This window comes from Lepisosteus oculatus, chromosome 1 (genome assembly GCF_040954835.1).
Source record: "Lepisosteus oculatus isolate fLepOcu1 chromosome 1, fLepOcu1.hap2, whole genome shotgun sequence".
In the NCBI taxonomy this organism is placed as follows: domain Eukaryota; kingdom Metazoa; phylum Chordata; class Actinopteri; order Semionotiformes; family Lepisosteidae; genus Lepisosteus; species Lepisosteus oculatus.
In genome coordinates, this window is record NC_090696.1 from 30,781,672 (window position 1) to 31,358,387 (window position 576,716).

Genomic DNA, 576,716 nt, shown 5'->3' on the forward strand with positions numbered 1-576,716 from the left:
ATAAATGTTGTGTTGTGGAAGTGCCCGAGCTAGGGTTAGGGTTAGGGTTTGAGGAACACCTAGACATTTTGTGATGCATTTGCTGTGCTCTAGGACACATGTGAAATGCAAGAAAAGTGTTGTTTCGTTGTTTCTTTGACAAATTAATTTGGCCCAATTTTGCACTTTTTGCTAAGCCGCGCGCCTGTCAATCAAAAGTGGTCAAAAATCAAAGGTTTGAAAACAATCTTTTTCAGAGCTAAATTATCTTGTATTTGGCATCTCAAACCGAGTAAACACATACGATTATCAATCTTGAGTGTTATTTGTATTCCTGACCTGTTGACAACACCACACTTGTTCATCTGTGTATGCCATTCCAGCAGCAGGCAACGCAAGAAACAAAGACTGGAAAATGAAAGCAGACTCACAGCAGTTACTGTCAGAATGTCATGAAAGTGACACTTTAAGCATTTTGGACTCCTTTGGAGTATTTGGGGAAACTTTTTGAACATAGCTTTTCAATGCAAGCTTTTTTATAAATGTTGTGTTGTGGAAGTGCCCGAGCTAGGGTTAGGGTTAGGGTTTGAGGAACACCTAGACATTTTGTGATGCATTTGCTGTGCTCTAGGACACATGTGAAATGCAAGAAAAGTGTTGTTTCGTTGTTTCTTTGACAAATTAATTTGGCCCAATTTTGCACTTTTTGCTAAGCCGCGCGCCTGTCAATCAAAAGTGGTCAAAAATCAAAGGTTTGAAAACAATCTCTTTCAGAGCTAAATTATCTTGTATTTGGCATCTCAAACCGAGTAAACACATACGATTATCAATCTTGAGTGTTATTTGTATTCCTGACCTGTTGACGACACCACACTTGTTCATCTGTGTATGCCATTCCAGCAGCAGGCAACGCAAGAAACAAAGACTGGAAAATGAAAGCAGACTCACAGCAGTTACTGTCAGAATGTCATGAAAGTGACACTTTAAGCATTTTGGACTCCTTTGGAGTATTTGGGGAAACTTTTTGAACATAGCTTTTCAATGCAAGCTTTTTTATAAATGTTGTGTTGTGGAAGTGCCCGAGCTAGGGTTAGGGTTAGGGTTTGAGGAACACCTAGACATTTTGTGATGCATTTGCTGTGCTCTAGGACACATGTGAAATGCAAGAAAAGTGTTGTTTCGTTGTTTCTTTGACAAATTAATTTGGCCCAATTTTGCACTTTTTGCTAAGCCGCGCGCCTGTCAATCAAAAGTGGTCAAAAATCAAAGGTTTGAAAACAATCTTTTTCAGAGCTAAATTATCTTGTATTTGGCATCTCAAACCGAGTAAACACATACGATTATCAATCTTGAGTGTTATTTGTATTCCTGACCTGTTGACGACACCACACTTGTTCATCTGTGTATGCCATTCCAGCAGCAGGCAACGCAAGAAACAAAGACTGGAAAATGAAAGCAGACTCACAGGAGTTACTGTCAGAATGTCATGAAAGTGACACTTTAAGCACTTTGGACTCCTTTGGAGTATTTGGGGAAACTTTTTGAACATAGCTTTTCAATGCAAGCTTTTTTATAAATGTTGTGTTGTGGAAGTGCCCGAGCTAGGGTTAGGGTTAGGGTTTGAGGAACACCTAGACATTTTGTGATGCATTTGCTGTGCTCTAGGACACATGTGAAATGCAAGAAAAGTGTTGTTTCGTTGTTTCTTTGTCAAATTAATTTGGCCCAATTTTGCACTTTTTGCTAAGCCGCGCGCCTGTCAATCAAAAGTGGTCAAAAATCAAAGGTTTGAAAACAATCTTTTTCAGAGCTAAATTATCTTGTATTTGGCATCTCAAACCGAGTAAACACATACGATTATCAATCTTGAGTGTTATTTGTATTCCTGACCTGTTGACAACACCACACTTGTTCATCTGTGTATGCCATTCCAGCAGCAGGCAACGCAAGAAACAAAGACTGGAAAATGAAAGCAGACTCACAGCAGTTACTGTCAGAATGTCATGAAAGTGACACTTTAAGCATTTTGGACTCCTTTGGAGTATTTGGGGAAACTTTTTGAACATAGCTTTTCAATGCAAGCTTTTTTATAAATGTTGTGTTGTGGAAGTGCCCGAGCTAGGGTTAGGGTTAGGGTTTGAGGAACACCTAGACATTTTGTGATGCATTTGCTGTGCTCTAGGACACATGTGAAATGCAAGAAAAGTGTTGTTTCGTTGTTTCTTTGACAAATTAATTTGGCCCAATTTTGCACTTTTTGCTAAGCCGCGCGCCTGTCAATCAAAAGTGGTCAAAAATCAAAGGTTTGAAAACAATCTCTTTCAGAGCTAAATTATCTTGTATTTGGCATCTCAAACCGAGTAAACACATACGATTATCAATCTTGAGTGTTATTTGTATTCCTGACCTGTTGACGACACCACACTTGTTCATCTGTGTATGCCATTCCAGCAGCAGGCAACGCAAGAAACAAAGACTGGAAAATGAAAGCAGACTCACAGCAGTTACTGTCAGAATGTCATGAAAGTGACACTTTAAGCATTTTGGACTCCTTTGGAGTATTTGGGGAAACTTTTTGAACATAGCTTTTCAATGCAAGCTTTTTTATAAATGTTGTGTTGTGGAAGTGCCCGAGCTAGGGTTAGGGTTAGGGTTTGAGGAACACCTAGACATTTTGTGATGCATTTGCTGTGCTCTAGGACACATGTGAAATGCAAGAAAAGTGTTGTTTCGTTGTTTCTTTGACAAATTAATTTGGCCCAATTTTGCACTTTTTGCTAAGCCGCGCGCCTGTCAATCAAAAGTGGTCAAAAATCAAAGGTTTGAAAACAATCTCTTTCAGAGCTAAATTATCTTGTATTTGGCATCTCAAACCGAGTAAACACATACGATTATCAATCTTGAGTGTTATTTGTATTCCTGACCTGTTGACAACACCACACTTGTTCATCTGTGTATGCCATTCCAGCAGCAGGCAACGCAAGAAACAAAGACTGGAAAATGAAAGCAGACTCACAGCAGTTACTGTCAGAATGTCATGAAAGTGACACTTTAAGCATTTTGGACTCCATTGGAGTATTTGGGGAAACTTTTTGAACATAGCTTTTCAATGCAAGCTTTTTTATAAATGTTGTGTTGTGGAAGTGCCCGAGCTAGGGTTAGGGTTAAGGTTTGAGGAACACCTAGACATTTTGTGATGCATTTGCTGTGCTCTAGGACACATGTGAAATGCAAGAAAAGTGTTGTTTCGTTGTTTCTTTGACAAATTAATTTGGCCCAATTTTGCACTTTTTGCTAAGCCGCGCGCCTGTCAATCAAAAGTGGTCAAAAATCAAAGGTTTGAAAACAATCTTTTTCAGAGCTAAATTATCTTGTATTTGGCATCTCAAACCGAGTAAACACATACGATTATCGATCTTGAGTGTTATTTGTATTCCTGACCTGTTGACGACACCACACTTGTTCATCTGTGTATGCCATTCCAGCAGCAGGCAACGCAAGAAACAAAGACTGGAAAATGAAAGCAGACTCACAGCAGTTACTGTCAGAATGTCATGAAAGTGACACTTTAAGCATTTTGGACTCCTTTGGAGTATTTGGGGAAACTTTTTGAACATAGCTTTTCAATGCAAGCTTTTTTATAAATGTTGTGTTGTGGAAGTGCCCGAGCTAGGGTTAGGGTTAGGGTTTGAGGAACACCTAGACATTTTGTGATGCATTTGCTGTGCTCTAGGACACATGTGAAATGCAAGAAAAGTGTTGTTTCGTTGTTTCTTTGACAAATTAATTTGGCCCAATTTTGCACTTTTTGCTAAGCCGCGCGCCTGTCAATCAAAAGTGGTCAAAAATCAAAGGTTTGAAAACAATCTTTTTCAGAGCTAAATTATCTTGTATTTGGCATCTCAAACCGAGTAAACACATACGATTATCGATCTTGAGTGTTATTTGTATTCCTGACCTGTTGACGACACCACACTTGTTCATCTGTGTATGCCATTCCAGCAGCAGGCAACGCAAGAAACAAAGACTGGAAAATGAAAGCAGACTCACAGCAGTTACTGTCAGAATGTCATGAAAGTGACACTTTAAGCATTTTGGACTCCTTTGGAGTATTTGGGGAAACTTTTTGAACATAGCTTTTCAATGCAAGCTTTTTTATAAATGTTGTGTTGTGGAAGTGCCCGAGCTAGGGTTAGGGTTAGGGTTTGAGGAACACCTAGACATTTTGTGATGCATTTGCTGTGCTCTAGGACACATGTGAAATGCAAGAAAAGTGTTGTTTCGTTGTTTCTTTGACAAATTAATTTGGCCCAATTTTGCACTTTTTGCTAAGCCGCGCGCCTGTCAATCAAAAGTGGTCAAAAATCAAAGGTTTGAAAACAATCTTTTTCAGAGCTAAATTATCTTGTATTTGGCATCTCAAACCGAGTAAACACATACGATTATCAATCTTGAGTGTTATTTGTATTCCTGACCTGTTGACGACACCACACTTGTTCATCTGTGTATGCCATTCCAGCAGCAGGCAACGCAAGAAACAAAGACTGGAAAATGAAAGCAGACTCACAGCAGTTACTGTCAGAATGTCATGAAAGTGACACTTTAAGCATTTTGGACTCCTTTGGAGTATTTGGGGAAACTTTTTGTACATAGCTTTTCAATGCAAGCTTTTTTATAAATGTTGTGTTGTGGAAGTGCCCGAGCTAGGGTTAGGGTTAGGGTTTGAGGAACACCTAGACATTTTGTGATGCATTTGCTGTGCTCTAGGACACATGTGAAATGCAAGAAAAGTGTTGTTTCGTTGTTTCTTTGACAAATTAATTTGGCCCAATTTTGCACTTTTTGCTAAGCCGCGCGCCTGTCAATCAAAAGTGGTCAAAAATCAAAGGTTTGAAAACAATCTTTTTCAGAGCTAAATTATCTTGTATTTGGCATCTCAAACTGAGTAAACACATACGATTATCAATCTTGAGTGTTATTTGTATTCCTGACCTGTTGACGACACCACACTTGTTCATCTGTGTATGCCATTCCAGCAGCAGGCAACGCAAGAAACAAAGACTGGAAAATGAAAGCAGACTCACAGCAGTTACTGTCAGAATGTCATGAAAGTGACACTTTAAGCATTTTGGACTCCTTTGGAGTATTTGGGGAAACTTTTTGAACATAGCTTTTCAATGCAAGCTTTTTTATAAATGTTGTGTTGTGGAAGTGCCCGAGCTAGGGTTAGGGTTAGGGTTTGAGGAACACCTAGACATTTTGTGATGCATTTGCTGTGCTCTAGGACACATGTGAAATGCAAGAAAAGTGTTGTATCGTTGTTTCTTTGACAAATTAATTTGGCCCAATTTTGCACTTTTTGCTAAGCCGCGCGCGCCTGTCAATCAAAAGTGGTCAAAAATCAAAGGTTTGAAAACAATCTTTTTCAGAGCTAAATTATCTTGTATTTGGCATCTCAAACCGAGTAAACACATACGATTATCAATCTTGAGTGTTATTTGTATTCCTGACCTGTTGACGACACCACACTTGTTCATCTGTGTATGCCATTCCAGCAGCAGGCAACGCAAGAAACAAAGACTGGAAAATGAAAGCAGACTCACAGCAGTTACTGTCAGAATGTCATGAAAGTGACACTTTAAGCATTTTGGACTCCTTTGGAGTATTTGGGGAAACTTTTTGAACATAGCTTTTCAATGCAAGCTTTTTTATAAATGTTGTGTTGTGGAAGTGCCTGAGCTAGGGTTAGGGTTAGGGTTTGAGGAACACCTAGACATTTTGTGATGCATTTGCTGTGCTCTAGGACACATGTGAAATGCAAGAAAAGTGTTGTTTCGTTGTTTCTTTGACAAATTAATTTGGCCCAATCTTGCACTTTTTGCTAAGCCGCGCCTGTCAATCAAAAGTGGTCAAAAATCAAAGGTTTGAAAACAATCTTTTTCAGAGCTAAATTATCTTGTATTTGGCATCTCAAACCGAGTAAACACATACGATTATCAATCTTGAGTGTTATTTGTATTCCTGACCTGTTGACGACACCACACTTGTTCATCTGTGTATGCCATTCCAGCAGCAGGTAACGCAAGAAACAAAGACTGGAAAATGAAAGCAGACTCACAGCAGTTACTGTCAGAATGTCATGAAAGTGACACTTTAAGCATTTTGGACTCCTTTGGAGTATTTGGGGAAACTTTTTGAACATAGCTTTTCAATGCAAGCTTTTTTATAAATGTTGTGTTGTGGAAGTGCCCGAGCTAGGGTTAGGGTTAGGGTTTGAGGAACACCTAGACATTTTGTGATGCATTTGCTGTGCTCTAGGACACATGTGAAATGCAAGAAAAGTGTTGTTTCGTTGTTTCTTTGTCAAATTAATTTGGCCCAATTTTGCACTTTTTGCTAAGCCGCGCACCTGTCAATCAAAAGTGGTCAAAAATCAAAGGTTTGAAAACAATCTTTTTCAGAGCTAAATTATCTTGTATTTGGCATCTCAAACCGAGTAAACACATACGATTATCAATCTTGAGTGTTATTTGTATTCCTGACCTGTTGACGACACCACACTTGTTCATCTGTGTATGCCATTCCAGCAGCAGGCAACGCAAGAAACAAAGACTGGAAAATGAAAGCAGACTCACAGCAGTTACTGTCAGAATGTCATGAAAGTGACACTTTAAGCATTTTGGACTCCTTTGGAGTATTTGGGGAAACTTTTTGTACATAGCTTTTCAATGCAAGTTTTTTTATAAATGTTGTGTTGTGGAAGTGCCCGAGCTAGGGTTAGGGTTAGGGTTTGAGGAACACCTAGACATTTTGTGATGCATTTGCTGTGCTCTAGGACACATGTGAAATGCAAGAAAAGTGTTGTATCGTTGTTTCTTTGACAAATTAATTTGGCCCAATTTTGCACTTTTTGCTAAGCCGCGCGCCTGTCAATCAAAAGTGGTCAAAAATCAAAGGTTTGAAAACAATCTTTTTCAGAGCTAAATTATCTTGTATTTGGCATCTCAAACCGAGTAAACACATACGATTATCAATCTTGAGTGTTATTTGTATTCCTGACCTGTTGACGACACCACACTTGTTCATCTGTGTATGCCATTCCAGCAGCAGGCAACGCAAGAAACAAAGACTGGAAAATGAAAGCAGACTCACAGGAGTTACTGTCAGAATGTCATGAAAGTGACACTTTAAGCACTTTGGACTCCTTTGGAGTATTTGGGGAAACTTTTTGAACATAGCTTTTCAATGCAAGCTTTTTTATAAATGTTGTGTTGTGGAAGTGCCCGAGCTAGGGTTAGGGTTAGGGTTTGAGGAACACCTAGACATTTTGTGATGCATTTGCTGTGCTCTAGGACACATGTGAAATGCAAGAAAAGTGTTGTTTCGTTGTTTCTTTGTCAAATTAATTTGGCCCAATTTTGCACTTTTTGCTAAGCCGCGCGCCTGTCAATCAAAAGTGGTCAAAAATCAAAGGTTTGAAAACAATCTTTTTCAGAGCTAAATTATCTTGTATTTGGCATCTCAAACCGAGTAAACACATACGATTATCAATCTTGAGTGTTATTTGTATTCCTGACCTGTTGACAACACCACACTTGTTCATCTGTGTATGCCATTCCAGCAGCAGGCAACGCAAGAAACAAAGACTGGAAAATGAAAGCAGACTCACAGCAGTTACTGTCAGAATGTCATGAAAGTGACACTTTAAGCATTTTGGACTCCTTTGGAGTATTTGGGGAAACTTTTTGAACATAGCTTTTTAATGCAAGCTTTTTTATAAATGTTGTGTTGTGGAAGTGCCCGAGCTAGGGTTAGGGTTAGGGTTTGAGGAACACCTAGACATTTTGTGATGCATTTGCTGTGCTCTAGGACACATGTGAAATGCAAGAAAAGTGTTGTTTCGTTGTTTCTTTGACAAATTAATTTGGCCCAATTTTGCACTTTTTGCTAAGCCGCGCGCCTGTCAATCAAAAGTGGTAAAAAATCAAAGGTTTGAAAACAATCTTTTTCAGAGCTAAATTATCTTGTATTTGGCATCTCAAACCGAGTAAACACATACGATTATCAATCTTGAGTGTTATTTGTATTCCTGACCTGTTGACGACACCACACTTGTTCATCTGTGTATGCCATTCGAGCAGCAGGCAACGCAAGAAACAAAGACTGGAAAATGAAAGCAGACTCACAGGAGTTACTGTCAGAATGTCATGAAAGTGACACTTTAAGCACTTTGGACTCCTTTGGAGTATTTGGGGAAACTTTTTGAACATAGCTTTTCAATGCAAGCTTTTTTATAAATGTTGTGTTGTGGAAGTGCCCGAGCTAGGGTTAGGGTTAGGGTTTGAGGAACACCTAGACATTTTGTGATGCATTTGCTGTGCTCTAGGACACATGTGAAATGCAAGAAAAGTGTTGTTTCGTTGTTTCTTTGTCAAATTAATTTGGCCCAATTTTGCACTTTTTGCTAAGCCGCTTTGTTTCTTTTTGCTAAGCCGCCTGTCAATCAAAAGTGGTCAACAATCAAAGGTTTGAAAACAATCTTTTTCAGAGCAAAATTATCTTGTATTTGGCATCTCAAACCGAGTAAACACATACGATTATCAATCTTGAGTGTTATTTGTATTCCTGACCTGTTGACGACACCACACTTGTTCATCTGTGTATGCCATTCCAGCAGCAGGCAACGCAAGAAACAAAGACTGGAAAATGAAAGCAGACTCACAGCAGTTACTGTCAGAATGTCATGAAAGTGACACTTTAAGCACTTTGGACTCCTTTGGAGTATTTGGGGAAACTTTTTGAACATAGCTTTTCAATGCAAGCTTTTTTATAAATGTTGTGTTGTGGAAGTGCCCGAGCTAGGGTTAGGGTTAGGGTTTGAGGAACACCTAGACATTTTGTGATGCATTTGCTGTGCTCTAGGACACATGTGAAATGCAAGAAAAGTGTTGTTTCGTTGTTTCTTTGACAAATTAATTTGGCCCAATTTTGCACTTTTTGCTAAGCCGCGCGCCTGTCAATCAAAAGTGGTCAAAAATCAAAGGTTTGAAAACAATCTTTTTCAGAGCTAAATTATCTTGTATTTGGCATCTCAAACCGAGTAAACACATACGATTATCAATCTTGAGTGTTATTTGTATTCCTGACCTGTTGACGACACCACACTTGTTCATCTGTGTATGCCATTCCAGCAGCAGGCAACGCAAGAAACAAAGACTGGAAAATGAAAGCAGACTCACAGCAGTTACTGTCAGAATGTCATGAAAGTGACACTTTAAGCACTTTGGACTCCTTTGGAGTATTTGGGGAAACTTTTTGAACATAGCTTTTCAATGCAAGCTTTTTTATAAATGTTGTGTTGTGGAAGTGCCCGAGCTAGGGTTAGGGTTAGGGTTTGAGGAACACCTAGACATTTTGTGATGCATTTGCTGTGCTCTAGGACACATGTGAAATGCAAGAAAAGTGTTGTTTCGTTGTTTCTTTGACAAATTAATTTGGCCCAATTTTGCACTTTTTGCTAAGCCGCGCGCCTGTCAATCAAAAGTGGTCAAAAATCAAAGGTTTGAAAACAATCTTTTTCAGAGCTAAATTATCTTGTATTTGGCATCTCAAACCGAGTAAACACATACGATTATCAATCTTGAGTGTTATTTGTATTCCTGACCTGTTGACGACACCACACTTGTTCATCTGTGTATGCCATTCCAGCAGCAGGCAACGCAAGAAACAAAGACTGGAAAATGAAAGCAGACTCACAGCAGTTACTGTCAGAATGTCATGAAAGTGACACTTTAAGCACTTTGGACTCCTTTGGAGTATTTGGGGAAACTTTTTGAACATAGCTTTTCAATGCAAGCTTTTTTATAAATGTTGTGTTGTGGAAGTGCCCGAGCTAGGGTTAGGGTTAGGGTTTGAGGAACACCTAGACATTTTGTGATGCATTTGCTGTGCTCTAGGACACATGTGAAATGCAAGAAAAGTGTTGTTTCGTTGTTTCTTTGTCAAATTAATTTGGCCCAATTTTGCACTTTTTGCTAAGCCGCTTTGTTTCTTTTTGCTAAGCCGCCTGTCAATCAAAAGTGGTCAAAAATCAAAGGTTTGAAAACAATCTTTTTCAGAGCTAAATTATCTTGTATTTGGCATCTCAAACCGAGTAAACACATACGATTATCAATCTTGAGTGTTATTTGTATTCCTGACCTGTTGACGACACCACACTTGTTCATCTGTGTATGCCATTCCAGCAGCAGGCAACGCAAGAAACAAAGACTGGAAAATGAAAGCAGACTCACAGCAGTTACTGTCAGAATGTCATGAAAGTGACACTTTAAGCATTTTGGACTCCTTTGGAGTATTTGGGGAAACTTTTTGAACATAGCTTTTCAATGCAAGCTTTTTTATAAATGTTGTGTTGTGGAAGTGCCCGAGCTAGGGTTAGGGTTAGGGTTTGAGGAACACCTAGACATTTTGTGATGCATTTGCTGTGCTCTAGGACACATGTGAAATGCAAGAAAAGTGTTGTTTCGTTGTTTCTTTGACAAATTAATTTGGCCCAATTTTGCACTTTTTGCTAAGCCGCGCGCCTGTCAATCAAAAGTGGTCAAAAATCAAAGGTTTGAAAACAATCTTTTTCAGAGCTAAATTATCTTGTATTTGGCATCTCAAACCGAGTAAACACATACGATTATCAATCTTGAGTGTTATTTGTATTCCTGACCTGTTGACGACACCACACTTGTTCATCTGTGTATGCCATTCCAGCAGCAGGCAACGCAAGAAAGAAAGACTGGAAAATGAAAGCAGACTCACAACAGTTACTGTCAGAATGTCATGAAAGTGACACTTTAAGCATTTTGGACTCCTTTGGAGTATTTGGGGAAACTTTTTGAACATAGCTTTTCAATGCAAGCTTTTTTATAAATGTTGTGTTGTGGAAGTGCCCGAGCTAGGGTTAGGGTTAGGGTTTGAGGAACACCTAGACATTTTGTGATGCATTTGCTGTGCTCTAGGACACATGTGAAATGCAAGAAAAGTGTTGTTTCGTTGTTTCTTTGACAAATTAATTTGGCCCAATTTTGCACTTTTTGCTAAGCCGCGCGCCTGTCAATCAAAAGTGGTCAAAAATCAAAGGTTTGAAAACAATCTTTTTCAGAGCTAAATTATCTTGTATTTGGCATCTCAAACCGAGTAAACACATACGATTATCAATCTTGAGTGTTATTTGTATTCCTGACCTGTTGACGACACCACACTTGTTCATCTGTGTATGCCATTCCAGCAGCAGGCAACGCAAGAAACAAAGACTGGAAAATGAAAGCAGACTCACAGCAGTTACTGTCAGAATGTCATGAAAGTGACACTTTAAGCATTTTGGACTCCTTTGGAGTATTTGGGGAAACTTTTTGAACATAGCTTTTCAATGCAAGCTTTTTTATAAATGTTGTGTTGTGGAAGTGCCCGAGCTAGGGTTAGGGTTAAGGTTTGAGGAACACCTAGACATTTTGTGATGCATTTGCTATGCTCAAGGACACGTGATATGCAAGAAAAGTGTTGTTTCGGTGTTTCTTTGTCAAATTAATTTTGCCCAATTTTGCACTTTTTGCTAAGCCGCGCGCCTGTCAATCAAAAGTGGTCAAAAATCAAAGGTTTGAAAACAATCTTTTTCAGAGCTAAATTATCTTGTATTTGGCATCTCAAACTGAGTAAACACATTCGATTATCAATCTTGAGTGTTATTTGTATTCCTGACCTGTTGACAACACCACACTTGTTCATCTGTGTATGCCATTCCAGCAGCAGGCAACGCAAGAAACAAAGACTGGAAAATGAAAGCAGACTCACAGCAGTTACTGTCAGAATGTCATGAAAGTGACACTTTAAGCATTTTGGACTCCTTTGGAGTATTTGGGGAAACTTTTTGAACATAGCTTTTCAATGCAAGCTTTTTTATAAATGTTGTGTTGTGGAAGTGCCCGAGCTAGGGTTAGGGTTAGGGTTTGAGGAACACCTAGACATTTTGTGATGCATTTGCTGTGCTCTAGGACACATGTGAAATGCAAGAAAAGTGTTGTTTCGTTGTTTCTTTGACAAATTAATTTGGCCCAATTTTGCACTTTTTGCTAAGCCCCGCGCCTGTCAATCAAAAGTGGTCAAAAATCAAAGGTTTGAAAACAATCTTTTTCAGAGATAAATTATCTTGTATTTGGCATCTCAAACCGAGTAAACACATACGATTATCAATCTTGAGTGTTATTTGTATTCCTGACCTGTTGACGACACCACACTTGTTCATCTGTGTATGCCATTCCAGCAGCAGGCAACGCAAGAAAGAAAGACTGGAAAATGAAAGCAGACTCACAACAGTTACTGTCAGAATGTCATGAAAGTGACACTTTAAGCATTTTGGACTCCTTTGGAGTATTTGGGGAAACTTTTTGAACATAGCTTTTCAATGCAAGCTTTTTTATAAATGTTGTGTTGTGGAAGTGCCCGAGCTAGGGTTAGGGTTAGGGTTTGAGGAACACCTAGACATTTTGTGATGCATTTGCTGTGCTCTAGGACACATGTGAAATGCAAGAAAAGTGTTGTTTCGTTGTTTCTTTGACAAATTAATTTGGCCCAATTTTGCACTTTTTGCTAAGCCGCGCGCCTGTCAATCAAAAGTGGTCAAAAATCAAAGGTTTGAAAACAATCTCTTTCAGAGCTAAATTATCTTGTATTTGGCATCTCAAACCGAGTAAACACATACGATTATCAATCTTGAGTGTTATTTGTATTCCTGACCTGTTGACGACACCACACTTGTTCATCTGTGTATGCCATTCCAGCAGCAGGCAACGCAAGAAACAAAGACTGGAAAATGAAAGCAGACTCACAGCAGTTACTGTCAGAATGTCATGAAAGTGACACTTTAAGCATTTTGGACTCCTTTGGAGTATTTGGGGAAACTTTTTGAACATAGCTTTTCAATGCAAGCTTTTTTATAAATGTTGTGTTGTGGAAGTGCCCGAGCTAGGGTTAGGGTTAAGGTTTGAGGAACACCTAGACATTTTGTGATGCATTTGCTGTGCTCTAGGACACATGTGAAATGCAAGAAAAGTGTTGTTTCGTTGTTTCTTTGACAAATTAATTTGGCCCAATTTTGCACTTTTTGCTAAGCCGCGCGCCTGTCAATCAAAAGTGGTCAAAAATCAAAGGTTTGAAAACAATCTTTTTCAGAGCTAAATTATCTTGTATTTGGCATCTCAAACCGAGTAAACACATACGATTATCAATCTTGAGTGTTATTTGTATTCCTGACCTGTTGACGACACCACACTTGTTCATCTGTGTATGCCATTCCAGCAGCAGGCAACGCAAGAAACAAAGACTGGAAAATGAAAGCAGACTCAAAGCAGTTACTGTCAGAATGTCATGAAAGTGACACTTTAAGCATTTTGGACTCCTTTGGAGTATTTGGGGAAACTTTTTGAACATAGCTTTTCAATGCAAGCTTTTTTATAAATGTTGTGTTGTGGAAGTGCCCGAGCTAGGGTTAGGGTTAGGGTTTGAGGAACACCTAGACATTTTGTGATGCATTTGCTGTGCTCTAGGACACATGTGAAATGCAAGAAAAGTGTTGTTTCGTTGTTTCTTTGACAAATTAATTTGGCCCAATTTTGCACTTTTTGCTAAGCCGCGCGCCTGTCAATCAAAAGTGGTCAAAAATCAAAGGTTTGAAAACAATCTTTTTCAGAGCTAAATTATCTTGTATTTGGCATCTCAAACCGAGTAAACACATACGATTATCAATCTTGAGTGTTATTTGTATTCCTGACCTGTTGACGACACCACACTTGTTCATCTGTGTATGCCATTCCAGCAGCAGGCAACGCAAGAAACAAAGACTGGAAAATGAAAGCAGACTCAAAGCAGTTACTGTCAGAATGTCATGAAAGTGACACTTTAAGCATTTTGGACTCCTTTGGAGTATTTGGGGAAACTTTTTGAACATAGCTTTTCAATGCAAGCTTTTTTATAAATGTTGTGTTGTGGAAGTGCCCGAGCTAGGGTTAGGGTTAGGGTTTGAGGAACACCTAGACATTTTGTGATGCATTTGCTGTGCTCTAGGACACATGTGAAATGCAAGAAAAGTGTTGTTTCGTTGTTTCTTTGACAAATTAATTTGGCCCAATTTTGCACTTTTTGCTAAGCCGCTTTGTTTCTTTTTGCTAAGCCGCCTGTCAATCAAAAGTGGTCAAAAATCAAAGGTTTGAAAACAATCTTTTTCAGAGCTAAATTATCTTGTATTTGGCATCTCAAACCGAGTAAACACATACGATTATCAATCTTGAGTGTTATTTGTATTCCTGACCTGTTGACGACACCACACTTGTTCATCTGTGTATGCCATTCCAGCAGCAGGCAACGCAAGAAACAAAGACTGGAAAATGAAAGCAGACTCACAGCAGTTACTGTCAGAATGTCATGAAAGTGACACTTTAAGCACTTTGGACTCCTTTAAAGTATTTGGGGAAACTTTTTGAACATAGCTTTTCAATGCAAGCTTTTTTATAAATGTTGTGTTGTGGAAGTGCCCGAGCTAGGGTTAGGGTTAGGGTTTGAGGAACACCTAGACATTTTGTGATGCATTTGCTGTGCTCTAGGACACATGTGAAATGCAAGAAAAGTGTTGTTTCGTTGTTTCTTTGTCAAATTAATTTGGCCCAATTTTGCACTTTTTGCTAAGCCGCTTTGTTTCTTTTTGCTAAGCCGCCTGTCAATCAAAAGTGGTCAAAAATCAAAGGTTTGAAAACAATCTTTTTCAGAGCTAAATTATCTTGTATTTGGCATCTCAAACCGAGTAAACACATACGATTATCAATCTTGAGTGTTATTTGTATTCCTGACCTGTTGACGACACCACACTTGTTCATCTGTGTATGCCATTCCAGCAGCAGGCAACGCAAGAAACAAAGACTGGAAAATGAAAGCAGACTCACAGCAGTTACTGTCAGAATGTCATGAAAGTGACACTTTAAGCATTTTGGACTCCTTTGGAGTATTTGGGGAAACTTTTTGAACATAGCTTTTCAATGCAAGCTTTTTTATAAATGTTGTGTTGTGGAAGTGCCCGAGCTAGGGTTAGGGTTAGGGTTTGAGGAACACCTAGACATTTTGTGATGCATTTGCTGTGCTCTAGGACACATGTGAAATGCAAGAAAAGTGTTGTTTCGTTGTTTCTTTGACAAATTAATTTGGCCCAATTTTGCACTTTTTGCTAAGCCGCGCGCCTGTCAATCAAAAGTGGTCAAAAATCAAAGGTTTGAAAACAATCTTTTTCAGAGCTAAATTATCTTGTATTTGGCATCTCAAACCGAGTAAACACATACGATTATCAATCTTGAGTGTTATTTGTATTCCTGACCTGTTGACGACACCACACTTGTTCATCTGTGTATGCCATTCCAGCAGCAGGCAACGCAAGAAACAAAGACTGGAAAATGAAAGCAGACTCACAGCAGTTACTGTCAGAATGTCATGAAAGTGACACTTTAAGCATTTTGGACTCCTTTGGAGTATTTGGGGAAACTTTTTGAACATAGCTTTTCATTGCAAGCTTTTTTATAAATGTTGTGTTGTGGAAGTGCCCGAGCTAGGGTTAGGGTTAGGGTTTGAGGAACACCTAGACATTTTGTGATGCATTTGCTGTGCTCTAGGACACATGTGAAATGCAAGAAAAGTGTTGTTTCGTTGTTTCTTTGACAAATTAATTTGGCCCAATTTTGCACTTTTTGCTAAGCCGCGCGCCTGTCAATCAAAAGTGGTCAAAAATCAAAGGTTTGAAAACAATCTTTTTCAGAGCTAAATTATCTTGTATTTGGCATCTCAAACCGAGTAAACACATACGATTATCAATCTTGAGTGTTATTTGTATTCCTGACCTGTTGACGACACCACACTTGTTCATCTGTGTATGCCATTCCAGCAGCAGGCAACGCAAGAAACAAAGACTGGAAAATGAAAGCAGACTCACAGCAGTTACTGTCAGAATGTCATGAAAGTGACACTTTAAGCATTTTGGACTCCTTTGGAGTATTTGGGGAAACTTTTTGAACATAGCTTTTCAATGCAAGCTTTTTTATAAATGTTGTGTTGTGGAAGTGCCCGAGCTAGGGTTAGGGTTAAGGTTTGAGGAACACCTAGACATTTTGTGATGCATTTGCTGTGCTCAAGGACACGTGATATGCAAGAAAAGTGTTGTTTCGGTGTTTCTTTGTCAAATTAATTTTGCCCAATTTTGCACTTTTTGCTAAGCCGCGCGCCTGTCAATCAAAAGTGGTCAAAAATCAAAGGTTTGAAAACAATCTTTTTCAGAGCTAAATTATCTTGTATTTGGCATCTCAAACTGAGTAAACACATTCGATTATCAATCTTGAGTGTTATTTGTATTCCTGACCTGTTGACGACACCACACTTGTTCATCTGTGTATGCCATTCCAGCAGCAGGCAACGCAAGAAACAAAGACTGGAAAATGAAAGCAGACTCACAGCAGTTACTGTCAGAATGTCATGAAAGTGACACTTTAAGCATTTTGGACTCCTTTGGAGTATTTGGGGAAACTTTTTGAACATAGCTTTTCAATGCAAGCTTTTTTATAAATGTTGTGTTGTGGAAGTGCCCGAGCTAGGGTTAGGGTTAGGGTTTGAGGAACACCTAGACATTTTGTGATGCATTTGCTGTGCTCTAGGACACATGTGAAATGCAAGAAAAGTGTTGTTTCGTTGTTTCTTTGACAAATTAATTTGGCCCAATTTTGCACTTTTTGCTAAGCCGCGCGCCTGTCAATCAAAAGTGGTCAAAAATCAAAGGTTTGAAAACAATCTTTTTCAGAGCTAAATTATCTTGTATTTGGCATCTCAAACCGAGTAAACACATACGATTATCAATCTTGAGTGTTATTTGTATTCCTGACCTGTTGACGACACCACACTTGTTCATCTGTGTATGCCATTCCAGCAGCAGGCAACGCAAGAAACAAAGACTGGAAAATGAAAGCAGACTCACAGCAGTTACTGTCAGAATGTCATGAAAGTGACACTTTAAGCATTTTGGACTCCTTTGGAGTATTTGGGGAAACTTTTTGAACATAGCTTTTCAATGCAAGCTTTTTTATAAATGTTGTGTTGTGGAAGTGCCCGAGCTAGGGTTAGGGTTAGGGTTTGAGGAACACCTAGACATTTTGTGATGCATTTGCTGTGCTCTAGGACACATGTGAAATGCAAGAAAAGTGTTGTTTCGTTGTTTCTTTGACAAATTAATTTGGCCCAATTTTGCACTTTTTGCTAAGCCGCGCGCCTGTCAATCAAAAGTGGTCAAAAATCAAAGGTTTGAAAACAATCTTTTTCAGAGATAAATTATCTTGTATTTGGCATCTCAAACCGAGTAAACACATACGATTATCAATCTTGAGTGTTATTTGTATTCCTGACCTGTTGACGACACCACACTTCTTCATCTGTGTATGCCATTCCAGCAGCAGGCAACGCAAGAAAGAAAGACTGGAAAATGAAAGCAGACTCACAACAGTTACTGTCAGAATGTCATGAAAGTGACACTTTAAGCATTTTGGACTCCTTTGGAGTATTTGGGGAAACTTTTTGAACATAGCTTTTCAATGCAAGCTTTTTTATAAATGTTGTGTTGTGGAAGTGCCCGAGCTAGGGTTAGGGTTAGGGTTTGAGGAACACCTAGACATTTTGTGATGCATTTGCTGTGCTCTAGGACACATGTGAAATGCAAGAAAAGTGTTGTTTCGTTGTTTCTTTGACAAATTAATTTGGCCCAATTTTGCACTTTTTGCTAAGCCGCGCGCCTGTCAATCAAAAGTGGTCAAAAATCAAAGGTTTGAAAACAATCTCTTTCAGAGCTAAATTATCTTGTATTTGGCATCTCAAACCGAGTAAACACATACGATTATCAATCTTGAGTGTTATTTGTATTCCTGACCTGTTGACGACACCACACTTGTTCATCTGTGTATGCCATTCCAGCAGCAGGCAACGCAAGAAACAAAGACTGGAAAATGAAAGCAGACTCACAGCAGTTACTGTCAGAATGTCATGAAAGTGACACTTTAAGCATTTTGGACTCCTTTGGAGTATTTGGGGAAACTTTTTGAACATAGCTTTTCAATGCAAGCTTTTTTATAAATGTTGTGTTGTGGAAGTGCCCGAGCTAGGGTTAGGGTTAAGGTTTGAGGAACACCTAGACATTTTGTGATGCATTTGCTGTGCTCTAGGACACATGTGAAATGCAAGAAAAGTGTTGTTTCGTTGTTTCTTTGACAAATTAATTTGGCCCAATTTTGCACTTTTTGCTAAGCCGCGCGCCTGTCAATCAAAAGTGGTCAAAAATCAAAGGTTTGAAAACAATCTTTTTCAGAGCTAAATTATCTTGTATTTGGCATCTCAAACCGAGTAAACACATACGATTATCAATCTTGAGTGTTATGTGTATTCCTGACCTGTTGACGACACCACACTTGTTCATCTGTGTATGCCATTCCAGCAGCAGGCAACGCAAGAAACAAAGACTGGAAAATGAAAGCAGACTCAAAGCAGTTACTGTCAGAATGTCATGAAAGTGACACTTTAAGCATTTTGGACTCCTTTGGAGTATTTGGGGAAACTTTTTGAACATAGCTTTTCAATGCAAGCTTTTTTATAAATGTTGTGTTGTGGAAGTGCCCGAGCTAGGGTTAGGGTTAGGGTTTGAGGAACACCTAGACATTTTGTGATGCATTTGCTGTGCTCTAGGACACATGTGAAATGCAAGAAAAGTGTTGTTTCGTTGTTTCTTTGACAAATTAATTTGGCCCAATTTTGCACTTTTTGCTAAGCCGCGCGCCTGTCAATCAAAAGTGGTCAAAAATCAAAGGTTTGAAAACAATCTTTTTCAGAGCTAAATTATCTTGTATTTGGCATCTCAAACTGAGTAAACACATACGATTATCGATCTTGAGTGTTATTTGTATTCCTGACCTGTTGACGACACCACACTTGTTCATCTGTGTATGCCATTCCAGCAGCAGGCAACGCAAGAAACAAAGACTGGAAAATGAAAGCAGACTCACAGCAGTTACTGTCAGAATGTCATGAAAGTGACACTTTAAGCATTTTGGACTCCTTTGGAGTATTTGGGGAAACTTTTTGAACATAGCTTTTCAATGCAAGCTTTTTTATAAATGTTGTGTTGTGGAAGTGCCCGAGCTAGGGTTAGGGTTAGGGTTTGAGGAACACCTAGACATTTTGTGATGCATTTGCTGTGCTCTAGGACACATGTGAAATGCAAGAAAAGTGTTGTTTCGTTGTTTCTTTGACAAATTAATTTGGCCCAATTTTGCACTTTTTGCTAAGCCGCGCGCCTGTCAATCAAAAGTGGTCAAAAATCAAAGGTTTGAAAACAATCTTTTTCAGAGCTAAATTATCTTGTATTTGGCATCTCAAACCGAGTAAACACATACGATTATCGATCTTGAGTGTTATTTGTATTCCTGACCTGTTGACGACACCACACTTGTTCATCTGTGTATGCCATTCCAGCAGCAGGCAACGCAAGAAACAAAGACTGGAAAATGAAAGCAGACTCACAGCAGTTACTGTCAGAATGTCATGAAAGTGACACTTTAAGCATTTTGGACTCCTTTGGAGTATTTGGGGAAACTTTTTGAACATAGCTTTTCAATGCAAGCTTTTTTATAAATGTTGTGTTGTGGAAGTGCCCGAGCTAGGGTTAGGGTTAGGGTTTGAGGAACACCTAGACATTTTGTGATGCATTTGCTGTGCTCTAGGACACATGTGAAATGCAAGAAAAGTGTTGTTTCGTTGTTTCTTTGTCAAATTAATTTGGCCCAATTTTGCACTTTTTGCTAAGCCGCGCGCCTGTCAATCAAAAGTGGTCAAAAATCAAAGGTTTGAAAAGAATCTTTTTCAGAGCTAAATTATCTTGTATTTGGCATCTCAAACCGAGTAAACACATACGATTATCAATCTTGAGTGTTATTTGTATTCCTGACCTGTTGACGACACCACACTTGTTCATCTGTGTATGCCATTCCAGCAGCAGGCAACGCAAGAAACAAAGACTGGAAAATGAAAGCAGACTCACAGCAGTTACTGTCAGAATGTCATGAAAGTGACACTTTAAGCATTTTGGACTCCTTTGGAGTATTTGGGGAATCTTTTTGAACATAGCTTTTCAATGCAAGCTTTTTTATAAATGTTGTGTTGTGGAAGTGCCCGAGCTAGGGTTAGGGTTAGGGTTTGAGGAACACCTAGACATTTTGTGATGCATTTGCTGTGCTCTAGGACACATGTGAAATGCAAGAAAAGTGTTGTTTCGTTGTTTCTTTGTCAAATTAATTTTGCCCAATTTTGCACTTTTTGCTAAGCCGCGCGCCTGTCAATCAAAAGTGGTCAAAAATCAAAGGTTTGAAAACAATCTTTTTCAGAGCTAAATTATCTTGTATTTGGCATCTCAAACCGAGTAAACACATACGATTATCAATCTTGAGTGTTATTTGTATTCCTGACCTGTTGACGACACCACACTTGTTCATCTGTGTATGCCATTCCAGCAGCAGGCAACGCAAGAAACAAAGACTGGAAAATGAAAGCAGACTCACAGCAGTTACTGTCAGAATGTCATGAAAGTGACACTTTAAGCATTTTGGACTCCTTTGGAGTATTTGGGGAAACTTTTTGAACATAGCTTTTCAATGCAAGCTTTTTTATAAATGTTGTGTTGTGGAAGTGCCCGAGCTAGGGTTAGGGTTAGGGTTTGAGGAACACCTAGACATTTTGTGATGCATTTGCTGTGCTCTAGGACACATGTGAAATGCAAGAAAAGTGTTGTTTCGTTGTTTCTTTGACAAATTAATTTGGCCCAATTTTGCACTTTTTGCTAAGCCGCGCGCCTGTCAATCAAAAGTGGTCAAAAATCAAAGGTTTGAAAACAATCTTTTTCAGAGCTAAATTATCTTGTATTTGGCATCTCAAACCGAGTAAACACATACGATTATCAATCTTGAGTGTTATTTGTATTCCTGACCTGTTGACGACACCACACTTGTTCATCTGTGTATGCCATTCCAGCAGCAGGCAACGCAAGAAACAAAGACTGGAAAATGAAAGCAGACTCACAGCAGTTACTGTCAGAATGTCATGAAAGTGACACTTTAAGCATTTTAGACTCCTTTGGAGTATTTGGGGAAACTTTTTGAACATAGCTTTTCAATGCAAGCTTTTTTATAAATGTTGTGTTGTGGAAGTGCCCAAGCTAGGGTTAGGGTTAGGGTTTGAGGAACACCTAGACATTTTGTGATGCATTTGCTTGCTCTAGGACACATGTGAAATGCAAGAAAAGTGTTGTTTCGTTGTTTCTTTGACAAATTAATTTGGCCCAATTTTGCACTTTTTGCTAAGCCGCACGCCTGTCAATCAAAAGTGGTCAAAAATCAAAGGTTTGAAAACAATCTTTTTCAGAGCTAAATTATCTTGTATTTGGCATCTCAAACCGAGTAAACACATACGATTATCAATCTTGAGTGTTATTTGTATTCCTGACCTGTTGACGACACCACACTTGTTCATCTGTGTATGCCATTCCAGCAGCAGGCAACGCAAGAAACAAAGACTGGAAAATGAAAGCAGACTCACAGCAGTTACTGTCAGAATGTCATGAAAGTGACACTTTAAGCATTTTGGACTCCTTTGGAGTATTTGGGGAAACTTTTTGAACATAGCTTTTCAATGCAAGCTTTTTTATAAATGTTGTGTTGTGGAAGTGCCCGAGCTAGGGTTAGGGTTAGGGTTTGAGGAACACCTAGACATTTTGTGATGCATTTGCTGTGCTCTAGGACACATGTGAAATGCAAGAAAAGTGTTGTTTCGTTGTTTCTTTGACAAATTAATTTGGCCCAATTTTGCACTTTTTGCTAAGCCGCGCGCCTGTCAATCAAAAGTGTTCAAAAATCAAAGGTTTGAAAACAATCTTTTTCAGAGCTAAATTATCTTGTATTTGGCATCTCAAACCGAGTAAACACATACGATTATCAATCTTGAGTGTTATTTGTATTCCTGACCTGTTGACGACACCACACTTGTTCATCTGTGTATGCCATTCCAGCAGCAGGCAACGCAAGAAACAAAGACTGGAAAATGAAAGCAGACTCACAGCAGTTACTGTCAGAATGTCATGAAAGTGACACTTTAAGCATTTTGGACTCCTTTGGAGTATTTGGGGAAACTTTTTGAACATAGCTTTTCAATGCAAGCTTTTTTATAAATGTTGTGTTGTGGAAGTGCCCGAGCTAGGGTTAGGGTTAAGGTTTGAGGAACACCTAGACATTTTGTGATGCATTTGCTATGCTCAAGGACACGTGATATGCAAGAAAAGTGTTGTTTCGGTGTTTCTTTGTCAAATTAATTTTGCCCAATTTTGCACTTTTTGCTAAGCCGCGCGCCTGTCAATCAAAAGTGGTCAAAAATCAAAGGTTTGAAAACAATCTTTTTCAGAGCTAAATTATCTTGTATTTGGCATCTCAAACTGAGTAAACACATTCGATTATCAATCTTGAGTGTTATTTGTATTCCTGACCTGTTGACAACACCACACTTGTTCATCTGTGTATGCCATTCCAGCAGCAGGCAACGCAAGAAACAAAGACTGGAAAATGAAAGCAGACTCACAGCAGTTACTGTCAGAATGTCATGAAAGTGACACTTTAAGCATTTTGGACTCCTTTGGAGTATTTGGGGAAACTTTTTGAACATAGCTTTTCAATGCAAGCTTTTTTATAAATGTTGTGTTGTGGAAGTGCCCGAGCTAGGGTTAGGGTTAGGGTTTGAGGAACACCTAGACATTTTGTGATGCATTTGCTGTGCTCTAGGACACATGTGAAATGCAAGAAAAGTGTTGTTTCGTTGTTTCTTTGACAAATTAATTTGGCCCAATTTTGCACTTTTTGCTAAGCCGCGCGCCTGTCAATCAAAAGTGGTCAAAAATCAAAGGTTTGAAAACAATCTTTTTCAGAGCTAAATTATCTTGTATTTGGCATCTCAAACCGAGTAAACACATACGATTATCAATCTTGAGTGTTATTTGTATTCCTGACCTGTTGACGACACCACACTTGTTCATCTGTGTATGCCATTCCAGCAGCAGACAACGCAAGAAACAAATACTGGAAAATGAAAGCAGACTCACAGCAGTTACTGTCAGAATGTCATGAAAGTGACACTTTAAGCATTTTGGACTCCTTTGGAGTATTTGGGGAAACTTTTTGAACATAGCTTTTCAATGCAAGCTTTTTTATAAATGTTGTGTTGTGGAAGTGCCCGAGCTAGGGTTAGGGTTAGGGTTTGAGGAACACCTAGACATTTTGTGATGCATTTGCTGTGCTCTAGGACACATGTGAAATGCAAGAAAAGTGTTGTTTCGTTGTTTCTTTGACAAATTAATTTGGCCCAATTTTGCACTTTTTGCTAAGCCGCGCGCCTGTCAATCAAAAGTGGTCAAAAATCAAAGGTTTGAAAACAATCTTTTTCAGAGCTAAATTATCTTGTATTTGGCATCTCAAACCGAGTAAACACATACGATTATCAATCTTGAGTGTTATTTGTATTCCTGACCTGTTGACGACACCACACTTGTTCATCTGTGTATGCCATTCCAGCAGCAGGCAACGCAAGAAAGAAAGACTGGAAAATGAAAGCAGACTCACAACAGTTACTGTCAGAATGTCATGAAAGTGACACTTTAAGCATTTTGGACTCCTTTGGAGTATTTGGGGAAACTTTTTGAACATAGCTTTTCAATGCAAGCTTTTTTATAAATGTTGTGTTGTGGAAGTGCCCGAGCTAGGGTTAGGGTTAGGGTTTGAGGAACACCTAGACATTTTGTGATGCATTTGCTGTGCTCTAGGACACATGTGAAATGCAAGAAAAGTGTTGTTTCGTTGTTTCTTTGACAAATTAATTTGGCCCAATTTTGCACTTTTTGCTAAGCCGCGCGCCTGTCAATCAAAAGTGGTCAAAAATCAAAGGTTTGAAAACAATCTCTTTCAGAGCTAAATTATCTTGTATTTTGCATCTCAAACCGAGTAAACACATACGATTATCAATCTTGAGTGTTATTTGTATTCCTGACCTGTTGACGACACCACACTTGTTCATCTGTGTATGCCATTCCAGCAGCAGGCAACGCAAGAAACAAAGACTGGAAAATGAAAGCAGACTCACAGCAGTTACTGTCAGAATGTCATGAAAGTGACACTTTAAGCATTTTGGACTCCTTTGGAGTATTTGGGGAAACTTTTTGAACATAGCTTTTCAATGCAAGCTTTTTTATAAATGTTGTGTTTTGGAAGTGCCCGAGCTAGGGTTAGGGTTAAGGTTTGAGGAACACCTAGACATTTTGTGATGCATTTGCTGTGCTCTAGGACACATGTGAAATGCAAGAAAAGTGTTGTTTCGTTGTTTCTTTGACAAATTAATTTGGCCCAATTTTGCACTTTTTGCTAAGCCGCGCGCCTGTCAATCAAAAGTGGTCAAAAATCAAAGGTTTGAAAACAATCTTTTTCAGAGCTAAATTATCTTGTATTTGGCATCTCAAACCGAGTAAACACATACGATTATCGATCTTGAGTGTTATTTGTATTCCTGACCTGTTGACGACACCACACTTGTTCATCTGTGTATGCCATTCCAGCAGCAGGCAACGCAAGAAACAAAGACTGGAAAATGAAAGCAGACTCACAGCAGTTACTGTCAGAATGTCATGAAAGTGACACTTTAAGCATTTTGGACTCCTTTGGAGTATTTGGGGAAACTTTTTGAACATAGCTTTTCAATGCAAGCTTTTTTATAAATGTTGTGTTGTGGAAGTGCCCGAGCTAGGGTTAGGGTTAGGGTTTGAGGAACACCTAGACATTTTGTGATGCATTTGCTGTGCTCTAGGACACATGTGAAATGCAAGAAAAGTGTTGTTTCGTTGTTTCTTTGTCAAATTAATTTGCCCCAATTTTGCACTTTTTGCTAAGCCGCGCGCCTGTCAATCAAAAGTGGTCAAAAATCAAAGGTTTGAAAACAATCTTTTTCAGAGCTAAATTATCTTGTATTTGGCATCTCAAACCGAGTAAACACATACGATTATCGATCTTGAGTGTTATTTGTATTCCTGACCTGTTGACGACACCACAACTGTTCATCTGTGTATGCCATTCCAGCAGCAGGCAACGCAAGAAACAAAGACTGGAAAATGAAAGCAGACTCACAGCAGTTACTGTCAGAATGTCATGAAAGTGACACTTTAAGCATTTTGGACTCCTTTGGAGTATTTGGGGAAACTTTTTGAACATAGCTTTTCAATGCAAGCTTTTTTATAAATGTTGTGTTGTGGAAGTGCCCGAGCTAGGGTTAGGGTTAGGGTTTGAGGAACACCTAGACATTTTGTGATGCATTTGCTGTGCTCTAGGACACATGTGAAATGCAAGAAAAGTGTTGTTTCGTTGTTTCTTTGACAAATTAATTTGGCCCAATTTTGCACTTTTTGCTAAGCCGCGCGCCTGTCAATCAAAAGTGGTCAAAAATCAAAGGTTTGAAAACAATCTTTTTCAGAGCTAAATTATCTTGTATTTGGCATCTCAAACTGAGTAAACACATACGATTATCAATCTTGAGTGTTATTTGTATTCCTGACCTGTTGACGACACCACACTTGTTCATCTGTGTATGCCATTCCAGCAGCAGGCAACGCAAGAAACAAAGACTGGAAAATGAAAGCAGACTCACAGCAGTTACTGTCAGAATGTCATGAAAGTGACACTTTAAGCATTTTGGACTCCTTTGGAGTATTTGGGGAAACTTTTTGAACATAGCTTTTCAATGCAAGCTTTTTTATAAATGTTGTGTTGTGGAAGTGCCCGAGCTAGGGTTAGGGTTAAGGTTTGAGGAACACCTAGACATTTTGTGATGCATTTGCTGTGCTCTAGGACACATGTGAAATGCAAGAAAAGTGTTGTTTCGTTGTTTCTTTGACAAATTAATTTGGCCCAATTTTGCACTTTTTGCTAAGCCGCGCGCCTGTCAATCAAAAGTGGTCAAAAATCAAAGGTTTGAAAACAATCTTTTTCAGAGCTAAATTATCTTGTATTTGGCATCTCAAACCGAGTAAACACATACGATTATCAATCTTGAGTGTTATTTGTATTCCTGACCTGTTGACGACACCACACTTGTTCATCTGTGTATGCCATTCCAGCAGCAGGCAACGCAAGAAACAAAGACTGGAAAATGAAAGCAGACTCAAAGCAGTTACTGTCAGAATGTCATGAAAGTGACACTTTAAGCATTTTGGACTCCTTTGGAGTATTTGGGGAAACTTTTTGAACATAGCTTTTCAATGCAAGCTTTTTTATAAATGTTGTGTTGTGGAAGTGCCCGAGCTAGGGTTAGGGTTAGGGTTTGAGGAACACCTAGACATTTTGTGATGCATTTGCTGTGCTCTAGGACACATGTGAAATGCAAGAAAAGTGTTGTTTCGTTGTTTCTTTGACAAATTAATTTGGCCCAATTTTGCACTTTTTGCTAAGCCGCGCGCCTGTCAATCAAAAGTGGTCAAAAATCAAAGGTTTGAAAACAATCTTTTTCAGAGCTAAATTATCTTGTATTTGGCATCTCAAACTGAGTAAACACATACGATTATCGATCTTGAGTGTTATTTGTATTCCTGACCTGTTGACGACACCACACTTGTTCATCTGTGTATGCCATTCCAGCAGCAGGCAACGCAAGAAACAAAGACTGGAAAATGAAAGCAGACTCACAGCAGTTACTGTCAGAATGTCATGAAAGTGACACTTTAAGCATTTTGGACTCCTTTGGAGTATTTGGGGAAACTTTTTGAACATAGCTTTTCAATGCAAGCTTTTTTATAAATGTTGTGTTGTGGAAGTGCCCGAGCTAGGGTTAGGGTTAGGGTTTGAGGAACACCTAGACATTTTGTGATGCATTTGCTGTGCTCTAGGACACATGTGAAATGCAAGAAAAGTGTTGTTTCGTTGTTTCTTTGACAAATTAATTTGGCCCAATTTTGCACTTTTTGCTAAGCCGCGCGCCTGTCAATCAAAAGTGGTCAAAAATCAAAGGTTTGAAAACAATCTTTTTCAGAGCTAAATTATCTTGTATTTGGCATCTCAAACCGAGTAAACACATACGATTATCGATCTTGAGTGTTATTTGTATTCCTGACCTGTTGACGACACCACACTTGTTCATCTGTGTATGCCATTCCAGCAGCAGGCAACGCAAGAAACAAAGACTGGAAAATGAAAGCAGACTCACAGCAGTTACTGTCAGAATGTCATGAAAGTGACACTTTAAGCATTTTGGACTCCTTTGGAGTATTTGGGGAAACTTTTTGAACATAGCTTTTCAATGCAAGCTTTTTTATAAATGTTGTGTTGTGGAAGTGCCCGAGCTAGGGTTAGGGTTAGGGTTTGAGGAACACCTAGACATTTTGTGATGCATTTGCTGTGCTCTAGGACACATGTGAAATGCAAGAAAAGTGTTGTTTCGTTGTTTCTTTGTCAAATTAATTTGGCCCAATTTTGCACTTTTTGCTAAGCCGCGCGCCTGTCAATCAAAAGTGGTCAAAAATCAAAGGTTTGAAAACAATCTTTTTCAGAGCTAAATTATCTTGTATTTGGCATCTCAAACCGAGTAAACACATACGATTATCAATCTTGAGTGTTATTTGTATTCCTGACCTGTTGACGACACCACACTTGTTCATCTGTGTATGCCATTCCAGCAGCAGGCAACGCAAGAAACAAAGACTGGAAAATGAAAGCAGACTCACAGCAGTTACTGTCAGAATGTCATGAAAGTGACACTTTAAGCATTTTGGACTCCTTTGGAGTATTTGGGGAAACTTTTTGAACATAGCTTTTCAATGCAAGCTTTTTTATAAATGTTGTGTTGTGGAAGTGCCCGAGCTAGGGTTAGGGTTAGGGTTTGAGGAACACCTAGACATTTTGTGATGCATTTGCTGTGCTCTAGGACACATGTGAAATGCAAGAAAAGTGTTGTTTCGTTGTTTCTTTGTCAAATTTATTTTGCCCAATTTTGCACTTTTTGCTAAGCCGCGCGCCTGTCAATCAAAAGTGGTCAAAAATCAAAGGTTTGAAAACAATCTTTTTCAGAGCTAAATTATCTTGTATTTGGCATCTCAAACCGAGTAAACACATACGATTATCAATCTTGAGTGTTATTTGTATTCCTGACCTGTTGACGACACCACACTTGTTCATCTGTGTATGCCATTCCAGCAGCAGGCAACGCAAGAAACAAAGACAGGAAAATGAAAGCAGACTCACAGCAGTTACTGTCAGAATGTCATGAAAGTGACACTTTAAGCATTTTGGACTCCTTTGGAGTATTTGGGGAAACTTTTTGAACATAGCTTTTCAATGCAAGCTTTTTTATAAATGTTGTGTTGTGGAAGTGCCCGAGCTAGGGTTAGGGTTAGGGTTTGAGGAACACCTAGACATTTTGTGATGCATTTGCTTGCTCTAGGACACATGTGAAATGCAAGAAAAGTGTTGTTTCGTTGTTTCTTTGACAAATTAATTTGGCCCAATTTTGCACTTTTTGCTAAGCCGCACGCCTGTCAATCAAAAGTGGTCAAAAATCAAAGGTTTGAAAACAATCTTTTTCAGAGCTAAATTATCTTGTATTTGGCATCTCAAACCGAGTAAACACATACGATTATCAATCTTGAGTGTTATTTGTATTCCTGACCTGTTGACGACACCACACTTGTTCATCTGTGTATGCCATTCCAGCAGCAGGCAACGCAAGAAACAAAGACTGGAAAATGAAAGCAGACTCACAGCAGTTACTGTCAGAATGTCATGAAAGTGACACTTTAAGCATTTTGGACTCCTTTGGAGTATTTGGGGAAACTTTTTGTACATAGCTTTTCAATGCAAGCTTTTTTATAAATGTTGTGTTGTGGAAGTGCCCGAGCTAGGGTTAGGGTTAGGGTTTGAGGAACACCTAGACATTTTGTGATGCATTTGCTGTGCTCTAGGACACATGTGAAATGCAAGAAAAGTGTTGTTTCGTTGTTTCTTTGACAAATTAATTTGGCCCAATTTTGCACTTTTTGCTAAGCCGCGCGCGCCTGTCAATCAAAAGTGGTCAAAAATCAAAGGTTTGAAAACAATCTTTTTCAGAGCTAAATTATCTTGTATTTGGCATCTCAAACCGAGTAAACACATACGATTATCAATCTTGAGTGTTATTTGTATTCCTGACCTGTTGACGACACCACACTTGTTCATCTGTGTATGCCATTCCAGCAGCAGGCAACGCAAGAAACAAAGACTGGAAAATGAAAGCAGACTCACAGCAGTTACTGTCAGAATGTCATGAAAGTGACACTTTAAGCATTTTGGACTCCTTTGGAGTATTTGGGGAAACTTTTTGAACATAGCTTTTCAATGCAAGCTTTTTTATAAATGTTGTGTTGTGGAAGTGCCCGAGCTAGGGTTAGGGTTAGGGTTTGAGGAACACCTAGACATTTTGTGATGCATTTGCTGTGCTCTAGGACACATGTGAAATGCAAGAAAAGTGTTGTTTCGTTGTTTCTTTGACAAATTAATTTGGCCCAATCTTGCACTTTTTGCTAAGCCGCGCCTGTCAATCAAAAGTGGTCAAAAATCAAAGGTTTGAAAACAATCTTTTTCAGAGCTAAATTATCTTGTATTTGGCATCTCAAACCGAGTAAACACATACGATTATCAATCTTGAGTGTTATTTGTATTCCTGACCTGTTGACGACACCACACTTGTTCATCTGTGTATGCCATTCCAGCAGCAGGTAACGCAAGAAACAAAGACTGGAAAATGAAAGCAGACTCACAGCAGTTACTGTCAGAATGTCATGAAAGTGACACTTTAAGCATTTTGGACTCCTTTGGAGTATTTGGGGAAACTTTTTGAACATAGCTTTTCAATGCAAGCTTTTTTATAAATGTTGTGTTGTGGAAGTGCCCGAGCTAGGGTTAGGGTTAGGGTTTGAGGAACACCTAGACATTTTGTGATGCATTTGCTGTGCTCTAGGACACATGTGAAATGCAAGAAAAGTGTTGTTTCGTTGTTTCTTTGACAAATTAATTTGGCCCAATTTTGCACTTTTTGCTAAGCCGCGCGCCTGTCAATCAAAAGTGGTCAAAAATCAAAGGTTTGAAAACAATCTTTTTCAGAGCTAAATTATCTTGTATTTGGCATCTCAAACCGAGTAAACACATACGATTATCAATCTTGAGTGTTATTTGTATTCCTGACCTGTTGACGACACCACACTTGTTCATCTGTGTATGCCATTCCAGCAGCAGGCAACGCAAGAAACAAAGACTGGAAAATGAAAGCAGACTCACAGCAGTTACTGTCAGAATGTCATGAAAGTGACACTTTAAGCATTTTAGACTCCTTTGGAGTATTTGGGGAAACTTTTTGAACATAGCTTTTCAATGCAAGCTTTTTTATAAATGTTGTGTTGTGGAAGTGCCCAAGCTAGGGTTAGGGTTAGGGTTTGAGGAACACCTAGACATTTTGTGATGCATTTGCTTGCTCTAGGACACATGTGAAATGCAAGAAAAGTGTTGTTTCGTTGTTTCTTTGACAAATTAATTTGGCCCAATTTTGCACTTTTTGCTAAGCCGCGCGCGCCTGTCAATCAAAAGTGGTCAAAAATCAAAGGTTTGAAAACAATCTTTTTCAGAGCTAAATTATCTTGTATTTGGCATCTCAAACCGAGTAAACACATACGATTATCAATCTTGAGTGTTATTTGTATTCCTGACCTGTTGACGACACCACACTTGTTCATCTGTGTATGCCATTCCAGCAGCAGGCAACGCAAGAAACAAAGACTGGAAAATGAAAGCAGACTCACAGCAGTTACTGTCAGAATGTCATGAAAGTGACACTTTAAGCATTTTGGACTCCTTTGGAGTATTTGGGGAAACTTTTTGAACATAGCTTTTCAATGCAAGCTTTTTTATAAATGTTGTGTTGTGGAAGTGCCCGAGCTAGGGTTAGGGTTAGGGTTTGAGGAACACCTAGACATTTTGTGATGCATTTGCTGTGCTCTAGGACACATGTGAAATGCAAGAAAAGTGTTGTTTCGTTGTTTCTTTGACAAATTAATTTGGCCCAATCTTGCACTTTTTGCTAAGCCGCGCCTGTCAATCAAAAGTGGTCAAAAATCAAAGGTTTGAAAACAATCTTTTTCAGAGCTAAATTATCTTGTATTTGGCATCTCAAACCGAGTAAACACATACGATTATCAATCTTGAGTGTTATTTGTATTCCTGACCTGTTGACGACACCACACTTGTTCATCTGTGTATGCCATTCCAGCAGCAGGTAACGCAAGAAACAAAGACTGGAAAATGAAAGCAGACTCACAGCAGTTACTGTCAGAATGTCATGAAAGTGACACTTTAAGCATTTTGGACTCCTTTGGAGTATTTGGGGAAACTTTTTGAACATAGCTTTTCAATGCAAGCTTTTTTATAAATGTTGTGTTGTGGAAGTGCCCGAGCTAGGGTTAGGGTTAGGGTTTGAGGAACACCTAGACATTTTGTGATGCATTTGCTGTGCTCTAGGACACATGTGAAATGCAAGAAAAGTGTTGTTTCGTTGTTTCTTTGTCAAATTAATTTGGCCCAATTTTGCACTTTTTGCTAAGCCGCGCGCCTGTCAATCAAAAGTGGTCAAAAATCAAAGGTTTGAAAACAATCTTTTTCAGAGCTAAATTATCTTGTATTTGGCATCTCAAACCGAGTAAACACATACGATTATCAATCTTGAGTGTTATTTGTATTCCTGACCTGTTGACGACACCACACTTGTTCATCTGTGTATGCCATTCCAGCAGCAGGCAACGCAAGAAACAAAGACTGGAAAATGAAAGCAGACTCACAGCAGTTACTGTCAGAATGTCATGAAAGTGACACTTTAAGCATTTTGGACTCCTTTGGAGTATTTGGGGAAACTTTTTGTACATAGCTTTTCAATGCAAGTTTTTTTATAAATGTTGTGTTGTGGAAGTGCCCGAGCTAGGGTTAGGGTTAGGGTTTGAGGAACACCTAGACATTTTGTGATGCATTTGCTGTGCTCTAGGACACATGTGAAATGCAAGAAAAGTGTTGTATCGTTGTTTCTTTGACAAATTAATTTGGCCCAATTTTGCACTTTTTGCTAAGCCGCGTGCCTGTCAATCAAAAGTGGTCAAAAATCAAAGGTTTGAAAACAATCTTTTTCAGAGCTAAATTATCTTGTATTTGGCATCTCAAACCGAGTAAACACATACGATTATCAATCTTGAGTGTTATTTGTATTCCTGACCTGTTGACGACACCACACTTGTTCATCTGTGTATGCCATTCCAGCAGCAGGCAACGCAAGAAACAAAGACTGGAAAATGAAAGCAGACTCACAGGAGTTACTGTCAGAATGTCATGAAAGTGACACTTTAAGCACTTTGGACTCCTTTGGAGTATTTGGGGAAACTTTTTGAACATAGCTTTTCAATGCAAGCTTTTTTATAAATGTTGTGTTGTGGAAGTGCCCGAGCTAGGGTTAGGGTTAGGGTTTGAGGAACACCTAGACATTTTGTGATGCATTTGCTGTGCTCTAGGACACATGTGAAATGCAAGAAAAGTGTTGTTTCGTTGTTTCTTTGTCAAATTAATTTGGCCCAATTTTGCACTTTTTGCTAAGCCGCGCGCCTGTCAATCAAAAGTGGTCAAAAATCAAAGGTTTGAAAACAATCTTTTTCAGAGCTAAATTATCTTGTATTTGGCATCTCAAACCGAGTAAACACATACGATTATCAATCTTGAGTGTTATTTGTATTCCTGACCTGTTGACAACACCACACTTGTTCATCTGTGTATGCCATTCCAGCAGCAGGCAACGCAAGAAACAAAGACTGGAAAATGAAAGCAGACTCACAGCAGTTACTGTCAGAATGTCATGAAAGTGACACTTTAAGCATTTTGGACTCCTTTGGAGTATTTGGGGAAACTTTTTGAACATAGCTTTTCAATGCAAGCTTTTTTATAAATGTTGTGTTGTGGAAGTGCCCGAGCTAGGGTTAGGGTTAGGGTTTGAGGAACACCTAGACATTTTGTGATGCATTTGCTGTGCTCTAGGACACATGTGAAATGCAAGAAAAGTGTTGTTTCGTTGTTTCTTTGACAAATTAATTTGGCCCAATTTTGCACTTTTTGCTAAGCCGCGCGCCTGTCAATCAAAAGTGGTCAAAAATCAAAGGTTTGAAAACAATCTTTTTCAGAGCTAAATTATCTTGTATTTGGCATCTCAAACCGAGTAAACACATACGATTATCAATCTTGAGTGTTATTTGTATTCCTGACCTGTTGACGACACCACACTTGTTCATCTGTGTATGCCATTCCAGCAGCAGGCAACGCAAGAAACAAAGACTGGAAAATGAAAGCAGACTCACAGCAGTTACTGTCAGAATGTCATGAAAGTGACACTTTAAGCATTTTGGACTCCTTTGGAGTATTTGGGGAAACTTTTTGAACATAGCTTTTCAATGCAAGCTTTTTTATAAATGTTGTGTTGTGGAAGTGCCCGAGCTAGGGTTAGGGTTAGGGTTTGAGGAACACCTAGACATTTTGTGATGCATTTGCTTGCTCTAGGACACATGTGAAATGCAAGAAAAGTGTTGTATCGTTGTTTCTTTGACAAATTAATTTGGCCCAATTTTGCACTTTTTGCTAAGCCGCGCGCCTGTCAATCAAAAGTGGTCAAAAATCAAAGGTTTGAAAACAATCTTTTTCAGAGCTAAATTATCTTGTATTTGGCATCTCAAACCGAGTAAACACATACGATTATCAATCTTGAGTGTTATTTGTATTCCTGACCTGTTGACGACACCACACTTGTTCATCTGTGTATGCCATTCCAGCAGCAGGCAACGCAAGAAACAAAGACTGGAAAATGAAAGCAGACTCACAGCAGTTACTGTCAGAATGTCATGAAAGTGACACTTTAAGCATTTTGGACTCCTTTGGAGTATTTGGGGAAACTTTTTGAACATAGCTTTTCAATGCAAGCTTTTTTATAAATGTTGTGTTGTGGAAGTGCCCGAGCTAGGGTTAGGGTTAGGGTTTGAGGAACACCTAGACATTTTGTGATGCATTTGCTGTGCTCTAGGACACATGTGAAATGCAAGAAAAGTGTTGTTTCGTTGTTTCTTTGACAAATTAATTTGGCCCAATTTTGCACTTTTTGCTAAGCCGCGCGCCTGTCAATCAAAAGTGGTCAAAAATCAAAGGTTTGAAAACAATCTTTTTCAGAGATAAATTATCTTGTATTTGGCATCTCAAACCGAGTAAACACATACGATTATCAATCTTGAGTGTTATTTGTATTCCTGACCTGTTGACGACACCACACTTGTTCATCTGTGTATGCCATTCCAGCAGCAGGCAACGCAAGAAACAAAGACTGGAAAATGAAAGCAGACTCACAGCAGTTACTGTCAGAATGTCATGAAAGTGACACTTTAAGCATTTTGGACTCCTTTGGAGTATTTGGGGAAACGTTTTGAACATAGCTTTTCAATGCAAGCTTTTTTATAAATGTTGTGTTGTGGAAGTGCCCGAGCTAGGGTTAGGGTTAGGGTTTGAGGAACACCTAGACATTTTGTGATGCATTTGCTGTGCTCTAGGACACATGTGAAATGCAAGAAAAGTGTTGTTTCGTTGTTTCTTTGACAAATTAATTTGGCCCAATTTTGCACTTTTTGCTAAGCCGCGCGCCTGTCAATCAAAAGTGGTCAAAAATCAAAGGTTTGAAAACAATCTTTTTCAGAGCTAAATTATCTTGTATTTGGCATCTCAAACCGAGTAAACACATACGATTATCAATCTTGAGTGTTATTTGTATTCCTGACCTGTTGACGACACCACACTTGTTCATCTGTGTATGCCATTCCAGCAGCAGGCAACGCAAGAAACAAAGACTGGAAAATGAAAGCAGACTCACAGCAGTTACTGTCAGAATGTCATGAAAGTGACACTTTAAGCATTTTGGACTCCTTTGGAGTATTTGGGGAACCTTTTTGTACATAGCTTTTCAATGCAAGCTTTTTTATAAATGTTGTGTTGTGGAAGTGCCCGAGCTAGGGTTAGGGTTAGGGTTTGAGCAACACCTAGACATTTTGTGATGCATTTGCTGTGCTCTAGGACACATGTGAAATGCAAGAAAAGTGTTGTTTCGTTGTTTCTTTGACAAATTAATTTGGCCCAATTTTGCACTTTTTGCTAAGCCGCGCGCCTGTCAATCAAAAGTGGTCAAAAATCAAAGGTTTGAAAACAATCTTTTTCAGAGCTAAATTATCTTGTATTTGGCATCTCAAACTGAGTAAACACATACGATTATCAATCTTGAGTGTTATTTGTATTCCTGACCTGTTGACGACACCACACTTGTTCATCTGTGTATGCCATTCCAGCAGCAGGCAACGCAAGAAACAAAGACTGGAAAATGAAAGCAGACTCACAGGAGTTACTGTCAGAATGTCATGAAAGTGACACTTTAAGCACTTTGGACTCCTTTGGAGTATTTGGGGAAACTTTTTGAACATAGCTTTTCAATGCAAGCTTTTTTATAAATGTTGTGTTGTGGAAGTGCCCGAGCTAGGGTTAGGGTTAGGGTTTGAGGAACACCTAGACATTTTGTGATGCATTTGCTGTGCTCTAGGACACATGTGAAATGCAAGAAAAGTGTTGTTTCGTTGTTTCTTTGTCAAATTAATTTGGCCCAATTTTGCACTTTTTGCTAAGCCGCGCGCCTGTCAATCAAAAGTGGTCAAAAATCAAAGGTTTGAAAACAATCTTTTTCAGAGCTAAATTATCTTGTATTTGGCATCTCAAACCGAGTAAACACATACGATTATCAATCTTGAGTGTTATTTGTATTCCTGACCTGTTGACGACACCACACTTGTTCATCTGTGTATGCCATTCCAGCAGCAGGCAACGCAAGAAACAAAGACTGGAAAATGAAAGCAGACTCACAGCAGTTACTGTCAGAATGTCATGAAAGTGACACTTTAAGCATTTTGGACTCCTTTGGAATATTTGGGGAAACTTTTTGAACATAGCTTTTCAATGCAAGCTTTTTTATAAATGTTGTGTTGTGGAAGTGCCCGAGCTAGGGTTAGGGTTAGGGTTTGAGGAACACCTAGACATTTTGTGATGCATTTGCTGTGCTCTAGGACACATGTGAAATGCAAGAAAAGTGTTGTTTCGTTGTTTCTTTGACAAATTAATTTGGCCCAATTTTGCACTTTTTGCTAAGCCGCGCGCCTGTCAATCAAAAGTGGTCAAAAATCAAAGGTTTGAAAACAATCTTTTTCAGAGCTAAATTATCTTGTATTTGGCATCTCAAACCGAGTAAACACATACGATTATCAATCTTGAGTGTTATTTGTATTCCTGACCTGTTGACGACACCACACTTGTTCATCTGTGTATGCCATTCCAGCAGCAGGTAACGCAAGAAACAAAGACTGGAAAATGAAAGCAGACTCACAGCAGTTACTGTCAGAATGTCATGAAAGTGACACTTTAAGCATTTTGGACTCCTTTGGAGTATTTGGGGAAACTTTTTGAACATAGCTTTTCAATGCAAGCTTTTTTATAAATGTTGTGTTGTGGAAGTGCCCGAGCTAGGGTTAGGGTTAGGGTTTGAGGAACACCTAGACATTTTGTGATGCATTTGCTGTGCTCTAGGACACATGTGAAATGCAAGAAAAGTGTTGTTTCGTTGTTTCTTTGTCAAATTAATTTGGCCCAATTTTGCACTTTTTGCTAAGCCGCGCGCCTGTCAATCAAAAGTGGTCAAAAATCAAAGGTTTGAAAACAATCTTTTTCAGAGCTAAATTATCTTGTATTTGGCATCTCAAACCGAGTAAACACATACGATTATCAATCTTGAGTGTTATTTGTATTCCTGACCTGTTGACGACACCACACTTGTTCATCTGTGTATGCCATTCCAGCAGCAGGCAACGCAAGAAACAAAGACTGGAAAATGAAAGCAGACTCACAGCAGTTACTGTCAGAATGTCATGAAAGTGACACTTTAAGCACTTTGGACTCCTTTGGAGTATTTGGGGAAACTTTTTGAACATAGCTTTTCAATGCAAGCTTTTTTATAAATGTTGTGTTGTGGAAGTGCCCGAGCTAGGGTTAGGGTTAGGGTTTGAGGAACACCTAGACATTTTGTGATGCATTTGCTGTGCTCTAGGACACATGTGAAATGCAAGAAAAGTGTTGTTTCGTTGTTTCTTTGTCAAATTAATTTGGCCCAATTTTGCACTTTTTGCTAAGCCGCGCGCCTGTCAATCAAAAGTGGTCAAATATCAAAGGTTTGAAAACAATCTTTTTCAGAGCTAAATTATCTTGTATTTGGCATCTCAAACCGAGTAAACACATACGATTATCAATCTTGAGTGTTATTTGTATTCCTGACCTGTTGACAACACCACACTTGTTCATCTGTGTATGCCATTCCAGCAGCAGGCAACGCAAGAAACAAAGACTGGAAAATGAAAGCAGACTCACAGCAGTTACTGTCAGAATGTCATGAAAGTGACACTTTAAGCATTTTGGACTCCTTTGGAGTATTTGGGGAAACTTTTTGAACATAGCTTTTCAATGCAAGCTTTTTTATAAATGTTGTGTTGTGGAAGTGCCCGAGCTAGGGTTAGGGTTAGGGTTTGAGGAACACCTAGACATTTTGTGATGCATTTGCTGTGCTCTAGGACACATGTGAAATGCAAGAAAAGTGTTGTTTCGTTGTTTCTTTGACAAATTAATTTGGCCCAATTTTGCACTTTTTGCTAAGCCGCGCGCCTGTCAATCAAAAGTGGTCAAAAATCAAAGGTTTGAAAACAATCTTTTTCAGAGCTAAATTATCTTGTATTTGGCATCTCAAACCGAGTAAACACATACGATTATCAATCTTGAGTGTTATTTGTATTCCTGACCTGTTGACGACACCACACTTGTTCATCTGTGTATGCCATTCCAGCAGCAGGCAACGCAAGAAACAAAGACTGGAAAATGAAAGCAGACTCACAGCAGTTACTGTCAGAATGTCATGAAAGTGACACTTTAAGCATTTTGGACTCCTTTGGAGTATTTGGGGAAACTTTTTGAACATAGCTTTTCAATGCAAGCTTTTTTATAAATGTTGTGTTGTGGAAGTGCCCGAGCTAGGGTTAGGGTTTGAGGTACACCTAGACATTTTGTGATGCATTTGCTGTGCTCTAGGACACATGTGAAATGCAAGAAAAGTGTTGTTTCGTTGTTTCTTTGACAAATTAATTTGGCCCAATTTTGCACTTTTTGCTAAGCCGCGCGCCTGTCAATCAAAAGTGGTCAAAAATCAAAGGTTTGAAAACAATCTTTTTCAGAGCTAAATTATCTTGTATTTGGCATCTCAAACCGAGTAAACACATACGATTATCAATCTTGAGTGTTATTTGTATTCCTGACCTGTTGACGACACCACACTTGTTCATCTGTGAATGCCATTCCAGCAGCAGGCAACGCAAGAAACAAAGACTGGAAAATGAAAGCAGACTCACAACAGTTACTGTCAGAATGTCATGAAAGTGACACTTTAAGCATTTTGGACTCCTTTGGAGTATTTGGGGAAACTTTTTGAACATAGCTTTTCAATGCAAGCTTTTTTATAAATGTTGTGTTGTGGAAGTGCCCGAGCTAGGGTTAGGGTTAGGGTTTGAGGAACACCTAGACATTTTGTGATGCATTTGCTGTGCTCTAGGACACATGTGAAATGCAAGAAAAGTGTTGTTTCGTTGTTTCTTTGACAAATTAATTTGGCCCAATTTTGCACTTTTTGCTAAGCCGCGCGCTTGTCAATCAAAAGTGGTCAAAAATCAAAGGTTTGAAAACAATCTTTTTCAGAGCTAAATTATCTTGTATTTGGCATCTCAAACCGAGTAAACACATACGATTATCAATCTTGAGTGTTATTTGTATTCCTGACCTGTTGACGACACCACACTTGTTCATCTGTGTATGCCATTCCAGCAGCAGGCAACGCAAGAAACAAAGACTGGAAAATGAAAGCAGACTCACAGCAGTTACTGTCAGAATGTCATGAAAGTGACACTTTAAGCATTTTGGACTCCTTTGGAGTATTTGGGGAAACTTTTTGAACATAGCTTTTCAATGCAAGCTTTTTTATAAATGTTGTGTTGTGGAAGTGCCCGAGCTAGGGTTAGGGTTAGGGTTTGAGGAACACCTAGACATTTTGTGATGCATTTGCTTGCTCTAGGACACATGTGAAATGCAAGAAAAGTGTTGTATCGTTGTTTCTTTGACAAATTAATTTGGCCCAATTTTGCACTTTTTGCTAAGCCGCGCGCCTGTCAATCAAAAGTGGTCAAAAATCAAAGGTTTGAAAACAATCTTTTTCAGAGCTAAATTATCTTGTATTTGGCATCTCAAACCGAGTAAACACATACGATTATCAATCTTGAGTGTTATTTGTATTCCTGACCTGTTGACGACACCACACTTGTTCATCTGTGTATGCCATTCCAGCAGCAGGCAACGCAAGAAACAAAGACTGGAAAATGAAAGCAGACTCACAGCAGTTACTGTCAGAATGTCATGAAAGTGACACTTTAAGCATTTTGGACTCCTTTGGAGTATTTGGGGAAACGTTTTGAACATAGCTTTTCAATGCAAGCTTTTTTATAAATGTTGTGTTGTGGAAGTGCCCGAGCTAGGGTTAGGGTTAGGGTTTGAGGAACACCTAGACATTTTGTGATGCATTTGCTGTGCTCTAGGACACATGTGAAATGCAAGAAAAGTGTTGTTTCGTTGTTTCTTTGACAAATTAATTTGGCCCAATTTTGCACTTTTTGCTAAGCCGCGCGCCTGTCAATCAAAAGTGGTCAAAAATCAAAGGTTTGAAAACAATCTTTTTCAGAGCTAAATTATCTTGTATTTGGCATCTCAAACCGAGTAAACACATACGATTATCAATCTTGAGTGTTATTTGTATTCCTGACCTGTTGACGACACCACACTTGTTCATCTGTGTATGCCATTCCAGCAGCAGGCAACGCAAGAAACAAAGACTGGAAAATGAAAGCAGACTCACAGCAGTTACTGTCAGAATGTCATGAAAGTGACACTTTAAGCATTTTGGACTCCTTTGGAGTATTTGGGGAACCTTTTTGTACATAGCTTTTCAATGCAAGCTTTTTTATAAATGTTGTGTTGTGGAAGTGCCCGAGCTAGGGTTAGGGTTAGGGTTTGAGCAACACCTAGACATTTTGTGATGCATTTGCTGTGCTCTAGGACACATGTGAAATGCAAGAAAAGTGTTGTTTCGTTGTTTCTTTGACAAATTAATTTGGCCCAATTTTGCACTTTTTGCTAAGCCGCGCGCCTGTCAATCAAAAGTGGTCAAAAATCAAAGGTTTGAAAACAATCTTTTTCAGAGCTAAATTATCTTGTATTTGGCATCTCAAACCGAGTAAACACATACGATTATCAATCTTGAGTGTTATTTGTATTCCTGACCTGTTGACGACACCACACTTGTTCATCTGTGTATGCCATTCCAGCAGCAGGCAACGCAAGAAACAAAGACTGGAAAATGAAAGCAGACTCACAGGAGTTACTGTCAGAATGTCATGAAAGTGACACTTTAAGCACTTTGGACTCCTTTGGAGTATTTGGGGAAACTTTTTGAACATAGCTTTTCAATGCAAGCTTTTTTATAAATGTTGTGTTGTGGAAGTGCCCGAGCTAGGGTTAGGGTTAGGGTTTGAGGAACACCTAGACATTTTGTGATGCATTTGCTGTGCTCTAGGACACATGTGAAATGCAAGAAAAGTGTTGTTTCGTTGTTTCTTTGTCAAATTAATTTGGCCCAATTTTGCACTTTTTGCTAAGCCGCGCGCCTGTCAATCAAAAGTGGTCAAAAATCAAAGGTTTGAAAACAATCTTTTTCAGAGCTAAATTATCTTGTATTTGGCATCTCAAACCGAGTAAACACATACGATTATCAATCTTGAGTGTTATTTGTATTCCTGACCTGTTGACGACACCACACTTGTTCATCTGTGTATGCCATTCCAGCAGCAGGCAACGCAAGAAACAAAGACTGGAAAATGAAAGCAGACTCACAGGAGTTACTGTCAGAATGTCATGAAAGTGACACTTTAAGCACTTTGGACTCCTTTGGAGTATTTGGGGAAACTTTTTGAACATAGCTTTTCAATGCAAGCTTTTTTATAAATGTTGTGTTGTGGAAGTGCCCGAGCTAGGGTTAGGGTTAGGGTTTGAGGAACACCTAGACATTTTGTGATGCATTTGCTGTGCTCTAGGACACATGTGAAATGCAAGAAAAGTGTTGTTTCGTTGTTTCTTTGACAAATTAATTTGGCCCAATTTTGCACTTTTTGCTAAGCCGCGCGCCTGTCAATCAAAAGTGGTAAAAAATCAAAGGTTTGAAAACAATCTTTTTCAGAGCTAAATTATCTTGTATTTGGCATCTCAAACCGAGTAAACACATACGATTATCAATCTTGAGTGTTATTTGTATTCCTGACCTGTTGACGACACCACACTTGTTCATCTGTGAATGCCATTCCAGCAGCAGGCAACGCAAGAAACAAAGACTGGAAAATGAAAGCAGACTCACAACAGTTACTGTCAGAATGTCATGAAAGTGACACTTTAAGCATTTTGGACTCCTTTGGAGTATTTGGGGAAACTTTTTGAACATAGCTTTTCAATGCAAGCTTTTTTATAAATGTTGTGTTGTGGAAGTGCCCGAGCTAGGGTTAGGGTTAGGGTTTGAGGAACACCTAGACATTTTGTGATGCATTTGCTTGCTCTAGGACACATGTGAAATGCAAGAAAAGTGTTGTTTCGTTGTTTCTTTGACAAATTAATTTGGCCCAATTTTGCACTTTTTGCTAAGCCGCGCGCCTGTCAATCAAAAGTGGTCAAAAATCAAAGGTTTGAAAACAATCTTTTTCAGAGCTAAATTATCTTGTATTTGGCATCTCAAACCGAGTAAACACATACGATTATCAATCTTGAGTGTTATTTGTATTCCTGACCTGTTGACGACACCACACTTGTTCATCTGTGTATGCCATTCCAGCAGCAGGTAACGCAAGAAACAAAGACTGGAAAATGAAAGCAGACTCACAGCAGTTACTGTCAGAATGTCATGAAAGTGACACTTTAAGCATTTTGGACTCCTTTGGAGTATTTGGGGAAACTTTTTGAACATAGCTTTTCAATGCAAGCTTTTTTATAAATGTTGTGTTGTGGAAGTGCCCGAGCTAGGGTTAGGGTTAGGGTTTGAGGAACACCTAGACATTTTGTGATGCATTTGCTGTGCTCTAGGACACATGTGAAATGCAAGAAAAGTGTTGTTTCGTTGTTTCTTTGTCAAATTAATTTGGCCCAATTTTGCACTTTTTGCTAAGCCACGCGCCTGTCAATCAAAAGTGGTCAAAAATCAAAGGTTTGAAAACAATCTTTTTCAGAGCTAAATTATCTTGTATTTGGCATCTCAAACCGAGTAAACACATACGATTATCAATCTTGAGTGTTATTTGTATTCCTGACCTGTTGACGACACCACACTTGTTCATCTGTGTATGCCATTCCAGCAGCAGGCAACGCAAGAAACAAAGACTGGAAAATGAAAGCAGACTCACAGCAGTTACTGTCAGAATGTCATGAAAGTGACACTTTAAGCATTTTGGACTCCTTTGGAGTATTTGGGGAAACTTTTTGTACATAGCTTTTCAATGCAAGTTTTTTTATAAATGTTGTGTTGTGGAAGTGCCCGAGCTAGGGTTAGGGTTAGAGTTTGAGGAACACCTAGACATTTTGTGATGCATTTGCTGTGCTCTAGGACACATGTGAAATGCAAGAAAAGTGTTGTATCGTTGTTTCTTTGACAAATTAATTTGGCCCAATTTTGCACTTTTTGCTAAGCCGCGCGCCTGTCAATCAAAAGTGGTCAAAAATCAAAGGTTTGAAAACAATCTTTTTCAGAGCTAAATTATCTTGTATTTGGCATCTCAAACCGAGTAAACACATACGATTATCAATCTTGAGTGTTATTTGTATTCCTGACCTGTTGACGACACCACACTTCTTCATCTGTGTATGCCATTCCAGCAGCAGGCAACGCAAGAAACAAAGACTGGAAAATGAAAGCAGACTCACAGGAGTTACTGTCAGAATGTCATGAAAGTGACACTTTAAGCACTTTGGACTCCTTTGGAGTATTTGGGGAAACTTTTTGAACATAGCTTTTCAATGCAAGCTTTTTTATAAATGTTGTGTTGTGGAAGTGCCCGAGCTAGGGTTAGGGTTAGGGTTTGAGGAACACCTAGACATTTTGTGATGCATTTGCTGTGCTCTAGGACACATGTGAAATGCAAGAAAAGTGTTGTTTCGTTGTTTCTTTGTCAAATTAATTTGGCCCAATTTTGCACTTTTTGCTAAGCCGCGCGCCTGTCAATCAAAAGTGGTCAAAAATCAAAGGTTTGAAAACAATCTTTTTCAGAGCTAAATTATCTTGTATTTGGCATCTCAAACCGAGTAAACACATACGATTATCAATCTTGAGTGTTATTTGTATTCCTGACCTGTTGACAACACCACACTTGTTCATCTGTGTATGCCATTCCAGCAGCAGGCAACGCAAGAAACAAAGACTGGAAAATGAAAGCAGACTCACAGCAGTTACTGTCAGAATGTCATGAAAGTGACACTTTAAGCATTTTGGACTCCTTTGGAGTATTTGGGGAAACGTTTTGAACATAGCTTTTCAATGCAAGCTTTTTTATAAATGTTGTGTTGTGGAAGTGCCCGAGCTAGGGTTAGGGTTAGGGTTTGAGGAACACCTAGACATTTTGTGATGCATTTGCTGTGCTCTAGGACACATGTGAAATGCAAGAAAAGTGTTGTTTCGTTGTTTCTTTGACAAATTAATTTGGCCCAATTTTGCACTTTTTGCTAAGCCGCGCGCCTGTCAATCAAAAGTGGTCAAAAATCAAAGGTTTGAAAACAATCTTTTTCAGAGCTAAATTATCTTGTATTTGGCATCTCAAACCGAGTAAACACATACGATTATCAATCTTGAGTGTTATTTGTATTCCTGACCTGTTGACGACACCACACTTGTTCATCTGTGTATGCCATTCCAGCAGCAGGCAACGCAAGAAACAAAGACTGGAAAATGAAAGCAGACTCACAGCAGTTACTGTCAGAATGTCATGAAAGTGACACTTTAAGCATTTTGGACTCCTTTGGAGTATTTGGGGAACCTTTTTGTACATAGCTTTTCAATGCAAGCTTTTTTATAAATGTTGTGTTGTGGAAGTGCCCGAGCTAGGGTTAGGGTTAGGGTTTGAGCAACACCTAGACATTTTGTGATGCATTTGCTGTGCTCTAGGACACATGTGAAATGCAAGAAAAGTGTTGTTTCGTTGTTTCTTTGACAAATTAATTTGGCCCAATTTTGCACTTTTTGCTAAGCCGCGCGCCTGTCAATCAAAAGTGGTCAAAAATCAAAGGTTTGAAAACAATCTTTTTCAGAGCTAAATTATCTTGTATTTGGCATCTCAAACCGAGTAAACACATACGATTATCAATCTTGAGTGTTATTTGTATTCCTGACCTGTTGACGACACCACACTTGTTCATCTGTGTATGCCATTCCAGCAGCAGGCAACGCAAGAAACAAAGACTGGAAAATGAAAGCAGACTCACAGGAGTTACTGTCAGAATGTCATGAAAGTGACACTTTAAGCACTTTGGACTCCTTTGGAGTATTTGGGGAAACTTTTTGAACATAGCTTTTCAATGCAAGCTTTTTTATAAATGTTGTGTTGTGGAAGTGCCCGAGCTAGGGTTAGGGTTAGGGTTTGAGGAACACCTAGACATTTTGTGATGCATTTGCTGAGCTCTAGGACACATGTGAAATGCAAGAAAAGTGTTGTTTCGTTGTTTCTTTGTCAAATTAATTTGGCCCAATTTTGCACTTTTTGCTAAGCCGCGCGCCTGTCAATCAAAAGTGGTCAAAAATCAAAGGTTTGAAAACAATCTTTTTCAGAGCTAAATTATCTTGTATTTGGCATCTCAAACCGAGTAAACACATACGATTATCAATCTTGAGTGTTATTTGTATTCCTGACCTGTTGACGACACCACACTTGTTCATCTGTGTATGCCATTCCAGCAGCAGGCAACGCAAGAAACAAAGACTGGAAAATGAAAGCAGACTCACAGGAGTTACTGTCAGAATGTCATGAAAGTGACACTTTAAGCACTTTGGACTCCTTTGGAGTATTTGGGGAAACTTTTTGAACATAGCTTTTCAATGCAAGCTTTTTTATAAATGTTGTGTTGTGGAAGTGCCCGAGCTAGGGTTAGGGTTAGGGTTTGAGGAACACCTAGACATTTTGTGATGCATTTGCTGTGCTCTAGGACACATGTGAAATGCAAGAAAAGTGTTGTTTCGTTGTTTCTTTGACAAATTAATTTGGCCCAATTTTGCACTTTTTGCTAAGCCGCGCGCCTGTCAATCAAAAGTGGTAAAAAATCAAAGGTTTGAAAACAATCTTTTTCAGAGCTAAATTATCTTGTATTTGGCATCTCAAACCGAGTAAACACATACGATTATCAATCTTGAGTGTTATTTGTATTCCTGACCTGTTGACGACACCACACTTGTTCATCTGTGAATGCCATTCCAGCAGCAGGCAACGCAAGAAACAAAGACTGGAAAATGAAAGCAGACTCACAACAGTTACTGTCAGAATGTCATGAAAGTGACACTTTAAGCATTTTGGACTCCTTTGGAGTATTTGGGGAAACTTTTTGAACATAGCTTTTCAATGCAAGCTTTTTTATAAATGTTGTGTTGTGGAAGTGCCCGAGCTAGGGTTAGGGTTAGGGTTTGAGGAACACCTAGACATTTTGTGATGCATTTGCTTGCTCTAGGACACATGTGAAATGCAAGAAAAGTGTTGTTTCGTTGTTTCTTTGACAAATTAATTTGGCCCAATTTTGCACTTTTTGCTAAGCCGCGCGCCTGTCAATCAAAAGTGGTCAAAAATCAAAGGTTTGAAAACAATCTTTTTCAGAGCTAAATTATCTTGTATTTGGCATCTCAAACCGAGTAAACACATACGATTATCAATCTTGAGTGTTATTTGTATTCCTGACCTGTTGACGACACCACACTTGTTCATCTGTGTATGCCATTCCAGCAGCAGGCAACGCAAGAAACAAAGACTGGAAAATGAAAGCAGACTCACAGCAGTTACTGTCAGAATGTCATGAAAGTGACACTTTAAGCATTTTGGACTCCTTTGGAGTATTTGGGGAAACTTTTTGAACATAGCTTTTCAATGCAAGCTTTTTTATAAATGTTGTGTTGTGGAAGTGCCCGAGCTAGGGTTAGGGTTAGGGTTTGAGGAACACCTAGACATTTTGTGATGCATTTGCTGTGCTCTAGGACACATGTGAAATGCAAGAAAAGTGTTGTTTCGTTGTTTCTTTGTCAAATTAATTTGGCCCAATTTTGCACTTTTTGCTAAGCCACGCGCCTGTCAATCAAAAGTGGTCAAAAATCAAAGGTTTGAAAACAATCTTTTTCAGAGCTAAATTATCTTGTATTTGGCATCTCAAACCGAGTAAACACATACGATTATCAATCTTGAGTGTTATTTGTATTCCTGACCTGTTGACGACACCACACTTGTTCATCTGTGTATGCCATTCCAGCAGCAGGCAACGCAAGAAACAAAGACTGGAAAATGAAAGCAGACTCACAGCAGTTACTGTCAGAATGTCATGAAAGTGACACTTTAAGCATTTTGGACTCCTTTGGAGTATTTGGGGAAACTTTTTGTACATAGCTTTTCAATGCAAGTTTTTTTATAAATGTTGTGTTGTGGAAGTGCCCGAGCTAGGGTTAGGGTTAGAGTTTGAGGAACACCTAGACATTTTGTGATGCATTTGCTGTGCTCTAGGACACATGTGAAATGCAAGAAAAGTGTTGTATCGTTGTTTCTTTGACAAATTAATTTGGCCCAATTTTGCACTTTTTGCTAAGCCGCGCGCCTGTCAATCAAAAGTGGTCAAAAATCAAAGGTTTGAAAACAATCTTTTTCAGAGCTAAATTATCTTGTATTTGGCATCTCAAACCGAGTAAACACATACGATTATCAATCTTGAGTGTTATTTGTATTCCTGACCTGTTGACGACACCACACTTCTTCATCTGTGTATGCCATTCCAGCAGCAGGCAACGCAAGAAACAAAGACTGGAAAATGAAAGCAGACTCACAGGAGTTACTGTCAGAATGTCATGAAAGTGACACTTTAAGCACTTTGGACTCCTTTGGAGTATTTGGGGAAACTTTTTGAACATAGCTTTTCAATGCAAGCTTTTTTATAAATGTTGTGTTGTGGAAGTGCCCGAGCTAGGGTTAGGGTTAGGGTTTGAGGAACACCTAGACATTTTGTGATGCATTTGCTGTGCTCTAGGACACATGTGAAATGCAAGAAAAGTGTTGTTTCGTTGTTTCTTTGTCAAATTAATTTGGCCCAATTTTGCACTTTTTGCTAAGCCGCGCGCCTGTCAATCAAAAGTGGTCAAAAATCAAAGGTTTGAAAACAATCTTTTTCAGAGCTAAATTATCTTGTATTTGGCATCTCAAACCGAGTAAACACATACGATTATCAATCTTGAGTGTTATTTGTATTCCTGACCTGTTGACAACACCACACTTGTTCATCTGTGTATGCCATTCCAGCAGCAGGCAACGCAAGAAACAAAGACTGGAAAATGAAAGCAGACTCACAGCAGTTACTGTCAGAATGTCATGAAAGTGACACTTTAAGCATTTTGGACTCCTTTGGAGTATTTGGGGAAACTTTTTGAACATAGCTTTTCAATGCAAGCTTTTTTATAAATGTTGTGTTGTGGAAGTGCCCGAGCTAGGGTTAGGGTTAGGGTTTGAGGAACACCTAGACATTTTGTGATGCATTTGCTGTGCTCTAGGACACATGTGAAATGCAAGAAAAGTGTTGTTTCGTTGTTTCTTTGACAAATTAATTTGGCCCAATTTTGCACTTTTTGCTAAGCCGCGCGCCTGTCAATCAAAAGTGGTCAAAAATCAAAGGTTTGAAAACAATCTTTTTCAGAGCTAAATTATCTTGTATTTGGCATCTCAAACCGAGTAAACACATACGATTATCAATCTTGAGTGTTATTTGTATTCCTGACCTGTTGACGACACCACACTTGTTCATCTGTGAATGCCATTCCAGCAGCAGGCAACGCAAGAAACAAAGACTGGAAAATGAAAGCAGACTCACAACAGTTACTGTCAGAATGTCATGAAAGTGACACTTTAAGCATTTTGGACTCCTTTGGAGTATTTGGGGAAACTTTTTGAACATAGCTTTTCAATGCAAGCTTTTTTATAAATGTTGTGTTGTGGAAGTGCCCGAGCTAGGGTTAGGGTTAGGGTTTGAGGAACACCTAGACATTTTGTGATGCATTTGCTTGCTCTAGGACACATGTGAAATGCAAGAAAAGTGTTGTTTCGTTGTTTCTTTGACAAATTAATTTGGCCCAATTTTGCACTTTTTGCTAAGCCGCGCGCCTGTCAATCAAAAGTGGTAAAAAATCAAAGGTTTGAAAACAATCTTTTTCAGAGCTAAATTATCTTGTATTTGGCATCTCAAACCGAGTAAACACATACGATTATCAATCTTGAGTGTTATTTGTATTCCTGACCTGTTGACGACACCACACTTGTTCATCTGTGTATGCCATTCCAGCAGCAGGTAACGCAAGAAACAAAGACTGGAAAATGAAAGCAGACTCACAGCAGTTACTGTCAGAATGTCATGAAAGTGACACTTTAAGCATTTTGGACTCCTTTGGAGTATTTGGGGAAACTTTTTGAACATAGCTTTTCAATGCAAGCTTTTTTATAAATGTTGTGTTGTGGAAGTGCCCGAGCTAGGGTTAGGGTTAGGGTTTGAGGAACACCTAGACATTTTGTGATGCATTTGCTGTGCTCTAGGACACATGTGAAATGCAAGAAAAGTGTTGTTTCGTTGTTTCTTTGTCAAATTAATTTGGCCCAATTTTGCACTTTTTGCTAAGCCGCGTGCCTGTCAATCAAAAGTGGTCAAAAATCAAAGGTTTGAAAACAATCTTTTTCAGAGCTAAATTATCTTGTATTTGGCATCTCAAACCGAGTAAACACATACGATTATCAATCTTGAGTGTTATTTGTATTCCTGACCTGTTGACGACACCACACTTGTTCATCTGTGTATGCCATTCCAGCAGCAGGCAACGCAAGAAACAAAGACTGGAAAATGAAAGCAGACTCACAGCAGTTACTGTCAGAATGTCATGAAAGTGACACTTTAAGCATTTTGGACTCCTTTGGAGTATTTGGGGAAACTTTTTGAACATAGCTTTTCAATGCAAGCTTTTTTATAAATGTTGTGTTGTGGAAGTGCCCGAGCTAGGGTTAGGGTTAGGGTTTGAGGAACACCTAGACATTTTGTGATGCATTTGCTGTGCTCTAGGACACATGTGAAATGCAAGAAAAGTGTTGTTTCGTTGTTTCTTTGTCAAATTAATTTGGCCCAATTTTGCACTTTTTGCTAAGCCGCGCGCCTGTCAATCAAAAGTGGTCAAAAATCAAAGGTTTGAAAACAATCTTTTTCAGAGCTAAATTATCTTGTATTTGGCATCTCAAACCGAGTAAACACATACGATTATCAATCTTGAGTGTTATTTGTATTCCTGACCTGTTGACAACACCACACTTGTTCATCTGTGTATGCCATTCCAGCAGCAGGCAACGCAAGAAACAAAGACTGGAAAATGAAAGCAGACTCACAGCAGTTACTGTCAGAATGTCATGAAAGTGACACTTTAAGCATTTTGGACTCCTTTGGAGTATTTGGGGAAACTTTTTGAACATAGCTTTTCAATGCAAGCTTTTTTATAAATGTTGTGTTGTGGAAGTGCCCGAGCTAGGGTTAGGGTTAGGGTTTGAGGAACACCTAGACATTTTGTGATGCATTTGCTGTGCTCTAGGACACATGTGAAATGCAAGAAAAGTGTTGTTTCGTTGTTTCTTTGACAAATTAATTTGGCCCAATTTTGCACTTTTTGCTAAGCCGCGCGCCTGTCAATCAAAAGTGGTCAAAAATCAAAGGTTTGAAAACAATCTTTTTCAGAGCTAAATTATCTTGTATTTGGCATCTCAAACCGAGTAAACACATACGATTATCAATCTTGAGTGTTATTTGTATTCCTGACCTGTTGACGACACCACACTTGTTCATCTGTGTATGCCATTCCAGCAGCAGGCAACGCAAGAAACAAAGACTGGAAAACGAAAGCAGACTCACAGCAGTTACTGTCAGAATGTCATGAAAGTGACACTTTAAGCATTTTGGACTCCTTTGGAGTATTTGGGGAAACTTTTTGAACATAGCTTTTCAATGCAAGCTTTTTTATAAATGTTGTGTTGTGGAAGTGCCCGAGCTAGGGTTACGGTTAGGGTTTGAGGAACACCTAGACATTTTGTGATGCATTTGCTTGCTCTAGGACACATGTGAAATGCAAGAAAAGTGTTGTTTCGTTGTTTCTTTGACAAATTAATTTGGCCCAATTTTGCACTTTTTGCTAAGCCGCGCGCCTGTCAATCAAAAGTGGTCAAAAATCAAAGGTTTGAAAACAATCTTTTTCAGAGCTAAATTATCTTGTATTTGGCATCTCAAACCGAGTAAACACATACGATTATCAATCTTGAGTGTTATTTGTATTCCTGACCTGTTGACGACACCACACTTGTTCATCTGTGTATGCCATTCCAGCAGCAGGCAACGCAAGAAACAAAGACTGGAAAATGAAAGCAGACTCACAGCAGTTACTGTCAGAATGTCATGAAAGTGACACTTTAAGCATTTTGGACTCCTTTGGAGTATTTGGGGAAACTTTTTGAACATAGCTTTTCAATGCAAGCTTTTTTATAAATGTTGTGTTGTGGAAGTGCCCGAGCTAGGGTTAGGGTTTGAGGAACACCTAGACATTTTGTGATGCATTTGCTGTGCTCTAGGACACATGTGAAATGCAAGAAAAGTGTTGTTTCTTTGTTTCCTTGACAAATTAATTTGGCCCAATTTTGCACTTTTTGCTAAGCCGCAAGCCTGTCAATCAAAAGTGGTCAAAAATCAAAGGTTTGAAAACAATCTTTTTCAGAGCTAAATTATCTTGTATTTGGCATCTCAAACCGAGTAAACACATACGATTATCAATCTTGAGTGTTATTTGTATTCCTGACCTGTTGACGACACCACACTTGTTCATCTGTGTATGCCATTCCAGCAGCAGGCAACGCAAGAAACAAAGACTGGAAAATGAAAGCAGACTCACAGCAGTTACTGTCAGAATGTCATGAAAGTGACACTTTAAGCATTTTGGACTCCTTTGGAGTATTTGGGGAAACTTTTTGAACATAGCTTTTCAATGCAAGCTTTTTTATAAATGTTGTGTTGTGGAAGTGCCCGAGCTAGGGTTAGGGTTAGGGTTTGAGGAACACCTAGACATTTTGTGATGCATTTGCTGTGCTCTAGGACACATGTGAAATGCAAGAAAAGTGTTGTTTCGTTGTTTCTTTGTCAAATTAATTTGGCCCAATTTTGCACTTTTTGCTAAGCCGCGCGCCTGTCAATCAAAAGTGGTCAAAAATCAAAGGTTTGAAAACAATCTTTTTCAGAGCTAAATTATCTTGTATTTGGCATGTCAAACCGAGTAAACACATACGATTATCAAACTTGAGCGTTATTTGTATTCCTGACCTGTTGACGACACCACACTTGTTCATCTGTGTATGCCATTCCAGCAGCAGGCAACGCAAGAAAGAAAGACTGGAAAATGAAAGCAGACTCACAACAGTTACTGTCAGAATATCATGAAAGTGACACTTTAAGCATTTTGGACACCTTTGGAGTATTTTGGGAAACTTTTTGAACATAGCTTTTCAATGCAAGCTTTTTTATAAATGTTGTGTTGTGGAAGTGCCCGAGCTAGGGTTAGGGTTAGGGTTTGAGGAACACCTAGACATTTTGTGATGCATTTGCTGTGCTCTAGGACACATGTGAAATGCAAGAAAAGTGTTGTTTCGTTGTTTCTTTGACAAATTAATTTGGCCCAATTTTGCACTTTTTGCTAAGCCGCGCGCCTGTCAATCAAAAGTGGTCAAAAATCAAAGGATTGAAAACAATCTTTTTCAGAGCTAAATTATCTTGTATTTGGCATCTCAAACCGAGTAAACACATACGATTATCAAACTTGAGCGTTATTTGTATTCCTGACCTGTTGACGACACCACACTTGTTCATCTGTGTATGCCATTCCAGCAGCAGGCAACGCAAGAAAGAAAGACTGGAAAATGAAAGCAGACTCACAACAGTTACTGTCAGAATGTCATGAAAGTGACACTTTAAGCATTTTGGACTCCTTTGGAGTATTTGGGGAAACTTTTTGAACATAGCTTTTCAATGCAAGCTTATTTATAAATGTTGTGTTGTGGAAGTGCCCGAGCTAGGGTTAGGGTTAGGGTTTGAGGAACACCTAGACATTTTGTGATGCATTTGCTTGCTCTAGGACACATGTGAAATGCAAGAAAAGTGTTGTTTCATTGTTTCTTTGACAAATTAATTTGGCCCAATTTTGCACTTTTTGCTAAGCCGCGCGCCTGTCAATCAAAAGTGGTCAAAAATCAAAGGTTTGAAAACAATCTTTTTCAGAGCTAAATTATCTTGTATTTGGCATCTCAAACCGAGTAAACACATACGATTATCAATCTTGAGTGTTATTTGTATTCCTGACCTTTTGACGACACCACACTTGTTCATCTGTGTATGTCATTCCAGCAGCAGGCAACGCAAGAAACAAAGACTGAAAAATGAAAGCAGACTCACAGCAGTTACTGTCAGAATGTCATGAAAGTGACACTTTAAGCATTTTGGACTCCTTTGGAGTATTTGGGGAAACTTTTTGAACATAGCTTTTCAATGCAAGCTTTTTTATAAATGTTGTGTTGTGGAAGTGCCCGAGCTAGGGTTAGGGTTAGGGTTTGAGGAACACCTAGACATTTTGTGATGCATTTGCTGTGCTCTAGGACACATGTGAAATGCAAGAAAAGTGTTGTTTCGTTGTTTCTTTGACAAATTAATTTGGCCCAATTTTGCACTTTTTGCTAAGCCGCGCGCCTGTCAATCAAAAGTGGTCAAAAATCAAAGGTTTGAAAACAATCTTTTTCAGAGCTAAATTATCTTGTATTTGGCATGTCAAACCGAGTAAACACATACGATTATCAATCTTGAGTGTTATTTGTATTCCTGACCTGTTGACGACACCACACTTGTTCATCTGTGTATGCCATTCCAGCAGCAGGCAACGCAAGAAACAAAGACTGGAAAATGAAAGCAGACTCACAGCAGTTACTGTCAGAATGTCATGAAAGTGACACTTTAAGCATTTTGGACTCCTTTGGAGTATTTGGGGAAACTTTTTGAACATAGCTTTTCAATGCAAGCTTTTTTATAAATGTTGTGTTGTGGAAGTGCCCGAGCTAGGGTTAGGGTTAGGGTTTGAGGAACACCTAGACATTTTGTGATGCATTTGCTGTGCTCTAGGACACATGTGAAATGCAAGAAAAGTGTTGTTTCGTTGTTTCTTTGACAAATTAATTTGGCCCAATTTTGCACTTTTTGCTAAGCCGCGCGCCTGTCAATCAAAAGTGGTCAAAAATCAAAGGTTTGAAAACAATCTTTTTCAGAGCTAAATTATCTTGTATTTGGCATCTCAAACCGAGTAAACACATACGATTATCAATCTTGAGCGTTATTTGTATTCCTGACCTGTTGACGACACCACACTTGTTCATCTGTGTATGCCATTCCAGCAGCAGGCAACGCAAGAAACAAAGACTGGAAAATGAAAGCAGACTCACAGCAGTTACTGTCAGAATGTCATGAAAGTGACACTTTAAGCATTTTGGACTCCTTTGGAGTATTTGGGGAAACTTTTTGAACATAGCTTTTCAATGCAAGCTTTTTTATAAATGTTGTGTTGTGGAAGTGCCCGAGCTAGGGTTAGGGTTAGGGTTTGAGGAACACCTAGACATTTTGTGATGCATTTGCTGTGCTCTAGGACACATGTGAAATGCAAGAAAAGTGTTGTTTCGTTGTTTCTTTGACAAATTAATTTGGCCCAATTTTGCACTTTTTGCTAAGCCGCGCGCCTGTCAATCAAAAGTGGTAAAAAATCAAAGGTTTGAAAACAATCTTTTTCAGAGCTAAATTATCTTGTATTTGGCATCTCAAACCGAGTAAACACATACGATTATCAATCTTGAGTGTTATTTGTATTCCTGACCTGTTGACGACACCACACTTGTTCATCTGTGTATGCCATTCCAGCAGCAGGCAACGCAAGAAAGAAAGACTGGAAAATGAAAGCAGACTCACAGCAGTTACTGTCAGAATGTCATGAAAGTGACACTTTAAGCATTTTGGACACCTTTGGAGTATTTTGGGAAACTTTTTGAACATAGCTTATCAATGCAAGCTTTTTTATAAATGTTGTGTTGTGGAAGTGCCCGAGCTAGGGTTAGGGTTAGGGTTTGAGGAACACCTAGACATTTTGTGATGCATTTGCTGTGCTCTAGGACACATGTGAAATGCAAGAAAAGTGTTGTTTCGTTGTTTCTTTGACAAATTAATTTGGCCCAATTTTGCACTTTTTGCTAAGCCGCACGCCTGTCAATCAAAAGTGGTCAAAAATCAAAGGTTTGAAAACAATCTTTTTCAGAGCTAAATTATCTTGTATTTGGCATCTCAAACCGAGTAAACACATACGATTATCAAACTTGAGCGTTATTTGTATTCCTGACCTGTTGACGACACCACACTTGTTCATCTGTGTATGCCATTCCAGCAGCAGGCAACGCAAGAAAGAAAGACTGGAAAATGAAAGCAGACTCACAGCAGTTACTGTCAGAATGTCATGAAAGTGACACTTTAAGCATTTTGGACTCCTTTGGAGTATTTGGGGAAACTTTTTGAACATAGCTTTTCAATGCAAGCTTTTTTATAAATGTTGTGTTGTGGAAGTGCCCGAGCTAGGGTTAGGGTTAGGGTTTGAGGAACACCTAGACATTTTGTGATGCATTTGCTGTGCTCTAGGACACATGTGAAATGCAAGAAAAGTGTTGTTTCGTTGTTTCTTTGACAAATTAATTTGGCCCAATTTTGCACTTTTTGCTAAGCCGCGCGCCTGTCAATCAAAAGTGGTCAAAAATCAAAGGTTTGAAAACAATCTTTTTCAGAGATAAATTATCTTGTATTTGGCATCTCAAACCGAGTAAACACATACGATTATCAATCTTGAGTGTTATTTGTATTCCTGACCTGTTGACGACACCACACTTGTTCATCTGTGTATGCCATTCCAGCAGCAGGCAACGCAAGAAACAAAGACTGGAACATGAAAGCAGACTCACAGCAGTTACTGTCAGAATGTCATGAAAGTGACACTTTAAGCATTTTGGACTCCTTTGGAATATTTGGGGAAACTTTTTGAACATAGCTTTTCAATGCAAGCTTTTTTATAAATGTTGTGTTGTGGAAGTGCCCGAGCTAGGGTTAGGGTTAGGGTTTGAGGAACACCTAGACATTTTGTGATGCATTTGCTGTGCTCTAGGACACATGTGAAATGCAAGAAAAGTGTTGTTTCGTTGTTTCTTTGACAAATTAATTTGGCCCAATTTTGCACTTTTTGCTAAGCCGCGCGCCTGTCAATCAAAAGTGGTCAAAAATCAAAGGTTTGAAAACAATCTTTTTCAGAGCTAAATTATCTTGTATTTGGCATCTCAAACCGAGTGAACACATACGATTATCAATCTTGAGCGTTATTTGTATTCCTGACCTGTTGACGACACCACACTTGTTCATCTGTGTATGCCATTCCAGCAGCAGGCAACGCAAGAAACAAAGACTGGAAAATGAAAGCAGACTCACAGCAGTTACTGTCAGAATGTCATGAAAGTGACACTTTAAGCATTTTGGACTCCTTTGGAGTATTTGGGGAAACTTTTTGAACATAGCTTTTCAATGCAAGCTTTTTTATAAATGTTGTGTTGTGGAAGTTCCCGAGCAAGGGTTAGGGTTAGGGTTTGAGGAACACCTAGACATTTTGTGATGCATTTGCTGTGCTCTAGGACACATGTGAAATGCAAGAAAAGTGTTGTTTCGTTGTTTCTTTGACAAATTAATTTGGCCCAATTTTGCACTTTTTGCTAAGCCGCGCGCCTGTCAATCAAAAGTGGTCAAAAATCAAAGGTTTGAAAACAATCTTTTTCAGAGCTAAATTATCTTGTATTTGGCATCTCAAACCGAGTAAACACATACGATTATCAATCTTGAGTGTTATTTGTATTCCTGACCTGTTGACGACACCACACTTGTTCATCTGTGTATGCCATTCCAGCAGCAGGCAACGCAAGAAACAAAGACTGGAAAATGAAAGCAGACTCACAGCAGTTACTGTCAGAATGTCATGAAAGTGACACTTTAAGCATTTTGGACTCCTTTGGAGTATTTGGGGAAACTTTTTGAACATAGCTTTTCAATGCAAGCTTTTTTATAAATGTTGTGTTGTGGAAGTGCCCGAGCTAGGGTTAGGGTTAGGGTTTGAGGAACACCTAGACATTTTGTGATGCATTTGCTGTGCTCTAGGACACATGTGAAATGCAAGAAAAGTGTTGTTTCGTTGTTTCTTTGACAAATTAATTTGGCCCAATTTTGCACTTTTTGCTAAGCCTCGCGCCTGTCAATCAAAAGTGGTCAAAAATCAAAGGTTTGAAAACAATCTTTTTCAGAGCTAAATTATCTTGTATTTGGCATCTCAAACCGAGTGAACACATACGATTATCAATCTTGAGTGTTATTTGTATTCCTGACCTGTTGACGACACCACACTTGTTCATCTGTGTATGCCATTCCAGCAGCAGGCAACGCAAGAAATAAAGACTGGAAAATGAAAGCAGACTCACAGCAGTTACTGTCAGAATGTCATGAAAGTGACACTTTAAGCATTTTGGACTCCTTTGGAGTATTTGGGGAAACTTTTTGAACATAGCTTTTCAATGCAAGCTTTTTTATAAATGTTGTGTTGTGGAAGTGCCCGAGCTAGGGTTAGGGTTAGGGTTTGAGGAACACCTAGACATTTTGTGATGCATTTGCTGTGCTCTAGGACACATGTGAAATGCAAGAAAAGTGTTGTTTCGTTGTTTCTTTGACAAATTAATTTGGCCCAATTTTGCACTTTTTGCTAAGCCGCGCGCCTGTCAATCAAAAGTGGTAAAAAATCAAAGGTTTGAAAACAATCTTTTTCAGAGCTAAATTATCTTGTATTTGGCATCTCAAACCGAGTAAACACATACGATTATCAATCTTGAGTGTTATTTGTATTCCTGACCTGTTGACGACACCACACTTGTTCATCTGTGTATGCCATTCCAGCAGCAGGCAACGCAAGAAACAAAGACTGGAAAATGAAAGCAGACTCACAGCAGTTACTGTCAGAATGTCATGAAAGTGACACTTTAAGCATTTTGGACTCCTTTGGAGTATTTGGGGAAACTTTTTGAACATAGCTTTTCAATGCAAGCTTATTTATAAATGTTGTGTTGTGGAAATGCCCGAGCTAGGGTTAGGGTTAGGGTTTGAGGAACACCTAGACATTTTGTGATGCATTTGCTTGCTCTAGGACACATGTGAAATGCAAGAAAAGTGTTGTTTCGTTGTTTCTTTGACAAATTAATTTGGCCCAATTTTGCACTTTTTGCTAAGCCGCGCGCCTGTCAATCAAAAGTGGTCAAAAATCAAAGGTTTGAAAACAATCTTTTTCAGAGCTAAATTATCTTGTATTTGGCATCTCAAACCGAGTAAACACATACGATTATCAAACTTGAGCGTTATTTGTATTCCTGACCTGTTGACGACACCACACTTGTTCATCTGTGTATGCCATTCCAGCAGCAGGCAACGCAAGAAAGAAAGACTGGAAAATGAAAGCAGACTCACAACAGTTACTGTCAGAATGTCATGAAAGTGACACTTTAAGCATTTTGGACACCTTTGGAGTATTTTGGGAAACTTTTTGAACATAGCTTTTCAATGCAAGCTTTTTTATAAATGTTGTGTTGTGGAAGTGCCCGAGCTAGGGTTAGGGTTAGGGTTTGAGGAACACCTAGACATTTTGTGATGCATTTGCTGTGCTCTAGGACACATGTGAAATGCAAGAAAAGTGTTGTTTCGTTGTTTCTTTGACAAATTAATTTGGCCCAATTTTGCACTTTTTGCTAAGCCGCGCGCCTGTCAATCAAAAGTGGTCAAAAATCAAAGGTTTGAAAACAATCTTTTTCAGAGCTAAATTATCTTGTATTTGGCATCTCAAACCGAGTAAACACATACGATTATCAATCTTGAGTGTTATTTGTATTCCTGACCTGTTGACGACACCACACTTGTTCATTTGTGTATGCCATTCCAGCAGCAGGCAACGCAAGAAACAAAGACTGGAACATGAAAGCAGACTCACAGCAGTTACTGTCAGAATGTCATGAAAGTGACACTTTAAGCATTTTGGACACCTTTGGAGTTTTTGGGGAATCTTTTTGAACATAGCTTTTCAATGCAAGCTTTTTTATAAATGTTGTGTTGTGGAAGTGCCCGAGCTAGGGTTAGGGTTAGGGTTTGAGGAACACCTAGACATTTTGTGATGCATTTGCTGTGCTCTAGGACACATGTGAAATGCAAGAAAAGTGTTGTTTCGTTGTTTCTTTGACAAATTAATTTGGCCCAATTTTGCACTTTTTGCTAAGCCGCGCGCCTGTCAATCAAAAGTGGTCAAAAATCAAAGGTTTGAAAACAATCTTTTTCAGAGCTAAATTATCTTGTATTTGGCATCTCAAACCGAGTAAACACATACGATTATCAAACTTGAGCGTTATTTGTATTCCTGACCTGTTGACGACACCACACTTGTTCATCTGTGTATGCCATTCCAGCAGCAGGCAACGCAAGAAAGAAAGACTGGAAAATGAAAGCAGACTCACAGCAGTTACTGTCAGAATGTCATGAAAGTGACACTTTAAGCATTTTGGACTCCTTTGGAGTATTTGGGGAAACTTTTTGAACATAGCTTTTCAATGCAAGCTTATTTATAAATGTTGTGTTGTGGAAGTGCCTGAGCTAGGGTTAGGGTTAGGGTTTGAGGAACACCTAGACATTTTGTGATGCATTTGCTTGCTCTAGGACACATGTGAAATGCAAGAAAAGTGTTGTTTCGTTGTTTCTTTGACAAATTAATTTGGCCCAATTTTGCACTTTTTGCTAAGCCGCGCGCCTGTCAATCAAAAGTGGTCAAAAATCAAAGGTTTGAAAACAATCTTTTTCAGAGCTAAATTATCTTGTATTTGGCATCTCAAACCGAGTAAACACATACGATTATCAAACTTGAGCGTTATTTGTATTCCTGACCTGTTGACGACACCACACTTGTTCATCTGTGTATGCCATTCCAGCAGCAGGCAACGCAAGAAAGAAAGACTGGAAAATGAAAGCAGACTCACAGCAGTTACTGTCAGAATGTCATGAAAGTGACACTTTAAGCATTTTGGACTCCTTTGGAGTATTTGGGGAAACTTTTTGAACATAGCTTTTCAATGCAAGCTTATTTATAAATGTTGTGTTGTGGAAGTGCCTGAGCTAGGGTTAGGGTTAGGGTTTGAGGAACACCTAGACATTTTGTGATGCATTTGCTTGCTCTAGGACACATGTGAAATGCAAGAAAAGTGTTGTTTCGTTGTTTCTTTGACAAATTAATTTGGCCCAATTTTGCACTTTTTGCTAAGCCGCGCGCCTGTCAATCAAAAGTGGTCAAAAATCAAAGGTTTGAAAACAATCTTTTTCAGAGCTAAATTATCTTGTATTTGGCATCTCAAACCGAGTAAACACATACGATTATCAAACTTGAGCGTTATTTGTATTCCTGACCTGTTGACGACACCACACTTGTTCATCTGTGTATGCCATTCCAGCAGCAGGCAACGCAAGAAAGAAAGACTGGAAAATGAAAGCAGACTCACAGCAGTTACTGTCAGAATGTCATGAAAGTGACACTTTAAGCATTTTGGACTCCTTTGGAGTATTTGGGGAAACTTTTTGAACATAGCTTTTCAATGCAAGCTTTTTTATAAATGTTGTGTTGTGGAAGTGCCCGAGCTAGGGTTAGGGTTAGGGTTTGAGGAACACCTAGACTTTTGTGATGCATTTGCTGTGCTCTAGGACACATGTGAAATGCAAGAAAAGTGTTGTTTGCGTTGTTTCTTTGACAAATTAATTTGGCCCAATTTTGCACTTTTTGCTAAGCCGCGCGCCTGTCAATCAAAAGTGGTCAAAAATCAAAGGTTTGAAAACAATCTTTTTCAGAGCTAAATTATCTTGTATTTGGCATCTCAAACCGAGTAAACACATACGATTATCAATCTTGAGTGTTATTTGTATTCCTGACCTGTTGACGACACCACACTTGTTCATCTGTGTATGCCATTCCAGCAGCAGGCAACGCAAGAAAGAAAGACTGGAAAATGAAAGCAGACTCACAACAGTTACTGTCAGAATGTCATGAAAGTGACACTTTAAGCATTTTGGACACCTTTGGAGTATTTTGGGAAACTTTTTGAACATAGCTTTTCAATGCAAGCTTTTTTATAAATGTTGTGTTGTGGAAGTGCCCGAGCTAGGGTTAGGGTTAGGGTTTGAGGAACACCTAGACATTTTGTGATGCATTTGCTGTGCTCTAGGACACATGTGAAATGCAAGAAAAGTGTTGTTTCGTTGTTTCTTTGACAAATTAATTTGGCCCAATTTTGCACTTTTTGCTAAGCCGCGCGCCTGTCAATCAAAAGTGGTCAAAAATCAAAGGTTTGAAAACAATCTTTTTCAGAGCTAAATTATCTTGTATTTGGCATCTCAAACCGAGTAAACACATACGATTATCAATCTTGAGTGTTATTTGTATTCCTGACCTGTTGACGACACCACACTTGTTCATCTGTGTATGCCATTCCAGCAGCAGGCAACGCAAGAAACAAAGACTGGAAAATGAAAGCAGACTCACAGCAGTTACTGTCAGAATGTCATGAAAGTGACACTTTAAGCATTTTGGACTCCTTTGGAGTATTTGGGGAAACTTTTTGAACATAGCTTTTCAATGCAAGCTTATTTATAAATGTTGTGTTGTGGAAATGCCCGAGCTAGGGTTAGGGTTAGGGTTTGAGGAACACCTAGACATTTTGTGATGCATTTGCTTGCTCTAGGACACATGTGAAATGCAAGAAAAGTGTTGTTTCGTTGTTTCTTTGACAAATTAATTTGGCCCAATTTTGCACTTTTTGCTAAGCCGCGCGCCTGTCAATCAAAAGTGGTCAAAAATCAAAGGTTTGAAAACAATCTTTTTCAGAGCTAAATTATCTTGTATTTGGCATCTCAAACCGAGTAAACACATACGATTATCAAACTTGAGCGTTATTTGTATTCCTGACCTGTTGACGACACCACACTTGTTCATCTGTGTATGCCATTCCAGCAGCAGGCAACGCAAGAAAGAAAGACTGGAAAATGAAAGCAGACTCACAACAGTTACTGTCAGAATGTCATGAAAGTGACACTTTAAGCATTTTGGACACCTTTGGAGTATTTTGGGAAACTTTTTGAACATAGCTTTTCAATGCAAGCTTTTTTATAAATGTTGTGTTGTGGAAGTGCCCGAGCTAGGGTTAGGGTTAGGGTTTGAGGAACACCTAGACATTTTGTGATGCATTTGCTGTGCTCTAGGACACATGTGAAATGCAAGAAAAGTGTTGTTTCGTTGTTTCTTTGACAAATTAATTTGGCCCAATTTTGCACTTTTTGCTAAGCCGCGCGCCTGTCAATCAAAAGTGGTCAAAAATCAAAGGTTTGAAAACAATCTTTTTCAGAGCTAAATTATCTTGTATTTGGCATCTCAAACCGAGTAAACACATACGATTATCAATCTTGAGTGTTATTTGTATTCCTGACCTGTTGACGACACCACACTTGTTCATTTGTGTATGCCATTCCAGCAGCAGGCAACGCAAGAAACAAAGACTGGAACATGAAAGCAGACTCACAGCAGTTACTGTCAGAATGTCATGAAAGTGACACTTTAAGCATTTTGGACACCTTTGGAGTTTTTGGGGAATCTTTTTGAACATAGCTTTTCAATGCAAGCTTTTTTATAAATGTTGTGTTGTGGAAGTGCCCGAGCTAGGGTTAGGGTTAGGGTTTGAGGAACACCTAGACATTTTGTGATGCATTTGCTGTGCTCTAGGACACATGTGAAATGCAAGAAAAGTGTTGTTTCGTTGTTTCTTTGACAAATTAATTTGGCCCAATTTTGCACTTTTTGCTAAGCCGCGCGCCTGTCAATCAAAAGTGGTCAAAAATCAAAGGTTTGAAAACAATCTTTTTCAGAGCTAAATTATCTTGTATTTGGCATCTCAAACCGAGTAAACACATACGATTATCAAACTTGAGCGTTATTTGTATTCCTGACCTGTTGACGACACCACACTTGTTCATCTGTGTATGCCATTCCAGCAGCAGGCAACGCAAGAAAGAAAGACTGGAAAATGAAAGCAGACTCACAGCAGTTACTGTCAGAATGTCATGAAAGTGACACTTTAAGCATTTTGGACTCCTTTGGAGTATTTGGGGAAACTTTTTGAACATAGCTTTTCAATGCAAGCTTATTTATAAATGTTGTGTTGTGGAAGTGCCTGAGCTAGGGTTAGGGTTAGGGTTTGAGGAACACCTAGACATTTTGTGATGCATTTGCTTGCTCTAGGACACATGTGAAATGCAAGAAAAGTGTTGTTTCGTTGTTTCTTTGACAAATTAATTTGGCCCAATTTTGCACTTTTTGCTAAGCCGCGCGCCTGTCAATCAAAAGTGGTCAAAAATCAAAGGTTTGAAAACAATCTTTTTCAGAGCTAAATTATCTTGTATTTGGCATCTCAAACCGAGTAAACACATACGATTATCAAACTTGAGCGTTATTTGTATTCCTGACCTGTTGACGACACCACACTTGTTCATCTGTGTATGCCATTCCAGCAGCAGGCAACGCAAGAAAGAAAGACTGGAAAATGAAAGCAGACTCACAGCAGTTACTGTCAGAATGTCATGAAAGTGACACTTTAAGCATTTTGGACTCCTTTGGAGTATTTGGGGAAACTTTTTGAACATAGCTTTTCAATGCAAGCTTATTTATAAATGTTGTGTTGTGGAAGTGCCTGAGCTAGGGTTAGGGTTAGGGTTTGAGGAACACCTAGACATTTTGTGATGCATTTGCTTGCTCTAGGACACATGTGAAATGCAAGAAAAGTGTTGTTTCGTTGTTTCTTTGACAAATTAATTTGGCCCAATTTTGCACTTTTTGCTAAGCCGCGCGCCTGTCAATCAAAAGTGGTCAAAAATCAAAGGTTTGAAAACAATCTTTTTCAGAGCTAAATTATCTTGTATTTGGCATCTCAAACCGAGTAAACACATACGATTATCAAACTTGAGCGTTATTTGTATTCCTGACCTGTTGACGACACCACACTTGTTCATCTGTGTATGCCATTCCAGCAGCAGGCAACGCAAGAAAGAAAGACTGGAAAATGAAAGCAGACTCACAGCAGTTACTGTCAGAATGTCATGAAAGTGACACTTTAAGCATTTTGGACTCCTTTGGAGTATTTGGGGAAACTTTTTGAACATAGCTTTTCAATGCAAGCTTTTTTATAAATGTTGTGTTGTGGAAGTGCCCGAGCTAGGGTTAGGGTTAGGGTTTGAGGAACACCTAGACTTTTGTGATGCATTTGCTGTGCTCTAGGACACATGTGAAATGCAAGAAAAGTGTTGTTTGCGTTGTTTCTTTGACAAATTAATTTGGCCCAATTTTGCACTTTTTGCTAAGCCGCGCGCCTGTCAATCAAAAGTGGTCAAAAATCAAAGGTTTGAAAACAATCTTTTTCAGAGCTAAATTATCTTGTATTTGGCATCTCAAACCGAGTAAACACATACGATTATCAATCTTGAGTGTTATTTGTATTCCTGACCTGTTGACGACACCACACTTGTTCATCTGTGTATGCCATTCCAGCAGCAGGCAACGCAAGAAAGAAAGACTGGAAAATGAAAGCAGACTCACAACAGTTACTGTCAGAATGTCATGAAAGTGACACTTTAAGCATTTTGGACACCTTTGGAGTATTTTGGGAAACTTTTTGAACATAGCTTTTCAATGCAAGCTTTTTTATAAATGTTGTGTTGTGGAAGTGCCCGAGCTAGGGTTAGGGTTAGGGTTTGAGGAACACCTAGACATTTTGTGATGCATTTGCTGTGCTCTAGGACACATGTGAAATGCAAGAAAAGTGTTGTTTCGTTGTTTCTTTGACAAATTAATTTGGCCCAATTTTGCACTTTTTGCTAAGCCGCGCGCCTGTCAATCAAAAGTGGTCAAAAATCAAAGGTTTGAAAACAATCTTTTTCAGAGCTAAATTATCTTGTATTTGGCATCTCAAACCGAGTAAACACATACGATTATCAATCTTGAGTGTTATTTGTATTCCTGACCTGTTGACGACACCACACTTGTTCATCTGTGTATGCCATTCCAGCAGCAGGCAACGCAAGAAACAAAGACTGGAACATGAAAGCAGACTCACAGCAGTTACTGTCAGAATGTCATGAAAGTGACACTTTAAGCATTTTGGACTCCTTTGGAGTATTTGGGGAAACTTTTTGAACATAGCTTTTCAATGCAAGCTTTTTTATAAATGTTGTGTTGTGGAAGTGCCCGAGCTAGGGTTAGGGTTAGGGTTTGAGGAACACCTAGACATTTTGTGATGCATTTGCTGTGCTCTAGGACACATGTGAAATGCAAGAAAAGTGTTGTTTCGTTGTTTCTTTGACAAATTAATTTGGCCCAATTTTGCACTTTTTGCTAAGCCGCGCGCCTGTCAATCAAAAGTGGTCAAAAATCAAAGGTTTGAAAACAATCTTTTTCAGAGCTAAATTATCTTGTATTTGGCATCTCAAACCGAGTAAACACATACGATTATCAAACTTGAGCGTTATTTGTATTCCTGACCTGTTGACGACACCACACTTGTTCATCTGTGTATGCCATTCCAGCAGCAGGCAACGCAAGAAAGAAAGACTGGAAAATGAAAGCAGACTCAACAGTTACTGTCAGAATGTCATGAAAGTGACACTTTAAGCATTTTGGACTCCTTTGGAGTATTTGGGGAAACTTTTTGAACATAGCTTTTCAATGCAAGCTTATTTATAAATGTTGTGTTGTGGAAGTGCCTGAGCTAGGGTTAGGGTTAGGGTTTGAGGAACACCTAGACATTTTGTGATGCATTTGCTTGCTCTAGGACACATGTGAAATGCAAGAAAAGTGTTGTTTCGTTGTTTCTTTGACAAATTAATTTGGCCCAATTTTGCACTTTTTGCTAAGCCGCGCGCCTGTCAATCAAAAGTGGTCAAAAATCAAAGGTTTGAAAACAATCTTTTTCAGAGCTAAATTATCTTGTATTTGGCATCTCAAACCGAGTAAACACATACGATTATCAATCTTGAGTGTTATTTGTATTCCTGACCTGTTGACGACACCACACTTGTTCATCTGTGTATGCCATTCCAGCAGCAGGCAACGCAAGAAAGAAAGACTGGAAAATGAAAGCAGACTCACAACAGTTACTGTCAGAATGTCATGAAAGTGACACTTTAAGCATTTTGGACACCTTTGGAGTATTTTGGGAAACTTTTTGAACATAGCTTTTCAATGCAAGCTTTTTTATAAATGTTGTGTTGTGGAAGTGCCCGAGCTAGGGTTAGGGTTAGGGTTTGAGGAACACCTAGACATTTTGTGATGCATTTGCTGTGCTCTAGGACACATGTGAAATGCAAGAAAAGTGTTGTTTCGTTGTTTCTTTGACAAATTAATTTGGCCCAATTTTGCACTTTTTGCTAAGCCGCGCGCCTGTCAATCAAAAGTGGTCAATAATCAAAGGTTTGAAAACAATCTTTTTCAGAGCTAAATTATCTTGTATTTGGCATCTCAAACCGAGTAAACACATACGATTATCAATCTTGAGTGTTATTTGTATTCCTGACCTGTTGACGACACCACACTTGTTCATCTGTGAATGCCATTCCAGCAGCAGGCAACGCAAGAAACAAAGACTGGAAAATGAAAGCAGACTCACAACAGTTACTGTCATTGTCATGAAAGTGACACTTTAAGCATTTTGGACTCCTTTGGAGTATTTGGGGAAACTTTTTGAACATAGCTTTTCAATGCAAGCTTTTTTATAAATGTTGTGTTGTGGAAGTGCCCGAGCTAGGGTTAGGGTTAGGGTTTGAGGAACACCTAGACATTTTGTGATGCATTTGCTGTGCTCTAGGACACATGTGAAATGCAAGAAAAGTGTTGTTTCGTTGTTTCTTTGACAAATTAATTTGGCCCAATTTTGCACTTTTTGCTAAGCCGCGCGCCTGTCAATCAAAAGTGGTCAAAAATCAAAGGTTTGAAAACAATCTTTTTCAGAGCTAAATTATCTTGTATTTGGCATCTCAAACCGAGTAAACACATACGATTATCAAACTTGAGCGTTATTTGTATTCCTGACCTGTTGACGACACCACACTTGTTCATCTGTGTATGCCATTCCAGCAGCAGGCAACGCAAGAAAGAAAGACTGGAAAATGAAAGCAGAATCACAGCAGTTACTGTCAGAATGTCATGAAAGTGACACTTTAAGCATTTTGGACTCCTTTGGAGTATTTGGGGAAACTTTTTGAACATAGCTTTTCAATGCAAGCTTTTTTATAAATGTTGTGTTGTGGAAGTGCCCGAGCTAGGGTTAGGGTTAGGGTTTGAGGAACACCTAGACATTTTGTGATGCATTTGCTGTGCTCTAGGACACATGTGAAATGCAAGAAAAGTGTTGTTTCGTTGTTTCTTTGACAAATTAATTTGGCCCAATTTTGCACTTTTTGCTAAGCCGCGCGCCTGTCAATCAAAAGTGGTCAAAAATCAAAGGTTTGAAAACAATCTTTTTCAGAGCTAAATTATCTTGTATTTGGCATCTCAAACCGAGTAAACACATACGATTATCAATCTTGAGTGTTATTTGTATTCCTGACCTGTTGACGACACCACACTTGTTCATCTGTGAATGCCATTCCAGCAGCAGGCAACGCAAGAAACAAAGACTGGAAAATGAAAGCAGACTCACAACAGTTACTGTCATTGTCATGAAAGTGACACTTTAAGCATTTTGGACTCCTTTGGAGTATTTGGGGAAACTTTTTGAACATAGCTTTTCAATGCAAGCTTTTTTATAAATGTTGTGTTGTGGAAGTGCCCGAGCTAGGGTTAGGGTTAGGGTTTGAGGAACACCTAGACATTTTGTGATGCATTTGCTGTGCTCTAGGACACATGTGAAATGCAAGAAAAGTGTTGTTTCGTTGTTTCTTTGACAAATTAATTTGGCCCAATTTTGCACTTTTTGCTAAGCCGCGCGCCTGTCAATCAAAAGTGGTCAAAAATCAAAGGTTTGAAAACAATCTTTTTCAGAGCTAAATTATCTTGTATTTGGCATCTCAAACCGAGTGAACACATACGATTATCAATCTTGAGTGTTATTTGTATTCCTGACCTGTTGACGACACCACACTTGTTCATCTGTGTATGCCATTCCAGCAGCAGGCAACGCAAGAAACAAAGACTGGAAAATGAAAGCAGACTCACAGCAGTTACTGTCAGAATGTCATGAAAGTGACACTTTAAGCATTTTGGACTCCTTTGGAGTATTTGGGGAAACTTTTTGAACATAGCTTTTCAATGCAAGCTTTTTTATAAATGTTGTGTTGTGGAAGTGCCTGAGCTAGGGTTAGGGTTAGGGTTTGAGGAACACCTAGACATTTTGTGATGCATTTGCTTGCTCTAGGACACATGTGAAATGCAAGAAAAGTGTTGTTTCGTTGTTTCTTTGACAAATTAATTTGGCCCAATTTTGCACTTTTTGCTAAGCCGCGCGCCTGTCAATCAAAAGTGGTCAAAAATCAAAGGTTTGAAAACAATCTTTTTCAGAGCTAAATTATCTTGTATTTGGCATCTCAAACCGAGTAAACACATACGATTATCAAACTTGAGCGTTATTTGTATTCCTGACCTGTTGACGACACCACACTTGTTCATCTGTGTATGCCATTCCAGCAGCAGGCAACGCAAGAAAGAAAGACTGGAAAATGAAAGCAGACTCACAGCAGTTACTGTCAGAATGTCATGAAAGTGACACTTTAAGCATTTTGGACTCCTTTGGAGTATTTGGGGAAACTTTTTGAACATAGCTTTTCAATGCAAGCTTTTTTATAAATGTTGTGTTGTGGAAGTGCCCGAGCTAGGGTTAGGGTTAGGGTTTGAGGAACACCTAGACTTTTGTGATGCATTTGCTGTGCTCTAGGACACATGTGAAATGCAAGAAAAGTGTTGTTTGCGTTGTTTCTTTGACAAATTAATTTGGCCCAATTTTGCACTTTTTGCTAAGCCGCGCGCCTGTCAATCAAAAGTGGTCAAAAATCAAAGGTTTGAAAACAATCTTTTTCAGAGCTAAATTATCTTGTATTTGGCATCTCAAACCGAGTAAACACATACGATTATCAATCTTGAGTGTTATTTGTATTCCTGACCTGTTGACGACACCACACTTGTTCATCTGTGTATGCCATTCCAGCAGCAGGCAACGCAAGAAAGAAAGACTGGAAAATGAAAGCAGACTCACAACAGTTACTGTCAGAATGTCATGAAAGTGACACTTTAAGCATTTTGGACACCTTTGGAGTATTTTGGGAAACTTTTTGAACATAGCTTTTCAATGCAAGCTTTTTTATAAATGTTGTGTTGTGGAAGTGCCCGAGCTAGGGTTAGGGTTAGGGTTTGAGGAACACCTAGACATTTTGTGATGCATTTGCTGTGCTCTAGGACACATGTGAAATGCAAGAAAAGTGTTGTTTCGTTGTTTCTTTGACAAATTAATTTGGCCCAATTTTGCACTTTTTGCTAAGCCGCGCGCCTGTCAATCAAAAGTGGTCAAAAATCAAAGGTTTGAAAACAATCTTTTTCAGAGATAAATTATCTTGTATTTGGCATCTCAAACCGAGTAAACACATACGATTATCAATCTTGAGTGTTATTTGTATTCCTGACCTGTTGACGACACCACACTTGTTCATCTGTGTATGCCATTCCAGCAGCAGGCAACGCAAGAAAGAAAGACTGGAAAATGAAAGCAGACTCACAACAGTTTCTGTCAGAATGTCATGAAAGTGACACTTTAAGCATTTTGGACTCCTTTGGAGTATTTGGGGAAACTTTTTGAACATAGCTTTTCAATGCAAGCTTATTTATAAATGTTGTGTTGTGGAAGTGCCCGAGCTAGGGTTAGGGTTAGGGTTTGAGGAACACCTAGACATTTTGTGATGCATTTGCTTGCTCTAGGACACATGTGAAATGCAAGAAAAGTGTTGTTTCGTTGTTTCTTTGACAAATTAATTTGGCCCAATTTTGCACTTTTTGCTAAGCCGCGCGCCTGTCAATCAAAAGTGGTCAAAAATCAAAGGTTTGAAAACAATCTTTTTCAGAGCTAAATTATCTTGTATTTGGCATCTCAAACCGAGTAAACACATACGATTATCAAACTTGAGCGTTATTTGTATTCCTGACCTGTTGACGACACCACACTTGTTCATCTGTGTATGCCATTCCAGCAGCAGGCAACGCAAGAAAGAAAGACTGGAAAATGAAAGCAGACTCACAGCAGTTACTGTCAGAATGTCATGAAAGTGACACTTTAAGCATTTTGGACTCCTTTGGAGTATTTGGGGAAACTTTTTGAACATAGCTTTTCAATGCAAGCTTTTTTATAAATGTTGTGTTGTGGAAGTGCCCGAGCTAGGGTTAGGGTTAGGGTTTGAGGAACACCTAGACATTTTGTGATGCATTTGCTGTGCTCTAGGACACATGTGAAATGCAAGAAAAGTGTTGTTTCGTTGTTTCTTTGACAAATTAATTTGGCCCAATTTTGCACTTTTTGCTAAGCCGCGCGCCTGTCAATCAAAAGTGGTCAAAAATCAAAGGTTTGAAAACAATCTTTTTCAGAGCTAAATTATCTTGTATTTGGCATCTCAAACCGAGTAAACACATACGATTATCAATCTTGAGTGTTATTTGTATTCCTGACCTGTTGACGACACCACACTTGTTCATCTGTGAATGCCATTCCAGCAGCAGGCAACGCAAGAAACAAAGACTGGAAAATGAAAGCAGACTCACAACAGTTACTGTCATTGTCATGAAAGTGACACTTTAAGCATTTTGGACTCCTTTGGAGTATTTGGGGAAACTTTTTGAACATAGCTTTTCAATGCAAGCTTTTTTATAAATGTTGTGTTGTGGAAGTGCCCGAGCTAGGGTTAGGGTTAGGGTTTGAGGAACACCTAGACATTTTGTGATGCTTTTGCTGTGCTCTAGGACACATGTGAAATGCAAGAAAAGTGTTGTTTCGTTGTTTCTTTGACAAATTAATTTGGCCCAATTTTGCACTTTTTGCTAAGCCGCGCGCCTGTCAATCAAAAGTGGTCAAAAATCAAAGGTTTGAAAACAATCTTTTTCAGAGCTAAATTATCTTGTATTTGGCATCTCAAACCGAGTAAACACATACGATTATCAAACTTGAGCGTTATTTGTATTCCTGACCTGTTGACGACACCACACTTGTTCATCTGTGTATGCCATTCCAGCAGCAGGCAACGCAAGAAAGAAAGACTGGAAAATGAAAGCAGAATCACAGCAGTTACTGTCAGAATGTCATGAAAGTGACACTTTAAGCATTTTGGACTCCTTTGGAGTATTTGGGGAAACTTTTTGAACATAGCTTTTCAATGCAAGCTTTTTTATAAATGTTGTGTTGTGGAAGTGCCCGAGCTAGGGTTAGGGTTAGGGTTTGAGGAACACCTAGACATTTTGTGATGCATTTGCTGTGCTCTAGGACACATGTGAAATGCAAGAAAAGTGTTGTTTCGTTGTTTCTTTGACAAATTAATTTGGCCCAATTTTGCACTTTTTGCTAAGCCGCGCGCCTGTCAATCAAAAGTGGTCAAAAATCAAAGGTTTGAAAACAATCTTTTTCAGAGCTAAATTATCTTGTATTTGGCATCTCAAACCGAGTAAACACATACGATTATCAATCTTGAGTGTTATTTGTATTCCTGACCTGTTGACGACACCACACTTGTTCATCTGTGAATGCCATTCCAGCAGCAGGCAACGCAAGAAACAAAGACTGGAAAATGAAAGCAGACTCACAACAGTTACTGTCATTGTCATGAAAGTGACACTTTAAGCATTTTGGACTCCTTTGGAGTATTTGGGGAAACTTTTTGAACATAGCTTTTCAATGCAAGCTTTTTTATAAATGTTGTGTTGTGGAAGTGCCCGAGCTAGGGTTAGGGTTAGGGTTTGAGGAACACCTAGACATTTTGTGATGCATTTGCTGTGCTCTAGGACACATGTGAAATGCAAGAAAAGTGTTGTTTCGTTGTTTCTTTGACAAATTAATTTGGCCCAATTTTGCACTTTTTGCTAAGCCGCGCGCCTGTCAATCAAAAGTGGTCAAAAATCAAAGGTTTGAAAACAATCTTTTTCAGAGCTAAATTATCTTGTATTTGGCATCTCAAACCGAGTGAACACATACGATTATCAATCTTGAGTGTTATTTGTATTCCTGACCTGTTGACGACACCACACTTGTTCATCTGTGTATGCCATTCCAGCAGCAGGCAACGCAAGAAACAAAGACTGGAAAATGAAAGCAGACTCACAGCAGTTACTGTCAGAATGTCATGAAAGTGACACTTTAAGCATTTTGGACTCCTTTGGAGTATTTGGGGAAACTTTTTGAACATAGCTTTTCAATGCAAGCTTTTTTATAAATGTTGTGTTGTGGAAGTGCCCGAGCTAGGGTTAGGGTTAGGGTTTGAGGAACACCTAGACATTTTGTGATGCATTTGCTGTGCTCTAGGACACATTTGAAATGCAAGAAAAGTGTTGTTTCGTTGTTTCTTTGACAAATTAATTTGGCCCAATTTTGCACTTTTTGCTAAGCCGCGCGCCTGTCAATCAAAAGTGGTCAAAAATCAAAGGTTTGAAAACAATCTTTTTCAGAGCTAAATTATCTTGTATTTGGCATCTCAAACCGAGTAAACACATACGATTATCAATCTTGAGTGTTATTTGTATTCCTGACCTGTTGACGACACCACACTTGTTCATCTGTGAATGCCATTCCAGCAGCAGGCAACGCAAGAAACAAAGACTGGAAAATGAAAGCAGACTCACAACAGTTACTGTCAGAATGTCATGAAAGTGACACTTTAAGCATTTTGGACTCCTTTGGAGTATTTGGGGAACCTTTTTGAACATAGCTTTTCAATGCAAGCTTTTTTATAAATGTTGTGTTGTGGAAGTGCCCGAGCTAGGGTTAGGGTTAGGGTTTGAGGAACACCTAGACATTTTGTGATGCATTTGCTGTGCTCTAGGACACATTTGAAATGCAAGAAAAGTGTTGTTTCGTTGTTTCTTTGACAAATTAATTTGGCCCAATTTTGCACTTTTTGCTAAGCCGCGCGCCTGTCAATCAAAAGTGGTCAAAAATCAAAGGTTTGAAAACAATCTTTTTCAGAGCTAAATTATCTTGTATTTGGCATCTCAAACCGAGTAAACACATACGATTATCAATCTTGAGTGTTATTTGTATTCCTGACCTGTTGACGACACCACACTTGTTCATCTGTGAATGCCATTCCAGCAGCAGGCAACGCAAGAAACAAAGACTGGAAAATGAAAGCAGACTCACAACAGTTACTGTCAGAATGTCATGAAAGTGACACTTTAAGCATTTTGGACTCCTTTGGAGTATTTGGGGAACCTTTTTGAACATAGCTTTTCAATGCAAGCTTTTTTATAAATGTTGTGTTGTGGAAGTGCCCGAGCTAGGGTTAGGGTTAGGGTTTGACGAACACCTAGACATTTTGTGATGCATTTGCTGTGCTCTAGGACACATGTGAAATGCAAGAAAAGTGTTGTTTCGTTGTTTCTTTGACAAATTAATTTGGCCCAATTTTGCACTTTTTGCTAAGCCGCGCGCCTGTCAATCAAAAGTGGTCAAAAATCAAAGGTTTGAAAACAATCTTTTTCAGAGCTAAATTATCTTGTATTTGGCATCTCAAACCGAGTGAACACATACGATTATCAATCTTGAGTGTTATTTGTATTCCTGACCTGTTGACGACACCACACTTGTTCATCTGTGTATGCCATTCCAGCAGCAGGCAACGCAAGAAATAAAGACATGGAAAATGAAAGCAGACTCACAGCAGTTACTGTCAGAATGTCATGAAAGTGACACTTTAAGCATTTTGGACTCCTTTGGAGTATTTGGGGAAACTTTTTGAACATAGCTTTTCAATGCAAGCTTTTTTATAAATGTTGTGTTGTGGAAGTGCCCGAGCTAGGGTTAGGGTTAGGGTTTGAGGAACACCTAGACATTTTGTGATGCTTTTGCTGTGCTCTAGGACACATGTGAAATGCAAGAAAAGTGTTGTTTCGTTGTTTCTTTGACAAATTAATTTGGCCCAATTTTGCACTTTTTGCTAAGCCGCGCGCCTGTCAATCAAAAGTGGTCAAAAATCAAAGGTTTGAAAACAATCTTTTTCAGAGCTAAATTATCTTGTATTTGGCATCTCAAACCGAGTAAACACATACGATTATCAAACTTGAGCGTTATTTGTATTCCTGACCTGTTGACGACACCACACTTGTTCATCTGTGTATGCCATTCCAGCAGCAGGCAACGCAAGAAAGAAAGACTGGAAAATGAAAGCAGAATCACAGCAGTTACTGTCAGAATGTCATGAAAGTGACACTTTAAGCATTTTGGACTCCTTTGGAGTATTTGGGGAAACTTTTTGAACATAGCTTTTCAATGCAAGCTTTTTTATAAATGTTGTGTTGTGGAAGTGCCCGAGCTAGGGTTAGGGTTAGGGTTTGAGGAACACCTAGACATTTTGTGATGCATTTGCTGTGCTCTAGGACACATGTGAAATGCAAGAAAAGTGTTGTTTCGTTGTTTCTTTGACAAATTAATTTGGCCCAATTTTGCACTTTTTGCTAAGCCGCGCGCCTGTCAATCAAAAGTGGTCAAAAATCAAAGGTTTGAAAACAATCTTTTTCAGAGCTAAATTATCTTGTATTTGGCATCTCAAACCGAGTAAACACATACGATTATCAATCTTGAGTGTTATTTGTATTCCTGACCTGTTGACGACACCACACTTGTTCATCTGTGAATGCCATTCCAGCAGCAGGCAACGCAAGAAACAAAGACTGGAAAATGAAAGCAGACTCACAACAGTTACTGTCATTGTCATGAAAGTGACACTTTAAGCATTTTGGACTCCTTTGGAGTATTTGGGGAAACTTTTTGAACATAGCTTTTCAATGCAAGCTTTTTTATAAATGTTGTGTTGTGGAAGTGCCCGAGCTAGGGTTAGGGTTAGGGTTTGAGGAACACCTAGACATTTTGTGATGCTTTTGCTGTGCTCTAGGACACATGTGAAATGCAAGAAAAGTGTTGTTTCGTTGTTTCTTTGACAAATTAATTTGGCCCAATTTTGCACTTTTTGCTAAGCCGCGCGCCTGTCAATCAAAAGTGGTCAAAAATCAAAGGTTTGAAAACAATCTTTTTCAGAGCTAAATTATCTTGTATTTGGCATCTCAAACCGAGTAAACACATACGATTATCAAACTTGAGCGTTATTTGTATTCCTGACCTGTTGACGACACCACACTTGTTCATCTGTGTATGCCATTCCAGCAGCAGGCAACGCAAGAAAGAAAGACTGGAAAATGAAAGCAGAATCACAGCAGTTACTGTCAGAATGTCATGAAAGTGACACTTTAAGCATTTTGGACTCCTTTGGAGTATTTGGGGAAACTTTTTGAACATAGCTTTTCAATGCAAGCTTTTTTATAAATGTTGTGTTGTGGAAGTGCCCGAGCTAGGGTTAGGGTTAGGGTTTGAGGAACACCTAGACATTTTGTGATGCATTTGCTGTGCTCTAGGACACATGTGAAATGCAAGAAAAGTGTTGTTTCGTTGTTTCTTTGACAAATTAATTTGGCCCAATTTTGCACTTTTTGCTAAGCCGCGCGCCTGTCAATCAAAAGTGGTCAAAAATCAAAGGTTTGAAAACAATCTTTTTCAGAGCTAAATTATCTTGTATTTGGCATCTCAAACCGAGTAAACACATACGATTATCAATCTTGAGTGTTATTTGTATTCCTGACCTGTTGACGACACCACACTTGTTCATCTGTGAATGCCATTCCAGCAGCAGGCAACGCAAGAAACAAAGACTGGAAAATGAAAGCAGACTCACAACAGTTACTGTCATTGTCATGAAAGTGACACTTTAAGCATTTTGGACTCCTTTGGAGTATTTGGGGAAACTTTTTGAACATAGCTTTTCAATGCAAGCTTTTTTATAAATGTTGTGTTGTGGAAGTGCCCGAGCTAGGGTTAGGGTTAGGGTTTGAGGAACACCTAGACATTTTGTGATGCATTTGCTGTGCTCTAGGACACATGTGAAATGCAAGAAAAGTGTTGTTTCGTTGTTTCTTTGACAAATTAATTTGGCCCAATTTTGCACTTTTTGCTAAGCCGCGCGCCTGTCAATCAAAAGTGGTCAAAAATCAAAGGTTTGAAAACAATCTTTTTCAGAGCTAAATTATCTTGTATTTGGCATCTCAAACCGAGTGAACACATACGATTATCAATCTTGAGTGTTATTTGTATTCCTGACCTGTTGACGACACCACACTTGTTCATCTGTGTATGCCATTCCAGCAGCAGGCAACGCAAGAAACAAAGACTGGAAAATGAAAGCAGACTCACAGCAGTTACTGTCAGAATGTCATGAAAGTGACACTTTAAGCATTTTGGACTCCTTTGGAGTATTTGGGGAAACTTTTTGAACATAGCTTTTCAATGCAAGCTTTTTTATAAATGTTGTGTTGTGGAAGTGCCCGAGCTAGGGTTAGGGTTAGGGTTTGAGGAACACCTAGACATTTTGTGATGCATTTGCTGTGCTCTAGGACACATTTGAAATGCAAGAAAAGTGTTGTTTCGTTGTTTCTTTGACAAATTAATTTGGCCCAATTTTGCACTTTTTGCTAAGCCGCGCGCCTGTCAATCAAAAGTGGTCAAAAATCAAAGGTTTGAAAACAATCTTTTTCAGAGCTAAATTATCTTGTATTTGGCATCTCAAACCGAGTAAACACATACGATTATCAATCTTGAGTGTTATTTGTATTCCTGACCTGTTGACGACACCACACTTGTTCATCTGTGAATGCCATTCCAGCAGCAGGCAACGCAAGAAACAAAGACTGGAAAATGAAAGCAGACTCACAACAGTTACTGTCAGAATGTCATGAAAGTGACACTTTAAGCATTTTGGACTCCTTTGGAGTATTTGGGGAACCTTTTTGAACATAGCTTTTCAATGCAAGCTTTTTTATAAATGTTGTGTTGTGGAAGTGCCCGAGCTAGGGTTAGGGTTAGGGTTTGAGGAACACCTAGACATTTTGTGATGCATTTGCTGTGCTCTAGGACACATTTGAAATGCAAGAAAAGTGTTGTTTCGTTGTTTCTTTGACAAATTAATTTGGCCCAATTTTGCACTTTTTGCTAAGCCGCGCGCCTGTCAATCAAAAGTGGTCAAAAATCAAAGGTTTGAAAACAATCTTTTTCAGAGCTAAATTATCTTGTATTTGGCATCTCAAACCGAGTAAACACATACGATTATCAATCTTGAGTGTTATTTGTATTCCTGACCTGTTGACGACACCACACTTGTTCATCTGTGAATGCCATTCCAGCAGCAGGCAACGCAAGAAACAAAGACTGGAAAATGAAAGCAGACTCACAACAGTTACTGTCAGAATGTCATGAAAGTGACACTTTAAGCATTTTGGACTCCTTTGGAGTATTTGGGGAACCTTTTTGAACATAGCTTTTCAATGCAAGCTTTTTTATAAATGTTGTGTTGTGGAAGTGCCCGAGCTAGGGTTAGGGTTAGGGTTTGACGAACACCTAGACATTTTGTGATGCATTTGCTGTGCTCTAGGACACATGTGAAATGCAAGAAAAGTGTTGTTTCGTTGTTTCTTTGACAAATTAATTTGGCCCAATTTTGCACTTTTTGCTAAGCCGCGCGCCTGTCAATCAAAAGTGGTCAAAAATCAAAGGTTTGAAAACAATCTTTTTCAGAGCTAAATTATCTTGTATTTGGCATCTCAAACCGAGTGAACACATACGATTATCAATCTTGAGTGTTATTTGTATTCCTGACCTGTTGACGACACCACACTTGTTCATCTGTGTATGCCATTCCAGCAGCAGGCAACGCAAGAAATAAAGACATGGAAAATGAAAGCAGACTCACAGCAGTTACTGTCAGAATGTCATGAAAGTGACACTTTAAGCATTTTGGACTCCTTTGGAGTATTTGGGGAAACTTTTTGAACATAGCTTTTCAATGCAAGCTTTTTTATAAATGTTGTGTTGTGGAAGTGCCCGAGCTAGGGTTAGGGTTAGGGTTTGAGGAACACCTAGACATTTTGTGATGCTTTTGCTGTGCTCTAGGACACATGTGAAATGCAAGAAAAGTGTTGTTTCGTTGTTTCTTTGACAAATTAATTTGGCCCAATTTTGCACTTTTTGCTAAGCCGCGCGCCTGTCAATCAAAAGTGGTCAAAAATCAAAGGTTTGAAAACAATCTTTTTCAGAGCTAAATTATCTTGTATTTGGCATCTCAAACCGAGTAAACACATACGATTATCAAACTTGAGCGTTATTTGTATTCCTGACCTGTTGACGACACCACACTTGTTCATCTGTGTATGCCATTCCAGCAGCAGGCAACGCAAGAAAGAAAGACTGGAAAATGAAAGCAGAATCACAGCAGTTACTGTCAGAATGTCATGAAAGTGACACTTTAAGCATTTTGGACTCCTTTGGAGTATTTGGGGAAACTTTTTGAACATAGCTTTTCAATGCAAGCTTTTTTATAAATGTTGTGTTGTGGAAGTGCCCGAGCTAGGGTTAGGGTTAGGGTTTGAGGAACACCTAGACATTTTGTGATGCATTTGCTGTGCTCTAGGACACATGTGAAATGCAAGAAAAGTGTTGTTTCGTTGTTTCTTTGACAAATTAATTTGGCCCAATTTTGCACTTTTTGCTAAGCCGCGCGCCTGTCAATCAAAAGTGGTCAAAAATCAAAGGTTTGAAAACAATCTTTTTCAGAGCTAAATTATCTTGTATTTGGCATCTCAAACCGAGTAAACACATACGATTATCAATCTTGAGTGTTATTTGTATTCCTGACCTGTTGACGACACCACACTTGTTCATCTGTGAATGCCATTCCAGCAGCAGGCAACGCAAGAAACAAAGACTGGAAAATGAAAGCAGACTCACAACAGTTACTGTCATTGTCATGAAAGTGACACTTTAAGCATTTTGGACTCCTTTGGAGTATTTGGGGAAACTTTTTGAACATAGCTTTTCAATGCAAGCTTTTTTATAAATGTTGTGTTGTGGAAGTGCCCGAGCTAGGGTTAGGGTTAGGGTTTGAGGAACACCTAGACATTTTGTGATGCATTTGCTGTGCTCTAGGACACATGTGAAATGCAAGAAAAGTGTTGTTTCGTTGTTTCTTTGACAAATTAATTTGGCCCAATTTTGCACTTTTTGCTAAGCCGCGCGCCTGTCAATCAAAAGTGGTCAAAAATCAAAGGTTTGAAAACAATCTTTTTCAGAGCTAAATTATCTTGTATTTGGCATCTCAAACCGAGTGAACACATACGATTATCAATCTTGAGTGTTATTTGTATTCCTGACCTGTTGACGACACCACACTTGTTCATCTGTGTATGCCATTCCAGCAGCAGGCAACGCAAGAAACAAAGACTGGAAAATGAAAGCAGACTCACAGCAGTTACTGTCAGAATGTCATGAAAGTGACACTTTAAGCATTTTGGACTCCTTTGGAGTATTTGGGGAAACTTTTTGAACATAGCTTTTCAATGCAAGCTTTTTTATAAATGTTGTGTTGTGGAAGTGCCCGAGCTAGGGTTAGGGTTAGGGTTTGAGGAACACCTAGACATTTTGTGATGCATTTGCTGTGCTCTAGGACACATTTGAAATGCAAGAAAAGTGTTGTTTCGTTGTTTCTTTGACAAATTAATTTGGCCCAATTTTGCACTTTTTGCTAAGCCGCGCGCCTGTCAATCAAAAGTGGTCAAAAATCAAAGGTTTGAAAACAATCTTTTTCAGAGCTAAATTATCTTGTATTTGGCATCTCAAACCGAGTAAACACATACGATTATCAATCTTGAGTGTTATTTGTATTCCTGACCTGTTGACGACACCACACTTGTTCATCTGTGAATGCCATTCCAGCAGCAGGCAACGCAAGAAACAAAGACTGGAAAATGAAAGCAGACTCACAACAGTTACTGTCAGAATGTCATGAAAGTGACACTTTAAGCATTTTGGACTCCTTTGGAGTATTTGGGGAACCTTTTTGAACATAGCTTTTCAATGCAAGCTTTTTTATAAATGTTGTGTTGTGGAAGTGCCCGAGCTAGGGTTAGGGTTAGGGTTTGAGGAACACCTAGACATTTTGTGATGCATTTGCTGTGCTCTAGGACACATTTGAAATGCAAGAAAAGTGTTGTTTCGTTGTTTCTTTGACAAATTAATTTGGCCCAATTTTGCACTTTTTGCTAAGCCGCGCGCCTGTCAATCAAAAGTGGTCAAAAATCAAAGGTTTGAAAACAATCTTTTTCAGAGCTAAATTATCTTGTATTTGGCATCTCAAACCGAGTAAACACATACGATTATCAATCTTGAGTGTTATTTGTATTCCTGACCTGTTGACGACACCACACTTGTTCATCTGTGAATGCCATTCCAGCAGCAGGCAACGCAAGAAACAAAGACTGGAAAATGAAAGCAGACTCACAACAGTTACTGTCAGAATGTCATGAAAGTGACACTTTAAGCATTTTGGACTCCTTTGGAGTATTTGGGGAACCTTTTTGAACATAGCTTTTCAATGCAAGCTTTTTTATAAATGTTGTGTTGTGGAAGTGCCCGAGCTAGGGTTAGGGTTAGGGTTTGACGAACACCTAGACATTTTGTGATGCATTTGCTGTGCTCTAGGACACATGTGAAATGCAAGAAAAGTGTTGTTTCGTTGTTTCTTTGACAAATTAATTTGGCCCAATTTTGCACTTTTTGCTAAGCCGCGCGCCTGTCAATCAAAAGTGGTCAAAAATCAAAGGTTTGAAAACAATCTTTTTCAGAGCTAAATTATCTTGTATTTGGCATCTCAAACCGAGTGAACACATACGATTATCAATCTTGAGTGTTATTTGTATTCCTGACCTGTTGACGACACCACACTTGTTCATCTGTGTATGCCATTCCAGCAGCAGGCAACGCAAGAAATAAAGACATGGAAAATGAAAGCAGACTCACAGCAGTTACTGTCAGAATGTCATGAAAGTGACACTTTAAGCATTTTGGACTCCTTTGGAGTATTTGGGGAAACTTTTTGAACATAGCTTTTCAATGCAAGCTTTTTTATAAATGTTGTGTTGTGGAAGTGCCCGAGCTAGGGTTAGGGTTAGGGTTTGAGGAACACCTAGACATTTTGTGATGCATTTGCTGTGCTCTAGGACACATGTGAAATGCAAGAAAAGTGTTGTTTCGTTGTTTCTTTGACAAATTAATTTGGCCCAATTTTGCACTTTTTGCTAAGCCGCGCGCCTGTCAATCAAAAGTGGACAAAAATCAAAGGTTTGAAAACAATCTTTTTCAGAGCTAAATTATCTTGTATTTGGCATCTCAAACCGAGTAAACACATACGATTATCAATCTTGAGTGTTATTTGTATTCCTGACCTGTTGACGACACCACACTTGTTCATCTGTGTATGCCGTTCCAGCAGCAGGCAACGCAAGAAAGAAAGACTGGAAAATGAAAGCAGACTCACAGCAGTTACTGTCAGAATGTCATGAAAGTGACACTTTAAGCATTTTGGACTCCTTTGGAGTATTTGGGGAAACTTTTTGAACATAGCTTTTCAATGCAAGCTTTTTTATAAATGTTGTGTTGTGGAAGTGCCCGAGCTAGGGTTAGGGTTAGGGTTTGAGGAACACCTAGACATTTTGTGATGCATTTGCTGTGCTCTAGGACACATGTGAAATGCAAGAAAAGTGTTGTTTCGTTGTTTCTTTGACAAATTAATTTGGCCCAATTTTGCACTTTTTGCTAAGCCGCGCGCCTGTCAATCAAAAGTGGTCAAAAATCAAAGGTTTGAAAACAATCTTTTTCAGAGCTAAATTATCTTGTATTTGGCATCTCAAACCGAGTAAACACATACGATTATCAATCTTGAGTGTTATTTGTATTCCTGACCTGTTGACGACACCACACTTGTTCATCTGTGTATGCCATTCCAGCAGCAGGCAACGCAAGAAAGAAAGACTGGAAAATGAAAGCAGACTCACAACAGTTACTGTCAGAATGTCATGAAAGTGACACTTTAAGCATTTTGGACACCTTTGGAGTATTTTGGGAAACTTTTTGAACATAGCTTTTCAATGCAAGCTTTTTTATAAATGTTGTGTTGTGGAAGTGCCCGAGCTAGGGTTAGGGTTAGGGTTTGAGGAACACCTAGACATTTTGTGATGCATTTGCTGTGCTCTAGGACACATGTGAAATGCAAGAAAAGTGTTGTTTCGTTGTTTCTTTGACAAATTAATTTGGCCCAATTTTGCACTTTTTGCTAAGCCGCGCGCCTGTCAATCAAAAGTGGTCAAAAATCAAAGGTTTGAAAACAATCTTTTTCAGAGATAAATTATCTTGTATTTGGCATCTCAAACCGAGTAAACACATACGATTATCAATCTTGAGTGTTATTTGTATTCCTGACCTGTTGACGACACCACACTTGTTCATCTGTGTATGCCATTCCAGCAGCAGGCAACGCAAGAAACAAAGACTGGAACATGAAAGCAGACTCACAGCAGTTACTGTCAGAATGTCATGAAAGTGACACTTTAAGCATTTTGGACTCCTTTGGAGTATTTGGGGAAACTTTTTGAACATAGCTTTTCAATGCAAGCTTTTTTATAAATGTTGTGTTGTGGAAGTGCCCGAGCTAGGGTTAGGGTTAGGGTTTGAGGAACACCTAGACATTTTGTGATGCATTTGCTGTGCTCTAGGACACATGTGAAATGCAAGAAAAGTGTTGTTTCGTTGTTTCTTTGACAAATTAATTTGGCCCAATTTTGCACTTTTTGCTAAGCCGCGCGCCTGTCAATCAAAAGTGGTAAAAAATCAAAGGTTTGAAAACAATCTTTTTCAGAGCTAAATTATCTTGTATTTGGCATCTCAAACCGAGTAAACACATACGATTATCAAACTTGAGCGTTATTTGTATTCCTGACCTGTTGACGACACCACACTTGTTCATCTGTGTATGCCATTCCAGCAGCAGGCAACGCAAGAAAGAAAGACTGGAAAATGAAAGCAGACTCACAACAGTTACTGTCAGAATGTCATGAAAGTGACACTTTAAGCATTTTGGACTCCTTTGGAGTATTTGGGGAAACTTTTTGAACATAGCTTTTCAATGCAAGCTTTTTTATAAATGTTGTGTTGTGGAAGTGCCCGAGCTAGGGTTAGGGTTAGGGTTTGAGGAACACCTAGACATTTTGTGATGCATTTGCTGTGCTCTAGGACACATGTGAAATGCAAGAAAAGTGTTGTTTCGTTGTTTCTTTGACAAATTAATTTGGCCCAATTTTGCACTTTTTGCTAAGCCGCGCGCCTGTCAATCAAAAGTGGTCAAAAATCAAAGGTTTGAAAACAATCTTTTTCAGAGCTAAATTATCTTGTATTTGGCATCTCAAACCGAGTAAACACATACGATTATCAATCTTGAGTGTTATTTGTATTCCTGACCTGTTGACGACACCACACTTGTTCATCTGTGAATGCCATTCCAGCAGCAGGCAACGCAAGAAACAAAGACTGGAAAATGAAAGCAGACTCACAACAGTTACTGTCATTGTCATGAAAGTGACACTTTAAGCATTTTGGACTCCTTTGGAGTATTTGGGGAAACTTTTTGAACATAGCTTTTCAATGCAAGCTTTTTTATAAATGTTGTGTTGTGGAAGTGCCCGAGCTAGGGTTAGGGTTAGGGTTTGAGGAACACCTAGACATTTTGTGATGCATTTGCTGTGCTCTAGGACACATGTGAAATGCAAGAAAAGTGTTGTTTCGTTGTTTCTTTGACAAATTAATTTGGCCCAATTTTGCACTTTTTGCTAAGCCGCGCGCCTGTCAATCAAAAGTGGTCAAAAATCAAAGGTTTGAAAACAATCTTTTTCAGAGCTAAATTATCTTGTATTTGGCATCTCAAACCGAGTGAACACATACGATTATCAATCTTGAGTGTTATTTGTATTCCTGACCTGTTGACGACACCACACTTGTTCATCTGTGTATGCCATTCCAGCAGCAGGCAACGCAAGAAACAAAGACTGGAAAATGAAAGCAGACTCACAGCAGTTACTGTCAGAATGTCATGAAAGTGACACTTTAAGCATTTTGGACTCCTTTGGAGTATTTGGGGAAACTTTTTGAACATAGCTTTTCAATGCAAGCTTTTTTATAAATGTTGTGTTGTGGAAGTGCCCGAGCTAGGGTTAGGGTTAGGGTTTGAGGAACACCTAGACATTTTGTGATGCATTTGCTGTGCTCTAGGACACATTTGAAATGCAAGAAAAGTGTTGTTTCGTTGTTTCTTTGACAAATTAATTTGGCCCAATTTTGCACTTTTTGCTAAGCCGCGCGCCTGTCAATCAAAAGTGGTCAAAAATCAAAGGTTTGAAAACAATCTTTTTCAGAGCTAAATTATCTTGTATTTGGCATCTCAAACCGAGTAAACACATACGATTATCAATCTTGAGTGTTATTTGTATTCCTGACCTGTTGACGACACCACACTTGTTCATCTGTGAATGCCATTCCAGCAGCAGGCAACGCAAGAAACAAAGACTGGAAAATGAAAGCAGACTCACAACAGTTACTGTCAGAATGTCATGAAAGTGACACTTTAAGCATTTTGGACTCCTTTGGAGTATTTGGGGAACCTTTTTGAACATAGCTTTTCAATGCAAGCTTTTTTATAAATGTTGTGTTGTGGAAGTGCCCGAGCTAGGGTTAGGGTTAGGGTTTGAGGAACACCTAGACATTTTGTGATGCATTTGCTGTGCTCTAGGACACATTTGAAATGCAAGAAAAGTGTTGTTTCGTTGTTTCTTTGACAAATTAATTTGGCCCAATTTTGCACTTTTTGCTAAGCCGCGCGCCTGTCAATCAAAAGTGGTCAAAAATCAAAGGTTTGAAAACAATCTTTTTCAGAGCTAAATTATCTTGTATTTGGCATCTCAAACCGAGTAAACACATACGATTATCAATCTTGAGTGTTATTTGTATTCCTGACCTGTTGACGACACCACACTTGTTCATCTGTGAATGCCATTCCAGCAGCAGGCAACGCAAGAAACAAAGACTGGAAAATGAAAGCAGACTCACAACAGTTACTGTCAGAATGTCATGAAAGTGACACTTTAAGCATTTTGGACTCCTTTGGAGTATTTGGGGAACCTTTTTGAACATAGCTTTTCAATGCAAGCTTTTTTATAAATGTTGTGTTGTGGAAGTGCCCGAGCTAGGGTTAGGGTTAGGGTTTGACGAACACCTAGACATTTTGTGATGCATTTGCTGTGCTCTAGGACACATGTGAAATGCAAGAAAAGTGTTGTTTCGTTGTTTCTTTGACAAATTAATTTGGCCCAATTTTGCACTTTTTGCTAAGCCGCGCGCCTGTCAATCAAAAGTGGTCAAAAATCAAAGGTTTGAAAACAATCTTTTTCAGAGCTAAATTATCTTGTATTTGGCATCTCAAACCGAGTGAACACATACGATTATCAATCTTGAGTGTTATTTGTATTCCTGACCTGTTGACGACACCACACTTGTTCATCTGTGTATGCCATTCCAGCAGCAGGCAACGCAAGAAATAAAGACATGGAAAATGAAAGCAGACTCACAGCAGTTACTGTCAGAATGTCATGAAAGTGACACTTTAAGCATTTTGGACTCCTTTGGAGTATTTGGGGAAACTTTTTGAACATAGCTTTTCAATGCAAGCTTTTTTATAAATGTTGTGTTGTGGAAGTGCCCGAGCTAGGGTTAGGGTTAGGGTTTGAGGAACACCTAGACATTTTGTGATGCATTTGCTGTGCTCTAGGACACATGTGAAATGCAAGAAAAGTGTTGTTTCGTTGTTTCTTTGACAAATTAATTTGGCCCAATTTTGCACTTTTTGCTAAGCCGCGCGCCTGTCAATCAAAAGTGGACAAAAATCAAAGGTTTGAAAACAATCTTTTTCAGAGCTAAATTATCTTGTATTTGGCATCTCAAACCGAGTAAACACATACGATTATCAATCTTGAGTGTTATTTGTATTCCTGACCTGTTGACGACACCACACTTGTTCATCTGTGTATGCCGTTCCAGCAGCAGGCAACGCAAGAAAGAAAGACTGGAAAATGAAAGCAGACTCACAGCAGTTACTGTCAGAATGTCATGAAAGTGACACTTTAAGCATTTTGGACTCCTTTGGAGTATTTGGGGAAACTTTTTGAACATAGCTTTTCAATGCAAGCTTTTTTATAAATGTTGTGTTGTGGAAGTGCCCGAGCTAGGGTTAGGGTTAGGGTTTGAGGAACACCTAGACATTTTGTGATGCATTTGCTGTGCTCTAGGACACATGTGAAATGCAAGAAAAGTGTTGTTTCGTTGTTTCTTTGACAAATTAATTTGGCCCAATTTTGCACTTTTTGCTAAGCCGCGCGCCTGTCAATCAAAAGTGGTCAAAAATCAAAGGTTTGAAAACAATCTTTTTCAGAGCTAAATTATCTTGTATTTGGCATCTCAAACCGAGTAAACACATACGATTATCAATCTTGAGTGTTATTTGTATTCCTGACCTGTTGACGACACCACACTTGTTCATCTGTGTATGCCATTCCAGCAGCAGGCAACGCAAGAAAGAAAGACTGGAAAATGAAAGCAGACTCACAACAGTTACTGTCAGAATGTCATGAAAGTGACACTTTAAGCATTTTGGACACCTTTGGAGTATTTTGGGAAACTTTTTGAACATAGCTTTTCAATGCAAGCTTTTTTATAAATGTTGTGTTGTGGAAGTGCCCGAGCTAGGGTTAGGGTTAGGGTTTGAGGAACACCTAGACATTTTGTGATGCATTTGCTGTGCTCTAGGACACATGTGAAATGCAAGAAAAGTGTTGTTTCGTTGTTTCTTTGACAAATTAATTTGGCCCAATTTTGCACTTTTTGCTAAGCCGCGCGCCTGTCAATCAAAAGTGGTCAAAAATCAAAGGTTTGAAAACAATCTTTTTCAGAGATAAATTATCTTGTATTTGGCATCTCAAACCGAGTAAACACATACGATTATCAATCTTGAGTGTTATTTGTATTCCTGACCTGTTGACGACACCACACTTGTTCATCTGTGTATGCCATTCCAGCAGCAGGCAACGCAAGAAACAAAGACTGGAACATGAAAGCAGACTCACAGCAGTTACTGTCAGAATGTCATGAAAGTGACACTTTAAGCATTTTGGACTCCTTTGGAGTATTTGGGGAAACTTTTTGAACATAGCTTTTCAATGCAAGCTTTTTTATAAATGTTGTGTTGTGGAAGTGCCCGAGCTAGGGTTAGGGTTAGGGTTTGAGGAACACCTAGACATTTTGTGATGCATTTGCTGTGCTCTAGGACACATGTGAAATGCAAGAAAAGTGTTGTTTCGTTGTTTCTTTGACAAATTAATTTGGCCCAATTTTGCACTTTTTGCTAAGCCGCGCGCCTGTCAATCAAAAGTGGTCAAAAATCAAAGGTTTGAAAACAATCTTTTTCAGAGCTAAATTATCTTGTATTTGGCATCTCAAACCGAGTAAACACATACGATTATCAAACTTGAGCGTTATTTGTATTCCTGACCTGTTGACGACACCACACTTGTTCATCTGTGTATGCCATTCCAGCAGCAGGCAACGCAAGAAAGAAAGACTGGAAAATGAAAGCAGACTCACAACAGTTACTGTCAGAATGTCATGAAAGTGACACTTTAAGCATTTTGGACTCCTTTGGAGTATTTGGGGAAACTTTTTGAACATAGCTTTTCAATGCAAGCTTTTTTATAAATGTTGTGTTGTGGAAGTGCCCGAGCTAGGGTTAGGGTTAGGGTTTGAGGAACACCTAGACATTTTGTGATGCATTTGCTGTGCTCTAGGACACATGTGAAATGCAAGAAAAGTGTTGTTTCGTTGTTTCTTTGACAAATTAATTTGGCCCAATTTTGCACTTTTTGCTAAGCCGCGCGCCTGTCAATCAAAAGTGGTCAAAAATCAAAGGTTTGAAAACAATCTTTTTCAGAGCTAAATTATCTTGTATTTGGCATCTCAAACCGAGTGAACACATACGATTATCAATCTTGAGTGTTATTTGTATTCCTGACCTGTTGACGACACCACACTTGTTCATCTGTGTATGCCATTCCAGCAGCAGGCAACGCAAGAAACAAAGACTGGAAAATGAAAGCAGACTCACAGCAGTTACTGTCAGAATGTCATGAAAGTGACACTTTAAGCATTTTGGACTCCTTTGGAGTATTTGGGGAAACTTTTTGAACATAGCTTTTCAATGCAAGCTTTTTTATAAATGTTGTGTTGTGGAAGTGCCCGAGCTAGGGTTAGGGTTAGGGTTTGAGGAACACCTAGACATTTTGTGATGCATTTGCTGTGCTCTAGGACACATGTGAAATGCAAGAAAAGTGTTGTTTCGTTGTTTCTTTGACAAATTAATTTGGCCCAATTTTGCACTTTTTGCTAAGCCGCGCGCCTGTCAATCAAAAGTGGTAAAAAATCAAAGGTTTGAAAACAATCTTTTTCAGAGCGAAATTATCTTGTATTTGGCATCTCAAACCGAGTAAACACATACGATTATCAATCTTGAGTGTTATTTGTATTCCTGACCTGTTGACGACACCACACTTGTTCATCTGTGTATGCCATTCCAGCAGCAGGCAACGCAAGAAACAAAGACTGGAAAATGAAAGCAGACTCACAGCAGTTACTGTCAGAATGTCATGAAAGTGACACTTTAAGCATTTTGGACTCCTTTGGAGTATTTGGGGAAACTTTTTGAACATAGCTTTTCAATGCAAACTTATTTATAAATGTTGTGTTGTGGAAGTGCCCGAGCTAGGGTTAGGGTTAGGGTTTGAGGAACACCTAGACATTTTGTGATGCATTTGCTTGCTCTAGGACACATGTGAAATGCAAGAAAAGTGTTGTTTCGTTGTTTCTTTGACAAATTAATTTGGCCCAATTTAGCACTTTTTGCTAAGCCGCGCGCCTGTCAATCAAAAGTGGTCAAAAATCAAAGGTTTGAAAACAATCTTTTTCAGAGCTAAATTATCTTGTATTTGGCATCTCAAACCGAGTAAACACATACGATTATCAAACTTGAGCGTTATTTGTATTCCTGACCTGTTGACGACACCACACTTGTTCATCTGTGTATGCCATTCCAGCAGCAGGCAACGCAAGAAAGAAAGACTGGAAAATGAAAGCAGACTCACAACAGTTACTGTCAGAATGTCATGAAAGTGACACTTTAAGCATTTTGGACACCTTTGGAGTATTTTGGGAAACTTTTTGAAGATAGCTTTTCAATGCAAGCTTTTTTATAAATGTTGTGTTGTGGAAGTGCCCGAGCTAGGGTTAGGGTTAGGGTTTGAGGAACACCTAGACATTTTGTGATGCATTTGCTGTGCTCTAGGACACATGTGAAATGCAAGAAAAGTGTTGTTTCGTTGTTTCTTTGACAAATTAATTTGGCCCAATTTTGCACTTTTTGCTAAGCCGCGCGCCTGTCAATCAAAAGTGGTCAAAAATCAAAGGTTTGAAAACAATCTTTTTCAGAGCTAAATTATCTTGTATTTGGCATCTCAAACCGAGCAAACACATACGATTATCAATCTTGAGTGTTATTTGTATTCCTGACCTGTTGACGACACCACACTTGTTCATTTGTGTATGCCATTCCAGCAGCAGGCAACGCAAGAAACAAAGACTGGAACATGAAAGCAGACTCACAGCAGTTACTGTCAGAATGTCATGAAAGTGACACTTTAAGCATTTTGGACTCCTTTGGAGTATTTGGGGAAACTTTTTGAACATAGCTTTTCAATGCAAGCTTTTTTATAAATGTTGTGTTGTGGAAGTGCCCGAGCTAGGGTTAGGGTTAGGTTTGAGGAACACCTAGACATTTTGTGATGCATTTGCTGTGCTCTAGGACACATGTGAAATGCAAGAAAAGTGTTGTTTCGTTGTTTCTTTGACAAATTAATTTGGCCCAATTTTGCACTTTTTGCTAAGCCGCGCGCCTGTCAATCAAAAGTGGTCAAAAATCAAAGGTTTGAAAACAATCTTTTTCAGAGCTAAATTATCTTGTATTTGGCATCTCAAACCGAGTAAACACATACGATTATCAATCTTGAGTGTTATTTGTATTCCTGACCTGTTGACGACACCACACTTGTTCATCTGTGTATGCCATTCCAGCAGCAGGCAACGCAAGAAACAAAGACTGGAAAATGAAAGCAGACTCACAGCAGTTACTGTCAGAATGTCATGAAAGTGACACTTTAAGCATTTTGGACTCCTTTGGAGTATTTGGGGAAACTTTTTGAACATAGCTTTTCAATGCAAGCTTTTTTATAAATGTTGTGTTGTGGAAGTGCCCGAGCTAGGGTTAGGGTTAGGGTTTGAGGAACACCTAGACATTTTGTGATGCATTTGCTGTGCTCTAGGACACATGTGAAATGCAAGAAAAGTGTTGTTTCGTTGTTTCTTTGACAAATTAATTTGGCCCAATTTTGCACTTTTTGCTAAGCCGCGCGCCTGTCAATCAAAAGTGGTCAAAAATCAAAGGTTTGAAAACAATCTTTTTCAGAGCTAAATTATCTTGTATTTGGCATCTCAAACCGAGTAAACACATACGATTATCAATCTTGAGTGTTATTTGTATTCCTGACCTGTTGACGACACCACACTTGTTCATCTGTGTATGCCATTCCAGCAGCAGGCAACGCAAGAAACAAAGACTGGAAAATGAAAGCAGACTCACAGCAGTTACTGTCAGAATGTCATGAAAGTGACACTTTAAGCATTTTGGACTCCTTTGGAGTATTTGGGGAAACTTTTTGAACATAGCTTTTCAATGCAAGCTTTTTTATAAATGTTGTGTTGTGGAAGTGCCCGAGCTAGGGTTAGGGTTAGGGTTTGAGGAACACCTAGACATTTTGTGATGCATTTGCTGTGCTCTAGGACACATTTGAAATGCAAGAAAAGTGTTGTTTCGTTGTTTCTTTGACAAATTAATTTGGCCCAATTTTGCACTTTTTGCTAAGCCGCGCGCCTGTCAATCAAAAGTGGTCAAAAATCAAAGGTTTGAAAACAATCTTTTTCAGAGATAAATTATCTTGTATTTGGCATCTCAAACCGAGTAAACACATACGATTATCAATCTTGAGTGTTATTTGTATTCCTGACCTGTTGACGACACCACACTTGTTCATCTGTGAATGCCATTCCAGCAGCAGGCAACGCAAGAAACAAAGACTGGAAAATGAAAGCAGACTCACAGCAGTTACTGTCAGAATGTCATGAAAGTGACACTTTAAGCATTTTGGACTCCTTTGGAGTATTTGGGGAAACTTTTTGAACATATCTTTTCAATGCAAGCTTTTTTATAAATGTTGTGTTGTGGAAGTGCCCGAGCTAGGGTTAGGGTTAGGGTTTGAGGAACACCTAGACATTTTGTGATGCATTTGCTGTGCTCTAGGACACATGTGAAATGCAAGAAAAGTGTTGTTTCGTTGTTTCTTTGACAAATTAATTTGGCCCAATTTTGCACTTTTTGCTAAGCCGCGCGCCTGTCAATCAAAAGTGGTAAAAAATCAAAGGTTTGAAAACAATCTTTTTCAGAGCGAAATTATCTTGTATTTGGCATCTCAAACCGAGTAAACACATACGATTATCAATCTTGAGTGTTATTTGTATTCCTGACCTGTTGACGACACCACACTTGTTCATCTGTGTATGCCATTCCAGCAGCAGGCAACGCAAGAAACAAAGACTGGAAAATGAAAGCAGACTCACAGCAGTTACTGTCAGAATGTCATGAAAGTGACACTTTAAGCATTTTGGACTCCTTTGGAGTATTTGGGGAAACTTTTTGAACATAGCTTTTCAATGCAAGCTTATTTATAAATGTTGTGTTGTGGAAGTGCCCGAGCTAGGGTTAGGGTTAGGGTTTGAGGAACACCTAGACATTTTGTGATGCATTTGCTTGCTCTAGGACACATGTGAAATGCAAGAAAAGTGTTGTTTCGTTGTTTCTTTGACAAATTAATTTGGCCCAATTTTGCACTTTTTGCTAAGCCGCGCGCCTGTCAATCAAAAGTGGTCAAAAATCAAAGGTTTGAAAACAATCTTTTTCAGAGCTAAATTATCTTGTATTTGGCATCTCAAACCGAGTAAACACATACGATTATCAAACTTGAGCGTTATTTGTATTCCTGACCTGTTGACGACACCACACTTGTTCATCTGTGTATGCCATTCCAGCAGCAGGCAACGCAAGAAAGAAAGACTGGAAAATGAAAGCAGACTCACAGCAGTTACTGTCAGAATGTCATGAAAGTGACACTTTAAGCATTTTGGACTCCTTTGGAGTATTTGGGGAAACTTTTTGAACATAGCTTTTCAATGCAAGCTTTTTTATAAATGTTGTGTTGTGGAAGTGCCCGAGCTAGGGTTAGGGTTAGGGTTTGAGGAACACCTAGACATTTTGTGATGCATTTGCTGTGCTCTAGGACACATGTGAAATGCAAGAAAAGTGTTGTTTCGTTGTTTCTTTGACAAATTAATTTGGCCCAATTTTGCACTTTTTGCTAAGCCGCGCGCCTGTCAATCAAAAGTGGTCAAAAATCAAAGGTTTGAAAACAATCTTTTTCAGAGCTAAATTATCTTGTATTTGGCATCTCAAACCGAGTGAACACATACGATTATCAATCTTGAGTGTTATTTGTATTCCTGACCTGTTGACGACACCACACTTGTTCATCTGTGTATGCCATTCCAGCAGCAGGCAACGCAAGAAACAAAGACTGGAAAATGAAAGCAGACTCACAGCAGTTACTGTCAGAATGTCATGAAAGTGACACTTTAAGCATTTTGGACTCCTTTGGAGTATTTGGGGAAACTTTTTGAACATAGCTTTTCAATGCAAGCTTTTTTATAAATGTTGTGTTGTGGAAGTGCCCGAGCTAGGGTTAGGGTTAGGGTTTGTGGAACACCTAGACATTTTGTGATGCATTTGCTGTGCTCTAGGACACATGTGAAATGCAAGAAAAGTGTTGTTTCGTTGTTTCTTTGACAAATTAATTTGGCCCAATTTTGCACTTTTTGCTAAGCCGCGCGCCTGTCAATCAAAAGTGGTCAAAAATCAAAGGTTTGAAAACAATCTTTTTCAGAGCTAAATTATCTTGTATTTGGCATCTCAAACCGAGTGAACACATACGATTATCAATCTTGAGTGTTATTTGTATTCCTGACCTGTTGACGACACCACACTTGTTCATCTGTGTATGCCATTCCAGCAGCAGGCAACGCAAGAAACAAAGACTGGAAAATGAAAGCAGACTCACAGCAGTTACTGTCAGAATGTCATGAAAGTGACACTTTAAGCATTTTGGACTCCTTTGGAGTATTTGGGGAAACTTTTTGAACATAGCTTTTCAATGCAAGCTTTTTTATAAATGTTGTGTTGTGGAAGTGCCCGAGCTAGGGTTAGGGTTAGGGTTTGAGGAACACCTAGACATTTTGTGATGCATTTGCTGTGCTCTAGGACACATGTGAAATGCAAGAAAAGTGTTGTTTCGTTGTTTCTTTGACAAATTAATTTGGCCCAATTTTGCACTTTTTGCTAAGCCGCGCGCCTGTCAATCAAAAGTGGTAAAAAATCAAAGGTTTGAAAACAATCTTTTTCAGAGCGAAATTATCTTGTATTTGGCATCTCAAACCGAGTAAACACATACGATTATCAATCTTGAGTGTTATTTGTATTCCTGACCTGTTGACGACACCACACTTGTTCATCTGTGTATGCCATTCCAGCAGCAGGCAACGCAAGAAACAAAGACTGGAAAATGAAAGCAGACTCACAGCAGTTACTGTCAGAATGTCATGAAAGTGACACTTTAAGCATTTTGGACTCCTTTGGAGTATTTGGGGAAACTTTTTGAACATAGCTTTTCAATGCAAGCTTATTTATAAATGTTGTGTTGTGGAAGTGCCCGAGCTAGGGTTAGGGTTAGGGTTTGAGGAACACCTAGACATTTTGTGATGCATTTGCTTGCTCTAGGACACATGTGAAATGCAAGAAAAGTGTTGTTTCGTTGTTTCTTTGACAAATTAATTTGGCCCAATTTAGCACTTTTTGCTAAGCCGCGCGCCTGTCAATCAAAAGTGGTCAAAAATCAAAGGTTTGAAAACAATCTTTTTCAGAGCTAAATTATCTTGTATTTGGCATCTCAAACCGAGTAAACACATACGATTATCAAACTTGAGCGTTATTTGTATTCCTGACCTGTTGACGACACCACACTTGTTCATCTGTGTATGCCATTCCAGCAGCAGGCAACGCAAGAAAGAAAGACTGGAAAATGAAAGCAGACTCACAACAGTTACTGTCAGAATGTCATGAAAGTGACACTTTAAGCATTTTGGACACCTTTGGAGTATTTTGGGAAACTTTTTGAACATAGCTTTTCAATGCAAGCTTTTTTATAAATGTTGTGTTGTGGAAGTGCCCGAGCTAGGGTTAGGGTTAGGGTTTGAGGAACACCTAGACATTTTGTGATGCATTTGCTGTGCTCTAGGACACATGTGAAATGCAAGAAAAGTGTTGTTTCGTTGTTTCTTTGACAAATTAATTTGGCCCAATTTTGCACTTTTTGCTAAGCCGCGCGCCTGTCAATCAAAAGTGGTCAAAAATCAAAGGTTTGAAAACAATCTTTTTCAGAGCTAAATTATCTTGTATTTGGCATCTCAAACCGAGCAAACACATACGATTATCAATCTTGAGTGTTATTTGTATTCCTGACCTGTTGACGACACCACACTTGTTCATTTGTGTATGCCATTCCAGCAGCAGGCAACGCAAGAAACAAAGACTGGAACATGAAAGCAGACTCACAGCAGTTACTGTCAGAATGTCATGAAAGTGACACTTTAAGCATTTTGGACTCCTTTGGAGTATTTGGGGAAACTTTTTGAACATAGCTTTTCAATGCAAGCTTTTTTATAAATGTTGTGTTGTGGAAGTGCCCGAGCTAGGGTTAGGGTTAGGGTTTGAGGAACACCTAGACATTTTGTGATGCATTTGCTGTGCTCTAGGACACATGTGAAATGCAAGAAAAGTGTTGTTTCGTTGTTTCTTTGACAAATTAATTTGGCCCAATTTTGCACTTTTTGCTAAGCCGCGCGCCTGTCAATCAAAAGTGGTCAAAAATCAAAGGTTTGAAAACAATCTTTTTCAGAGCTAAATTATCTTGTATTTGGCATCTCAAACCGAGTAAACACATACGATTATCAATCTTGAGTGTTATTTGTATTCCTGACCTGTTGACGACACCACACTTGTTCATCTGTGTATGCCATTCCAGCAGCAGGCAACGCAAGAAACAAAGACTGGAAAATGAAAGCAGACTCACAGCAGTTACTGTCAGAATGTCATGAAAGTGACACTTTAAGCATTTTGGACTCCTTTGGAGTATTTGGGGAAACTTTTTGAACATAGCTTTTCAATGCAAGCTTTTTTATAAATGTTGTGTTGTGGAAGTGCCCGAGCTAGGGTTAGGGTTAGGGTTTGAGGAACACCTAGACATTTTGTGATGCATTTGCTGTGCTCTAGGACACATGTGAAATGCAAGAAAAGTGTTGTTTCGTTGTTTCTTTGACAAATTAATTTGGCCCAATTTTGCACTTTTTGCTAAGCCGCGCGCCTGTCAATCAAAAGTGGTCAAAAATCAAAGGTTTGAAAACAATCTTTTTCAGAGCTAAATTATCTTGTATTTGGCATCTCAAACCGAGTGAACACATACGATTATCAATCTTGAGTGTTATTTGTATTCCTGACCTGTTGACGACACCACACTTGTTCATCTGTGTATGCCATTCCAGCAGCAGGCAACGCAAGAAACAAAGACTGGAAAATGAAAGCAGACTCACAGCAGTTACTGTCAGAATGTCATGAAAGTGACACTTTAAGCATTTTGGACTCCTTTGGAGTATTTGGGGAAACTTTTTGAACATAGCTTTTCAATGCAAGCTTTTTTATAAATGTTGTGTTGTGGAAGTGCCCGAGCTAGGGTTAGGGTTAGGGTTTGAGGAACACCTAGACATTTTGTGATGCATTTGCTGTGCTCTAGGACACATGTGAAATGCAAGAAAAGTGTTGTTTCGTTGTTTCTTTGACAAATTAATTTGGCCCAATTTTGCACTTTTTGCTAAGCCGCGCGCCTGTCAATCAAAAGTGGTCAAAAATCAAAGGTTTGAAAACAATCTTTTTCAGAGCTAAATTATCTTGTATTTGGCATCTCAAACCGAGTAAACACATACGATTATCAATCTTGAGTGTTATTTGTATTCCTGACCTGTTGACGACACCACACTTGTTCATCTGTGTATGCCATTCCAGCAGCAGGCAACGCAAGAAACAAAGACTGGAAAATGAAAGCAGACTCACAGCAGTTACTGTCAGAATGTCATGAAAGTGACACTTTAAGCATTTTGGACTCCTTTGGAGTATTTGGGGAAACTTTTTGAACATAGCTTTTCAATGCAAGCTTTTTTATAAATGTTGTGTTGTGGAAGTGCCCGAGCTAGGGTTAGGGTTAGGGTTTGAGGAACACCTAGACATTTTGTGATGCATTTGCTGTGCTCTAGGACACATTTGAAATGCAAGAAAAGTGTTGTTTCGTTGTTTCTTTGACAAATTAATTTGGCCCAATTTTGCACTTTTTGCTAAGCCGCGCGCCTGTCAATCAAAAGTGGTCAAAAATCAAAGGTTTGAAAACAATCTTTTTCAGAGATAAATTATCTTGTATTTGGCATCTCAAACCGAGTAAACACATACGATTATCAATCTTGAGTGTTATTTGTATTCCTGACCTGTTGACGACACCACACTTGTTCATCTGTGAATGCCATTCCAGCAGCAGGCAACGCAAGAAACAAAGACTGGAAAATGAAAGCAGACTCACAACAGTTACTGTCATTGTCATGAAAGTGACACTTTAAGCATTTTGGACTCCTTTGGAGTATTTGGGGAAACTTTTTGAATATAGCTTTTCAATGCAAGCTTTTTTATAAATGTTGTGTTGTGGAAGTGCCCGAGCTAGGGTTAGGGTTAGGGTTTGAGGAACACCTAGACATTTTGTGATGCATTTGCTGTGCTCTAGGACACATGTGAAATGCAAGAAAAGTGTTGTTTCGTTGTTTCTTTGACAAATTAATTTGGCCCAATTTTGCACTTTTTGCTAAGCCGCGCGCCTGTCAATCAAAAGTGGTCAAAAATCAAAGGTTTGAAAACAATCTTTTTCAGAGCGAAATTATCTTGTATTTGGCATCTCAAACCGAGTGAACACATACGATTATCAATCTTGAGTGTTATTTGTATTCCTGACCTGTTGACGACACCACACTTGTTCATCTGTGTATGCCATTCCAGCAGCAGGCAACGCAAGAAACAAAGACTGGAAAATGAAAGCAGACTCACAGCAGTTACTGTCAGAATGTCATGAAAGTGACACTTTAAGCATTTTGGACTCCTTTGGAGTATTTGGGGAAACTTTTTGAACATAGCTTTTCAATGCCAGCTTTTTTATAAATGTTGTGTTGTGGAAGTGCCCGAGCTAGGGTTAGGGTTAGGGTTTGAGGAACACCTAGACATTTTGTGATGCATTTGCTGTGCTCTAGGACACATGTGAAATGCAAGAAAAGTGTTGTTTCGTTGTTTCTTTGACAAATTAATTTGGCCCAATTTTGCACTTTTTGCTAAGCCGCGCGCCTGTCAATCAAAAGTGGTCAAAAATCAAAGGTTTGAAAACAATCTTTTTCAGAGCTAAATTATCTTGTATTTGGCATCTCAAACCGAGTGAACACATACGATTATCAATCTTGAGTGTTATTTGTATTCCTGACCTGTTGACGACACCACACTTGTTCATCTGTGTATGCCATTCCAGCAGCAGGCAACGCAAGAAACAAAGACTGGAAAATGAAAGCAGACTCACAGCAGTTACTGTCAGAATGTCATGAAAGTGACACTTTAAGCATTTTGGACTCCTTTGGAGTATTTGGGGAAACTTTTTGAACATAGCTTTTCAATGCAAGCTTTTTTATAAATGTTGTGTTGTGGAAGTGCCCGAGCTAGGGTTAGGGTTAGGGTTTGAGGAACACCTAGACATTTTGTGATGCATTTGCTGTGCTCTAGGACACATGTGAAATGCAAGAAAAGTGTTGTTTCGTTGTTTCTTTGACAAATTAATTTGGCCCAATTTTGCACTTTTTGCTAAGCCGCGCGCCTGTCAATCAAAAGTGGTCAAAAATCAAAGGTTTGAAAACAATCTTTTTCAGAGCTAAAATATCTTGTATTTGGCATCTCAAACCGAGTAAACACATACGATTATCAAACTTGAGCGTTATTTGTATTCCTGACCTGTTGACGACACCACACTTGTTCATCTGAGTATGCCAATCCAGCAGCAGGCAACGCAAGAAAGAAAGACTGGAAAATGAAAGCAGACTCACAACAGTTACTGTCAGAATGTCATGAAAGTGACACTTTAAGCATTTTGGACTCCTTTGGAGTATTTGGGGAAACTTTTTGAACATAGCTTTTCAATGCAAGCTTTTTTATAAATGTTGTGTTGTGGAAGTGCCCGAGCTAGGGTTAGGGTTAGGGTTTGAGGAACACCTAGACATTTTGTGATGCATTTGCTGTGCTCTAGGACACATGTGAAATGCAAGAAAAGTGTTGTTTCGTTGTTTCTTTGACAAATTAATTTGGCCCAATTTTGCACTTTTTGCTAAGCCGCGCGCTTGTCAATCAAAAGTGGTCAAAAATCAAAGGTTTGAAAACAATCTTTTTCAGAGCTAAAATATCTTGTATTTGGCATCTCAAACCGAGTAAACACATACGATTATCAAATTTGAGCGTTATTTGTATTCCTGACCTGTTGACGACACCACACTTGTTCATCTGAGTATGCCAATCCAGCAGCAGGCAACGCAAGAAAGAAAGACTGGAAAATGAAAGCAGACTCACAGCAGTTACTGTCAGAATGTCATGAAAGTGACACTTTAAGCATTTTGGACTCCTTTGGAGTATTTGGGGAAACTTTTTGAACATAGCTTTTCAATGCAAGCTTTTTTATAAATGTTGTGTTGTGGAAGTGCCCGAGCTAGGGTTAGGGTTAGGGTTTGAGGAACACCTAGACATTTTGTGATGCATTTGCTGTGCTCTAGGACACATGTGAAATGCAAGAAAAGTGTTGTTTCGTTGTTTCTTTGACAAATTAATTTGGCCCAATTTTGCACTTTTTGCTAAGCCGCGTGCCTGTCAATCAAAAGTGGTCAAAAATCAAAGGTTTGAAAACAATCTTTTTCAGAGCTAAATTATCTTGTATTTGGCATCTCAAACCGAGTAAACACATACGATTATCAATCTTGAGTGTTATTTGTATTCCTGACCTGTTGACGACACCACACTTGTTCATCTGTGAATGCCATTCCAGCAGCAGGCAACGCAAGAAACAAAGACTGGAAAATGAAAGCAGACTCACAACAGTTACTGTCAGAATGTCATGAAAGTGACACTTTAAGCATTTTGGACTCCTTTGGAGTATTTGGGGAAACTTTTTGAACATAGCTTTTCAATGCAAGCTTTTTTATAAATGTTGTGTTGTGGAAGTGCCCGAGCTAGGGTTAGGGTTAGGGTTTGAGGAACACCTAGACATTTTGTGATGCATTTGCTGTGCTCTAGGACACATGTGAAATGCAAGAAAAGTGTTGTTTCGTTGTTTCTTTGACAAATTAATTTGGCCCAATTTTGCACTTTTTGCTAAGCCGCGCGCCTGTCAATCAAAAGTGGTCAAAAATCAAAGGTTTGAAAACAATCTTTTTCAGAGCTAAATTATCTTGTATTTGGCATCTCAAACCGAGTAAACACATACGATTATCAATCTTGAGTGTTATTTGTATTCCTGACCTGTTGACGACACCACACTTGTTCATCTGTGTATGCCATTCCAGCAGCAGGCAACGCAAGAAAGAAAGACTGGAAAATGAAAGCAGACTCACAACAGTTACTGTCAGAATGTCATGAAAGTGACACTTTAAGCATTTTGGACACCTTTGGAGTATTTTGGGAAACTTTTTGAACATAGCTTTTCAATGCAAGCTTTTTTATAAATGTTGTGTTGTGGAAGTGCCCGAGCTAGGGTTAGGGTTTGAGGAACACCTAGACATTTTGTGATGCATTTGCTGTGCTCTAGGACACATGTGAAATGCAAGAAAAGTGTTGTTTCGTTGTTTCTTTGACAAATTAATTTGGCCCAATTTTGCACTTTTTGCTAAGCCGCGCGCCAATCAATCAAAAGTGGTCAAAAATCAAAGGTTTGAAAACAATCTTTTTCAGAGCTAAATTATCTTGTATTTGGCATCTCAAACCGAGTAAACACATACGATTATCAATCTTGAGTGTTATTTGTATTCCTGACCTGTTGACGACACCACACTTGTTCATCTGTGTATGCCATTCCAGCAGCAGGCAACGCAAGAAACAAAGACTGGAAAATGAAAGCAGACTCACAGCAGTTACTGTCAGAATGTCATGAAAGTGACACTTTAAGCATTTTGGACTCCTTTGGAGTATTTGGGGAAACTTTTTGAACATAGCTTTTCAATGCAAGCTTTTTTATAAATGTTGTGTTGTGGAAGTTCCCGAGCTAGGGTTAGGGTTAGGGTTTGAGGAACACCTAGACATTTTGTGATGCATTTGCTGTGCTCTAGGACACATGTGAAATGCAAGAAAAGTGTTGTTTCGTTGTTTCTTTGACAAATTAATTTGGCCCAATTTTGCACTTTTTGCTAAGCCGCGCGCCTGTCAATCAAAAGTGGTCAAAAATCAAAGGTTTGAAAACAATCTTTTTCAGAGCTAAATTATCTTGTATTTGGCATCTCAAACCGAGTAAACACATACGATTATCAAACTTGAGCGTTATTTGTATTCCTGACCTGTTGACGACACCACACTTGTTCATCTGTGTATGCCATTCCAGCAGCAGGCAACGCAAGAAAGAAAGACTGGAAAATGAAAGCAGACTCACAACAGTTACTGTCAGAATGTCATGAAAGTGACACTTTAAGCATTTTGGACTCCTTTGGAGTATTTGGGGAAACTTTTTGAACATAGCTTTTCAATGCAAGCTTATTTATAAATGTTGTGTTGTGGAAGTGCCCGAGCTAGGGTTAGGGTTAGGGTTTGAGGAACACCTAGACATTTTGTGATGCATTTGCTTGCTCTAGGACACATGTGAAATGCAAGAAAAGTGTTGTTTCGTTGTTTCTTTGACAAATTAATTTGGCCCAATTTTGCACTTTTTGCTAAGCCGCGCGCCTGTCAATCAAAAGTGGTCAAAAATCAAAGGTTTGAAAACAATCTTTTTCAGAGCTAAATTATCTTGTATTTGGCATCTCAAACCGAGTAAACACATACGATTATCAAACTTGAGCGTTATTTGTATTCCTGACCTGTTGACGACACCACACTTGTTCATCTGTGTATGCCATTCCAGCAGCAGGCAACGCAAGAAAGAAAGACTGGAAAATGAAAGCAGACTCACAGCAGTTACTGTCAGAATGTCATGAAAGTGACACTTTAAGCATTTTGGACTCCTTTGGAGTATTTGGGGAAACTTTTTGAACATAGCTTTTCAATGCAAGCTTTTTTATAAATGTTGTGTTGTGGAAGTGCCCGAGCTAGGGTTAGGGTTAGGGTTTGAGGAACACCTAGACATTTTGTGATGCATTTTCTGTGCTCTAGGACACATGTGAAATGCAAGAAAAGTGTTGTTTCGTTGTTTCTTTGACAAATTAATTTGGCCCAATTTTGCACTTTTTGCTAAGCCGCGCGCCTGTCAATCAAAAGTGGTCAAAAATCAAAGGTTTGAAAACAATCTTTTTCAGAGCTAAATTATCTTGTATTTGGCATCTCAAACCGAGTAAACACATACGATTATCAATCTTGAGTGTTATTTGTATTCCTGACCTGTTGACGACACCACACTTGTTCATCTGTGAATGCCATTCCAGCAGCAGGCAACGCAAGAAACAAAGACTGGAAAATGAAAGCAGACTCACAACAGTTACTGTCAGAATGTCATGAAAGTGACACTTTAAGCATTTTGGACTCCTTTGGAGTATTTGGGGAAACTTTTTGAACATAGCTTTTCAATGCAAGCTTTTTTATAAATGTTGTGTTGTGGAAGTGCCCGAGCTAGGGTTAGGGTTAGGGTTTGAGGAACACCTAGACATTTTGTGATGCATTTGCTGTGCTCTAGGACACATTTGAAATGCAAGAAAAGTGTTGTTTCGTTGTTTCTTTGACAAATTAATTTGGCCCAATTTTGCACTTTTTGCTAAGCCGCGCGCCTGTCAATCAAAAGTGGTCAAAAATCAAAGGTTTGAAAACAATCTTTTTCAGAGCTAAATTATCTTGTATTTGGCATCTCAAACCGAGTGAACACATACGATTATCAATCTTGAGTGTTATTTGTATTCCTGACCTGTTGACGACACCACACTTGTTCATCTGTGTATGCCATTCCAGCAGCAGGCAACGCAAGAAACAAAGACTGGAAAATGAAAGCAGACTCACAGCAGTTACTGTCAGAATGTCATGAAAGTGACACTTTAAGCATTTTGGACTCCTTTGGAGTATTTGGGGAAACTTTTTGAACATAGCTTTTCAATGCAAGCTTATTTATAAATGTTGTGTTGTGGAAGTGCCCGAGCTAGGGTTAGGGTTAGGGTTTGAGGAACACCTAGACATTTTGTGATGCATTTGCTTGCTCTAGGACACATGTGAAATGCAAGAAAAGTGTTGTTTCGTTGTTTCTTTGACAAATTAATTTGGCCCAATTTTGCACTTTTTGCTAAGCCGCGCGCCTGTCAATCAAAAGTGGTCAAAAATCAAAGGTTTGAAAACAATCTTTTTCAGAGCTAAATTATCTTGTATTTGGCATCTCAAACCGAGTAAACACATACGATTATCAAACTTGAGCGTTATTTGTATTCCTGACCTGTTGACGACACCACACTTGTTCATCTGTGTATGCCATTCCAGCAGCAGGCAACGCAAGAAACAAAGACTGGAAAATGAAAGCAGACTCACAGCAGTTACTGTCAGAATGTCATGAAAGTGACACTTTAAGCATTTTGGACTCCTTTGGAGTATTTGGGGAAACTTTTTGAACATAGCTTTTCAATGCAAGCTTTTTTATAAATGTTGTGTTGTGGAAGTGCCCGAGCTAGGGTTAGGGTTAGGGTTTGAGGAACACCTAGACATTTTGTGATGCATTTGCTGTGCTCTAGGACACATGTGAAATGCAAGAAAAGTGTTGTTTCGTTGTTTCTTTGACAAATTAATTTGGCCCAATTTTGCACTTTTTGCTAAGCCGCGCGCCTGTCAATCAAAAGTGGTCAAAAATCAAAGGTTTGAAAACAATCTTTTTCAGAGCTAAAATATCTTGTATTTGGCATCTCAAACCGAGTAAACACATACGATTATCAAACTTGAGCGTTATTTGTATTCCTGACCTGTTGACGACACCACACTTGTTCATCTGTGTATGCCATTCCAGCAGCAGGCAACGCAAGAAACAAAGACTGGAAAATGAAAGCAGACTCACAGCAGTTACTGTCAGAATGTCATGAAAGTGACACTTTAAGCATTTTGGACTCCTTTGGAGTATTTGGGGAAACTTTTTGAACATAGCTTTTCAATGCAAGCTTTTTTATAAATGTTGTGTTGTGGAAGTGCCCGAGCTAGGGTTAGGGTTAGGGTTTGAGGAACACCTAGACATTTTGTGATGCATTTGCTGTGCTCTAGGACACATGTGAAATGCAAGAAAAGTGTTGTTTCGTTGTTTCTTTGACAAATTAATTTGGCCCAATTTTGCACTTTTTGCTAAGCCGCGCGCCTGTCAATCAAAAGTGGTCAAAAATCAAAGGTTTGAAAACAATCTTTTTCAGAGCTAAAATATCTTGTATTTGGCATCTCAAACCGAGTAAACACATACGATTATCAAACTTGAGCGTTATTTGTATTCCTGACCTGTTGACGACACCACACTTGTTCATCTGAGTATGCCAATCCAGCAGCAGGCAACGCAAGAAAGAAAGACTGGAAAATGAAAGCAGACTCACAACAGTTACTGTCAGAATGTCATGAAAGTGACACTTTAAGCATTTTGGACTCCTTTGGAGTATTTGGGGAAACTTTTTGAACATAGCTTTTCAATGCAAGCTTTTTTATAAATGTTGTGTTGTGGAAGTGCCCGAGCTAGGGTTAGGGTTAGGGTTTGAGGAACACCTAGACATTTTGTGATGCATTTGCTTGCTCTAGGACACATGTGAAATGCAAGAAAAGTGTTGTTTCGTTGTTTCTTTGACAAATTAATTTGGCCCAATTTTGCACTTTTTGCTAAGCCGCGCGCCTGTCAATCAAAAGTGGTCAAAAATCAAAGGTTTGAAAACAATCTTTTTCAGAGCTAAATTATCTTGTATTTGGCATCTCAAACCGAGTAAACACATACGATTATCAAACTTGAGCGTTATTTGTATTCCTGACCTGTTGACGACACCACACTTGTTCATCTGTGTATGCCATTCCAGCAGCAGGCAACGCAAGAAAGAAAGACTGGAAAATGAAAGCAGACTCACAGCAGTTACTGTCAGAATGTCATGAAAGTGACACTTTAAGCATTTTGGACTCCTTTGGAGTATTTGGGGAAACTTTTTGAACATAGCTTTTCAATGCAAGCTTTTTTATAAATGTTGTGTTGTGGAAGTGCCCGAGCTAGGGTTAGGGTTAGGGTTTGAGGAACACCTAGACATTTTGTGATGCATTTTCTGTGCTCTAGGACACATGTGAAATGCAAGAAAAGTGTTGTTTCGTTGTTTCTTTGACAAATTAATTTAGCCCAATTTTGCACTTTTTGCTAAGCCGCGCGCCTGTCAATCAAAAGTGGTCAAAAATCAAAGGTTTGAAAACAATCTTTTTCAGAGCTAAATTATCTTGTATTTGGCATCTCAAACCGAGTAAACACATACGATTATCAATCTTGAGTGTTATTTGTATTCCTGACCTGTTGACGACACCACACTTGTTCATCTGTGAATGCCATTCCAGCAGCAGGCAACGCAAGAAACAAAGACTGGAAAATGAAAGCAGACTCACAACAGTTACTGTCAGAATGTCATGAAAGTGACACTTTAAGCATTTTGGACTCCTTTGGAGTATTTGGGGAAACTTTTTGAACATAGCTTTTCAATGCAAGCTTTTTTATAAATGTTGTGTTGTGGAAGTGCCCGAGCTAGGGTTAGGGTTAGGGTTTGAGGAACACCTAGACATTTTGTGATGCATTTGCTGTGCTCTAGGACACATTTGAAATGCAAGAAAAGTGTTGTTTCGTTGTTTCTTTGACAAATTAATTTGGCCCAATTTTGCACTTTTTGCTAAGCCGCGCGCCTGTCAATCAAAAGTGGTCAAAAATCAAAGGTTTGAAAACAATCTTTTTCAGAGCTAAATTATCTTGTATTTGGCATCTCAAACCGAGTGAACACATACGATTATCAATCTTGAGTGTTATTTGTATTCCTGACCTGTTGACGACACCACACTTGTTCATCTGTGTATGCCATTCCAGCAGCAGGCAACGCAAGAAACAAAGACTGGAAAATGAAAGCAGACTCACAGCAGTTACTGTCAGAATGTCATGAAAGTGACACTTTAAGCATTTTGGACTCCTTTGGAGTATTTGGGGAAACTTTTTGAACATAGCTTTTCAATGCAAGCTTATTTATAAATGTTGTGTTGTGGAAGTGCCCGAGCTAGGGTTAGGGTTAGGGTTTGAGGAACACCTAGACATTTTGTGATGCATTTGCTTGCTCTAGGACACATGTGAAATGCAAGAAAAGTGTTGTTTCGTTGTTTCTTTGACAAATTAATTTGGCCCAATTTTGCACTTTTTGCTAAGCCGCGCGCCTGTCAATCAAAAGTGGTCAAAAATCAAAGGTTTGAAAACAATCTTTTTCAGAGCTAAATTATCTTGTATTTGGCATCTCAAACCGAGTAAACACATACGATTATCAAACTTGAGCGTTATTTGTATTCCTGACCTGTTGACGACACCACACTTGTTCATCTGTGTATGCCATTCCAGCAGCAGGCAACGCAAGAAACAAAGACTGGAAAATGAAAGCAGACTCACAGCAGTTACTGTCAGAATGTCATGAAAGTGACACTTTAAGCATTTTGGACTCCTTTGGAGTATTTGGGGAAACTTTTTGAACATAGCTTTTCAATGCAAGCTTTTTTATAAATGTTGTGTTGTGGAAGTGCCCGAGCTAGGGTTAGGGTTAGGGTTTGAGGAACACCTAGACATTTTGTGATGCATTTGCTGTGCTCTAGGACACATGTGAAATGCAAGAAAAGTGTTGTTTCGTTGTTTCTTTGACAAATTAATTTGGCCCAATTTTGCACTTTTTGCTAAGCCGCGCGCCTGTCAATCAAAAGTGGTCAAAAATCAAAGGTTTGAAAACAATCTTTTTCAGAGCTAAAATATCTTGTATTTGGCATCTCAAACCGAGTAAACACATACGATTATCAAACTTGAGCGTTATTTGTATTCCTGACCTGTTGACGACACCACACTTGTTCATCTGTGTATGCCATTCCAGCAGCAGGCAACGCAAGAAACAAAGACTGGAAAATGAAAGCAGACTCACAGCAGTTACTGTCAGAATGTCATGAAAGTGACACTTTAAGCATTTTGGACTCCTTTGGAGTATTTGGGGAAACTTTTTGAACATAGCTTTTCAATGCAAGCTTTTTTATAAATGTTGTGTTGTGGAAGTGCCCGAGCTAGGGTTAGGGTTAGGGTTTGAGGAACACCTAGACATTTTGTGATGCATTTGCTGTGCTCTAGGACACATGTGAAATGCAAGAAAAGTGTTGTTTCGTTGTTTCTTTGACAAATTAATTTGGCCCAATTTTGCACTTTTTGCTAAGCCGCGCGCCTGTCAATCAAAAGTGGTCAAAAATCAAAGGTTTGAAAACAATCTTTTTCAGAGCTAAAATATCTTGTATTTGGCATCTCAAACCGAGTAAACACATACGATTATCAAACTTGAGCGTTATTTGTATTCCTGACCTGTTGACGACACCACACTTGTTCATCTGAGTATGCCAATCCAGCAGCAGGCAACGCAAGAAAGAAAGACTGGAAAATGAAAGCAGACTCACAACAGTTACTGTCAGAATGTCATGAAAGTGACACTTTAAGCATTTTGGACTCCTTTGGAGTATTTGGGGAAACTTTTTGAACATAGCTTTTCAATGCAAGCTTTTTTATAAATGTTGTGTTGTGGAAGTGCCCGAGCTAGGGTTAGGGTTAGGGTTTGAGGAACACCTAGACATTTTGTGATGCATTTGCTTGCTCTAGGACACATGTGAAATGCAAGAAAAGTGTTGTTTCGTTGTTTCTTTGACAAATTAATTTGGCCCAATTTTGCACTTTTTGCTAAGCCGCGCGCCTGTCAATCAAAAGTGGTCAAAAATCAAAGGTTTGAAAACAATCTTTTTCAGAGCTAAATTATCTTGTATTTGGCATCTCAAACCGAGTAAACACATACGATTATCAAACTTGAGCGTTATTTGTATTCCTGACCTGTTGACGACACCACACTTGTTCATCTGTGTATGCCATTCCAGCAGCAGGCAACGCAAGAAAGAAAGACTGGAAAATGAAAGCAGACTCACAGCAGTTACTGTCAGAATGTCATGAAAGTGACACTTTAAGCATTTTGGACTCCTTTGGAGTATTTGGGGAAACTTTTTGAACATAGCTTTTCAATGCAAGCTTTTTTATAAATGTTGTGTTGTGGAAGTGCCCGAGCTAGGGTTAGGGTTAGGGTTTGAGGAACACCTAGACATTTTGTGATGCATTTTCTGTGCTCTAGGACACATGTGAAATGCAAGAAAAGTGTTGTTTCGTTGTTTCTTTGACAAATTAATTTAGCCCAATTTTGCACTTTTTGCTAAGCCGCGCGCCTGTCAATCAAAAGTGGTCAAAAATCAAAGGTTTGAAAACAATCTTTTTCAGAGCTAAATTATCTTGTATTTGGCATCTCAAACCGAGTAAACACATACGATTATCAATCTTGAGTGTTATTTGTATTCCTGACCTGTTGACGACACCACACTTGTTCATCTGTGAATGCCATTCCAGCAGCAGGCAACGCAAGAAACAAAGACTGGAAAATGAAAGCAGACTCACAACAGTTACTGTCAGAATGTCATGAAAGTGACACTTTAAGCATTTTGGACTCCTTTGGAGTATTTGGGGAAACTTTTTGAACATAGCTTTTCAATGCAAGCTTTTTTATAAATGTTGTGTTGTGGAAGTGCCCGAGCTAGGGTTAGGGTTAGGGTTTGAGGAACACCTAGACATTTTGTGATGCATTTGCTGTGCTCTAGGACACATTTGAAATGCAAGAAAAGTGTTGTTTCGTTGTTTCTTTGACAAATTAATTTGGCCCAATTTTGCACTTTTTGCTAAGCCGCGCGCCTGTCAATCAAAAGTGGTCAAAAATCAAAGGTTTGAAAACAATCTTTTTCAGAGCTAAATTATCTTGTATTTGGCATCTCAAACCGAGTGAACACATACGATTATCAATCTTGAGTGTTATTTGTATTCCTGACCTGTTGACGACACCACACTTGTTCATCTGTGTATGCCATTCCAGCAGCAGGCAACGCAAGAAACAAAGACTGGAAAATGAAAGCAGACTCACAGCAGTTACTGTCAGAATGTCATGAAAGTGACACTTTAAGCATTTTGGACTCCTTTGGAGTATTTGGGGAAACTTTTTGAACATAGCTTTTCAATGCAAGCTTATTTATAAATGTTGTGTTGTGGAAGTGCCCGAGCTAGGGTTAGGGTTAGGGTTTGAGGAACACCTAGACATTTTGTGATGCATTTGCTTGCTCTAGGACACATGTGAAATGCAAGAAAAGTGTTGTTTCGTTGTTTCTTTGACAAATTAATTTGGCCCAATTTTGCACTTTTTGCTAAGCCGCGCGCCTGTCAATCAAAAGTGGTCAAAAATCAAAGGTTTGAAAACAATCTTTTTCAGAGCTAAATTATCTTGTATTTGGCATCTCAAACCGAGTAAACACATACGATTATCAAACTTGAGCGTTATTTGTATTCCTGACCTGTTGACGACACCACACTTGTTCATCTGTGTATGCCATTCCAGCAGCAGGCAACGCAAGAAACAAAGACTGGAAAATGAAAGCAGACTCACAGCAGTTACTGTCAGAATGTCATGAAAGTGACACTTTAAGCATTTTGGACTCCTTTGGAGTATTTGGGGAAACTTTTTGAACATAGCTTTTCAATGCAAGCTTTTTTATAAATGTTGTGTTGTGGAAGTGCCCGAGCTAGGGTTAGGGTTAGGGTTTGAGGAACACCTAGACATTTTGTGATGCATTTGCTGTGCTCTAGGACACATGTGAAATGCAAGAAAAGTGTTGTTTCGTTGTTTCTTTGACAAATTAATTTGGCCCAATTTTGCACTTTTTGCTAAGCCGCGCGCCTGTCAATCAAAAGTGGTCAAAAATCAAAGGTTTGAAAACAATCTTTTTCAGAGCTAAAATATCTTGTATTTGGCATCTCAAACCGAGTAAACACATACGATTATCAAACTTGAGCGTTATTTGTATTCCTGACCTGTTGACGACACCACACTTGTTCATCTGTGTATGCCATTCCAGCAGCAGGCAACGCAAGAAACAAAGACTGGAAAATGAAAGCAGACTCACAGCAGTTACTGTCAGAATGTCATGAAAGTGACACTTTAAGCATTTTGGACTCCTTTGGAGTATTTGGGGAAACTTTTTGAACATAGCTTTTCAATGCAAGCTTTTTTATAAATGTTGTGTTGTGGAAGTGCCCGAGCTAGGGTTAGGGTTAGGGTTTGAGGAACACCTAGACATTTTGTGATGCATTTGCTGTGCTCTAGGACACATGTGAAATGCAAGAAAAGTGTTGTTTCGTTGTTTCTTTGACAAATTAATTTGGCCCAATTTTGCACTTTTTGCTAAGCCGCGCGCCTGTCAATCAAAAGTGGTCAAAAATCAAAGGTTTGAAAACAATCTTTTTCAGAGCTAAAATATCTTGTATTTGGCATCTCAAACCGAGTAAACACATACGATTATCAAACTTGAGCGTTATTTGTATTCCTGACCTGTTGACGACACCACACTTGTTCATCTGAGTATGCCAATCCAGCAGCAGGCAACGCAAGAAAGAAAGACTGGAAAATGAAAGCAGACTCACAACAGTTACTGTCAGAATGTCATGAAAGTGACACTTTAAGCATTTTGGACTCCTTTGGAGTATTTGGGGAAACTTTTTGAACATAGCTTTTCAATGCAAGCTTTTTTATAAATGTTGTGTTGTGGAAGTGCCCGAGCTAGGGTTAGGGTTAGGGTTTGAGGAACACCTAGACATTTTGTGATGCATTTGCTTGCTCTAGGACACATGTGAAATGCAAGAAAAGTGTTGTTTCGTTGTTTCTTTGACAAATTAATTTGGCCCAATTTTGCACTTTTTGCTAAGCCGCGCGCCTGTCAATCAAAAGTGGTCAAAAATCAAAGGTTTGAAAACAATCTTTTTCAGAGCTAAATTATCTTGTATTTGGCATCTCAAACCGAGTAAACACATACGATTATCAAACTTGAGCGTTATTTGTATTCCTGACCTGTTGACGACACCACACTTGTTCATCTGTGTATGCCATTCCAGCAGCAGGCAACGCAAGAAAGAAAGACTGGAAAATGAAAGCAGACTCACAGCAGTTACTGTCAGAATGTCATGAAAGTGACACTTTAAGCATTTTGGACTCCTTTGGAGTATTTGGGGAAACTTTTTGAACATAGCTTTTCAATGCAAGCTTTTTTATAAATGTTGTGTTGTGGAAGTGCCCGAGCTAGGGTTAGGGTTAGGGTTTGAGGAACACCTAGACATTTTGTGATGCATTTTCTGTGCTCTAGGACACATGTGAAATGCAAGAAAAGTGTTGTTTCGTTGTTTCTTTGACAAATTAATTTAGCCCAATTTTGCACTTTTTGCTAAGCCGCGCGCCTGTCAATCAAAAGTGGTCAAAAATCAAAGGTTTGAAAACAATCTTTTTCAGAGCTAAATTATCTTGTATTTGGCATCTCAAACCGAGTAAACACATACGATTATCAATCTTGAGTGTTATTTGTATTCCTGACCTGTTGACGACACCACACTTGTTCATCTGTGAATGCCATTCCAGCAGCAGGCAACGCAAGAAACAAAGACTGGAAAATGAAAGCAGACTCACAACAGTTACTGTCAGAATGTCATGAAAGTGACACTTTAAGCATTTTGGACTCCTTTGGAGTATTTGGGGAAACTTTTTGAACATAGCTTTTCAATGCAAGCTTTTTTATAAATGTTGTGTTGTGGAAGTGCCCGAGCTAGGGTTAGGGTTAGGGTTTGAGGAACACCTAGACATTTTGTGATGCATTTGCTGTGCTCTAGGACACATTTGAAATGCAAGAAAAGTGTTGTTTCGTTGTTTCTTTGACAAATTAATTTGGCCCAATTTTGCACTTTTTGCTAAGCCGCGCGCCTGTCAATCAAAAGTGGTCAAAAATCAAAGGTTTGAAAACAATCTTTTTCAGAGCTAAATTATCTTGTATTTGGCATCTCAAACCGAGTGAACACATACGATTATCAATCTTGAGTGTTATTTGTATTCCTGACCTGTTGACGACACCACACTTGTTCATCTGTGTATGCCATTCCAGCAGCAGGCAACGCAAGAAACAAAGACTGGAAAATGAAAGCAGACTCACAGCAGTTACTGTCAGAATGTCATGAAAGTGACACTTTAAGCATTTTGGACTCCTTTGGAGTATTTGGGGAAACTTTTTGAACATAGCTTTTCAATGCAAGCTTATTTATAAATGTTGTGTTGTGGAAGTGCCCGAGCTAGGGTTAGGGTTAGGGTTTGAGGAACACCTAGACATTTTGTGATGCATTTGCTTGCTCTAGGACACATGTGAAATGCAAGAAAAGTGTTGTTTCGTTGTTTCTTTGACAAATTAATTTGGCCCAATTTTGCACTTTTTGCTAAGCCGCGCGCCTGTCAATCAAAAGTGGTCAAAAATCAAAGGTTTGAAAACAATCTTTTTCAGAGCTAAATTATCTTGTATTTGGCATCTCAAACCGAGTAAACACATACGATTATCAATCTTGAGTGTTATTTGTATTCCTGACCTGTTGACGACACCACATTGTTCATCTGTGTATGCCATTCCAGCAGCAAGCAACGCAAGAAACAAAGACTGGAAAATGAAAGCAGACTCACAGCAGTTACTGTCAGAATGTCATGAAAGTGACACTTTAAGCATTTTGGACTCCTTTGGAGTATTTGGGGAAACTTTTTGAACATAGCTTTTCAATGCAAGCTTTTTTATAAATGTTGTGTTGTGGAAGTGCCCGAGCTAGGGTTAGGGTTAGGGTTTGAGGAACACCTAGACATTTTGTGATGCATTTGCTGTGCTCTAGGACACATGTGAAATGCAAGAAAAGTGTTGTTTCGTTGTTTCTTTGACAAATTAATTTGGCCCAATTTTGCACTTTTTGCTAAGCCGCGCGCCTGTCAATCAAAAGTGGTCAAAAATCAAAGGTTTGAAAACAATCTTTTTCAGAGCTAAATTATCTTGTATTTGGCATCTCAAACCGAGTAAACACATACGATTATCAATCTTGAGTGTTATTTGTATTCCTGACCTGTTGACGACACCACACTTGTTCATCTGTGTATGCCATTCCAGCAGCAGGCAACGCAAGAAACAAAGACTGGAAAATGAAAGCAGACTCACAGCAGTTACTGTCAGAATGTCATGAAAGTGACACTTTAAGCATTTTGGACTCCTTTGGAGTATTTGGGGAAACTTTTTGAACATAGCTTTTCAATGCAAGCTTTTTTATAAATGTTGTGTTGTGGAAGTGCCCGAGCTAGGGTTAGGGTTAGGGTTTGAGGAACACCTAGACATTTTGTGATGCATTTGCTGTGCTCTAGGACACATTTGAAATGCAAGAAAAGTGTTGTTTCGTTGTTTCTTTGACAAATTAATTTGGCCCAATTTTGCACTTTTTGCTAAGCCGCGCGCCTGTCAATCAAAAGTGGTCAAAAATCAAAGGTTTGAAAACAATCTTTTTCAGAGATAAATTATCTTGTATTTGGCATCTCAAACCGAGTAAACACATACGATTATCAATCTTGAGTGTTATTTGTATTCCTGACCTGTTGACGACACCACACTTGTTCATCTGTGAATGCCATTCCAGCAGCAGGCAACGCAAGAAACAAAGACTGGAAAATGAAAGCAGACTCACAGCAGTTACTGTCAGAATGTCATGAAAGTGACACTTTAAGCATTTTGGACTCCTTTGGAGTATTTGGGGAAACTTTTTGAACATAGCTTTTCAATGCAAGCTTTTTTATAAATGTTGTGTTGTGGAAGTGCCCGAGCTAGGGTTAGGGTTAGGGTTTGAGGAACACCTAGACATTTTGTGATGCATTTGCTGTGCTCTAGGACACATGTGAAATGCAAGAAAAGTGTTGTTTCGTTGTTTCTTTGACAAATTAATTTGGCCCAATTTTGCACTTTTTGCTAAGCCGCGCGCCTGTCAATCAAAAGTGGTCAAAAATCAAAGGTTTGAAAACAATCTTTTTCAGAGCGAAATTATCTTGTATTTGGCATCTCAAACCGAGTGAACACATACGATTATCAATCTTGAGTGTTATTTGTATTCCTGACCTGTTGACGACACCACACTTGTTCATCTGTGTATGCCATTCCAGCAGCAGGCAACGCAAGAAACAAAGACTGGAAAATGAAAGCAGACTCACAGCAGTTACTGTCAGAATGTCATGAAAGTGACACTTTAAGCATTTTGGACTCCTTTGGAGTATTTGGGGAAACTTTTTGAACATAGCTTTTCAATGCAAGCTTATTTATAAATGTTGTGTTGTGGAAGTGCCCGAGCTAGGGTTAGGGTTAGGGTTTGAGGAACACCTAGACATTTTGTGATGCATTTGCTTGCTCTAGGACACATGTGAAATGCAAGAAAAGTGTTGTTTCGTTGTTTCTTTGACAAATTAATTTGGCCCAATTTTGCACTTTTTGCTAAGCCGCGCGCCTGTCAATCAAAAGTGGTCAAAAATCAAAGGTTTGAAAACAATCTTTTTCAGAGCTAAATTATCTTGTATTTGGCATCTCAAACCGAGTAAACACATACGATTATCAAACTTGAGCGTTATTTGTATTCCTGACCTGTTGACGACACCACACTTGTTCATCTGTGTATGCCATTCCAGCAGCAGGCAACGCAAGAAACAAAGACTGGAAAATGAAAGCAGACTCACAGCAGTTACTGTCAGAATGTCATGAAAGTGACACTTTAAGCATTTTGGACTCCTTTGGAGTATTTGGGGAAACTTTTTGAACATAGCTTTTCAATGCAAGCTTTTTTATAAATGTTGTGTTGTGGAAGTGCCCGAGCTAGGGTTAGGGTTAGGGTTTGAGGAACACCTAGACATTTTGTGATGCATTTGCTGTGCTCTAGGACACATGTGAAATGCAAGAAAAGTGTTGTTTCGTTGTTTCTTTGACAAATTAATTTGGCCCAATTTTGCACTTTTTGCTAAGCCGCGCGCCTGTCAATCAAAAGTGGTCAAAAATCAAAGGTTTGAAAACAATCTTTTTCAGAGCTAAAATATCTTGTATTTGGCATCTCAAACCGAGTAAACACATACGATTATCAAACTTGAGCGTTATTTGTATTCCTGACCTGTTGACGACACCACACTTGTTCATCTGTGTATGCCATTCCAGCAGCAGGCAACGCAAGAAACAAAGACTGGAAAATGAAAGCAGACTCACAGCAGTTACTGTCAGAATGTCATGAAAGTGACACTTTAAGCATTTTGGACTCCTTTGGAGTATTTGGGGAAACTTTTTGAACATAGCTTTTCAATGCAAGCTTTTTTATAAATGTTGTGTTGTGGAAGTGCCCGAGCTAGGGTTAGGGTTAGGGTTTGAGGAACACCTAGACATTTTGTGATGCATTTGCTGTGCTCTAGGACACATGTGAAATGCAAGAAAAGTGTTGTTTCGTTGTTTCTTTGACAAATTAATTTGGCCCAATTTTGCACTTTTTGCTAAGCCGCGCGCCTGTCAATCAAAAGTGGTCAAAAATCAAAGGTTTGAAAACAATCTTTTTCAGAGCTAAAATATCTTGTATTTGGCATCTCAAACCGAGTAAACACATACGATTATCAAACTTGAGCGTTATTTGTATTCCTGACCTGTTGACGACACCACACTTGTTCATCTGAGTATGCCAATCCAGCAGCAGGCAACGCAAGAAAGAAAGACTGGAAAATGAAAGCAGACTCACAACAGTTACTGTCAGAATGTCATGAAAGTGACACTTTAAGCATTTTGGACTCCTTTGGAGTATTTGGGGAAACTTTTTGAACATAGCTTTTCAATGCAAGCTTTTTTATAAATGTTGTGTTGTGGAAGTGCCCGAGCTAGGGTTAGGGTTAGGGTTTGAGGAACACCTAGACATTTTGTGATGCATTTGCTTGCTCTAGGACACATGTGAAATGCAAGAAAAGTGTTGTTTCGTTGTTTCTTTGACAAATTAATTTGGCCCAATTTTGCACTTTTTGCTAAGCCGCGCGCCTGTCAATCAAAAGTGGTCAAAAATCAAAGGTTTGAAAACAATCTTTTTCAGAGCTAAATTATCTTGTATTTGGCATCTCAAACCGAGTAAACACATACGATTATCAAACTTGAGCGTTATTTGTATTCCTGACCTGTTGACGACACCACACTTGTTCATCTGTGTATGCCATTCCAGCAGCAGGCAACGCAAGAAAGAAAGACTGGAAAATGAAAGCAGACTCACAGCAGTTACTGTCAGAATGTCATGAAAGTGACACTTTAAGCATTTTGGACTCCTTTGGAGTATTTGGGGAAACTTTTTGAACATAGCTTTTCAATGCAAGCTTTTTTATAAATGTTGTGTTGTGGAAGTGCCCGAGCTAGGGTTAGGGTTAGGGTTTGAGGAACACCTAGACATTTTGTGATGCATTTTCTGTGCTCTAGGACACATGTGAAATGCAAGAAAAGTGTTGTTTCGTTGTTTCTTTGACAAATTAATTTAGCCCAATTTTGCACTTTTTGCTAAGCCGCGCGCCTGTCAATCAAAAGTGGTCAAAAATCAAAGGTTTGAAAACAATCTTTTTCAGAGCTAAATTATCTTGTATTTGGCATCTCAAACCGAGTAAACACATACGATTATCAATCTTGAGTGTTATTTGTATTCCTGACCTGTTGACGACACCACACTTGTTCATCTGTGAATGCCATTCCAGCAGCAGGCAACGCAAGAAACAAAGACTGGAAAATGAAAGCAGACTCACAACAGTTACTGTCAGAATGTCATGAAAGTGACACTTTAAGCATTTTGGACTCCTTTGGAGTATTTGGGGAAACTTTTTGAACATAGCTTTTCAATGCAAGCTTTTTTATAAATGTTGTGTTGTGGAAGTGCCCGAGCTAGGGTTAGGGTTAGGGTTTGAGGAACACCTAGACATTTTGTGATGCATTTGCTGTGCTCTAGGACACATTTGAAATGCAAGAAAAGTGTTGTTTCGTTGTTTCTTTGACAAATTAATTTGGCCCAATTTTGCACTTTTTGCTAAGCCGCGCGCCTGTCAATCAAAAGTGGTCAAAAATCAAAGGTTTGAAAACAATCTTTTTCAGAGCTAAATTATCTTGTATTTGGCATCTCAAACCGAGTGAACACATACGATTATCAATCTTGAGTGTTATTTGTATTCCTGACCTGTTGACGACACCACACTTGTTCATCTGTGTATGCCATTCCAGCAGCAGGCAACGCAAGAAACAAAGACTGGAAAATGAAAGCAGACTCACAGCAGTTACTGTCAGAATGTCATGAAAGTGACACTTTAAGCATTTTGGACTCCTTTGGAGTATTTGGGGAAACTTTTTGAACATAGCTTTTCAATGCAAGCTTATTTATAAATGTTGTGTTGTGGAAGTGCCCGAGCTAGGGTTAGGGTTAGGGTTTGAGGAACACCTAGACATTTTGTGATGCATTTGCTTGCTCTAGGACACATGTGAAATGCAAGAAAAGTGTTGTTTCGTTGTTTCTTTGACAAATTAATTTGGCCCAATTTTGCACTTTTTGCTAAGCCGCGCGCCTGTCAATCAAAAGTGGTCAAAAATCAAAGGTTTGAAAACAATCTTTTTCAGAGCTAAATTATCTTGTATTTGGCATCTCAAACCGAGTAAACACATACGATTATCAAACTTGAGCGTTATTTGTATTCCTGACCTGTTGACGACACCACACTTGTTCATCTGTGTATGCCATTCCAGCAGCAGGCAACGCAAGAAACAAAGACTGGAAAATGAAAGCAGACTCACAGCAGTTACTGTCAGAATGTCATGAAAGTGACACTTTAAGCATTTTGGACTCCTTTGGAGTATTTGGGGAAACTTTTTGAACATAGCTTTTCAATGCAAGCTTTTTTATAAATGTTGTGTTGTGGAAGTGCCCGAGCTAGGGTTAGGGTTAGGGTTTGAGGAACACCTAGACATTTTGTGATGCATTTGCTGTGCTCTAGGACACATGTGAAATGCAAGAAAAGTGTTGTTTCGTTGTTTCTTTGACAAATTAATTTGGCCCAATTTTGCACTTTTTGCTAAGCCGCGCGCCTGTCAATCAAAAGTGGTCAAAAATCAAAGGTTTGAAAACAATCTTTTTCAGAGCTAAAATATCTTGTATTTGGCATCTCAAACCGAGTAAACACATACGATTATCAAACTTGAGCGTTATTTGTATTCCTGACCTGTTGACGACACCACACTTGTTCATCTGTGTATGCCATTCCAGCAGCAGGCAACGCAAGAAACAAAGACTGGAAAATGAAAGCAGACTCACAGCAGTTACTGTCAGAATGTCATGAAAGTGACACTTTAAGCATTTTGGACTCCTTTGGAGTATTTGGGGAAACTTTTTGAACATAGCTTTTCAATGCAAGCTTTTTTATAAATGTTGTGTTGTGGAAGTGCCCGAGCTAGGGTTAGGGTTAGGGTTTGAGGAACACCTAGACATTTTGTGATGCATTTGCTGTGCTCTAGGACACATGTGAAATGCAAGAAAAGTGTTGTTTCGTTGTTTCTTTGACAAATTAATTTGGCCCAATTTTGCACTTTTTGCTAAGCCGCGCGCCTGTCAATCAAAAGTGGTCAAAAATCAAAGGTTTGAAAACAATCTTTTTCAGAGCTAAAATATCTTGTATTTGGCATCTCAAACCGAGTAAACACATACGATTATCAAACTTGAGCGTTATTTGTATTCCTGACCTGTTGACGACACCACACTTGTTCATCTGAGTATGCCAATCCAGCAGCAGGCAACGCAAGAAAGAAAGACTGGAAAATGAAAGCAGACTCACAACAGTTACTGTCAGAATGTCATGAAAGTGACACTTTAAGCATTTTGGACTCCTTTGGAGTATTTGGGGAAACTTTTTGAACATAGCTTTTCAATGCAAGCTTTTTTATAAATGTTGTGTTGTGGAAGTGCCCGAGCTAGGGTTAGGGTTAGGGTTTGAGGAACACCTAGACATTTTGTGATGCATTTGCTTGCTCTAGGACACATGTGAAATGCAAGAAAAGTGTTGTTTCGTTGTTTCTTTGACAAATTAATTTGGCCCAATTTTGCACTTTTTGCTAAGCCGCGCGCCTGTCAATCAAAAGTGGTCAAAAATCAAAGGTTTGAAAACAATCTTTTTCAGAGCTAAATTATCTTGTATTTGGCATCTCAAACCGAGTAAACACATACGATTATCAAACTTGAGCGTTATTTGTATTCCTGACCTGTTGACGACACCACACTTGTTCATCTGTGTATGCCATTCCAGCAGCAGGCAACGCAAGAAAGAAAGACTGGAAAATGAAAGCAGACTCACAGCAGTTACTGTCAGAATGTCATGAAAGTGACACTTTAAGCATTTTGGACTCCTTTGGAGTATTTGGGGAAACTTTTTGAACATAGCTTTTCAATGCAAGCTTTTTTATAAATGTTGTGTTGTGGAAGTGCCCGAGCTAGGGTTAGGGTTAGGGTTTGAGGAACACCTAGACATTTTGTGATGCATTTTCTGTGCTCTAGGACACATGTGAAATGCAAGAAAAGTGTTGTTTCGTTGTTTCTTTGACAAATTAATTTAGCCCAATTTTGCACTTTTTGCTAAGCCGCGCGCCTGTCAATCAAAAGTGGTCAAAAATCAAAGGTTTGAAAACAATCTTTTTCAGAGCTAAATTATCTTGTATTTGGCATCTCAAACCGAGTAAACACATACGATTATCAATCTTGAGTGTTATTTGTATTCCTGACCTGTTGACGACACCACACTTGTTCATCTGTGAATGCCATTCCAGCAGCAGGCAACGCAAGAAACAAAGACTGGAAAATGAAAGCAGACTCACAACAGTTACTGTCAGAATGTCATGAAAGTGACACTTTAAGCATTTTGGACTCCTTTGGAGTATTTGGGGAAACTTTTTGAACATAGCTTTTCAATGCAAGCTTTTTTATAAATGTTGTGTTGTGGAAGTGCCCGAGCTAGGGTTAGGGTTAGGGTTTGAGGAACACCTAGACATTTTGTGATGCATTTGCTGTGCTCTAGGACACATTTGAAATGCAAGAAAAGTGTTGTTTCGTTGTTTCTTTGACAAATTAATTTGGCCCAATTTTGCACTTTTTGCTAAGCCGCGCGCCTGTCAATCAAAAGTGGTCAAAAATCAAAGGTTTGAAAACAATCTTTTTCAGAGCTAAATTATCTTGTATTTGGCATCTCAAACCGAGTGAACACATACGATTATCAATCTTGAGTGTTATTTGTATTCCTGACCTGTTGACGACACCACACTTGTTCATCTGTGTATGCCATTCCAGCAGCAGGCAACGCAAGAAACAAAGACTGGAAAATGAAAGCAGACTCACAGCAGTTACTGTCAGAATGTCATGAAAGTGACACTTTAAGCATTTTGGACTCCTTTGGAGTATTTGGGGAAACTTTTTGAACATAGCTTTTCAATGCAAGCTTATTTATAAATGTTGTGTTGTGGAAGTGCCCGAGCTAGGGTTAGGGTTAGGGTTTGAGGAACACCTAGACATTTTGTGATGCATTTGCTTGCTCTAGGACACATGTGAAATGCAAGAAAAGTGTTGTTTCGTTGTTTCTTTGACAAATTAATTTGGCCCAATTTTGCACTTTTTGCTAAGCCGCGCGCCTGTCAATCAAAAGTGGTCAAAAATCAAAGGTTTGAAAACAATCTTTTTCAGAGCTAAATTATCTTGTATTTGGCATCTCAAACCGAGTAAACACATACGATTATCAATCTTGAGTGTTATTTGTATTCCTGACCTGTTGACGACACCACATTGTTCATCTGTGTATGCCATTCCAGCAGCAAGCAACGCAAGAAACAAAGACTGGAAAATGAAAGCAGACTCACAGCAGTTACTGTCAGAATGTCATGAAAGTGACACTTTAAGCATTTTGGACTCCTTTGGAGTATTTGGGGAAACTTTTTGAACATAGCTTTTCAATGCAAGCTTTTTTATAAATGTTGTGTTGTGGAAGTGCCCGAGCTAGGGTTAGGGTTAGGGTTTGAGGAACACCTAGACATTTTGTGATGCATTTGCTGTGCTCTAGGACACATGTGAAATGCAAGAAAAGTGTTGTTTCGTTGTTTCTTTGACAAATTAATTTGGCCCAATTTTGCACTTTTTGCTAAGCCGCGCGCCTGTCAATCAAAAGTGGTCAAAAATCAAAGGTTTGAAAACAATCTTTTTCAGAGCTAAATTATCTTGTATTTGGCATCTCAAACCGAGTAAACACATACGATTATCAATCTTGAGTGTTATTTGTATTCCTGACCTGTTGACGACACCACACTTGTTCATCTGTGTATGCCATTCCAGCAGCAGGCAACGCAAGAAACAAAGACTGGAAAATGAAAGCAGACTCACAGCAGTTACTGTCAGAATGTCATGAAAGTGACACTTTAAGCATTTTGGACTCCTTTGGAGTATTTGGGGAAACTTTTTGAACATAGCTTTTCAATGCAAGCTTTTTTATAAATGTTGTGTTGTGGAAGTGCCCGAGCTAGGGTTAGGGTTAGGGTTTGAGGAACACCTAGACATTTTGTGATGCATTTGCTGTGCTCTAGGACACATTTGAAATGCAAGAAAAGTGTTGTTTCGTTGTTTCTTTGACAAATTAATTTGGCCCAATTTTGCACTTTTTGCTAAGCCGCGCGCCTGTCAATCAAAAGTGGTCAAAAATCAAAGGTTTGAAAACAATCTTTTTCAGAGATAAATTATCTTGTATTTGGCATCTCAAACCGAGTAAACACATACGATTATCAATCTTGAGTGTTATTTGTATTCCTGACCTGTTGACGACACCACACTTGTTCATCTGTGAATGCCATTCCAGCAGCAGGCAACGCAAGAAACAAAGACTGGAAAATGAAAGCAGACTCACAGCAGTTACTGTCAGAATGTCATGAAAGTGACACTTTAAGCATTTTGGACTCCTTTGGAGTATTTGGGGAAACTTTTTGAACATAGCTTTTCAATGCAAGCTTTTTTATAAATGTTGTGTTGTGGAAGTGCCCGAGCTAGGGTTAGGGTTAGGGTTTGAGGAACACCTAGACATTTTGTGATGCATTTGCTGTGCTCTAGGACACATGTGAAATGCAAGAAAAGTGTTGTTTCGTTGTTTCTTTGACAAATTAATTTGGCCCAATTTTGCACTTTTTGCTAAGCCGCGCGCCTGTCAATCAAAAGTGGTCAAAAATCAAAGGTTTGAAAACAATCTTTTTCAGAGCGAAATTATCTTGTATTTGGCATCTCAAACCGAGTAAACACATACGATTATCAATCTTGAGTGTTATTTGTATTCCTGACCTGTTGACGACACCACACTTGTTCATCTGTGTATGCCATTCCAGCAGCAGGCAACGCAAGAAACAAAGACTGGAAAATGAAAGCAGACTCACAGCAGTTACTGTCAGAATGTCATGAAAGTGACACTTTAAGCATTTTGGACTCCTTTGGAGTATTTGGGGAAACTTTTTGAACATAGCTTTTCAATGCAAGCTTTTTTATAAATGTTGTGTTGTGGAAGTGCCCGAGCTAGGGTTAGGGTTAGGGTTTGAGGAACACCTAGACATTTTGTGATGCATTTGCTGTGCTCTAGGACACATGTGAAATGCAAGAAAAGTGTTGTTTCGTTGTTTCTTTGACAAATTAATTTGGCCCAATTTTGCACTTTTTGCTAAGCCGCGCGCCTGTCAATCAAAAGTGGTCAAAAATCAAAGGTTTGAAAACAATCTTTTTCAGAGCTAAATTATCTTGTATTTGGCATCTCAAACCGAGTAAACACATACGATTATCAATCTTGAGTGTTATTTGTATTCCTGACCTGTTGAGGACACCACACTTGTTCATCTGTGTATGCCATTCCAGCAGCAGGCAACGCAAGAAACAAAGACTGGAAAATGAAAGCAGACTCACAACAGTTACTGTCATTGTCATGAAAGTGACACTTTAAGCATTTTGGACTCCTTTGGAGTATTTGGGGAAACTTTTTGAACATAGCTTTTCAATGCAAGCTTTTTTATAAATGTTGTGTTGTGGAAGTGCCCGAGCTAGGGTTAGGGTTAGGGTTTGAGGAACACCTAGACATTTTGTGATGCATTTGCTGTGCTCTAGGACACATGTGAAATGCAAGAAAAGTGTTGTTTCGTTGTTTCTTTGACAAATTAATTTGGCCCAATTTTGCACTTTTTGCTAAGCCGCGCGCCTGTCAATCAAAAGTGGTCAAAAATCAAAGGTTTGAAAACAATCTTTTTCAGAGCTAAATTATCTTGTATTTGGCATCTCAAACCGAGTGAACACATACGATTATCAATCTTGAGTGTTATTTGTATTCCTGACCTGTTGACGACACCACACTTGTTCATCTGTGTATGCCATTCCAGCAGCAGGCAACGCAAGAAACAAAGACTGGAAAATGAAAGCAGACTCACAGCAGTTACTGTCAGAATGTCATGAAAGTGACACTTTAAGCATTTTGGACTCCTTTGGAGTATTTGGGGAAACTTTTTGAACATAGCTTTTCAATGCAAGCTTTTTTATAAATGTTGTGTTGTGGAAGTGCCCGAGCTAGGGTTAGGGTTAGGGTTTGAGGAACACCTAGACATTTTGTGATGCATTTGCTGTGCTCTAGGACACATGTGAAATGCAAGAAAAGTGTTGTTTCGTTGTTTCTTTGACAAATTAATTTGGCCCAATTTTGCACTTTTTGCTAAGCCGCACGCCTGTCAATCAAAAGTGGTCAAAAATCAAAGGTTTGAAAACAATCTTTTTCAGAGATAAATTATCTTGTATTTGGCATCTCAAACCGAGTAAACACATACGATTATCAATCTTGAGTGTTATTTGTATTCCTGACCTGTTGACGACACCACACTTGTTCATCTGTGAATGCCATTCCAGCAGCAGGCAACGCAAGAAACAAAGACTGGAAAATGAAAGCAGACTCACAGCAGTTACTGTCAGAATGTCATGAAAGTGACACTTTAAGCATTTTGGACTCCTTTGGAGTATTTGGGGAAACTTTTTGAACATAGCTTTTCAATGCAAGCTTTTTTATAAATGTTGTGTTGTGGAAGTGCCCGAGCTAGGGTTAGGGTTAGGGTTTGAGGAACACCTAGACATTTTGTGATGCATTTGCTGTGCTCTAGGACACATGTGAAATGCAAGAAAAGTGTTGTTTCGTTGTTTCTTTGACAAATTAATTTGGCCCAATTTTGCACTTTTTGCTAAGCCGCGCGCCTGTCAATCAAAAGTGGTCAAAAATCAAAGGTTTGAAAACAATCTTTTTCAGAGCGAAATTATCTTGTATTTGGCATCTCAAACCGAGTAAACACATACGATTATCAATCTTGAGTGTTATTTGTATTCCTGACCTGTTGACGACACCACACTTGTTCATCTGTGTATGCCATTCCAGCAGCAGGCAACGCAAGAAACAAAGACTGGAAAATGAAAGCAGACTCACAGCAGTTACTGTCAGAATGTCATGAAAGTGACACTTTAAGCATTTTGGACTCCTTTGGAGTATTTGGGGAAACTTTTTGAACATAGCTTTTCAATGCAAGCTTATTTATAAATGTTGTGTTGTGGAAGTGCCCGAGCTAGGGTTAGGGTTAGGGTTTGAGGAACACCTAGACATTTTGTGATGCATTTGCTTGCTCTAGGACACATGTGAAATGCAAGAAAAGTGTTGTTTCGTTGTTTCTTTGACAAATTAATTTGGCCCAATTTAGCACTTTTTGCTAAGCCGCGCGCCTGTCAATCAAAAGTGGTCAAAAATCAAAGGTTTGAAAACAATCTTTTTCAGAGCTAAATTATCTTGTATTTGGCATCTCAAACCGAGTAAACACATACGATTATCAATCTTGAGTGTTATTTGTATTCCTGACCTGTTGACGACACCACACTTGTTCATTTGTGTATGCCATTCCAGCAGCAGGCAACGCAAGAAACAAAGACTGGAACATGAAAGCAGACTCACAGCAGTTACTGTCAGAATGTCATGAAAGTGACACTTTAAGCATTTTGGACTCCTTTGGAGTATTTGGGGAAACTTTTTGAACATAGCTTTTCAATGCAAGCTTTTTTATAAATGTTGTGTTGTGGAAGTGCCCGAGCTAGGGTTAGGGTTAGGGTTTGAGGAACACCTAGACATTTTGTGATGCATTTGCTGTGCTCTAGGACACATGTGAAATGCAAGAAAAGTGTTGTTTCGTTGTTTCTTTGACAAATTAATTTGGCCCAATTTTGCACTTTTTGCTAAGCCGCGCGCCTGTCAATCAAAAGTGGTCAAAAATCAAAGGTTTGAAAACAATCTTTTTCAGAGCTAAATTATCTTGTATTTGGCATCTCAAACCGAGTAAACACATACGATTATCAATCTTGAGTGTTATTTGTATTCCTGACCTGTTGACGACACCACACTTGTTCATCTGTGAATGCCATTCCAGCAGCAGGCAACGCAAGAAACAAAGACTGGAAAATGAAAGCAGACTCACAACAGTTACTGTCATTGTCATGAAAGTGACACTTTAAGCATTTTGGACTCCTTTGGAGTATTTGGGGAAACTTTTTGAACATAGCTTTTCAATGCAAGCTTTTTTATAAATGTTGTGTTGTGGAAGTCCCCGAGCTAGGGTTAGGGTTAGGGTTTGAGGAACACCTAGACATTTTGTGATGCATTTGCTGTGCTCTAGGACACATGTGAAATGCAAGAAAAGTGTTGTTTCGTTGTTTCTTTGACAAATTAATTTGGCCCAATTTTGCACTTTTTGCTAAGCCGCGCGCCTGTCAATCAAAAGTGGTCAAAAATCAAAGGTTTGAAAACAATCTTTTTCAGAGCTAAATTATCTTGTATTTGGCATCTCAAACCGAGTGAACACATACGATTATCAATCTTGAGTGTTATTTGTATTCCTGACCTGTTGACGACACCACACTTGTTCATCTGTGTATGCCATTCCAGCAGCAGGCAACGCAAGAAAGAAAGACTGGAAAATGAAAGCAGACTCACAACAGTTACTGTCAGAATGTCATGAAAGTGACACTTTAAGCATTTTGGACTCCTTTGGAGTATTTGGGGAAACTTTTTGAACATAGCTTTTCAATGCAAGCTTATTTATAAATGTTGTGTTGTGGAAGTGCCCGAGCTAGGGTTAGGGTTAGGGTTTGAGGAACACCTAGACATTTTGTGATGCATTTGCTGTGCTCTAGGACACATGTGAAATGCAAGAAAAGTGTTGTTTCGTTGTTTCTTTGACAAATTAATTTGGCCCAATTTTGCACTTTTTGCTAAGCCGCGCGCCTGTCAATCAAAAGTGGTCAAAAATCAAAGGTTTGAAAACAATCTTTTTTAGAGCTAAATTATCTTGTATTTGGCATCTCAAACCGAGTAAACACATACGATTATCAATCTTGAGTGTTATTTGTATTCCTGACCTGTTGACGACACCACACTTGTTCATCTGTGTATGCCATTCCAGCAGCAGGCAACGCAAGAAACAAAGACTGGAAAATGAAAGCAGACTCACAGCAGTTACTGTCAGAATGTCATGAAAGTGACACTTTAAGCATTTTGGACTCCTTTGGAGTATTTGGGGAAACTTTTTGAACATAGCTTTTCAATGCAAGCTTTTTTATAAATGTTGTGTTGTGGAAGTGCCCGAGCTAGGGTTAGGGTTAGGGTTTGAGGAACACCTAGACATTTTGTGATGCATTTGCTGTGCTCTAGGACACATGTGAAATGCAAGAAAAGTGTTGTTTCGTTGTTTCTTTGACAAATTAATTTGGCCCAATTTTGCACTTTTTGCTAAGCCGCGCGCCTGTCAATCAAAAGTGGTCAAAAATCAAAGGTTTGAAAACAATCTTTTTCAGAGCTAAAATATCTTGTATTTGGCATCTCAAACCGAGTAAACACATACGATTATCAAACTTGAGCGTTATTTGTATTCCTGACCTGTTGACGACACCACACTTGTTCATCTGAGTATGCCAATCCAGCAGCAGGCAACGCAAGAAAGAAAGACTGGAAAATGAAAGCAGACTCACAACAGTTACTGTCAGAATGTCATGAAAGTGACACTTTAAGCATTTTGGACTCCTTTGGAGTATTTGGGGAAACTTTTTGAACATAGCTTTTCAATGCAAGCTTTTTTATAAATGTTGTGTTGTGGAAGTGCCCGAGCTAGGGTTAGGGTTAGGGTTTGAGGAACACCTAGACATTTTGTGATGCATTTGCTGTGCTCTAGGACACATGTGAAATGCAAGAAAAGTGTTGTTTCGTTGTTTCTTTGACAAATTAATTTGGCCCAATTTTGCACTTTTTGCTAAGCCGCGCGCTTGTCAATCAAAAGTGGTCAAAAATCAAAGGTTTGAAAACAATCTTTTTCAGAGCTAAAATATCTTGTATTTGGCATCTCAAACCGAGTAAACACATACGATTATCAATCTTGAGTGTTATTTGTATTCCTGACCTGTTGACGACACCACACTTGTTCATCTGTGTATGCCATTCCAGCAGCAGGCAACGCAAGAAACAAAGACTGGAAAATGAAAGCAGACTCACAGCAGTTACTGTCAGAATGTCATGAAAGTGACACTTTAAGCATTTTGGACTCCTTTGGAGTATTTGGGGAAACTTTTTGAACATAGCTTTTCAATGCAAGCTTTTTTATAAATGTTGTGTTGTGGAAGTGCCCGAGCTAGGGTTAGGGTTAGGGTTTGAGGAACACCTAGACATTTTGTGATGCATTTGCTGTGCTCTAGGACACATGTGAAATGCAAGAAAAGTGTTGTTTCGTTGTTTCTTTGACAAATTAATTTGGCCCAATTTTGCACTTTTTGCTAAGCCGCGCGCTTGTCAATCAAAAGTGGTCAAAAATCAAAGGTTTGAAAACAATCTTTTTCAGAGCTAAAATATCTTGTATTTGGCATCTCAAACCGAGTAAACACATACGATTATCAAACTTGAGCGTTATTTGTATTCCTGACCTGTTGACGACACCACACTTGTTCATCTGAGTATGCCAATCCAGCAGCAGGCAACGCAAGAAAGAAAGACTGGAAAATGAAAGCAGACTCACAGCAGTTACTGTCAGAATGTCATGAAAGTGACACTTTAAGCATTTTGGACTCCTTTGGAGTATTTGGGGAAACTTTTTGAACATAGCTTTTCAATGCAAGCTTTTTTATAAATGTTGTGTTGTGGAAGTGCCCGAGCTAGGGTTAGGGTTAGGGTTTGAGGAACACCTAGACATTTTGTGATGCATTTGCTGTGCTCTAGGACACATGTGAAATGCAAGAAAAGTGTTGTTTCGTTGTTTCTTTGACAAATTAATTTGGCCCAATTTTGCACTTTTTGCTAAGCCGCGTGCCTGTCAATCAAAAGTGGTCAAAAATCAAAGGTTTGAAAACAATCTTTTTCAGAGCTTAATTATCTTGTATTTGGCATCTCAAACCGAGTAAACACATACGATTATCAATCTTGAGTGTTATTTGTATTCCTGACCTGTTGACGACACCACACTTGTTCATCTGTGAATGCCATTCCAGCAGCAGGCAACGCAAGAAACAAAGACTGGAAAATGAAAGCAGACTCACAACAGTTACTGTCAGAATGTCATGAAAGTGACACTTTAAGCATTTTGGACACCTTTGGAGTATTTTGGGAAACTTTTTGAACATAGCTTTTCAATGCAAGCTTTTTTATAAATGTTGTGTTGTGGAAGTGCCCGAGCTAGGGTTAGGGTTTGAGGAACACCTAGACATTTTGTGATGCATTTGCTGTGCTCTAGGACACATGTGAAATGCAAGAAAAGTGTTGTTTCGTTGTTTCTTTGACAAATTAATTTGGCCCAATTTTGCACTTTTTGCTAAGCCGCGCGCCAATCAATCAAAAGTGGTCAAAAATCAAAGGTTTGAAAACAATCTTTTTCAGAGCTAAATTATCTTGTATTTGGCATCTCAAACCGAGTAAACACATACGATTATCAAACTTGAGCGTTATTTTTATTCCTGACCTGTTGACGACACCACACTTGTTCATCTGTGTATGCCATTCCAGCAGCAGGCAACGCAAGAAAGAAAGACTGGAAAATGAAAGCAGACTCACAACAGTTACTGTCAGAATGTCATGAAAGTGACACTTTAAGCATTTTGGACTCCTTTGGAGTATTTGGGGAAACTTTTTGAACATAGCTTTTCAATGCAAGCTTATTTATAAATGTTGTGTTGTGGAAGTGCCCGAGCTAGGGTTAGGGTTAGGGTTTGAGGAACACCTAGACATTTTGTGATGCATTTGCTTGCTCTAGGACACATGTGAAATGCAAGAAAAGTGTTGTTTCGTTGTTTCTTTGACAAATTAATTTGGCCCAATTTTGCACTTTTTGCTAAGCCGCGCGCCTGTCAATCAAAAGTGGTCAAAAATCAAAGGTTTGAAAACAATCTTTTTCAGAGCTAAATTATCTTGTATGTGGCATCTCAAACCGAGTAAACACATACGATTATCAAACTTGAGCGTTATTTGTATTCCTGACCTGTTGACGACACCACACTTGTTCATCTGTGTATGCCATTCCAGCAGCAGGCAACGCAAGAAACAAAGACTGGAAAATGAAAGCAGACTCACAACAGTTACTGTCATTGTCATGAAAGTGACACTTTAAGCATTTTGGACTCCTTTGGAGTATTTGGGGAAACTTTTTGAACATAGCTTTTCAATGCAAGCTTTTTTATAAATGTTGTGTTGTGGAAGTGCCCGAGCTAGGGTTAGGGTTAGGGTTTGAGGAACACCTAGACATTTTGTGATGCATTTGCTGTGCTCTAGGACACATGTGAAATGCAAAAAAAGTGTTGTTTCGTTGTTTCTTTGACAAATTAATTTGGCCCAATTTTGCACTTTTTGCTAAGCCGCGCGCCTGTCAATCAAAAGTGGTCAAAAATCAAAGGTTTGAAAACAATCTTTTTCAGAGCTAAATTATCTTGTATTTGGCATCTCAAACCGAGTAAACACATACGATTATCAATCTTGAGTGTTATTTGTATTCCTGACCTGTTGACGACACCACACTTGTTCATCTGTGTATGCCATTCCAGCAGCAGGCAACGCAAGAAACAAAGACTGGAAAATGAAAGCAGACTCACAGCAGTTACTGTCAGAATGTCATGAAAGTGACACTTTAAGCATTTTGGACTCCTTTGGAGTATTTGGGGAAACTTTTTGAACATAGCTTTTCAATGCAAGCTTTTTTATAAATGTTGTGTTGTGGAAGTGCCCGAGCTAGGGTTAGGGTTAGGGTTTGAGGAACACCTAGACATTTTGTGATGCATTTGCTGTGCTCTAGGACACATTTGAAATGCAAGAAAAGTGTTGTTTCGTTGTTTCTTTGACAAATTAATTTGGCCCAATTTTGCACTTTTTGCTAAGCCGCGCGCCTGTCAATCAAAAGTGGTCAAAAATCAAAGGTTTGAAAACAATCTTTTTCAGAGCTAAATTATCTTGTATTTGGCATCTCAAACCGAGTAAACACATACGATTATCAATCTTGAGTGTTATTTGTATTCCTGACCTGTTGACGACACCACACTTGTTCATCTGTGAATGCCATTCCAGCAGCAGGCAACGCAAGAAACAAAGACTGGAAAATGAAAGCAGACTCACAACAGTTACTGTCAGAATGTCATGAAAGTGACACTTTAAGCATTTTGGACTCCTTTGGAGTATTTGGGGAAACTTTTTGAACATAGCTTTTCAATGCAAGCTTTTTTATAAATGTTGTGTTGTGGAAGTGCCCGAGCTAGGGTTAGGGTTAGGGTTTGAGGAACACCTAGACATTTTGTGATGCATTTGCTGTGCTCTAGGACACATGTGAAATGCAAGAAAAGTGTTGTTTCGTTGTTTCTTTGACAAATTAATTTGGCCCAATTTTGCACTTTTTGCTAAGCCGCGCGCCTGTCAATCAAAAGTGGTCAAAAATCAAAGGTTTGAAAACAATCTTTTTCAGAGCTAAATTATCTTGTATTTGGCATCTCAAACCGAGTGAACACATACGATTATCAATCTTGAGTGTTATTTGTATTCCTGACCTGTTGACGACACCACACTTGTTCATCTGTGTATGCCATTCCAGCAGCAGGCAACGCAAGAAACAAAGACTGGAAAATGAAAGCAGACTCACAGCAGTTACTGTCAGAATGTCATGAAAGTGACACTTTAAGCATTTTGGACTCCTTTGGAGTATTTGGGGAAACTTTTTGAACATAGCTTTTCAATGCAAGCTTATTTATAAATGTTGTGTTGTGGAAGTGCCCGAGCTAGGGTTAGGGTTAGGGTTTGAGGAACACCTAGACATTTTGTGATGCATTTGCTTGCTCTAGGACACATGTGAAATGCAAGAAAAGTGTTGTTTCGTTGTTTCTTTGACAAATTAATTTGGCCCAATTTTGCACTTTTTGCTAAGCCGCGCGCCTGTCAATCAAAAGTGGTCAAAAATCAAAGGTTTGAAAACAATCTTTTTCAGAGCTAAATTATCTTGTATTTGGCATCTCAAACCGAGTAAACACATACGATTATCAAACTTGAGCGTTATTTGTATTCCTGACCTGTTGACGACACCACACTTGTTCATCTGTGTATGCCATTCCAGCAGCAGGCAACGCAAGAAACAAAGACTGGAAAATGAAAGCAGACTCACAGCAGTTACTGTCAGAATGTCATGAAAGTGACACTTTAAGCATTTTGGACTCCTTTGGAGTATTTGGGGAAACTTTTTGAACATAGCTTTTCAATGCAAGCTTTTTTATAAATGTTGTGTTGTGGAAGTGCCCGAGCTAGGGTTAGGGTTAGGGTTTGAGGAACACCTAGACATTTTGTGATGCATTTGCTGTGCTCTAGGACACATGTGAAATGCAAGAAAAGTGTTGTTTCGTTGTTTCTTTGACAAATTAATTTGGCCCAATTTTGCACTTTTTGCTAAGCCGCGCGCCTGTCAATCAAAAGTGGTCAAAAATCAAAGGTTTGAAAACAATCTTTTTCAGAGCTAAAATATCTTGTATTTGGCATCTCAAACCGAGTAAACACATACGATTATCAAACTTGAGCGTTATTTGTATTCCTGACCTGTTGACGACACCACACTTGTTCATCTGAGTATGCCAATCCAGCAGCAGGCAACGCAAGAAAGAAAGACTGGAAAATGAAAGCAGACTCACAACAGTTACTGTCAGAATGTCATGAAAGTGACACTTTAAGCATTTTGGACTCCTTTGGAGTATTTGGGGAAACTTTTTGAACATAGCTTTTCAATGCAAGCTTTTTTATAAATGTTGTGTTGTGGAAGTGCCCGAGCTAGGGTTAGGGTTAGGGTTTGAGGAACACCTAGACATTTTGTGATGCATTTGCTGTGCTCTAGGACACATGTGAAATGCAAGAAAAGTGTTGTTTCGTTGTTTCTTTGACAAATTAATTTGGCCCAATTTTGCACTTTTTGCTAAGCCGCGCGCCTGTCAATCAAAAGTGGTAAAAAATCAAAGGTTTGAAAACAATCTTTTTCAGAGCTAAATTATCTTGTATTTGGCATCTCAAACCGAGTGAACACATACGATTATCAATCTTGAGTGTTATTTGTATTCCTGACCTGTTGACGACACCACATTGTTCATCTGTGTATGCCATTCCAGCAGCAAGCAACGCAAGAAACAAAGACTGGAAAATGAAAGCAGACTCACAGCAGTTACTGTCAGAATGTCATGAAAGTGATACTTTCAGCATTTTGGACTCCTTTGGAGTATTTGGGGAAACTTTTTGAACATAGCTTTTCAATGCAAGCTTTTTTATAAATGTTGTGTTGTGGAAGTGCCCGAGCTAGGGTTAGGGTTAGGGTTTGAGGAACACCTAGACATTTTGTGATGCATTTGCTGTGCTCTAGGACACATGTGAAATGCAAGAAAAGTGTTGTTTCGTTGTTTCTTTGACAAATTAATTTGGCCCAATTTTGCACTTTTTGCTAAGCCGCGCGCCTGTCAATCAAAAGTGGTCAAAAATCAAAGGTTTGAAAACAATCTTTTTCAGAGCTAAATTATCTTGTATTTGGCATCTCAAACCGAGTAAACACATACGATTATCAATCTTGAGTGTTATTTGTATTCCTGACCTGTTGACGACACCACACTTGTTCATCTGTGTATGCCATTCCAGCAGCAGGCAACGCAAGAAACAAAGACTGGAAAATGAAAGCAGACTCACAGCAGTTACTGTCAGAATGTCATGAAAGTGACACTTTAAGCATTTTGGACTCCTTTGGAGTATTTGGGGAAACTTTTTGAACATAGCTTTTCAATGCAAGCTTTTTTATAAATGTTGTGTTGTGGAAGTGCCCGAGCTAGGGTTAGGGTTAGGGTTTGAGGAACACCTAGACATTTTGTGATGCATTTGCTGTGCTCTAGGACACATGTGAAATGCAAGAAAAGTGTTGTTTCGTTATTTCTTTGTCAAATTAATTTGGCCCAATTTTGCACTTCTTGCAAAGCCGCACGCGCCTGTCAATCAAAAGTGGTCAAAAATCAAAGGTTTGAAAACAATCTTTTTCAGAGCTAAATTATCTTGTATTTGGCATCTCAAACCGAGTAAACACATACGATTATCAATCTTGAGTGTTATTTGCATTCCTGACCTGTTGACGACACCATACTTGTTCATCTGTGAATGCCATTCCAGCAGCAGGCAACGCAAGAAACAAAGACTGGAAAATGAACGCAGACTCACAGCAGTTACTGTCAGAATGTCATGAAAGTGACACTTTAAGCAGTTTGGACTCCTTTGGAGTATTTGGGGAAACTTCTTGAACATAGCTTTTCAATGCAAGCTTTTTTATAAATGTTGTGTTGTGGAAGTGCCCGAGCTAGGGTTAGGGTTAGGGTTTGAGGAACACCTAGACATTTTGTGATGCATTTGCTGTGCTCTAGGACACATGTGAAATGCAAGAAAAGTGTTGTTTCGTTGTTTCTTTGACAAATTAATTTGGCCCAATTTTGCACTTTTTGCTAAGCCTGTCAATCAAAAGTGGTAAAAAATCAAAGGTTTGAAAACAATCTTTTTCAGAGCTAAATTATCTTGTATTTGGCATCTCAAACCGAGTGAACACATACGATTATCAATCTTGAGTGTTATTTGTATTCCTGACCTGTTGACGACACCACACTTGTTCATCTGTGTATGCTATTCCAGCAGCAGGCAACGCAAGAAACAAAGACTGGAAAATGAAAGCAGACTCACAGCAGTTACTGTCAGAATGTCATGAAAGTGACACTTTAAGCATTTTGGACTCCTTTGGAGTATTTGGGGAAACTTTTTGAACATAGCTTTTCAATGCAAGCTTTTTTATAAATGTTGTGTTGTGGAAGTGCCCGAGCTAGGGTTAGGGTTAGGGTTTGAGGAACACCTAGACATTTTGTGATGCATTTGCTGTGCTCTAGGACACATGTGAAATGCAAGAAAAGTGTTGTTTCGTTGTTTCTTTGACAAATTAATTTGGCCCAATTTTGCACTTTTTGCTAAGCCGCGCGCCTGTCAATCAAAAGTGGTCAAAAATCAAAGGTTTGAAAACAATCTTTTTCAGAGCTAAATTATCTTGTATTTGGCATCTCAAACCGAGTGAACACATACGATTATCAAACTTGAGCGTTATTTGTATTCCTGACCTGTTGACAACACCACACTTGTTCATCTGAGTATGCCATTCCAGCAGCAGGCAACGCAAGAAAGAAAGACTGGAAAATGAAAGCAGACTCACAACAGTTAATGTCAGAATGTCATGAAAGTGACACTTTAAGCATTTTGGACTCCTTTGGAGTATTTGGGGAAACTTTTTGAACATAGCTTTTCAATGCAAGCTTTTTTATAAATGTTGTGTTGTGGAAGTGCCCGAGCTAGGGTTAGGGTTAGGGTTTGAGGAACACCTAGACATTTTGTGATGCATTTGCTGTGCTCTAGGACACATGTGAAATGCAAGAAAAGTGTTGTTTCGTTGTTTCTTTGACAAATTAATTTGGCCCAATTTTGCACTTTTTGCTAAGCCGCGCGCCTGTCAATCAAAAGTGGTCAAAAATCAAAGGTTTGAAAACAATCTTTTTCAGAGCTAAATTATCTTGTATTTGGCATCTCAAACCGAGTAAACACATACGATTATCAATCTTGAGTGTTATTTGTATTCCTGACCTGTTGACGACACCACACTTGTTCATCTGTGTATGCCATTCCAGCAGCAGGCAACGCAAGAAACAAAGACTGGAAAATGAAAGCAGACTCACAGCAGTTACTGTCAGAATGTCATGAAAGTGACACTTTAAGCATTTTGGACTCCTTTGGAGTATTTGGGGAAACTTTTTGAACATAGCTTTTCAATGCAAGCTTTTTTATAAATGTTGTGTTGTGGAAGTGCCCGAGCTAGGGTTAGGGTTAGGGTTTGAGGAACACCTAGACATTTTGTGATGCATTTGCTGTGCTCTAGGACACATGTGAAATGCAAGAAAAGTGTTGTTTCGTTGTTTCTTTGACAAATTAATTTGGCCCAATTTTGCACTTTTTGCTAAGCCGCGTGCCTGTCAATCAAAAGTGGTCAAAAATCAAAGGTTTGAAAACAATCTTTTTCAGAGCTAAATGATCTTGTATTTGGCATCTCAAACCGAGTAAACACATACGATTATCAATCTTGAGTGTTATTTGTATTCCTGACCTGTTGACGACACCACACTTGTTCATCTGTGAATGCCATTCCAGCAGCAGGCAACGCAAGAAACAAAGACTGGAAAATGAAAGCAGACTCACAACAGTTACTGTCAGAATGTCATGAAAGTGACACTTTAAGCAGTTTGGACTCCTTTGGAGTATTTGGGGAAACTTCTTGAACATAGCTTTTCAATGCAAGCTTTTTTATAAATGTTGTGTTGTGGAAGTGCCCGAGCTAGGGTTAGGGTTAGGGTTTGAGGAACACCTAGACATTTTGTGATGCATTTGCTGTGCTCTAGGACACATGTGAAATGCAAGAAAAGTGTTGTTTCGTTGTTTCTTTGACAAATTAATTTGGCCCAATTTTGCACTTTTTGCTAAGCCGCGCGCCTGTCAATCAAAAGTGGTCAAAAATCAAAGGTTTGAAAACAATCTTTTTCAGAGCTAAATTATCTTGTATTTGGCATCTCAAACCGAGTAAACACATACGATTATCAATCTTGAGTGTTATTTGTATTCCTGACCTGTTGACGACACCACACTTGTTCATCTGTGTATGCCATTCCAGCAGCAGGCAACGCAAGAAACAAAGACTGGAAAATGAAAGCAGACTCACAGCAGTTACTGTCAGAATGTCATGAAAGTGACACTTTAAGCATTTTGGACTCCTTTGGAGTATTTGGGGAAACTTTTTGAACATAGCTTTTCAATGCAAGCTTTTTTATAAATGTTGTGTTGTGGAAGTGCCCGAGCTAGGGTTAGGGTTAGGGTTTGAGGAACACCTAGACATTTTGTGATGCATTTGCTGTGCTCTAGGACACATGTGAAATGCAAGAAAAGTGTTGTTTCGTTGTTTCTTTGACAAATTAATTTGGCCCAATTTTGCACTTTTTGCTAAGCCGCGTGCCTGTCAATCAAAAGTGGTCAAAAATCAAAGGTTTGAAAACAATCTTTTTCAGAGCTAAATGATCTTGTATTTGGCATCTCAAACCGAGTAAACACATACGATTATCAATCTTGAGTGTTATTTGTATTCCTGACCTGTTGACGACACCACACTTGTTCATCTGTGAATGCCATTCCAGCAGCAGGCAACGCAAGAAACAAAGACTGGAAAATGAAAGCAGACTCACAACAGTTACTGTCAGAATGTCATGAAAGTGACACTTTAAGCAGTTTGGACTCCTTTGGAGTATTTGGGGAAACTTCTTGAACATAGCTTTTCAATGCAAGCTTTTTTATAAATGTTGTGTTGTGGAAGTGCCCGAGCTAGGGTTAGGGTTAGGGTTTGAGGAACACCTAGACATTTTGTGATGCATTTGCTGTGCTCTAGGACACATGTGAAATGCAAGAAAAGTGTTGTTTCGTTGTTTCTTTGACAAATTAATTTGGCCCAATTTTGCACTTTTTGCTAAGCCTGTCAATCAAAACTGGTAAAAAATCAAAGGTTTGAAAACAATCTTTTTCAGAGCTAAATTATCTTGTATTTGGCATCTCAAACCGAGTGAACACATACGATTATCAATCTTGAGTGTTATTTGTATTCCTGACCTGTTGACGACACCACACTTGTTCATCTGTGTATGCTATTCCAGCAGCAGGCAACGCAAGAAACAAAGACTGGAAAATGAAAGCAGACTCACAGCAGTTACTGTCAGAATGTCATGAAAGTGACACTTTAAGCATTTTGGACTCCTTTGGAGTATTTGGGGAAACTTTTTGAACATAGCTTTTCAATGCAAGCTTTTTTATAAATGTTGTGTTGTGGAAGTGCCCGAGCTAGGGTTAGGGTTAGGGTTTGAGGAACACCTAGACATTTTGTGATGCATTTGCTGTGCTCTAGGACACATGTGAAATGCAAGAAAAGTGTTGTTTCGTTGTTTCTTTGACAAATTAATTTGGCCCAATTTTGCACTTTTTGCTAAGCCGCGCGCCTGTCAATCAAAAGTGGTCAAAAATCAAAGGTTTGAAAACAATCTTTTTCAGAGCTAAAATATCTTGTATTTGGCATCTCAAACCGAGTAAACACATACGATTATCAAACTTGAGCGTTATTTGTATTCCTGACCTGTTGACGACACCACACTTGTTCATCTGAGTATGCCATTCCAGCAGCAGGCAACGCAAGAAAGAAAAACTGGAAAATGAAAGCAGACTCACAACAGTTACTGTCAGAATGTCATGAAAGTGACACTTTAAGCATTTTGGACACCTTTGGAGTATTTTGGGAAAATTTTTGAACATAGCTTTTCAATGCAAGCTTTTTTATAAATGTTGTGTTGTGGAAGTGCCCGAGCTAGGGTTAGGGTTAGGGTTTGAGGAACACCTAGATATTTTGTGATGCATTTGCTGTGCTCTAGGACACATGTGAAATGCAAGAAAAGTGTTGTTTCGTTGTTTCTTTGACAAATTAATTTGGCCCAATTTTGCACTTTTTGCTAAGCCGCGCGCCTGTCAATCAAAAGTGGTCAAAAATCAAAGGTTTGAAAACAATCGTTTTCAGAGCTAAATTATCTTGTATTTGGCATCTCAAACCGAGTAAACACATACGATTATCAATCTTGAGTGTTATTTGTATTCCTGACCTGTTGACGACACCACACTTGTTCATCTGTGTATGCCATTCCAGCAGCAGGCAACGCAAGAAACAAAGACTGGAAAATGAAAGCAGACTCACAGCAGTTACTGTCAGAATGTCATGAAAGTGACACTTTAAGCATTTTGTGCTCCTTTGGAGTATTTGGGGAAACTTTTTGAACATAGCTTTTCAATGCAAGCTTTTTTAGAAATGTTGTGTTGTGGAAGTGCCCGAGCTAGGGTTAGGGTTAGGGTTTGAGGAACACCTAGACATTTTGTGATGCATTTGCTGTGCTCTAGGACACATGTGAAATGCAAGAAAAGTGTTGTTTCGTTGTTTCTTTGACAAATTAATTTGGCCCAATTTTGCACTTTTTGCTAAGCCGCGCGCCTGTCAATCAAAAGTGGTCAAAAATCAAAGGTTTGAAAACAATCTTTTTCAGAGCTAAATTATCTTGTATTTGAAATCTCAAACCGAGTAAACACATACGATTATCAATCTTGAGTGTTATTTGTATTCCTGACCTGTTGACGACACCACACTTGTTCATCTGTGTATGCTATTCCAGCAGCAGGCAACGCAAGAAAGAAAGACTAGAAAATGAAAGCAGACTCACAGCAGTTACTGTCAGAATGTCATGAAAGTGACACTTTAAGCATTTTGGACTCTTTGGAGTATTTGGGGAAACTTTTTGAACATAGCTTTTCAATGCAAGCTTTTTTATAAATGTTGTGTTGTAGAAGTGCCCGAGCTAGGGTTAGGGTTAGGGTTTGAGGAACACCTAGACATTTTGTGATGCATTTGCTGTGCTCTAGGACACATGTGAAATGCAAGAAAAGTGTTGTTTCGTTGTTTCTTTGTCAAATTAATTTGGCCCAATTTTGCACTTTTTGCTAAGCCGCGCGCCTGTCAATCAAAAGTGGTCAAAAATCAAAGGTTTGAAAACAATCTTTTTCAGAGCTAAATTATCTTGTATTTGGCATCTCAAACCGAGTAAACACATACGATTATCAATCTTGAGTGTTATTTGTATTCCTGACCTGTTGACGACACCACACTTGTTCATCTGTGTATGCCATTCCAACAGTAGGCAACGCAAGAAACAAAGACTGGAAAATGAAAGCTGACTCACAGCAGTTACTGTCAGAATGTCATGAAAGTGACACTTTAAGCATTTTGGACTCCTTTGGAGTATTTGGGGAAACTTTTTGAACATAGCTTTTCAATGCAAGCTTTTTTATAAATGTTGTGTTGTGGAAGTGCCCGAGCTAGGGTTAGGGTTAGGGTTTGAGGAACACCTAGACATTTTGTGATGCATTTGCTGTGCTCTAGGACACATGTGAAATGCAAGAAAAGTGTTGTTTCGTTGTTTCTTTGACAAATTAATTTTGCCCAATTTTGCACTTTTTGCTAAGCCGCGCGCCTCTCAATCAAAAGTGGTCAAAAATCAAAGGTTTGAAAACAATCTTTTTCAGAGCTAAATTATCTTGTATTTGAAATCTCAAACCGATTAAACACATACGATTATCAATCTTGAGTGTTATTTGTATTCCTGACCTGTTGACGACACCACACTTGTTCATCTGTGTATGCCATTCCAGCAGCAGGCAACGCAAGAAAGAAAGACTAGAAAATGAAAGCAGACTCACAGCAGTTACTGTCAGAATGTCATGAAAGTGACACTTTAAGCATTTTGGACTCCTTTGGAGTATTTGGGGAAACTTTTTGAACATAGCTTTTCAATGCAAGCTTTTTTATAAATGTTGTGTTGTGGAAGTGCCCGAGCTAGGGTTAGGGTTAGGGTTTGAGGAACACCTAGACATTTTGTGATGCATTTGCTGTGCTCTAGGACACATGTGAAATGCAAGAAAAGTGTTGTTTCGTTGTTTCTTTGACAAATTAATTTGGCCCAATTTTGCACTTTTTGCTAAGCCGCGCGCCTGTCAATCAAAAGTGGTCAAAAATCAAAGGTTTGAAAACAATCTTTTTCAGAGCTAAATTATCTTGTATTTGGCATCTCAAACCGAGTAAACACATACGATTATCAATCTTGAGTGTTATTTGTATTCCTGACCTGTTGACGACACCACACTTGTTCATCTGTGTATGCCATTCCAGCAGCAGGCAACGCAAGAAAGAAAGACTAGAAAATGAAAGCAGACTCACAGCAGTTACTGTCAGAATGTCATGAAAGTGACACTTTAAGCATTTTGGACTCTTTGGAGTATTTGGGGAAACTTTTTGAACATAGCTTTTCAATGCAAGCTTTTTTATAAATGTTGTGTTGTAGAAGTGCCCGAGCTAGGGTTAGGGTTAGGGTTTGAGGAACACCTAGACATTTTGTGATGCATTTGCTGTGCTCTAGGACACATGTGAAATGCAAGAAAAGTGTTGTTTCGTTGTTTCTTTGTCAAATTATTTTGGCCCAATTTTGCACTTTTTGCTAAGCCGTGCGCCTGTCAATCAAAAGTGGTCAAAAATCAAAGGTTTGAAACCAATCTTTTTCAGAGCTAAATTATCTTGTATTTGGCATCTCAAACCGAGTAAACACATACGATTATCAATCTTGAGTGTTATTTGCATTCCTGACCTGTTGACGACACCATACTTGTTCATCTGTGAATGCCATTCCAGCAGCAGGCAACGCAAGAAGCAAAGACTGGAAAATGAACGCAGACTCACAGCAGTTACTGTCAGAATGTCATGAAAGTGACACTTTAAGCATTTTGGACTCCTTTGGAGTATTTGGGGAAACTTTTTGAACATAGCTTTTCAGTGCAAGCTTTTTTATAAATGTTGTGATGTAGAAGTGCTCGAGCTAGGGTTAGGGTTAGGGTTTGAGGAACACCTAGACATTTTGTGATGCATTTGCTGTGCTCTAGGACACATGTGAAATGCAAGAAAAGTGTTGTTTCGTTGTTTCTTTGTCAAATTAATTTGGCCCAATTTTGCACTTTTTGCAAAGCCGCACGCGCCTGTCAATCAAAAGTGGTCAAAAATCAAAGGTTTGAAAACAATCTTTTTCAGAGCTAAATTATCTTGTATTTGGCATCTCAAACCGAGTAAACACATACGATTATCAATCTTGAGTGTTATTTGCATTCCTGACCTGTTGACGACACCATACTTGTTCATCTGTGAATGCCATTCCAGCAGCAGGCAACGCAAGAAACAAAGACTGGAAAATGAACGCAGACTCACAGCAGTTACTGTCAGAATGTCATGAAAGTGACACTTTAAGCATTTTGGACTCCTTTGGAGTATTTGGGGAAACTTTTTGAACATAGCTTTTCAATGCAAGCTTTTTTATAAATGTTGTGTTGTGGAAGTGCCCGAGCTAGGGTTAGGGTTAGGGTTTGAGGAACACCTAGACATTTTGTGATGCATTTGCTGTGCTCTAGGACACATGTGAAATGCAAGAAAAGTGTTGTTTCGTTGTTTCTTTGACAAATTAATTTGGCCCAATTTTGCACTTTTTGCTAAGCCGCGCGCCTGTCAATCAAAAGTGGTCAAAAATCAAAGGTTTGAAAACAATCTTTTTCAGAGCTAAATTATCTTGTATTTGGCATCTCAAACCGAGTAAACACATACGATTATCAATCTTGAGTGTTATTTGTATTCCTGACCTGTTGACGACACCACACTTGTTCATCTGTGTATGCCATTCCAGCAGCAGGCAACGCAAGAAAGAAAGACTAGAAAATGAAAGCAGACTCACAGCAGTTACTGTCAGAATGTCATGAAAGTGACACTTTAAGCATTTTGGACTCTTTGGAGTATTTGGGGAAACTTTTTGAACATAGCTTTTCAATGCAAGCTTATTTATAAATGTTGTGTTGTAGAAGTGCTCGAGCTAGGGTTAGGGTTAGGGTTTGAGGAACACCTAGACATTTTGTGATGCATTTGCTGTGCTCTAGGACACATGTGAAATGCAAGAAAAGTGTTGTTTCGTTATTTCTTTGTCAAATTAATTTGGCCCAATTTTGCACTTCTTGCAAAGCCGCACGCGCCTGTCAATCAAAAGTGGTCAAAAATCAAAGGTTTGAAAACAATCTTTTTCAGAGCTAAATTATCTTGTATTTGGCATCTCAAACCGAGTAAACACATACGATTATCAATCTTGAGTGTTATTTGTATTCCTGACCTGTTGACGACACCACACTTGTTCATCTGTGTATGCCATTCCAGCAGCAGGCAACGCAAGAAAGAAAGACTGGAAAATGAAAGCAGATTCACAGCAGTTACTGTCAGAATGTCATGAAGGTGACACTTTAAGCATTTTGGACTCCTTTGGAGTATTTGGGGAAACGTTTTGAACATAGCTTTTCAATGCAAGCTTTTTTATAAATGTTGTGTTGTGGAAGTGCCCGAGCTAGGGTTAGGGTTAGGGTTTGAGGAACACCTAGACATTTTGTGATGCATTTGCTGTGCTCTTTGACACATGTGAAATGCAAGATAAGTGTTGTTTTGTTCTTTCTTTGACAAATTAATTTGGCCCAATTTTACACTTTTTGCTAAGCCGCGCGCCTGTCAATCAAAAGTGGTCAAAAATCAAAGGTTTGAAAACAATCTTTTTCAGAGCTAAATTATCTTGTATTTGAAATCTCAAACCGAGTAAACACATACGATTATCAATCTTGAGTGTTATTTGTATTCCTGACCTGTTGACGACACCACACTTGTTCATCTGTGTATGCTATTCCAGCAGCAGGCAACGCAAGAAAGAAAGACTAGAAAATGAAAGCAGACTCACAGCAGTTACTGTCAGAATGTCATGAAAGTGACACTTTAAGCATTTTGGACTCTTTGGAGTATTTGGGGAAACTTTTTGAACATAGCTTTTCAATGCAAGCTTTTTTATAAATGTTGTGTTGTAGAAGTGCCCGAGCTAGGGTTAGGGTTAGGGTTTGAGGAACACCTAGACATTTTGTGATGCATTTGCTGTGCTCTAGGACACATGTGAAATGCAAGAAAAGTGTTGTTTCGTTGTTTCTTTGTCAAATTAATTTGGCCCAATTTTGCACTTTTTGCTAAGCCGCGCGCCTGTCAATCAAAAGTGGTCAAAAATCAAAGGTTTGAAAACAATCTTTTTCAGAGCTAAATTATCTTGTATTTGGCATCTCAAACCGAGTAAACACATACGATTATCAATCTTGAGTGTTATTTGTATTCCTGACCTGTTGACGACACCACACTTGTTCATCTGTGTATGCCATTCCAGCAGCAGGCAACGCAAGAAAGAAAGACTGGAAAATGAAAGCAGATTCACAGCAGTTACTGTCAGAATGTCATGAAAGTGACACTTTAAGCATTTTGGACTCCTTTGGAGTATTTGGGGAAACGTTTTGAACATAGCTTTTCAATGCAAGCTTTTTTATAAATGTTGTGTTGTGGAAGTGCCCGAGCTAGGGTTAGGGTTAGGGTTTGAGGAACACCTAGACATTTTGTGATGCATTTGCTGTGCTCTTTGACACATGTGAAATGCAAGATAAGTGTTGTTTTGTTCTTTCTTTGACAAATTAATTTGGCCCAATTTTACACTTTTTGCTAAGCCGCGTGCCTGTCAATCAAAAGTGGTCAAAAATCAAAGGTTTGAAAACAATCTTTTTCAGAGCTAAATTATCTTGTATTTGGCATCTCAAACCGAGTAAACACATACGATTATCAATCTTGAGTGTTATTTGTATTCCTGACCTGTTGACGACACCACACTTGTTCATCTGTGTATGCCATTCCAGCAGCAGGCAACGCAAGAAACAAAGACTGGAAAATGAAAGCTGACTCACAGCAGTTACTGTCAGAATGTCATGAAAGTGACACTTTAAGCATTTTGGACTCTTTGGAGTATTTGGGGAAACTTTTTGAACATAGCTTTTCAATGCAAGCTTTTTTATAAATGTTGTGTTGTAGAAGTGCCCGAGCTAGGGTTAGGGTTAGGGTTTGAGGAACACCTAGACATTTTGTGATGCATTTGCTGTGCTCTAGGACACATGTGAAATGCAAGAAAAGTGTTGTTTCGTTGTTTCTTTGTCAAATTAATTTGGCCCAATTTTGCACTTTTTGCTAAGCCGCGCGCCTGTCAATCAAAAGTGGTCAAAAATCAAAGGTTTGAAAACAATCTTTTTCAGAGCTAAATTATCTTGTATTTGGCATCTCAAACCGAGTAAACACATACGATTATCAATCTTGAGTGTAATTTGTATTCCTGACCTGTTGACGACACCACACTTGTTCATCTGTGTATGCCATTCCAGCAGCAGGCAACGCAAGAAACAAAGACTGGAAAATGAACGCAGACTCACAGCAGTTACTGTCAGAATGTCATGAAAGTGACACTTTAAGCATTTTGGACTCCTTTGGAGTATTTGGGGAAACTTTTTGAACATAGCTTTTCAATGCAAGCTTTTTTATAAATGTTGTGTTGTGGATGTGCCCGAGCTAGGGTTAGGGTTAGGGTTTGAGGAACACCTAGACATTTTGTGATGCATTTGCTGTGCTCTAGGACACATGTGAAATGCAAGAAAAGTGTTGTTTCGTTGTTTCTTTGACAAATTAATTTGGCCCAATTTTGCACTTTTTGCTAAGCCGCGCGCCTGTCAATCAAAAGTGGTCAAAAATCAAAGGTTTGAAAACAATCTTTTTCAGAGCTAAATTATCTTGTATTTGGCATCTCAAACCGAGTAAACACATACGATTATCAATCTTGAGTGTTATTTGTATTCCTGACCTGTTGACGACACCACACTTGTTCATCTGTGTATGCCATTCCAGCAGCAGGCAACGCAAGAAACAAAGACTGGAAAATGAACGCAGACTCACAGCAGTTACTGTCAGAATGTCATGAAAGTGACACTTTAAGCATTTTGGACTCCTTTGGAGTATTTGGGGAAACTTTTTGAACATAGCTTTTCAATGCAAGCTTTTTTATAAATGTTGTGTTGTGGATGTGCCCGAGCTAGGGTTAGGGTTAGGGTTTGAGGAACACCTAGACATTTTGTGATGCATTTGCTGTGCTCTAGGACACATGTGAAATGCAAGAAAAGTGTTGTTTCGTTGTTTCTTTGTCAAATTAATTTGGCCCAATTTTGCACTTTTTGCTAAGCCGCGCCTGTCAATCAAAAGTGGTCAAAAATCAAAGGTTTGAAAACAATCTTTTTCAGAGCTAAATTATCTTGTATTTGGCATCTCAAACCGAGTAAACACATACGATTATCAATCTTGAGTGTTATTTTTATTCCTGACCTGTTGACGACACCACACTTGTTGATCTGTGTATGCCATTCCAGCAGCAGGCAACGCAAGAAACAAAGACTGGAAAATGAAAGCTGACTCACAGCAGTTACTGTCAGAATGTCATGAAAGTGACACTTTAAGCATTTTGGACTCTTTGGAGTATTTGGGGAAACTTTTTGAACATAGCTTTTCAATGCAAGCTTTTTTATAAATGTTGTGTTGTGGAAGTGCCCGAGCTAGGGTTAGGGTTAGGGTTTGAGGAACACCTAGACATTTTGTGATGCATTTGCTGTGCTCTAGGACACATGTGAAATGCAAGAAAAGTGTTGTTTCGTTATTTCTTTGTCAAATTAATTTGGCCCAATTTTGCACTTCTTGCAAAGCAGCACGCGCCTGTCAATCAAAAGTGGTCAAAAATCAAAGGTTTGAAAACAATCTTTTTCAGAGCTAAATTATCTTGTATTTGGCATCTCAAACCGAGTAAACACATACGATTATCAATCTTGAGTGTTATTTGCATTCCTGACCTGTTGACGACACCATACTTGTTCATCTGTGAATGCCATTCCAGCAGCAGGCAACGCAAGAAAGAAAGACTAGAAAATGAAAGCAGACTCACAGCAGTTACTGTCAGAATGTCATGAAAGTGGCACTTTAAGCATTTTGGACTCCTTTGGAGTATTTGGGGAAACTTTTTGAACATAGCTTTTCAATGCAAGCTTTTTTATAAATGTTGTGTTGTGGAAGTGCCCGAGCTAGGGTTAGGGTTAGGGTTTGAGGAACACCTAGACATTTTGTGATGCATTTGCTGTGCTCTAGGACACATGTGAAATGCAAGAAAAGTGTTGTTTCGTTGTTTCTTTGTCAAATTAATTTGGCCCAATTTTGCACTTTTTGCTAAGCCGCGCCTGTCAATCAAAAGTGGTCAAAAATCAAAGGTTTGAAAACAATCTTTTTCAGAGCTAAATTATCTTGTATTTGGCATCTCAAACCGAGTAAACACATACGATTATCAATCTTGAGTGTTATTTGTATTCCTGACCTGTTGACGACACCACACTTGTTCATCTGTGTATGCCATTCCAGCAGCAGGCAACGCAAGAAAGAAAGACTGGAAAATGAAAGCAGATTCACAGCAGTTACTGTCAGAATGTCATGAAAGTGACACTTTAAGCATTTTGGACTCCTTTGGAGTATTTGGGGAAACGTTTTGAACATAGCTTTTCAATGCAAGCTTTTTTATAAATGTTGTGTTGTGGAAGTGCCTGAGCTAGGGTTAGGGTTAGGGTTTGAGGAACACCTAGACATTTTGTGATGCATTTGCTGTGCTCTTTGACACATGTGAAATGCAAGATAAGTGTTGTTTTGTTCTTTCTTTCACAAATTAATTTGGCCCAATTTTAAACTTTTTGCTAAGCCGCGCGCCTGTCAATCAAAAGTGGTCAAAAATCAAAGGTTTGAAAACAATCTTTTTCAGAGCTAAATTATCTTGTATTTGGCATCTCAAACCGAGTAAACACATACGATTATCAATCTTGAGTGTTATTTGCATTCCTGACCTGTTGACGACACCATACTTGTTCATCTGTGAATGCCATTCCAGCAGCAGGCAACGCAAGAAACAAAGACTGGAAAATGAACGCAGACTCACAGCAGTTGCTGTCAGAATGTCATGAAAGTGACACTTTAAGCATTTTGGACTCCTTTGGAGTATTTGGGGAAACTTTTTGAACATAGCTTTTCAATGCAAGCTTTTTTATAAATGTTGTGTTGTGGAAGTGCCCGAGCTAGGGTTAGGGTTAGGGTTTGAGGAACACCTAGACATTTTGTGATGCATTTGCTGTGCTCTAGGACACATGTGAAATGCAAGAAAAGTGTTGTTTCGTTGTTTCTTTGACAAATTAATTTGGCCCAATTTTGCACTATTTGCTAAGCCGCGCGCCTGTCAATCAAAAGTGGTCAAAAATCAAAGGTTTGAAAACAATCTTTTTCAGAGCTAAATTATCTTGTATTTGGCATCTCAAACCGAGTAAACACATACGATTATCAATCTTGAGTGTTATTTGTATTCCTGACCTGTTGACGACACCACACTTGTTCATCTGTGTATGCCATTCCAGCAGCAGGCAACGCAAGAAAGAAAGACTAGAAAATGAAAGCAGACTCACAGCAGTTACTGTCAGAATGTCATGAAAGTGACTCTTTAAGCATTTTGGACACCTTTGGAGTATTTGGGGAAACGTTTTGAACATAGCTTTTCAATGCAAGCTTTTTTATAAATGTTGTGTTGTAGAAGTGCCCGAGCTAGGGTTAGGGTTAGGGTTTGAGGAACACCTAGACATTTTGTGATGCATTTGCTGTGCTCTAGGACACATGTGAAATGCAAGAAAAGTGTTGTTTCATTGTTTCTTTGTCAAATTAATTTGGCCCAATTTTGCACTTTTTGGAAAGCCGCACGCGCCTGTCAATCAAAAGTGGTCAAAAATCAAAGGTTTGAAAACAATCTTTTTCAGAGCTAAATTATCTTGTATTTGGCATCTCAAACCGAGTAAACACATACGATTATCAGTCTTGAGTGTTATTTGTATTCCTGACCTGTTGACGACACCACACTTGTTCATCTGTGTATGCCATTCCAGCAGCAGGCAACGCAAGAAAGAAAGACTGGAAAATGAAAGCAGACTCACAGCAGTTACTGTCAGAATGTCATGAAAGTGACACTTTAAGCATTTTGGACTCCTTTGGAGTATTTGGGGAAACTTTTTGAACATAGCTTTTCAATGCAAGCTTTTTTATAAATGTTGTGTTGTGGAAGTGCCCGAGCTAGGGTTAGGGTTAGGGTTTGAGGAACACCTAGACATTTTGTGATGCATTTGCTGTGCTCTAGGACACATGTGAAATGCAAGAAAAGTGTTGTTTCGTTGTTTCTTTGACAAATTAATTTGGCCCAATTTTGCACTTTTTGCTAAGCCGCGCCTGTCAATCAAAAGTGGTCAAAAATCAAAGGTTTGAAAACAATCTTTTTCAGAGCTAAATTATCTTGTATTTGGCATCTCAAACCGAGTAAACACATACGATTATCAGTCTTGAGTGTTATTTGTATTCCTGACCTGTTGACGATACCACACTTGTTCATCTGTGTATGCCATTCCAGCAGCAGGCAACGCAAGAAAGAAAGACTGGAAAATGAAAGCAGACTCACAGCAGTTACTGTCAGAATGTCATGAAAGTGACACTTTAAGCATTTTGGACTCCTTTGGAGTATTTGGGGAAACTTTTTGAACATAGCTTTTCAATGCAAGCTTTTTTATAAATGTTGTGTTGTGGAAGTGCCCGAGCTAGGGTTAGGGTTAGGGTTTGAGGAACACCTAGACATTTTGTAATGCATTTGCTGTGCTCTAGGACACATGTGAAATGCAAGAAAAGTGATGTTTCGTTGTTTCTTTGACAAATTAATTTGGCCCAATTTTGCACTTTTTGCTAAGCCGCGCGCCTGTCAATCAAAAGTGGTCAAAAATCAAAGGTTTGAAAACAATCTTTTTCAGAGCTAAATTATCTTGTATTTGGCATCTCAAACCGAGTATACACAAACGATTATCAATCTTGAGTGTAATTTGCATTCCTGACCTGTTGACGACACCATACTTGTTCATCTGTGAATGCCATTCCAGCAGCAGGCAACGCAAGAAAGAAAGACTGGAAAATGAAAGCAGATTCACAGCAGTTACTGTCAGAATGTCATGAAAGTGACACTTTAAGCATTTTGGACTCCTTTGGAGTATTTGGGGAAACGTTTTGAACATAGCTTTTCAATGCAAGCTTTTTTATAAATGTTGTGTTGTGGATGTGCCCGAGCTAGGGTTAGGGTTAGGGTTTGAGGAACACCTAGACATTTTGTGATGCATTTGCTGTGCTCTAGGACACATGTGAAATGCAAGAAAAGTGTTGTTTCGTTGTTTCTTTGTCAAATTAATTTGGCCCAATTTTGCACTTTTTGCTAAGCCGCGACTGTCAATCAAAAGTGGTCAAAAATCAAAGGTTTGAAAACAATCTTTTTCAGAGCTAAATTATCTTGTATTTGGCATCTCAAACCGAGTAAACACATACGATTATCAATCTTGAGTGTTATTTGTATTCCTGACCTGTTGACGACACCACACTTGTTCATCTGTGTATGCCATTCCAGCAGCAGGCAACGCAAGAAAGAAAGACTGGAAAATGAAAGCAGATTCACAGCAGTTACTGTCAGAATGTCATGAAAGTGACACTTTAAGCATTTTGGACTCCTTTGGAGTATTTGGGGAAACGTTTTGAACATAGCTTTTCAATGCAAGCTTTTTTATAAATGTTGTGTTGTGGAAGTGCCTGAGCTAGGGTTAGGGTTAGGGTTTGAGGAACACCTAGACATTTTGTGATGCATTTGCTGTGCTCTAGGACACATGTGAAATGCAAGAAAAGTGTTGTTTCGTTGTTTCTTTGACAAATTAATTTGGCCCAATTTTGCACTATTTGCTAAGCCGCGCGCCTGTCAATCAAAAGTGGTCAAAAATCAAAGGTTTGAAAACAATCTTTTTCAGAGCTAAATTATCTTGTATTTGGCATCTCAAACCGAGTAAACACATACGATTATCAATCTTGAGTGTTATTTGTATTCCTGACCTGTTGACGACACCACACTTGTTCATCTGTGTATGCCATTCCAGCAGCAGGCAACGCAAGAAAGAAAGACTAGAAAATGAAAGCAGACTCACAGCAGTTACTGTCAGAATGTCATGAAAGTGACTCTTTAAGCATTTTGGACACCTTTGGAGTATTTGGGGAAACGTTTTGAACATAGCTTTTCAATGCAAGCTTTTTTATAAATGTTGTGTTGTAGAAGTGCCCGAGCTAGGGTTAGGGTTAGGGTTTGAGGAACACCTAGACATTTTGTGATGCATTTGCTGTGCTCTAGGACACATGTGAAATGCAAGAAAAGTGTTGTTTCATTGTTTCTTTGTCAAATTAATTTGGCCCAATTTTGCACTTTTTGGAAAGCCGCACGCGCCTGTCAATCAAAAGTGGTCAAAAATCAAAGGTTTGAAAACAATCTTTTTCAGAGCTAAATTATCTTGTATTTGGCATCTCAAACCGAGTAAACACATACGATTATCAGTCTTGAGTGTTATTTGTATTCCTGACCTGTTGACGACACCACACTTGTTCATCTGTGTATGCCATTCCAGCAGCAGGCAACGCAAGAAAGAAAGACTGGAAAATGAAAGCAGACTCACAGCAGTTACTGTCAGAATGTCATGAAAGTGACACTTTAAGCATTTTGGACTCCTTTGGAGTATTTGGGGAAACTTTTTGAACATAGCTTTTCAATGCAAGCTTTTTTATAAATGTTGTGTTGTGGAAGTGCCCGAGCTAGGGTTAGGGTTAGGGTTTGAGGAACACCTAGACATTTTGTGATGCATTTGCTGTGCTCTAGGACACATGTGAAATGCAAGAAAAGTGTTGTTTCGTTGTTTCTTTGACAAATTAATTTGGCCCAATTTTGCACTTTTTGCTAAGCCGCGCCTGTCAATCAAAAGTGGTCAAAAATCAAAGGTTTGAAAACAATCTTTTTCAGAGCTAAATTATCTTGTATTTGGCATCTCAAACCGAGTAAACACATACGATTATCAGTCTTGAGTGTTATTTGTATTCCTGACCTGTTGACGATACCACACTTGTTCATCTGTGTATGCCATTCCAGCAGCAGGCAACGCAAGAAAGAAAGACTGGAAAATGAAAGCAGACTCACAGCAGTTACTGTCAGAATGTCATGAAAGTGACACTTTAAGCATTTTGGACTCCTTTGGAGTATTTGGGGAAACTTTTTGAACATAGCTTTTCAATGCAAGCTTTTTTATAAATGTTGTGTTGTGGAAGTGCCCGAGCTAGGGTTAGGGTTAGGGTTTGAGGAACACCTAGACATTTTGTAATGCATTTGCTGTGCTCTAGGACACATGTGAAATGCAAGAAAAGTGATGTTTCGTTGTTTCTTTGACAAATTAATTTGGCCCAATTTTGCACTTTTTGCTAAGCCGCGCGCCTGTCAATCAAAAGTGGTCAAAAATCAAAGGTTTGAAAACAATCTTTTTCAGAGCTAAATTATCTTGTATTTGGCATCTCAAACCGAGTAAACACAAACGATTATCAATCTTGAGTGTAATTTGCATTCCTGACCTGTTGACGACACCATACTTGTTCATCTGTGAATGCCATTCCAGCAGCAGGCAACGCAAGAAAGAAAGACTGGAAAATGAAAGCAGATTCACAGCAGTTACTGTCAGAATGTCATGAAAGTGACACTTTAAGCATTTTGGACTCCTTTGGAGTATTTGGGGAAACGTTTTGAACATAGCTTTTCAATGCAAGCTTTTTTATAAATGTTGTGTTGTGGATGTGCCCGAGCTAGGGTTAGGGTTAGGGTTTGAGGAACACCTAGACATTTTGTGATGCATTTGCTGTGCTCTAGGACACATGTGAAATGCAAGAAAAGTGTTGTTTCGTTGTTTCTTTGTCAAATTAATTTGGCCCAATTTTGCACTTTTTGCTAAGCCGCGACTGTCAATCAAAAGTGGTCAAAAATCAAAGGTTTGAAAACAATCTTTTTCAGAGCTAAATTATCTTGTATTTGGCATCTCAAACCGAGTAAACACATACGATTATCAATCTTGAGTGTTATTTGTATTCCTGACCTGTTGACGACACCACACTTGTTCATCTGTGTATGCCATTCCAGCAGCAGGCAACGCAAGAAAGAAAGACTGGAAAATGAAAGCAGATTCACAGCAGTTACTGTCAGAATGTCATGAAAGTGACACTTTAAGCATTTTGGACTCCTTTGGAGTATTTGGGGAAACGTTTTGAACATAGCTTTTCAATGCAAGCTTTTTTATAAATGTTGTGTTGTGGAAGTGCCTGAGCTAGGGTTAGGGTTAGGGTTTGAGGAACACCTAGACATTTTGTGATGCATTTGCTGTGCTCTAGGACACATGTGAAATGCAAGAAAAGTGTTGTTTCGTTGTTTCTTTGACAAATTAATTTGGCCCAATTTTGCACTATTTGCTAAGCCGCGCGCCTGTCAATCAAAAGTGGTCAAAAATCAAAGGTTTGAAAACAATCTTTTTCAGAGCTAAATTATCTTGTATTTGGCATCTCAAACCGAGTAAACACATACGATTATCAATCTTGAGTGTTATTTGTATTCCTGACCTGTTGACGACACCACACTTGTTCATCTGTGTATGCCATTCCAGCAGCAGGCAACGCAAGAAAGAAAGACTAGAAAATGAAAGCAGACTCACAGCAGTTACTGTCAGAATGTCATGAAAGTGACTCTTTAAGCATTTTGGACACCTTTGGAGTATTTGGGGAAACGTTTTGAACATAGCTTTTCAATGCAAGCTTTTTTATAAATGTTGTGTTGTAGAAGTGCCCGAGCTAGGGTTAGGGTTAGGGTTTGAGGAACACCTAGACATTTTGTGATGCATTTGCTGTGCTCTAGGACACATGTGAAATGCAAGAAAAGTGTTGTTTCATTGTTTCTTTGTCAAATTAATTTGGCCCAATTTTGCACTTTTTGGAAAGCCGCACGCGCCTGTCAATCAAAAGTGGTCAAAAATCAAAGGTTTGAAAACAATCTTTTTCAGAGCTAAATTATCTTGTATTTGGCATCTCAAACCGAGTAAACACATACGATTATCAGTCTTGAGTGTTATTTGTATTCCTGACCTGTTGACGACACCACACTTGTTCATCTGTGTATGCCATTCCAGCAGCAGGCAACGCAAGAAACAAAGACTGGAAAATGAAAGCAGACTCACAGCAGTTACTGTCAGAATGTCATGAAAGTGACACTTTAAGCATTTTGGACTCCTTTGGAGTATTTGGGGAAACTTTTTGAACATAGCTTTTCAATGCAAGCTTTTTTATAAATGTTGTGTTGTGGAAGTGCCCGAGCTAGGGTTAGGGTTAGGGTTTGAGGAACACCTAGACATTTTGTGATGCATTTGCTGTGCTCTAGGACACATGTGAAATGCAAGAAAAGTGTTGTTTCGTTGTTTCTTTGACAAATTAATTTGGCCCAATTTTGCACTTTTTGCTAAGCCGCGCGCCTGTCAATCAAAAGTGGTCAAAAATCAAAGGTTTGAAAACAATCTTTTTCAGAGCTAAATTATCTTGTACTTGGCATCTCAAACCGAGTAAACACATACGATTATCAATCTTGAGTGTTATTTGCATTCCTGACCTGTTGACGACACCATACTTGTTCATCTGTGAATACCATTCCAGCAGCAGGCAACGCAAGAAACAAAGACTGGAAAATGAACGCAGACTCACAGCAGTTACTGTCAGAATGTCATGAAAGTGACACTTTAAGCATTTTGGACTCCTTTGGAGTATTTGGGGAAACTTTTTGAACATAGCTTTTCAATGCAAGCTTTTTTATAAATGTTGTGTTGTGGATGTGCCCGAGCTATGGTTAGGGTTAGGGTTTGAGGAACACCTAGACATTTTGTGATGCATTTGCTGTGCTCTAGGACACATGTGAAATGCAAGAAAAGTGTTGTTTCGTTGTTTCTTTGACAAATTAATTTGGCCCAATTTTGCACTTTTTGCTAAGCCGCACGCCTGTCAATCAAAAGTGATCTAAAACCAAAGGTTTGAAAACAATCTTTTTCAGAGCTAAATTATCTTGTATTTGGCATCTCAAACCGAGTAAACACATACGATTATCAATCTTGAGTGTTATTTGTATTCCTGACCTGTTGACGACACCACACTTGTTCATCTGTGTATGCCATTCCAGCAGCAGGCAACGCAAGAAACAAAGACTGGAAAATGAAAGCAGACTCACAGCAGTTACTGTCAGAATGTCATGAAAGTGACACTTTAAGCATTTTGGACTCCTTTGGAGTATTTGGGGAAACTTTTTGAACATAGCTTTTCAATGCAAGCTTTTTTATAAATGTTGTGTTGTGGAAGTGCCCGAGCTAGGGTTAGGGTTAGGGTTTGAGGAACACCTAGACATTTTGTGATGCATTTGCTGTGCTCTAGGACACATGTGACATGCAAGAAAAGTGTTGTTTCGTTGTTTCTTTGTCAAATTAATTTGGCCCAATTTTGCACTTTTTGCAAAGCCGCACGCGCCTGTCAACCAAAAGTGGTCAAAAATCAAAGGTTTGAAAACAATCTTTTTCAGAGCTAAATTATCTTGTATTTGGCATCTCAAACCGAGTAAACACATACGATTATCAATCTTGAGTGTTATTTGTATTCCTGACCTGTTGACGACACCACACTTGTTCATCTGTGTATGCCATTCCAGCAGCAGGCAACGCAAGAAACAAAGACTGGAAAATGAAAGCAGACTCACAGCAGTTACTGTCAAAATGTCATGAAAGTGACACTTTAAGCATTTTAGACTCCTTTGGAGTATTTGGGGAAACTTTTTGAACATAGCTTTTCAATGCAAGCTTTTTTATAAATGTTGTGTTGTGGAAGTGCCCGAGCTAGGGTTAGGGTTAGGGTTTGAGGAACACCTAGACATTTTGTGATGCATTTGCTGTGCTCTAGGACACATGTGAAATGCAAGAAAAGTGTTGTTTCGTTGTTTCTTTGTCAAATTAATTTGGCCCAATTTTGCACTTTTTGCTAAGCCGCGCCTGTCAATCAAAAGTGGTCAAAAATCAAAGGTTTGAAAACAATCTTTTTCAGAGCTAAATTATCTTGTATTTGGCATCTCAAACCGAGTAAACACATACGATTATCAGTCTTGAGTGTTATTTGTATTCCTGACCTGTTGACGATACCACACTTGTTCATCTGTGTATGCCATTCCAGCAGCAGGCAACGCAAGAAAGAAAGACTGGAAAATGAAAGCAGACTCACAGCAGTTACTGTCAGAATGTCATGAAAGTGACACTTTAAGCATTTTGGACTCCTTTGGAGTATTTGGGGAAACTTTTTGAACATAGCTTTTCAATGCAAGCTTTTTTATAAATGTTGTGTTGTAGAAGTGCCTGAGCTAGGGTTAGGGTTAGGGTTTGAGGAACACCTAGACATTTTGTGATGCATTTGCTGTGCTCTAGGACACATGTGAAATGCAAGAAAAGTGTTGTTTCGTTGTTTCTTTGTCAAATTAATTTGGCCCAATTTTGCACTTTTTGCTAAGCCGCGCCGCGCCTGTCAATCAAAAGTGGTCAAAAATCAAAGGTTTGAAAACAATCTTTTTCAGAGCTAAATTATCTTGTATTTGGCATCTCAAACCGAGTAAACACATACGATTATCAATCTTGAGTGTTATTTGCATTCCTGACCTGTTGACGACACCATACTTGTTCATCTGTGAATGCCATTCCAGCAGCAGGCAACGCAAGAAACAAAGACTGGAAAATGAACGCAGACTCACAGCAGTTACTGTCAGAATGTCATGAAAGTGACACTTTAAGCATTTTGGACTCCTTTGGAGTATTTGGGGAAACTTTTTGAACATAGCTTTTCAATGCAAGCTTTTTTATAAATGTTGTGTTGTGGATGTGCCCGAGCTAGGGTTAGGGTTAGGGTTTGAGGAACACCTAGACATTTTGTGATGCATTTGCTGTGCTCTAGGACACATGTGAAATGCAAGAAAAGTGTTGTTTCGTTGTTTCTTTGACAAATTAATTTGGCCCAATTTTGCACTTTTTGCTAAGCCGCACGCCTGTCAATCAAAAGTGATCAAAAACCAAAGGTTTGAAAACAATCTTTTTCAGAGCTAAATTATCTTGTATTTGGCATCTCAAACCGAGTAAACACATACGATTATCAATCTTGAGTGTTATTTGTATTCCTGACCTGTTGACGACACCACACTTGTTCATCTGTGTATGCCATTCCAGCAGCAGGCAACGCAAGAAACAAAGACTGGAAAATGAAAGCAGACTCACAGCAGTTACTGTCAGAATGTCATGAAAGTGACACTTTAAGCATTTTGGACTCCTTTGGAGTATTTGGGGAAACTTTTTGAACATAGCTTTTCAATGCAAGCTTTTTTATAAATGTTGTGTTGTGGAAGTGACCGAGCTAGGGTTAGGGTTAGGGTTTGAGGAACACCTAGACATTTTGTGATGCATTTGCTGTGCTCTAGGACACATGTGAAATGCAAGAAAAGTGTTGTTTCGTTGTTTCTTTGACAAATTAATTTGGCCCAATTTTGCACTTTTTGCTAAGCCGCGCGCCTGTCAATCAAAAGTGGTCAAAAATCAAAGGTTTGAAAACAATCTTTTTCAGAGCTAAATTATCTTGTATTTGGCATCTCAAACCGAGTAAACACATACGATTATCAATCTTGAGTGTTATTTGTATTCCTGACCTGTTGACGACACCACACTTGTTCATCTGTTAAAGCCATTCCAGCAGCAGGCAACGCAAGAAACAAAGACTGGAAAATGAAAGCAGACTCACAGCAGTTACTGTCAGAGTGTCATGAAAGTGACACTTTAAGCATTTTGGACTCCTTTGGAGTATTTGGGGAAACTTTTTGAACATAGCTTTTCAATGCAAGCTTTTTTATAAATGTTGTGTTGTGGAAGTGCCCGAGCTAGGGTTAGGGTTAGGGTTTGAGGAACACCTAGACATTTTGTGATGCATTTGCTGTGCTCTAGGACACATGTGAAATGCAAGAAAAGTGTTGTTTCGTTGTTTCTTTGACAAATTAATTTGGCCCAATTTTGCACTTTTTGCTAAGCCGCGCGCCTGTCAATCAAAAGTCGTCAAAAATCAAAGGTTTGAAAACAATCTTTTTCAGAGCTAAATTATCTTGTATTTGGCATCTCAAACCGAGTAAACACATACGATTATCAATCTTGAGTGTTATTTGCATTCCTGACCTGTTGACGACACCATACTTGTTCATCTGTGAATACCATTCCAGCAGCAGGCAACGCAAGAAACAAAGACTGGAAAATGAACGCAGACTCACAGCAGTTACTGTCAGAATGTCATGAAAGTGACACTTTAAGCATTTTGGACTCCTTTGGAGTATTTGGGGAAACTTTTTGAACATAGCTTTTCAATGCAAGCTTTTTTATAAATGTTGTGTTGTGGATGTGCCCGAGCTAGGGTTAGGGTTAGGGTTTGAGGAACACCTAGACATTTTGTGATGCATTTGCTGTGCTCTAGGACACATGTGAAATGCAAGAAAAGTGTTGTTTCGTTGTTTCTTTGACAAATTAATTTGGCCCAATTTTGCACTTTTTGCTAAGCCGCACGCCTGTCAATCAAAAGTGATCAAAAACCAAAGGTTTGAAAACAATCTTTTTCAGAGCTAAATTATCTTGTATTTGGCATCTCAAACCGAGTAAACACATACGATTATCAATCTTGAGTGTTATTTGTATTCCTGACCTGTTGACGACACCACACTTGTTCATCTGTGTATGCCATTCCAGCAGCAGGCAACGCAAGAAACAAAGACTGGAAAATGAAAGCAGACTCACAGCAGTTACTGTCAGAATGTCATGAAAGTGACACTTTAAGCATTTTGGACTCCTTTGGAGTATTTGGGGAAACTTTTTGAACATAGCTTTTCAATGCAAGCTTTTTTATAAATGTTGTGTTGTGGAAGTGCCCGAGCTAGGGTTAGGGTTAGGGTTTGAGGAACACCTAGACATTTTGTGATGCATTTGCTGTGCTCTAGGACACATGTGAAATGCAAGAAAAGTGTTGTTTCGTTGTTTCTTTGTCAAATTAATTTGGCCCAATTTTGCACTTTTTGCAAAGCCGCACGCGCCTGTCAACCAAAAGTGGTCAAAAATCAAAGGTTTGAAAACAATCTTTTTCAGAGCTAAATTATCTTGTATTTGGCATCTCAAACCGAGTAAACACATACGATTATCAATCTTGAGTGTTATTTGTATTCCTGACCTGTTGACGACACCACACTTGTTCATCTGTGTATGCCATTCCAGCAGCAGGCAACGCAAGAAACAAAGACTGGAAAATGAAAGCAGACTCACAGCAGTTACTGTCAAAATGTCATGAAAGTGACACTTTAAGCATTTTAGACTCCTTTGGAGTATTTGGGGAAACTTTTTGAACATAGCTTTTCAATGCAAGCTTTTTTATAAATGTTGTGTTGTGGAAGTGCCCGAGCTAGGGTTAGGGTTAGGGTTTGAGGAACACCTAGACATTTTGTGATGCATTTGCTGTGCTCTAGGACACATGTGAAATGCAAGAAAAGTGTTGTTTCGTTGTTTCTTTGACAAATTAATTTGGCCCAATTTTGCACTTTTTGCTAAGCCGCGCGCCTGTCAATCAAAAGTGGTCAAAAATCAAAGGTTTGAAAACAATCTTTTTCAGAGCTAAATTATCTTGTATTTGGCATCTCAAACCGAGTAAACACATACGATTATCAATCTTGAGTGTTATTTGTATTCCTGACCTGTTGACGACACCACACTTGTTCATCTGTGAATGCCATTCCAGCAGCAGGCAACGCAAGAAACAAAGACTGGAAAATGAAAGCAGACTCACAGCAGTTACTGTCAGAGTGTCATGAAAGTGACACTTTAAGCATTTTGGACTCCTTTGGAGTATTTGGGGAAACTTTTTGAACATAGCTTTTCAATGCAAGCTTTTTTATAAATGTTGTGTTGTGGAAGTGCCCGAGCTAGGGTTAGGGTTAGGGTTTGAGGAACACCTAGACATTTTGTGATGCATTTGCTGTGCTCTAGGACACATGTGAAATGCAAGAAAAGTGTTGTTTCGTTGTTTCTTTGACAAATTAATTTGGCCCAATTTTGCACTTTTTGCTAAGCCGCGCGCCTGTCAATCAAAAGTGGTCAAAAATCAAAGGTTTGAAAACAATCTTTTTCAGAGCTAAATTATCTTGTATTTGGCATCTCAAACCGAGTAAACACATACGATTATCAATCTTGAGTGTTATTTGTATTCCTGACCTGTTGACGACACCACACTTGTTCATCTGTGTATGCCATTCCAGCAGCAGGCAACGCAAGAAACAAAGACTGGAAAATGAAAGCAGACTCACAGCAGTTACTGTCAGAGTGTCATGAAAGTGACACTTTAAGCATTTTGGACTCCTTTGGAGTATTTGGGGAAACTTTTTGAACATAGCTTTTCAATGCAAGCTTTTTTATAAATGTTGTGTTGTGGAAGTGCCCGAGCTAGGGTTAGGGTTAGGGTTTGAGGAACACCTAGACATTTTGTGATGCATTTGCTGTGCTCTAGGACACATGTGAAATGCAAGAAAAGTGTTGTTTCGTTGTTTCTTTGACAAATTAATTTGGCCCAATTTTGCACTTTTTGCTAAGCCGCACGCCTGTCAATCAAAAGTGATCAAAAACCAAAGGTTTGAAAACAATCTTTTTCAGAGCTAAATTATCTTGTATTTGGCATCTCAAACCGAGTAAACACATACGATTATCAATCTTGAGTGTTATTTGTATTCCTGACCTGTTGACGACACCACACTTGTTCATCTGTGTATGCCATTCCAGCAGCAGGCAACGCAAGAAACAAAGACTGGAAAATGAAAGCAGACTCACAGCAGTTACTGTCAGAATGTCATGAAAGTGACACTTTAAGCATTTTGGACTCCTTTGGAGTATTTGGGGAAACTTTTTGAACATAGCTTTTCAATGCAAGCTTTTTTATAAATGTTGTGTTGTGGAAGTGCCCGAGCTAGGGTTAGGGTTAGGGTTTGAGGAACACCTAGACATTTTGTGATGCATTTGCTGTGCTCTAGGACACATGTGAAATGCAAGAAAAGTGTTGTTTCGTTGTTTCTTTGACAAATTAATTTGGCCCAATTTTGCACTTTTTGCAAAAAATTTTGCAAAAAATTTTGCGCCTGTCAATCAAAAGTGGTCAAAAATCAAAGGTTTGAAAACAATCTTTTTCAGAGCTAAATTATCTTGTATTTGAAATCTCAAACCGAGTAAACACATACGATTATCAATCTTGAGTGTTATTTGTATTCCTGACCTGTTGACGACACCACACTTGTTCATCTGTGAATGCCATTCCAGCAGCAGGCAACGCAAGAAACAAAGACTGGAAAATGAAAGCAGACTCACAGCAGTTACTGTCAGAGTGTCATGAAAGTGACACTTTAAGCATTTTGGACTCCTTTGGAGTATTTGGGGAAACTTTTTGAACATAGCTTTTCAATGCAAGCTTTTTTATAAATGTTGTGTTGTGGAAGTGCCCGAGCTAGGGTTAGGGTTAGGGTTTGAGGAACACCTAGACATTTTGTGATGCATTTGCTGTGCTCTAGGACACATGTGAAATGCAAGAAAAGTGTTGTTTCGTTGTTTCTTTGACAAATTAATTTGGCCCAATTTTGCACTTTTTGCTAAGCCGCGCGCCTGTCAATCAAAAGTGGTCAAAAATCAAAGGTTTGAAAACAATCTTTTTCAGAGCTAAATTATCTTGTATTTGGCATCTCAAACCGAGTAAACACATACGATTATCAATCTTGAGTGTTATTTGTATTCCTGACCTGTTGACGACACCACACTTGTTCATCTGTGTATGCCATTCCAGCAGCAGGCAACGCAAGAAAGAAAGACTAGAAAATGAAAGCAGACTCACAGCAGTTACTGTCAGAATGTCATGAAAGTGACACTTTAAGCATTTTGGACTCTTTGGAGTATTTGGGGAAACTTTTTGAACATAGCTTTTCAATGCAAGCTTTTTTATAAATGTTGTGTTGTAGAAGTGCCTGAGCTAGGGTTAGGGTTAGGGTTTGAGGAACACCTAGACATTTTGTGATGCATTTGCTGTGCTCTAGGACACATGTGAAATGCAAGAAAAGTGTTGTTTCATTGTTTCTTTGTCAAATTAATTTGGCCCAATTTTGCACTTTTTGCTAAGCCGCGCGCCTGTCAATCAAAAGTGGTCAAAAATCAAAGGTTTGAAAACAATCTTTTTCAGAGCTAAATTATCTTGTATTTGGCATCTCAAACCGAGTAAACACATACGATTATCAATCTTGAGTGTTATTTGCATTCCTGACCTGTTGACGACACCATACTTGTTCATCTGTGAATGCCATTCCAGCAGCAGGCAACGCAAGAAACAAAGACTGGAAAATGAACGCAGACTCACAGCAGTTACTGTCAGAATGTCATGAAAGTGACACTTTAAGCATTTTGGACTCCTTTGGAGTATTTGGGGAAACTTTTTGAACATAGCTTTTCAATGCAAGCTTTTTTATAAATGTTGTGTTGTGGATGTGCCCGAGCTAGGGTTAGGGTTAGGGTTTGAGGAACACCTAGACATTTTGTGATGCATTTGCTGTGCTCTAGGACACATGTGAAATGCAAGAAAAGTGTTGTTTCGTTGTTTCTTTGACAAATTAATTTGGCCCAATTTTGCACTTTTTGCTAAGCCGCACGCCTGTCAATCAAAAGTGATCAAAAACCAAAGGTTTGAAAACAATCTTTTTCAGAGCTAAATTATCTTGTATTTGGCATCTCAAACCGAGTAAACACATACGATTATCAATCTTGAGTGTTATTTGTATTCCTGACCTGTTGACGACACCACACTTGTTCATCTGTGTATGCCATTCCAGCAGCAGGCAACGCAAGAAACAAAGACTGGAAAATGAAAGCAGACTCACAGCAGTTACTGTCAGAATGTCATGAAAGTGACACTTTAAGCATTTTGGACTCCTTTGGAGTATTTGGGGAAACTTTTTGAACATAGCTTTTCAATGCAAGCTTTTTTATAAATGTTGTGTTGTGGAAGTGACCGAGCTAGGGTTAGGGTTAGGGTTTGAGGAACACCTAGACATTTTGTGATGCATTTGCTGTGCTCTAGGACACATGTGAAATGCAAGAAAAGTGTTGTTTCGTTGTTTCTTTGACAAATTAATTTGGCCCAATTTTGCACTTTTTGCTAAGCCGCGCGCCTGTCAATCAAAAGTGGTCAAAAATCAAAGGTTTGAAAACAATCTTTTTCAGAGCTAAATTATCTTGTATTTGGCATCTCAAACCGAGTAAACACATACGATTATCAATCTTGAGTGTTATTTGTATTCCTGACCTGTTGACGACACCACACTTGTTCATCTGTTAAAGCCATTCCAGCAGCAGGCAACGCAAGAAACAAAGACTGGAAAATGAAAGCAGACTCACAGCAGTTACTGTCAGAGTGTCATGAAAGTGACACTTTAAGCATTTTGGACTCCTTTGGAGTATTTGGGGAAACTTTTTGAACATAGCTTTTCAATGCAAGCTTTTTTATAAATGTTGTGTTGTGGAAGTGCCCGAGCTAGGGTTAGGGTTAGGGTTTGAGGAACACCTAGACATTTTGTGATGCATTTGCTGTGCTCTAGGACACATGTGAAATGCAAGAAAAGTGTTGTTTCGTTGTTTCTTTGACAAATTAATTTGGCCCAATTTTGCACTTTTTGCTAAGCCGCGCGCCTGTCAATCAAAAGTGGTCAAAAATCAAAGGTTTGAAAACAATCTTTTTCAGAGCTAAATTATCTTGTATTTGGCATCTCAAACCGAGTAAACACATACGATTATCAATCTTGAGTGTTATTTGCATTCCTGACCTGTTGACGACACCATACTTGTTCATCTGTGAATACCATTCCAGCAGCAGGCAACGCAAGAAACAAAGACTGGAAAATGAACGCAGACTCACAGCAGTTACTGTCAGAATGTCATGAAAGTGACACTTTAAGCATTTTGGACTCCTTTGGAGTATTTGGGGAAACTTTTTGAACATAGCTTTTCAATGCAAGCTTTTTTATAAATGTTGTGTTGTGGATGTGCCCGAGCTAGGGTTAGGGTTAGGGTTTGAGGAACACCTAGACATTTTGTGATGCATTTGCTGTGCTCTAGGACACATGTGAAATGCAAGAAAAGTGTTGTTTCGTTGTTTCTTTGACAAATTAATTTGGCCCAATTTTGCACTTTTTGCTAAGCCGCACGCCTGTCAATCAAAAGTGATCAAAAACCAAAGGTTTGAAAACAATCTTTTTCAGAGCTAAATTATCTTGTATTTGGCATCTCAAACCGAGTAAACACATACGATTATCAATCTTGAGTGTTATTTGTATTCCTGACCTGTTGACGACACCACACTTGTTCATCTGTGTATGCCATTCCAGCAGCAGGCAACGCAAGAAACAAAGACTGGAAAATGAAAGCAGACTCACAGCAGTTACTGTCAGAATGTCATGAAAGTGACACTTTAAGCATTTTGGACTCCTTTGGAGTATTTGGGGAAACTTTTTGAACATAGCTTTTCAATGCAAGCTTTTTTATAAATGTTGTGTTGTGGAAGTGCCCGAGCTAGGGTTAGGGTTAGGGTTTGAGGAACACCTAGACATTTTGTGATGCATTTGCTGTGCTCTAGGACACATGTGAAATGCAAGAAAAGTGTTGTTTCGTTGTTTCTTTGTCAAATTAATTTGGCCCAATTTTGCACTTTTTGCAAAGCCGCACGCGCCTGTCAACCAAAAGTGGTCAAAAATCAAAGGTTTGAAAACAATCTTTTTCAGAGCTAAATTATCTTGTATTTGGCATCTCAAACCGAGTAAACACATACGATTATCAATCTTGAGTGTTATTTGTATTCCTGACCTGTTGACGACACCACACTTGTTCATCTGTGTATGCCATTCCAGCAGCAGGCAACGCAAGAAACAAAGACTGGAAAATGAAAGCAGACTCACAGCAGTTACTGTCAAAATGTCATGAAAGTGACACTTTAAGCATTTTAGACTCCTTTGGAGTATTTGGGGAAACTTTTTGAACATAGCTTTTCAATGCAAGCTTTTTTATAAATGTTGTGTTGTGGAAGTGCCCGAGCTAGGGTTAGGGTTAGGGTTTGAGGAACACCTAGACATTTTGTGATGCATTTGCTGTGCTCTAGGACACATGTGAAATGCAAGAAAAGTGTTGTTTCGTTGTTTCTTTGACAAATTAATTTGGCCCAATTTTGCACTTTTTGCTAAGCCGCGCGCCTGTCAATCAAAAGTGGTCAAAAATCAAAGGTTTGAAAACAATCTTTTTCAGAGCTAAATTATCTTGTATTTGGCATCTCAAACCGAGTAAACACATACGATTATCAATCTTGAGTGTTATTTGTATTCCTGACCTGTTGACGACACCACACTTGTTCATCTGTGAATGCCATTCCAGCAGCAGGCAACGCAAGAAACAAAGACTGGAAAATGAAAGCAGACTCACAGCAGTTACTGTCAGAGTGTCATGAAAGTGACACTTTAAGCATTTTGGACTCCTTTGGAGTATTTGGGGAAACTTTTTGAACATAGCTTTTCAATGCAAGCTTTTTTATAAATGTTGTGTTGTGGAAGTGCCCGAGCTAGGGTTAGGGTTAGGGTTTGAGGAACACCTAGACATTTTGTGATGCATTTGCTGTGCTCTAGGACACATGTGAAATGCAAGAAAAGTGTTGTTTCGTTGTTTCTTTGACAAATTAATTTGGCCCAATTTTGCACTTTTTGCTAAGCCGCGCGCCTGTCAATCAAAAGTGGTCAAAAATCAAAGGTTTGAAAACAATCTTTTTCAGAGCTAAATTATCTTGTATTTGGCATCTCAAACCGAGTAAACACATACGATTATCAATCTTGAGTGTTATTTGTATTCCTGACCTGTTGACGACACCACACTTGTTCATCTGTGTATGCCATTCCAGCAGCAGGCAACGCAAGAAACAAAGACTGGAAAATGAAAGCAGACTCACAGCAGTTACTGTCAGAGTGTCATGAAAGTGACACTTTAAGCATTTTGGACTCCTTTGGAGTATTTGGGGAAACTTTTTGAACATAGCTTATCAATGCAAGCTTTTTTATAAATGTTGTGTTGTGGAAGTGCCCGAGCTAGGGTTAGGGTTAGGGTTTGAGGAACACCTAGACATTTTGTGATGCATTTGCTGTGCTCTAGGACACATGTGAAATGCAAGAAAAGTGTTGTTTCGTTGTTTCTTTGACAAATTAATTTGGCCCAATTTTGCACTTTTTGCTAAGCCGCACGCCTGTCAATCAAAAGTGATCAAAAACCAAAGGTTTGAAAACAATCTTTTTCAGAGCTAAATTATCTTGTATTTGGCATCTCAAACCGAGTAAACACATACGATTATCAATCTTGAGTGTTATTTGTATTCCTGACCTGTTGACGACACCACACTTGTTCATCTGTGTATGCCATTCCAGCAGCAGGCAACGCAAGAAACAAAGACTGGAAAATGAAAGCAGACTCACAGCAGTTACTGTCAGAATGTCATGAAAGTGACACTTTAAGCATTTTGGACTCCTTTGGAGTATTTGGGGAAACTTTTTGAACATAGCTTTTCAATGCAAGCTTTTTTATAAATGTTGTGTTGTGGAAGTGCCCGAGCTAGGGTTAGGGTTAGGGTTTGAGGAACACCTAGACATTTTGTGATGCATTTGCTGTGCTCTAGGACACATGTGAAATGCAAGAAAAGTGTTGTTTCGTTGTTTCTTTGTCAAATTAATTTGGCCCAATTTTGCACTTTTTGCAAAGCCGCACGCGCCTGTCAACCAAAAGTGGTCAAAAATCAAAGGTTTGAAAACAATCTTTTTCAGAGCTAAATTATCTTGTATTTGGCATCTCAAACCGAGTAAACACATACGATTATCAATCTTGAGTGTTATTTGTATTCCTGACCTGTTGACGACACCACACTTGTTCATCTGTGTATGCCATTCCAGCAGCAGGCAACGCAAGAAACAAAGACTGGAAAATGAAAGCAGACTCACAGCAGTTACTGTCAAAATGTCATGAAAGTGACACTTTAAGCATTTTAGACTCCTTTGGAGTATTTGGGGAAACTTTTTGAACATAGCTTTTCAATGCAAGCTTTTTTATAAATGTTGTGTTGTGGAAGTGCCCGAGCTAGGGTTAGGGTTAGGGTTTGAGGAACACCTAGACATTTTGTGATGCATTTGCTGTGCTCTAGGACACATGTGAAATGCAAGAAAAGTGTTGTTTCGTTGTTTCTTTGACAAATTAATTTGGCCCAATTTTGCACTTTTTGCTAAGCCGCGCGCCTGTCAATCAAAAGTGGTCAAAAATCAAAGGTTTGAAAACAATCTTTTTCAGAGCTAAATTATCTTGTATTTGGCATCTCAAACCGAGTAAACACATACGATTATCAATCTTGAGTGTTATTTGTATTCCTGACCTGTTGACGACACCACACTTGTTCATCTGTGAATGCCATTCCAGCAGCAGGCAACGCAAGAAACAAAGACTGGAAAATGAAAGCAGACTCACAGCAGTTACTGTCAGAGTGTCATGAAAGTGACACTTTAAGCATTTTGGACTCCTTTGGAGTATTTGGGGAAACTTTTTGAACATAGCTTTTCAATGCAAGCTTTTTTATAAATGTTGTGTTGTGGAAGTGCCCGAGCTAGGGTTAGGGTTAGGGTTTGAGGAACACCTAGACATTTTGTGATGCATTTGCTGTGCTCTAGGACACATGTGAAATGCAAGAAAAGTGTTGTTTCGTTGTTTCTTTGACAAATTAATTTGGCCCAATTTTGCACTTTTTGCTAAGCCGCGCGCCTGTCAATCAAAAGTGGTCAAAAATCAAAGGTTTGAAAACAATCTTTTTCAGAGCTAAATTATCTTGTATTTGGCATCTCAAACCGAGTAAACACATACGATTATCAATCTTGAGTGTTATTTGTATTCCTGACCTGTTGACGACACCACACTTGTTCATCTGTGAATGCCATTCCAGCAGCAGGCAACGCAAGAAACAAAGACTGGAAAATGAAAGCAGACTCACAGCAGTTACTGTCAGAATGTCATGAAAGTGACACTTTAAGCATTTTGGACTTCTTTGGAGTATTTGGGGAAACTTTTTGAACATAGCTTTTCAATGCAAGCTTTTTTATAAATGTTGTGTTGTGGAAGTGCCCGAGCCAGGGTTAGGGTTAGGGTTTGAGGAACACCTAGACATTTTGTGATGCATTTGCTGTGCTCTAGGACACATGTGAAATGCAAGAAAAGTGTTGTTTCGTTGTTTCTTTGACAAATTAATTTGGCCCAATTTTGCACTTTTTGCAAAAAATTTTGCAAAAAATTTTGCGCCTGTCAATCAAAAGTGGTCAAAAATCAAAGGTTTGAAAACAATCTTTTTCAGAGCTAAATTATCTTGTATTTGAAATCTCAAACCGAGTAAACACATACGATTATCAATCTTGAGTGTTATTTGTATTCCTGACCTGTTGACGACACCACACTTGTTCATCTGTGAATGCCATTCCAGCAGCAGGCAACGCAAGAAACAAAGACTGGAAAATGAAAGCAGACTCACAGCAGTTACTGTCAGAGTGTCATGAAAGTGACACTTTAAGCATTTTGGACTCCTTTGGAGTATTTGGGGAAACTTTTTGAACATAGCTTTTCAATGCAAGCTTTTTTATAAATGTTGTGTTGTGGAAGTGCCCGAGCTAGGGTTAGGGTTAGGGTTTGAGGAACACCTAGACATTTTGTGATGCATTTGCTGTGCTCTAGGACACATGTGAAATGCAAGAAAAGTGTTGTTTCGTTGTTTCTTTGACAAATTAATTTGGCCCAATTTTGCACTTTTTGCTAAGCCGCGCGCCTGTCAATCAAAAGTGGTCAAAAATCAAAGGTTTGAAAACAATCTTTTTCAGAGCTAAATTATCTTGTATTTGGCATCTCAAACCGAGTAAACACATACGATTATCAATCTTGAGTGTTATTTGTATTCCTGACCTGTTGACGACACCACACTTGTTCATCTGTGTATGCCATTCCAGCAGCAGGCAACGCAAGAAAGAAAGACTAGAAAATGAAAGCAGACTCACAGCAGTTACTGTCAGAATGTCATGAAAGTGACACTTTAAGCATTTTGGACTCTTTGGAGTATTTGGGGAAACTTTTTGAACATAGCTTTTCAATGCAAGCTTTTTTATAAATGTTGTGTTGTAGAAGTGCCTGAGCTAGGGTTAGGGTTAGGGTTTGAGGAACACCTAGACATTTTGTGATGCATTTGCTGTGCTCTAGGACACATGTGAAATGCAAGAAAAGTGTTGTTTCATTGTTTCTTTGTCAAATTAATTTGGCCCAATTTTGCACTTTTTGCTAAGCCGCGCGCCTGTCAATCAAAAGTGGTCAAAAATCAAAGGTTTGAAAACAATCTTTTTCAGAGCTAAATTATCTTGTATTTGGCATCTCAAACCGAGTAAACACATACGATTATCAATCTTGAGTGTTATTTGTATTCCTGACCTGTTGACGACACCACACTTGTTCATCTGTGTATGCCATTCCAGCAGCAGGCAACGCAAGAAAGAAAGACTAGAAAATGAAAGCAGACTCACAGCAGTTACTGTCAGAATGTCATGAAAGTGACACTTTAAGCATTTTGGACTCTTTTGGAATATTTGGGGAAACTTTTTGAACATAGCTTTTCAATGCAAGCTTTTTTATAAATGTTGTGTTGTGGAAGTGCCCGAGCTAGGGTTAGGGTTAGGGTTTGAGGAACACCTAGACATTTTGTGATGCATTTGCTGTGCTCTAGGACACATGTGAAATGCAAGAAAAGTGTTGTTTCGTTGTTACTTTGACAAATTAATTGGCCCAATTTTGCACTTTTTGCAAAAAATTTTGCGCCTGTCAATCAAAAGTGGTCAAAAATCAAAGGTTTGAAAAAAATCTTTTTCAGAGCTAAATTATCTTGTATTTGAAATCTCAAACCGAGTAAACACATACGATTATCAATCTTGAGTGTTATTTGTATTCCTGACCTGTTGACGACACCACACTTGTTCATCTGTGTATGCCATTCCAGCAGCAGGCAACGCAAGAAACAAAGACTGGAAAATGAAAGCAGACTCACAGCAGTTACTGTCAGAGTGTCATGAAAGTGACACTTTAAGCATTTTGGACTCCTTTGGAGTATTTGGGGAAACTTTTTGAACATAGCTTTTCAATGCAAGCTTTTTTATAAATGTTGTGTTGTGGAAGTGCCCGAGCTAGGGTTAGGGTTAGGGTTTGAGGAACACCTAGACATTTTGTGATGCATTTGCTGTGCTCTAGGACACATGTGAAATGCAAGAAAAGTGTTGTTTCGTTGTTTCTTTGACAAATTAATTTGGCCCAATTTTGCACTTTTTGCTAAGCCGCGCGCCTGTCAATCAAAAGTGGTCAAAAATTAAAGGTTTGAAAACAATCTTTTTCAGAGCTAAATTATCTTGTATTTGGCATCTCAAACCGAGTAAACACATACGATTATCAATCTTGAGTGTTATTTGCATTCCTGACCTGTTGACGACACCATACTTGTTCATCTGTGAATGCCATTCCAGCAGCAGGCAACGCAAGAAACAAAGACTGGAAAATGAACGCAGACTCACAGCAGTTACTGTCAGAATGTCATGAAAGTGACACTTTAAGCATTTTGGACTCCTTTGGAGTATTTGGGGAAACTTTTTGAACATAGCTTTTCAATGCAAGCTTTTTTATAAATGTTGTGTTGTGGATGTGCCCGAGCTAGGGTTAGGGTTAGGGTTTGAGGAACACCTAGACATTTTGTGATGCATTTGCTGTGCTCTAGGACACATGTGAAATGCAAGAAAAGTGTTGTTTCGTTGTTTCTTTGACAAATTAATTTGGCCCAATTTTGCACTTTTTGCTAAGCCGCACGCCTATCAATCAAAAGTGATCAAAAACCAAAGGTTTGAAAACAATCTTTTTCAGAGCTAAATTATCTTGTATTTGGCATCTCAAACCGAGTAAACACATACGATTATCAATCTTGAGTGTTATTTGTATTCCTGACCTGTTGACGACACCACACTTGTTCATCTGTGTATGCCATTCCAGCAGCAGGCAACGCAAGAAACAAAGACTGGAAAATGAAAGCAGACTCACAGCAGTTACTGTCAGAATGTCATGAAAGTGACACTTTAAGCATTTTGGACTCCTTTGGAGTATTTGGGGAAACTTTTTGAACATAGCTTTTCAATGCAAGCTTTTTTATAAATGTTGTGTTGTGGAAGTGCCCGAGCTAGGGTTAGGGTTAGGGTTTGAGGAACACCTAGACATTTTGTGATGCATTTGCTGTGCTCTAGGACACATGTGAAATGCAAGAAAAGTGTTGTTTCGTTGTTTCTTTGTCAAATTAATTTGGCCCAATTTTGCACTTTTTGCTAAGCCGCGCGCCTGTCAATCAAAAGTGGTCAAAAATTAAAGGTTTGAAAACAATCTTTTTCAGAGCTAAATTATCTTGTATTTGGCATCTCAAACCGAGTAAACACATACGATTATCAATCTTGAGTGTTATTTGCATTCCTGACCTGTTGACGACACCACACTTGTTCATCTGTGTATGCCATTCCAGCAGCAGGCAACGCAAGAAACAAAGACTGGAAAATGAAAGCAGACTCACAGCAGTTACTGTCAGAATGTCATGAAAGTGACACTTTAAGCATTTTGGACTCCTTTGGAGTATTTGGGGAAACTTTTTGAACATAGCTTTTCAATGCAAGCTTTTTTATAAATGTTGTGTTGTGGAAGTGCCCGAGCTAGGGTTAGGGTTAGGGTTTGAGGAACACCTAGACATTTTGTGATGCATTTGCTGTGCTCTAGGACACATGTGAAATGCAAGAAAAGTGTTGTTTCGTTGTTTCTTTGTCAAATTAATTTGGCCCAATTTTGCACTTTTTGCAAAGCCGCACGCGCCTGTCAACCAAAAGTGGTCAAAAATCAAAGGTTTGAAAACAATCTTTTTCAGAGCTAAATTATCTTGTATTTGGCATCTCAAACCGAGTAAACACATACGATTATCAATCTTGAGTGTTATTTGTATTCCTGACCTGTTGACGACACCACACTTGTTCATCTGTGTATGCCATTCCAGCAGCAGGCAACGCAAGAAACAAAGACTGGAAAATGAAAGCAGACTCACAGCAGTTACTGTCAAAATGTCATGAAAGTGACACTTTAAGCATTTTAGACTCCTTTGGAGTATTTGGGGAAACTTTTTGAACATAGCTTTTCAATGCAAGCTTTTTTATAAATGTTGTGTTGTAGAAGTGCCTGAGCTAGGGTTAGGGTTAGGGTTTGAGGAACACCTAGACATTTTGTGATGCATTTGCTGTGCTCTAGGACACATGTGAAATGCAAGAAAAGTGTTGTTTCATTGTTTCTTTGTCAAATTAATTTGGCCCAATTTTGCACTTTTTGCTAAGCCGCGCGCCTGTCAATCAAAAGTGGTCAAAAATCAAAGGTTTGAAAACAATCTTTTTCAGAGCTAAATTATCTTGTATTTGGCATCTCAAACCGAGTAAACACATACGATTATCAATCTTGAGTGTTATTTGTATTCCTGACCTGTTGACGACACCACACTTGTTCATCTGTGTATGCCATTCCAGCAGCAGGCAACGCAAGAAAGAAAGACTAGAAAATGAAAGCAGACTCACAGCAGTTACTGTCAGAATGTCATGAAAGTGACACTTTAAGCATTTTGGACTCTTTTGGAGTATTTGGGGAAACTTTTTGAACATAGCTTTTCAATGCAAGCTTTTTTATAAATGTTGTGTTGTGGAAGTGCCCGAGCTAGGGTTAGGGTTAGGGTTTGAGGAACACCTAGACATTTTGTGATGCATTTGCTGTGCTCTAGGACACATGTGAAATGCAAGAAAAGTGTTGTTTCGTTGTTACTTTGACAAATTAATTGGCCCAATTTTGCACTTTTTGCAAAAAATTTTGCGCCTGTCAATCAAAAGTGGTCAAAAATCAAAGGTTTGAAAAAAATCTTTTTCAGAGCTAAATTATCTTGTATTTGAAATCTCAAACCGAGTAAACACATACGATTATCAATCTTGAGTGTTATTTGTATTCCTGACCTGTTGACGACACCACACTTGTTCATCTGTGTATGCCATTCCAGCAGCAGGCAACGCAAGAAACAAAGACTGGAAAATGAAAGCAGACTCACAGCAGTTACTGTCAGAGTGTCATGAAAGTGACACTTTAAGCATTTTGGACTCCTTTGGAGTATTTGGGGAAACTTTTTGAACATAGCTTTTCAATGCAAGCTTTTTTATAAATGTTGTGTTGTGGAAGTGCCCGAGCTAGGGTTAGGGTTAGGGTTTGAGGAACACCTAGACATTTTGTGATGCATTTGCTGTGCTCTAGGACACATGTGAAATGCAAGAAAAGTGTTGTTTCGTTGTTTCTTTGACAAATTAATTTGGCCCAATTTTGCACTTTTTGCTAAGCCGCGCGCCTGTCAATCAAAAGTGGTCAAAAATTAAAGGTTTGAAAACAATCTTTTTCAGAGCTAAATTATCTTGTATTTGGCATCTCAAACCGAGTAAACACATACGATTATCAATCTTGAGTGTTATTTGCATTCCTGACCTGTTGACGACACCATACTTGTTCATCTGTGAATGCCATTCCAGCAGCAGGCAACGCAAGAAACAAAGACTGGAAAATGAACGCAGACTCACAGCAGTTACTGTCAGAATGTCATGAAAGTGACACTTTAAGCATTTTGGACTCCTTTGGAGTATTTGGGGAAACTTTTTGAACATAGCTTTTCAATGCAAGCTTTTTTATAAATGTTGTGTTGTGGATGTGCCCGAGCTAGGGTTAGGGTTAGGGTTTGAGGAACACCTAGACATTTTGTGATGCATTTGCTGTGCTCTAGGACACATGTGAAATGCAAGAAAAGTGTTGTTTCGTTGTTTCTTTGACAAATTAATTTGGCCCAATTTTGCACTTTTTGCTAAGCCGCACGCCTGTCAATCAAAAGTGATCAAAAACCAAAGGTTTGAAAACAATCTTTTTCAGAGCTAAATTATCTTGTATTTGGCATCTCAAACCGAGTAAACACATACGATTATCAATCTTGAGTGTTATTTGTATTCCTGACCTGTTGACGACACCACACTTGTTCATCTGTGTATGCCATTCCAGCAGCAGGCAACGCAAGAAACAAAGACTGGAAAATGAAAGCAGACTCACAGCAGTTACTGTCAGAATGTCATGAAAGTGACACTTTAAGCATTTTGGACTCCTTTGGAGTATTTGGGGAAACTTTTTGAACATAGCTTTTCAATGCAAGCTTTTTTATAAATGTTGTGTTGTGGAAGTGACCGAGCTAGGGTTAGGGTTAGGGTTTGAGGAACACCTAGACATTTTGTGATGCATTTGCTGTGCTCTAGGACACATGTGAAATGCAAGAAAAGTGTTGTTTCGTTGTTTCTTTGACAAATTAATTTGGCCCAATTTTGCACTTTTTGCTAAGCCGCGCGCCTGTCAATCAAAAGTGGTCAAAAATCAAAGGTTTGAAAACAATCTTTTTCAGAGCTAAATTATCTTGTATTTGGCATCTCAAACCGAGTAAACACATACGATTATCAATCTTGAGTGTTATTTGTATTCCTGACCTGTTGACGACACCACACTTGTTCATCTGTTAAAGCCATTCCAGCAGCAGGCAACGCAAGAAACAAAGACTGGAAAATGAAAGCAGACTCACAGCAGTTACTGTCAGAGTGTCATGAAAGTGACACTTTAAGCATTTTGGACTCCTTTGGAGTATTTGGGGAAACTTTTTGAACATAGCTTTTCAATGCAAGCTTTTTTATAAATGTTGTGTTGTGGAAGTGCCCGAGCTAGGGTTAGGGTTAGGGTTTGAGGAACACCTAGACATTTTGTGATGCATTTGCTGTGCTCTAGGACACATGTGAAATGCAAGAAAAGTGTTGTTTCGTTGTTTCTTTGACAAATTAATTTGGCCCAATTTTGCACTTTTTGCTAAGCCGCGCGCCTGTCAATCAAAAGTGGTCAAAAATCAAAGGTTTGAAAACAATCTTTTTCAGAGCTAAATTATCTTGTATTTGGCATCTCAAACCGAGTAAACACATACGATTATCAATCTTGAGTGTTATTTGCATTCCTGACCTGTTGACGACACCATACTTGTTCATCTGTGAATACCATTCCAGCAGCAGGCAACGCAAGAAACAAAGACTGGAAAATGAACGCAGACTCACAGCAGTTACTGTCAGAATGTCATGAAAGTGACACTTTAAGCATTTTGGACTCCTTTGGAGTATTTGGGGAAACTTTTTGAACATAGCTTTTCAATGCAAGCTTTTTTATAAATGTTGTGTTGTGGATGTGCCCGAGCTAGGGTTAGGGTTAGGGTTTGAGGAACACCTAGACATTTTGTGATGCATTTGCTGTGCTCTAGGACACATGTGAAATGCAAGAAAAGTGTTGTTTCGTTGTTTCTTTGACAAATTAATTTGGCCCAATTTTGCACTTTTTGCTAAGCCGCACGCCTGTCAATCAAAAGTGATCAAAAACCAAAGGTTTGAAAACAATCTTTTTCAGAGCTAAATTATCTTGTATTTGGCATCTCAAACCGAGTAAACACATACGATTATCAATCTTGAGTGTTATTTGTATTCCTGACCTGTTGACGACACCACACTTGTTCATCTGTGTATGCCATTCCAGCAGCAGGCAACGCAAGAAACAAAGACTGGAAAATGAAAGCAGACTCACAGCAGTTACTGTCAGAATGTCATGAAAGTGACACTTTAAGCATTTTGGACTCCTTTGGAGTATTTGGGGAAACTTTTTGAACATAGCTTTTCAATGCAAGCTTTTTTATAAATGTTGTGTTGTGGAAGTGCCCGAGCTAGGGTTAGGGTTAGGGTTTGAGGAACACCTAGACATTTTGTGATGCATTTGCTGTGCTCTAGGACACATGTGAAATGCAAGAAAAGTGTTGTTTCGTTGTTTCTTTGTCAAATTAATTTGGCCCAATTTTGCACTTTTTGCAAAGCCGCACGCGCCTGTCAACCAAAAGTGGTCAAAAATCAAAGGTTTGAAAACAATCTTTTTCAGAGCTAAATTATCTTGTATTTGGCATCTCAAACCGAGTAAACACATACGATTATCAATCTTGAGTGTTATTTGTATTCCTGACCTGTTGACGACACCACACTTGTTCATCTGTGTATGCCATTCCAGCAGCAGGCAACGCAAGAAACAAAGACTGGAAAATGAAAGCAGACTCACAGCAGTTACTGTCAAAATGTCATGAAAGTGACACTTTAAGCATTTTAGACTCCTTTGGAGTATTTGGGGAAACTTTTTGAACATAGCTTTTCAATGCAAGCTTTTTTATAAATGTTGTGTTGTGGAAGTGCCCGAGCTAGGGTTAGGGTTAGGGTTTGAGGAACACCTAGACATTTTGTGATGCATTTGCTGTGCTCTAGGACACATGTGAAATGCAAGAAAAGTGTTGTTTCGTTGTTTCTTTGACAAATTAATTTGGCCCAATTTTGCACTTTTTGCTAAGCCGCGCGCCTGTCAATCAAAAGTGGTCAAAAATCAAAGGTTTGAAAACAATCTTTTTCAGAGCTAAATTATCTTGTATTTGGCATCTCAAACCGAGTAAACACATACGATTATCAATCTTGAGTGTTATTTGTATTCCTGACCTGTTGACGACACCACACTTGTTCATCTGTGAATGCCATTCCAGCAGCAGGCAACGCAAGAAACAAAGACTGGAAAATGAAAGCAGACTCACAGCAGTTACTGTCAGAGTGTCATGAAAGTGACACTTTAAGCATTTTGGACTCCTTTGGAGTATTTGGGGAAACTTTTTGAACATAGCTTTTCAATGCAAGCTTTTTTATAAATGTTGTGTTGTGGAAGTGCCCGAGCTAGGGTTAGGGTTAGGGTTTGAGGAACACCTAGACATTTTGTGATGCATTTGCTGTGCTCTAGGACACATGTGAAATGCAAGAAAAGTGTTGTTTCGTTGTTTCTTTGACAAATTAATTTGGCCCAATTTTGCACTTTTTGCTAAGCCGCGCGCCTGTCAATCAAAAGTGGTCAAAAATCAAAGGTTTGAAAACAATCTTTTTCAGAGCTAAATTATCTTGTATTTGGCATCTCAAACCGAGTAAACACATACGATTATCAATCTTGAGTGTTATTTGTATTCCTGACCTGTTGACGACACCACACTTGTTCATCTGTGTATGCCATTCCAGCAGCAGGCAACGCAAGAAACAAAGACTGGAAAATGAAAGCAGACTCACAGCAGTTACTGTCAGAGTGTCATGAAAGTGACACTTTAAGCATTTTGGACTCCTTTGGAGTATTTGGGGAACTTTTTGAACATAGCTTATCAATGCAAGCTTTTTTATAAATGTTGTGTTGTGGAAGTGCCCGAGCTAGGGTTAGGGTTAGGGTTTGAGGAACACCTAGACATTTTGTGATGCATTTGCTGTGCTCTAGGACACATGTGAAATGCAAGAAAAGTGTTGTTTCGTTGTTTCTTTGACAAATTAATTTGGCCCAATTTTGCACTTTTTGCTAAGCCGCACGCCTGTCAATCAAAAGTGATCAAAAACCAAAGGTTTGAAAACAATCTTTTTCAGAGCTAAATTATCTTGTATTTGGCATCTCAAACCGAGTAAACACATACGATTATCAATCTTGAGTGTTATTTGTATTCCTGACCTGTTGACGACACCACACTTGTTCATCTGTGTATGCCATTCCAGCAGCAGGCAACGCAAGAAACAAAGACTGGAAAATGAAAGCAGACTCACAGCAGTTACTGTCAGAATGTCATGAAAGTGACACTTTAAGCATTTTGGACTCCTTTGGAGTATTTGGGGAAACTTTTTGAACATAGCTTTTCAATGCAAGCTTTTTTATAAATGTTGTGTTGTGGAAGTGCCCGAGCTAGGGTTAGGGTTAGGGTTTGAGGAACACCTAGACATTTTGTGATGCATTTGCTGTGCTCTAGGACACATGTGAAATGCAAGAAAAGTGTTGTTTCGTTGTTTCTTTGTCAAATTAATTTGGCCCAATTTTGCACTTTTTGCAAAGCCGCACGCGCCTGTCAACCAAAAGTGGTCAAAAATCAAAGGTTTGAAAACAATCTTTTTCAGAGCTAAATTATCTTGTATTTGGCATCTCAAACCGAGTAAACACATACGATTATCAATCTTGAGTGTTATTTGTATTCCTGACCTGTTGACGACACCACACTTGTTCATCTGTGTATGCCATTCCAGCAGCAGGCAACGCAAGAAACAAAGACTGGAAAATGAAAGCAGACTCACAGCAGTTACTGTCAAAATGTCATGAAAGTGACACTTTAAGCATTTTAGACTCCTTTGGAGTATTTGGGGAAACTTTTTGAACATAGCTTTTCAATGCAAGCTTTTTTATAAATGTTGTGTTGTGGAAGTGCCCGAGCTAGGGTTAGGGTTAGGGTTTGAGGAACACCTAGACATTTTGTGATGCATTTGCTGTGCTCTAGGACACATGTGAAATGCAAGAAAAGTGTTGTTTCGTTGTTTCTTTGACAAATTAATTTGGCCCAATTTTGCACTTTTTGCTAAGCCGCGCGCCTGTCAATCAAAAGTGGTCAAAAATCAAAGGTTTGAAAACAATCTTTTTCAGAGCTAAATTATCTTGTATTTGGCATCTCAAACCGAGTAAACACATACGATTATCAATCTTGAGTGTTATTTGTATTCCTGACCTGTTGACGACACCACACTTGTTCATCTGTGAATGCCATTCCAGCAGCAGGCAACGCAAGAAACAAAGACTGGAAAATGAAAGCAGACTCACAGCAGTTACTGTCAGAGTGTCATGAAAGTGACACTTTAAGCATTTTGGACTCCTTTGGAGTATTTGGGGAAACTTTTTGAACATAGCTTTTCAATGCAAGCTTTTTTATAAATGTTGTGTTGTGGAAGTGCCCGAGCTAGGGTTAGGGTTAGGGTTTGAGGAACACCTAGACATTTTGTGATGCATTTGCTGTGCTCTAGGACACATGTGAAATGCAAGAAAAGTGTTGTTTCGTTGTTTCTTTGACAAATTAATTTGGCCCAATTTTGCACTTTTTGCTAAGCCGCGCGCCTGTCAATCAAAAGTGGTCAAAAATCAAAGGTTTGAAAACAATCTTTTTCAGAGCTAAATTATCTTGTATTTGGCATCTCAAACCGAGTAAACACATACGATTATCAATCTTGAGTGTTATTTGTATTCCTGACCTGTTGACGACACCACACTTGTTCATCTGTGAATGCCATTCCAGCAGCAGGCAACGCAAGAAACAAAGACTGGAAAATGAAAGCAGACTCACAGCAGTTACTGTCAGAATGTCATGAAAGTGACACTTTAAGCATTTTGGACTTCTTTGGAGTATTTGGGGAAACTTTTTGAACATAGCTTTTCAATGCAAGCTTTTTTATAAATGTTGTGTTGTGGAAGTGCCCGAGCCAGGGTTAGGGTTAGGGTTTGAGGAACACCTAGACATTTTGTGATGCATTTGCTGTGCTCTAGGACACATGTGAAATGCAAGAAAAGTGTTGTTTCGTTGTTTCTTTGACAAATTAATTTGGCCCAATTTTGCACTTTTTGCAAAAAATTTTGCAAAAAATTTTGCGCCTGTCAATCAAAAGTGGTCAAAAATCAAAGGTTTGAAAACAATCTTTTTCAGAGCTAAATTATCTTGTATTTGAAATCTCAAACCGAGTAAACACATACGATTATCAATCTTGAGTGTTATTTGTATTCCTGACCTGTTGACGACACCACACTTGTTCATCTGTGAATGCCATTCCAGCAGCAGGCAACGCAAGAAACAAAGACTGGAAAATGAAAGCAGACTCACAGCAGTTACTGTCAGAGTGTCATGAAAGTGACACTTTAAGCATTTTGGACTCCTTTGGAGTATTTGGGGAAACTTTTTGAACATAGCTTTTCAATGCAAGCTTTTTTATAAATGTTGTGTTGTGGAAGTGCCCGAGCTAGGGTTAGGGTTAGGGTTTGAGGAACACCTAGACATTTTGTGATGCATTTGCTGTGCTCTAGGACACATGTGAAATGCAAGAAAAGTGTTGTTTCGTTGTTTCTTTGACAAATTAATTTGGCCCAATTTTGCACTTTTTGCTAAGCCGCGCGCCTGTCAATCAAAAGTGGTCAAAAATCAAAGGTTTGAAAACAATCTTTTTCAGAGCTAAATTATCTTGTATTTGGCATCTCAAACCGAGTAAACACATACGATTATCAATCTTGAGTGTTATTTGTATTCCTGACCTGTTGACGACACCACACTTGTTCATCTGTGTATGCCATTCCAGCAGCAGGCAACGCAAGAAAGAAAGACTAGAAAATGAAAGCAGACTCACAGCAGTTACTGTCAGAATGTCATGAAAGTGACACTTTAAGCATTTTGGACTCTTTGGAGTATTTGGGGAAACTTTTTGAACATAGCTTTTCAATGCAAGCTTTTTTATAAATGTTGTGTTGTAGAAGTGCCTGAGCTAGGGTTAGGGTTAGGGTTTGAGGAACACCTAGACATTTTGTGATGCATTTGCTGTGCTCTAGGACACATGTGAAATGCAAGAAAAGTGTTGTTTCATTGTTTCTTTGTCAAATTAATTTGGCCCAATTTTGCACTTTTTGCTAAGCCGCGCGCCTGTCAATCAAAAGTGGTCAAAAATCAAAGGTTTGAAAACAATCTTTTTCAGAGCTAAATTATCTTGTATTTGGCATCTCAAACCGAGTAAACACATACGATTATCAATCTTGAGTGTTATTTGTATTCCTGACCTGTTGACGACACCACACTTGTTCATCTGTGTATGCCATTCCAGCAGCAGGCAACGCAAGAAAGAAAGACTAGAAAATGAAAGCAGACTCACAGCAGTTACTGTCAGAATGTCATGAAAGTGACACTTTAAGCATTTTGGACTCTTTTGGAGTATTTGGGGAAACTTTTTGAACATAGCTTTTCAATGCAAGCTTTTTTATAAATGTTGTGTTGTGGAAGTGCCCGAGCTAGGGTTAGGGTTAGGGTTTGAGGAACACCTAGACATTTTGTGATGCATTTGCTGTGCTCTAGGACACATGTGAAATGCAAGAAAAGTGTTGTTTCGTTGTTACTTTGACAAATTAATTGGCCCAATTTTGCACTTTTTGCAAAAAATTTTGCGCCTGTCAATCAAAAGTGGTCAAAAATCAAAGGTTTGAAAAAAATCTTTTTCAGAGCTAAATTATCTTGTATTTGAAATCTCAAACCGAGTAAACACATACGATTATCAATCTTGAGTGTTATTTGTATTCCTGACCTGTTGACGACACCACACTTGTTCATCTGTGTATGCCATTCCAGCAGCAGGCAACGCAAGAAACAAAGACTGGAAAATGAAAGCAGACTCACAGCAGTTACTGTCAGAGTGTCATGAAAGTGACACTTTAAGCATTTTGGACTCCTTTGGAGTATTTGGGGAAACTTTTTGAACATAGCTTTTCAATGCAAGCTTTTTTATAAATGTTGTGTTGTGGAAGTGCCCGAGCTAGGGTTAGGGTTAGGGTTTGAGGAACACCTAGACATTTTGTGATGCATTTGCTGTGCTCTAGGACACATGTGAAATGCAAGAAAAGTGTTGTTTCGTTGTTTCTTTGACAAATTAATTTGGCCCAATTTTGCACTTTTTGCTAAGCCGCACGCCTATCAATCAAAAGTGATCAAAAACCAAAGGTTTGAAAACAATCTTTTTCAGAGCTAAATTATCTTGTATTTGGCATCTCAAACCGAGTAAACACATACGATTATCAATCTTGAGTGTTATTTGTATTCCTGACCTGTTGACGACACCACACTTGTTCATCTGTGTATGCCATTCCAGCAGCAGGCAACGCAAGAAACAAAGACTGGAAAATGAAAGCAGACTCACAGCAGTTACTGTCAGAATGTCATGAAAGTGACACTTTAAGCATTTTGGACTCCTTTGGAGTATTTGGGGAAACTTTTTGAACATAGCTTTTCAATGCAAGCTTTTTTATAAATGTTGTGTTGTGGAAGTGCCCGAGCTAGGGTTAGGGTTAGGGTTTGAGGAACACCTAGACATTTTGTGATGCATTTGCTGTGCTCTAGGACACATGTGAAATGCAAGAAAAGTGTTGTTTCGTTGTTTCTTTGTCAAATTAATTTGGCCCAATTTTGCACTTTTTGCTAAGCCGCGCGCCTGTCAATCAAAAGTGGTCAAAAATTAAAGGTTTGAAAACAATCTTTTTCAGAGCTAAATTATCTTGTATTTGGCATCTCAAACCGAGTAAACACATACGATTATCAATCTTGAGTGTTATTTGCATTCCTGACCTGTTGACGACACCACACTTGTTCATCTGTGTATGCCATTCCAGCAGCAGGCAACGCAAGAAACAAAGACTGGAAAATGAAAGCAGACTCACAGCAGTTACTGTCAGAATGTCATGAAAGTGACACTTTAAGCATTTTGGACTCCTTTGGAGTATTTGGGGAAACTTTTTGAACATAGCTTTTCAATGCAAGCTTTTTTATAAATGTTGTGTTGTGGAAGTGCCCGAGCTAGGGTTAGGGTTAGGGTTTGAGGAACACCTAGACATTTTGTGATGCATTTGCTGTGCTCTAGGACACATGTGAAATGCAAGAAAAGTGTTGTTTCGTTGTTTCTTTGTCAAATTAATTTGGCCCAATTTTGCACTTTTTGCAAAGCCGCACGCGCCTGTCAACCAAAAGTGGTCAAAAATCAAAGGTTTGAAAACAATCTTTTTCAGAGCTAAATTATCTTGTATTTGGCATCTCAAACCGAGTAAACACATACGATTATCAATCTTGAGTGTTATTTGTATTCCTGACCTGTTGACGACACCACACTTGTTCATCTGTGTATGCCATTCCAGCAGCAGGCAACGCAAGAAACAAAGACTGGAAAATGAAAGCAGACTCACAGCAGTTACTGTCAAAATGTCATGAAAGTGACACTTTAAGCATTTTAGACTCCTTTGGAGTATTTGGGGAAACTTTTTGAACATAGCTTTTCAATGCAAGCTTTTTTATAAATGTTGTGTTGTAGAAGTGCCTGAGCTAGGGTTAGGGTTAGGGTTTGAGGAACACCTAGACATTTTGTGATGCATTTGCTGTGCTCTAGGACACATGTGAAATGCAAGAAAAGTGTTGTTTCATTGTTTCTTTGTCAAATTAATTTGGCCCAATTTTGCACTTTTTGCTAAGCCGCGCGCCTGTCAATCAAAAGTGGTCAAAAATCAAAGGTTTGAAAACAATCTTTTTCAGAGCTAAATTATCTTGTATTTGGCATCTCAAACCGAGTAAACACATACGATTATCAATCTTGAGTGTTATTTGTATTCCTGACCTGTTGACGACACCACACTTGTTCATCTGTGTATGCCATTCCAGCAGCAGGCAACGCAAGAAAGAAAGACTAGAAAATGAAAGCAGACTCACAGCAGTTACTGTCAGAATGTCATGAAAGTGACACTTTAAGCATTTTGGACTCTTTTGGAGTATTTGGGGAAACTTTTTGAACATAGCTTTTCAATGCAAGCTTTTTTATAAATGTTGTGTTGTGGAAGTGCCCGAGCTAGGGTTAGGGTTAGGGTTTGAGGAACACCTAGACATTTTGTGATGCATTTGCTGTGCTCTAGGACACATGTGAAATGCAAGAAAAGTGTTGTTTCGTTGTTACTTTGACAAATTAATTGGCCCAATTTTGCACTTTTTGCAAAAAATTTTGCGCCTGTCAATCAAAAGTGGTCAAAAATCAAAGGTTTGAAAAAAATCTTTTTCAGAGCTAAATTATCTTGTATTTGAAATCTCAAACCGAGTAAACACATACGATTATCAATCTTGAGTGTTATTTGTATTCCTGACCTGTTGACGACACCACACTTGTTCATCTGTGTATGCCATTCCAGCAGCAGGCAACGCAAGAAACAAAGACTGGAAAATGAAAGCAGACTCACAGCAGTTACTGTCAGAGTGTCATGAAAGTGACACTTTAAGCATTTTGGACTCCTTTGGAGTATTTGGGGAAACTTTTTGAACATAGCTTTTCAATGCAAGCTTTTTTATAAATGTTGTGTTGTGGAAGTGCCCGAGCTAGGGTTAGGGTTAGGGTTTGAGGAACACCTAGACATTTTGTGATGCATTTGCTGTGCTCTAGGACACATGTGAAATGCAAGAAAAGTGTTGTTTCGTTGTTTCTTTGACAAATTAATTTGGCCCAATTTTGCACTTTTTGCTAAGCCGCGCGCCTGTCAATCAAAAGTGGTCAAAAATTAAAGGTTTGAAAACAATCTTTTTCAGAGCTAAATTATCTTGTATTTGGCATCTCAAACCGAGTAAACACATACGATTATCAATCTTGAGTGTTATTTGCATTCCTGACCTGTTGACGACACCATACTTGTTCATCTGTGAATGCCATTCCAGCAGCAGGCAACGCAAGAAACAAAGACTGGAAAATGAACGCAGACTCACAGCAGTTACTGTCAGAATGTCATGAAAGTGACACTTTAAGCATTTTGGACTCCTTTGGAGTATTTGGGGAAACTTTTTGAACATAGCTTTTCAATGCAAGCTTTTTTATAAATGTTGTGTTGTGGATGTGCCCGAGCTAGGGTTAGGGTTAGGGTTTGAGGAACACCTAGACATTTTGTGATGCATTTGCTGTGCTCTAGGACACATGTGAAATGCAAGAAAAGTGTTGTTTCGTTGTTTCTTTGACAAATTAATTTGGCCCAATTTTGCACTTTTTGCTAAGCCGCACGCCTATCAATCAAAAGTGATCAAAAACCAAAGGTTTGAAAACAATCTTTTTCAGAGCTAAATTATCTTGTATTTGGCATCTCAAACCGAGTAAACACATACGATTATCAATCTTGAGTGTTATTTGTATTCCTGACCTGTTGACGACACCACACTTGTTCATCTGTGTATGCCATTCCAGCAGCAGGCAACGCAAGAAACAAAGACTGGAAAATGAAAGCAGACTCACAGCAGTTACTGTCAGAATGTCATGAAAGTGACACTTTAAGCATTTTGGACTCCTTTGGAGTATTTGGGGAAACTTTTTGAACATAGCTTTTCAATGCAAGCTTTTTTATAAATGTTGTGTTGTGGAAGTGCCCGAGCTAGGGTTAGGGTTAGGGTTTGAGGAACACCTAGACATTTTGTGATGCATTTGCTGTGCTCTAGGACACATGTGAAATGCAAGAAAAGTGTTGTTTCGTTGTTTCTTTGTCAAATTAATTTGGCCCAATTTTGCACTTTTTGCTAAGCCGCGCGCCTGTCAATCAAAAGTGGTCAAAAATTAAAGGTTTGAAAACAATCTTTTTCAGAGCTAAATTATCTTGTATTTGGCATCTCAAACCGAGTAAACACATACGATTATCAATCTTGAGTGTTATTTGCATTCCTGACCTGTTGACGACACCACACTTGTTCATCTGTGTATGCCATTCCAGCAGCAGGCAACGCAAGAAACAAAGACTGGAAAATGAAAGCAGACTCACAGCAGTTACTGTCAGAATGTCATGAAAGTGACACTTTAAGCATTTTGGACTCCTTTGGAGTATTTGGGGAAACTTTTTGAACATAGCTTTTCAATGCAAGCTTTTTTATAAATGTTGTGTTGTGGAAGTGCCCGAGCTAGGGTTAGGGTTAGGGTTTGAGGAACACCTAGACATTTTGTGATGCATTTGCTGTGCTCTAGGACACATGTGAAATGCAAGAAAAGTGTTGTTTCGTTGTTTCTTTGTCAAATTAATTTGGCCCAATTTTGCACTTTTTGCAAAGCCGCACGCGCCTGTCAACCAAAAGTGGTCAAAAATCAAAGGTTTGAAAACAATCTTTTTCAGAGCTAAATTATCTTGTATTTGGCATCTCAAACCGAGTAAACACATACGATTATCAATCTTGAGTGTTATTTGTATTCCTGACCTGTTGACGACACCACACTTGTTCATCTGTGTATGCCATTCCAGCAGCAGGCAACGCAAGAAACAAAGACTGGAAAATGAAAGCAGACTCACAGCAGTTACTGTCAAAATGTCATGAAAGTGACACTTTAAGCATTTTAGACTCCTTTGGAGTATTTGGGGAAACTTTTTGAACATAGCTTTTCAATGCAAGCTTTTTTATAAATGTTGTGTTGTGGAAGTGCCCGAGCTAGGGTTAGGGTTAGGGTTTGAGGAACACCTAGACATTTTGTGATGCATTTGCTGTGCTCTAGGACACATGTGAAATGCAAGAAAAGTGTTGTTTCGTTGTTTCTTTGACAAATTAATTTGGCCCAATTTTGCACTTTTTGCTAAGCCGCGCGCCTGTCAATCAAAAGTGGTCAAAAATCAAAGGTTTGAAAACAATCTTTTTCAGAGCTAAATTATCTTGTATTTGGCATCTCAAACCGAGTAAACACATACGATTATCAATCTTGAGTGTTATTTGTATTCCTGACCTGTTGACGACACCACACTTGTTCATCTGTGTATGCCATTCCAGCAGCAGGCAACGCAAGAAACAAAGACTGGAAAATGAAAGCAGACTCACAGCAGTTACTGTCAGAGTGTCATGAAAGTGACACTTTAAGCATTTTGGACTCCTTTGGAGTATTTGGGGAAACTTTTTGAACATTGCTTTTCAATGCAAGCTTTTTTATAAATGTTGTGTTGTGGAAGTGCCCGAGCTAGGGTTAGGGTTAGGGTTTGAGGAACACCTAGACATTTTGTGATGCATTTGCTGTGCTCTAGGACACATGTGAAATGCAAGAAAAGTGTTGTTTCGTTGTTTCTTTGACAAATTAATTTGGCCCAATTTTGCACTTTTTGCTAAGCCGCGCGCCTGTCAATCAAAAGTGGTCAAAAATCAAAGGTTTGAAAACAATCTTTTTCAGAGCTAAATTATCTTGTATTTGGCATCTCAAACCGAGTAAACACATACGATTATCAATCTTGAGTGTTATTTGTATTCCTGACCTGTTGACGACACCACACTTGTTCATCTGTGAATGCCATTCCAGCAGCAGGCAACACAAGAAACAAAGACTGGAAAATGAAAGCAGACTCACAGCAGTTACTGTCAGAATGTCATGAAAGTGACACTTTAAGCATTTTGGACTTCTTTGGAGTATTTGGGGAAACTTTTTGAACATAGCTTTTCAATGCAAGCTTTTTTATAAATGTTGTGTTGTGGAAGTGCCCGAGCTAGGGTTAGGGTTAGGGTTTGAGGAACACCTAGACATTTTGTGATGCATTTGCTTGCTCTAGGACACATGTGAAATGCAAGAAAAGTGTTGTTTCGTTGTTTCTTTGACATATTAATTTGGCCCAATTTTGCACTTTTTGCTAAGCCGCGCGCCTGTCAATCAAAAGTGGTCAAAAATCAAAGGTTTGAAAACAATCTTTTTCAGAGCTAAATTATCTTGTATTTGGCATCTCAAACCGAGTAAACACATACGATTATCAATCTTGAGTGTTATTTGTATTCCTGACCTGTTGACGACACCACACTTGTTCATCTGTGTATGCCATTCCAGCAGCAGGCAACGCAAGAAACAAAGACTGGAAAATGAAAGCAGACTCACAGCAGTTACTGTCAGAATGTCATGAAAGTGACACTTTAAGCATTTTGGACTCCTTTGGAGTATTTGGGGAAACTTTTTGAACATAGCTTTTCAATGCAAGCTTTTTTATAAATGTTGTGTTGTGGAAGTGCCCGAGCTAGGGTTAGGGTTAGGGTTTGAGGAACACCTAGACATTTTGTGATGCATTTGCTGTGCTCTAGGACACATGTGAAATGCAAGAAAAGTGTTGTTTCGTTGTTTCTTTGTCAAATTAATTTGGCCCAATTTTGCACTTTTTGCTAAGCCGCGCGCCTGTCAATCAAAAGTGGTCAAAAATCAAAGGTTTGAAAACAATCTTTTTCAGAGCTAAATTATCTTGTATTTGGCATCTCAAACCGAGTAAACACATACGATTATCAATCTTGAGTGTTATTTGTATCCTGACCTGTTGACGACACCACACTTGTTCATCTGTGTATGCCATTCCAGCAGCAGGCAACGCAAGAAACAAAGACTGGAAAATGAAAGCAGACTCACAGCAGTTACTGTCAGAATGTCATGAAAGTGACACTTTAAGCATTTTGGACTCCTTTGGAGTATTTGGGAAACTTTTTGAACATAGCTTTTCAATGCAAGCTTTTTTATAAATGTTGTGTTGTGGAAGTGCCCGAGCTAGGGTTAGGGTTAGGGCTTGAGGAACACCTAGACATTTTGTGATGCATTTGCTGTGCTCTAGGACACATGTGAAATGCAAGAAAAGTGTTGTTTCGTTGTTTCTTTGTCAAATTAATTTGGCCCAATTTTGCACTTTTTGCTAAGCCGCGCGCCTCTCAATCAAAAGTGGTTTAAAATCAAAGGTTTGAAAACAATCTTTTTCAGAGCTAAATTATCTTGTATTTGGCATCTCAAACCGAGTAAACACATACGATTATCAATCTTGAGTGTTATTTGTATTCCTGACCTGTTGACGACACCACACTTGTTCATCTGTGTATGCCATTCCAGCAGCAGGCAACGCAAGAAACAAAGACTGGAAAATGAAAGCAGACTCACAACAGTTACTGTCAGAATGTCATGAAAGTGACACTTTAAGCATTTTGGACTCCTTTGGAGTATTTTGGGAAACTTTTTGAACATAGCTTTTCAATGCAAGCTTTTTTATAAATGTTGTGTTGTGGAAGTGCCCGAGCTAGGGTTAGGGTTAGGGTTTGAGGAACACCTAGACATTTTGTGATGCATTTGCTGTGCTCTAGGACACATGTGAAATGCAAGAAAAGTGTTGTTTCGTTGTTTCTTTGTCAAATTAATTTGGCCCAATTTTGCACTTTTTGCTAAGCCGCGCGCCTGTCAATCAAAAGTGGTCAAAAATCAAAGGTTTGAAAACAATCTTTTTCAGAGCTAAATTATCTTGTATTTGGCATCTCAAACCGAGTAAACACATACGATTATCAATCTTGAGTGTTATTTGTATTCCTGACCTGTTGACGACACCACACTTGTTCATCTGTGTATGCCATTCCAGCAGCAGGCAACGCAAGAAACAAAGACTGGAAAATGAAAGCAGACTCACAGCAGTTACTGTCAGAATGTCATGAAAGTGACACTTTAAGCATTTTGGACTCCTTTGGAGTATTTGGGAAACTTTTTGAACATAGCTTTTCAATGCAAGCTTATTTATAAATGTTGTGTTGTGGAAGTGCCCGAGCTAGGGTTAGGGTTAGGGTTTGAGGAACACCTAGACATTTTGTGATGCATTTGCTTGCTCTAGGACACATGTGAAATGCAAGAAAAGTGTTGTTTCGTTGTTTCTTTGACATATTAATTTGGCCCAATTTTGCACTTTTTGCTAAGCCGCGCGCCTGTCAATCAAAAGTGGTCAAAAATCAAAGGTTTGAAAACAATCTTTTTCAGAGCTAAATTATCTTGTATTTGGCATCTCAAACCGAGTAAACACATACGATTATCAATCTTGAGTGTTATTTGTATTCCTGACCTGTTGACGACACCACACTTGTTCATCTGTGTATGCCATTCCAGCAGCAGGCAACGCAAGAAACAAAGACTGGAAAATGAAAGCAGACTCACAGCAGTTACTGTCAGAATGTCATGAAAGTGACACTTTAAGCATTTTGGACTCCTTTGGAGTATTTGGGGAAACTTTTTGAACATAGCTTTTCAATGCAAGCTTTTTTATAAATGTTGTGTTGTGGAAGTGCCCGAGCTAGGGTTAGGGTTAGGGCTTGAGGAACACCTAGACATTTTGTGATGCATTTGCTGTGCTCTAGGACACATGTGAAATGCAAGAAAAGTGTTGTTTCGTTGTTTCTTTGTCAAATTAATTTGGCCCAATTTTGCACTTTTTGCTAAGCCGCGCGCCTCTCAATCAAAAGTGGTTTAAAATCAAAGGTTTGAAAACAATCTTTTTCAGAGCTAAATTATCTTGTATTTGGCATCTCAAACCGAGTAAACACATACGATTATCAATCTTGAGTGTTATTTGTATTCCTGACCTGTTGACGACACCACACTTGTTCATCTGTGTATGCCATTCCAGCAGCAGGCAACGCAAGAAACAAAGACTGGAAAATGAAAGCAGACTCACAACAGTTACTGTCAGAATGTCATGAAAGTGACACTTTAAGCATTTTGGACTCCTTTGGAGTATTTTGGGAAACTTTTTGAACATAGCTTTTCAATGCAAGCTTTTTTATAAATGTTGTGTTGTGGAAGTGCCCGAGCTAGGGTTAGGGTTAGGGTTTGAGGAACACCTAGACATTTTGTGATGCATTTGCTGTGCTCTAGGACACATGTGAAATGCAAGAAAAGTGTTGTTTCGTTGTTTCTTTGTCAAATTAATTTGGCCCAATTTTGCACTTTTTGCTAAGCCGCGCGCCTGTCAATCAAAAGTGGTCAAAAATCAAAGGTTTGAAAACAATCTTTTTCAGAGCTAAATTATCTTGTATTTGGCATCTCAAACCGAGTAAACACATACGATTATCAATCTTGAGTGTTATTTGTATTCCTGACCTGTTGACGACACCACACTTGTTCATCTGTGTATGCCATTCCAGCAGCAGGCAACGCAAGAAACAAAGACTGGAAAATGAAAGCAGACTCACAGCAGTTACTGTCAGAATGTCATGAAAGTGACACTTTAAGCATTTTGGACTCCTTTGGAGTATTTGGGAAACTTTTTGAACATAGCTTTTCAATGCAAGCTTATTTATAAATGTTGTGTTGTGGAAGTGCCCGAGCTAGGGTTAGGGTTAGGGTTTGAGGAACACCTAGACATTTTGTGATGCATTTGCTTGCTCTAGGACACATGTGAAATGCAAGAAAAGTGTTGTTTCGTTGTTTCTTTGACATATTAATTTGGCCCAATTTTGCACTTTTTGCTAAGCCGCGCGCCTGTCAATCAAAAGTGGTCAAAAATCAAAGGTTTGAAAACAATCTTTTTCAGAGCTAAATTATCTTGTATTTGGCATCTCAAACCGAGTAAACACATACGATTATCAATCTTGAGTGTTATTTGTATTCCTGACCTGTTGACGACACCACACTTGTTCATCTGTGTATGCCATTCCAGCAGCAGGCAACGCAAGAAACAAAGACTGGAAAATGAAAGCAGACTCACAGCAGTTACTGTCAGAATGTCATGAAAGTGACACTTTAAGCATTTTGGACTCCTTTGGAGTATTTGGGGAAACTTTTTGAACATAGCTTTTCAATGCAAGCTTTTTTATAAATGTTGTGTTGTGGAAGTGCCCGAGCTAGGGTTAGGGTTAGGGTTTGAGGAACACCTAGACATTTTGTGATGCATTTGCTGTGCTCTAGGACACATGTGAAATGCAAGAAAAGTGTTGTTTCGTTGTTTCTTTGTCAAATTAATTTGGCCCAATTTTGCACTTTTTGCTAAGCCGCGCGCCTCTCAATCAAAAGTGGTTTAAAATCAAAGGTTTGAAAACAATCTTTTTCAGAGCTAAATTATCTTGTATTTGGCATCTCAAACCGAGTAAACACATACGATTATCAATCTTGAGTGTTATTTGTATTCCTGACCTGTTGACGACACCACACTTGTTCATCTGTGTATGCCATTCCAGCAGCAGGCAATGCAAGAAACAAAGACTGGAAAATGAAAGCAGACTCACAGCAGTTACTGTCAGAATGTCATGAAAGTGACACTTTAAGCATTTTGGACTCTTTGGAGTATTTGGGGAAACTTTTTGAACATAGCTTTTCAATGCAAGCTTTTTTATAAATGTTGTGTTGTAGAAGTGCCTGAGCTAGGGTTAGGGTTAGGGTTTGAGGAACACCTAGACATTTTGTGATGCATTTGCTGTGCTCTAGGACACATGTGAAATGCAAGAAAAGTGTTGTTTCATTGTTTCTTTGTCAAATTAATTTGGCCCAATTTTGCACTTTTTGCTAAGCCGCGCGCCTGTCAATCAAAAGTGGTCAAAAATCAAAGGTTTGAAAACAATCTTTTTCAGAGCTAAATTATCTTGTATTTGGCATCTCAAACCGAGTAAACACATACGATTATCAATCTTGAGTGTTATTTGTATTCCTGACCTGTTGACGACACCACACTTGTTCATCTGTGTATGCCATTCCAGCAGCAGGCAACGCAAGAAAGAAAGACTAGAAAATGAAAGCAGACTCACAGCAGTTACTGTCAGAATGTCATGAAAGTGACACTTTAAGCATTTTGGACTCCTTTGGAGTATTTGGGGAAACTTTTTGAACATAGCTTTTCAATGCAAGCTTTTTTATAAATGTTGTGTTGTGGAAGTGCCCGAGCTAGGGTTAGGGTTAGGGTTTGAGGAACACCTAGACATTTTGTGATGCATTTGCTGTGCTCTAGGACACATGTGAAATGCAAGAAAAGTGTTGTTTCGTTGTTACTTTGACAAATTAATTGGCCCAATTTTGCACTTTTTGCAAAAAATTTTGCGCCTGTCAATCAAAAGTGGTCAAAAATCAAAGGTTTGAAAAAAATCTTTTTCAGAGCTAAATTATCTTGTATTTGAAATCTCAAACCGAGTAAACACATACGATTATCAATCTTGAGTGTTATTTGTATTCCTGACCTGTTGACGACACCACACTTGTTCATCTGTGTATGCCATTCCAGCAGCAGGCAACGCAAGAAACAAAGACTGGAAAATGAAAGCAGACTCACAGCAGTTACTGTCAGAGTGTCATGAAAGTGACACTTTAAGCATTTTGGACTCCTTTGGAGTATTTGGGGAAACTTTTTGAACATAGCTTTTCAATGCAAGCTTTTTTATAAATGTTGTGTTGTGGAAGTGCCCGAGCTAGGGTTAGGGTTAGGGTTTGAGGAACACCTAGACATTTTGTGATGCATTTGCTGTGCTCTAGGACACATGTGAAATGCAAGAAAAGTGTTGTTTCGTTGTTTCTTTGACAAATTAATTTGGCCCAATTTTGCACTTTTTGCTAAGCCGCGCGCCTGTCAATCAAAAGTGGTCAAAAATTAAAGGTTTGAAAACAATCTTTTTCAGAGCTAAATTATCTTGTATTTGGCATCTCAAACCGAGTAAACACATACGATTATCAATCTTGAGTGTTATTTGTATTCCTGACCTGTTGACGACACCACACTTGTTCATCTGTGTATGCCATTCCAGCAGCAGGCAACGCAAGAAACAAAGACTGGAAAATGAAAGCAGACTCACAGCAGTTACTGTCAAAATGTCATGAAAGTGACACTTTAAGCATTTTAGACTCCTTTGGAGTATTTGGGGAAACTTTTTGAACATAGCTTTTCAATGCAAGCTTTTTTATAAATGTTGTGTTGTGGAAGTGCCCGAGCTAGGGTTAGGGTTAGGGTTTGAGGAACACCTAGACATTTTGTGATGCATTTGCTGTGCTCTAGGACACATGTGAAATGCAAGAAAAGTGTTGTTTCGTTGTTTCTTTGACAAATTAATTTGGCCCAATTTTGCACTTTTTGCTAAGCCGCGCGCCTGTCAATCAAAAGTGGTCAAAAATCAAAGGTTTGAAAACAATCTTTTTCAGAGCTAAATTATCTTGTATTTGGCATCTCAAACCGAGTAAACACATACGATTATCAATCTTGAGTGTTATTTGTATTCCTGACCTGTTGACGACACCACACTTGTTCATCTGTGTATGCCATTCCAGCAGCAGGCAACGCAAGAAACAAAGACTGGAAAATGAAAGCAGACTCACAGCAGTTACTGTCAGAGTGTCATGAAAGTGACACTTTAAGCATTTTGGACTCCTTTGGAGTATTTGGGGAAACTTTTTGAACATTGCTTTTCAATGCAAGCTTTTTTATAAATGTTGTGTTGTGGAAGTGCCCGAGCTAGGGTTAGGGTTAGGGTTTGAGGAACACCTAGACATTTTGTGATGCATTTGCTGTGCTCTAGGACACATGTGAAATGCAAGAAAAGTGTTGTTTCGTTGTTTCTTTGACAAATTAATTTGGCCCAATTTTGCACTTTTTGCTAAGCCGCGCGCCTGTCAATCAAAAGTGGTCAAAAATCAAAGGTTTGAAAACAATCTTTTTCAGAGCTAAATTATCTTGTATTTGGCATCTCAAACCGAGTAAACACATACGATTATCAATCTTGAGTGTTATTTGTATTCCTGACCTGTTGACGACACCACACTTGTTCATCTGTGAATGCCATTCCAGCAGCAGGCAACACAAGAAACAAAGACTGGAAAATGAAAGCAGACTCACAGCAGTTACTGTCAGAATGTCATGAAAGTGACACTTTAAGCATTTTGGACTTCTTTGGAGTATTTGGGGAAACTTTTTGAACATAGCTTTTCAATGCAAGCTTTTTTATAAATGTTGTGTTGTGGAAGTGCCCGAGCTAGGGTTAGGGTTAGGGTTTGAGGAACACCTAGACATTTTGTGATGCATTTGCTTGCTCTAGGACACATGTGAAATGCAAGAAAAGTGTTGTTTCGTTGTTTCTTTGACATATTAATTTGGCCCAATTTTGCACTTTTTGCTAAGCCGCGCGCCTGTCAATCAAAAGTGGTCAAAAATCAAAGGTTTGAAAACAATCTTTTTCAGAGCTAAATTATCTTGTATTTGGCATCTCAAACCGAGTAAACACATACGATTATCAATCTTGAGTGTTATTTGTATCCTGACCTGTTGACGACACCACACTTGTTCATCTGTGTATGCCATTCCAGCAGCAGGCAACGCAAGAAACAAAGACTGGAAAATGAAAGCAGACTCACAGCAGTTACTGTCAGAATGTCATGAAAGTGACACTTTAAGCATTTTGGACTCCTTTGGAGTATTTGGGAAACTTTTTGAACATAGCTTTTCAATGCAAGCTTTTTTATAAATGTTGTGTTGTGGAAGTGCCCGAGCTAGGGTTAGGGTTAGGGCTTGAGGAACACCTAGACATTTTGTGATGCATTTGCTGTGCTCTAGGACACATGTGAAATGCAAGAAAAGTGTTGTTTCGTTGTTTCTTTGTCAAATTAATTTGGCCCAATTTTGCACTTTTTGCTAAGCCGCGCGCCTCTCAATCAAAAGTGGTTTAAAATCAAAGGTTTGAAAACAATCTTTTTCAGAGCTAAATTATCTTGTATTTGGCATCTCAAACCGAGTAAACACATACGATTATCAATCTTGAGTGTTATTTGTATTCCTGACCTGTTGACGACACCACACTTGTTCATCTGTGTATGCCATTCCAGCAGCAGGCAACGCAAGAAACAAAGACTGGAAAATGAAAGCAGACTCACAACAGTTACTGTCAGAATGTCATGAAAGTGACACTTTAAGCATTTTGGACTCCTTTGGAGTATTTTGGGAAACTTTTTGAACATAGCTTTTCAATGCAAGCTTTTTTATAAATGTTGTGTTGTGGAAGTGCCCGAGCTAGGGTTAGGGTTAGGGTTTGAGGAACACCTAGACATTTTGTGATGCATTTGCTGTGCTCTAGGACACATGTGAAATGCAAGAAAAGTGTTGTTTCGTTGTTTCTTTGTCAAATTAATTTGGCCCAATTTTGCACTTTTTGCTAAGCCGCGCGCCTGTCAATCAAAAGTGGTCAAAAATCAAAGGTTTGAAAACAATCTTTTTCAGAGCTAAATTATCTTGTATTTGGCATCTCAAACCGAGTAAACACATACGATTATCAATCTTGAGTGTTATTTGTATTCCTGACCTGTTGACGACACCACACTTGTTCATCTGTGTATGCCATTCCAGCAGCAGGCAACGCAAGAAACAAAGACTGGAAAATGAAAGCAGACTCACAGCAGTTACTGTCAGAATGTCATGAAAGTGACACTTTAAGCATTTTGGACTCCTTTGGAGTATTTGGGAAACTTTTTGAACATAGCTTTTCAATGCAAGCTTATTTATAAATGTTGTGTTGTGGAAGTGCCCGAGCTAGGGTTAGGGTTAGGGTTTGAGGAACACCTAGACATTTTGTGATGCATTTGCTTGCTCTAGGACACATGTGAAATGCAAGAAAAGTGTTGTTTCGTTGTTTCTTTGACATATTAATTTGGCCCAATTTTGCACTTTTTGCTAAGCCGCGCGCCTGTCAATCAAAAGTGGTCAAAAATCAAAGGTTTGAAAACAATCTTTTTCAGAGCTAAATTATCTTGTATTTGGCATCTCAAACCGAGTAAACACATACGATTATCAATCTTGAGTGTTATTTGTATTCCTGACCTGTTGACGACACCACACTTGTTCATCTGTGTATGCCATTCCAGCAGCAGGCAACGCAAGAAACAAAGACTGGAAAATGAAAGCAGACTCACAGCAGTTACTGTCAGAATGTCATGAAAGTGACACTTTAAGCATTTTGGACTCCTTTGGAGTATTTGGGGAAACTTTTTGAACATAGCTTTTCAATGCAAGCTTTTTTATAAATGTTGTGTTGTGGAAGTGCCCGAGCTAGGGTTAGGGTTAGGGCTTGAGGAACACCTAGACATTTTGTGATGCATTTGCTGTGCTCTAGGACACATGTGAAATGCAAGAAAAGTGTTGTTTCGTTGTTTCTTTGTCAAATTAATTTGGCCCAATTTTGCACTTTTTGCTAAGCCGCGCGCCTCTCAATCAAAAGTGGTTTAAAATCAAAGGTTTGAAAACAATCTTTTTCAGAGCTAAATTATCTTGTATTTGGCATCTCAAACCGAGTAAACACATACGATTATCAATCTTGAGTGTTATTTGTATTCCTGACCTGTTGACGACACCACACTTGTTCATCTGTGTATGCCATTCCAGCAGCAGGCAACGCAAGAAACAAAGACTGGAAAATGAAAGCAGACTCACAACAGTTACTGTCAGAATGTCATGAAAGTGACACTTTAAGCATTTTGGACTCCTTTGGAGTATTTTGGGAAACTTTTTGAACATAGCTTTTCAATGCAAGCTTTTTTATAAATGTTGTGTTGTGGAAGTGCCCGAGCTAGGGTTAGGGTTAGGGTTTGAGGAACACCTAGACATTTTGTGATGCATTTGCTGTGCTCTAGGACACATGTGAAATGCAAGAAAAGTGTTGTTTCGTTGTTTCTTTGTCAAATTAATTTGGCCCAATTTTGCACTTTTTGCTAAGCCGCGCGCCTGTCAATCAAAAGTGGTCAAAAATCAAAGGTTTGAAAACAATCTTTTTCAGAGCTAAATTATCTTGTATTTGGCATCTCAAACCGAGTAAACACATACGATTATCAATCTTGAGTGTTATTTGTATTCCTGACCTGTTGACGACACCACACTTGTTCATCTGTGTATGCCATTCCAGCAGCAGGCAACGCAAGAAACAAAGACTGGAAAATGAAAGCAGACTCACAGCAGTTACTGTCAGAATGTCATGAAAGTGACACTTTAAGCATTTTGGACTCCTTTGGAGTATTTGGGAAACTTTTTGAACATAGCTTTTCAATGCAAGCTTATTTATAAATGTTGTGTTGTGGAAGTGCCCGAGCTAGGGTTAGGGTTAGGGTTTGAGGAACACCTAGACATTTTGTGATGCATTTGCTTGCTCTAGGACACATGTGAAATGCAAGAAAAGTGTTGTTTCGTTGTTTCTTTGACATATTAATTTGGCCCAATTTTGCACTTTTTGCTAAGCCGCGCGCCTGTCAATCAAAAGTGGTCAAAAATCAAAGGTTTGAAAACAATCTTTTTCAGAGCTAAATTATCTTGTATTTGGCATCTCAAACCGAGTAAACACATACGATTATCAATCTTGAGTGTTATTTGTATTCCTGACCTGTTGACGACACCACACTTGTTCATCTGTGTATGCCATTCCAGCAGCAGGCAACGCAAGAAACAAAGACTGGAAAATGAAAGCAGACTCACAGCAGTTACTGTCAGAATGTCATGAAAGTGACACTTTAAGCATTTTGGACTCCTTTGGAGTATTTGGGGAAACTTTTTGAACATAGCTTTTCAATGCAAGCTTTTTTATAAATGTTGTGTTGTGGAAGTGCCCGAGCTAGGGTTAGGGTTAGGGCTTGAGGAACACCTAGACATTTTGTGATGCATTTGCTGTGCTCTAGGACACATGTGAAATGCAAGAAAAGTGTTGTTTCGTTGTTTCTTTGTCAAATTAATTTGGCCCAATTTTGCACTTTTTGCTAAGCCGCGCGCCTCTCAATCAAAAGTGGTTTAAAATCAAAGGTTTGAAAACAATCTTTTTCAGAGCTAAATTATCTTGTATTTGGCATCTCAAACCGAGTAAACACATACGATTATCAATCTTGAGTGTTATTTGTATTCCTGACCTGTTGACGACACCACACTTGTTCATCTGTGTATGCCATTCCAGCAGCAGGCAACGCAAGAAACAAAGACTGGAAAATGAAAGCAGACTCACAACAGTTACTGTCAGAATGTCATGAAAGTGACACTTTAAGCATTTTGGACTCCTTTGGAGTATTTTGGGAAACTTTTTGAACATAGCTTTTCAATGCAAGCTTTTTTATAAATGTTGTGTTGTGGAAGTGCCCGAGCTAGGGTTAGGGTTAGGGTTTGAGGAACACCTAGACATTTTGTGATGCATTTGCTGTGCTCTAGGACACATGTGAAATGCAAGAAAAGTGTTGTTTCGTTGTTTCTTTGTCAAATTAATTTGGCCCAATTTTGCACTTTTTGCTAAGCCGCGCGCCTGTCAATCAAAAGTGGTCAAAAATCAAAGGTTTGAAAACAATCTTTTTCAGAGCTAAATTATCTTGTATTTGGCATCTCAAACCGAGTAAACACATACGATTATCAATCTTGAGTGTTATTTGTATTCCTGACCTGTTGACGACACCACACTTGTTCATCTGTGTATGCCATTCCAGCAGCAGGCAACGCAAGAAACAAAGACTGGAAAATGAAAGCAGACTCACAGCAGTTACTGTCAGAATGTCATGAAAGTGACACTTTAAGCATTTTGGACTCCTTTGGAGTATTTGGGAAACTTTTTGAACATAGCTTTTCAATGCAAGCTTATTTATAAATGTTGTGTTGTGGAAGTGCCCGAGCTAGGGTTAGGGTTAGGGTTTGAGGAACACCTAGACATTTTGTGATGCATTTGCTTGCTCTAGGACACATGTGAAATGCAAGAAAAGTGTTGTTTCGTTGTTTCTTTGACATATTAATTTGGCCCAATTTTGCACTTTTTGCTAAGCCGCGCGCCTGTCAATCAAAAGTGGTCAAAAATCAAAGGTTTGAAAACAATCTTTTTCAGAGCTAAATTATCTTGTATTTGGCATCTCAAACCGAGTAAACACATACGATTATCAATCTTGAGTGTTATTTGTATTCCTGACCTGTTGACGACACCACACTTGTTCATCTGTGTATGCCATTCCAGCAGCAGGCAACGCAAGAAACAAAGACTGGAAAATGAAAGCAGACTCACAGCAGTTACTGTCAGAATGTCATGAAAGTGACACTTTAAGCATTTTGGACTCCTTTGGAGTATTTGGGGAAACTTTTTGAACATAGCTTTTCAATGCAAGCTTTTTTATAAATGTTGTGTTGTGGAAGTGCCCGAGCTAGGGTTAGGGTTAGGGTTTGAGGAACACCTAGACATTTTGTGATGCATTTGCTGTGCTCTAGGACACATGTGAAATGCAAGAAAAGTGTTGTTTCGTTGTTTCTTTGTCAAATTAATTTGGCCCAATTTTGCACTTTTTGCTAAGCCGCGCGCCTCTCAATCAAAAGTGGTTTAAAATCAAAGGTTTGAAAACAATCTTTTTCAGAGCTAAATTATCTTGTATTTGGCATCTCAAACCGAGTAAACACATACGATTATCAATCTTGAGTGTTATTTGTATTCCTGACCTGTTGACGACACCACACTTGTTCATCTGTGTATGCCATTCCAGCAGCAGGCAATGCAAGAAACAAAGACTGGAAAATGAAAGCAGACTCACAACAGTTACTGTCAGAATGTCATGAAAGTGACACTTTAAGCATTTTGGACTCCTTTGGAGTATTTTGGGAAACTTTTTGAACATAGCTTTTCAATGCAAGCTTTTTTATAAATGTTGTGTTGTGGAAGTGCCCGAGCTAGGGTTAGGGTTAGGGTTTGAGGAACACCTAGACATTTTGTGATGCATTTGCTGTGCTCTAGGACACATGTGAAATGCAAGAAAAGTGTTGTTTCGTTGTTTCTTTGTCAAATTAATTTGGCCCAATTTTGCACTTTTTGCTAAGCCGCGCGCCTGTCAATCAAAAGTGGTCAAAAATCAAAGGTTTGAAAACAATCTTTTTCAGAGCTAAATTATCTTGTATTTGGCATCTCAAACCGAGTAAACACATACGATTATCAATCTTGAGTGTTATTTGTATTCCTGACCTGTTGACGACACCACACTTGTTCATCTGTGAATGCCATTCCAGCAGCAGGCAACGCGAGAAACAAAGACTGGAAAATGAAAGACGACTCACAGCAGTTACTGTCAGAATGTCATGAAAGTGACACTTTAAGCATTTTGGACTCCTTTGGAGTATTTGGGGAAACTTTTTGAACATAGCTTTTCAATGCAAGCTTTTTTATAAATGTTGTGTTGTGGAAGTGCCCGAGCTAGGGTTAGGGTTAGGGTTTGAGGAACACCTAGACATTTTGTGATGCATTTGCTGTGCTCTAGGACACATGTGAAATGCAAGAAAAGTGTTGTTTCGTTGTTTCTTTGACATATTAATTTGGCCCAATTTTGCACTTTTTGCTAAGCCGCGCGCCTGTCAATCAAAAGTGGTCAAAAATCAAAGGTTTGAAAACAATCTTTTTCAGAGCTAAATTATCTTGTATTTGGCATCTCAAACCGAGTAAACACATACGATTATCAATCTTGAGTGTTATTTGTATTCCTGACCTGTTGACGACACCACACTTGTTCATCTGTGTATGCCATTCCAGCAGCAGGCAACGCAAGAAACAAAGACTTTAAAATGAAAGCAGACTCACAGCAGTTACTGTCAGAATGTCATGAAAGTGACACTTTTAGCATTTTGGACTCCTTTGGAGTATTTGGGGAAAATTTTTGAACATAGCTTTTCAATGCAAGCTTTTTTATAAATGTTGTGTTGTGGAAGTGCCCGAGCTAGGGTTAGGGTTAGGGTTTGAGGAACACCTAGACATTTTGTGATGCATTTGCTGTGCTCTAGGACACATGTGAAATGCAAGAAAAGTGTTGTTTCGTTGTTTCTTTGTCAAATTAATTTGGCCCAATTTTGCACTTTTTGCTAAGCCGCGCGCCTCTCAATCAAAAGTGGTTTAAAATCAAAGGTTTGAAAACAATCTTTTTCAGAGCTAAATTATCTTGTATTTGGCATCTCAAACCGAGTAAACACATACGATTATCAATCTTGAGTGTTATTTGTATTCCTGACCTGTTGACGACACCACACTTGTTCATCTGTGAATGCCATTCCAGCAGCAGGCAACGCGAGAAACAAAGACTGGAAAATGAAAGCAGACTCACAGCAGTTACTGTCAGAATGTCATGAAAGTGACACTTTAAGCATTTTGGACTCCTTTGGAGTATTTGGGGAAACTTTTTGAACATAGCTTTTCAATGCAAGCTTTTTTATAAATGTTGTGTTGTGGAAGTGCCCGAGCTAGGGTTAGGGTTAGGGTTTGAGGAACACCTAGACATTTTGTGATGCATTTGCTGTGCTCTAGGACACATGTGAAATGCAAGAAAAGTGTTGTTTCGTTGTTTCTTTGTCAAATTAATTTGGCCCAATTTTGCACTTTTTGCTAAGCCGCGCGCCTGTCAATCAAAAGTGGTCATAAATCAAAGGTTTGAAAACAATCTTTTTCAGAGCTAAATTATCTTGTATTTGGCATCTCAAACCGAGTAAACACATACGATTATCAATCTTGAGTGTTATTTGTATCCTGACCTGTTGACGACACCACACTTGTTCATCTGTGTATGCCATTCCAGCAGCAGGCAACGCAAGAAACAAAGACTGGAAAATGAAAGACGACTCACAGCAGTTACTGTCAGAATGTCATGAAAGTGACACTTTAAGCATTTTGGACTCCTTTGGAGTATTTGGGGAAACTTTTTGAACATAGCTTTTCAATGCAAGCTTATTTATAAATGTTGTGTTGTGGAAGTGCCCGAGCTAGGGTTAGGGTTAGGGTTTGAGGAACACCTAGACATTTTGTGATGCATTTGCTGTGCTCTAGGACACATGTGAAATGCAAGAAAAGTGTTGTTTCGTTGTTTCTTTGTCAAATTAATTTGGCCCAATTTTGCACTTTTTGCTAAGCCGCGCGCCTCTCAATCAAAAGTGGTTTAAAATCAAAGGTTTGAAAACAATCTTTTTCAGAGCTAAATTATCTTGTATTTGGCATCTCAAACCGAGTAAACACATACGATTATCAATCTTGAGTGTTATTTGTATTCCTGACCTGTTGACGACACCACACTTGTTCATCTGTGTATGCCATTCCAGCAGCAGGCAACGCAAGAAACAAAGACTGGAAAATGAAAGCAGACTCACAACAGTTACTGTCAGAATGTCATGAAAGTGACACTTTAAGCATTTTGGACTCCTTTGGAGTATTTTGGGAAACTTTTTGAACATAGCTTTTCAATGCAAGCTTTTTTATTAATGTGTTGTGGAAGTGCCCGAGCTAGGGTTAGGGTTAGGGTTTGAGGAACACCTAGACATTTTGTGATGCATTTGCTGTGCTCTAGGACACATGTGAAATGCAAGAAAAGTGTTGTTTCGTTGTTTCTTTGTCAAATTAATTTGGCCCAATTTTGCACTTTTTGCTAAGCCGCGCGCCTGTCAATCAAAAGTGGTCAAAAATCAAAGGTTTGAAAACAATCTTTTTCAGAGCTAAATTATCTTGTATTTGGCATCTCAAACCGAGTAAACACATACGATTATCAATCTTGAGTGTTATTTGTATTCCTGACCTGTTGACGACACCACACTTGTTCATCTGTGTATGCCATTCCAGCAGCAGGCAACGCAAGAAACAAAGACTGGAAAATGAAAGACGACTCACAGCAGTTACTGTCAGAATGTCATGAAAGTGACACTTTAAGCATTTTGGACTCCTTTGGAGTATTTGGGGAAACTTTTTGAACATAGCTTTTCAATGCAAGCTTTTTTATAAATGTTGTGTTGTGGAAGTGCCCGAGCTAGGGTTAGGGTTAGGGTTTGAGGAACACCTAGACATTTTGTGATGCATTTGCTGTGCTCTAGGACACATGTGAAATGCAAGAAAAGTGTTGTTTCGTTGTTTCTTTGACAAATTAATTTGGCCCAATTTTGCACTTTTTGCTAAGCCGTGCGCCTGTCAATCAAAAGTGGTCAAAAATCAAAGGTTTGAAAACAATCTTTTTCAGAGCTAAATTATCTTGTATTTGGCATCTCAAACCGAGTAAACACATACGATTATCAATCTTGAGTGTAATTTGTATTCCTGACCTGTTGACGACACCACACTTGTTCATCTGTGAATGCCATTCCAGCAGCAGGCAACGCGAGAAACAAAGACTGGAAAATGAAAGCAGACTCACAGCAGTTACTGTCAGAATGTCATGAAAGTGACACTTTAAGCATTTTGGACTCCTTTGGAGTATTTGGGGAAACTTTTTGAACATAGCTTTTCAATGCAAGCTTTTTTATAAATGTTGTGTTGTGGAAGTGCCCGAGCTAGGGTTAGGGTTAGGGTTTGAGGAACACCTAGACATTTTGTGATGCATTTGCTGTGCTCTAGGACACATGTGAAATGCAAGAAAAGTGTTGATTCGTTGTTTCTTTGTCAAATTAATTTGGCCCAATTTTGCACTTTTTGCTAAGCCGCGCGCCTGTCAATCAAAAGTGGTCAAAAATCAAAGGTTTGAAAACAATCTTTTTCAGAGCTAAATTATCTTGTATTTGGCATCTCAAACCGAGTAAACACATACGATTATCAATCTTGAGTGTTATTTGTATCCTGACCTGTTGACGACACCACACTTGTTCATCTGTGTATGCCATTCCAGCAGCAGGCAACGCAAGAAACAAAGACTGGAAAATGAAAGACGACTCACAGCAGTTACTGTCAGAATGTCATGAAAGTGACACTTTAAGCAGTTTGGACTCCTTTGGAGTATTTGGGGAAACTTTTTGAACATAGCTTTTCAATGCAAGCTTTTTTATAAATGTTGTGTTGTGGAAGTGCCCGAGCTAGGGTTAGGGTTAGGGTTTGAGGAACACCTAGACATTTTGTGATGCATTTGCTGTGCTCTAGGACACATGTGAAATGCAAGAAAAGTGTTGTTTCGTTGTTTCTTTGTCAAATTAATTTGGCCCAATTTTGCACTTTTTGCTAAGCCGCGCGCCTGTCAATCAAAAGTGGTCAAAAATCAAAGGTTTGAAAACAATCTTTTTCAGAGCTAAATTATCTTGTATTAGGCATCTCAAACCGAGTAAACACATACGATTATCAATCTTGAGTGTTATTTGTATCCTGACCTGTTGACAACACCACACTTGTTCATCTGTGTATGCCATTCCAGCAGCAGGCAACGCAAGAAACAAAGACTGGAAAATGAAAGACGACTCACAGCAGTTACTGTCAGAATGTCATGAAAGTGACACTTTAAGCATTTTGCACTCCTTTGGAGTATTTGGGGAAATTTTTTGAACATAGCTTTTCAATGCAAGCTTTTTTATAAATGTTGTGTTGTGGAAGTGCCCGAGCTAGGGTTAGGGTTAGGGTTTGAGGAACACCTAGACATTTTGTGATGCATTTGCTTGCTCTAGGACACATGTGAAATGCAAGAAAAGTGTTGTTTCGTTGTTTCTTTGTCAAATTAATTTGGCCCAATTTTGCACTTTTTGCTAAGCCGCGCGCCTGTCAATCAAAAGTGGTCAAAAATCAAAGGTTTGAAAACAATCTTTTTCAGAGCTAAATTATCTTGTATTTGGCATCTCAAACCGAGTAAACACATACGATTATCAATCTTGAGTGTTATTTGTATTCCTGACCTGTTGACGACACCACACTTGTTCATCTGTGTATGCCATTCCAGCAGCAGGCAACGCAAGAAACAAAGACTGGAAAATGAAAGCAGACTCACAACAGTTACTGTCAGAATGTCATGAAAGTGACACTTTAAGCAGTTTGGACTCCTTTGGAGTATTTGGGGAAACTTTTTGAACATAGCTTTTCAATGCAAGCTTTTTTATAAATGTTGTGTTGTGGAAGTGCCCGAGCTAGGGTTAGGGTTAGGGTTTGAGGAACACCTAGACATTTTGTGATGCATTTGCTGTGCTCTAGGACACATGTGAAATGCAAGAAAAGTGTTGTTTCGTTGTTTCTTTGTCAAATTAATTTGGCCCAATTTTGCACTTTTTGCTAAGCCGCGCGCCTGTCAATCAAAAGTGGTCAAAAATCAAAGGTTTGAAAACAATCTTTTTCAGAGCTAAATTATCTTGTATTAGGCATCTCAAACCGAGTAAACACATACGATTATCAATCTTGAGTGTTATTTGTATCCTGACCTGTTGACAACACCACACTTGTTCATCTGTGTATGCCATTCCAGCAGCAGGCAACGCAAGAAACAAAGACTGGAAAATGAAAGACGACTCACAGCAGTTACTGTCAGAATGTCATGAAAGTGACACTTTAAGCATTTTGCACTCCTTTGGAGTATTTGGGGAAATTTTTTGAACATAGCTTTTCAATGCAAGCTTTTTTATAAATGTTGTGTTGTGGAAGTGCCCGAGCTAGGGTTAGGGTTAGGGTTTGAGGAACACCTAGACATTTTGTGATGCATTTGCTTGCTCTAGGACACATGTGAAATGCAAGAAAAGTGTTGTTTCATTGTTTCTTTGACATATTAATTTGGCCCAATTTTGCACTTTTTGCTAAGCCGCGCGCCTGTCAATCAAAAGTGGTCAAAAATCAAAGGTTTGAAAACAATCTTTTTCAGAGCTAAATTATCTTGTATTTGGCATCTCAAACCGAGTAAACACATACGATTATCAATCTTGAGTGTTATTTGTATTCCTGACCTGTTGACGACACCACACTTGTTCATCTGTGTATGCCATTCCAGCAGCAGGCAACGCAAGAAACAAAGACTGGAAAATGAAAGCAGACTCACAACAGTTACTGTCAGAATGTCATGAAAGTGACACTTTAAGCATTTTGGACTCCTTTGGAGTATTTTGGGAAACTTTTTGAACATAGCTTTTCAATGCAAGCTTTTTTATAAATGTTGTGTTGTGGAAGTGCCCGAGCTAGGGTTAGGGTTAGGGTTTGAGGAACACCTAGACATTTTGTGATGCATTTGCTGTGCTCTAGGACACATGTGAAATGCAAGAAAAGTGTTGTTTCGTTGTTTCTTTGTCAAATTAATTTGGCCCAATTTTGCACTTTTTGCTAAGCCGCGCGCCTGTCAATCAAAAGTGGTCAAAAATCAAAGGTTTGAAAACAATCTTTTTCAGAGCTAAATTATCTTGTATTTGGCATCTCAAACCGAGTAAACACATACGATTATCAATCTTGAGTGTTATTTGTATTCCTGACCTGTTGACGACACCACACTTGTTCATCTGTGTATGCCATTCCAGCAGCAGGCAACGCAAGAAACAAAGACTGGAAAATGAAAGCAGACTCACAGCAGTTACTGTCAGAATGTCATGAAAGTGACACTTTAAGCATTTTGGACTCCTTTGGAGTATTTGGGAAACTTTTTGAACATAGCTTTTCAATGCAAGCTTATTTATAAATGTTGTGTTGTGGAAGTGCCCGAGCTAGGGTTAGGGTTAGGGTTTGAGGAACACCTAGACATTTTGTGATGCATTTGCTTGCTCTAGGACACATGCGAAATGCAAGAAAAGTGTTGTTTCGTTGTTTCTTTGACATATTAATTTGGCCCAATTTTGCACTTTTTGCTAAGCCGCGCGCCTGTCAATCAAAAGTGGTCAAAAATCAAAGGTTTGAAAACAATCTTTTTCAGAGCTAAATTATCTTGTATTTGGCATCTCAAACCGAGTAAACACATACGATTATCAATCTTGAGTGTTATTTGTATTCCTGACCTGTTGACGACACCACACTTGTTCATCTGTGTATGCCATTCCAGCAGCAGGCAACGCAAGAAACAAAGACTGGAAAATGAAAGCAGACTCACAGCAGTTACTGTCAGAATGTCATGAAAGTGACACTTTAAGCATTTTGGACTCCTTTGGAGTATTTGGGGAAACTTTTTGAACATAGCTTTTCAATGCAAGCTTTTTTATAAATGTTGTGTTGTGGAAGTGCCCGAGCTAGGGTTAGGGTTAGGGTTTGAGGAACACCTAGACATTTTGTGATGCATTTGCTGTGCTCTAGGACACATGTGAAATGCAAGAAAAGTGTTGTTTCGTTGTTTCTTTGTCAAATTAATTTGGCCCAATTTTGCACTTTTTGCTAAGCCGCGCGCCTCTCAATCAAAAGTGGTTTAAAATCAAAGGTTTGAAAACAATCTTTTTCAGAGCTAAATTATCTTGTATTTGGCATCTCAAACCGAGTAAACACATACGATTATCAATCTTGAGTGTTATTTGTATTCCTGACCTGTTGACGACACCACACTTGTTCATCTGTGTATGCCATTCCAGCAGCAGGCAATGCAAGAAACAAAGACTGGAAAATGAAAGCAGACTCACAACAGTTACTGTCAGAATGTCATGAAAGTGACACTTTAAGCATTTTGGACTCCTTTGGAGTATTTTGGGAAACTTTTTGAACATAGCTTTTCAATGCAAGCTTTTTTATAAATGTTGTGTTGTGGAAGTGCCCGAGCTAGGGTTAGGGTTAGGGTTTGAGGAACACCTAGACATTTTGTGATGCATTTGCTGTGCTCTAGGACACATGTGAAATGCAAGAAAAGTGTTGTTTCGTTGTTTCTTTGTCAAATTAATTTGGCCCAATTTTGCACTTTTTGCTAAGCCGCGCGCCTGTCAATCAAAAGTGGTCAAAAATCAAAGGTTTGAAAACAATCTTTTTCAGAGCTAAATTATCTTGTATTTGGCATCTCAAACCGAGTAAACACATACGATTATCAATCTTGAGTGTTATTTGTATTCCTGACCTGTTGACGACACCACACTTGTTCATCTGTGAATGCCATTCCAGCAGCAGGCAACGCGAGAAACAAAGACTGGAAAATGAAAGACGACTCACAGCAGTTACTGTCAGAATGTCATGAAAGTGACACTTTAAGCATTTTGGACTCCTTTGGAGTATTTGGGGAAACTTTTTGAACATAGCTTTTCAATGCAAGCTTTTTTATAAATGTTGTGTTGTGGAAGTGCCCGAGCTAGGGTTAGGGTTAGGGTTTGAGGAACACCTAGACATTTTGTGATGCATTTGCTGTGCTCTAGGACACATGTGAAATGCAAGAAAAGTGTTGTTTCGTTGTTTCTTTGACATATTAATTTGGCCCAATTTTGCACTTTTTGCTAAGCCGCGCGCCTGTCAATCAAAAGTGGTCAAAAATCAAAGGTTTGAAAACAATCTTTTTCAGAGCTAAATTATCTTGTATTTGGCATCTCAAACCGAGTAAACACATACGATTATCAATCTTGAGTGTTATTTGTATTCCTGACCTGTTGACGACACCACACTTGTTCATCTGTGTATGCCATTCCAGCAGCAGGCAACGCAAGAAACAAAGACTTTAAAATGAAAGCAGACTCACAGCAGTTACTGTCAGAATGTCATGAAAGTGACACTTTTAGCAGTTTGGACTCCTTTGGAGTATTTGGGGAAACTTTTTGAACATAGCTTTTCAATGCAAGCTTTTTTATAAATGTTGTGTTGTGGAAGTGCCCGAGCTAGGGTTAGGGTTAGGGTTTGAGGAACACCTAGACATTTTGTGATGCATTTGCTGTGCTCTAGGACACATGTGAAATGCAAGAAAAGTGTTGTTTCGTTGTTTCTTTGTCAAATTAATTTGGCCCAATTTTGCACTTTTTGCTAAGCCGCGCGCCTCTCAATCAAAAGTGGTTTAAAATCAAAGGTTTGAAAACAATCTTTTTCAGAGCTAAATTATCTTGTATTTGGCATCTCAAACCGAGTAAACACATACGATTATCAATCTTGAGTGTTATTTGTATTCCTGACCTGTTGACGACACCACACTTGTTCATCTGTGAATGCCATTCCAGCAGCAGGCAACGCGAGAAACAAAGACTGGAAAATGAAAGCAGACTCACAGCAGTTACTGTCAGAATGTCATGAAAGTGACACTTTAAGCATTTTGGACTCCTTTGGAGTATTTGGGGAAACTTTTTGAACATAGCTTTTCAATGCAAGCTTTTTTATAAATGTTGTGTTGTGGAAGTGCCCGAGCTAGGGTTAGGGTTAGGGTTTGAGGAACACCTAGACATTTTGTGATGCATTTGCTGTGCTCTAGGACACATGTGAAATGCAAGAAAAGTGTTGTTTCGTTGTTTCTTTGTCAAATTAATTTGGCCCAATTTTGCACTTTTTGCTAAGCCGCGCGCCTGTCAATCAAAAGTGGTCATAAATCAAAGGTTTGAAAACAATCTTTTTCAGAGCTAAATTATCTTGTATTTGGCATCTCAAACCGAGTAAACACATACGATTATCAATCTTGAGTGTTATTTGTATCCTGACCTGTTGACGACACCACACTTGTTCATCTGTGTATGCCATTCCAGCAGCAGGCAACGCAAGAAACAAAGACTGGAAAATGAAAGACGACTCACAGCAGTTACTGTCAGAATGTCATGAAAGTGACACTTTAAGCATTTTGGACTCCTTTGGAGTATTTGGGGAAACTTTTTGAACATAGCTTTTCAATGCAAGCTTATTTATAAATGTTGTGTTGTGGAAGTGCCCGAGCTAGGGTTAGGGTTAGGGTTTGAGGAACACCTAGACATTTTGTGATGCATTTGCTGTGCTCTAGGACACATGTGAAATGCAAGAAAAGTGTTGTTTCGTTGTTTCTTTGTCAAATTAATTTGGCCCAATTTTGCACTTTTTGCTAAGCCGCGCGCCTCTCAATCAAAAGTGGTTTAAAATCAAAGGTTTGAAAACAATCTTTTTCAGAGCTAAATTATCTTGTATTTGGCATCTCAAACCGAGTAAACACATACGATTATCAATCTTGAGTGTTATTTGTATTCCTGACCTGTTGACGACACCACACTTGTTCATCTGTGTATGCCATTCCAGCAGCAGGCAACGCAAGAAACAAAGACTGGAAAATGAAAGCAGACTCACAACAGTTACTGTCAGAATGTCATGAAAGTGACACTTTAAGCATTTTGGACTCCTTTGGAGTATTTTGGGAAACTTTTTGAACATAGCTTTTCAATGCAAGCTTTTTTATAAATGTGTTGTGGAAGTGCCCGAGCTAGGGTAAGGGTTAGGGTTTGAGGAACACCTAGACATTTTGTGATGCATTTGCTGTGCTCTAGGACACATGTGAAATGCAAGAAAAGTGTTGTTTCGTTGTTTCTTTGTCAAATTAATTTGGCCCAATTTTGCACTTTTTGCTAAGCCGCGCGCCTGTCAATCAAAAGTGGTCAAAAATCAAAGGTTTGAAAACAATCTTTTTCAGAGCTAAATTATCTTGTATTTGGCATCTCAAACCGAGTAAACACATACGATTATCAATCTTGAGTGTTATTTGTATTCCTGACCTGTTGACGACACCACACTTGTTCATCTGTGTATGCCATTCCAGCAGCAGGCAACGCAAGAAACAAAGACTGGAAAATGAAAGACGACTCACAGCAGTTACTGTCAGAATGTCATGAAAGTGACACTTTAAGCATTTTGGACTCCTTTGGAGTATTTGGGGAAACTTTTTGAACATAGCTTTTCAATGCAAGCTTTTTTATAAATGTTGTGTTGTGGAAGTGCCCGAGCTAGGGTTAGGGTTAGGGTTTGAGGAACACCTAGACATTTTGTGATGCATTTGCTGTGCTCTAGGACACATGTGAAATGCAAGAAAAGTGTTGTTTCGTTGTTTCTTTGACAAATTAATTTGGCCCAATTTTGCACTTTTTGCTAAGCCGTGCGCCTGTCAATCAAAAGTGGTCAAAAATCAAAGGTTTGAAAACAATCTTTTTCAGAGCTAAATTATCTTGTATTTGGCATCTCAAACCGAGTAAACACATACGATTATCAATCTTGAGTGTAATTTGTATTCCTGACCTGTTGACGACACCACACTTGTTCATCTGTGAATGCCATTCCAGCAGCAGGCAACGCGAGAAACAAAGACTGGAAAATGAAAGCAGACTCACAGCAGTTACTGTCAGAATGTCATGAAAGTGACACTTTAAGCATTTTGGACTCCTTTGGAGTATTTGGGGAAACTTTTTGAACATAGCTTTTCAATGCAAGCTTTTTTATAAATGTTGTGTTGTGGAAGTGCCCGAGCTAGGGTTAGGGTTAGGGTTTGAGGAACACCTAGACATTTTGTGATGCATTTGCTGTGCTCTAGGACACATGTGAAATGCAAGAAAAGTGTTGATTCGTTGTTTCTTTGTCAAATTAATTTGGCCCAATTTTGCACTTTTTGCTAAGCCGCGCGCCTGTCAATCAAAAGTGGTCAAAAATCAAAGGTTTGAAAACAATCTTTTTCAGAGCTAAATTATCTTGTATTTGGCATCTCAAACCGAGTAAACACATACGATTATCAATCTTGAGTGTTATTTGTATCCTGACCTGTTGACGACACCACACTTGTTCATCTGTGTATGCCATTCCAGCAGCAGGCAACGCAAGAAACAAAGACTGGAAAATGAAAGACGACTCACAGCAGTTACTGTCAGAATGTCATGAAAGTGACACTTTAAGCAGTTTGGACTCCTTTGGAGTATTTGGGGAAACTTTTTGAACATAGCTTTTCAATGCAAGCTTTTTTATAAATGTTGTGTTGTGGAAGTGCCCGAGCTAGGGTTAGGGTTAGGGTTTGAGGAACACCTAGACATTTTGTGATGCATTTGCTGTGCTCTAGGACACATGTGAAATGCAAGAAAAGTGTTGTTTCGTTGTTTCTTTGTCAAATTAATTTGGCCCAATTTTGCACTTTTTGCTAAGCCGCGCGCCTGTCAATCAAAAGTGGTCAAAAATCAAAGGTTTGAAAACAATCTTTTTCAGAGCTAAATTATCTTGTATTAGGCATCTCAAACCGAGTAAACACATACGATTATCAATCTTGAGTGTTATTTGTATCCTGACCTGTTGACAACACCACACTTGTTCATCTGTGTATGCCATTCCAGCAGCAGGCAACGCAAGAAACAAAGACTGGAAAATGAAAGACGACTCACAGCAGTTACTGTCAGAATGTCATGAAAGTGACACTTTAAGCATTTTGCACTCCTTTGGAGTATTTGGGGAAATTTTTTGAACATAGCTTTTCAATGCAAGCTTTTTTATAAATGTTGTGTTGTGGAAGTGCCCGAGCTAGGGTTAGGGTTAGGGTTTGAGGAACACCTAGACATTTTGTGATGCATTTGCTTGCTCTAGGACACATGTGAAATGCAAGAAAAGTGTTGTTTCGTTGTTTCTTTGACATATTAATTTGGCCCAATTTTGCACTTTTTGCTAAGCCGCGCGCCTGTCAATCAAAAGTGGTCAAAAATCAAAGGTTTGAAAACAATCTTTTTCAGAGCTAAATTATCTTGTATTTGGCATCTCAAACCGAGTAAACACATACGATTATCAATCTTGAGTGTTATTTGTATTCCTGACCTGTTGACGACACCACACTTGTTCATCTGTGTATGCCATTCCAGCAGCAGGCAACGCAAGAAACAAAGACTGGAAAATGAAAGCAGACTCACAGCAGTTACTGTCAGAATGTCATGAAAGTGACACTTTAAGCATTTTGGACTCCTTTGGAGTATTTGGGGAAACTTTTTGAACATAGCTTTTCAATGCAAGCTTTTTTATAAATGTTGTGTTGTGGAAGTGCCCGAGCTAGGGTTAGGGTTAGGGTTTGAGGAACACCTAGACATTTTGTGATGCATTTGCTGTGCTCTAGGACACATGTGAAATGCAAGAAAAGTGTTGTTTCGTTGTTTCTTTGTCAAATTAATTTGGCCCAATTTTGCACTTTTTGCTAAGCCGCGCGCCTGTCAATCAAAAGTGGTCAAAAATCAAAGGTTTGAAAACAATCTTTTTCAGAGCTAAATTATCTTGTATTTGGCATCTCAAACCGAGTAAACACATACGATTATCAATCTTGAGTGTTATTTGTATTCCTGACCTGTTGACGACACCACACTTGTTCATCTGTGTATGCCATTCCAGCAGCAGGCAACGCAAGAAACAAAGACTGGAAAATGAAAGCAGACTCACAGCAGTTACTGTCAGAATGTCATGAAAGTGACACTTTAAGCATTTTGGACTCCTTTGGAGTATTTGGGGAAACTTTTTGAACATAGCTTTTCAATGCAAGCTTTTTTATAAATGTTGTGTTGTGGAAGTGCCCGAGCTAGGGTTAGGGTTAGGGTTTGAGGAACACCTAGACATTTTGTGATGCATTTGCTGTGCTCTAGGACACATGTGAAATGCAAGAAAAGTGTTGTTTCGTTGTTTCTTTGTCAAATTAATTTGGCCCAATTTTGCACTTTTTGCTAAGCCGCGCGCCTGTCAATCAAAAGTGGTCAAAAATCAAAGGTTTGAAAACAATCTTTTTCAGAGCTAAATTATCTTGTATTTGGCATCTCAAACCGAGTAAACACATACGATTATCAATCTTGAGTGTTATTTGTATTCCTGACCTGTTGACGACACCACACTTGTTCATCTGTGTATGCCATTCCAGCAGCAGGCAACGCAAGAAACAAAGACTGGAAAATGAAAGCAGACTCACAGCAGTTACTGTCAGAATGTCATGAAAGTGACACTTTAAGCATTTTGGACTCCTTTGGAGTATTTGGGGAAACTTTTTGAACATAGCTTTTCAATGCAAGCTTTTTTATAAATGTTGTGTTGTGGAAGTGCCCGAGCTAGGGTTAGGGTTAGGGTTTGAGGAACACCTAGACATTTTGTGATGCATTTGCTGTGCTCTAGGACACATGTGAAATGCAAGAAAAGTGTTGTTTCGTTGTTTCTTTGTCAAATTAATTTGGCCCAATTTTGCACTTTTTGCTAAGCGGCGCCTGTCAATCAAAAGTCGTCAAAAATCAAAGGTTTGAAAACAATCTTTTTCAGAGCTAAATTATCTTGTATTAGGCATCTCAAACCGAGTAAACACATACGATTATCAATCTTGAGTGTTATTTGTATCCTGACCTGTTGACGACACCACACTTGTTCATCTGTGTATGCCATTCCAGCAGCAGGCAACGCAAGAAACAAAGACTGGAAAATGAAAGACGACTCACAGCAGTTACTGTCAGAATGTCATGAAAGTGACACTTTAAGCATTTTGCACTCCTTTGGAGTATTTGGGGAAACTTTTTGAACATAGCTTTTCAATGCAAGCTTTTTTATAAATGTTGTGTTGTGGAAGTGCCCGAGCTAGGGTTAGGGTTAGGGTTTGAGGAACACCTAGACATTTTGTGATGCATTTGCTTGCTCTAGGACACATGTGAAATGCAAGAAAAGTGTTGTTTCGTTGTTTCTTTGACATATTAATTTGGCCCAATTTTGCACTTTTTGCTAAGCCGCGCGCCTGTCAATCAAAAGTGGTCAAAAATCAAAGGTTTGAAAACAATCTTTTTCAGAGCTAAATTATCTTGTATTTGGCATCTCAAACCGAGTAAACACATACGATTATCAATCTTGAGTGTTATTTGTATTCCTGACCTGTTGACGACACCACACTTGTTCATCTGTGTATGCCATTCCAGCAGCAGGCAACGCAAGAAACAAAGACTGGAAAATGAAAGCAGACTCACAGCAGTTACTGTCAGAATGTCATGAAAGTGACACTTTAAGCATTTTGGACTCCTTTGGAGTATTTGGGGAAACTTTTTGAACATAGCTTTTCAATGCAAACTTATTTATAAATGTTGTGTTGTGGAAGTGCCCGAGCTAGGGTTAGGGTTAGGGTTTGAGGAACACCTAGACATTTTGTGATGCATTTGCTGTGCTCTAGGACACATGTGAAATGCAAGAAAAGTGTTGTTTCGTTGTTTCTTTGTCAAATTAATTTGGCCCAATTTTGCACTTTTTGCTAAGCCGCGCGCCTGTCAATCAAAAGTGGTCAAAAATCAAAGGTTTGAAAACAATCTTTTTCAGAGCTAAATTATCTTGTATTTGGCATCTCAAACCGAGTAAACACATACGATTATCAATCTTGAGTGTTATTTGTATCCTGACCTGTTGACGACACCAAACTTGTTCATCTGTGTATGCCATTCCAGCAGCAGGCAACGCAAGAAACAAAGACTGGAAAATGAAAGACGACTCACAGCAGTTACTGTCAGAATGTCATGAAAGTGACACTTTAAGCATTTTGGACTCCTTTGGAGTATTTGGGGAAACTTTTTGAACATAGCTTTTCAATGCAAGCTTATTTATAAATGTTGTGTTGTGGAAGTGCCCGAGCTAGGGTTAGGGTTAGGGTTTGAGGAACACCTAGACATTTTGTGATGCATTTGCTTGCTCAAGGACACATGTGAAATGCAAGAAAAGTGTTGTTTCGTTGTTTCTTTGACAAATTAATTTGGCACAATTTTGCACTTTTTGCTAAGCCGCGCGCCTGTCAATCAAAAGTGGTCAAAAATCAAAGGTTTGAAAACAATCTTTTTCAGAGCTAAATTATCTTGTATTTGGCATCTCAAACCGAGTAAACACATACGATAATCAATCTTGAGTGTTATTTGTATTCCTGACCTGTTGACGACACCACACTTGTTCATCTGTGTATGCCATTCCAGCAGCAGGCAACGCAAGAAACAAAGACTGGAAAATGAAAGCAGACTCACAGCAGTTACTGTCAGAATGTCATGAAAGTGACACTTTAAGCATTTTGGACTCCTTTGGAGTATTTGGGGAAACTTTTTGAACATAGCTTTTCAATGCAAGCTTTTTTATAAATGTTGTGTTGTGGAAGTGCCCGAGCTAGTGTTAGGGTTAGGGTTTGAGGAACACCAAGACATTTTGTGATGCATTTGCTGTGCTCTACGACACATGTGAAATGCAAGAAAAGTGTTGTTTCGTTGTTTCTTTGACAAATTAATTTGGCCCAATTTTGCACTTTTTGCTAAGCCGCGCGCCTGTCAATCAAAAGTGGTCAAAAATCAAAGGTTTGAAAACAATCTTTTTCAGAGCTAAATTATCTTGTATTTGGCATCTCAAACCGAGTAAACACATACGATTATCAATCTTGAGTGTTATTTGTATTCCTGACCTGTTGACGACACCACACTTGTTCATCTGTGTATGCCATTCCAGCAGCAGGCAACGCAAGAAACAAAGACTGGAAAATGAAAGCAGACTCACAGCAGTTACTGTCAGAATGTCATGAAAGTGACACTTTAAGCATTTTGGACTCCTTTGGAGTATTTGGGGAAACTTTTTGAACATAGCTTTTCAATGCAAGCTTTTTTATAAATGTTGTGTTGTGGAAGTGCCCGAGCTAGGGTTAGGGTTAGGGTTTGAGGAACACCTAGACATTTTGTGATGCATTTGCTGTGCTCTAGGACACATGTGAAATGCAAGAAAAGTGTTGTTTCGTTGTTTCTTTGACAAATTAATTTGGCCCAATTTTGCACTTTTTGCTAAGCCGCGCGCCTGTCAATCAAAAGTGGTCAAAAATCAAAGGTTTGAAAACAATCTTTTTCAGAGCTAAATTATCTTGTATTTGGCATCTCAAACCGAGTAAACACATACGATTATCAATCTTGAGTGTTATTTGTATCCTGACCTGTTGACGACACCACACTTGTTCATCTGTGTATGCCATTCCAGCAGCAGGCAACGCAAGAAACAAAGACTGGAAAATGAAAGACGACTCACAGCAGTTACTGTCAGAATGTCATGAAAGTGACACTTTAAGCATTTTGGACTCCTTTGGAGTATTTGGGGAAACTTTTTGAACATAGCTTTTCAATGCAAGCTTATTTATAAATGTTGTGTTGTGGAAGTGCCCGAGCTAGGGTTAGGGTTAGGGTTTGAGGAACACCTAGACATTTTGTGATGCATTTGCTTGCTCTAGGACACATGTGAAATGCAAGAAAAGTGTTGTTTCGTTGTTTCTTTGACAAATTAATTTGGCCCAATTTTGCACTTTTTGCTAAGCCGCGCGCCTGTCAATCAAAAGTGGTCAAAAATCAAAGGTTTGAAAACAATCTTTTTCAGAGCTAAATTATCTTGTATTTGGCATCTCAAACCGAGTAAACACATACGATAATCAATCTTGAGTGTTATTTGTATTCCTGACCTGTTGACGACACCACACTTGTTCATCTGTGTATGCCATTCCAGCAGCAGGCAACGCAAGAAACAAAGACTGGAAAATGAAAGCAGACTCACAGCAGTTACTGTCAGAATGTCATGAAAGTGACACTTTAAGCATTTTGGACTCCTTTGGAGTATTTGGGGAAACTTTTTGAACATAGCTTTTCAATGCAAGCTTTTTTATAAATGTTGTGTTGTGGAAGTGCCCGAGCTAGTGTTAGGGTTAGGGTTTGAGGAACACCAAGACATTTTGTGATGCATTTGCTGTGCTCTAGGACACATGTGAAATGCAAGAGAAGTGTTGTTTCGTTGTTTCTTTGACAAATTAATTTGGCCCAATTTTGCACTTTTTGCTAAGCCGCGCGCCTGTCAATCAAAAGTGGTCAAAAATCAAAGGTTTGAAAACAATCTTTTTCAGAGCTAAATTATCTTGTATTTGGCATCTCAAACCGAGTAAACACATACGATTATCAATCTTGAGTGTTATTTGTATTCCTGACCTGTTGACGACACCACACTTGTTCATCTGTGTATGCCATTCCAGCAGCAGGCAACGCAAGAAACAAAGACTGGAAAATGAAAGCAGACTCACAGCAGTTACTGTCAGAATGTCATGAAAGTGACACTTTAAGCATTTTGGACTCCTTTGGAGTATTTGGGGAAACTTTTTGAACATAGCTTTTCAATGCAAGCTTTTTTATAAATGTTGTGTTGTGGAAGTGCCCGAGCTAGGGTTAGGGTTAGGGTTTGAGGAACACCTAGACATTTTGTGATGCATTTGCTTGCTCTAGGACACATGTGAAATGCAAGAAAAGTGTTGTTTCGTTGTTTCTTTGACAAATTAATTTGGCCCAATTTTGCACTTTTTGCTAAGCCGCGCGCCTGTCAATCAAAAGTGGTCAAAAATCAAAGGTTTGAAAACAATCTTTTTCAGAGCTAAATTATCTTGTATTTGGCATCTCAAACCGAGTAAACACATACGATTATCAATCTTGAGTGTTATTTGTATTCCTGACCTGTTGACGACACCACACTTGTTCATCTGTGTATGCCATTCCAGCAGCAGGCAACGCAAGAAACAAAGACTGGAAAATGAAAGCAGACTCACAGCAGTTACTGTCAGAATGTCATGAAAGTGACACTTTAAGCATTTTGGACTCCTTTGGAGTATTTGGGGAAACTTTTTGAACATAGCTTTTCAATGCAAGCTTTTTTATAAATGTTGTGTTGTGGAAGTGCCCGAGCTAGGGTTAGGGTTAGGGTTTGAGGAACACCTAGACATTTTGTGATGCATTTGCTGTGCTCTAGGACACATGTGAAATGCAAGAAAAGTGTTGTTTCGTTGTTTCTTTGACAAATTAATTTGGCCCAATTTTGCACTTTTTGCTAAGCCGCGCGCCTGTCAATCAAAAGTGGTCAAAAATCAAAGGTTTGAAAACAATCTTTTTCAGAGCTAAATTATCTTGTATTTGGCATCTCAAACCGAGTAAACACATACGATTATCAATCTTGAGTGTTATTTGTATCCTGACCTGTTGACGACACCACACTTGTTCATCTGTGTATGCCATTCCAGCAGCAGGCAACGCAAGAAACAAAGACTGGAAAATGAAAGACGACTCACAGCAGTTACTGTCAGAATGTCATGAAAGTGACACTTTAAGCATTTTGGACTCCTTTGGAGTATTTGGGGAAACTTTTTGAACATAGCTTTTCAATGCAAGCTTATTTATAAATGTTGTGTTGTGGAAGTGCCCGAGCTAGGGTTAGGGTTAGGGTTTGAGGAACACCTAGACATTTTGTGATGCATTTGCTTGCTCTAGGACACATGTGAAATGCAAGAAAAGTGTTGTTTCGTTGTTTCTTTGACAAATTAATTTGGCCCAATTTTGCACTTTTTGCTAAGCCGCGCGCCTGTCAATCAAAAGTGGTCAAAAATCAAAGGTTTGAAAACAATCTTTTTCAGAGCTAAATTATCTTGTATTTGGCATCTCAAACCGAGTAAACACATACGATTATCAATCTTGAGTGTTATTTGTATTCCTGACCTGTTGACGACACCACACTTGTTCATCTGTGTATGCCATTCCAGCAGCAGGCAACGCAAGAAACAAAGACTGGAAAATGAAAGCAGACTCACAGCAGTTACTGTCAGAATGTCATGAAAGTGACACTTTAAGCATTTTGGACTCCTTTGGAGTATTTGGGGAAACTTTTTGAACATAGCTTTTCAATGCAAGCTTTTTTATAAATGTTGTGTTGTGGAAGTGCCCGAGCTAGGGTTAGGGTTAGGGTTTGAGGAACACCTAGACATGTTGTGATGCATTTGCTTGCTCTAGGACACATGTGAAATGCAAGAAAAGTGTTGTTTCGTTGTTTCTTTGACAAATTAATTTGGCCCAATTTTGCACTTTTTGCTAAGCCGCGCGCCTGTCAATCAAAAGTGGTCAAAAATCAAAGGTTTGAAAACAATCTTTTTCAGAGCTAAATTATCTTGTATTTGGCATCTCAAACCGAGTAAACACATACGATTATCAATCTTGAGTGTTATTTGTATTCCTGACCTGTTGACGACACCACACTTGTTCATCTGTGTATGCCATTCCAGCAGCAGGCAACGCAAGAAACAAAGACTGGAAAATGAAAGCAGACTCACAGCAGTTACTGTCAGAATGTCATGAAAGTGACACTTTAAGCATTTTGGACTCCTTTGGAGTATTTGGGGAAACTTTTTGAACATAGCTTTTCAATGCAAGCTTTTTTATAAATGTTGTGTTGTGGAAGTGCCCGAGCTATGGTTAGGGTTAGGGTTTGAGGAACACCTAGACATTTTGTGATGCATTTGCTGTGCTCTAGGACACATGTGAAATGCAAGAAAAGTGTTGTTTCGTTGTTTCTTTGACAAATTAATTTGGCCCAATTTTGCACTTTTTGCTAAGCCGCGCGCCTGTCAATCAAAAGTGGTCAAAAATCAAAGGTTTGAAAACAATCTTTTTCAGAGCTAAATTGTCTTCTATTTGGCATCTCAAACCGAGTAAACACATACGATTATCAATCTTGAGTGTTATTTGTATTCCTGACCTGTTGACGACACCACACTTGTTCATCTGTGTATGCCATTCCAGCAGCAGGCAACGCAAGAAACAAAGACTGGAAAATGAAAGCAGACTCACAGCAGTTACTGTCAGAATGTCATGAAAGTGACACTTTAAGCATTTTGGACTCCTTTGGAGTATTTGGGGAAACTTTTTGAACATAGCTTTTCAATGTAAGCTTTTTTATAAATGTTGTGTTGTGGAAGTGCCCGAGCTAGGGTTAGGGTTAGGGTTTGAGGAAAACCTAGACATTTTGTGATGCATTTCCTGTGCTCTAGGACACATGTGAAATGCAAGAAAAGTGTTGTTTCGTCGTTTCTTTGACAAATTAATTTGGCCCAATTTTGCACTTTTTGCTAAGCCGCGCGCCTGTCAATCAAAAGTGGTCAAAAATCAAAGGTTTGAAAACAATCTTTTTCAGAGCTAAATTATCTTGTATTTGGCATCTCAAACCGAGTAAACACATACGATTATCAATCTTGAGTGTTATTTGTATTCCTGACCTGTTGACGACACCACACTTGTTCATCTGTGTATGCCATTCCAGCAGCAGGCAACGCAAGAAACAAAGACTGGAAAATGAAAGCAGACTCACAGCAGTTACTGTCAGAATGTCATGAAAGTGACACTTTAAGCATTTTGGACTCCTTTGGAGTATTTGGGGAAACTTTTTGAACATAGCTTTTCAATGCAAGCTTTTTTATAAATGTTGTGTTGTGGAAGTGCCCGAGCTAGGGTTAGGGTTAGGGTTTGAGGAACACCTAGACATGTTGTGATGCATTTGCTTGCTCTAGGACACATGTGAAATGCAAGAAAAGTGTTGTTTCGTTGTTTCTTTGACAAATTAATTTGGCCCAATTTTGCACTTTTTGCTAAGCCGCGCGCCTGTCAATCAAAAGTGGTCAAAAATCAAAGGTTTGAAAACAATCTTTTTCAGAGCTAAATTATCTTGTATTTGGCATCTCAAACCGAGTAAACACATACGATTATCAATCTTGAGTGTTATTTGTATTCCTGACCTGTTGACGACACCACACTTGTTCATCTGTGTATGCCATTCCAGCAGCAGGCAACGCAAGAAACAAAGACTGGAAAATGAAAGCAGACTCACAGCAGTTACTGTCAGAATGTCATGAAAGTGACACTTTAAGCATTTTGGACTCCTTTGGAGTATTTGGGGAAACTTTTTGAACATAGCTTTTCAATGCAAGCTTTTTTATAAATGTTGTGTTGTGGAAGTGCCCGAGCTATGGTTAGGGTTAGGGTTTGAGGAACACCTAGACATTTTGTGATGCATTTGCTGTGCTCTAGGACACATGTGAAATGCAAGAAAAGTGTTGTTTCGTTGTTTCTTTGACAAATTAATTTGGCCCAATTTTGCACTTTTTGCTAAGCCGCGCGCCTGTCAATCAAAAGTGGTCAAAAATCAAAGGTTTGAAAACAATCTTTTTCAGAGCTAAATTGTCTTCTATTTGGCATCTCAAACCGAGTAAACACATACGATTATCAATCTTGAGTGTTATTTGTATTCCTGACCTGTTGACGACACCACACTTGTTCATCTGTGTATGCCATTCCAGCAGCAGGCAACGCAAGAAACAAAGACTGGAAAATGAAAGCAGACTCACAGCAGTTACTGTCAGAATGTCATGAAAGTGACACTTTAAGCATTTTGGACTCCTTTGGAGTATTTGGGGAAACTTTTTGAACATAGCTTTTCAATGTAAGCTTTTTTATAAATGTTGTGTTGTGGAAGTGCCCGAGCTAGGGTTAGGGTTAGGGTTTGAGGAAAACCTAGACATTTTGTGATGCATTTCCTGTGCTCTAGGACACATGTGAAATGCAAGAAAAGTGTTGTTTCGTCGTTTCTTTGACAAATTAATTTGGCCCAATTTTGCACTTTTTGCTAAGCCGCGCGCCTGTCAATCAAAAGTGGTCAAAAATCAAAGGTTTGAAAACAATCTTTTTCAGAGCTAAATTATCTTGTATTTGGCATCTCAAACCGAGTAAACACATACGATTATCAATCTTGAGTGTTATTTGTATTCCTGACCTGTTGACGACACCACACTTGTTCATCTGTGTATGCCATTCCAGCAGCAGGCAACGCAAGAAACAAAGACTGGAAAATGAAAGCAGACTCACAGCAGTTACTGTCAGAATGTCATGAAAGTGACACTTTAAGCATTTTGGACTCCTTTGGAGTATTTGGGGAAACTTTTTGAACATAGCTTTTCAATGCAAGCTTATTTATAAATGTTGTGTTGTGGAAGTGCCCAAGCTAGGGTTAGGGTTAGGGTTTGAGGAACACCTAGACATTTTGTGATGCATTTGCTGTGCTCTAGGACACATGTGAAATGCAAGAAAAGTGTTGTTTCGTTGTTTCTTTGACAAATTAATTTGGCCCAATTTTGCACTTTTTGCTAAGCCGCGCGCCTGTCAATCAAAAGTGGTCAAAAATCAAAGGTTTGAAAACAATCTTTTTCAGAGCTAAATTATCTTGTATTTGGCATCTCAAACCGAGTAAACACATACGATTATCAAACTTGAGCGTTATTTGTATTCCTGACCTGTTGACGACACCACACTTGTTCATCTGTGTATGCCATTCCAGCAGCAGGCAACGCAAGAAACAAAGACTGGAAAATGAAAGCAGACTCACAGCAGTTACTGTCAGAATGTCATGAAAGTGACACTTTAAGCATTTTGGACTCCTTTGGAGTATTTGGGGAAACTTTTTGAACATAGCTTTTCAATGCAAGCTTTTTTATAAATGTTGTGTTGTGGAAGTGCCCGAGCTAGGGTTAGGGTTAGGGTTTGAGGAACACCTAGACATTTTGTGATGCATTTGCTGTGCTCTAGGACACATGTGAAATGCAAGAAAAGTGTTGTTTCGTCGTTTCTTTGACAAATTAATTTGGCCCAATTTTGCACTTTTTGCTAAGCCGCGCGCCTGTCAATCAAAAGTGGTCAAAAATCAAAGGTTTGAAAACAATCTTTTTCAGAGCTAAATTATCTTGTATTTGGCATCTCAAACCGAGTAAACACATACGATTATCAATCTTGAGTGTTATTTGTATTCCTGGCCTGTTGACGACACCACACTTGTTCATCTGTGTATGCCATTCCAGCAGCAGGCAACGCAAGAAACAAAGACTGGAAAATGAAAGACGACTCACAGCAGTTACTGTCAGAATGTCATGAAAGTGACACTTTAAGCATTTTGGACTCCTTTGGAGTATTTGGGGAAACTTTTTGAACATAGCTTTTCAATGCAAGCTTTTTTATAAATGTTGTGTTGTGGAAGTGCCCGAGCTAGGGTTAGGGTTAGGGTTTGAGGAACACCTAGACATTTTGTGATGCATTTGCTGTGCTCTAGGACACATGTGAAATGCAAGAAAAGTGTTGTTTCGTTGTTTCTTTGACAAATTAATTTGGCCCAATTTTGCACTTTTTGCTAAGCCGCGCGCCTGTCAATCAAAAGTGGTCAAAAATCAAAGGTTTGAAAACAATCTTTTTCAGAGCTAAATTATCTTGTATTTGGCATCTCAAACCGAGTAAACACATACGATTATCAATCTTGAGTGTTATTTGTATTCCTGGCCTGTTGACGACACCACACTTGTTCATCTGTGTATGCCATTCCAGCAGCAGGCAACGCAAGAAACAAAGACTGGAAAATGAAAGACGACTCACAGCAGTTACTGTCAGAATGTCATGAAAGTGACACTTTAAGCATTTTGGACTCCTTTGGAGTATTTGGGGAAACTTTTTGAACATAGCTTTTCAATGCAAGCTTTTTTATAAATGTTGTGTTGTGGAAGTGCCCGAGCTAGGGTTAGGGTTAGGGTTTGAGGAACACCTAGACATTTTGTGATGCATTTGCTGTGCTCTAGGACACATGTGAAATGCAAGAAAAGTGTTGTTTCGTTGTTTCTTTGACAAATTAATTTGGCCCAATTTTGCACTTTTTGCTAAGCCGCGCGCCTGTCAATCAAAAGTGGTCAAAAATCAAAGGTTTGAAAACAATCTTTTTCAGAGCTAAATTATCTTGTATTTGGCATCTCAAACCGAGTAAACACATACGATTATCAATCTTGAGTGTTATTTGTATTCCTGGCCTGTTGACGACACCACACTTGTTCATCTGTGTATGCCATTCCAGCAGCAGGCAACGCAAGAAACAAAGACTGGAAAATGAAAGACGACTCACAGCAGTTACTGTCAGAATGTCATGAAAGTGACACTTTAAGCATTTTGGACTCCTTTGGAGTATTTGGGGAAACTTTTTGAACATAGCTTTTCAATGCAAGCTTTTTTATAAATGTTGTGTTGTGGAAGTGCCCGAGCTAGGGTTAGGGTTAGGGTTTGAGGAACACCTAGACATTTTGTGATGCATTTGCTGTGCTCTAGGACACATGTGAAATGCAAGAAAAGTGTTGTTTCGTTGTTTCTTTGACAAATTAATTTGGCCCAATTTTGCACTTTTTGCTAAGCCGCGCGCCTGTCAATCAAAAGTGGTCAAAAATCAAAGGTTTGAAAACAATCTTTTTCAGAGCTAAATTATCTTGTATTTGGCATCTCAAACCGAGTAAACACATACGATTATCAATCTTGAGTGTTATTTGTATTCCTGGCCTGTTGACGACACCACACTTGTTCATCTGTGTATGCCATTCCAGCAGCAGGCAACGCAAGAAACAAAGACTGGAAAATGAAAGACGACTCACAGCAGTTACTGTCAGAATGTCATGAAAGTGACACTTTAAGCATTTTGGACTCCTTTGGAGTATTTGGGGAAACTTTTTGAACATAGCTTTTCAATGCAAGCTTTTTTATAAATGTTGTGTTGTGGAAGTGCCCGAGCTAGGGTTAGGGTTAGGGTTTGAGGAACACCTAGACATTTTGTGATGCATTTGCTGTGCTCTAGGACACATGTGAAATGCAAGAAAAGTGTTGTTTCGTTGTTTCTTTGACAAATTAATTTGGCCCAATTTTGCACTTTTTGCTAAGCCGCGCGCCTGTCAATCAAAAGTGGTCAAAAATCAAAGGTTTGAAAACAATCTTTTTCAGAGCTAAATTATCTTGTATTTGGCATCTCAAACCGAGTAAACACATACGATTATCAATCTTGAGTGTTATTTGTATTCCTGACCTGTTGACGACACCACACTTGTTCATCTGTGTATGCCATTCCAGCAGCAGGCAACGCAAGAAACAAAGACTTGAAAATGAAAGCAGACTCACAGCAGTTACTGTCAGAATGTCATGAAAGTGACACTTTAAGCATTTTGGACTCCTTTGGAGTATTTGGGGAAACTTTTTGAACATAGCTTTTCAATGCAAGCTTATTTATAAATGTTGTGTTGTGGAAGTGCCCAAGATAGGGTTAGGGTTAGGGTTTGAGGAACACCTAGACATTTTGTGATGCATTTGCTTGCTCTAGGACACATGTGAAATGCAAGAAAAGTGTTGTTTCGTTGTTTCTTTGACAAATTAATTTGGCCCAATTTTGCACTTTTTGCTAAGCCGCGCGCCTGTCAATCAAAAGTGGTCAAAAATCAAAGGTTTGAAAACAATCTTTTTCAGAGCTAAATTATCTTGTATTTGGCATCTCAAACCGAGTAAACACATACGATTATCAATCTTGAGTGTTATTTGTATTCCTGACCTGTTGACGACACCACACTTGTTCATCTGTGTATGCCATTCCAGCAGCAGGCAACGCAAGAAACAAAGACTGGAAAATGAAAGCAGACTCACAGCAGTTACTGTCAGAATGTCATGAAAGTGACACTTTAAGCATTTTGGACTCCTTTGGAGTATTTGGGGAAACTTTTTGAACATAGCTTTTCAATGCAAGCTTTTTTATAAATGTTGTGTTGTGGAAGTGCCCGAGCTAGGGTTAGGGTTAGGGTTTGAGGAACACCTAGACATTTTGTGATGCATTTGCTGTGCTCTAGGACACATGTGAAATGCAAGAAAAGTGTTGTTTCGTTGTTTCTTTGACAAATTAATTTGGCCCAATTTTGCACTTTTTGCTAAGCCGCGCGCCTGTCAATCAAAAGTGGTCAAAAATCAAAGGTTTGAAAACAATCTTTTTCAGAGCTAAATTATCTTGTATTTGGCATCTCAAACCGAGTAAACACATACGATTATCAATCTTGAGTGTTATTTGTATTCCTGACCTGTTGACGACACCACACTTGTTCATCTGTGTATGCCATTCCAGCAGCAGGCAACGCGAGAAAGAAAGACTGGAAAATGAAAGCAGACTCACAGCAGTTACTGTCAGAATGTCATGAAAGTGACACTTTAAGCATTTTGGACTCCTTTGGAGTATTTGGGGAAACTTTTTGAACATAGCTTTTCAATGCAAGCTTTTTTATAAATGTTGTGTTGTGGAAGTGCCCGAGCTAGGGTTAGGGTTAGGGTTTGAGGAACACCTAGACATTTTTTATGATGCATTTGCTGTGCTCTAGAACACATGTGAAATGCAAGAAAAGTGTTGTTTCGTTGTTTCTTTGACAAATTAATTTGGCCCAATTTTGCACTTTTTGCTAAGCCGCGCGCCTGTCAATCAAAAGTGGTCAAAAATCAAAGGTTTGAAAACAATCTTTTTCAGAGCTAAATTATCTTGTATTTGGCATCTCAAACCGAGTAAACACATACGATTATCAATCTTGAGTGTTATTTGTATTCCTGACCTGTTGACGACACCACACTTGTTCATCTGTGTATGCCATTCCAGCAGCTGGCAACGCAAGAAACAAAGACTGGAAAATGAAAGACGACTCACAGCAGTTACTGTCAGAATGTCATGAAAGTGACACTTTAAGCATTTTGGACTCCTTTGGAGTATTTGGGGAAACTTTTTGAACATAGCTTTTCAATGCAAGCTTATTTATAAATGTTGTGTTGTGGAAGTGCCCAAGCTAGGGTTAGGGTTAGGGTTTGAGGAACACCTAGACATTTTGTGATGCATTTGCTTGCTCTAGGACACATGTGAAATGCAAGAAAAGTGTTGTTTCGTTGTTTCTTTGACAAATTAATTTGGCCCAATTTTGCACTTTTTGCTAAGCCGCGCGCCTGTCAATCAAAAGTGGTCAAAAATCAAAGGTTTGAAAACAATCTTTTTCAGAGCTAAATTATCTTGTATTTGGCATCTCAAACCGAGTAAACACATACGATTATCAATCTTGAGTGTTATTTGTATTCCTGACCTGTTGACGACACCACACTTGTTCATCTGTGTATGCCATTCCAGCAGCAGGCAACGCAAGAAACAAAGACTGGAAAATGAAAGACGACTCACAGCAGTTACTGTCAGAATGTCATGAAAGTGACACTTTAAGCATTTTGGACTCCTTTGGAGTATTTGGGGAAACTTTTTGAACATAGCTTTTCAATGCAAGCTTATTTATAAATGTTGTGTTGTGGAAGTGCCCGAGCTAGGGTTAGGGTTAGGGATTGAGGAACACCTAGACATTTTGTGATGCATTTGCTTGCTCTAGGACACATGTGAAATGCAAGAAAAGTGTTGTTTCGTTGTTTCTTTGACAAATTAATTTGGCCCAATTTTGCACTTTTTGCTAAGCCGCGCGCCTGTCAATCAAAAGTGGTCAAAAATCAAAGGTTTGAAAACAATCTTTTTCAGAGCTAAATTGTCTTCTATTTGGCATCTCAAACCGAGTAAACACATACGATTATCAAACTTGAGCGTTATTTGTATTCCTGACCTGTTGACGACACCACACTTGTTCATCTGTGTATGCCATTCCAGCAGCAGGCAACGCAAGAAACAAAGACTGGAAAATGAAAGCAGACTCACAGCAGTTACTGTCAGAATGTCATGAAAGTGACACTTTAAGCATTTTGGACTCCTTTGGAGTATTTGGGGAAACTTTTTGAACATAGCTTTTCAATGCAAGCTTTTTTATAAATGTTGTGTTGTGGAAGTGCCCGAGCTAGGGTTAGGGTTAGGGTTTGAGGAACACCTAGACATTTTGTGATGCATTTGCTGTGCTCTAGGACACATGTGAAATGCAAGAAAAGTGTTGTTTCGTTGTTTCTTTGACAAATTAATTTGGCCCAATTTTGCACTTTTTGCTAAGCCGCGCGCCTGTCAATCAAAAGTGGTCAAAAATCAAAGGTTTGAAAACAATCTTTTTCAGAGCTAAATTATCTTGTATTTGGCATCTCAAACCGAGTAAACACATACGATTATCAATCTTGAGTGTTATTTGTATTCCTGACCTGTTGACGACACCACACTTGTTCATCTGTGTATGCCATTCCAGCAGCAGGCAACGCAAGAAACAAAGACTGGAAAATGAAAGCAGACTCACAGCAGTTACTGTCAGAATGTCATGAAAGTGACACTTTAAGCATTTTGGACTCCTTTGGAGTATTTGGGGAAACTTTTTGAACATAGCTTTTCAATGCAAGCTTTTTTATAAATGTTGTGTTGTGGAAGTGCCCGAGCTAGGGTTAGGGTTAGGGTTTGAGGAACACCTAGACATTTTTTATGATGCATTTCCTGTGCTCTAGAACACATGTGAAATGCAAGAAAAGTGTTGTTTCGTTGTTTCTTTGACAAATTAATTTGGCCCAATTTTGCACTTTTTGCTAAGCCGCGCGCCTGTCAATCAAAAGTGGTCAAAAATCAAAGGTTTGAAAACAATCTTTTTCAGAGCTAAATTATCTTGTATTTGGCATCTCAAACCGAGTAAACACATACGATTATCAATCTTGAGTGTTATTTGTATTCCTGACCTGTTGACGACACCACACTTGTTCATCTGTGTATGCCATTCCAGCAGCTGGCAACGCAAGAAACAAAGACTGGAAAATGAAAGACGACTCACAGCAGTTACTGTCAGAATGTCATGAAAGTGACACTTTAAGCATTTTGGACTCCTTTGGAGTATTTGGGGAAACTTTTTGAACATAGCTTTTCAATGCAAGCTTATTTATAAATGTTGTGTTGTGGAAGTGCCCAAGCTAGGGTTAGGGTTAGGGTTTGAGGAACACCTAGACATTTTGTGATGCATTTGCTTGCTCTAGGACACATGTGAAATGCAAGAAAAGTGTTGTTTCGTTGTTTCTTTGACAAATTAATTTGGCCCAATTTTGCACTTTTTGCTAAGCCGCGCGCCTGTCAATCAAAAGTGGTCAAAAATCAAAGGTTTGAAAACAATCTTTTTCAGAGCTAAATTATCTTGTATTTGGCATCTCAAACCGAGTAAACACATACGATTATCAATCTTGAGTGTTATTTGTATTCCTGACCTGTTGACGACACCACACTTGTTCATCTGTGTATGCCATTCCAGCAGCAGGCAACGCAAGAAACAAAGACTGGAAAATGAAAGACGACTCACAGCAGTTACTGTCAGAATGTCATGAAAGTGACACTTTAAGCATTTTGGACTCCTTTGGAGTATTTGGGGAAACTTTTTGAACATAGCTTTTCAATGCAAGCTTATTTATAAATGTTGTGTTGTGGAAGTGCCCGAGCTAGGGTTAGGGTTAGGGATTGAGGAACACCTAGACATTTTGTGATGCATTTGCTTGCTCTAGGACACATGTGAAATGCAAGAAAAGTGTTGTTTCGTTGTTTCTTTGACAAATTAATTTGGCCCAATTTTGCACTTTTTGCTAAGCCGCGCGCCTGTCAATCAAAAGTGGTCAAAAATCAAAGGTTTGAAAACAATCTTTTTCAGAGCTAAATTGTCTTCTATTTGGCATCTCAAACCGAGTAAACACATACGATTATCAAACTTGAGCGTTATTTGTATTCCTGACCTGTTGACGACACCACACTTGTTCATCTGTGTATGCCATTCCAGCAGCAGGCAACGCAAGAAACAAAGACTGGAAAATGAAAGCAGACTCACAGCAGTTACTGTCAGAATGTCATGAAAGTGACACTTTAAGCATTTTGGACTCCTTTGGAGTATTTGGGGAAACTTTTTGAACATAGCTTTTCAATGCAAGCTTTTTTATAAATGTTGTGTTGTGGAAGTGCCCGAGCTAGGGTTAGGGTTAGGGTTTGAGGAACACCTAGACATTTTGTGATGCATTTGCTGTGCTCTAGGACACATGTGAAATGCAAGAAAAGTGTTGTTTCGTTGTTTCTTTGACAAATTAATTTGGCCCAATTTTGCACTTTTTGCTAAGCCGCGCGCCTGTCAATCAAAAGTGGTCAAAAATCAAAGGTTTGAAAACAATCTTTTTCAGAGCTAAATTATCTTGTATTTGGCATCTCAAACCGAGTAAACACATACGATTATCAATCTTGAGTGTTATTTGTATTCCTGACCTGTTGACGACACCACACTTGTTCATCTGTGTATGCCATTCCAGCAGCAGGCAACGCAAGAAACAAAGACTGGAAAATGAAAGCAGACTCACAGCAGTTACTGTCAGAATGTCATGAAAGTGACACTTTAAGCATTTTGGACTCCTTTGGAGTATTTGGGGAAACTTTTTGAACATAGCTTTTCAATGCAAGCTTTTTTATAAATGTTGTGTTGTGGAAGTGCCCGAGCTAGGGTTAGGGTTAGGGTTTGAGGAACACCTAGACATTTTGTGATGCATTTGCTGTGCTCTAGGACACATGTGAAATGCAAGAAAAGTGTTGTTTCGTTGTTTCTTTGACAAATTAATTTGGCCCAATTTTGCACTTTTTGCTAAGCCGCGCGCCTGTCAATCAAAAGTGGTCAAAAATCAAAGGTTTGAAAACAATCTTTTTCAGAGCTAAATTATCTTGTATTTGGCATCTCAAACCGAGTAAACACATACGATTATCAATCTTGAGTGTTATTTGTATTCCTGACCTGTTGACGACACCACACTTGTTCATCTGTGTATGCCATTCCAGCAGCAGGCAACGCAAGAAACAAAGACTGGAAAATGAAAGCAGACTCACAGCAGTTACTGTCAGAATGTCTTGAAAGTGACACTTTAAGCATTTTGGACTCCTTTGGAGTATTTGGGGAAACTTTTTGAACATAGCTTTTCAATGCAAGCTTTTTTATAAATGTTGTGTTGTGGAAGTGCCCGAGCTAGGGTTAGGGTTAGGGTTTGAGGAACACCTAGACATTTTGTGATGCATTTGCTGTGCTCTAGGACACATGTGAAATGCAAGAAAAGTGTTGTTTCGTTGTTTCTTTGACAAATTAATTTGGCCCAATTTTGCACTTTTTGCTAAGCCGCGCGCCTGTCAATCAAAAGTGGTCAAAAATCAAAGGTTTGAAAACAATCTTTTTCAGAGCTTAATTGTCATCTATTTGGCATCTCAAACCGAGTAAACACATACGATTATCAAACTTGAGCGTTATTTGTATTCCTGACCTGTTGACGACACCACACTTGTTCATCTGTGTATGCCATTCCAGCAGCAGGCAACGCAAGAAAGAAAGACTGGAAAATGAAAGCAGACTCACAGCAGTTACTGTCAGAATGTCATGAAAGTGACACTTTAAGCATTTTGGACTCCTTTGGAGTATTTGGGGAAACTTTTTGAACATAGCTTTTCAATGCAAGCTTTTTTATAAATGTTGTGTTGTGGAAGTGCCCGAGCTAGGGTTAGGGTTAGGGTTTGAGGAACACCTAGACATTTTTTATGATGCATTTGCTGTGCTCTAGAACACATGTGAAATGCAAGAAAAGTGTTGTTTCGTTGTTTCTTTGACAAATTAATTTGGCCCAATTTTGCACTTTTTGCTAAGCCGCGCGCCTGTCAATCAAAAGTGGTCAAAAATCAAAGGTTTGAAAACAATCTTTTTCAGAGCTAAATTATCTTGTATTTGGCATCTCAAACCGAGTAAACACATACGATTATCAATCTTGAGTGTTATTTGTATTCCTGACCTGTTGACGACACCACACTTGTTCATCTGTGTATGCCATTCCAGCAGCAGGCAACGCAAGAAACAAAGACTGGAAAATGAAAGCAGACTCACAGCAGTTACTGTCAGAATGTCATGAAAGTGACACTTTAAGCATTTTGGACTCCTTTGGAGTATTTGGGGAAACTTTTTGAACATAGCTTTTCAATGCAAGCTTTTTTATAAATGTTGTGTTGTGGAAGTGCCCGAGCTAGGGTTAGGGTTAGGGTTTGAGGAACACCTAGACATTTTGTGATGCATTTGCTGTGCTCTAGGACACATGTGAAATGCAAGAAAAGTGTTGTTTCGTCGTTTCTTTAACAAATTAATTTGTCCCAATTTTGCACTTTTTGCTAAGCCGCGCGCCTGTCAATCAAAAGTGGTCAAAAATCAAAGGTTTGAAAACAATCTTTTTCAGAGCTAAATTATCTTGTATTTGGCATCTCAAACCGAGTAAACACATACGATTATCAATCTTGAGTGTTATTTGTATTCCTGACCTGTTGACGACACCACACTTGTTCATCTGTGTATGCCATTCCAGCAGCTGGCAACGCAAGAAACAAAGACTGGAAAATGAAAGACGACTCACAGCAGTTACTGTCAGAATGTCATGAAAGTGACACTTTAAGCATTTTGGACTCCTTTGGAGTATTTGGGGAAACTTTTTGAACATAGCTTTTCAATGCAAGCTTATTTATAAATGTTGTGTTGTGGAAGTGCCCAAGCTAGGGTTAGGGTTAGGGTTTGAGGAACACCTAGACATTTTGTGATGCATTTGCTTGCTCTAGGACACATGTGAAATGCAAGAAAAGTGTTGTTTCGTTGTTTCTTTGACAAATTAATTTGGCCCAATTTTGCACTTTTTGCTAAGCCGCGCGCCTGTCAATCAAAAGTGGTCAAAAATCAAAGGTTTGAAAACAATCTTTTTCAGAGCTAAATTATCTTGTATTTGGCATCTCAAACCGAGTAAACACATACGATTATCAATCTTGAGTGTTATTTGTATTCCTGACCTGTTGACGACACCACACTTGTTCATCTGTGTATGCCATTCCAGCAGCAGGCAACGCAAGAAACAAAGACTTGAAAATGAAAGCAGACTCACAGCAGTTACTGTCAGAATGTCATGAAAGTGACACTTTAAGCATTTTGGACTCCTTTGGAGTATTTGGGGAAACTTTTTGAACATAGCTTTTCAATGCAAGCTTTTTTATAAATGTTGTGTTGTGGAAGTGCCCGAGCTAGGGTTAGGGTTAGGGTTTGAGGAACACCTAGACATTTTGTGATGCATTTGCTGTGCTCTAGGACACATGTGAAATGCAAGAAAAGTGTTGTTTCGTTGTTTCTTTGACAAATTAATTTGGCCCAATTTTGCACTTTTTGCTAAGCCGCGCGCCTGTCAATCAAAAGTGGTCAAAAATCAAAGGTTTGAAAACAATCTTTTTCAGACCTAAATTATCTTGTATTTGGCATCTCAAACCGAGTAAACACATACGATTATCAATCTTGAGTGTTATTTGTATCCTGACCTGTTGACGACACCACACTTGTTCATCTGTGTATGCCATTCCAGCAGCAGGCAACGCAAGAAACAAAGACTGGAAAATGAAAGACGACTCACAGCAGTTACTGTCAGAATGTCATGAAAGTGACACTTTAAGCATTTTGGACTCCTTTGGAGTATTTGGGGAAACTTTTTGAACATAGCTTTTCAATGCAAGCTTATTTATAAATGTTGTGTTGTGGAAGTGCCCGAGCTAGGGTTAGGGTTAGGGTTTGAGGAACACCTAGACATTTTGTGATGCATTTGCTTGCTCTAGGACACATGTGAAATGCAAGAAAAGTGTTGTTTCGTTGTTTCTTTGACAAATTAATTTGGCCCAATTTTGCACTTTTTGCTAAGCCGCGCGCCTGTCAATCAAAAGTGGTCAAAAATCAAAGGTTTGAAAACAATCTTTTTCAGAGCTAAATTATCTTGTATTTGGCATCTCAAACCGAGTAAACACATACGATTATCAATCTTGAGTGTTATTTGTATTCCTGACCTGTTGACGACACCACACTTGTTCATCTGTGTATGCCATTCCAGCAGCAGGCAACGCAAGAAACAAAGACTGGAAAATGAAAGCAGAATCACAGCAGTTACTGTCAGAATGTCATGAAAGTGACACTTTAAGCATTTTGGACTCCTTTGGAGTATTTGGGGAAACTTTTTGAACATAGCTTTTCAATGCAAGCTTTTTTATAAATGTTGTGTTGTGGAAGTGCCCGAGCTAGGGTTAGGGTTAGGGTTTGAGGAACACCTAGATATTTTGTGATGCATTTGCTGTGCTCTAGGACACATGTGAAATGCAAGAAAAGTGTTGTTTCGTTGTTTCTTTGACAAATTAATTTGGCCCAATTTTGCACTTTTTGTTTCTTTGACAAATTAATTTGGCCCAATTTTGCACTTTTTGCTAAGCCGCGCGCCTGTCAATCAAAAGTGGTCAAAAATCAAAGGTTTGAAAACAATCTTTTTCAGAGCTAAATTATCTTGTATTTGGCATCTCAAACCGAGTAAACACATACGATTATCAATCTTGAGTGTTATTTGTATTCCTGACCTGTTGACGACACCACACTTGTTCATCTGTGTATGCCATTCCAGCAGCAGGCAACGCAAGAAACAAAAACTGGAAAATGAAAGCAGACTCACAGCAGTTACTGTCAGAATGTCTTGAAAGTGACACTTTAAGCATTTTGGACTCCTTTGGAGTATTTTGGGAAACTTTTTGAACATAGCTTTTCAATGCAAGCTTTTTTATAAATGTTGTGTTGTGGAAGTGCCCGAGCTAGGGTTAGGGTTAGGGTTTGAGGAACACCTAGACATTTTGTGATGCATTTGCTGTGCTCTAGGACACATGTGAAATGCAAGAAAAGTGTTGTTTCGTTGTTTCTTTGACAAATTAATTTGGCCCAATTTTGCACTTTTTGCTAAGCCGCGCGCCTGTCAATCAAAAGTGGTCAAAAATCAAAGGTTTGAAAACAATCTTTTTCAGAGCTAAATTGTCTTCTATTTGGCATCTCAAACCGAGTAAACACATACGATTATCAAACTTGAGCGTTATTTGTATTCCTGACCTGTTGACGACACCACACTTGTTCATCTGTGTATGCCATTCCAGCAGCAGGCAACGCAAGAAAGAAAGACTGGAAAATGAAAGCAGACTCACAGCAGTTACTGTCAGAATGTCATGAAAGTGACACTTTAAGCATTTTGGACTCCTTTGGAGTATTTGGGGAAACTTTTTGAACATAGCTTTTCAATGCAAGCTTTTTTATAAATGTTGTGTTGTGGAAGTGCCCGAGCTAGGGTTAGGGTTAGGGTTTGGAAACACCTAGACATTTTTTATGATGCATTTGCTGTGCTCTAGAACACATGTGAAATGCAAGAAAAGTGTTGTTTCGTTGTTTCTTTGACAAATTAATTTGGCCCAATTTTGCACTTTTTGCTAAGCCGCGCGCCTGTCAATCAAAAGTGGTCAAAAATCAAAGGTTTGAAAACAATCTTTTTCAGAGCTAAATTGTCTTCTATTTGGCATCTCAAACCGAGTAAACACATACGATTATCAAACTTGAGCGTTATTTGTATTCCTGACCTGTTGACGACACCACACTTGTTCATCTGTGTATGCCATTCCAGCAGCAGGCAACGCAAGAAAGAAAGACTGGAAAATGAAAGCAGACTCACAGCAGTTACTGTCAGAATGTCATGAAAGTGACACTTTAAGCATTTTGGACTCCTTTGGAGTATTTGGGGAAACTTTTTGAACATAGCTTTTCAATGCAAGCTTTTTTATAAATGTTGTGTTGTGGAAGTGCCCGAGCTAGGGTTAGGGTTAGGGTTTGGAAACACCTAGACATTTTTTATGATGCATTTGCTGTGCTCTAGAACACATGTGAAATGCAAGAAAAGTGTTGTTTCGTTGTTTCTTTGACAAATTAATTTGGCCCAATTTTGCACTTTTTGCTAAGCCGCGCGCCTGTCAATCAAAAGTGGTCAAAAATCAAAGGTTTGAAAACAATCTTTTTCAGAGCTAAATTGTCTTCTATTTGGCATCTCAAACCGAGTAAACACATACGATTATCAAACTTGAGCGTTATTTGTATTCCTGACCTGTTGACGACACCACACTTGTTCATCTGTGTATGCCATTCCAGCAGCAGGCAACGCAAGAAAGAAAGACTGGAAAATGAAAGCAGACTCACAGCAGTTACTGTCAGAATGTCATGAAAGTGACACTTTAAGCATTTTGGACTCCTTTGGAGTATTTGGGGAAACTTTTTGAACATAGCTTTTCAATGCAAGCTTTTTTATAAATGTTGTGTTGTGGAAGTGCCCGAGCTAGGGTTAGGGTTAGGGTTTGGAAACACCTAGACATTTTTTATGATGCATTTGCTGTGCTCTAGAACACATGTGAAATGCAAGAAAAGTGTTGTTTCGTTGTTTCTTTGACAAATTAATTTGGCCCAATTTTGCACTTTTTGCTAAGCCGCGCGCCTGTCAATCAAAAGTGGTCAAAAATCAAAGGTTTGAAAACAATCTTTTTCAGAGCTAAATTATCTTGTATTTGGCATCTCAAACCGAGTGAACACATACGATTATCAATCTTGAGTGTTATTTGTATTCCTGACCTGTTGACGACACCACACTTGTTCATCTGTGTATGCCATTCCAGCAGCAGGCAACGCAAGAAACAAAGACTGGAAAATGAAAGCAGACTCACAGCAGTTACTGTCAGAATGTCTTGAAAGTGACACTTTAAGCATTTTGGACTCCTTTGGAGTATTTGGGGAAACTTTTTGAACATAGCTTTTCAATGCAAGCTTTTTTATAAATGTTGTGTTGTGGAAGTGCCCGAGCTAGGGTTAGGGTTAGGGTTTGAGGAACACCTAGACATTTTGTGATGCATTTGCTGTGCTCTAGGACACATGTGAAATGCAAGAAAAGTGTTGTTTCGTTGTTTCTTTGACAAATTAATTTGGCCCAATTTTGCACTTTTTGCTAAGCCGCACGCCTGTCAATCAAAAGTGGTCAAAAATCAAACGTTTGAAAACAATCTTTTTCAGAGCTAAATTGTCATCTATTTGGCATCTCAAACCGAGTAAACACATACGATTATCAAACTTGAGCGTTATTTGTATTCCTGACCTGTTGACGACACCACACTTGTTCATCTGTGTATGCCATTCCAGCAGCAGGCAACGCAAGAAAGAAAGACTGGAAAATGAAAGCAGACTCACAGCAGTTACTGTCAGAATGTCATGAAAGTGACACTTTAAGCATTTTGGACTCCTTTGGAGTATTTGGGGAAACTTTTTGAACATAGCTTTTCAATGCAAGCTTTTTTATAAATGTTGTGTTGTGGAAGTGCCCGAGCTAGGGTTAGGGTTAGGGTTTGAGGAACACCTAGACATTTTTTATGATGCATTTGCTGTGCTCTAGAACACATGTGAAATGCAAGAAAAGTGTTGTTTCGTTGTTTCTTTGACAAATTAATTTGGCCCAATTTTGCACTTTTTGCTAAGCCGCGCGCCTGTCAATCAAAAGTGGTCAAAAATCAAAGGTTTGAAAACAATCTTTTTCAGAGCTAAATTATCTTGTATTTGGCATCTCAAACCGAGTAAACACATACGATTATCAATCTTGAGTGTTATTTGTATTCCTGACCTGTTGACGACACCACACTTGTTCATCTGTGTATGCCATTCCAGCAGCAGGCAACGCAAGAAACAAAGACTGGAAAATGAAAGCAGACTCACAGCAGTTACTGTCAGAATGTCATGAAAGTGACACTTTAAGCATTTTGGACTCCTTTGGAGTATTTGGGGAAACTTTTTGAACATAGCTTTTCAATGCAAGCTTTTTTATAAATGTTGTGTTGTGGAAGTGCCCGAGCTAGGGTTAGGGTTAGGGTTCGAGGAACACCTAGACATTTTGTGATGCATTTGCTGTGCTCTAGGACACGTGAAATGCAAGAAAAGTGTTGTTTCGTCGTTTCTTTAACAAATTAATTTGGCCCAATTTTGCACTTTTTGCTAAGCCGCGCGCCTGTCAATCAAAAGTGGTCAAAAATCAAAGGTTTGAAAACAATCTTTTTCAGAGCTAAATTATCTTGTATTTGGCATCTCAAACCGAGTAAACACATACGATTATCAATCTTGAGTGTTATTTGTATTCCTGACCTGTTGACGACACCACACTTGTTCATCTGTGTATGCCATTCCAGCAGCTGGCAACGCAAGAAACAAAGACTGGAAAATGAAAGACGACTCACAGCAGTTACTGTCAGAATGTCATGAAAGTGACACTTTAAGCATTTTGGACTCCTTTGGAGTATTTGGGGAAACTTTTTGAACATAGCTTTTCAATGCAAGCTTATTTATAAATGTTGTGTTGTGGAAGTGCCCAAGCTAGGGTTAGGGTTAGGGTTTGAGGAACACCTAGACATTTTGTGATGCATTTGCTTGCTCTAGGACACATGTGAAATGCAAGAAAAGTGTTGTTTCGTTGTTTCTTTGACAAATTAATTTGGCCCAATTTTGCACTTTTTGCTAAGCCGCGCGCCTGTCAATCAAAAGTGGTCAAAAATCAAAGGTTTGAAAACAATCTTTTTCAGAGCTAAATTATCTTGTATTTGGCATCTCAAACCGAGTAAACACATACGATTATCAATCTTGAGTGTTATTTGTATTCCTGACCTGTTGACGACACCACACTTGTTCATCTGTGTATGCCATTCCAGCAGCAGGCAACGCAAGAAACAAAGACTGGAAAATGAAAGACGACTCACAGCAGTTACTGTCAGAATGTCATGAAAGTGACACTTTAAGCATTTTGGACTCCTTTGGAGTATTTGGGGAAACTTTTTGAACATAGCTTTTCAATGCAAGCTTTTTTATAAATGTTGTGTTGTGGAAGTGCCCGAGCTAGGGTTAGGGTTAGGGTTTGAGGAACACCTAGACATTTTGTGATGCATTTGCTGTGCTCTAGGACACATGTGAAATGCAAGAAAAGTGTTGTTTCGTTGTTTCTTTGTCAAATTAATTTGGCCCAATTTTGCACTTTTTGCTAAGCCGCGCGCCTGTCAATCAAAAGTGGTCAAAAATCAAAGGTTTGAAAACAATCTTTTTCAGAGCTAAATTATCTTGTATTTGGCATCTCAAACCGAGTAAACACATACGATTATCATTCTTGAGTGTTATTTGTATCCTGACCTGTTGACGACACCACACTTGTTCATCTGTGTATGCCATTCCAGCAGCTGGCAACGCAAGAAACAAAGACTGGAAAATGAAAGACGACTCACAGCAGTTACTGTCAGAATGTCATGAAAGTGACACTTTAAGCATTTTGGACTCCTTTGGAGTATTTGGGGAAACTTTTTGAACATAGCTTTTCAATGCAAGCTTATTTATAAATGTTGTGTTGTGGAAGTGCCCAAGCTAGGGTTAGGGTTAGGGTTTGAGGAACACCTAGACATTTTGTGATGCATTTGCTTGCTCTAGGACACATGTGAAATGCAAGAAAAGTGTTGTTTCGTTGTTTCTTTGACAAATTAATTTGGCCCAATTTTGCACTTTTTGCTAAGCCGCGCGCCTGTCAATCAAAAGTGGTCAAAAATCAAAGGTTTGAAAACAATCTTTTTCAGAGCTAAATTATCTTGTATTTGGCATCTCAAACCGAGTAAACACATACGATTATCATTCTTGAGTGTTATTTGTATCCTGACCTGTTGACGACACCACACTTGTTCATCTGTGTATGCCATTCCAGCAGCAGGCAACGCAAGAAACAAAAACTGGAAAATGAAAGCAGACTCACAGCAGTTACTGTCAGAATGTCTTGAAAGTGACACTTTAAGCATTTTGGACTCCTTTGGAGTATTTTGGGAAACTTTTTGAACATAGCTTTTCAATGCAAGCTTTTTTATAAATGTTGTGTTGTGGAAGTGCCCGAGCTAGGGTTAGGGTTAGGGTTTGAGGAACACCTAGACATTTTGTGATGCATTTGCTGTGCTCTAGGACACATGTGAAATGCAAGAAAAGTGTTGTTTCGTTGTTTCTTTGACAAATTAATTTGGCCCAATTTTGCACTTTTTGCTAAGCCGCGCGCCTGTCAATCAAAAGTGGTCAAAAATCAAAGGTTTGAAAACAATCTTTTTCAGAGCTAAATTGTCTTCTATTTGGCATCTCAAACCGAGTAAACACATACGATTATCAAACTTGAGCGTTATTTGTATTCCTGACCTGTTGACGACACCACACTTGTTCATCTGTGTATGCCATTCCAGCAGCAGGCAACGCAAGAAAGAAAGACTGGAAAATGAAAGCAGACTCACAGCAGTTACTGTCAGAATGTCATGAAAGTGACACTTTAAGCATTTTGGACTCCTTTGGAGTATTTGGGGAAACTTTTTGAACATAGCTTTTCAATGCAAGCTTTTTTATAAATGTTGTGTTGTGGAAGTGCCCGAGCTAGGGTTAGGGTTAGGGTTTGGAAACACCTAGACATTTTTTATGATGCATTTGCTGTGCTCTAGAACACATGTGAAATGCAAGAAAAGTGTTGTTTCGTTGTTTCTTTGACAAATTAATTTGGCCCAATTTTGCACTTTTTGCTAAGCCGCGCGCCTGTCAATCAAAAGTGGTCAAAAATCAAAGGTTTGAAAACAATCTTTTTCAGAGCTAAATTGTCTTCTATTTGGCATCTCAAACCGAGTAAACACATACGATTATCAAACTTGAGCGTTATTTGTATTCCTGACCTGTTGACGACACCACACTTGTTCATCTGTGTATGCCATTCCAGCAGCAGGCAACGCAAGAAAGAAAGACTGGAAAATGAAAGCAGACTCACAGCAGTTACTGTCAGAATGTCATGAAAGTGACACTTTAAGCATTTTGGACTCCTTTGGAGTATTTGGGGAAACTTTTTGAACATAGCTTTTCAATGCAAGCTTTTTTATAAATGTTGTGTTGTGGAAGTGCCCGAGCTAGGGTTAGGGTTAGGGTTTGGAAACACCTAGACATTTTTTATGATGCATTTGCTGTGCTCTAGAACACATGTGAAATGCAAGAAAAGTGTTGTTTCGTTGTTTCTTTGACAAATTAATTTGGCCCAATTTTGCACTTTTTGCTAAGCCGCGCGCCTGTCAATCAAAAGTGGTCAAAAATCAAAGGTTTGAAAACAATCTTTTTCAGAGCTAAATTGTCTTCTATTTGGCATCTCAAACCGAGTAAACACATACGATTATCAAACTTGAGCGTTATTTGTATTCCTGACCTGTTGACGACACCACACTTGTTCATCTGTGTATGCCATTCCAGCAGCAGGCAACGCAAGAAAGAAAGACTGGAAAATGAAAGCAGACTCACAGCAGTTACTGTCAGAATGTCATGAAAGTGACACTTTAAGCATTTTGGACTCCTTTGGAGTATTTGGGGAAACTTTTTGAACATAGCTTTTCAATGCAAGCTTTTTTATAAATGTTGTGTTGTGGAAGTGCCCGAGCTAGGGTTAGGGTTAGGGTTTGGAAACACCTAGACATTTTTTATGATGCATTTGCTGTGCTCTAGAACACATGTGAAATGCAAGAAAAGTGTTGTTTCGTTGTTTCTTTGACAAATTAATTTGGCCCAATTTTGCACTTTTTGCTAAGCCGCGCGCCTGTCAATCAAAAGTGGTCAAAAATCAAAGGTTTGAAAACAATCTTTTTCAGAGCTAAATTATCTTGTATTTGGCATCTCAAACCGAGTGAACACATACGATTATCAATCTTGAGTGTTATTTGTATTCCTGACCTGTTGACGACACCACACTTGTTCATCTGTGTATGCCATTCCAGCAGCAGGCAACGCAAGAAACAAAGACTGGAAAATGAAAGCAGACTCACAGCAGTTACTGTCAGAATGTCTTGAAAGTGACACTTTAAGCATTTTGGACTCCTTTGGAGTATTTGGGGAAACTTTTTGAACATAGCTTTTCAATGCAAGCTTTTTTATAAATGTTGTGTTGTGGAAGTGCCCGAGCTAGGGTTAGGGTTAGGGTTTGAGGAACACCTAGACATTTTGTGATGCATTTGCTGTGCTCTAGGACACATGTGAAATGCAAGAAAAGTGTTGTTTCGTTGTTTCTTTGACAAATTAATTTGGCCCAATTTTGCACTTTTTGCTAAGCCGCACGCCTGTCAATCAAAAGTGGTCAAAAATCAAACGTTTGAAAACAATCTTTTTCAGAGCTAAATTGTCATCTATTTGGCATCTCAAACCGAGTAAACACATACGATTATCAAACTTGAGCGTTATTTGTATTCCTGACCTGTTGACGACACCACACTTGTTCATCTGTGTATGCCATTCCAGCAGCAGGCAACGCAAGAAAGAAAGACTGGAAAATGAAAGCAGACTCACAGCAGTTACTGTCAGAATGTCATGAAAGTGACACTTTAAGCATTTTGGACTCCTTTGGAGTATTTGGGGAAACTTTTTGAACATAGCTTTTCAATGCAAGCTTTTTTATAAATGTTGTGTTGTGGAAGTGCCCGAGCTAGGGTTAGGGTTAGGGTTTGAGGAACACCTAGACATTTTTTATGATGCATTTGCTGTGCTCTAGAACACATGTGAAATGCAAGAAAAGTGTTGTTTCGTTGTTTCTTTGACAAATTAATTTGGCCCAATTTTGCACTTTTTGCTAAGCCGCGCGCCTGTCAATCAAAAGTGGTCAAAAATCAAAGGTTTGAAAACAATCTTTTTCAGAGCTAAATTATCTTGTATTTGGCATCTCAAACCGAGTAAACACATACGATTATCAATCTTGAGTGTTATTTGTATTCCTGACCTGTTGACGACACCACACTTGTTCATCTGTGTATGCCATTCCAGCAGCAGGCAACGCAAGAAACAAAGACTGGAAAATGAAAGCAGACTCACAGCAGTTACTGTCAGAATGTCATGAAAGTGACACTTTAAGCATTTTGGACTCCTTTGGAGTATTTGGGGAAACTTTTTGAACATAGCTTTTCAATGCAAGCTTTTTTATAAATGTTGTGTTGTGGAAGTGCCCGAGCTAGGGTTAGGGTTAGGGTTCGAGGAACACCTAGACATTTTGTGATGCATTTGCTGTGCTCTAGGACACGTGAAATGCAAGAAAAGTGTTGTTTCGTCGTTTCTTTAACAAATTAATTTGGCCCAATTTTGCACTTTTTGCTAAGCCGCGCGCCTGTCAATCAAAAGTGGTCAAAAATCAAAGGTTTGAAAACAATCTTTTTCAGAGCTAAATTATCTTGTATTTGGCATCTCAAACCGAGTAAACACATACGATTATCAATCTTGAGTGTTATTTGTATTCCTGACCTGTTGACGACACCACACTTGTTCATCTGTGTATGCCATTCCAGCAGCTGGCAACGCAAGAAACAAAGACTGGAAAATGAAAGACGACTCACAGCAGTTACTGTCAGAATGTCATGAAAGTGACACTTTAAGCATTTTGGACTCCTTTGGAGTATTTGGGGAAACTTTTTGAACATAGCTTTTCAATGCAAGCTTATTTATAAATGTTGTGTTGTGGAAGTGCCCAAGCTAGGGTTAGGGTTAGGGTTTGAGGAACACCTAGACATTTTGTGATGCATTTGCTTGCTCTAGGACACATGTGAAATGCAAGAAAAGTGTTGTTTCGTTGTTTCTTTGACAAATTAATTTGGCCCAATTTTGCACTTTTTGCTAAGCCGCGCGCCTGTCAATCAAAAGTGGTCAAAAATCAAAGGTTTGAAAACAATCTTTTTCAGAGCTAAATTATCTTGTATTTGGCATCTCAAACCGAGTAAACACATACGATTATCAATCTTGAGTGTTATTTGTATTCCTGACCTGTTGACGACACCACACTTGTTCATCTGTGTATGCCATTCCAGCAGCAGGCAACGCAAGAAACAAAGACTGGAAAATGAAAGACGACTCACAGCAGTTACTGTCAGAATGTCATGAAAGTGACACTTTAAGCATTTTGGACTCCTTTGGAGTATTTGGGGAAACTTTTTGAACATAGCTTTTCAATGCAAGCTTTTTTATAAATGTTGTGTTGTGGAAGTGCCCGAGCTAGGGTTAGGGTTAGGGTTTGAGGAACACCTAGACATTTTGTGATGCATTTGCTGTGCTCTAGGACACATGTGAAATGCAAGAAAAGTGTTGTTTCGTTGTTTCTTTGTCAAATTAATTTGGCCCAATTTTGCACTTTTTGCTAAGCCGCGCGCCTGTCAATCAAAAGTGGTCAAAAATCAAAGGTTTGAAAACAATCTTTTTCAGAGCTAAATTATCTTGTATTTGGCATCTCAAACCGAGTAAACACATACGATTATCATTCTTGAGTGTTATTTGTATCCTGACCTGTTGACGACACCACACTTGTTCATCTGTGTATGCCATTCCAGCAGCTGGCAACGCAAGAAACAAAGACTGGAAAATGAAAGACGACTCACAGCAGTTACTGTCAGAATGTCATGAAAGTGACACTTTAAGCATTTTGGACTCCTTTGGAGTATTTGGGGAAACTTTTTGAACATAGCTTTTCAATGCAAGCTTATTTATAAATGTTGTGTTGTGGAAGTGCCCAAGCTAGGGTTAGGGTTAGGGTTTGAGGAACACCTAGACATTTTGTGATGCATTTGCTTGCTCTAGGACACATGTGAAATGCAAGAAAAGTGTTGTTTCGTTGTTTCTTTGACAAATTAATTTGGCCCAATTTTGCACTTTTTGCTAAGCCGCGCGCCTGTCAATCAAAAGTGGTCAAAAATCAAAGGTTTGAAAACAATCTTTTTCAGAGCTAAATTATCTTGTATTTGGCATCTCAAACCGAGTAAACACATACGATTATCATTCTTGAGTGTTATTTGTATCCTGACCTGTTGACGACACCACACTTGTTCATCTGTGTATGCCATTCCAGCAGCAGGCAACGCAAGAAACAAAAACTGGAAAATGAAAGCAGACTCACAGCAGTTACTGTCAGAATGTCTTGAAAGTGACACTTTAAGCATTTTGGACTCCTTTGGAGTATTTTGGGAAACTTTTTGAACATAGCTTTTCAATGCAAGCTTTTTTATAAATGTTGTGTTGTGGAAGTGCCCGAGCTAGGGTTAGGGTTAGGGTTTGAGGAACACCTAGACATTTTGTGATGCATTTGCTGTGCTCTAGGACACATGTGAAATGCAAGAAAAGTGTTGTTTCGTTGTTTCTTTGACAAATTAATTTGGCCCAATTTTGCACTTTTTGCTAAGCCGCGCGCCTGTCAATCAAAAGTGGTCAAAAATCAAAGGTTTGAAAACAATCTTTTTCAGAGCTAAATTGTCTTCTATTTGGCATCTCAAACCGAGTAAACACATACGATTATCAAACTTGAGCGTTATTTGTATTCCTGACCTGTTGACGACACCACACTTGTTCATCTGTGTATGCCATTCCAGCAGCAGGCAACGCAAGAAAGAAAGACTGGAAAATGAAAGCAGACTCACAGCAGTTACTGTCAGAATGTCTTGAAAGTGACACTTTAAGCATTTTGGACTCCTTTGGAGTATTTGGGGAAACTTTTTGAACATAGCTTTTCAATGCAAGCTTTTTTATAAATGTTGTGTTGTGGAAGTGCCCGAGCTAGGGTTAGGGTTAGGGTTCGAGGAACACCTAGACATTTTGTGATGCATTTGCTGTGCTCTAGGACACATGTGAAATGCAAGAAAAGTGTTGTTTCGTTGTTTCTTTGACAAATTAATTTGGCCCAATTTTGCACTTTTTGCTAAGCCGCACGCCTGTCAATCAAAAGTGGTCAAAAATCAAAGGTTTGAAAACAATCTTTTTCAGAGCTAAATTGTCATCTATTTGGCATCTCAAACCGAGTAAACACATACGATTATCAAACTTGAGCGTTATTTGTATTCCTGACCTGTTGACGACACCACACTTGTTCATCTGTGTATGCCATTCCAGCAGCAGGCAACGCAAGAAAGAAAGACTGGAAAATGAAAGCAGACTCACAGCAGTTACTGTCAGAATGTCATGAAAGTGACACTTTAAGCATTTTGGACTCCTTTGGAGTATTTGGGGAAACTTTTTGAACATAGCTTTTCAATGCAAGCTTTTTTATAAATGTTGTGTTGTGGAAGTGCCCGAGCTAGGGTTAGGGTTAGGGTTTGAGGAACACCTAGACATTTTTTATGATGCATTTGCTGTGCTCTAGAACACATGTGAAATGCAAGAAAAGTGTTGTTTCGTTGTTTCTTTGACAAATTAATTTGGCCCAATTTTGCACTTTTTGCTAAGCCGCGCGCCTGTCAATCAAAAGTGGTCAAAAATCAAAGGTTTGAAAACAATCTTTTTCAGAGCTAAATTATCTTGTATTTGGCATCTCAAACCGAGTAAACACATACGATTATCAATCTTGAGTGTTATTTGTATTCCTGACCTGTTGACGACACCACACTTGTTCATCTGTGTATGCCATTCCAGCAGCAGGCAACGCAAGAAACAAAGACTGGAAAATGAAAGCAGACTCACAGCAGTTACTGTCAGAATGTCATGAAAGTGACACTTTAAGCATTTTGGACTCCTTTGGAGTATTTGGGGAAACTTTTTGAACATAGCTTTTCAATGCAAGCTTTTTTATAAATGTTGTGTTGTGGAAGTGCCCGAGCTAGGGTTAGGGTTAGGGTTTGAGGAACACCTAGACATTTTGTGATGCATTTGCTGTGCTCTAGGACACATGTGAAATGCAAGAAAAGTGTTGTTTCGTTGTTTCTTTGTCAAATTAATTTGGCCCAATTTTGCACTTTTTGCTAAGCCGCGCGCCTGTCAATCAAAAGTGGTCAAAAATCAAAGGTTTGAAAACAATCTTTTTCAGAGCTAAATTATCTTGTATTTGGCATCTCAAACCGAGTAAACACATACGATTATCATTCTTGAGTGTTATTTGTATCCTGACCTGTTGACGACACCACACTTGTTCATCTGTGTATGCCATTCCAGCAGCTGGCAACGCAAGAAACAAAGACTGGAAAATGAAAGACGACTCACAGCAGTTACTGTCAGAATGTCATGAAAGTGACACTTTAAGCATTTTGGACTCCTTTGGAGTATTTGGGGAAACTTTTTGAACATAGCTTTTCAATGCAAGCTTATTTATAAATGTTGTGTTGTGGAAGTGCCCAAGCTAGGGTTAGGGTTAGGGTTTGAGGAACACCTAGACATTTTGTGATGCATTTGCTTGCTCTAGGACACATGTGAAATGCAAGAAAAGTGTTGTTTCGTTGTTTCTTTGACAAATTAATTTGGCCCAATTTTGCACTTTTTGCTAAGCCGCGCGCCTGTCAATCAAAAGTGGTCAAAAATCAAAGGTTTGAAAACAATCTTTTTCAGAGCTAAATTATCTTGTATTTGGCATCTCAAACCGAGTAAACACATACGATTATCAATCTTGAGTGTTATTTGTATTCCTGACCTGTTGACGACACCACACATGTTCATCTGTGTATGCCATTCCAGCAGCAGGCAACGCAAGAAACAAAGACTGGAAAATGAACGACGACTCACAGCAGTTACTGTCAGAATGTCATGAAAGTGACACTTTAAGCATTTTGGACTCCTTTGGAGTATTTGGGGAAACTTTTTGAACATAGCTTTTCAATGCAAGCTTTTTTATAAATGTTGTGTTGTGGAAGTGCCCGAGCTAGGGTTAGGGTTAGGGTTTGAGGAACACCTAGACATTTTGTGATGCATTTGCTGTGCTCTAGGACACATGTGAAATGCAAGAAAAGTGTTGTTTCGTTGTTTCTTTGACAAATTAATTTGGCCCAATTTTGCACTTTTTGCTAAGCCGCGCGCCTGTCAATCAAAAGTGGTCAAAAATCAAAGGTTTGAAAACAATCTTTTTCAGAGCTAAATTATCTTGTATTTGGCATCTCAAACCGAGTAAACACATACGATTATCATTCTTGAGTGTTATTTGTATCCTGACCTGTTGACGACACCACACTTGTTCATCTGTGTATGCCATTCCAGCAGCAGGCAACGCAAGAAACAAAGACTGGAAAATGAAAGACGACTCACAGCAGTTACTGTCAGAATGTCATGAAAGTGACACTTTAAGCATTTTGGACTCCTTTGGAGTATTTGGGGAAACTTTTTGAACATAGCTTTTCAATGCAAGCTTATTTATAAATGTTGTGTTGTGGAAGTGCCCGAGCTAGGGTTAGGGTTAGGGTTTGAGGAACACCTAGACATTTTGTGATGCATTTGCTTGCTCTAGGACACATGTGAAATGCAAGAAAAGTGTTGTTTCGTTGTTTCTTTGACAAATTAATTTGGCCCAATTTTGCACTTTTTGCTAAGCCGCGCGCCTGTCAATCAAAAGTGGTCAAAAATCAAAGGTTTGAAAACAATCTTTTTCAGAGCTAAATTATCTTGTATTTGGCATCTCAAACCGAGTAAACACATACGATTATCAATCTTGAGTGTTATTTGTATTCCTGACTTGTTGACGACACCACACTTGTTCATCTGTGTATGCCATTCCAGCAGCAGGCAACGCAAGAAACAAAGACTGGAAAATGAAAGCAGACTCACAGCAGTTACTGTCAGAATGTCATGAAAGTGACACTTTAAGCATTTTGGACTCCTTTGGAGTATTTGGGGAAACTTTTTGAACATAGCTATTCAATGCAAGCTTTTTTATAAATGTTGTGTTGTGGAAGTGCCCGAGCTAGGGTTAGGGTTAGGGTTTGAGGAACACCTAGACATTTTGTGATGCATTTGCTGTGCTCTAGGACACATGTGAAATGCAAGAAAAGTGTTGTTTCGTTGTTTCTTTGTCAAATTAATTTGGCCCAATTTTGCACTTTTTGCTAGGCCGCGCGCCTGTCAATCAAAAGTGGTCAAAAATCAAAGGTTTGAAAACAATCTTTTTCAGAGCTAAATTATCTTGTATTTGGCATCTCAAACCGAGTAAACACATACGATTATCAATCTTGAGTGTTATTTGTATTCCTGACCTGTTGACGACACCACACTTGTTCATCTGTGTATGCCATTCCAGCAGCAGGCAACGCAAGAAACAAAGACTGGAAAATGAAAGCAGACTCACAGCAGTTACTGTCAGAATGTCATGAAAGTGACACTTTAAGCATTTTGGACTCCTTTGGAGTATTTGGGGAAACTTTTTGAACATAGCTTTTCAATGCAAGCTTTTTTATAAATGTTGTGTTGTGGAAGTGCCCGAGCTAGGGTTAGGGTTAGGGTTTGAGGAACACCTAGACATTTTGTGATGCATTTGCTGTGCTCTAGGACACATGTGAAATGCAAGAAAAGTGTTGTTTCGTCGTTTCTTTGACAAATTAATTTGGCCCAATTTTGCACTTTTTGCTAAGCCGCGCGCCTGTCAATCAAAAGTGGTCAAAAATCAAAGGTTTGAAAACAATCTTTTTCAGAGCTAAATTATCTTGTATTTGGCATCTCAAACCGAGTAAACACATACGATTATCAATCTTGAGTGTTATTTGTATTCCTGACCTGTTGACGACACCACACTTGTTCATCTGTGTATGCCATTCCAGCAGCTGGCAACGCAAGAAACGAAGACTGGAAAATGAAAGACGACTCACAGCAGTTACTGTCAGAATGTCATGAAAGTGACACTTTAAGCATTTTGGACTCCTTTGGAGTATTTGGGGAAACTTTTTGAACATAGCTTTTCAATGCAAGCTTATTTATAAATGTTGTGTTGTGGAAGTGCCCAAGCTAGGGTTAGGGTTAGGGTTTGAGGAACACCTAGACATTTTGTGATGCATTTGCTTGCTCTAGGACACATGTGAAATGCAAGAAAAGTGTTGTTTCGTTGTTTCTTTGACAAATTAATTTGGCCCAATTTTGCACTTTTTGCTAAGCCGCGCGCCTGTCAATCAAAAGTGGTCAAAAATCAAAGGTTTGAAAACAATCTTTTTCAGAGCTAAATTATCTTGTATTTGGCATCTCAAACCGAGTAAACACATACGATTATCAATCTTGAGTGTTATTTGTATTCCTGACCTGTTGACGACACCACACTTGTTCATCTGTGTATGCCATTCCAGCATTAGGCAACGCAAGAAACAAAGACTGGAAAATGAAAGCAGACTCACAGCAGTTACTGTCAGAATGTCATGAAAGTGACACTTTAAGCATTTTGGACTCCTTTGGAGTATTTGGGGAAACTTTTTGAACATAGCTTTTCAATGCAAGCTTTTTTATAAATGTTGTGTTGTGGAAGTGCCCGAGCTAGGGTTAGGGTTAGGGTTTGAGGAACACCTAGACATTTTGTGATGCATTTGCTGTGCTCTAGGACACATGTGAAATGCAAGAAAAGTGTTGTTTCGTCGTTTCTTTGACAAATTAATTTGGCCCAATTTTGCACTTTTTGCTAAGCCGCGCGCCTGTCAATCAAAAGTGGTCAAAAATCAAAGGTTTGAAAACAATCTTTTTCAGAGCTAAATTATCTTGTATTTGGCATCTCAAACCGAGTAAACACATACGATTATCAATCTTGAGTGTTATTTGTATTCCTGACCTGTTGACGACACCACACTTGTTCATCTGTGTATGCCATTCCAGCAGCAGGCAACGCAAGAAACAAAGACTGGAAAATGAAAGCAGACTCACAGCAGTTACTGTCAGAATGTCATGAAAGTGACACTTTAAGCATTTTGGACTCCTTTGGAGTATTTGGGGAAACTTTTTGAACATAGCTTTTCAATGCAAGCTTTTTTATAAATGTTGTGTTGTGGAAGTGCCCGAGCTAGGGTTAGGGTTAGGGTTTGAGGAACACCTAGGCATTTTGTGATGCATTTGCTGTGCTCTAGGACACATGTGAAATGCAAGAAAAGTGTTGTTTCGTTGTTTCTTTGTCAAATTAATTTGGCCCAATTTTGCACTTTTTGATAAGCCGCGCGCCTGTCAATCAAAAGTGGTCAAAAATCAAAGGTTTGAAAACAATCTTTTTCAGAGCTAAATTATCTTGTATTTGGCATCTCAAACCGAGTAAACACATACGATTATCAATCTTGAGTGTTATTTGTATTCCTGACCTGTTGACGACACCACACTTGTTCATCTGTGTATGCCATTCCAGCAGCAGGCAACGCAAGAAACAAAGACTGGAAAATGAAAGCAGACTCACAGCAGTTACTGTCAGAATGTCATGAAAGTGACACTTTAAGCATTTTGGACTCCTTTGGAGTATTTGGGGAAACTTTTTGAACATAGCTTTTCAATGCAAGCTTTTTTATAAATGTTGTGTTGTGGAAGTGCCCGAGCTAGGGTTAGGGTTAGGGTTTGAGGAACACCTAGACATTTTGTGATGCATTTGCTGTGCTCTAGGACACATGTGAAATGCAAGAAAAGTGTTGTTTCGTTGTTTCTTTGTCAAATTAATTTGGCCCAATTTTGCACTTTTTGCTAAGCCGCGCGCCTGTCAATCAAAAGTGGTCAAAAATCAAAGGTTTGAAAACAATCTTTTTCAGAGCTAAATTATCTTGTATTTGGCATCTCAAACCGAGTAAACACATACGATTATCAATCTTGAGTGTTATTTGTATTCCTGACCTGTTGACGACACCACACTTGTTCATCTGTGTATGCCATTCCAGCAGCAGGCAACGCAAGAAACAAAGACTGGAAAATGAAAGCAGACTCACAGCAGTTACTGTCAGAATGTCATGAAAGTGACACTTTAAGCATTTTGGACACCTTTGGAGTATTTGGGGAAACTTTTTGAACATAGCTTTTCAATGCAAGCTTTTTTATAATTGTTGTGTTGTGGAAGTGCCCGAGCTAGGGTTAGGGTTAGGGTTTGAGGAACACCTAGACATTTTTTATGATGCATTTGCTGTGCTCTAGGACACATGTGAAATGCAAGAAAAGTGTTGTTTCGTTGTTTCTTTGTCAAATTAATTTGGCTCAATTTTGCACTTTTTGCTAAGCCGCACGCCTGTCAATCAAAAGTGGTCAAAAATCAAAGGTTTGAAAACAATCTTTTTCAGAGCTAAATTATCTTGTATTTGGCATCTCAAACCGAGTAAACACATACGATTATCAATCTTGAGTGTTATTTGTATTCCTGACCTGTTGACGACACCACACTTGTTCATCTGTGTATGCCATTCCAGCAGCAGGCAACGCAAGAAACAAAGACTGGAAAATGAAAGCAGACTCACAGCAGTTACTGTCAGAATGTCATGAAAGTGACACTTTAAGCATTTTGGACACCTTTGGAGTATTTTGGGAAACTTTTTGAACATAGCTTTTCAATGCAAGCTTTTTTATAAATGTTGTGTTGTGGAAGTGCCCGAGCTAGGGTTAGGGTTAGGGTTTGAGGAACACCTAGACATTGTGTGATGCATTTGCTGTGCTCTAGGACACATGTGAAATGCAAGAAAAGTGTTGTTTCGTTGTTTCTTTGACAAATTAATTTGGCCCAATTTTGCACTTTTTGCTAAGCCGCGCGCCTGTCAATCAAAAGTGGTCAAAAATCAAAGGTTTGAAAACAATCTTTTTCAGAGCTAAATTATCTTGTATTTGGCATCTCAAACCGAGTAAACACATACGATTATCAATCTTCAGTGTTATTTGTATTCCTGACCTGTTGACGACACCACACTTGTTCATCTGTGAATGCCATTCCAGCAGCAGGCAACGCAAGAAACAAAGACTTTAAAATGAAAGCAGACTCACAGCAGTTACTGTCAGAATGTCATGAAAGTGACACTTTAAGCATTTTGGACTCCTTTGGAGTATTTGGGGAAACTTTTTGAACATAGCTTTTCAATGCAAGCTTTTTTATAAATGTTGTGTTGTGGAAGTGCCCGAGCTAGGGTTAGGGTTAGGGTTTGAGGAACACCTAGACATTTTGTGATGCATTTGCTGTGCTCTAGGACACATGTGAAATGCAAGAAAAGCGTTGTTTCGTTGTTTCTTTGTCAAATTAATTTGGCCCAATTTTGCACTTTTTGCTAAGCCGCGCGCCTGTCAATCAAAAGTGGTCAAAAATCAAAGGTTTGAAAACAATCTTTTTCAGAGCTAAATTATCTTGTATTTGGCATCTCAAACCGAGTAAACACATACGATTATCAATCTTGAGTGTTATTTGTATTCCTGACCTGTTGACGACACCACACTTGTTCATCTGTGTATGCCATTCCAGCAGCAGGCAACGCAAGAAACAAAGACTGGAAAATGAAAGCAGACTCACAGCAGTTACTGTCAGAATGTCATGAAAGTGACACTTTAAGCATTTTGGACTCCTTTGGAGTATTTGGGGAAACTTTTTGAACATAGCTTTTCAATGCAAGCTTTTTTATAAATGTTGTGTTGTGGAAGTGCCCGAGCTAGGGTTAGGGTTAGGGTTTGAGGAACACCTAGACATTTTGTGATGCATTTGCTGTGCTCTAGGACACATGTGAAATGCAAGAAAAGTGCTGTTTCGTTGTTTCTTTGACAAATTAATTTGGCCCAATTTTGCACTTTTTGCTAAGCCGCGCGCCTGTCAATCAAAAGTGGTCAAAAATCAAAGGTTTGAAAACAATCTTTTTCAGAGCTAAATTATCTTGTATTTGGCATCTCAAACCGAGTAAACACATACGATTATCAATCTTGAGTGTTATTTGTATTCCTGACCTGTTGACGACACCACACTTGTTCATCTGTGTATGCCATTCCAGCAGCAGGCAACGCAAGAAACAAAGACTGGAAAATGAAAGCAGACTCACAGCAGTTACTGTAAGAATGTCATGAAAGTGACACTTTAAGCATTTTGGACTCGTTTGGAGTATTTGGGGGAACTTTTTGAACATAGCTTTTCAATGCAAGCTTTTTTATAAATGTTGTGTTGTGGAAGTGCCCGAGCTAGGGTTAGGGTTAGGGTTTGAGGAACACCTAGACATTTTGTGATACATTTGCTGTGCTCTAGGACACATGTGAAATGCAAGAAAAGTGTTGTTTCGTTGTTTCTTTGACAAATTAATTTGGCCCAATTTTGCACTTTTTGCTAAGCCGCGCGCCTGTCAATCAAAAGAGGTCAAAAATCAAAGGTTTGAAAACAATCTTTTTCAGAGCTAAATTATCTTGTATTTGGCATCTCAAACCGAGTAAACACATACGATTATCAATCTTGAGTGTTATTTGTATTCCTGACCTGTTGACGACACCACACTTGTTCATCTGTGTATGCCATTCCAGCAGCAGGCAACGCAAGAAAGAAAGACTGGAAAATGAAAGCAGACTCACAACAGTTACTGTCAGAATGTCATGAAAGTGACACTTTAAGCATTTTGGACACCTTTGGAGTATTTGGGGAAACTTTTTGAACATAGCTTTTCAATGCAAGCTTTTTTATAAATGTTGTGTTGTGGAAGTGCCCGAGCTAGGGTTAGGGTTAGGGTTTGAGGAACACCTAGACATTTTGTGATGCATTTGCTGTGCTCTAGGACACATGTGAAATGCAAGAAAAGTGTTGTTTCGTTGTTTCTTTGACAAATTAATTTGGCCCAATTTTGCACTTTTTGCTAAGCCGCGCGCCTGTCAATCAAAAGTGGTCAAAAATCAAAGGTTTGAAAACAATCTTTTTCAGAGCTAAATTATCTTGTATTTGGCATCTCAAACCGAGTAAACACATACGATTATCAATCTTGAGTGTTATTTGTATTCCTGACCTGTTGACGACACCACACTTGTTCATCTGTATATGCCATTCCAGCAGCAGGCAACGCAAGAAACAAAGACTGGAAAATGAAAGCAGACTCACAGCAGTTACTGTCAGAATGTCATGAAAGTGACACTTTAAGCATTTTGGACTCCTTTGGAGTATTTGGGGAAACTTTTTGAACATAGCTTTTCAATGCAAGCTTTTTTATAAATGTTGTGTTGTGGAAGTGCCCGAGCTAGGGTTAGGGTTAGGGTTTGAGGAACACCTAGACATTTTGTGATGCATTTGCTGTGCTCTAGGACACATGTGAAATGCAAGAAAAGTGTTGTTTCGTTGTTTCTTTGTCAAATTAATTTGGCCCAATTTTGCACTTTTTGATAAGCCGCGCGCCTGTCAATCAAAAGTGGTCAAAAATCAAAGGTTTGAAAACAATCTTTTTCAGAGCTAAATTATCTTGTATTTGGCATCTCAAACCGAGTAAACACATACGATTATCAATCTTGAGTGTTATTTGTATTCCTGACCTGTTGACGACACCACACTTGTTCATCTGTGTATGCCATTCCAGCAGCAGGCAACGCAAGAAACAAAGGCTGGAAAATGAAAGCAGACTCACAGCAGTTACTGTCAGAATATCATGAAAGTGACACTTTAAGCATTTTGGACTCCTTTGGAGTATTTGGGGAAACTTTTTGAACATAGCTTTTCAATGCAAGCTTTTTTATAAATGTTGTGTTGTGGAAGTGCCCGAGCTAGGGTTAGGGTTAGGGTTTGAGGAACACCTAGACATTTTGTGATGCATTTGCTGTGCTCTAGGACACATGTGAAATGCAAGAAAAGTGTTGTTTCGTTGTTTCTTTGTCAAATTAATTTGGCCCAATTTTGCACTTTTTGCTAAGCCGCGCGCCTGTCAATCAAAAGTGGTCAAAAAATCAAATGTTTGAAAACAATCTTTTTCAGAGCTAAATTATCTTGTATTTGGCATCTCAAACCGAGTAAACACATACGATTATCAATCTTGAGTGTTATTTGTATTCCTGACCTGTTGACGACACCACACTTGTTCATCTGTGTATGCCATTCCAGCAGCAGGCAACGCAAGAAACAAAGACTGGAAAATGAAAGCAGACTCACAGCAGTTACTGTCAGAATGTCATGAAAGTGACACTTTAAGCATTTTGGACTCCTTTGGAGTATTTGGGGAAACTTTTTGAACATAGCTTTTCAATGCAAGCTTTTTTATAAATGTTGTGTTGTGGACGTGCCCGAGCTAGGGTTAGGGTTAGGGTTTGAGGAACACCTAGACATTTTGTGATGCATTTGCTTGCTCTAGGACACATGTGAAATGCAAGAAAAGTGTTGTTTCGTTGTTTCTTTGACAAATTAATTTGGCCCAATTTTGCACTTTTTGCTAAGCCGCGCGCCTGTCAATCAAAAGTGGTCAAAAATCAAAGGTTTGAAAACAATCTTTTTCAGAGCTAAATTATCTTGTATTTATCATCTTAAACCGAGTAAACACATACGATTATCAATCTTGAGTGTTATTTGTATTCCTGACCTGTTGACGACACCACACTTGTTCATCTGTGTATGCCATTCCAGCAGCAGGCAACGCAAGAAACAAAGGCTGGAAAATGAAAGCAGACTCACAGCAGTTACTGTCAGAATATCATGAAAGTGACACTTTAAGCATTTTGGACTCCTTTGGAGTATTTGGGGAAACTTTTTGAACATAGCTTTTCAATGCAAGCTTTTTTATAAATGTTGTGTTGTGGAAGTGCCCGAGCTAGGGTTAGGGTTAGGGTTTGAGGAACACCTAGACATTTTGTGATGCATTTGCTGTGCTCTAGGACACATGTGAAATGCAAGAAAAGTGTTGTTTCGTTGTTTCTTTGTCAAATTAATTTGGCCCAATTTTGCACTTTTTGCTAAGCCGCGCGCCTGTCAATCAAAAGTGGTCAAAAAATCAAATGTTTGAAAACAATCTTTTTCAGAGCTAAATTATCTTGTATTTGGCATCTCAAACCGAGTAAACACATACGATTATCAATCTTGAGTGTTATTTGTATTCCTGACCTGTTGACGACACCACACTTGTTCATCTGTGTATGCCATTCCAGCAGCAGGCAACGCAAGAAACAAAGACTGGAAAATGAAAGCAGACTCACAGCAGTTACTGTCAGAATGTCATGAAAGTGACACTTTAAGCATTTTGGACTCCTTTGGAGTATTTGGGGAAACTTTTTGAACATAGCTTTTCAATGCAAGCTTTTTTATAAATGTTGTGTTGTGGAAGTGCCCGAGCTAGGGTTAGGGTTAGGGTTTGAGGAACACCTAGACATTTTGTGATGCATTTGCTGTGCTCTAGGACACATGTGAAATGCAAGAAAAGTATTGTTTCGTTGTTTCTTTGACAAATTAATTTGGCCCAATTTTGCACTTTTTGCTAAGCCGCGCGCCTGTCAATCAAAAGTGGTCAAAAATCAAAGGTTTGAAAACAATCTTTTTCAGAGCTAAATTATCTTCTATTTGGCATCTCAAACCGAGTAAACACATACGATTATCAAACTTGAGCGTTATTTGTATTCCTGACCTGTTGACGACACCACACTTGTTCATCTGTGTATGCCATTCCAGCAGCAGGCAACGCAAGAAAGAAAGACTGGAAAATGAAAGCAGACTCACAACAGTTACTGTCAGAATGTCATGAAAGTGACACTTTAAGCATTTTGGACACCTTTGGAGTATTTTGGGAAACTTTTTGAACATAGCTTTTCAATGCAAGCTTTTTTATAAATGTTGTGTTGTGGAAGTGCCCGAGCTAGGGTTAGGGTTAGGGTTTGAGGAACACCTAGACATTTTGTGATGCATTTGCTGTGCTCTAGGACACATGTGAAATGCAAGAAAAGTGTTGTTTCGTTGTTTCTTTGACAAATTAATTTGGCCCAATTTTGCACTTTTTGCTAAGCCGCGCGCCTGTCAATCAAAAGTGGTCAAAAATCAAAGGTTTGAAAACAATCTTTTTCAGAGCTAAATTATCTTGTATTTGGCATCTCAAACCGAGTAAACACATACGATTATCAATCTTGAGTGTTATTTGTATTCCTGACCTGTTGACGACACCACACTTGTTCATCTGTGTATGCCATTCCAGCAGCAGGCAACGCAAGAAACAAAGACTGGAAAATGAAAGCAGACTCACAGCAGTTACTGTCAGAATGTCATGAAAGTGACACTTTAAGCATTTTGGACTCCTTTGGAGTATTTGGGGAAACTTTTTGAACATAGCTTTTCAATGCAAGCTTTTTTATGAATGTTGTGTTGTGGACGTGCCCGAGCTAGGGTTAGGGTTAGGGTTTGAGGAACACCTAGACATTTTGTGATGCATTTGCTTGCTCTAGGACACATGTGAAATGCATGAAAAGTGTTGTTTCGTTGTTTCTTTGACAAATTAATTTGGCCCAATTTTGCACTTTTTGCTAAGTCGCGCGCCTGTCAATCAAAAGTGGTCAAAAATCAAAGGTTTGAAAACAATCTTTTTCAGAGCTAAATTATCTTGTATTTATCATCTTAAACCGAGTAAACACATACGATTATCAATCTTGAGTGTTATTTGTATTCCTGACCTGTTGACGACACCACACTTGTTCATCTGTGTATGCCATTCCAGCAGCAGGCAACGCAAGAAACAAAGGCTGGAAAATGAAAGCAGACTCACAGCAGTTACTGTCAGAATATCATGAAAGTGACACTTTAAGCATTTTGGACTCCTTTGGAGTATTTGGGGAAACTTTTTGAACATAGCTTTTCAATGCAAGCTTTTTTATAAATGTTGTGTTGTGGAAGTGCCCGAGCTAGGGTTAGGGTTAGGGTTTGAGGAACACCTAGACATTTTGTGATGCATTTGCTGTGCTCTAGGACACATGTGAAATGCAAGAAAAGTGTTGTTTCGTTGTTTCTTTGTCAAATTAATTTGGCCCAATTTTGCACTTTTTGCTAAGCCGCGCGCCTGTCAATCAAAAGTGGTCAAAAAATCAAAGGTTTGAAAACAATCTTTTTCAGAGCTAAATTATCTTGTATTTGGCATCTCAAACCGAGTAAACACATACGATTATCAATCTTGAGTGTTATTTGTATTCCTTACCTGTTGACGACACCACACTCGTTCATCTGTGTATGCCATTCCAGCAGCAGGCAACGCAAGAAACAAAGACTGGAAAATGAAAGCAGACTCACAGCAGTTACTGTCAGAATGTCATGAAAGTGACACTTTAAGCATTTTGGACTCCTTTGGAGTATTTGGGGAAACTTTTTGAACATAGCTTTTCAATGCAAGCTTTTTTATAAATGTTGTGTTGTGGAAGTGCCCGAGCTAGGGTTAGGGTTAGGGTTTGAGGAACACCTAGGCATTTTGTGATGCATTTGCTGTGCTCTAGGACACATGTGAAATGCAAGAAAAGTGTTGTTTCGTTGTTTCTTTGTCAAATTAATTTGGCCCAATTTTGCACTTTTTGCTAAGCCGCGCGCCTGTCAATCAAAAGTGGTCAAAAAATCAAAGGTTTGAAAACAATCTTTTTCAGAGCTAAATTATCTTGTATTTGGCATCTCAAACCGAGTAAACACATACGATTATCAATCTTGAGTGTTATTTGTATTCCTTACCTGTTGACGACACCACACTCGTTCATCTGTGTATGCCATTCCAGCAGCAGGCAACGCAAGAAACAAAGACTGGAAAATGAAAGCAGACTCACAGCAGTTACTGTCAGAATGTCATGAAAGTGACACTTTAAGCATTTTGGACTCCTTTGGAGTATTTGGGGAAACTTTTTGAACATAGCTTTTCAATGCAAGCTTTTTTATAAATGTTGTGTTGTGGAAGTGCCCGAGCTAGGGTTAGGGTTAGGGTTTGAGGAACACCTAGGCATTTTGTGATGCATTTGCTGTGCTCTAGGACACATGTGAAATGCAAGAAAAGTGTTGTTTCGTTGTTTCTTTGACAAATTAATTTGGCCCAATTTTGCACTTTTTGCTAAGCCGCGCGCCTGTCAATCAAAAGTGGTCAAAAATCAAAGGTTTGAAAACAATCTTTTTCAGAGCTAAACTATCTTGTATTTGGCATCTCAAACCGAGTAAACACATACGATTGTCAATCTTGAGTGTTATTTGTATTCCTGACCTGTTGACGACACCACACTTGTTCATCTGTGTATGCCATTCCAGCAGCAGGCAACGCAAGAAACAAAGACTGGAAAATGAAAGCAGACTCACAGCAGTTACTGTCAGAATGTCATGAAAGTGACACTATAAGCATTTTGGACTCCTTTGGAGTATTTGGGGAAACTTTTTGAACATAGCTTTTCAATGCAAGCTTTTTTATAAATGTTGTGTTGTGGAAGTGCCCGAGCTAGGGTTAGGGTTAGGGTTTGAGGAACACCTAGACATTTTGTGATGCATTTGCTGTGCTCTAGGACACATGTGAAATGCAAGAAAAGTGTTGTTTCGTTGTTTCTTTGTCAAATTAATTTGGCCCAATTTTGCACTTTTTGCTAAGCCGCGCGCCTGTCAATCAAAAGTGGTAAAAAATCAAAGGTTTGAAAACAATCTTTTTCAGAGCTAAATTATCTTGTATTTGGCATCTCAAACCGAGTAAACACATACGATTATCAATCTTGAGTGTTATTTGTATTCCTGACCTGTTGACGACACCACACTTGTTCATCTGTGTATGCCATTCCAGCAGCAGGCAACGCAAGAAACAAAGACTGGAAAATGAAAGCAGACTCACAGCAGTTACTGTCAGAATGTCATGAAAGTGACACTTTAAGCATTTTGGACTCCTTTGGAGTATTTGGGGAAACTTTTTGAACATAGCTTTTCAATGCAAGCTTTTTTATAAATGTTGTGTTGTGGAAGTGCCCGAGCTAGGGTTAGGGTTAGGGTTTGAGGAACACCTAGGCATTTTGTGATGCATTTGCTGTGCTCTAGGACACATGTGAAATGCAAGAAAAGTGTTGTTTCGTTGTTTCTTTGACAAATTAATTTGGCCCAATTTTGCACTTTTTGCTAAGCCGCGCGCCTGTCAATCAAAAGTGGTCAAAAATCAAAGGTTTGAAAACAATCTTTTTCAGAGCTAAATTATCTTGTATTTGGCATCTCAAACCGAGTAAACACATACGATTATCAATCTTGAGTGTTATTTGTATTCCTGACCTGTTGACGACACCACACTTGTTCATCTGTGTATGCCATTCCAACAGCAGGCAACGCAAGAAACAAAGACTGGAAAATGAAAGCAGACTCACAGCAGTTACTGTCAGAATGTCATGAAAGTGACACTTTAAGCATTTTGGACTCCTTTGGAGTATTTGGGGAAACTTTTTGAACATAGCTTTTCAATGCAAGCTTTTTTTATAAATGTTGTGTTGTGGAAGTGCCCGAGCTAGGGTTAGGGTTAGGGTTTGAGGAACACCTAGACATTTTGTGATGCATTTGCTGTGCTCTAGGACACATGTGAAATGCAAGAAAAGTGTTGTTTCGTTGTTTCTTTGACAAATTAATTTGGCCCAATTTTGCACTTTTTGCTAAGCCGCGCGCCTGTCAATCAAAAGTGGTCAAAAATCAAAGGTTTGAAAACAATCTTTTTCAGAGCTAAATTATCTTGTATTTATCATCTTAAACCGAGTAAACACATACGATTATCAATCTTGAGTGTTATTTGTATTCCTGACCTGTTGACGACACCACACTTGTTCATCTGTGTATGCCATTCCAGCAGCAGGCAACGCAAGAAACAAAGGCTGGAAAATGAAAGCAGACTCACAGCAGTTACTGTCAGAATATCATGAAAGTGACACTTTAAGCATTTTGGACTCCTTTGGAGTATTTGGGGAAACTTTTTGAACATAGCTTTTCAATGCAAGCTTTTTTATAAATGTTGTGTTGTGGAAGTGCCCGAGCTAGGGTTAGGGTTAGGGTTTGAGGAACACCTAGACATTTTGTGATGCATTTGCTGTGCTCTAGGACACATGTGAAATGCAAGAAAAGTGTTGTTTCGTTGTTTCTTTGTCAAATTAATTTGGCCCAATTTTGCACTTTTTGCTAAGCCGCGCGCCTGTCAATCAAAAGTGGTCAAAAAATCAAAGGTTTGAAAACAATCTTTTTCAGAGCTAAATTATCTTGTATTTGGCATCTCAAACCGAGTAAACACATACGATTATCAATCTTGAGTGTTATTTGTATTCCTGACCTGTTGACGACACCACACTTGTTCATCTGTGTATGCCATTCCAGCAGCAGGCAACGCAAGAAACAAAGACTGGAAAATGAAAGCAGACTCACAGCAGTTACTGTCAGAATGTCATGAAAGTGACACTTTAAGCATTTTGGACTCCTTTGGAGTATTTGGGGAAACTTTTTGAACATAGCTTTTCAATGCAAGCTTTTTTATAAATGTTGTGTTGTGGAAGTGCCCGAGCTAGGGTTAGGGTTAGGGTTTGAGGAACAGCTAGGCATTTTGTGATGCATTTGCTGTGCTCTAGGACACATGTGAAATGCAAGAAAAGTGTTGTTTCGTTGTTTCTTTGACAAATTAATTTGGCCCAATTTTGCACTTTTTGCTAAGCCGCGCGTCTGTCAATCAAACGTGGTCAAAAATCAAAGGTTTGAAAATAATCTTTTTCAGAGCTAAATTATCTTGTATTTGGCATCTCAAACCGAGTAAACACATACGATTGTCAATCTTGAGTGTTATTTGTATTCCTGACCTGTTGACGACACCACACTTGTTCATCTGTGTATGCCATTCCAGCAGCAGGCAATGCAAGAAACAAAGACTGGAAAATGAAAGCAGACTCACAGCAGTTACTGTCAGAATGTCATGAAAGTGTCACTTTAAGCATTTTGGACTCCTTTGGAGTATTTGGGGAAACTTTTTGAACATAGCTTTTCAATGCAAGCTTATTTATAAATGTTGTGTTGTGGACGTGCCCGAGCTAGGGTTAGGGTTAGGGTTTGAGGAACACCTAGACATTTTGTGATGCATTTGCTGTGCTCTAGGACACATGTGAAATGCAAGAAAAGTGTTGTTTCGTTGTTTCTTTGACAAATTAATTTGGCCCAATTTTGCACTTTTTGCTAAGCCGCGCGTCTGTCAATCAAAAGTGGTCAAAAATCAAAGGTTTGAAAATAATCTTTTTCAGAGCTAAATTATCTTGTATTTGGCATCTCAAACCGAGTAAACACATACGATTATCAATCTTGAGTGTTATTTGTATTCCTGACCTGTTGACGACACCACACTTGTTCATCTGTGTATGCCATTCCAGCAGCAGGCAACGCAAGAAACAAAGACTGGAAAATGAAAGCAGACTCACAGCAGTTACTGTCAGAATGTCATGAAAGTGACACTTTAAGCATTTTGGACTCCTTTGGAGTATTTGGGGAAACTTTTTGAACATAGCTTTTCAATGCAAGCTTTTTTATAAATGTTGTGTTGTGGAAGTGCCCGAGCTAGGGTTAGGGTTAGGGTTTGAGGAACACCTAGACATTTTGTGATGCATTTGCTGTGCTCTAGGACACATGTGAAATGCAAGAAAAGTGTTGTTTCGTTGTTTCTTTGTCAAATTAATTTGGCCCAATTTTGCACTTTTTGCTAAGCCGCGCGCCTGTCAATCAAAAGTGGTAAAAAATCAAAGGTTTGAAAACAATCTTTTTCAGAGCTAAATTATCTTGTATTTGGCATCTCAAACCGAGTAAACACATACGATTATCAATCTTGAGTGTTATTTGTATTCCTGACCTGTTGACGACACCACACTTGTTCATCTGTGTATGCCATTCCAGCAGCAGGCAACGCAAGAAACAAAGACTGGAAAATGAAAGCAGACTCACAGCAGTTACTGTCAGAATGTCATGAAAGTGACACTTTAAGCATTTTGGACTCCTTTGGAGTATTTGGGGAAACTTTTTGAACATAGCTTTTCAATGCAAGCTTTTTTATAAATGTTGTGTTGTGGAAGTGCCCGAGCTAGGGTTAGGGTTAGGGTTTGAGGAACACCTAGGCATTTTGTGATGCATTTGCTGTGCTCTAGGACACATGTGAAATGCAAGAAAAGTGTTGTTTCGTTGTTTCTTTGACAAATTAATTTGGCCCAATTTTGCACTTTTTGCTAAGCCGCGCGCCTGTCAATCAAAAGTGGTCAAAAATCAAAGGTTTGAAAACAATCTTTTTCAGAGCTAAATTATCTTGTATTTGGCATCTCAAACCGAGTAAACACATACGATTGTCAATCTTGAGTGTTATTTGTATTCCTGACCTGTTGACGACACCACACTTGTTCATCTGTGTATGCCATTCCAGCAGCAGGCAACGCAAGAAACAAAGACTGGAAAATGAAAGCAGACTCACAGCAGTTACTGTCAGAATGTCATGAAAGTGACACTTTAAGCATTTTGGACTCCTTTGGAGTATTTGGGGAAACTTTTTGAACATAGCTTTTCAATGCAAGCTTTTTTATAAATGTTGTGTTGTGGAAGTGCCCGAGCTAGGGTTAGGGTTAGGGTTTGAGGAACACCTAGACATTTTGTGATGCATTTGCTGTGCTCTAGGACACATGTGAAATGCAAGAAAAGTGTTGTTTCGTTGTTTCTTTGTCAAATTAATTTGGCCCAATTTTGCACTTTTTGCTAAGCCGCGCGCCTGTCAATCAAAAGTGGTAAAAAATCAAAGGTTTGAAAACAATCTTTTTCAGAGCTAAATTATCTTGTATTTGGCATCTCAAACCGAGTAAACACATACGATTATCAATCTTGAGTGTTATTTGTATTCCTGACCTGTTGACGACACCACACTTGTTCATCTGTGTATGCCATTCCAGCAGCAGGCAACGCAAGAAACAAAGACTGGAAAATGAAAGCAGACTCACAGCAGTTACTGTCAGAATGTCATGAAAGTGACACTTTAAGCATTTTGGACTCCTTTGGAGTATTTGGGGAAACTTTTTGAACATAGCTTTTCAATGCAAGCTTTTTTATAAATGTTGTGTTGTGGAAGTGCCCGAGCTAGGGTTAGGGTTAGGGTTTGAGGAACACCTAGACATTTTGTGATGCATTTGCTGTGCTCTAGGACACATGTGAAATGCAAGAAAAGTGTTGTGTCGTTGTTTCTTTGACAAATTAATTTGGCCCAATTTTGCACTTTTTGCTAAGCCGCGCGCCTGTCAATCAAAAGTGGTCAAAAATCAAAGGTTTGAAAACAATCTTTTTCAGAGCTAAATTATCTTGTATTTGGCATCTCAAACCGAGTAAACACATACGATTATCAATCTTGAGTGTTATTTGTATTCCTGACCTGTTGACGACACCACACTTGTTCATCTGTGTATGCCATTCCAGCAGCAGGCAACGCAAGAAAGAAAGACTGGAAAATGAAAGCAGACTCACAGCAGTTACTGTCAGAATGTCATGAAAGTGACACTTTAAGCATTTTGGACTCCTTTGGAGTATTTGGGGAAACTTTTTGAACATAGCTTTTCAATGCAAGCTTTTTTATAAATGTTGTGTTGTGGAAGTCCCCGAGCTAGGGTTAGGGTTAGGGTTTGAGGAACACCTAGACATTTTGTGATGCATTTGCTGTGCTCTAGGACACATGTGAAATGCAAGAAAAGTGTTGTTTCGTTGTTTCTTTGTCAAATTAATTTGGCCCAATTTTGCACTTTTTGCTAAGCCGCGCGCCTGTCAATCAAAAGTGGTCAAAAATCAAAGGTTTGAAAACAATCTTTTTCAGAGCTAAATTATCTTGTATTTGGCATCTCAAACCGAGTAAACACATACGATTATCAATCTTGAGTGTTATTTGTATTCCTGACCTGTTGACGACACCACACTTGTTCATCTGTGTATGCCATTCCAGCAGCAGGCAACGCAAGAAACAAAGACTGGAAAATGAAAGCAGACTCACAGCAGTTACTGTCAGAATGTCATGAAAGTGACACTTTAAGCATTTTGGACTCCTTTGGAGTATTTGGGGAAACTTTTTGAACATAGCTTTTCAATGCAAGCTTTTTTATAAATGTTGTGTTGTGGACGTGCCCGAGCTAGGGTTAGGGTTAGGGTTTGAGGAACACCTAGACATTTTGTGATGCATTTGCTTGCTCTAGGACACATGTGAAATGCAAGAAAAGTGTTGTTTCGTTGTTTCTTTGTCAAATTAATTTGGCCCAATTTTGCACTTTTTGCTAAGCCGCGCGCCTGTCAATCAAAAGTGGTAAAAAATCAAAGGTTTGAAAACAATCTTTTTCAGAGCTATATTATCTTGTATTTGGCATGTCAAACCGAGTAAACACATACGATTATCAATCTTGAGTGTTATTTGTATTCCTTACCTGTTGACGACACCACACTCGTTCATCTGTGTATGCCATTCCAGCAGCAGGCAACGCAAGAAACAAAGACTGGAAAATGAAAGCAGACTCACAGCAGTTACTGTCAGAATGTCATGAAAGTGACACTTTAAGCATTTTGGACTCCTTTGGAGTATTTGGGGAAACTTTTTGAACATAGCTTTTCAATGCAAGCTTTTTTATAAATGTTGTGTTGTGGAAGTGCCCGAGCTAGGGTTAGGGTTAGGGTTTGAGGAACACCTAGGCATTTTGTGATGCATTTGCTGTGCTCTAGGACACATGTGAAATGCAAGAAAAGTGTTGTTTCGTTGTTTCTTTGACAAATTAATTTGGCCCAATTTTGCACTTTTTGCTAAGCCGCGCGCCTGTCAATCAAAAGTGGTCAAAAATCAAAGGTTTGAAAATAATCTTTTTCAGAGCTAAATTATCTTGTATTTGGCATCTCAAACCGAGTAAACACATACGATTATCAATCTTGAGTGTTATTTGTATTCCTGACCTGTTGACGACACCACACTCGTTCATCTGTGTATGCCATTCCAGCAGCAGGCAACGCAAGAAACAAAGACTGGAAAATGAAAGCAGACTCACAGCAGTTACTGTCAGAATGTCATGAAAGTGACACTTTAAGCATTTTGGACTCCTTTGGAGTATTTGGGGAAACTTTTTGAACATAGCTTTTCAATGCAAGCTTTTTTATAAATGTTGTGTTGTGGAAGTGCCCGAGCTAGGGTTAGGGTTAGGGTTTGAGGAACACCTAGACATTTTGTGATGCATTTGCTGTGCTCTAGGACACATGTGAAATGCAAGAAAAGTGTTGTTTCGTTGTTTCTTTGACAAATTAATTTGGCCCAATTTTGCACTTTTTGCTAAGCCGCGCGCCTGTCAATCAAAAGTGGTCAAAAATCAAAGGTTTGAAAATAATCTTTTTCAGAGCTAAATTATCTTGTATTTGGCATCTCAAACCGAGTAAACACATACGATTATCAATCTTGAGTGTTATTTGTATTCCTGACCTGTTGACGACACCACACTCGTTCATCTGTGTATGCCATTCCAGCAGCAGGCAACGCAAGAAACAAAGACTGGAAAATGAAAGCAGACTCACAGCAGTTACTGTCAGAATGTCATGAAAGTGACACTTTAAGCATTTTGGACTCCTTTGGAGTATTTGGGGAAACTTTTTGAACATAGCTTTTCAATGCAAGCTTTTTTATAAATGTTGTGTTGTGGAAGTGCCCGAGCTAGGGTTAGGGTTAGGGTTTGAGGAACACCTAGACATTTTGTGATGCATTTGCTGTGCTCTAGGACACATGTGAAATGCAAGAAAAGTGTTGTTTCGTTGTTTCTTTGTCAAATTAATTTGGCCCAATTTTGCACTTTTTGCTAAGCCGCGCGCCTGTCAATCAAAAGTGGTAAAAAATCAAAGGTTTGAAAACAATCTTTTTCAGAGCTAAATTATCTTGTATTTGGCATCTCAAACCGAGTAAACACATACGATTATCAATCTTGAGTGTTATTTGTATTCCTGACCTGTTGACGACACCACACTTGTTCATCTGTGTATGCCATTCCAGCAGCAGGCAACGCAAGAAACAAAGACTGGAAAATGAAAGCAGACTCACAGCAGTTACTGTCAGAATGTCATGAAAGTGACACTTTAAGCATTTTGGACTCCTTTGGAGTATTTGGGGAAACTTTTTGAACATAGCTTTTCAATGCAAGCTTTTTTATAAATGTTGTGTTGTGGAAGTGCCCGAGCTAGGGTTAGGGTTAGGGTTTGAGGAACACCTAGGCATTTTGTGATGCATTTGCTGTGCTCTAGGACACATGTGAAATGCAAGAAAAGTGTTGTTTCGTTGTTTCTTTGACAAATTAATTTGGCCCAATTTTGCACTTTTTGCTAAGCCGCGCGCCTGTCAATCAAAAGTGGTCAAAAATCAAAGGTTTGAAAACAATCTTTTTCAGAGCTAAATTATCTTGTATTTGGCATCTCAAACCGAGTAAACACATACGATTATCAATCTTGAGTGTTATTTGTATTCCTGACCTGTTGACGACACCACACTTGTTCATCTGTGTATGCCATTCCAGCAGCAGGCAACGCAAGAAACAAAGACTGGAAAATGAAAGCAGACTCACAGCAGTTACTGTCAGAATGTCATGAAAGTGACACTTTAAGCATTTTGGACTCCTTTGGAGTATTTGGGGAAACTTTTTGAACATAGCTTTTCAATGCAAGCTTTTTTATAAATGTTGTGTTGTGGAAGTGCCCGAGCTAGGGTTAGGGTTAGGGTTTGAGGAACACCTAGGCATTTTGTGATGCATTTGCTGTGCTCTAGGACACATGTGAAATGCAAGAAAAGTGTTGTTTCGTTGTTTCTTTGACAAATTAATTTGGCCCAATTTTGCACTTTTTGCTAAGCCGCGCGCCTGTCAATCAAAAGTGGTCAAAAATCAAAGGTTTGAAAACAATCTTTTTCAGAGCTAAATTATCTTGTATTTGGCATCTCAAACCGAGTAAACACATACGATTATCAATCTTGAGTGTTATTTGTATTCCTGACCTGTTGACGACACCACACTTGTTCATCTGTGTATGCCATTCCAACAGCAGGCAACGCAAGAAACAAAGACTGGAAAATGAAAGCAGACTCACAGCAGTTACTGTCAGAATGTCATGAAAGTGACACTTTAAGCATTTTGGACTCCTTTGGAGTATTTGGGGAAACTTTTTGAACATAGCTTTTCAATGCAAGCTTTTTTATAAATGTTGTGTTGTGGAAGTGCCCGAGCTAGGGTTAGGGTTAGGGTTTGAGGAACACCTAGACATTTTGTGATGCATTTGCTGTGCTCTAGGACACATGTGAAATGCAAGAAAAGTGTTGTTTCGTTGTTTCTTTGACAAATTAATTTGGCCCAATTTTGCACTTTTTGCTAAGCCGCGCGCCTGTCAATCAAAAGTGGTCAAAAATCAAAGGTTTGAAAACAATCTTTTTCAGAGCTAAATTATCTTGTATTTATCATCTTAAACCGAGTAAACACATACGATTATCAATCTTGAGTGTTATTTGTATTCCTGACCTGTTGACGACACCACACTTGTTCATCTGTGTATGCCATTCCAGCAGCAGGCAACGCAAGAAACAAAGGCTGGAAAATGAAAGCAGACTCACAGCAGTTACTGTCAGAATATCATGAAAGTGACACTTTAAGCATTTTGGACTCCTTTGGAGTATTTGGGGAAACTTTTTGAACATAGCTTTTCAATGCAAGCTTTTTTATAAATGTTGTGTTGTGGAAGTGCCCGAGCTAGGGTTAGGGTTAGGGTTTGAGGAACACCTAGACATTTTGTGATGCATTTGCTGTGCTCTAGGACACATGTGAAATGCAAGAAAAGTGTTGTTTCGTTGTTTCTTTGTCAAATTAATTTGGCCCAATTTTGCACTTTTTGCTAAGCCGCGCGCCTGTCAATCAAAAGTGGTCAAAAAATCAAAGGTTTGAAAACAATCTTTTTCAGAGCTAAATTATCTTGTATTTGGCATCTCAAACCGAGTAAACACATACGATTATCAATCTTGAGTGTTATTTGTATTCCTGACCTGTTGACGACACCACACTTGTTCATCTGTGTATGCCATTCCAGCAGCAGGCAACGCAAGAAACAAAGACTGGAAAATGAAAGCAGACTCACAGCAGTTACTGTCAGAATGTCATGAAAGTGACACTTTAAGCATTTTGGACTCCTTTGGAGTATTTGGGGAAACTTTTTGAACATAGCTTTTCAATGCAAGCTTTTTTATAAATGTTGTGTTGTGGAAGTGCCCGAGCTAGGGTTAGGGTTAGGGTTTGAGGAACACCTAGGCATTTTGTGATGCATTTGCTGTGCTCTAGGACACATGTGAAATGCAAGAAAAGTGTTGTTTCGTTGTTTCTTTGACAAATTAATTTGGCCCAATTTTGCACTTTTTGCTAAGCCGCGCGTCTGTCAATCAAAAGTGGTCAAAAATCAAAGGTTTGAAAATAATCTTTTTCAGAGCTAAATTATCTTGTATTTGGCATCTCAAACCGAGTAAACACATACGATTGTCAATCTTGAGTGTTATTTGTATTCCTGACCTGTTGACGACACCACACTTGTTCATCTGTGTATGCCATTCCAGCAGCAGGCAACGCAAGAAACAAAGACTGGAAAATGAAAGCAGACTCACAGCAGTTACTGTCAGAATGTCATGAAAGTGTCACTTTAAGCATTTTGGACTCCTTTGGAGTATTTGGGGAAACTTTTTGAACATAGCTTTTCAATGCAAGCTTATTTATAAATGTTGTGTTGTGGACGTGCCCGAGCTAGGGTTAGGGTTAGGGTTTGAGGAACACCTAGACATTTTGTGATGCATTTGCTGTGCTCTAGGACACATGTGAAATGCAAGAAAAGTGTTGTTTCGTTGTTTCTTTGACAAATTAATTTGGCCCAATTTTGCACTTTTTGCTAAGCCGCGCGTCTGTCAATCAAAAGTGGTCAAAAATCAAAGGTTTGAAAATAATCTTTTTCAGAGCTAAATTATCTTGTATTTGGCATCTCAAACCGAGTAAACACATACGATTATCAATCTTGAGTGTTATTTGTATTCCTGACCTGTTGACGACACCACACTTGTTCATCTGTGTATGCCATTCCAGCAGCAGGCAACGCAAGAAACAAAGACTGGAAAATGAAAGCAGACTCACAGCAGTTACTGTCAGAATGTCATGAAAGTGACACTTTAAGCATTTTGGACTCCTTTGGAGTATTTGGGGAAACTTTTTGAACATAGCTTTTCAATGCAAGCTTTTTTATAAATGTTGTGTTGTGGAAGTGCCCGAGCTAGGGTTAGGGTTAGGGTTTGAGGAACACCTAGACATTTTGTGATGCATTTGCTGTGCTCTAGGACACATGTGAAATGCAAGAAAAGTGTTGTTTCGTTGTTTCTTTGTCAAATTAATTTGGCCCAATTTTGCACTTTTTGCTAAGCCGCGCGCCTGTCAATCAAAAGTGGTAAAAAATCAAAGGTTTGAAAACAATCTTTTTCAGAGCTAAATTATCTTGTATTTGGCATCTCAAACCGAGTAAACACATACGATTATCAATCTTGAGTGTTATTTGTATTCCTGACCTGTTGACGACACCACACTTGTTCATCTGTGTATGCCATTCCAGCAGCAGGCAACGCAAGAAACAAAGACTGGAAAATGAAAGCAGACTCACAGCAGTTACTGTCAGAATGTCATGAAAGTGACACTTTAAGCATTTTGGACTCCTTTGGAGTATTTGGGGAAACTTTTTGAACATAGCTTTTCAATGCAAGCTTTTTTATAAATGTTGTGTTGTGGAAGTGCCCGAGCTAGGGTTAGGGTTAGGGTTTGAGGAACACCTAGGCATTTTGTGATGCATTTGCTGTGCTCTAGGACACATGTGAAATGCAAGAAAAGTGTTGTTTCGTTGTTTCTTTGACAAATTAATTTGGCCCAATTTTGCACTTTTTGCTAAGCCGCGCGCCTGTCAATCAAAAGTGGTCAAAAATCAAAGGTTTGAAAACAATCTTTTTCAGAGCTAAATTATCTTGTATTTGGCATCTCAAACCGAGTAAACACATACAATTGTCAATCTTGAGTGTTATTTGTATTCCTGACCTGTTGACGACACCACACTTGTTCATCTGTGTATGCCATTCCAGCAGCAGGCAACGCAAGAAACAAAGACTGGAAAATGAAAGCAGACTCACAGCAGTTACTGTCAGAATGTCATGAAAGTGACACTTTAAGCATTTTGGACTCCTTTGGAGTATTTGGGGAAACTTTTTGAACATAGCTTTTCAATGCAAGCTTTTTTATAAATGTTGTGTTGTGGAAGTGCCCGAGCTAGGGTTAGGGTTAGGGTTTGAGGAACACCTAGACATTTTGTGATGCATTTGCTGTGCTCTAGGACACATGTGAAATGCAAGAAAAGTGTTGTTTCGTTGTTTCTTTGTCAAATTAATTTGGCCCAATTTTGCACTTTTTGCTAAGCCGCGCGCCTGTCAATCAAAAGTGGTAAAAAATCAAAGGTTTGAAAACAATCTTTTTCAGAGCTAAATTATCTTGTATTTGGCATCTCAAACCGAGTAAACACATACGATTATCAATCTTGAGTGTTATTTGTATTCCTGACCTGTTGACGACACCACACTTGTTCATCTGTGTATGCCATTCCAGCAGCAGGCAACGCAAGAAACAAAGACTGGAAAATGAAAGCAGACTCACAGCAGTTACTGTCAGAATGTCATGAAAGTGACACTTTAAGCATTTTGGACTCCTTTGGAGTATTTGGGGAAACTTTTTGAACATAGCTTTTCAATGCAAGCTTTTTTATAAATGTTGTGTTGTGGAAGTGCCCGAGCTAGGGTTAGGGTTAGGGTTTGAGGAACACCTAGACATTTTGTGATGCATTTGCTGTGCTCTAGGACACATGTGAAATGCAAGAAAAGTGTTGTTTCGTTGTTTCTTTGACAAATTAATTTGGCCCAATTTTGCACTTTTTGCTAAGCCGCGCGCCTGTCAATCAAAAGTGGTCAATAATCAAAGGTTTGAAAACAATCTTTTTCAGAGCTAAATTATCTTGTATTTGGCATCTCAAACCGAGTAAACACATACGATTATCAATCTTGAGTATTATTTGTATTCCTGACCTGTTGACGACACCACACTTTTTCATCTGTGTATGCCATTCCAGCAGCAGGCAACGCAAGAAAGAAAGACTGGAAAATGAAAGCAGACTCACAGCAGTTACTGTCAGAATGTCATGAAAGTGACACTTTAAGCATTTTGGACTCCTTTGGAGTATTTGGGGAAACTTTTTGAACATAGCTTTTCAATGCAAGCTTTTTTATAAATGTTGTGTTGTGGAAGTGCCCGAGCTAGGGTTAGGCTTAGGGTTTGAGGAACACCTAGACATTTTGTGATGCATTTGCTGTGCTCTAGGACACATGTGAAATGCAAGAAAAGTGTTGTTTCGTTGTTTCTTTGACAAATTAATTTGGCCCAATTTTGCACTTTTTGCTAAGCCGCGCGCCTGTCAATCACAAGTGATCAAAAATCAAAGGTTTGAAAACAATCTTTTTCAGAGCTAAATTATCTTGTATTTGGCATCTCAAACCGAGTAAACACATACGATTATCAATCTTGAGTGTTATTTGTATTCCTGACCTGTTGACGACACCACACTTGTTCATCTGTGTATGCCATTCCAACAGCAGGCAACGCAAGAAACAAAGACTGGAAAATGAAAGCAGACTCACAGCAGTTACTGTCAGAATGTCATGAAAGTGACACTTTAAGCATTTTGGACTCCTTTGGAGTATTTGGGGAAACTTTTTGAACATAGCTTTTCAATGCAAGCTTTTTTATAAATATTGTGTTGTGGAAGTGCCCGAGCTAGGGTTAGGGTTAGGGTTTGAGGAACACCTAGAAATTTTGTGATGCATTTGCTGTGCTCTAGGACACATGTGAAATGCAAGAAAAGTGTTGTTTCGTTGTTTCTTTGACAAATTAATTTGGCCCAATTTTGCACTTTTTGCTAAGCCGCGCGCCTGTCAATCAAAAGTGGTCAAAAATCAAAGGTTTGAAAACAATCTTTTTCAGAGCTAAATTATCTTGTATTTGGCATCTCAAACCGAGTAAACACATACGATTATCAATCTTGAGTGTTATTTTTATTCCTGACCTGTTGACGACACCACACTTGTTCATCTGTGTATGCCATTCCAGCAGCAGGCAACGCAAGAAACAAGACTGGAAAATGAAAGCAGACTCACAGCAGTTACTGTCAGAATGTCATGAAAGTGACACTTTAAGCATTTTGGACTCCTTTGGAGTATTTGGGGAAACTTTTTGAACATAGCTTTTCAATGCAAGCTTTTTTATAAATGTTGTGTTGTGGAAGTGCCCGAGCTAGGGTTAGGGTTAGGGTTTGAGGAACACCTAGACATTTTGTGATGCATTTGCTGTGCTCTAGGACACATGTGAAATGCAAGAAAAGTGTTGTTTCGTTGTTTCTTTGTCAAATTAATTTGGCCCAATTTTGCACTTTTTGCTAAGCCGCGCGCCTGTCAATCAAAAGTGGTCAAAAATCAAAGGTTTGAAAACAATCTTTTTCAGAGCTAAATTATCTTGTATTTGGCATCTCAAACCGAGTAAACACATACGATTATCAATCTTGAGTGTTATTTGTATTCCTGACCTGTTGACGACACCACACTTGTTCATCTGTGTATGCCATTCCAGCAGCAGGCAACGCAAGAAACAAAGACTGGAAAATGAAAGCAGACTCACAGCAGTTACTGTCAGAATGTCATGAAAGTGACACTTTAAGCATTTTGGACTCCTTTGGAGTATTTGGGGAAACTTTTTGAACATAGCTTTTCAATGCAAGCTTTTTTATAAATGTTGTGTTGTGGAAGTGCCCGAGCTAGGGTTAGGGTGAGGGTTTGAGGAACACCTAGACATTTTGTGATGCATTTGCTGTAATCTAGGACACATGTGAAATGCAAGAAAAGTGTTGTTTCGTTGTTTCTTTGACAAATTAATTTGGCCCAATTTTGCACTTTTTGCTAAGCCGCGCGCCTGTCAATCAAAAGTGGTCAAAAATCAAAGGTTTGAAAACAATCTTTTTCAGAGCTAAATTATCTTGTATTTGGCATCTCAAACCGAGTAAACACATACGATTATCAATCTTGAGTGTTATTTGTATTCCTGACCTGTTGACGACACCACACTTGTTCATCTGTGTATGCCATTCCAGCAGCAGGCAACGCAAGAAACAAAGACTGGAAAATGAAAGCAGACTCACAGCAGTTACTGTCAGAATGTCATGAAAGTGACACTTTAAGCATTTTGGACTCCTTTGGAGTATTTGGGGAAACTTTTTGAACATAGCTTTTCAATGCAAGCTTTTTTATAAATGTTGTGTTGTGGAAGTGCCCGAGCTAGGGTTAGGGTTAGGGTTTGAGGAACACCTAGACATTTTGTGATGCATTTGCTGTGCTCTAGGACACATGTGAAATGCAAGAAAAGTGTTGTTTCGTTGTTTCTTTGACAAATTAATTTGGCCCAATTTTGCACTTTTTGCTAAGCCGCGCGCCTGTCAATCAAAAGTGGTCAAAAATCAAAGGTTTGAAAACAATCTTTTTCAGAGCTAAATTATCTTGTATTTGGCATCTCAAACCGAGTAAACACATACGATTATCAATCTTGAGTGTAATTTGTATTCCTGACCTGTTGACGACACCACACTTGTTCATCTGTGTATGCCATTCCAGCAGCAGGCAACGCAAGAAACAAAGACTGGAAAATGAAAGCAGACTCACAGCAGTTACTGTCAGAATGTCATGAAAGTGACACTTTAAGCATTTTGGACTCCTTTGGAGTATTTGGGGAAACTTTTTGAACATAGCTTTTCAATGCAAGCTTTTTTATAAATGTTGTGTTGTGGAAGTGCCCGAGCTAGGGTTAGGGTTAGGGTTTGAGGAACACCTAGACATTTTGTGATGCATTTGCTGTGCTCTAGGACACATGTGAAATGCAAGAAAAGTGTTGTTTCGTTGTTTCTTTGACAAATTAATTTGGCCCAATTTTGCACTTTTTGCTAAGCCGCGCGCCTGTCAATCAAAAGTGGTCAAAAATCAAAGGTTTGAAAACAATCTTTTTCAGAGCTAAATTATCTTGTATTTGGCATCTCAAACCGAGTAAACACATACGACTATCAATCTTGAGTGTTATTTGTATTCCTGACCTGTTGACGACACCACACTTGTTCATCTGTGTATGCCATTCCAGCAGCAGGCAACGCAAGAAACAAAGACTGGAAAATGAAAGCAGACTCACAGCAGTTACTGTCAGAATGTCATGAAAGTGACACTTTAAGCATTTTGGACTTCTTTGGAGTATTTGGGGAAACTTTTTGAACATAGCTTTTCAATGCAAGCTTTTTTATAAATGTTGTGTTGTGGAAGTGCCCGAGCTAGGGTTAGGGTTAGGGTTTGAGGAACACCTAGACATTTTGTGATGCATTTGCTGTGCTCTAGGACACATGTGAAATGCAAGAAAAGTGTTGTTTCGTTGTTTCTTTGACAAATTAATTTGGCCCAATTTTACACTTTTTGCTAAGCCGCGCGCCTGTCAATCAAAAGTGGTCAAAAATCAAAGGTTTGAAAACAATCTTTTTCAGAGCTAAATTATCTTGTATTTGGCATCTCAAACCGAGTAAACACATACGATTATCAAACTTGAGCGTTATTTGTATTCCTGACCTGTTGACGACACCACACTTGTTCATCTGTGTATGCCATTCCAGCAGCAGGCAACGCAAGAAACAAAGACTGGAAAATGAAAGCAGACTCACAGCAGTTACTGTCAGAATGTCATGAAAGTGACACTTTAAGCATTTTGGACTCCTTTGGAGTATTTGGGGAAACTTTTTGAACATAGCTTTTCAATGCAAGCTTTTTTATAAATGTTGTGTTGTGGAAGTGCCCGAGCTAGGGTTAGGGTGAGGGTTTGAGGAACACCTAGACATTTTGTGATGCATTTGCTGTAATCTAGGACACATGTGAAATGCAAGAAAAGTGTTGTTTCGTTGTTTCTTTGACAAATTAATTTGGCCCAATTTTGCACTTTTTGCTAAGCCGCGCGCCTGTCAATCAAAAGTGGTCAAAAATCAAAGGTTTGAAAACAATCTTTTTCAGAGCTAAATTATCTTGTATTTGGCATCTCAAACCGAGTAAACACATACGATTATCAATCTTGAGTGTTATTTGTATTCCTGACCTGTTGACGACACCACACTTGTTCATCTGTGTATGCCATTCCAGCAGCAGGCAACGCAAGAAACAAAGACTGGAAAATGAAAGCAGACTCACAGCAGTTACTGTCAGAATGTCATGAAAGTGACACTTTAAGCATTTTGGACTCCTTTGGAGTATTTGGGGAAACTTTTTGAACATAGCTTTTCAATGCAAGCTTTTTTATAAATGTTGTGTTGTGGAAGTGCCCGAGCTAGGGTTAGGGTTAGGGTTTGAGGAACACCTAGACATTTTGTGATGCATTTGCTGTGCTCTAGGACACATGTGAAATGCAAGAAAAGTGTTGTTTCGTTGTTTCTTTGACAAATTAATTTGGCCCAATTTTGCACTTTTTGCTAAGCCGCGCGCCTGTCAATCAAAAGTGGTCAAAAATCAAAGGTTTGAAAACAATCTTTTTCAGAGCTAAATTATCTTGTATTTGGCATCTCAAACCGAGTAAACACATACGATTATCAATCTTGAGTGTAATTTGTATTCCTGACCTGTTGACGACACCACACTTGTTCATCTGTGTATGCCATTCCAGCAGCAGGCAACGCAAGAAACAAAGACTGGAAAATGAAAGCAGACTCACAGCAGTTACTGTCAGAATGTCATGAAAGTGACACTTTAAGCATTTTGGACTCCTTTGGAGTATTTGGGTAAACTTTTTGAACATAGCTTTTCAATGCAAGCTTTTTTATAAATGTTGTGTTGTGGAAGTGCCCGAGCTAGGGTTAGGGTTAGGGTTTGAGGAACACCTAGACATTTTGTGATGCATTTGCTGTGCTCTAGGACACATGTGAAATGCAAGAAAAGTGTTGTTTCGTTGTTTCTTTGACAAATTAATTTGGCCCAATTTTGCACTTTTTGCTAAGCCGCGCGCCTGTCAATCAAAAGTGGTCAAAAATCAAAGGTTTGAAAACAATCTTTTTCAGAGCTAAATTATCTTGTATTTGGCATCTCAAACCGAGTAAACACATACGACTATCAATCTTGAGTGTTATTTGTATTCCTGACCTGTTGACGACACCACACTTGTTCATCTGTGTATGCCATTCCAGCAGCAGGCAACGCAAGAAACAAAGACTGGAAAATGAAAGCAGACTCACAGCAGTTACTGTCAGAATGTCATGAAAGTGACACTTTAAGCATTTTGGACTTCTTTGGAGTATTTGGGGAAACTTTTTGAACATAGCTTTTCAATGCAAGCTTTTTTATAAATGTTGTGTTGTGGAAGTGCCCGAGCTAGGGTTAGGGTTAGGGTTTGAGGAACACCTAGACATTTTGTGATGCATTTGCTGTGCTCTAGGACACATGTGAAATGCAAGAAAAGTGTTGTTTCGTTGTTTCTTTGACAAATTAATTTGGCCCAATTTTACACTTTTTGCTAAGCCGCGCGCCTGTCAATCAAAAGTGGTCAAAAATCAAAGGTTTGAAAACAATCTTTTTCAGAGCTAAATTATCTTGTATTTGGCATCTCAAACCGAGTAAACACATACGATTATCAAACTTGAGCGTTATTTGTATTCCTGACCTGTTGACGACACCACACTTGTTCATCTGTGTATGCCATTCCAGCAGCAGGCAACGCAAGAAACAAAGACTGGAAAATGAAAGCAGACTCACAGCAGTTACTGTCAGAATGTCATGAAAGTGACACTTTAAGCATTTTGGACTCCTTTGGAGTATTTGGGGAAACTTTTTGAACATAGCTTTTCAATGCAAGCTTTTTTATAAATGTTGTGTTGTGGAAGTGCCCGAGCTAGGGTTAGGGTGAGGGTTTGAGGAACACCTAGACATTTTGTGATGCATTTGCTGTAATCTAGGACACATGTGAAATGCAAGAAAAGTGTTGTTTCGTTGTTTCTTTGACAAATTAATTTGGCCCAATTTTGCACTTTTTGCTAAGCCGCGCGCCTGTCAATCAAAAGTGGTCAAAAATCAAAGGTTTGAAAACAATCTTTTTCAGAGCTAAATTATCTTGTATTTGGCATCTCAAACCGAGTAAACACATACGATTATCAATCTTGAGTGTTATTTGTATTCCTGACCTGTTGACGACACCACACTTGTTCATCTGTGTATGCCATTCCAGCAGCAGGCAACGCAAGAAACAAAGACTGGAAAATGAAAGCAGACTCACAGCAGTTACTGTCAGAATGTCATGAAAGTGACACTTTAAGCATTTTGGACTCCTTTGGAGTATTTGGGGAAACTTTTTGAACATAGCTTTTCAATGCAAGCTTTTTTATAAATGTTGTGTTGTGGAAGTGCCCGAGCTAGGGTTAGGGTTAGGGTTTGAGGAACACCTAGACATTTTGTGATGCATTTGCTGTGCTCTAGGACACATGTGAAATGCAAGAAAAGTGTTGTTTCGTTGTTTCTTTGACAAATTAATTTGGCCCAATTTTGCACTTTTTGCTAAGCCGCGCGCCTGTCAATCAAAAGTGGTCAAAAATCAAAGGTTTGAAAACAATCTTTTTCAGAGCTAAATTATCTTGTATTTGGCATCTCAAACCGAGTAAACACATACGACTATCAATCTTGAGTGTTATTTGTATTCCTGACCTGTTGACGACACCACACTTGTTCATCTGTGTATGCCATTCCAGCAGCAGGCAACGCAAGAAACAAAGACTGGAAAATGAAAGCAGACTCACAGCAGTTACTGTCAGAATGTCATGAAAGTGACACTTTAAGCATTTTGGACTTCTTTGGAGTATTTGGGGAAACTTTTTGAACATAGCTTTTCAATGCAAGCTTTTTTATAAATGTTGTGTTGTGGAAGTGCCCGAGCTAGGGTTAGGGTTAGGGTTTGAGGAACACCTAGACATTTTGTGATGCATTTGCTGTGCTCTAGGACACATGTGAAATGCAAGAAAAGTGTTGTTTCGTTGTTTCTTTGACAAATTAATTTGGCCCAATTTTGCACTTTTTGCTAAGCCGCGCGCCTGTCAATCAAAAGTGGTCAAAAATCAAAGGTTTGAAAACAATCTTTTTCAGAGCTAAATTATCTTGTATTTGGCATCTCAAACCGAGTAAACACATACGATTATCAATCTTGAGTGTAATTTGTATTCCTGACCTGTTGACGACACCACACTTGTTCATCTGTGTATGCCATTCCAGCAGCAGGCAACGCAAGAAACAAAGACTGGAAAATGAAAGCAGACTCACAGCAGTTACTGTCAGAATGTCATGAAAGTAACACTTTAAGCATTTTGGACTCCTTTGGAGTATTTGGGTAAACTTTTTGAACATAGCTTTTCAATGCAAGCTTTTTTATAAATGTTGTGTTGTGGAAGTGCCCGAGCTAGGGTTAGGGTTAGGGTTTGAGGAACACCTAGACATTTTGTGATGCATTTGCTGTGCTCTAGGACACATGTGAAATGCAAGAAAAGTGTTGTTTCGTTGTTTCTTTGACAAATTAATTTGGCCCAATTTTGCACTTTTTGCTAAGCCGCGCCTGTCAATCAAAAGTGGTCAAAAATCAAAGGTTTGAAAACAATCTTTTTCAGAGCTAAATTATCTTGTATTTGGCATCTCAAACCGAGTAAACACATACGATTATCAGTCTTGAGTGTTATTTGTATTCCTGACCTGTTGACGATACCACACTTGTTCATCTGTGTATGCCATTCCAGCAGCAGGCAACGCAAGAAACAAAGACTGGAAAATGAAAGCAGACTCACAGCAGTTACTGTCAGAATGTCATGAAAGTGACACTTTAAGCATTTTGGACTCCTTTGGAGTATTTGGGGAAACTTTTTGAACATAGCTTTTCAATGCAAGCTTTTTTATAAATGTTGTGTTGTGGAAGTGCCCGAGCTAGGGTTAGGGTGAGGGTTTGAGGAACACCTAGACATTTTGTGATGCATTTGCTGTAATCTAGGACACATGTGAAATGCAAGAAAAGTGTTGTTTCGTTGTTTCTTTGACAAATTAATTTGGCCCAATTTTGCACTTTTTGCTAAGCCGCGCGCCTGTCAATCAAAAGTGGTCAAAAATCAAAGGTTTGAAAACAATCTTTTTCAGAGCTAAATTATCTTGTATTTGGCATCTCAAACCGAGTAAACACATACGATTATCAATCTTGAGTGTTATTTGTATTCCTGACCTGTTGACGACACCACACTTGTTCATCTGTGTATGCCATTCCAGCAGCAGGCAACGCAAGAAACAAAGACTGGAAAATGAAAGCAGACTCACAGCAGTTACTGTCAGAATGTCATGAAAGTGACACTTTAAGCATTTTGGACTCCTTTGGAGTATTTGGGGAAACTTTTTGAACATAGCTTTTCAATGCAAGCTTTTTTATAAATGTTGTGTTGTGGAAGTGCCCGAGCTAGGGTTAGGGTTAGGGTTTGAGGAACACCTAGACATTTTGTGATGCATTTGCTGTGCTCTAGGACACATGTGAAATGCAAGAAAAGTGTTGTTTCGTTGTTTCTTTGACAAATTAATTTGGCCCAATTTTACACTTTTTGCTAAGCCGCGCGCCTGTCAATCAAAAGTGGTCAAAAATCAAAGGTTTGAAAACAATCTTTTTCAGAGCTAAATTATCTTGTATTTGGCATCTCAAACCGAGTAAACACATACGATTATCAAACTTGAGCGTTATTTGTATTCCTGACCTGTTGACGACACCACACTTGTTCATCTGTGTATGCCATTCCAGCAGCAGGCAACGCAAGAAACAAAGACTGGAAAATGAAAGCAGACTCACAGCAGTTACTGTCAGAATGTCATGAAAGTGACACTTTAAGCATTTTGGACTCCTTTGGAGTATTTGGGGAAACTTTTTGAACATAGCTTTTCAATGCAAGCTTTTTTATAAATGTTGTGTTGTGGAAGTGCCCGAGCTAGGGTTAGGGTGAGGGTTTGAGGAACACCTAGACATTTTGTGATGCATTTGCTGTAATCTAGGACACATGTGAAATGCAAGAAAAGTGTTGTTTCGTTGTTTCTTTGACAAATTAATTTGGCCCAATTTTGCACTTTTTGCTAAGCCGCGCGCCTGTCAATCAAAAGTGGTCAAAAATCAAAGGTTTGAAAACAATCTTTTTCAGAGCTAAATTATCTTGTATTTGGCATCTCAAACCGAGTAAACACATACGATTATCAATCTTGAGTGTTATTTGTATTCCTGACCTGTTGACGACACCACACTTGTTCATCTGTGTATGCCATTCCAGCAGCAGGCAACGCAAGAAACAAAGACTGGAAAATGAAAGCAGACTCACAGCAGTTACTGTCAGAATGTCATGAAAGTGACACTTTAAGCATTTTGGACTCCTTTGGAGTATTTGGGGAAACTTTTTGAACATAGCTTTTCAATGCAAGCTTTTTTATAAATGTTGTGTTGTGGAAGTGCCCGAGCTAGGGTTAGGGTTAGGGTTTGAGGAACACCTAGACATTTTGTGATGCATTTGCTGTGCTCTAGGACACATGTGAAATGCAAGAAAAGTGTTGTTTCGTTGTTTCTTTGACAAATTAATTTGGCCCAATTTTGCACTTTTTGCTAAGCCGCGCGCCTGTCAATCAAAAGTGGTCAAAAATCAAAGGTTTGAAAACAATCTTTTTCAGAGCTAAATTATCTTGTATTTGGCATCTCAAACCGAGTAAACACATACGACTATCAATCTTGAGTGTTATTTGTATTCCTGACCTGTTGACGACACCACACTTGTTCATCTGTGTATGCCATTCCAGCAGCAGGCAACGCAAGAAACAAAGACTGGAAAATGAAAGCAGACTCACAGCAGTTACTGTCAGAATGTCATGAAAGTGACACTTTAAGCATTTTGGACTTCTTTGGAGTATTTGGGGAAACTTTTTGAACATAGCTTTTCAATGCAAGCTTTTTTATAAATGTTGTGTTGTGGAAGTGCCCGAGCTAGGGTTAGGGTTAGGGTTTGAGGAACACCTAGACATTTTGTGATGCATTTGCTGTGCTCTAGGACACATGTGAAATGCAAGAAAAGTGTTGTTTCGTTGTTTCTTTGACAAATTAATTTGGCCCAATTTTGCACTTTTTGCTAAGCCGCGCGCCTGTCAATCAAAAGTGGTCAAAAATCAAAGGTTTGAAAACAATCTTTTTCAGAGCTAAATTATCTTGTATTTGGCATCTCAAACCGAGTAAACACATACGATTATCAATCTTGAGTGTAATTTGTATTCCTGACCTGTTGACGACACCACACTTGTTCATCTGTGTATGCCATTCCAGCAGCAGGCAACGCAAGAAACAAAGACTGGAAAATGAAAGCAGACTCACAGCAGTTACTGTCAGAATGTCATGAAAGTGACACTTTAAGCATTTTGGACTCCTTTGGAGTATTTGGGTAAACTTTTTGAACATAGCTTTTCAATGCAAGCTTTTTTATAAATGTTGTGTTGTGGAAGTGCCCGAGCTAGGGTTAGGGTTAGGGTTTGAGGAACACCTAGACATTTTGTGATGCATTTGCTGTGCTCTAGGACACATGTGAAATGCAAGAAAAGTGTTGTTTCGTTGTTTCTTTGACAAATTAATTTGGCCCAATTTTGCACTTTTTGCTAAGCCGCGCCTGTCAATCAAAAGTGGTCAAAAATCAAAGGTTTGAAAACAATCTTTTTCAGAGCTAAATTATCTTGTATTTGGCATCTCAAACCGAGTAAACACATACGATTATCAGTCTTGAGTGTTATTTGTATTCCTGACCTGTTGACGATACCACACTTGTTCATCTGTGTATGCCATTCCAGCAGCAGGCAACGCAAGAAAGAAAGACTGGAAAATGAAAGCAGACTCACAGCAGTTACTGTCAGAATGTCATGAAAGTGACACTTTAAGCATTTTGGACTCCTTTGGAGTATTTGGGGAAACTTTTTGAACATAGCTTTTCAATGCAAGCTTTTTTATAAATGTTGTGTTGTGGAAGTGCCCGAGCTAGGGTTAGGGTTAGGGTTTGAGGAACACCTAGACATTTTGTAATGCATTTGCTGTGCTCTAGGACACATGTGAAATGCAAGAAAAGTGTTGTTTCGTTGTTTCTTTGACAAATTAATTTGGCCCAATTTTACACTTTTTGCTAAGCCGCGCGCCTGTCAATCAAAAGTGGTCAAAAATCAAAGGTTTGAAAACAATCTTTTTCAGAGCTAAATTATCTTGTATTTGGCATCTCAAACCGAGTAAACACATACGATTATCAAACTTGAGCGTTATTTGTATTCCTGACCTGTTGACGACACCACACTTGTTCATCTGTGTATGCCATTCCAGCAGCAGGCAACGCAAGAAACAAAGACTGGAAAATGAAAGCAGACTCACAGCAGTTACTGTCAGAATGTCATGAAAGTGACACTTTAAGCATTTTGGACTCCTTTGGAGTATTTGGGGAAACTTTTTGAACATAGCTTTTCAATGCAAGCTTTTTTATAAATGTTGTGTTGTGGAAGTGCCCGAGCTAGGGTTAGGGTGAGGGTTTGAGGAACACCTAGACATTTTGTGATGCATTTGCTGTAATCTAGGACACATGTGAAATGCAAGAAAAGTGTTGTTTCGTTGTTTCTTTGACAAATTAATTTGGCCCAATTTTGCACTTTTTGCTAAGCCGCGCGCCTGTCAATCAAAAGTGGTCAAAAATCAAAGGTTTGAAAACAATCTTTTTCAGAGCTAAATTATCTTGTATTTGGCATCTCAAACCGAGTAAACACATACGATTATCAATCTTGAGTGTTATTTGTATTCCTGACCTGTTGACGACACCACACTTGTTCATCTGTGTATGCCATTCCAGCAGCAGGCAACGCAAGAAACAAAGACTGGAAAATGAAAGCAGACTCACAGCAGTTACTGTCAGAATGTCATGAAAGTGACACTTTAAGCATTTTGGACTCCTTTGGAGTATTTGGGGAAACTTTTTGAACATAGCTTTTCAATGCAAGCTTTTTTATAAATGTTGTGTTGTGGAAGTGCCCGAGCTAGGGTTAGGGTTAGGGTTTGAGGAACACCTAGACATTTTGTGATGCATTTGCTGTGCTCTAGGACACATGTGAAATGCAAGAAAAGTGTTGTTTCGTTGTTTCTTTGACAAATTAATTTGGCCCAATTTTGCACTTTTTGCTAAGCCGCGCGCCTGTCAATCAAAAGTGGTCAAAAATCAAAGGTTTGAAAACAATCTTTTTCAGAGCTAAATTATCTTGTATTTGGCATCTCAAACCGAGTAAACACATACGACTATCAATCTTGAGTGTTATTTGTATTCCTGACCTGTTGACGACACCACACTTGTTCATCTGTGTATGCCATTCCAGCAGCAGGCAACGCAAGAAACAAAGACTGGAAAATGAAAGCAGACTCACAGCAGTTACTGTCAGAATGTCATGAAAGTGACACTTTAAGCATTTTGGACTCCTTTGGAGTATTTGGGGAAACTTTTTGAACATAGCTTTTCAATGCAAGCTTTTTTATAAATGTTGTGTTGTGGAAGTGCCCGAGCTAGGGTTAGGGTTAGGGTTTGAGGAACACCTAGACATTTTGTGATGCATTTGCTGTGCTCTAGGACACATGTGAAATGCAAGAAAAGTGTTGTTTCGTTGTTTCTTTGACAAATTAATTTGGCCCAATTTTGCACTTTTTGCTAAGCCGCGCGCCTGTCAATCAAAAGTGGTCAAAAATCAAAGGTTTGAAAACAATCTTTTTCAGAGCTAAATTATCTTGTATTTGGCATCTCAAACCGAGTAAACACATACGATTATCAAACTTGAGCGTTATTTGTATTCCTGACCTGTTGACGACACCACACTTGTTCATCTGTGTATGCCATTCCAGCAGCAGGCAACGCAAGAAACAAAGACTGGAAAATGAAAGCAGACTCACAGCAGTTACTGTCAGAATGTCATGAAAGTGACACTTTAAGCATTTTGGACTCCTTTGGAGTATTTGGGGAAACTTTTTGAACATAGCTTTTCAATGCAAGCTTTTTTATAAATGTTGTGTTGTGGAAGTGCCCGAGCTAGGGTTAGGGTGAGGGTTTGAGGAACACCTAGACATTTTGTGATGCATTTGCTGTAATCTAGGACACATGTGAAATGCAAGAAAAGTGTTGTTTCGTTGTTTCTTTGACAAATTAATTTGGCCCAATTTTGCACTTTTTGCTAAGCCGCGCGCCTGTCAATCAAAAGTGGTCAAAAATCAAAGGTTTGAAAACAATCTTTTTCAGAGCTAAATTATCTTGTATTTGGCATCTCAAACCGAGTAAACACATACGATTATCAATCTTGAGTGTTATTTGTATTCCTGACCTGTTGACGACACCACACTTGTTCATCTGTGTATGCCATTCCAGCAGCAGGCAACGCAAGAAACAAAGACTGGAAAATGAAAGCAGACTCACAGCAGTTACTGTCAGAATGTCATGAAAGTGACACTTTAAGCATTTTGGACTCCTTTGGAGTATTTGGGGAAACTTTTTGAACATAGCTTTTCAATGCAAGCTTTTTTATAAATGTTGTGTTGTGGAAGTGCCCGAGCTAGGGTTAGGGTTAGGGTTTGAGGAACACCTAGACATTTTGTGATGCATTTGCTGTGCTCTAGGACACATGTGAAATGCAAGAAAAGTGTTGTTTCGTTGTTTCTTTGACAAATTAATTTGGCCCAATTTTGCACTTTTTGCTAAGCCGCGCGCCTGTCAATCAAAAGTGGTCAAAAATCAAAGGTTTGAAAACAATCTTTTTCAGAGCTAAATTATCTTGTATTTGGCATCTCAAACCGAGTAAACACATACGACTATCAATCTTGAGTGTTATTTGTATTCCTGACCTGTTGACGACACCACACTTGTTCATCTGTGTATGCCATTCCAGCAGCAGGCAACGCAAGAAACAAAGACTGGAAAATGAAAGCAGACTCACAGCAGTTACTGTCAGAATGTCATGAAAGTGACACTTTAAGCATTTTGGACTTCTTTGGAGTATTTGGGGAAACTTTTTGAACATAGCTTTTCAATGCAAGCTTTTTTATAAATGTTGTGTTGTGGAAGTGCCCGAGCTAGGGTTAGGGTTAGGGTTTGAGGAACACCTAGACATTTTGTGATGCATTTGCTGTGCTCTAGGACACATGTGAAATGCAAGAAAGGTGTTGTTTCGTTGTTTCTTTGTCAAATTAATTTGGCCCAATTTTGCACTTTTTGCTAAGCCGCGCGCCTGTCAATCAAAAGTGGTCAAAAATCAAAGGTTTGAAAACAATCTTTTTCAGAGCTAAATTATCTTGTATTTGGCATCTCAAACCGAGTAAACACATACGATTATCAATCTTGAGTGTTATTTGTATTCCTGACCTGTTGACGACACCACACTTGTTCATCTGTGTATGCCATTCCAGCAGCAGGCAACGCAAGAAACAAAGACTGGAAAATGAAAGCAGACTCACAGCAGTTACTGTCAGAATGTCATGAAAGTGACACTTTAAGCATTTTGGACTCCTTTGGAGTATTTGGGGAAACTTTTTGAACATAGCTTTTCAATGCAAGCTTTTTTATAAATGTTGTGTTGTGGAAGTGCCCGAGCTAGGGTTAGGGTTAGGGTTTGAGGAACACCTAGACATTTTGTGATGCATTTGCTGTGCTCTAGGACACATGTGAAATGCAAGAAAAGTGTTGTTTCGTTGTTTCTTTGACAAATTAATTTGGCCCAATTTTGCACTTTTTGCTAAGCCGCGCGCCTGTCAATCAAAAGTGGTCAAAAATCAAAGGTTTGAAAACAATCTTTTTCAGAGCTAAATTATCTTGTATTTGGCATCTCAAACCGAGTAAACACATACGATTATCAAACTTGAGCGTTATTTGTATTCCTGACCTGTTGACGACACCACACTTGTTCATCTGTGTATGCCATTCCAGCAGCAGGCAACGCAAGAAACAAAGACTGGAAAATGAAAGCAGACTCACAGCAGTTACTGTCAGAATGTCATGAAAGTGACACTTTAAGCATTTTGGACTCCTTTGGAGTATTTGGGGAAACTTTTTGAACATAGCTTTTCAATGCAAGCTTTTTTATAAATGTTGTGTTGTGGAAGTGCCCGAGCTAGGGTTAGGGTTAGGGTTTGAGGAACACCTAGACATTTTGTGATGCATTTGCTGTGCTCTAGGACACATGTGAAATGCAAGAAAAGTGTTGTTTTGTTGTTTCTTTGACAAATTAATTTGGCCCAATTTTGCACTTTTTGCTAAGCCGCGCGCCTGTCAATCAAAAGTGGTCAAAAATCAAAGGTTTGAAAACAATCTTTTTCAGAGCTAAATTATCTTGTATTTGGCATCTCAAACCGAGTAAACACATACGATTATCAATCTTGAGTGTTATTTGTATTCCTGACCTGTTGACGACACCACACTTGTTCATCTGTGTATGCCATTCCAGCAGCAGGCAACGCAAGAAACAAAGACTGGAAAATGAAAGCAGACTCACAGCAGTTACTGTCAGAATGTCATGAAAGTGACACTTTAAGCATTTTGGACTCCTTTGGAGTATTTGGGGAAACTTTTTGAACATAGCTTTTCAATGCAAGCTTTTTTATAAATGTTGTGTTGTGGAAGTGCCCGAGCTAGGGTTAGGGTTAGGGTTTGAGGAACACCTAGACATTTTGTGATGCATTTGCTGTGCTCTAGGACACATGTGAAATGCAAGAAAAGTGTTGTTTCGTTGTTTCTTTGACAAATTAATTTGGCCCAATTTTGCACTTTTTGCTAAGCCGCGCGCCTGTCAATCAAAAGTGGTCAAAAATCAAAGGTTTGAAAACAATCTTTTTCAGAGCTAAATTATCTTGTATTTGGCATCTCAAACCGAGTAAACACATACGACTATCAATCTTGAGTGTTATTTGTATTCCTGACCTGTTGACGACACCACACTTGTTCATCTGTGTATGCCATTCCAGCAGCAGGCAACGCAAGAAACAAAGACTGGAAAATGAAAGCAGACTCACAGCAGTTACTGTCAGAATGTCATGAAAGTGACACTTTAAGCATTTTGGACTTCTTTGGAGTATTTGGGGAAACTTTTTGAACATAGCTTTTCAATGCAAGCTTTTTTATAAATGTTGTGTTGTGGAAGTGCCCGAGCTAGGGTTAGGGTTAGGGTTTGAGGAACACCTAGACATTTTGTGATGCATTTGCTGTGCTCTAGGACACATGTGAAATGCAAGAAAGGTGTTGTTTCGTTGTTTCTTTGTCAAATTAATTTGGCCCAATTTTGCACTTTTTGCTAAGCCGCGCGCCTGTCAATCAAAAGTGGTCAAAAATCAAAGGTTTGAAAACAATCTTTTTCAGAGCTAAATTATCTTGTATTTGGCATCTCAAACCGAGTAAACACATACGATTATCAATCTTGAGTGTTATTTGTATTCCTGACCTGTTGACGACACCACACTTGTTCATCTGTGTATGCCATTCCAGCAGCAGGCAACGCAAGAAACAAAGACTGAAAAATGAAAGCAGACTCACAGCAGTTACTGTCAGAATGTCATGAAAGTGACACTTTAAGCATTTTGGACTCCTTTGGAGTATTTGGGGAAACTTTTTGAACATAGCTTTTCAATGCAAGCTTTTTTATAAATGTTGTGTTGTGGAAGTGCCCGAGCTAGGGTTAGGGTTAGGGTTTGAGGAACACCTAGAAATTTTGTGATGCATTTCCTGTGCTCTAGGACACATGTGAAATGCAAGAAAAGTGTTGTTTCGTTGTTTCTTTGTCAAATTATTGGCCCAATTTTGCACTTTTTGCTAAGCTGCGCGCCTGTCAATCAAAAGTGGTAAAAATCCAAAGGTTTGAAAACAATCTTTTTCAGAGCTAAATTATCTTGTATTTGGCATCTCAAACCGAGTAAACACATACGATTATCAATCTTGAGTGATATTTGTATTCCTGACCTGTTGACGACACCACACTTGTTCATCTGTGTATGCATTTCCAGCAGCAGGCAACGCAAGAAAGAAAGACTGGAAAATGAAAGCAGACTCACAGCAGTTACTGTCAGAATGTCATGAAAGTGACACTTTAAGCATTTTGGACTCCTTTGGAGTATTTGGGGAAACTTTTTGAACATAGCTTTTCAATGCAAGCTTTTTTATAAATGTTTTGTGGAAGTGCCCGAGCTAGGGTTAGGGTTAGGGTTTGAGGAACACCTAGACGTTTTGTGATGCATTTGCTGTGCTCTAGGACACATGTGAAATGCAAGAAAAGTGTTGTTTCGTTATTTCTTTGTCAAATTAATTTGGCCCAATTTTGCACTTTTTGCTAAGCCGCGCGCCTGTCAATCAAAAGTGGTCAAAAAACAAAAGTTTGAAAACAATCTTTTTCAGAGCTAAATTATCTTGTATTTGGCATCTCAAACCGAGTAAACACATACGATTATCAATCTTGAGTGTTATTTGTATTCCTGACCTGTTGACGACACCACACTTGTTCATCTGTGTATGCCATTCCAGCAGCAGGCAACGCAAGAAACAAAGACTGGAAAATGAAAGCAGACTCACAGCAGTTACTGTCAGAATGTCATGAAAGTGACACTTTAAGCATTTTGGACTCCTTTGGAGTATTTGGGGAAACTTTTTGAACATAGCTTTTCAATGCAAGCTTTTTTATAAATGTTGTGTTGTGGAAGTGCCCGAGCTAGGGTTAGGGTTAGGGTTTGAGGAACACCTAGACATTTTGTGATGCATTTGCTGTGCTCTAGGACACATGTGAAATGTAGGAAAAGTGTTGTTTCGTTGTTTCTTTGACAAATTAATTTGGCCCAATTTTGCACTTTTTGCTAAGCCGCGCGCCTGTCAATCAAAAGTGGTCAAAAATCAAAGGTTTTAAAACAATCTTTTTCAGAGCTAAATTATCTTGTATTTGGCATCTCAAACCGAGTAAACACATACGATTATCAAACTTGAGCGTTATTTGTATTCCTGACCTGTTGACGACACCACACTTGTTCATCTGTGTATGCCATTCCAGCAGCAGGCAATGCAAGAAAGAAAGACTGGACAATGAAAGCAGACTCACAACAGTTACTGTCAGAATGTCATGAAAGTGACACTTTAAGCATTTTGGACTCCTTTGGAGTATTTGGGGAAACTTTTTGAACATAGCTTTTCAATGCAAGCTTTTTTATAAATGTTGTGTTGTGGAAGTGCCCGAGCTAGGGTTAGGGTTAGGGTTTGAGGAACACCTAGACATTTTGTGATGCATTTGCTGTGCTCTAGGACACATGTGAAATGCAAGAAAAGTGTTGTTTCTTTGTTTCTTTGACAAATTAATTTGGCCCAATTTTGCACTTTTTGCTAAGCCGCGCGCCTGTCAATCAAAAGTGGTCAAAAATCAAAGGTTTGAAAACAATCTTTTTCAGAGCTAAATTATCTTGTATTTGGCATCTCAAACCGAGTAAACACATACGATTATCAATCTTGAGTGTTATTTGTATTCCTGACCTGTTGACGACACCACACTTGTTCATCTGTGTATGCCATTCCAGCAGCAGGCAACGCAAGAAACAAAGACTGGAAAATGAAAGCAGACTCACAGCAGTTACTGTCAGAATGTCATGAAAGTGACACTTTAAGCATTTTGGACTCCTTTGGAGTATTTGGGGAAACTTTTTGAACATAGCTTTTCAATGCAAGCTTTTTTATAAATGTTGTGTTGTGGAAGTGCCCGAGCTAGGGTTAGGGTTAGGGTTTGAGGAACACCTAGAAATTTTGTGATGCATTTCCTGTGCTCTAGGACACATGTGAAATGCAAGAAAAGTGTTGTTTCGTTGTTTCTTTGTCAAATTATTGGCCCAATTTTGCACTTTTTGCTAAGCTGCGCGCCTGTCAATCAAAAGTGGTAAAAATCCAAAGGTTTGAAAACAATCTTTTTCAGAGCTAAATTATCTTGTATTTGGCATCTCAAACCGAGTAAACACATACGATTATCAATCTTGAGTGATATTTGTATTCCTGACCTGTTGACGACACCACACTTGTTCATCTGTGTATGCATTTCCAGCAGCAGGCAACGCAAGAAAGAAAGACTGGAAAATGAAAGCAGACTCACAGCAGTTACTGTCAGAATGTCATGAAAGTGACACTTTAAGCATTTTGGACTCCTTTGGAGTATTTGGGGAAACTTTTTGAACATAGCTTTTCAATGCAAGCTTTTTTATAAATGTTGTGTTGTGGAAGTGCCCGAGCTAGGGTTAGGGTTAGGGTTTGAGGAACACCTAGACGTTTTGTGATGCATTTGCTGTGCTCTAGGACACATGTGAAATGCAAGAAAAGTGTTGTTTCGTTGTTTCTTTGTCAAATTAATTTGGCCCAATTTTGCACTTTTTGCTAAGCCGCGCGCCTGTCAATCAAAAGTGGTCAAAAAACAAAAGTTTGAAAACAATCTTTTTCAGAGCTAAATTATCTTGTATTTGGCATCTCAAACCGAGTAAACACATACGATTATCAATCTTGAGTGTTATTTGTATTCCTGACCTGTTGACGACACCACACTTGTTCATCTGTGTATGCCATTCCAGCAGCAGGCAACGCAAGAAACAAAGACTGGAAAATGAAAGCAGACTCACAGCAGTTACTGTCAGAATGTCATGAAAGTGACACTTTAAGCATTTTGGACTCCTTTGGAGTATTTGGGGAAACTTTTTGAACATAGCTTTTCAATGCAAGCTTTTTTATAAATGTTGTGTTGTGGAAGTGCCCGAGCTAGGGTTAGGGTTAGGGTTTGAGGAACACCTAGACATTTTGTGATGCATTTGCTGTGCTCTAGGACACATGTGAAATGCAAGAAAAGTGTTGTTTCGTTGTTTCTTTGACAAATTAATTTGGCCCAATTTTGCACTTTTTGCTAAGCCGCGCGCCTGTCAATCAAAAGTGGTCAAAAATCAAAGGTTTGAAAACAATCTTTTTCAGAGCTAAATTATCTTGTATTTGGCATCTCAAACCGAGTAAACACATACGATTATCAATCTTGAGTGTTATTTGTATTCCTGACCTGTTGACGACACCACACTTTTTCATCTGTGTATGCCATTCCAGCAGCAGGCAACGCAAGAAACAAAGACTGGAAAATGAAAGCAGACTCACAGCAGTTACTGTCAGAATGTCATGAAAGTGACACTTTAAGCATTTTGGACTCCTTTGGAGTATTTGGGGAAACTTTTTGAACATAGCTTTTCAATGCAAGCTTTTTTATAAATGTTGTGTTGTGGAAGTGCCCGAGCTAGGGTTAGGGTTAGGGTTTGAGGAACACCTAGACATTTTGTGATGCATTTGCTGTGCTCTAGGACACATGTGAAATGCAAGAAAAGTGTTGTTTCGTTGTTTCTTTGACAAATTAATTTGGCCCAATTTTGCACTTTTTGCATAGCCGCGCGCCTGTCAATCAAAAGTGGTCAAAAATCAAAGGTTTGAAAACAATCTTTTTCAGACCTAAATTATCTTGTATTTGGCATCTCAAACCGAGTAAACACATACGATTATCAAACTTGAGCGTTATTTGTATTCCTGACCTGTTGACGACACCACACTTGTTCATCTGTGTATGCCATTCCAGCAGCAGGGAACGCAAGAAACAAAGACTGGAAAATGAAAGCAGACTCACAGCAGTTACTGTCAGAATGTCATGAAAGTGACACTTTAAGCATTTTGGACTCCTTTGGAGTATTTGGGGAAACTTTTTGAACATAGCTTTTCAATGCAAGCTTTTTTATAAATGTTGTGTTGTGGAAGTGCCCGAGCTAGGGTTAGGGTTAGGGTTTGAGGAACACCTAGACATTTTGTGATGCATTTGCTGTGCTCTAGGACACATGTGAAATGCAAGAAAAGTGTTGTTTCGTTGTTTCTTTGTCAAATTAATTTGGCCCAATTTTGCACTTTTTGCTAAGCCGCGCGCCTGTCAATCAAAAGTGGTAAAAAATCAAAGGTTTGAAAACAATCTTTTTCAGAGCTAAATTATCTTGTATTTGGCATCTCAAACCGAGTAAACACATACGATTATCAATCTTGAGTGTTATTTGTATTCCTGACCTGTGGACGACACCACACTTGTTCATCTGTGTATGCCATTCCAGCAGCAGGCAACGCAAGAAAGAAAGACTGGAAAATGAAAGCAGACTCACAGCAGTTACTGTCAGAATGTCATGAAAGTGACACTTTAAGCATTTTGGACTCCTTTGGAGTATTTGGGGAAACTTTTTGAACATAGCTTTTCAATGCAAGCTTTTTTATAAATGTTGTGTTGTGGAAGTGCCCGAGCTAGGGTTAGGGTTAGGGTTTGAGGAACACCTAGACATTTTGTGATGCATTTGCTGTGCTCTAGGACACATGTGAAATGCAAGAAAAGTGTTGTTTCGTTGTTTCTTTGACAAATTAATTTGGCCCAATTTTGCACTTTTTGCTAAGCCGCGCGCCTGTCAATCAAAAGTGGTCAAAAATCAAAGGTTTGAAAACAATCTTTTTCAGAGCTAAATTATCTTGTATTTGGCATCTCAAACCGAGTAAACACATACGATTATCAATCTTGAGTGTTATTTGTATTCCTGACCTGTTGACGACACCACACTTGTTCATCTGTGTATGCCATTCCAGCAGCAGGCAACGCAAGAAAGAAAGACTGGAAAATGAAAGCAGACTCACAGCAGTTACTGTCAGAATGTCATGAAAGTGACACTTTAAGCATTTTGGACTCCTTTGGAGTATTTGGGGAAACTTTTTGAACATAGCTTTTCAATGCAAGCTTTTTTATAAATGTTGTGTTGTGGAAGTGCCCGAGCTAGGGTTAGGGTTAGGGTTTGAGGAACACCTAGACATTTTGTGATGCATTTGCTGTGCTCTAGGACACATGTGAAATGCAAGAAAAGTGTTGTTTCGTTGTTTCTTTGTCAAATTAATTTGGCCCAATTTTGCACTTTTTGCTAAGCCGCGCGCCTGTCAATCAAAAGTGGTCAAAAATCAAAGGTTTGAAAACAATCTTTTTCAGAGCTAAATTATCTTGTATTTGGCATCTCAAACCGAGTAAACACATACGATTATCAATCTTGAGTGTTATTTGTATTCCTGACCTGTTGACGACACCACACTTGTTCATCTGTGTATGCCATTCCAGCAGCAGGCAACGCAAGAAACAAAGACTGGAAAATGAAAGCAGACTCACAGCAGTTACTGTCAGAATGTCATGAAAGTGACACTTTAAGCATTTTGGACTCCTTTGGAGTATTTGGGGAAACGTTTTGAACATAGCTTTTCAATGCAAGCTTTTTTATAAAAGTTGTGTTGTGGAAGTGCCCGAGCTAGGGTTAGGGTTAGGGTTTGAGGAACACCTAGACATTTTGTGATGCATTTGCTGTGCTCTAGGACACATGTGAAATGCAAGAAAAGTGTTGTTTCGTCGTTTCTTTGACAAATTAATTTGGCCCAATTTTGCACTTTTTGCTAAGCCGCGCGCCTGTCAATCAAAAGTGGTCAAAAATCAAAGGTTTGAAAACAATCTTTTTCAGAGCTAAATTATCTTGTATTTGGCATCTCAAACCGAGTAAACACATACGATTATCAAACTTGAGCGTTATTTGTATTCCTGACCTGTTGACGACACCACACTTGTTCATCTGTGTATGCCATTCCAGCAGCAGGCAACGCAAGAAAGAAAGACTGCAAAATGAAAGCAGACTCACAACAGTTACTGTCAGAATGTCATGAAAGTGACACTTTAAGCATTTTGGACTCCTTTGGAGTATTTGGGGAAACTTTTTGAACATAGCTTTTCAATGCAAGCTTTTTTATAAATGTTGTGTTGTGGAAGTGCCCGAGCTAGGGTTAGGGTTAGGGTTTGAGGAACACCTAGACATTTTGTGATGCATTTGCTGTGCTCTAGGACACATGTGAAATGCAAGAAAAGTGTTGTTTCGTTGTTTCTTTGTCAAATTAATTTGGCCCAATTTTGCACTTTTTGCTAAGCCGTGCGCCTGTCAATCAAAAGTGGTAAAAATCAAAGGTTTGAAAACAATCTTTTTCAGAGCTAAATTATCTTGTATTTGGCATCTCAAACCGAGCAAACACATACGATTATCAATCTTGAGTGTTATTTGTATTCCTGACCTTTTGACGACACCACACTTGTTCATCTGTGTATGCCATTCCAGCAGCAGGCAACGCAAGAAACAAAGACTGGAAAATGAAAGCAGACTCACAGCAGTTACTGTCAGAATGTCATGAAAGTGACACTTTAAGCATTTTGGACTCCTTTGGAGTATTTGGGGAAACTTTTTGAACATAGCTTTTCAATGCAAGCTTTTTTATAAATGTTGTGTTGTGGAAGTGCCCGAGCTAGGGTTAGGGTTAGGGTTTGAGGAACACCTAGACATTTTGTGATGCATTTGCTGTGCTCTAGGACACATGTGAAATGCAAGAAAAGTGTTGTTTCGTTGTTTCTTTGTCAAATTAATTTGGCCCAATTTTGCACTTTTTGCTAAGCCGCGCGCCTGTCAATCAAAAGTGGTCAAAAATCAAAGGTTTGAAAACAATCTTTTTCAGAGCTAAATTATCTTGTATTTGGCATCTCAAACCGAGTAAACACATACGATTATCAATCTTGAGTGTTATTTGTATTCCTGACCTGTTGACGACACCACACTTGTTCATCTGTGTATGCCATTCCAGCAGCAGGCAACGCAAGAAAGAAAGACTGGAAAATGAAAGCAGACTCACAGCAGTTACTGTCAGAATGTCATGAAAGTGACACTTTAAGCATTTTGGACTCCTTTGGAGTATTTGGGGAAACTTTTTGAACATAGCTTTTCAATGCAAGCTTTTTTATAAATGTTGTGTTGTGGAAGTGCCCGAGCTAGGGTTAGGGTTAGGGTTTGAGGAACACCTAGACATTTTGTGATGCATTTGCTGTGCTCTAGGACACATGTGAAATGCAAGAAAAGTGTTGTTTCGTTGTTTCTTTGACAAATTAATTTGGCCCAATTTTGCACTTTTTGCTAAGCCGCGCGCCTGTCAATCAAAAGTGGTCAAAAATCAAAGGTTTGAAAACAATCTTTTTCAGAGCTAAATTATCTTGTATTTGGCATCTCAAACCGAGTAAACACATACGATTATCAAACTTGAGCGTTATTTGTATTCCTGACCTGTTGACGACACCACACTTGTTCATCTGTGTATGCCATTCCAGCAGCAGGCAACGCAAGAAAGAAAGACTGCAAAATGAAAGCAGACTCACAACAGTTACTGTCAGAATGTCATGAAAGTGACACTTTAAGCATTTTGGACTCCTTTGGAGTATTTGGGGAAACTTTTTGAACATAGCTTTTCAATGCAAGCTTTTTTATAAATGTTGTGTTGTGGAAGTGCCCGAGCTAGGGTTAGGGTTAGGGTTTGAGGAACACCTAGACATTTTGTGATGCATTTGCTGTGCTCTAGGACACATGTGAAATGCAAGAAAAGTGTTGTTTCGTTGTTTCTTTGACAAATTAATTTGGCCCAATTTTGCACTTTTTGCTAAGCCGCGCGCCTGTCAATCAAAAGTGGTCAAAAATCAAAGGTATTAAAACAATCTTTTTCAGAGCTAAATTATCTTGTATTTGGCATCTCAAACCGAGTAAACACATACGATTATCAATCTTGAGTGTTATTTGTATTCCTGACCTGTTGACGACACCACACTTGTTCATCTGTGTATGCCATTCCAGCAGCAGGCAACGCAAGAAAGAAAGACTGGAAAATGAAAGCAGACTCACAGCAGTTACTGTCAGAATGTCATGAAAGTGACACTTTAAGCATTTTGGACTCCTTTGGAGTATTTGGGGAAACTTTTTGAACATAGCTTTTCAATGCAAGCTTTTTTATAAATGTTGTGTTGTGGAAGTGCCCGAGCTAGGGTTAGGGTTAGGGTTTGAGGAACACCTAGACATTTTGTGATGCATTTGCTGTGCTCTAGGACACATGTGAAATGCAAGAAAAGTGTTGTTTCGTTGTTTCTTTGACAAATTAATTTGGCCCAATTTTGCACTTTTTGCTAAGCCGCGCGCCTGTCAATCAAAAGTGGTCAAAAATCAAAGGTTTGAAAACAATCTTTTTCAGAGCTAAATTATCTTGTATTTGGCATCTCAAACCGAGTAAACACATACGATTATCAAACTTGAGCGTTATTTGTATTCCTGACCTGTTGACGACACCACACTTGTTCATCTGTGTATGCCATTCCAGCAGCAGGCAACGCAAGAAAGAAAGACTGCAAAATGAAAGCAGACTCACAACAGTTACTGTCAGAATGTCATGAAAGTGACACTTTAAGCATTTTGGACTCCTTTGGAGTATTTGGGGAAACTTTTTGAACATAGCTTTTCAATGCAAGCTTTTTTATAAATGTTGTGTTGTGGAAGTGCCCGAGCTAGGGTTAGGGTTAGGGTTTGAGGAACACCTAGACATTTTGTGATGCATTTGCTGTGCTCTAGGACACATGTGAAATGCAAGAAAAGTGTTGTTTCGTTGTTTCTTTGACAAATTAATTTGGCCCAATTTTGCACTTTTTGCTAAGCCGCGCGCCTGTCAATCAAAGTGGTCAAAAAACAAAAGTTTGAAAATAATCTTTTTCAGAGCTAAATTATCTTGTATTTGGCATCTCAAACCGAGTAAACACATACGATTATCAATCTTGAGTGTTATTTGTATTCCTGACCTGTTGACGACACCACACTTGTTCATCTGTGTATGCCATTCCAGCAGCAGGCAACGCAAGAAAGAAAGACTGGAAAATGAAAGCAGACTCACAGCAGTTACTGTCAGAATGTCATGAAAGTGACACTTTAAGCATTTTGGACTCCTTTGGAGTATTTGGGGAAACTTTTTGAACATAGCTTTTCAATGCAAGCTTTTTTATAAATGTTGTGTTGTGGAAGTGCCCGAGCTAGGGTTAGGGTTAGGGTTTGAGGAACACCTAGACATTTTGTGATGCATTTGCTGTGCTCTAGGACACATGTGAAATGCAAGAAAAGTGTTGTTTCGTTGTTTCTTTGACAAATTAATTTGGCCCAATTTTGCACTTTTTGCTAAGCCGCGCGCCTGTCAATCAAAAGTGGTCAAAAATCAAAGGTTTGAAAACAATCTTTTTCAGAGCTAAATTATCTTGTATTTGGCATCTCAAACCGAGTAAACACATACGATTATCAAACTTGAGCGTTATTTGTATTCCTGACCTGTTGACGACACCACACTTGTTCATCTGTGTATGCCATTCCAGCAGCAGGCAATGCAAGAAAGAAAGACTGCAAAATGAAAGCAGACTCACAACAGTTACTGTCAGAATGTCATGAAAGTGACACTTTAAGCATTTTGGACTCCTTTGGAGTATTTGGGGAAACTTTTTGAACATAGCTTTTCAATGCAAGCTTTTTTATAAATGTTGTGTTGTGGAAGTGCCCGAGCTAGGGTTAGGGTTAGGGTTTGAGGAACACCTAGACATTTTGTGATGCATTTGCTGTGCTCTAGGACACATGTGAAATGCAAGAAAAGTGTTGTTTCGTTGTTTCTTTGACAAATTAATTTGGCCCAATTTTGCACTTTTTGCTAAGCCGCGCGCCTGTCAATCAAAGTGGTCAAAAAACAAAAGTTTGAAAATAATCTTTTTCAGAGCTAAATTATCTTGTATTTGGCATCTCAAACCGAGTAAACACATACGATTATCAATCTTGAGTGTTATTTGTATTCCTGACCTGTTGACGACACCACACTTGTTCATCTGTGTATGCCATTCCAGCAGCAGGCAATGCAAGAAACAAAGACTGGAAAATGAAAGCAGACTCACAGCAGTTACTGTCAGAATGTCATGAAAGTGACACTTTAAGCATTTTGGACTCCTTTGGAGTATTTGGGGAAACTTTTTGAACATAGCTTTTCAATGCAAGCTTTTTTATAAATGTTGTGTTGTGGAAGTGCCCGAGCTAGGGTTAGGGTTAGGGTTTGAGGAACACCTAGACATTTTGTGATGCATTTGCTGTGCTCTAGGACACATGTGAAATGCAAGAAAAGTGTTGTTTCGTTGTTTCTTTGACAAATTAATTTGGCCCAATTTTGCACTTTTTGCTAAGCCGCGCGCCTGTCAATCAAAAGTGGTCAAAAATCAAAGGTTTGAAAACAATCTTTTTGAGAGCTAAATTATCTTGTATTTGGCATCTCAAACCGAGTAAACACATACGATTATCAATCTTGAGTGTTATTTGTATTCCTGACCTGTTGACGACACCACACTTGTTCATCTGTGTATGCCATTCCAGCAGCAGGCAACGCAAGAAACAGAGACTGGAAAATGAAAGCAGACTCACAGCAGTTACTGTCAGAATGTCATGAAAGTGACACTTTAAGCATTTTGGACTCCTTTGGAGTATTTGGGGAAACTTTTTGAACATAGCTTTTCAATGCAAGCTTTTTTATAAATGTTGTGTTGTGGAAGTGCCCGAGCTAGGGTTAGGGTTAGGGTTTGAGGAACACCTAGACATTTTGTGATGCATTTGCTGTGCTTTAGGACACATGTGAAATGCAAGAAAAGTGTTGTTTCGTAGTTTCTTTGACAAATTAATTTGGCCCAATTTTGCACTTTTTGCTAAGCCGCGCGCCTGTCAATCAAAAGTGGTCAAAAACAAAAGTTTGAAAATAATCTTTTTCAGAGCTAAATTATCTTGTATTCGGCATCTCAAACCGAGTAAACACATACGATTATCAATCTTGAGTGTTATTTGTATTCCTGACCTGTTGACGACACCACACTTGTTCATCTGTGTATGCCATTCCAGCAGCAGGCAACGCAAGAAACAAAGACTGGAAAATGAAAGCAGACTCACAGCAGTTACTGTCAGAATGTCATGAAAGTGACACTTTAAGCATTTTGGACTCCTTTGGAGTATTTGGGGAAACTTTTTGAACATAGCTTTTCAATGCAAGCTTTTTTATAAATGTTGTGTTGTGGAAGTGCCCGAGCTAGGGTTAGGGTTAGGGTTTGAGGAACACCTAGACATTTTGTGATGCATTTGCTGTGCTCTAGGACACATGTGAAATGCAAGAAAAGTGTTGTTTCGTTGTTTCTTTGACAAATTAATTTGGCCCAATTTAGCACTTTTTGCTAAGCCGCGCGCCTGTCAATCAAAAGTGGTCAAAAATCAAAGGTTTGAAAACAATCTTTTTCAGAGCTAAATTATCTTGTATTTGGCATCTCAAACCGAGTAAACACATACGATTATCAAACTTGAGCGTTATTTGTATTCCTGACCTGTTGACGACACCACACTTGTTCATCTGTGTATGCCATTCCAGCAGCAGGCAACGCAAGAAAGAAAGACTGCAAAATGAAAGCAGACTCACAACAGTTACTGTCAGAATGTCATGAAAGTGACACTTTAAGCATTTTGGACTCCTTTGGAGTATTTGGGGAAACTTTTTGAACACAGCTTTTCAATGCAAGCTTTTTTATAAATGTTGTGTTGTGGAAGTGCCCGAGCTAGGGTTAGGGTTAGGGTTTGAGGAACACCTAGACATTTTGTGATGCATTTGCTGTGCTCTAGGACACATGTGAAATGCAAGAAAAGTGTTGTTTCGTTGTTTCTTTGTCAAATTAATTTGGCCCAATTTTGCACTTTTTGCTAAGCCGTGCGCCTGTCAATCAAAAGTGGTAAAAATCAAAGGTTTGAAAACAATCTTTTTCAGAGCTAAATTATCTTGTATTTGGCATCTCAAACCGAGTAAACACATACGATTATCAATCTTGAGTGTTATTTGTATTCCTGACCTTTTGACGACACCACACTTGTTCATCTGTGTATGCCATTCCAGCAGCAGGCAACGCAAGAAACAAAGACTGGAAAATGAAAGCAGACTCACAGCAGTTACTGTCAGAATGTCATGAAAGTGACACTTTAAGCATTTTGGACTCCTTTGGAGTATTTGGGGAAACTTTTTGAACATAGCTTTTCAATGCAAGCTTTTTTATAAATGTTGTGTTGTGGAAGTGCCCGAGCTAGGGTTAGGGTTAGGGTTTGAGGAACACCTAGACATTTTGTGATGCATTTGCTGTGCTCTAGGACACATGTGAAATGCAAGAAAAGTGTTGTTTCGTTGTTTCTTTGTCAAATTAATTTGGCCCAATTTTGCACTTTTTGCTAAGCCGCGCGCCTGTCAATCAAAAGTGGTCAAAAATCAAAGGTTTGAAAACAATCTTTTTCAGAGCTAAATTATCTTGTATTTGGCATCTCAAACCGAGTAAACACATACGATTATCAATCTTGAGTGTTATTTGTATTCCTGACCTGTGGACGACACCACACTTGTTCATCTGTGTATGCCATTCCAGCAGCAGGCAACGCAAGAAACAAAGACTGGAAAATGAAAGCAGACTCACAGCAGTTACTGTCAGAATGTCATGAAAGTGACACTTTAAGCATTTTGGACTCCTTTGGAGTATTTGGGGAAACTTTTTGAACATAGCTTTTCAATGCAAGCTTTTTTATAAATGTTGTGTTGTGGAAGTTCCCGAGCTAGGGTTAGGGTTAGGGTTTGAGGAACACCTAGACATTTTGTGATGCATTTGCTGTGCTCTAGGACACATGTGAAATGCAAGAAAAGTGTTGTTTCGTTGTTTCTTTGTCAAATTAATTTGGCCCAATTTTGCACTTTTTGCTAAGCCGCGCGCCTGTCAATCAAAAGTGGTCAAAAATCAAAGGTTTGAAAACAATCTTTTTCAGAGCTAAATTATCTTGTATTTGGCATCTCAAACCGAGTAAACACATACGATTATCAATCTTGAGTGTTATTTGTATTCCTGACCTGTTGACGACACCACACTTGTTCATCTGTGTATGCCATTCCAGCAGCAGGCAACGCAAGAAAGAAAGACTGGAAAATGAAAGCAGACTCACAGCAGTTACTGTCAGAATGTCATGAAAGTGACACTTTAAGCATTTTAGACTCCTTTGGAGTATTTGGGGAAACTTTTTGAACATAGCTTTTCAATGCAAGCTTTTTTATAAATGTTGTGTTGTGGAAGTGCCCGAGCTAGGGTTAGGGTTAGGGTTTGAGGAACACCTAGACATTTTGTGATGCATTTGCTGTGCTCTAGGACACATGTGAAATGCAAGAAAAGTTTTGTTTCGTTGTTTCTTTGACAAATTAATTTGGCCCAATTTTGCACTTTTTGCTAAGCCGCGCGCCTGTCAATCAAAAGTGGTCAAAAATCAAAGGTTTGAAAACAATCTTTTTCAGAGCTAAATTATCTTGTATTTGGCATCTCAAACCGAGTAAACACATACGATTATCAATCTTGAGTGTTATTTGTATTCCTGACCTGTTGACGACACCACACTTGTTCATCTGTGTATGCCATTCCAGCAGCAGGCAACGCAAGAAAGAAAGACTGGAAAATGAAAGCAGACTCACAGCAGTTACTGTCAGAATGTCATGAAAGTGACACTTTAAGCATTTTGGACTCCTTTGGAGTATTTGGGGAAACTTTTTGAACATAGCTTTTCAATGCAAGCTTTTTTATAAATGTTGTGTTGTGGAAGTGCCCGAGCTAGGGTTAGGGTTAGGGTTTGAGGAACACCTAGACATTTTGTGATGCATTTGCTGTGCTCTAGGACACATGTGAAATGCAAGAAAAGTGTTGTTTCGTTGTTTCTTTGACAAATTAATTTGGCCCAATTTTGCACTTTTTGCTAAGCCGCGCGCCTGTCAATCAAAAGTGGTCAAAAATCAAAGGTTTGAAAACAATCTTTTTCAGAGCTAAATTATCTTGTATTTGGCATCTCAAACCGAGTAAACACATACGATTATCAAACTTGAGCGTTATTTGTATTCCTGACCTGTTGACGACACCACACTTGTTCATCTGTGTATGCCATTCCAGCAGCAGGCAATGCAAGAAAGAAAGACTGGAAAATGAAAGCAGACTCACAGCAGTTACTGTCAGAATGTCATGAAAGTGACACTTTAAGCATTTTGGACTCCTTTGGAGTATTTGGGGAAACTTTTTGAACATAGCTTTTCAATGCAAGCTTTTTTATAAATGTTGTGTTGTGGAAGTGCCCGAGCTAGGGTTAGGGTTAGGGTTTGAGGAACACCTAGACATTTTGTGATGCATTTGCTGTGCTCTAGGACACATGTGAAATGCAAGAAAAGTGTTGTTTCGTTGTTTCTTTGACAAATTAATTTGGCCCAATTTTGCACTTTTTGCTAAGCCGCGCGCCTGTCAATCAAAGTGGTCAAAAAACAAAAGTTTGAAAATAATCTTTTTCAGAGCTAAATTATCTTGTATTTGGCATCTCAAACCGAGTAAACACATACGATTATCAATCTTGAGTGTTATTTGTATTCCTGACCTGTTGACGACACCACACTTGTTCATCTGTGTATGCCATTCCAGCAGCAGGCAACGCAAGAAAGAAAGACTGGAAAATGAAAGCAGACTCACAGCAGTTACTGTCAGAATGTCATGAAAGTGACACTTTAAGCATTTTGGACTCCTTTGGAGTATTTGGGGAAACTTTTTGAACATAGCTTTTCAATGCAAGCTTTTTTATAAATGTTGTGTTGTGGAAGTGCCCGAGCTAGGGTTAGGGTTAGGGTTTGAGGAACACCTAGACATTTTGTGATGCATTTGCTGTGCTCTAGGACACATGTGAAATGCAAGAAAAGTGTTGTTTCGTTGTTTCTTTGACAAATTAATTTGGCCCAATTTTGCACTTTTTGCTAAGCCGCGCGCCTGTCAATCAAAAGTGGTCAAAAATCAAAGGTTTGAAAACAATCTTTTTCAGAGCTAAATTATCTTGTATTTGGCATCTCAAACCGAGTAAACACATACGATTATCAAACTTGAGCGTTATTTGTATTCCTGACCTGTTGACGACACCACACTTGTTCATCTGTGTATGCCATTCCAGCAGCAGGCAACGCAAGAAAGAAAGACTGCAAAATGAAAGCAGACTCACAGCAGTTACTGTCAGAATGTCATGAAAGTGACACTTTAAGCATTTTGGACTCCTTTGGAGTATTTGGGGAAACTTTTTGAACATAGCTTTTCAATGCAAGCTTTTTTATAAATGTTGTGTTGTGGAAGTGCCCGAGCTAGGGTTAGGGTTAGGGTTTGAGGAACACCTAGACATTTTGTGATGCATTTGCTGTGCTTTAGGACACATGTGAAATGCAAGAAAAGTGTTGTTTCGTAGTTTCTTTGACAAATTAATTTGGCCCAATTTTGCACTTTTTGCTAAGCCGCGCGCCTGTCAATCAAAAGTGGTCAAAAACAAAAGTTTGAAAATAATCTTTTTGAGAGCTAAATTATCTTGTATTTGGCATCTCAAACCGAGTAAACACATACGATTATCAATCTTGAGTGTTATTTGTATTCCTGACCTGTTGACGACACCACACTTGTTCATCTGTGTATGCCATTCCAGCAGCAGGCAACGCAAGAAACAGAGACTGGAAAATGAAAGCAGACTCACAGCAGTTACTGTCAGAATGTCATGAAAGTGACACTTTAAGCATTTTGGACTCCTTTGGAGTATTTGGGGAAACTTTTTGAACATAGCTTTTCAATGCAAGCTTTTTTATAAATGTTGTGTTGTGGAAGTGCCCGAGCTAGGGTTAGGGTTAGGGTTTGAGGAACACCTAGACATTTTGTGATGCATTTGCTGTGCTTTAGGACACATGTGAAATGCAAGAAAAGTGTTGTTTCGTAGTTTCTTTGACAAATTAATTTGGCCCAATTTTGCACTTTTTGCTAAGCCGCGCGCCTGTCAATCAAAAGTGGTCAAAAACAAAAGTTTGAAAATAATCTTTTTCAGAGCTAAATTATCTTGTATTCGGCATCTCAAACCGAGTAAACACATACGATTATCAATCTTGAGTGTTATTTGTATTCCTGACCTGTTGACGACACCACACTTGTTCATCTGTGTATGCCATTCCAGCAGCAGGCAACGCAAGAAACAAAGACTGGAAAATGAAAGCAGACTCACAGCAGTTACTGTCAGAATGTCATGAAAGTGACACTTTAAGCATTTTGGACTCCTTTGGAGTATTTGGGGAAACTTTTTGAACATAGCTTTTCAATGCAAGCTTTTTTATAAATGTTGTGTTGTGGAAGTGCCCGAGCTAGGGTTAGGGTTAGGGTTTGAGGAACACCTAGACATTTTGTGATGCATTTGCTGTGCTCTAGGACACATGTGAAATGCAAGAAAAGTGTTGTTTCGTTGTTTCTTTGACAAATTAATTTGGCCCAATTTAGCACTTTTTGCTAAGCCGCGCGCCTGTCAATCAAAAGTGGTCAAAAATCAAAGGTTTGAAAACAATCTTTTTCAGAGCTAAATTATCTTCATTTTTGGCATCTCAAACCGAGTAAACACATACGATTATCAATCTTGAGTGTTATTTGTATTCCTGACCTGTTGACGACACCACACTTTTTCATCTGTGTATGCCATTCCAGCAGCAGGCAACGCAAGAAACAAAGACTGGAAAATGAAAGCAGACTCACAGCAGTTACTGTCAGAATGTCATGAAAGTGACACTTTAAGCATTTTGGACTCCTTTGGAGTATTTGGGGAAACTTTTTGAACATAGCTTTTCAATGCAAGCTTTTTTATAAATGTTGTGTTGTGGAAGTGCCCGAGCTAGGGTTAGGGTTAGGGTTTGAGGAACACCTAGACATTTTGTGATGCATTTGCTGTGCTCTAGGACACATGTGAAATGCAAGAAAAGTGTTGTTTCGTTGTTTCTTTGACAAATTAATTTGGCCCAATTTTGCACTTTTTGCTAAGCCGCGCGCCTGTCAATCAAAAGTGGTCAAAAATCAAAGGTTTGAAAACAATCTTTTTCAGAGCTAAATTATCTTGTATTTGGCATCTCAAACCGAGTAAACACATACGATTATCAATCTTGAGTGTTATTTGTATTCCTGACCTGTTGACGACACCACACTTGTTCATCTGTGTATGCCATTCCAGCAGCAGGCAACGCAAGAAAGAAAGACTGGAAAATGAAAGCAGACTCACAGCAGTTACTGTCAGAATGTCATGAAAGTGACACTTTAAGCATTTTGGACTCCTTTGGAGTATTTGGGGAAACTTTTTGAACATAGCTTTTCAATGCAAGCTTTTTTATAAATGTTGTGTTGTGGAAGTGCCCGAGCTAGGGTTAGGGTTAGGGTTTGAGGAACACCTAGACATTTTGTGATGCATTTGCTGTGCTCTAGGACACATGTGAAATGCAAGAAAAGTGTTGTTTCGTTGTTTCTTTGACAAATTAATTTGGCCCAATTTTGCACTTTTTGCTAAGCCGCGCGCCTGTCAATCAAAAGTGGTAAAAATCCAAAGGTTTGAAAACAATCTTTTTCAGAGCTAAATTATCTTGTATTTGGCATCTCAAACCGAGTAAACACATACGATTATCAATCTTGAGTGATATTTGTATTCCTGACCTGTTGACGACACCACACTTGTTCATCTGTGTATGCATTTCCAGCAGCAGGCAACGCAAGAAAGAAAGACTGGAAAATGAAAGCAGACTCACAGCAGTTACTGTCAGAATGTCATGAAAGTGACACTTTAAGCATTTTGGACTCCTTTGGAGTATTTGGGGAAACTTTTTGAACATAGCTTTTCAATGCAAGCTTTTTTATAAATGTTGTGTTGTGGAAGTGCCCGAGCTAGGGTTAGGGTTAGGGTTTGAGGAACACCTAGACATTTTGTGATGCATTTGCTGTGCTCTAGGACACATGTGAAATGCAAGAAAAGTGTTGTTTCGTTGTTTCTTTGTCAAATTAATTTGGCCCAATTTTGCACTTTTTGCTAAGCCGCGCGCCTGTCAATCAAAAGTGGTAAAAAATCAAAGGTTTGAAAACAATCTTTTTCAGACCTAAATTATCTTGTATTTGGCATCTCAAACCGACTAAACACATACGATTATCAAACTTGAGCGTTATTTGTATTCCTGACCTGTTGACGACACCACACTTGTTCATCTGTGTATGCCATTCCAGCAGCAGGCAAAGTAAGAAAGAAAGACTGGAAAATGAAAGCAGACTCACAACAGTTACTGTCAGAATGTCATGAAAGTGACACTTTAAGCATTTTGGACTCCTTTGGAGTATTTGGGGAAACTTTTTGAACATAGCTTTTCAATGCAAGCTTTTTTATAAATGTTGTGTTGTGGAAGTGCCCGAGCTAGGGTTAGGGTTAGGGTTTGAGGAACACCTAGACATTTTGTGATGCATTTGCTGTGCTCTAGGACACATGTGAAATGCAAGAAAAGTGTTGTTTCGTTGTTTCTTTGACAAATTAATTTGGCCCAATTTTGCACTTTTTGCTAAGCCGCGCGCCTGTCAATCAAAAGTGGTCAAAAATCAAAGGTTTGAAAACAATCTTTTTCAGAGCTAAATTATCTTGTATTTGGCATCTCAAACCGAGTAAACACATACGATTATCAATCTTGAGTGTTATTTGTATTCCTGACCTGTTGACGACACCACACTTGTTCATCTGTGTATGCCATTCCAGCAGCAGGCAACGCAAGAAACAAAGACTGGAAAATGAAAGCAGACTCACAGCAGTTACTGTCAGAATGTCATGAAAGTGACACTTTAAGCATTTTGGACTCCTTTGGAGTATTTGGGGAAACTTTTTGAACATAGCTTTTCAATGCAAGCTTTTTTATAAATGTTGTGTTGTGGAAGTGCCCGAGCTAGGGTTAGGGTTAGGGTTTGAGGAACACCTAGACATTTTGTGATGCATTTGCTGTGCTCTAGGACACATGTGAAATGCAAGAAAAGTGTTGTTTCGTTGTTTCTTTGACAAATTAATTTGGCCCAATTTTGCACTTTTTGCTAAGCCGCGCGCCTGTCAATCAAAAGTGGTCAAAAATCAAAGGTTTGAAAACAATCTTTTTCAGACCTAAATTATCTTGTATTTGGCATCTCAAACCGACTAAACACATACGATTATCAAACTTGAGCGTTATTTGTATTCCTGACCTGTTGACGACACCACACTTGTTCATCTGTGTATGCCATTCCAGCAGCAGGCAAAGCAAGAAAGAAAGACTGGAAAATGAAAGCAGACTCACAACAGTTACTGTCAGAATGTCATGAAAGTGACACTTTAAGCATTTTGGACTCCTTTGGAGTATTTGGGGAAACTTTTTGAACATAGCTTTTCAATGCAAGCTTTTTTTATAAATGTTGTGTTGTGGAAGTGCCCGAGCTAGGGTTAGGGTTAGGGTTTGAGGAACACCTAGACATTTTGTGATGCATTTGCTGTGCTCTAGGACACATGTGAAATGCAAGAAAAGTGTTGTTTCGTTGTTTCTTTGTCAAATTAATTTGGCCCAATTTTGCACTTTTTGCTAAGCCGCGCGCCTGTCAATCAAAAGTGGTCAAAAATCAAAGGTTTGAAAACAATCTTTTTCAGAGCTAAATTATCTTGTATTTGGCATCTCAAACCGAGTAAACACATACGATTATCAATCTTGAGTGTTATTTGTATTCCTGACCTGTTGACGACACCACACTTGTTCATCTGTGTATGCCATTCCAGCAGCAGGCAACGCAAGAAACAAAGACTGGAAAATGAAAGCAGACTCACAGCAGTTACTGTCAGAATGTCATGAAAGTGACACTTTAAGCATTTTGGACTCCTTTGGAGTATTTGGGGAAACTTTTTGAACATAGCTTTTCAATGCAAGCTTTTTTATAAATGTTGTGTTGTGGAAGTGCCCGAGCTAGGGTTAGGGTTAGGGTTTGAGGAACACCTAGACATTTTGTGATGCATTTGCTGTGCTCTAGGACACATGTGAAATGCAAGAAAAGTGTTGTTTCGTTGTTTCTTTGTCAAATTAATTTGGCCCAATTTTGCACTTTTTGCTAAGCCGCGCGCCTGTCAATCAAAAGTGGTAAAAAATCAAAGGTTTGAAAACAATCTTTTTCAGAGCTAAATTATCTTGTATTTGGCATCTCAAACCGAGTAAACACATACGATTATCAATCTTGAGTGTTATTTGTATTCCTGACCTGTTGACGACACCACACTTGTTCATCTGTGTATGCCATTCCAGCAGCAGGCAACGAAAGAAACAAAGACTGAAAAATGAAAGCAGACTCACAGCAGTTACTGTCAGAATGTCATGAAAGTGACACTTTAAGCATTTTGGACTTCTTTGGAGTATTTGGGGAAACATTTTGAACATAGCTTTTCAATGCAAGCTTTTTTATAAATGTTGTGTTGTGGAAGTGCCCGAGGTAGGGTTAGGGTTAGGGTTTGAGGAACACCTAGACATTTTGTGATGCATTTGCTGTGCTCTAGGACACATGTGAAATGCAAGAAAAGTGTTGTTTCGTTGTTTCTTTGACAAATTAATTTGGCCCAATTTTGCACTTTTTGCTAAGCCGCGCGCCTGTCAATCAAAAGTGGTCAAAAATCAAAGGTTTGAAAACAATCTTTTTCAGAGCTAAATTATCTTGTATTTGGCATCTCAAACCGAGTAAACACATACGATTATCAATCTTGAGTGTTATTTGTATTCCTGACCTGTTGACGACACCACACTTGTTCATCTGTGTATGCCATTCCAGCAGCAGGCAACGCAAGAAACAAAGACTGGAAAATGAAAGCAGACTCACAGCAGTTACTGTCAGAATGTCATGAAAGTGACACTTTAAGCATTTTGGACTCCTTTGGAGTATTTGGGGAAACTTTTTGAACATAGCTTTTCAATGCAAGCTTTTTTATAAATGTTGTGTTGTGGAAGTGCCCGAGCTAGGGTTAGGGTTAGGGTTTGAGGAACACCTAGACATTTTGTGATGCATTTGCTGTGCTCTAGGACACATGTGAAATGCAAGAAAAGTGTTGTTTCGTTGTTTCTTTGACAAATTAATTTGGCCCAATTTTGCACTTTTTGCTAAGCCGCGCGCCTGTCAATCAAAAGTGGTCAAAAATCAAAGGTTTGAAAACAATCTTTTTCAGAGCTAAATTATCTTCTATTTGGCATCTCAAACTGAGTAAACACATACGATTATCAATCTTGAGTGTTATTTGTATTCCTGACCTGTTGACGACACCACACTTTTTCATCTGTGTATGCCATTCCAGCAGCAGGCAACGCAAGAAACAAAGACTGGAAAATGAAAGCAGACTCACAGCAGTTACTGTCAGAATGTCATGAAAGTGACACTTTAAGCATTTTGGACTCCTTTGGAGTATTTGGGGAAACTTTTTGAACATAGCTTTTTAATGCAAGCTTTTTTATAAATGTTGTGTTGTGGAAGTGCCCGAGCTAGGGTTAGGGTTAGGGTTTGAGGAACACCTAGACATTTTGTGATGCATTTGCTGTGCTCTAGGACACATGTGAAATGCAAGAAAAGTGTTGTTTCGTTGTTTCTTTGACAAATTAATTTGGCCCAATTTTGCACTTTTTGCTAAGCCGCGCGCCTGTCAATCAAAAGTGGTCAAAAATCAAAGGTTTGAAAACAATCTTTTTCAGAGCTAAATTATCTTGTATTTGGCATCTCAAACCGAGTAAACACATACGATTATCAATCTTGAGTGTTATTTGTATTCCTGACCTGTTGACGACACCACACTTGTTCATCTGTGTATGCCATTCCAGCAGCAGGCAACGCAAGAAAGAAAGACTGGAAAATGAAAGCAGACTCACAGCAGTTACTGTCAGAATGTCATGAAAGTGACACTTTAAGCATTTTGGACTCCTTTGGAGTATTTGGGGAAACTTTTTGAACATAGCTTTTCAATGCAAGCTTTTTTATAAATGTTGTGTTGTGGAAGTGCCCGAGCTAGGGTTAGGGTTAGGGTTTGAGGAACACCTAGACATTTTGTGATGCATTTGCTGTGCTCTAGGACACATGTGAAATGCAAGAAAAGTGTTGTTTCGTTGTTTCTTTGACAAATTAATTTGGCCCAATTTTGCACTTTTTGCTAAGCCGCGCGCCTGTCAATCAAAAGTGGTAAAAATCCAAAGGTTTGAAAACAATCTTTTTCAGAGCTAAATTATCTTGTATTTGGCATCTCAAACCGAGTAAACACATACGATTATCAATCTTGAGTGATATTTGTATTCCTGACCTGTTGACGACACCACACTTGTTCATCTGTGTATGCATTTCCAGCAGCAGGCAACGCAAGAAAGAAAGACTGGAAAATGAAAGCAGACTCACAGCAGTTACTGTCAGAATGTCATGAAAGTGACACTTTAAGCATTTTGGACTCCTTTGGAGTATTTGGGGAAACTTTTTGAACATAGCTTTTCAATGCAAGCTTTTTTATAAATGTTGTGTTGTGGAAGTGCCCGAGCTAGGGTTAGGGTTAGGGTTTGAGGAACACCTAGACATTTTGTGATGCATTTGCTGTGCTCTAGGACACATGTGAAATGCAAGAAAAGTGTTGTTTCGTTGTTTCTTTGTCAAATTAATTTGGCCCAATTTTGCACTTTTTGCTAAGCCGCGCGCCTGTCAATCAAAAGTGGTAAAAAATCAAAGGTTTGAAAACAATCTTTTTCAGACCTAAATTATCTTGTATTTGGCATCTCAAACCGACTAAACACATACGATTATCAAACTTGAGCGTTATTTGTATTCCTGACCTGTTGACGACACCACACTTGTTCATCTGTGTATGCCATTCCAGCAGCAGGCAAAGCAAGAAAGAAAGACTGGAAAATGAAAGCAGACTCACAACAGTTACTGTCAGAATGTCATGAAAGTGACACTTTAAGCATTTTGGACTCCTTTGGAGTATTTGGGGAAACTTTTTGAACATAGCTTTTCAATGCAAGCTTTTTTATAAATGTTGTGTTGTGGAAGTGCCCGAGCTAGGGTTAGGGTTAGGGTTTGAGGAACACCTAGACATTTTGTGATGCATTTGCTGTGCTCTAGGACACATGTGAAATGCAAGAAAAGTGTTGTTTCGTTGTTTCTTTGACAAATTAATTTGGCCCAATTTTGCACTTTTTGCTAAGCCGCGCGCCTGTCAATCAAAAGTGGTCAAAAATCAAAGGTTTGAAAACAATCTTTTTCAGAGCTAAATTATCTTGTATTTGGCATCTCAAACCGAGTAAACACATACGATTATCAATCTTGAGTGTTATTTGTATTCCTGACCTGTTGACGACACCACACTTGTTCATCTGTGTATGCCATTCCAGCAGCAGGCAACGCAAGAAACAAAGACTGGAAAATGAAAGCAGACTCACAGCAGTTACTGTCAGAATGTCATGAAAGTGACACTTTAAGCATTTTGGACTCCTTTGGAGTATTTGGGGAAACTTTTTGAACATAGCTTTTCAATGCAAGCTTTTTTATAAATGTTGTGTTGTGGAAGTGCCCGAGCTAGGGTTAGGGTTAGGGTTTGAGGAACACCTAGACATTTTGTGATGCATTTGCTGTGCTCTAGGACACATGTGAAATGCAAGAAAAGTGTTGTTTCGTTGTTTCTTTGACAAATTAATTTGGCCCAATTTTGCACTTTTTGCTAAGCCGCGCGCCTGTCAATCAAAAGTGGTCAAAAATCAAAGGTTTGAAAACAATCTTTTTCAGACCTAAATTATCTTGTATTTGGCATCTCAAACCGACTAAACACATACGATTATCAAACTTGAGCGTTATTTGTATTCCTGACCTGTTGACGACACCACACTTGTTCATCTGTGTATGCCATTCCAGCAGCAGGCAAAGCAAGAAAGAAAGACTGGAAAATGAAAGCAGACTCACAACAGTTACTGTCAGAATGTCATGAAAGTGACACTTTAAGCATTTTGGACTCCTTTGGAGTATTTGGGGAAACTTTTTGAACATAGCTTTTCAATGCAAGCTTTTTTTATAAATGTTGTGTTGTGGAAGTGCCCGAGCTAGGGTTAGGGTTAGGGTTTGAGGAACACCTAGACATTTTGTGATGCATTTGCTGTGCTCTAGGACACATGTGAAATGCAAGAAAAGTGTTGTTTCGTTGTTTCTTTGTCAAATTAATTTGGCCCAATTTTGCACTTTTTGCTAAGCCGCGCGCCTGTCAATCAAAAGTGGTCAAAAATCAAAGGTTTGAAAACAATCTTTTTCAGAGCTAAATTATCTTGTATTTGGCATCTCAAACCGAGTAAACACATACGATTATCAATCTTGAGTGTTATTTGTATTCCTGACCTGTTGACGACACCACACTTGTTCATCTGTGTATGCCATTCCAGCAGCAGGCAACGCAAGAAACAAAGACTGGAAAATGAAAGCAGACTCACAGCAGTTACTGTCAGAATGTCATGAAAGTGACACTTTAAGCATTTTGGACTCCTTTGGAGTATTTGGGGAAACTTTTTGAACATAGCTTTTCAATGCAAGCTTTTTTATAAATGTTGTGTTGTGGAAGTGCCCGAGCTAGGGTTAGGGTTAGGGTTTGAGGAACACCTAGACATTTTGTGATGCATTTGCTGTGCTCTAGGACACATGTGAAATGCAAGAAAAGTGTTGTTTCGTTGTTTCTTTGTCAAATTAATTTGGCCCAATTTTGCACTTTTTGCTAAGCCGCGCGCCTGTCAATCAAAAGTGGTAAAAAATCAAAGGTTTGAAAACAATCTTTTTCAGAGCTAAATTATCTTGTATTTGGCATCTCAAACCGAGTAAACACATACGATTATCAATCTTGAGTGTTATTTGTATTCCTGACCTGTTGACGACACCACACTTGTTCATCTGTGTATGCCATTCCAGCAGCAGGCAACGAAAGAAACAAAGACTGGAAAATGAAAGCAGACTCACAGCAGTTACTGTCAGAATGTCATGAAAGTGACACTTTAAGCATTTTGGACTTCTTTGGAGTATTTGGGGAAACATTTTGAACATAGCTTTTCAATGCAAGCTTTTTTATAAATGTTGTGTTGTGGAAGTGCCCGAGGTAGGGTTAGGGTTAGGGTTTGAGGAACACCTAGACATTTTGTGATGCATTTGCTGTGCTCTAGGACACATGTGAAATGCAAGAAAAGTGTTGTTTCGTTGTTTCTTTGACAAATTAATTTGGCCCAATTTTGCACTTTTTGCTAAGCCGCGCGCCTGTCAATCAAAAGTGGTCAAAAATCAAAGGTTTGAAAACAATCTTTTTCAGAGCTAAATTATCTTGTATTTGGCATCTCAAACCGAGTAAACACATACGATTATCAATCTTGAGTGTTATTTGTATTCCTGACCTGTTGACGACACCACACTTGTTCATCTGTGTATGCCATTCCAGCAGCAGGCAACGCAAGAAACAAAGACTGGAAAATGAAAGCAGACTCACAGCAGTTACTGTCAGAATGTCATGAAAGTGACACTTTAAGCATTTTGGACTCCTTTGGAGTATTTGGGGAAACTTTTTGAACATAGCTTTTCAATGCAAGCTTTTTTATAAATGTTGTGTTGTGGAAGTGCCCGAGCTAGGGTTAGGGTTAGGGTTTGAGGAACACCTAGACATTTTGTGATGCATTTGCTGTGCTCTAGGACACATGTGAAATGCAAGAAAAGTGTTGTTTCGTTGTTTCTTTGACAAATTAATTTGGCCCAATTTTGCACTTTTTGCTAAGCCGCGCGCCTGTCAATCAAAAGTGGTCAAAAATCAAAGGTTTGAAAACAATCTTTTTCAGAGCTAAATTATCTTCTATTTGGCATCTCAAACTGAGTAAACACATACGATTATCAATCTTGAGTGTTATTTGTATTCCTGACCTGTTGACGACACCACACTTTTTCATCTGTGTATGCCATTCCAGCAGCAGGCAACGCAAGAAACAAAGACTGGAAAATGAAAGCAGACTCACAGCAGTTACTGTCAGAATGTCATGAAAGTGACACTTTAAGCATTTTGGACTCCTTTGGAGTATTTGGGGAAACTTTTTGAACATAGCTTTTCAATGCAAGCTTTTTTATAAATGTTGTGTTGTGGAAGTGCCCGAGCTAGGGTTAGGGTTAGGGTTTGAGGAACACCTAGACATTTTGTGATGCATTTGCTGTGCTCTAGGACACATGTGAAATGCAAGAAAAGTGTTGTTTCGTTGTTTCTTTGACAAATTAATTTGGCCCAATTTTGCACTTTTTGCTAAGCCGCGCGCCTGTCAATCAAAAGTGGTCAAAAATCAAAGGTTTGAAAACAATCTTTTTCAGAGCTAAATTATCTTGTATTTGGCATCTCAAACCGAGTAAACACATACGATTATCAATCTTGAGTGTTATTTGTATTCCTGACCTGTTGACGACACCACACTTGTTCATCTGTGTATGCCATTCCAGCAGCAGGCAACGCAAGAAAGAAAGACTGGAAAATGAAAGCAGACTCACAGCAGTTACTGTCAGAATGTCATGAAAGTGACACTTTAAGCATTTTGGACTCCTTTGGAGTATTTGGGGAAACTTTTTGAACATAGCTTTTCAATGCAAGCTTTTTTATAAATGTTGTGTTGTGGAAGTGCCCGAGCTAGGGTTAGGGTTAGGGTTTGAGGAACACCTAGACATTTTGTGATGCATTTGCTGTGCTCTAGGACACATGTGAAATGCAAGAAAAGTGTTGTTTCGTTGTTTCTTTGACAAATTAATTTGGCCCAATTTTGCACTTTTTGCTAAGCCGCGCGCCTGTCAATCAAAGTGGTCAAAAAACAAAAGTTTGAAAACAATCTTTTTCAGAGCTAAATTATCTTGTATTTGGCATCTCAAACCGAGTAAACACATACGATTATCAATCTTGAGTGTTATTTGTATTCCTGACCTGTTGACGACACCACACTTGTTCATCTGTGTATGCCATTCCAGCAGCAGGCAACGCAAGAAAGAAAGACTGGAAAATGAAAGCAGACTCACAGCAGTTACTGTCAGAATGTCATGAAAGTGACACTTTAAGCATTTTGGACTCCTTTGGAGTATTTGGGGAAACTTTTTGAACATAGCTTTTCAATGCAAGCTTTTTTATAAATGTTGTGTTGTGGAAGTGCCCGAGCTAGGGTTAGGGTTAGGGTTTGAGGAACACCTAGACATTTTGTGATGCATTTGCTGTGCTCTAGGACACATGTGAAATGCAAGAAAAGTGTTGTTTCGTTGTTTCTTTGTCAAATTAATTTGGCCCAATTTTGCACTTTTTGCTAAGCCGCGCGCCTGTCAATCAAAAGTGGTAAAAAATCAAAGGTTTGAAAACAATCTTTTTCAGACCTAAATTATCTTGTATTTGGCATCTCAAACCGAGTAAACACATACGATTATCAATCTTGAGTGTTATTTGTATTCCTGACCTGTTGACGACACCACACTTGTTCATCTGTGTATGCCATTCCAGCAGCAGGCAACGCAAGAAACAAAGACTGGAAAATGAAAGCAGACTCACAGCAGTTACTGTCAGAATGTCATGAAAGTGACACTTTAAGCATTTTGGACTCCTTTGGAGTATTTGGGGAAACTTTTTGAACATAGCTTTTCAATGCAAGCATTTTTATAAATGTTGTGTTGTGGAAGTTCCCGAGCTAGGGTTAGGGTTAGGGTTTGAGGAACACCTAGATGTTTCGTTGTTTCTTTGTCAAATTAATTTGGCCCAATTTTGCACTTTTTGCTAAGCCGCGCGCCTGTCAATCAAAAGTGGTCAAAAATCAAAGGTTTGAAAACAATCTTTTTCAGAGCTAAATTATCTTGTATTTGGCATCTCAAACCGAGTAAACACATACGATTATCAATCTTGAGTGTTATTTGTATTCCTGACCTGTTGACGACACCACACTTGTTCATCTGTGTATGCCATTCCAGCAGCAGGCAACGCAAGAAACAAAGACTGGAAAATGAAAGCAGACTCACAGCAGTTACTGTCAGAATGTCATGAAAGTGACACTTTAAGCATTTTGGACTCCTTTGGAGTATTTGGGGAAACTTTTTGAACATAGCTTTTCAATGCAAGCTTTTTTATAAATGTTGTGTTGTGGAAGTGCCCGAGCTAGGGTTAGGGTTAGGGTTTGAGGAACACCTAGACATTTTGTGATGCATTTGCTGTGCTCTAGGACACATGTGAAATGCAAGAAAAGTGTTGTTTCGTTGTTTCTTTGACAAATTAATTTGGCCCAATTTTGCACTTTTTGCTAAGCCGCGCGCCTGTCAATCAAAGTGGTCAAAAAACAAAAGTTTGAAAACAATCTTTTTCAGAGCTAAATTATCTTGTATTTGGCATCTCAAACCGAGTAAACACATACGATTATCAATCTTGAGTGTTATTTGTATTCCTGACCTGTTGACGACACCACACTTGTTCATCTGTGTATGCCATTCCAGCAGCAGGCAACGCAAGAAAGAAAGACTGGAAAATGAAAGCAGACTCACAGCAGTTACTGTCAGAATGTCATGAAAGTGACACTTTAAGCATTTTGGACTCCTTTGGAGTATTTGGGGAAACTTTTTGAACATAGCTTTTCAATGCAAGCTTTTTTATAAATGTTGTGTTGTGGAAGTGCCCGAGCTAGGGTTAGGGTTAGGGTTTGAGGAACACCTAGACATTTTGTGATGCATTTGCTGTGCTCTAGGACACATGTGAAATGCAAGAAAAGTGTTGTTTCGTTGTTTCTTTGTCAAATTAATTTGGCCCAATTTTGCACTTTTTGCTAAGCCGCGCGCCTGTCAATCAAAAGTGGTAAAAAATCAAAGGTTTGAAAACAATCTTTTTCAGAGCTAAATTATCTTGTATTTGGCATCTCAAACCGAGTAAACACATACGATTATCAATCTTGAGTGTTATTTGTATTCCTGACCTGTTGACGACACCACACTTGTTCATCTGTGTATGCCATTCCAGCAGCAGGCAACGCAAGAAACAAAGACTGGAAAATGAAAGCAGACTCACAGCAGTTACTGTCAGAATGTCATGAAAGTGACACTTTAAGCATTTTGGACTCCTTTGGAGTATTTGGGGAAACTTTTTGAACATAGCTTTTCAATGCAAGCTTTTTTATAAATGTTGTGTTGTGGAAGTTCCCGAGCTAGGGTTAGGGTTAGGGTTTGAGGAACACCTAGATGTTTCGTTGTTTCTTTGTCAAATTAATTTGGCCCAATTTTGCACTTTTTGCTAAGCCGCGCGCCTGTCAATCAAAAGTGGTCAAAAATCAAAGGTTTGAAAACAATCTTTTTCAGAGCTAAATTATCTTGTATTTGGCATCTCAAACCGAGTAAACACATACGATTATCAATCTTGAGTGTTATTTGTATTCCTGACCTGTTGACGACACCACACTTGTTCATCTGTGTATGCCATTCCAGCAGCAGGCAACGCAAGAAAGAAAGACTGGAAAATGAAAGCAGACTCACAGCAGTTACTGTCAGAATGTCATGAAAGTGACACTTTAAGCATTTTGGACTCCTTTGGAGTATTTGGGGAAACTTTTTGAACATAGCTTTTCAATGCAAGCTTTTTTATAAATGTTGTGTTGTGGAAGTGCCCGAGCTAGGGTTAGGGTTAGGGTTTGAGGAACACCTAGACATTTTGTGATGCATTTGCTGTGCTCTAGGACACATGTGAAATGCAAGAAAAGTGTTGTTTCGTTGTTTCTTTGACAAATTAATTTGGCCCAATTTTGCACTTTTTGCTAAGCCGCGCGCCTGTCAATCAAAGTGGTCAAAAAACAAAAGTTTGAAAACAATCTTTTTCAGAGCTAAATTATCTTGTATTCGGCATCTCAAACCGAGTAAACACATACGATTATCAATCTTGAGTGTTATTTGTATTCCTGACCTGTTGACGACACCACACTTGTTCATCTGTGTATGCCATTCCAGCAGCAGGCAACGCAAGAAAGAAAGACTGGAAAATGAAAGCAGACTCACAGCAGTTACTGTCAGAATGTCATGAAAGTGACACTTTAAGCATTTTGGACTCCTTTGGAGTATTTGGGGAAACTTTTTGAACATAGCTTTTCAATGCAAGCTTTTTTATAAATGTTGTGTTGTGGAAGTGCCCAAACTAGGGTTAGGGTTAGGGTTTGAGGAACACCTAGACATTTTGTGATGCATTTGCTGTGCTCTAGGACACATGTGAAATGCAAGAAAAGTGTTGTTTCGTTGTTTCTTTGACAAATTAATTTGGCCCAATTTTGCACTTTTTGCTAAGCCGCGCGCCTGTCAATCAAAAGTGGTCAAAAATCAAAGGTTTGAAAACAATCTTTTTCAGAGCTAAATTATCTTGTATTTGGCATCTCAAACCGAGTAAACACATACGATTATCAATCTTGAGTGTTATTTGTATTCCTGACCTGTTGACGACACCACACTTGTTCATCTGTGTATGCCATTCCAGCAGCAGGCAACGCAAGAAACAAAGACTGGAAAATGAAAGCAGACTCACAGCAGTTACTGTCAGAATGTCATGAAAGTGACACTTTAAGCATTTTGGACTCCTTTGGAGTATTTGGGGAAACTTTTTGAACATAGCTTTTCAATGCAAGCTTTTTTATAAATGTTGTGTTGTGGAAGTGCCCGAGCTAGGGTTAGGGTTAGGGTTTGAGGAACACCTAGACATTTTGTGATGCATTTGCTGTGCTCTAGGACACATGTGAAATGCAAGAAAAGTGTTGTTTCGTTGTTTCTTTGACAAATTAATTTGGCCCAATTTTGCACTTTTTGCTAAGCCGCGCGCCTGTCAATCAAAAGTGGTCAAAAATCAAAGGTTTGAAAACAATCTTTTTCAGAGCTAAATTATCTTGTATTTGGCATCTCAAACCGAGTAAACACATACGATTATCAATCTTGAGTGTTATTTGTATTCCTGACCTGTTGACGACACCACACTTGTTCATCTGTGTATGCCATTCCAGCAGCAGGCAACGCAAGAAAGAAAGACTGGAAAATGAAAGCAGACTCACAACAGTTACTGTCAGAATGTCATGAAAGTGACACTTTAAGCATTTTGGACTCCTTTGGAGTATTTGGGGAAACTTTTTGAACATAGCTTTTCAATGCAAGCTTTTTTATAAATGTTGTGTTGTGGAAGTGCCCGAGCTAGGGTTAGGGTTAGGGTTTGAGGAACACCTAGACATTTTGTGATGCATTTGCTGTGCTCTAGGACACATGTGAAATGCAAGAAAAGTGTTGTTTCGTTGTTTCTTTGACAAATTAATTTGGCCCAATTTTGCACTTTTTGCTAAGCCGCGCGCCTGTCAATCAAAGTGGTCAAAAAACAAAAGTTTGAAAACAATCTTTTTCAGAGCTAAATTATCTTGTATTTGGCATCTCAAACCGAGTAAACACATACGATTATCAATCTTGAGTGTTATTTGTATTCCTGACCTGTTGACGACACCACACTTGTTCATCTGTGTATGCCATTCCAGCAGCAGGCAACGCAAGAAAGAAAGACTGGAAAATGAAAGCAGACTCACAACAGTTACTGTCAGAATGTCATGAAAGTGACACTTTAAGCATTTTGGACTCCTTTGGAGTATTTGGGGAAACTTTTTGAACATAGCTTTTCAATGCAAGCTTTTTTATAAATGTTGTGTTGTGGAAGTGCCCGAGCTAGGGTTAGGGTTAGGGTTTGAGGAACACCTAGACATTTTGTGATGCATTTGCTGTGCTCTAGGACACATGTGAAATGCAAGAAAAGTGTTGTTTCGTTGTTTCTTTGACAAATTAATTTGGCCCAATTTTGCACTTTTTGCTAAGCCGCGCGCCTGTCAATCAAAAGTGGTCAAAAATCAAAGGTTTGAAAACAATCTTTTTCAGAGCTAAATTATCTTGTATTTGCCATCTCAAACCGAGTAAACACATACGATTATCAATCTTGAGTGTTATTTGTATTCCTGACCTGTTGACGACACCACACTTGTTCATCTGTGTATGCCATTCCAGCAGCAGGCAACGCAAGAAACAAAGACTGGAAAATGAAAGCAGACTCACAGCAGTTACTGTCAGACTGTCATGAAAGTGACACTTTAAGCATTTTGGACTCCTTTGGAGTATTTGGGGAAACTTTTTGAACATAGCTTTTCAATGCAAGCTTTTTTATAAATGTTGTGTTGTGGAAGTGCCCGAGCTAGGGTTAGGGTTAGGGTTTGAGGAACACCTAGACATTTTGTGATGCATTTGCTGTGCTCTAGGACACATGTGAAATGCAAGAAAAGTGTTGTTTCGTTGTTTCTTTGACAAATTAATTTGGCCCAATTTTGCACTTTTTGCTAAGCCGCGCGCCTGTCAATCAAAAGTGGTAAAAATCCAAAGGTTTGAAAACAATCTTTTTCAGAGCTAAATTATCTTGTATTTGGCATCTCAAACCGAGTAAACACATACGATTATCAATCTTGAGTGATATTTGTATTCCTGACCTGTTGACGACACCACACTTGTTCATCTGTGTATGCATTTCCAGCAGCAGGCAACGCAAGAAACAAAGACTGGAAAATGAAAGCAGACTCACAGCAGTTACTGTCAGACTGTCATGAAAGTGACACTTTAAGCATTTTGGACTCCTTTGGAGTATTTGGGGAAACTTTTTGAACATAGCTTTTCAATGCAAGCTTTTTTATAAATGTTGTGTTGTGGAAGTGCCCGAGCTAGGGTTAGGGTTAGGGTTTGAGGAACACCTAGACATTTTGTGATGCATTTGCTGTGCTCTAGGACACATGTGAAATGCAAGAAAAGTGTTGTTTCGTTGTTTCTTTGACAAATTAATTTGGCCCAATTTTGCACTTTTTGCTAAGCCGCGCGCCTGTCAATCAAAAGTGGTCAAAAATCAAAGGTTTGAAAACAATCTTTTTCAGAGCTAAATGATCTTGTATTTGGCATCTCAAACCGAGTAAACACATACGATTATCAAACTTGAGTGTTATTTGTATTCCTGACCTGTTGACGACACCACACTTGTTCATCTGTGTATGCCATTCCAGCAGCAGGCAACGCAAGAAACAAAGACTGGAAAATGAAAGCAGACTCACAGCAGTTACTGTCAGAATGTCATGAAAGTGACACTTTAAGCATTTTGGACTCCTTTGGAGTATTTGGGGAAACTTTTTGAACATAGCTTTTCAATGCAAGCTTTTTTATAAATGTTGTGTTGTGGAAGTGCCCGAGCTAGGGTTAGGGTTAGGGTTTGAGGAACACCTAGACATCTTGTGATGCATTTGCTGTGCTCTAGGACACATGTGAAATGCAAGAAAAGTGTTGTTTCGTTGTTTCTTTGACAAATTTGTTTGGCCCAATTTTGCACTTTTTGCTAAGCCGCGCGTCTGTCAATCAAAAGTGGTCAAAAATCAAAGGTTTGAAAACAATCTTTTTCAGAGCTAAATTATCTTGTATTTGGCATCTCAAACCAAGTAAACACATACGATTATCAATCTTGAGTGTTATTTGTATTCCTGACCTGTTGACGACACCACATTTGTTCATCTGTGTATGCCATTCCAGCAGCAGGCAACGCAAGAAACAAAGACTGGAAAATGAAAGCAGACTCACAGCAGTTACTGTCAGAATGTCATGAAAGTGACACTTTAAGCATTTTGGACTCCTTTGGAGTATTTGGGGAAACTTTTTGAACATAGCTTTTCAATGCAAGCTTTTTTATAAATGTTGTGTTGTGGAAGTGCCCGAGCTAGGGTTAGGGTTAGGGTTTGAGGAACACCTAGACATTTTGTGATGCATTTGCTGTGCTCTAGGACACATGTGAAATGCAAGAAAAGTGTTGTTTCGTTATTTCTTTGTCAAATTAATTTGGCCCAATTTTGCACTTTTTGCTAAGCCGCGCGCCTGTCAATCAAAAGTGGTCAAAAATCAAAGGTTTGAAAACAATCTTTTTCAGAGCTAAATTATCTTGTATTTGGCATCTCAAACCGAGTAAACACATACGATTATCAATCTTGAGTGTTATTTGTATTCCTGACCTGTTGACGACACCACACTTGTTCATCTGTGTATGCCATTCCAGCAGCAGGCAACGCAAGAAACAAAGACTGGAAAATGAAAGCAGACTCACAGCAGTTACTGTCAGAATGTCATGAAAGTGACACTTTAAGCATTTTGGACTTCTTTGGAGTATTTGGGGAAACTTTTTGAACATAGCTTTTCAATGCAAGCTTTTTTATAAATGTTGTGTTGTGGAAGTGCCCGAGCTAGGGTTAGGGTTAGGGTTTGAGGAACACCTAGACATTTTGTGATGCATTTGCTGTGCTCTAGGACACATGTGAAACGCAAGAAAAGTGTTGTTTCGTTGTTTCTTTGACAAATTAATTTGGCCCAATTTTGCACTTTTTGCTAAGCCGCGCGCCTGTCAATCAAAAGCTGTCAAAAATCAAAGGTTTGAAAACAATCTTTTTCAGAGCTAAATTATCTTGTATTTGGCATCTCAAACAGAGTAAACACATACGATTATCAATCTTGAGTGTTATTTGTATTCCTGACCTGTTGACGACACCACACTTGTTCATCTGTGTATGCCATTCCAGCAGCAGGCAACGCAAGAAACAAAGACTGGAAAATGAAAGCAGACTCACAGCAGTTACTGTCAGAATGTCATGAAAGTGACACTTTAAGCATTTTGGACTCCTTTGGAGTATTTGGGGAAACTTTTTGAACATACCTTTTCAATGCAAGCTTTTTTATAAATGTTGTGTTGTGGAAGTGCCCGAGCTAGGGTTAGGGTTAGGGTTTGAGGAACACCTAGACATTTTGTGATGCATTTGCTGTGCTCTAGGACACATGTGAAATGCAAGAAAAGTGTTGTTTCGTTTTTTCTTTGACAAATTAATTTGGCCCAATTTTGCACTTTTTGCTAAGCCGCGCGCCTGTCAATCAAAAGTGGTCAAAAATCAAAGGTTTGAAAACAATCTTTTTCAGAACTAAATTATCTTGTATTTGGCATCTCAAACCAAGTAAACACATACGATTATCAATCTTGAGTGTTATTTGTATTCCTGACCTGTTGACGACACCAGATTTGTTCATCTGTGTATGCCATTCCAGCAGCAGGCAACGCAAGAAACAAAGACTGGAAAATGAAAGCAGACTCACAGCAGTTACTGTCAGAATGTCATGAAAGTGACACTTTAAGCATTTTGGACTCCTTTGGAGTATTTGGGGAAACTTTTTGAACATAGCTTTTCAATGCAAGCTTTTTTATAAATGTTGTGTTGTGGAAGTGCCCGAGCTAGGGTTAGGGTTAGGGTTTGAGGAACACCTAGACATTTTGTGATGCATTTGCTGTGCTCTAGGACACATGTGAAATGCAAGAAAAGTGTTGTTTCGTTGTTTCTTTGACAAATTAATTTGGCCCAATTTTGCACTTTTTGCTAAGCCGCGCGCCTGTCAATCAAAAGTGGTCAAAAATCAAAGGTTTGAAAACAATCTTTTTCAGAGCTAAATTATCTTGTATTTGGCATCTCAAACCGAGTAAACACATACGATTATCAATCTTGAGTGTTATTTGTATTCCTGACCTGTTGACGACACCACACTTGTTCATCTGTGTATGCCATTCCAGCAGCAGGCAACGCAAGAAACAAAGACTGGAAAATGAAAGCAGACTCACAGCAGTTACTGTCAGAATGTCATGAAAGTGACACTTTAAGCATTTTGGACTCCTTTGGAGTATTTGGGGAAACTTTTTGAACATAGCTTTTCAATGCAAGCTTTTTTATAAATGTTGTGTTGTGGAAGTGCCCGAGCTAGGGTTAGGGTTAGGGTTTGAGGAACACCTAGACATTTTGTGATGCATTTGCTGTGCTCTAGGACACATGTGAAATGCAAGAAAAGTGTTGTTTCGTTGTTTCTTTGACAAATTAATTTGGCCCAATTTTGCACTTTTTGCTAAGCCGCGCGCCTGTCAATCAAAAGTGGTCAAAAATCAAAGGTTTGAAAACAATCTTTTTCAGAGCTAAATTATCTTGTATTTGGCATCTCAAACCGAGTAAACACATATGATTATCAATCTTGAGTGTTATTTGTATTCCTGACCTGTTGACGACACCACACTTGTTCATCTGTGTATGCCATTCCAGCAGCAGGCAACGCAAGAAACAAAGACTGGAAAATGAAAGCAGACTCACAGCAGTTACTGTCAGAATGTCATGAAAGTGACACTTTAAGCATTTTGGACTCCTTTGGAGTATTTGGGGAAACTTTTTGAACATAGCTTTTCAATGCAAGCTTTTTTATAAATGTTGTGTTGTGGAAGTGCCCGAGCTAGGGTTAGGGTTAGGGTTTGAGGAACACCTAGACATTTTGTGATGCATTTGCTGTGCTCTAGGACACTTGTGAAATGCAAGAAAAGTGTTGTTTCGTTGTTTCTTTGACAAATTAATTTGGCCCAATTTTGCACTTTTTGCTAAGCCGCGCGCCTGTCAATCAAAAGTGGTCAAAAATCAAAGGTTTGAATACAATCTTTTTCAGAGCTAAATTATCTTGTATTTGGCATCTCAAACCGAGTAAACGCATACGATTATCAATCTTGAGTGTTATTTGTATTCCTGACCTGTTGACGACACCACACTTGTTCATCTGTGTATGCCATTCCAGCAGCAGGCAACGCAAGAAAGAAAGACTGGAAAATGAAAGCAGACTCACAGCAGTTACTGTCAGAATGTCATGAAAGTGACACTTTAAGCATTTTGGACTCCTTTGGAGTATTTGGGGAAACTTTTTGAACATAGCTTTTCAATGCAAGCTTTTTTATAAATGTTGTGTTGTGGAAGTGCCCGAGCTAGGGTTAGGGTTAGGGTTTGAGGAACACCTAGACATTTTGTGATGCATTTGCTGTGCTCTAGGACACATGTGAAATGCAAGAAAAGTGTTGTTTCGTTGTTTCTTTGACAAATTAATTTGGCCCAATTTTGCACTTTTTGCTAAGCCGCGCGCCTGTCAATCAAAAGTGGTCAAAAATCAAAGGTTTGAAAACAATCTTTTTCAGAGCTAAATTATCTTGTATTTGGCATCTCAAACCGAGTAAACACATACGATTATCAAACTTGAGCGTTATTTGTATTCCTGACCTGTTGACGACACCACACTTGTTCATCTGTGTATGCCATTCCAGCAGCAGGCAACGCAAGAAACAAAGACTGCAAAATGAAAGCAGACTCACAACAGTTACTGTCAGAATGTCATGAAAGTGACACTTTAAGCATTTTGGACACCTTTGGAGTATTTGGGGAAACTTTTTGAACATAGCTTTTCAATGCAAGCTTTTTTATAAAAGTTGTGTTGTGGAAGTGCCCGAGCTAGGGTTAGGGTTAGGGTTTGAGGAACACCTAGACATTTTGTGATGCATTTGCTGTGCTCTAGGACACATGTGAAATGCAAGAAAAGTGTTGTTTCGTTGTTTCTTTGACAAATTAATTTGGCCCAATTTTGCACTTTTTGCTAAGCCGCGCGCCTGTCAATCAAAAGTGGTCAAAAATCAAAGGTTTGAAAACAATCTTTTTCAGAGCTAAATTATCTTGTATTTGGCATTTAAACCGAGAAAACACATACGATTATCAATCTTGAGTGTTATTTGTATTCCTGACCTGTTGACGACACCACACTTGTTCATCTGTGTATGCCATTCCAGCAGCAGGCAACGCAAGAAACAAAGACTGGAAAATGAAAGCAGACTCACAGCAGTTACTGTCAGACTGTCATGAAAGTGACACTTTAAGCATTTTGGACTCCTTTGGAGTATTTGGGGAAACTTTTTGAACATAGCTTTTCAATGCAAGCTTTTTTATAAATGTTGTGTTGTGGAAGTGCCCGAGCTAGGGTTAGGGTTAGGGTTTGAGGAACACCTAGACATTTTGTGATGCATTTGCTGTGCTCTAGGACACATGTGAAATGCAAGAAAAGTGTTGTTTCGTTGTTTCTTTGACAAATTAATTTGGCCCAATTTTGCACTTTTTGCTAAGCCGCGCGCCTGTCAATCAAAAGTGGTCAAAAATCAAAGGTTTGAAAACAATCTTTTTCAGAGCTAAATTATCTTGTATTTGGCATCTCAAACCGAGTAAACACATACGATTATCAATCTTGAGTGTTATTTGTATTCCTGACCTGTTGACGACACCACACTTGTTCATCTGTGTATGCCATTCCAGCAGCAGGCAACGCAAGAAACAAAGACTGGAAAATGAAAGCAGACTCACAGCAGTTACTGTCAGACTGTCATGAAAGTGACACTTTAAGCATTTTGGACTCCTTTGGAGTATTTGGGGAAACTTTTTGAACATAGCTTTTCAATGCAAGCTTTTTTATAAATGTTGTGTTGTGGAAGTGCCCGAGCTAGGGTTAGGGTTAGGGTTTGAGGAACACCTAGACATTTTGTGATGCATTTGCTGTGCTCTAGGACACATGTGAAATGCAAGAAAAGTGTTGTTTCGTTGTTTCTTTGACAAATTAATTTGGCCCAATTTTGCACTTTTTGCTAAGCCGCGCGCCTGTCAATCAAAAGTGGTCAAAAATCAAAGGTTTGAAAACAATCTTTTTCAGAGCTAAATGATCTTGTATTTGGCATCTCAAACCGAGTAAACACATACGATTATCAAACTTGAGTGTTATTTGTATTCCTGACCTGTTGACGACACCACACTTGTTCATCTGTGTATGCCATTCCAGCAGCAGGCAACGCAAGAAACAAAGACTGGAAAATGAAAGCAGACTCACAGCAGTTACTGTCAGAATGTCATGAAAGTGACACTTTAAGCATTTTGGACTCCTTTGGAGTATTTGGGGAAACTTTTTGAACATAGCTTTTCAATGCAAGCTTTTTTATAAATGTTGTGTTGTGGAAGTGCCCGAGCTAGGGTTAGGGTTAGGGTTTGAGGAACACCTAGACATCTTGTGATGCATTTGCTGTGCTCTAGGACACATGTGAAATGCAAGAAAAGTGTTGTTTCGTTGTTTCTTTGACAAATTAGTTTGGCCCAATTTTGCTCTTTTTGCTAAGCCGCGCGTCTGTCAATCAAAAGTGGTCAAAAATCAAAGGTTTGAAAACAATCTTTTTCAGAGCTAAATTATCTTGTATTTGGCATCTCAAACCAAGTAAACACATACGATTATCAATCTTGAGTGTTATTTGTATTCCTGACCTGTTGACGACACCACATTTGTTCATCTGTGTATGCCATTCCAGCAGCAGGCAACGCAAGAAACAAAGACTGGAAAATGAAAGCAGACTCACAGCAGTTACTGTCAGAATGTCATGAAAGTGACACTTTAAGCATTTTGGACTCCTTTGGAGTATTTGGGGAAACTTTTTGAACATAGCTTTTCAATGCAAGCTTTTTTATAAATGTTGTGTTGTGGAAGTGCCCGAGCTAGGGTTAGGGTTAGGGTTTGAGGAACACCTAGACATTTTGTGATGCATTTGCTGTGCTCTAGGACACATGTGAAATGCAAGAAAAGTGTTGTTTCGTTATTTCTTTGTCAAATTAATTTGGCCCAATTTTGCACTTTTTGCTAAGCCGCGCGCCTGTCAATCAAAAGTGGTCAAAAATCAAAGGTTTGAAAACAATCTTTTTCAGAGCTAAATTATCTTGTATTTGGCATCTCAAACCGAGTAAACACATACGATTATCAATCTTGAGTGTTATTTGTATTCCTGACCTGTTGACGACACCACACTTGTTCATCTGTGTATGCCATTCCAGCAGCAGGCAACGCAAGAAACAAAGACTGGAAAATGAAAGCAGACTCACAGCAGTTACTGTCAGAATGTCATGAAAGTGACACTTTAAGCATTTTGGACTTCTTTGGAGTATTTGGGGAAACTTTTTGAACATAGCTTTTCAATGCAAGCTTTTTTATAAATGTTGTGTTGTGGAAGTGCCCGAGCTAGGGTTAGGGTTAGGGTTTGAGGAACACCTAGACATTTTGTGATGCATTTGCTGTGCTCTAGGACACATGTGAAACGCAAGAAAAGTGTTGTTTCGTTGTTTCTTTGACAAATTAATTTGGCCCAATTTTGCACTTTTTGCTAAGCCGCGCGCCTGTCAATCAAAAGCTGTCAAAAATCAAAGGTTTGAAAACAATCTTTTTCAGAGCTAAATTATCTTGTATTTGGCATCTCAAACAGAGTAAACACATACGATTATCAATCTTGAGTGTTAGTTGTATTCCTGACCTGTTGACGACACCACACTTGTTCATCTGTGTATGCCATTCCAGCAGCAGGCAACGCAAGAAACAAAGACTGGAAAATGAAAGCAGACTCACAGCAGTTACTGTCAGAATGTCATGAAAGTGACACTTTAAGCATTTTGGACTCCTTTGGAGTATTTGGGGAAACTTTTTGAACATAGCTTTTCAATGCAAGCTTTTTTATAAATGTTGTGTTGTGGAAGTGCCCGAGCTAGGGTTAGGGTTAGGGTTTGAGGAACACCTAGACATTTTGTGATGCATTTGCTGTGCTCTAGGACACATGTGAAATGCAAGAAAAGTGTTGTTTCGTTGTTTCTTTGACAAATTAATTTGGCCCAATTTTGCACTTTTTGCTAAGCCGCGCGCCTGTCAATCAAAAGTGGTCAAAAATCAAAGGTTTGAAAACAATCTTTTTCAGAGCTAAATTATCTTGTATTTGGCATCTCAAACCGAGTAAACACATATGATTATCAATCTTGAGTGTTATTTGTATTCCTGACCTGTTGACGACACCACACTTGTTCATCTGTGTATGCCATTCCAGCAGCAGGCAACGCAAGAAACAAAGACTGGAAAATGAAAGCAGACTCACAGCAGTTACTGTCAGAATGTCACGAAAGTGACACTTTAAGCATTTTGGACTCCTTTGGAGTATTTGGGGAAACTTTTTGAACATAGCTTTTCAATGCAAGCTTTTTTATAAATGTTGTGTTGTGGAAGTGCCCGAGCTAGGGTTAGGGTTAGGGTTTGAGGAACACCTAGACATTTTGTGATGCATTTGCTGTGCTCTAGGACACTTGTGAAATGCAAGAAAAGTGTTGTTTCGTTGTTTCTTTGACAAATTAATTTGGCCCAATTTTGCACTTTTTGCTAAGCCGCGCGCCTGTCAATCAAAAGTGGTCAAAAATCAAAGGTTTGAAAACAATCTTTTTCAGAGCTAAATTATCTTGTATTTGGCATCTCAAACCGAGTAAACACATACGATTATCAATCTTGAGTGTTATTTGTATTCCTGACCTGTTGACGACACCACACTTGTTCATCTGTGTATGCCATTCCAGCAGCAGGCAACGCAAGAAAGAAAGACTGGAAAATGAAAGCAGACTCACAGCAGTTACTGTCAGAATGTCATGAAAGTGACACTTTAAGCATTTTGGACTCCTTTGGAGTATTTGGGGAAACTTTTTGAACATAGCTTTTCAATGCAAGCTTTTTTATAAATGTTGTGTTGTGGAAGTGCCCGAGCTAGGGTTAGGGTTAGGGTTTGAGGAACACCTAGACATTTTGTGATGCATTTGCTGTGCTCTAGGACACATGTGAAATGCAAGAAAAGTGTTGTTTCGTTGTTTCTTTGACAAATTAATTTGGCCCAATTTTGCACTTTTTGCTAAGCCGCGCGCCTGTCAATCAAAAGTGGTCAAAAATCAAAGGTTTGAAAACAATCTTTTTCAGAGCTAAATGATCTTGTATTTGGCATCTCAAACCGAGTAAACACATACGATTATCAAACTTGAGTGTTATTTGTATTCCTGACCTGTTGACGACACCACACTTGTTCATCTGTGTATGCCATTCCAGCAGCAGGCAACGCAAGAAACAAAGACTGGAAAATGAAAGCAGACTCACAGCAGTTACTGTCAGAATGTCATGAAAGTGACACTTTAAGCATTTTGGACTCCTTTGGAGTATTTGGGGAAACTTTTTGAACATAGCTTTTCAATGCAAGCTTTTTTATAAATGTTGTGTTGTGGAAGTGCCCGAGCTAGGGTTAGGGTTAGGGTTTGAGGAACACCTAGACATCTTGTGATGCATTTGCTGTGCTCTAGGACACATGTGAAATGCAAGAAAAGTGTTGTTTCGTTGTTTCTTTGACAAATTAGTTTGGCCCAATTTTGCACTTTTTGCTAAGCCGCGCGCCTGTCAATCAAAAGTGGTCAAAAATCAAAGGTTTGAAAACAATCTTTTTCAGAGCTAAATTATCTTGTATTTGGCATCTCAAACCAAGTAAACACATACGATTATCAATCTTGAGTGTTATTTGTATTCCTGACCTGTTGACGACACCACATTTGTTCATCTGTGTATGCCATTCCAGCAGCAGGCAACGCAAGAAACAAAGACTGGAAAATGAAAGCAGACTCACAGCAGTTACTGTCAGAATGTCATGAAAGTGACACTTTAAGCATTTTGGACTCCTTTGGAGTATTTGGGGAAACTTTTTGAACATAGCTTTTCAATGCAAGCTTTTTTATAAATGTTGTGTTGTGGAAGTGCCCGAGCTAGGGTTAGGGTTAGGGTTTGAGGAACACCTAGACATTTTGTGATGCATTTGCTGTGCTCTAGGACACATGTGAAATGCAAGAAAAGTGTTGTTTCGTTGTTTCTTTGACAAATTAATTTGGCCCAATTTTGCACTTTTTGCTAAGCCGCGCGCCTGTCAATCAAAAGTGGTCAAAAATCAAAGGTTTGAAAACAATCTTTTTCAGAGCTAAATTATCTTGTATTTGGCATCTCAAACCGAGTAAACACATACGATTATCAATCTTGAGTGTTATTTGTATTCCTGACCTGTTGACGACACCACACTTGTTCATCTGTGTATGCCATTCCAGCAGCAGGCAACGCAAGAAACAAAGACTGGAAAATGAAAGCAGACTCACAGCAGTTACTGTCAGAATGTCATGAAAGTGACACTTTAAGCATTTTGGACTTCTTTGGAGTATTTGGGGAAACTTTTTGAACATAGCTTTTCAATGCAAGCTTTTTTATAAATGTTGTGTTGTGGAAGTGCCCGAGCTAGGGTTAGGGTTAGGGTTTGAGGAACACCTAGACATTTTGTGATGCATTTGCTGTGCTCTAGGACACATGTGAAACGCAAGAAAAGTGTTGTTTCGTTGTTTCTTTGACAAATTAATTTGGCCCAATTTTGCACTTTTTGCTAAGCCGCGCGCCTGTCAATCAAAAGCTGTCAAAAATCAAAGGTTTGAAAACAATCTTTTTCAGAGCTAAATTATCTTGTATTTGGCATCTCAAACAGAGTAAACACATACGATTATCAATCTTGAGTGTTATTTGTATTCCTGACCTGTTGACGACACCACACTTGTTCATCTGTGTATGCCATTCCAGCAGCAGGCAACGCAAGAAACAAAGACTGGAAAATGAAAGCAGACTCACAGCAGTTACTGTCAGAATGTCATGAAAGTGACACTTTAAGCATTTTGGACTCCTTTGGAGTATTTGGGGAAACTTTTTGAACATAGCTTTTCAATGCAAGCTTTTTTATAAATGTTGTGTTGTGGAAGTGCCCGAGCTAGGGTTAGGGTTAGGGTTTGAGGAACACCTAGACATTTTGTGATGCATTTGCTGTGCTCTAGGACACATGTGAAATGCAAGAAAAGTGTTGTTTCGTTGTTTCTTTGACAAATTAATTTGGCCCAATTTTGCACTTTTTGCTAAGCCGCGCGCCTGTCAATCAAAAGTGGTCAAAAATCAAAGGTTTGAAAACAATCTTTTTCAGAGCTAAATTATCTTGTATTTGGCATCTCAAACCAAGTAAACACATACGATTATCAATCTTGAGTGTTATTTGTATTCCTGACCTGTTGACGACACCACATTTGTTCATCTGTGTATGCCATTCCAGCAGCAGGCAACGCAAGAAACAAAGACTGGAAAATGAAAGCAGACTCACAGCAGTTACTGTCAGAATGTCATGAAAGTGACACTTTAAGCATTTTGGACTCCTTTGGAGTATTTGGGGAAACTTTTTGAACATAGCTTTTCAATGCAAGCTTTTTTATAAATGTTGTGTTGTGGAAGTGCCCGAGCTAGGGTTAGGGTTAGGGTTTGAGGAACACCTAGACATTTTGTGATGCATTTGCTGTGCTCTAGGACACATGTGAAATGCAAGAAAAGTGTTGTTTCGTTGTTTCTTTGACAAATTAATTTGGCCCAATTTTGCACTTTTTGCTAAGCCGCGCGCCTGTCAATCAAAAGTGGTCAAAAATCAAAGGTTTGAAAACAATCTTTTTCAGAGCTAAATTATCTTGTATTTGGCATCTCAAACCGAGTAAACACATACGATTATCAATCTTGAGTGTTATTTGTATTCCTGACCTGTTGACGACACCACACTTGTTCATCTGTGTATGCCATTCCAGCAGCAGGCAACGCAAGAAACAAAGACTGGAAAATGAAAGCAGACTCACAGCAGTTACTGTCAGAATGTCATGAAAGTGACACTTTAAGCATTTTGGACTCCTTTGGAGTATTTGGGGAAACTTTTTGAACATAGCTTTTCAATGCAAGCTTTTTTATAAATGTTGTGTTGTGGAAGTGCCCGAGCTAGGGTTAGGGTTAGGGTTTGAGGAACACCTAGACATTTTGTGATGCATTTGCTGTGCTCTAGGACACATGTGAAATGCAAGAAAAGTGTTGTTTCGTTGTTTCTTTGACAAATTAATTTGGCCCAATTTTGCACTTTTTGCTAAGCCGCGCGCCTGTCAATCAAAAGTGGTCAAAAATCAAAGGTTTGAAAACAATCTTTTTCAGAGCTAAATTATCTTGTATTTGGCATCTCAAACCGAGTAAACACATACGATTATCAATCTTGAGTGTTATTTGTATTCCTGACCTGTTGACGACACCACACTTGTTCATCTGTGTATGCCATTCCAGCAGCAGGCAACGCAAGAAACAAAGACTGGAAAATGAAAGCAGACTCACAGCAGTTACTGTCAGAATGTCATGAAAGTGACACTTTAAGCATTTTGGACTCCTTTGGAGTATTTGGGGAAACTTTTTGAACATAGCTTTTCAATGCAAGCTTTTTTATAAATGTTGTGTTGTGGAAGTGCCCGAGCTAGGGTTAGGGTTAGGGTTTGAGGAACACCTAGACATTTTGTGATGCATTTGCTGTGCTCTAGGACACATGTGAAATGCAAGAAAAGTGTTGTTTCGTTGTTTCTTTGACAAATTAATTTGGCCCAATTTTGCACTTTTTGCTAAGCCGCGCGCCTGTCAATCAAAAGTGGTCAAAAATCAAAGGTTTGAAAACAATCTTTTTCAGAGCTAAATGATCTTGTATTTGGCATCTCAAACCGAGTAAACACATACGATTATCAAACTTGAGTGTTATTTGTATTCCTGACCTGTTGACGACACCACACTTGTTCATCTGTGTATGCCATTCCAGCAGCAGGCAACGCAAGAAACAAAGACTGGAAAATGAAAGCAGACTCACAGCAGTTACTGTCAGAATGTCATGAAAGTGACACTTTAAGCATTTTGGACTCCTTTGGAGTATTTGGGGAAACTTTTTGAACATAGCTTTTCAATGCAAGCTTTTTTATAAATGTTGTGTTGTGGAAGTGCCCGAGCTAGGGTTAGGGTTAGGGTTTGAGGAACACCTAGACATCTTGTGATGCATTTGCTGTGCTCTAGGACACATGTGAAATGCAAGAAAAGTGTTGTTTCGTTGTTTCTTTGACAAATTAGTTTGGCCCAATTTTGCACTTTTTGCTAAGCCGCGCGCCTGTCAATCAAAAGTGGTCAAAAATCAAAGGTTTGAAAACAATCTTTTTCAGAGCTAAATTATCTTGTATTTGGCATCTCAAACCAAGTAAACACATACGATTATCAATCTTGAGTGTTATTTGTATTCCTGACCTGTTGACGACACCACATTTGTTCATCTGTGTATGCCATTCCAGCAGCAGGCAACGCAAGAAACAAAGACTGGAAAATGAAAGCAGACTCACAGCAGTTACTGTCAGAATGTCATGAAAGTGACACTTTAAGCATTTTGGACTCCTTTGGAGTATTTGGGGAAACTTTTTGAACATAGCTTTTCAATGCAAGCTTTTTTATAAATGTTGTGTTGTGGAAGTGCCCGAGCTAGGGTTAGGGTTAGGGTTTGAGGAACACCTAGACATTTTGTGATGCATTTGCTGTGCTCTAGGACACATGTGAAATGCAAGAAAAGTGTTGTTTCGTTGTTTCTTTGACAAATTAATTTGGCCCAATTTTGCACTTTTTGCTAAGCCGCGCGCCTGTCAATCAAAAGTGGTCAAAAATCAAAGGTTTGAAAACAATCTTTTTCAGAGCTAAATTATCTTGTATTTGGCATCTCAAACCGAGTAAACACATACGATTATCAATCTTGAGTGTTATTTGTATTCCTGACCTGTTGACGACACCACACTTGTTCATCTGTGTATGCCATTCCAGCAGCAGGCAACGCAAGAAACAAAGACTGGAAAATGAAAGCAGACTCACAGCAGTTACTGTCAGAATGTCATGAAAGTGACACTTTAAGCATTTTGGACTCCTTTGGAGTATTTGGGGAAACTTTTTGAACATAGCTTTTCAATGCAAGCTTTTTTATAAATGTTGTGTTGTGGAAGTGCCCGAGCTAGGGTTAGGGTTAGGGTTTGAGGAACACCTAGACATTTTGTGATGCATTTGCTGTGCTCTAGGACACATGTGAAACGCAAGAAAAGTGTTGTTTCGTTGTTTCTTTGACAAATTAATTTGGCCCAATTTTGCACTTTTTGCTAAGCCGCGCGCCTGTCAATCAAAAGCTGTCAAAAATCAAAGGTTTGAAAACAATCTTTTTCAGAGCTAAATTATCTTGTATTTGGCATCTCAAACAGAGTAAACACATACGATTATCAATCTTGAGTGTTATTTGTATTCCTGACCTGTTGACGACACCACACTTGTTCATCTGTGTATGCCATTCCAGCAGCAGGCAACGCAAGAAACAAAGACTGGAAAATGAAAGCAGACTCACAGCAGTTACTGTCAGAATGTCATGAAAGTGACACTTTAAGCATTTTGGACTCCTTTGGAGTATTTGGGGAAACTTTTTGAACATAGCTTTTCAATGCAAGCTTTTTTATAAATGTTGTGTTGTGGAAGTGCCTGAGCTAGGGTTAGGGTTAGGGTTTGAGGAACACCTAGACATTTTGTGATGCATTTGCTGTGCTCTAGGACACATGTGAAATGCAAGAAAAGTGTTGTTTCGTTGTTTCTTTGACAAATTAATTTGGCCCAATTTTGCACTTTTTGCTAAGCCGCGCGCCTGTCAATCAAAAGTGGTCAAAAATCAAAGGTTTGAAAACAATCTTTTTCAGAGCTAAATTATCTTGTATTTGGCATCTCAAACCAAGTAAACACATACGATTATCAATCTTGAGTGTTATTTGTATTCCTGACCTGTTGACGACACCACATTTGTTCATCTGTGTATGCCATTCCAGCAGCAGGCAACGCAAGAAACAAAGACTGGAAAATGAAAGCAGACTCACAGCAGTTACTGTCAGAATGTCATGAAAGTGACACTTTAAGCATTTTGGACTCCTTTGGAGTATTTGGGGAAACTTTTTGAACATAGCTTTTCAATGCAAGCTTTTTTATAAATGTTGTGTTGTGGAAGTGCCCGAGCTAGGGTTAGGGTTAGGGTTTGAGGAACACCTAGACATTTTGTGATGCATTTGCTGTGCTCTAGGACACATGTGAAATGCAAGAAAAGTGTTGTTTCGTTGTTTCTTTGACAAATTAATTTGGCCCAATTTTGCACTTTTTGCTAAGCCGCGCGCCTGTCAATCAAAAGTGGTCAAAAATCAAAGGTTTGAAAACAATCTTTTTCAGAGCTAAATTATCTTGTATTTGGCATCTCAAACCGAGTAAACACATACGATTATCAATCTTGAGTGTTATTTGTATTCCTGACCTGTTGACGACACCACACTTGTTCATCTGTGTATGCCATTCCAGCAGCAGGCAACGCAAGAAACAAAGACTGGAAAATGAAAGCAGACTCACAGCAGTTACTGTCAGAATGTCATGAAAGTGACACTTTAAGCATTTTGGACTCCTTTGGAGTATTTGGGGAAACTTTTTGAACATAGCTTTTCAATGCAAGCTTTTTTATAAATGTTGTGTTGTGGAAGTGCCCGAGCTAGGGTTAGGGTTAGGGTTTGAGGAACACCTAGACATTTTGTGATGCATTTGCTGTGCTCTAGGACACATGTGAAATGCAAGAAAAGTGTTGTTTCGTTGTTTCTTTGACAAATTAATTTGGCCCAATTTTGCACTTTTTGCTAAGCCGCGCGCCTGTCAATCAAAAGTGGTCAAAAATCAAAGGTTTGAAAACAATCTTTTTCAGAGCTAAATTATCTTGTATTTGGCATCTCAAACCGAGTAAACACATACGATTATCAATCTTGAGTGTTATTTGTATTCCTGACCTGTTGACGACACCACACTTGTTCATCTGTGTATGCCATTCCAGCAGCAGGCAACGCAAGAAACAAAGACTGGAAAATGAAAGCAGACTCACAGCAGTTACTGTCAGAATGTCATGAAAGTGACACTTTAAGCATTTTGGACTCCTTTGGAGTATTTGGGGAAACTTTTTGAACATAGCTTTTCAATGCAAGCTTTTTTATAAATGTTGTGTTGTGGAAGTGCCCGAGCTAGGGTTAGGGTTAGGGTTTGAGGAACACCTAGACATTTTGTGATGCATTTGCTGTGCTCTAGGACACATGTGAAATGCAAGAAAAGTGTTGTTTCGTTATTTCTTTGTCAAATTAATTTGGCCCAATTTTGCACTTTTTGCTAAGCCGCGCGCCTGTCAATCAAAAGTGGTCAAAAATCAAAGGTTTGAAAACAATCTTTTTCAGAGCTAAATTATCTTGTATTTGGCATCTCAAACCGAGTAAACACATACGATTATCAATCTTGAGTGTTATTTGTATTCCTGACCTGTTGACGACACCACACTTGTTCATCTGTGTATGCCATTCCAGCAGCAGGCAACGCAAGAAACAAAGACTGGAAAATGAAAGCAGACTCACAGCAGTTACTGTCAGAATGTCATGAAAGTGACACTTTAAGCATTTTGGACTTCTTTGGAGTATTTGGGGAAACTTTTTGAACATAGCTTTTCAATGCAAGCTTTTTTATAAATGTTGTGTTGTGGAAGTGCCCGAGCTAGGGTTAGGGTTAGGGTTTGAGGAACACCTAGACATTTTGTGATGCATTTGCTGTGCTCTAGGACACATGTGATATGCAAGAAAAGTGTTGTTTCGTTGTTTCTTTGACAAATTAATTTGGCCCAATTTTGCACTTTTTGCTAAGCCGCGCGCCTGTCAATCAAAAGCTGTCAAAAATCAAAGGTTTGAAAACAATCTTTTTCAGAGCTAAATTATCTTGTATTTGGCATCTCAAACAGAGTAAACACATACGATTATCAATCTTGAGTGTTATTTGTATTCCTGACCTGTTGACGACACCACACTTGTTCATCTGTGTATGCCATTCCAGCAGCAGGCAACGCAAGAAACAAAGACTGGAAAATGAAAGCAGACTCACAGCAGTTACTGTCAGAATGTCATGAAAGTGACACTTTAAGCATTTTGGACTCCTTTGGAGTATTTGGGGAAACTTTTTGAACATAGCTTTTCAATGCAAGCTTTTTTATAAATGTTGTGTTGTGGAAGTGCCCGAGCTAGGGTTAGGGTTAGGGTTTGAGGAACACCTAGACATTTTGTGATGCATTTGCTGTGCTCTAGGACACATGTGAAATGCAAGAAAAGTGTTGTTTCGTTATTTCTTTGTCAAATTAATTTGGCCCAATTTTGCACTTTTTGCTAAGCCGCGCGCCTGTCAATCAAAAGTGGTCAAAAATCAAAGGTTTGAAAACAATCTTTTTCAGAGCTAAATTATCTTGTATTTGGCATCTCAAACCGAGTAAACACATACGATTATCAATCTTGAGTGTTATTTGTATTCCTGACCTGTTGACGACACCACACTTGTTCATCTGTGTATGCCATTCCAGCAGCAGGCAACGCAAGAAACAAAGACTGGAAAATGAAAGCAGACTCACAGCAGTTACTGTCAGAATGTCATGAAAGTGACACTTTAAGCATTTTGGACTTCTTTGGAGTATTTGGGGAAACTTTTTGAACATAGCTTTTCAATGCAAGCTTTTTTATAAATGTTGTGTTGTGGAAGTGCCCGAGCTAGGGTTAGGGTTAGGGTTTGAGGAACACCTAGACATTTTGTGATGCATTTGCTGTGCTCTAGGACACATGTGATATGCAAGAAAAGTGTTGTTTCGTTGTTTCTTTGACAAATTAATTTGGCCCAATTTTGCACTTTTTGCTAAGCCGCGCGCCTGTCAATCAAAAGCTGTCAAAAATCAAAGGTTTGAAAACAATCTTTTTCAGAGCTAAATTATCTTGTATTTGGCATCTCAAACAGAGTAAACACATACGATTATCAATCTTGAGTGTTATTTGTATTCCTGACCTGTTGACGACACCACACTTGTTCATCTGTGTATGCCATTCCAGCAGCAGGCAACGCAAGAAACAAAGACTGGAAAATGAAAGCAGACTCACAGCAGTTACTGTCAGAATGTCATGAAAGTGACACTTTAAGCATTTTGGACTCCTTTGGAGTATTTGGGGAAACTTTTTGAACATAGCTTTTCAATGCAAGCTTTTTTATAAATGTTGTGTTGTGGAAGTGCCCGAGCTAGGGTTAGGGTTAGGGTTTGAGGAACACCTAGACATTTTGTGATGCATTTGCTGTGCTCTAGGACACATGTGAAATGCAAGAAAAGTGTTGTTTCGTTGTTTCTTTGACAAATTAATTTGGCCCAATTTTGCACTTTTTGCTAAGCCGCGCGCCTGTCAATCAAAAGTGGTCAAAAATCAAAGGTTTGAAAACAATCTTTTTCAGAGCTAAATTATCTTGTATTTGGCATCTCAAACCAAGTAAACACATACGATTATCAATCTTGAGTGTTATTTGTATTCCTGACCTGTTGACGACACCACATTTGTTCATCTGTGTATGCCATTCCAGCAGCAGGCAACGCAAGAAACAAAGACTGGAAAATGAAAGCAGACTCACAGCAGTTACTGTCAGAATGTCATGAAAGTGACACTTTAAGCATTTTGGACTCCTTTGGAGTATTTGGGGAAACTTTTTGAACATAGCTTTTCAATGCAAGCTTTTTTATAAATGTTGTGTTGTGGAAGTGCCCGAGCTAGGGTTAGGGTTAGGGTTTGAGGAACACCTAGACATTTTGTGATGCATTTGCTGTGCTCTAGGACACATGTGAAATGCAAGAAAAGTGTTGTTTCGTTGTTTCTTTGACAAATTAATTTGGCCCAATTTTGCACTTTTTGCTAAGCCGCGCGCCTGTCAATCAAAAGTGGTCAAAAATCAAAGGTTTGAAAACAATCTTTTTCAGAGCTAAATTATCTTGTATTTGGCATCTCAAACCGAGTAAACACATACGATTATCAATCTTGAGTGTTATTTGTATTCCTGACCTGTTGACGACACCACACTTGTTCATCTGTGTATGCCATTCCAGCAGCAGGCAACGCAAGAAACAAAGACTGGAAAATGAAAGCAGACTCACAGCAGTTACTGTCAGAATGTCATGAAAGTGACACTTTAAGCATTTTGGACTCCTTTGGAGTATTTGGGGAAACTTTTTGAACATAGCTTTTCAATGCAAGCTTTTTTATAAATGTTGTGTTGTGGAAGTGCCCGAGCTAGGGTTAGGGTTAGGGTTTGAGGAACACCTAGACATTTTGTGATGCATTTGCTGTGCTCTAGGACACATGTGAAATGCAAGAAAAGTGTTGTTTCGTTGTTTCTTTGTCAAATTAATTTGGCCCAATTTTGCACTTTTTGCTAAGCCGCGCGCCTGTCAATCAAAAGTGGTCAAAAATCAAAGGTTTGAAAACAATCTTTTTCAGAGCTAAATTATCTTGTATTTGGCATCTCAAACCGAGTAAACACATACGATTATCAATCTTGAGTGTTATTTGTATTCCTGACCTGTTGACGACACCACACTTGTTCATCTGTGTATGCCATTCCAGCAGCAGGCAACGCAAGAAACAAAGACTGGAAAATGAAAGCAGACTCACAGCAGTTACTGTCAGAATGTCATGAAAGTGACACTTTAAGCATTTTGGACTCCTTTGGAGTATTTGGGGAAACTTTTTGAACATAGCTTTTCAATGCAAGCTTTTTTATAAATGTTGTGTTGTGGAAGTGCCCGAGCTAGGGTTAGGGTTAGGGTTTGAGGAACACCTAGACATTTTGTGATGCATTTGCTGTGCTCTAGGACACATGTGAAATGCAAGAAAAGTGTTGTTTCGTTGTTTCTTTGTCAAATTAATTTGGCCCAATTTTGCACTTTTTGCTAAGCCGCGCACCTGTCAATCAAAAGTGGTCAAAAATCAAAGGTTTGAAAACAATCTTTTTCAGAGCTAAATTATCTTGTATTTGGCATCTCAAACCGAGTAAACACATACGATTATCAATCTTGAGTGTTATTTGTATTCCTGACCTGTTGACGACACCACACTTGTTCATCTGTGTATGCCATTCCAGCAGCAGGCAACGCAAGAAACAAAGACTGGAAAATGAAAGCAGACTCACAGCAGTTACTGTCAGAATGTCATGAAAGTGACACTTTAAGCATTTTGGACTCCTTTGGAGTATTTGGGGAAACTTTTTGAACATAGCTTTTCAATGCAAGCTTTTTTATAAATGTTGTGTTGTGGAAGTGCCCGAGCTAGGGTTAGGGTTAGGGTTTGAGGAACACCTAGACATTTTGTGATGCATTTGCTGTGCTCTAGGACACATGTGAAATGCAAGAAAAGTGTTGTTTCGTTGTTTCTTTGTCAAATTAATTTGGCCCAATTTTGCACTTTTTGCTAAGCCGCGCGCCTGTCAATCAAAAGTGGTAAAAAATCAAAGGTTTGAAAACAATCTTTTTCAGAGCTAAATTATCTTGTATTTGGCATCTCAAACCGAGTAAACACATACGATTATCAATCTTGAGTGTTATTTGTATTCCTGACCTGTTGACGACACCACACTTGTTCATCTGTGTATGCCATTCCAGCAGCAGGCAACGCAAGAAACAAAGACTGGAAAATGAAAGCAGACTCACAGCAGTTACTGTCAGAATGTCATGAAAGTGACACTTTAAGTTTTTTGGACTCCTTTGGAGTATTTGGGGAAACTTTTTGAACATAGCTTTTCAATGCAAGCTTTTTTATAAATGTTGTGTTGTGGAAGTTCCCGAGCTAGGGTTAGGGTTAGGGTTTGAGGAACACCTAGATGTTTCGTTGTTTCTTTGTCAAATTAATTTGGCCCAATTTTGCACTTTTTGCTAAGCCGCGCGCCTGTCAATCAAAAGTGGTCAAAAATCAAAGGTTTGAAAACAATCTTTTTCAGAGCTAAATTATCTTGTATTTGGCATCTCAATCCGAGTAAACACATACGATTATCAATCTTGAGTGTTATTTGTATTCCTGACCTGTTGACGACACCACACTTGTTCATCTGTGTATGCCATTCCAGCAGCAGGCAACGCAAGAAACAAAGACTGGAAAATGAAAGCAGACTCACAGCAGTTACTGTCAGAATGTCATGAAAGTGACACTTTAAGCATTTTGGACTCCTTTGGAGTATTTGGGGAAACTTTTTGAACATAGCTTTTCAATGCAAGCTTTTTTATAAATGTTGTGTTGTGGAAGTTCCCGAGCTAGGGTTAGGGTTAGGGTTTGAGGAACACCTAGATGTTTCGTTGTTTCTTTGTCAAATTAATTTGGCCCAATTTTGCACTTTTTGCTAAGCCGCGCGCCTGTCAATCAAAAGTGGTCAAAAATCAAAGGTTTGAAAACAATCTTTTTCAGAGCTAAATTATCTTGTATTTGGCATCTCAAACCGAGTAAACACATACGATTATCAATCTTGAGTGTTATTTGTATTCCTGACCTGTTGACGACACCACACTTGTTCATCTGTGTATGCCATTCCAGCAGCAGGCAACGCAAGAAAGAAAGACTGGAAAATGAAAGCAGACTCACAGCAGTTACTGTCAGAATGTCATGAAAGTGACACTTTAAGCATTTTGGACTCCTTTGGAGTATTTGGGGAAACTTTTTGAACATAGCTTTTCAATGCAAGCTTTTTTATAAATGTTGTGTTGTGGAAGTGCCCGAGCTAGGGTTAGGGTTAGGGTTTGAGGAACACCTAGACATTTTGTGATGCATTTGCTGTGCTCTAGGACACATGTGAAATGCAAGAAAAGTGTTGTTTCGTTGTTTCTTTGACAAATTAATTTGGCCCAATTTTGCACTTTTTGCTAAGCCGCGCGCCTGTCAATCAAAAGTGGTAAAAATCCAAAGGTTTGAAAACAATCTTTTTCAGAGCTAAATTATCTTGTATTTGGCATCTCAAACCGAGTAAACACATACGATTATCAATCTTGAGTGATATTTGTATTCCTGACCTGTTGACGACACCACACTTGTTCATCTGTGTATGCATTTCCAGCAGCAGGCAACGCAAGAAAGAAAGACTGGAAAATGAAAGCAGACTCACAGCAGTTACTGTCAGAATGTCATGAAAGTGACACTTTAAGCATTTTGGACTCCTTTGGAGTATTTGGGGAAACTTTTTGAACATAGCTTTTCAATGCAAGCTTTTTTATAAATGTTGTGTTGTGGAAGTGCCCGAGCTAGGGTTAGGGTTAGGGTTTGAGGAACACCTAGACATTTTGTGATGCATTTGCTGTGCTCTAGGACACATGTGAAATGCAAGAAAAGTGTTGTTTCGTTGTTTCTTTGACAAATTAATTTGGCCCAATTTTGCACTTTTTGCTAAGCCGCGCGCCTGTCAATCAAAAGTGGTCAAAAATCAAAGGTTTGAAAACAATCTTTTTCAGAGCTAAATTATCTTGTATTTGGCATCTCAAACCAAGTAAACACATACGATTATCAATCTTGAGTGTTATTTGTATTCCTGACCTGTTGACGACACCACACTTGTTCATCTGTGTATGCCATTCCAGCAGCAGGCAACGCAAGAAACAAAGACTGGAAAATGAAAGCAGACTCACAGCAGTTACTGTCAGAATGTCATGAAAGTGACACTTTAAGCATTTTGGACTCCTTTGGAGTATTTGGGGAAACTTTTTGAACATAGCTTTTCAATGCAAGCTTTTTTATAAATGTTGTGTTGTGGAAGTGCCCGAGCTAGGGTTAGGGTTAGGGTTTGAGGAACACCTAGACATTTTGTGATGCATTTGCTGTGCTCTAGGACACATGTGAAATGCAAGAAAAGTGTTGTTTCGTTGTTTCTTTGTCAAATTAATTTGGCCCAATTTTGCACTTTTTGCTAAGCCGCGCGCCTGTCAATCAAAAGTGGTAAAAAATCAAAGGTTTGAAAACAATCTTTTTCAGAGCTAAATTATCTTGTATTTGGCATCTCAAACCGAGTAAACACATACGATTATCAATCTTGAGTGTTATTTGTATTCCTGACCTGTTGACGACACCACACTTGTTCATCTGTGTATGCCATTCCAGCAGCAGGCAACGCAAGAAACAAAGACTGGAAAATGAAAGCAGACTCACAGCAGTTACTGTCAGAATGTCATGAAAGTGACACTTTAAGTTTTTTGGACTCCTTTGGAGTATTTGGGGAAACTTTTTGAACATAGCTTTTCAATGCAAGCTTTTTTATAAATGTTGTGTTGTGGAAGTGCCCGAGCTAGGGTTAGGGTTAGGGTTTGAGGAACACCTAGATGTTTCGTTGTTTCTTTGTCAAATTAATTTGGCCCAATTTTGCACTTTTTGCTAAGCCGCGCGCCTGTCAATCAAAAGTGGTCAAAAATCAAAGGTTTGAAAACAATCTTTTTCAGAGCTAAATTATCTTGTATTTGGCATCTCAATCCGAGTAAACACATACGATTATCAATCTTGAGTGTTATTTGTATTCCTGACCTGTTGACGACACCACACTTGTTCATCTGTGTATGCCATTCCAGCAGCAGGCAACGCAAGAAACAAAGACTGGAAAATGAAAGCAGACTCACAGCAGTTACTGTCAGAATGTCATGAAAGTGACACTTTAAGCATTTTGGACTCCTTTGGAGTATTTGGGGAAACTTTTTGAACATAGCTTTTCAATGCAAGCTTTTTTATAAATGTTGTGTTGTGGAAGTGCCCGAGCTAGGGTTAGGGTTAGGGTTTGAGGAACACCTAGATGTTTCGTTGTTTCTTTGTCAAATTAATTTGGCCCAATTTTGCACTTTTTGCTAAGCCGCGCGCCTGTCAATCAAAAGTGGTCAAAAATCAAAGGTTTGAAAACAATCTTTTTCAGAGCTAAATTATCTTGTATTTGGCATCTCAAACCGAGTAAACACATACGATTATCAATCTTGAGTGTTATTTGTATTCCTGACCTGTTGACGACACCACACTTGTTCATCTGTGTATGCCATTCCAGCAGCAGGCAACGCAAGAAAGAAAGACTGGAAAATGAAAGCAGACTCACAGCAGTTACTGTCAGAATGTCATGAAAGTGACACTTTAAGCATTTTGGACTCCTTTGGAGTATTTGGGGAAACTTTTTGAACATAGCTTTTCAATGCAAGCTTTTTTATAAATGTTGTGTTGTGGAAGTGCCCGAGCTAGGGTTAGGGTTAGGGTTTGAGGAACACCTAGACATTTTGTGATGCATTTGCTGTGCTCTAGGACACATGTGAAATGCAAGAAAAGTGTTGTTTCGTTGTTTCTTTGACAAATTAATTTGGCCCAATTTTGCACTTTTTGCTAAGCCGCGCGCCTGTCAATCAAAAGTGGTCAAAAATCAAAGGTTTGAAAACAATCTTTTTCAGAGCTAAATTATCTTGTATTTGGCATCTCAAACCAAGTAAACACATACGATTATCAATCTTGAGTGTTATTTGTATTCCTGACCTGTTGACGACACCACATTTGTTCATCTGTGTATGCCATTCCAGCAGCAGGCAACGCAAGAAACAAAGACTGGAAAATGAAAGCAGACTCACAGCAGTTACTATCAGAATGTCATGAAAGTGACACTTTAAGCATTTTGGACTCCTTTGGAGTATTTGGGGAAACTTTTTGAACATAGCTTTTCAATGCAAGCTTTTTTATAAATGTTGTGTTGTGGAAGTGCCCGAGCTAGGGTTAGGGTTAGGGTTTGAGGAACACCTAGACATTTTGTGATGCATTTGCTGTGCTCTAGGACACATGTGAAATGCAAGAAAAGTGTTGTTTCGTTGTTTCTTTGACAAATTAATTTGGCCCAATTTTGCACTTTTTGCTAAGCCGCGCGCCTGTCAATCAAAAGTGGTCAAAAATCAAAGGTTTGAAAACAATCTTTTTCAGAGCTAAATTATCTTGTATTTGGCATCTCAAACCGAGTAAACACATACGATTATCAATCTTGAGTGTTATTTGTATTCCTGACCTGTTGACGACACCACACTTGTTCATCTGTGTATGCCATTCCAGCAGCAGGCAACGCAAGAAACAAAGACTGGAAAATGAAAGCAGACTCACAGCAGTTACTGTCAGAATGTCATGAAAGTGACACTTTAAGCATTTTGGACTCCTTTGGAGTATTTGGGGAAACTTTTTGAACATAGCTTTTCAATGCAAGCTTTTTTATAAATGTTGTGTTGTGGAAGTGCCCGAGCTAGGGTTAGGGTTAGGGTTTGAGGAACACCTAGACATTTTGTGATGCATTTGCTGTGCTCTAGGACACATGTGAAATGCAAGAAAAGTGTTGTTTCGTTGTTTCTTTGACAAATTAATTTGGCCCAATTTTGCACTTTTTGCTAAGCCGCGCGCCTGTCAATCAAAAGTGGTCAAAAATCAAAGGTTTGAAAACAATCTTTTTCAGACCTAAATTATCTTGTATTTGGCATCTCAAACCGACTAAACACATACGATTATCAAACTTGAGCGTTATTTGTATTCCTGACCTGTTGACGACACCACACTTGTTCATCTGTGTATGCCATTCCAGCAGCAGGCAAAGCAAGAAAGAAAGACTGGAAAATGAAAGCAGACTCACAACAGTTACTGTCAGAATGTCATGAAAGTGACACTTTAAGCATTTTGGACTCCTTTGGAGTATTTGGGGAAACTTTTTGAACATAGCTTTTCAAAGCAAGCTTTTTTATAAATGTTGTGTTGTGGACGTGCCCGAGCTAGGGTTAGGGTTAGGGTTTGAGGAACACCTAGACATTTTGTGATGCATTTGCTTGCTCTAGGACACATGTGAAATGCAAGAAAAGTGTTGTTTCGTTGTTTCTTTGACAAATTAATTTGGCCCAATTTTGCACTTTTTGCTAAGCCGCGCGCCTGTCAATCAAAAGTGGTCAAAAATCAAAGGTTTGAAAACAATCTTTTTCAGAGCTAAATTATCTTGTATTTATCATCTTAAACCGAGTAAACACATACGATTATCAATCTTGAGTGTTATTTGTATTCCTGACCTGTTGACGACACCACACTTGTTCATCTGTGTATGCCATTCCAGCAGCAGGCAACGCAAGAAACAAAGGCTGGAAAATGAAAGCAGACTCACAGCAGTTACTGTCAGAATATCATGAAAGTGACACTTTAAGCATTTTGGACTCCTTTGGAGTATTTGGGGAAACTTTTTGAACATAGCTTTTCAATGCAAGCTTTTTTATAAATGTTGTGTTGTGGAAGTGCCCGAGCTAGGGTTAGGGTTAGGGTTTGAGGAACACCTAGACATTTTGTGATGCATTTGCTGTGCTCTAGGACACATGTGAAATGCAAGAAAAGTGTTGTTTCGTTGTTTCTTTGACAAATTAATTTGGCCCAATTTTGCACTTTTTGCTAAGCCGCGCGCCTGTCAATCAAAAGTGGTAAAAAATCAAAGGTTTGAAAACAATCTTTTTCAGAGCTAAATTATCTTGTATTTGGCATCTCAAACCGAGTAAACACATACGATTATCAATCTTGAGTGTTATTTGTATTCCTGACCTGTTGACGACACCACACTTGTTCATCTGTGTATGCCATTCCAGCAGCAGGCAACGCAAGAAACAAAGACTGGAAAATGAAAGCAGACTCACAGCAGTTACTGTCAGAATGTCATGAAAGTGACACTTTAAGTTTTTTGGACTCCTTTGGAGTATTTGGGGAAACTTTTTGAACATAGCTTTTCAATGCAAGCTTTTTTATAAATGTTGTGTTGTGGAAGTTCCCGAGCTAGGGTTAGGGTTAGGGTTTGAGGAACACCTAGATGTTTCGTTGTTTCTTTGTCAAATTAATTTGGCCCAATTTTGCACTTTTTGCTAAGCCGCGCGCCTGTCAATCAAAAGTGGTCAAAAATCAAAGGTTTGAAAACAATCTTTTTCAGAGCTAAATTATCTTGTATTCGGCATCTCAAACCGAGTAAACACATACGATTATCAATCTTGAGTGTTATTTGTATTCCTGACCTGTTGACGACACCACACTTGTTCATCTGTGTATGCCATTCCAGCAGCAGGCAACGCAAGAAACAAAGACTGGAAAATGAAAGCAGACTCACAGCAGTTACTGTCAGAATGTCATGAAAGTGACACTTTAAGCATTTTGGACTCCTTTGGAGTATTTGGGGAAACTTTTTGAACATAGCTTTTCAATGCAAGCTTTTTTATAAATGTTGTGTTGTGGAAGTGCCCGAGCTAGGGTTAGGGTTAGGGTTTGAGGAACACCTAGACATTTTGTGATGCATTTGCTGTGCTCTAGGACACATGTGAAATGCAAGAAAAGTGTTGTTTCGTTGTTTCTTTGACAAATTAATTTGGCCCAATTTTGCACTTTTTGCTAAGCCGCGCGCCTGTCAATCAAAAGTGGTCAAAAATCAAAGGTTTGAAAACAATCTTTTTCAGAGCTAAATTATCTTGTATTTGGCATCTCAAACCGAGTAAACACATACGATTATCAATCTTGAGTGTTATTTGTATTCCTGACCTGTTGACGACACCACACTTGTTCATCTGTGTATGCCATTCCAGCAGCAGGCAACGCAAGAAACAAAGACTGGAAAATGAAAGCAGACTCACAGCAGTTACTGTCAGAATGTCATGAAAGTGACACTTTAAGCATTTTGGACTCCTTTGGAGTATTTGGGGAAACTTTTTGAACATAGCTTTTCAATGCAAGCTTTTTTATAAATGTTGTGTTGTGGAAGTGCCCGAGCTAGGGTTAGGGTTAGGGTTTGAGGAACACCTAGACATTTTGTGATGCATTTGCTGTGCTCTAGGACACATGTGAAATGCAAGAAAAGTGTTGTTTCGTTGTTTCTTTGACAAATTAATTTGGCCCAATTTTGCACTTTTTGCTAAGCCGCGCGCCTGTCAATCAAAAGTGGTCAAAAATCAAAGGTTTGAAAACAATCTTTTTCAGAGCTAAATTATCTTGTATTTGGCATCTCAAACCGAGTAAACACATACGATTATCAATCTTGAGTGTTATTTGTATTCCTGACCTGTTGACGACACCACACTTGTTCATCTGTGTATGCCATTCCAGCAGCAGGCAACGCAAGAAACAAAGACTGGAAAATGAAAGCAGACTCACAGCAGTTACTGTCAGAATATCATGAAAGTGACACTTTAAGCATTTTGGACTCCTTTGGAGTATTTGGGGAAACTTTTTGAACATAGCTTTTCAATGCAAGCTTTTTTATAAATGTTGTGTTGTGGAAGTGCCCGAGCTAGGGTTAGGGTTAGGGTTTGAGGAACACCTAGACATTTTGTGATGCATTTGCTGTGCTCTAGGACACATGTGAAATGCAAGAAAAGTGTTGTTTCGTTGTTTCTTTGACAAATTAATTTGGCCCAATTTTGCACTTTTTGCTAAGCCGCGCGCCTGTCAATCAAAGTGGTCAAAAAACAAAAGTTTGAAAACAATCTTTTTCAGAGCTAAATTATCTTGTATTCGGCATCTCAAACCGAGTAAACACATACGATTATCAATCTTGAGTGTTATTTGTATTCCTGACCTGTTGACGACACCACACTTGTTCATCTGTGTATGCCATTCTAGCAGCAGGCAACGCAAGAAACAAAGACTGGAAAATGAAAGCAGACTCACAGCAGTTACTGTCAGAATGTCATGAAAGTGACACTTTAAGCATTTTGGACTCCTTTGGAGTATTTGGGGAAACTTTTTGAACATAGCTTTTCAATGCAAGCTTTTTTATAAATGTTGTGTTGTGGAAGTGCCCGAGCTAGGGTTAGGGTTAGGGTTTGAGGAACACCTAGACATTTTGTGATGCATTTGCTGTGCTCTAGGACACATGTGAAATGCAAGAAAAGTGTTGTTTCGTTGTTTCTTTGACAAATTAATTTGGCCCAATTTTGCACTTTTTGCTAAGCCGCGCGCCTGTCAATCAAAAGTGGTCAAAAATCAAAGGTTTGAAAACAATCTTTTTCAGAGCTAAATTATCTTGTATTTGGCATCTCAAACCGAGTAAACACATACGATTATCAATCTTGAGTGTTATTTGTATTCCTGACCTGTTGACGACACCACACTTGTTCATCTGTGTATGCCATTCCAGCAGCAGGCAACGCAAGAAAGAAAGACTGGAAAATGAAAGCAGACTCACAGCAGTTACTGTCAGAATGTCATGAAAGTGACACTTTAAGCATTTTCGACTCCTTTGGAGTATTTGGGGAAACTTTTTGAACATAGCTTTTCAATGCAAGCTTTTTTATAAATGTTGTGTTGTGGAAGTGCCCGAGCTAGGGTTAGGGTTAGGGTTTGAGGAACACCTAGACATTTTGTGATGCATTTGCTGTGCTCTAGGACACATGTGAAATGCAAGAAAAGTGTTGTTTCGTTGTTTCTTTGACAAATTAATTTGGCCCAATTTTGCACTTTTTGCTAAGCCGCGCGCCTGTCAATCAAAAGTGGTAAAAAATCAAAGGTTTGAAAACAATCTTTTTCAGAGCTAAATTATAATGTATTTGGCATTTAAACCGAGAAAACACATACGATTATCAATCTTGAGTGTTATTTGTATTCCTGACCTGTTGACGACACCACACTTGTTCATCTGTATATGCCATTCCAGCAGCAGGCAACGCAAGAAAGAAAGTCTGGAAAATGAAAGCAGACTCACAGCAGCTACTGTCAGAATGTCATGAAAGTGACACTTTAAGCATTTTGGACTCCTTTGGAGTATTTGGGGAAACGTTTTGAACATAGTTTTTCAATGCAAGCTTTTTTAAAAATGTTGTGTTGTGGAAGTGCCCGAGCTAGGGTTAGGGTTAGGGTTTGAGGAACACCTAGACATTTTGTGATGCATTTGCTGTGCTCTAGGACACATGTGAAATGCAAGAAAAGTGTTGTTTCGTTGTTTCTTTTTCAAATTAATTTGGCCCAATTTTGCACTTTTTGCTAAGCCGCGCGCCTGTCAATCAAAAGTGGTAAAAAATCAAAGGTTTGAAAACAATCTTTTTCAGAGCTAAATTATCTTGTATTTGGCATTTAAACCGAGAAAACATATACGATTATCAATCTTGAGTGTTATTTGTATTCCTGACCTGTTGACGACACCACACTTGTTCATCTGTGTATGCCATTCCAGCAGCAGGCAACGCAAGAAACAAAGACTGGAAAATGAAAGCAGACTCACAGCAGTTACTGTCAGACTGTCATGAAAGTGACACTTTAAGTATTTTGGACTCCTTTGGAGTATTTGGGGAAACTTTTTGAACATAGCTTTTCAATGCAAGCTTTTTTATAAATGTTGTGTTGTAGAAGTGCCCGAGCTAGGGTTAGGGTTAGGGTTTGAGGAACACCTAGACATTTTGTGATGCATTTGCTGTGCTCTAGGACACATGTGAAATGCAAGAAAAGTGTTGTTTGTGTTGTTTCCTTGACAAATTAATTTGGCCCAATTTTGCACTTTTTGCTAAGCCGCGTGCCTGTCAATCAAAAGTGGTCAAAATTCAAAGGTTTGAAAACAATCTTTTTCAGAGCTAAATTATCTTGTATTTGCCATCTCAAACCGAGTAAACACATACGATTATCAATCTTGAGTGTTATTTGTATTCCTGACCTGTTGACGACACCACACTTGTTCATCTGTGTATGCCATTCCAGCAGCAGGCAACGCAAGAAACAAAGACTGGAAAATGAAAGCAGACTCACAGCAGTTACTGTCAGACTGTCATGAAAGTGACACTTTAAGCATTTTGGACTCCTTTGGAGTATTTGGGGAAACTTTTTGAACATAGCTTTTCAATGCAAGCTTTTTTATAAATGTTGTATTGTGGAAGTGCCCGAGCTAGGGTTAGGGTTAGGGTTTGAGGAACACCTAGACATTTTGTGATGCATTTGCTGTGCTCTAGGACACATGTGAAATGCAAGAAAAGTGTTGTTTCGTTGTTTCTTTGACAAATTAATTTAGCCCAATTTTGCACTTTTTGCTAAGCTGCGCGCCTGTCAATCAAAAGTGGTCAAAAATCAAAGGTTTGAAAACAATCTTTTTCAGAGCTAAATTATCTTGTATTTGGCATCTCAAACCGAGTAAACACATACGATTATCAATCTTGAGTGTTATTTGTATTCCTGACCTGTTGACGACACCACACTTGTTCATCTGTGTATGCCATTCCAGCAGCAGGCAACGCAAGAAACAAAGACTGGAAAATGAAAGCAGACTCACAGCAGTTACTGTCAGAATGTCATGAAAGTGACACTTTAAGCATTTTGGACTCCTTTGGAGTATTTGGGGAAACTTTTTGAACATAGCTTTTCAATGCAAGCTTTTTTATAAATGTTGTGTTGTGGAAGTGCCCGAGCTAGGGTTAGGGTTAGGGTTTGAGGAACACCTAGACATTTTGTGATGCATTTGCTGTGCTCTAGGACACATGTGAAATGCAAGAAAAGTGTTGTTTCGTTGTTTCTTTGACAAATTAATTTGGCCCAATTTTGCACTTTTTGCTAAGTCGCGCGCCTGTCAATCAAAAGTGGTCAAAAATCAAAGGTTTGAAAACAATCTTTTTCAGAGCTAAATTATCTTGTATTTGGCATCTCAAACCGAGTAAACACATACGATTATCAATCTTGAGTGTTATTTGTATTCCTGACCTGTTGACGACACCACACTTGTTCATCTGTGTATGCCATTCCAGCAGCAGGCAACGCAAGAAACAAAGACTGGAAAATGAAAGCAGACTCACAGCAGTTACTGTCAGAATGTCATGAAAGTGACACTTTAAGCATTTTGGACACCTTTGGAGTATTTGGGGAAACTTTTTGAACATAGCTTTTCAATGCAAGCTTTTTTATAAATGTTGTGTTGTGGAAGTGCCCGAGCTAGGGTTAGGGTTACGGTTTGAGGAACACCTAGACATTTTGTGATGCATTTGCTGTGCTCTAGGACACATGTGAAATGCAAGAAAAGTATTGTTTCGTTGTTTCTTTGACAAATTAATTTGGCCCAATTTTGCACTTTTTGCTAAGCCGCGCACCTGTCAATCAAAAGTGGTCAAAAATCAAAGGTTTGAAAACAATCTTTTTCAGAGCTAAATTATCTTGTATTTGGCATCTCAAACCGAGTAAACACATACGATTATCAATCTTGAGTGTTATTTGTATTCCTGACCTGTTGACGACACCACACTTGTTCATCTGTGTATGCCATTCCAGCAGCAGGCAACGCAAGAAACAAAGACTGGAAAATGAAAGCAGACTCACAGCAGTTACTGTCAGAATGTCATGAAAGTGACACTTTAAGCATTTTGGACTCCTTTGGAGTATTTGGGGAAACTTTTTGAACATAGCTTTTCAATGCAAGCTTTTTTATAAATGTTGTGTTGTGGAAGTGCCCGAGCTAGGGTTAGGGTTAGGGTTTGAGGAACACCTAGACATTTTGTGATGCATTTGCTGTGCTCTAGGACACATGTGAAATGCAAGAAAAGTGTTGTTTCGTTGTTTCTTTGACAAATTAATTTGGCCCAATTTTGCACTTTTTGCTAAGCTGCGCGCCTGTCAATCAAAAGTGGTCAAAAATCAAAGGTTTGAAAACAATCTTTTTCAGAGCTAAATTATCTTGTATTTGGCATCTCAAACCGAGTAAACACATACGATTATCAATCTTGAGTGTTATTTGTATTCCTGACCTGTTGACGACACCACACTTGTTCATCTGTGTATGCCATTCCAGCAGCAGGCAACGCAAGAAACAAAGACTGGAAAATGAAAGCAGACTCACAGCAGTTACTGTCAGACTGTCATGAAAGTGACACTTTAAGCATTTTGGACTCCTTTGGAGTATTTGGGGAAACTTTTTGAACATAGCTTTTCAATGCAAGCTTTTTTATAAATGTTGTATTGTGGAAGTGCCCGAGCTAGGGTTAGGGTTAGGGTTTGAGGAACACCTAGACATTTTGTGATGCATTTGCTGTGCTCTAGGACACATGTGAAATGCAAGAAAAGTGTTGTTTCGTTGTTTCTTTGACAAATTAATTTAGCCCAATTTTGCACTTTTTGCTAAGCTGCGCGCCTGTCAATCAAAAGTGGTCAAAAATCAAAGGTTTGAAAACAATCTTTTTCAGAGCTAAATTATCTTGTATTTGGCATCTCAAACCGAGTAAACACATACGATTATCAATCTTGAGTGTTATTTGTATTCCTGACCTGTTGACGACACCACACTTGTTCATCTGTGTATGCCATTCCAGCAGCAGGCAACGCAAGAAACAAAGACTGGAAAATGAAAGCAGACTCACAGCAGTTACTGTCAGACTGTCATGAAAGTGACACTTTAAGCATTTTGGACTCCTTTGGAGTATTTGGGGAAACTTTTTGAACATAGCTTTTCAATGCAAGCTTTTTTATAAATGTTGTATTGTGGAAGTGCCCGAGCTAGGGTTAGGGTTAGGGTTTGAGGAACACCTAGACATTTTGTGATGCATTTGCTGTGCTCTAGGACACATGTGAAATGCAAGAAAAGTGTTGTTTCGTTGTTTCTTTGACAAATTAATTTAGCCCAATTTTGCACTTTTTGCTAAGCTGCGCGCCTGTCAATCAAAAGTGGTCAAAAATCAAAGGTTTGAAAACAATCTTTTTCAGAGCTAAATTATCTTGTATTTGGCATCTCAAACCGAGTAAACACATACGATTATCAATCTTGAGTGTTATTTGTATTCCTGACCTGTTGACGACACCACACTTGTTCATCTGTGTATGCCATTCCAGCAGCAGGCAACGCAAGAAACAAAGACTGGAAAATGAAAGCAGACTCACAGCAGTTACTGTCAGAATGTCATGAAAGTGACACTTTAAGCATTTTGGACTCCTTTGGAGTATTTGGGGAAACTTTTTGAACATAGCTTTTCAATGCAAGCTTTTTTATAAATGTTGTGTTGTGGAAGTGCCCGAGCTAGGGTTAGGGTTAGGGTTTGAGGAACACCTAGACATTTTGTGATGCATTTGCTGTGCTCTAGGACACATGTGAAATGCAAGAAAAGTGTTGTTTCGTTGTTTCTTTGACAAATTAATTTGGCCCAATTTTGCACTTTTTGCTAAGTCGCGCGCCTGTCAATCAAAAGTGGTCAAAAATCAAAGGTTTGAAAACAATCTTTTTCAGAGCTAAATTATCTTGTATTTGGCATCTCAAACCGAGTAAACACATACGATTATCAATCTTGAGTGTTATTTGTATTCCTGACCTGTTGACGACACCACACTTGTTCATCTGTGTATGCCATTCCAGCAGCAGGCAACGCAAGAAACAAAGACTGGAAAATGAAAGCAGACTCACAGCAGTTACTGTCAGAATGTCATGAAAGTGACACTTTAAGCATTTTGGACACCTTTGGAGTATTTGGGGAAACTTTTTGAACATAGCTTTTCAATGCAAGCTTTTTTATAAATGTTGTGTTGTGGAAGTGCCCGAGCTAGGGTTAGGGTTACGGTTTGAGGAACACCTAGACATTTTGTGATGCATTTGCTGTGCTCTAGGACACATGTGAAATGCAAGAAAAGTATTGTTTCGTTGTTTCTTTGACAAATTAATTTGGCCCAATTTTGCACTTTTTGCTAAGCCGCGCACCTGTCAATCAAAAGTGGTCAAAAATCAAAGGTTTGAAAACAATCTTTTTCAGAGCTAAATTATCTTGTATTTGGCATCTCAAACCGAGTAAACACATACGATTATCAATCTTGAGTGTTATTTGTATTCCTGACCTGTTGACGACACCACACTTGTTCATCTGTGTATGCCATTCCAGCAGCAGGCAACGCAAGAAACAAAGACTGGAAAATGAAAGCAGACTCACAGCAGTTACTGTCAGAATGTCATGAAAGTGACACTTTAAGCATTTTGGACTCCTTTGGAGTATTTGGGGAAACTTTTTGAACATAGCTTTTCAATGCAAGCTTTTTTATAAATGTTGTGTTGTGGAAGTGCCCGAGCTAGGGTTAGGGTTAGGGTTTGAGGAACACCTAGACATTTTGTGATGCATTTGCTGTGCTCTAGGACACATGTGAAATGCAAGAAAAGTGTTGTTTCGTTGTTTCTTTGACAAATTAATTTGGCCCAATTTTGCACTTTTTGCTAAGCTGCGCGCCTGTCAATCAAAAGTGGTCAAAAATCAAAGGTTTGAAAACAATCTTTTTCAGAGCTAAATTATCTTGTATTTGGCATCTCAAACCGAGTAAACACATACAATTATCAATCTTGAGTGTTATTTGTATTCCTGACCTGTTGACGACACCACACTTGTTCATCTGTGTATGCCATTCCAGCAGCAGGCAACGCAAGAAACAAAGACTGGAAAATGAAAGCAGACTCACAGCAGTTACTGTCAGAATGTCATGAAAGTGACACTTTAAGCATTTTGGACTCCTTTGGAGTATTTGGGGAAACTTTTTGAACATAGCTTTTCAATGCAAGCATTTTTATAAATGTTGTGTTGTGGAAGTGCCCGAGCTAGGGTTAGGGTTAGGGTTTGAGGAACACCTAGACATTTTGTGATGCATTTGCTGTGCTCTAGGACACATGTGAAATGCAAGAAAAGTGTTGTTTCGTTGTTTCTTTGACAAATTAATTTGGCCCAATTTTGCACTTTTTGCTAAGTCGCGCGCCTGTCAATCAAAAGTGGTCAAAAATCAAAGGTTTGAAAACAATCTTTTTCAGAGCTAAATTATCTTGTATTTGGCATCTCAAACCGAGTAAACACATACGATTATCAATCTTGAGTGTTATTTGTATTCCTGACCTGTTGACGACACCACACTTGTTCATCTGTGTATGCCATTCCAGCAGCAGGCAACGCAAGAAACAAAGACTGGAAAATGAAAGCAGACTCACAGCAGTTACTGTCAGAATGTCATGAAAGTGACACTTTAAGCATTTTGGACACCTTTGGAGTATTTGGGGAAACTTTTTGAACATAGCTTTTCAATGCAAGCTTTTTTATAAATGTTGTGTTGTGGAAGTGCCCGAGCTAGGGTTAGGGTTAGGGTTTGAGGAACACCTAGACATTTTGTGATGCATTTGCTGTGCTCTAGGACACATGTGAAATGCAAGAAAAGTGTTGTTTCGTTGTTTCTTTGACAAATTAATTTGGCCCAATTTTGCACTTTTTGCTAAGCCGCGCACCTGTCAATCAAAAGTGGTCAAAAATCAAAGGTTTGAAAACAATCTTTTTCAGAGCTAAATTATCTTGTATTTGGCATCTCAAACCGAGTAAACACATACGATTATCAATCTTGAGTGTTATTTGTATTCCTGACGTGTTGACGACACCACACTTGTTCATCTGTGTATGCCATTCCAGCAGCAGGCAACGCAAGAAACAAAGACTGGAAAATGAAAGCAGACTCACAGCAGTTACTGTCAGAATGTCATGAAAGTGACACTTTAAGCATTTTGGACTCCTTTGGAGTATTTGGGGAAACTTTTTGAACATAGCTTTTCAATGCAAGCTTTTTTATAAATGTTGTGTTGTGGAAGTGCCCGAGCTAGGGTTAGGGTTAGGGTTTGAGGAACACCTAGACATTTTGTGATGCATTTGCTGTGCTCTAGGACACATGTGAAATGCAAGAAAAGTGTTGTTTCGTTGTTTCTTTGACAAATTAATTTGGCCCAATTTTGCACTTTTTGCTAAGCCGCGCCTGTCAATCAAAAGTGGTCAAAAATCAAAGGTTTGAAAACAATCTTTTTCAGAGCTAAATTATCTTGTATTTGGCATCTCAAACTGAGTAAACACATACGATTATCAAACTTGAGTGTTATTTGTATTCCTGACCTGTTGACGACACCACACTTGTTCATCTGTGTATGCCATTCCAGCAGCAGGCAACGCAAGAAACAAAGACTGGAAAATGAAAGCAGACTCACAGCAGTTACTGTCAGAATGTCATGAAAGTGACACTTTAAGCATTTTGGACTCCTTTGGAGTATTTGGGGAAACTTTTTGAACATAGCTTTTCAATGCAAGCTTTTTTATAAATGTTGTGTTGTGGAAGTGCCCGAGCTAGGGTTAGGGTTAGGGTTTGAGGAACACCTAGACATTTTGTGATGCATTTGCTGTGCTCTAGGACACATGTGAAATGCAAGAAAAGTGTTGTTTCGTTGTTTCTTTGACAAATTAATTTGGCCCAATTTTGCACTTTTTGCTAAGTCGCGCGCCTGTCAATCAAAAGTGGTCAAAAATCAAAGGTTTGAAAACAATCTTTTTCAGAGCTAAATTATCTTGTATTTGGCATCTCAAACTGAGTAAACACATACGATTATCAAACTTGAGTGTTATTTGTATTCCTGACCTGTTGACGACACCACACTTGTTCATCTGTGTATGCCATTCCAGCAGCAGGCAACGCAAGAAACAAAGACTGGAAAATGAAAGCAGACTCACAGCAGTTACTGTCAGAATGTCATGAAAGTGACACTTTAAGCATTTTGGACACCTTTGGAGTATTTTGGGAAACTTTTTGAACATAGCTTTTCAATGCAAGCTTTTTTATAAATGTTGTGTTGTGGAAGTGCCCGAGCTAGGGTTAGGGTTAGGGTTTGAGGAACACCTAGACATTTTGTGATGCATTTGCTGTGCTCTAGGACACATGTGAAATGCAAGAAAAGTGTTGTTTCGTTGTTTCTTTGACAAATTAATTTGGCCCAATTTTGCACTTTTTGCTAAGCCGCACGCCTGTCAATCAAAAGTGGTCAAAAATCAAAGGTTTGAAAACAATCTTTTTCAGAGCTAAATTATCTTGTATTTGGCATCTCAAACTGAGTAAACACATACGATTATCAAACTTGAGTGTTATTTGTATTCCTGACCTGTTGACGACACCACACTTGTTCATCTGTGTATGCCATTCCAGCAGCAGGCAACGCAAGAAACAAAGACTGGAAAATGAAAGCAGACTCACAGCAGTTACTGTCAGAATGTCATGAAAGTGACACTTTAAGCATTTTGGACTCCTTTGGAGTATTTGGGGAAACTTTTTGAACATAGCTTTTCAATGCAAGCTTTTTTATAAATGTTGTGTTGTGGAAGTGCCCGAGCTAGGGTTAGGGTTAGGGTTTGAGGAACACCTAGACATTTTGTGATGCATTTGCTGTGCTCTAGGACACATGTGAAATGCAAGAAAAGTGTTGTTTCGTTGTTTCTTTGACAAATTAATTTGGCCCAATTTTGCACTTTTTGCTAAGTCGCGCGCCTGTCAATCAAAAGTGGTCAAAAATCAAAGGTTTGAAAACAATCTTTTTCAGAGCTAAATTATCTTGTATTTGGCATCTCAAACCGAGTAAACACATACGATTATCAATCTTGAGTGTTATTTGTATTCCTGACCTGTTGACGACACCACACTTGTTCATCTGTGTATGCCATTCCAGCAGCAGGCAACGCAAGAAACAAAGACTGGAAAATGAAAGCAGACTCACAACAGTTACTGTCAGAATGTCATGAAAGTGACACTTTAAGCATTTTGGACTCCTTTGGAGTATTTGGGGAAACTTTTTGAACATAGCTTTTCAATGCAAGCTTTTTTATAAATGTTGTGTTGTGGAAGTGCCCGAGCTAGGGTTAGGGTTAGGGTTTGAGGAACACCTAGACATTTTGTGATGCATTTGCTGTGCTCTAGGACACATGTGAAATGCAAGAAAGGTGTTGTTTCGTTGTTTCTTTGACAAATTAATTTGGCCCAATTTTGCACTTTTTGCTAAGCCGCGCACCTGTCAATCAAAAGTGGTCAAAAATCAAAGGTTTGAAAACAATCTTTTTCAGAGCTAAATTATCTTGTATTTGGCATCTGAAACTGAGTAAACACATACGATTATCAAACTTGAGTGTTATTTGTATTCCTGACCTGTTGACGACACCACACTTGTTCATCTGTGTATGCCATTCCAGCAGCAGGCAACGCAAGAAACAAAGACTGGAAAATGAAAGCAGACTCACAGCAGTTACTGTCAGAATGTCATGAAAGTGACACTTTAAGCATTTTGGACTCCTTTGGAGTATTTGGGGAAACTTTTTGAACATAGCTTTTCAATGCAAGCTTTTTTATAAATGTTGTGTTGTGGAAGTGCCCGAGCTAGGGTTAGGGTTAGGGTTTGAGGAACACCTAGACATTTTGTGATGCATTTCCTGTGCTCTAGGACACATGTGAAATGCAAGAAAAGTGTTGTTTCGTTGTTTCTTTGAAAAATTTATTTGGCCCAATTTTGCACTTTTTGCTAACCGCGCGCCTGTCAATCAAAAGTGGTCAAAAATCAAAGGTTTGAAAACAATCTTTTTCAGAGCTAAATTATCTTGTATTTGGCATCTCAAACCGAGTAAACACATACGATTATCAATCTTGAGTGTTATTTGTATTCCTGACCTGTTGACGACACCACACTTGTTCATCTGTGTATGCCATTCCAGCAGCAGGCAACGCAAGAAACAAAGACTGGAAAATGAAAGCAGACTCACAGCAGTTACTGTCAGAATGTCATGAAAGTGACACTTTAAGCATTTTGGACTCCTTTGGAGTATTTGGGGAAACTTTTTGAACATAGCTTTTCAATGCAAGCTTTTTTATAAATGTTGTGTTGTGGAAGTGCCCGAGCTAGGGTTAGGGTTAGGGTTTGAGGAACACCTAGACATTTTGTGATGCATTTGCTGTGCTCTAGGACACATGTGAAATGCAAGAAAAGTGTTGTTTCGTTGTTTCTTTGTCAAATTAATTTGGCCCAATTTTGCACTTTTTGCTAAGCCGCGCGCCTGTCAATCAAAAGTGGTCAAAAATCAAAGGTTTGAAAACAATCTTTTTCAGAGCTAAATTATCTTGTATTTGGCATCTCAAACCGAGTAAACACATACGATTATCAATCTTGAGTGTTATTTGTATTCCTGACCTGTTGACGACACCACACTTGTTCATCTGTGTATGCCATTCCAGCAGCAGGCAACGCAAGAAACAAAGACTGGAAAATGAAAGCAGACTCACAGCAGTTACTGTCAGAATGTCATGAAAGTGACACTTTAAGCATTTTGGACTCCTTTGGAGTATTTGGGGAAACTTTTTGAACATAGCTTTTCAATGCAAGCTTTTTTATAAATGTTGTGTTGTGGAAGTGCCCGATCTAGGGTTAGGGTTAGGGTTTGAGGAACACCTAGACATTTTGTGATGCATTTGCTGTGCTCTAGGACACATGTGAAATGCAAGAAAAGTGTTGTTTCGTTGTTTCTTTGACAAATTAATTTGGCCCAATTTTGCACTTTTTGCTAAGCCGCGCGCCTGTCAATCAAAAGTGGTCAAAAATCAAAGGTTTGAAAACAATCTTTTTCAGAGCTAAATTATCTTGTATTTGGCATCTCAAACCGAGTAAACACATACGATTATCAATCTTGAGTGTTATTTGTATTCCTGACCTGTTGACGACACCACACTTGTTCATCTGTGTATGCCATTCCAGCAGCAGGCAACGCAAGAAACAAAGACTGGAAAATGAAAGCAGACTCACAGCAGTTACTGTCAGAATGTCATGAAAGTGACACTTTAAGCATTTTGGACACCTTTGGAGTATTTGGGGAAACTTTTTGAACATAGCTTTTCAATGCAAGCTTTTTTATAAATGTTGTGTTGTGGAAGTGCCCGAGCTAGGGTTAGGGTTAGGGTTTGAGGAACACCTAGACATTTTGTGATGCATTTGCTGTGCTCTAGGACACATGTGAAATGCAAGAAAAGTGTTGTTTCGTTGTTTCTTTGTCAAATTAATTTGGCCCAATTTTGCACTTTTTGCTAAGCCGCGCGCCTGTCAATCAAAAGTGGTCAAAAATCAAAGGTTTGAAAACAATCTTTTTCAGAGCTAAATTATCTTGTATTTGGCATCTCAAACCGAGTAAACACATACGATTATCAATCTTGAGTGTTATTTGTATTCCTGACCTGTTGACGACACCACACTTGTTCATCTGTGTATGCCATTCCAGCAGCAGGCAACGCAAGAAACAAAGACTGGAAAATGAAAGCAGACTCACAGCAGTTACTGTCAGAATGTCATGAAAGTGACACTTTAAGCATTTTGGACTCCTTTGGAGTATTTGGGGAAACTTTTTGAACATAGCTTTTCAATGCAAGCTTTTTTATAAATGTTGTGTTGTGGAAGTGCCCGATCTAGGGTTAGGGTTAGGGTTTGAGGAACACCTAGACATTTTGTGATGCATTTGCTGTGCTCTAGGACACATGTGAAATGCAAGAAAAGTGTTGTTTCGTTGTTTCTTTGACAAATTAATTTGGCCCAATTTTGCACTTTTTGCTAAGCCGCGCGCCTGTCAATCAAAAGTGGTCAAAAATCAAAGGTTTGAAAACAATCTTTTTCAGAGCTAAATTATCTTGTATTTGGCATCTCAAACCGAGTAAACACATACGATTATCAAACTTGAGCGTTATTTGTATTCCTGACCTGTTGACGACACCACACTTGTTCATCTGTGTATGCCATTCCAGCAGCAGGCAACGCAAGAAACAAAGACTGGAAAATGAAAGCAGACTCACAACAGTTACTGTCAGAATGTCATGAAAGTGACACTTTAAGCATTTTGGACACCTTTGGAGTATTTGGGGAAACTTTTTGAACATAGATTTTCAATGCAAGCTTTTTTATAAATGTTGTGTTGTGGAAGTGCCCGAGCTAGGGTTAGGGTTAGGGTTTGAGGAACACCTAGACATTTTGTGATGCATTTGCTGTGCTCTAGGACACATGTGAAATGCAAGAAAAGTGTTGTTTCGTTGTTTCTTTGACAAATTAATTTGGCCCAATTTTGCACTTTTTGCTAAGCCGCGCGCCTGTCAATCAAAAGTGGTCAAAAATCAAAGGTTTGAAAACAATCTTTTTCAGAGCTAAATTATCTTGTATTTGGCATCTCAAACCGAGTAAACACATACGATTATCAATCTTGAGTGTTATTTGTATTCCTGACCTGTTGACGACACCACACTTGTTCATCTGTGTATGCCATTCCAGCAGCAGGCAACGCAAGAAACAAAGACTGGAAAATGAAAGCAGACTCACAGCAGTTACTGTCAGAATGTCATGAAAGTGACACTTTAAGCATTTTGGACTCCTTTGGAGTATTTGGGGAAACGTTTTGAAAATAGCTTTTCAATGCAAGCTTTTTTATAAATGTTGTGTTGTGGAAGTGCCCGAGCTAGGGTTAGGGTTAGGGTTTGAGGAACACCTAGACATTTTGTGATGCATTTGCTGTGCTCTAGGACACATGTGAAATGCAAGAAAAGTGTTGTTTCGTTGTTTCTTTTTCAAATTAATTTGGCCCAATTTTGCACTTTTTGCTAAGCCGCGCGCCTGTCAATCAAAAGTGGTCAAAAATCAAAGGTTTGAAAACAATCTTTTTCAGAGCTAAATTATCTTGTATTTGGCATTTAAACCGAGTAAACACATACGATTATCAATCTTGAGTGTTATTTGTATTCCTGACCTGTTGACGACACCACACTTGTTCATCTGTGTATGCCATTCCAGCAGCAGGCAACGCAAGAAACAAAGACTGGAAAATGAAAGCAGACTCACAGCAGTTACTGTCAGACTGTCATGAAAGTGACACTTTAAGCATTTTGGACTCCTTTGGAGTATTTGGGGAAACTTTTTGAACATAGCTTTTCAATGCAAGCTTTTCTATAAATGTTGTGTTGTGGACGTGCCCGAGCTAGGGTTAGGGTTAGGGTTTGAGGAACACCTAGACATTTTGTGATGCATTTGCTGTGCTCTAGGACACATGTGAAATGCAAGAAAAGTGTTGTTTCGTTGTTTCTTTGACAAATTAATTTGGCCCAATTTTGCACTTTTTGCTAAGCCGCGTGCCTGTCAATCAAAAGTGGTCAAAAATCAAAGGTTTGAAAACAATCTTTTTCAGAGCTAAATTATCTTGTATTTGGCATCTCAAACCGAGTAAACACATACGATTATCAATCTTGAGTGTTATTTGTATTCCTGACCTGTTGACGACACCACACTTGTTCATCTGTGTATGCCATTCCAGCAGCAGGCAACGCAAGAAACAAAGACTGGAAAATGAAAGCAGACTCACAGCAGTTACTGTCAGACTGTCATGAAAGTGACACTTTAAGCATTTTGGACTCCTTTGGAGTATTTGGGGAAACTTTTTGAACATAGCTTTTCAATGCAAGCTTTTTTATAAATGTTGTGTTGTGGACGTGGCCAAGCTAGGGTTAGGGTTAGGGTTTGAGGAACACCTAGACATTTTGTGATGCATTTGCTGTGCTCTAGGACACATGTGAAATGCAAGAAAAGTGTTGTTTCGTTGTTTCTTTGACAAATTAATTTGGCCCAATTTTGCACTTATTGCTAAGCCGCCTGTCAATCAAAAGTGGTCAAAAATCAAAGGTTTGAAAACAATCTTTTTCAGAGCTAAATTATCTTGTATTTGGCATCTCAAACCGAGTAAACACATACGATTATCAATCTTGAGTGTTATTTGTATTCCTGACCTGTTGACGACACCACACTTGTTCATCTGTGTATGCCATTCCAGCAGCAGGCAACGCAAGAAACAAAGACTGGAAAATGAAAGCAGACTCACAGCAGTTACTGTCAGAATGTCATGAAAGTGACACTTTAAGCATTTTGGACTCCTTTGGAGTATTTGGGGAAACTTTTTGAACATAGCTTTTCAATGCAAGCTTTTTTATAAATGTTGTGTTGTGGAAGTGCCCGAGCTAGGGTTAGGGTTAGGGTTTGAGGAACACCTAGACATTTTGTGATGCATTTGCTGTGCTCTAGGACACATGTGAAATGCAAGAAAAGTGTTGTTTCGTTGTTTCTTTGACAAATTAATTTGGCCCAATTTTGCACTTATTGCTAAGCCGCCTGTCAATCAAAAGTGGTCAAAAATCAAAGGTTTGAAAACAATCTTTTTCAGAGCTAAATTATCTTGTATTTGGCATCTCAAACCGAGTAAACACATACGATTATCAATCTTGAGTGTTATTTGTATTCCTGACCTGTTGACGACACCACACTTGTTCATCTGTGTATGCCATTCCAGCAGCAGGCAACGCAAGAAACAAAGACTGGAAAATGAAAGCAGACTCACAGCAGTTACTGTCAGAATGTCATGAAAGTGACACTTTAAGCATTTTGGACTCCTTTGGAGTATTTGGGGAAACTTTTTGAACATAGCTTTTCAATGCAAGCTTTTTTATAAATGTTGTGTTGTGGAAGTGCCCGAGCTAGGGTTAGGGTTAGGGTTTGAGGAACACCTAGACATTTTGTGATGCATTTGCTGTGCTCTAGGACACATGTGAAATGCAAGAAAAGTGTTGTTTCGTTGTTTCTTTGACAAATTAATTTGGTCCAATTTTGCACTTTTTGCAAAGCCGCGCGCCTGTCAATCAAAAGTGGTCAAAAATCAAAGGTTTGAAAACAATCTTTTTCAGAGATAAATTATCTTGTATTTGGCATTTAAACCGAGTAAACACATACGATTATCAATCTTGAGTGTTATTTGTATTCCTGACCTGTTGACGACACCACACTTGTTCATCTGTGTATGCCATTCCAGCAGCAGGCAACGCAAGAAACAAAGACTGGAAAATGAAAGCAGACTCACAGCAGTTACTGTCAGAATGTCATGAAAGTGACACTTTAAGCATTTTGGACACCTTTGGAGTATTTGGGGAAACTTTTTGAACATAGCTTTTCAATGCAAGCTTTTTTATAAATGTTGTGTTGTGGAAGTGCCCGAGCTAGGGTTAGGGTTAGGGTATGAGGAACACCTAGACATTTTGTGATGCATTTGCTGTGCTCTAGGACACATGTGAAATGCAAGAAAAGTGTTGTTTCGTTGTTTCTTTGACAAATTAATTTGGCCCAATTTTGCACTTATTGCTAAGCCGCCTGTCAATCAAAAGTGGTCAAAAATCAAAGGTTTGAAAACAATCTTTTTCAGAGCTAAATTATCTTGTATTTGGCATCTCAAACCGAGTAAACACATACGATTATCAAACTTGAGCGTTATTTGTATTCCTGACCTGTTGACGACACCACACTTGTTCATCTGTGTATGCCATTCCAGCAGCAGGCAACGCAAGAAAGAAAGACTGGAAAATGAAAGCAGACTCACAACAGTTACTCTCAGAATGTCATGAAAGTGACACTTTAAGCATTTTGGACACCTTTGGAGTATTTTGGGAAACTTTTTGAACATAGCTTTTCAATGCAAGCTTTTTTATAAATGTTGTGTTGTGGAAGTGCCCGAGCTAGGGTTAGGGTTAGGGTTTGAGGAACACCTAGACATTTTGTGATGCATTTGCTGTGCTCTAGGACACATGTGAAATGCAAGAAAAGTGTTGTTTCGTTGTTTCTTTGACAAATTAATTTGGCCCAATTTTGCACTTTTTGCTAAGCCGCACGCCTGTCAATCAAAAGTGGTCAAAAATCAAAGGTTTGAAAACAATCTTTTTCAGAGCTAAATTATCTTGTATTTGGCATCTCAAACTGAGTAAACACATACGATTATCAAACTTGAGTGTTATTTGTATTCCTGACCTGTTGACGACACCACACTTGTTCATCTGTGTATGCCATTCCAGCAGCAGGCAACGCAAGAAACAAAGACTGGAAAATGAAAGCAGACTCACAGCAGTTACTGTCAGAATGTCATGAAAGTGACACTTTAAGCATTTTGGACTCCTTTGGAGTATTTGGGGAAACTTTTTGAACATAGCTTTTCAATGCAAGCTTTTTTATAAATGTTGTGTTGTGGAAGTGCCCGAGCTAGGGTTAGGGTTAGGGTTTGAGGAACACCTAGACATTTTGTGATGCATTTCCTGTGCTCTAGGACACATGTGAAATGCAAGAAAAGTGTTGTTTCGTTGTTTCTTTGAAAAATTTATTTGGCCCAATTTTGCACTTTTTGCTAACCGCGCGCCTGTCAATCAAAAGTGGTCAAAAATCAAAGGTTTGAAAACAATCTTTTTCAGAGCTAAATTATCTTGTATTTGGCATCTCAAACCGAGTAAACACATACGATTATCAATCTTGAGTGTTATTTGTATTCCTGACCTGTTGACGACACCACACTTGTTCATCTGTGTATGCCATTCCAGCAGCAGGCAACGCAAGAAACAAAGACTGGAAAATGAAAGCAGACTCACAACAGTTACTGTCAGAATGTCATGAAAGTGACACTTTAAGCATTTTGGACTCCTTTGGAGTATTTGGGGAAACTTTTTGAACATAGCTTTTCAATGCAAGCTTTTTTATAAATGTTGTGTTGTGGAAGTGCCCGAGCTAGGGTTAGGGTTAGGGTTTGAGGAACACCTAGACATTTTGTGATGCATTTGCTGTGCTCTAGGACACATGTGAAATGCAAGAAAAGTGTTGTTTCGTTGTTTCTTTGTCAAATTAATTTGGCCCAATTTTGCACTTTTTGCTAAGCCGCGCGCCTGTCAATCAAAAGTGGTCAAAAATCAAAGGTTTGAAAACAATCTTTTTCAGAGCTAAATTATCTTGTATTTGGCATCTCAAACCGAGTAAACACATACGATTATCAATCTTGAGTGTTATTTGTATTCCTGACCTGTTGACGACACCACACTTGTTCATCTGTGTATGCCATTCCAGCAGCAGGCAACGCAAGAAACAAAGACTGGAAAATGAAAGCAGACTCACAGCAGTTACTGTCAGAATGTCATGAAAGTGACACTTTAAGCATTTTGGACTCCTTTGGAGTATTTGGGGAAACTTTTTGAACATAGCTTTTCAATGCAAGCTTTTTTATAAATGTTGTGTTGTGGAAGTGCCCGATCTAGGGTTAGGGTTAGGGTTTGAGGAACACCTAGACATTTTGTGATGCATTTGCTGTGCTCTAGGACACATGTGAAATGCAAGAAAAGTGTTGTTTCGTTGTTTCTTTGACAAATTAATTTGGCCCAATTTTGCACTTTTTGCTAAGCCGCGCGCCTGTCAATCAAAAGTGGTCAAAAATCAAAGGTTTGAAAACAATCTTTTTCAGAGCTAAATTATCTTGTATTTGGCATCTCAAACCGAGTAAACACATACGATTATCAATCTTGAGTGTTATTTGTATTCCTGACCTGTTGACGACACCACACTTGTTCATCTGTGTATGCCATTCCAGCAGCAGGCAACGCAAGAAACAAAGACTGGAAAATGAAAGCAGACTCACAGCAGTTACTGTCAGAATGTCATGAAAGTGACACTTTAAGCATTTTGGACACCTTTGGAGTATTTGGGGAAACTTTTTGAACATAGCTTTTCAATGCAAGCTTTTTTATAAATGTTGTGTTGTGGAAGTGCCCGAGCTAGGGTTAGGGTTAGGGTTTGAGGAACACCTAGACATTTTGTGATGCATTTGCTGTGCTCTAGGACACATGTGAAATGCAAGAAAAGTGTTGTTTCGTTGTTTCTTTGTCAAATTAATTTGGCCCAATTTTGCACTTTTTGCTAAGCCGCGCGCCTGTCAATCAAAAGTGGTCAAAAATCAAAGGTTTGAAAACAATCTTTTTCAGAGGTAAATTATCTTGTATTTGGCATCTCAAACCGAGTAAACACATACGATTATCAATCTTGAGTGTTATTTGTATTCCTGACCTGTTGACGACACCACACTTGTTCATCTGTGTATGCCATTCCAGCAGCAGGCAACGCAAGAAACAAAGACTGGAAAATGAAAGCAGACTCACAGCAGTTACTGTCAGAATGTCATGAAAGTGACACTTTAAGCATTTTGGACTCCTTTGGAGTATTTGGGGAAACTTTTTGAACATAGCTTTTCAATGCAAGCTTTTTTATAAATGTTGTGTTGTGGAAGTGCCCGATCTAGGGTTAGGGTTAGGGTTTGAGGAACACCTAGACATTTTGTGATGCATTTGCTGTGCTCTAGGACACATGTGAAATGCAAGAAAAGTGTTGTTTCGTTGTTTCTTTGACAAATTAATTTGGCCCAATTTTGCACTTTTTGCTAAGCCGCGTGCCTGTCAATCAAAAGTGGTCAAAAATCAAAGGTTTGAAAACAATCTTTTTCAGAGCTAAATTATCTTGTATTTGGCATCTCAAACCGAGTAAACACATACGATTATCAATCTTGAGTGTTATTTGTATTCCTGACCTGTTGACGACACCACACTTGTTCATCTGTGTATGCCATTCCAGCAGCAGGCAACGCAAGAAACAAAGACTGGAAAATGAAAGCAGACTCACAGCAGTTACTGTCAGACTGTCATGAAAGTGACACTTTAAGCATTTTGGACTCCTTTGGAGTATTTGGGGAAACTTTTTGAACATAGCTTTTCAATGCAAGCTTTTTTATAAATGTTGTGTTGTGGACGTGGCCGAGCTAGGGTTAGGGTTAGGGTTTGAGGAACACCTAGACATTTTGTGATGCATTTGCTGTGCTCTAGGACACATGTGAAATGCAAGAAAAGTGTTGTTTCGTTGTTTCTTTGACAAATTAATTTGGCCCAATTTTGCACTTATTGCTAAGCCGCCTGTCAATCAAAAGTGGTCAAAAATCAAAGGTTTGAAAACAATCTTTTTCAGAGCTAAATTATCTTGTATTTGGCATCTCAAACCGAGTAAACACATACGATTATCAATCTTGAGTGTTATTTGTATTCCTGACCTGTTGACGACACCACACTTGTTCATCTGTGTATGCCATTCCAGCAGCAGGCAACGCAAGAAACAAAGACTGGAAAATGAAAGCAGACTCACAGCAGTTACTGTCAGAATGTCATGAAAGTGACACTTTAAGCATTTTGGACTCCTTTGGAGTATTTGGGGAAACTTTTTGAACATAGCTTTTCAATGCAAGCTTTTTTATAAATGTTGTGTTGTGGAAGTGCCCGAGCTAGGGTTAGGGTTAGGGTTTGAGGAACACCTAGACATTTTGTGATGCATTTGCTGTGCTCTAGGACACATGTGAAATGCAAGAAAAGTGTTGTTTCGTTGTTTCTTTGACAAATTAATTTGGCCCAATTTTGCACTTATTGCTAAGCCGCCTGTCAATCAAAAGTGGTCAAAAATCAAAGGTTTGAAAACAATCTTTTTCAGAGCTAAATTATCTTGTATTTGGCATCTCAAACCGAGTAAACACATACGATTATCAATCTTGAGTGTTATTTGTATTCCTGACCTGTTGACGACACCACACTTGTTCATCTGTGTATGCCTTTCCAGCAGCAGGCAACGCAAGAAACAAAGACTGGAAAATGAAAGCAGACTCACAGCAGTTACTGTCAGAATGTCATGAAAGTGACACTTTAAGCATTTTGGACTCCTTTGGAGTATTTGGGGAAACTTTTTGAACATAGCTTTTCAATGCAAGCTTTTTTATAAATGTTGTGTTGTGGAAGTGCCCGAGCTAGGGTTAGGGTTAGGGTTTGAGGAACACCTAGACATTTTGTGATGCATTTGCTGTGCTCTAGGACACATGTGAAATGCAAGAAAAGTGTTGTTTCGTTGTTTCTTTGACAAATTAATTTGGTCCAATTTTGCACTTTTTGCAAAGCCGCGCGCCTGTCAATCAAAAGTGGTCAAAAATCAAAGGTTTGAAAACAATCTTTTTCAGAGATAAATTATCTTGTATTTGGCATTTAAACCGAGTAAACACATACGATTATCAATCTTGAGTGTTATTTGTATTCCTGACCTGTTGACGACACCACACTTGTTCATCTGTGTATGCCATTCCAGCAGCAGGCAACGCAAGAAAGAAAGACTGGAAAATGAAAGCAGACTCACAACAGTTACTCTCAGAATGTCATGAAAGTGACACTTTAAGCATTTTGGACACCTTTGGAGTATTTGGGGAAACTTTTTGAACATAGCTTTTCAATGCAAGCTTTTTTATAAATGTTGTGTTGTGGAAGTGCCCGAGCTAGGGTTAGGGTTAGGGTATGAGGAACACCTAGACATTTTGTGATGCATTTGCTGTGCTCTAGGACACATGTGAAATGCAAGAAAAGTGTTGTTTCGTTGTTTCTTTGACAAATTAATTTGGCCCAATTTTGCACTTATTGCTAAGCCGCCTGTCAATCAAAAGTGGTCAAAAATCAAAGGTTTGAAAACAATCTTTTTCAGAGCTAAATTATCTTGTATTTGGCATCTCAAACCGAGTAAACACATACGATTATCAAACTTGAGCGTTATTTGTATTCCTGACCTGTTGACGACACCACACTTGTTCATCTGTGTATGCCATTCCAGCAGCAGGCAACGCAAGAAACAAAGACTGGAAAATGAAAGCAGACTCACAACAGTTACTCTCAGAATGTCATGAAAGTGACACTTTAAGCATTTTGGACACCTTTGGAGTATTTTGGGAAACTTTTTGAACATAGCTTTTCAATGCAAGCTTTTTTATAAATGTTGTGTTGTGGAAGTGCCCGAGCTAGGGTTAGGGTTAGGGTTTGAGGAACACCTAGACATTTTGTGATGCATTTGCTGTGCTCTAGGACACATGTGAAATGCAAGAAAAGTGTTGTTTCGTTGTTTCTTTGACAAATTAATTTGGCCCAATTTTGCACTTTTTGCTAAGCCGCGCGCCTGTCAATCAAAAGTGGTCAAAAATCAAAGGTTTGAAAACAATCTTTTTCAGAGCTAAATTATCTTGTATTTGGCATCTCAAACCGAGTAAACACATACGATTATCAAACTTGAGCGTTATTTGTATTCCTGACCTGTTGACGACACCACACTTGTTCATCTGTGTATGCCATTCCAGCAGCAGGCAACGCAAGAAAGAAAGACTGGAAAATGAAAGCAGACTCACAACAGTTACTCTCAGAATGTCATGAAAGTGACACTTTAAGCATTTTGGACACCTTTGGAGTATTTTGGGAAACTTTTTGAACATAGCTTTTCAATGCAAGCTTTTTTATAAATGTTGTGTTGTGGAAGTGCCCGAGCTAGGGTTAGGGTTAGGGTTTGAGGAACACCTAGACATTTTGTGATGCATTTGCTGTGCTCTAGGACACATGTGAAATGCAAGAAAAGTGTTGTTTCGTTGTTTCTTTGACAAATTAATTTGGCCCAATTTTGCACTTATTGCTAAGCCGCGCGCCTGTCAATCAAAAGTGGTCAAAAATCAAAGGTTTGAAAACAATCTTTTTCAGAGCTAAATTATCTTGTATTTGGCATCTCAAACCGAGTAAACACATACGATTATCAATCTTGAGTGTTATTTGTATTCCTGACCTGTTGACGACACCACACTTGTTCATCTGTGTATGCCATTCCAGCAGCAGGCAACGCAAGAAACAAAGACTGGAAAATGAAAGCAGACTCACAGCAGTTACTGTCAGAATGTCATGAAAGTGACACTTTAAGCATTTTGGACTCCTTTGGAGTATTTGGGGAAACTTTTTGAACATAGCTTTTCAATGCAAGCTTTTTTATAAATGTTGTGTTGTGGAAGTGCCCGAGCTAGGGTTAGGGTTAGGGTTTGAGGAACACCTAGACATTTTGTGATGCATTTGCTGTGCTCTAGGACACATGTGAAATGCAGGAAAAGTGTTGTTTTGTTGTTTCTTTGACAAATTAATTTGGCCCAATTTTGCACTTTTTGCTAAGCCGCGCGCCTGTCAATCAAAAGTGGTCAAAAATCAAAGGTTTGAAAACAATCTTTTTCAGAGCTAAATTATCTTGTATTTGGCATCTCAAACCGAGTAAACACATACGATTATCAATCTTGAGTGTTATTTGTATTCCTGACCTGTTGACGACACCACACTTGTTCATCTGTGTATGCCATTCCAGCAGCAGGCAACGCAAGAAACAAAGACTGGAAAATGAAAGCAGACTCACAGCAGTTACTGTCAGAATGTCATGAAAGTGACACTTTAAGCATTTTGGACTCCTTTGGAGTATTTGGGGAAACTTTTTGAACATAGCTTTTCAATGCAAGCTTTTTTATAAATGTTGTGTTGTGGAAGTGCCCGAGCTAGGGTTAGGGTTAAGGTTTGAGGAACACCTAGACATTTTGTGATGCATTTGCTGTGCTCTAGGACACATGTGAAATGCAAGAAAAGTGTTGTTTCGTTGTTTCTTTGACAAATTAATTTGGCCCAATTTTGCACTTATTGCTAAGCCGCGCGCCTGTCAATCAAAAGTGGTCAAAAATCAAAGGTTTGAAAACAATCTTTTTCAGAGCTAAATTATCTTGTATTTGGCATCTCAAACCGAGTAAACACATACGATTATCAAACTTGAGCGTTATTTGTATTCCTGACCTGTTGACGACACCACACTTGTTCATCTGTGTATGCCATTCCAGCAGCAGGCAACGCAAGAAAGAAAGACTGGAAAATGAAAGCAGACTCACAACAGTTACTCTCAGAATGTCATGAAAGTGACACTTTAAGCATTTTGGACACCTTTGGAGTATTTTGGGAAACTTTTTGAACATAGCTTTTCAATGCAAGCTTTTTTATAAATGTTGTGTTGTGGAAGTGCCCGAGCTAGGGTTAGGGTTAGGGTTTGAGGAACACCTAGACATTTTGTGATGCATTTGCTGTGCTCTAGGACACATGTGAAATGCAAGAAAAGTGTTGTTTCGTTGTTTCTTTGACAAATTAATTTGGCCCAATTTTGCACTTATTGCTAAGCCGCGCGCCTGTCAATCAAAAGTGGTCAAAAATCAAAGGTTTGAAAACAATCTTTTTCAGAGCTAAATTATCTTGTATTTGGCATCTCAAACCGAGTAAACACATACGATTATCAATCTTGAGTGTTATTTGTATTCCTGACCTGTTGACGACACCACACTTGTTCATCTGTGTATGCCATTCCAGCAGCAGGCAACGCAAGAAACAAAGACTGGAAAATGAAAGCAGACTCACAGCAGTTACTGTCAGAATGTCATGAAAGTGACACTTTAAGCATTTTGGACTCCTTTGGAGTATTTGGGGAAACTTTTTGAACATAGCTTTTCAATGCAAGCTTTTTTATAAATGTTGTGTTGTGGAAGTGGCCGAGCTAGGGTTAGGGTTAGGGTTTGAGGAACACCTAGACATTTTGTGATGCATTTGCTGTGCTCTAGGACACATGTGAAATGCAAGAAAAGTGTTGTTTCGTTGTTTCTTTGACAAATTAATTTGGCCCAATTTTGCACTTTTTGCTAAGCCGCGCGCCTGTCAATCAAAAGTGGTCAAAAATCAAAGGTTTGAAAACAATCTTTTTCAGAGCTAAATTATCTTGTATTTGGCATCTCAAACCGAGTAAACACATACGATTATCAAACTTGAGCGTTATTTGTATTCCTGACCTGTTGACGACACCACACTTGTTCATCTGTGTATGCCATTCCAGCAGCAGGCAACGCAAGAAAGAAAGACTGGAAAATGAAAGCAGACTCACAACAGTTACTCTCAGAATGTCATGAAAGTGACACTTTAAGCATTTTGGACACCTTTGGAGTATTTTGGGAAACTTTTTGAACATAGCTTTTCAATGCAAGCTTTTTTATAAATGTTGTGTTGTGGAAGTGCCCGAGCTAGGGTTAGGGTTAGGGTTTGAGGAACACCTAGACATTTTGTGATGCATTTGCTGTGCTCTAGGACACATGTGAAATGCAAGAAAAGTGTTGTTTCGTTGTTTCTTTGACAAATTAATTTGGCCCAATTTTGCACTTATTGCTAAGCCGCGCGCCTGTCAATCAAAAGTGGTCAAAAATCAAAGGTTTGAAAACAATCTTTTTCAGAGCTAAATTATCTTGTATTTGGCATCTCAAACCGAGTAAACACATACGATTATCAATCTTGAGTGTTATTTGTATTCCTGACCTGTTGACGACACCACACTTGTTCATCTGTGTATGCCATTCCAGCAGCAGGCAACGCAAGAAACAAAGACTGGAAAATGAAAGCAGACTCACAGCAGTTACTGTCAGAATGTCATGAAAGTGACACTTTAAGCATTTTGGACTCCTTTGGAGTATTTGGGGAAACTTTTTGAACATAGCTTTTCAATGCAAGCTTTTTTATAAATGTTGTGTTGTGGAAGTGCCCGAGCTAGGGTTAGGGTTAGGGTTTGAGGAACACCTAGACATTTTGTGATGCATTTGCTGTGCTCTAGGACACATGTGAAATGCAGGAAAAGTGTTGTTTTGTTGTTTCTTTGACAAATTAATTTGGCCCAATTTTGCACTTTTTGCTAAGCCGCGCGCCTGTCAATCAAAAGTGGTCAAAAATCAAAGGTTTGAAAACAATCTTTTTCAGAGCTAAATTATCTTGTATTTGGCATCTCAAACCGAGTAAACACATACGATTATCAATCTTGAGTGTTATTTGTATTCCTGACCTGTTGACGACACCACACTTGTTCATCTGTGTATGCCATTCCAGCAGCAGGCAACGCAAGAAACAAAGACTGGAAAATGAAAGCAGACTCACAGCAGTTACTGTCAGAATGTCATGAAAGTGACACTTTAAGCATTTTGGACTCCTTTGGAGTATTTGGGGAAACTTTTTGAACATAGCTTTTCAATGCAAGCTTTTTTATAAATGTTGTGTTGTGGAAGTGCCCGAGCTAGGGTTAGGGTTAAGGTTTGAGGAACACCTAGACATTTTGTGATGCATTTGCTGTGCTCTAGGACACATGTGAAATGCAAGAAAAGTGTTGTTTCGTTGTTTCTTTGACAAATTAATTTGGCCCAATTTTGCACTTATTGCTAAGCCGCGCGCCTGTCAATCAAAAGTGGTCAAAAATCAAAGGTTTGAAAACAATCTTTTTCAGAGCTAAATTATCTTGTATTTGGCATCTCAAACCGAGTAAACACATACGATTATCAAACTTGAGCGTTATTTGTATTCCTGACCTGTTGACGACACCACACTTGTTCATCTGTGTATGCCATTCCAGCAGCAGGCAACGCAAGAAAGAAAGACTGGAAAATGAAAGCAGACTCACAACAGTTACTCTCAGAATGTCATGAAAGTGACACTTTAAGCATTTTGGACACCTTTGGAGTATTTTGGGAAACTTTTTGAACATAGCTTTTCAATGCAAGCTTTTTTATAAATGTTGTGTTGTGGAAGTGCCCGAGCTAGGGTTAGGGTTAGGGTTTGAGGAACACCTAGACATTTTGTGATGCATTTGCTGTGCTCTAGGACACATGTGAAATGCAAGAAAAGTGTTGTTTCGTTGTTTCTTTGACAAATTAATTTGGCCCAATTTTGCACTTATTGCTAAGCCGCCTGTCAATCAAAAGTGGTCAAAAATCAAAGGTTTGAAAACAATCTTTTTCAGAAATAAATTATCTTGTATTTGGCATTTAAACCGAGTAAACACATACGATTATCAATCTTGAGTGTTATTTGTATTCCTGACCTGTTGACGACACCACACTTGTTCATCTGTGTATGCCATTCCAGCAGCAGGCAACGCAAGAAAGAAAGACTGGAAAATGAAAGCAGACTCACAACAGTTACTCTCAGAATGTCATGAAAGTGACACTTTAAGCATTTTGGACACCTTTGGAGTATTTGGGGAAACTTTTTGAACATAGCTTTTCAATGCAAGCTTTTTTATAAATGTTGTGTTGTGGAAGTGCCCGAACTAGGGTTAGGGTTAGGGTTTGAGGAACACCTAGACATTTTGTGATGCATTTGCTGTGCTCTAGGACACATGTGAAATGCAAGAAAAGTGTTGTTTCGTTGTTTCTTTGACAAATTAATTTGGCCCAATTTTGCACTTTTTGCTAAGCCGCGCGCCTGTCAATCAAAAGTGGTCAAAAATCAAAGGTTTGAAAACAATCTTTTTCAGAGCTAAATTATCTTGTATTTGGCATCTCAAACCGAGTAAACACATACGATTATCAAACTTGAGCGTTATTTGTATTCCTGACCTGTTGACGACACCACACTTGTTCATCTGTGTATGCCATTCCAGCAGCAGGCAACGCAAGAAAGAAAGACTGGAAAATGAAAGCAGACTCACAACAGTTACTCTCAGAATGTCATGAAAGTGACACTTTAAGCATTTTGGACACCTTTGGAGTATTTTGGGAAACTTTTTGAACATAGCTTTTCAATGCAAGCTTTTTTATAAATGTTGTGTTGTGGAAGTGCCCGAGCTAGGGTTAGGGTTAGGTTTGAGGAACACCTAGACATTTTGTGATGCATTTGCTGTGCTCTAGGACACATGTGAAATGCAAGAAAAGTGTTGTTTCGTTGTTTCTTTGACAAATTAATTTGGCCCAATTTTGCACTTATTGCTAAGCCGCGCGCCTGTCAATCAAAAGTGGTCAAAAATCAAAGGTTTGAAAACAATCTTTTTCAGAGCTAAATTATCTTGTATTTGGCATCTCAAACCGAGTAAACACATACGATTATCAATCTTGAGTGTTATTTGTATTCCTGACCTGTTGACGACACCACACTTGTTCATCTGTGTATGCCATTCCAGCAGCAGGCAACGCAAGAAACAAAGACTGGAAAATGAAAGCAGACTCACAGCAGTTACTGTCAGAATGTCATGAAAGTGACACTTTAAGCATTTTGGACTCCTTTGGAGTATTTGGGGAAACTTTTTGAACATAGCTTTTCAATGCAAGCTTTTTTATAAATGTTGTGTTGTGGAAGTGGCCGAGCTAGGGTTAGGGTTAGGGTTTGAGGAACACCTAGACATTTTGTGATGCATTTGCTGTGCTCTAGGACACATGTGAAATGCAAGAAAAGTGTTGTTTCGTTGTTTCTTTGACAAATTAATTTGGTCCAATTTTGCACTTTTTGCAAAGCCGCACGCCTGTCAATCAAAAGTGGTCAAAAATCAAAGGTTTGAAAACAGTCTTTTTTAGAGCTAAATTATCTTGTATTTGGCATCTCAAACTGAGTAAACACATACGATTATCAATCTTGAGTGTTATTTGTATTCCTGACCTGTTGACGACACCACACTTGTTTATCTGTGTATGCCATTCCAGCAGCAGGCAACGCAAGAAAGAAAGACTGGAAAATGAAAGCAGACTCACAGCAGTTACTGTCAGAATGTCATGAAAGTGACACTTTAAGCATTTTGGACTCCTTTGGAGTATTTGGGGAAACTTTTTGAACATAGCTTTTCAATGCAAGCTTTTTTATAAATGTTGTGTTGTGGAAGTGGCCGAGCTAGGGTTAGGGTTAGGGTTTGAGGAACACCTAGACATTTTGTGATGCATTTGTTGTGCTCTAGGACACATGTGAAATGCAAGAAAAGTGTTGTTTCGTTGTTTCTTTGACAAATTAATTTGGTCCAATTTTGCACTTTTTGCTAAGCCGCGCGCCTGTCAATCAAAAGTGGTCAAAAATCAAAGGTTTGAAAACAATCTTTTTCAGAGCTAAATTATCTTGTATTTGGCATCTCAAACCGAGTAAACACATACGATTATCAAACTTGAGCGTTATTTGTATTCCTGACCTGTTGACGACACCACACTTGTTCATCTGTGCATGCCATTCCAGCAGCAGGCAACACAAGAAACAAAGACTGGAAAATGAAAGCAGACTCACAGCAGTTACTGTCAGAATGTCATGAAAGTGACACTTTAAGCATTTTGGACTCCTTTGGAGTATTTGGGGAAACTTTTTGAACATAGCTTTTCAATGCAAGCTTTTTTATAAATGTTGTGTTGTGGAAGTGCCCGAGCTAGGGTTAGGGTTAGGGTTTGAGGAACACCTAGACATTTTGTGATGCATTTGCTGTGCTCTAGGACACATGTGAAATGCAAGAAAAGTGTTGTTTCGTTGTTTCTTTGACAAATTAATTTGGCCCAATTTTGCACTTTTTGCTAAGCCGCGCACCTGTCAATAAAAAGTAGTCAAAAATCAAAGGTTTGAAAACAATCTTTTTCAGAGCTAAATTATCTTGTATTTGGCATCTCAATCCGAGTAAACACATACGATTATCAATCATGAGTGTTATTTGTATTCCTGACCTGTTGACGACACCACACTTGTTCATCTGTGTATGCCATTCCAGCAGCAGGCAACGCAAGAAACAAAGACTGGAAAATGAAAGCAGACTCACAGCAGTTACTGTCAGAATGTCATGAAAGTGACACTTTAAGCATTTTGGACTCCTTTGGAGTATTTGGGGAAACTTTTTGAACATAGCTTTTCAATGCAAGCTTTTTTATAAATGTTGTGTTGTGGAAGTGCCCGAGCTAGGGTTAGGGTTAGGGTTTGAGGAACACCTAGACATTTTGTGATGCATTTGCTGTGCTCTAGGACACATGTGAAATGCAAGAAAAGTGTTGTTTCGTTGTTTCTTTGACAAATTAATTTGGCCCAATTTTGCACTTTTTGCTAAGCCGCGCACCTGTCAATCAAAAGTGGTCAAAAATCAAAGGTTTGAAAACAATCTTTTTCAGAGCTAAATTATCTTGTATTTGGCATCTCAAACCGAGTAAACACATACGATTATCAATCTTGAGTGTTATTTGTATTCCTGACCTGTTGACGACACCACACTTGTTCATCTGTGTATGCCATTCCAGCAGCAGGCAACGCAAGAAACAAAGACTGGAAAATGAAAGCAGACTCACAGCAGTTACTGTCAGAATGTCATGAAAGTGACACTTTAAGCATTTTGGTCTCCTTTGGAGTATTTGGGGAAACTTTTTGAACATAGCTTTTCAATGCAAGCTTTTTTATAAATGTTGTGTTGTGGAAGTGCCCGAGCTAGGGTTAGGGTTAGGGTTTGAGGAACACCTAGACATTTTGTGATGCATTTGCTGTGCTCTAGGACACATGTGAAATGCAAGAAAAGTGTTGTTTCGTGTTTTCTTTGTCAAATTAATTTGGCCCAATTTTGCACTTCTTGCTAAGCCGCGCACCTGTCAATCAAAAGTGGTCAAAAATCAAAGGTTTGAAAACAATCTTTTTCAGAGCTAAATTATCTTGTATTTGGCATCTCAAACCGAGTAAACACATACGATTATCAAACTTGAGCGTTATTTGTATTACTGACCTGTTGACGACACCACACTTGTTCATCTGTGTATGCCATTCCAGCAGCAGGCAACGCAAGAAAGAAAGACTGGAAAATGAAAGCAGACTCACAACAGTTACTCTCAGAATGTCATGAAAGTGACACTTTAAGCATTTTGGACACCTTTAGAGTATTTTGGGAAACTTTTTGAACATAGCTTTTCAATGCAAGCTTTTTTATAAATGTTGTGTTGTGGAAGTGCCCGAGCTAGGGTTAGGGTTAGGGTTTGAGGAACACCTAGACATTTTGTGATGCATTTGCTGTGCTCTAGGACACATGTGAAATGCAAGAAAAGTGTTGTTTCGTTGTTTCTTTGACAAATTAATTTGGCCCAATTTTGCACTTTTTGCTAAGCCGCGCGTCTGTCAATCAAAAGTGGTCAAAAATCAAAGGTTTGAAAACAATCTTTTTCAGAGCTAAATTATCTTGTATTTGGCATCTCAAACCGAGTAAACACATACGATTATCAATCTTGAGTGTTATTTGTATTCCTGACCTGTTGACGACACCACACTTGTTCATCTGTGTATGCCATTCCAGCAGCAGGCAACGCAAGAAACAAAGACTGGAAAATGAAAGCAGACTCACAGCAGTTACTGTCAGAATGTCATGAAAGTGACACTTTAAGCATTTTGGTCTCCTTTGGAGTATTTGGGGAAACTTTTTGAACATAGCTTTTCAATGCAAGCTTTTTTATAAATGTTGTGTTGTGGAAGTGCCCGAGCTAGGGTTAGGGTTAGGGTTTGAGGAACACCTAGACATTTTGTGATGCATTTGCTGTGCTCTAGGACACATGTGAAATGCAAGAAAAGTGTTGTTTCGTTGTTTCTTTGACAAATTAATTTGGCCCAATTTTGCACTTTTTGCTAAGCCGCGCGCCTGTCAATCAAAAGTGGTCAAAAATCAAAGGTTTGAAAACAATCTTTTTCAGAGCTAAATTATCTTGTATTTGGCATCTCAAACCGAGTAAACACATACGATTATCAATCTTGAGTGTTATTTGTATTCCTGACCTGTTGACGACACCACACTTGTTCATCTGTGTATGCCATTCCAGCAGCAGGCAACGCAAGAAACAAAGACTGGAAAATGAAAGCAGACTCACAGCAGTTACTGTCAGAATGTCATGAAAGTGACACTTTAAGCATTTTGGACTCCTTTGGAGTATTTGGGGAAACTTTTTGAACATAGCTTTTCAATGCAAGCTTTTTTATAAATGTTGTGTTGTGGAAGTGCCCGAGCTAGGTTTAGGGTTAGGGTTTGAGGAACACCTAGACATTTTGTGATGCATTTGCTGTGCTCTAGGACACATGTGAAATGCAAGAAAAGTGTTGTTTCGTTGTTTCTTTGACAAATTAATTTGGCCCAATTTTGCACTTTTTGCTAAGCCGCGCGCCTGTCAATCAAAAGTGGTCAAAAATCAAAGGTTTGAAAACAATCTTTTTCAGAGCTAAATTATCTTGTATTTGGCATCTCAAACCAAGTAAACACATACGATTATCAATCTGGAGTGTTATTTGTATTCCTGACCTGTTGACGACACCACATTTGTTCATCTGTGTATGCCATTCCAGCAGCAGGCAACGCAAGAAACAAAGACTGGAAAATGAAATCAGACTCACAGCAGTTACTGTCAGAATGTCATGAAAGTGACACTTTAAGCATTTTGGACTCCTTTGGAGTATTTGGGGAAACTTTTTGAACATAGCTTTTCAATGCAAGATTTTTTATAAATGTTGTGTTGTGGAAGTGCCCGAGCTAGGGTTAGGGTTAGGGTTTGAGGAACACCTAGACATTTTGTGATGCATTTGCTGTGCTCTAGGACACATGTGAAATGCAAGAAAAGTGTTGTTTCGTTGTTTCTTTGACAAATTAATTTGGCCCAATTTTGCACTTTTTGCTAAGCCGCGCGCCTGTCAATCAAAAGTGGTCAAAAATCAAAGGTTTGAAAACAATCTTTTTCAGAGCTAAATTATCTTGTATTTGGCATCTCAAACCGAGTAAACACATACGATTATCAAACTTGAGCGTTATTTGTATTCCTGACCTGTTGACGACACCACACTTGTTCATCTGTGTATGCCATTCCAGCAGCAGGCAACGCAAGAAACAAAGACTGGAAAATGAAAGCAGACTCACAGCAGTTACTGTCAGAATGTCATGAAAGTGACACTTTAAGCATTTTGGACTCCTTTGGAGTATTTGGGGAAACTTTTTGAACATAGCTTTTCAATGCAAGCTTTTTTATAAATGTTGTGTTGTGGAAGTGCCCGAGCTAGGGTTAGGGTTAGGGTTTGAGGAACACCTAGACATTTTGTGATGCATTTGCTGTGCTCTAGGACACATGTGAAATGCAAGAAAAGTGTTGTTTCGTTGTTTCTTTGTCAAATTAATTTGGCCCAATTTTGCACTTTTTGCTAAGCCGCGCGCCTGTCAATCAAAAGTGGTCAAAAATCAAAGGTTTGAAAACAATCTTTTTCAGAGCTAACTTATCTTGTATTTGGCATCTCAAACCGAGTAAACACATACGATTATCAATCTTGAGTGTTATTTGTATTCCTGACCTGTTGACGACACCACACTTGTTCATCTGTGTATGCCATTCCAGCAGCAGGCAACGCAAGAAACAAAGACTGGAAAATGAAAGCAGACTCACAGCAGTTACTGTCAGAATGTCATGAAAGTGACACTTTAAGCATTTTGGACTCCTTTGGAGTATTTGGGGAAACTTTTTGAACATAGCTTTTCAATGCAAGCTTTTTTATAAATGTTGTGTTGTGGAAGTGCCCGAGCTAGGGTTAGGGTTAGGGTTTGAGGAACACCTAGACATTTTGTGATGCATTTGCTGTGCTCTAGGACACATGTGAAATGCTAGAAAAGTGTTGTTTCGTTGTTTCTTTGACAAATTAATTTGGCCCAATTTTGCACTTTTTGCTAAGCCGCGCGCCTGTCAATCAAAAGTGGTCAAAAATCAAAGGTTTGAAAACAATCTTTTTCAGAGCTAAATTATCTTGTATTTGGCATCTCAAACCGAGTAAACACATACGATTATCAATCTTGAGTGTTATTTGTATTCCTGACCTGTTGACGACACCACACTTGTTCATCTGTGTATGCCATTCCAGCAGCAGGCAACGTAAGAAACAAAGACTGGAAAATGAAAGCAGACTCACAGCAGTTACTGTCAGAATGTCATGAAAGTGACACTTTAAGCATTTTGGACTCCTTTGGAGTATTTGGGGAAACTTTTTGCACATAGCTTTTCAATGCAAGCTTTTTTATAAATGTTGTGTTGTGGAAGTGCCCGAGCTAGGGTTAGGGTTAGGGTTTGAGGAACACCTAGACATTTTGTGATGCATTTGCTGTGCTCTAGGACACATGTGAAATGCAAGAAAAGTGTTGTTTCGTTGTTTCTTTGACAAATTAATTTGGCCCAATTTTGCACTTTTTGCTAAGCCGCGCACCTGTCAATCAAAAGTGGTCAAAAATCAAAGGTTTGAAAACAATCTTTTTCAGAGCTAAATTATCTTGTATTTGGCATCTCAAACCGAGTAAACACATACGATTATCAATCTTGAGTGTTATTTGTATTCCTGACCTGTTGACGACACCACACTTGTTCATCTGTGTATGCCATTCCAGCAGCAGGCAACGCAAGAAACAAAGACTGGAAAATGAAAGCAGACTCACAGCAGTTACTGTCAGAATGTCATGAAAGTGACACTTTAAGCATTTTGGACTCCTTTGGAGTATTTGGGGAAACTTTTTGAACATAGCTTTTCAATGCAAGCTTTTTTATAAATGTTGTGTTGTGGAAGTGCCCGAGCTAGGTTTAGGGTTAGGGTTTGAGGAACACCTAGACATTTTGTGATGCATTTGCTGTGCTCTAGGACACATGTGAAATGCAAGAAAAGTGTTGTTTCGTTGTTTCTTTGACAAATTAATTTGGCCCAATTTTGCACTTTTTGCTAAGCCGCGCGCCTGTCAATCAAAAGTGGTCAAAAATCAAAGGTTTGAAAACAATCTTTTTCAGAGCTAAATTATCTTGTATTTGGCATCTCAAACCGAGTAAACACATACGATTATCAATCTTGAGTGTTATTTGTATTCCTGACCTGTTGACGACACCACACTTGTTCATCTGTGTATGCCATTCCAGCAGCAGGCAACGCAAGAAACAAAGACTGGAAAATGAAAGCAGACTCACAGCAGTTACTGTCAGAATGTCATGAAAGTGACACTTTAAGCATTTTGGACTCCTTTGGAGTATTTGGGGAAACTTTTTGAACATAGCTTTTCAATGCAAGCTTTTTTATAAATGTTGTGTTGTGGAAGTGCCCGAGCTAGGGTTAGGGTTAGGGTTTGAGGAACACCTAGACATTTTGTGATGCATTTGCTGTGCTCTAGGACACATGTGAAATGGAAGAAAAGTGTTGTTTCGTTGTTTCTTTGACAAATTAATTTGGCCGAATTTTGCACTTTTTGCTAAGCCGCGCGCCTGTCAATCAAAAGTGGTCAAAAATCAAAGGTTTGAAAACAATCTTTTTCAGAGCTAAATTATCTTGTATTTGGCATCTCAAACCAAGTAAACACATACGATTATCAATCTGGAGTGTTATTTGTATTCCTGACCTGTTGACGACACCACATTTGTTCATCTGTGTATGCCATTCCAGCAGCAGGCAACGCAAGAAACAAAGACTGGAAAATGAAATCAGACTCACAGCAGTTACTGTCAGAATGTCATGAAAGTGACACTTTAAGCATTTTGGACTCCTTTGGAGTATTTGGGGAAACTTTTTGAACATAGCTTTTCAATGCAAGCTTTTTTATAAATGTTGTGTTGTGGAAGTGCCCGAGCTAGGGTTAGGGTTAGGTTTTGAGGAACACCTAGACATTTTGTGATGCATTTGCTGTGCTCTAGGACACATGTGAAATGCAAGAAAAGTGTTGTTTCGTTGTTTCTTTGACAAATTAATTTGGCCCAATTTTGCACTTTTTGCTAAGCCGCGCGCCTGTCAATCAAAAGTGGTCAAAAATCAAAGGTTTGAAAACAATCTTTTTCAGAGCTAAATTATCTTGTATTTGGCATCTCAAACCGAGTAAACACATACGATTATCAAACTTGAGCGTTATTTGTATTCCTGACCTGTTGACGACACCACACTTGTTCATCTGTGTATGCCATTCCAGCAGCAGGCAACGCAAGAAACAAAGACTGGAAAATGAAAGCAGACTCACAGCAGTTACTGTCAGAATGTCATGAAAGTGACACTTTAAGCATTTTGGACTCCTTTGGAGTATTTGGGGAAACTTTTTGAACATAGCTTTTCAATGCAAGCTTTTTTATAAATGTTGTGTTGTGGAAGTGCCCGAGCTAGGGTTAGGGTTAGGGTTTGAGGAACACCTAGACATTTTGTGATGCATTTGCTGTGCTCTAGGACACATGTGAAATGCTAGAAAAGTGTTGTTTCGTTGTTTCTTTGACAAATTAATTTGGCCCAATTTTGCACTTTTTGCTAAGCCGCGCGCCTGTCAATCAAAAGTGGTCAAAAATCAAAGGTTTGAAAACAATCTTTTTCAGAGCTAAATTATCTTGTATTTGGCATCTCAAACCGAGTAAACACATACGATTATCAATCTTGAGTGTTATTTGTATTCCTGACCTGTTGACGACACCACACTTGTTCATCTGTGTATGCCATTCCAGCAGCAGGCAACGTAAGAAACAAAGACTGGAAAATGAAAGCAGACTCACAGCAGTTACTGTCAGAATGTCATGAAAGTGACACTTTAAGCATTTTGGACTCCTTTGGAGTATTTGGGGAAACTTTTTGAACATAGCTTTTCAATGCAAGCTTTTTTATAAATGTTGTGTTGTGGAAGTGCCCGAGCTAGGGTTAGGGTTAGGGTTTGAGGAACACCTAGACATTTTGTGATGCATTTGCTGTGTTCTAGGACACATGTGAAATGCAAGAAAAGTGTTGTTTCGTTGTTTCTTTGACAAATTAATTTGGCCCAATTTTGCACTTTTTGCTAAGCCGCGCGCCTGTCAATCAAAAGTGGTCAAAAATCAAAGGTTTGAAAACAATCTTTTTCAGAGCTAAATTATCTTGTATTTGGCATCTCAAACCGAGTAAACACATACGATTATCAATCTTGAGTGTTATTTGTATTCCTGACCTGTTGACGACACCACACTTGTTCATCTGTGTATGCCATTCCAGCAGCAGGCAACGTAAGAAACAAAGACTGGAAAATGAAAGCAGACTCACAGCAGTTACTGTCAGAATGTCATGAAAGTGACACTTTAAGCATTTTGGACTCCTTTGGAGTATTTGGGGAAACTTTTTGAACATAGCTTTTCAATGCAAGCTTTTTTATAAATGTTGCGTTGTGGAAGTGCCCAAGCTAGGGTTAGGGTTAGGGTTTGAGGAACACCTAGACATTTTGTGATGCATTTGCTGTGCTCTAGGACACATGTGAAATGCAAGAAAAGTGTTGTTTCGTTGTTTCTTTGACAAATTAATTTGGCCCAATTTTGCACTTTTTGCTAAGTCGCGCGCCTGTCAATCAAAAGTGGTCAAAAATCAAAGGTTTGAAAACAATCTTTTTCAGAGCTAAATTATCTTGTATTTGGCATCTCAAACCGAGTAAACACATACGATTATCAATCTTGAGTGTTATTTGTATTCCTGACCTGTTGACGACACCACACTTGTTCATCTGTGTATGCCATTCCAGCAGCAGGCAACGCAAGAAACAAAGACTGGAAAATGAAAGCAGACTCACAGCAGTTACTGTCAGAATGTCATGAAAGTGACACTTTAAGCATTTTGGACTCATTTGGAGTATTTGGGGAAACTTTTTGAACATAGCTTTTCAATGCAAGCTTTTTTATAAATGTTGTGTTGTGGAAGTGCCCGAGCTAGGGTTAGGGTTAGGGTTTGAGGAACACCTAGACATTTTGTGATGCATTTCCTGTGCTCTAGGACACATGTGAAATGCAAGAAAAGTGTTGTTTCGTTGTTTCTTTGTCAAATTAATTTGGCCCAATTTTGCACTTCTTGCTAAGCCGCGCGCCTGTCAATCAAAAGTGGTCAAAAATCAAAGGTTTGAAAACAATCTTTTTCAGAGCTAAATTATCTTGTATTTGGCATCTCAAACCGAGTAAACACATACGATTATCAATCTTGAGTGTTATTTGTATTCCTGACCTGTTGACGACACCACACTTGTTCATCTGTGTGTGCCATTCCAGCAGCAGGCAACGCAAGAAACAAAGACTGGAAAATGAAAGCAGACTCACAGCAGTTACTGTCAGAATGTCATGAAAGTGACACTTTAAGCATTTTGGACTCCTTTGGAGTATTTGGGGAAACTTTTTGAACATAGCTTTTCAATGCAAGCTTTTTTATAAATGTTGTGTTGTGGAAGTGCCCGAGCTAGGGTTAGGGTTAGGGTTTGAGGAACACCTAGACATTTTGTGATGCATTTGCTGTGCTCTAGGACACATGCGAAATGCAAGAAAAGTGTTGTTTCGTTGTTTCTTTGACAAATTAATTTGGCCCAATTTTGCACTTTTTGCTAAGCCTGTCAATCAAAAGTGGTCAAAAATCAAAGGTTTGAAAACAATCTTTTTCAGAGCTAAATTATCTTGTATTTGGCATCTCAAACCGAGTAAACACATACGATTATCAATCTTGAGTGTTATTTGTATTCCTGACCTGTTGACGACACCACACTTGTTCATCTGTGTATGCCATTCCAGCAGCAGGCAACGCAAGAAACAAAGACTGGAAAATGAAAGCAGACTCACAGCAGTTACTGTCAGAATGTCATGAAAGTGACACTTTAAGCATTTTGGACTCCTTTGGAGTATTTGGGGAAACTTTTTGAACATAGCTTTTCAATGCAAGCTTTTTTATAAATGTTGTGTTGTGGAAGTGCCCGAGCTAGGGTTAGGGTTAGGGTTTGGGTTTGAGAAACACCTAGACATTTTGTGATGCCGTTCCTGTGCTCTAGGACACATGTGAAATGCAAGAAAAATGTTGTTTCGTTGTTTCGTTGTCAAATTAATTTGGCCCAATTTTGCACTTTTTGCTAAGCCGCGCGCCTGTCAATCAAAAGTGGTCAAAAATCAAAGGTTTGAAAACAATCTTTTTCAGAGCTAAATTATCTTGTATTTGGCATCTCAAACCGAGTAAACACATACGATTATCAATCTGGAGTGTTATTTGTATTCCTGACCTGTTGACGACACCACATTTGTTCATCTGTGTATGCCATTCCAGCAGCAGGCAACGCAAGAAACAAAGACTGGAAAATGAAATCAGACTCACAGCAGTTACTGTCAGAATGTCATGAAAGTGACACTTTAAGCATTTTGGACTCCTTTGGAGTATTTGGGGAAACTTTTTGAACATAGCTTTTCAATGCAAGCTTTTTTATAAATGTTGTGTTGTGGAAGTGCCCGAGCTAGGGTTAGGGTTAGGGTTTGAGGAACACCTAGACATTTTGTGATGCATTTGCTGTGCTCTAGGACACATGTGAAATGCTAGAAAAGTGTTGTTTCGTTGTTTCTTTGACAAATTAATTTGGCCCAATTTTGCACTTTTTGCTAAGCCGCGCGCCTGTCAATCAAAAGTGGTCAAAAATCAAAGGTTTGAAAACAATCTTTTTCAGAGCTAAATTATCTTGTATTTGGCATCTCAAACCGAGTAAACACATACGATTATCAATCTTGAGTGTTATTTGTATTCCTGACCTGTTGACGACACCACACTTGTTCATCTGTGTATGCCATTCCAGCAGCAGGCAACGTAAGAAACAAAGACTGGAAAATGAAAGCAGACTCACAGCAGTTACTGTCAGAATGTCATGAAAGTGACACTTTAAGCATTTTGGACTCCTTTGGAGTATTTGGGGAAACTTTTTGAACATAGCTTTTCAATGCAAGCTTTTTTATAAATGTTGTGTTGTGGAAGTGCCCGAGCTAGGGTTAGGGTTAGGGTTTGAGGAACACCTAGACATTTTGTGATGCATTTGCTGTGTTCTAGGACACATGTGAAATGCAAGAAAAGTGTTGTTTCGTTGTTTCTTTGACAAATTAATTTGGCCCAATTTTGCACTTTTTGCTAAGCCGCGCGCCTGTCAATCAAAAGTGGTCAAAAATCAAAGGTTTGAAAACAATCTTTTTCAGAGCTAAATTATCTTGTATTTGGCATCTCAAACCGAGTAAACACATACGATTATCAATCTTGAGTGTTATTTGTATTCCTGACCTGTTGACGACACCACACTTGTTCATCTGTGTATGCCATTCCAGCAGCAGGCAACGTAAGAAACAAAGACTGGAAAATGAAAGCAGACTCACAGCAGTTACTGTCAGAATGTCATGAAAGTGACACTTTAAGCATTTTGGACTCCTTTGGAGTATTTGGGGAAACTTTTTGAACATAGCTTTTCAATGCAAGCTTTTTTATAAATGTTGCGTTGTGGAAGTGCCCAAGCTAGGGTTAGGGTTAGGGTTTGAGGAACACCTAGACATTTTGTGATGCATTTGCTGTGCTCTAGGACACATGTGAAATGCAAGAAAAGTGTTGTTTCGTTGTTTCTTTGACAAATTAATTTGGCCCAATTTTGCACTTTTTGCTAAGTCGCGCGCCTGTCAATCAAAAGTGGTCAAAAATCAAAGGTTTGAAAACAATCTTTTTCAGAGCTAAATTATCTTGTATTTGGCATCTCAAACCGAGTAAACACATACGATTATCAATCTTGAGTGTTATTTGTATTCCTGACCTGTTGACGACACCACACTTGTTCATCTGTGTATGCCATTCCAGCAGCAGGCAACGCAAGAAACAAAGACTGGAAAATGAAAGCAGACTCACAGCAGTTACTGTCAGAATGTCATGAAAGTGACACTTTAAGCATTTTGGACTCATTTGGAGTATTTGGGGAAACTTTTTGAACATAGCTTTTCAATGCAAGCTTTTTTATAAATGTTGTGTTGTGGAAGTGCCCGAGCTAGGGTTAGGGTTAGGGTTTGAGGAACACCTAGACATTTTGTGATGCATTTCCTGTGCTCTAGGACACATGTGAAATGCAAGAAAAGTGTTGTTTCGTTGTTTCTTTGTCAAATTAATTTGGCCCAATTTTGCACTTCTTGCTAAGCCGCGCGCCTGTCAATCAAAAGTGGTCAAAAATCAAAGGTTTGAAAACAATCTTTTTCAGAGCTAAATTATCTTGTATTTGGCATCTCAAACCGAGTAAACACATACGATTATCAATCTTGAGTGTTATTTGTATTCCTGACCTGTTGACGACACCACACTTGTTCATCTGTGTGTGCCATTCCAGCAGCAGGCAACGCAAGAAACAAAGACTGGAAAATGAAAGCAGACTCACAGCAGTTACTGTCAGAATGTCATGAAAGTGACACTTTAAGCATTTTGGACTCCTTTGGAGTATTTGGGGAAACTTTTTGAACATAGCTTTTCAATGCAAGCTTTTTTATAAATGTTGTGTTGTGGAAGTGCCCGAGCTAGGGTTAGGGTTAGGGTTTGAGGAACACCTAGACATTTTGTGATGCATTTGCTGTGCTCTAGGACACATGCGAAATGCAAGAAAAGTGTTGTTTCGTTGTTTCTTTGACAAATTAATTTGGCCCAATTTTGCACTTTTTGCTAAGCCTGTCAATCAAAAGTGGTCAAAAATCAAAGGTTTGAAAACAATCTTTTTCAGAGCTAAATTATCTTGTATTTGGCATCTCAAACCGAGTAAACACATACGATTATCAATCTTGAGTGTTATTTGTATTCCTGACCTGTTGACGACACCACACTTGTTCATCTGTGTATGCCATTCCAGCAGCAGGCAACGCAAGAAACAAAGACTGGAAAATGAAAGCAGACTCACAGCAGTTACTGTCAGAATGTCATGAAAGTGACACTTTAAGCATTTTGGACTCCTTTGGAGTATTTGGGGAAACTTTTTGAACATAGCTTTTCAATGCAAGCTTTTTTATAAATGTTGTGTTGTGGAAGTGCCCGAGCTAGGGTTAGGGTTAGGGTTTGAGGAACACCTAGACATTTTGTGATGCATTTGCTGTGCTCTAGGACACATGCGAAATGCAAGAAAAGTGTTGTTTCGTTGTTTCTTTGACAAATTAATTTGGCCCAATTTTGCACTTTTTGCTAAGCCTGTCAATCAAAAGTGGTCAAAAATCAAAGGTTTGAAAACAATCTTTTTCAGAGCTAAATTATCTTGTATTTGGCATCTCAAACCGAGTAAACACATACGATTATCAATCTTGAGTGTTATTTGTATTCCTGACCTGTTGACGACACCACACTTGTTCATCTGTGTATGCCATTCCAGCAGCAGGCAACGCAAGAAACAAAGACTGGAAAATGAAAGCAGACTCACAGCAGTTACTGTCAGAATGTCATGAAAGTGACACTTTAAGCATTTTGGACTCCTTTGGAGTATTTGGGGAAACTTTTTGAACATAGCTTTTCAATGCAAGCTTTTTTATAAATGTTGTGTTGTGGAAGTGCCCGAGCTAGGGTTAGGGTTAGGGTTTGGGTTTGAGGAACACCTAGACATTTTGTGATGCCGTTCCTGTGCTCTAGGACACATGTGAAATGCAAGAAAAATGTTGTTTCGTTGTTTCGTTGTCAAATTAATTTGGCCCAATTTTGCACTTTTTGCTAAGCCGCGCGCCTGTCAATCAAAAGTGGTCAAAAATCAAAGGTTTGAAAACAATCTTTTTCAGAGCTAAATTATCTTGTATTTGGCATCTCAAACCGAGTAAACACATACGATTATCAATCTTGAGTGTTATTTGTATTCCTGACCTGTTGACGACACCACACTTGTTCATCTGTGTATGCAATTCCAGCAGCAGGCAACGTAAGAAACAAAGACTGGAAAATGAAAGCAGACTCACAGCAGTTACTGTCAGAATGTCATGAAAGTGACACTTTAAGCATTTTGGACTCCTTTGGAGTATTTGGGGAAACTTTTTGAACATAGCTTTTCAATGCAAGCTTTTTTATAAATGTTGTGTTGTGGAAGTGCCCGAGCTAGGGTTAGGGTTAGGGTTTGAGGAACACCTAGACATTTTGTGATGCATTTGCTGTGCTCTAGGACACATGTGAAATGCAAGAAAAGTGTTGTTTCGTTGTTTCTTTGACAAATTAATTTGGCCCAATTTTGCACTTTTTGCTAAGTCGCGCGCCTGTCAATCAAAAGTGGTCAAAAATCAAAGGTTTGAAAACAATCTTTTTCAGAGCTAAATTATCTTGTATTTGGCATCTCAAACCGAGTAAACACATACGATTATCAATCTTGAGTGTTATTTGTATTCCTGACCTGTTGACGACACCACACTTGTTCATCTGTGTATGCCATTCCAGCAGCAGGCAACGCAAGAAACAAAGACTGGAAAATGAAAGCAGACTCACAGCAGTTACTGTCAGAATGTCATGAAAGTGACACTTTAAGCATTTTGGACTCCTTTGGAGTATTTGGGGAAACTTTTTGAACATAGCTTTTCAATGCAAGCTTTTTTATAAATGTTGTGTTGTGGAAGTGCCCGAGCTAGGGTTAGGGTTAGGGTTTGAGGAACACCTAGACATTTTGTGATGCATTTCCTGTGCTCTAGGACACATGTGAAATGCAAGAAAAGTGTTGTTTCGTTGTTTCTTTGTCAAATTAATTTAGCCCAATTTTGCACTTCTTGCTAAGCCGCGCGCCTGTCAATCAAAAGTGGTCAAAAATCAAAGGTTTGAAAACAATCTTTTTCAGAGCTAAATTATCTTGTATTTGGCATCTCAAACCGAGTAAACACATACGATTATCAATCTTGAGTGTTATTTGTATTCCTGACCTGTTGACGACACCACACTTGTTCATCTGTGTATGCCATTCCAGCAGCAGGCAACGCAAGAAACAAAGACTGGAAAATGAAAGCAGACTCACAGCAGTTACTGTCAGAATGTCATGAAAGTGACACTTTAAGCATTTTGGACTCCTTTGGAGTATTTGGGGAAACTTTTTGAACATAGCTTTTCAATGCAAGCTTTTTTATAAATGTTGTGTTGTGGAAGTGCCCGAGCTAGGGTTAGGGTTAGGGTTTGAGGAACACCTAGACATTTTGTGATGCATTTGCTGTGCTCTAGGACACATGTGAAATGCAAGAAAAGTGTTGTTTCGTTGATTCTTTGACAAATTAATTTGGCCCAATTTTGCACTTTTTGTTAAGCCGCGCGCCTGTCAATCAAAAGTGGTCAAAAATCAAAGGTTTGAAAACAATCTTTTTCAGAGCTAAATTATCTTGTATTTGGCATCTCAAACCGAGTAAACACATACGATTATCAATCTTGAGTGTTATTTGTATTCCTGACCTGTTGACGACACCACACTTGTTCATCTGTATATGCCATTCCAGCAGCAGGCAACGCAAGAAACAAAGACTGGAAAATGAAAGCAGACTCACAGCAGTTACTGTCAGAATGTCATGAAAGTGACACTTTAAGCATTTTGGACTCCTTTGGAGTATTTGGGGAAACTTTTTGAACATAGCTTTTCAATGCAAGCTTTTTTATAAATGTTGTGTTGTGGAAGTGCCCGAGCTAGGGTTAGGGTTAGGGTTTGAGGAACACCTAGACATTTTGTGATGCATTTCCTGTGCTCTATGACACATGTGAAATACAAGAAAAGTGTTGTTTCGTTGTTTCTTTGACAAATTAATTTGGCCCAATTTTGCACTTTTTGCTAAGCCGCGCGCCTGTCAATCAAAAGTGGTCAAAAATCAAAGGTTTGAAAACAATCTTTTTCAGAGCTAAATTATCTTCTATTTGGCATCTCAAACCGAGTAAACACATACGATTTTCAAACTTGAGCGTTATTTGTATTCCTGACCTGTTGACGACACCACACTTGTTCATCTGTGTATGCCATTCCAGCAGCAGGCAACGCAAGAAACAAAGACTGGAAAATGAAAGCAGACTCACAGCAGTTACTGTCAGAATGTCATGAAAGTGACACTTTAAGCATTTTGGACTCCTTTGGAGTATTTGGGGAAACTTTTTGAACATAGCTTTTCAATACAAGCTTTTTTATAAATGTTGTGTTGTGGAAGTGCCCGAGCTAGGGTTAGGGTTAGGGTTTGAGGAACACCTAGACATTTTGTGATGCATTTGCTGTGCTCTAGGACACATGTGAAATGCAAGAAAAGTGTTGTTTCGTTGATTCTTTGACAAATTAATTTGGCCCAATTTTGCACTTTTTGTTAAGCCGCGCGCCTGTCAATCAAAAGTGGTCAAAAATCAAAGGTTTGAAAACAATCTTTTTCAGAGCTAAATTATCTTGTATTTGGCATCTCAAACCGAGTAAACACATACGATTATCAAACTTGAGCGTTATTTGTATTCCTGACCTGTTGACGACACCACACTTGTTCATCTGTGTATGCCATTCCAGCAGCAGGCAACGCAAGAAACAAAGACTGGAAAATGAAAGCAGACTCACAGCAGTTACTGTCAGAATGTCATGAAAGTGACACTTTAAGCATATTGGACTCCTTTGGAGTATTTGGGGAAACTTTTTGAACATAGCTTTTCAATGCAAGCTTTTTTATAAATGTTGTGTTGTGGAAGTGCCCGAGCTAGGGTTAGGGTTAGGGTTTGAGGAACACCTAGACATTTTGTGATGCATTTGCTGTGCTCTAGGACACATGTGAAATGCAAGAAAAGTGTTGTTTCGTTGTTTCTTTGACAAATTAATTTGGCCCAATTTTGCACTTTTTGCTAAGCCGCGCGCCTGTCAATCAAAAGTGGTCAAAAATCAAAGGTTTGAAAACAATCTTTTTCAGAGCTAAATTATCTTGTATTTGGCATCTCAAACCGAGTAAACACATACGATTATCAAACTTGAGCGTTATTTGTATTCCTGACCTGTTGACGACACCACACTTGTTCATCTGTGTATGCCATTCCAGCAGCAGGCAACGCAAGAAACAAAGACTGGAAAATGAAAGCAGACTCACAGCAGTTACTGTCAGAATGTCATGAAAGTGACACTTTAAGCATTTTGGACTCCTTTGGAGTATTTGGGGAAACTTTTTGAACATAGCTTTTCAATGCAAGCTTTTTTATAAATGTTGTGTTGTGGAAGTGCCCGAGCTAGGGTTAGGGTTAGGGTTTGAGGAACACCTAGACATTTTGTGATGCATTTGCTGTGCTCTAGGACACATGTGAAATGCAAGAAAAGTGTTGTTTCGTTGTTTCTTTGTCAAATTAATTTGGCCCAATTTTGCACTTTTTGCTAAGCCGCGCGCCTGTGAATCAAAAGAGGTAAAAAATCAAAGGTTTGAAAACAATATTTTTCAGAGCTAAATTATCTTGTATTTGGCATCTCAAACCGAGTAAACACATACGATTATCAATCTTGAGTGTTATTTGTATTCCTGACCTGTTGACGACACCACACTTGTTCATCTGTGTATGCCATTCCAGCAGCAGGCAACGCAAGAAACAAAGACTGGAAAATGAAAGCAGACTCACAGCAGTTACTGTCAGAATGTCATGAAAGTGACACTTTAAGCATTTTGGACTCCTCTGGAGTATTTGGGGAAACTTTTTGAACATAGCTTTTCAATGCAAGCTTTTTTATAAATGTTGTGTTGTGGAAGTGCCCGAGCTAGGGTTAGGGTTAGGGTTTGAGGAACACCTAGACATTTTGTGATGCATTTGCTGTGCTCTAGGACACATGTGAAATGCAAGAAAAGTGTTGTTTCGTTGTTTCTTTGTCAAATTAATTTGGCCCAATTTTGCACTTTTTGCTAAGCCGCGCGCCTGTCAATCAAAAGTGGTAAAAAATCAAAGGTTTGAAAACAATCTTTTTCAGAGCTAAATTATCTTGTATTTGGCATCTCAAACCGAGTAAACACATACGATTATCAATCTTGAGTGTTATTTGTATTCCTGACCTGTTGACGACACCACACTTGTTCATCTGTGTATGCCATTCCAGCAGCAGGCAACGCAAGAAACAAAGACTGGAAAATGAAAGCAGACTCACAGCAGTTACTGTCAGAATGTCATGAAAGTGACACTTTAAGCATTTTGGACTCCTTTGGAGTATTTGGGGAAACTTTTTGAACATAGCTTTTCAATGCAAGCTTTTTTATAAATGTTGTGTTGTGGAAGTGCCCGAGCTAGGGTTAGGGTTAGGGTTTGAGGAACACCTAGACATTTTGTGATGCATTTGCTGTGCTCTAGGACACATGTGAAATGCAAGAAAAGTGTTGTTTCGTTGTTTCTTTGACAAATTAATTTGGCCCAATTTTGCACTTTTTGCTAAGCCGCGCGCCTGTCAATCAAAAGTGGTCAAAAATCAAAGGTTTGAAAACAATCTTTTTCAGAGCTAAATTATCTTGTATTTGGCATCTCAAACCGAGTAAACACATACGATTATCAATCTTGAGTGTTATTTGTATTCCTGACCTGTTGACGACACCACACTTGTTCATCTGTGTATGCCATTCCAGCAGCAGGCAACGCAAGAAACAAAGACTGGAAAATGAAAGCAGACTCACAGCAGTTACTGTCAGAATGTCATGAAAGTGACACTTTAAGCATTTTGGACTCCTTTGGAGTATTTGGGGAAACTTTTTGAACATAGCTTTTCAATGCAAGCTTTTTTATAAATGTTGTGTTGTGGAAGTGCCCGAGCTAGGGTTAGGGTTAGGGTTTGAGGAACACCTAGACATTTTGTGATGCATTTGCTGTGCTCTAGGACACATGTGAAATGCAAGAAAAGTGTTGTTTCGTTGTTTCTTTGACAAATTAATTTGGCCCAATTTTGCACTTTTTGCTAAGCCGCGCGCCTGTCAATCAAAAGTGGTCAAAAATCAAAGGTTTGAAAACAATCTTTTTCAGAGCTAAATTATCTTGTATTTGGCATCTCAAACCGAGTAAACACATACGATTATCAATCTTGAGTGTTATTTGTATTCCTGACCTGTTGACGACACCACACTTGTTCATCTGTGTATGCCATTCCAGCAGCAGGCAACGCAAGAAACAAAGACTGGAAAATGAAAGCAGACTCACAGCAGTTACTGTCAGAATGTCATGAAAGTGACACTTTAAGCATTTTGGACTCCTTTGGAGTATTTGGGGAAACTTTTTGAACATAGCTTTTCAATGCAAGCTTTTTTATAAATGTTGTGTTGTGGAAGTGCCCGAGCTAGGGTTAGGGTTAGGGTTTGAGGAACACCTAGACATTTTGTGATGCATTTGCTGTGCTCTAGGACACATGTGAAATGCAAGAAAAGTGTTGTTTCGTTGTTTCTTTGACAAATTAATTTGGCCCAATTTTGCACTTTTTGCTAAGCCGCGCGCCTGTCAATCAAAAGTGGTCAAAAATCAAAGGTTTGAAAACAATCTTTTTCAGAGCTAAATTATCTTGTATTTGGCATCTCAAACCGAGTAAACACATACGATTATCAATCTTGAGTGTTATTTGTATTCCTGACCTGTTGACGACACCACACTTGTTCATCTGTGTATGCCATTCCAGCAGCAGGCAACGCAAGAAACAAAGACTGGAAAATGAAAGCAGACTCACAGCAGTTACTGTCAGAATGTCATGAAAGTGACACTTTAAGCATTTTGGACTCCTTTGGAGTATTTGGGGAAACTTTTTGAACATAGCTTTTCAATGCAAGCTTTTTTATAAATGTTGTGTTGTGGAAGTGCCCGAGCTAGGGTTAGGGTTAGGGTTTGAGGAACACCTAGACATTTTGTGATGCATTTGCTGTGCTCTAGGACACATGTGAAATGCAAGAAAAGTGTTGTTTCGTTGTTTCTTTGACAAATTAATTTGGCCCAATTTTGCACTTTTTGCTAAGCCGCGCGCCTGTCAATCAAAAGTGGTCAAAAATCAAAGGTTTGAAAACAATCTTTTTCAGAGCTAAATTATCTTGTATTTGGCATCTCAAACCGAGTAAACACATACGATTATCAATCTTGAGTGTTATTTGTATTCCTGACCTGTTGACGACACCACACTTGTTCATCTGTGTATGCCATTCCAGCAGCAGGCAACGCAAGAAACAAAGACTGGAAAATGAAAGCAGACTCACAGCAGTTACTGTCAGAATGTCATGAAAGTGACACTTTAAGCATTTTGGACTCCTTTGGAGTATTTGGGGAAACTTTTTGAACATAGCTTTTCAATGCAAGCTTTTTTATAAATGTTGTGTTGTGGAAGTGCCCGAGCTAGGGTTAGGGTTAGGGTTTGAGGAACACCTAGACATTTTGTGATGCATTTGCTGTGCTCTAGGACACATGTGAAATGCAAGAAAAGTGTTGTTTCGTTGTTTCTTTGTCAAATTAATTTGGCCCAATTTTGCACTTTTTGCTAAGCCGCGCGCCTGTCAATCAAAAGTGGTAAAAAATCAAAGGTTTGAAAACAATCTTTTTCAGAGCTAAATTATCTTGTATTTGGCATCTCAAACCGAGTAAACACATACGATTATCAATCTTGAGTGTTATTTGTATTCCTGACCTGTTGACGACACCACACTTGTTCATCTGTGTATGCCATTCCAGCAGCAGGCAACGCAAGAAACAAAGACTGGAAAATGAAAGCAGACTCACAGCAGTTACTGTCAGAATGTCATGAAAGTGACACTTTAAGCATTTTGGACTCCTTTGGAGTATTTGGGGAAACTTTTTGAACATAGCTTTTCAATGCAAGCTTTTTTATAAATGTTGTGTTGTGGAAGTGCCCGAGCTAGGGTTAGGGTTAGGGTTTGAGGAACACCTAGACATTTTGTGATGCATTTGCTGTGCTCTAGGACACATGTGAAATGCAAGAAAAGTGTTGTTTCGTTGTTTCTTTGACAAATTAATTTGGCCCAATTTTGCACTTTTTGCTAAGCCGCGCGCCTGTCAATCAAAAGTGGTCAAAAATCAAAGGTTTGAAAACAATCTTTTTCAGAGCTAAATTATCTTGTATTTGGCATCTCAAACCGAGTAAACACATACGATTATCAATCTTGAGTGTTATTTGTATTCCTGACCTGTTGACGACACCACACTTGTTCATCTGTGTATGCCATTCCAGCAGCAGGCAACACAAGAAACAAAGACTGGAAAATGAAAGCAGACTCACAGCAGTTACTGTCAGAATGTCATGAAAGTGACACTTTAAGCATTTTGGACTCCTTTGGAGTATTTGGGGAAACTTTTTGAACATAGCTTTTCAATGCAAGCTTTTTTATAAATGTGTTGTGGAAGTGCCCGAGCTAGGGTTAGGGTTAGGGTTTGAGGAACACCTAGACATTTTGTGATGCATTTGCTGTGCTCTAGGACACATGTGAAATGCAAGAAAAGTGTTGTTTCGTTGTTTCTTTGACAAATTAATTTGGCCCAATTTTGCACTTTTTGCTAAGCCGCGCGCCTGTCAATCAAAAGTGGTCAAAAATCAAAGGTTTGAAAACAATCTTTTTCAGAGCTAAATTATCTTGTATTTGGCATCTCAAACCGAGTAAACACATACGATTATCAATCTTGAGTGTTATTTGTATTCCTGACCTTTTGACGACACCACACTTGTTCATCTGTGTATGCCATTCCAGCAGCAGGCAACGCAAGAAACAAAGACTGGAAAATGAAAGCAGACTCACAGCAGTTACTGTCAGAATGTCATGAAAGTGACACTTTAAGCATTTTGGACTCCTTTGGAGTATTTGGGGAAACTTTTTGAACATAGCTTTTCAATGCAAGCTTTTTTATAAATGTTGTGTTGTGGAAGTGCCCGAGCTAGGGTTAGGGTTAGGGTTTGAGGAACACCTAGACATTTTGTGATGCATTTGCTGTGCTCTAGGACACATGTGAAATGCAAGAAAAGTGTTGTTTCGTTGTTTCTTTGACAAATTAATTTGGCCCAATTTTGCACTTTTTGCTAAGCCGCGCGCCTGTCAATCAAAAGTGGTCAAAAATCAAAGGTTTGAAAACAATCTTTTTCAGAGCTAAATTATCTTGTATTTGGCATCTCAAACCAAGTAAACACATACGATTATCAATCTTGAGTGTTATTTGTATTCCTGACCTCTTGACGACACCACATTTGTTCATCTGTGTATGCCATTCCAGCAGCAGGCAACGCAAGAAACAAAGACTGGAAAATGAAAGCAGACTCACAGCAGTTACTGTCAGAATGTCATGAAAGTGACACTTTAAGCATTTTGGACTCCTTTGGAGTATTTGGGGAAACTTTTTGAACATAGCTTTTCAATGCAAGCTTTTTTATAAATGTTGTGTTGTGGAAGTGCCCGAGCTAGGGTTAGGGTTAGGGTTTGAGGAACACCTAGACATTTTGTGATGCATTTGCTGTGCTCTAGGACACATGTGAAATGCAAGAAAAGTGTTGTTTCGTTGTTTCTTTGACAAATTAATTTGGCCCAATTTTGCACTTTTTGCTAAGCCGCACGCCTGTCAATCAAAAGTGGTCAAAAATCAAAGGTTTGAAAACAATCTTTTTCAGAGCTAAATTATCTTGTATTTGGCATCTCAAACCGAGTAAACACATACGATTATCAATCTTGAGTGTTATTTGTATTCCTGACCTGTTGACGACACCACACTTGTTCATCTGTGTATGCCATTCCAGCAGCAGGCAACGCAAGAAACAAAGACTGGAAAATGAAAGCAGACTCACAGCAGTTACTGTCAGAATGTCATGAAAGTGACACTTTAAGCATTTTGGACTCCTTTGGAGTATTTGGGGAAACTTTTTGAACATAGCTTTTCAATGCAAGCTTTTTTATAAATGTTGTGTTGTGGAAGTGCCCGAGCTAGGGTTAGGGTTAGGGTTTGAGGAACACCTAGACATTTTGTGATGCATTTGCTGTGCTCTAGGACACATGTGAAATGCAAGAAAAGTGTTGTTTCGTTGTTTCTTTGACAAATTAATTTGGCCCAATTTTGCACTTTTTGCTAAGCCGCGCGCCTGTCAATCAAAAGTGGTAAAAAATCAAAGGTTTGAAAACAATCTTTTTCAGAGCTAAATTATCTTGTATTTGGCATCTCAAACCGAGTAAACACATACGATTATCAATCTTGAGTGTTATTTGTATTCCTGACCTGTTGACGACACCACACTTGTTCATCTGTGTATGCCATTCCAGCAGCAGGCAACGCAAGAAACAAAGACTGGAAAATGAAAGCAGACTCACAGCAGTTACTGTCAGAATGTCATGAAAGTGACACTTTAAGCATTTTGGACTCCTTTGGAGTATTTGGGGAAACTTTTTGAACATAGCTTTTCAATGCAAGCTTTTTTATAAATGTTGTGTTGTGGAAGTGCCCGAGCTAGGGTTAGGGTTAGGGTTTGAGGAACACCTAGACATTTTGTGATGCATTTGCTGTGCTCTAGGACACATGTGAAATGCAAGAAAAGTGTTGTTTCGTTGTTTCTTTGTCAAATTAATTTGGCCCAATTTTGCACTTTTTGCTAAGCCGCACGCCTGTCAATCAAAAGTGGTCAAAAATCAAAGGTTTGAAAACAATCTTTTTCAGAGCTAAATTATCTTGTATTTGGCATCTCAAACCGAGTAAACACATACGATTATCAATCTTGAGTGTTATTTGTATTCCTGACCTGTTGACGACACCACACTTGTTCATCTGTGTATGCCATTCCAGCAGCAGGCAACGCAAGAAACAAAGACTGGAAAATGAAAGCAGACTCACAGCAGTTACTGTCAGAATGTCATGAAAGTGACACTTTAAGCATTTTGGACTCCTTTGGAGTATTTGGGGAAACTTTTTGAACATAGCTTTTCAATGCAAGCTTTTTTATAAATGTTGTGTTGTGGAAGTGCCCGAGCTAGGGTTAGGGTTAGGGTTTGAGGAACACCTAGACATTTTGTGATGCATTTGCTGTGCTCTAGGACACATGTGAAATGCAAGAAAAGTGTTGTTTCGTTGTTTCTTTGTCAAATTAATTTGGCCCAATTTTGCACTTTTTGCTAAGCCGCGCGCCTGTCAATCAAAAGTGGTAAAAAATCAAAGGTTTGAAAACAATCTTTTTCAGAGCTAAATTATCTTGTATTTGGCATCTCAAACCGAGTAAACACATACGATTATCAATCTTGAGTGTTATTTGTATTCCTGACCTGTTGACGACACCACACTTGTTCATCTGTGTATGCCATTCCAGCAGCAGGCAACGCAAGAAACAAAGACTGGAAAATGAAAGCAGACTCACAGCAGTTACTGTCAGAATGTCATGAAAGTGACACTTTAAGCATTTTGGACTCCTTTGGAGTATTTGGGGAAACTTTTTGAACATAGCTTTTCAATGCAAGCTTTTTTATAAATGTTGTGTTGTGGAAGTGCCCGAGCTAGGGTTAGGGTTAGGGTTTGAGGAACACCTAGACATTTTGTGATGCATTTGCTGTGCTCTAGGACACATGTGAAATGCAAGAAAAGTGTTGTTTCGTTGTTTCTTTGACAAATTAATTTGGCCCAATTTTGCACTTTTTGCTAAGCCGCGCGCCTGTCAATCAAAAGTGGTCAAAAATCAAAGGTTTGAAAACAATCTTTTTCAGAGCTAAATTATCTTGTATTTGGCATCTCAAACCGAGTAAACACATACGATTATCAATCTTGAGTGTTATTTGTATTCCTGACCTGTTGATGACACCACACTTGTTCATCTGTGTATGCCATTCCAGCAGCAGGCAACGCAAGAAACAAAGACTGGAAAATGAAAGCAGACTCACAGCAGTTACTGTCAGAATGTCATGAAAGTGACACTTTAAGCATTTTGGACTCCTTTGGAGTATTTGGGGAAACTTTTTGAACATAGCTTTTCAATGCAAGCTTTTTTATAAATGTTGTGTTGTGGAAGTGCCCGAGCTAGGGTTAGGGTTAGGGTTTGAGGAACACCTAGACATTTTGTGATGCATTTGCTGTGCTCTAGGACACATGTGAAATGCAAGAAAAGTGTTGTTTCGTTGTTTCTTTGTCAAATTAATTTGGCCCAATTTTGCACTTTTTGCTAAGCCGCGCGCCTGTCAATCAAAAGTGGTCAAAAATCAAAGGTTTGAAAACAATCTTTTTCAGAGCTAAATTATCTTGTATTTGGCATCTCAAACCGAGTAAACACATACGATTATCAATCTTGAGTGTTATTTGTATTCCTGACCTGTTGACGACACCACACTTGTTCATCTGTGTATGCCATTCCAGCAGCAGGCAACGCAAGAAACAAAGACTGGAAAATGAAAGCAGACTCACAGCAGTTACTGTCAGAATGTCATGAAAGTGACACTTTAAGCATTTTGGACTCCTTTGGAGTATTTGGGGAAACTTTTTGAACATAGCTTTTCAATGCAAGCTTTTTTATAAATGTTGTGTTGTGGAAGTGCCCGAGCTAGGGTTAGGGTTAGGGTTTGAGGAACACCTAGACATTTTGTGATGCATTTGCTGTGCTCTAGGACACATGTGAAATGCAAGAAAAGTGTTGTTTCGTTGTTTCTTTGTCAAATTAATTTGGCCCAATTTTGCACTTTTTGCTAAGCCGCGCGCCTGTCAATCAAAAGTGGTAAAAAATCAAAGGTTTGAAAACAATCTTTTTCAGAGCTAAATTATCTTGTATTTGGCATCTCAAACCGAGTAAACACATACGATTATCAATCTTGAGTGTTATTTGTATTCCTGACCTGTTGACGACACCACACTTGTTCATCTGTGTATGCCATTCCAGCAGCAGGCAACGCAAGAAACAAAGACTGGAAAATGAAAGCAGACTCACAGCAGTTACTGTCAGAATGTCATGAAAGTGACACTTTAAGCATTTTGGACTCCTTTGGAGTATTTGGGGAAACTTTTTGAACATAGCTTTTCAATGCAAGCTTTTTTATAAATGTTGTGTTGTGGAAGTGCCCGAGCTAGGGTTAGGGTTAGGGTTTGAGGAACACCTAGACATTTTGTGATGCATTTGCTGTGCTCTAGGACACATGTGAAATGCAAGAAAAGTGTTGTTTCGTTGTTTCTTTGACAAATTAATTTGGCCCAATTTTGCACTTTTTGCTAAGCCGCGCGCCTGTCAATCAAAAGTGGTCAAAAATCAAAGGTTTGAAAACAATCTTTTTCAGAGCTAAATTATCTTGTATTTGGCATCTCAAACCGAGTAAACACATACGATTATCAATCTTGAGTGTTATTTGTATTCCTGACCTGTTGACGACACCACACTTGTTCATCTGTGTATGCCATTCCAGCAGCAGGCAACGCAAGAAACAAAGACTGGAAAATGAAAGCAGACTCACAGCAGTTACTGTCAGAATGTCATGAAAGTGACACTTTAAGCATTTTGGACTCCTTTGGAGTATTTGGGGAAACTTTTTGAACATAGCTTTTCAATGCAAGCTTTTTTATAAATGTTGTGTTGTGGAAGTGCCCGAGCTAGGGTTAGGGTTAGGGTTTGAGGAACACCTAGACATTTTGTGATGCATTTGCTGTGCTCTAGGACACATGTGAAATGCAAGAAAAGTGTTGTTTCGTTGTTTCATTGTCAAATTAATTTGGCCCAATTTTGCACTTTTTGCTAAGCCGCGCGCCTGTCAATCAAAAGTGGTAAAAAATCAAAGGTTTGAAAACAATCTTTTTCAGAGCTAAATTATCTTGTATTTGGCATCTCAAACCGAGTAAACACATACGATTATCAATCTTGAGTGTTATTTGTATTCCTGACCTGTTGACGACACCACACTTGTTCATCTGTGTATGCCATTCCAGCAGCAGGCAACGCAAGAAACAAAGACTGGAAAATGAAAGCAGACTCACAGCAGTTACTGTCAGAATGTCATGAAAGTGACACTTTAAGCATTTTGGACTCCTTTGGAGTATTTGGGGAAACTTTTTGAACATAGCTTTTCAATGCAAGCTTTTTTATAAATGTTGTGTTGTGGAAGTGCCCGAGCTAGGGTTAGGGTTAGGGTTTGAGGAACACCTAGACATTTTGTGATGCATTTGCTGTGCTCTAGGACACATGTGAAATGCAAGAAAAGTGTTGTTTCGTTGTTTCTTTGACAAATTAATTTGGCCCAATTTTGCACTTTTTGCTAAGCCGCGCGCCTGTCAATCAAAAGTGGTCAAAAATCAAAGGTTTGAAAACAATCGTTTTCAGAGCTAAATTATCTTGTATTTGGCATCTCAAACCGAGTAAACACATACGATTATCAATCTTGAGTGTTATTTGTATTCCTGACCTGTTGACGACACCACATTTGTTCATCTGTGTATGCCATTCCAGCAGCAGGCAACGCAAGAAACAAAGACTGGAAAATGAAAGCAGACTCACAGCAGTTACTGTCAGAATGTCATGAAAGTGACACTTTAAGCATTTTGGACTCCTTTGGAGTATTTGGGGAAACTTTTTGAACATAGCTTTTCAATGCAAGCTTTTTTATAAATGTTGTGTTGTGGAAGTGCCCGAGCTAGGGTTAGGGTTAGGGTTTGAGGAACACCTAGACATTTTGTGATGCATTTGCTGTGCTCTAGGACACATGTGAAATGCAAGAAAAGTGTTGTTTCGTTGATTCTTTGACAAATTAATTTGGCCCAATTTTGCACTTTTTGCTAAGCCGCACGCCTGTCAATCAAAAGTGGTCAAAAATCAAAGGTTTGAAAACAATCTTTTTCAGAGCTAAATTATCTTGTATTTGGCATCTCAAACCGAGTAAACACATACGATTATCAATCTTGAGTGTTATTTGTATTCCTGACCTGTTGATGACACCACACTTGTTCATCTGTGTATGCCATTCCAGCAGCAGGCAACGCAAGAAACAAAGACTGGAAAATGAAAGCAGACTCACAGCAGTTACTGTCAGAATGTCATGAAAGTGACACTTTAAGCATTTTGGACTCCTTTTGGAGTATTTGGGGAAACTTTTTGAACATAGCTTTTCAATGCAAGCTTTTTTATAAATGTTGTGTTGTGGAAGTGCCCGAGCTAGGGTTAGGGTTAGGGTTTGAGGAACACCTAGACATTTTGTGATGCATTTGCTGTGCTCTAGGACACATGTGAAATGCAAGAAAAGTGTTGTTTCGTTGTTTCTTTGTCAAATTAATTTGGCCCAATTTTGCACTTTTTGCTAAGCCGCGCGCCTGTCAATCAAAAGTGGTAAAAAATCAAAGGTTTGAAAACAATCTTTTTCAGAGCTAAATTATCTTGTATTTGGCATCTCAAACCGAGTAAACACATACGATTATCAATCTTGAGTGTTATTTGTATTCCTGACCTGTTGACGACACCACACTTGTTCATCTGTGTATGCCATTCCAGCAGCAGGCAACGCAAGAAACAAAGACTGGAAAATGAAAGCAGACTCACAGCAGTTACTGTCAGAATGTCATGAAAGTGACACTTTAAGCATTTTGGACTCCTTTGGAGTATTTGGGGAAACTTTTTGAACATAGCTTTTCAATGCAAGCTTTTTTATAAATGTTGTGTTGTGGAAGTGCCCGAGCTAGGGTTAGGGTTAGGGTTTGAGGAACACCTAGACATTTTGTGATGCATTTGCTGTGCTCTAGGACACATGTGAAATGCAAGAAAAGTGTTGTTTCGTTGTTTCTTTGACAAATTAATTTGGCCCAATTTTGCACTTTTTGCTAAGCCGCGCGCCTGTCAATCAAAAGTGGTAAAAAATCAAAGGTTTGAAAACAATCTTTTTCAGAGCTAAATTATCTTGTATTTGGCATCTCAAACCGAGTAAACACATACGATTATCAATCTTGAGTGTTATTTGTATTCCTGACCTGTTGACGACACCACACTTGTTCATCTGTGTATGCCATTCCAGCAGCAGGCAACGCAAGAAACAAAGACTGGAAAATGAAAGCAGACTCACAGCAGTTACTGTCAGAATGTCATGAAAGTGACACTTTAAGCATTTTGGACTCCTTTGGAGTATTTGGGGAAACTTTTTGAACATAGCTTTTCAATGCAAGCTTTTTTATAAATGTTGTGTTGTGGAAGTGCCCGAGCTAGGGTTAGGGTTAGGGTTTGAGGAACACCTAGACATTTTGTGATGCATTTGCTGTGCTCTAGGACACATGTGAAATGCAAGAAAAGTGTTGTTTCGTTGTTTCTTTGACAAATTAATTTGGCCCAATTTTGCACTTTTTGCTAAGCCGCGCGCCTGTCAATCAAAAGTGGTAAAAAATCAAAGGTTTGAAAACAATCTTTTTCAGAGCTAAATTATCTTGTATTTGGCATCTCAAACCGAGTAAACACATACGATTATCAATCTTGAGTGTTATTTGTATTCCTGACCTGTTGACGACACCACACTTGTTCATCTGTGTATGCCATTCCAGCAGCAGGCAACGCAAGAAACAAAGACTGGAAAATGAAAGCAGACTCACAGCAGTTACTGTCAGAATGTCATGAAAGTGACACTTTAAGCATTTTGGACTCCTTTGGAGTATTTGGGGAAACTTTTTGAACATAGCTTTTCAATGCAAGCTTTTTTATAAATGTTGTGTTGTGGAAGTGCCCGAGCTAGGGTTAGGGTTAGGGTTTGAGGAACACCTAGACATTTTGTGATGCATTTGCTGTGCTCTAGGACACATGTGAAATGCAAGAAAAGTGTTGTTTCGTTGTTTCTTTGACAAATTAATTTGGCCCAATTTTGCACTTTTTGCTAAGCCGCGCGCCTGTCAATCAAAAGTGGTAAAAAATCAAAGGTTTGAAAACAATCTTTTTCAGAGCTAAATTATCTTGTATTTGGCATCTCAAACCGAGTAAACACATACGATTATCAAACTTGAGCGTTATTTGTATTCCTGACATGTTGACGACACCACACTTGTTCATATGTGTATGCCATTCCAGCAGCAGGCAACGCAAGAATCAAAGACTGGAAAATGAAAGCAGACTCACAGCAGTTACTGTCAGAATGTCATGAAAGTGACACTTTAAGCATTTTGGACTCCTTTGGAGTATTTGGGGAAACTTTTTGAACATAGCTTTTCAATGCAAGCTTTTTTATAAATGTTGTGTTGTGGAAGTGCCCGAGCTAGGGTTAGGGTTAGGGTTTGAGGAACACCTAGACATTTTGTGATGCATTTGCTGTGCTCTAGGACACATGTGAAATGCAAGAAAAGTGTTGTTTCGTTGATTCTTTGACAAATTAATTTGGCCCAATTTTGCACTTTTTGCTAAGCCGCGCGCCTGTCAATCAAAAGTGGTAAAAAATCAAAGGTTTGAAAACAATCTTTTTCAGAGCTAAATTATCTTGTATTTGGCATCTCAAACCGAGTAAACACATACGATTATCAATCTTGAGTGTTATTTGTATTCCTGACCTGTTGACGACACCACACTTGTTCATCTGTGTATGCCATTCCAGCAGCAGGCAACGCAAGAAACAAAGACTGGAAAATGAAAGCAGACTCACAGCAGTTACTGTCAGAATGTCATGAAAGTGACACTTTAAGCATTTTGGACTCCTTTGGAGTATTTGGGGAAACTTTTTGAACATAGCTTTTCAATGTAAGCTTTTTTATAAATGTTGTGTTGTGGAAGTGCCCGAGCTAGGGTTAGGGTTAGGGTTTGAGGAACACCTAGACATTTTGTGATGCATTTGCTGTGCTCTAGGACACATGTGAAATGCAAGAAAAGTGTTGTTTCGTTGTTTCTTTGACAAATTAATTTGGCCCAATTTTGCACTTTTTGCTAAGCCGCACGCCTGTCAATCAAAAGTGGTCAAAAATCAAAGGTTTGAAAACAATCTTTTTCAGAGCTAAATTATCTTGTATTTGGCATCTCAAACCGAGTAAACACATACGATTATCAATCTTGAGTGTTATTTGTATTCCTGACCTGTTGACGACACCACACTTGTTCATCTGTGTATGCCATTCCAGCAGCAGGCAACGCAAGAAACAAAGACTGGAAAATGAAAGCAGACTCACAGCAGTTACTGTCAGAATGTCATGAAAGTGACACTTTAAGCATTTTGGACTCCTTTGGAGTATTTGGGGAAACTTTTTGAACATAGCTTTTCAATGCAAGCTTTTTTATAAATGTTGTGTTGTGGAAGTGCCCGAGCTAGGGTTAGGGTTAGGGTTTGAGGAACACCTAGACATTTTGTGATGCATTTGCTGTGCTCTAGGACACATGTGAAATGCAAGAAAAGTGTTGTTTCGTTGTTTCTTTGTCAAATTAATTTGGCCCAATTTTGCACTTTTTGCTAAGCCGCGCGCCTGTCAATCAAAAGTGGTCAAAAATCAAAGGTTTGAAAACAATCTTTTTCAGAGCTAAATTATCTTGTATTTGGCATCTCAAACCGAGTAAACACATACGATTATCAATCTTGAGTGTTATTTGTATTCCTGACCTGTTGACGACACCACACTTGTTCATCTGTGTATGCCATTCCAGCAGCAGGCAACGCAAGAAACAAAGACTGGAAAATGAAAGCAGACTCACAGCAGTTACTGTCAGAATGTCATGAAAGTGACACTTTAAGCATTTTGGACTCCTTTGGAGTATTTGGGGAAACTTTTTGAACATAGCTTTTCAATGCAAGCTTTTTTATAAATGTTGTGTTGTGGAAGTGCCCGAGCTAGGGTTAGGGTTAGGGTTTGAGGAACACCTAGACATTTTGTGATGCATTTGCTGTGCTCTAGGACACATGTGAAATGCAAGAAAAGTGTTGTATCGTTGTTTCTTTGACAAATTAATTTGGCCCAATTTTGCACTTTTTGCTAAGCCGCGCGCCTGTCAATCAAAAGTGGTCAAAAATCAAAGGTTTGAAAACAATCTTTTTCAGAGCTAAATTATCTTGTATTTGGCATCTCAAACCGAGTAAACACATACGATTATCAATCTTGAGTGTTATTTGTATTCCTGACCTGTTGACGACACCACACTTGTTCATCTGTGTATGCCATTCCAGCAGCAGGCAACGCAAGAAACAAAGACTGGAAAATGAAAGCAGACTCACAGCAGTTACTGTCAGAATGTCATGAAAGTGACACTTTAAGCATTTTGGACTCCTCTGGAGTATTTGGGGAAACTTTTTGAACATAGCTTTTCAATGCAAGCTTTTTTATAAATGTTGTGTTGTGGAAGTGCCCGAGCTAGGGTTAGGGTTAGGGTTTGAGGAACACCTAGACATTTTGTGATGCATTTGCTGTGCTCTAGGACACATGTGAAATGCAAGAAAAGTGTTGTTTCGTTGTTTCTTTGACAAATTAATTTGGCCCAATTTTGCACTTTTTGCTAAGCCGCGCGCCTGTCAATCAAAAGTGGTAAAAAATCAAAGGTTTGAAAACAATCTTTTTCAGAGCTAAATTATCTTGTATTTGGCATCTCAAACCGAGTAAACACATACGATTATCAATCTTGAGTGTTATTTGTATTCCTGACCTGTTGACGACACCACACTTGTTCATCTGTGTATGCCATTCCAGCAGCAGGCAACGCAAGAAACAAAGACTGGAAAATGAAAGCAGACTCACAGCAGTTACTGTCAGAATGTCATGAAAGTGACACTTTAAGCATTTTGGACTCCTTTGGAGTATTTGGGGAAACTTTTTGAACATAGCTTTTCAATGCAAGCTTTTTTATAAATGTTGTGTTGTGGAAGTGCCCGAGCTAGGGTTAGGGTTAGGGTTTGAGGAACACCTAGACATTTTGTGATGCATTTGCTGTGCTCTAGGACACATGTGAAATGCAAGAAAAGTGTTGTTTCGTTGTTTCTTTGACAAATTAATTTGGCCCAATTTTGCACTTTTTGCTAAGCCGCGCGCCTGTCAATCAAAAGTGGTAAAAAATCAAAGGTTTGAAAACAATCTTTTTCAGAGCTAAATTATCTTGTATTTGGCATCTCAAACCGAGTAAACACATACGATTATCAAACTTGAGCGTTATTTGTATTCCTGACATGTTGACGACACCACACTTGTTCATATGTGTATGCCATTCCAGCAGCAGGCAACGCAAGAATCAAAGACTGGAAAATGAAAGCAGACTCACAGCAGTTACTGTCAGAATGTCATGAAAGTGACACTTTAAGCATTTTGGACTCCTTTGGAGTATTTGGGGAAACTTTTTGAACATAGCTTTTCAATGCAAGCTTTTTTATAAATGTTGTGTTGTGGAAGTGCCCGAGCTAGGGTTAGGGTTAGGGTTTGAGGAACACCTAGACATTTTGTGATGCATTTGCTGTGCTCTAGGACACATGTGAAATGCAAGAAAAGTGTTGTTTCGTTGATTCTTTGACAAATTAATTTGGCCCAATTTTGCACTTTTTGCTAAGCCGCGCGCCTGTCAATCAAAAGTGGTAAAAAATCAAAGGTTTGAAAACAATCTTTTTCAGAGCTAAATTATCTTGTATTTGGCATCTCAAACCGAGTAAACACATACGATTATCAATCTTGAGTGTTATTTGTATTCCTGACCTGTTGACGACACCACACTTGTTCATCTGTGTATGCCATTCCAGCAGCAGGCAACGCAAGAAACAAAGACTGGAAAATGAAAGCAGACTCACAGCAGTTACTGTCAGAATGTCATGAAAGTGACACTTTAAGCATTTTGGACTCCTTTGGAGTATTTGGGGAAACTTTTTGAACATAGCTTTTCAATGTAAGCTTTTTTATAAATGTTGTGTTGTGGAAGTGCCCGAGCTAGGGTTAGGGTTAGGGTTTGAGGAACACCTAGACATTTTGTGATGCATTTGCTGTGCTCTAGGACACATGTGAAATGCAAGAAAAGTGTTGTTTCGTTGTTTCTTTGACAAATTAATTTGGCCCAATTTTGCACTTTTTGCTAAGCCGCACGCCTGTCAATCAAAAGTGGTCAAAAATCAAAGGTTTGAAAACAATCTTTTTCAGAGCTAAATTATCTTGTATTTGGCATCTCAAACCGAGTAAACACATACGATTATCAATCTTGAGTGTTATTTGTATTCCTGACCTGTTGACGACACCACACTTGTTCATCTGTGTATGCCATTCCAGCAGCAGGCAACGCAAGAAACAAAGACTGGAAAATGAAAGCAGACTCACAGCAGTTACTGTCAGAATGTCATGAAAGTGACACTTTAAGCATTTTGGACTCCTTTGGAGTATTTGGGGAAACTTTTTGAACATAGCTTTTCAATGCAAGCTTTTTTATAAATGTTGTGTTGTGGAAGTGCCCGAGCTAGGGTTAGGGTTAGGGTTTGAGGAACACCTAGACATTTTGTGATGCATTTGCTGTGCTCTAGGACACATGTGAAATGCAAGAAAAGTGTTGTTTCGTTGTTTCTTTGTCAAATTAATTTGGCCCAATTTTGCACTTTTTGCTAAGCCGCGCGCCTGTCAATCAAAAGTGGTCAAAAATCAAAGGTTTGAAAACAATCTTTTTCAGAGCTAAATTATCTTGTATTTGGCATCTCAAACCGAGTAAACACATACGATTATCAATCTTGAGTGTTATTTGTATTCCTGACCTGTTGACGACACCACACTTGTTCATCTGTGTATGCCATTCCAGCAGCAGGCAACGCAAGAAACAAAGACTGGAAAATGAAAGCAGACTCACAGCAGTTACTGTCAGAATGTCATGAAAGTGACACTTTAAGCATTTTGGACTCCTTTGGAGTATTTGGGGAAACTTTTTGAACATAGCTTTTCAATGCAAGCTTTTTTATAAATGTTGTGTTGTGGAAGTGCCCGAGCTAGGGTTAGGGTTAGGGTTTGAGGAACACCTAGACATTTTGTGATGCATTTGCTGTGCTCTAGGACACATGTGAAATGCAAGAAAAGTGTTGTATCGTTGTTTCTTTGACAAATTAATTTGGCCCAATTTTGCACTTTTTGCTAAGCCGCGCGCCTGTCAATCAAAAGTGGTCAAAAATCAAAGGTTTGAAAACAATCTTTTTCAGAGCTAAATTATCTTGTATTTGGCATCTCAAACCGAGTAAACACATACGATTATCAATCTTGAGTGTTATTTGTATTCCTGACCTGTTGACGACACCACACTTGTTCATCTGTGTATGCCATTCCAGCAGCAGGCAACGCAAGAAACAAAGACTGGAAAATGAAAGCAGACTCACAGCAGTTACTGTCAGAATGTCATGAAAGTGACACTTTAAGCATTTTGGACTCCTCTGGAGTATTTGGGGAAACTTTTTGAACATAGCTTTTCAATGCAAGCTTTTTTATAAATGTTGTGTTGTGGAAGTGCCCGAGCTAGGGTTAGGGTTAGGGTTTGAGGAACACCTAGACATTTTGTGATGCATTTGCTGTGCTATAGGACACATGTGAAATGCAAGAAAAGTGTTGTTTCGTTGTTTCTTTGTCAAATTAATTTGGCCCAATTTTGCACTTTTTGCTAAGCCGCGCGCCTGTCAATCAAAAGTGGTCAAAAATCAAAGGTTTGAAAACAATCTTTTTCAGAGCTAAATTATCTTGTATTTGGCATCTCAAACCGAGTAAACACATACGATTATCAATCTTGAGTGTTATTTGTATTCCTGACCTGTTGATGACACCACACTTGTTCATCTGTGTATGCCATTCCAGCAGCAGGCAACGCAAGAAACAAAGACTGGAAAATGAAAGCAGACTCACAGCAGTTACTGTCAGAATGTCATGAAAGTGACACTTTAAGCATTTTGGACTCCTTTGGAGTATTTGGGGAAACTTTTTGAACATAGCTTTTCAATGCAAGCTTTTTTATAAATGTGTTGTGGAAGTGCCCGAGCTAGGGTTAGGGTTAGGGTTTGAGGAACACCTAGACATTTTGTGATGCATTTGCTGTGCTCTAGGACACATGTGAAATGCAAGAAAAGTGTTGTTTCGTTGTTTCTTTGACAAATTAATTTGGCCCAATTTTGCACTTTTTGCTAAGCCGCGCGCCTGTCAATCAAAAGTGGTAAAAAATCAAAGGTTTGAAAACAATCTTTTTCAGAGCTAAATTATCTTGTATTTGGCATCTCAAACCGAGTAAACACATACGATTATCAATCTTGAGTGTTATTTGTATTCCTGACCTGTTGACGACACCACACTTGTTCATCTGTGTATGCCATTCCAGCAGCAGGCAACGCAAGAAACAAAGACTGGAAAATGAAAGCAGACTCACAGCAGTTACTGTCAGAATGTCATGAAAGTGACACTTTAAGCATTTTGGACTCCTTTGGAGTATTTGGGGAAACTTTTTGAACATAGCTTTTCAATGCAAGCTTTTTTATAAATGTTGTGTTGTGGAAGTGCCCGAGCTAGGGTTAGGGTTAGGGTTTGAGGAACACCTAGACATTTTGTGATGCATTTGCTGTGCTCTAGGACACATGTGAAATGCAAGAAAAGTGTTGTTTCGTTGTTTCTTTGACAAATTAATTTGGCCCAATTTTGCACTTTTTGCTAAGCCGCGCGCCTGTCAATCAAAAGTGGTAAAAAATCAAAGGTTTGAAAACAATCTTTTTCAGAGCTAAATTATCTTGTATTTGGCATCTCAAACCTAGTAAACACATACGATTATCAAACTTGAGCGTTATTTGTATTCCTGACATGTTGACGACACCACACTTGTTCATCTGTGTATGCCATTCCAGCAGCAGGCAACGCAAGAAACAAAGACTGGAAAATGAAAGCAGACTCACAGGAGTTACTGTCAGAATGTCATGAAAGTGACACTTTAAGCATTTTGGACTCCTTTGGAGTATTTGGGGAAACTTTTTGAACATAGCTTTTCAATGCAAGCTTTTTTATAAATGTTGTGTTGTGGAAGTGCCCGAGCTAGGGTTAGGGTTAGGGTTTGAGGAACACCTAGACATTTTGTGATGCATTTGCTGTGCTCTAGGACACATGTGAAATGCAAGAAAAGTGTTGTTTCGTTGTTTCTTTGACAAATTAATTTGGCCCAATTTTGCACTTTTTGCTAAGCCGCGCGCCTGTCAATCAAAAGTGGTAAAAAATCAAAGGTTTGTAAACAATCTTTTTCAGAGCTAAATTATCTTGTATTTGGCATCTCAAACCGAGTAAACACATACGATTATCAATCTTGAGTGTTATTTGTATTCCTGACCTGTTGACGACACCACACTTGTTCATCTGTGTATGCCATTCCAGCAGCAGGCAACGCAAGAAACAAAGACTGGAAAATGAAAGCAGACTCACAGCAGTTACTGTCAGAATGTCATGAAAGTGACACTTTAAGCATTTTGGACTCCTCTGGAGTATTTGGGGAAACTTTCTGAACATAGCTTTTCAATGCAAGCTTTTTTATAAATGTTGTGTTGTGGAAGTGCCCGAGCTAGGGTTAGGGTTAGGGTTTGAGGAACACCTAGACATTTTGTGATGCATTTGCTGTGCTCTAGGACACATGTGAAATGCAAGAAAAGTGTTGTTTCGTTGTTTCTTTGTCAAATTAATTTGGCCCAATTTTGCACTTTTTGCTAAGCCGCGCGCCTGTCAATCAAAAGTGGTCAAAAATCAAAGGTTTGAAAACAATCTTTTTCAGAGCTAAATTATCTTGTATTTGGCATCTCAAACCGAGTAAACACATACGATTATCAATCTTGAGTGTTATTTGTATTCCTGACCTGTTGATGACACCACACTTGTTCATCTGTGTATGCCATTCCAGCAGCAGGCAACGCAAGAAACAAAGACTGGAAAATGAAAGCAGACTCACAGCAGTTACTGTCAGAATGTCATGAAAGTGACACTTTAAGCATTTTGGACTCCTTTTGGAGTATTTGGGGAAACTTTTTGAACAAAGCTTTTCAATGCAAGCTTTTTTATAAATGTTGTGTTGTGGAAGTGCCCGAGCTAGGGTTAGGGTTAGGGTTTGAGGAACACCTAGACATTTTGTGATGCATTTGCTGTGCTCTAGGACACATGTGAAATGCAAGAAAAGTGTTGTTTCGTTGTTTCTTTGACAAATTAATTTGGCCCAATTTTGCACTTTTTGCTAAGCCGCGCGCCTGTCAATCAAAAGTGGTCAAAAATCAAAGGTTTGTAAACAATCTTTTTCAGAGCTAAATTATCTTGTATTTGGCATCTCAAACCGAGTAAACACATACGATTATCAATCTTGAGTGTTATTTGTATTCCTGACCTGTTGACGACACCACACTTGTTCATCTGTGTATGCCATTCCAGCAGCAGGCAACGCAAGAAACAAAGACTGGAAAATGAAAGCAGACTCACAGCAGTTACTGTCAGAATGTCATGAAAGTGACACTTTAAGCATTTTGGACTCCTTTGGAGTATTTGGGGAAACTTTTTGAATATAGCTTTTCAATGCAAGCTTTTTTATAAATGTTGTGTTGTGGAAGTGCCCGAGCTAGGGTTAGGGTTAGGGTTTGAGGAACACCTAGACATTTTGTGATGCATTTGCTGTGCTCTAGGACACATGTGAAATGCAAGAAAAGTGTTGTTTCGTTGTTTCTTTGTCAAATTAATTTGGCCCAATTTTGCACTTTTTGCTAAGCCGCGCGCCTGTCAATCAAAAGTGGTAAAAAATCAAAGGTTTGAAAACAATCTTTTTCAGAGCTAAATTATCTTGTATTTGGCATCTCAAACCGAGTAAACACATACGATTATCAATCTTGAGTGTTATTTGTATTCCTGACCTGTTGACGACACCACACTTGTTCATCTGTGTATGCCATTCCAGCAGCAGGCAACGCAAGAAACAAAGACTGGAAAATGAAAGCAGACTCACAGCAGTTACTGTCAGAATGTCATGAAAGTGACACTTTAAGCATTTTGGACTCCTTTGGAGTATTTGGGGAAACTTTTTGAACATAGCTTTTCAATGCAAGCTTTTTTATAAATGTTGTGTTGTGGAAGTGCCCGAGCTAGGGTTAGGGTTAGGGTTTGAGGAACACCTAGACATTTTGTGATGCATTTGCTGTGCTCTAGGACACATGTGAAATGCAAGAAAAGTGTTGTTTCGTTGTTTCTTTGTCAAATTAATTTGGCCCAATTTTGCACTTTTTGCTAAGCCGCGCGCCTGTCAATCAAAAGTGGTAAAAAATCAAAGGTTTGAAAACAATCTTTTTCAGAGCTAAATTATCTTGTATTTGGCATCTCAAACCGAGTAAACACATACGATTATCAATCTTGAGTGTTATTTGTATTCCTGACCTGTTGACGACACCACACTTGTTCATCTGTGTATGCCATTCCAGCAGCAGGCAACGCAAGAAACAAAGACTGGAAAATGAAAGCAGACTCACAGCAGTTACTGTCAGAATGTCATGAAAGTGACACTTTAAGCATTTTGGACTCCTTTGGAGTATTTGGGGAAACTTTTTGAATATAGCTTTTCAATGCAAGCTTTTTTATAAATGTTGTGTTGTGGAAGTGCCCGAGCTAGGGTTAGGGTTAGGGTTTGAGGAACACCTAGACATTTTGTGATGCATTTGCTGTGCTCTAGGACACATGTGAAATGCAAGAAAAGTGTTGTTTCGTTGTTTCTTTGTCAAATTAATTTGGCCCAATTTTGCACTTTTTGCTAAGCCGCGCGCCTGTCAATCAAAAGTGGTAAAAAATCAAAGGTTTGAAAACAATCTTTTTCAGAGCTAAATTATCTTGTATTTGGCATCTCAAACCGAGTAAACACATACGATTATCAATCTTGAGTGTTATTTGTATTCCTGACCTGTTGACGACACCACACTTGTTCATCTGTGTATGCCATTCCAGCAGCAGGCAACGCAAGAAACAAAGACTGGAAAATGAAAGCAGACTCACAGCAGTTACTGTCAGAATGTCATGAAAGTGACACTTTAAGCATTTTGGACTCCTTTGGAGTATTTGGGGAAACTTTTTGAACATAGCTTTTCAATGTAAGCTTTTTTATAAATGTTGTGTTGTGGAAGTGCCCGAGCTAGGGTTAGGGTTAGGGTTTGAGGAACACCTAGACATTTTGTGATGCATTTGCTGTGCTCTAGGACACATGTGAAATGCAAGAAAAGTGTTGTTTCGTTGTTTCTTTGACAAATTAATTTGGCCCAATTTTGCACTTTTTGCTAAGCCGCACGCCTGTCAATCAAAAGTGGTCAAAAATCAAAGGTTTGAAAACAATCTTTTTCAGAGCTAAATTATCTTGTATTTGGCATCTCAAACCGAGTAAACACATACGATTATCAATCTTGAGTGTTATTTGTATTCCTGACCTGTTGACGACACCACACTTGTTCATCTGTGTATGCCATTCCAGCAGCAGGCAACGCAAGAAACAAAGACTGGAAAATGAAAGCAGACTCACAGCAGTTACTGTCAGAATGTCATGAAAGTGACACTTTAAGCATTTTGGACTCCTTTGGAGTATTTGGGGAAACTTTTTGAACATAGCTTTTCAATGCAAGCTTTTTTATAAATGTTGTGTTGTGGAAGTGCCCGAGCTAGGGTTAGGGTTAGGGTTTGAGGAACACCTAGACATTTTGTGATGCATTTGCTGTGCTCTAGGACACATGTGAAATGCAAGAAAAGTGTTGTTTCGTTGTTTCTTTGTCAAATTAATTTGGCCCAATTTTGCACTTTTTGCTAAGCCGCGCGCCTGTCAATCAAAAGTGGTAAAAAATCAAAGGTTTGAAAACAATCTTTTTCAGAGCTAAATTATCTTGTATTTGGCATCTCAAACCGAGTAAACACATACGATTATCAATCTTGAGTGTTATTTGTATTCCTGACCTGTTGACGACACCACACTTGTTCATCTGTGTATGCCATTCCAGCAGCAGGCAACGCAAGAAACAAAGACTGGAAAATGAAAGCAGACTCACAGCAGTTACTGTCAGAATGTCATGAAAGTGACACTTTAAGCATTTTGGACTCCTTTGGAGTATTTGGGGAAACTTTTTGAACATAGCTTTTCAATGTAAGCTTTTTTATAAATGTTGTGTTGTGGAAGTGCCCGAGCTAGGGTTAGGGTTAGGGTTTGAGGAACACCTAGACATTTTGTGATGCATTTGCTGAGCTCTAGGACACATGTGAAATGCAAGAAAAGTGTTGTTTCGTTGTTTCTTTGACAAATTAATTTGGCCCAATTTTGCACTTTTTGCTAAGCCGCACGCCTGTCAATCAAAAGTGGTCAAAAATCAAAGGTTTGAAAACAATCTTTTTCAGAGCTAAATTATCTTGTATTTGGCATCTCAAACCGAGTAAACACATACGATTATCAATCTTGAGTGTTATTTGTATTCCTGACCTGTTGACGACACCACACTTGTTCATCTGTGTATGCCATTCCAGCAGCAGGCAACGCAAGAAACAAAGACTGGAAAATGAAAGCAGACTCACAGCAGTTACTGTCAGAATGTCATGAAAGTGACACTTTAAGCATTTTGGACTCCTTTGGAGTATTTGGGGAAACTTTTTGAACATAGCTTTTCAATGCAAGCTTTTTTATAAATGTTGTGTTGTGGAAGTGCCCGAGCTAGGGTTAGGGTTAGGGTTTGAGGAACACCTAGACATTTTGTGATGCATTTGCTGTGCTCTAGGACACATGTGAAATGCAAGAAAAGTGTTGTTTCGTTGTTTCTTTGTCAAATTAATTTGGCCCAATTTTGCACTTTTTGCTAAGCCGCGCGCCTGTCAATCAAAAGTGGTCAAAAATCAAAGGTTTGAAAACAATCTTTTTCAGAGCTAAATTATCTTGTATTTGGCATCTCAAACCGAGTAAACACATACGATTATCAATCTTGAGTGTTATTTGTATTCCTGACCTGTTGACGACACCACACTTGTTCATCTGTGTATGCCATTCCAGCAGCAGGCAACGCAAGAAACAAAGACTGGAAAATGAAAGCAGACTCACAGCAGTTACTGTCAGAATGTCATGAAAGTGACACTTTAAGCATTTTGGACTCCTTTGGAGTATTTGGGGAAACTTTTTGAACATAGCTTTTCAATGCAAGCTTTTTTATAAATGTTGTGTTGTGGAAGTGCCCGAGCTAGGGTTAGGGTTAGGGTTTGAGGAACACCTAGACATTTTGTGATGCATTTGCTGTGCTCTAGGACACATGTGAAATGCAAGAAAAGTGTTGTATCGTTGTTTCTTTGACAAATTAATTTGGCCCAATTTTGCACTTTTTGCTAAGCCGCGCGCCTGTCAATCAAAAGTGGTCAAAAATCAAAGGTTTGAAAACAATCTTTTTCAGAGCTAAATTATCTTGTATTTGGCATCTCAAACCTAGTAAACACATACGATTATCAAACTTGAGCGTTATTTGTATTCCTGACATGTTGACGACACCACACTTGTTCATCTGTGTATGCCATTCCAGCAGCAGGCAACGCAAGAATCAAAGACTGGAAAATGAAAGCAGACTCACAGCAGTTACTGTCAGAATGTCATGAAAGTGACACTTTAAGCATTTTGGACTCCTTTGGAGTATTTGGGGAAACTTTTTGAACATAGCTTTTCAATGCAAGCTTTTTTATAAATGTTGTGTTGTGGAAGTGCCCGAGCTAGGGTTAGGGTTAGGGTTTGAGGAACACCTAGACATTTTGTGATGCATTTGCTGTGCTCTAGGACACATGTGAAATGCAAGAAAAGTGTTGTTTCGTTGATTCTTTGACAAATTAATTTGGCCCAATTTTGCACTTTTTGCTAAGCCGCGCGCCTGTCAATCAAAAGTGGTAAAAAATCAAAGGTTTGAAAACAATCTTTTTCAGAGCTAAATTATCTTGTATTTGGCATCTCAAACCGAGTAAACACATACGATTATCAATCTTGAGTGTTATTTGTATTCCTGACCTGTTGACGACACCACACTTGTTCATCTGTGTATGCCATTCCAGCAGCAGGCAACGCAAGAAACAAAGACTGGAAAATGAAAGCAGACTCACAGCAGTTACTGTCAGAATGTCATGAAAGTGACACTTTAAGCATTTTGGACTCCTTTGGAGTATTTGGGGAAACTTTTTGAACATAGCTTTTCAATGTAAGCTTTTTTATAAATGTTGTGTTGTGGAAGTGCCCGAGCTAGGGTTAGGGTTAGGGTTTGAGGAACACCTAGACATTTTGTGATGCATTTGCTGTGCTCTAGGACACATGTGAAATGCAAGAAAAGTGTTGTTTCGTTGTTTCTTTGACAAATTAATTTGGCCCAATTTTGCACTTTTTGCTAAGCCGCGCGCCTGTCAATCAAAAGTGGTAAAAAATCAAAGGTTTGAAAACAATCTTTTTCAGAGCTAAATTATCTTGTATTTGGCATCTCAAACCGAGTAAACACATACGATTATCAAACTTGAGCGTTATTTGTATTCCTGACATGTTGACGACACCACACTTGTTCATCTGTGTATGCCATTCCAGCAGCAGGCAACGCAAGAAACAAAGACTGGAAAATGAAAGCAGACTCACAGGAGTTACTGTCAGAATGTCATGAAAGTGACACTTTAAGCATTTTGGACTCCTTTGGAGTATTTGGGGAAACTTTTTGAACATAGCTTTTCAATGCAAGCTTTTTTATAAATGTTGTGTTGTGGAAGTGCCCGAGCTAGGGTTAGGGTTAGGGTTTGAGGAACACCTAGACATTTTGTGATGCATTTGCTGTGCTCTAGGACACATGTGAAATGCAAGAAAAGTGTTGTTTCGTTGTTTCTTTGACAAATTAATTTGGCCCAATTTTGCACTTTTTGCTAAGCCGCGCGCCTGTCAATCAAAAGTGGTCAAAAATCAAAGGTTTGTAAACAATCTTTTTCAGAGCTAAATTATCTTGTATTTGGCATCTCAAACCGAGTAAACACATACGATTATCAATCTTGAGTGTTATTTGTATTCCTGACCTGTTGACGACACCACACTTGTTCATCTGTGTATGCCATTCCAGCAGCAGGCAACGCAAGAAACAAAGACTGGAAAATGAAAGCAGACTCACAGCAGTTACTGTCAGAATGTCATGAAAGTGACACTTTAAGCATTTTGGACTCCTCTGGAGTATTTGGGGAAACTTTCTGAACATAGCTTTTCAATGCAAGCTTTTTTATAAATGTTGTGTTGTGGAAGTGCCCGAGCTAGGGTTAGGGTTAGGGTTTGAGGAACACCTAGACATTTTGTGATGCATTTGCTGTGCTCTAGGACACATGTGAAATGCAAGAAAAGTGTTGTTTCGTTGTTTCTTTGTCAAATTAATTTGGCCCAATTTTGCACTTTTTGCTAAGCCGCGCGCCTGTCAATCAAAAGTGGTCAAAAATCAAAGGTTTGAAAACAATCTTTTTCAGAGCTAAATTATCTTGTATTTGGCATCTCAAACCGAGTAAACACATACGATTATCAATCTTGAGTGTTATTTGTATTCCTGACCTGTTGATGACACCACACTTGTTCATCTGTGTATGCCATTCCAGCAGCAGGCAACGCAAGAAACAAAGACTGGAAAATGAAAGCAGACTCACAGCAGTTACTGTCAGAATGTCATGAAAGTGACACTTTAAGCATTTTGGACTCCTTTTGGAGTATTTGGGGAAACTTTTTGAACAAAGCTTTTCAATGCAAGCTTTTTTATAAATGTTGTGTTGTGGAAGTGCCCGAGCTAGGGTTAGGGTTAGGGTTTGAGGAACACCTAGACATTTTGTGATGCATTTGCTGTGCTCTAGGACACATGTGAAATGCAAGAAAAGTGTTGTTTCGTTGTTTCTTTGACAAATTAATTTGGCCCAATTTTGCACTTTTTGCTAAGCCGCGCGCCTGTCAATCAAAAGTGGTCAAAAATCAAAGGTTTGTAAACAATCTTTTTCAGAGCTAAATTATCTTGTATTTGGCATCTCAAACCGAGTAAACACATACGATTATCAATCTTGAGTGTTATTTGTATTCCTGACCTGTTGACGACACCACACTTGTTCATCTGTGTATGCCATTCCAGCAGCAGGCAACGCAAGAAACAAAGACTGGAAAATGAAAGCAGACTCACAGCAGTTACTGTCAGAATGTCATGAAAGTGACACTTTAAGCATTTTGGACTCCTTTGGAGTATTTGGGGAAACTTTTTGAATATAGCTTTTCAATGCAAGCTTTTTTATAAATGTTGTGTTGTGGAAGTGCCCGAGCTAGGGTTAGGGTTAGGGTTTGAGGAACACCTAGACATTTTGTGATGCATTTGCTGTGCTCTAGGACACATGTGAAATGCAAGAAAAGTGTTGTTTCGTTGTTTCTTTGTCAAATTAATTTGGCCCAATTTTGCACTTTTTGCTAAGCCGCGCGCCTGTCAATCAAAAGTGGTAAAAAATCAAAGGTTTGAAAACAATCTTTTTCAGAGCTAAATTATCTTGTATTTGGCATCTCAAACCGAGTAAACACATACGATTATCAAACTTGAGCGTTATTTGTATTCCTGACATGTTGACGACACCACACTTGTTCATCTGTGTATGCCATTCCAGCAGCAGGCAACGCAAGAAACAAAGACTGGAAAATGAAAGCAGACTCACAGCAGTTACTGTCAGAATGTCATGAAAGTGACACTTTAAGCATTTTGGACTCCTTTGGAGTATTTGGGGAAACTTTTTGAACATAGCTTTTCAATGCAAGCTTTTTTATAAATGTTGTGTTGTGGAAGTGCCCGAGCTAGGGTTAGGGTTAGGGTTTGAGGAACACCTAGACATTTTGTGATGCATTTGCTGTGCTCTAGGACACATGTGAAATGCAAGAAAAGTGTTGTTTCGTTGTTTCTTTGACAAATTAATTTGGCCCAATTTTGCACTTTTTGCTAAGCCGCGCGCCTGTCAATCAAAAGTGGTCAAAAATCAAAGGTTTGAAAACAATCTTTTTCAGAGCTAAATTATCTTGTATTTGGCATCTCAAACTGAGTAAACACATACGATTATCAAACTTGAGCGTTATTTGTATTCCTGACATGTTGACGACACCACACTTGTTCATCTGTGTATGCCATTCCAGCAGCAGGCAACGCAAGAAACAAAGACTGGAAAATGAAAGCAGACTCACAGCAGTTACTGTCAGAATGTCATGAAAGTGACACTTTAAGCATTTTGGACTCCTTTGGAGTATTTGGGGAAACTTTTTGAACATAGCTTTTCAATGCAAGCTTTTTTATAAATGTTGTGTTGTGGAAGTGCCCGAGCTAGGGTTAGGGTTAGGGTTTGAGGAACACCTAGACATTTTGTGATGCATTTGCTGTGCTCTAGGACACATGTGAAATGCAAGAAAAGTGTTGTTTCGTTGTTTCTTTGTCAAATTAATTTGGCCCAATTTTGCACTTTTTGCTAAGCCGCGCGCCTGTCAATTAAAAGTGGTAAAAAATCAAAGGTTTGAAAACAATCTTTTTCAGAGCTAAATTATCTTGTATTTGGCATCTCAAACCGAGTAAACACATACGATTATCAATCTTGAGTGTTATTTGTATTCCTGACCTGTTGACGACACCACACTTGTTCATCTGTGTATGCCATTCCAGCAGCAGGCAACGCAAGAAACAAAGACTGGAAAATGAAAGCAGACTCACAGCAGTTACTGTCAGAATGTCATGAAAGTGACACTTTAAGCATTTTGGACTCCTCTGGAGTATTTGGGGAAACTTTTTGAACATAGCTTTTCAATGCAAGCTTTTTTATAAATGTTGTGTTGTGGAAGTGCCCGAGCTAGGGTTAGGGTTAGGGTTTGATGAACACCTAGACATTTTGTGATGCATTTGCTGTGCTCTAGGACACATGTGAAATGCAAGAAAAGTGTTGTTTCGTTGTTTCTTTGTCAAATTAATTTGGCCCAATTTTGCACTTTTTGCTAAGCCGCGCGCCTGTCAATCAAAAGTGGTAAAAAATCAAAGGTTTGAAAACAATCTTTTTCAGAGCTAAATTATCTTGTATTTGGCATCTCAAACCGAGTAAACACATACGATTATCAATCTTGAGTGTTATTTGTATTCCTGACCTGTTGACGACACCACACTTGTTCATCTGTGTATGCCATTCCAGCAGCAGGAAACGCAAGAAACAAAGACTGGAAAATGAAAGCAGACTCACAGCAGTTACTGTCAGAATGTCATGAAAGTGACACTTTAAGCATTTTGGACTCCTCTGGAGTATTTGGGGAAACTTTTTGAACATAGCTTTTCAATGCAAGCTTTTTTATAAATGTTGTGTTGTGGAAGTGCCCGAGCTAGGGTTAGGGTTAGGGTTTGAGGAACACCTAGACATTTTGTGATGCATTTGCTGTGCTCTAGGACACATGTGAAATGCAAGAAAAGTGTTGTTTCGTTGTTTCTTTGTCAAATTAATTTGGCCCAATTTTGCACTTTTTGCTAAGCCGCGCGCCTGTCAATTAAAAGTGGTAAAAAATCAAAGGTTTGAAAACAATCTTTTTCAGAGCTAAATTATCTTGTATTTGGCATCTCAAACCGAGTAAACACATACGATTATCAAACTTGAGCGTTATTTGTATTCCTGACATGTTGACGACACCACACTTGTTCATCTGTGTATGCCATTCCAGCAGCAGGCAACGCAAGAAACAAAGACTGGAAAATGAAAGCAGACTCACAGCAGTTACTGTCAGAATGTCATGAAAGTGACACTTTAAGCATTTTGGACTCCTTTGGAGTATTTGGGGAAACTTTTTGAACATAGCTTTTCAATGCAAGCTTTTTTATAAATGTTGTGTTGTGGAAGTGCCCGAGCTAGGGTTAGGGTTAGGGTTTGAGGAACACCTAGACATTTTGTGATGCATTTGCTGTGCTCTAGGACACATGTGAAATGCAAGAAAAGTGTTGTTTCGTTGTTTCTTTGACAAATTAATTTGGCCCAATATTGCACTTTTTGCTAAGCCGCGCGCCTGTCAATCAAAAGTGGTAAAAAATCAAAGGTTTGAAAACAATCTTTTTCAGAGCTAAATTATCTTGTATTTGGCATCTCAAACCGAGTAAACACATACGATTATCAATCTTGAGTGTTATTTGTATTCCTGACCTGTTGACGACACCACACTTGTTCATCTGTGTATGCCATTCCAGCAGCAGGCAACGCAAGAAACAAAGACTGGAAAATGAAAGCAGACTCACAGCAGTTACTGTCAGAATGTCATGAAAGTGACACTTTAAGCATTTTGGACTCCTTTGGAGTATTTGGGGAAACTTTTTGAACATAGCTTTTCAATGCAAGCTTTTTTATAAATGTTGTGTTGTGGAAGTGCCCGAGCTAGGGTTAGGGTTAGGGTTTGAGGAACACCTAGACATTTTGTGATGCATTTGCTGTGCTCTAGGACACATGTGAAATGCAAGAAAAGTGTTGTTTCGTTGTTTCTTTGTCAAATTAATTTGGCCCAATTTTGCACTTTTTGCTAAGCCGCGCGCCTGTCAATCAAAAGTGGTAAAAAATCAAAGGTTTGAAAACAATCTTTTTCAGAGCTAAATTATCTTGTATTTGGCATCTCAAACCGAGTAAACACATACGATTATCAATCTTGAGTGTTATTTGTATTCCTGACCTGTTGACGACACCACACTTGTTCATCTGTGTATGCCATTCCAGCAGCAGGCAACGCAAGAAACAAAGACTGGAAAATGAAAGCAGACTCACAGCAGTTACTGTCAGAATGTCATGAAAGTGACACTTTAAGCATTTTGGACTCCTTTGGAGTATTTGGGGAAACTTTTTGAACATAGCTTTTCAATGCAAGCTTTTTTATAAATGTTGTGTTGTGGAAGTGCCCGAGCTAGGGTTAGGGTTAGGGTTTGAGGAACACCTAGACATTTTGTGATGCATTTGCTGTGCTCTAGGACACATGTGAAATGCAAGAAAAGTGTTGTTTCGTTGTTTCTTTGACAAATTAATTTGGCCCAATTTTGCACTTTTTGCTAAGCCGCTTTGTTTCTTTTTGCTAAGCCGCCTGTCAATCAAAAGTGGTCAAAAATCAAAGGTTTGAAAACAATCTTTTTCAGAGCTAAATTATCTTGTATTTGGCATCTCAAACCGAGTAAACACATACGATTATCAATCTTGAGTGTTATTTGTATTCCTGACCTGTTGACGACACCACACTTGTTCATCTGTGTATGCCATTCCAGCAGCAGGCAACGCAAGAAACAAAGACTGGAAAATGAAAGCAGACTCACAGCAGTTACTGTCAGAATGTCATGAAAGTGACACTTTAAGCATTTTGGACTCCTTTGGAGTATTTGGGGAAACTTTTTGAACATAGCTTTTCAATGCAAGCTTTTTTATAAATGTTGTGTTGTGGAAGTGCCCGAGCTAGGGTTAGGGTTAGGGTTTGAGGAACACCTAGACATTTTGTGATGCATTTGCTGTGCTCTAGGACACATGTGAAATGCAAGAAAAGTGTTGTTTCGTTGTTTATTTGTCAAATTAATTTGGCCCAATTTTGCACTTTTTGCTAAGCCGCGCGCCTGTCAATCAAAAGTGGTCAAAAATCAAAGGTTTGAAAACAATCTTTTTCAGAGCTAAATTATCTTGTATTTGGCATCTCAAACCGAGTAAACACATACGATTATCAATCTTGAGTGTTATTTGTATTCCTGACCTGTTGACGACACCACACTTGTTCATCTGTGTATGCCATTCCAGCAGCAGGCAACGCAAGAAACAAAGACTGGAAAATGAAAGCAGACTCACAGCAGTTACTGTCAGAATGTCATGAAAGTGACACTTTAAGCATTTTGGACTCCTTTGGAGTATTTGGGGAAACTTTTTGAACATAGCTTTTCAATGCAAGCTTTTTTATAAATGTTGTGTTGTGGAAGTGCCCGAGCTAGGGTTAGGGTTAGGGTTTGAGGAACACCTAGACATTTTGTGATGCATTTGCTGTGCTCTAGGACACATGTGAAATGCAAGAAAAGTGTTGTTTCGTTGTTTCTTTGACAAATTAATTTGGCCCAATTTTGCACTTTTTGCTAAGCCGCGCGCCTGTCAATCAAAAGTGGTCAAAAATCAAAGGTTTGAAAACAATCTTTTTCAGAGCTAAATTATCTTGTATTTGGCATCTCAAACCGAGTAAACACATACGATTATCAATCTTGAGTGTTATTTGTATTCCTGACCTGTTGACGACACCACACTTGTTCATCTGTGTATGCCATTCCAGCAGCAGGCAACGCAAGAAACAAAGACTGGAAAATGAAAGCAGACTCACAGCAGTTACTGTCAGAATGTCATGAAAGTGACACTTTAAGCATTTTGGACTCCTTTGGAGTATTTGGGGAAACTTTTTGAACATAGCTTTTCAATGCAAGCTTTTTTATAAATGTTGTGTTGTGGAAGTGCCCGAGCTAGGGTTAGGGTTAGGGTTTGAGGAACACCTAGACATTTTGTGATGCATTTGCTGTGCTCTAGGACACATGTGAAATGCAAGAAAAGTGTTGTTTCGTTGTTTCTTTGACAAATTAATTTGGCCCAATTTTGCACTTTTTGCTAAGCCGCGCGCCTGTCAATCAAAAGTGGTCAAAAATCAAAGGTTTGAAAACAATCTTTTTCAGAGCTAAATTATCTTGTATTTGGCATCTCAAACCGAGTAAACACATACGATTATCAATCTTGAGTGTTATTTGTATTCCTGACCTGTTGACGACACCACACTTGTTCATCTGTGTATGCCATTCCAGCAGCAGGCAACGCAAGAAACAAAGACTGGAAAATGAAAGCAGACTCACAGCAGTTACTGTCAGAATGTCATGAAAGTGACACTTTAAGCATTTTGGACTCCTCTGGAGTATTTGGGGAAACTTTTTGAACATAGCTTTTCAATGCAAGCTTTTTTATAAATGTTGTGTTGTGGAAGTGCCCGAGCTAGGGTTAGGGTTAGGGTTTGATGAACACCTAGACATTTTGTGATGCATTTGCTGTGCTCTAGGACACATGTGAAATGCAAGAAAAGTGTTGTTTCGTTGTTTCTTTGTCAAATTAATTTGGCCCAATTTTGCACTTTTTGCTAAGCCGCGCGCCTGTCAATCAAAAGTGGTAAAAAATCAAAGGTTTGAAAACAATCTTTTTCAGAGCTAAATTATCTTGTATTTGGCATCTCAAACCGAGTAAACACATACGATTATCAATCTTGAGTGTTATTTGTATTCCTGACCTGTTGACGACACCACACTTGTTCATCTGTGTATGCCATTCCAGCAGCAGGCAACGCAAGAAACAAAGACTGGAAAATGAAAGCAGACTCACAGCAGTTACTGTCAGAATGTCATGAAAGTGACACTTTAAGCATTTTGGACTCCTCTGGAGTATTTGGGGAAACTTTTTGAACATAGCTTTTCAATGCAAGCTTTTTTATAAATGTTGTGTTGTGGAAGTGCCCGAGCTAGGGTTAGGGTTAGGGTTTGAGGAACACCTAGACATTTTGTGATGCATTTGCTGTGCTCTAGGACACATGTGAAATGCAAGAAAAGTGTTGTTTCGTTGTTTCTTTGTCAAATTAATTTGGCCCAATTTTGCACTTTTTGCTAAGCCGCGCGCCTGTCAATTAAAAGTGGTAAAAAATCAAAGGTTTGAAAACAATCTTTTTCAGAGCTAAATTATCTTGTATTTGGCATCTCAAACCGAGTAAACACATACGATTATCAATCTTGAGTGTTATTTGTATTCCTGACCTGTTGACGACACCACACTTGTTCATCTGTGTATGCCATTCCAGCAGCAGGCAACGCAAGAAACAAAGACTGGAAAATGAAAGCAGACTCACAGCAGTTACTGTCAGAATGTCATGAAAGTGACACTTTAAGCATTTTGGACTCCTTTGGAGTATTTGGGGAAACTTTTTGAACATAGCTTTTCAATGTAAGCTTTTTTATAAATGTTGTGTTGTGGAAGTGCCCGAGCTAGGGTTAGGGTTAGGGTTTGAGGAACACCTAGACATTTTGTGATGCATTTGCTGTGCTCTAGGACACATGTGAAATGCAAGAAAAGTGTTGTTTCGTTGTTTCTTTGACAAATTAATTTGGCCCAATTTTGCACTTTTTGCTAAGCCGCGCGCCTGTCAATCAAAAGTGGTAAAAAATCAAAGGTTTGAAAACAATCTTTTTCAGAGCTAAATTATCTTGTATTTGGCATCTCAAACCGAGTAAACACATACGATTATCAAACTTGAGCGTTATTTGTATTCCTGACATGTTGACGACACCACACTTGTTCATCTGTGTATGCCATTCCAGCAGCAGGCAACGCAAGAAACAAAGACTGGAAAATGAAAGCAGACTCACAGCAGTTACTGTCAGAATGTCATGAAAGTGACACTTTAAGCATTTTGGACTCCTTTGGAGTATTTGGGGAAACTTTTTGAACATAGCTTTTCAATGCAAGCTTTTTTATAAATGTTGTGTTGTGGAAGTGCCCGAACTAGGGTTAGGGTTAGGGTTTGAGGAACACCTAGACATTTTGTGATGCATTTGCTGTGCTCTAGGACACATGTGAAATGCAAGAAAAGTGTTGTTTCGTTGTTTCTTTGACAAATTAATTTGGCCCAATTTTGCACTTTTTGCTAAGCCGCGCGCCTGTCAATCAAAAGTGGTCAAAAACCAAAGTTTGAAAACAATCTTTTTCAGAGCTAAATTATCTTGTATTTGGCATCTCAAACCGAGTAAACACATACGATTATCAATCTTGAGTGTTATTTGTATTCCTGACCTGTTGACGACACCACACTTGTTCATCTGTGTATGCCATTCCAGCAGCAGGCAACGCAAGAAACAAAGACTGGAAAATGAAAGCAGTCTCACAGCAGTTACTGTCAGAATGTCATGAAAGTGACACTTTAAGCATTTTGGACTCCTTTGGAGTATTTGGGGAAACTTTTTGAACATAGCTTTTCAATGCAAGCTTTTTTATAAATGTTGTGTTGTGGAAGTGCCCGAGCTAGGGTTAGGGTTAGGGTTTGAGGAACACCTAGACATTTTGTGATGCATTTGCTGTGCTCTAGGACACATGTGAAATGCAAGAAAAGTGTTGTTTCGTTGTTTCTTTGTCAAATTAATTTGGCCCAATTTTGCACTTTTTGCTAAGCCGCGCGCCTGTCAATCAAAAGTGGTCAAAAATCAAAGGTTTGAAAACAATCTTTTTCAGAGCTAAATTATCTTGTATTTGGCATCTCAAACCGAGTAAACACATACGATTATCAATCTTGAGTGTTATTTGTATTCCTGACCTGTTGACGACACCACACTTGTTCATCTGTGTATGCCATTCCAGCAGCAGGCAACGCAAGAAACAAAGACTGGAAAATGAAAGCAGACTCACAGCAGTTACTGTCAGAATGTCATGAAAGTGACACTTTAAGCATTTTGGACTCCTTTGGAGTATTTGGGGAAACTTTTTGAACATAGCTTTTCAATGCAAGCTTTTTTATAAATGTTGTGTTGTGGAAGTGCCCGAGCTAGGGTTAGGGTTATGGTTTGAGGAACACCTAGACATTTTGTGATGCATTTGCTGTGCTCTAGGACACATGTGAAATGCAAGAAAAGTGTTGTTTCGTTGTTTCTTTGACAAATTAATTTGGCCCAATTTTGCACTTTTTGCTAAGCCGCGCGCCTGTCAATCAAAAGTGGTCAAAAATCAAAGGTTTGAAAACAATCTTTTTCAGAGCTAAATTATCTTGTATTTGGCATCTCAAACCGAGTAAACACATACGATTATCAATCTTGAGTGTTATTTGTATTCCTGACCTGTTGACGACACCACACTTGTTCATCTGTGTATGCCATTCCAGCAGCAGGCAACGCAAGAAACAAAGACTGGAAAATGAAAGCAGACTCACAGCAGTTACTGTCAGAATGTCATGAAAGTGACACTTTAAGCATTTTGGACTCCTCTGGAGTATTTGGGGAAACTTTTTGAACATAGCTTTTCAATGCAAGCTTTTTTATAAATGTTGTGTTGTGGAAGTGCCCGAGCTAGGGTTAGGGTTAGGGTTTGATGAACACCTAGACATTTTGTGATGCATTTGCTGTGCTCTAGGACACATGTGAAATGCAAGAAAAGTGTTGTTTCGTTGTTTCTTTGTCAAATTAATTTGGCCCAATTTTGCACTTTTTGCTAAGCCGCGCGCCTGTCAATCAAAAGTGGTAAAAAATCAAAGGTTTGAAAACAATCTTTTTCAGAGCTAAATTATCTTGTATTTGGCATCTCAAACCGAGTAAACACATACGATTATCAATCTTGAGTGTTATTTGTATTCCTGACCTGTTGACGACACCACACTTGTTCATCTGTGTATGCCATTCCAGCAGCAGGCAACGCAAGAAACAAAGACTGGAAAATGAAAGCAGACTCACAGCAGTTACTGTCAGAATGTCATGAAAGTGACACTTTAAGCATTTTGGACTCCTCTGGAGTATTTGGGGAAACTTTTTGAACATAGCTTTTCAATGCAAGCTTTTTTATAAATGTTGTGTTGTGGAAGTGCCCGAGCTAGGGTTAGGGTTAGGGTTTGAGGAACACCTAGACATTTTGTGATGCATTTGCTGTGCTCTAGGACACATGTGAAATGCAAGAAAAGTGTTGTTTCGTTGTTTCTTTGTCAAATTAATTTGGCCCAATTTTGCACTTTTTGCTAAGCCGCGCGCCTGTCAATTAAAAGTGGTAAAAAATCAAAGGTTTGAAAACAATCTTTTTCAGAGCTAAATTATCTTGTATTTGGCATCTCAAACCGAGTAAACACATACGATTATCAATCTTGAGTGTTATTTGTATTCCTGACCTGTTGACGACACCACACTTGTTCATCTGTGTATGCCATTCCAGCAGCAGGCAACGCAAGAAACAAAGACTGGAAAATGAAAGCAGACTCACAGCAGTTACTGTCAGAATGTCATGAAAGTGACACTTTAAGCATTTTGGACTCCTTTGGAGTATTTGGGGAAACTTTTTGAACATAGCTTTTCAATGTAAGCTTTTTTATAAATGTTGTGTTGTGGAAGTGCCCGAGCTAGGGTTAGGGTTAGGGTTTGAGGAACACCTAGACATTTTGTGATGCATTTGCTGTGCTCTAGGACACATGTGAAATGCAAGAAAAGTGTTGTTTCGTTGTTTCTTTGACAAATTAATTTGGCCCAATTTTGCACTTTTTGCTAAGCCGCGCGCCTGTCAATCAAAAGTGGTAAAAAATCAAAGGTTTGAAAACAATCTTTTTCAGAGCTAAATTATCTTGTATTTGGCATCTCAAACCGAGTAAACACATACGATTATCAAACTTGAGCGTTATTTGTATTCCTGACATGTTGACGACACCACACTTGTTCATCTGTGTATGCCATTCCAGCAGCAGGCAACGCAAGAAACAAAGACTGGAAAATGAAAGCAGACTCACAGCAGTTACTGTCAGAATGTCATGAAAGTGACACTTTAAGCATTTTGGACTCCTTTGGAGTATTTGGGGAAACTTTTTGAACATAGCTTTTCAATGCAAGCTTTTTTATAAATGTTGTGTTGTGGAAGTGCCCGAGCTAGGGTTAGGGTTAGGGTTTGAGGAACACCTAGACATTTTGTGATGCATTTGCTGTGCTCTAGGACACATGTGAAATGCAAGAAAAGTGTTGTTTCGTTGTTTCTTTGACAAATTAATTTGGCCCAATTTTGCACTTTTTGCTAAGCCGCGCGCCTGTCAATCAAAAGTGGTCAAAAATCAAAGGTTTGAAAACAATCTTTTTCAGAGCTAAATTATCTTGTATTTGGCATCTCAAACCGAGTAAACACATACGATTATCAATCTTGAGTGTTATTTGTATTCCTGACCTGTTGACGACACCACACTTGTTCATCTGTGTATGCCATTCCAGCAGCAGGCAACGCAAGAAACAAAGACTGGAAAATGAAAGCAGACTCACAGCAGTTACTGTCAGAATATCATGAAAGTGACACTTTAAGCATTTTGGACTCCTTTGGAGTATTTGGGGAAACTTTTTGAACATAGCTTTTCAATGCAAGCTTTTTTATAAATGTTGTGTTGTGGAAGTGCCCGAGCTAGGGTTAGGGTTAGGGTTTGAGGAACACCTAGACATTTTGTGATGCATTTGCTGTGCTCTATGACACATGTGAAATGCAAGAAAAGTGTTGTTTCGTTGTTTCTTTGACAAATTAATTTGGCCCAATTTTGCACTTTTTGCTAAGCCGCGCGCCTGTCAATCAAAAGTGGTCAAAAATCAAAGGTTTGAAAACAATCTTTTTCAGAGCTAAATTATCTTGTATTTGGCATCTCAAACCGAGTAAACACATACGATTATCAATCTTGAGTGTTATTTGTATTCCTGACCTGTTGACGACACCACACTTGTTCATCTGTGTATGCCATTCCAGCAGCAGGCAACGCAAGAAACAAAGACTGGAAAATGAAAGCAGACTCACAGCAGTTACTGTCAGAATGTCATGAAAGTGACACTTTAAGCATTTTGGACTCCTCTGGAGTATTTGGGGAAACTTTTTGAACATAGCTTTTCAATGCAAGCTTTTTTATAAATGTTGTGTTGTGGAAGTGCCCGAGCTAGGGTTAGGGTTAGGGTTTGAGGAACACCTAGACATTTTGTGATGCATTTGCTGTGCTCTAGGACACATGTGAAATGCAAGAAAAGTGTTGTTTCGTTGTTTCTTTGTCAAATTAATTTGGCCCAATTTTGCACTTTTTGATAAGCCGCGCGCCTGTCAATCAAAAGTGGTAAAAAATCAAAGGTTTGAAAACAATCTTTTTCAGAGCTAAATTATCTTGTATTTGGCATCTCAAACCGAGTAAACACATACGATTATCAATCTTGAGTGTTATTTGTATTCCTGACCTGTTGACGACACCACACTTGTTCATCTGTGTATGCCATTCCAGCAGCAGGCAACGCAAGAAACAAAGACTGGAAAATGAAAGCAGACTTACAGCAGTTACTGTCAGAATGTCATGAAAGTGACACTTTAAGCATTTTGGACTCCTTTGGAGTATTTGGGGGAAACTTTTTGAACATAGGTTTTCAATGCAAGCTTTTTTATAAATGTTGTGTTGTGGAAGTGCCCGAGCTAGGGTTAGGGTTAGGGTTTGAGGAACACCTAGACATTTTGTGACGCATTTGCTGTGCTCTAGGACACATGTGAAATGCAAGAAAAGTGTTGTTTCGTTGTTTCTTTGACAAATTAATTTGGCCCAATTTTGCACTTTTTGCTAAGCCGCGCGCCTGTCAATCAAAAGTGGTCAAAAATCAAAGGTTTGAAAACAATCTTTTTCAGAGCTAAATTATCTTGTATTTGGCATCTCAAACCGAGTAAACACATACGATTATCAATCTTGAGTGTTATTTGTATTCCTGACCTGTTGACGACACCACACTTGTTCATCTGTGTATGCCATTCCAGCAGCAGGCAACGCAAGAAACAAAGACTGGAAAATGAAAGCAGACTCACAGCAGTTACTGTCAGAATGTCATGAAAGTGACACTTTAAGCATTTTGGACTCCTTTGGAGTATTTGGGGAAACTTTTTGAACATAGCTTTTCAATGCAAGCTTTTTTATAAATGTTGTGTTGTGGAAGTGCCCGAGCTAGGGTTAGGGTTAGGGTTTGAGGAACACCTAGACATTTTGTGATGCATTTGCTGTGCTCTAGGACACATGTGAAATGCAAGAAAAGTGTTGTTTCGTTGTTTCTTTGTCAAATTAATTTGGCCCAATTTTGCACTTTTTGCTAAGCCGCGCGCCTGTCAATCAAAAGTGGTCAAAAATCAAAGGTTTGAAAACAATCTTTTTCAGAGCTAAATTATCTTGTATTTGGCATCTCAAACCGAGTAAACACATACGATTATCAATCTTGAGTGTTATTTGTATTCCTGACCTGTTGATGACACCACACTTGTTCATCTGTGTATGCCATTCCAGCAGCAGGCAACGCAAGAAACAAAGACTGGAAAATGAAAGCAGACTCACAGCAGTTACTGTCAGAATGTCATGAAAGTGACACTTTAAGCATTTTGGACTCCTTTGGAGTATTTGGGGAAACTTTTTGAACATAGCTTTTCAATGCAAGCTTTTTTATAAATGTTGTGTTGTGGAAGTGCCCGAGCTAGGGTTAGGGTTAGGGTTTGAGGAACACCTAGACATTTTGTGATGCATTTGCTGTGCTCTAGGACACATGTGAAATGCAAGAAAAGTGTTGTTTCGTTGTTTCTTTGTCAAATTAATTTGGCCCAATTTTGCACTTTTTGCTAAGCCGCGCGCCTGTCAATCAAAAGTGGTCAAAAATCAAAGGTTTGAAAACAATCTTTTTCAGAGCTAAATTATCTTGTATTTGGCATCTCAAACCGAGAAAACACATACGATTATCAATCTTGAGTGTTATTTGTATTCCTGACCTGTTGACGACACCACACTTGTTCATCTGTGTATGCCATTCCAGCAGCAGGCAACGCAAGAAACAAAGACTGGAAAATGAAAGCAGACTCACAGCAGTTACTGTCAGAATGTCATGAAAGTGACACTTTAAGCATTTTGGACTCCTTTGGAGTATTTGGGGAAACTTTTTGAACATAGCTTTTCAATGCAAGCTTTTTTATAAATGTTGTGTTGTGGAAGTGCCCGAGCTAGGGTTAGGGTTAGGGTTTGAGGAACACCTAGACATTTTGTGATGCATTTGCTGTGCTCTAGGACACATGTGAAATGCAAGAAAAGTGTTGTTTCGTTGTTTCTTTGACAAATTAATTTGGCCCAATTTTGCACTTTTTGCTAAGCCGCGCGCCTGTCAATCAAAAGTGGTCAAAAATCAAAGGTTTGAAAACAATCTTTTTCAGAGCTAAATTATCTTGTATTTGGCATCTCAAACCGAGTAAACACATACGATTATCAATCTTGAGTGTTATTTGTATTCCTGACCTGTTGACGACACCACCCTTGTTCATCTGTGTATGCCATTCCAGCAGCAGGCAACGCAAGAAACAAAGACTGGAAAATGAAAGCAGACTCACAGCAGTTACTGTCAGAATGTCATGAAAGTGACACTTTAAGCATTTTGGACTCCTTTGGAGTATTTGGGGAAACTTTTTGAACATAGCTTTTCAATGCAAGCTTTTTTATAAATGTTGTGTTGTGGAAGTGCCCGAGCTAGGGTTAGGGTTAGGGTTTGAGGAACACCTAGACATTTTGTGATGCATTTGCTGTGCTCTAGGACACATGTGAAATGCAAGAAAAGTGTTGTTTCGTTGTTTCTTTGTCAAATTAATTTGGCCCAATTTTGCACTTTTTGCTAAGCCGCGCGCCTGTCAATCAAAAGTGGTCAAAAATCAAAGGTTTGAAAACAATCTTTTTCAGAGCTAAATTATCTTGTATTTGGCATCTCAAACCGAGTAAACACATACGATTATCAATCTTGAGTGTTATTTGTATTCCTGACCTGTTGACGACACCACACTTGTTCATCTGTGTATGCCATTCCAGCAGCAGGCAACGCAAGAAACAAAGACTGGAAAATGAAAGCAGACTCACAGCAGTTACTGTCAGAATGTCATGAAAGTGACACTTTAAGCATTTTGGACTCCTTTGGAGTATTTGGGGAAACTTTTTGAACATAGCTTTTCAATGCAAGCTTTTTTATAAATGTTGTGTTGTGGAAGTGCCCGAGCTAGGGTTAGGGTTAGGGTTTGAGGAACACCTAGACATTTTGTGATGCATTTGCTGTGCTCTAGGACACATGTGAAATGCAAGAAAAGTGTTGTTTCGTTGTTTCTTTGACAAATTAATTTGGCCCAATTTTGCACTTTTTGCTAAGCCGCGCGCCTGTCAATCAAAAGTGGTAAAAAATCAAAGGTTTGAAAACAATCTTTTTCAGAGCTAAATTATCTTGTATTTGGCATCTCAAACCGAGTAAACACATACGATTATCAATCTTGAGTGTTATTTGTATTCCTGACCTGTTGACGACACCACACTTGTTCATCTGTGTATGCCATTCCAGCAGCAGGCAACGCAAGAAACAAAGACTGGAAAATGAAAGCAGACTCACAGCAGTTACTGTCAGAATGTCATGAAAGTGACACTTTAAGCATTTTGGACTCCTTTGGAGTATTTGGGGAAACTTTTTGAACATAGCTTTTCAATGCAAGCTTTTTTATAAATGTTGTGTTGTGGAAGTGCCCGAGCTAGGGTTAGGGTTAGGGTTTGAGGAACACCTAGACATTTTGTGATGCATTTCCTGTGCTCTAGGACACAGGTGAAATGCAAGAAAAGTGTTGTTTCGTTGTTTCTTTGTCAAATTAATTTGGCCCAATTTTGCACTTCTTGCTAAGCCGCGCGCCTGTCAATCAAAAGTGGTCAAAAATCAAAGGTTTGAAAACAATCTTTTTCAGAGCTAAATTATCTTGTATTTGGCATCTCAAACCGAGTAAACACATACGATTATCAAACTTGAGCGTTATTTGTATTCCTGACATGTTGACGACACCACACTTGTTCATCTGTGTATGCCATTCCAGCAGCAGGCAACGCAAGAAACAAAGACTGGAAAATGAAAGCAGACTCACAGCAGTTACTGTCAGAATGTCATGAAAGTGACACTTTAAGCATTTTGGACTCCTTTGGAGTATTTGGGGAAACTTTTTGAACATAGCTTTTCAATGCAAGCTTTTTTATAAATGTTGTGTTGTGGAAGTGCCCGAGCTAGGGTTAGGGTTAGGGTTTGAGGAACACCTAGACATTTTGTGATGCATTTGCTGTGCTCTAGGACACATGTGAAATGCAAGAAAAGTGTTGTTTCGTTGATTCTTTGACAAATTAATTTGGCCCAATTTTGCACTTTTTGCTAAGCCGCGCGCCTGTCAATCAAAAGTGGTCAAAAATCAAAGGTTTGAAAACAATCTTTTTCAGAGCTAAATTATCTTGTATTTGGCATCTCAAACCGAGTAAACACATACGATTATCAATCTTGAGTGTTATTTGTATTCCTGACCTGTTGACGACACCACACTTGTTCATCTGTATATGCCATTCCAGCAGCAGGCAACGCAAGAAACAAAGACTGGAAAATGAAAGCAGACTCACAGCAGTTACTGTCAGAATGTCATGAAAGTGACACTTTAAGCATTTTGGACTCCTTTGGAGTATTTGGGGAAACTTTTTGAACATAGCTTTTCAATGCAAGCTTTTTTATAAATGTTGTGTTGTGGAAGTGCCCGAGCTAGGGTTAGGGTTAGGGTTTGAGGAACACCTAGACATTTTGTGATGCATTTCCTGTGCTCTAGGACACATGTGAAATGCAAGAAAAGTGTTGTTTCGTTGTTTCTTTGACAAATTAATTTGGCCCAATTTTGCACTTTTTGCTAAGCCGCGCGCCTGTCAATCAAAAGTGGTCAAAAATCAAAGGTTTGAAAACAATCTTTTTCAGAGGTAAATTATCTTGTATTTGGCATCTCAAACCGAGTAAACACATACGATTATCAAACTTGAGCGTTATTTGTATTCCTGACATGTTGACGACACCACACTTGTTCATCTGTGTATGCCATTCCAGCAGCAGGCAACGCAAGAAACAAAGACTGGAAAATGAAAGCAGACTCACAGCAGTTACTGTCAGAATGTCATGAAAGTGACACTTTAAGCATTTTGGACTCCTTTGGAGTATTTGGGGAAACTTTTTGAACATAGCTTTTCAATGCAAGCTTTTTTATAAATGTTGTGTTGTGGAAGTGCCCGAGCTAGGGTTAGGGTTAGGGTTTGAGGAACACCTAGACATTTTGTGATGCATTTGCTGTGCTCTAGGACACATGTGAAATGCAAGAAAAGTGTTGTTTCGTTGTTTCTTTGTCAAATTAATTTGGCCCAATTTTGCACTTTTTGCTAAGCCGCGCGCCTGTCAATCAAAAGTGGTAAAAAATCAAAGGTTTGAAAACAATCTTTTTCAGAGGTAAATTATCTTGTATTTGGCATCTCAAACCGAGTAAACACATACGATTATCAATCTTGAGTGTTATTTGTATTCCTGACCTGTTGACGACACCACACTTGTTCATCTGTGTATGCCATTCCAGCAGCAGGCAACGCAAGAAACAAAGACTGGAAAATGAAAGCAGACTCACAGCAGTTACTGTCAGAATGTCATGAAAGTGACACTTTAAGCATTTTGGACTCCTTTGGAGTATTTGGGGAAACTTTTTGAACATAGCTTTTCAATGCAAGCTTTTTTATAAATGTTGTGTTGTGGAAGTGCCCGAGCTAGGGTTAGGGTTAGGGTTTGAGGAACACCTAGACATTTTGTGATGCATTTCCTGTGCTCTAGGACACATGTGAAATGCAAGAAAAGTGTTGTTTCGTTGTTTCTTTGTCAAATTAATTTGGCCCAATTTTGCACTTCTTGCTAAGCCGCGCGCCTGTCAATCAAAAGTGGTCAAAAATCAAAGGTTTGAAAACAATCTTTTTCAGAGCTAAATTATCTTGTATTTGGCATCTCAAACCGAGAAAACACATACGATTATCAATCTTGAGTGTTATTTGTATTCCTGACCTGTTGACGACACCACACTTGTTCATCTGTGTATGCCATTCCAGCAGCAGGCAACGCAAGAAACAAAGACTGGAAAATGAAAGCAGACTCACAGCAGTTACTGTCAGAATGTCATGAAAGTGACACTTTAAGCATTTTGGACTCCTCTGGAGTATTTGGGGAAACTTTTTGAACATAGCTTTTCAATGCAAGCTTTTTTATAAATGTTGTGTTGTGGAAGTGCCCGAGCTAGGGTTAGGGTTAGGGTTTGAGGAACACCTAGACATTTTGTGATGCATTTCCTGTGCTCTAGGACACATGTGAAATGCAAGAAAAGTGTTGTTTCGTTGTTTCTTTGTCAAATTAATTTGGCCCAATTTTGCACTTCTTGCTAAGCCGCGCACCTGTCAATCAAAAGTGGTCAAAAATCAAAGGTTTGAAAACAATCTTTTTCAGAGCTAAATTATCTTGTATTTGGCATCTCAAACCAAGAAAACACATACGATTATCAATCTTGAGTGTTATTTGTATTCCTGACCTGTTGACGACACCACACTTGTTCATCTGTGTATGCCATTCCAGCAGCAGGCAACGCAAGAAACAAAGACTGGAAAATGAAAGTAGACTCACAGCAGTTACTGTCAGAATGTCATGAAAGTGACACTTTAAGCATGTTGGACTCCTCTGGAGTATTTGGGGAAACTTTTTGAACATAGCTTTTCAATGCAAGCTTTTTTATAAATGTTGTGTTGTGGAAGTGCCCGAGCTAGGGTTAGGGTTAGGGTTTGAGGAACACCTAGACATTTTGTGATGCATTTGCTGTGCTCTAGGACACATGTGAAATGCAAGAAAAGTGTTGTTTCGTTGTTTCTTTGTCAAATTAATTTGGCCCAATTTTGCACTTTTTGCTAAGCCGCGCGCCTGTCAATTAAAAGTGGTAAAAAATCAAAGGTTTGAAAACAATCTTTTTCAGAGCTAAATTATCTTGTATTTGGCATCTCAAACCGAGTAAACACATACGATTATCAATCTTGAGTGTTATTTGTATTCCTGACCTGTTGACGACACCACACTTGTTCATCTGTATATGCCATTCCAGCAGCAGGCAACGCAAGAAACAAAGACTGGAAAATGAAAGCAGACTCACAGCAGTTACTGTCAGAATGTCATGAAAGTGACACTTTAAGCATTTTGGACTCCTTTGGAGTATTTGGGGAAACTTTTTGAACATAGCTTTTCAATGCAAGCTTTTTTATAAATGTTGTGTTGTGGAAGTGCCCGAGCTAAGGTTAGGGTTAGGGTTTGAGGAACACCTAGACATTTTGTGATGCATTTCCTGTGCTCTAGGACACATGTGAAATGCAAGAAAAGTGTTGTTTCGTTGTTTCTTTGACAAATTAATTTGGCCCAATTTTGCACTTTTTGCTAAGCCGCGCGCCTGTCAATCAAAAGTGGTCAAAAATCAAAGGTTTGAAAACAATCTTTTTCAGAGGTAAATTATCTTGTATTTGGCATCTCAAACCGAGTAAACACATACGATTATCAAACTTGAGCGTTATTTGTATTCCTGACATGTTGACGACACCACACTTGTTCATCTGTGTATGCCATTCCAGCAGCAGGCAACGCAAGAAACAAAGACTGGAAAATGAAAGCAGACTCACAGCAGTTACTGTCAGAATGTCATGAAAGTGACACTTTAAGCATTTTGGACTCCTTTGGAGTATTTGGGGAAACTTTTTGAACATAGCTTTTCAATGCAAGCTTTTTTATAAATGTTGTGTTGTGGAAGTGCCCGAGCTAGGGTTAGGGTTAGGGTTTGAGGAACACCTAGACATTTTGTGATGCATTTGCTGTGCTCTAGGACACATGTGAAATGCAAGAAAAGTGTTGTTTCGTTGTTTCTTTGACAAATTAATTTGGCCCAATTTTGCACTTTTTGCTAAGACGCGCGCCTGTCAATCAAAAGTGGTCAAAAATCAAAGGTTTGAAAACAATCTTTTTCAGAGCTAAATTATCTTGTATTTGGCATCTCAAACCGAGTAAACACATACGATTATCAATCTTGAGTGTTATTTGTATTCCTGACCTGTTGACGACACCACACTTGTTCATCTGTGTATGCCATTCCAGCAGCAGGCAACGCAAGAAACAAAGACTGGAAAATGAAAGCAGACTCACAGCAGTTACTGTCAGAATGTCATGAAAGTGACACTTTAAGCATTTTGGACTCCTTTGGAGTATTTGGGGAAACTTTTTGAACATAGCTTTTCAATGCAAGCTTTTTTATAAATGTTGTGTTGTGGAAGTGCCCGAGCTAGGGTTAGGGTTAGGGTTTGAGGAACACCTAGACATTTTGTGATGCATTTCCTGTGCTCTAGGACACATGTGAAATGCAAGAAAAGTGTTGTTTCGTTGTTTCTTTGTCAAATTAATTTGGCCCAATTTTGCACTTCTTGCTAAGCCGCGCGCCTGTCAATCAAAAGTGGTCAAAAATCAAAGGTTTGAAAACAATCTTTTTCAGAGCTAAATTATCTTGTATTTGGCATCTCAAACCGAGTAAACACATACGATTATCAAACTTGAGCGTTATTTGTATTCCTGACATGTTGACGACACCACACTTGTTCATCTGTGTATGCCATTCCAGCAGCAGGCAACGCAAGAAACAAAGACTGGAAAATGAAAGCAGACTCACAGCAGTTACTGTCAGAATGTCATGAAAGTGACACTTTAAGCATTTTGGACTCCTTTGGAGTATTTGGGGAAACTTTTTGAACATAGCTTTTCAATGCAAGCTTTTTTATAAATGTTGTGTTGTGGAAGTGTCCGAGCTAGGGTTAGGGTTAGGGTTTGAGGAACACCTAGACATTTTGTGATGCATTTGCTGTGCTCTAGGACACATGTGAAATGCAAGAAAAGTGTTGTTTCGTTGTTTCTTTGTCAAATTAATTTGGCCCAATTTTGCACTTCTTGCTAAGCCGCGCGCCTGTCAATCAAAAGTGGTAAAAAATCAAAGGTTTGAAAACAATCTTTTTCAGAGCTAAATTATCTTGTATTTGGCATCTCAAACCGAGTAAACACATACGATTATCAATCTTGAGTGTTATTTGTATTCCTGACCTGTTGACGACACCACACTTGTTCATCTGTGTATGCCACTCCAGCAGCAGGCAACGCAAGAAACAAAGACTGGAAAATGAAAGCAGACTCACAGCAGTTACTGTCAGAATGTCATGAAAGTGACACTTTAAGCATTTTGGACTCCTTTGGAGTATTTGGGGAAACTTTTTGAACATAGCTTTTCAATGCAAGCTTTTTTATAAATGTTGTGTTGTGGAAGTGCCCGAGCTAGGGTTAGGGTTAGGGTTTGAGGAACACCTAGACATTTTGTGATGCATTTGCTGTGCTCTAGGACACATGTGAAATGCAAGAAAAGTGTTGTTTCGTTGATTCTTTGACAAATTAATTTGGCCCAATTTTGCACTTTTTGCTAAGCCGCGCGCCTGTCAATCAAAAGTGGTCAAAAATCAAAGGTTTGAAAACAATCTTTTTCAGAGCTAAATTATCTTGTATTTGGCATCTCAAACCGAGTAAACACATACGATTATCAATCTTGAGTGTTATTTGTATTCCTGACCTGTTGACGACACCACACTTGTTCATCTGTATATGCCATTCCAGCAGCAGGCAACGCAAGAAACAAAGACTGGAAAATGAAAGCAGACTCACAGCAGTTACTGTCAGAATGTCATGAAAGTGACACTTTAAGCATTTTGGACTCCTTTGGAGTATTTGGGGAAACTTTTTGAACATAGCTTTTCAATGCAAGCTTTTTTATAAATGTTGTGTTGTGGAAGTGCCCGAGCTAGGGTTAGGGTTAGGGTTTGAGGAACACCTAGACATTTTGTGATGCATTTGCTGTGCTCTAGGACACATGTGAAATGCAAGAAAAGTGTTGTTTCGTTGTTTCTTTGACAAATTAATTTGGCCCAATTTTGCACTTTTTGCTAAGCCGCGCGCCTGTCAATCAAAAGTGGTCAAAAATCAAAGGTTTGAAAACAATCTTTTTCAGAGGTAAATTATCTTGTATTTGGCATCTCAAACCGAGTAAACACATACGATTATCAAACTTGAGCGTTATTTGTATTCCTGACATGTTGACGACACCACACTTGTTCATCTGTGTATGCCATTCCAGCAGCAGGCAACGCAAGAAACAAAGACTGGAAAATGAAAGCAGACTCACAGCAGTTACTGTCAGAATGTCATGAAAGTGACACTTTAAGCATTTTGGACTCCTTTGGAGTATTTGGGGAAACTTTTTGAACATAGCTTTTCAATGCAAGCTTTTTTATAAATGTTGTGTTGTGGAAGTGCCCGAGCTAGGGTTAGGGTTAGGGTTTGAGGAACACCTAGACATTTTGTGATGCATTTGCTGTGCTCTAGGACACATGTGAAATGCAAGAAAAGTGTGGTTTCGTTGTTTCTTTGTCAAATTAATTTGGCCCAATTTTGCACTTTTTGCTAAGCCGCGCGCCTGTCAATCAAAAGTGGTAAAAAATCAAAGGTTTGAAAACAATCTTTTTCAGAGCTAAATTATCTTGTATTTGGCATCTCAAACCGAGTAAACACATACGATTATCAATCTTGAGTGTTATTTGTATTCCTGACCTGTTGACGACACCACACTTGTTCATCTGTGTATGCCATTCCAGCAGCAGGCAACGCAAGAAACAAAGACTGGAAAATGAAAGCAGACTCACAGCAGTTACTGTCAGAATGTCATGAAAGTGACACTTTAAGCATTTTGGACTCCTTTGGAGTATTTGGGGAAACTTTTTGAACATAGCTTTTCAATGCAAGCTTTTTTATAAATGTTGTGTTGTGGAAGTGTCCGAGCTAGGGTTAGGGTTAGGGTTTGAGGAACACCTAGACATTTTGTGATGCATTTGCTGTGCTCTAGGACACATGTGAAATGCAAGAAAAGTGTTGTTTCGTTGTTTCTTTGTCAAATTAATTTGGCCCAATTTTGCACTTCTTGCTAAGCCGCGCGCCTGTCAATCAAAAGTGGTAAAAAATCAAAGGTTTGAAAACAATCTTTTTCAGAGCTAAATTATCTTGTATTTGGCATCTCAAACCGAGTAAACACATACGATTATCAATCTTGAGTGTTATTTGTATTCCTGACCTGTTGACGACACCACACTTGTTCATCTGTGTATGCCACTCCAGCAGCAGGCAACGCAAGAAACAAAGACTGGAAAATGAAAGCAGACTCACAGCAGTTACTGTCAGAATGTCATGAAAGTGACACTTTAAGCATTTTGGACTCCTTTGGAGTATTTGGGGAAACTTTTTGAACATAGCTTTTCAATGCAAGCTTTTTTATAAATGTTGTGTTGTGGAAGTGCCCGAGCTAGGGTTAGGGTTAGGGTTTGAGGAACACCTAGACATTTTGTGATGCATTTGCTGTGCTCTAGGACACATGTGAAATGCAAGAAAAGTGTTGTTTCGTTGATTCTTTGACAAATTAATTTGGCCCAATTTTGCACTTTTTGCTAAGCCGCGCGCCTGTCAATCAAAAGTGGTCAAAAATCAAAGGTTTGAAAACAATCTTTTTCAGAGCTAAATTATCTTGTATTTGGCATCTCAAACCGAGTAAACACATACGATTATCAATCTTGAGTGTTATTTGTATTCCTGACCTGTTGACGACACCACACTTGTTCATCTGTATATGCCATTCCAGCAGCAGGCAACGCAAGAAACAAAGACTGGAAAATGAAAGCAGACTCACAGCAGTTACTGTCAGAATGTCATGAAAGTGACACTTTAAGCATTTTGGACTCCTTTGGAGTATTTGGGGAAACTTTTTGAACATAGCTTTTCAATGCAAGCTTTTTTATAAATGTTGTGTTGTGGAAGTGCCCGAGCTAGGGTTAGGGTTAGGGTTTGAGGAACACCTAGACATTTTGTGATGCATTTGCTGTGCTCTAGGACACATGTGAAATGCAAGAAAAGTGTTGTTTCGTTGTTTCTTTGACAAATTAATTTGGCCCAATTTTGCACTTTTTGCTAAGCCGCGCGCCTGTCAATCAAAAGTGGTCAAAAATCAAAGGTTTGAAAACAATCTTTTTCAGAGGTAAATTATCTTGTATTTGGCATCTCAAACCGAGTAAACACATACGATTATCAAACTTGAGCGTTATTTGTATTCCTGACATGTTGACGACACCACACTTGTTCATCTGTGTATGCCATTCCAGCAGCAGGCAACGCAAGAAACAAAGACTGGAAAATGAAAGCAGACTCACAGCAGTTACTGTCAGAATGTCATGAAAGTGACACTTTAAGCATTTTGGACTCCTTTGGAGTATTTGGGGAAACTTTTTGAACATAGCTTTTCAATGCAAGCTTTTTTATAAATGTTGTGTTGTGGAAGTGCCCGAGCTAGGGTTAGGGTTAGGGTTTGAGGAACACCTAGACATTTTGTGATGCATTTGCTGTGCTCTAGGACACATGTGAAATGCAAGAAAAGTGTTGTTTCGTTGTTTCTTTGTCAAATTAATTTGGCCCAATTTTGCACTTTTTGCTAAGCCGCGCGCCTGTCAATCAAAAGTGGTAAAAAATCAAAGGTTTGAAAACAATCTTTTTCAGAGCTAAATTATCTTGTATTTGGCATCTCAAACCGAGTAAACACATACGATTATCAATCTTGAGTGTTATTTGCCAAGACTCACAGCAGTTACTGTCAGAATGTCATGAAAGTGACACTTTAAGCATTTTGGACTCCTTTGGAGTATTTGGGGAAACTTTTTGAACATAGCTTTTCAATGTAAGCTTTTTTATAAATGTTGTGTTGTGGAAGTGCCCGAGCTAGGGTTAGGGTTAGGGTTTGAGGAACACCTAGACATTTTGTGATGCATTTCCTGTGCTCTAGGACACATGTGAAATGCAAGAAAAGTGTTGTTTCGTTGTTTCTTTGTCAAATTAATTTGGCCCAATTTTGCACTTCTTGCTAAGCCGCGCGCCTGTCAATCAAAAGTGGTAAAAAATCAAAGGTTTGAAAACAATCTTTTTCAGAGCTAAATTATCTTGTATTTGGCATCTCAAACCGAGTAAACACATACGATTATCAATCTTGAGTGTTATTTGTATTCCTGACCTGTTGACGACACCACACTTGTTCATCTGTGTATGCCATTCCAGCAGCAGGCAACGCAAGAAACAAAGACTGGAAAATGAAAGCAGACTCACAGCAGTTACTGTCAGAATGTCATAAAAGTGACACTTTAAGCATTTTGGACTCCTTTGGAGTATTTGGGGAAACTTTTTGAACATAGCTTTTCAATGCAAGCTTTTTTATAAATGTTGTGTTGTGGAAGTGCCCGAGCTAGGGTTAGGGTTAGGGTTTGAGGAACACCTAGACATTTTGTGATGCATTTGCTGTGCTCTAGGACACATGTGAAATGCAAGAAAAGTGTTGTTTCGTTGATTCTTTGACAAATTAATTTGGCCCAATTTTGCACTTTTTGCTAAGCCGCGCGCCTGTCAATCAAAAGTGGTCAAAAATCAAAGGTTTGAAAACAATCTTTTTCAGAGCTAAATTATCTTGTATTTGGCATCTCAAACCGAGTAAACACATACGATTATCAATCTTGAGTGTTATTTGTATTCCTGACCTGTTGACGACACCACACTTGTTCATCTGTATATGCCATTCCAGCAGCAGGCAACGCAAGAAACAAAGACTGGAAAATGAAAGCAGACTCACAGCAGTTACTGTCAGAATGTCATGAAAGTGACACTTTAAGCATTTTGGACTCCTTTGGAGTATTTGGGGAAACTTTTTGAACATAGCTTTTCAATGCAAGCTTTTTTATAAATGTTGTGTTGTGGAAGTGCCCGAGCTAGGGTTAGGGTTAGGGTTTGAGGAACACCTAGACATTTTGTGATGCATTTGCTGTGCTCTAGGACACATGTGAAATGCAAGAAAAGTGTTGTTTCGTTGTTTCTTTGACAAATTAATTTGGCCCAATTTTGCACTTTTTGCTATGTGCTCTAGGACACATGTGAAATGCAAGAAAAGTGTTGTTTCGTTGTTTCTTTGACAAATTAATTTGGCCCAATTTTGCACTTTTTGCTAAGCCGCGCGCCTGTCAATCAAAAGTGGTCAAAAATCAAAGGTTTGAAAACAATCTTTTTCAGAGCTAAATTATCTTGTATTTGGCATCTCAAACCGAGTAAACACATACGATTATCAAACTTGAGCGTTATTTGTATTCCTGACATGTTGACGACACCACACTTGTTCATCTGTGTATGCCATTCCAGCAGCAGGCAACGCAAGAAACAAAGACTGGAAAATGAAAGCAGACTCACAGCAGTTACTGTCAGAATGTCATGAAAGTGACACTTTAAGCATTTTGGACTCCTTTGGAGTATTTGGGGAAACTTTTTGAACATAGCTTTTCAATGCAAGCTTTTTTATAAATGTTGTGTTGTGGAAGTGCCCGAGCTAGGGTTAGGGTTAGGGTTTGAGGAACACCTAGACATTTTGTGATGCATTTGCTGTGCTCTAGGACACATGTGAAATGCAAGAAAAGTGTTGTTTCGTTGTTTCTTTGTCAAATTAATTTGGCCCAATTTTGCACTTCTTGCTAAGCCGCGCGCCTGTCAATCAAAAGTGGTAAAAAATCAAAGGTTTGAAAACAATCTTTTTCAGAGCTAAATTATCTTGTATTTGGCATCTCAAACCGAGAAAACACATACGATTATCAATCTTGAGTGTTATTTGTATTCCTGACCTGTTGACGACACCACACTTGTTCATCTGTGTATGCCATTCCAGCAGCAGGCAACGCAAGAAACAAAGACTGGAAAATGAAAGCAGACTCACAGCAGTTACTGTCAGAATGTCATGAAAGTGACACTTTAAGCATTTTGGACTCCTCTGGAGTAATTGGGGAAACTTTTTGAACATAGCTTTTCAATGCAAGCTTTTTTATAAATGTTGTGTTGTGGAAGTGCCCGAGCTAGGGTTAGGGTTAGGGTTTGAGGAACACCTAGACATTTTGTGATGCATTTGCTGTGCTCTAGGACACATGTGAAATGCAAGAAAAGTGTTGTTTCGTTGTTTCTTTGACAAATTAATTTGGCCCAATTTTGCACTTTTTGCTAAGCCGCGCGCCTGTCAATCAAAAGTGGTAAAAAATCAAAGGTTTGAAAACAATCTTTTTCAGAGCTAAATTATCTTGTATTTGGCATCTCAAACCGAGTAAACACATACGATTATCAAACTTGAGCGTTATTTGTATTCCTGACATGTTGACGACACCACACTTGTTCATCTGTGTATGCCATTCCAGCAGCAGGCAACGCAAGAAACAAAGACTGGAAAATGAAAGCAGACTCACAGCAGTTACTGTCAGAATGTCATGAAAGTGACACTTTAAGCATTTTGGACTCCTTTGGAGTATTTGGGGAAACTTTTTGAACATAGCTTTTCAATGCAAGCTTTTTTATAAATGTTGTGTTGTGGAAGTGCCCGAGCTAGGGTTAGGGTTAGGGTTTGAGGAACACCTAGACATTTTGTGATGCATTTGCTGTGCTCTAGGACACATGTGAAATGCAAGAAAAGTGTTGTTTCGTTGTTTCTTTGACAAATTAATTTGGCCCAATTTTGCACTTTTTGCTAAGCCGCGCGCCTGTCAATCAAAAGTGGTCAAAAATCAAAGGTTTGAAAACAATCTTTTTCAGAGCTAAATTATCTTGTATTTGGCATCTCAAACCGAGTAAACACATACGATTATCAATCTTGAGTGTTATTTGTATTCCTGACCTGTTGACGACACCACACTTGTTCATCTGTATATGCCATTCCAGCAGCAGGCAACGCAAGAAACAAAGACTGGAAAATGAAAGCAGACTCACAGCAGTTACTGTCAGAATGTCATAAAAGTGACACTTTAAGCATTTTGGACTCCTTTGGAGTATTTGGGGAAACTTTTTGAACATAGCTTTTCAATGCAAGCTTTTTTATAAATGTTGTGTTGTGGAAGTGCCCGAGCTAGGGTTAGGGTTAGGGTTTGAGGAACACCTAGACATTTTGTGATGCATTTGCTGTGCTCTAGGACACATGTGAAATGCAAGAAAAGTGTTGTTTCGTTGATTCTTTGACAAATTAATTTGGCCCAATTTTGCACTTTTTGCTAAGCCGCGCGCCTGTCAATCAAAAGTGGTCAAAAATCAAAGGTTTGAAAACAATCTTTTTCAGAGCTAAATTATCTTGTATTTGGCATCTCAAACCGAGTAAACACATACGATTATCAATCTTGAGTGTTATTTGTATTCCTGACCTGTTGACGACACCACACTTGTTCATCTGTATATGCCATTCCAGCAGCAGGCAACGCAAGAAACAAAGACTGGAAAATGAAAGCAGACTCACAGCAGTTACTGTCAGAATGTCATGAAAGTGACACTTTAAGCATTTTGGACTCCTTTGGAGTATTTGGGGAAACTTTTTGAACATAGCTTTTCAATGCAAGCTTTTTTATAAATGTTGTGTTGTGGAAGTGCCCGAGCTAGGGTTAGGGTTAGGGTTTGAGGAACACCTAGACATTTTGTGATGCATTTGCTGTGCTCTATGACACATGTGAAATGCAAGAAAAGTGTTGTTTCGTTGTTTCTTTGACAAATTAATTTGGCCCAATTTTGCACTTTTTGCTAAGCCGCGCGCCTGTCAATCAAAAGTGGTCAAAAATCAAAGGTTTGAAAACAATCTTTTTCAGAGCTAAATTATCTTGTATTTGGCATCTCAAACCGAGTAAACACATACGATTATCAATCTTGAGTGTTATTTGTATTCCTGACCTGTTGACGACACCACACTTGTTCATCTGTGTATGCCATTCCAGCAGCAGGCAACGCAAGAAACAAAGACTGGAAAATGAAAGCAGACTCACAGCAGTTACTGTCAGAATGTCATGAAAGTGACACTTTAAGCATTTTGGACTCCTTTGGAGTATTTGGGGAAACTTTTTGAACATAGCTTTTCAATGCAAGCTTTTTTATAAATGTTGTGTTGTGGAAGTGCCCGAGCTAGGGTTAGGGTTAGGGTTTGAGGAACACCTAGACATTTTGTGATGCATTTGCTGTGCTCTAGGACACATGTGAAATGCAAGAAAAGTGTTGTTTCGTTGTTTCTTTGTCAAATTAATTTGGCCCAATTTTGCACTTTTTGCTAAGCCGCGCGCCTGTCAATCAAAAGTGGTAAAAAATCAAAGGTTTGAAAACAATCTTTTTCAGAGCTAAATTATCTTGTATTTGGCATCTCAAACCGAGTAAACACATACGATTATCAATCTTGAGTGTTATTTGTATTCCTGACCTGTTGACGACACCACACTTGTTCATCTGTGTATGCCATTCCAGCAGCAGGCAACGCAAGAAACAAAGACTGGAAAATGAAAGCAGACTCACAGCAGTTACTGTCAGAATGTCATGAAAGTGACACTTTAAGCATTTTGGACTCCTTTGGAGTATTTGGGGAAACTTTTTGAACATAGCTTTTCAATGCAAGCTTTTTTATAAATGTTGTGTTGTGGAAGTGCCCGAGCTAGGGTTAGGGTTAGGGTTTGAGGAACACCTAGACATTTTGTGATGCATTTGCTGTGCTCTAGGACACATGTGAAATGCAAGAAAAGTGTTGTTTCGTTGTTTCTTTGACAAATTAATTTGGCCCAATTTTGCACTTTTTGCTAAGCCGCGCGCCTGTCAATCAAAAGTGGTCAAAAATCAAAGGTTTGAAAACAATCTTTTTCAGAGCTAAATTATCTTGTATTTGGCATCTCAAACCGAGTAAACACATACGATTATCAATCTTGAGTGTTATTTGTATTCCTGACCTGTTGACGACACCACACTTGTTCATCTGTATATGCCATTCCAGCAGCAGGCAACGCAAGAAACAAAGACTGGAAAATGAAAGCAGACTCACAGCAGTTACTGTCAGAATGTCATGAAAGTGACACTTTAAGCATTTTGGACTCCTTTGGAGTATTTGGGGAAACTTTTTGAACATAGCTTTTCAATGCAAGCTTTTTTATAAATGTTGTGTTGTGGAAGTGCCCGAGCTAGGGTTAGGGTTAGGGTTTGAGGAACACCTAGACATTTTGTGATGCATTTGCTGTGCTCTATGACACATGTGAAATGCAAGAAAAGTGTTGTTTCGTTGTTTCTTTGACAAATTAATTTGGCCCAATTTTGCACTTTTTGCTAAGCCGCGCGCCTGTCAATCAAAAGTGGTCAAAAATCAAAGGTTTGAAAACAATCTTTTTCAGAGCTAAATTATCTTGTATTTGGCATCTCAAACCGAGTAAACACATACGATTATCAATCTTGAGTGTTATTTGTATTCCTGACCTGTTGACGACACCACACTTGTTCATCTGTGTATGCCATTCCAGCAGCAGGCAACGCAAGAAACAAAGACTGGAAAATGAAAGCAGACTCACAGCAGTTACTGTCAGAATGTCATGAAAGTGACACTTTAAGCATTTTGGACTCCTTTGGAGTATTTGGGGAAACTTTTTGAACATAGCTTTTCAATGCAAGCTTTTTTATAAATGTTGTGTTGTGGAAGTGCCCGAGCTAGGGTTAGGGTTAGGGTTTGAGGAACACCTAGACATTTTGTGATGCATTTGCTGTGCTCTAGGACACATGTGAAATGCAAGAAAAGTGTTGTTTCGTTGATTCTTTGACAAATTAATTTGGCCCAATTTTGCACTTTTTGCTAAGCCGCGCGCCTGTCAATCAAAAGTGGTCAAAAATCAAAGGTTTGAAAACAATCTTTTTCAGAGCTAAATTATCTTGTATTTGGCATCTCAAACCGAGTAAACACATATGATTATCAATCTTGAGTGTTATTTGTATTCCTGACCTGTTGACGACACCACACTTGTTCATCTGTATATGCCATTCCAGAAGCAGGCAACGCAAGAAACAAAGACTGGAAAATGAAAGCAGACTCACAGCAGTTACTGTCAGAATGTCATGAAAGTGACACTTTAAGCATTTTGGACTCCTCTGGAGTAATTGGGGAAACTTTTTGAACATAGCTTTTCAATGCAAGCTTTTTTATAAATGTTGTGTTGTGGAAGTGCCCGAGCTAGGGTTAGGGTTAGGGTTTGAGGAACACCTAGACATTTTGTGATGCATTTGCTGTGCTCTAGGACACATGTGAAATGCAAGAAAAGTGTTGTTTCGTTGTTTCTTTGACAAATTAATTTGGCCCAATTTTGCACTTTTTGCTAAGCCGCGCGCCTGTCAATCAAAAGTGGTCAAAAATCAAAGGTTTGAAAACAATCTTTTTCAGAGCTAAATTATCTTGTATTTGGCATCTCAAACCGAGTAAACACATACGATTATCAATCTTGAGTGTTATTTGTATTCCTGACCTGTTGACGACACCACACTTGTTCATCTGTATATGCCATTCCAGCAGCAGGCAACGCAAGAAACAAAGACTGGAAAATGAAAGCAGACTCACAGCAGTTACTGTCAGAATGTCATGAAAGTGACACATTAAGCATTTTGGACTCCTTTGGAGTATTTGGGGAAACTTTTTGAACATAGCTTTTCAATGCAAGCTTTTTTATAAATGTTGTGTTGTGGAAGTGCCCGAGCTAGGGTTAGGGTTAGGGTTTGAGGAACACCTAGACATTTTGTGATGCATTTCCTGTGCTCTAGGACACATGTGAAATGCAAGAAAAGTGTTGTTTCGTTGTTTCTTTGACAAATTAATTTGGCCCAATTTTGCACTTTTTGCTAAGCCGCGCGCCTGTCAATCAAAAGTGGTCAAAAATCAAAGGTTTGAAAACAATCTTTTTCAGAGGTAAATTATCTTGTATTTGGCATCTCAAACCGAGTAAACACATACGATTATCAAACTTGAGCGTTATTTGTATTCCTGACATGTTGACGACACCACACTTGTTCATCTGTGTATGCCATTCCAGCAGCAGGCAACGCAAGAAACAAAGACTGGAAAATGAAAGCAGACTCACAGCAGTTACTGTCAGAATGTCATGAAAGTGACACTTTAAGCATTTTGGACTCCTTTGGAGTATTTGGGGAAACTTTTTGAACATAGCTTTTCAATGCAAGCTTTTTTATAAATGTTGTGTTGTGGAAGTGCCCGAGCTAGGGTTAGGGTTTGGGTTTGAGGAACACCTAGACATTTTGTGATGCATTTGCTGTGCTCTAGGACACATGTGAAATGCAAGAAAAGTGTTGTTTCGTTGTTTCTTTGTCAAATTAATTTGGCCCAATTTTGCACTTTTTGCTAAGCCGCGCGCCTGTCAATCAAAAGTGGTAAAAAATCAAAGGTTTGAAAACAATCTTTTTCAGAGCTAAATTATCTTGTATTTGGCATCTCAAACCGAGTAAACACATACGATTATCAATCTTGAGTGTTATTTGTATTCCTGACCTGTTGACGACACCACACTTGTTCATCTGTGTATGCCATTCCAGCAGCAGGCAACGCAAGAAACAAAGACTGGAAAATGAAAGCAGACTCACAGCAGTTACTGTCAGAATGTCATGAAAGTGACACTTTAAGCATTTTGGACTCCTTTGGAGTATTTGGGGAAACTTTTTGAACATAGCTTTTCAATGCAAGCTTTTTTATAAATGTTGTGTTGTGGAAGTGCCCGAGCTAGGGTTAGGGTTAGGGTTTGAGGAACACCTAGACATTTTGTGATGCATTTCCTGTGCTCTAGGACACATGTGAAATGCAAGAAAAGTGTTGTTTCGTTGTTTCTTTGAAAAATTAATTTGGCCCAATTTTGCACTTTTTGCTAAGCCGCGCGCCTGTCAATCAAAAGTGGTAAAAAATCAAAGGTTTGAAAACAATCTTTTTCAGAGCTAAATTATCTTGTATTTGGCATCTCAAACCGAGAAAACACATACGATTATCAATCTTGAGTGTTATTTGTATTCCTGACCTGTTGACGACACCACACTTGTTCATCTGTGTATGCCATTCCAGCAGCAGGCAACGCAAGAAACAAAGACTGGAAAATGAAAGCAGACTCACAGCAGTTACTGTCAGAATGTCATGAAAGTGACACTTTAAGCATTTTGGACTCCTCTGGAGTATTTGGGGAAACTTTTTGAACATAGCTTTTCAATGCAAGCTTTTTTATAAATGTTGTGTTGTGGAAGTGCCCGAGCTAGGGTTAGGGTTAGGGTTTGAGGAACACCTAGACATTTTGTGATGCATTTGCTGTGCTCTAGGACACATGTGAAATGCAAGAAAAGTGTTGTTTCGTTGTTTCTTTGACAAATTAATTTGGCCCAATTTTGCACTTTTTGCTAAGCCGCGCGTCTGTCAATTAAAAGTGGTAAAAAATCAAAGGTTTGAAAACAATCTTTTTCAGAGCTAAATTATCTTGTATTTGGCATCTCAAACCGAGTAAACACATACGATTATCAATCTTGAGTGTTATTTGTATTCCTGACCTGTTGACGACACCACACTTGTTCATCTGTATATGCCATTCCAGCAGCAGGCAACGCAAGAAACAAAGACTGGAAAATGAAAGCAGACTCACAGCAGTTACTGTCAGAATGTCATGAAAGTGACACTTTAAGCATTTTGGACTCCTTTGGAGTATTTGGGGAAACCTTTTGAACATAGCTTTTCAATGCAAGCTTTTTTATAAATGTTGTGTTGTGGAAGTGCCCGAGCTAGGGTTAGGGTTAGGGTTTGAGGAACACCTAGACATTTTGTGATGCATTTCCTGTGCTCTAGGACACATGTGAAATGCAAGAAAAGTGTTGTTTCGTTGTTTCTTTGACAAATTAATTTGGCCCAATTTTGCACTTTTTGCTAAGCCGCGCGCCTGTCAATCAAAAGTGGTCAAAAATCAAAGGTTTGAAAACAATCTTTTTCAGAGCTAAATTATCTTGTATTTGGCATCTCAAACCGAGTAAACACATACGATTATCAATCTTGAGTGTTATTTGTATTCCTGACCTGTTGACGACACCACACTTGTTCATCTGTGTATGCCATTCCAGCAGCAGGCAACGCAAGAAACAAAGACTGGAAAATGAAAGCAGACTCACAGCAGTTACTGTCAGAATGTCATGAAAGTGACACTTTAAGCATTTTGGACTCCTTTGGAGTATTTGGGGAAACTTTTTGAACATAGCTTTTCAATGTAAGCTTTTTTATAAATGTTGTGTTGTGGAAGTGCCCGAGCTAGGGTTAGGGTTAGGGTTTGAGGAACACCTAGACATTTTGTGATGCATTTGCTGTGCTCTAGGACACATGTGAAATGCAAGAAAAGTGTTGTTTCGTTGTTTCTTTGACAAATTAATTTGGCCCAATTTTGCACTTTTTGCTAAGCCGCGCGCCTGTCAATCAAAAGTGGTCAAAAATCAAAGGTTTGAAAACAATCTTTTTCAGAGCTAAATTATCTTGTATTTGGCATCTCAAACCGAGTAAACACATACGATTATCAAACTTGAGCGTTATTTGTATTCCTGACATGTTGACGACACCACACTTGTTCATCTGTGTATGCCATTCCAGCAGCAGGCAACGCAAGAAACAAAGACTGGAAAATGAAAGCAGACTCACAGCAGTTACTGTCAGAATGTCATGAAAGTGACACTTTAAGCATTTTGGACTCCTTTGGAGTATTTGGGGAAACTTTTTGAACATAGCTTTTCAATGCAAGCTTTTTTATTAATGTTGTGTTGTGGAAGTGCCTGAGCTAGGGTTAGGGTTAGGGTTTGAGGAACACCTAGACATTTTGTGATGCATTTGCTGTGCTCTAGGACACATGTGAAATGCAAGAAAAGTGTTGTTTCGTTGATTCTTTGACAAATTAATTTGGCCCAATTTTGCACTTTTTGCTAAGCCGCGCGCCTGTCAATCAAAAGTGGTCAAAAATCAAAGGTTTGAAAACAATCTTTTTCAGAGCTAAATTATCTTGTATTTGGCATCTCAAACCGAGTAAACACATATGATTATCAATCTTGAGTGTTATTTGTATTCCTGACCTGTTGACGACACCACACTTGTTCATCTGTATATGCCATTCCAGCAGCAGGCAACGCAAGAAACAAAGACTGGAAAATGAAAGCAGACTCACAGCAGTTACTGTCAGAATGTCATGAAAGTGACACTTTAAGCATTTTGGACTCCTTTGGAGTATTTGGGGAAACTTTTTGAACATAGCTTTTCAATGCAAGCTTTTTTATAAATGTTGTGTTGTGGAAGTGCCCGAGCTAGGGTTAGGGTTAGGGTTTGAGGAACACCTAGACATTTTGTGATGCATTTCCTGTGCTCTAGGACACATGTGAAATGCAAGAAAAGTGTTGTTTCGTTGTTTCTTTGACAAATTAATTTGGCCCAATTTTGCACTTTTTGCTAAGCCGCGCGCCTGTCAATCAAAAGTGGTCAAAAATCAAAGGTTTGAAAACAATCTTTTTCAGAGCTAAATTATCTTGTATTTGGCATCTCAAACCGAGTAAACACATACGATTATCAATCTTGAGTGTTATTTGTATTCCTGACCTGTTGACGACACCACACTTGTTCATCTGTGTATGCCATTCCAGCAGCAGGCAACGCAAGAAACAAAGACTGGAAAATGAAAGCAGACTCACAGCAGTTACTGTCAGAATGTCATGAAAGTGACACTTTAAGCATTTTGGACTCCTTTGGAGTATTTGGGGAAACTTTTTGAACATAGCTTTTCAATGCAAGCTTTTTTATAAATGTTGTGTTGTGGAAGTGCCCGAGCTAGGGTTAGGGTTAGGGTTTGAGGAACACCTAGACATTTTGTGATGCATTTGCTGTGCTCTAGGACACATGTGAAATGCAAGAAAAGTGTTGTTTCGTTGTTTCTTTGTCAAATTAATTTGGCCCAATTTTGCACTTTTTGCTAAGCCGCGCGCCTGTCAATCAAAAGTGGTCAAAAATCAAAGGTTTGAAAACAATCTTTTTCAGAGCTAAATTATCTTGTATTTGGCATCTCAAACCGAGTAAACACATACGATTATCAATCTTGAGTGTTATTTGTATTCCTGACCTGTTGACGACACCACACTTGTTCATCTGTGTATGCCATTCCAGCAGCAGGCAACGCAAGAAAGAAAGACTGGAAAATGAAAGCAGACTCACAACAGTTACTGTCAGAATGTCATGAAAGTGACACTTTAAGCATTTTGGACACCTTTGGAGTATTTGGGGAAACTTTTTGAACATAGCTTTTCAATGCAAGCTTTTTTATAAATGTTGTGTTGTGGAAGTGCCCGAGCTAGGGTTAGGGTTAGGGTTTGAGGAACACCTAGACATTTTGTGATGCATTTGCTGTGCTCTAGGACACATGTGAAATGCAAGAAAAGTGTTGTCTCGTTGTTTCTTTGTCAAATTAATTTGGCCCAATTTTGCACTTTTTGCTAAGCCGCGCGCCTGTCAATCAAAAGTGGTCAAAAATCAAAGGTTTGAAAACAATCTTTTTCAGAGCTAAATTATCTTGTATTTGGCATCTCAAACCGAGTAAACACATACGATTATCAAACTTGAGCGTTATTTGTATTCCTGACATGTTGACGACACCACACTTGTTCATCTGTGTATGCCATTCCAGCAGCAGGCAACGCAAGAAACAAAGACTGGAAAATGAAAGCAGACTCACAGCAGTTACTGTCAGAATGTCATGAAAGTGACACTTTAAGCATTTTGGACTCCTTTGGAGTATTTGGGGAAACTTTTTGAACATAGCTTTTCAATGCAAGCTTTTTTATTAATGTTGTGTTGTGGAAGTGCCTGAGCTAGGGTTAGGGTTAGGGTTTGAGGAACACCTAGACATTTTGTGATGCATTTGCTGTGCTCTAGGACACATGTGAAATGCAAGAAAAGTGTTGTTTCGTTGATTCTTTGACAAATTAATTTGGCCCAATTTTGCACTTTTTGCTAAGCCGCGCGCCTGTCAATCAAAAGTGGTCAAAAATCAAAGGTTTGAAAACAATCTTTTTCAGAGCTAAATTATCTTGTATTTGGCATCTCAAACCGAGTAAACACATATGATTATCAATCTTGAGTGTTATTTGTATTCCTGACCTGTTGACGACACCACACTTGTTCATCTGTATATGCCATTCCAGCAGCAGGCAACGCAAGAAACAAAGACTGGAAAATGAAAGCAGACTCACAGCAGTTACTGTCAGAATGTCATGAAAGTGACACTTTAAGCATTTTGGACTCCTTTGGAGTATTTGGGGAAACTTTTTGAACATAGCTTTTCAATGCAAGCTTTTTTATAAATGTTGTGTTGTGGAAGTGCCCGAGCTAGGGTTAGGGTTAGGGTTTGAGGAACACCTAGACATTTTGTGATGCATTTCCTGTGCTCTAGGACACATGTGAAATGCAAGAAAAGTGTTGTTTCGTTGTTTCTTTGACAAATTAATTTGGCCCAATTTTGCACTTTTTGCTAAGCCGCGCGCCTGTCAATCAAAAGTGGTCAAAAATCAAAGGTTTGAAAACAATCTTTTTCAGAGCTAAATTATCTTGTATTTGGCATCTCAAACCGAGTAAACACATACGATTATCAATCTTGAGTGTTATTTGTATTCCTGACCTGTTGACGACACCACACTTGTTCATCTGTGTATGCCATTCCAGCAGCAGGCAACGCAAGAAACAAAGACTGGAAAATGAAAGCAGACTCACAGCAGTTACTGTCAGAATGTCATGAAAGTGACACTTTAAGCATTTTGGACTCCTTTGGAGTATTTGGGGAAACTTTTTGAACATAGCTTTTCAATGCAAGCTTTTTTATAAATGTTGTGTTGTCGAAGTGCCCGAGCTAGGGTTAGGGTTAGGGTTTGAGGAACACCTAGACATTTTGTGATGCATTTGCTGTGCTCTAGGACACATGTGAAATGCAAGAAAAGTGTTGTTTCGTTGTTTCTTTGTCAAATTAATTTGGCCCAATTTTGCACTTTTTGCTAAGCCGCGCGCCTGTCAATCAAAAGTGGTAAAAAATCAAAGGTTTGAAAACAATCTTTTTCACAGCTAAATTATCTTGTATTTGGCATCTCAAACCGAGTAAACACATACGATTATCAATCTTGAGTGTTATTTGTATTCCTGACCTGTTGACGACACCACACTTGTTCATCTGTGTATGCCATTCCAGCAGCAGGCAACGCAAGAAACAAAGACTGGAAAATGAAAGCAGACTCACAGCAGTTACTGTCAGAATGTCATGAAAGTGACACTTTAAGCATTTTGGACTCCTTTGGAGTATTTGGGGAAACTTTTTGAACATAGCTTTTCAATGCAAGCTTTTTTATAAATGTTGTGTTGTGGAAGTGCCCGAGCTAGGGTTAGGGTTAGGGTTTGGGTTTGAGGAACACCTGGACATTTTGTGATGCATTTGCTGTGCTCTAGGACACATGTGAAATGCAAGAAAAGTGTTGTTTCGTTGTTTCTTTGTCAAATTAATTTGGCCCAATTTTGCACTTTTTGCTAAGCCGCGCGCCTGTCAATCAAAAGTGGTAAAAAATCAAAGGTTTGAAAACAATCTTTTTCAGACCTAAATTATCTTGTATTTGGCATCTCAAACCGAGTAAACACATACGATTATCAATCTTGAGTGTTATTTGTATTCCTGACCTGTTGACGACACCACACTTGTTCATCTGTGTATGCCATTCCAGCAGCAGGCAACGCAAGAAACAAAGACTGGAAAATGAAAGCAGACTCACAGCAGTTACTGTCAGAATGTCATGAAAGTGACACTTTAAGCATTTTGGACTCCTTTGGAGTATTTGGGGAAACTTTTTGAACATAGCTTTTTAATGCAAGCTTTTTTATAAATGTTGTGTTGTGGAAGTGCCCGAGCTAGGGTTAGGGTTAGGGTTTGAGGAACATCTAGACATTTTGTGATGCATTTGCTGTGCTCTAGGACACATGTGAAATGCAAGAAAAGTGTTGTTTCATTGTTTCTTTGTCAAATTAATTTGGCCCAATTTTGCACTTTTTGCTAAGCCGCGCGCCTGTCAATCAAAAGTGGTAAAAATCCAAAGGTTTGAAAACAATCTTTTTCAGAGCTAAATTATCTTGTATTTGGCATCTCAAACCGAGTAAACACATACGATTATCAATCTTGAGTGTTATTTGTATTCCTGACCTGTTGACGACACCACACTTGTTCATCTGTGTATGCCATTCCAGCAGCAGGCAACGCAAGAAACAAAGACTGGAAAATGAAAGCAGACTCACAGCAGTTACTGTCAGAATGTCATGAAAGTGACACTTTAAGCATTTTGGACTCCTTTGGAGTATTTGGGGAAACTTTTTGAACATAGCTTTTCAATGCAAGCTTTTTTATAAATGTTGTGTTGTGGAAGTGCCCGAGCTAGGGTTAGGGTTAGGGTTTGAGGAACACCTAGACATTTTGTGATGCATTTGCTGTGCTCTAGGACACATGTGAAATGCAAGAAAAGTGTTGTTTCGTTGTTTCTTTGACAAATTAATTTGGCCCAATTTTGCACTTTTTGCTAAGCCGCGCGCCTGTCAATCAAAAGTGGTCAAAAATCAAAGGTTTGAAAACAATCTTTTTCAGAGCTAAATTATCTTGTATTTGGCATCTCAAACCGAGTAAACACATACGATTATCAATCTTGAGTGTTATTTGTATTCCTGACCTGTTGACGACACCACACTTGTTCATCTGTATATGCCATTCCAGCAGCAGGCAACGCAAGAAACAACGACTGGAAAATGAAAGCAGACTCACAGCAGTTACTGTCAGAATGTCATGAAAGTGACACTTTAAGCATTTTGGACTCCTTTGGAGTATTTGGGGAAACTTTTTGAACATAGCTTTTCAATGCAAGCTTTTTTATAAATCTTGTGTTGTGGAAGTGCCCGAGCTAGGGTTAGGGTTAGGGTTTGATGAACACCTAGACATTTTGTGATGCATTTGCTGTGCTCTAGGACACATGTGAAATGCAAGAAAAGTGTTGTTTCGTTGTTTCTTTGACAAATTAATTTGGCCCAATTTTGCACTTTTTGCTAAGCCGCGCGCCTGTCAATCAAAAGTGGTCAAAAATCAAAGGTTTGAAAACAATCTTTTTCAGAGCTAAATTATCTTGTATTTGGCATCTCAAACCGAGTAAACACATACGATTATCAATCTTGAGTGTTATTTGTATTCCTGACCTGTTGACGACACCACACTTGTTCATCTGTGTATGCCATTCCAGCAGCAGGCAACGTAAGAAACAAAGACTGGAAAATTAAAGCAGACTCACAGCAGTTACTGTCAGAATGTCATGAAAGTGACACTTTAAGCATTTTGGACTCCTTTGGAGTATTTGGGGAAACTTTTTGAACATAGCTTTTCAATGCAAGCTTTTTTATAAATGTTGTGTTGTGGAAGTGCCCGAGCTAGGGTTAGGGTTAGGGTTTGAGGAACACCTAGACATTTTGTGATGCATTTGCTGTGCTCTAGGACACATGTGAAATGCAAGAAAAGTGTTGTTTCGTTGTTTCTTTGACAAATTAATTTGGCCCAATTTTGCACTTTTTGCTAAGCCGCGCGCCTGTCAATCAAAAGTGGTCAAAAATCAAAGGTTTGAAAACAATCTTTTTCAGAGCTAAATTATCTTGTATTTGGCATCTCAAACCAAGTAAACACATACGATTATCAATCTTGAGTGTTATTTGTATTCCTGACCTGTTGACGACACCACACTTGTTCATCTGTGTGTGCCATTCCAGCAGCAGGCAACCCAAGAAACAAAGACTGGAAAATGAAAGCAGACTCACAGCAGTTACTGTCAGAATGTCATGAAAGTGACACTTTAAGCATTTTGGACTCCTTTGGAGTATTTGGGGAAACTTTTTGAACATAGCTTTTCAATGCAAGCTTTTTTATAAATGTTGTGTTGTGGAAGTGCCCGAGCTAGGGTTAGGGTTAGGGTTTGAGGAACACCTAGACATCTTGTGATGCATTTCCTGTGCTCTATGACACATGTGAAATACAAGAAAAGGTTTGTGTCGTTGTTTCTTTGACAAATTAATTTGGCCCAATTTTGCACTTTTTGCTAAGCCGCGCGCCTGTCAATCAAAAGTGGTAAAAATCCAAAGGTTTGAAAACAATCTTTTTCAGAGCTAAATTATCTTGTATTTGGCATCTCAAACCGAGTAAACACATACGATTATCAATCTTGAGTGTTATTTGTATTCCTGACCTGTTGACGACACCACACTTGTTCATCTGTATATGCCATTCCAGCAGCAGGCAACGCAAGAAACAAAGACTGGAAAATGAAAGCAGACTCACAGCAGTTACTGTCAGAATGTCATGAAAGTGACACTTTAAGCATTTTGGACTCCTTTGGAGTATTTGGGGAAACTTTTTGAACATAGCTTTTCAATGCAAGCTTTTTTATAAATGTTGTGTTGTGGAAGTGCCCGAGCTAGGGTTAGGGTTAGGGTTTGAGGAACACCTAGACATTTTGTGATGCATTTCCTGTGCTCTATGACACATGTGAAATACAAGAAAAGGTTTGTGTCGTTGTTTCTTTGTCAAATTAATTTGGCCCAATTTTGCACTTTTTGCTAAGCCGTGCGCCTGTCAATCAAATGTGGTCAAAAATCAAAGGTTTGAAAACAATCTTTTTCAGAGCTAAATTATCTTGTATTTGGCATCTCAAACCGAGTAAACACATACGATTATCAATCTTGAGTGTTATTTGTATTCCTGACCTGTTGACGACACCACACTTGTTCATCTGTGTATGCCATTCCAGCAGCAGGCAACGCAAGAAACAAAGACTGGAAAATGAAAGCAGACTCACAGCAGTTACTGTCAGAATGTCATGAAAGTGACACTTTAAGCATTTTGGACTCCTTTGGAGTATTTGGGGAAACTTTTTGAACATAGCTTTTCAATGCAAGCTTTTTTATAAATGTTGTGTTGTGGAAGTGCCCGAGCTAGGGTTAGGGTTAGGGTTTAATGAACACCTAGACATTTTGTGATGCATTTGCTGTGCTCTAGGACACATGTGAAATGCAAGAAAAGTGTTGTTTCGTTGTTTCTTTGACAAATTAATTTGGCCCAATTTTGCACTTTTTGCTAAGCCGCGCGCCTGTCAATCAAAAGTGGTCAAACATCAAAGGTTTGAAAACAATCTTTTTCAGAGCTAAATTATCTTGTATTTGGCATCTCAAACCGAGTAAACACATACGATTATCAATCTTGAGTGTTATTTGTATTCCTGACCTGTTGACGACACCACACTTGTTCATCTGTGTATGCCATTCCAGTAGCAGGCAACGCAAGAAACAAAGACTGGAAAATGAAAGCAGACTCACAGCAGTTACTGTCAGAATGTCATGAAAGTGACACTTTAAGCATTTTGGACTCCTTTGGAGTATTTGGGGAAACTTTTTGAACATAGCTTTTCAATGCAAGCTTTTTTATAAATGTTGTGTTGTGGAAGTGCCCGAGCTAGGGTTAGGGTTAGGGTTTGAGGAACACCTAGACATTTTGTGATGCATTTGCTGTGCTCTAGGACACATGTGAAATGCAAGAAAAGTGTTGTTTCGTTGTTTCTTTGACAAATTAATTTGGCCCAATTTTGCACTTTTTGCTAAGCCGCGCGCCTGTCAATCAAAAGTGGTCAAAAATCAAAGGTTTGAAAACAATCTTTTTCAGAGCTAAATTATCTTGTATTTGGCATCTCAAACCGAGTAAACACATACGATTATCAAACTTGAGCGTTATTTGTATTCCTGACATGTTGACGACACCACACTTGTTCATCTGTGTATGCCATTCCAGCAGCAGGCAACGCAAGAAACAAAGACTGGAAAATGAAAGCAGACTCACAGCAGTTACTGTCAGAATGTCATGAAAGTGACACTTTAAGCATTTTGGACTCCTTTGGAGTATTTGGGGAAACTTTTTGAACATAGCTTTTCAATGCAAGCTTTTTTATAAATGTTGTGTTGTGGAAGTGCCCGAGCTAGGGTTAGGGTTTGGGTTTGAGGAACACCTAGACATTTTGTGATGCATTTGCTGTGCTCTAGGACACATGTGAAATGCAAGAAAAGTGTTGTTTCGTTGTTTCTTTGTCAAATTAATTTGGCCCAATTTTGCACTTTTTGCTAAGCCGCGCGCCTGTCAATCAAAAGTGGTAAAAAATCAAAGGTTTGAAAACAATCTTTTTCAGAGCTAAATTATCTTGTATTTGGCATCTCAAACCGAGTAAACACATACGATTATCAATCTTGAGTGTTATTTGTATTCCTGACCTGTTGACGACACCACACTTGTTCATCTGTGTATGCCATTCCAGCAGCAGGCAACGCAAGAAACAAAGACTGGAAAATGAAAGCAGACTCACAGCAGTTACTGTCAGAATGTCATGAAAGTGACACTTTAAGCATTTTGGACTCCTTTGGAGTATTTGGGGAAACTTTTTGAACATAGCTTTTCAATGCAAGCTTTTTTATAAATGTTGTGTTGTGGAAGTGCCCGAGCTAGGGTTAGGGTTAGGGTTTGAGGAACACCTAGACATTTTGTGATGCATTTCCTGTGCTCTAGGACACATGTGAAATGCAAGAAAAGTGTTGTTTCGTTGTTTCTTTGAAAAATTAATTTGGCCCAATTTTGCACTTTTTGCTAAGCCGCGCGCCTGTCAATCAAAAGTGGTAAAAAATCAAAGGTTTGAAAACAATCTTTTTCAGAGCTAAATTATCTTGTATTTGGCATCTCAAACCGAGAAAACACATACGATTATCAATCTTGAGTGTTATTTGTATTCCTGACCTGTTGACGACACCACACTTGTTCATCTGTGTATGCCATTCCAGCAGCAGGCAACGCAAGAAACAAAGACTGGAAAATGAAAGCAGACTCACAGCAGTTACTGTCAGAATGTCATGAAAGTGACACTTTAAGCATTTTGGACTCCTCTGGAGTATTTGGGGAAACTTTTTGAACATAGCTTTTCAATGCAAGCTTTTTTATAAATGTTGTGTTGTGGAAGTGCCCGAGCTAGGGTTAGGGTTAGGGTTTGAGGAACACCTAGACATTTTGTGATGCATTTGCTGTGCTCTAGGACACATGTGAAATGCAAGAAAAGTGTTGTTTCGTTGTTTCTTTGACAAATTAATTTGGCCCAATTTTGCACTTTTTGCTAAGCCGCGCGTCTGTCAATTAAAAGTGGTAAAAAATCAAAGGTTTGAAAACAATCTTTTTCAGAGCTAAATTATCTTGTATTTGGCATCTCAAACCGAGTAAACACATACGATTATCAATCTTGAGTGTTATTTGTATTCCTGACCTGTTGACGACACCACACTTGTTCATCTGTATATGCCATTCCAGCAGCAGGCAACGCAAGAAACAAAGACTGGAAAATGAAAGCAGACTCACAGCAGTTACTGTCAGAATGTCATGAAAGTGACACTTTAAGCATTTTGGACTCCTTTGGAGTATTTGGGGAAACCTTTTGAACATAGCTTTTCAATGCAAGCTTTTTTATAAATGTTGTGTTGTGGAAGTGCCCGAGCTAGGGTTAGGGTTAGGGTTTGAGGAACACCTAGACATTTTGTGATGCATTTCCTGTGCTCTAGGACACATGTGAAATGCAAGAAAAGTGTTGTTTCGTTGTTTCTTTGACAAATTAATTTGGCCCAATTTTGCACTTTTTGCTAAGCCGCGCGCCTGTCAATCAAAAGTGGTCAAAAATCAAAGGTTTGAAAACAATCTTTTTCAGAGCTAAATTATCTTGTATTTGGCATCTCAAACCGAGTAAACACATACGATTATCAATCTTGAGTGTTATTTGTATTCCTGACCTGTTGACGACACCACACTTGTTCATCTGTGTATGCCATTCCAGCAGCAGGCAACGCAAGAAACAAAGACTGGAAAATGAAAGCAGACTCACAGCAGTTACTGTCAGAATGTCATGAAAGTGACACTTTAAGCATTTTGGACTCCTTTGGAGTATTTGGGGAAACTTTTTGAACATAGCTTTTCAATGTAAGCTTTTTTATAAATGTTGTGTTGTGGAAGTGCCCGAGCTAGGGTTAGGGTTAGGGTTTGAGGAACACCTAGACATTTTGTGATGCATTTGCTGTGCTCTAGGACACATGTGAAATGCAAGAAAAGTGTTGTTTCGTTGTTTCTTTGACAAATTAATTTGGCCCAATTTTGCACTTTTTGCTAAGCCGCGCGCCTGTCAATCAAAAGTGGTCAAAAATCAAAGGTTTGAAAACAATCTTTTTCAGAGCTAAATTATCTTGTATTTGGCATCTCAAACCGAGTAAACACATACGATTATCAAACTTGAGCGTTATTTGTATTCCTGACATGTTGACGACACCACACTTGTTCATCTGTGTATGCCATTCCAGCAGCAGGCAACGCAAGAAACAAAGACTGGAAAATGAAAGCAGACTCACAGCAGTTACTGTCAGAATGTCATGAAAGTGACACTTTAAGCATTTTGGACTCCTTTGGAGTATTTGGGGAAACTTTTTGAACATAGCTTTTCAATGCAAGCTTTTTTATTAATGTTGTGTTGTGGAAGTGCCTGAGCTAGGGTTAGGGTTAGGGTTTGAGGAACACCTAGACATTTTGTGATGCATTTGCTGTGCTCTAGGACACATGTGAAATGCAAGAAAAGTGTTGTTTCGTTGATTCTTTGACAAATTAATTTGGCCCAATTTTGCACTTTTTGCTAAGCCGCGCGCCTGTCAATCAAAAGTGGTCAAAAATCAAAGGTTTGAAAACAATCTTTTTCAGAGCTAAATTATCTTGTATTTGGCATCTCAAACCGAGTAAACACATATGATTATCAATCTTGAGTGTTATTTGTATTCCTGACCTGTTGACGACACCACACTTGTTCATCTGTATATGCCATTCCAGCAGCAGGCAACGCAAGAAACAAAGACTGGAAAATGAAAGCAGACTCACAGCAGTTACTGTCAGAATGTCATGAAAGTGACACTTTAAGCATTTTGGACTCCTTTGGAGTATTTGGGGAAACTTTTTGAACATAGCTTTTCAATGCAAGCTTTTTTATAAATGTTGTGTTGTGGAAGTGCCCGAGCTAGGGTTAGGGTTAGGGTTTGAGGAACACCTAGACATTTTGTGATGCATTTCCTGTGCTCTAGGACACATGTGAAATGCAAGAAAAGTGTTGTTTCGTTGTTTCTTTGACAAATTAATTTGGCCCAATTTTGCACTTTTTGCTAAGCCGCGCGCCTGTCAATCAAAAGTGGTCAAAAATCAAAGGTTTGAAAACAATCTTTTTCAGAGCTAAATTATCTTGTATTTGGCATCTCAAACCGAGTAAACACATACGATTATCAATCTTGAGTGTTATTTGTATTCCTGACCTGTTGACGACACCACACTTGTTCATCTGTGTATGCCATTCCAGCAGCAGGCAACGCAAGAAACAAAGACTGGAAAATGAAAGCAGACTCACAGCAGTTACTGTCAGAATGTCATGAAAGTGACACTTTAAGCATTTTGGACTCCTTTGGAGTATTTGGGGAAACTTTTTGAACATAGCTTTTCAATGCAAGCTTTTTTATAAATGTTGTGTTGTGGAAGTGCCCGAGCTAGGGTTAGGGTTAGGGTTTGAGGAACACCTAGACATTTTGTGATGCATTTGCTGTGCTCTAGGACACATGTGAAATGCAAGAAAAGTGTTGTTTCGTTGTTTCTTTGTCAAATTAATTTGGCCCAATTTTGCACTTTTTGCTAAGCCGCGCGCCTGTCAATCAAAAGTGGTCAAAAATCAAAGGTTTGAAAACAATCTTTTTCAGAGCTAAATTATCTTGTATTTGGCATCTCAAACCGAGTAAACACATACGATTATCAATCTTGAGTGTTATTTGTATTCCTGACCTGTTGACGACACCACACTTGTTCATCTGTGTATGCCATTCCAGCAGCAGGCAACGCAAGAAAGAAAGACTGGAAAATGAAAGCAGACTCACAACAGTTACTGTCAGAATGTCATGAAAGTGACACTTTAAGCATTTTGGACACCTTTGGAGTATTTGGGGAAACTTTTTGAACATAGCTTTTCAATGCAAGCTTTTTTATAAATGTTGTGTTGTGGAAGTGCCCGAGCTAGGGTTAGGGTTAGGGTTTGAGGAACACCTAGACATTTTGTGATGCATTTGCTGTGCTCTAGGACACATGTGAAATGCAAGAAAAGTGTTGTCTCGTTGTTTCTTTGTCAAATTAATTTGGCCCAATTTTGCACTTTTTGCTAAGCCGCGCGCCTGTCAATCAAAAGTGGTCAAAAATCAAAGGTTTGAAAACAATCTTTTTCAGAGCTAAATTATCTTGTATTTGGCATCTCAAACCGAGTAAACACATACGATTATCAAACTTGAGCGTTATTTGTATTCCTGACATGTTGACGACACCACACTTGTTCATCTGTGTATGCCATTCCAGCAGCAGGCAACGCAAGAAACAAAGACTGGAAAATGAAAGCAGACTCACAGCAGTTACTGTCAGAATGTCATGAAAGTGACACTTTAAGCATTTTGGACTCCTTTGGAGTATTTGGGGAAACTTTTTGAACATAGCTTTTCAATGCAAGCTTTTTTATTAATGTTGTGTTGTGGAAGTGCCTGAGCTAGGGTTAGGGTTAGGGTTTGAGGAACACCTAGACATTTTGTGATGCATTTGCTATGCTCTAGGACACATGTGAAATGCAAGAAAAGTGTTGTTTCGTTGATTCTTTGACAAATTAATTTGGCCCAATTTTGCACTTTTTGCTAAGCCGCGCGCCTGTCAATCAAAAGTGGTCAAAAATCAAAGGTTTGAAAACAATCTTTTTCAGAGCTAAATTATCTTGTATTTGGCATCTCAAACCGAGTAAACACATATGATTATCAATCTTGAGTGTTATTTGTATTCCTGACCTGTTGACGACACCACACTTGTTCATCTGTATATGCCATTCCAGCAGCAGGCAACGCAAGAAACAAAGACTGGAAAATGAAAGCAGACTCACAGCAGTTACTGTCAGAATGTCATGAAAGTGACACTTTAAGCATTTTGGACTCCTTTGGAGTATTTGGGGAAACTTTTTGAACATAGCTTTTCAATGCAAGCTTTTTTATAAATGTTGTGTTGTGGAAGTGCCCGAGCTAGGGTTAGGGTTAGGGTTTGAGGAACACCTAGACATTTTGTGATGCATTTCCTGTGCTCTAGGACACATGTGAAATGCAAGAAAAGTGTTGTTTCGTTGTTTCTTTGACAAATTAATTTGGCCCAATTTTGCACTTTTTGCTAAGCCGCGCGCCTGTCAATCAAAAGTGGTCAAAAATCAAAGGTTTGAAAACAATCTTTTTCAGAGCTAAATTATCTTGTATTTGGCATCTCAAACCGAGTAAACACATACGATTATCAATCTTGAGTGTTATTTGTATTCCTGACCTGTTGACGACACCACACTTGTTCATCTGTGTATGCCATTCCAGCAGCAGGCAACGCAAGAAACAAAGACTGGAAAATGAAAGCAGACTCACAGCAGTTACTGTCAGAATGTCATGAAAGTGACACTTTAAGCATTTTGGACTCCTTTGGAGTATTTGGGGAAACTTTTTGAACATAGCTTTTCAATGCAAGCTTTTTTATAAATGTTGTGTTGTCGAAGTGCCCGAGCTAGGGTTAGGGTTAGGGTTTGAGGAACACCTAGACATTTTGTGATGCATTTGCTGTGCTCTAGGACACATGTGAAATGCAAGAAAAGTGTTGTTTCGTTGTTTCTTTGTCAAATTAATTTGGCCCAATTTTGCACTTTTTGCTAAGCCGCGCGCCTGTCAATCAAAAGTGGTAAAAAATCAAAGGTTTGAAAACAATCTTTTTCACAGCTAAATTATCTTGTATTTGGCATCTCAAACCGAGTAAACACATACGATTATCAATCTTGAGTGTTATTTGTATTCCTGACCTGTTGACGACACCACACTTGTTCATCTGTGTATGCCATTCCAGCAGCAGGCAACGCAAGAAACAAAGACTGGAAAATGAAAGCAGACTCACAGCAGTTACTGTCAGAATGTCATGAAAGTGACACTTTAAGCATTTTGGACTCCTTTGGAGTATTTGGGGAAACTTTTTGAACATAGCTTTTCAATGCAAGCTTTTTTATAAATGTTGTGTTGTGGAAGTGCCCGAGCTAGGGTTAGGGTTAGGGTTTGGGTTTGAGGAACACCTGGACATTTTGTGATGCATTTGCTGTGCTCTAGGACACATGTGAAATGCAAGAAAAGTGTTGTTTCGTTGTTTCTTTGTCAAATTAATTTGGCCCAATTTTGCACTTTTTGCTAAGCCGCGCGCCTGTCAATCAAAAGTGGTAAAAAATCAAAGGTTTGAAAACAATCTTTTTCAGACCTAAATTATCTTGTATTTGGCATCTCAAACCGAGTAAACACATACGATTATCAATCTTGAGTGTTATTTGTATTCCTGACCTGTTGACGACACCACACTTGTTCATCTGTGTATGCCATTCCAGCAGCAGGCAACGCAAGAAACAAAGACTGGAAAATGAAAGCAGACTCACAGCAGTTACTGTCAGAATGTCATGAAAGTGACACTTTAAGCATTTTGGACTCCTTTGGAGTATTTGGGGAAACTTTTTGAACATAGCTTTTTAATGCAAGCTTTTTTATAAATGTTGTGTTGTGGAAGTGCCCGAGCTAGGGTTAGGGTTAGGGTTTGAGGAACATCTAGACATTTTGTGATGCATTTGCTGTGCTCTAGGACACATGTGAAATGCAAGAAAAGTGTTGTTTCATTGTTTCTTTGTCAAATTAATTTGGCCCAATTTTGCACTTTTTGCTAAGCCGCGCGCCTGTCAATCAAAAGTGGTAAAAATCCAAAGGTTTGAAAACAATCTTTTTCAGAGCTAAATTATCTTGTATTTGGCATCTCAAACCGAGTAAACACATACGATTATCAATCTTGAGTGTTATTTGTATTCCTGACCTGTTGACGACACCACACTTGTTCATCTGTGTATGCCATTCCAGCAGCAGGCAACGCAAGAAACAAAGACTGGAAAATGAAAGCAGACTCACAGCAGTTACTGTCAGAATGTCATGAAAGTGACACTTTAAGCATTTTGGACTCCTTTGGAGTATTTGGGGAAACTTTTTGAACATAGCTTTTCAATGCAAGCTTTTTTATAAATGTTGTGTTGTGGAAGTGCCCGAGCTAGGGTTAGGGTTAGGGTTTGAGGAACACCTAGACATTTTGTGATGCATTTGCTGTGCTCTAGGACACATGTGAAATGCAAGAAAAGTGTTGTTTCGTTGTTTCTTTGACAAATTAATTTGGCCCAATTTTGCACTTTTTGCTAAGCCGCGCGCCTGTCAATCAAAAGTGGTCAAAAATCAAAGGTTTGAAAACAATCTTTTTCAGAGCTAAATTATCTTGTATTTGGCATCTCAAACCGAGTAAACACATACGATTATCAATCTTGAGTGTTATTTGTATTCCTGACCTGTTGACGACACCACACTTGTTCATCTGTATATGCCATTCCAGCAGCAGGCAACGCAAGAAACAACGACTGGAAAATGAAAGCAGACTCACAGCAGTTACTGTCAGAATGTCATGAAAGTGACACTTTAAGCATTTTGGACTCCTTTGGAGTATTTGGGGAAACTTTTTGAACATAGCTTTTCAATGCAAGCTTTTTTATAAATCTTGTGTTGTGGAAGTGCCCGAGCTAGGGTTAGGGTTAGGGTTTGATGAACACCTAGACATTTTGTGATGCATTTGCTGTGCTCTAGGACACATGTGAAATGCAAGAAAAGTGTTGTTTCGTTGTTTCTTTGACAAATTAATTTGGCCCAATTTTGCACTTTTTGCTAAGCCGCGCGCCTGTCAATCAAAAGTGGTCAAAAATCAAAGGTTTGAAAACAATCTTTTTCAGAGCTAAATTATCTTGTATTTGGCATCTCAAACCGAGTAAACACATACGATTATCAATCTTGAGTGTTATTTGTATTCCTGACCTGTTGACGACACCACACTTGTTCATCTGTGTATGCCATTCCAGCAGCAGGCAACGTAAGAAACAAAGACTGGAAAATTAAAGCAGACTCACAGCAGTTACTGTCAGAATGTCATGAAAGTGACACTTTAAGCATTTTGGACTCCTTTGGAGTATTTGGGGAAACTTTTTGAACATAGCTTTTCAATGCAAGCTTTTTTATAAATGTTGTGTTGTGGAAGTGCCCGAGCTAGGGTTAGGGTTAGGGTTTGAGGAACACCTAGACATTTTGTGATGCATTTGCTGTGCTCTAGGACACATGTGAAATGCAAGAAAAGTGTTGTTTCATTGTTTCTTTGACAAATTAATTTGGCCCAATTTTGCACTTTTTGCTAAGCCGCGCGCCTGTCAATCAAAAGTAGTCAAAAATCAAAGGTTTGAAAACAATCTTTTTCAGAGCTAAATTATCTTGTATTTGGCATCTCAAACCAAGTAAACACATACGATTATCAATCTTGAGTGTTATTTGTATTCCTGACCTGTTGACGACACCACACTTGTTCATCTGTGTGTGCCATTCCAGCAGCAGGCAACCCAAGAAACAAAGACTGGAAAATGAAAGCAGACTCACAGCAGTTACTGTCAGAATGTCATGAAAGTGACACTTTAAGCATTTTGGACTCCTTTGGAGTATTTGGGGAAACTTTTTGAACATAGCTTTTCAATGCAAGCTTTTTTATAAATGTTGTGTTGTGGAAGTGCCCGAGCTAGGGTTAGGGTTAGGGTTTGAGGAACACCTAGACATCTTGTGATGCATTTCCTGTGCTCTATGACACATGTGAAATACAAGAAAAGGTTTGTGTCGTTGTTTCTTTGACAAATTAATTTGGCCCAATTTTGCACTTTTTGCTAAGCCGCGCGCCTGTCAATCAAAAGTGGTAAAAATCCAAAGGTTTGAAAACAATCTTTTTCAGAGCTAAATTATCTTGTATTTGGCATCTCAAACCGAGTAAACACATACGATTATCAATCTTGAGTGTTATTTGTATTCCTGACCTGTTGACGACACCACACTTGTTCATCTGTATATGCCATTCCAGCAGCAGGCAACGCAAGAAACAAAGACTGGAAAATGAAAGCAGACTCACAGCAGTTACTGTCAGAATGTCATGAAAGTGACACTTTAAGCATTTTGGACTCCTTTGGAGTATTTGGGGAAACTTTTTGAACATAGCTTTTCAATGCAAGCTTTTTTATAAATGTTGTGTTGTGGAAGTGCCCGAGCTAGGGTTAGGGTTAGGGTTTGAGGAACACCTAGACATTTTGTGATGCATTTCCTGTGCTCTATGACACATGTGAAATACAAGAAAAGGTTTGTGTCGTTGTTTCTTTGTCAAATTAATTTGGCCCAATTTTGCACTTTTTGCTAAGCCGTGCGCCTGTCAATCAAATGTGGTCAAAAATCAAAGGTTTGAAAACAATCTTTTTCAGAGCTAAATTATCTTGTATTTGGCATCTCAAACCAAGTAAACACATACGATTATCAATCTTGAGTGTTATTTGTATTCCTGACCTGTTGACGACACCACACTTGTTCATCTGTGTGTGCCATTCCAGCAGCAGGCAACGCAAGAAACAAAGACTGGAAAATGAAAGCAGACTCACAGCAGTTACTGTCAGAATGTCATGAAAGTGACACTTTAAGCATTTTGGACTCCTTTGGAGTATTTGGGGAAACTTTTTGAACATAGCTTTTCAATGCAAGCTTTTTTATAAATGTTGTGTTGTGGAAGTGCCCGAGCTAGGGTTAGGGTTAGGGTTTGAGGAACACCTAGACATTTTGTGATGCATTTCCTGTGCTCTAGGACACATGTGAAATGCAAGAAAACTGTTGTTTCGTTGTTTCTTTGTCAAATTAATTTGGCCCAATTTTGCACTTCTTGCTAAGCCGCGCGCCTGTCAATCAAAAGTGGTAAAAAATCAAAGGTTTGAAAACAATCTTTTTCAGAGCTAAATTATCTTGTATTTGGCATCTCAAACCGAGTAAACACATACGATTATCAATCTTGAGTGTTATTTGTATTCCTGACCTGTTGACGACACCACACTTGTTCATCTGTGTATGCCATTCCAGCAGCAGGCAACGCAAGAAACAAAGACTGGAAAATGAAAGCAGACTCACAGCAGTTACTGTCAGAATGTCATGAAAGTGACACTTTAAGCATTTTGGACTCCTTTGGAGTATTTGGGGAAACTTTTTGAACATAGCTTTTCAATGCAAGCTTTTTTATAAATGTTGTGTTGTGGAAGTGCCCGAGCTAGGGTTAGGGTTAGGGTTTGAGGAACACCTAGACATTTTGTGATGCATTTGCTGTGCTCTAGGACACATGTGAAATGCAAGAAAAGTGTTGTTTCGTTGTTTCTTTGACAAATTAATTTGGCCCAATTTTGCACTTTTTGCTAAGCCGCGCGCCTGTCAATCAAAAGTGGTCAAAAATCAAAGGTTTGAAAACAATCTTTTTCAGAGCTAAATTATCTTGTATTTGGCATCTCAAACCGAGTAAACACATACGATTATCAATCTTGAGTGTTATTTGTATTCCTGACCTGTTGACGACACCACACTTGTTCATCTGTATATGCCATTCCAGCAGCAGGCAACGCAAGAAACAAAGACTGGAAAATGAAAGCAGACTCACAGCAGTTACTGTCAGAATGTCATGAAAGTGACACTTTAAGCATTTTGGACTCCTTTGGAGTATTTGGGGAAACTTTTTGAACATAGCTTTTCAATGCAAGCTTTTTTATAAATGTTGTGTTGTGGAAGTGCCCGAGCTAGGGTTAGGGTTAGGGTTTGATGAACACCTAGACATTTTGTGATGCATTTGCTGTGCTCTAGGACACATGTGAAATGCAAGAAAAGTGTTGTTTCGTTGTTTCTTTGACAAATTAATTTGGCCCAATTTTGCACTTTTTGCTAAGCCGCGCGCCTGTCAATCAAAAGTGGTAAAAATCAAAGGTTTGAAAACAATCTTTTTCAGAGCTAAATTATCTTGTATTTGGCATCTCAAACCAAGTAAACACATACGATTATCAATCTTGAGTGTTATTTGTATTCCTGACCTGTTGACGACACCACACTTGTTCATCTGTGTGTGCCATTCCAGCAGCAGGCAACGCAAGAAACAAAGACTGGAAAATGAAAGCAGACTCACAGCAGTTACTGTCAGAATGTCATGAAAGTGACACTTTAAGCATTTTGGACTCCTTTGGAGTATTTGGGGAAACTTTTTGAACATAGCTTTTCAATGCAAGCTTTTTTATAAATGTTGTGTTGTGGAAGTGCCCGAGCTAGGGTTAGGGTTAGGGTTTGAGGAACACCTAGACATTTTGTGATGCATTTCCTGTGCTCTAGGACACATGTGAAATGCAAGAAAACTGTTGTTTCGTTGTTTCTTTGTCAAATTAATTTGGCCCAATTTTGCACTTCTTGCTAAGCCGCGCGCCTGTCAATCAAAAGTGGTAAAAAATCAAAGGTTTGAAAACAATCTTTTTCAGAGCTAAATTATCTTGTATTTGGCATCTCAAACCGAGTAAACACATACGATTATCAATCTTGAGTGTTATTTGTATTCCTGACCTGTTGACGACACCACACTTGTTCATCTGTGTATGCCATTCCAGCAGCAGGCAACGCAAGAAACAAAGACTGGAAAATGAAAGACGACTCACAGCAGTTACTGTCAGAATGTCATGAAAGTGACACTTTAAGCATTTTGGACTCCTTTGGAGTATTTGGGGAAACTTTTTGAACATAGCTTTTCAATGCAAGCTTTTTTATAAATGTTGTGTTGTGGAAGTGCCCGAGCTAGGGTTAGGGTTAGGGTTTGAGGAACACCTAGACATTTTGTGATGCATTTGCTGTGCTCTAGGACACATGTGAAATGCAAGAAAAGTGTTGTTTCGTTGTTTCTTTGACAAATTAATTTGGCCCAATTTTGCACTTTTTGCTAAGCCGCGCGCCTGTCAATCAAAAGTGGTAAAAATCCAAAGGTTTGAAAACAATCTTTTTCAGAGCTAAATTATCTTGTATTTGGCATCTCAAACCGAGTAAACACATACGATTATCAATCTTGAGTGTTATTTGTATTCCTGACCTGTTGACGACACCACACTTGTTCATCTGTATATGCCATTCCAGCAGCAGGCAACGCAAGAAACAAAGACTGGAAAATGAAAGCAGACTCACAGCAGTTACTGTCAGAATGTCATGAAAGTGACACTTTAAGCATTTTGGACTCCTTTGGAGTATTTGGGGAAACTTTTTGAACATAGCTTTTCAATGCAAGCTTTTTTATAAATGTTGTGTTGTGGAAGTGCCCGAGCTAGGGTTAGGGTTAGGGTTTGAGGAACACCTAGACATTTTGTGATGCATTTCCTGTGCTCTATGACACATGTGAAATACAAGAAAAGGTTTGTGTCGTTGTTTCTTTGTCAAATTAATTTGGCCCAATTTTGCACTTTTTGCTAAGCCGTGCGCCTGTCAATCAAATGTGGTCAAAAATCAAAGGTTTGAAAACAATCTTTTTCAGAGCTAAATTATCTTGTATTTGGCATCTCAAACCGAGTAAACACATACGATTATCAATCTTGAGTGTTATTTGTATTCCTGACCTGTTGACGACACCACACTTGTTCATCTGTGTATGCCATTCCAGCAGCAGGCAACGCAAGAAACAAAGACTGGAAAATGAAAGCAGACTCACAGCAGTTACTGTCAGAATGTCATGAAAGTGACACTTTAAGCATTTTGGACTCCTTTGGAGTATTTGGGGAAACTTTTTGAACATAGCTTTTCAATGCAAGCTTTTTTATAAATGTTGTGTTGTGGAAGTGCCCGAGCTAGGGTTAGGGTTAGGGTTTGAGGAACACCTAGACATTTTGTGATGCATTTGCTGTGCTCTAGGACACATGTGAAATGCAAGAAAAGTGTTGTTTCGTTGTTTCTTTGACAAATTAATTTGGCCCAATTTTGCACTTTTTGCTAAGCCGCGCGCCTGTCAATCAAAAGTGGTCAAAAATCAAAGGTTTGAAAACAATCTTTTTCAGAGCTAAATTATCTTGTATTTGGTATCTCAAACCGAGTAAACACATACGATTATCAATCTTGAGTGTTATTTAAATTCCTGACCTGTTGACGACACCACACTTGTTCATCTGTGTATGCCATTCCAGTAGCAGGCAACGCAAGAAACAAAGACTGGAAAATGAAAGCAGACTCACAGCAGTTACTGTCAGAATGTCATGAAAGTGACACTTTAAGCATTTTGGACTCCTTTGGAGTATTTGGGGAAACTTTTTGAACATAGCTTTTTAATGCAAGCTTTTTTATAAATGTTGTGTTGTGGAAGTGCCCGAGCTAGGGTTAGGGTTAGGGTTTGAGGAACATCTAGACATTTTGTGATGCATTTGCTGTGCTCTAGGACACATGTGAAATGCAAGAAAAGTGTTGTTTCATTGTTTCTTTGTCAAATTAATTTGGCCCAATTTTGCACTTTTTGCTAAGCCGTGCGCCTGTCAATCAAAAGTGGTAAAAATCCAAAGGTTTGAAAACAATCTTTTTCAGAGCTAAATTATCTTGTATTTGGCATCTCAAACCGAGTAAACACATACGATTATCAATCTTGAGTGTTATTTGTATTCCTGACCTGTTGACGACACCACACTTGTTCATCTGTGTATGCCATTCCAGCAGCAGGCAACGCAAGAAACAAAGACTGGAAAATGAAAGCAGACTCACAGCAGTTACTGTCAGAATGTCATGAAAGTGACACTTTAAGCATTTTGGACTCCTTTGGAGTATTTGGGGAAACTTTTTGAACATAGCTTTTCAATGCAAGCTTTTTTATAAATGTTGTGTTGTGGAAGTGCCCGAGCTAGGGTTAGGGTTAGGGTTTGGGTTTGAGGAACACCTAGACATTTTGTGATGCATTTCCTGTGCTCTAGGACACATGTGAAATGCAAGAAAAGTGTTGTTCCGTTGTTTCTTTGTCAAATTAATTTGGCCCAATTTTGCACTTTTTGCTAAGCCGCGCGCCTGTCAATCAAAAGTGGTAAAAAATCAAAGGTTTGAAAACAATCTTTTTCAGACCTAAATTATCTTGTATTTGGCATCTCAAACCGAGTAAACACATACGATTATCAATCTTGAGTGTTATTTGTATTCCTGACCTGTTGACGACACCACACTTGTTCATCTGTGTATGCCATTCCAGCAGCAGGCAACGCAAGAAACAAAGACTGGAAAATGAAAGCAGACTCACAGCAGTTACTGTCAGAATGTCATGAAAGTGACACTTTAAGCATTTTGGACTCCTTTGGAGTATTTGGGGAAACTTTTTGAACATAGCTTTTCAATGCAAGCTTTTTTATAAATGTTGTGTTGTGGAAGTGCCCGAGCTAGGGTTAGGGTTAGGGTTTGAGGAACACCTAGACATTTTGTGATGCATTTGCTGTGCTCTAGGACACATGTGAAATGCAAGAAAAGTGTTGTTTCGTTGTTTCTTTGACAAATTAATTTGGCCCAATTTTGCACTTTTTGCTAAGCCGCGCGCCTGTCAATCAAAAGTGGTCAAAAATCAAAGGTTTGAAAACAATCTTTTTCAGAGCTAAATTATCTTGTATTTGGCATCTCAAACCGAGTAAACACATACGATTATCAATCTTGAGTGTTATTTGTATTCCTGACCTGTTGACGACACCACACTTGTTCATCTGTGTATGCCATTCCAGCAGCAGGCAACGCAAGAAACAAAGACTGGAAAATGAAAGCAGACTCACAGCAGTTACTGTCAGAATGTCATGAAAGTGACACTTTAAGCATTTTGGACTCCTTTGGAGTATTTGGGGAAACTTTTTGAACATAGCTTTTCAATGCAAGCTTTTTTATAAATGTTGTGTTGTGGAAGTGCCCGAGCTAGGGTTAGGGTTAGGGTTTGAGGAACACCTAGACATTTTGTGATGCATTTCCTGTGCTCTAGGACACATGTGAAATGCAAGAAAAGTGTTGTTTCGTTGTTTCTTTGTCAAATTAATTTGGCCCAATTTTGCACTTTTTGCTAAGCCGCGCGCCTGTCAATCAAAAGTGGTCAAAAATCAAAGGTTTGAAAACAATCTTTTTCAGAGCTAAATTATCTTGTATTTGGCATCTCAAACCGAGTAAACACATACGATTATCAATCTTGAGTGTTATTTGTATTCCTGACCTGTTGACGACACCACACTTGTTCATCTGTGTATGCCATTCCAGTAGCAGGCAACGCAAGAAACAAAGACTGGAAAATGAAAGCAGACTCACAGCAGTTACTGTCAGAATGTCATGAAAGTGACACTTTAAGCATTTTGGACTCCTTTGGAGTATTTGGGGAAACTTTTTGAACATAGCTTTTCAATGCAAGCTTTTTTATAAATGTTGTGTTGTGGAAGTGCCCGAGCTAGGGTTAGGGTTAGGGTTTGAGGAACACCTAGACATCTTGTGATGCATTTCCTGTGCTCTATGACACATGTGAAATACAAGAAAAGGTTTGTGTCGTTGTTTCTTTGACAAATTAATTTGGCCCAATTTTGCACTTTTTGCTAAGCCGCGCGCCTGTCAATCAAAAGTGGTAAAAATCCAAAGGTTTGAAAACAATCTTTTTCAGAGCTAAATTATCTTGTATTTGGCATCTCAAACCGAGTAAACACATACGATTATCAATCTTGAGTGTTATTTGTATTCCTGACCTGTTGACGACACCACACTTGTTCATCTGTATATGCCATTCCAGCAGCAGGCAACGCAAGAAACAAAGACTGGAAAATGAAAGCAGACTCACAGCAGTTACTGTCAGAATGTCATGAAAGTGACACTTTAAGCATTTTGGACTCCTTTGGAGTATTTGGGGAAACTTTTTGAACATAGCTTTTCAATGCAAGCTTTTTTATAAATGTTGTGTTGTGGAAGTGCCCGAGCTAGGGTTAGGGTTAGGGTTTGAGGAACACCTAGACATTTTGTGATGCATTTCCTGTGCTCTATGACACATGTGAAATACAAGAAAAGGTTTGTGTCGTTGTTTCTTTGTCAAATTAATTTGGCCCAATTTTGCACTTTTTGCTAAGCCGTGCGCCTGTCAATCAAATGTGGTCAAAAATCAAAGGTTTGAAAACAATCTTTTTCAGAGCTAAATTATCTTGTATTTGGCATCTCAAACCGAGTAAACACATACGATTATCAATCTTGAGTGTTATTTGTATTCCTGACCTGTTGACGACACCACACTTGTTCATCTGTGTATGCCATTCCAGCAGCAGGCAACGCAAGAAACAAAGACTGGAAAATGAAAGCAGACTCACAGCAGTTACTGTCAGAATGTCATGAAAGTGACACTTTAAGCATTTTGGACTCCTTTGGAGTATTTGGGGAAACTTTTTGAACATAGCTTTTCAATGCAAGCTTTTTTATAAATGTTGTGTTGTGGAAGTGCCCGAGCTAGGGTTAGGGTTAGGGTTTAATGAACACCTAGACATTTTGTGATGCATTTGCTGTGCTCTAGGACACATGTGAAATGCAAGAAAAGTGTTGTTTCGTTGTTTCTTTGACAAATTAATTTGGCCCAATTTTGCACTTTTTGCTAAGCCGCGCGCCTGTCAATCAAAAGTGGTCAAACATCAAAGGTTTGAAAACAATCTTTTTCAGAGCTAAATTATCTTGTATTTGGCATCTCAAACCGAGTAAACACATACGATTATCAATCTTGAGTGTTATTTGTATTCCTGACCTGTTGACGACACCACACTTGTTCATCTGTATATGCCATTCCAGCAGCAGGCAACGCAAGAAACAAAGACTGGAAAATGAAAGCAGACTCACAGCAGTTACTGTCAGAATGTCATGAAAGTGACACTTTAAGCATTTTGGACTCCTTTGGAGTATTTGGGGAAACTTTTTGAACATAGCTTTTCAATGCAAGCTTTTTTATAAATGTTGTGTTGTGGAAGTGCCCGAGCTAGGGTTAGGGTTAGGGTTTGAGGAACACCTAGACATTTTGTGATGCATTTCCTGTGCTCTATGACACATGTGAAATACAAGAAAAGGTTTGTGTCGTTGTTTCTTTGTCAAATTAATTTGGCCCAATTTTGCACTTTTTGCTAAGCCGTGCGCCTGTCAATCAAATGTGGTCAAAAATCAAAGGTTTGAAAACAATCTTTTTCAGAGCTAAATTATCTTGTATTTGGCATCTCAAACCGAGTAAACACATACGATTATCAATCTTGAGTGTTATTTGTATTCCTGACCTGTTGACGACACCACACTTGTTCATCTGTGTATGCCATTCCAGCAGCAGGCAACGCAAGAAACAAAGACTGGAAAATGAAAGCAGACTCACAGCAGTTACTGTCAGAATGTCATGAAAGTGACACTTTAAGCATTTTGGACTCCTTTGGAGTATTTGGGGAAACTTTTTGAACATAGCTTTTCAATGCAAGCTTTTTTATAAATGTTGTGTTGTGGAAGTGCCCGAGCTAGGGTTAGGGTTAGGGTTTAATGAACACCTAGACATTTTGTGATGCATTTGCTGTGCTCTAGGACACATGTGAAATGCAAGAAAAGTGTTGTTTCGTTGTTTCTTTGACAAATTAATTTGGCCCAATTTTGCACTTTTTGCTAAGCCGCGCGCCTGTCAATCAAAAGTGGTCAAACATCAAAGGTTTGAAAACAATCTTTTTCAGAGCTAAATTATCTTGTATTTGGCATCTCAAACCGAGTAAACACATACGATTATCAATCTTGAGTGTTATTTGTATTCCTGACCTGTTGACGACACCACACTTGTTCATCTGTGTATGCCATTCCAGTAGCAGGCAACGCAAGAAACAAAGACTGGAAAATGAAAGCAGACTCACAGCAGTTACTGTCAGAATGTCATGAAAGTGACACTTTAAGCATTTTGGACTCCTTTGGAGTATTTGGGGAAACTTTTTGAACATAGCTTTTCAATGCAAGCTTTTTTATAAATGTTGTGTTGTGGAAGTGCCCGAGCTAGGGTTAGGGTTAGGGTTTGAGGAACACCTAGACATTTTGTGATGCATTTGCTGTGCTCTAGGACACATGTGAAATGCAAGAAAAGTGTTGTTTCGTTGTTTCTTTGACAAATTAATTTGGCCCAATTTTGCACTTTTTGCTAAGCCGCGCGCCTGTCAATCAAAAGTGGTCAAAAATCAAAGGTTTGAAAACAATCTTTTTCAGAGCTAAATTATCTTGTATTTGGCATCTCAAACCGAGTAAACACATACGATTATCAATCTTGAGTGTTATTTGTATTCCTGACCTGTTGACGACACCACACTTGTTCATCTGTGTATGCCATTCCAGCAGCAGGCAACGTAAGAAACAAAGACTGGAAAATTAAAGCAGACTCACAGCAGTTACTGTCAGAATGTCATGAAAGTGACACTTTAAGCATTTTGGACTCCTTTGGAGTATTTGGGGAAACTTTTTGAACATAGCTTTTCAATGCAAGCTTTTTTATAAATGTTGTGTTGTGGAAGTGCCCGAGCTAGGGTTAGGGTTAGGGTTTGAGGAACACCTAGACATTTTGTGATGCATTTCCTGTGCTCTAGGACACATGTGAAATGCAAGAAAAGTGTTGTTTCGTTGTTTCTTTGACAAATTAATTTGGCCCAATTTTGCACTTTTTGCTAAGCCGCGCGCCTGTCAATCAAAAGTGGTCAAAAATCAAAGGTTTGAAAACAATCTTTTTCAGAGCTAAATTATCTTGTATTTGGCATCTCAAACCAAGTAAACACATACGATTATCAATCTTGAGTGTTATTTGTATTCCTGACCTGTTGACGACACCACACTTGTTCATCTGTGTATGCCATTCCAGCAGCAGGCAACGCAAGAAACAAAGACTGGAAAATGAAAGACGACTCACAGCAGTTACTGTCAGAATGTCATGAAAGTGACACTTTAAGCATTTTGGACTCCTTTGGAGTATTTGGGGAAACTTTTTGAACATAGCTTTTCAATGCAAGCTTTTTTATAAATGTTGTGTTGTGGAAGTGCCCGAGCTAGGGTTAGGGTTAGGGTTTGAGGAACACCTAGACATTTTGTGATGCATTTGCTGTGCTCTAGGACACATGTGAAATGCAAGAAAAGTGTTGTTTCGTTGTTTCTTTGACAAATTAATTTGGCCCAATTTTGCACTTTTTGCTAAGCCGCGCGCCTGTCAATCAAAAGTGGTAAAAATCCAAAGGTTTGAAAACAATCTTTTTCAGAGCTAAATTATCTTGTATTTGGCATCTCAAACCGAGTAAACACATACGATTATCAATCTTGAGTGTTATTTGTATTCCTGACCTGTTGACGACACCACACTTGTTCATCTGTATATGCCATTCCAGCAGCAGGCAACGCAAGAAACAAAGACTGGAAAATGAAAGCAGACTCACAGCAGTTACTGTCAGAATGTCATGAAAGTGACACTTTAAGCATTTTGGACTCCTTTGGAGTATTTGGGGAAACTTTTTGAACATAGCTTTTCAATGCAAGCTTTTTTATAAATGTTGTGTTGTGGAAGTGCCCGAGCTAGGGTTAGGGTTAGGGTTTGAGGAACACCTAGACATTTTGTGATGCATTTCCTGTGCTCTATGACACATGTGAAATACAAGAAAAGGTTTGTGTCGTTGTTTCTTTGTCAAATTAATTTGGCCCAATTTTGCACTTTTTGCTAAGCCGTGCGCCTGTCAATCAAATGTGGTCAAAAATCAAAGGTTTGAAAACAATCTTTTTCAGAGCTAAATTATCTTGTATTTGGCATCTCAAACCGAGTAAACACATACGATTATCAATCTTGAGTGTTATTTGTATTCCTGACCTGTTGACGACACCACACTTGTTCATCTGTGTATGCCATTCCAGCAGCAGGCAACGCAAGAAACAAAGACTGGAAAATGAAAGCAGACTCACAGCAGTTACTGTCAGAATGTCATGAAAGTGACACTTTAAGCATTTTGGACTCCTTTGGAGTATTTGGGGAAACTTTTTGAACATAGCTTTTCAATGCAAGCTTTTTTATAAATGTTGTGTTGTGGAAGTGCCCGAGCTAGGGTTAGGGTTAGGGTTTGAGGAACACCTAGACATTTTGTGATGCATTTGCTGTGCTCTAGGACACATGTGAAATGCAAGAAAAGTGTTGTTTCGTTGTTTCTTTGACAAATTAATTTGGCCCAATTTTGCACTTTTTGCTAAGCCGCGCGCCTGTCAATCAAAAGTGGTCAAAAATCAAAGGTTTGAAAACAATCTTTTTCAGAGCTAAATTATCTTGTATTTGGTATCTCAAACCGAGTAAACACATACGATTATCAATCTTGAGTGTTATTTAAATTCCTGACCTGTTGACGACACCACACTTGTTCATCTGTGTATGCCATTCCAGTAGCAGGCAACGCAAGAAACAAAGACTGGAAAATGAAAGCAGACTCACAGCAGTTACTGTCAGAATGTCATGAAAGTGACACTTTAAGCATTTTGGACTCCTTTGGAGTATTTGGGGAAACTTTTTGAACATAGCTTTTTAATGCAAGCTTTTTTATAAATGTTGTGTTGTGGAAGTGCCCGAGCTAGGGTTAGGGTTAGGGTTTGAGGAACATCTAGACATTTTGTGATGCATTTGCTGTGCTCTAGGACACATGTGAAATGCAAGAAAAGTGTTGTTTCATTGTTTCTTTGTCAAATTAATTTGGCCCAATTTTGCACTTTTTGCTAAGCCGCGCGCCTGTCAATCAAAAGTGGTAAAAATCCAAAGGTTTGAAAACAATCTTTTTCAGAGCTAAATTATCTTGTATTTGGCATCTCAAACCGAGTAAACACATACGATTATCAATCTTGAGTGTTATTTGTATTCCTGACCTGTTGACGACACCACACTTGTTCATCTGTGTATGCCATTCCAGCAGCAGGCAACGCAAGAAACAAAGACTGGAAAATGAAAGCAGACTCACAGCAGTTACTGTCAGAATGTCATGAAAGTGACACTTTAAGCATTTTGGACTCCTTTGGAGTATTTGGGGAAACTTTTTGAACATAGCTTTTCAATGCAAGCTTTTTTATAAATGTTGTGTTGTGGAAGTGCCCGAGCTAGGGTTAGGGTTAGGGTTTGGGTTTGAGGAACACCTAGACATTTTGTGATGCATTTCCTGTGCTCTAGGACACATGTGAAATGCAAGAAAAGTGTTGTTTCGTTGTTTCTTTGTCAAATTAATTTGGCCCAATTTTGCACTTTTTGCTAAGCCGCGCGCCTGTCAATCAAAAGTGGTCAAAAATCAAAGGTTTGAAAACAATCTTTTTCAGAGCTAAATTATCTTGTATTTGGCATCTCAAACCGAGTAAACACATACGATTATCAATCTTGAGTGTTATTTGTATTCCTGACCTGTTGATGACACCACACTTGTTCATCTGTGTGTGCCATTCCAGCAGCAGGCAACCCAAGAAACAAAGACTGGAAAATGAAAGCAGACTCACAGCAGTTACTGTCAGAATGTCATGAAAGTGACACTTTAAGCATTTTGGACTCCTTTGGAGTATTTGGGGAAACTTTTTGAACATAGCTTTTCAATGCAAGCTTTTTTATAAATGTTGTGTTGTGGAAGTGCCCGAGCTAGGGTTAGGGTTAGGGTTTGAGGAACACCTAGACATCTTGTGATGCATTTCCTGTGCTCTATGACACATGTGAAATACAAGAAAAGGTTTGTGTCGTTGTTTCTTTGACAAATTAATTTGGCCCAATTTTGCACTTTTTGCTAAGCCGCGCGCCTGTCAATCAAAAGTGGTACAAATCCAAAGGTTTGAAAACAATCTTTTTCAGAGCTAAATTATCTTGTATTTGGCATCTCAAACCGAGTAAACACATACGATTATCAATCTTGAGTGTTATTTGTATTCCTGACCTGTTGACGACACCACACTTGTTCATCTGTGTATGCCATTCCAGCAGCAGGCAACGCAAGAAACAAAGACTGGAAAATGAAAGCAGACTCACAGCAGTTACTGTCAGAATGTCATGAAAGTGACACTTTAAGCATTTTGGACTCCTTTGGAGTATTTGGGGAAACTTTTTGAACATAGCTTTTCAATGCAAGCTTTTTTATAAATGTTGTGTTGTGGAAGTGCCCGAGCTAGGGTTAGGGTTAGGGTTTGGGTTTGAGGAACACCTAGACATTTTGTGATGCATTTCCTGTGCTCTAGGACACATGTGAAATGCAAGAAAAGTGTTGTTTCGTTGTTTCTTTGTCAAATTAATTTGGCCCAATTTTGCACTTTTTGCTAAGCCGCGCGCCTGTCAATCAAAAGTGGTCAAAAATCAAAGGTTTGAAAACAATCTTTTTCAGAGCTAAATTATCTTGTATTTGGCATCTCAAACCGAGTAAACACATACGATTATCAATCTTGAGTGTTATTTGTATTCCTGACCTGTTGATGACACCACACTTGTTCATCTGTGTGTGCCATTCCAGCAGCAGGCAACCCAAGAAACAAAGACTGGAAAATGAAAGCAGACTCACAGCAGTTACTGTCAGAATGTCATGAAAGTGACACTTTAAGCATTTTGGACTCCTTTGGAGTATTTGGGGAAACTTTTTGAACATAGCTTTTCAATGCAAGCTTTTTTATAAATGTTGTGTTGTGGAAGTGCCCGAGCTAGGGTTAGGGTTAGGGTTTGAGGAACACCTAGACATCTTGTGATGCATTTCCTGTGCTCTATGACACATGTGAAATACAAGAAAAGGTTTGTGTCGTTGTTTCTTTGACAAATTAATTTGGCCCAATTTTGCACTTTTTGCTAAGCCGCGCGCCTGTCAATCAAAAGTGGTAAAAATCCAAAGGTTTGAAAACAATCTTTTTCAGAGCTAAATTATCTTGTATTTGGCATCTCAAACCGAGTAAACACATACGATTATCAATCTTGAGTGTTATTTGTATTCCTGACCTGTTGACGACACCACACTTGTTCATCTGTATATGCCATTCCAGCAGCAGGCAACGCAAGAAACAAAGACTGGAAAATGAAAGCAGACTCACAGCAGTTACTGTCAGAATGTCATGAAAGTGACACTTTAAGCATTTTGGACTCCTTTGGAGTATTTGGGGAAACTTTTTGAACATAGCTTTTCAATGCAAGCTTTTTTATAAATGTTGTGTTGTGGAAGTGCCCGAGCTAGGGTTAGGGTTAGGGTTTGAGGAACACCTAGACATTTTGTGATGCATTTCCTGTGCTCTATGACACATGTGAAATACAAGAAAAGGTTTGTGTCGTTGTTTCTTTGTCAAATTAATTTGGCCCAATTTTGCACTTTTTGCTAAGCCGTGCGCCTGTCAATCAAATGTGGTCAAAAATCAAAGGTTTGAAAACAATCTTTTTCAGAGCTAAATTATCTTGTATTTGGCATCTCAAACCGAGTAAACACATACGATTATCAATCTTGAGTGTTATTTGTATTCCTGACCTGTTGACGACACCACACTTGTTCATCTGTGTATGCCATTCCAGCAGCAGGCAACGCAAGAAACAAAGACTGGAAAATGAAAGCAGACTCACAGCAGTTACTGTCAGAATGTCATGAAAGTGACACTTTAAGCATTTTGGACTCCTTTGGAGTATTTGGGGAAACTTTTTGAACATAGCTTTTCAATGCAAGCTTTTTTATAAATGTTGTGTTGTGGAAGTGCCCGAGCTAGGGTTAGGGTTAGGGTTTAATGAACACCTAGACATTTTGTGATGCATTTGCTGTGCTCTAGGACACATGTGAAATGCAAGAAAAGTGTTGTTTCGTTGTTTCTTTGACAAATTAATTTGGCCCAATTTTGCACTTTTTGCTAAGCCGCGCGCCTGTCAATCAAAAGTGGTCAAACATCAAAGGTTTGAAAACAATCTTTTTCAGAGCTAAATTATCTTGTATTTGGCATCTCAAACCGAGTAAACACATACGATTATCAATCTTGAGTGTTATTTGTATTCCTGACCTGTTGACGACACCACACTTGTTCATCTGTGTATGCCATTCCAGTAGCAGGCAACGCAAGAAACAAAGACTGGAAAATGAAAGCAGACTCACAGCAGTTACTGTCAGAATGTCATGAAAGTGACACTTTAAGCATTTTGGACTCCTTTGGAGTATTTGGGGAAACTTTTTGAACATAGCTTTTCAATGCAAGCTTTTTTATAAATGTTGTGTTGTGGAAGTGCCCGAGCTAGGGTTAGGGTTAGGGTTTGAGGAACACCTAGACATTTTGTGATGCATTTCCTGTGCTCTAGGACACATGTGAAATGCAAGAAAACTGTTGTTTCGTTGTTTCTTTGTCAAATTAATTTGGCCCAATTTTGCACTTCTTGCTAAGCCGCGCGCCTGTCAATCAAAAGTGGTCAAAAATCAAAGGTTTGAAAACAATCTTTTTCAGAGCTAAATTATCTTGTATTTGGCATCTCAAACCGAGTAAACACATACGATTATCAATCTTGAGTGTTATTTGTATTCCTGACCTGTTGACGACACCACACTTGTTCATCTGTGTATGCCATTCCAGCAGCAGGCAACGCAAGAAACAAAGACTGGAAAATGAAAGCAGACTCACAGCAGTTACTGTCAGAATGTCATGAAAGTGACACTTTAAGCATTTTGGACTCCTTTGGAGTATTTGGGGAAACTTTTTGAACATAGCTTTTCAATGCAAGCTTTTTTATAAATGTTGTGTTGTGGAAGTGCCCGAGCTAGGGTTAGGGTTAGGGTTTGAGGAACACCTAGACATTTTGTGATGCATTTGCTGTGCTCTAGGACACATGTGAAATGCAAGAAAAGTGTTGTTTCGTTGTTTCTTTGACAAATTAATTTGGCCCAATTTTGCACTTTTTGCTAAGCCGCGCGCCTGTCAATCAAAAGTGGTAAAAATCCAAAGGTTTGAAAACAATCTTTTTCAGAGCTAAATTATCTTGTATTTGGCATCTCAAACCGAGTAAACACATACGATTATCAATCTTGAGTGTTATTTGTATTCCTGACCTGTTGACGACACCACACTTGTTCATCTGTATATGCCATTCCAGCAGCAGGCAACGCAAGAAACAAAGACTGGAAAATGAAAGCAGACTCACAGCAGTTACTGTCAGAATGTCATGAAAGTGACACTTTAAGCATTTTGGACTCCTTTGGAGTATTTGGGGAAACTTTTTGAACATAGCTTTTCAATGCAAGCTTTTTTATAAATGTTGTGTTGTGGAAGTGCCCGAGCTAGGGTTAGGGTTAGGGTTTGAGGAACACCTAGACATTTTGTGATGCATTTCCTGTGCTCTATGACACATGTGAAATACAAGAAAAGGTTTGTGTCGTTGTTTCTTTGTCAAATTAATTTGGCCCAATTTTGCACTTTTTGCTAAGCCGTGCGCCTGTCAATCAAATGTGGTCAAAAATCAAAGGTTTGAAAACAATCTTTTTCAGAGCTAAATTATCTTGTATTTGGCATCTCAAACCGAGTAAACACATACGATTATCAATCTTGAGTGTTATTTGTATTCCTGACCTGTTGACGACACCACACTTGTTCATCTGTGTATGCCATTCCAGCAGCAGGCAACGCAAGAAACAAAGACTGGAAAATGAAAGCAGACTCACAGCAGTTACTGTCAGAATGTCATGAAAGTGACACTTTAAGCATTTTGGACTCCTTTGGAGTATTTGGGGAAACTTTTTGAACATAGCTTTTCAATGCAAGCTTTTTTATAAATGTTGTGTTGTGGAAGTGCCCGAGCTAGGGTTAGGGTTAGGGTTTGAGGAACACCTAGACATTTTGTGATGCATTTGCTGTGCTCTAGGACACATGTGAAATGCAAGAAAAGTGTTGTTTCGTTGTTTCTTTGACAAATTAATTTGGCCCAATTTTGCACTTTTTGCTAAGCCGCGCGCCTGTCAATCAAAAGTGGTCAAAAATCAAAGGTTTGAAAACAATCTTTTTCAGAGCTAAATTATCTTGTATTTGGTATCTCAAACCGAGTAAACACATACGATTATCAATCTTGAGTGTTATTTAAATTCCTGACCTGTTGACGACACCACACTTGTTCATCTGTGTATGCCATTCCAGTAGCAGGCAACGCAAGAAACAAAGACTGGAAAATGAAAGCAGACTCACAGCAGTTACTGTCAGAATGTCATGAAAGTGACACTTTAAGCATTTTGGACTCCTTTGGAGTATTTGGGGAAACTTTTTGAACATAGCTTTTTAATGCAAGCTTTTTTATAAATGTTGTGTTGTGGAAGTGCCCGAGCTAGGGTTAGGGTTAGGGTTTGAGGAACATCTAGACATTTTGTGATGCATTTGCTGTGCTCTAGGACACATGTGAAATGCAAGAAAAGTGTTGTTTCATTGTTTCTTTGTCAAATTAATTTGGCCCAATTTTGCACTTTTTGCTAAGCCGCGCGCCTGTCAATCAAAAGTGGTAAAAATCCAAAGGTTTGAAAACAATCTTTTTCAGAGCTAAATTATCTTGTATTTGGCATCTCAAACCGAGTAAACACATACGATTATCAATCTTGAGTGTTATTTGTATTCCTGACCTGTTGACGACACCACACTTGTTCATCTGTGTATGCCATTCCAGCAGCAGGCAACGCAAGAAACAAAGACTGGAAAATGAAAGCAGACTCACAGCAGTTACTGTCAGAATGTCATGAAAGTGACACTTTAAGCATTTTGGACTCCTTTGGAGTATTTGGGGAAACTTTTTGAACATAGCTTTTCAATGCAAGCTTTTTTATAAATGTTGTGTTGTGGAAGTGCCCGAGCTAGGGTTAGGGTTAGGGTTTGGGTTTGAGGAACACCTAGACATTTTGTGATGCATTTCCTGTGCTCTAGGACACATGTGAAATGCAAGAAAAGTGTTGTTTCGTTGTTTCTTTGTCAAATTAATTTGGCCCAATTTTGCACTTTTTGCTAAGCCGCGCGCCTGTCAATCAAAAGTGGTCAAAAATCAAAGGTTTGAAAACAATCTTTTTCAGAGCTAAATTATCTTGTATTTGGCATCTCAAACCGAGTAAACACATACGATTATCAATCTTGAGTGTTATTTGTATTCCTGACCTGTTGATGACACCACACTTGTTCATCTGTGTGTGCCATTCCAGCAGCAGGCAACCCAAGAAACAAAGACTGGAAAATGAAAGCAGACTCACAGCAGTTACTGTCAGAATGTCATGAAAGTGACACTTTAAGCATTTTGGACTCCTTTGGAGTATTTGGGGAAACTTTTTGAACATAGCTTTTCAATGCAAGCTTTTTTATAAATGTTGTGTTGTGGAAGTGCCCGAGCTAGGGTTAGGGTTAGGGTTTGAGGAACACCTAGACATCTTGTGATGCATTTCCTGTGCTCTATGACACATGTGAAATACAAGAAAAGGTTTGTGTCGTTGTTTCTTTGACAAATTAATTTGGCCCAATTTTGCACTTTTTGCTAAGCCGCGCGCCTGTCAATCAAAAGTGGTACAAATCCAAAGGTTTGAAAACAATCTTTTTCAGAGCTAAATTATCTTGTATTTGGCATCTCAAACCGAGTAAACACATACGATTATCAATCTTGAGTGTTATTTGTATTCCTGACCTGTTGACGACACCACACTTGTTCATCTGTGTATGCCATTCCAGCAGCAGGCAACGCAAGAAACAAAGACTGGAAAATGAAAGCAGACTCACAGCAGTTACTGTCAGAATGTCATGAAAGTGACACTTTAAGCATTTTGGACTCCTTTGGAGTATTTGGGGAAACTTTTTGAACATAGCTTTTCAATGCAAGCTTTTTTATAAATGTTGTGTTGTGGAAGTGCCCGAGCTAGGGTTAGGGTTAGGGTTTGGGTTTGAGGAACACCTAGACATTTTGTGATGCATTTCCTGTGCTCTATGACACATGTGAAATACAAGAAAAGGTTTGTGTCGTTGTTTCTTTGTCAAATTAATTTGGCCCAATTTTGCACTTTTTGCTAAGCCGTGCGCCTGTCAATCAAATGTGGTCAAAAATCAAAGGTTTGAAAACAATCTTTTTCAGAGCTAAATTATCTTGTATTTGGCATCTCAAACCGAGTAAACACATACGATTATCAATCTTGAGTGTTATTTGTATTCCTGACCTGTTGACGACACCACACTTGTTCATCTGTGTATGCCATTCCAGCAGCAGGCAACGCAAGAAACAAAGACTGGAAAATGAAAGCAGACTCACAGCAGTTACTGTCAGAATGTCATGAAAGTGACACTTTAAGCATTTTGGACTCCTTTGGAGTATTTGGGGAAACTTTTTGAACATAGCTTTTCAATGCAAGCTTTTTTATAAATGTTGTGTTGTGGAAGTGCCCGAGCTAGGGTTAGGGTTAGGGTTTAATGAACACCTAGACATTTTGTGATGCATTTGCTGTGCTCTAGGACACATGTGAAATGCAAGAAAAGTGTTGTTTCGTTGTTTCTTTGACAAATTAATTTGGCCCAATTTTGCACTTTTTGCTAAGCCGCGCGCCTGTCAATCAAAAGTGGTCAAACATCAAAGGTTTGAAAACAATCTTTTTCAGAGCTAAATTATCTTGTATTTGGCATCTCAAACCGAGTAAACACATACGATTATCAATCTTGAGTGTTATTTGTATTCCTGACCTGTTGACGACACCACACTTGTTCATCTGTGTATGCCATTCCAGTAGCAGGCAACGCAAGAAACAAAGACTGGAAAATGAAAGCAGACTCACAGCAGTTACTGTCAGAATGTCATGAAAGTGACACTTTAAGCATTTTGGACTCCTTTGGAGTATTTGGGGAAACTTTTTGAACATAGCTTTTCAATGCAAGCTTTTTTATAAATGTTGTGTTGTGGAAGTGCCCGAGCTAGGGTTAGGGTTAGGGTTTGAGGAACACCTAGACATTTTGTGATGCATTTGCTGTGCTCTAGGACACATGTGAAATGCAAGAAAAGTGTTGTTTCGTTGTTTCTTTGACAAATTAATTTGGCCCAATTTTGCACTTTTTGCTAAGCCGCGCGCCTGTCAATCAAAAGTGGTCAAAAATCAAAGGTTTGAAAACAATCTTTTTCAGAGCTAAATTATCTTGTATTTGGCATCTCAAACCGAGTAAACACATACGATTATCAATCTTGAGTGTTATTTGTATTCCTGACCTGTTGACGACACCACACTTGTTCATCTGTGTATGCCATTCCAGCAGCAGGCAACGTAAGAAACAAAGACTGGAAAATTAAAGCAGACTCACAGCAGTTACTGTCAGAATGTCATGAAAGTGACACTTTAAGCATTTTGGACTCCTTTGGAGTATTTGGGGAAACTTTTTGAACATAGCTTTTCAATGCAAGCTTTTTTATAAATGTTGTGTTGTGGAAGTGCCCGAGCTAGGGTTAGGGTTAGGGTTTGAGGAACACCTAGACATTTTGTGATGCATTTCCTGTGCTCTAGGACACATGTGAAATGCAAGAAAACTGTTGTTTCGTTGTTTCTTTGTCAAATTAATTTGGCCCAATTTTGCACTTCTTGCTAAGCCGCGCGCCTGTCAATCAAAAGTGGTCAAAAATCAAAGGTTTGAAAACAATCTTTTTCAGAGCTAAATTATCTTGTATTTGGCATCTCAAACCGAGTAAACACATACGATTATCAATCTTGAGTGTTATTTGTATTCCTGACCTGTTGACGACACCACACTTGTTCATCTGTGTATGCCATTCCAGCAGCAGGCAACGCAAGAAACAAAGACTGGAAAATGAAAGCAGACTCACAGCAGTTACTGTCAGAATGTCATGAAAGTGACACTTTAAGCATTTTGGACTCCTTTGGAGTATTTGGGGAAACTTTTTGAACATAGCTTTTCAATGCAAGCTTTTTTATAAATGTTGTGTTGTGGAAGTGCCCGAGCTAGGGTTAGGGTTAGGGTTTGAGGAACACCTAGACATTTTGTGATGCATTTGCTGTGCTCTAGGACACATGTGAAATGCAAGAAAAGTGTTGTTTCGTTGTTTCTTTGACAAATTAATTTGGCCCAATTTTGCACTTTTTGCTAAGCCGCGCGCCTGTCAATCAAAAGTGGTAAAAATCCAAAGGTTTGAAAACAATCTTTTTCAGAGCTAAATTATCTTGTATTTGGCATCTCAAACCGAGTAAACACATACGATTATCAATCTTGAGTGTTATTTGTATTCCTGACCTGTTGACGACACCACACTTGTTCATCTGTATATGCCATTCCAGCAGCAGGCAACGCAAGAAACAAAGACTGGAAAATGAAAGCAGACTCACAGCAGTTACTGTCAGAATGTCATGAAAGTGACACTTTAAGCATTTTGGACTCCTTTGGAGTATTTGGGGAAACTTTTTGAACATAGCTTTTCAATGCAAGCTTTTTTATAAATGTTGTGTTGTGGAAGTGCCCGAGCTAGGGTTAGGGTTAGGGTTTGAGGAACACCTAGACATTTTGTGATGCATTTCCTGTGCTCTATGACACATGTGAAATACAAGAAAAGGTTTGTGTCGTTGTTTCTTTGTCAAATTAATTTGGCCCAATTTTGCACTTTTTGCTAAGCCGTGCGCCTGTCAATCAAATGTGGTCAAAAATCAAAGGTTTGAAAACAATCTTTTTCAGAGCTAAATTATCTTGTATTTGGCATCTCAAACCGAGTAAACACATACGATTATCAATCTTGAGTGTTATTTGTATTCCTGACCTGTTGACGACACCACACTTGTTCATCTGTGTATGCCATTCCAGCAGCAGGCAACGCAAGAAACAAAGACTGGAAAATGAAAGCAGACTCACAGCAGTTACTGTCAGAATGTCATGAAAGTGACACTTTAAGCATTTTGGACTCCTTTGGAGTATTTGGGGAAACTTTTTGAACATAGCTTTTCAATGCAAGCTTTTTTATAAATGTTGTGTTGTGGAAGTGCCCGAGCTAGGGTTAGGGTTAGGGTTTGAGGAACACCTAGACATTTTGTGATGCATTTGCTGTGCTCTAGGACACATGTGAAATGCAAGAAAAGTGTTGTTTCGTTGTTTCTTTGACAAATTAATTTGGCCCAATTTTGCACTTTTTGCTAAGCCGCGCGCCTGTCAATCAAAAGTGGTCAAAAATCAAAGGTTTGAAAACAATCTTTTTCAGAGCTAAATTATCTTGTATTTGGCATCTCAAACCGAGTAAACACATACGATTATCAATCTTGAGTGTTATTTGTATTCCTGACCTGTTGACGACACCACACTTGTTCATCTGTATATGCCATTCCAGCAGCAGGCAACGGAAGAAACAAAGACTGGAAAATGAAAGCAGACTCACAGCAGTTACTGTCAGAATGTCATGAAAGTGACACTTTAAGCATTTTGGACTCCTTTGGAGTATTTGGGGAAACTTTTTGAACATAGCTTTTCAATGCAAGCTTTTTTATAAATGTTGTGTTGTGGAAGTGCCCGAGCTAGGGTTAGGGTTAGGGTTTGAGGAACACCTAGACATTTTGTGATGCATTTCCTGTGCTCTAGGACACATGTGAAATGCAAGAAAACTGTTGTTTCGTTGTTTCTTTGTCAAATTAATTTGGCCCAATTTTGCACTTCTTGCTAAGCCGCGCGCCTGTCAATCAAAAGTGGTAAAAAATCAAAGGTTTGAAAACAATCTTTTTCAGAGCTAAATTATCTTGTATTTGGCATCTCAAACCGAGTAAACACATACGATTATCAATCTTGAGTGTTATTTGTATTCCTGACCTGTTGACGACACCACACTTGTTCATCTGTGTATGCCATTCCAGCAGCAGGCAACGCAAGAAACAAAGACTGGAAAATGAAAGACGACTCACAGCAGTTACTGTCAGAATGTCATGAAAGTGACACTTTAAGCATTTTGGACTCCTTTGGAGTATTTGGGGAAACTTTTTGAACATAGCTTTTCAATGCAAGCTTTTTTATAAATGTTGTGTTGTGGAAGTGCCCGAGCTAGGGTTAGGGTTAGGGTTTGAGGAACACCTAGACATTTTGTGATGCATTTGCTGTGCTCTAGGACACATGTGAAATGCAAGAAAAGTGTTGTTTCGTTGTTTCTTTGACAAATTAATTTGGCCCAATTTTGCACTTTTTGCTAAGCCGCGCGCCTGTCAATCAAAAGTGGTAAAAATCCAAAGGTTTGAAAACAATCTTTTTCAGAGCTAAATTATCTTGTATTTGGCATCTCAAACCGAGTAAACACATACGATTATCAATCTTGAGTGTTATTTGTATTCCTGACCTGTTGACGACACCACACTTGTTCATCTGTATATGCCATTCCAGCAGCAGGCAACGCAAGAAACAAAGACTGGAAAATGAAAGCAGACTCACAGCAGTTACTGTCAGAATGTCATGAAAGTGACACTTTAAGCATTTTGGACTCCTTTGGAGTATTTGGGGAAACTTTTTGAACATAGCTTTTCAATGCAAGCTTTTTTATAAATCTTGTGTTGTGGAAGTGCCCGAGCTAGGGTTAGGGTTAGGGTTTGAGGAACACCTAGACATTTTGTGATGCATTTCCTGTGCTCTATGACACATGTGAAATACAAGAAAAGGTTTGTGTCGTTGTTTCTTTGTCAAATTAATTTGGCCCAATTTTGCACTTTTTGCTAAGCCGTGCGCCTGTCAATCAAATGTGGTCAAAAATCAAAGGTTCCATATTATATTCCCTTTTAATCAAATTCTAAAAGTATGCTTGTTGACTCCGGTATCGCGTTAGTTAAAGACTTCGATGCTTAAAATGTTTAGGGAGAAATGGAATACTGGTGTGTATGTTTTCTTTAAAGTACCGAGACCAGCCATATACTGTATGTTTAAGTTCCAAAATTAATATCGTTTATGGGCTTCACACGCGTTGCAGTATGCTCAGGCACTAAGTAAAAGGAGATGCTTCGTATTGCTTGACTAATTTTAAAAACTAAGTTATAAATATAAAAATTGCAGGCGCTGCTCTGGTGCGTCGGCTCCTACACAGTGCCTGTCTGCCGTAAGCGTTACAATATACATACAGTACCCAACACTGCTTGTACCCATCTGTCATGTAAATAAAACACCTTGAATTGAATTGAATTGAGGGGAGAAGGGGGGGGATACTAAAGCCAATACTGGCTCAATGGGCTTTGACGTGCTAATGCGTTAACGGTCCGGGTGTGGCAGGCTTCCAATGTCAACTCGACTCGATTAGAAGACAATGAACGTATTTTAGCCCTAAATGAATTAATAGCAAACATGGTTTACATAAAATACATTTTTCCAAGAAAGTTTATAATAATACGATCTATAGTTGAAATCTGAGCCTACTTTAAAAATAAAGGAAAAGCATTTTCAGAGAGCAATCACGCTGTGTTTATGAAGAAAAAGTGATTAGGTTTATGAGCAATCTAATTACCTATTCGCTTAAAATGCTATATAAAATAAAGTTTATTTAGAGATGAATGATCAGTGTCGCAGTTTAAATAATGTGAGTCAGGAAACTAACACAGCGCCACCGGATTTAATAACGCAATAAAAACGCTATAAAATAATGTGACACAGTACAGCACAGTACAACAATACTGACCATGACTTTAGAAGCATAAATTACCTTACACTCAATTTAAACACAAGCTGTCTTTCTGTATGAACCTCTAAGCTGGTTCATACAGAAAATGTAGAAATGCATTAGCCTGATCATGATTAAAAAACACATAATTAAACACGCGTTTGCGATTTAAATCAGAACACGATTTAAATCAATATAAATGTTTATATTGTAACGCATACTGTCCCGCCTCCATTTCTCTATAAAAATTTACTGTTGCACACACACACACAATAGAAGCAGGAACCACTGTCAGAAGGGAAGATATATTCAAAATATCGCAAATATCGATCATGTTGCGATATTTTGAAATATAAAAGTCAATTGATTGTCCATAATATCGCTTACCTATTTTTTCGAAGAAATGTTTGTTAAAATAAAAGTCCAGCACCAGCTGGATTCGAACACACAACCTACCAGTTGGAAGTCACGCACCTAGACCAGTAGGCTACAAGACAGCTCGCATGTTCAGGTAGGCGAAACAGCCTTACACAGTCCTGCCGCAGTACACGGATATAATCATACCGTTATTAAATTCTTTAGATACGCGATTCCATATTATATTCCCTTTTAATCAAATTCTAAAAGTATGCTTGTTGACTCCGGTATCACGTTAGTTAAAGACTTCGAAGCTTACAATGTTTAGGGAGAAATGGAATACCGGTGTGTATTTTTCCTTGTGATATTTTAAGCTCTAGTTGAATGATAGGTGTCGCATTTTAAATCATTTTCGTAGCTAGAAATTATGAAACGCCCTGTTAAAAGCAAGGAAGTTTTTATGCCCCGTTGAAGTAAAACAAAATGCCTGACAAAGTATGGCTTGGACAGATTCCAAGTGCTTGTACAAATGTGCTAAAGAAATTATACTTTGAGTATACAGCTTGTCCAAAGTCATCCATTATTAATACTATTAGTAATATCTTCAGTAAAGGCTTAGATGCATAAATATTTCTGATAAAGGTAGGTTGTGTACTTCTGTCCAACTGAGCAATCTTGCTTTCATAATATATACCAACATTTTAATGACTGATGATTAACATGCTGTAATACACAGTTCAAAATTAAAGGCTCAAATGCTGTACATGAGAGGTTAAGCTCCCCCTGGCGGTTTTACAAGGCGACGCCGGATAGTTAGTCACGTGACACACGTGAAATGCGTGATACCGCGTGATACTGTGACACGCCCACCGGGGTATGCCGCGAAATACCTCACCCATTTTGAATGGCTGCATCTGTACGATTATCAATCTTGAGTGTTATTTGTATTCCTGACCTGTTGACGACACCACACTTGTTCATCTGTGTATGCCATTCCAGCAGCAGGCAACGCAAGAAACAAAGACTGGAAAATGAAAGCAGACTCACAGCAGTTACTGTCAGAATGTCATGAAAGTGACACTTTAAGCATTTTGGACTCCTTTGGAGTATTTGGGGAAACTTTTTGAACATAGCTTTTCAATGCAAGCTTTTTTATAAATGTTGTGTTGTGGAAGTGCCCGAGCTAGGGTTAGGGTTAGGGTTTGAGGAACACCTAGACATTTTGTGATGCATTTGCTGTGCTCTAGGACACATGTGAAATGCAAGAAAAGTGTTGTTTCGTTGTTTCTTTGACAAATTAATTTGGCCCAATTTTGCACTTTTTGCTAAGCCGCGCGCCTGTCAATCAAAAGTGGTCAAAAATCAAAGGTTTGAAAACAATCTTTTTCAGAGCTAAATTATCTTGTATTTGGTATCTCAAACCGAGTAAACACATACGATTATCAATCTTGAGTGTTATTTAAATTCCTGACCTGTTGACGACACCACACTTGTTCATCTGTGTATGCCATTCCAGTAGCAGGCAACGCAAGAAACAAAGACTGGAAAATGAAAGCAGACTCACAGCAGTTACTGTCAGAATGTCATGAAAGTGACACTTTAAGCATTTTGGACTCCTTTGGAGTATTTGGGGAAACTTTTTGAACATAGCTTTTTAATGCAAGCTTTTTTATAAATGTTGTGTTGTGGAAGTGCCCGAGCTAGGGTTAGGGTTAGGGTTTGAGGAACATCTAGACATTTTGTGATGCATTTGCTGTGCTCTAGGACACATGTGAAATGCAAGAAAAGTGTTGTTTCATTGTTTCTTTGTCAAATTAATTTGGCCCAATTTTGCACTTTTTGCTAAGCCGCGCGCCTGTCAATCAAAAGTGGTAAAAATCCAAAGGTTTGAAAACAATCTTTTTCAGAGCTAAATTATCTTGTATTTGGCATCTCAAACCGAGTAAACACATACGATTATCAATCTTGAGTGTTATTTGTATTCCTGACCTGTTGACGACACCACACTTGTTCATCTGTGTATGCCATTCCAGCAGCAGGCAACGCAAGAAACAAAGACTGGAAAATGAAAGCAGACTCACAGCAGTTACTGTCAGAATGTCATGAAAGTGACACTTTAAGCATTTTGGACTCCTTTGGAGTATTTGGGGAAACTTTTTGAACATAGCTTTTCAATGCAAGCTTTTTTATAAATGTTGTGTTGTGGAAGTGCCCGAGCTAGGGTTAGGGTTAGGGTTTGGGTTTGAGGAACACCTAGACATTTTGTGATGCATTTCCTGTGCTCTAGGACACATGTGAAATGCAAGAAAAGTGTTGTTTCGTTGTTTCTTTGTCAAATTAATTTGGCCCAATTTTGCACTTTTTGCTAAGCCGCGCGCCTGTCAATCAAAAGTGGTAAAAAATCAAAGGTTTGAAAACAATCTTTTTCAGACCTAAATTATCTTGTATTTGGCATCTCAAACCGAGTAAACACATACGATTATCAATCTTGAGTGTTATTTGTATTCCTGACCTGTTGACGACACCACACTTGTTCATCTGTGTATGCCATTCCAGCAGCAGGCAACGCAAGAAACAAAGACTGGAAAATGAAAGCAGACTCACAGCAGTTACTGTCAGAATGTCATGAAAGTGACACTTTAAGCATTTTGGACTCCTTTGGAGTATTTGGGGAAACTTTTTGAACATAGCTTTTCAATGCAAGCTTTTTTATAAATGTTGTGTTGTGGAAGTGCCCGAGCTAGGGTTAGGGTTAGGGTTTGAGGAACATCTAGACATTTTGTGATGCATTTGCTGTGCTCTAGGACACATGTGAAATGCAAGAAAAGTGTTGTTTCGTTGTTTCTTTGTCAAATTAATTTGGCCCAATTTTGCACTTTTTGCTAAGCCGCGCGCCTGTCAATCAAAAGTGGTCAAAAATCAAAGGTTTGAAAACAATCTTTTTCAGAGCTAAATTATCTTGTATTTGGCATCTCAAACCGAGTAAACACATACGATTATCAATCTTGAGTGTTATTTGTATTCCTGACCTGTTGACGACACCACACTTGTTCATCTGTGTATGCCATTCCAGCAGCAGGCAACGCAAGAAACAAAGACTGGAAAATGAAAGCAGACTCACAGCAGTTACTGTCAGAATGTCATGAAAGTGACACTTTAAGCATTTTGGACTCCTTTGGTGTATTTGGGGAAACTTTTTGAACATAGCTTTTCAATGCAAGCTTTTTTATAAATGTTGTGTTGTGGAAGTGCCCGAGCTAGGGTTAGGGTTAGGGTTTGAGGAACACCTAGACATTTTGTGATGCATTTCCTGTGCTCTAGGACACATGTGAAATGCAAGAAAAGTGTTGTTTCGTTGTTTCTTTGTCAAATTAATTTGGCCCAATTTTGCACTTTTTGCTAAGCCGCGCGCCTGTCAATCAAAAGTGGTCAAAAATCAAAGGTTTGAAAACAATCTTTTTCAGAGCTAAATTATCTTGTATTTGGCATCTCAAACCGAGTAAACACATACGATTATCAATCTTGAGTGTTATTTGTATTCCTGACCTGTTGACGACACCACACTTGTTCATCTGTGTATGCCATTCCAGTAGCAGGCAACGCAAGAAACAAAGACTGGAAAATGAAAGCAGACTCACAGCAGTTACTGTCAGAATGTCATGAAAGTGACACTTTAAGCATTTTGGACTCCTTTGGAGTATTTGGGGAAACTTTTTGAACATAGCTTTTCAATGCAAGCTTTTTTATAAATGTTGTGTTGTGGAAGTGCCCGAGCTAGGGTTAGGGTTAGGGTTTGGGTTTGAGGAACACCTGGACATTTTGTGATGCATTTCCTGTGCTCTAGGACACATGTGAAATGCAAGAAAAGTGTTGTTTCGTTGTTTCTTTGTCAAATTAATTTGGCCCAATTTTGCACTTTTTGCTAAGCCGCGCGCCTGTCAATCAAAAGTGGTAAAAAATCAAAGGTTTGAAAACAATCTTTTTCAGACCTAAATTATCTTGTATTTGGCATCTCAAACCGAGTAAACACATACGATTATCAATCTTGAGTGTTATTTGTATTCCTGACCTGTTGACGACACCACACTTGTTCATCTGTGTATGCCATTCCAGCAGCAGGCAACGCAAGAAACAAAGACTGGAAAATGAAAGCAGACTCACAGCAGTTACTGTCAGAATGTCATGAAAGTGACACTTTAAGCATTTTGGACTCCTTTGGAGTATTTGGGGAAACTTTTTGAACATAGCTTTTTAATGCAAGCTTTTTTATAAATGTTGTGTTGTGGAAGTGCCCGAGCTAGGGTTAGGGTTAGGGTTTGAGGAACATCTAGACATTTTGTGATGCATTTGCTGTGCTCTAGGACACATGTGAAATGCAAGAAAAGTGTTGTTTCATTGTTTCTTTGTCAAATTAATTTGGCCCAATTTTGCACTTTTTGCTAAGCCGCGCGCCTGTCAATCAAAAGTGGTAAAAATCCAAAGGTTTGAAAACAATCTTTTTCAGAGCTAAATTATCTTGTATTTGGCATCTCAAACCGAGTAAACACATACGATTATCAATCTTGAGTGTTATTTGTATTCCTGACCTGTTGACGACACCACACTTGTTCATCTGTGTATGCCATTCCAGCAGCAGGCAACGCAAGAAACAAAGACTGGAAAATGAAAGCAGACTCACAGCAGTTACTGTCAGAATGTCATGAAAGTGACACTTTAAGCATTTTGGACTCCTTTGGAGTATTTGGGGAAACTTTTTGAACATAGCTTTTTAATGCAAGCTTTTTTATAAATGTTGTGTTGTGGAAGTGCCCGAGCTAGGGTTAGGGTTAGGGTTTGAGGAACATCTAGACATTTTGTGATGCATTTGCTGTGCTCTAGGACACATGTGAAATGCAAGAAAAGTGTTGTTTCGTTGTTTCTTTGTCAAATTAATTTGGCCCAATTTTGCACTTTTTGCTAAGCCGCGCGCCTGTCAATCAAAAGTGGTAAAAATCCAAAGGTTTGAAAACAATCTTTTTCAGAGCTAAATTATCTTGTATTTGGCATCTCAAACCGAGTAAACACATACGATTATCAATCTTGAGTGATATTTGTATTCCTGACCTGTTGACGACACCACACTTGTTCATCTGTGTATGCCATTCCAGCAGCAGGCAACGCAAGAAACAAAGACTGGAAAATGAAAGCAGACTCACAGCAGTTACTGTCAGAATGTCATGAAAGTGACACTTTAAGCATTTTGGACTCCTTTGGAGTATTTGGGGAAACTTTTTGAACATAGCTTTTCAATGCAAGCTTTTTTATAAATGTTGTGTTGTGGAAGTGCCCGAGCTAGGGTTAGGGTTAGGGTTTGAGGAACACCTAGGCATTTTGTGATGCATTTGCTGTGCTCTAGGACACATGTGAAATGCAAGAAAAGTGTTGTTTCGTTGTTTCTTTGTCAAATTAATTTGGCCCAATTTTGCACTTTTTGCTAAGCCGCGCGCCTGTCAATCAAAAGTGGTCAAAAATCAAAGGTTTGAAAACAATCTTTTTCAGAGCTAAATTATCTTGTATTTGGCATCTCAAACCGAGTAAACACATACGATTATCAATCTTGAGTGTTATTTGTATTCCTGACCTGTTGACGACACCACACTTGTTCATCTGTGTATGCCATTCCAGCAGCAGGCAACGCAAGAAACAAAGACTGGAAAATGAAAGCAGACTCACAGCAGTTACTGTCAGAATGTCATGAAAGTGACACTTTAAGCATTTTGGACACCTTTGGAGTACTTGGGGAAACTTTTTGAACATAGCTTTTCAGTGCAAGCTTTTTTATAAATGTTGTGTTGTGGAAGTGCCCGAGCTAGGGTTAGGGTTATTGTTTGAGGAACACTTGACATTTTGTGATGCATTTGCTGTGCTCTAGGACACATGTGAAATGCAAGAAAAGTGTTGTTTCGTTGTTTCTTTGTCAAATTAATTTGGCCCAATTTTGCACTTTTTGCTAAGCCGCGCGCCTGTCAATCAAAAGTGGTCAAAAATCAAAGGTTTGAAAACAATCTTTTTCAGAGCTAAATTATCTTGTATTTGGCATCTCAAACCGAGTAAACACATACGATTATCAATCTTGAGTGTTATTTGTATTCCTGACCTGTTGACGACACCACACTTGTTCATCTGTGTATGCCATTCCAGCAGCAGGCAATTCAAGAAAGAAAGACTGGAAAATGAAAGCAGACTCACAACAGTTACTGTCAGAATGTCATGAAAGTGACACTTTAAGCATTTTGGACACCTTTGGAGTATTTGGGGAAACTTTTTGAACATAGCTTTTCAATGCAAGCTTTTTTATAAATGTTGTGTTGTGGAAGTGCCCGAGCTAGGGTTAGGGTTAGGGTTTGAGGAACACCTAGACATTTTGTGATGCATTTGCTGTGCTCTAGGACACATGTGAAATGCAAGAAAAGTGTTGTTTCGTTGTTTCTTTGACAAATTAATTTGGCCCAATTTTGCACTTTTTGCTAAGCCGCGCGCCTGTCAATCAAAGTGGTCAAAAATCAAAAGTTTGAAAACAATCTTTTTCAGAGCTAAATTATCTTGTATTTGGCATTTAAACCGAGTAAACACATACGATTATCAATCTTGAGTGTTATTTGTATTCCTGACCTGTTGACGACACCACACTTGTTCATCTGTGTATGCCATTCCAGCAGCAGGCAACGCAAGAAACAAAGACTGGAAAATGAAAGCAGACTCACAGCAGTTACTGTCAGAATGTCATGAAAGTGACACTTTAAGCATTTTGGACTCCTTTGGAGTATTTGGGGAAACTTTTTGAACATAGCTTTTCAATGCAAGCTTTTTTATAAATGTGTTGTGGAAGTGCCCGAGCTAGGGTTAGGGTTAGGGTTTGAGGAACACCTAGACATTTTGTGATGCATTTGCTGTGCTCTAGGACACATGTGAAATGCAAGAAAAGTGTTGTTTCGTTGTTTCTTTGACAAATTAATTTGGCCCAATTTTGCACTTTTTGCTAAGCCGCGCGCCTGTCAATCAAAAGTGGTCAAAAATCAAAGGTTTGAAAACAATTTTTTTCAGAGCTAAATTATCTTGTATTTGGCATCTCAAACCGAGTAAACACATACGATTATCAATCTTGAGTGTTATTTGTATTCCTGACCTGTTGACGACACCACACTTGTTCATCTGTGTATGCCATTCCAGCAGAAGGCAACGCAAGAAACAAAGACTGGAAAATGAAAGCAGACTCACAGCAGTTACTGTCAGAATGTCATGAAAGTGACACTTTAAGCATTTTGGACTCCTTTGGAGTATTTGGGGAATCTTTTTGAACATAGCTTTTCAATGCAAGCTTTTTTATAAATGTTGTGTTGTGGAAGTGCCCGAGCTAGGGTTAGGGTTAGGGTTTGAGGAACACCTAGACATTTTGTGATGCATTTGCTGTGCTCTAGGACACATGTGAAATGCAAGAAAAGTGTTGTTTCGTTGTTTCTTTGACAAATTAATTTGGCCCAATTTTGCACTTTTTGCTAAGCCGCGCGCCTGTCAATCAAAAGTGGTCAAAAATCAAAGGTTTGAAAACAATCTTTTTCAGAGCTAAATTATCTTGTATTTGGCATCTCAAACCGAGTAAACACATACGATTATCAATCTTGAGTGTTATTTGTATTCCTGACCTGTTGACGACACCACACTTGTTCATCTGTGTATGCCATTCCAGCAGCAGGCAATTCAAGAAAGAAAGACTGGAAAATGAAAGCAGACTCACAACAGTTACTGTCAGAATGTCATGAAAGTGACACTTTAAGCATTTTGGACACCTTTGGAGTATTTGGGGAAACTTTTTGAACATAGCTTTTCAATGCAAGCTTTTTTATAAATGTTGTGTTGTGGAAGTGCCCGAGCTAGGGTTAGGGTTAGGGTTTGAGGAACACCTAGACATTTTGTAATGCATTTGCTGTGCTCTAGGACACATGTGAAATGCAAGAAAAGTGTTGTTTCGTTGTTTCTTTGACAAATTAATTTGGCCCAATTTTGCACTTTTTGCTAAGCCGCGAGCCTGTCAATCAAAGTGGTCAAAAATCAAAAGTTTGAAAACAATCTTTTTCAGAGCTAAATTATCTTGTATTTGGCATTTAAACCGAGTAAACACATACGATTATCAATCTTGAGTGTTATTTGTATTCCTGACCTGTTGACGACACCACACTTGTTCATCTGTGTATGCCATTCCAGCAGCAGGCAACGCAAGAAACAAAGTCTGGAAAATGAAAGCAGACTCACAGCAGTTACTGTCAGAATGTCATGAAAGTGACACTTTAAGCATTTTGGACTCCTTTGGAGTATTTGGGGAAACTTTTTGAACATAGCTTTTCAATGCAAGCTTTTTTATAAATGTTGTGTTGTGGAAGTGCCCGAGCTAGGGTTAGGGTTAGGGTTTGAGGAACACCTAGACATTTTGTGATGCATTTGCTGTGCTCTAGGACACATGTGAAATGCAAGAAAAGTGTTTTTTCGTTGTTTCTTTGACAAATTAATTTGGCCCAATTTTGCACTTTTTGCTAAGCCGCGCGCCTGTCAATCAAAAGTGGTAAAAAATCAAAGGTTTGAAAACAATCTTTTTCAGAGCTAAATTATCTTGTATTTGGCATCTCAAACCGAGTAAACACATACGATTATCAATCTTGAGTGATATTTGTATTCCTGACCTGTTGACGACACCACACTTGTTCATCTGTGTATGCCATTCCAGCAGCTGGCAACGCAAGAAACAAAGACTGGAAAATGAAAGCAGACTCCCAGCAGTTACTGTCAGAATGTCATGAAAGTGACACTTTAAGCATTTTGGACTCCTTTGGAGTATTTGGGGAAACTTTTTGAACATAGCTTTTCAATGCAAGCTTTTTTATAAATGTTGTGTTGTGGAAGTGCCCGAGCTAGGGTTAGGGTTAGGGTTTGAGGAACACCTAGACATTTTGTGATGCATTTGCTGTGCTCTAGGACACATGTGAAATGCAAGAAAAGTGTTGTTTCGTTGTTTCTTTGACAAATTAATTTGGCCCAATTTTGCACTTTTTGCTAAGCCGCGCGCCTGTCAATCAAAAGTGGTCAAAAATCAAAGGTTTGAAAACAATCTTTTTCAGAGCTAAATTATCTTGTATTTGGCATCTCAAACCGAGTAAACACATACGATTATCAATCTTGAGTGTTATTTGTATTCCTGACCTGTTGACGACACCACACTTGTTCATCTGTGTATGCCATTCCAGCAGCAGGCAACACAAGAAACAAAGACTGGAAAATGAAAGCAGACTCACAGCAGTTACTGTCAGAATGTCATGAAAGTGACACTTTAAGCATTTTGGACTCCTTTGGAGTATTTGGGGAAACTTTTTGAACATAGCTTTTCAATGCAAGCTTTTTTATAAATGTTGTGTTGTGGAAGTGCCCGAGCTAGGGTTAGGGTTAGGGTTTGAGGAACACTTAGACATTTTGTGATGCATTTGCTGTGCTCTAGGACACATGTGAAATGGAAGAAAAGTGTTGTTTCGTTGTTTCTTTGACAAATTAATTTGGCCCAATTTTGCACTTTTTGCTAAGCCGCGCGCCTGTCAATCAAAGTGGTCAAAAATCAAAAGTTTGAAAACAATCTTTTTCAGAGCTAAATTATCTTGTATTTGGCATTTAAACCGAGTAAACACATACGATTATCAATCTTGAGTGTTATTTGTATTCCTGACCTGTTGACGACACCACACTTGTTCATCTGTGTATGCCATTCCAGCAGCAGGCAACGCAAGAAACAAAGACTGGAAAATGAAAGCAGACTCACAGCAGTTACTGTCAGAATGTCATGAAAGTGACACTTTAAGCATTTTGGACTCCTTTGGAGTATTTGGGGAAACTTTTTGAACATAGCTTTTCAATGCAAGCTTTTTTATAAATGTTGTGTTGTGGAAGTGCCCGAGCTAGGGTTAGGGTTAGGGTTTGAGGAACACCTAGACATTTTGTGATGCATTTGCTGTGCTCTAGGACACATGTGAAATGCAAGAAATGTGTTGTTTCGTTGTTTCTTTGACAAATTAATTTGGCCCAATTTTGCACTTTTTGCTAAGCCGCGCGCCTGTCAATCAAAAGTGGTCAAAAATCAATGGTTTGAAAACAATCTTTTTCAGAGCTAAATTATCTTGTATTTGGCATCTCAAACCGAGTAAACACATACGATTATCAATCTTGAGTGTTATTTGTATTCCTGACCTGTTGACGACACCACACTTGTTCATCTGTGTATGCCATTCCAGCAGCAGGCAATTCAAGAAAGAAAGACTGGAAAATGAAAGCAGACTCACAACAGTTACTGTCAGAATGTCATGAAAGTGACACTTTAAGCATTTTGGACACCTTTGGAGTATTTGGGGAAACTTTTTGAACATAGCTTTTCAATGCAAGCTTTTTTATAAATGTTGTGTTGTGGAAGTGCCCGAGCTAGGGTTAGGGTTAGGGTTTGAGGAACACCTAGACATTTTGTAATGCATTTGCTGTGCTCTAGGACACATGTGAAATGCAAGAAAAGTGTTGTTTCGTTGTTTCTTTGACAAATTAATTTGGCCCAATTTTGCACTTTTTGCTAAGCCGCGCGCCTGTCAATCAAAGTGGTCAAAAATCAAAAGTTTGAAAACAATCTTTTTCAGAGCTAAATTATCTTGTATTTGGCATTTAAACCGAGTGAACACATACGATTATCAATCTTGAGTGTTATTTGTATTCCTGACCTGTTGACGACACCACACTTGTTCATCTGTGTATGCCATTCCAGCAGCAGGCAACGCAAGAAACAAAGTCTGGAAAATGAAAGCAGACTCACAGCAGTTACTGTCAGAATGTCATGAAAGTGACACTTTAAGCATTTTGGACTCCTTTGGAGTATTTGGGGAAACTTTTTGAACATAGCTTTTCAATGCAAGCTTTTTTATAAATGTTGTGTTGTGGAAGTGCCCGAGCTAGGGTTAGGGTTAGGGTTTGAGGAACACCTAGACATTTTGTGATGCATTTGCTGTGCTCTAGGACACATGTGAAATGCAAGAAAAGTGTTGTTTCGTTGTTTCTTTGACAAATTAATTTGGCCCAATTTTGCACTTTTTGCTAAGCCGCGCGCCTGTCAATCAAAAGTGGTCAAAAATCAAAGGTTTGAAAACAATCTTTTTCAGAGCTAAATTATCTTGTATTTGGCATCTCAAACCGAGTAAACACATACGATTATCAATCTTGAGTGTTATTTGTATTCCTGACCTGTTGACGACACCACACTTGTTCATCTGTGTATGCCATTCCAGCAGCAGGCAACACAAGAAACAAAGACTGGAAAATGAAAGCAGACTCACAGCAGTTACTGTCAGAATGTCATGAAAGTGACACTTTAAGCATTTTGGACTCCTTTGGAGTATTTGGGGAAACTTTTTGAACATAGCTTTTCAATGCAAGCTTTTTTATAAATGTTGTGTTGTGGAAGTGCCCGAGCTAGGGTTAGGGTTAGGGTTTGAGGAACACTTAGACATTTTGTGATGCATTTGCTGTGCTCTAGGACACATGTGAAATGCAAGAAAAGTGTTGTTTCGTTGTTTCTTTGACAAATTAATTTGGCCCAATTTTGCACTTTTTGCTAAGCCGCGCGCCTGTCAATCAAAGTGGTCAAAAATCAAAAGTTTGAAAACAATCTTTTTCAGAGCTAAATTATCTTGTATTTGGCATTTAAACCGAGTAAACACATACGATTATCAATCTTGAGTGTTATTTGTATTCCTGACCTGTTGACGACACCACACTTGTTCATCTGTGTATGCCATTCCAGCAGCAGGCAACGCAAGAAACAAAGACTGGAAAATGAAAGCAGACTCACAGCAGTTACTGTCAGAATGTCATGAAAGTGACACTTTAAGCATTTTGGACTCCTTTGGAGTATTTGGGGAAACTTTTTGAACATAGCTTTTCAATGCAAGCTTTTTTATAAATGTTGTGTTGTGGAAGTGCCCGAGCTAGGGTTAGGGTTAGGGTTTGAGGAACACCTAGACATTTTGTGATGCATTTGCTGTGCTCTAGGACACATGTGAAATGCAAGAAATGTGTTGTTTCGTTGTTTCTTTGACAAATTAATTTGGCCCAATTTTGCACTTTTTGCTAAGCCGCGCGCCTGTCAATCAAAAGTGGTCAAAAATCAATGGTTTGAAAACAATCTTTTTCAGAGCTAAATTATCTTGTATTTGGCATCTCAAACCGAGTAAACACATACGATTATCAATCTTGAGTGTTATTTGTATTCCTGACCTGTTGACGACACCACACTTGTTCATCTGTGTATGCCATTCCAGCAGCAGGCAATTCAAGAAAGAAAGACTGGAAAATGAAAGCAGACTCACAACAGTTACTGTCAGAATGTCATGAAAGTGACACTTTAAGCATTTTGGACACCTTTGGAGTATTTGGGGAAACTTTTTGAACATAGCTTTTCAATGCAAGCTTTTTTATAAATGTTGTGTTGTGGAAGTGCCCGAGCTAGGGTTAGGGTTAGGGTTTGAGGAACACCTAGACATTTTGTAATGCATTTGCTGTGCTCTAGGACACATGTGAAATGCAAGAAAAGTGTTGTTTCGTTGTTTCTTTGACAAATTAATTTGGCCCAATTTTGCACTTTTTGCTAAGCCGCGCGCCTGTCAATCAAAGTGGTCAAAAATCAAAAGTTTGAAAACAATCTTTTTCAGAGCTAAATTATCTTGTATTTGGCATTTAAACCGAGTGAACACATACGATTATCAATCTTGAGTGTTATTTGTATTCCTGACCTGTTGACGACACCACACTTGTTCATCTGTGTATGCCATTCCAGCAGCAGGCAACGCAAGAAACAAAGTCTGGAAAATGAAAGCAGACTCACAGCAGTTACTGTCAGAATGTCATGAAAGTGACACTTTAAGCATTTTGGACTCCTTTGGAGTATTTGGGGAAACTTTTTGAACATAGCTTTTCAATGCAAGCTTTTTTATAAATGTTGTGTTGTGGAAGTGCCCGAGCTAGGGTTAGGGTTAGGGTTTGAGGAACACCTAGACATTTTGTGATGCATTTGCTGTGCTCTAGGACACATGTGAAATGCAAGAAAAGTGTTGTTTCGTTGTTTCTTTGACAAATTAATTTGGCCCAATTTTGCACTTTTTGCTAAGCCGCGCGCCTGTCAATCAAAAATGGTAAAAAATCAAAGGTTTGAAAACAATCTTTTTCAGAGCTAAATTATCTTGTATTTGGCATCTCAAACCGAGTAAACACATACGATTATCAATCTTGAGTGTTATTTGTATTCCTGACCTGTTGACGACACAACACTTGTTCATCTGTGTATGCCATTCCAGCAGCTGGCAACGCAAGAAACAAAGACTGGAAAATGAAAGCAGACTCCCAGCAGTTACTGTCAGAATGTCATGAAAGTGACACTTTAAGCATTTTGGACTCCTTTGGAGTATTTGGGGAAACTTTTTGAACATAGCTTTTCAATGCAAGCTTTTTTATAAATGTTGTGTTGTGGAAGTGCCCGAGCTAGGGTTAGGGTTAGGGTTTGAGGAACACCTAGACATTTTGTGATGCATTTGCTGTTCTCTAGGACACATGTGAAATGCAAGAAAAGTGTTGTTTCGTTGTTTCTTTGACAAATTAATTTGGCCCAATTTTGCACTTTTTGCTAAGCCGCGCGCCTGTCAATCAAAAGTGGTCAAAAATCAAAGGTTTGAAAACAATCTTTTTCAGAGCTAAATTATCTTGTATTTGGCATCTCAAACCGAGTAAACACATACGATTATCAATCTTGAGTGTTATTTGTATTCCTGACCTGTTGACGACACCACACTTGTTCATCTGTGTATGCCATTCCAGCAGCAGGCAACGCAAGAAACAAAGACTGGAAAATGAAAGCAGACTCACAGCAGTTACTGTCAGAATGTCATGAAAGTGACACTTTAAGCATTTTGGACTCCTTTGGAGTATTTGGGGAAACTTTTTGAACATAGCTTTTCAATGCAAGCTTTTTTATAAATGTTGTGTTGTGGAAGTGCCCGAGCTAGGGTTAGGGTTAGGGTTTGAGGAACACCTAGACATTTTGTGATGCATTTGCTGTGCTCTAGGACACATGTGAAATGCAAGAAAAGTGTTGTTTCGTTGTTTCTTTGACAAATTAATTTGGCCCAATTTTGCACTTTTTGCTAAGCCGCGCGCCTGTCAATCAAAGTGGTAAAAAATCAAAAGTTTGAAAACAATCTTTTTCAGAGCTAAATTATCTTGTATTTGGCATTTAAACCGAGTAAACACATACGATTATCAATCTTGAGTGTTATTTGTATTCCTGACCTGTTGACGACACCACACTTGTTCATCTGTGTATGCCATTCCAGCAGCAGGCAACGCAAGAAACAAAGACTGGAAAATGAAAGCAGACTCACAGCAGTTACTGTCAGAATGTCATGAAAGTGACACTTTAAGCATTTTGGACTCCTTTGGAGTATTTGGGGAAACTTTTTGAACATAGCTTTTCAATGCAAGCTTTTTTATAAATGTTGTGTTGTGGAAGTGCCCGAGCTAGGGTTAGGGTTAGGGTTTGAGGAACACCTAGACATTTTGTGATGCATTTGCTGTTCTCTAGGACACATGTGAAATGCAAGAAAAGTGTTGTTTCGTTGTTTCTTTGACAAATTAATTTGGCCCAATTTTGCACTTTTTGCTAAGCCGCGCGCCTGTCAATCAAAAGTGGTAAAAAATCAAAGGTTTGAAAACAATCTTTTTCAGAGCTAAATTATCTTGTATTTGGCATCTCAAACCGAGTAAACACATACGATTATCAATCTTGAGTGATATTTGTATTCCTGACCTGTTGACGACACCACACTTGTTCATCTGTGTATGCCATTCCAGCAGCTGGCAACGCAAGAAACAAAGACTGGAAAATGAAAGCAGACTCCCAGCAGTTACTGTCAGAATGTCATGAAAGTGACACTTTAAGCATTTTGGACTCCTTTGGAGTATTTGGGGAAACTTTTTGAACATAGCTTTTCAATGCAAGCTTTTTTATAAATGTGTTGTGGAAGTGCCCGAGCTAGGGTTAGGGTTAGGGTTTGGGTTTGAGGAACACCTAGACATTTTGTGATGCCGTTCCTGTGCTCTAGGACACATGTGAAATGAAAGAAAAGTGTTGTTTCGTTGTTTCTTTGTCAAATTAATTTGGCCCAATTTTGCACTTTTTGCTAAGCCGCGCGCCTGTCAATCAAAAGTGGTCAAAAATCAAAGGTTTGAAAACAATCTTTTTCAGAGCTAAATTATCTTGTATTTGGCATCTCAAACCGAGTAAACACATACGATTATCAATCTTGAGTGTTATTTGTATTCCTGACCTGTTGACGACACCACACTTGTTCATCTGTGTATGCCATTCCAGTAGCAGGCAACGCAAGAAACAAAGACTGGAAAATGAAAGCAGACTCACAGCAGTTACTGTCAGAATGTCATGAAAGTGACACTTTAAGCATTTTGGACTCCTTTGGAGTATTTGGGGAAACTTTTTGAACATAGCTTTTCAATGCAAGCTTTTTTATAAATGTTGTGTTGTGGAAGTGCCCGAGCTAGGGTTAGGGTTAGGGTTTGAGGAACACCTAGACATTTTGTGATGCATTTGCTGTGCTCTAGGACACATGTGAAATGCAAGAAAAGTGTTGTTTCGTTGTTTCTTTGACAAATTAATTTGGCCCAATTTTGCACTTTTTGCTAAGCCGCGCGCCTGTCAATCAAAGTGGTCAAAAATCAAAAGTTTGAAAACAATCTTTTTCAGAGCTAAATTATCTTGTATTTGGCATTTAAACCGAGTAAACACATACGATTATCAATCTTGAGTGTTATTTGTATTCCTGACCTGTTGACGACACCACACTTGTTCATCTGTGTATGCCATTCCAGCAGCAGGCAACGCAAGAAACAAAGTCTGGAAAATGAAAGCAGACTCACAGCAGTTACTGTCAGAATGTCATGAAAGTGACACTTTAAGCATTTTGGACACCTTTGGAGTATTTGGGGAAACTTTTTGAACATAGCTTTTCAATGCAAGCTTTTTTATAAATGTGTTGTGGAAGTGCCCGAGCTAGGGTTAGGGTTAGGGTTTGAGGAACACCTAGACATTTTGTGATGCATTTGCTGTGCTCTAGGACACATGTGAAATGCAAGAAAAGTGTTGTTTCGTTGTTTCTTTGACAAATTAATTTGGCCCAATTTTGCACTTTTTGCTAAGCCGCGCGCCTGTCAATCAAAGTGGTCAAAAATCAAAAGTTTGAAAACAATCTTTTTCAGAGCTAAATTATCTTGTATTTGGCATCTCAAACCGAGTAAACACATACGATTATCAATCTTGAGTGTTATTTGTATTCCTGACCTGTTGATGACACCACACTTGTTCATCTGTGTATGCCATTCCAGCAGCAGGCAACGCAAGAAACAAAGACTGGAAAATGAAAGCAGACTCACAGCAGTTACTGTCAGAATGTCATTAAAGTGACACTTTAAGCATTTTGGACTCCTTTGGAGTATTTGGGGAAACTTTTTGAACATAGCTTTTCAATGCAAGCTTTTTTATAAATGTTGTGTTGTGGAAGTGCCCGAGCTAGGGTTAGGGTTAGGGTTTGAGGAACACCTAGACATTTTGTGATGCATTTCCTGTGCTCTAGGACACATGTGAAATGCAAGAAAAGTGTTGTTTCGTTGTTTCTTTGACAAATTAATTTGGCCCAATTTTGCACTTTTTGCTAAGCCGCGCGCCTGTCAATCAAAAGTGGTCAAAAATCAAAGGTTTGAAAACAATCTTTTTCAGAGCTAAATTATCTTGTATTTGGCATCTCAAACCGAGTAAACACATACGATTATCAATCTTGAGTGTTATTTGTATTCCTGACCTGTTGACGACACCACACTTGTTCATCTGTGTATGCCATTCCAGCAGCAGGCAACGCAAGAAACAAAGACTGGAAAATGAAAGCAGACTCACAGCAGTTACTGTCAGAATGTCATGAAAGTGACACTTTAAGCATTTTGGACTCCTTTGGAGTATTTGGGGAAACTTTTTGAACATAGCTTTTCAATGCAAGCTTTTTTATAAATGTTGTGTTGTCGAAGTGCCCGAGCTAGGGTTAGGGTTAGGGTTTGAGGAACACCTAGACATTTTGTGATGCATTTGCTGTGCTCTAGGACACATGTGAAATGCAAGAAAAGTGTTGTTTCGTTGTTTCTTTGTCAAATTAATTTGGCCCAATTTTGCACTTTTTGCTAAGCCGCGCGCCTGTCAATCAAAAGTGGTAAAAAATCAAAGGTTTGAAAACAATCTTTTTCACAGCTAAATTATCTTGTATTTGGCATCTCAAACCGAGTAAACACATACGATTATCAATCTTGAGTGTTATTTGTATTCCTGACCTGTTGACGACACCACACTTGTTCATCTGTGTATGCCATTCCAGCAGCAGGCAACGCAAGAAACAAAGACTGGAAAATGAAAGCAGACTCACAGCAGTTACTGTCAGAATGTCATGAAAGTGACACTTTAAGCATTTTGGACTCCTTTGGAGTATTTGGGGAAACTTTTTGAACATAGCTTTTCAATGCAAGCTTTTTTATAAATGTTGTGTTGTGGAAGTGCCCGAGCTAGGGTTAGGGTTAGGGTTTGAGGAACACCTAGACATTTTGTGATGCATTTCCTGTGCTCTAGGACACATGTGAAATGCAAGAAAACTGTTGTTTCGTTGTTTCTTTGTCAAATTAATTTGGCCCAATTTTGCACTTCTTGCTAAGCCGCGCGCCTGTCAATCAAAAGTGGTCAAAAATCAAAGGTTTGAAAACAATCTTTTTCAGAGCTAAATTATCTTGTATTTGGCATCTCAAACCGAGTAAACACATACGATTATCAATCTTGAGTGTTATTTGTATTCCTGACCTGTTGACGACACCACACTTGTTCATCTGTGTATGCCATTCCAGCAGCAGGCAACGCAAGAAACAAAGACTGGAAAATGAAAGCAGACTCACAGCAGTTACTGTCAGAATGTCATGAAAGTGACACTTTAAGCATTTTGGACTCCTTTGGAGTATTTGGGGAAACTTTTTGAACATAGCTTTTCAATGCAAGCTTTTTTATAAATGTTGTGTTGTGGAAGTGCCCGAGCTAGGGTTAGGGTTAGGGTTTGAGGAACACCTAGACATTTTGTGATGCATTTGCTGTGCTCTAGGACACATGTGAAATGCAAGAAAAGTGTTGTTTCGTTGTTTCTTTGACAAATTAATTTGGCCCAATTTTGCACTTTTTGCTAAGCCGCGCGCCTGTCAATCAAAAGTGGTAAAAATCCAAAGGTTTGAAAACAATCTTTTTCAGAGCTAAATTATCTTGTATTTGGCATCTCAAACCGAGTAAACACATACGATTATCAATCTTGAGTGTTATTTGTATTCCTGACCTGTTGACGGCACCACACTTGTTCATCTGTATATGCCATTCCAGCAGCAGGCAACGCAAGAAACAAAGACTGGAAAATGAAAGCAGACTCACAGCAGTTACTGTCAGAATGTCATGAAAGTGACACTTTAAGCATTTTGGACTCCTTTGGAGTATTTGGGGAAACTTTTTGAACATAGCTTTTCAATGCAAGCTTTTTTATAAATGTTGTGTTGTGGAAGTGCCCGAGCTAGGGTTAGGGTTAGGGTTTGAGGAACACCTAGACATTTTGTGATGCATTTCCTGTGCTCTATGACACATGTGAAATACAAGAAAAGGTTTGTGTCGTTGTTTCTTTGTCAAATTAATTTGGCCCAATTTTGCACTTTTTGCTAAGCCGTGCGCCTGTCAATCAAATGTGGTCAAAAATCAAAGGTTTGAAAACAATCTTTTTCAGAGCTAAATTATCTTGTATTTGGCATCTCAAACCGAGTAAACACATACGATTATCAATCTTGAGTGTTATTTGTATTCCTGACCTGTTGACGACACCACACTTGTTCATCTGTGTATGCCATTCCAGCAGCAGGCAACGCAAGAAACAAAGACTGGAAAATGAAAGCAGACTCACAGCAGTTACTGTCAGAATGTCATGAAAGTGACACTTTAAGCATTTTGGACTCCTTTGGAGTATTTGGGGAAACTTTTTGAACATAGCTTTTCAATGCAAGCTTTTTTATAAATGTTGTGTTGTGGAAGTGCCCGAGCTAGGGTTAGGGTTAGGGTTTGAGGAACACCTAGACATTTTGTGATGCATTTGCTGTGCTCTAGGACACATGTGAAATGCAAGAAAAGTGTTGTTTCGTTGTTTCTTTGACAAATTAATTTGGCCCAATTTTGCACTTTTTGCTAAGCCGCGCGCCTGTCAATCAAAAGTGGTCAAAAATCAAAGGTTTGAAAACAATCTTTTTCAGAGCTAAATTATCTTGTATTTGGCATCTCAAACCGAGTAAACACATACGATTATCAATCTTGAGTGTTATTTGTATTCCTGACCTGTTGACGACACCACACTTGTTCATCTGTATATGCCATTCCAGCAGCAGGCAACGGAAGAAACAAAGACTGGAAAATGAAAGCAGACTCACAGCAGTTACTGTCAGAATGTCATGAAAGTGACACTTTAAGCATTTTGGACTCCTTTGGAGTATTTGGGGAAACTTTTTGAACATAGCTTTTCAATGCAAGCTTTTTTATAAATGTTGTGTTGTGGAAGTGCCCGAGCTAGGGTTAGGGTTAGGGTTTGAGGAACACCTAGACATTTTGTGATGCATTTCCTGTGCTCTAGGACACATGTGAAATGCAAGAAAACTGTTGTTTCGTTGTTTCTTTGTCAAATTAATTTGGCCCAATTTTGCACTTCTTGCTAAGCCGCGCGCCTGTCAATCAAAAGTGGTAAAAAATCAAAGGTTTGAAAACAATCTTTTTCAGAGCTAAATTATCTTGTATTTGGCATCTCAAACCGAGTAAACACATACGATTATCAATCTTGAGTGTTATTTGTATTCCTGACCTGTTGACGACACCACACTTGTTCATCTGTGTATGCCATTCCAGCAGCAGGCAACGCAAGAAACAAAGACTGGAAAATGAAAGACGACTCACAGCAGTTACTGTCAGAATGTCATGAAAGTGACACTTTAAGCATTTTGGACTCCTTTGGAGTATTTGGGGAAACTTTTTGAACATAGCTTTTCAATGCAAGCTTTTTTATAAATCTTGTGTTGTGGAAGTGCCCGAGCTAGGGTTAGGGTTAGGGTTTGAGGAACACCTAGACATTTTGTGATGCATTTCCTGTGCTCTATGACACATGTGAAATACAAGAAAAGGTTTGTGTCGTTGTTTCTTTGTCAAATTAATTTGGCCCAATTTTGCACTTTTTGCTAAGCCGTGCGCCTGTCAATCAAATGTGGTCAAAAATCAAAGGTTCCATATTATATTCCCTTTTAATCAAATTCTAAAAGTATGCTTGTTGACTCCGGTATCGCGTTAGTTAAAGACTTCGATGCTTAAAATGTTTAGGGAGAAATGGAATACTGGTGTGTATGTTTTCTTTAAAGTACCGAGACCAGCCATATACTGTATGTTTAAGTTCCAAAATTAATATCGTTTATGGGCTTCACACGCGTTGCAGTATGCTCAGGCACTAAGTAAAAGGAGATGCTTCGTATTGCTTGACTAATTTTAAAAACTAAGTTATAAATATAAAAATTGCAGGCGCTGCTCTGGTGCGTCGGCTCCTACACAGTGCCTGTCTGCCGTAAGCGTTACAATATACATACAGTACCCAACACTGCTTGTACCCATCTGTCATGTAAATAAAACACCTTGAATTGAATTGAATTGAGGGGAGAAGGGGGGGGATACTAAAGCCAATACTGGCTCAATGGGCTTTGACGTGCTAATGCGTTAACGGTCCGGGTGTGGCAGGCTTCCAATGTCAACTCGACTCGATTAGAAGACAATGAACGTATTTTAGCCCTAAATGAATTAATAGCAAACATGGTTTACATAAAATACATTTTTCCAAGAAAGTTTATAATAATACGATCTATAGTTGAAATCTGAGCCTACTTTAAAAATAAAGGAAAAGCATTTTCAGAGAGCAATCACGCTGTGTTTATGAAGAAAAAGTGATTAGGTTTATGAGCAATCTAATTACCTATTCGCTTAAAATGCTATATAAAATAAAGTTTATTTAGAGATGAATGATCAGTGTCGCAGTTTAAATAATGTGAGTCAGGAAACTAACACAGCGCCACCGGATTTAATAACGCAATAAAAACGCTATAAAATAATGTGACACAGTACAGCACAGTACAACAATACTGACCATGACTTTAGAAGCATAAATTACCTTACACTCAATTTAAACACAAGCTGTCTTTCTGTATGAACCTCTAAGCTGGTTCATACAGAAAATGTAGAAATGCATTAGCCTGATCATGATTAAAAAACACATAATTAAACACGCGTTTGCGATTTAAATCAGAACACGATTTAAATCAATATAAATGTTTATATTGTAACGCATACTGTCCCGCCTCCATTTCTCTATAAAAATTTACTGTTGCACACACACACACAATAGAAGCAGGAACCACTGTCAGAAGGGAAGATATATTCAAAATATCGCAAATATCGATCATGTTGCGATATTTTGAAATATAAAAGTCAATTGATTGTCCATAATATCGCTTACCTATTTTTTCGAAGAAATGTTTGTTAAAATAAAAGTCCAGCACCAGCTGGATTCGAACACACAACCTACCAGTTGGAAGTCACGCACCTAGACCAGTAGGCTACAAGACAGCTCGCATGTTCAGGTAGGCGAAACAGCCTTACACAGTCCTGCCGCAGTACACGGATATAATCATACCGTTATTAAATTCTTTAGATACGCGATTCCATATTATATTCCCTTTTAATCAAATTCTAAAAGTATGCTTGTTGACTCCGGTATCACGTTAGTTAAAGACTTCGAAGCTTACAATGTTTAGGGAGAAATGGAATACCGGTGTGTATTTTTCCTTGTGATATTTTAAGCTCTAGTTGAATGATAGGTGTCGCATTTTAAATCATTTTCGTAGCTAGAAATTATGAAACGCCCTGTTAAAAGCAAGGAAGTTTTTATGCCCCGTTGAAGTAAAACAAAATGCCTGACAAAGTATGGCTTGGACAGATTCCAAGTGCTTGTACAAATGTGCTAAAGAAATTATACTTTGAGTATACAGCTTGTCCAAAGTCATCCATTATTAATACTATTAGTAATATCTTCAGTAAAGGCTTAGATGCATAAATATTTCTGATAAAGGTAGGTTGTGTACTTCTGTCCAACTGAGCAATCTTGCTTTCATAATATATACCAACATTTTAATGACTGATGATTAACATGCTGTAATACACAGTTCAAAATTAAAGGCTCAAATGCTGTACATGAGAGGTTAAGCTCCCCCTGGCGGTTTTACAAGGCGACGCCGGATAGTTAGTCACGTGACACACGTGAAATGCGTGATACCGCGTGATACTGTGACACGCCCACCGGGGTATGCCGCGAAATACCTCACCCATTTTGAATGGCTGCATCTGTACGATTATCAATCTTGAGTGTTATTTGTATTCCTGACCTGTTGACGACACCACACTTGTTCATCTGTGTATGCCATTCCAGCAGCAGGCAACGCAAGAAACAAAGACTGGAAAATGAAAGCAGACTCACAGCAGTTACTGTCAGAATGTCATGAAAGTGACACTTTAAGCATTTTGGACTCCTTTGGAGTATTTGGGGAAACTTTTTGAACATAGCTTTTCAATGCAAGCTTTTTTATAAATGTTGTGTTGTGGAAGTGCCCGAGCTAGGGTTAGGGTTAGGGTTTGAGGAACACCTAGACATTTTGTGATGCATTTGCTGTGCTCTAGGACACATGTGAAATGCAAGAAAAGTGTTGTTTCGTTGTTTCTTTGACAAATTAATTTGGCCCAATTTTGCACTTTTTGCTAAGCCGCGCGCCTGTCAATCAAAAGTGGTCAAAAATCAAAGGTTTGAAAACAATCTTTTTCAGAGCTAAATTATCTTGTATTTGGTATCTCAAACCGAGTAAACACATACGATTATCAATCTTGAGTGTTATTTAAATTCCTGACCTGTTGACGACACCACACTTGTTCATCTGTGTATGCCATTCCAGTAGCAGGCAACGCAAGAAACAAAGACTGGAAAATGAAAGCAGACTCACAGCAGTTACTGTCAGAATGTCATGAAAGTGACACTTTAAGCATTTTGGACTCCTTTGGAGTATTTGGGGAAACTTTTTGAACATAGCTTTTTAATGCAAGCTTTTTTATAAATGTTGTGTTGTGGAAGTGCCCGAGCTAGGGTTAGGGTTAGGGTTTGAGGAACATCTAGACATTTTGTGATGCATTTGCTGTGCTCTAGGACACATGTGAAATGCAAGAAAAGTGTTGTTTCATTGTTTCTTTGTCAAATTAATTTGGCCCAATTTTGCACTTTTTGCTAAGCCGCGCGCCTGTCAATCAAAAGTGGTAAAAATCCAAAGGTTTGAAAACAATCTTTTTCAGAGCTAAATTATCTTGTATTTGGCATCTCAAACCGAGTAAACACATACGATTATCAATCTTGAGTGTTATTTGTATTCCTGACCTGTTGACGACACCACACTTGTTCATCTGTGTATGCCATTCCAGCAGCAGGCAACGCAAGAAACAAAGACTGGAAAATGAAAGCAGACTCACAGCAGTTACTGTCAGAATGTCATGAAAGTGACACTTTAAGCATTTTGGACTCCTTTGGAGTATTTGGGGAAACTTTTTGAACATAGCTTTTCAATGCAAGCTTTTTTATAAATGTTGTGTTGTGGAAGTGCCCGAGCTAGGGTTAGGGTTAGGGTTTGGGTTTGAGGAACACCTAGACATTTTGTGATGCATTTCCTGTGCTCTAGGACACATGTGAAATGCAAGAAAAGTGTTGTTTCGTTGTTTCTTTGTCAAATTAATTTGGCCCAATTTTGCACTTTTTGCTAAGCCGCGCGCCTGTCAATCAAAAGTGGTAAAAAATCAAAGGTTTGAAAACAATCTTTTTCAGACCTAAATTATCTTGTATTTGGCATCTCAAACCGAGTAAACACATACGATTATCAATCTTGAGTGTTATTTGTATTCCTGACCTGTTGACGACACCACACTTGTTCATCTGTGTATGCCATTCCAGCAGCAGGCAACGCAAGAAACAAAGACTGGAAAATGAAAGCAGACTCACAGCAGTTACTGTCAGAATGTCATGAAAGTGACACTTTAAGCATTTTGGACTCCTTTGGAGTATTTGGGGAAACTTTTTGAACATAGCTTTTCAATGCAAGCTTTTTTATAAATGTTGTGTTGTGGAAGTGCCCGAGCTAGGGTTAGGGTTAGGGTTTGAGGAACATCTAGACATTTTGTGATGCATTTGCTGTGCTCTAGGACACATGTGAAATGCAAGAAAAGTGTTGTTTCGTTGTTTCTTTGTCAAATTAATTTGGCCCAATTTTGCACTTTTTGCTAAGCCGCGCGCCTGTCAATCAAAAGTGGTCAAAAATCAAAGGTTTGAAAACAATCTTTTTCAGAGCTAAATTATCTTGTATTTGGCATCTCAAACCGAGTAAACACATACGATTATCAATCTTGAGTGTTATTTGTATTCCTGACCTGTTGACGACACCACACTTGTTCATCTGTGTATGCCATTCCAGCAGCAGGCAACGCAAGAAACAAAGACTGGAAAATGAAAGCAGACTCACAGCAGTTACTGTCAGAATGTCATGAAAGTGACACTTTAAGCATTTTGGACTCCTTTGGTGTATTTGGGGAAACTTTTTGAACATAGCTTTTCAATGCAAGCTTTTTTATAAATGTTGTGTTGTGGAAGTGCCCGAGCTAGGGTTAGGGTTAGGGTTTGAGGAACACCTAGACATTTTGTGATGCATTTCCTGTGCTCTAGGACACATGTGAAATGCAAGAAAAGTGTTGTTTCGTTGTTTCTTTGTCAAATTAATTTGGCCCAATTTTGCACTTTTTGCTAAGCCGCGCGCCTGTCAATCAAAAGTGGTCAAAAATCAAAGGTTTGAAAACAATCTTTTTCAGAGCTAAATTATCTTGTATTTGGCATCTCAAACCGAGTAAACACATACGATTATCAATCTTGAGTGTTATTTGTATTCCTGACCTGTTGACGACACCACACTTGTTCATCTGTGTATGCCATTCCAGTAGCAGGCAACGCAAGAAACAAAGACTGGAAAATGAAAGCAGACTCACAGCAGTTACTGTCAGAATGTCATGAAAGTGACACTTTAAGCATTTTGGACTCCTTTGGAGTATTTGGGGAAACTTTTTGAACATAGCTTTTCAATGCAAGCTTTTTTATAAATGTTGTGTTGTGGAAGTGCCCGAGCTAGGGTTAGGGTTAGGGTTTGGGTTTGAGGAACACCTGGACATTTTGTGATGCATTTCCTGTGCTCTAGGACACATGTGAAATGCAAGAAAAGTGTTGTTTCGTTGTTTCTTTGTCAAATTAATTTGGCCCAATTTTGCACTTTTTGCTAAGCCGCGCGCCTGTCAATCAAAAGTGGTAAAAAATCAAAGGTTTGAAAACAATCTTTTTCAGACCTAAATTATCTTGTATTTGGCATCTCAAACCGAGTAAACACATACGATTATCAATCTTGAGTGTTATTTGTATTCCTGACCTGTTGACGACACCACACTTGTTCATCTGTGTATGCCATTCCAGCAGCAGGCAACGCAAGAAACAAAGACTGGAAAATGAAAGCAGACTCACAGCAGTTACTGTCAGAATGTCATGAAAGTGACACTTTAAGCATTTTGGACTCCTTTGGAGTATTTGGGGAAACTTTTTGAACATAGCTTTTCAATGCAAGCTTTTTTATAAATGTTGTGTTGTGGAAGTGCCCGAGCTAGGGTTAGGGTTAGGGTTTGAGGAACATCTAGACATTTTGTGATGCATTTGCTGTGCTCTAGGACACATGTGAAATGCAAGAAAAGTGTTGTTTCGTTGTTTCTTTGTCAAATTAATTTGGCCCAATTTTGCACTTTTTGCTAAGCCGCGCGCCTGTCAATCAAAAGTGGTCAAAAATCAAAGGTTTGAAAACAATCTTTTTCAGAGCTAAATTATCTTGTATTTGGCATCTCAAACCGAGTAAACACATACGATTATCAATCTTGAGTGTTATTTGTATTCCTGACCTGTTGACGACACCACACTTGTTCATCTGTGTATGCCATTCCAGCAGCAGGCAACGCAAGAAACAAAGACTGGAAAATGAAAGCAGACTCACAGCAGTTACTGTCAGAATGTCATGAAAGTGACACTTTAAGCATTTTGGACTCCTTTGGTGTATTTGGGGAAACTTTTTGAACATAGCTTTTCAATGCAAGCTTTTTTATAAATGTTGTGTTGTGGAAGTGCCCGAGCTAGGGTTAGGGTTAGGGTTTGAGGAACACCTAGACATTTTGTGATGCATTTCCTGTGCTCTAGGACACATGTGAAATGCAAGAAAAGTGTTGTTTCGTTGTTTCTTTGTCAAATTAATTTGGCCCAATTTTGCACTTTTTGCTAAGCCGCGCGCCTGTCAATCAAAAGTGGTCAAAAATCAAAGGTTTGAAAACAATCTTTTTCAGAGCTAAATTATCTTGTATTTGGCATCTCAAACCGAGTAAACACATACGATTATCAATCTTGAGTGTTATTTGTATTCCTGACCTGTTGACGACACCACACTTGTTCATCTGTGTATGCCATTCCAGTAGCAGGCAACGCAAGAAACAAAGACTGGAAAATGAAAGCAGACTCACAGCAGTTACTGTCAGAATGTCATGAAAGTGACACTTTAAGCATTTTGGACTCCTTTGGAGTATTTGGGGAAACTTTTTGAACATAGCTTTTCAATGCAAGCTTTTTTATAAATGTTGTGTTGTGGAAGTGCCCGAGCTAGGGTTAGGGTTAGGGTTTGGGTTTGAGGAACACCTGGACATTTTGTGATGCATTTCCTGTGCTCTAGGACACATGTGAAATGCAAGAAAAGTGTTGTTTCGTTGTTTCTTTGTCAAATTAATTTGGCCCAATTTTGCACTTTTTGCTAAGCCGCGCGCCTGTCAATCAAAAGTGGTAAAAAATCAAAGGTTTGAAAACAATCTTTTTCAGACCTAAATTATCTTGTATTTGGCATCTCAAACCGAGTAAACACATACGATTATCAATCTTGAGTGTTATTTGTATTCCTGACCTGTTGACGACACCACACTTGTTCATCTGTGTATGCCATTCCAGCAGCAGGCAACGCAAGAAACAAAGACTGGAAAATGAAAGCAGACTCACAGCAGTTACTGTCAGAATGTCATGAAAGTGACACTTTAAGCATTTTGGACTCCTTTGGAGTATTTGGGGAAACTTTTTGAACATAGCTTTTTAATGCAAGCTTTTTTATAAATGTTGTGTTGTGGAAGTGCCCGAGCTAGGGTTAGGGTTAGGGTTTGAGGAACATCTAGACATTTTGTGATGCATTTGCTGTGCTCTAGGACACATGTGAAATGCAAGAAAAGTGTTGTTTCATTGTTTCTTTGTCAAATTAATTTGGCCCAATTTTGCACTTTTTGCTAAGCCGCGCGCCTGTCAATCAAAAGTGGTAAAAATCCAAAGGTTTGAAAACAATCTTTTTCAGAGCTAAATTATCTTGTATTTGGCATCTCAAACCGAGTAAACACATACGATTATCAATCTTGAGTGTTATTTGTATTCCTGACCTGTTGACGACACCACACTTGTTCATCTGTGTATGCCATTCCAGCAGCAGGCAACGCAAGAAACAAAGACTGGAAAATGAAAGCAGACTCACAGCAGTTACTGTCAGAATGTCATGAAAGTGACACTTTAAGCATTTTGGACTCCTTTGGAGTATTTGGGGAAACTTTTTGAACATAGCTTTTTAATGCAAGCTTTTTTATAAATGTTGTGTTGTGGAAGTGCCCGAGCTAGGGTTAGGGTTAGGGTTTGAGGAACATCTAGACATTTTGTGATGCATTTGCTGTGCTCTAGGACACATGTGAAATGCAAGAAAAGTGTTGTTTCGTTGTTTCTTTGTCAAATTAATTTGGCCCAATTTTGCACTTTTTGCTAAGCCGCGCGCCTGTCAATCAAAAGTGGTAAAAATCCAAAGGTTTGAAAACAATCTTTTTCAGAGCTAAATTATCTTGTATTTGGCATCTCAAACCGAGTAAACACATACGATTATCAATCTTGAGTGATATTTGTATTCCTGACCTGTTGACGACACCACACTTGTTCATCTGTGTATGCCATTCCAGCAGCAGGCAACGCAAGAAACAAAGACTGGAAAATGAAAGCAGACTCACAGCAGTTACTGTCAGAATGTCATGAAAGTGACACTTTAAGCATTTTGGACTCCTTTGGAGTATTTGGGGAAACTTTTTGAACATAGCTTTTCAATGCAAGCTTTTTTATAAATGTTGTGTTGTGGAAGTGCCCGAGCTAGGGTTAGGGTTAGGGTTTGAGGAACACCTAGGCATTTTGTGATGCATTTGCTGTGCTCTAGGACACATGTGAAATGCAAGAAAAGTGTTGTTTCGTTGTTTCTTTGTCAAATTAATTTGGCCCAATTTTGCACTTTTTGCTAAGCCGCGCGCCTGTCAATCAAAAGTGGTCAAAAATCAAAGGTTTGAAAACAATCTTTTTCAGAGCTAAATTATCTTGTATTTGGCATCTCAAACCGAGTAAACACATACGATTATCAATCTTGAGTGTTATTTGTATTCCTGACCTGTTGACGACACCACACTTGTTCATCTGTGTATGCCATTCCAGCAGCAGGCAACGCAAGAAACAAAGACTGGAAAATGAAAGCAGACTCACAGCAGTTACTGTCAGAATGTCATGAAAGTGACACTTTAAGCATTTTGGACACCTTTGGAGTACTTGGGGAAACTTTTTGAACATAGCTTTTCAGTGCAAGCTTTTTTATAAATGTTGTGTTGTGGAAGTGCCCGAGCTAGGGTTAGGGTTATTGTTTGAGGAACACTTGACATTTTGTGATGCATTTGCTGTGCTCTAGGACACATGTGAAATGCAAGAAAAGTGTTGTTTCGTTGTTTCTTTGTCAAATTAATTTGGCCCAATTTTGCACTTTTTGCTAAGCCGCGCGCCTGTCAATCAAAAGTGGTCAAAAATCAAAGGTTTGAAAACAATCTTTTTCAGAGCTAAATTATCTTGTATTTGGCATCTCAAACCGAGTAAACACATACGATTATCAATCTTGAGTGTTATTTGTATTCCTGACCTGTTGACGACACCACACTTGTTCATCTGTGTATGCCATTCCAGCAGCAGGCAATTCAAGAAAGAAAGACTGGAAAATGAAAGCAGACTCACAACAGTTACTGTCAGAATGTCATGAAAGTGACACTTTAAGCATTTTGGACACCTTTGGAGTATTTGGGGAAACTTTTTGAACATAGCTTTTCAATGCAAGCTTTTTTATAAATGTTGTGTTGTGGAAGTGCCCGAGCTAGGGTTAGGGTTAGGGTTTGAGGAACACCTAGACATTTTGTGATGCATTTGCTGTGCTCTAGGACACATGTGAAATGCAAGAAAAGTGTTGTTTCGTTGTTTCTTTGACAAATTAATTTGGCCCAATTTTGCACTTTTTGCTAAGCCGCGCGCCTGTCAATCAAAGTGGTCAAAAATCAAAAGTTTGAAAACAATCTTTTTCAGAGCTAAATTATCTTGTATTTGGCATTTAAACCGAGTAAACACATACGATTATCAATCTTGAGTGTTATTTGTATTCCTGACCTGTTGACGACACCACACTTGTTCATCTGTGTATGCCATTCCAGCAGCAGGCAACGCAAGAAACAAAGACTGGAAAATGAAAGCAGACTCACAGCAGTTACTGTCAGAATGTCATGAAAGTGACACTTTAAGCATTTTGGACTCCTTTGGAGTATTTGGGGAAACTTTTTGAACATAGCTTTTCAATGCAAGCTTTTTTATAAATGTGTTGTGGAAGTGCCCGAGCTAGGGTTAGGGTTAGGGTTTGAGGAACACCTAGACATTTTGTGATGCATTTGCTGTGCTCTAGGACACATGTGAAATGCAAGAAAAGTGTTGTTTCGTTGTTTCTTTGACAAATTAATTTGGCCCAATTTTGCACTTTTTGCTAAGCCGCGCGCCTGTCAATCAAAAGTGGTCAAAAATCAAAGGTTTGAAAACAATTTTTTTCAGAGCTAAATTATCTTGTATTTGGCATCTCAAACCGAGTAAACACATACGATTATCAATCTTGAGTGTTATTTGTATTCCTGACCTGTTGACGACACCACACTTGTTCATCTGTGTATGCCATTCCAGCAGAAGGCAACGCAAGAAACAAAGACTGGAAAATGAAAGCAGACTCACAGCAGTTACTGTCAGAATGTCATGAAAGTGACACTTTAAGCATTTTGGACTCCTTTGGAGTATTTGGGGAATCTTTTTGAACATAGCTTTTCAATGCAAGCTTTTTTATAAATGTTGTGTTGTGGAAGTGCCCGAGCTAGGGTTAGGGTTAGGGTTTGAGGAACACCTAGACATTTTGTGATGCATTTGCTGTGCTCTAGGACACATGTGAAATGCAAGAAAAGTGTTGTTTCGTTGTTTCTTTGACAAATTAATTTGGCCCAATTTTGCACTTTTTGCTAAGCCGCGCGCCTGTCAATCAAAAGTGGTCAAAAATCAAAGGTTTGAAAACAATCTTTTTCAGAGCTAAATTATCTTGTATTTGGCATCTCAAACCGAGTAAACACATACGATTATCAATCTTGAGTGTTATTTGTATTCCTGACCTGTTGACGACACCACACTTGTTCATCTGTGTATGCCATTCCAGCAGCAGGCAATTCAAGAAAGAAAGACTGGAAAATGAAAGCAGACTCACAACAGTTACTGTCAGAATGTCATGAAAGTGACACTTTAAGCATTTTGGACACCTTTGGAGTATTTGGGGAAACTTTTTGAACATAGCTTTTCAATGCAAGCTTTTTTATAAATGTTGTGTTGTGGAAGTGCCCGAGCTAGGGTTAGGGTTAGGGTTTGAGGAACACCTAGACATTTTGTAATGCATTTGCTGTGCTCTAGGACACATGTGAAATGCAAGAAAAGTGTTGTTTCGTTGTTTCTTTGACAAATTAATTTGGCCCAATTTTGCACTTTTTGCTAAGCCGCGAGCCTGTCAATCAAAGTGGTCAAAAATCAAAAGTTTGAAAACAATCTTTTTCAGAGCTAAATTATCTTGTATTTGGCATTTAAACCGAGTAAACACATACGATTATCAATCTTGAGTGTTATTTGTATTCCTGACCTGTTGACGACACCACACTTGTTCATCTGTGTATGCCATTCCAGCAGCAGGCAACGCAAGAAACAAAGTCTGGAAAATGAAAGCAGACTCACAGCAGTTACTGTCAGAATGTCATGAAAGTGACACTTTAAGCATTTTGGACTCCTTTGGAGTATTTGGGGAAACTTTTTGAACATAGCTTTTCAATGCAAGCTTTTTTATAAATGTTGTGTTGTGGAAGTGCCCGAGCTAGGGTTAGGGTTAGGGTTTGAGGAACACCTAGACATTTTGTGATGCATTTGCTGTGCTCTAGGACACATGTGAAATGCAAGAAAAGTGTTTTTTCGTTGTTTCTTTGACAAATTAATTTGGCCCAATTTTGCACTTTTTGCTAAGCCGCGCGCCTGTCAATCAAAAGTGGTAAAAAATCAAAGGTTTGAAAACAATCTTTTTCAGAGCTAAATTATCTTGTATTTGGCATCTCAAACCGAGTAAACACATACGATTATCAATCTTGAGTGATATTTGTATTCCTGACCTGTTGACGACACCACACTTGTTCATCTGTGTATGCCATTCCAGCAGCTGGCAACGCAAGAAACAAAGACTGGAAAATGAAAGCAGACTCCCAGCAGTTACTGTCAGAATGTCATGAAAGTGACACTTTAAGCATTTTGGACTCCTTTGGAGTATTTGGGGAAACTTTTTGAACATAGCTTTTCAATGCAAGCTTTTTTATAAATGTTGTGTTGTGGAAGTGCCCGAGCTAGGGTTAGGGTTAGGGTTTGAGGAACACCTAGACATTTTGTGATGCATTTGCTGTGCTCTAGGACACATGTGAAATGCAAGAAAAGTGTTGTTTCGTTGTTTCTTTGACAAATTAATTTGGCCCAATTTTGCACTTTTTGCTAAGCCGCGCGCCTGTCAATCAAAAGTGGTCAAAAATCAAAGGTTTGAAAACAATCTTTTTCAGAGCTAAATTATCTTGTATTTGGCATCTCAAACCGAGTAAACACATACGATTATCAATCTTGAGTGTTATTTGTATTCCTGACCTGTTGACGACACCACACTTGTTCATCTGTGTATGCCATTCCAGCAGCAGGCAACACAAGAAACAAAGACTGGAAAATGAAAGCAGACTCACAGCAGTTACTGTCAGAATGTCATGAAAGTGACACTTTAAGCATTTTGGACTCCTTTGGAGTATTTGGGGAAACTTTTTGAACATAGCTTTTCAATGCAAGCTTTTTTATAAATGTTGTGTTGTGGAAGTGCCCGAGCTAGGGTTAGGGTTAGGGTTTGAGGAACACTTAGACATTTTGTGATGCATTTGCTGTGCTCTAGGACACATGTGAAATGCAAGAAAAGTGTTGTTTCGTTGTTTCTTTGACAAATTAATTTGGCCCAATTTTGCACTTTTTGCTAAGCCGCGCGCCTGTCAATCAAAGTGGTCAAAAATCAAAAGTTTGAAAACAATCTTTTTCAGAGCTAAATTATCTTGTATTTGGCATTTAAACCGAGTAAACACATACGATTATCAATCTTGAGTGTTATTTGTATTCCTGACCTGTTGACGACACCACACTTGTTCATCTGTGTATGCCATTCCAGCAGCAGGCAACGCAAGAAACAAAGACTGGAAAATGAAAGCAGACTCACAGCAGTTACTGTCAGAATGTCATGAAAGTGACACTTTAAGCATTTTGGACTCCTTTGGAGTATTTGGGGAAACTTTTTGAACATAGCTTTTCAATGCAAGCTTTTTTATAAATGTTGTGTTGTGGAAGTGCCCGAGCTAGGGTTAGGGTTAGGGTTTGAGGAACACCTAGACATTTTGTGATGCATTTGCTGTGCTCTAGGACACATGTGAAATGCAAGAAATGTGTTGTTTCGTTGTTTCTTTGACAAATTAATTTGGCCCAATTTTGCACTTTTTGCTAAGCCGCGCGCCTGTCAATCAAAAGTGGTCAAAAATCAATGGTTTGAAAACAATCTTTTTCAGAGCTAAATTATCTTGTATTTGGCATCTCAAACCGAGTAAACACATACGATTATCAATCTTGAGTGTTATTTGTATTCCTGACCTGTTGACGACACCACACTTGTTCATCTGTGTATGCCATTCCAGCAGCAGGCAATTCAAGAAAGAAAGACTGGAAAATGAAAGCAGACTCACAACAGTTACTGTCAGAATGTCATGAAAGTGACACTTTAAGCATTTTGGACACCTTTGGAGTATTTGGGGAAACTTTTTGAACATAGCTTTTCAATGCAAGCTTTTTTATAAATGTTGTGTTGTGGAAGTGCCCGAGCTAGGGTTAGGGTTAGGGTTTGAGGAACACCTAGACATTTTGTAATGCATTTGCTGTGCTCTAGGACACATGTGAAATGCAAGAAAAGTGTTGTTTCGTTGTTTCTTTGACAAATTAATTTGGCCCAATTTTGCACTTTTTGCTAAGCCGCGCGCCTGTCAATCAAAGTGGTCAAAAATCAAAAGTTTGAAAACAATCTTTTTCAGAGCTAAATTATCTTGTATTTGGCATTTAAACCGAGTGAACACATACGATTATCAATCTTGAGTGTTATTTGTATTCCTGACCTGTTGACGACACCACACTTGTTCATCTGTGTATGCCATTCCAGCAGCAGGCAACGCAAGAAACAAAGTCTGGAAAATGAAAGCAGACTCACAGCAGTTACTGTCAGAATGTCATGAAAGTGACACTTTAAGCATTTTGGACTCCTTTGGAGTATTTGGGGAAACTTTTTGAACATAGCTTTTCAATGCAAGCTTTTTTATAAATGTTGTGTTGTGGAAGTGCCCGAGCTAGGGTTAGGGTTAGGGTTTGAGGAACACCTAGACATTTTGTGATGCATTTGCTGTGCTCTAGGACACATGTGAAATGCAAGAAAAGTGTTGTTTCGTTGTTTCTTTGACAAATTAATTTGGCCCAATTTTGCACTTTTTGCTAAGCCGCGCGCCTGTCAATCAAAAGTGGTCAAAAATCAAAGGTTTGAAAACAATCTTTTTCAGAGCTAAATTATCTTGTATTTGGCATCTCAAACCGAGTAAACACATACGATTATCAATCTTGAGTGTTATTTGTATTCCTGACCTGTTGACGACACCACACTTGTTCATCTGTGTATGCCATTCCAGCAGCAGGCAACGCAAGAAACAAAGACTGGAAAATGAAAGCAGACTCACAGCAGTTACTGTCAGAATGTCATGAAAGTGACACTTTAAGCATTTTGGACTCCTTTGGAGTATTTGGGGAAACTTTTTGAACATAGCTTTTCAATGCAAGCTTTTTTATAAATGTTGTGTTGTGGAAGTGCCCGAGCTAGGGTTAGGGTTAGGGTTTGAGGAACACCTAGACATTTTGTGATGCATTTGCTGTGCTCTAGGACACATGTGAAATGCAAGAAAAGTGTTGTTTCGTTGTTTCTTTGACAAATTAATTTGGCCCAATTTTGCACTTTTTGCTAAGCCGCGCGCCTGTCAATCAAAGTGGTAAAAAATCAAAAGTTTGAAAACAATCTTTTTCAGAGCTAAATTATCTTGTATTTGGCATTTAAACCGAGTAAACACATACGATTATCAATCTTGAGTGTTATTTGTATTCCTGACCTGTTGACGACACCACACTTGTTCATCTGTGTATGCCATTCCAGCAGCAGGCAACGCAAGAAACAAAGACTGGAAAATGAAAGCAGACTCACAGCAGTTACTGTCAGAATGTCATGAAAGTGACACTTTAAGCATTTTGGACTCCTTTGGAGTATTTGGGGAAACTTTTTGAACATAGCTTTTCAATGCAAGCTTTTTTATAAATGTTGTGTTGTGGAAGTGCCCGAGCTAGGGTTAGGGTTAGGGTTTGAGGAACACCTAGACATTTTGTGATGCATTTGCTGTTCTCTAGGACACATGTGAAATGCAAGAAAAGTGTTGTTTCGTTGTTTCTTTGACAAATTAATTTGGCCCAATTTTGCACTTTTTGCTAAGCCGCGCGCCTGTCAATCAAAAGTGGTAAAAAATCAAAGGTTTGAAAACAATCTTTTTCAGAGCTAAATTATCTTGTATTTGGCATCTCAAACCGAGTAAACACATACGATTATCAATCTTGAGTGATATTTGTATTCCTGACCTGTTGACGACACCACACTTGTTCATCTGTGTATGCCATTCCAGCAGCTGGCAACGCAAGAAACAAAGACTGGAAAATGAAAGCAGACTCCCAGCAGTTACTGTCAGAATGTCATGAAAGTGACACTTTAAGCATTTTGGACTCCTTTGGAGTATTTGGGGAAACTTTTTGAACATAGCTTTTCAATGCAAGCTTTTTTATAAATGTTGTGTTGTGGAAGTGCCCGAGCTAGGGTTAGGGTTAGGGTTTGAGGAACACCTAGACATTTTGTGATGCATTTGCTGTGCTCTAGGACACATGTGAAATGCAAGAAAAGTGTTGTTTCGTTGTTTCTTTGACAAATTAATTTGGCCCAATTTTGCACTTTTTGCTAAGCCGCGCGCCTGTCAATCAAAAGTGGTCAAAAATCAAAGGTTTGAAAACAATCTTTTTCAGAGCTAAATTATCTTGTATTTGGCATCTCAAACCGAGTAAACACATACGATTATCAATCTTGAGTGTTATTTGTATTCCTGACCTGTTGACGACACCACACTTGTTCATCTGTGTATGCCATTCCAGCAGCAGGCAACGCAAGAAACAAAGACTGGAAAATGAAAGCAGACTCACAGCAGTTACTGTCAGAATGTCATGAAAGTGACACTTTAAGCATTTTGGACTCCTTTGGAGTATTTGGGGAAACTTTTTGAACATAGCTTTTCAATGCAAGCTTTTTTATAAATGTTGTGTTGTGGAAGTGCCCGAGCTAGGGTTAGGGTTAGGGTTTGAGGAACACCTAGACATTTTGTGATGCATTTGCTGTGCTCTAGGACACATGTGAAATGCAAGAAAAGTGTTGTTTCGTTGTTTCTTTGACAAATTAATTTGGCCCAATTTTGCACTTTTTGCTAAGCCGCGCGCCTGTCAATCAAAAGTGGTCAAAAATCAAAGGTTTGAAAACAATCTTTTTCAGAGCTAAATTATCTTGTATTTGGCATCTCAAACCGCGTAAACACATACGATTATCAATCTTGAGTGTTATTTGTATTCCTGACCTGTTGACGACACCACACTTGTTCATCTGTGTATGCCATTCCAGCAGCAGGCAACGCAAGAAACAAAGACTGGAAAATGAAAGCAGACTCACAGCAGTTACTGTCAGAATGTCATGAAAGTGACACTTTAAGCATTTTGGACTCCTTTGGAGTATTTGGGGAAACTTTTTGAACATAGCTTTTCAATGCAAGCTTTTTTATAAATGTTGTGTTGTGGAAGTGCCCGAGCTAGGGTTAGGGTTAGGGTTTGAGGAACACCTAGACATTTTGTGATGCATTTGCTGTGCTCTAGGACACATGTGAAATGCAAGAAAAGTGTTGTTTCGTTGTTTCTTTGACAAATTAATTTGGCCCAATTTTGCACTTTTTGCTAAGCCGCGCGCCTGTCAATCAAAAGTGGTCAAAAATCAAAGGTTTGAAAACAATCTTTTTCAGAGCTAAATTATCTTGTATTTGGCATCTCAAACCGAGTAAACACATACGATTATCAATCTTGAGTGTTATTTGTATTCCTGACCTGTTGACGACACCACACTTGTTCATCTGTGTATGCCATTCCAGCAGCAGGCAACGCAAGAAACAAAGACTGGAAAATGAAAGCAGACTCACAGCAGTTACTGTCAGAATGTCATGAAAGTGACACTTTAAGCATTTTGGACTCCTTTGGAGTATTTGGGGAAACTTTTTGAACATAGCTTTTCAATGCAAGCTTTTTTATAAATGTTGTGTTGTGGAAGTGCCCGAGCTAGGGTTAGGGTTAGGGTTTGGGTTTGAGGAACACCTAGACATTTTGTGATGCCGTTCCTGTGCTCTAGGACACATGTGAAATGAAAGAAAAGTGTTGTTTCGTTGTTTCTTTGTCAAATTAATTTGGCCCAATTTTGCACTTTTTGCTAAGCCGCGCGCCTGTCAATCAAAAGTGGTCAAAAATCAAAGGTTTGAAAACAATCTTTTTCAGAGCTAAATTATCTTGTATTTGGCATCTCAAACCGAGTAAACACATACGATTATCAATCTTGAGTGTTATTTGTATTCCTGACCTGTTGACGACACCACACTTGTTCATCTGTGTATGCCATTCCAGTAGCAGGCAACGCAAGAAACAAAGACTGGAAAATGAAAGCAGACTCACAGCAGTTACTGTCAGAATGTCATGAAAGTGACACTTTAAGCATTTTGGACTCCTTTGGAGTATTTGGGGAAACTTTTTGAACATAGCTTTTCAATGCAAGCTTTTTTATAAATGTTGTGTTGTGGAAGTGCCCGAGCTAGGGTTAGGGTTAGGGTTTGAGGAACACCTAGACATTTTGTGATGCATTTGCTGTGCTCTAGGACACATGTGAAATGCAAGAAAAGTGTTGTTTCGTTGTTTCTTTGACAAATTAATTTGGCCCAATTTTGCACTTTTTGCTAAGCCGCGCGCCTGTCAATCAAAGTGGTCAAAAATCAAAAGTTTGAAAACAATCTTTTTCAGAGCTAAATTATCTTGTATTTGGCATTTAAACCGAGTAAACACATACGATTATCAATCTTGAGTGTTATTTGTATTCCTGACCTGTTGACGACACCACACTTGTTCATCTGTGTATGCCATTCCAGCAGCAGGCAACGCAAGAAACAAAGTCTGGAAAATGAAAGCAGACTCACAGCAGTTACTGTCAGAATGTCATGAAAGTGACACTTTAAGCATTTTGGACACCTTTGGAGTATTTGGGGAAACTTTTTGAACATAGCTTTTCAATGCAAGCTTTTTTATAAATGTGTTGTGGAAGTGCCCGAGCTAGGGTTAGGGTTAGGGTTTGAGGAACACCTAGACATTTTGTGATGCATTTGCTGTGCTCTAGGACACATGTGAAATGCAAGAAAAGTGTTGTTTCGTTGTTTCTTTGACAAATTAATTTGGCCCAATTTTGCACTTTTTGCTAAGCCGCGCGCCTGTCAATCAAAAGTGGTCAACAATCAAAGGTTTGAAAACAATCTTTTTCAGAGCTAAATTATCTTGTATTTGGCATCTCAAACCGAGTAAACACATACGATTATCAATCTTGAGTGATATTTGTATTCCTGACCTGTTGACGACACCACACTTGTTCATCTGTGTATGCATTTCCAGCAGCAGGCAACGCAAGAAACAAAGTCTGGAAAATGAAAGCAGACTCACAGCAGTTACTGTCAGAATGTCATGAAAGTGACACTTTAAGCATTTTGGACTCTTTTGGAGTATTTGGGGAAACTTTTTGAACATAGCTTTTCAATGCAAGCTTTTTTATAAATGTTGTGTTGTGGAAGTGCCCGAGCTAGGGTTAGGGTTAGGGTTTGAGGAACACCTAGACATTTTGTGATGCATTTTCTGTGCTCTAGGACACATGTGAAATGCAAGAAAAGTGTTGTTTCGTTGTTTCTTTGACAAATTAATTTGGCCCAATTTTGCACTTTTTGCTAAGCCGCGCGCCTGTCAATCGAAAGTGGTCAAAAATCAAAAGTTTGAAAACAATCTTTTTCAGAGCTAAATTATCTTGTATTTGGCATCTCAAACCGAGTAAACACATACGATTATCAATCTTGAGTGTTATTTGTATTCCTGACCTGTTGACGACACCACACTTGTTCATCTGTGTATGCCATTCCAGCAGCAGGCAATGCAAGAAAGAAAGACTGGAAAATGAAAGCAGACTCACAGCAGTTACTGTCAGAATGTCATGAAAGTGACACTTTAAGCATTTTGGACTCCTTTGGAGTATTTGGGGAAACTTTTTGAACATAGCTTTTCAATGCAAGCTTTTTTATAAATGTTGTGTTGTGGAAGTGCCCGAGCTAGGGTTAGGGTTAGGGTTTGAGGAACACCTAGACATTTTGTGATGCATTTGCTGTGCTCTAGGACACATGTGAAATGCAAGAAAAGTGTTGTTTCGTTGTTTCTTTGACAAATTAATTTGGCCCAATTTTGCACTTTTTGCTAAGCCGCGCGCCTGTCAATCAAAGTGGTCAAAAATCAAAAGTTTGAAAACAATCTTTTTCAGAGCTAAATTATCTTGTATTTGGCATTTAAACCGAGTAAACACATACGATTATCAATCTTGAGTGTTATTTGTATTCCTGACCTGTTGACGACACCACACTTGTTCATCTGTGTATGCCATTCCAGCAGCAGGCAACGCAAGAAACAAAGTCTGGAAAATGAAAGCAGACTCACAGCAGTTACTGTCAGAATGTCATGAAAGTGACACTTTAAGCATTTTGGACTCCTTTGGAGTATTTGGGGAAACTTTTTGAACATAGCTTTTCAATGCAAGCTTTTTTATAAATGTGTTGTGGAAGTGCCCGAGCTAGGGTTAGGGTTAGGGTTTGAGGAACACCTAGACATTTTGTGATGCATTTGCTGTGCTCTAGGACACATGTGAAATGCAAGAAAAGTGTTGTTTCGTTGTTTCTTTGACAAATTAATTTGGCCCAATTTTGCACTTTTTGCTAAGCCGCGCGCCTGTCAATCAAAGTGGTCAAAAATCAAAAGTTTGAAAACAATCTTTTTCAGAGCTAAATTATCTTGTATTTGGCATCTCAAACCGAGTAAACACATACGATTATCAATCTTGAGTGTTATTTGTATTCCTGACCTGTTGATGACACCACACTTGTTCATCTGTGTATGCCATTCCAGCAGCAGGCAACGCAAGAAACAAAGACTGGAAAATGAAAGCAGACTCACAGCAGTTACTGTCAGAATGTCATGAAAGTGACACTTTAAGCATTTTGGACTCCTTTGGAGTATTTGGGGAAACTTTTTGAACATAGCTTTTCAATGCAAGCTTTTTTATAAATGTTGTGTTGTGGAAGTGCCCGAGCTAGGGTTAGGGTTAGGGTTTGAGGAACACCTAGACATTTTGTGATGCATTTGCTGTGCTCTAGGACACATGTGAAATGCAAGAAAAGTGTTGTTTCGTTGTTTCTTTGACAAATTAATTTGGCCCAATTTTGCACTTTTTGCTAAGCCGCGCGCCTGTCAATCAAAAGTGGTCAACAATCAAAGGTTTGAAAACAATCTTTTTCAGAGCTAAATTATCTTGTATTTGGCATCTCAAACCGAGTAAACACATACGATTATCAATCTTGAGTGATATTTGTATTCCTGACCTGTTGACGACACCACACTTGTTCATCTGTGTATGCATTTCCAGCAACAGGCAACGCAAGAAACAAAGTCTGGAAAATGAAAGCAGACTCACAGCAGTTACTGTCAGAATGTCATGAAAGTGACACTTTAAGCATTTTGGACTCCTTTGGAGTATTTGGGGAAACTTTTTGAACATAGCTTTTCAATGCAAGCTTTTTTATAAATGTTGTGTTGTGGAAGTGCCCGAGCTAGGGTTAGGGTTAGGGTTTGAGGAACACCTAGACATTTTGTGATGCATTTTCTGTGCTCTAGGACACATGTGAAATGCAAGAAAAGTGTTGTTTCGTTGTTTCTTTGACAAATTAATTTGGCCCAATTTTGCACTTTTTGCTAAGCCGCGCGCCTGTCAATCAAAAGTGGTCAACAATCAAAGGTTTGAAAACAATCTTTTTCAGAGCTAAATTATCTTGTATTTGGCATCTCAAACCGAGTAAACACATACGATTATCAATCTTGAGTGATATTTGTATTCCTGACCTGTTGACGACACCACACTTGTTCATCTGTGTATGCATTTCCAGCAGCAGGCAACGCAAGAAACAAAGTCTGGAAAATGAAAGCAGACTCACAGCAGTTACTGTCAGAATGTCATGAAAGTGACACTTTAAGCATTTTGGACTCCTTTGGAGTATTTGGGGAAACTTTTTGAACATAGCTTTTCAATGCAAGCTTTTTTATAAATGTTGTGTTGTGGAAGTGCCCGAGCTAGGGTTAGGGTTAGGGTTTGAGGAACACCTAGACATTTTGTGATGCATTTTCTGTGCTCTAGGACACATGTGAAATGCAAGAAAAGTGTTGTTTCGTTGTTTCTTTGACAAATTAATTTGGCCCAATTTTGCACTTTTTGCTAAGCCGCGCGCCTGTCAATCGAAAGTGGTCAAAAATCAAAAGTTTGAAAACAATCTTTTTCAGAGCTAAATTATCTTGTATTTGGCATCTCAAACCGAGTAAACACATACGATTATCAATCTTGAGTGTTATTTGTATTCCTGACCTGTTGACGACACCACACTTGTTCATCTGTGTATGCCATTCCAGCAGCAGGCAATGCAAGAAAGAAAGACTGGAAAATGAAAGCAGACTCACAGCAGTTACTGTCAGAATGTCATGAAAGTGACACTTTCAGCATTTTGGACTCCTTTGGAGTATTTGGGGAAACTTTTTGAACATAGCTTTTCAATGCAAGCTTTTTTATAAATGTTGTGTTGTGGAAGTGCCCGAGCTAGGGTTAGGGTTAGGGTTTGAGGAACACCTAGACATTTTGTGATGCATTTGCTGTGCTCTAGGACACATGTGAAATGCAAGAAAAGTGTTGTTTCGTTGTTTCTTTGACAAATTAATTTGGCCCAATTTTGCACTTTTTGCTAAGCCGCGCGCCTGTCAATCAAAGTGGTCAAAAATCAAAAGTTTGAAAACAATCTTTTTCAGAGCTAAATTATCTTGTATTTGGCATCTCAAACCGAGTAAACACATACGATTATCAATCTTGAGTGTTATTTGTATTCCTGACCTGTTGACGACACCACACTTGTTCATCTGTGTATGCCATTCCAGCAGCAGGCAACGCAAGAAACAAAGTCTGGAAAATGAAAGCAGACTCACAGCAGTTACTGTCAGAATGTCATGAAAGTGACACTTTAAGCATTTTGGACTCCTTTGGAGTATTTGGGGAAACTTTTTGAACATAGCTTTTCAATGCAAGCTTTTTTATAAATGTGTTGTGGAAGTGCCCGAGCTAGGGTTAGGGTTAGGGTTTGAGGAACACCTAGACATTTTGTGATGCATTTGCTGTGCTCTAGGACACATGTGAAATGCAAGAAAAGTGTTGTTTCGTTGTTTCTTTGACAAATTAATTTGGCCCAATTTTGCACTTTTTGCTAAGCCGCGCGCCTGTCAATCAAAGTGGTCAAAAATCAAAAGTTTGAAAACAATCTTTTTCAGAGCTAAATTATCTTGTATTTGGCATCTCAAACCGAGTAAACACATACGATTATCAATCTTGAGTGTTATTTGTATTCCTGACCTGTTGATGACACCACACTTGTTCATCTGTGTATGCCATTCCAGCAGCAGGCAACGCAAGAAACAAAGACTGGAAAATGAAAGCAGACTCACAGCAGTTACTGTCAGAATGTCATGAAAGTGACACTTTAAGCATTTTGGACTCCTTTGGAGTATTTGGGGAAACTTTTTGAACATAGCTTTTCAATGCAAGCTTTTTTATAAATGTTGTGTTGTGGAAGTGCCCGAGCTAGGGTTAGGGTTAGGGTTTGAGGAACACCTAGACATTTTGTGATGCATTTGCTGTGCTCTAGGACACATGTGAAATGCAAGAAAAGTGTTGTTTCGTTGTTTCTTTGACAAATTAATTTGGCCCAATTTTGCACTTTTTGCTAAGCCGCGCGCCTGTCAATCAAAAGTGGTCAACAATCAAAGGTTTGAAAACAATCTTTTTCAGAGCTAAATTATCTTGTATTTGGCATCTCAAACCGAGTAAACACATACGATTATCAATCTTGAGTGATATTTGTATTCCTGACCTGTTGACGACACCACACTTGTTCATCTGTGTATGCATTTCCAGCAGCAGGCAACGCAAGAAACAAAGTCTGGAAAATGAAAGCAGACTCACAGCAGTTACTGTCAGAATGTCATGAAAGTGACACTTTAAGCATTTTGGACTCTTTTGGAGTATTTGGGGAAACTTTTTGAACATAGCTTTTCAATGCAAGCTTTTTTATAAATGTTGTGTTGTGGAAGTGCCCGAGCTAGGGTTAGGGTTAGGGTTTGAGGAACACCTAGACATTTTGTGATGCATTTTCTGTGCTCTAGGACACATGTGAAATGCAAGAAAAGTGTTGTTTCGTTGTTTCTTTGACAAATTAATTTGGCCCAATTTTGCACTTTTTGCTAAGCCGCGCGCCTGTCAATCGAAAGTGGTCAAAAATCAAAAGTTTGAAAACAATCTTTTTCAGAGCTAAATTATCTTGTATTTGGCATCTCAAACCGAGTAAACACATACGATTATCAATCTTGAGTGTTATTTGTATTCCTGACCTGTTGACGACACCACACTTGTTCATCTGTGTATGCCATTCCAGCAGCAGGCAATGCAAGAAAGAAAGACTGGAAAATGAAAGCAGACTCACAGCAGTTACTGTCAGAATGTCATGAAAGTGACACTTTAAGCATTTTGGACTCCTTTGGAGTATTTGGGGAAACTTTTTGAACATAGCTTTTCAATGCAAGCTTTTTTATAAATGTTGTGTTGTGGAAGTGCCCGAGCTAGGGTTAGGGTTAGGGTTTGAGGAACACCTAGACATTTTGTGATGCATTTGCTGTGCTCTAGGACACATGTGAAATGCAAGAAAAGTGTTGTTTCGTTGTTTCTTTGACAAATTAATTTGGCCCAATTTTGCACTTTTTGCTAAGCCGCGCGCCTGTCAATCAAAGTGGTCAAAAATCAAAAGTTTGAAAACAATCTTTTTCAGAGCTAAATTATCTTGTATTTGGCATTTAAACCGAGTAAACACATACGATTATCAATCTTGAGTGTTATTTGTATTCCTGACCTGTTGACGACACCACACTTGTTCATCTGTGTATGCCATTCCAGCAGCAGGCAACGCAAGAAACAAAGTCTGGAAAATGAAAGCAGACTCACAGCAGTTACTGTCAGAATGTCATGAAAGTGACACTTTAAGCATTTTGGACTCCTTTGGAGTATTTGGGGAAACTTTTTGAACATAGCTTTTCAATGCAAGCTTTTTTATAAATGTGTTGTGGAAGTGCCCGAGCTAGGGTTAGGGTTAGGGTTTGAGGAACACCTAGACATTTTGTGATGCATTTGCTGTGCTCTAGGACACATGTGAAATGCAAGAAAAGTGTTGTTTCGTTGTTTCTTTGACAAATTAATTTGGCCCAATTTTGCACTTTTTGCTAAGCCGCGCGCCTGTCAATCAAAGTGGTCAAAAATCAAAAGTTTGAAAACAATCTTTTTCAGAGCTAAATTATCTTGTATTTGGCATCTCAAACCGAGTAAACACATACGATTATCAATCTTGAGTGTTATTTGTATTCCTGACCTGTTGATGACACCACACTTGTTCATCTGTGTATGCCATTCCAGCAGCAGGCAACGCAAGAAACAAAGACTGGAAAATGAAAGCAGACTCACAGCAGTTACTGTCAGAATGTCATGAAAGTGACACTTTAAGCATTTTGGACTCCTTTGGAGTATTTGGGGAAACTTTTTGAACATAGCTTTTCAATGCAAGCTTTTTTATAAATGTTGTGTTGTGGAAGTGCCCGAGCTAGGGTTAGGGTTAGGGTTTGAGGAACACCTAGACATTTTGTGATGCATTTGCTGTGCTCTAGGACACATGTGAAATGCAAGAAAAGTGTTGTTTCGTTGTTTCTTTGACAAATTAATTTGGCCCAATTTTGCACTTTTTGCTAAGCCGCGCGCCTGTCAATCAAAGTGGTCAAAAATCAAAAGTTTGAAAACAATCTTTTTCAGAGCTAAATTATCTTGTATTTGGCATCTCAAACCGAGTAAACACATACGATTATCAATCTTGAGTGTTATTTGTATTCCTGACCTGTTGATGACACCACACTTGTTCATCTGTGTATGCCATTCCAGCAGCAGGCAACGCAAGAAACAAAGACTGGAAAATGAAAGCAGACTCACAGCAGTTACTGTCAGAATGTCATGAAAGTGACACTTTAAGCATTTTGGACTCCTTTGGAGTATTTGGGGAAACTTTTTGAACATAGCTTTTCAATGCAAGCTTTTTTATAAATGTTGTGTTGTGGAAGTGCCCGAGCTAGGGTTAGGGTTAGGGTTTGAGGAACACCTAGACATTTTGTGATGCATTTGCTGTGCTCTAGGACACATGTGAAATGCAAGAAAAGTGTTGTTTCGTTGTTTCTTTGACAAATTAATTTGGCCCAATTTTGCACTTTTTGCTAAGCCGCGCGCCTGTCAATCAAAAGTGGTCAACAATCAAAGGTTTGAAAACAATCTTTTTCAGAGCTAAATTATCTTGTATTTGGCATCTCAAACCGAGTAAACACATACGATTATCAATCTTGAGTGATATTTGTATTCCTGACCTGTTGACGACACCACACTTGTTCATCTGTGTATGCATTTCCAGCAGCAGGCAACGCAAGAAACAAAGTCTGGAAAATGAAAGCAGACTCACAGCAGTTACTGTCAGAATGTCATGAAAGTGACACTTTAAGCATTTTGGACTCTTTTGGAGTATTTGGGGAAACTTTTTGAACATAGCTTTTCAATGCAAGCTTTTTTATAAATGTTGTGTTGTGGAAGTGCCCGAGCTAGGGTTAGGGTTAGGGTTTGAGGAACACCTAGACATTTTGTGATGCATTTTCTGTGCTCTAGGACACATGTGAAATGCAAGAAAAGTGTTGTTTCGTTGTTTCTTTGACAAATTAATTTGGCCCAATTTTGCACTTTTTGCTAAGCCGCGCGCCTGTCAATCGAAAGTGGTCAAAAATCAAAAGTTTGAAAACAATCTTTTTCAGAGCTAAATTATCTTGTATTTGGCATCTCAAACCGAGTAAACACATACGATTATCAATCTTGAGTGTTATTTGTATTCCTGACCTGTTGACGACACCACACTTGTTCATCTGTGTATGCCATTCCAGCAGCAGGCAATGCAAGAAAGAAAGACTGGAAAATGAAAGCAGACTCACAGCAGTTACTGTCAGAATGTCATGAAAGTGACACTTTAAGCATTTTGGACTCCTTTGGAGTATTTGGGGAAACTTTTTGAACATAGCTTTTCAATGCAAGCTTTTTTATAAATGTTGTGTTGTGGAAGTGCCCGAGCTAGGGTTAGGGTTAGGGTTTGAGGAACACCTAGACATTTTGTGATGCATTTGCTGTGCTCTAGGACACATGTGAAATGCAAGAAAAGTGTTGTTTCGTTGTTTCTTTGACAAATTAATTTGGCCCAATTTTGCACTTTTTGCTAAGCCGCGCGCCTGTCAATCAAAGTGGTCAAAAATCAAAAGTTTGAAAACAATCTTTTTCAGAGCTAAATTATCTTGTATTTGGCATTTAAACCGAGTAAACACATACGATTATCAATCTTGAGTGTTATTTGTATTCCTGACCTGTTGACGACACCACACTTGTTCATCTGTGTATGCCATTCCAGCAGCAGGCAACGCAAGAAACAAAGTCTGGAAAATGAAAGCAGACTCACAGCAGTTACTGTCAGAATGTCATGAAAGTGACACTTTAAGCATTTTGGACTCCTTTGGAGTATTTGGGGAAACTTTTTGAACATAGCTTTTCAATGCAAGCTTTTTTATAAATGTTGTGTTGTGGAAGTGCCCGAGCTAGGGTTAGGGTTAGGGTTTGAGGAACACCTAGACATTTTGTGATGCATTTGCTGTGCTCTAGGACACATGTGAAATGCAAGAAAAGTGTTGTTTCGTTGTTTCTTTGACAAATTAATTTGGCCCAATTTTGCACTTTTTTGCTAAGCCGCGCGCCTGTCAATCAAAGTGGTCAAAAATCAAAAGTTTGAAAACAATCTTTTTCAGAGCTAAATTATCTTGTATTTGGCATTTAAACCGAGTAAACACATACGATTATCAATCTTGAGTGTTATTTGTATTCCTGACCTGTTGACGACACCACACTTGTTCATCTGTGTATGCCATTCCAGCAGCAGGCAACGCAAGAAACAAAGTCTGGAAAATGAAAGCAGACTCACAGCAGTTACTGTCAGAATGTCATGAAAGTGACACTTTAAGCATTTTGGACTCCTTTGGAGTATTTGGGGAAACTTTTTTGAACATAGCTTTTCAATGCAAGCTTTTTTATAAATGTGTTGTGGAAGTGCCCGAGCTAGGGTTAGGGTTAGGGTTTGAGGAACACCTAGACATTTTGTGATGCATTTGCTGTGCTCTAGGACACATGTGAAATGCAAGAAAAGTGTTGTTTCGTTGTTTCTTTGACAAATTAATTTGGCCCAATTTTGCACTTTTTGCTAAGCCGCGCGCCTGTCAATCAAAGTGGTCAAAAATCAAAAGTTTGAAAACAATCTTTTTCAGAGCTAAATTATCTTGTATTTGGCATCTCAAACCGAGTAAACACATACGATTATCAATCTTGAGTGTTATTTGTATTCCTGACCTGTTGATGACACCACACTTGTTCATCTGTGTATGCCATTCCAGCAGCAGGCAACGCAAGAAACAAAGACTGGAAAATGAAAGCAGACTCACAGCAGTTACTGTCAGAATGTCATGAAAGTGACACTTTAAGCATTTTGGACTCCTTTGGAGTATTTGGGGAAACTTTTTGAACATAGCTTTTCAATGCAAGCTTTTTTATAAATGTTGTGTTGTGGAAGTGCCCGAGCTAGGGTTAGGGTTAGGGTTTGAGGAACACCTAGACATTTTGTGATGCATTTGCTGTGCTCTAGGACACATGTGAAATGCAAGAAAAGTGTTGTTTCGTTGTTTCTTTGACAAATTAATTTGGCCCAATTTTGCACTTTTTGCTAAGCCGCGCGCCTGTCAATCAAAAGTGGTCAACAATCAAAGGTTTGAAAACAATCTTTTTCAGAGCTAAATTATCTTGTATTTGGCATCTCAAACCGAGTAAACACATACGATTATCAATCTTGAGTGATATTTGTATTCCTGACCTGTTGACGACACCACACTTGTTCATCTGTGTATGCATTTCCAGCAGCAGGCAACGCAAGAAACAAAGTCTGGAAAATGAAAGCAGACTCACAGCAGTTACTGTCAGAATGTCATGAAAGTGACACTTTAAGCATTTTGGACTCTTTTGGAGTATTTGGGGAAACTTTTTGAACATAGCTTTTCAATGCAAGCTTTTTTATAAATGTTGTGTTGTGGAAGTGCCCGAGCTAGGGTTAGGGTTAGGGTTTGAGGAACACCTAGACATTTTGTGATGCATTTTCTGTGCTCTAGGACACATGTGAAATGCAAGAAAAGTGTTGTTTCGTTGTTTCTTTGACAAATTAATTTGGCCCAATTTTGCACTTTTTGCTAAGCCGCGCGCCTGTCAATCGAAAGTGGTCAAAAATCAAAAGTTTGAAAACAATCTTTTTCAGAGCTAAATTATCTTGTATTTGGCATCTCAAACCGAGTAAACACATACGATTATCAATCTTGAGTGTTATTTGTATTCCTGACCTGTTGACGACACCACACTTGTTCATCTGTGTATGCCATTCCAGCAGCAGGCAATGCAAGAAAGAAAGACTGGAAAATGAAAGCAGACTCACAGCAGTTACTGTCAGAATGTCATGAAAGTGACACTTTAAGCATTTTGGACTCCTTTGGAGTATTTGGGGAAACTTTTTGAACATAGCTTTTCAATGCAAGCTTTTTTATAAATGTTGTGTTGTGGAAGTGCCCGAGCTAGGGTTAGGGTTAGGGTTTGAGGAACACCTAGACATTTTGTGATGCATTTGCTGTGCTCTAGGACACATGTGAAATGCAAGAAAAGTGTTGTTTCGTTGTTTCTTTGACAAATTAATTTGGCCCAATTTTGCACTTTTTGCTAAGCCGCGCGCCTGTCAATCAAAGTGGTCAAAAATCAAAAGTTTGAAAACAATCTTTTTCAGAGCTAAATTATCTTGTATTTGGCATTTAAACCGAGTAAACACATACGATTATCAATCTTGAATGTTATTTGTATTCCTGACCTGTTGACGACACCACACTTGTTCATCTGTGTATGCCATTCCAGCAGCAGGCAACGCAAGAAACAAAGTCTGGAAAATGAAAGCAGACTCACAGCAGTTACTGTCAGAATGTCATGAAAGTGACACTTTAAGCATTTTGGACTCCTTTGGAGTATTTGGGGAAACTTTTTGAACATAGCTTTTCAATGCAAGCTTTTTATAAATGTGTTGTGGAAGTGCCCGAGCTAGGGTTAGGGTTAGGGTTTGAGGAACACCTAGACATTTTGTGATGCATTTGCTGTGCTCTAGGACACATGTGAAATGCAAGAAAAGTGTTGTTTCGTTGTTTCTTTGACAAATTAATTTGGCCCAATTTTGCACTTTTTGCTAAGCCGCGCGCCTGTCAATCAAAGTGGTCAAAAATCAAAAGTTTGAAAACAATCTTTTTCAGAGCTAAATTATCTTGTATTTGGCATCTCAAACCGAGTAAACACATACGATTATCAATCTTGAGTGTTATTTGTATTCCTGACCTGTTGATGACACCACACTTGTTCATCTGTGTATGCCATTCCAGCAGCAGGCAACGCAAGAAACAAAGACTGGAAAATGAAAGCAGACTCACAGCAGTTACTGTCAGAATGTCATGAAAGTGACACTTTAAGCATTTTGGACTCCTTTGGAGTATTTGGGGAAACTTTTTGAACATAGCTTTTCAATGCAAGCTTTTTTATAAATGTTGTGTTGTGGAAGTGCCCGAGCTAGGGTTAGGGTTAGGGTTTGAGGAACACCTAGACATTTTGTGATGCATTTGCTGTGCTCTAGGACACATGTGAAATGCAAGAAAAGTGTTGTTTCGTTGTTTCTTTGACAAATTAATTTGGCCCAATTTTGCACTTTTTGCTAAGCCGCGCGCCTGTCAATCAAAGTGGTCAAAAATCAAAAGTTTGAAAACAATCTTTTTCAGAGCTAAATTATCTTGTATTTGGCATCTCAAACCGAGTAAACACATACGATTATCAATCTTGAGTGTTATTTGTATTCCTGACCTGTTGATGACACCACACTTGTTCATCTGTGTATGCCATTCCAGCAGCAGGCAACGCAAGAAACAAAGACTGGAAAATGAAAGCAGACTCACAGCAGTTACTGTCAGAATGTCATGAAAGTGACACTTTAAGCATTTTGGACTCCTTTGGAGTATTTGGGGAAACTTTTTGACATAGCTTTTCAATGCAAGCTTTTTTATAAATGTTGTGTTGTGGAAGTGCCCGAGCTAGGGTTAGGGTTAGGGTTTGAGGAACACCTAGACATTTTGTGATGCATTTGCTGTGCTCTAGGACACATGTGAAATGCAAGAAAAGTGTTGTTTCGTTGTTTCTTTGACAAATTAATTTGGCCCAATTTTGCACTTTTTGCTAAGCCGCGCGCCTGTCAATCAAAGTGGTCAACAATCAAAGGTTTGAAAACAATCTTTTTCAGAGCTAAATTATCTTGTATTTGGCATCTCAAACCGAGTAAACACATACGATTATCAATCTTGAGTGATATTTGTATTCCTGACCTGTTGACGACACCACACTTGTTCATCTGTGTATGCATTTCCAGCAGCAGGCAACGCAAGAAACAAAGTCTGGAAAATGAAAGCAGACTCACAGCAGTTACTGTCAGAATGTCATGAAAGTGACACTTTAAGCATTTTGGACTCTTTTGGAGTATTTGGGGAAACTTTTTGAACATAGCTTTTCAATGCAAGCTTTTTTATAAATGTTGTGTTGTGGAAGTGCCCGAGCTAGGGTTAGGGTTAGGGTTTGAGGAACACCTAGACATTTTGTGATGCATTTTCTGTGCTCTAGGACACATGTGAAATGCAAGAAAAGTGTTGTTTCGTTGTTTCTTTGACAAATTAATTTGGCCCAATTTTGCACTTTTTGCTAAGCCGCGCGCCTGTCAATCGAAAGTGGTCAAAATCAAAAGTTTGAAAACAATCTTTTTCAGAGCTAAATTATCTTGTATTTGGCATCTCAAACCGAGTAAACACATACGATTATCAATCTTGAGTGTTATTTGTATTCCTGACCTGTTGACGACACCACACTTGTTCATCTGTGTATGCCATTCCAGCAGCAGGCAATGCAAGAAAGAAAGACTGGAAATGAAAGCAGACTCACAGCAGTTACTGTCAGAATGTCATGAAAGTGACACTTTAAGCATTTTGGACTCCTTTGGAGTATTTGGGGAAACTTTTTGAACATAGCTTTTCAATGCAAGCTTTTTTATAAATGTTGTGTTGTGGAAGTGCCCGAGCTAGGGGTTAGGGTTAGGGTTTGAGGAACACCTAGACATTTTGTGATGCATTTGCTGTGCTCTAGGACACATGTGAAATGCAAGAAAAGTGTTGTTTCGTTGTTTCTTTGACAAATTAATTTGGCCCAATTTTGCACTTTTTGCTAAGCCGCGCGCCTGTCAATCAAAGTGGTCAAAAATCAAAAGTTTGAAAACAATCTTTTTCAGAGCTAAATTATCTTGTATTTGGCATCTCAAACCGAGTAAACACATACGATTATCAATCTTGAGTGTTATTTGTATTCCTGACCTGTTGATGACACCACACTTGTTCATCTGTGTATGCCATTCCAGCAGCAGGCAACGCAAGAAACAAAGACTGGAAAATGAAAGCAGACTCACAGCAGTTACTGTCAGAATGTCATGAAAGTGACACTTTAAGCATTTTGGACTCCTTTGGAGTATTTGGGGAAACTTTTTGAACATAGCTTTTCAATGCAAGCTTTTTTATAAATGTTGTGTTGTGGAAGTGCCCGAGCTAGGGTTAGGGTTAGGGTTTGAGGAACACCTAGACATTTTGTGATGCATTTGCTGTGCTCTAGGACACATGTGAAATGCAAGAAAAGTGTTGTTTCGTTGTTTCTTTGACAAATTAATTTGGCCCAATTTTGCACTTTTTGCTAAGCCGCGCGCCTGTCAATCAAAAGTGGTCAACAATCAAAGGTTTGAAAACAATCTTTTTCAGAGCTAAATTATCTTGTATTTGGCATCTCAAACCGAGTAAACACATACGATTATCAATCTTGAGTGATATTTGTATTCCTGACCTGTTGACGACACCACACTTGTTCATCTGTGTATGCATTTCCAGCAACAGGCAACGCAAGAAACAAAGTCTGGAAAATGAAAGCAGACTCACAGCAGTTACTGTCAGAATGTCATGAAAGTGACACTTTAAGCATTTTGGACTCCTTTGGAGTATTTGGGGAAACTTTTTGAACATAGCTTTTCAATGCAAGCTTTTTTATAAATGTTGTGTTGTGGAAGTGCCCGAGCTAGGGTTAGGGTTAGGGTTTGAGGAACACCTAGACATTTTGTGATGCATTTTCTGTGCTCTAGGACACATGTGAAATGCAAGAAAAGTGTTGTTTCGTTGTTTCTTTGACAAATTAATTTGGCCCAATTTTGCACTTTTTGCTAAGCCGCGCGCCTGTCAATCAAAAGTGGTCAACAATCAAAGGTTTGAAAACAATCTTTTTCAGAGCTAAATTATCTTGTATTTGGCATCTCAAACCGAGTAAACACATACGATTATCAATCTTGAGTGATATTTGTATTCCTGACCTGTTGACGACACCACACTTGTTCATCTGTGTATGCATTTCCAGCAGCAGGCAACGCAAGAAACAAAGTCTGGAAAATGAAAGCAGACTCACAGCAGTTACTGTCAGAATGTCATGAAAGTGACACTTTAAGCATTTTGGACTCCTTTGGAGTATTTGGGGAAACTTTTTGAACATAGCTTTTCAATGCAAGCTTTTTTATAAATGTTGTGTTGTGGAAGTGCCCGAGCTAGGGTTAGGGTTAGGGTTTGAGGAACACCTAGACATTTTGTGATGCATTTTCTGTGCTCTAGGACACATGTGAAATGCAAGAAAAGTGTTGTTTCGTTGTTTCTTTGACAAATTAATTTGGCCCAATTTTGCACTTTTTGCTAAGCCGCGCGCCTGTCAATCGAAAGTGGTCAAAAATCAAAAGTTTGAAAACAATCTTTTTCAGAGCTAAATTATCTTGTATTTGGCATCTCAAACCGAGTAAACACATACGATTATCAATCTTGAGTGTTATTTGTATTCCTGACCTGTTGACGACACCACACTTGTTCATCTGTGTATGCCATTCCAGCAGCAGGCAATGCAAGAAAGAAAGACTGGAAAATGAAAGCAGACTCACAGCAGTTACTGTCAGAATGTCATGAAAGTGACACTTTCAGCATTTTGGACTCCTTTGGAGTATTTGGGGAAACTTTTTGAACATAGCTTTTCAATGCAAGCTTTTTTATAAATGTTGTGTTGTGGAAGTGCCCGAGCTAGGGTTAGGGTTAGGGTTTGAGGAACACCTAGACATTTTGTGATGCATTTGCTGTGCTCTAGGACACATGTGAAATGCAAGAAAAGTGTTGTTTCGTTGTTTCTTTGACAAATTAATTTGGCCCAATTTTGCACTTTTTGCTAAGCCGCGCGCCTGTCAATCAAAGTGGTCAAAAATCAAAAGTTTGAAAACAATCTTTTTCAGAGCTAAATTATCTTGTATTTGGCATTTAAACCGAGTAAACACATACGATTATCAATCTTGAGTGTTATTTGTATTCCTGACCTGTTGACGACACCACACTTGTTCATCTGTGTATGCCATTCCAGCAGCAGGCAACGCAAGAAACAAAGTCTGGAAAATGAAAGCAGACTCACAGCAGTTACTGTCAGAATGTCATGAAAGTGACACTTTAAGCATTTTGGACTCCTTTGGAGTATTTGGGGAAACTTTTTGAACATAGCTTTTCAATGCAAGCTTTTTTATAAATGTGTTGTGGAAGTGCCCGAGCTAGGGTTAGGGTTAGGGTTTGAGGAACACCTAGACATTTTGTGATGCATTTGCTGTGCTCTAGGACACATGTGAAATGCAAGAAAAGTGTTGTTTCGTTGTTTCTTTGACAAATTAATTTGGCCCAATTTTGCACTTTTTGCTAAGCCGCGCGCCTGTCAATCAAAGTGGTCAAAAATCAAAAGTTTGAAAACAATCTTTTTCAGAGCTAAATTATCTTGTATTTGGCATCTCAAACCGAGTAAACACATACGATTATCAATCTTGAGTGTTATTTGTATTCCTGACCTGTTGATGACACCACACTTGTTCATCTGTGTATGCCATTCCAGCAGCAGGCAACGCAAGAAACAAAGACTGGAAAATGAAAGCAGACTCACAGCAGTTACTGTCAGAATGTCATGAAAGTGACACTTTAAGCATTTTGGACTCCTTTGGAGTATTTGGGGAAACTTTTTGAACATAGCTTTTCAATGCAAGCTTTTTTATAAATGTTGTGTTGTGGAAGTGCCCGAGCTAGGGTTAGGGTTAGGGTTTGAGGAACACCTAGACATTTTGTGATGCATTTGCTGTGCTCTAGGACACATGTGAAATGCAAGAAAAGTGTTGTTTCGTTGTTTCTTTGACAAATTAATTTGGCCCAATTTTGCACTTTTTGCTAAGCCGCGCGCCTGTCAATCAAAAGTGGTCAACAATCAAAGGTTTGAAAACAATCTTTTTCAGAGCTAAATTATCTTGTATTTGGCATCTCAAACCGAGTAAACACATACGATTATCAATCTTGAGTGATATTTGTATTCCTGACCTGTTGACGACACCACACTTGTTCATCTGTGTATGCATTTCCAGCAGCAGGCAACGCAAGAAACAAAGTCTGGAAAATGAAAGCAGACTCACAGCAGTTACTGTCAGAATGTCATGAAAGTGACACTTTAAGCATTTTGGACTCTTTTGGAGTATTTGGGGAAACTTTTTGAACATAGCTTTTCAATGCAAGCTTTTTTATAAATGTTGTGTTGTGGAAGTGCCCGAGCTAGGGTTAGGGTTAGGGTTTGAGGAACACCTAGACATTTTGTGATGCATTTTCTGTGCTCTAGGACACATGTGAAATGCAAGAAAAGTGTTGTTTCGTTGTTTCTTTGACAAATTAATTTGGCCCAATTTTGCACTTTTTGCTAAGCCGCGCGCCTGTCAATCGAAAGTGGTCAAAAATCAAAAGTTTGAAAACAATCTTTTTCAGAGCTAAATTATCTTGTATTTGGCATCTCAAACCGAGTAAACACATACGATTATCAATCTTGAGTGTTATTTGTATTCCTGACCTGTTGACGACACCACACTTGTTCATCTGTGTATGCCATTCCAGCAGCAGGCAATGCAAGAAAGAAAGACTGGAAAATGAAAGCAGACTCACAGCAGTTACTGTCAGAATGTCATGAAAGTGACACTTTAAGCATTTTGGACTCCTTTGGAGTATTTGGGGAAACTTTTTGAACATAGCTTTTCAATGCAAGCTTTTTTATAAATGTTGTGTTGTGGAAGTGCCCGAGCTAGGGTTAGGGTTAGGGTTTGAGGAACACCTAGACATTTTGTGATGCATTTGCTGTGCTCTAGGACACATGTGAAATGCAAGAAAAGTGTTGTTTCGTTGTTTCTTTGACAAATTAATTTGGCCCAATTTTGCACTTTTTGCTAAGCCGCGCGCCTGTCAATCAAAGTGGTCAAAAATCAAAAGTTTGAAAACAATCTTTTTCAGAGCTAAATTATCTTGTATTTGGCATCTCAAACCGAGTAAACACATACGATTATCAATCTTGAGTGTTATTTGTATTCCTGACCTGTTGACGACACCACACTTGTTCATCTGTGTATGCCATTCCAGCAGCAGGCAACGCAAGAAACAAAGACTGGAAAATGAAAGCAGACTCACAGCAGTTACTGTCAGAATGTCATGAAAGTGACACTTTAAGCATTTTGGACACCTTTGGAGTATTTGGGGAAACTTTTTGAACATAGCTTTTCAATGCAAGCTTTTTTATAAATGTTGTGTTGTGGAAGTGCCCGAGCTAGGGTTAGGGTTAGGGTTTGAGGAACACCTAGACATTTTGTGATGCATTTGCTGTGCTCTAGGACACATGTGAAATGCAAGAAAAGTGTTGTTTCGTTGTTTCTTTGACAAATTAATTTGGCCCAATTTTGCACTTTTTGCTAAGCCGTGCGCCTGTCAATCAAAAGTGGTCCAAAATCAAAGGTTTGAAAACAATCTTTTTCAGAGCTAAATTATCTTGTATTTGGCATCTCAAACCGAGTAAACACATACGATTATCAATCTTGAGTGTTATTTGTATTCCTGACCTGTTGATGACACCACACTTGTTCATCTGTGTATGCCATTCCAGCAGCAGGCAATTCAAGAACGAAAGACTGGAAAATGAAAGCAGACTCACAACAGTTACTGTCAGAATGTCATGAAAGTGACACTTTAAGCATTTTGGACTCCTTTGGAGTATTTGGGGAAACTTTTTGAACATAGCTTTTCAATGCAAGCTTTTTTATAAATGTTGTGTTGTGGAAGTGCCCGAGCTAGGGTTAGGGTTAGTGTTTGAGGAACACCTAGACATTTTGTGATGCATTTGCTGTGCTCTAGGACACATGTGAAATGCAAGAAAAGTGTTGTTTCGTTGTTTCTTTGACAAATTAATTTGGCCCAATTTTGCACTTTTTGCTAAGCCGCGCGCCTGTCAATCAAAAGTGGTCAAGAATCAAAGGTTTGAAAACAATCTTTTTCAGAGCTAAATTATCTTGTATTTGGCATCTCAAACCGAGTAAACACATACGATTATCAATCTTGAGTGTTATTTGTATTCCTGACCTGTTGACGACACCACACTTGTTCATCTGTGTATGTCATTCCAGCAGCAGGCAACGCAAGAAAGAAAGACTGGAAAATGAAAGCAGACTCACAGCAGTTACTGTCAGAATGTCATGAAAGTGACACTTTAAGCATTTTGGACTCCTTTGGAGTATTTGGGGAAACTTTTTGAACATAGCTTTTCAATGCAAGCTTTTTTATAAATGTTGTGTTGTGGAAGTGCCCGAGCTAGGGTTAGGGTTAGGGTTTGAGGAACACCTAGACATTTTGTGATGCATTTGCTGTGCTCTAGGACACATGTGAAATGCAAGAAAAGTGTTGTTTCGTTGTTTCTTTGACAAATTAATTTGGCCCAATTTTGCACTTTTTGCTAAGCCGCGCGCCTGTCAATCAAAGTGGTCAAAAATCAAAAGTTTGAAAACAATCTTTTTCAGAGCTAAATTATCTTGTATTTGGCATCTCAAACCGAGTAAACACATACGATTATCAATCTTGAGTGTTATTTGTATTCCTGACCTGTTGACGACACCACACTTGTTCATCTGTGTATGCCATTCCAGCAGCAGGCAACGCAAGAAACAAAGACTGGAAAATGAAAGCAGACTCACAGCAGTTACTGTCAGAATGTCATGAAAGTGACACTTTAAGCATTTTGGACACCTTTGGAGTATTTGGGGAAACTTTTTGAACATAGCTTTTCAATGCAAGCTTTTTTATAAATGTTGTGTTGTGGAAGTGCCCGAGCTAGGGTTAGGGTTAGGGTTTGAGGAACACCTAGACATTTTGTGATGCATTTGCTGTGCTCTAGGACACATGTGAAATGCAAGAAAAGTGTTGTTTCGTTGTTTCTTTGACAAATTAATTTGGCCCAATTTTGCACTTTTTGCTAAGCCGTGCGCCTGTCAATCAAAAGTGGTCCAAAATCAAAGGTTTGAAAACAATCTTTTTCAGAGCTAAATTATCTTGTATTTGGCATCTCAAACCGAGTAAACACATACGATTATCAATCTTGAGTGTTATTTGTATTCCTGACCTGTTGATGACACCACACTTGTTCATCTGTGTATGCCATTCCAGCAGCAGGCAATTCAAGAACGAAAGACTGGAAAATGAAAGCAGACTCACAACAGTTACTGTCAGAATGTCATGAAAGTGACACTTTAAGCATTTTGGACTCCTTTGGAGTATTTGGGGAAACTTTTTGAACATAGCTTTTCAATGCAAGCTTTTTTATAAATGTTGTGTTGTGGAAGTGCCCGAGCTAGGGTTAGGGTTAGGGTTTGAGGAACACCTAGACATTTTGTGATGCATTTGCTGTGCTCTAGGACACATGTGAAATGCAAGAAAAGTGTTGTTTCGTTGTTTCTTTGACAAATTAATTTGGCCCAATTTTGCACTTTTTGCTAAGCCGCGCGCCTGTCAATCAAAAGTGGTCAAGAATCAAAGGTTTGAAAACAATCTTTTTCAGAGCTAAATTATCTTGTATTTGGCATCTCAAACCGAGTAAACACATACGATTATCAATCTTGAGTGTTATTTGTATTCCTGACCTGTTGACGACACCACACTTGTTCATCTGTGTATGTCATTCCAGCAGCAGGCAACGCAAGAAAGAAAGACTGGAAAATGAAAGCAGACTCACAACAGTTACTGTCAGAATGTCATGAAAGTAACACTTTAAGCATTTTGGACACCTTTGGAGTATTTGGGGAAACTTTTTGAACATAGCTTTTCAATGCAAGCTTTTTTATAAATGTGTTGTGGAAGTGCCCGAGCTAGGGTTAGGGTTAGGGTTTGAGGAACACCTAGACATTTTGTGATGCATTTGCTGTGCTCTAGGACACATGTGAAATGCAAGAAAAGTGTTGTTTCGTTGTTTCTTTGACAAATTAATTTGGCCCAATTTTGCACTTATTGCTAAGCCGCCTGTCAATCAAAAGTGGTCAAAAATCAAAGGTTTGAAAACAATCTTTTTCAGAGCTAAATTATCTTGTATTTGGCATCTCAAACCGAGCAAACACATACGATTATCAATCTTGAGCCTTATTTGTATTCTTGACCTGTTGACGACACCACACTTGTTCATCTGTGTATGCCATTCCAGCAGCAGGCAACGCAAGAAACAAAGACTGGAAAATGAAAGCAGACTCACAGCAGTTACTGTCAGAATGTCATGAAAGTGACACTTTAAGCATTTTGGACTCCTTTGGAGTATTTGGGGAAACTTTTTGAACATAGCTTTTCAATGCAAGCTTTTTTATAAATGTTGTGTTGTGGAAGTGCCCGAGCTAGGGTTAGGGTTAGGGTTTGAGGAACACCTAGACATTTTGTGATGCATTTGCTGTGCTCTAGGACACATGTGAAATGCAAGAAAAGTGTTGTTTCGTTGTTTCTTTGACAAATTAATTTGGCCCAATTTTGCACTTTTTGCTAAGCCGCGCGCCTGTCAATCGAAAGTGGTCAAAAATCAAAGGTTTGAAAACAATCTTTTTCAGAGCTAAATTATCTTGTATTTGGCATCTCAATCCGAGTAAACACATACGATTATCAATCTTGAGTGTTATTTGTATTCCTGACCTGTTGACGACACCACACTTGTTCATCTGTGTATGCCATTCCAGCAGCAGGCAATGCAAGAAAGAAAGACTGGAAAATGAAAGCAGACTCACAGCAGTTACTGTCAGAATGTCATGAAAGTGACACTTTAAGCATTTTGGACTCCTTTGGAGTATTTGGGGAAACTTTTTGAACATAGCTTTTCAATGCAAGCTTTTTTATAAATGTTGTGTTGTGGAAGTGCCCGAGCTAGGGTTAGGGTTAGGGTTTGAGGAACACCTAGACATTTTGTGATGCATTTGCTGTGCTCTAGGACACATGTGAAATGCAAGAAAAGTGTTGTTTCGTTGTTTCTTTGACAAATTAATTTGGCCCAATTTTGCACTTTTTGCTAAGCCGCGCGCCTGTCAATCAAAGTGGTCAAAAATCAAAAGTTTGAAAACAATCTTTTTCAGAGCTAAATTATCTTGTATTTGGCATCTCAAACCGAGTAAACACATACGATTATCAATCTTGAGTGTTATTTGTATTCCTGACCTGTTGACGACACCACACTTGTTCATCTGTGTATGCCATTCCAGCAGCAGGCAACGCAAGAAACAAAGACTGGAAAATGAAAGCAGACTCACAGCAGTTACTGTCAGAATGTCATGAAAGTGACACTTTAAGCATTTTGGACACCTTTGGAGTATTTGGGGAAACTTTTTGAACATAGCTTTTCAATGCAAGCTTTTTTATAAATGTTGTGTTGTGGAAGTGCCCGAGCTAGGGTTAGGGTTAGGGTTTGAGGAACACCTAGACATTTTGTGATGCATTTGCTGTGCTCTAGGACACATGTGAAATGCAAGAAAAGTGTTGTTTCGTTGTTTCTTTGACAAATTAATTTGGCCCAATTTTGCACTTTTTGCTAAGCCGTGCGCCTGTCAATCAAAAGTGGTCCAAAATCAAAGGTTTGAAAACAATCTTTTTCAGAGCTAAATTATCTTGTATTTGGCATCTCAAACCGAGTAAACACATACGATTATCAATCTTGAGTGTTATTTGTATTCCTGACCTGTTGATGACACCACACTTGTTCATCTGTGTATGCCATTCCAGCAGCAGGCAATTCAAGAACGAAAGACTGGAAAATGAAAGCAGACTCACAACAGTTACTGTCAGAATGTCATGAAAGTGACACTTTAAGCATTTTGGACTCCTTTGGAGTATTTGGGGAAACTTTTTGAACATAGCTTTTCAATGCAAGCTTTTTTATAAATGTTGTGTTGTGGAAGTGCCCGAGCTAGGGTTAGGGTTAGTGTTTGAGGAACACCTAGACATTTTGTGATGCATTTGCTGTGCTCTAGGACACATGTGAAATGCAAGAAAAGTGTTGTTTCGTTGTTTCTTTGACAAATTAATTTGGCCCAATTTTGCACTTTTTGCTAAGCCGCGCGCCTGTCAATCAAAAGTGGTCAAGAATCAAAGGTTTGAAAACAATCTTTTTCAGAGCTAAATTATCTTGTATTTGGCATCTCAAACCGAGTAAACACATACGATTATCAATCTTGAGTGTTATTTGTATTCCTGACCTGTTGACGACACCACACTTGTTCATCTGTGTATGTCATTCCAGCAGCAGGCAACGCAAGAAAGAAAGACTGGAAAATGAAAGCAGACTCACAACAGTTACTGTCAGAATGTCATGAAAGTGACACTTTAAGCATTTTGGACACCTTTGGAGTATTTGGGGAAACTTTTTGAACATAGCTTTTCAATGCAAGCTTTTTTATAAATGTGTTGTGGAAGTGCCCGAGCTAGGGTTAGGGTTAGGGTTTGAGGAACACCTAGACATTTTGTGATGCATTTGCTGTGCTCTAGGACACATGTGAAATGCAAGAAAAGTGTTGTTTCGTTGTTTCTTTGACAAATTAATTTGGCCCAATTTTGCACTTATTGCTAAGCCGCCTGTCAATCAAAAGTGGTCAAAAATCAAAGGTTTGAAAACAATCTTTTTCAGAGCTAAATTATCTTGTATTTGGCATCTCAAACCGAGCAAACACATACGATTATCAATCTTGAGCCTTATTTGTATTCTTGACCTGTTGACGACACCACACTTGTTCATCTGTGTATGCCATTCCAGCAGCAGGCAACGCAAGAAACAAAGACTGGAAAATGAAAGCAGACTCACAGCAGTTACTGTCAGAATGTCATGAAAGTGACACTTTAAGCATTTTGGACTCCTTTGGAGTATTTGGGGAAACTTTTTGAACATAGCTTTTCAATGCAAGCTTTTTTATAAATGTTGTGTTGTGGAAGTGCCCGAGCTAGGGTTAGGGTTAGGGTTTGAGGAACACCTAGACATTTTGTGATGCATTTGCTGTGCTCTAGGACACATGTGAAATGCAAGAAAAGTGTTGTTTCGTTGTTTCTTTGACAAATTAATTTGGCCCAATTTTGCACTTTTTGCTAAGCCGCGCGCCTGTCAATCGAAAGTGGTCAAAAATCAAAGGTTTGAAAACAATCTTTTTCAGAGCTAAATTATCTTGTATTTGGCATCTCAATCCGAGTAAACACATACGATTATCAATCTTGAGTGTTATTTGTATTCCTGACCTGTTGACGACACCACACTTGTTCATCTGTGTATGCCATTCCAGCAGCAGGCAACGCAAGAAAGAAAGACTGGAAAATGAAAGCAGACTCACAGCAGTTACTGTCAGAATGTCATGAAAGTGACACTTTAAGCATTTTGGACTCCTTTGGAGTATTTGGGGAAACTTTTTGAACATAGCTTTTCAATGCAAGCTTTTTTATAAATGTTGTGTTGTGGAAGTGCCCGAGCTAGGGTTAGGGTTAGGGTTTGAGGAACACCTAGACATTTTGTGATGCATTTGCTGTGCTCTAGGACACATGTGAAATGCAAGAAAAGTGTTGTTTCGTTGTTTCTTTGACAAATTAATTTGGCCCAATTTTGCACTTTTTGCTAAGCCGCGCGCCTGTCAATCAAAGTGGTCAAAAATCAAAAGTTTGAAAACAATCTTTTTCAGAGCTAAATTATCTTGTATTTGGCATTTAAACCGAGTAAACACATACGATTATCAATCTTGAGTGTTATTTGTATTCCTGACCTGTTGACGACACCACACTTGTTCATCTGTGTATGCCATTCCAGCAGCAGGCAACGCAAGAAACAAAGTCTGGAAAATGAAAGCAGACTCACAGCAGTTACTGTCAGAATGTCATGAAAGTGACACTTTAAGCATTTTGGACTCCTTTGGAGTATTTGGGGAAACTTTTTGAACATAGCTTTTCAATGCAAGCTTTTTTATAAATGTGTTGTGGAAGTGCCCGAGCTAGGGTTAGGGTTAGGGTTTGAGGAACACCTAGACATTTTGTGATGCATTTGCTGTGCTCTAGGACACATGTGAAATGCAAGAAAAGTGTTGTTTCGTTGTTTCTTTGACAAATTAATTTGGCCCAATTTTGCACTTTTTGCTAAGCCGCGCGCCTGTCAATCAAAGTGGTCAAAAATCAAAAGTTTGAAAACAATCTTTTTCAGAGCTAAATTATCTTGTATTTGGCATCTCAAACCGAGTAAACACATACGATTATCAATCTTGAGTGTTATTTGTATTCCTGACCTGTTGATGACACCACACTTGTTCATCTGTGTATGCCATTCCAGCAGCAGGCAACGCAAGAAACAAAGACTGGAAAATGAAAGCAGACTCACAGCAGTTACTGTCAGAATGTCATGAAAGTGACACTTTAAGCATTTTGGACTCCTTTGGAGTATTTGGGGAAACTTTTTGAACATAGCTTTTCAATGCAAGCTTTTTTATAAATGTTGTGTTGTGGAAGTGCCCGAGCTAGGGTTAGGGTTAGGGTTTGAGGAACACCTAGACATTTTGTGATGCATTTGCTGTGCTCTAGGACACATGTGAAATGCAAGAAAAGTGTTGTTTCGTTGTTTCTTTGACAAATTAATTTGGCCCAATTTTGCACTTTTTGCTAAGCCGCGCGCCTGTCAATCAAAGTGGTCAAAAATCAAAAGTTTGAAAACAATCTTTTTCAGAGCTAAATTATCTTGTATTTGGCATCTCAAACCGAGTAAACACATACGATTATCAATCTTGAGTGTTATTTGTATTCCTGACCTGTTGACGACACCACACTTGTTCATCTGTGTATGCCATTCCAGCAGCAGGCAACGCAAGAAACAAAGACTGGAAAATGAAAGCAGACTCACAGCAGTTACTGTCAGAATGTCATGAAAGTGACACTTTAAGCATTTTGGACACCTTTGGAGTATTTGGGGAAACTTTTTGAACATAGCTTTTCAATGCAAGCTTTTTTATAAATGTTGTGTTGTGGAAGTGCCCGAGCTAGGGTTAGGGTTAGGGTTTGAGGAACACCTAGACATTTTGTGATGCATTTGCTGTGCTCTAGGACACATGTGAAATGCAAGAAAAGTGTTGTTTCGTTGTTTCTTTGACAAATTAATTTGGCCCAATTTTGCACTTTTTGCTAAGCCGTGCGCCTGTCAATCAAAAGTGGTCCAAAATCAAAGGTTTGAAAACAATCTTTTTCAGAGCTAAATTATCTTGTATTTGGCATCTCAAACCGAGTAAACACATACGATTATCAATCTTGAGTGTTATTTGTATTCCTGACCTGTTGATGACACCACACTTGTTCATCTGTGTATGCCATTCCAGCAGCAGGCAATTCAAGAACGAAAGACTGGAAAATGAAAGCAGACTCACAACAGTTACTGTCAGAATGTCATGAAAGTGACACTTTAAGCATTTTGGACTCCTTTGGAGTATTTGGGGAAACTTTTTGAACATAGCTTTTCAATGCAAGCTTTTTTATATATGTTGTGTTGTGGAAGTGCCCGAGCTAGGGTTAGGGTTAGTGTTTGAGGAACACCTAGACATTTTGTGATGCATTTGCTGTGCTCTAGGACACATGTGAAATGCAAGAAAAGTGTTGTTTCGTTGTTTCTTTGACAAATTAATTTGGCCCAATTTTGCACTTTTTGCTAAGCCGCGCGCCTGTCGATCAAAAGTGGTCAAGAATCAAAGGTTTGAAAACAATCTTTTTCAGAGCTAAATTATCTTGTATTTGGCATCTCAAACCGAGTAAACACATACGATTATCAATCTTGAGTGTTATTTGTATTCCTGACCTGTTGACGACACCACACTTGTTCATCTGTGTATGTCATTCCAGCAGCAGGCAACGCAAGAAAGAAAGACTGGAAAATGAAAGCAGACTCACAACAGTTACTGTCAGAATGTCATGAAAGTGACACTTTAAGCATTTTGGACACCTTTGGAGTATTTGGGGAAACTTTTTGAACATAGCTTTTCAATGCAAGCTTTTTTATAAATGTGTTGTGGAAGTGCCCGAGCTAGGGTTAGGGTTAGGGTTTGAGGAACACCTAGACATTTTGTGATGCATTTGCTGTGCTCTAGGACACATGTGAAATGCAAGAAAAGTGTTGTTTCGTTGTTTCTTTGACAAATTAATTTGGCCCAATTTTGCACTTATTGCTAAGCCGCCTGTCAATCAAAAGTGGTCAAAAATCAAAGGTTTGAAAACAATCTTTTTCAGAGCTAAATTATCTTGTATTTGGCATCTCAAACCGAGCAAACACATACGATTATCAATCTTGAGCCTTATTTGTATTCTTGACCTGTTGACGACACCACACTTGTTCATCTGTGTATGCCATTCCAGCAGCAGGCAACGCAAGAAACAAAGACTGGAAAATGAAAGCAGACTCACAGCAGTTACTGTCAGAATGTCATGAAAGTGACACTTTAAGCATTTTGGACTCCTTTGGAGTATTTGGGGAAACTTTTTGAACATAGCTTTTCAATGCAAGCTTTTTTATAAATGTTGTGTTGTGGAAGTGCCCGAGCTAGGGTTAGGGTTAGGGTTTGAGGAACACCTAGACATTTTGTGATGCATTTGCTGTGCTCTAGGACACATGTGAAATGCAAGAAAAGTGTTGTTTCGTTGTTTCTTTGACAAATTAATTTGGCCCAATTTTGCACTTTTTGCTAAGCCGCGCGCCTGTCAATCGAAAGTGGTCAAAAATCAAAGGTTTGAAAACAATCTTTTTCAGAGCTAAATTATCTTGTATTTGGCATCTCAATCCGAGTAAACACATACGATTATCAATCTTGAGTGTTATTTGTATTCCTGACCTGTTGACGACACCACACTTGTTCATCTGTGTATGCCATTCCAGCAGCAGGCAACGCAAGAAACAAAGACTGGAAAATGAAAGCAGACTCACAGCAGTTACTGTCAGAATGTCATGAAAGTGACACTTTAAGCATTTTGGACACCTTTGGAGTATTTGGGGAAACTTTTTGAACATAGCTTTTCAATGCAAGCTTTTTTATAAATGTTGTGTTGTGGAAGTGCCCGAGCTAGGGTTAGGGTTAGGGTTTGAGGAACACCTAGACATTTTGTGATGCATTTGCTGTGCTCTAGGACACATGTGAAATGCAAGAAAAGTGTTGTTTCGTTGTTTCTTTGACAAATTAATTTGGCCCAATTTTGCACTTTTTGCTAAGCCGCGCGCCTGTCAATCAAAGTGGTCAAAAATCAAAAGTTTGAAAACAATCTTTTTCAGAGCTAAATTATCTTGTATTTGGCATTTAAACCGAGTAAACACATACGATTATCAATCTTGAGTGTTATTTGTATTCCTGACCTGTTGACGACACCACACTTGTTCATCTGTGTATGCCATTCCAGCAGCAGGCAACGCAAGAAACAAAGTCTGGAAAATGAAAGCAGACTCACAGCAGTTACTGTCAGAATGTCATGAAAGTGACACTTTAAGCATTTTGGACTCCTTTGGAGTATTTGGGGAAACTTTTTGAACATAGCTTTTCAATGCAAGCTTTTTTATAAATGTGTTGTGGAAGTGCCCGAGCTAGGGTTAGGGTTAGGGTTTGAGGAACACCTAGACATTTTGTGATGCATTTGCTGTGCTCTAGGACACATGTGAAATGCAAGAAAAGTGTTGTTTCGTTGTTTCTTTGACAAATTAATTTGGCCCAATTTTGCACTTTTTGCTAAGCCGCGCGCCTGTCAATCAAAGTGGTCAAAAATCAAAAGTTTGAAAACAATCTTTTTCAGAGCTAAATTATCTTGTATTTGGCATCTCAAACCGAGTAAACACATACGATTATCAATCTTGAGTGTTATTTGTATTCCTGACCTGTTGATGACACCACACTTGTTCATCTGTGTATGCCATTCCAGCAGCAGGCAACGCAAGAAACAAAGACTGGAAAATGAAAGCAGACTCACAGCAGTTACTGTCAGAATGTCATGAAAGTGACACTTTAAGCATTTTGGACTCCTTTGGAGTATTTGGGGAAACTTTTTGAACATAGCTTTTCAATGCAAGCTTTTTTATAAATGTTGTGTTGTGGAAGTGCCCGAGCTAGGGTTAGGGTTAGGGTTTGAGGAACACCTAGACATTTTGTGATGCATTTGCTGTGCTCTAGGACACATGTGAAATGCAAGAAAAGTGTTGTTTCGTTGTTTCTTTGACAAATTAATTTGGCCCAATTTTGCACTTTTTGCTAAGCCGCGCGCCTGTCAATCAAAAGTGGTCAACAATCAAAGGTTTGAAAACAATCTTTTTCAGAGCTAAATTATCTTGTATTTGGCATCTCAAACCGAGTAAACACATACGATTATCAATCTTGAGTGATATTTGTATTCCTGACCTGTTGACGACACCACACTTGTTGATCTGTGTATGCATTTCCAGCAGCAGGCAACGCAAGAAACAAAGTCTGGAAAATGAAAGCAGACTCACAGCAGTTACTGTCAGAATGTCATGAAAGTGACACTTTAAGCATTTTGGACTCCTTTGGAGTATTTGGGGAAACTTTTTGAACATAGCTTTTCAATGCAAGCTTTTTTATAAATGTTGTGTTGTGGAAGTGCCCGAGCTAGGGTTAGGGTTAGGGTTTGAGGAACACCTAGACATTTTGTGATGCATTTTCTGTGCTCTAGGACACATGTGAAATGCAAGAAAAGTGTTGTTTCGTTGTTTCTTTGACAAATTAATTTGGCCCAATTTTGCACTTTTTGCTAAGCCGCGCGCCTGTCAATCGAAAGTGGTCAAAAATCAAAAGTTTGAAAACAATCTTTTTCAGAGCTAAATTATCTTGTATTTGGCATCTCAAACCGAGTAAACACATACGATTATCAATCTTGAGTGTTATTTGTATTCCTGACCTGTTGACGACACCACACTTGTTCATCTGTGTATGCCATTCCAGCAGCAGGCAATGCAAGAAAGAAAGACTGGAAAATGAAAGCAGACTCACAGCAGTTACTGTCAGAATGTCATGAAAGTGACACTTTAAGCATTTTGGACTCCTTTGGAGTATTTGGGGAAACTTTTTGAACATAGCTTTTCAATGCAAGCTTTTTTATAAATGTTGTGTTGTGGAAGTGCCCGAGCTAGGGTTAGGGTTAGGGTTTGAGGAACACCTAGACATTTTGTGATGCATTTGCTGTGCTCTAGGACACATGTGAAATGCAAGAAAAGTGTTGTTTCGTTGTTTCTTTGACAAATTAATTTGGCCCAATTTTGCACTTTTTGCTAAGCCGCGCGCCTGTCAATCAAAGTGGTCAAAAATCAAAAGTTTGAAAACAATCTTTTTCAGAGCTAAATTATCTTGTATTTGGCATCTCAAACCGAGTAAACACATACGATTATCAATCTTGAGTGTTATTTGTATTCCTGACCTGTTGACGACACCACACTTGTTCATCTGTGTATGCCATTCCAGCAGCAGGCAACGCAAGAAACAAAGACTGGAAAATGAAAGCAGACTCACAGCAGTTACTGTCAGAATGTCATGAAAGTGACACTTTAAGCATTTTGGACACCTTTGGAGTATTTGGGGAAACTTTTTGAACATAGCTTTTCAATGCAAGCTTTTTTATAAATGTTGTGTTGTGGAAGTGCCCGAGCTAGGGTTAGGGTTAGGGTTTGAGGAACACCTAGACATTTTGTGATGCATTTGCTGTGCTCTAGGACACATGTGAAATGCAAGAAAAGTGTTGTTTCGTTGTTTCTTTGACAAATTAATTTGGCCCAATTTTGCACTTTTTGCTAAGCCGTGCGCCTGTCAATCAAAAGTGGTCCAAAATCAAAGGTTTGAAAACAATCTTTTTCAGAGCTAAATTATCTTGTATTTGGCATCTCAAACCGAGTAAACACATACGATTATCAATCTTGAGTGTTATTTGTATTCCTGACCTGTTGATGACACCACACTTGTTCATCTGTGTATGCCATTCCAGCAGCAGGCAATTCAAGAACGAAAGACTGGAAAATGAAAGCAGACTCACAACAGTTACTGTCAGAATGTCATGAAAGTGACACTTTAAGCATTTTGGACTCCTTTGGAGTATTTGGGGAAACTTTTTGAACATAGCTTTTCAATGCAAGCTTTTTTATAAATGTTGTGTTGTGGAAGTGCCCGAGCTAGGGTTAGGGTTAGTGTTTGAGGAACACCTAGACATTTTGTGATGCATTTGCTGTGCTCTAGGACACATGTGAAATGCAAGAAAAGTGTTGTTTCGTTGTTTCTTTGACAAATTAATTTGGCCCAATTTTGCACTTTTTGCTAAGCCGCGCGCCTGTCAATCAAAAGTGGTCAAGAATCAAAGGTTTGAAAACAATCTTTTTCAGAGCTAAATTATCTTGTATTTGGCATCTCAAACCGAGTAAACACATACGATTATCAATCTTGAGTGTTATTTGTATTCCTGACCTGTTGACGACACCACACTTGTTCATCTGTGTATGTCATTCCAGCAGCAGGCAACGCAAGAAAGAAAGACTGGAAAATGAAAGCAGACTCACAACAGTTACTGTCAGAATGTCATGAAAGTGACACTTTAAGCATTTTGGACACCTTTGGAGTATTTGGGGAAACTTTTTGAACATAGCTTTTCAATGCAAGCTTTTTTATAAATGTGTTGTGGAAGTGCCCGAGCTAGGGTTAGGGTTAGGGTTTGAGGAACACCTAGACATTTTGTGATGCATTTGCTGTGCTCTAGGACACATGTGAAATGCAAGAAAAGTGTTGTTTCGTTGTTTCTTTGACAAATTAATTTGGCCCAATTTTGCACTTATTGCTAAGCCGCCTGTCAATCAAAAGTGGTCAAAAATCAAAGGTTTGAAAACAATCTTTTTCAGAGCTAAATTATCTTGTATTTGGCATCTCAAACCGAGCAAACACATACGATTATCAATCTTGAGCCTTATTTGTATTCTTGACCTGTTGACGACACCACACTTGTTCATCTGTGTATGCCATTCCAGCAGCAGGCAACGCAAGAAACAAAGACTGGAAAATGAAAGCAGACTCACAGCAGTTACTGTCAGAATGTCATGAAAGTGACACTTTAAGCATTTTGGACTCCTTTGGAGTATTTGGGGAAACTTTTTGAACATAGCTTTTCAATGCAAGCTTTTTTATAAATGTTGTGTTGTGGAAGTGCCCGAGCTAGGGTTAGGGTTAGGGTTTGAGGAACACCTAGACATTTTGTGATGCATTTGCTGTGCTCTAGGACACATGTGAAATGCAAGAAAAGTGTTGTTTCGTTGTTTCTTTGACAAATTAATTTGGCCCAATTTTGCACTTTTTGCTAAGCCGCGCGCCTGTCAATCGAAAGTGGTCAAAAATCAAAGGTTTGAAAACAATCTTTTTCAGAGCTAAATTATCTTGTATTTGGCATCTCAATCCGAGTAAACACATACGATTATCAATCTTGAGTGTTATTTGTATTCCTAACCTGTTGACGACACCACACTTGTTCATCTGTGTATGCCATTCCAGCAGCAGGCAACGCAAGAAACAAAGACTGGAAAATGAAAGCAGACTCACAGCAGTTACTGTCAGAATGTCATGAAAGTGACACTTTAAGCATTTTGGACACCTTTGGAGTATTTGGGGAAACTTTTTGAACATAGCTTTTCAATGCAAGCTTTTTTATAAATGTTGTGTTGTGGAAGTGCCCGAGCTAGGGTTAGGGTTAGGGTTTGAGGAACACCTAGACATTTTGTGATGCATTTGCTGTGCTCTAGGACACATGTGAAATGCAAGAAAAGTGTTGTTTCGTTGTTTCTTTGACAAATTAATTTGGCCCAATTTTGCACTTTTTGCTAAGCCGTGCGCCTGTCAATCAAAAGTGGTCCAAAATCAAAGGTTTGAAAACAATCTTTTTCAGAGCTAAATTATCTTGTATTTGGCATCTCAAACCGAGTAAACACATACGATTATCAATCTTGAGTGTTATTTGTATTCCTGACCTGTTGATGACACCACACTTGTTCATCTGTGTATGCCATTCCAGCAGCAGGCAATTCAAGAACGAAAGACTGGAAAATGAAAGCAGACTCACAACAGTTACTGTCAGAATGTCATGAAAGTGACACTTTAAGCATTTTGGACACCTTTGGAGTATTTGGGGAAACTTTTTGAACATAGCTTTTCAATGCAAGCTTTTTTATAAATGTTGTGTTGTGGAAGTGCCCGAGCTAGGGTTAGGGTTAGGGTTTGAGGAACACCTAGACATTTTGTGATGCATTTGCTGTGCTCTAGGACACATGTGAAATGCAAGAAAAGTGTTGTCTCGTTGTTTCTTTGTCAAATTAATTTGGCCCAATTTTGCACTTTTTGCTAAGCCGCGCGCCTGTCAATCAAAAGTGGTCAAAAATCAAAGGTTTGAAAACAATCTTTTTCAGAGCTAAATTATCTTGTATTTGGCATCTCAAACCGAGTAAACACATACGATTATCAATCTTGAGCGTTATTTGTATTCTTGACCTGTTGACGACACCACACTTGTTCATCTGTGTATGCCATTCCAGCAGCAGGCAACGCAAGAAACAAAGACTGGAAAATGAAAGCAGACTCACAGCAGTTACTGTCAGAATGTCATGAAAGTGACACTTTAAGCATTTTGGACTCCTTTGGAGTATTTGGGGAAACTTTTTGAACATAGCTTTTCAATGCAAGCTTTTTTATAAATGTGTTGTGGAAGTGCCCGAGCTAGGGTTAGGGTTAGGGTTTGAGGAACACCTAGACATTTTGTGATGCATTTGCTGTGCTCTAGGACACATGTGAAATGCAAGAAAAGTGTTGTTTCGTTGTTTCTTTGACAAATTAATTTGGCCCAATTTTGCACTTTTTGCTAAGCCGCGCGCCTGTCAATCAAAAGTGGTCAAAAATCAAAGGTTTGAAAACAATCTTTTTCAGAGCTAAATTATCTTGTATTTGGCATCTCAAACCGAGCAAACACATACGATTATCAATCTTGAGCGTTATTTGTATTCTTGACCTGTTGACGACACCACACTTGTTCATCTGTGTATGCCATTCCAGCAGCAGGCAACGCAAGAAACAAAGACTGGAAAATGAAAGCAGACTCACAGCAGTTACTGTCAGAATGTCATGAAAGTGACACTTTAAGCATTTTGGACTCCTTTGGAGTATTTGGGGAAACTTTTTGAACATAGCTTTTCAATGCAAGCTTTTTTATAAATGTTGTGTTGTGGAAGTGCCCGAGCTAGAGTTAGGGTTAGGGTTTGAGGAACACCTAGACATTTTGTGATGCATTTGCTGTGCTCTAGGACACATGTGAAATGCAAGAAAAGTGTTGTTTCGTTGTTTCTTTGACAAATTAATTTGGCCCAATTTTGCACTTTTTGCTAAGCCGCGCGCCTGTCAATCGAAAGTGGTCAAAAATCAAAGGTTTGAAAACAATCTTTTTCAGAGCTAAATTATCTTGTATTTGGCATCTCAATCCGAGTAAACACATACGATTATCAATCTTGAGTGTTATTTGTATTCCTGACCTGTTGACGACACCACACTTGTTCATCTGTGTATGCCATTCCAGCAGCAGGCAACGCAAGAAACAAAGACTGGAAAATGAAAGCAGACTCACAGCAGTTACTGTCAGAATGTCATGAAAGTGACACTTTAAGCATTTTGGACACCTTTGGAGTATTTGGGGAAACTTTTTGAACATAGCTTTTCAATGCAAGCTTTTTTATAAATGTTGTGTTGTGGAAGTGCCCGAGCTAGGGTTAGGGTTAGGGTTTGAGGAACACCTAGACATTTTGTGATGCATTTGCTGTGCTCTAGGACACATGTGAAATGCAAGAAAAGTGTTGTTTCGTTGTTTCTTTGACAAATTAATTTGGCCCAATTTTGCACTTTTTGCTAAGCCGTGCGCCTGTCAATCAAAAGTGGTCCAAAATCAAAGGTTTGAAAACAATCTTTTTCAGAGCTAAATTATCTTGTATTTGGCATCTCAAACCGAGTAAACACATACGATTATCAATCTTGAGTGTTATTTGTATTCCTGACCTGTTGATGACACCACACTTGTTCATCTGTGTATGCCATTCCAGCAGCAGGCAATTCAAGAACGAAAGACTGGAAAATGAAAGCAGACTCACAACAGTTACTGTCAGAATGTCATGAAAGTGACACTTTAAGCATTTTGGACACCTTTGGAGTATTTGGGGAAACTTTTTGAACATAGCTTTTCAATGCAAGCTTTTTTATAAATGTTGTGTTGTGGAAGTGCCCGAGCTAGGGTTAGGGTTAGGGTTTGAGGAACACCTAGACATTTTGTGATGCATTTGCTGTGCTCTAGGACACATGTGAAATGCAAGAAAAGTGTTGTCTCGTTGTTTCTTTGTCAAATTAATTTGGCCCAATTTTGCACTTTTTGCTAAGCCGCGCGCCTGTCAATCAAAAGTGGTCAAAAATCAAAGGTTTGAAAACAATCTTTTTCAGAGCTAAATTATCTTGTATTTGGCATCTCAAACCGAGTAAACACATACGATTATCAATCTTGAGCGTTATTTGTATTCTTGACCTGTTGACGACACCACACTTGTTCATCTGTGTATGCCATTCCAGCAGCAGGCAACGCAAGAAACAAAGACTGGAAAATGAAAGCAGACTCACAGCAGTTACTGTCAGAATGTCATGAAAGTGACACTTTAAGCATTTTGGACTCCTTTGGAGTATTTGGGGAAACTTTTTGAACATAGCTTTTCAATGCAAGCTTTTTTATAAATGTGTTGTGGAAGTGCCCGAGCTAGGGTTAGGGTTAGGGTTTGAGGAACACCTAGACATTTTGTGATGCATTTGCTGTGCTCTAGGACACATGTGAAATGCAAGAAAAGTGTTGTTTCGTTGTTTCTTTGACAAATTAATTTGGCCCAATTTTGCACTTTTTGCTAAGCCGCGCGCCTGTCAATCAAAAGTGGTCAAAAATCAAAGGTTTGAAAACAATCTTTTTCAGAGCTAAATTATCTTGTATTTGGCATCTCAAACCGAGCAAACACATACGATTATCAATCTTGAGCGTTATTTGTATTCTTGACCTGTTGACGACACCACACTTGTTCATCTGTGTATGCCATTCCAGCAGCAGGCAACGCAAGAAACAAAGACTGGAAAATGAAAGCAGACTCACAGCAGTTACTGTCAGAATGTCATGAAAGTGACACTTTAAGCATTTTGGACTCCTTTGGAGTATTTGGGGAAACTTTTTGAACATAGCTTTTCAATGCAAGCTTTTTTATAAATGTTGTGTTGTGGAAGTGCCCGAGCTAGAGTTAGGGTTAGGGTTTGAGGAACACCTAGACATTTTGTGATGCATTTGCTGTGCTCTAGGACACATGTGAAATGCAAGAAAAGTGTTGTTTCGTTGTTTCTTTGACAAATTAATTTGGCCCAATTTTGCACTTTTTGCTAAGCCGCGCGCCTGTCAATCAAAAGTGGTCCAAAATCAAAGGTTTGAAAACAATCTTTTTCAGAGCTAAATTATCTTGTATTTGGCATCTCAAACCGAGTAAACACATACGATTATCAATCTTGAGTGTTATTTGTATTCCTGACCTGTTGATGACACCACACTTGTTCATCTGTGTATGCCATTCCAGCAGCAGGCAATTCAAGAAAGAAAGACTGGAAAATGAAAGCAGACTCACAACAGTGACTGTCAGAATGTCATGAAAGTGACACTTTAAGCATTTTGGACTCCTTTGGAGTATTTGGGGAAACTTTTTGAACATAGCTTTTCAATGCAAGCTTTTTTATAAATGTTGTGTTGTGGAAGTGCCCGAGCTAGGGTTAGGGTTAGGGTTTGAGGAACACCTAGACATTTTGTGATGCATTTGCTGTGCTCTAGGACACATGTGAAATGCAAGAAAAGTGTTGTTTCGTTGTTTCTTTGACAAATTAATTTGGCCCAATTTTGCACTTTTTGCTAAGCCGCGCGCCTGTCAATCAAAAGTGGTCAAAAATCAAAGGTTTGAAAACAATCTTTTTCAGAGCTAAATTATCTTGTATTTGGCATCTCAAACCGAGTAAACACATACGATTATCAATCTTGAGTGTTATTTGTATTCCTGACCTGTTGACGACACCACACTTGTTCATCTGTGTATGCCATTCCAGCAGCAGGCAACGCAAGAAACAAAGACTGGAAAATGAAAGCAGACTCACAGCAGTTACTGTCAGAATGTCATGAAAGTGACACTTTAAGCATTTTGGACTCCTTTGGAGTATTTGGGGAAACTTTTTGAAAATAGCTTTTTAATGCAAGCTTTTTTATAAATGTTGTGTTGTGGAAGTGCCCGAGCTAGGGTTAGGGTTAGGGTTTGAGGAACACCTAGACATTTTGTGATGCATTTGCTGTGCTCTAGGACACATGTGAAATGCAAGAAAAGTGTTGTTTCGTTGTTTCTTTGTCAAATTAATTTGGCCCAATTTTGCACTTTTTG